The sequence below is a fragment of the Lissotriton vulgaris genome, chromosome 1_1, assembly GCF_964263255.1.
Source record: "Lissotriton vulgaris chromosome 1_1, aLisVul1.2, whole genome shotgun sequence".
Taxonomy (NCBI): Eukaryota; Metazoa; Chordata; class Amphibia; order Caudata; family Salamandridae; genus Lissotriton; species Lissotriton vulgaris.
This window is the reverse complement of record NC_141685.1, coordinates 884578876-885155591: the sequence shown is the minus strand read 5'-3', so window position 1 is coordinate 885155591 and position 576716 is coordinate 884578876. Positions and strand designations below refer to the sequence as shown.

The 576716-nt window shown below is 46.1% G+C and overlaps 1 protein-coding gene and 1 long non-coding RNA gene across 3 annotated transcripts; one reads left to right on the top strand and one right to left on the bottom strand.

The window, feature by feature from the left end:
- The first annotated feature begins 162984 nt into the window (after positions 1-162984).
- RASD2 (RASD family member 2) lies at positions 162985-237209 on the top strand. The gene is made up of 3 exons (XM_086958711.1): positions 162985-165439; positions 207583-207859; positions 230492-237209. The coding sequence occupies exons 1-3, from the start codon at positions 165281-165283 to the stop codon at positions 231025-231027; spliced, it is 972 nt and encodes a 323-aa protein (XP_086814837.1). The 5' UTR covers positions 162985-165280; the 3' UTR covers positions 231028-237209.
- On the bottom strand, positions 207857-575299 carry LOC147748102 (uncharacterized). Of its 2 annotated transcripts, none has more exons than XR_015308627.1 (4): positions 575213-575299; positions 490888-490972; positions 222728-222867; positions 207857-207971 (listed from the first exon to the last, which is right to left on the bottom strand). It is a non-coding gene; the product is annotated as an uncharacterized LOC147748102 (long non-coding RNA). The 2 variants fall into 2 exon arrangements; XR_015308625.1 differs by lacking the exon at positions 575213-575299 and adding an exon at positions 569516-569608.
- Between the last annotated feature and the right edge of the window lie 1417 nt (positions 575300-576716).

The following is a 576716-nucleotide window of genomic DNA, read 5'->3' as shown; positions in this document are numbered from 1 at the left end:
GTCTTAAAGAGGTGGATTGCAAAAAATTCTCTCTTAAGCTTTTGTCCCCTTAGAAAGAGACATGCTGGGTACAAAATCCTGTTAAAATCAAAACCCCCAGAACAAAACTAACCCAAAAGAAAAGAAACAGGATTAATAGCAATCCAAGAAGGAGACTACAAAAACCCAGGATGGATGCAGGGAAAAGAAGCTCAACCATTATCCCAAAAATGAAGAGCAAATAGAGTATTTCCTGAGACAGCTGAAAGAAATTAGAACTCCAGAGAGACATCAATTCTCTGATAAATATTCTCATTTTTCACAGGATTGTGGAGATAAAAGATCATACCCCGATGGTGCCCTTTCTTCCCTCGGATCCGACAAAGGTCAGACTGGCCAGCATGGGAGAGAGGATAGAAGGAGATCAGGTCCAGGATTAATACTCCACTTCCAAAGACAGAAGTAGCTGCTACCAGAATGCAAAATGTCTCACTGAAAGAGGGTCCTGCTGAAGAGCAAAGAATGGGTAGTAGCCATCCTTGACAGGGTGGGGGAAATCATAAGAGTACCTGAGGCCGAAACCAGTCCTGGAGGGAATCATTGACTATGTTTGAGTAAAATCACTCGATGGGCATTTAAATAAACCAGGTTTAATTGACAAAACCCGGATTGAAGACAACTTTGAGATGACAATCTTTATGGTTTTTGAACTCATTTGACCAATTCCAATGATAGCAGACTGGTTGAGGAAGACTCGCTCCTACAAGTTATAACAGACGCTTCCACTGGCAAGCAAGTTCAAATAGGAGCCTTCTCTTCACTAATACTGCTACAGGACTGATACTCCATGCAGTGGGCATTGCAAATGGCTCGAGCACTGTAGAAAGACTAAGCGTGTTGAGATTAAAAAAGCAAGCCTACATGTGATCCTATTGCAAGATGAATCAAAAGTTCAGGAGCAGTATTCAATGAAATCGGAAAGAAAGCAGAACCCATGCCAATCTACCATGAACCACCCTATGTTCCTGGTTGTTTTACTACCACCGAAGTCCTGGAGAATAGTATCAAAAATTAAAATACGAGCTGAATAAGTCTGTAAGGTCAACTTAACAAAATCCTAAATATGCTATTTCACTGTAATATTCGGGGGATATGAGTTGGCTTACTTGTGTTTGTTTATTTTTTGTGGATTTAGGTGGTTTTCTCAGTGTTTTCCAAACTTTTTGAAATCTGTGTTTATCAGTCTTTCTTCACCTGCCTGATCCCAAACTACACAAAATCTGTTTTCTATTGTTTACAAAACATGTTGCTTTTTGAAATGATGCACATGTTTAATATTGGAGATATATTGCCTAGTATGTAGCGTATTTTCACTGACAGTGTGTCTAATGGTACTTTGGTTCACTGTGACATACTCTCTCACTTGCCCTCTTTTATATCTTATTACCTCTCACACTCACGGACTCTGGACTCTGTCTGGTTTGCAGGACTATTAGTGGCTTTTGAAAATAAAGTTAAAAAAATGTGTTAGATTCAAATGTGTTTAAAAAACAAATTCCATGACAAAGTTGAGAGCTCACTTACCCACTCCTTATTAAATCTTAGGACATTGTAGGGTTGGTCAACGCTGAGCACAGCATACTGCATTTTTGAAAATGTTGAATTAAACCACATTCACATTCAGCATTGCATTAAAAACACCTGAAACCTGGTGCATCAGCATGCTTGCCACAATGTGTTTACCTTCTTTACCCGACTACTCAAAAGGGATGCTGCTGCTGTGGAGATATATAGCTGGCATGTATGCCCAGTCAAATGTCACACATTAAGCGAGTCTTGACAATTTAACTGACAAATTGTATTCTGGTACTTGGAACTTTTCAGTTAACATTGTAAGTATGGGCTCAAAAACATCAGCAGTAAAGCTAAAAGCAATAGTAGCTGGTCATGACACATATGACAACGGGACACTTTGCACCTAAAAATTGTTGTTATGTATCTTTAGAATATAGAAATTCGTTGTGAGAAGTTGGCCTGATATATGATGCTCATTAGTTCTAGTGATCACCTTGTATCAGTCCAAACAACCCTTATGGTGATTGGTTGCAAGTCAACCTTATAGACCAGCTATCCTAATGGTAGCAGGGACAAAGCAGTCTTAGGCTAAACTCTTTTGGCATGTGAAGCCAGCTGTTTTACCACATATAACCCCTTGAATACCAAATGAAAGGACACCACACAGGTAGTTATGAAAATAAACAAGATATTTATTAACTAACATACACCTCTGAACTCTTTATGAGGTCAGAGGGCTAAGCACATGACAAGACTCTTAAGAAAAATGCGTTAAGTTGCACGAGTTACAATGTTGCCCTAGGGGCGCAACAAACCATATACTAAACAAGTGGTATAAGGAAGTCGATAAAAGGAATGGAGCTGTCCAGAGGCTGTAGGATCGCTGGGGCTACACTACCCTAACTTTAGGTAAGTAATAGGAGGCCCACGGAACGCGTGTGTAGAGTGTGAACTCACACGCAAGATGCGTAACAACGTCTATGGACAGTACAGTTCAAGAAAAAGGTGAGTACGGACAATCCTGACTAGATAGGACTAAAACGACTGTGAATCTGGACACTAAGAGAGTCAATCTACCCTTGAGCACCGAAATGCTCTCGTTACCTCACCCACGGGCTGCGGGTGCATAGGTGCGAAGTAGTGTTGGGTTTCTGCGTTGAAGTCTATGGAGCCTGAGAGAAAAGATGCTGCAGGCGACCAGGAGGAAGATGTCCGGTGTGATCCAAGGGTGGATCACTGAAGCTGAAGACCTGAAAGCAGAGGGGACAATGTTCAAAGTCACTAGCGAGTAATTTGAGTGGAACCAGGAAGGAACCAGATGCTGTCGTCGCGATCAGGTGAAGAGTGGACGCTTGACTATGCAGCCACGTGGACCAGGAGGTGTCTTCGACGACCAGGATGGAGGCACGAGCTGTCCCACGCAGGCTCTCGCTGTCGGCGGTATCTGTTCCGGATTCGGCATCAACAGGCCTTGGCAAAGGCAACCCACTCGGTGAGTGGAAAAGGCGTCTGGTGCGGACCAGGAGGGTCCGGGGTATTTCTCCTTTGCAGGGAAGCAAGGGCCAGTCTGGAGCAACCAGACCAGCGGTGTGGATTTCAAGGATCGTCGTCTAGGAGGCCACTAGCCAGCCGGCAAGTGACCAGACAACGCATTGAGCAGCAATTAAGCAAAAGGGCCCCACGCAGATCTCGTGGATGCTGGAGGGCTGATCTTCTGTGCAGGAGCTGCTCGGGGTGGGGATTCTCGAATCCCCAAAGCACTTCATCGAGGATACCTCAGAAGTCGTGCTGGAAGCGAAGTGCAGTTTCTTCAAGATGGCCGGTCCCACGTGTCTCGTCGCACCCATGGATCTCAGCTGTGCTGCAGATGTAGGTAGAGGTCGGAGAGGTCTGGGAATCCGGGTATCGTTGGGCTCTGAAGTCTGGATCCTCGAGGGAAGACAACAAAGTGAAGCTGCTGGACGCTTGATGGTGCCTGCTTGTGCAGGGTGGACACTCCTTGCCCACACAGGAGATTTCTTCAGTCTTCTGTGGAGCAGAACGTCGAAGTCCAGAGTTTCTTCTTGTAAACTCAATTCAGGATAATCTAATTTGGAATGGGACCAGCTCCTACCTCTATTCTCCTAAAGGGGGCTGTACTATCACTAGGTCCCTCCTATGGGTGGGACCAGGAAGGGGGTGGTTACACCCCCTATCCTTTGTCCGGTTTTGCACCGGGGCTGGGGTGCCCCAGCAACTGGTTTGAGCCGGTGTATGCACCCCAGGCATGTCTCATTCCTTTCAGGCCTGTCCTACCTAATACACAAAATCCTGTCTGGGGTGGTTCTAGCACCTCCCAAGGCAGGAAACCCTTTGTCCAAGCCTCCCTCGCTGGAAGGACTCCCAGCAGCAGGAGGTCAGACTTGTGTCTGTGGTGGCAGCATTCATTTTGTGATGCTGAGGCTCGAGTTAACTTTAACCGGGGTTCACAGTTACATACATGTCGTGTCCCTCTAAAAGGGTGGAATGCTACCCCCGTCGCCAGAATTGGCGAGGGGGTAGTATTCCAATTCGTATGACACCTTACTCGACATGTTTTGATAATGCTATGCCAAAATTAGCAATAACCGCGAAGATTATAATGCACTTAAGAGTATATGGTATAGCGTTATCATGGAAACAGCTACAGGACTTGGTTCCGAAAGCTGTAGACACGCTCAGCTCATGCCAGAGCACTATCTCACATAATTCCAAGCACTCTGCCTCCAGGTTTGTTAAGGCCTGCCATAGGAGTGACTTATAGGAGTATATGTGTCCATTGTAAGTTTAGATATAGGTATACTATATCTAAAGCAAAGGGTGATTACACCACCTTGCCCCAGCTGATTGATCAGCCAGTTGTGTCAGATTTGGATTGCCAGCCAGGGGTGGCATAATACATGCTGCAGCCCCTGGTAGGCCTTGGGTGCACTTATGCCCTGGGTACCTATGGTACACTGTACAAGGACATACAAGAGTGACCCAATACCAATTGGTAAATGCACCTAAAGTACATGGATGTCAATTTAGAGAGAGAACAGCTAGGCTGTGGGTCTGATTAGCAGGCCCACAGCCAGGGAAAGTCGTAAACCAGTGAAGCAAAAAGCAAAAATCTGGGGTGACCATAGGATTGCAGACCCTACTCTCCTACAGTCGTGTGTCAAGCTTTCACTGCTGTTTCATTCACATGATGATAATACACTTTCCCACAGGTGCCTGCCATTACACCTTGCATTGAATGTTTAAAGACTGGGGTGTTTGACGGCTGACCTGCTATCATTACTGGCGTGTGAGCAAAGGGGACTGCTAGATCAAAGGGTTTAATGTTATACCACGTATTGGCCAAGATTACTATTAGCTAGCCATTTCACCAGTTACTGTCCGAATTAAACACTACCAAAATATCAGATATGATTTTAATACTCCCGGATTCTCTGCAGGTTATAAAATAGTTAGATCAGACCTGAAAATATGCTTTTACCTCTGCACCTTTAATCCAAGCACACACAACTGGAAAAGAACAAAAGGCAAAAGACACATTTCAGTGACATTCCTAAACAACAAAGTGGAATCAGCCAAATCTTAGATCGCTCTTTCTTGCTGCTGCCTTGTATAAGTGTGCTGGACCCTTCAGCTAATTTGAGCTTATTGCGAGAGCACGTTGGTGGATGTTAATGCATACATAAATCAGGAATTACATACTATAGTTCGAGATCTGTCTACAGAGACAGCCTTCTACTATAGTGAGGCTACAGTTACTCCTCTTGTGAAGGCAATCAGTTACTCTAAACCATGTATCTCAATCCCAATGATCTACTTAAGTCAATAAATAAATATAAAAATACATATATATGTAGCCGTAGATTCCTGTAGTTGCTTTACATGGGTGTGCCAATATCGCCAGCTCATGGCCCGCACAGACCTGTACTGAGTGGCAATCAGCATAGCGCGTACCTTTCGCTCAGATCAATGACCAACTTTTATTTCAAACGTGTTAGTGGAAGTGCTCACTGAGACGGTATATCTTCCAAGCTCACATCTCTTTTGGCTTAGCTCAAACTGGATAGTTAAGAGAGCTGATAGTCCAGGTATCCATTGACTCAGTGAAGACATACCATATGGCCATTCCTGACATTCAACCAGTGGAGTTGCCAACAGACAAGAACGTCACTGGGTGTGGCGCAGTTGGAACACTCTCCAAATGAAGAGCAGCCACTGAGTCCATGCACAGATTGTCAAGCGGTAAGCAACGTAATGAAAATGGAGTAATGTCACCATCTGCATTACACTGACACCTATATCAGATTGCTCTGAAAGCATGTTTACTAAAAGCACCGTAAACCCACCAGACATTGATACTGAACTGTCCAAATGTCAAACATTCCTCGCACCGCATCAGTAAAAGGCGCTAACTTTAAGGAACCAATTTCACCTGAGTGGTGGCTCTCACCCTACTTGACCCTCCAGCTAGGTTTAACATGACAGCTCATGGAGCACTCCGAAAGTGACTGATAATTTGGTTTAACATCACTTGAAAAGCATGGGGATGGTTTAACTCTTTCCTGCAAGATCAAAAGAAGCAAATCTCACTCAGTCAACATGTTTGATTCAGCAATCATGGTATGTGGTGTCCCCCAAAGTTCCTACCACTCTTCTTTTCAACTTCTACTTGTGCCCTCTGGCCCACCTGATAAAAATGGAAGGCCTTAAGCATCAAGTATACGCTGTTGATACCGAACTTCTAGTAGACCTGAGCAACCACTACAACAATGAAGTGCTCATTGAATGCCCTCCATCAAACTCTGGGTGAACCTCAATGGCATCTTCTTAAACAGTGATAAGACAGATATCTTATTGCAATAAAGAAATAAAAATAAAAAAAGACATATCTTAATACTAAATATTATCACCTTTTCCATATATCTCATGGCATCCTTCACTTGATCAACCTCCCTCGCCCCCAGTAGACATGTTGCACAACTTTGGAGTGTAAATGTAAATGTAAATGTATTTGAGCTTATATAGCGCACAGCTACCCACAAAGGGTTTCCCGGCGCTTGCTTAGGGAACCCGTCCTGGTATTCCCCTGTGAGATAACCCCGGCAGGGTATCCACAAGGTGAAAGCCAGGCATCCCGCCGCGAGGGGCCGTTGTGGAGATTAAGCAAGCTATTGCCCAGAGTCGCAGAGTGTGAACCCGTGAGTTGAGAAGGCACCGGAGCGAGAATTATCGAGTCCGTGGAATTTTTGAGCCCAAGACCCGCCGAGGCGGGGAATTGAACCCTGGTCCAGGGCCGATCTCAGCTTCCGGGTCTGCCGCCTCTAACCCCTGAGCCACACTTCTCCATGAGTGATGTTCGTTGCACAACTAAATGCTCAAATGTAAGCGATAATTAATTCAATAAACTAGCACTAATATGCCATATCTAAAATCAGCCCTCGACTACCCATCCACCACAGAAAACTACAGGTCCAAACAATTGTAATATCATGAATATACTATTGCATTGCTATATACCTATAGCTCTCAGGCAAAGACATTTCAAAACAACAACATGTCCAAAACCAACCCGTAAGGACAATCTTTGGACTGGAGAGAAAAAATAACGTCTCCTTCTTCAGGTCACAGCTATCTTGGCTTACCAATGAACACTAACCACATCTCCCGGTCATCTGTATTATTTATGAGGAAAGCCATCATTGCAAAAACTTAAAGATACCTATTATACCATATCAAGTTCCAGCAAACAATTACTGTGCTGCGTTCGTCTTCAGAGATCAAACAGATTGTACCAAAATGGAGACTAACACATTTTGAAGACAAAGCCATAAAAGTGGCTTTAGAAAATCTTTGGAACAACCTTCCCATAGAAATCCGGCCACTGAGAGACTTCACATCCTTCAAAAACGTCCTTTCCTAAAATTACTCTCACAACAATATTTACTCTTCAATGCAACTTCAGAAAGACTAATAACTCTAAGTAGACCTTGTTCATTTACCTATGCTCTTATGCCCATGAGATATCTACTGCATGACTATACAGTTTTCCTCAAGCAAAATAAATGTATCTACTGATGTAGAATACCTTGTAATCACAGCTATACTCTGCATGTCCTGGCACCACTCATTCTCCATCTGTTCTTCCCTCTTACCTCCTCTGTCCACTTCTCCTCTGTTTACCATATCACTACTCTGATAGGTTTACCTCCCTATCCACAGTCTTCCCTCCTTTAAACAGACTGCTACTATAATACTTGTATTGTTTACTATTGTCAACTTGCTAGCATGAGAAACTGATTTCTATTTTTTATATTGTCTACTATTTTCAACGTTCAACTTTCCATCATAAGAAATTAATCTGTCTGTCAAATCAATGTACCAGGTAAAAAAGCTGGACCCTGGCACTTGTGGCACATTAAAATTGCAATTAAATAGATAGTAGCTTGCCGACTTTATCGCCGCATTGATGTTTGAGACTTTGGGAAATAAGTCACGCAAGTCTTGCCTCCTCATAGTGTCTGTGTGAGCTTGGTTTTGTGATCTATATTTCTAAGGATTTGAGGGTCTTTACTGGCAAATATATTTAGTATGATGATTTATGTATGTGTTACTTCTCCCTCTGCTGCTCAATAAAGCCCGCTATGTAACTTATGGCTCTAAAGGCTTCCCAGACAGTGGCATTGGAATCCACTGTTACATTTGAAGTAGACTTCCATTTCCTGTAAGATGAGAGATTTGAATATGGGATTGGTTAGCCACCATACTCTTAAGCGCCAACACTTCCCCCGTCATTCCTCTGTCATTCCACTTGCCAGGAAAAGTTCAACAAGTAAGTGGTAGGAACGGCCAAGGGGCCAAAATGTTCAGCTGTCTTATTTCAGCCAAGCCTAAATCGGGCGCAAGGAGACAGTCTAATCTCAATAGCATGTTGTGCTCCAGAAAATAACACATTCCCATTGCCTCGAAGAATTTGGTAAAATTTGTGGGGCCCCTCTTATGATGTGATTTTCCAGTGCTGGTCATGTTCCCATCTAATACCTCTTTAAGGTCACCCTCTAGTAACAGTTTCTCAACTGGAAGGTGAGTGATTAGTTGACCTATACATTCAAGGAAGGAAGTGATCAGTGGGGCAGGGGCATATATGAATACCAAGGATATAGGCCTTCTATGTATTGTTCCTGAAACTGCAATATAACACCCCTGAGGGTCTCTCTGAAATTTGGTTCGAGTAAATGAAAGGAACTTGCTACACCTTGTGATCCTCTCCATGGATTTACTGTGGCAAGCATGCAAGAGGCATTTTGCTCCCATCAGATGGGTTTCCTGCAAGAGTAAGATGTCTTCCTGATACTGCTTAGTGGTTATAAGCACTGTGTCTCTTTTCATTTGGTGTGGTAGGCCATTCACATTGCAGATGATTAATGCGTAGGTTCGCAGGTGGAGATTTGTCTGTCTGACTAGCCATAGTTCTTACTGTACTGTGATGTGTAGTTATTATGTATATCCCCGATCGTGTCTTGTGACCATAAACATGGCATAATAAAATCCATGCAAATAAAGCCACCTGCTCCCCCCTCCACCCTATACTTCAAAACTTTTAGCACCGGTAAGTTGAGGCATTAGACGGACTAGTCAGCATGGCTGGCACACTCTGTTAGACCATGCCTCAATATACCCCATCCCCAACTGTAAAACTTTATAGCTGCTAAATTCAAGGAGTAAATCTGGAAGTCAAGAGGGCTTGCTTCATGCCAATCACTATCTGTTTCCACCCTCTCAACCCCAAGAGCAACAATCTGAGGCTTCCATTAATGACTGGAAGTTATACCTAACACTGAGACTGGCCCCTCCAGTACCATTAACTCAAAGGTTTCACAACCTTGGCTGCGTCCCATCTGTTATCGCTTATAGCTCCTTGCATAGAGAAGTCCTTTAATAATTCAACAGTGGGCGGAGGAGCTAAGATGGCGGCGAAGACGGACGGGTAGTCTCCCGGCTCCGCAAGCCTTTGTTTCCCGCGACGATATCCTGATCTCCATCCTGTCACCGCGCTTCAGCGGGAGGACGGCGAAAGCGCGCTGTATCAATCGGCGTTTCTCCGATGTCCCTGCCTGCCTGCTAGCCGGAGATATTGCCGAGCCGTTCGGACGGCCCTTCTTAGCCCTGGAACCGGGACCCACGCAGCGGTGCATAGACGGCGGCAGCCACAGCTACGAGGGGTGAACTGGTTGGGGCGGTGCTGACGCTCTAACCCACGCTACTCGCTGCTAAGAAACTCACCAGCCCTTCACGCAGAGTTTACAGGTCGGCCGCCTGGGAATTCTCTCTGTTGCCTCTTTTGTGAGACTCTGAAGGTGAGGCGTGCTGTGCTTTTCCCATGTTGGCGTACATCCATAGCTCAACCCCAAGCTCGCCCCTGCCCTGAGTCGACCGGGGTGGAACTTTTCCTGCGGATCGCCCATTATTTGCTGGTCTGGGCTGCGTTAGTGGCTTGGGTCCCTGCCGTTCTGTGCAGACTACACCCGCGTACCCCTGTGACTCTCCTGGCGGGATTACAAAGATGGCTGGCTCCGTTGAGGGGATGGCGAACGATGCCTCGGAGAAGGACTGGACCGCACTGTGTGGCCATGGGCGGTGTGCTGGGCCTGGCGCCGCGCCTCCGACAGCAGAGACGATGGAACTCCCGATTGCTTTAACCTGTGGCTCTGTTCTCGCTGCACTTGCCGACTTGAGAGCCGGATTGTGTGAGGGCTCTAGATTGCTGGGAAGAAAACTTGAGGCTGCCGCACTTACGGTGGGCTGTGCATCGCCGGCTTGTTTGCCTCAGCGCACCGCTTTGTCTCTTCTGACTCTGGATGGGGATACATTGTTGCCGCGCGAGTGTTCGGAGGTTCGCTTTTCCGGCAGTGTTAGTGTGTGCGGATCGTTATCTGCCTGCTTCCATGATGCTACATTGTTTCCCTCCCTGCTGGAACCTACGATCTTGGCGCGGCGCCTGGTCTACCTGGCTGCTTCTGCTCAACATGCTCCGCTACTATTTCATGCTGTTTTGCAACATCGGGCGCACCTGGCAACGCCACTTCTTTGTGCTCATGGACTTGTTCGAGATTGCAGATGTCCATTTTGTTTTGGGGCATCTCCTCTCTGTCGAGAGCGGCCATTTTGTTCCTTTGTTCCTTCTGTGGCGGTCGCCCTGCGGGAGCCATGTCCGGGGGGACGGGTGCGGACTGGCCAGGGCTAATGGAACTTCTTCTACAGCTTGTGCTGGATTGGCCGGTGGGGACTCGGACTGAGGCGCTTCCATAACATAAAATAATTCCTTTTTCTTTTCTCTTCTTTCTTTTCCTTTTCTATATTTCGGGTTTTACTGGGTGACAGACACACTACTGGGGGGGGGTAGGCCGTAGCCTCTGCATGCGTGTAGGGTGGGGGGTTGGAGGTTGGGATTTTAGTTTTCTGGTTTCAGTTTCTATGGGCCTTGTTTTTTCTTTCGTTCTCGTTATCTTTCTTCTCTATTTCTATCTTGGGTCCGTGACTGGGACTGGTAGGGGGTGGGCGGCGGTGGACACTGAGCACGATGCTCGGTTTGATAATCCTGTTGCACATACTTTTGAGCCGCCATGCTGCCTGGGGGGATTTGACTTTCGTAGTTGTTGGATTACGTGATAAAGTTGTTTGCTCATGTCGTGTTGCGCCTGCACGGACTCTGCTTTCTTAGTCTACTGTTTTTATAAAAAAAAGACAAACTCTAATAGCTGCAACAAATTTTTTTTAAAATTAACCTTCATTGCTCCTGGGACATGGTATCACGACGATCTCCAGTATAACTTTCAAATACTTGCCACTTGTACTATTGTGTTACTGTGTCGCCGTATTGCATGCGCTTGTGCTTCAAATGGAATCGTGGCCAGCCTGATGGTTGTGGGCCCGTATTTGTTCTTTTACTACTGCACAATAAAGGTTTTAAAAAAAAAAAAAATAATAATAATAATAATTCAACAGTGCCTCCATCTGGCTCCTAGAAAGAAGCAGGATGGCCAATGAGGCCAGAAAATGTAACGTTCATCTGGTATGTTTAGTGGCCATCTGCATCTCGGTGACCGCCACATTCATCAGCTTAAAGCTCGGCCAGTCACTTTTTCATCCAATCGGGGGAGTTCTTGCTATCGTTCAGGTGTTTGTCCATCAAATCTGATTCTGATCCATAACCCGATAACACTGCTTTCCCATCACACTGTTGGTGTTTCCTTCTCCATTCTCTGGACTTGCTTTCAATGTAGTGCCTTTCCCAGATGGGTCCTGTCATGAGTGCCAGTTTCCCTGTAATGTTTTTTGTTCAGCTACTCAATCTCAAGCAGCCTTAGGGATGTTGTAGAAGTAGGTACTGGCCTTATAATTAATAGGAACTTGCTTTAGTGCCTCGTAGAATATGATGTGGTCATCCGTCTGTTTCAGGATTCTGGCAATAATTGGTAGTGTAGTGGCCCATGGATAAGTGTCTTTCCATTAGCACCCTGTTTGACCAATCCATAATGAAACAAGAGGACAGAGCCACTGCAAGGATCCTGATTTAAACAATTCCAACAGTAGGAGTTCCGGCTGTAGCTTTTTCACACCCTCCAGAAAGCCTACCAGATGCACAGTGTTCTTTCAGGATCTGTCTTCTGTGTTCCCAACTCCATCTAGGAGACTCTTTGAAGACAAAGTCAGTCTGTGCACCTTCTGTTCCTGGTCACAGATCATGTCCTCCAGATCGGAAATACGTTTGTCTGCTTAAGTGACCCTGGCCACTGTGTGTCACAAATCTTGACATAGTAAGATTGCAACTGACCCCACTTCAGCAATGTCTTTTTCAAAAACTATTTGTGTGTTCTCAAATTTCTGCAAAATGGATTTGTATTACCCTCTGTTTGCCTCCTGTACCTTAGTGGCAGTGTTTCCAGGGTGTTGGCCACAATTTGTCAATTTTGGTCTGCTGAGAGGCAGGGAGAGATTTATCATTTCCTGTCATTTATTAGGCTTATACTGGAGCAGGGTTCATGTTGTGGTATCGTAAGCAGCCTCTGCAAGGTAATTAGTGAACAGCAACACATGTCTGCCTCTGTTTATCTAGCCCCAAATATGGGGCAACCCTGTATTCTGGGAACCTCCATCGTTTCGGCCTCTATAAAGTGAGGAGTCTTTATCAGGACTGGATGGAAGCACCTTAAAAAATGAATAGGAAAAATATTGCGAGGGACAGCTGTGCAACCGGTGCACACTGAGAATTATTCGCAAGTGTGCATGCTAAACTTGCCAGAAGGCGACCTGGATTGTTAATGTGAAACTCATTGACAAAAGGTCACCTGGACCTTAGGTCACAAAATAGTATCTATGCAAAGAATAATTCATCAATTAACAAACCACTTCTTAGCAATGTTTTCCAGTTTGCATAGTCAAAAGCATTCTCTTATAGATAAATGGGTCATCCAGACCATGAAAATTATATCAGCCCATCTCTTCAAAATAGTTTTGTCCACTATTGTGTAATCAACACATGTTCCTCGTATAAGGTGGCCAGGTGATAATTAGTACCTGTGGTGTAGGAAACTGTCTCTGTATATACTATAACAAATTAAGGTATAGTGTGCACAGGGCCCAGTGGATCCCTAAAGGCTTACTGAAGTAAAAGTAGATATCACCTGATCCTCTATTTGTGGTAGTGTGGGCGAGCAGTAAGGATTATCAGAGGGTAGTGTTAAGCATTTATTGTAACCACTCGGGCAAGATATTTATTTATTTATTTCAAAGGTTTTATATAGCGCTACTGGACCCAAGAGTATCAGAGCGCTTTACAAGGATGGTGAACATAATGAGATAACATTAACAATTACGCGAAAACGAGTTACAGTATGATAATGCATTCAACAGGGCTAAGGGGGCAAAGAAACGGAGAGATAAAAATTAAGTGGAAAATGAATAATTAAAAGTTAGGAGAGAGAGGGGGGTGAAGAGAGGGGGAGTGAGAGAATAAAGGGATTGAGGGGGGGTGGGAAGAGGATTGGACAAGGGAAGAGAAAGGAGTGAACATGGTCAGAGTAAGTAACATTAGATATCCCAATACTTGTAGAGAAGAAGTACTTTGAGTTCCTTTTTGAAGAGAGGGTAAGAGGGGTTGCAGCGACGATCCTTAGGAAGTGAGTTCCAAATTGTAGGAGCATTACCAGAGAACGCACGGGATTGGATCTTTTGACATTTGAGTCTGGGTGGGATCAAGACAAGGGAGTTTGTGCTCCTCAGGGACCTCGGAGCAACCTGCTTTGTGTAGTTTTGTTGTAAGGTAAGAAGGGGTGTTTTGGTGAAGAGCTTTGTGAGTGATGCAGGCATTCTTGTAGGTGGATCTTCCTTCTTTTGGGAGCCAATTGAGATTTTTGAGGACGGGGGAGATGTGATCACATTTTTTACAATCAGAGATGAGTCTCGCAGCTAGATTGAGGACAGATTTCATCGGAGCAAGATGGATTTTAGGGGTACCAGTCAAAGTGGCGTTGCCATAGTCAATCCTGGAAAGGACAAGCGATTGGACAACAAGGTTGAAATCGTCTGCTGGAATAAATGGTTTAAGTTTCTTGAGGTGGAGAAGGGTGAAAAGCACACTTTTGGATGCATTTTTAATGTGGGGGATGAGATTTAGATTCTGGTCGATACTGATGCCTAGGGATTTGACAGAATTAGAGGTGGAGAGTGTGCAGTTAAGAGCTTTGATGTCATTTATCCAGAGTTGAATGGGAAGGGTGTTGTTTTTGGGGGAGAAAAGGATGATTTCACTTTTATTCGGGTTCAGTTTGAGATGGTTCCGATGGAACCAGATTTGAATTCTGGTCAAAGTTTCATTGAGGTGGAGAATGTCTTTGTGGGATTTGATCTTGTAATATAATTGGGTATCATCGGCATAGTGGTGGTAATTGATATTAGCTTGTTTGAGGATGAGGGTGAGTGGTTCCATGAACAGATTGAATAGGGTTGGGGAGAGGATGGATCCTTGAGGGACGCCGAGTGAGACAGGTTGAGGTTTTGAGAGAAAGTGGCTGAGCTTGATTTGCTGTGATCTGTTTTAAAGGAATGAGAAGAACCATTTGAATACGTTGCCATCTAAGCCGAACCGGTCTTTGAGAGTGTTGAGAAGGGTGGGGTGGTGGACGGTATCAAATGCAGCTGAGAGGTCGAGGAGGTTTAGTAATGTGGATTCCCCTTTGTCTAGGGAGCGATGAATGTCATCAGTGAAATTTAGCATAGCAGTTTCTGTACTGCATCCCTTTCTAAAGCCGGATTGGAAAACATCAAGGAGGTTGAAGGCAGCGATATGTTTCTCTAGTTGCAATAGGACACATTTTTCGAGGGCTTTAGAGAGGAATGGAAGGTTAGAGATAGGGCGAAGGTTGTTAAGGTCATTGGGGTCGGCAGTGGTGTTTTTGAGAATGGGTGATATTTGACCAAGCTGAAGGGAGGAGGGGACACAGCCAGTGGAAAGAGAGGAGTTGATGATTTTGGTCCATATAGGGGCAATGATAAATTTAAGTTCTTGAACCAAAAGGGCGGGAAGAGGATCTTTGGAGTCGGAGGAAGGTTTTAGTTTGGCAATGATATTAGTGATCGTAGATTCAGATACTGGACTAAAATCCCTCCACAAGGCATTGTTTTTAGCAGGGGGGCTTATTTTCGGAAAGGTATCTTGCTGGGGGAGAGCAGGGAGGGGATGAGAAGGATCGAGAGGGGTGGAAAAAGTGGACGGAGGAGAGTTAGGATTGTTGGGGAGTGTGTACAGGATGGGAGTAGGTTGAAGTGAGAGTGGGAGGGAAGAGAAGGATAGTTCAATATTTTTGATTTTGTTTGTAAAGAAACTGGCAATTTCTTCGCATCTGTCCATGGCTAATATTTTAGGAGGGCCAGTGGAGGTTTGTTTGTTAACAATGTTATAGAGTTCTCTAGGGCGGTTTCTGGCTTAATCAAGTTGTGATCGTAGAAAGGAGGCTTTCTCATTAAAGATGTTTTTCACATACTCAAAGACTGAAATCAGACCAATTGTTTGTATAAAAAACATTTCTTTAGCTGTATTTTAGTTTTAGAACCAAGCAGGACTTGGTATAGGTAAGTAAAATTGTACTTTTTAAAACAGTTTGATAAGAATATACATGCTGGATGAAATTGACTTTGTTACAGGTTTATAAAACATTTAAAGACAGTTGAACTTTGTAATTACTTTTTTGATTACTTTTTAGATAACTTTTTTTACTCAGTATGATATGCCTAGATAACTGGGACATTTCCTTGACAAAGGTAAGTAAAGCACTTTGACATTAAAGCACAGTTGCGTGGGTTTCCATACAAACACAACTCAACACTTAAAAAATTTTCAGAGGAAAAACAGTCAATGCAATCCTATGGAAGAAAATATAGTTATCGGTTTGCATGTAAGCAATAATTTTTTAGGGTTGAGTTTCTGGGGGTAGAACAAGGGTTCCCCAGGGTCAAGGATGCACTCAAAGAGCACCCTCAGAGGCACTAGGGCGGCCGGGTGCATAATGCTGAGGCCCAATGTTAGCATATGAAGCTAGGGGGCCATCGGTTGGTGACTCATCTCGGTCAAGCCACTGGGTCAAAGCTCCTGGGGTAAGCTCAGAGCAAAGGGGGATCCAAATTAGCAAACAAGGTGCATCAACAGCAGCACAGGGGCGGCCGGGTGCAGGGTGCTGAGTTGGCGTCGGGTGCCCTGTTGTTTTCAATGGGAGATCTCCAGTCAGAACAAAGACTGCTGGTTCAGGCAGGAAGGCTTCCTGGAGGTGACCACTGGTTGAAGAGGTAAGTTGGGATGCAGGGGGCTGCCTGGACACGGTCGGTTGGGCCACCCAAGGCCATGTGCCATCTGGTGCAGGGGTGTCTTTAGGCATTGGGTTTCCTTACCAGCTCCGGTCGCGGTCGGGGTATTCTCCGGATAGAGGCTTGAGATAGGTCATGGATCACCAGATCCCAAGTCAGGTTTGTTTGGGGGACCTCCTCATCATGTTGGGACACTTGAACTCTAGCTGTGGGTGTTGAGTGCAGAGTGGTGCAGACTGGCAGGTCCGGCCGGAGCTAGAGTGTGGTTCTTGAGCAAGTCCGGTGCTCTCGGGAGACACAGTCTTTGTAGGCAGGGCAGGTCCTCTGGGTTCTTGGCTGGACAGGCTGAGGTTCCGCTGGAGCAGGGTCGAGGTTGGGACAGGACGGTAGGGCTGGGGCCAAGGCAGTTGGTGTCCTCCTCTTTCTTCTTCAGCATGGCTCTGCGGTCCTTCTTTTTTCTTCTTCTTGCTTTTCTGAGGAGGCACGGTTCAAGGTCACCCCATTATACAAAATTTAGGGCCGTTTTAGGTAGGTATATGCCAGTATCAAAGGGTCCCTTCCAGTGGGACCAGGGCATAAGCCTCTCTCTGGTGGGCTGGGTGCCCACATCTTCAAGATGGTGGGGACTGAGAGTTGTGCTTTGCCTCGTCTCCTTCACCTGAGGGGTGGAGTTGGCAACAGTGGGCACACCTCTCCTCCGATCTTGGTTTTCCTGACGATTCTTCCTCCCAAAGTAGGGGTTAGAACCGGTGGGGGCCAGCTGCTGAGAGCAGCAAAAGGCAGGGTCAGCAAACAAAGCCAGCAGCCTTTGAAGCTTTCCCTTCGTGGAACCTGCCCATCCTGGGGGGAGGAGGCTTTGCACCTCTGCCCAGTATGTGCTTTTTTTCAGGACCCCGAGAGCCGGAGGTTCTCGACCCCGGGGTCCAAAAACATGTCTGGGGGTGGCAGCTGGCGAGCAGCCACTAAGACAGGACACTAGAGTTAGGTAATTTTTCAGGGGGCATCTCTAAGATGCCCTCTGGGTGCATTTGACATTAAATCCAACACTGGCATCAGTGTGGGTTTAATGGGCTTAGGAGTTTGATACCAAACTTCTCAGTCTTCAGTAAAGCCATTATGGAGCTGTGGAGTTTGTGTGCCAAACTCCCAGCCCATTGTTTAAAACTGGCTTTATTGTACTTACAATGCGTGTGAATGGCACAGGTACTGTAGGGGCCCAGGGCTCATGCCACTGTGCCCTCAACTGTGGTATACTGCACCCTGCCTTAAGGCTGTAAAGCCTGCCAAAGGGGTGATTGACCTATGCCGCAGGCAGTGTTTTGTTGGGCATGGCACACAGGAAGGTATGCCATATCGACTTGTAGTTTTAGGGACTCTCCTGGCACACCAACTGCACTGTTGTTGTGTATGGGTCAGGGGAGGAGTCTCTGAGGGTGGTGAAATATATGCTTCAGCCTTCAGAGACTTTCTCTGGCTACAAGGCCCTTGGTGTCCTTGGCACCTTTTACATGGGACTTATATGTAGGCTGTGGGAGTACCAATGTGGGAGCAAAGGTGCAGTTTTGGGGAAAGAACACAGTCCCTGGGTACTTGATCAGCAGGAACCCAGGGCCCACTTAGTCAAGAAACATCAAACATTAGGCAAAAAGTGTGTATGGGGGGGTAACCATGCAAAAGTGGGGCACTTTCCTACACATATCAACAAGGAATACAGGAGTAACAGTTGCCCTCTGCCATCTTAATTCGTTATATTGCGAGACAGTTTAAAATAGCCATTCGAGGTCAGCCTGAAAAAAAGAAGATAGTTTTGCACAGGGAAAAAGTACTGGAAAATGTGAAATTGTTACAATGTAACAATTGTGGCCCCCGATGTTAAAGTGGGTGGGCTCTGTAGTACTTGCGTTATTAGTATTGAAACGAGCCAGCTAACTTGATAGCAGCCTAATAACCATGGACATATCCCTCTTTTCTAAAAAAGTGTGCCCCCGCTTTGCCGCAAAAAATCTAAACATTGTGGACCACCAGAAAATTGGGCGTCCTATCACTTGTGTCCCCAGAGAGAAATATGGATTCACCACTGATCTTCACAGTAGGATTGTGGTAGCGAACACCAAATTAATCGATGTGTTCGGAAAACCACCATGAGCCGATCCGTTTGATATCCTGTAGTACAGAAAAGGAAAGCCCCATAAAGGTCTGGGGAAGACAGAAGTTAAAACTATCCTACCAATGAGTAGATGCTGGAAGAATATACCTTTTGGGACTTTGCTGATGACTGAATCAGAGTTTGCTCACAGTGCCTGCATGTGAGCTGTCTAAATACCCTTGGGACCAACACGTAGCGTGCATGCTCATGCCGAGGTGTTTCAGCCAAAACAAGTGTTTGAAAATCATAAACAACATCGTGGCACCTGGCCTTGGACTTTGATGTTGTGCCTTTTCAGAAATTTAAGAACGACAGTGGTTGTTCTGAAGATATAATAAACAACTAAGGAGTGATCCAGTGACAGAGTAAAGAAGAACAAGAAGAAAAAAAGGGGAGATTACTTTTGTGTGTTTTGTTTTTATCCCTAAAGGCGAAACATAGTTAGGAAATACCTAGAAAAGGCAACCTTAGCCCTAGTGCAATTATAAGAAAGGGAAAGACAAGTCTTTCTCTTTTTAAAAGGACCCTCACTCACCACTAGTTGGTGACATGCTTCATCATAGGGTCCCTGCTGGGGCGGCCGAATGCCTCCCCAGCGTGCTACAACGCCTGAATTACAGCGGAGCGAGATGGTGGTGTGTGTAACAGTGCCCTAAACAATATGTGAGTGCAACTGTGAGTGTAAGGTTAAAAAATACACGGTTGAAACCTATATAAAATTTTAATAAAGGCCAACCCGTATTAAGTTAAAATCGATGCAAAGCGGACAAACTCGGTTCTGTATTAGGAAACCTGTGTCCTTTAATTAAATGGTCAACATGTTTCTGCTGCTAATAACGCAAAGTCGCTCAGCATTAGTCAGGACCTAAAGTAATTTAAAATTAGTCCTCCAGTGGAATGCGCGCGCTAAGGCGCACCCTCCCGTGAGGCTCTTGGTATGAAAAGGTTACTTTGCTTTAAAGTGGTACTCACAGTTGATACCCGTGGCAGCTCACTGCAATTCACAGGAGCAAAAAACCTGTGAAAGTAAAGGGAAAAGACAAAACACAAAGACATTTAATGACAAACACTGACACATAGTTAGCTTCTCACTCATGTCAAATAGCCCATAGCGACCTGACTTGGTAAATACCAAATATATAGATAAATATATGGAGCATGCTAAAGCCAGTGCTCTGTGTCAGTATCCTGGTATTCTAATTGCCCAGTGGTAGTGTCCTGGTAGCAATATTTTAATTGTCCAGTGCAAGGATGTAACCCACCTAGATTTGAAAATAATCAGAAGGAGGGGTGAATTAACGCTATATTCAAGCGACTGTGCTTTATCAAGGCAAAATATCATAGAGACTTTCTATAATAGTCCCATCATTGTGGTGCCCCAAATAAAACCAGCATAGCAGTAGCAATCAATTGTCAATATTAGTGGTCAGTATTTTTATGCTTAGTGACCAAGCCTCCATCACCTAGACTCAGTTTACACCCAAAGGAGGAGAGACACTCACGTATTGAGAGACGAGTACTCTCTTCATGGGTAGAACGGCGTGGGATATCTTCACGCGGTATCAATTCTATGTAAAAAGTCAGTACCAGTTTAGCCATCTGGCATAATCCATGCCGAGGATTTGTAAAATTACGATCATTCGATCGTCTTGGTGTGGAATAGCTACTTACTTCAGCACACGCGACTCCCCGCAACAAACCTGCATTCGGGTCTGCTGTCCGCCCGGAAATGAGAAGGGCCCGCGGGAATCGTCAGTTTTGAAGGTAGCATTGTTCCGATCACGTGGTTTCAAAAATCGGACGTCACAGGGTTGAAAGCGTCCCATTAAAAGGGGACGTGACATATTTTCTCTGCAGACACAGGTTCGATTCCCCCATTATTCCTTATCATGATGAGGAAACCAGTAAGCCACAGGCCCTTCGTGATGTATCTATGTACATGAAAAAATATATCAGTCGATAGTTTCCTTGTCCATTAGTTTACTTTTCAATGGTAGATGGCCCAGAAATCGAGGCCCATACAAGTTCCGATCACATGATCGGACGTCTACCGGTTACTAAATATCTCATTTAAAGGGGACGCCTGGCGTTTCTTAAAAGCAGGGATTCGATCCCCCTTTGCTGCTTCTTCTGAAGGTTGACAAAAATCATACACGAACCCCTTTCGGTGTATCTACAGATTATCAAGAGACATTGACAGTACTTTATTTCTAATGGCCAATATATGGAATTCAAAATGGGCACAACTTTATTTAACACTCAGACCTCACAATAGATTAGTCTGTTCTCAACAAATTCTCAAGTTCGGCAGAAAGCATCTCCAAACATTTAATTCAAAGGCCTCATCATTTCAGTTGCAGTCCTGTATACTAAAATAATTATATACTATAGTAGGAATAGTTACATTTCATAACATCACATCGCTTTTCTGTCCAGCTTGATGTTTTCAAAAACCCCTTTTCTGGAGGAAAGAATATATCTTCTGATATCACGGGCAAAACTACATAAGTGCAAACCTATATTACACTGACATGGAGTCACCTAGTAACCCCCTGAGCTGTCAACAAGAGTCACAGGGTATAAGGATTTTAAATCATTGTCATCACCGCTTCATGACTGTGCCCCAGGGGATGATATCGTTCAGACCGTTCTTATTAGTGGCCAAACGATAAATCCAGCGTTGTTCTTTTTCAAACAACTTCGTTTCAGAACCCGTTTCTAGATGTTCCAGGATCGTCCACTGCATATCATTTGGAGTGTGATTTCTCTCCAAAAAGTGTTCAGTCAGTTTTGTTGTTGCTTTGTGACAGCGGATGTTGCTGCGATGTTCGCATATTCTGAGCTTGATCCGTCTCTGTTCTGAAGATAACCACAATGGCAAGACATATAGGGGGCTATATGGTAACCATACTACTCATTTAGTGGAAACCCAGCAGATCATCACCATATTTTTGTCAAAAAACTATTTGCAAATGCAATTTCATGTCTTTGGAGCAATATAAATATAGTTATGAATCATAAAAAGTTTAGTTTACAGTAAAGAGAAGTTATTCATCATAGGGATGCAGTCTGACGTTAGTCCTCCATATAAATCAATAAATCAGTGGCAACCAAGCCGATCATCCCCGTGTTTGTGTAAACAAAAATCTGAAAAAGTAGTCTCATGTCTTTACAGCATTATGAAAACAATCATTGATCACAAAAGGTTGTTTAGTTGACACTAAAAAGAAATTATTCATCACAGGAATGCAGCCTGGCACAAGTCCTCTCTAATGTTCAGTCCTTTTGATATTTATTGACTTGTTCTATCCATGTAAGTTCTTTTCTTGTATTAAGACTGGAGGGGTTCACCTAATCTGTGCTCTTGACATATATGCTCAATGACTTGCCAATGGATTTCTTCTATGGTGTGACCCAATAATTAGAAGTGCTGCACTAGAGGTGCTCCAGTGACCTTGCTTCCAGTATGACTTCTACAACAAAGTAGTCATATCCGGTGCAAGGTCACTGCAGTACCTCTAGTGTATCCTACAACATAATTAGGCTGTCCGGTTTTAGGTTTAAACCTATAATAACTGATAAAACCCCACCGGAAGGGAAATAGCCCTCACTAGTGTAAACATATAAACACTGAAAAAACCCCTGCACAACCACAAACTAAACGCCATTCAAAGAAAGGAAAAGAAGCGTGAAAGTAATTTTTATTTCTTCCTGAATGGGCCAATACAATGTAATTGTGTTGTATAAGGTAGCAGTAAGAAAGACTGGGTTAACGTTATTCTGCTTGAGTTTTGTTGTTTAGGAATGTCACTAAAATATTGTTTCTTCATCCTTTTTTCAATGTTGTGGTCTCTGGTCTAAAGATACATGGTTTAGAAGCATTTTTATGTGTTGTTTAATTATTTGATAAACTGTAGAGAATCAGGAAATATGTAAATAATATTTGATTTTTTGGCTAAGGTTGAGTCTTTCACTGATAGGAAAAATGTAGGTTTTCATAATAATCTTTCCCAATATGTACCATCACATTTACTCACAGAGAATGGGTAAAAACCCTTGACACATCAGCCCACTTTTGCTAGTGAGTCAGTATTGATAGTAAGTGAATTGCCAAACACCCCAGGCTTTAAACATTCAATGCAAGGTATAGTGACATGTATGTGAAAAGAGTGCAGTCACAAAGCATCTGGGATACTGGTGAAAACATGACAACAGACCTTTGGAAAACATGGAATGCAGTGTCACTTGGAATGCTGCTGCAAAAAGTTCTTACCAAGTTCAACAAAGATTGGAGTGGTATTGTTTGTATTTGCAGTGATTCAGCTACGTATATGAAAAAGTTGTGTGATAACCTGTCAAAATCGATACCTGAGCTGAAGTGCCTCCCTGTAAAAGATCCTTGCCACTTGTTAGATGGCAATCTGAAAGCATCTTTACAATCTTCAGAGTTAACGAAGAATGCAATTGACTTTTTAGTCCATTCTGGTGCACTGTTTAGTAATGCTTGTGAACTAAAGCCCAAATATTTCTCATTTTGGGCTGTGTGTGGCATTTAATAAAAAGTCATCCAGAATATGTCACTTAGTTGGTGGTTCTCAATCCTAGAGGCCATGAATGCTATATTATCCATGTGGCAACCGTTTACTGAACTTCTGCTGAGTTTTAATGCAAACGGCAAGAAATGTGAGGATCTTTGGTCACATATTGATGGTGATTTGAAAAAAAGTACACTTTACTGCATTCTTAGATTACAGGAAAGCATGATTGCTGTAGTGGACATAATAAATAAACTAGAGTCTAAAATCACCTTTGTCTGCCCAGTTCAACGCATACGTTGCAGAACCTGTCACAGAGATCACAATCTTCAGGTGAACCAGTATTGACATGGAAAGCTGTACCGGTGGCCAACGTTAGCAAATTCTGTACTGGCTATTTCGGTGTTGCCTGTCTCAAGTGGCAATGTTGAGAAGGCCTTTTCACAGATAAAAGTATACATGAGCAGGAAAGAGCGAGCCTGCATAACCAAAGACTCACTGAAAAAGTATTGTATTGTGTACTACGATAAGTTTGATTTGTAAAAATGCATTTGGATCTCATATACGCTGTACATACACTGTCTATATACCATGCACTATCAGTGCAGAAAGCAAGCAATAATAAAAGGTAAAAGTTCTATAAACACCGAAAAAACAATGTTTCTGTTGTTTTTAATGGTGCGAAAATGTGTAACCACTGTTTTTTTCAAGTTATTGAAAACACTGAAAACCCCCCACCAGAATTTACCAAAAATAGAAACTCAAAACAGGAAAGCCTAAGCATAACATAGAAGTCGTATCAGGTGCGCTGTCACTGGAGCACGTCTAGTGCTACATTTCCAATTATGGGGTCACACCAAAGAAGACATCCAATTCATCCATTCTTGACTATTTTTGACAAACTGGATAAGATTACTAAGGAGTGGCTAATTAATGAATTTTTCTTTCCATAGATACTTTTATGTGGCTTATGTTTATCAACGAGTTTCACATTAACAGTCCGGGTCCCCTTCAGGTTTTTGGTAAGTGTAGCATTATTTATTTATAGAGTTTTATATAGCGCGAAGGTGACCCACAAGGTTATCAAAGCGCTTTACAGTATAAGAACATAAATGGTTGGGGTGGTATACATACATTCGAAAGTGTCAATTCGTACAAAAGGAAAATAAAATATATGAATAACAAACCTAGGGAGACCATGAAACTGCAGGACGTAGAACAATATACAGTTAAAGAACATTAGGTGAATGTACTAGCAAACATAAATATTATAACCACAATCGAATCCCAATGGATAAGAAGTGTATAGATAAAACCAAGAGGGACCCACCACCAGCTAAACTTTAGACTACATACAGTTATTGAACAATAGGGTAGTGATAATCGTCATACAAAAAATGGACTCGACCATTCCACCTGAGATGGTCAATATTATACCGATCATAAAGGTGATTCGGTAACATCCTAGAAATCAAGCTTATGGCAAGTATTTGTTCATTAGTAGTATTTTTACTTATTTTTTGAAAGCGGTAAGGGAGGTGATTCCACAAACTACTAGAGGTAAGGTTCCATATCCTTAGTGCAATCCCTGAGAAAGCTCTACAACCAATTCTCTTCTTATGGAAAGATTGAGGTTTCAGAAGGAAAGTGCTCGCACTTCGAAGTCTTCTGCAGCCTCCAGACCTTCCCAACTTTAGAGCCAGGTAACTGTGTGTATTGTCGTGAATTGCTTTGTGTGTCATGCAGGCCACTTTAAGGTGTATTCTTGCCTTGTATGGCAACCAATTCAGGGCTTTGAAGGTTGAAGAGATGTGACCATTTCTTTTGGTTTCTGATACCAGTCTAGCAGCAGCGTTCAGTGCTACTCTTAGCGGAGCCAGCTTGAATTTAGGAAGACCACAGAGGGAGGTGCTTCCGTAGTCTAAACTGGGTAGCACTAGGGCTTGTACTGCCATTTGTAGATCAGCCTGAGGGAGGAAGGTTTTGAGTTTCCTTAATATATTCCGTTTGTAATTAGCTCCCTTGGAGCCAATAGAGATGTGCGACTGCATATTCAGATTTTTGTATATGGTGATTCCTAACGATTTTGCTGAGTCAATGATGAGGGGGACACAGGCAAAGGAAGATAGGTGTTTTAACCATAAGTCTAGCTTTGGTGTGTGGCTCGTGGCGAGATGAGAATGAATTCAGATTTTTTGGTATTCAGCATGAGGTCGTTGTTAGTGAGCAGGCTTTGTGTGTTCAGTAGAATAGAGTTGAGGGCAATGAAATCTTCTGGCGAGGTGATTTTCAGATACAGTTGGGTGTCATCCGCGTACAGGTGACACAGAATGTTTGCAGATTTCAGTGCGTTCGCCAAAGGCTCCATTAGGAGTTTGAAAAGAATGGGTGATAGGGCAGATCCCAGAGGAACACCCAGGGTAACCATAGAGGGTTGCGAGAGTGAATTCTTCATCTTGAATCTTTGAATTCTGTTTCTCAGGAAGGAGGAGAACCTAGACTAGATTGAAAGTAGTATTGCAAATATGTCTGCATAGTTTCTATCTCGTTCTGTTCATATTTCTAGCACGCAATTATTCACATATATCACTTTCACTGTGCTGTCCTCTGGAGCACTTATTCTACAGCTGTTGTGTTGCATATGTGTTTATATTTTGTTCATCCTTCCAAGTGTCAGTAAATTCAGTTTAAACTGTAATTGTGTGCATGTTGGTTGTTTACGCCAAGGAAGCTCAAGTGAATGGCTTCCTCTGAGGGAACCATTGTACTCTAAAATTGTGTTAATCTATTTCGACCCAAGCTTCCACTCTTGCTGGGGCTACAGAGCTATCCAACTCAAAGTCTCAAAATGTTATCTTTCTGGGGTCAGCGGGGGATGACTGCAGTAAGCAGACTCACGCAGGCAGCATTGTGCACATGTATCTTTCCCACTCTCACCAGCAGTGTCGGACCTGAGTCCATCTGCTGCCCAGTTTTCTGTATTAGAGTATACAAAAAGGTAATGGATGGAATGCTTGAATTAATCTCAGCCACTGGTAATTACTCAGGCAGCATCCTAAACCATTGTTATGTTGCACACCATGGCACCTCAGTTTGGACCCAGCCATATGCAAATCAGTCTTGACCAGGCGCGCAACACCCATTGGGCTCACCGGGCTTCAGCCCCCCCGTTGCCTCCTCTGCCCGGGCTAAAATGACACGCACTGAAATGGTGCAGGAAGGCTGCGCATCCGATCCGAGAATGTGATTTTTTAAATGCTTCCTGAGAGGCCCAGCAGCCCGAGCCAGACAGCGAGCCTCTGAAAAGTTTCAGCGAGTGAACCGACCCCCCTGCCCTGACCTCTTGTGTTTCCTTTAGAGTGGCGCAGAGGTGAAATCCTTGCCTGAAGGCAGGGATTTCACCTAAGCACTTGATGGGTTGTGAGCATGGGGTGTGAAGATGTGCACAGCAGGGGGAAGGCATGGCCAGTTAAGGTGATGCTTTTCCTTTGTAAAGGAATTTCTGCTGGCATCTTAGCACAGGGTGTGTGCTGTCTGTGCAATTGTATAGATGTGTATTCCATACAAGTGCACAGACAGCAAACCCTATGACGCCAGCAGGAATTAATTTACAAAGGAAAAGCTTCACCTGCACTGGCCATCCCTTTCCCCCTGCTGTCTGTGCATTTGACCCACATTGATCTACACAGTGAGACCTTCGGGAGGGGCTGGATGCCAGGACACAGTGCTGCTGATCAGCCAGACTCCACAGTATAGTATCAGAAGAGCAGGCAGCAGTTTTTTGTGTAAGTTCCAGTAACTTTAATGCATTTTTCAGCACAGCATTACCTACTGCCTGCATATCTAGGTTACTGTGAATGTTGTTCTTGACTTACATACATAGAAACGTCAAAGAGGACAGTCCCCTCCAAATATGCAAATGTAGTGTAAGTTTGTAGTGTTTATTTTTTTTGGGGTGCTAGTGGGTAATTTTAGAGTTCAGGGTGGGTGTGGGTTTTAGGGTGCCAGTGAGTAATTTTATGGTTCAGGGTGGGTTACGGATTGGGGTGCCAGGGGGTAATTTTAGGGTTCTGAGCGGGTATGGGTTTTTGGATTCCAGGGGGCAATTTTAGGGTTCAGGGTAGGTATGGGTTTTGGGGTGCCAGGGGACATTTTAGGGTTCAGCGTGGGTATGTGTTTTGGTGTGCCAGGGGTAATTTAAGGTTCAGTGCAGGTGTGGGTTTTGGGGTGTCAGGGGGCAATTTTAGGGTTCAGGGTGGATATGGGTTATGGGGTGCCAGGGGAATTTATGGTTCAGGGTGGGTATGGGTTATGGGGTGCCGGGGGAATTTATGGTTCAGCATGGGTATGGGTTTTGGGGTGCCAGGGGTAATTTTAGGGTTTAGGGCAGGTGTGGGTTTTCGGATGCCAGGGGGCTATTTTAGGGTTCAGGGCGGGTATGGGGTGCCAGGGGACATTTTAGGGTTCAGCATGGGTATGTGTTTTGGTGTGCCAGGGGAAATTTTAGGTTTCAAGGCAGGTGTGGGTTTTGGGGTTTCAGGGGGCAATTTTAGGGTTCAGGGTGGGTATGGGATATGGGGTGCCAGCGGGGAATTTATGGTTCAGGGTGGGTATGGGTTATGGGGTGCCGGGGGGGAATTTATGGTTCAGCATGGGTATGGGGTTTGGGGTGCCAGGGGTAATTTTAAGGTACAGGGTAGGTGTGGGTTTTGGGGTGCCATGGGATTAATTTTAGGGTTCAGCGTGGGTATGTGTTTTATAGTGCCAGGGGAAATTTTAGGGTTTAGGGCAGGTGTGGGTTTGGGATGTCAGGGGGCTATTTCAGGGTTCATGGTGGGTATGGGTTATGGGGTGCCAGATGGGAATTTATGGTTCAGCATGGGTATGGGTTTTGGGGTGCCTGGGGTAATTTTAAGGTTCAGGGTGGGTTTGGGTTTTGGGGGGCAAGGGGGAATTTATGGTTCAGCATGGGTATGGTTTCTGGTGTGCCAGGGGTAATTTAAGGGTGTGGGGTGGGTATGGGTTTTGGGGTGCCGGGGAGGGATAATTTAAGGGATAGGATGGGATGGGTTTTGGGGTGCCAGGGGTAATTATAGATTTCAGGGCGGGTATGGGTTTTAGGGTGTGAGGGGGTTAATTTTAGGGTTCAGCGTGGGTATGTGTTTTGGTGTGCCCGGGGTAATTTTAAGATTCAGGGTGAGTATGGGTTTTGGGGGGCAATGCATCAAGCTAACAAAAATGTGTACTTTAATTGTTGTCCAGTTTCAAATGCAGAATTCACCACATTTTTTTCTCAGCTTGACCTGAGCATTAACCGATCCTGATTATCTGCCATTTTAGCTCCGCCCCATTGATTTACATTAGCCACGCCCCGTCATCTGCCATGTTAGCTCCCCCCCGAAATTAAGACCTAGTTGCGCCCCTGGTCTTGACCCTGCTCCAAAGGCAACAATTCAGCCTGAACTACCAGGCCAGGTTCTCCCTGAACTAGAACACAAGAAACCCAAGAACTGGTTCGCCCTAGTTAGGGTTCATCAGCCAGGTAAAGCTTGGTGCCAGTGACAGTATGCACAGGATGCACGTCTGGGCATACTCGCTCTCTTAGGTTGAGATTCATTGTGTTCTGGTTCAGAGAGGACCTGACCTGGCAGATGGGCTGGACTGTTTCCACGTGGATCCAGACGGATTTGCGTATGATGCGTCGAAACTTAAGTGGCATTGTGTGCAAAATAACGATGAACTGGGATGCTGACCCATGCAGTTACCAGTGGCTGAAATAAATTCAAGCATTCCATCCATCACTTTTTGTTGTATAGTTCCGTTGTCTTTATCAGCATCAATCTGACTGCTCACAGAGGAGTCAAGTGCTGGGCACGCCTCACACTTCATTACTCTTCACCCTCATTAGTGCCGACCTAATCCCTGTCCTTCCCTCAGCCCACTTGGGCATTTCCAAGTGGCTCTGCAAGTGAAGGGGAGCCCTTGATGATTACATTCAATCCGGTCTATGCTTTTCCCAGGGGGATTCACTTGCCGTCCGTTGAAATCCCACCCCACCCCACATGGCCCCACCACTCTACTGCTCTTACCTGCACAGGAGGTGGCTGAATATAACTGACTTGTTTAGCCCAACCACGTCCCCTCCCAGTCCCCTCCACACCACTGGCACCCCCACCCTATTCAAGCTACTATGTTCCCTCTTACGCCAGTTGTTTCTGTGCACTATTTTCGGGGTTCAGCTATCACCCCTCCGGAGGCTTCAGTGACTCTTCTCTTCTCCTCCTTGTCGGTCTGTGGACAGCGCAAGACACTCCCACATTATGCAGCCCTGATGTCTTCTTGTTCCTCAGAACCGACACCACCTCCCCCCACCCTGCCCACCCACCCAGGGGAAGCAGTGCCATACAGTGTTAAATTTGTAAATAAATAAGTGTCAGGGACTCATCAGGAGACCACTGCATCTTATCCTACCTATTGCCCCTGCCATCACTGCCAATGACAGTACCAACACTACTAACCTTTACACCTACAAGTGTGACAAGCCAGACTATTTCAGGCTCCCCAAAGCTAAAAGAGTGGCTTGGGTGGCTGGCATTAGTTGTTTTTAATGTATATTATATTAATAATACACTGCTGTTGTGATCATATCTAATTTAGACAGACAGCGCCACCATGTGGCCGAATGTCATAAGTGCTGGTGCCGAAAATTAAGTGCCGGTGCCGAGCACCAGAAACCACTGGTTCAAATTAAACACTAGTTGCAGCGGCTAGCGAGTCACCTCCTCTAAAGTGTCTCCTGTAGCCCAACTTCCCTCCACTGCAGGGTCATCCTTTTCGTCCTCTAGGTCCCAGAGAGAGAGGGACGCTGCCCGCTGCTCCCGCCAGTCAGCACAATGGTGCAACTCACCTACCCTGGCTGGGCCGACAATGCCTCTCACTCACTGGTGCAGGCCTCAGTCTGCGACCTGCCCACTCCACCCCTTGTGTCATGCGATGTGTGTAGCGCAGTCTCAGCATCAGAAACGCAGTGGACTTCAGCTGGTTTTAGTCTCCCAGGGTGCTTATGCAAGTAGGATTGTACAGGATTGAGCAGGGGAAATGGATACTAAACTGAAAAGATTAAAAGTACACTCCGAATAGAAGATGAGACTTTTGACTGCTGAGTATATTCAGTTTCAGAACTGACATTGCCGTCATATTACATTAAATGCCCGGGGGCGCAACATGGGTTTGTGCCTGCTTTGCGCGCCGCCGGGGCACTTTGCTATTTACAGAAGGGGCCGTAGTTGCTCGTGTTCGTCTTTCATAATACCAATAGTACTGGCGCACTTAAAGCACCAAGGCTATCTTCAGTGGGTGTTCCCTATTTGCAAGGGGGAGTGCCCCATGCAAATGAGGGAATCCCTTTGCCTCTGCGTGAGTGCCATACTACAGACGCCGGCACAGAGGCAAAAAAGCTCTCAGGGTGCTAGAAGGTGGCCAACTGTGAGTGCACCCCCAGGGAGCAGCCCTCTTGCGGAGGGAAAGGGGATCCCATGGACCCCCCAGACATCCCTTTCCAGGCAGGTGCAGTCACTGGTTGCACCCGCCTGCATGGAACGCTCTAATCCCCCTCAAAAGTGCAGGATGGTTGCCACCTGCACTGTGAAGACATGAAGCGTTTTTTCTCCGAATGCGCTGCCCCACGGCAGCACTAGTTCACGGCTGCCCTGGGGGCACTGCATTCATCATAATAGGGCGTACTTTCATTATTTGCCACAGGCTCACTTTTTTAAAGTATAGCTTTTTCCTGCAGTGCATGTGGGGCACAGGTAAATGTCCAGAAAGTAGGCTACTTTGTTGATCATTTTTCTGCTAATAAATGTGCGTTTGGATTGCCATGTTTTTTTCTTAACTCGTGGTAACAAGACTGAGAAGGAAACTTTTTCCATTATCTGGTGCACACATTGTAAATGCGGCAGCAGAATGATTGCGGTGAGGGAGTTGAGCTTGCATGTTCTATCCTATAGGGAGAAGGGAGGGATGTAAGAGTAAGCATTACATGCAGATTCTCGGACAAGAGGCGTTCATCAAATATCATGCATAATGGTACAGGAAACCAGCAAGAGGCCCACTCTTCACCCCATTGAACAGCATCCATGTAGAAAGTATGTACGTTAATGGTACTAGGATGGGTTTAGACACCCAGACCTGTTGCTGGAGGGAATGCCTAGCCAATTAATTATGATTTTATCCCTGAAAGTACGATGAGAGACATGGCATGACATGGCATATTAACATAATATTCAGGACTTACTCAACCATACTGTGAGATGGCAGACTACAACTTGGGTGAAACTAGTAGGCTAGAGATGTTTGATTGACTATGATTGGAGCATAGTTAACCTTTGCCTTAATTTGCATAATTATTGCTGAGCTGGTAATACTGCAATTCTCATGCACTGTTGATGTGTAGACCAATATTTTATAATAAATCATATAGTAAAATACCAATCTTTAGAAGCGCACACTGATTTTGGGGATTTGGGTGGGGTTCTATGCAAACTACCTTAGGATAAGAGAATCTAAGACAGGTTGTGTGACTCCTAAAATTCCCTTCACTCGAGTCTACCTGCGTGGGGGTGGGGTGAGAGACAGCGTCCCATTCTCCGAGTAAGTTCTGTTTGTCTTTTGGGGCTTAAGGGCTCTACCGGGTCTCTCCCTAATGAATTGGGGCTATCTCAACAGATTGACGGGCTAGTGTCCAGTGACCGAAGTCTTTGAACTTGATTGATGCAGGTGGACAGGCTGCACTAGTTTGCATGTCAGCATCATTATCGGATATCAGTTCACCACAGAAGTAGTCCTTGCTTTTCCATTGGTACAAGGGCCATGAACTTTGTTTATTTCTACAACTTCCTTACCCAGTGACCCGCTGCAGTGACCCTCTTGACCAAGAAGCAGACAGCTGTACGACCTTTGTGGGTGGTAGAAACCCACTGCAGATGTCCTTTAAGATTATGCTCCAGAATTCCTAGACAATTGTGGTATAAGAGTTGCTTAATATTGAAACAACCAGCTGACAGCAGGCATATATTGCTAGCATGCCACCGCAACATGTGACTGATACCAGCATGCTAGGTTGCACTGGCAGTGACTCAGAATGAAGCAGACCATTAACTTGAATGCAGGACAACAATGCCATGCTTAAAACAATAGATTTAAAACCTGGTGCTAATATTCAGAATGCCCACCAGGGGGCGCTATTGCTCCAGTTTTTCATTCAAACACAAAGCCGAATGCTTTGAAGTAACTTTTTCATTTTCTCTCTCTCCCTTCCTCTCTCTCGCGTGTATTTGAAGTATTGTAATTGTATTGTAATTGCATTTATATAGCGCTTACTACCCCTGACGAGGCGCCGATGCGCTTTTTCGGCGAGTAGCACGCTACTCCGGGACCCACAGAGGATTAGTGTTGAATTAGTACAGGTACATTTTAAGTGGTGGCCAGGTTAGTCAGTTATTTGGATTTGGAATGATAGCAGAAGGATAGAGGAGGACAAAGGTTTGTATTTATAGAGCGCTTGTTGACGCACGCTATTCAGGAAGCCTACAAAGGATTAGTGGTGAATTAATATGGTGAAATATGAAGTAAATTCACTGGTGGATATTAGTCAGTTACTTGGAGTGCGAAGGATAGCGGAGGGATAAAAGGGGAAGAAAGATTAGCATTTATATAGCACTTGTTACCCCTGTTGAGTGTTGAATCACTTTTGGCGAGTAGCAACCCACTCTGGAACCCATAAAGGATTACTGTTGAAAATTAGTACAGTAAAAAAAAATATGAAGTAATTTGAGTAGTGGATATTTGGGTAGTATATTAGTATAGTTAAATATCGAATTTGAGAAGTGAAACATGTTAGTCTGTTATTTTCGATTGAAAAGGATAGTCGAGGGATAAAAGAGTAAAATATATATATATATATATATATATATATATATATATATATATATATATATATATATATATATATATATATATATATATATTTTAATTCTTTTTTAGGTCTTAGCAATAGGAGGAGGCTTTTGGATGAGTAAAAAGGAGTTTTGGGTATTGCTAAATGCGAAAAAGGGCAGCATTTCTGGCCCTAGTCCCGACCAGTCTCGAACAGGCTCAAACAGGTAACTACCCTTGTCCTCTCTGACCTTAACAGGCAACTACCCTTGTCCTCTCTGCGCTTAGCCTCTTGCCCGGGCTGAGATGCCCTAAGCCTGGCCTTTTTAATAGCCCTAGTAATCAGGTGACCCCTTCAGCCAATGGGAACCCTAACCCTAACACTATCCAATCACAACATTAACCCTAAAATCTAGAACCAATAGGAGACCAGGACCTTACTGTTAATCTTAGCCCTAGTCCAAGCACCCAATCAGTAAAAAAAACCCTGATCTCTACGTCCAATAAAGGCCTTAGCCCTACCAGTAGTCCCAACCCAAGTCCAAGCAGCCAATGGTAAAGGTAGCCCTAGTCCCTACTTACAATAGAGAAAGCCTAACCCTACTTTTAGTCCCACAACTAGTCCAACAGCCAATCACACCAGAAGCCCTAAATAGCTACTTCCAATTAAAGGTCTATCCCTAGCCCTAGTCCCACCCTACTCCCAACAACCAATAACATAGGAAGCCCTAGTCCCTACTTCCAATAGAAATCTTAACCCTAACCCTAGTTCCAACCCTACATTGATTGAATCAGACCCAGAAACCAATCAGAACCCTCAAATACCCAACCAATGAGGACATTAACCCTAACCCAATAGAAACACCAGCTACAACCACCAATCAGTGTACACATGTGCCAACCAATAGCAGACCATATAAGGTCTCAGCAACCTCAGACAAGGTTTGCTTGCCAGGGAGTTGGAAGCTGCTTCTCCTGTTCAGAATCTCCTAGGAGACAGACAGGCTCAATCCACACTTTGGACTTCTGCAGGTAAAGGCTTCACTAACTCGTAATCTAACAATACTGTTTGAATAAAACATTTGTTATGTAACAAATAACAGTTCAGTACAAAAGACAAAGCAACAAAGTTCTAGGAATCTCCAGAAGGAGAGTCATCCATTGGAGTCCTTTATTGTGTCAAACAGCCATCCGACACGTGTTTCATCGCTTTTGTGAATCCTCAGGGCTGAAAATACAAATAAGTAACAATGTGGTATTCCATGTGCAAGGGTACAATCACAATGATGCAGCTTTACATGGAATCATGCAATGATCCTATGCCGCTTCCACTAGTAAAAAAACAACAGCAATACACCTTGTTACATCTTGGTGCAACCAAAAGTATTCGTGTCGAAGTGCATCTACGAGGCCGTCTATTAGGATGTGTCGGTGACCAGGTTAATACGTGAATCAAGGTGGCAAAATTATCCTATACCTCTAAGTCAAACAAGACGGCGCAGTCTATAATCTCATCATAGCACCATGCAATGCATGTCCTCCTGTATTCGAGTGCCACTGTACGTGTACGGTTCATTCATACTGCGTGAAATGTGATAAAAAATAAAGTATTGTGCAATTGTGACTCCAATACCAAGGACCTACATACCTATAAAGGCTGTATTAGAACAAGAAGGTCTGTATAAGAATCAAACAATGACAAAAAGGGAGGAAAACCCCATCCCTATTGAGTCCTATACATGAGTAACGGGGCAATAAGGAACAAAGTTACTGTATGTATCAAAAGGTAAAAGGCTCACCGCACAGCTGGTGATAATTCCGACCCAGCCGGGCCAGTGACCGTCCATGAAGAAAATGCAAGGAACTGGTCTCCACACTTTAAGGAGCCATGCTATCCTTGGCTCTATGAGCACGCTACTCCGGGACCCACAGAGGATTAGTGTTGAATTAGTATAGTGAAACAGGCAAGTACATTTTAAGTGGTGGCTAGGTTAGTCACTTGTTTGGATTTGGAATGATAGCAGAAGGATAGAGGAGGACAAAGGTTTGTATTTATATAGCGCTGGTTGACGCACGCTATTCAGGAAGCCTATAAAGGATTAATGGTGAAATATGAAGTTATTTCAGTGGAGGATATTAGTCTGTTACTTGGAGTGAGAAGGATAGCGGAGGGATAAAAGGGGAAGAAAGATTTGCATTCATATAGCACTTGTTACTCCTGATGGGTGTTTAAGCTCTTTTCTGGCGAGTAGCACGCCACTCCGGAACCCATGAAAGACAACTAGGAGCATTCAAACACATCAAGGCCAAAAACAAGCTGCGTATTAGCTCCCACCCTCTTCAACCTTTTTCTCTCTGATCTCACAAGCGAGATCGTCTCAGTAGACAGTCACCCCCTTCTCTGGCAAACAAATCAATACACTTCTTACAATACGCAGACGATATAGTTTTGTTGAGGCAAACACCAATTGGCCTACAAAGAGCCATCAACAGACTAACATCGTACTTAGAACGAGAAAGCCTCGAACTAAACAAAGAAAAAACCATAGTGGTTCGGCTTGTGGATCTGAAAAAACTAAAGTACATATGGACGGCCCAAGGGGTAATAGTGAAAGAACAAGAGTATTACAGATACTTGGGAATAACATTAACAAAAGGTGAAAGCCAAAAGGATCACAGAACCGCACTAAAAGCAAAAGCAGAATCCTTAATCTTCGCCCACCGTTCTTTAAAAAACAAAATGGATTGTCCAAATTATAACCACCTATTAAAAGTAATGGCAGCACAATTTATGCCCACCTTAACCTACTGCCTAGTTACGTGGTGTGGCAAGGAGGTTGATCTTTTAAACGCTCTACAGATAAAAATCTATAAAGCGGTTTTCAATCTGACTAAATCCGCCTCAGCCTCTCAAGTTAGGCTTGAATTCGGCCTGCTGAACCAGAAGTTCCTGAGCATGAGCGGCTTAGTGAAACTCTGTTGTAAACTTCTAGCAGCGGACCCCGATTCACTTGACTGGCTGAGTTGGGAGGAAATAAAAAAAACAGGGGGAAACCAATACACCGAACACCTGGGGAAAGTACCTGAAACTCTGTGTGGAAAAGCTGGAGCTGGAACTAGCCTGGAAATCGGGGACAGACAAAGCTAACCTAAGCGAACAAGCCAATGCGGCAGCAAAAAGGAAATCCTTTTTGGAGGATAAAGATCTATTGGCAAAACGTCGGCACAGCTGGACCATCATGAACTCTTTTAAAACGTTAAAACCACTTGCATACTTAGTAACACACTTCAGCGGCCACCTAAAAAAAGAATTTCTAGCCTATCGGATGGGGATGCACGTGGCAAAGGACCTGCTACCATCCTGGAAACAGTCTGACCAGAAGGAAAAATGTCGCCTCTGTGGGTATAAAACGGAATCACTTGTACACCTTTTTTGCACATGTCCGGCACTGATAAGTCAGAGACGACTTTTATTGAAACCTATCCTCAACGAGTTAAAAATTCGTTCCTGCAGACACGCAGTTAATAGCTGGCTTGGAGGATCCTCTACAATCATGGCTTGCCGGCGGGTCTAATTTTTTGCTAAAGCAAAAAAAGCATTAGAATCAATTGAACAGGAGGATCAGCCAACTGGCGGGCCATCAGGGACCCTTTTAATCCAAAGACCTGATATGCACCGGCCCTAACAAAAAAGAGACAGAGAGACATAACTGCAGTTTTAATCTTTGTATTGTAATTTTTATTATGTACATTTTGTAATAATTGTAATTAATTATGCAAATAAAACTTCTGATTCTGATTCCATAAAAGATTAGTGTTGAAAATTAGTATAGTATAAATATGAAGTAATTTGAGTAGTAGATCTGTTATTCAGTTATTTGGGTAGGATATTAGTATAGTTGAATATGGAATTTGAGAAGTGAACATCTTAGTCTGTTAATTTTGATTGAAAAGGATAGTGGAGGGATAAGAGTGAAGGATTATTTATTTATTTATTTATTTTTTAGGTCTTAGCAGTAGGAGGAGGCTTTTGGATGAGTAAAAAGGAGTTTTGGAGGGGAGGAGTCAGAGGGAAGAGTTTAGAAAGGTTTGTTTTAGGGGTCGTATAGTAAAAAGAGGTGTCGGATGATGCAAGGAGGGGTAGAGTAGGAGAGAGTCTAGAAAGGGTTATTTTGGCGATCATAGTAGTGTTTTGAGATAAACAAGAGAGTGGATGTAGAGGATATATTGATAGATGTATAGGATGAGAGATAGAGCAGTGCATTAGAAGGAGTAGTAGAAAGAAGTTTGAGATGAGTCAGAAGGTTGGGCTAGAAGATATATTGAGCGAAGTATACGCTGAGAAATAGGGTAGTGCATTGGAAATGCTAAATAAGAAGAAAGTGATAAATATATAGATCCATAAGTACATTGAAAGTATATAGATACATAAAGGAAGTAAGTATATATGATTAAAGATATTGATAGAGGCACAGGATGAGAAATAGGTTAGTGCATTGGATATGCTTTTTCAGGAAAAAAGTAAAAGCACACAGATCCAAGTCCATGGAAGGTACATAGATGCACAATGGAAGTATATACATGTAGACCAAAGATGATTTTTTTTTTTTATTTTTTTTTTTTCTCTTAACATAATTATTTTACATGTTTATGCAAATTAATACACAAAGATAGATACATATCTACAGTGAAAACAAATGCTTACATACAGAGGGATATGATGTAAATTTCTGTTTGCGTATGGTACTTATGTGGGGAAGAGCAAAATCTTGAGTCGTTTTCTGAAGATAAGGTGGTTATCGGTGGACCTTATGTTGGGGGGTAAAGCGTTCGATAGTTTGGCTGCTTGAACAGAGAAGGATGTGCCACCCATGTTTTTTTTCTTGTATGGTGGGATCTTGAGTGAGATGCTCCTTTAGAGTGGAGGTCCCTTTGTTGAATTTGTTTGGTGATTTTATTCCTGATGAAGAGTGGTCCTATTCCATGTATTGCTTTGTGGGTGATACAAAGCAGCTTGAAGGTGGATCTTCTGGCAACCACTAACCAATGCTGGGCTTTCAAGGCAGGGAAGATGTGGTCTCACGGATTGATATGCAAGAGTAGTCCGGCATCCGAGTTCTGAATCCGTTGTAGTCTTTTCATGGTAGTTAAAGGTGATCTGTGGTAGAGGCTATTGACGTAATCGAGCTTGGACAGAACAAGGGAGATGGTAGCTTGGACCTTGTGTGGAAATCCCAAATGAGGGAAAATTAGTTGCAGCGTTTTTATAGTATCTAGTTTATCCACTTGGACATTCATCGACAGCTTGGAGTCCATGGTCATTCCGAGGTTTCTTACGTCCTTCGATACTTTAGGCAGTGATCCCAGTTCATCAGGCCATGCGGCAAGCGGGTTGTAATTTTTCCAATCGCCACACGTGAGTATTTCTGTTTTTGAAGCATTCAATTTGAGATGGCTCCAAGTCATCCACTGATCCAAGACTCTGAGACAGCTGAAAATTGGTCATTTTCCAATGTCTTTGGGGCATTCCAGTTGAAGGAGTATTTGCGTGTCATCTGCATAGTTGTAGCACGTGAGGTGAAATTTATTGATCAGTAGTGGTAATGACTTCATGTGCTGTGTGTTGCTTTCGTTCTGGTAATGCTGCTGCGGCTCTGACAATACTGTATCCAGCTGGGATCTGTGCTGCCGGGCTTGTGGTAGTGTTATATTGTGCTGAAGGGCTGGTGGTACTTTATGTTGCTGGTAGTGTTGTGTGCAGCCGGAGACTATATGCTGTTTTATGCTCCTGTGGCTGTGCTAGTCCTAGGCACTTCTCGGGCTTCTGCCGAGTGACTGGTGGAGCTGTGCGCTGTTCAAGCTCCAGTAGTGCTGTGTGCTGCTGGGCCTCTGATTTTGATGGGAGCTTGGACTTTCGTCGAGCTCAGTGCTGCTGGGGCTCTGGTCATGCGGTGTGCTGGTTGTTGGGATTCTGTTACTGCAGTGCATTGCAAGAGGGGCTGTGGTACTACTGTGTTCTGCTAGGCCTCAATAGAAGAGCTGTGCTGTGTTGGGTCGCAAAGGCAGTGTTTGCTTCTGAGGCTCAGTTTGTTTTTGTGGCTCTAGTTGTGCTAGGTGCAGCTTGCTGCTGCTCTAGGAGCTCTGTGTGCAGTAAAGACCAGTGTTGTGTGCTGATGGGGCTTTAGCGTTATGTGCAGGGCTTTAATTGGGCCGGGACCAGTCAGTGCTCAGCACCAGCAGTTATAATAATAAGGTGCTGAGACGGGTCACTATCGGGCTCTCCATTTTTGTCCTCACCCCCTGGGAGGAAAACAAATCTTAACTCTGCAGTGCCACCCTTCACTGCCTTTGATGTAACTTCAAAGAAACTCGTCATAGTTCTTTCACAGCCTCATCGTTTCAGATTTGAAGCATTTTCAATAGTATATACAACAAAGCCATAGTTGTTGTTTATTTATCTTGTGCAAATAGCCATTGACAAAGCCAATAGTTCTGGCTTGTTGTAGGTGTAATGTTACTTCTATTATATATTTGCATGTAATGACAGAAGCAGCAAAATACCAGTCGGGCGACACACTATGCTAAGCACAGATTTTTAGCTTATGTGTTTTTAAGCCATGCCTTTAATTACATTGGCCACACCCCTTGGAGAGACCCCCCCCTTAGTTTTCTCATTCCACCTAAAACCACGGTAATGTGCTATGTTAAAGGATATCTCGTAGAGATTTCTAGCTGCAGATTCCTTCCCGAAAAATATTCCCCAAGCGTCGGACTGGATTCAGAAAATCTTGAGCAGTATCTCTGTGCATCAATAGGTGGTGTTGATCGGCTCCACGTCTGTGAGCATACCAGATGTACATTGTCTATTACCGGCGCCACCCTGGTGCGCTGACTTAAGTTCTTTTCCTTCTGCGCCATCAGTACAGACCCGGAGAGAACTACGTCTGTCCTTTATTTGGACTATTATTTCGACATTTTCTTAATTCTTTTGAGTTTAAGCTCCCAGTGTGCACTTTGGATGTCCCCTAACAAACATGTGCGGTTTCTACACTATGGATCCTGACACAGGCAGATGTTTGCAACAGTTCCCCCACCTAGTTTGCCTCTGGAGCCAGACCATGTCTCAAAGGCCTGCACCAACTGTTGAGCAATTAACCCTAAGGCAGTTCAGGAGCGCTCCCAGAAGCTCTTGGTTGCCTGAAGCCAGCCAACTCCACGATTCTCCAGGTCCGGGTCATGAGGAAGTTCCTGGGCCCACTTGCAGAGCTGTTCCCGATGGTCATTGTTGCGCTCGAAGTCGGATAAGTTACAGAAAATCCCAAAAGTCCAGCAGGTAAAAGCACTCCTAGACTTCACCACGCCGGTCCAAGTCTTCGGATGAGGAGCAGGAGCAGGAATGATGCAAATCTAGCCCAGCTCCCATGCGTCAGCAGTGGAGCCCGAGTATGGGTCCATTATGTGCCTACTTGAATTTCCTGGAGCCGGATAGACCCCTGCTTGTATGATGTTTTATGAGGCCATGCACCTCATATTTGGTTGGGCCAAACCCTCTGGGGCATCTTATTTATTTATTTATTTAAAACATTTATTAAGCGCAACTGTCACCTTGCAGGTATCCTGGCGCTGGTGGCTACTCCTGGGTTTATAGACAGGGAGGTTGAACTTTAACTAGCAGGCTAAAGGGGTGAAGGAAAGAGCCAAGTTTTGATTCGTTTCCTAAAGGGTAGGAGATGAGTGAGTTGGCGGACATCGGCCGGCAAACTGTTCCACAGCTTAGCTGCAGCCACTCTGAAAGATCTGCCTCCGATCCTGGACTTCTTATATTTGGGGACTTTCACCAGGCAGGCAGTTGTAGACCTAAGTGTTCTGGTGGGTGTGTACCACGAGAACAGGCGTTGGAGAGGTCTAGGTCCTGCACCATGTAGTGCCTTGAAGACCAGAGAGAGGGCCTTGAAGGCAATACGCTGCTTCAGCGGTAGCCAGTGCAGCTCGGCCAGCGCAGCGGTGGCAGAGGATCTTCTGGTCCAACCAAGAGCCAGTTTGGCTGCTGCCGACTGAACTCGTTGGAGTCTGTCCAGTAGTGTCACAGGGGATTCAAACAGGAGAGCATTGCAGTAGTCAAGGCGACTGAGAATAGTACACCTGACTATCAATGCTCGGGCCGGGGGTGGTAAGAGAGGCAGAACCTTGCGCAGTGAGCGCATGAGGGCTGAGCAGGTAGCAACTGTTCTTGAGACCTGCGTTTCCATGCTCAGCTGGTGGTTTAGCATGACGCCCAGATTGCGAACACTGGTGACGGGTGGTGGGTTGTTAGAGTTTTCCGGGGGCCAGAACTCAGCAGGCAGAGGGCGGGGAATGCGGCTCGCCGGACAGAACAACACCTCGGTTTTCGCGGAGTTGAACTGGAGGGAATTCCGGTGCAACCAGCTAGCGGTGTCTCTTAGACAGTTGTGAAAAGCTTCTAAGGGGATGGATTCTTCGCCCTCCCAAGAAAGCAACAGCTGAGTATCGTCTGCATAATTTACTGTGGTCACCTTGTGCGATTTAATTAGCAGAACCAGTGGTTTCAGGTAAACATTAAAAAGAATCGGGCTAATAGAGGAGCCCTGAGGAACACCGTGAGGGACAGGGGAAAAGGCCGATTGGTATGGGGGAAGGGATACAGCCTGTTGTCTGTCACTAAGATATGAATGAAACCAAAGCAGGGCCGTACCAGCGATCCCTGCCTCTCTTAACCTCTCAAGCAAAATCCCATGATTGACCGTATCGAATGCGGCAGACAGATCCAATAAAATCAAGGCCACGGCTTGGCCCCTGTCTGCACGCATTCGAAGCTCCTCCATGGCAGTGAGCACAGCAGTTTCAGTGCCGTGGGCCGGGCGAAACCCGAATTGGAATTCGTCTAAGACGTGGTGCTGCTCGAGATGGTTTGAGAGGCAGTTGCTGACCCAACGTTCGAGTACCTTCACCGGGAATGGCAAAAGTGATATAGGACGAAAGTTGGACAGACATTCTGGATTCAGCGTGGGTTTCTTTAATAGCGGGGTGATGAGCGCTTGCTTCCAGGAAATGGGGACGATACCACACCTGAGGGATTGATTGCAAATCATCCGTAAAGTATGAAATAATTCGTGCCCACAAGCTTTCCAGATTTTCGGAGGCAGAGGGTCAAGGGGGGATCCAGAGGTGATGGCCAATGCAACTTTCTCAAACTCTACTTGAGAGATAGGAGGGAAGTCCAGGAGCTCATTCAGGGGAGGACAGGCTAACCTTGGACAGTCAGGATTGGTGAAGCCAACTTCAGGAGGAGTCAAGTGAAGATGTGCCGGAGACATTGCCAGATTATTGATGATAGTCTCAATTTTATCAGTAAAAAACTGAGCGAGACTGTCACAAAGGGTCTGAGATGGGGTAATAGAGTTTTTAACACAGTCAGGATGCATGATATTGTCCAGGATCTGAAATATACTTTTAGAACTATTGGCCGCATTGGCTATAGTAGAGCAGTAGTAGTTCGCCTTACTTTCTGCAATGGCAGTTTTGTAGTCCTGGAGTGACTTTTTCCAGCGGGCTTTGTTGATATTGCAGTAACCTCGTCTCCACTTTCTCTCAGCCTGTTTACAGGCTGATTTGAGGGATTTGAGGGACTTGTTGTACCAGGGAGCAGGTGCTCTACCTTTGGGTTTGCAATGTTTTAGAGGGGCAACCGAGTCCGCAATGGAGGTGATTCTCGAACTAAAGGATCTATAATTGTTTTCCACTGAATTAGTGGGAGAGAATCTATTCTGAACTTCGAAGACTTTGGTGGAGGTGCTAAGTTTATCTAAAGCTTTCCAGTTTCGGTAAGAGAATTGTGGTGGCGGATGATTCTTGGGCTTTCTTATTGTGGCATTATTGATATAAAGTTTAATGAGCGAGTGATCAGTCCAGCTCATAGGCAGAATGTCGCCTACTTGAGTTAGGCCCGGACTCGAAAAGATGAGGTCGAGACGATTGCCTGCAGAGTGAGTGGGGGCCTTAATCAGTTGGCAAAGGCCCACGTTCTCGCAGGACAATAGAAGGTTTCCCAACCCGGTGTCCAGGCTGCCATTTGGCCAGAGGTTGAAATCTCCTAGAATGATAAGTTTGCTATGTGAGGTTGCCATATTGGTGATGGTCGTGAGGAGCATTTGCTGTTGCGAAAGGAGAAAGGCCCCAGGCAGTCGGTAGCAGATGATCACCGTAAATATGCCTCCAGAGTGACAGTTTATGGCCAGACCAAAGAGCTCGATCCCAGGTACCGGATCGATATCAATGGTATTAATCTGCCACGCGGCTCGGAAGATGACCCCAACTCCGCCACCGCGGCCTTTGGGTCTGGGAAGATGAAGGATGTTAAAATTTAAGGGGCAGGCAGAAGCTAAGTCGGTCTCACAGTTGGCGTGTGTCCAGGTCTCAGTCAGAAAAAGTACATCTAAGTGGTGGGAATCTATAAGAAGATTAATTTCGGTGGCGTGCTTCGGTAAGGATCTGACATTCAGGAGGCCTCCTGCAATTAGGCCCTTATGAGTGAAATCAGTTAAGGGAGACGCAGTCTCTTCAAAGGTGAGCTTACCTTCGTGTGCGTACCCTCGTAGGTAGAGCAACGTGTCGCGGGTGTAGCCAGACGATTGCAGGCTAAGACAAACAGGGTTTGTGGCGCTAGGCGCGTCCTCATCGCGGACGAGCGCAGACGAGCTTGCCTTTAGCGCGCCTTCGGCGCGCAAACGGCGTGCCCGCTGCGCTCGTCCGCTGCGCTTCCGAGGGTGGCACATGGCTTATAGTAGCAGCTGATGACGTTGGACGGGGCGTGGCCAACAGGTGTGGGCGTGGCTACGCTCTCCCTCGGCGTGCCAATGGCGCCCAGAAGCAGCGTTTGTGGGGGACAGGCAGTGTCAGCTAGTTATCAGCTGCACTGCGAAGTCAGGGTGAGTCAGGAAGAGCGAGTGCAAGATTTCAATTTTAAAAGTACAGTGAACACACAAAATGTTAAAAACAGCTCAGATCTAGACTCCCGGCTTTCCGCCTCAGGAGTAACACAGTTAGTGAAGCGTCGCTCGTTTCCGGCGCGCTTTAAGCGATGCGATAGCGGGGGGCGTGGCCAACAGGTGTGGGCGTGGCTACGCTCTCCCTCGGCGTGCCAATGGCGCCCAGAAGCAGCGTTTGTGGGGGACAGGCAGTGTCAGCTAGTTATCAGCTGCACTGCGAAGTCAGGGTGAGTCAGGAAGAGCGAGTGCAAGATTTCAATTTTAAAAGTACAGTGAACACACAAAATGTTAAAAACAGCTCAGATCTAGACTCCCGGCTTTCCGCCTCAGGAGTAACACAGTTACAGTTCAGCAGGTGCCCCACTGGATTCCAGTTGGTTCACCCTTGGCACCAGTCAGGCCCTTTGGATGCGTTCCTGGATTTTGATCGACTCCGACCGGGAAACCACAACCTTACTTGGAACCTGTTCCAGTGGCACTGTTCCTGGCACCGTCGACCCCATCATTATACCCAACTCTTATATGGAGCTGGATCAGAGTTTCTGACGTTGACTCCAGTGCCAGCAAGAAACGACCCTCCCAGTTGGAGACCATGCCTCTTTTTACTGATGGGCCCAGTGGGGAATACAATTGGAGGCAGATCTGAGGATCCTTATGGTTAGCCAGATCCCAAGGAAGAGCCAGATAACTCGTTATGAGGAACTGTGGTTTAGACACCTCTCCTGACACTGGCCTAGTCTCTCCTCCTAGTGTGGCTATGGAGGAAGGGGGCTTTTTCCCATGGTAGTGAGTGAAGCATCTGATTTCCTGGACCTTACACTACCCTTGGAGGTAGTCAAGACAAACGTCTTGACAGGTGCTTCAACCGGTAATTACCCCCACAGAACCTTTTCTCCCCATCAATGAAACCATCACTGATGACCTGCTCAGGGCTTGAGTCAAGCCATGCACAGAGACGCCTGTGCACAGGACAATTGTCTGCCAGCATCTCCCGCTCCTGGAGACCCAGCTTTCCTCACCCAGCACCCAACTTCAGAGAGTCTGGTTGTCCAGTTATCCACCTCCCAAGTCAATACTGGTGCATTCCCTACCACACCACTAGATAGGAAATCTAAGAGGCTGGATTTATTCGGTAAGCGGATTTGCTCTTCCACTAGCCTTCAACTGTGGTCAGTGAACATTGCATGCATCATGGACTGACATTCCCACACAATTTGAGATTCGGTTGTGCAAGTTCTGCCCGTGGCCTTGGAGGAGGCCTGAGCCATCCTGTCCCAGGCTGTTGCAGATGACAGGGATGCAGCAAAGTGCACTATATGCTGCGGAATGGATAGTACTGACTCACTGGGCAGGACGATTGCTTCGTCAGTGGCACTCTGGCACCACACCTTGTTGAGGTCTACTGGCTTTTCGGGAGATTTCCAAGCATCCCTTATGGACATGCCTTTCGATAGCGCCTGCCTGTTTGGCAATAAGGCCGATTTGACACTCAAGCGCATTAAGAACAGCAGGCCACCACCTTGTCGCTGGGACTCTCCACAGCCCGTGTCAGCCCCATTCTGCCTTCCGCCCTTTCTGTGGCTACAGTAGGGGCTGCCAACCATGTCCATTCCTGCCCATCCACGGCCAACCAATTCTCCAGTCCATTCATGGCCACAGACGGGGTTCCAAAAATTCCTGTGGGACCCAAGGCCAGAGATTTGCACAGTATGCCAAACTTTGCAGCCGCAGCCGCAGCCTCCAAACTCCTTTATTATACCCTCTCACAATCATGGGCAACTGGTCGGCAGTAGCATCAAGTACCACCTATCTCAATGGCAGTCCATCAGCTTGTACAAATGGGTGCTTACATTGTTCAGTGGGAAAGTCGAGAGTTCAAGTCTCGCCTATCTCGATAACTGAATGATGAAGGCGGGGTAGCCCCAGGCAGTAATCACCCACCTCCAGGCTACGGTGTACCCCTGGGCCTCGCTCTCAACATGCCGAAGTCACACATGACTCCCTAGCAGCACTCCCTTTCACAGTAGCCATTCTGGACACATTTCAGTTCTGTGCCTATCCTCTGGAACAGTGAGGCCAGGATATTCAGGCTATTGTAACAATGTTTTATCCTCTGTCCTGGAGATCGGTGAGATTGACTCTGAGGCTGCTGGGCCTCATGGTCTCCTGCTTCCTGCTGGTAACACATGCCTGCTAGCATAAACGGGCTCTGCAGTGGGACCTGAAGTTCCAGTGGGTGCAGCCTCAGGGTGTGCTGGTCCATATGTTGGAGGGAACTGCAAAAGATCTGAGTGGCTGCTCACTAACCGCAATTGGGTGAGCTACAGACCCCTCTCCCTTTCCCATTCAGAGCTCACAGTGGTGACAGATGTGTCACATCTGGATGGGGGCGGCCATCTGGAAGAGGTGAAGACGAGAGGACTCTAGTCTCCAGTGGAGTCCCAGCTCTACATCTACTTGTTGGAATTGAGAGCGATCCACTTGGCATTGACGGCCTTCCTCCCTTCCATCAAGGGAAGACTAGTCTAGGTTTTCATGGCCAGCACCACGCTTTGTGGTACTGCAACAAACAGGGTGGGTTGGGTTTGTGGATCCCGTGCCAGGAGGCTCTGCACCTCTGGAGATTGCTGGAATGCAAGGACATTTTCCTGATCATACAAAATCTGGCCAGCTCTCTGAATGCCAGGGTGGTCGAACTCAGCCATCAATGCTTTGCTGATCATGAATGGCGTCTCTATCTGGAGATGATGCAAGGTCTCTTCCATGACAGGGGAGAACTTTGGTTAGATCTATTCAGCACTACTGCGAAAGCGCAATGCCTGCACTTCTGCGTGCTGGAGTTTCCAAGGTGGCTCTTGCTTGGATACGCACTTCATTTTGAGTGACAATAACACTCCTGTCCAGAGTTCTCAAGAAGATCAGGAATGTCTAGGCCCAAATCATTCTTGTGGCTCTGGTTGGGGCACGCAGACTATGGTATTGTGAGTTCCCGAGCATGACCATCGGTCTACCTATCAGACTGCCCCCATCAGGAGGAACTTCTGTCACAGCAACAGGGCAGGGACCCACACCCGAAACTGCATACTCCGGCTTCATGCATGGAGATTGAGCAGAACCAGCTGACAGTTTTTAACCTCCATTGAAAAAAGTAATTGTCAGCCAGACATCCCTCAACTTTGGGTTAGCTTTAGCCTCTTCAAGTATTTAATAAATTGATTTTCACATTATTCAAGGGTATGAAAGGGGTTATAGCCTTCCTGGAAAATATCCTTATTTTTGCAAATTCTGTAGAGTTGCACAATGCTCATTTGACAGAGGTATTATACATCTTGCAAAATAGGGGTATAACACTTCAGATGGATAAAAGCAAATTCTTGACCACAGAAGTGGATAATCTGGGTCATGTAATCTCTGGAAGAGGGATATCTCCAAAAACTAGTCTAGTACAAGCAATTTCTAATTTATCCATTCCTATGGACAAGGATCAGTTACGGTCATACTTGGAGTTATGTGAGTTTTATTCCAATTTATGGATTCATTCTCCCATATTGCCTTGCCTCTTAGGAATCTTCTCAAGAAGGGTGACAAGTTGTTTTAGAACATTGAGCAAGATGATGCTTTTTGTAAATTTAAAGATTCTATCATAAATGCTCTTCTGTTGTTAGCTTTTGATCCAAGACCCAAGTGTCGTTTGTATTTGGTTGCCAGTGCAAGAGGTTTGGGTGCCATGTCGTTTCAAAAGTATCAGGGATCTGAGAGAACAGTAGCCTTTGTGTCTAGGTCTTTATCAAGTGCTGAAACCAGGTATTCCATCTTAGAACGTGAGGCTTTAGCTTGTTCTTGGGTGGTGGAACACTCTAAAACATATCTGTGGGGACAAGAGTTCATGTTAATAAACTGACCACAAGCCTCTTTTGTCATTACTTGAAAGCAATAGCTCTGGAAGGGCATCACCACGCTTGGTTAGGGTTTTATCTGGGATGTATGAATTTAATTTTTGTGCCGATAAAAGAGGTTACAAATGTGCTGGCAGATTGCTTATCCAGATCGCAGGATGTTAGCAGTGTATGTGTGAAAGACACTACTGAGGAGTGTGTTGTGGCTTCCATTGGAGAAGTTATTGCTTTGTTTGGAGGACAATTATCCTCAGAGGATTGGTTTAAGAATAGTGAGGAGGATGAAGAGTTGCTAAAAATCAGGGATTTTATCAATAAGGGTTGGCCACGTACAAAAGTTCTTAGTCCCTCTTTGCAAGTTCTGTGGAAGGTCAAGGATACCATTTCTTCAGAACGTGATTTGGTGCTTAAGGGTGAATGTGTTATTCCTCCCAAAAGGATGCGTGGTTAGATTATGCAGTTGGCTCATGTTAGTCATTTGCTTAATTAGAGACATTTTTTGGTGGCCTTATATGGATTCAGAAATTTAATTATTAGTTAAAAACTGTGTACTTGTGTCAATTTGGACAACATGTTGGTTACTAATGAATTGTCTGGCCACAGTTCAGCTTTTTTTCTCATAGGCCCTGAAGTTAACTCGCTTTGGATTTTGTGGGTCCCTATGAGTTATCTTCTGGAAAGATCTATGCTTTTGTACTTATAGATTATTTTTCTAATTGGGCTGACCTCAAATTGGTGTCTCATCCTACCACAGAGAGTACCATTCTGTTTTTACAGGAACATTTTAAAAGGAGGGTTTACCAAATTGTATTGTAACGGATAATTGTAAACAGTTTGTTTCTGATAAATGTCAACTTTTTTTATTAACAGGGGTATTACTCATCTCAAGACAGCTTTGTATTCCCCTAACATGAATGATCTCGTAGAGAGATTTAATTGGGTGGTGGTTGAGACTGTTCAGGTCACTCTAGCTAATAAACTGGATGTGAAGAAATAAATTTGTGAGAAAATACGTGCCTATCTCTCTACTCTAAACCTGGCCCCTGGCTTTTCGCCTTTTGCTATGCTCAAGGGTGGTTTTCCCAGATCATCTTTAAAACCGTGCTGGGTAAAAAAGGAGTTGGCTGACTTAGATTTAGCACAAATGTATCAGTCAGCTGTGGAAAATGTGCAAAGTAAGAGAAAGGTGCATGTTAGTTGTTCTCAAGGTAAATTCGGTTCTGAGAAGAAAGGTTGCATTCAGACGGGTGATGGTGTTAAAATCAAACTACCTTTCCATGTTAAGAAGGGTTGTTAGAAGTTTTCAAAGTGATCAGAGTGGAAAGACGTCAGTCAAACTTAACAATAAAGCATAAATAGATTGGCAAAGGTTTCTCATAAGTTGTGTTGTGATGAGGATAACTGTTTGAAGGAATCTGTTGATACTAGTGATGATAGTATTATGGCCGGAGCTGTACCTTTGGACATGAGTTCACAATGCTTTTCTTTTATAGGTCCTAACACAATGTGCTTCCTTGTGGAAATGTGTTTGATAACTTGTGTGAGTTACCTCTTTCGTCATATGATCAAGGGGGATTGGAGGGAGATAGTTCTAGTGCCTTATCTCCTAGTTCTAGTGATTTGGAAGGGGTTGTCACCCCCACTGTGAGTGATGAATCTTGTCCTATAGTGGAAGAGGTAATTGACTCAAAGTGCTGTGATAATGTTGGTGAGTTGCAAGTGGGTATTACATGTTCGGGTTCTGTGTTAAAACATGACCATGTAAATTAGTCGACTGGGATTTCTCTTCAGGGTTCAGAATTGTCAAATAGACCAAGAAAATCTTCTGTGCGTCCTAAGAATCTTGAAGATTCTGTTTTATTTTTATTTGTTATTATTGTTAATGAATATATTTTCTATTTTTTCTTCTTTCCTAAGCTCTTCTTCCATGTTTCTCGCACTTCTTATAATTATTGTAACATTATCTTAATGATTTTTCATTTATGTACCTTACTTTCTTTCTGTTTTTGTAAAGGAATATGTGTAGTATTTTGTTGATGATGTTTTTGGGCACGCACTGACACGAACTGTCCTGTACCAGCCTGGGCCATCACAATGTTTAGGAATGTTCTATTAGGCAGTTGGTTTTCTGTTGTTTTGTTAATTATCTTTTCTCCACTGCAGGGGACTGCTGCAACAATAAATCTTACCTCTTTACTTCCTGGGGAGTGTTGTTACTTCATTGTGGTAAACTCATAAAAAATTGACAAAATGTACATGTGTTACAGGATATCAGTTGGCATGGAAACTTAAAGTACTTTTTTCTAAGCTGTGGGGAATGGTCTCTGTATCTCACAATTACAGTCAGCCCAGCTCCAACATTTTGGGCCAATTGCAGCTGTTGATTGTGAAAGAGGCACGCAAAAGTTTGTTCTTGCTGTTTGAAATTGTAGTCCTCCCTCAAAGCCCACCTGTTTTCCCTCCTTAGGAATCTCAGAATGTTCCTACGTAACACAAAACACACTATATAAATGAGGGTCTAAGGGCTAGTTTTAAGACTCTGAACTGGACACATGCCCCTAACATCAGACTTACTACAACAAAAGGTATCCAGGAGTCACAACCAAGTGTTTTTGCTCTAGACTGACCACCATGTGACTTACAAGTTAGATTGTGAATTAAATATTGTTCATATGTGAAAACCAATCAACTACTCATACACTCAACATGCAACCCAGGTAGGAATTTTTCCATCAGTTGCCGTTCTGTACCACCACTATCACATCATTTGGGTCCTCCTTACCCAGGAGTTAGTACAAGAGAGCCGTCACACTATGTGGAGTGTGAAGACTGTGTGAGTGAGGAGGCTGATGTTATTTGTGTCGCTGGGTGGTATCGGTATGGTGTTGAAATGATAGTTACAACTGAAAGAAAGCAGTGCAGTGAAAAAGAGTGGTAGTGAGTAAAATTAGGTGGAACTGAGTAGAATAGGTGCTTTATTAGTTTCTCTCAGACCCCCAAGTCTAAAAACGGGTGAACAGTGAAAAGTAGATTTAACAAAATATCTACTTGCAAGTGGTCGACATGTTTCTGCATATAAGCGGAAGATATCCTATGCATTCGTCAGGACCTAGATGTTGCTACTGCTTGCATGATTTAGTGATAAAAAGTTAAAGAAATAAAAGGGAAAAATTTCACCTGGATGTCAGGTGTTGATTCTCCACCACAATCTAGTAAAGTCACATGGATAAGGAAAAAGAAAAGAGAAAAACAACATTTGTCAAGGAATGCACTCCCAAGTTGCGCTATTCTTGTGGTCATGTACATACAGTTTAGTCAACATGATAACACTCACCCAGTATTTGTGGGGATGGCGCCTCACCTCACCTGGCTGCAGCTCAGGTAAATAAGGAGCACCGCTCTGTTAGCAAAATACAATTATAGAAACACTCAACCGATTCAGTAAAAACAAGGCAAGAAATGCTTATATTTAAACAGTTTAGTAGGTAAATCTATATGTCAAGAGTCTTTACTCATAGTGTAGAAAAAAGGCTAAACGGGTGTAAATTGCTACAAACAATCATTCTACCCGTTACGAGTATTTATGTAACCGGTATATCCCCTGCCACGCATATACAAGAGACCCGGTAGGGGCGTTTTCTAGTGGCACGCCCGGGCGTTTAGGGTTAGAAAACCACGAGATCGTATCGAGGCATTATCATTCATATTGCCGGCATCGCTGCCAGTAAAGGCCTCTCACACACTCACCTCTCCGTCGGTGTCTCCCAACGTCCCTCTGGGCTATTCTGGGGAGGCACCGAACGAGAGAAAAGGGCGGGTATATCAGTGAAGCTTGACAAGCAGGTGCAGTGTGTTCTGGGAATTGTAGTTTCCCTTCATAAAAGCAGAAGAAAATCAGTAATTCTAGATTTCAATTGTTTGTTTTGTTGTAAAAGAAAGGATTTCTCTTTCAGTAAGGTATCACGGGTGGTATAGGGATATATTTCTACTAATTTGTTTAATAGATTTGCTTACAGACAGACTCGGCCCCGTCAAAGTGACATCCAAGGTATCGGTTCATTGAGACCATCCTTGTCACTGTTTAGTTTGTAGACCCATTTCTGTTCGATTCTAAACAGAAACTTGCCTATATCAGGACAGTGCTCCGGTATGGTAGGTTGTTCCAGTATGGTCCATGTGAAATCACTAGGACCGTGTCCCTTTTCCAAAAAATGAGCTGTTAAGCGTGTCGCTTGTTTGCGGCATCGGACAGTACTCTTGTGTTCACCAATTCTTATTTTCGTTTTGCGAGTTGTCATGCCCACATATCTCTTAGGGCACGGGCAGGTGATCATATAGATGGTATTCTCACTGTTGCAATTGGTGAATTTGCACTGTTGCCATGGGTGCATGGTTCCGATGTCGACACTGGTGGATTTAGTGGTTTGGGGACATACCGAACAGTTACCGCAAGGATGGTGTCCTTGTACGGGAGGCAGATCCCACAAGGTACCGACTTGTCTGGACGATTTGCTTTTTGGTCTAGTATGGACCAATTGATCTTTTATGTTGGGTCCTCTCTTAAAAGCAAATAGGGGAGGAGGTAAGGTGTCTCCGCTGGTGTTCAAGATGGACCAGTGTTTGGTTATAATTTTCCGAACCTCGTTCGATTTTGTGTGAAAAGTATTCACAAATGTCATCCTTTTGGTTTTTTCTCTTGGGGTGGCAATGTCCAAAAGGGCGTCCCTGTTGTTGTTTGACGCCCTTTTCTTGGATTGGCGGATGATCTTCGTGGGGTAGTTTTTTTCACGCAGATGTTCCGAAAGTGTCTGTGAGTGTTTCTCAAAGGCTTCCTTGGTAGAGCAGTTCCTCTTGAGTCTCAGGAACTGCCCGAAGGGTAGGTTTTCCCTGAGAGCTCTAGGATGGCAGCTTTCGAAGTTGAGGAGCGCATTCCGTGCCATGGGCTTCCTATACAGCTCTGTTGTTAATCCATCATCTGTTGCCACTATAAGGAGGTCCAAGAAGGCCAGTTCTTTTCTGCTGAATTCTACTGTGAACTTCAGGAATTCATTGCAATTATTTAGCCAGCTATGGAATTCCAATAGGCTGGCCTCAGAGCCTCTCCATACGACAAAGATATCATCTATGTACCGCTTCCAAACAAGAAGCGATACATAGTAGGGATTGTCCTGATTCAATATTTTGGTCTGTTCTAGCACATGGACGTATAGATTCGCCAGACTGGGCGCGAAAACGCTGCCCATGCTGGTTCCAGAGGTCTGGAGATAGATGGTGTCTTCGAATTTAAAGTAATTTTCTTTCATCGCCAGCTCAGCTAGGTCCATGATGAAGGCAACTGGAGTTATCGAATGCAAATCCCTTTCTTGGAGTATGTTACCCACCACTTCCAGGGTCTCTGTTTGAGGAATTGATGTATATAAGGATTCTACATCGAATGAAACAAGTAGATCCATGGAGGTGTCAAAGTTTATGTCCGGAAGCAGTCGTAACATGTCTTTCGTGTCTTTGAGGTATGTGGGCATCTCTTTGACAATGGGATTTAGAAAGAAGTCAACAAATGTGGATAATGGCTCCAAAATGGATCCAATGCCAGAGATGATTGGTCTCCCGGGTGGTGGTCTCTGTGGTTTATGCACCTTTGGCAGGCAGTAGAAATAGGGGATCGATGGATGGGAGGTACATAGATATTGTCCCTCTCTTGGGGGGTAATCCATCCTTCTGATGTTGCCTCTTCCACTAGTTGGCTGATCCTGGTCTTCAGTCTCTCTGTGGGATCGTCCTTTAAAGGTACATATGACTTACGATCTTGTAGTTGCCTTAAGCATTCTTGTCTGTAAGTTTCTTTGTCTAAGATGACAATTGCACCGCCTTTGTCTGCAGGCTTTATTATGATTGCTTCATTGGTTGTTAAAGCCTGCAGGGATGATCTTTCTTTGTTAGGTAAATTAACAAAAGGTCTTGATTTCTTTGTTTTGAAGAGCAGATCAATGTCTGTTTCCACCGCCTCTTCAAAAGTTTGGACTCTGGTAGGTAATCCAATAGTCGTGGGATTGAAGGTCGATGGTCTTTTTAGACCGGTGTTGACGACAGATTCTGTATTTTCTCCAGGGTTCTGTTTCGCAAAGAGATAATGGAGTCTAACCTTCCTGAATAGTTTGGAGATTTCAACTTGAGTGTTGAACTGATCACCCTCGTGGGTTGCCACAAAACCCAACCCACGGTTAAGAAGGTTCTCTTCTTCATTAGACAGTGAGTAGGAGCTCAGATTGATCACAAGACTGGTTGGTCGGTTGCTCCGCTCGTTCCCGCTCCGTCCTGTGGGATCTTTTTGCCACTCCTCAAGTCCATTGTCGGTTGTTGTACCGGCGTTGTCCATCGGACTTGGGATCCTTGTCCCTGTCTTCTTCTTCCTCTGTTGGTCCTCTGGCCAAACCCTAAAAAAGACTGCTGTCCTTGGGCTTGTTGCATTTGATGAGGGAAGAAAGGTGGTCCCATTTGGGGAAAGTTTGGACCGTACATCCATGGGCCTGGTTGCCAGAAGGGTTGAAACTGATTCTGGCCAAAGTTGTTAAAATTGCCTCTACGTCCTCTTCTGTTGCCACGTCCCTTAAAGGGGCGTCCATTGCCGCATTGGGATGTTTCAGAATCACTGGAGTTATCGTCAGAGCTTGAGGTGGCGTAACTAGAACCTCTTCGACCTCCACTGTGATTAAATGTTGGGGCTACATAAGAATCACTAGTGTATGGGTATACTTTTTCACTAGAGAATTTGGCTAGGTCTTTTTTAAATTTCTCCATTTTCGTGAAAAGAATAGATTCTTTAAATTCAGTGTTTTTCTTGTTAGTATCGTCTTGCCCGGACTTAAAGGCTGGAGTTTTTAAAGTAGCCTTGATTTTCCCTTCAAGTAGTTGTATTTCAACTAAGATCTTATCAGCTACACGTTTAGCCGTTTTTATAATGAGGACTAGCCAGTCCCTAGTGCACCTTCAGGCAATCAATGACCAATCTTTCAGAAAGTCCTTCTCATCCAAGAAAAGTCTTGGTGTATTGGTCACGATTAGTCCTGACGGTGCACAGTTGCCATGTAGATATTGTGCCATGGTTACGCCGTGTACTGTAGTTCTTGAATGGGATTTTTTCAAGATCAAGATTTTGTTCCAACCCTCATCAGTGGTGCTTACTGCAAGGGGGATATTCTCCAATAGACTGGGGTTCTCATCTAGAATGTTCTGAATCTCTGCTTCTTCAAAAGCTAGACCACTGTTTGAGGCCATTGTGAATGTTTGTTTTATGCACAGATACTTGCCGAGATTACAAGGGAAAAGGGAATGTTCTACGATTGAGGCAAAGTCAAAACAGAGCTACAAAACAGACAAAGAGAGGTGTATGTCTGTTATTTTCAGAAAAAGACCCACTGCCGAGGCTGTACTCAATCACAAAACACACTATATAAATGAGGGTCTAAGGGCTAGTTTTAAGACTCTGAACTGGACACATGCCCCTAACATCAGACTTACTACAACAAAAGGTATCCAGGAGTCACAACCAAGTGTTTTTGCTCTAGACTGACCACCATGTGACTTACAAGTTAGATTGTGAATTAAATATTGTTCATATGTGAAAACCATTCAACTACTCATACCCTTAACATGCAACCCAGGTAGGAATTTTTCCATCAGTTGCCGTTCTGTACCACCACTATCACATCATTTGGGTCCTCCTTACCCAGGAGTTAGTACAAGAGAGCAGTCACACTATGTAGAGTGTGAAGACTGTGTGAGTGAGGAGGCTGATGTTATTTGTTTCGCTGGGTGGTATCGGTATGGTGTTGAAATGATAGTTACAACTGAAAGAAAGCAGTGCAGTGAAAAAGAGTGGTAGTGAGTAAAATTAGGTGGAACGGAGTAGAATAGGTGCTTTATTAGTTTCTCTCAGACCCCAAGTCTAAAAACGGGTGAACAGTGATAAGTGGATTTAACAAAATATCTACTTGCAAGTGGTCGACATGTTTCTGCATATAAGCGGAAGATATCCTATGCATTCGTCAGGACCTAGATGTTGCTACTGCTTGCATGATTTAGTGATAAAAAGTTAAAGAAATAAAAGGGAAAAATTTCACCTGGATGTCAGGTGTTGATTCTCCACCACAATCCAGTAAAGTCACATGGATAAGGAAAAAGAAAAGAGAAAAAAAACATTTGTCAAGGAATGCACTCCCAAGTTGTGCTATTCTTGTGGTCATGTATATACAGTTTAGTCAACATGATAACACTCACCCAGTATTTGTGGGGATGGCGCCTCACCTCACCTGGCTGCAGCTCAGGTAAATAAGGAGCACCGCTCTGTTAGCAAAATACAATTATAGAAACACTCAACTGATTCAGTAAAAACAAGGCAAGAAATGCTAATATTTAAACAGTTTAGTAGGTAAATCTATATGTCAAGAGTCTTTACTCATAGTGTAGAAAAAAGGCTAAACGGGTGTAAATTGCTACAAACAATCATTCTACCCGTTACGAGTATTTATGTAACCGGTATATCCCCTGCCACGCATATACAAGAGACCCGGTAGGGGCGTTTTCTAGTGGCACGCCCGGGCGTTTAGGGTTAGAAAACCACGAGATCGTATCGAGGCATTATCATTCATATTGCCGGCATCGCTGCCAGAAAAGGCCTCTCACACACTCACCTCTCCGTCGGTGTCTCCCAACGTCCCTCTGGGCTATTCTGGGGAGGCACCGAACGAGAGAAAAGGGCGGGTATATCAGTGAAGCTTGACAAGCAGGTGCGGTGTGTTCTGGGAATTGTAGTTTCCCTTCATAAAAGCAGAAGAAAATCAGTAATTCTAGATTTCAATTGTTTATGTTTTGTTGTAAAAGAAAGGATTTCTCTTTCAGTAAGGTATCACGGGTGGTATAGGGATATATTTCTACTAATTTGTTTAATAGATTTGCTTACAGACAGACTCGGCCCCGTTAAAGTGACATCCAAGGTATCGGTTCATTGAGACCATCCTTGTCACTGTTTAGTTTGTAGACCCATTTCTGTTCGATTCTAAACAGAAACTTGCCTATATCAGGACAGTGCTCCGGTATGGTAGGTTGTTCCAGTATGGTCCATGCGAAATCACTAGGACCGTGTCCCTTTTCCAAAAAATGAGCTGTTAAGCGTGTCGCTTGTTTGCGGCATCGGACAGTACTCTTGTGTTCACCAATTCTTATTTTCGTTTTGCGAGTTGTCATGCCCACGTATCTCTTAGTATGAAAATAAAATAACTGCCAGTACTGCTCATATTATTTTATCGAAGACACAAGGAGTTGAGTGTACCTTTCACAACTCCGTAGACCAAACATTCAGTCCACAACTAATGTTTGTATGAAGAAATTTATTTTCTACTTCCAAAATTTTTCAAAAAGCTTTTTTTCAATTTTTTGTGTATATCAACAGGGAATTGGTTTTCAAGAATCAAACACAAATTGGGGAAGAAATTTTCAATATTTACAATCTCAAGTGTACCATGGTTGAGGAATGTGGGTGATGCGGGGGTTAACAATACACTACAAAAATTGTCCAATACGATTCACTCAAATTCGCAAGCTTAACATTCACACTACAGTCATTCTACATGAAAACACTTAGACAGGTGAGGGATTGTGATGGGGTTATGTACAGGGGGCAACGATTCTCATCTACTATGTACAATTCAAGTAAGCGAAAGTCAAGGCTCAGTTCTATACAAAAAACACAAAATACAATCAATAGAAAAATATATAAGCTTGAACAGCTCAATTCAAAATGCACTATATGCACAAACTAGTTAAATCTCAATCGACCAGATGACACGAAGTCACCATGGGGAGAAGTTTGAAAATTATTCTATCTAGAGGGGTCGACGCGTTTCGAATCCCATTGTTCCTTGGGATTCTCCTCAGGACCAGAAACAGACTTAGATCTGTAAAACATAAAATAGATAGAAAACCACTCAGTCAACTGTCTGCACACCAACGGGAAACTCAACAATTCATTCAGCCTCACACACACACAAGTAGTACCTGTCAAGTTTTCTTGTTGAATTCTTTAAGGAAAGCTGTAAAAAGGAAGGGAAGGTCTGTAAATGCTTAAGTCAGTCAGAGACTCAAGGTTAAAGGGGCGGGGGAGGTCGTAGATCAACTTACTGGAATGTGTTTTGTAATCCCTTTTGTGAAGTTCGCGTTTTTTCAAAGTCCGATGTCAATCACGAATTGGGAGCGGAAGCTGTCGTTAAGCGTCCATCTGTCAAGAGATCACCAAAAGCGTGCGGTTAACTACTGCCGTCCCAATTTACCATGCTCCGTTTGAATCGTGGATTGTTCCCAGTGGGCTCTTACCACCCGTCGTCTAAGTACGTGTCCTTCGTTTGGCAATGAAATTGGGCGCCGTGTTGAATGGTCATGACCGCGGCGATTTAAACAAGCGTCATCCAGGTCTCTAAGGATTCTGGGATCTGTAGTTCATTGCCTCCTTTTTCTACAAATGATACAATTCCGACATTTCATTTAATCCTTTTGTAGTGGTGTTGAATTTAAGTATAAGCATTGCCTCCCGTTGTCTGAGTTTTGCTTCCAGATCACCTCCTCTTTTATCTGGGTCAATCTTGGAAATGACTGTCCACTTCAGGTCAGTTTCAGTATGTCCATTTTCCAGCCAGTGTTGGACTAGCGGAGCTGTGAGGGTTTTCATCTTAATTCTCGATTTATGTTGTGAGATGCGATGTCTTATCTCCTGGTTTGTCTTGCCAATGTATAGCTTACCACAAGGGCAAAAAATCCCATAAACAACATTGCGGGTTTTACAATTAGTAAAGCTCTCATGCTTCCAGAAAATTCCGTCATGTTCAAACAATGATCCTTCCAATGTTAATGGGCAGTTGACACATGTCCCACATTTGTGATGGCCTGTTATTGGTGGCAAACCTACATATTCTCTCAATGTGGGAGATGGTGTTTTTGGTACCATTGCACGTACAAGTTGATTCGCGATGCTTTTGTCTTTTTTGAACGCGAAGAGTGGTTTGTTTTTGAATTGAGGGTCTAGTTCATCTAATAGGTGCCAATTTTGGTAGATGGTTTTCTTTAGCCAGTTCGACGATGGACAGTAGGTAGAAACACACACTACTCTAGACAGTTTTTCACGTTTACTCCTTTTTAATAGTTCTTCTCGTGGTGTCCACCACGCTCTTTTCTGTGCTTGTTTCAGCAATTTCGACGGATAACCTCTTTGTAAAAGTCTCTCTCTTTGAGCATTCGCGTGTTCGGTATATTCTTCCTTGAAAGTGCAATTCCTCCTGATGCGGAGGAATTGGCCCACTGGTAAATTTTGTTTCAAGCTTCGAGGATGATTACTTGAAAAGTCAAGGGCCTTATTCCTGTCCGATTTTTTCCGGTATAAAGTTGTAACCAATTTATCTTCTGTACAGTAGACCTCCACGTCTAAAAAGGTAATTCTGGTCTTTGAAAATTGGATACTGAATTGGATGTCCCTGGTACGGTTATTCAGCCAGCTATGGAAATTAGTTAGTTCATCTTCACTGCCTGTCCATATTAGGAAGATGTCATCAATGAATCGTACCCATCCTCTTATTTGGTCTTTGTACGGATTGTTGTTATATATGAAGCACTCCTCATACTGGCTCATAAAGAGTACGGCAAGCTCTGGGGCAAAGGGGCAGCCCATCGCTACTCCCTTAGTTTGGAAATAAAAATCATCTTTGAACTTGAAATAATTTCTGGTCAAAGCTATTTTTGCAAGTTCCAAAATAAAGCTTGTCGGAATTTTCATTGGTCTCTCTCTCCGGTCCAGGTATATTTCTAGAACCTCTAGGGCTTGGTCTTGTGGGATCTGTGTGTACAATGACACTATGTCCATACTTACGAGTAGATCTTGGTTCTCATTAAATGGTAAGGTGTCCAACTTGGAAATAAAATCCGTAGTGTCTTGTAAATAGGACTTCACTTGTGACATGAATGGTTTTAAAAAGAAATCGATGAATTTCGAAATGGGCTCAAAGAGCGACTCACAGCCGGAAATGATAGGTCTTCCTGGTGGTGTCTTTTCGTCCGTGTGTACTTTAGGAAGCACGTAGAATAGTGGTATTCGTGGGTGTCTATTTTGCAAATACTCATACTCATTTTTTCCTAAGAACCCTTCTGAAAAACCTTTGTTCAAGATAGAAAATAATTCCTTTTGTAGCTCTTTTGTCGGATCATGCTCTATTTTGCGGTAACATTCTTAATCTGATAGTTGGCGAGTAGCCTCTGTGATGTATTCATTAGGGCCCCAGACGACAATCGATCCGCCCTTGTCGGCTTGTTTTATTATGATGTTGTTGTCGTTTTTTAGGGTCAATAATGCCTCTTTTTGGGCTTTTGAAATATTAGGTTTGATGAAATTCCGCTTCTTTTTTTCTTCAAAGGAGATGGCTGAGAGTACTGTTTTTTCAAATGTTACTACCTCCTTTGGGACCTTGTAGGCCGGTGGGCAGAAAGTCGATTTTTTCTTTAGTCCTGTTGTTTCTGAACTTAGCGTTGTTTCTTGTCCCGAAAAGAAGGCCGTCAATCTGTTGTTACCGCAAAATAGAGCATGATCCGACAAAAGAGCTACAAAAGGAATTATTTTCTATCTTGAACAAAGGTTTTTCAGAAGGGTTCTTAGGAAAAAATGAGTATGAGTATTTGCAAAATAGACACCCACGAATACCACTATTTTACGTGCTTCCTAAAGTACACAAGGACGAAAAGACACCACCAGGAAGACCTATCATTTCCGGCTGTGAGTCGCTCTTTGAGCCCATTTCGAAATTCATCAAGTCAAGTCAAGTCAAGTCAGAGAATTTATATAGCGCACTACATACCCAGAGGGTCTCAAGGCGCTAAGGGAGGGGAGGAGGATTACTTGTCAAATATCCACGTTTTAAGTTGCTTTCTAAATGCTAGGTGGTTCTGGGTAAGGCGAAGGTAGGTGGGGAGTGAGTTCCATGTTTTAGCTGCCAGGTATGAGAAGGATCTGCCTCCCATGGTGGTCCTGTTGATGCGGGGTACAGTGGCGAGGGCTTGGCTGGAAGAACGTAATTGGCGGGAGGGGGTGTAGAAGGACAGTCGCGAGTTGAGGCATTCTGGTCCGATGTCGTGGAGTGATTTGTGTGCGTGGGTTAGCAGTCGGAAAGTGATCCTCTTATTGACGGGTAGCCAGTGGAGGTCTTTCAGGTGGCCAGAGATGTGTTCGTTACGCGGGATGTCTAATATGATCCTGGCTGAGGCGTTTTGGATTCGTTGGAGTTTCTTCTGGAGTTTAGCGGTAGTACCTGCGTAGAGGGTGTTTCCGTAGTCCAGTCGGCTCGTGACCAGAGCATGGGTGACTGTTTTTCTGGTTTCGGTGGGGATCCAGCAAAATGTTTTTTTGAGCATGCGAAGAATGTTGAAGCAGGATGAGGATACGGCGTTGACTTGTCTGTTCATTGAGAGTGAAGAATCCAGGATAACGCCTAGGTTCCGTGCGTGGTCTGTCGGGATGGGTGCTTTTCCAAGGGCTTCCGGCCACCAAGAGTCGTCCCATGCAGAGGGGGAAGTACCTAAGATGAGGACTTCTGTTTTATCTGAGTTCAGTTTCAGACGGCTTTGTTTCATCCATTCGGCAACTTCTTTCATTCCTTCGTGTAGGTTGGTTTTGGCGGTGCTGGGGTCATTGGTGAGAGAAAGGATCAGTTGAGTGTCATCCGCGTAGGAGATGATGTTGAGGTTGTGTTGGCGAGCGATGGCCGCAAGGGGGCTCATGTATACGTTGAAGAGGGTGGGACTGAGTGAGGATCCTTGTGGTACACCACAGATGACTTCAGTGGCCTCGGACTTGAATGGTGGAAGGCGGACTCTCTGGGTTCTTCCGGATAGGAACGAGGTGATCCATTCAAGTGCTTTTCCTTGTATTCCGATGTTTCTGAGGCGTTGTAAAAGGGTGCTGTGGCAGACTGTGTCGAAGGCTGCAGAGAGGTCAAGGAGGATGAGGGCGACTGTGTCTCCATTGTCCAGTAGAGTTCGAATGTCGTCTGTTGCTGCGATGAGGGCGGTCTCAGTGCTGTGTTTTGCTCGGAAGCCAGATTGTGAGGAGTCGAGGGATTTGTTGGCTTCGAGGAAAGCGGAGAGTTGGTTGTTGACAGCTTTCTCGATGACTTTGGCTGGGAAAGGAAGGAGCGATATGGGGCGGTAATTTTTGAGTTCGGTGGGGTCCGCTGTGGGTTTTTTCAGAAGGGCGGTGAGTTCAGCGTGTTTCCAGCTTTCCGGGAAGGTGGCGGAGTTGAAGGAGGAGTTGATGACGTCTCGGAGGTGCGGTGCTATGACGGAGTCTGCTTTGTTGAAGATGTGGTGGGGACATGGGTCTGTGGGGGATCCTGAGTGGATAGAGTTCATCAGGCGGATGGTGTCCTCAGTGGAGATTGGGTTCCAGTCGTTAAGAGTGTTCAAGGGGGGAGGATGTTCAGCATATGGTTGGGTGGGTTGGTCTCCGGGTTGGTTGTCGAAGCTGTTGTGGATGTCTGCAATTTTGTTGTGGAAGAATAAAGCCAGGGAGTCGCAGAGGGCTTGAGAAGGGGTGATGTCGTTGGAGTTGGCCGAGGGGTTGGTAAATTCCTTGACGATGTTGAAAAGTTCCTTGCTGTTGTGGGCGTTGTTGTCTAGTCGATCCTTGAATGCAGTTTTCTTCGCCTTTCGGATTAGTTGGTGGTGTGTGCGGGTGGCGTTTTTGAAGGCGTCCTTGGTGCTAGTGGATGGGTCTTTTTTCCAGGCCTTTTCAAGGGAGCGGCAGAGTTTCTTGGACTTCTTAAGATCATCGTTGAACCATGAGGCCTTCTTGCTGCCAAGTTTGCGTTGACGTTTTTTCAGTGGTGCTAGGATGTCGGCGGTGTTGGATAACCATAGGGTGAAGTTGGCGGCGGCTTGGTCTGGGTTAGAAGAGTGGGCTGGGGTGTTTAGAAGGAGCGATGAGGAGATCTGGTCAATGGTGATTTTGTTCCAGTTTCTTTGCAGAGTTGGTTGGAGGTGGTTCGTGGGTTTCGGCTTGTTGTAGGTGAAGTGAACGCAGCTGTGGTCAGTCCAGAGGAGATCCGTAGTGTGGCTGAAGGAGACATGATTGCTGGAGGTGAAGATGGGGTCGAGTGTGTGACCTGCGATGTGGGTGGGGGAAGTGACCAGTTGTTTAAGTCCGAGGTTGTCCAAGAGGGTGGTGGTGTTGCGGTCGTTGTTCTTTTCAAGGTGAAAGTTGAGGTCTCCCAGAAGGATGTAATCTTTGGAGGGGAGCGCGTGTGGAGTGATGAAGTCCGTGATGTCTTCACTGAATTTTGAGCGGGGTCCTGGTGGTCTGTAAAGGAGGGTGCCTCTGAGTGTGGTCTTGGGGTCGATGTGGATCTGGAAGTGAAGGTGTTCAGAGTTGGCGAGGTCGACGTCAGAGCTGGTTGAGATGTGGATTGATTTTTTATGGACGATAGCGATTCCTCCTCCTGTGTGGCCGGTACGGTCCTTGCGTGTGATTTTATATTCTTCAGGGATGGCAATGGTGATGTCTGGTGCGGAGGAAGCGTTCATCCATGTTTCTGTTAGGAAGGCGACGTCTGGAGAGATGGTGTCTAGTAGATTCCATAGGTCAATGGCGTGCCTGTGGACCGATCGGGTGTTGAGGAGGATGCATTGTAGGTGGTTGGTGTCGGGAGTCTGAGGTGTGCTCGTAGCGGAGTTGGTGACGGTACCGATGAATTTGCAGGAGTAGCATGAGAAAGGTCCATGGGTGTGTCCTGGAGCGGCTTGGACGCAGTCGGGGGAACGGCCGGGGTTGAGGGCTAGGAGGGTGGCAGCATCGTAGGAGATGCGGGAGGGCTGGGCATCGCGAGGGCCAGGGGGTATGGCGCTGGGCGCGGTCCAGGCGCGGACGGGCGTAGACGGGCTTACCTTTGGCGCACCTTCGGCGCGGATTGGGCGCGGGCGCTGCGCGTGAACGCTGCGCGCGGGAAGAACTGTCATATATGGATGGTGGAGGGGGAGGGGCGAGGGCGGCTCAGCTGGGAGGCGGGCGGGTTCACTATGAGCACAACAACAAACAAAATGGCAGTGGAGCGCTGGGGGATAACGCGCAAACACAAAGTTACACTGGCAGATAATAAATACAATGCAAAACAGAGCTATAGCGGCTGATTTAAATTAAACAGAGCACAAAGCGGCAAACGAGGGCAGAAGGCAGATTGCAGGCAATGATAACAACGATACCACACACTGGGGAGCGACCACTCGGCTCGAGAGCTGAGAGCGAGTCACAGCGCTTAGTGGAGATCGAGCGCTGGAAGTAGTTTGTGGGAGGGCGGCTCAGCTGGGAGGCGGGGCGGGTTCACTATGAGCACAACAACAAACAAAATGGCAGCGGAGCGCTGGGGGATAACGCGCAAACACAAAGTTACACTGGCAGATAATAAATACAATGCAAAACAGAGCTAAAGCGGCTGATTTAAATTAAACGGAGCACAAAGCGGCAAGCGAGGGCAGAAGGCAGATTGCAGGCATTATAACAACGATACCACACACTGGGGAGCGACCACTCGGCTCGATTTCTTTTTAAAACCATTCATGTCACAAGTGAAGTCCTATTTACAAGACACTACGGATTTTATTTCCAAGTTGGACACCTTACCATTTAAAGAGAACCAAGATCTACTCGTAAGTATGGACATAGTGTCATTGTACACACAGATCCCACAAGACCAAGCCCTAGAGGTTCTAGAAATATACCTGGACCGGAGAGAGAGACCAATGAAAATTCCGACAAGCTTTATTTTGGAACTTGCAAAAATAGCTTTGACCAGAAATTATTTCAAGTTCAAAGATGATTTTTATTTCCAAACTAAGGGAGTAGCGATGGGCTGCCCCTTTGCCCCAGAGCTTGCCGTACTCTTTATGAGCCAGTATGAGGAGTGCTTCATATATAACAACAATCTGTACAAAGACCAAATAAGAGGATGGGTACGATTCATTGATGACATCTTCCTAATATGGACAGGCAGTGAAGATGAACTAACTAATTTCCATAGCTGGCTGAATAACCGTACCAGGGACATCCAATTCAGTATCCAATTTTCAAAGACCAGAATTACCTTTTTAGACGTGGAGGTCTACTGTACAGAAGATAAATTGGTTACAACTTTATACCGGAAAAAATCGGACAGGAATAAGGCCCTTGACTTTTCAAGTAATCATCCTCGAAGCTTGAAACAAAATTTACCAGTGGGCCAATTCCTCCGCATCAGGAGGAATTGCACTTTCAAGGAAGAAAATACCGAACACGCGAATGCTCTAAGAGAGAGACTTTTACAAAGAGGTTATCCGTCGAAATTGCTGAAACAAGCACAGAAAAGAGCGTGGTGGACACCACGAGAAGAACTATTAAAAAGGAGTAAACGTGAAAAACTGTCTAGAGTAGTGTGTGTTTCTACCTACTGTCCATCGTCGAACTGGCTAAAGAAAACCATCTACCAAAATTGGCACCTATTAGATGAACTAGACCCTCAATTCAAAAACAAACCACTCTTCGCGTTCAAAAAAGACAAAAGCATCGCGAATCAACTTGTACGTGCAATGGTACCAAAAACACCATCTCCCACATTGAGAGAATATGTAGGTTTGCCACCGATAACAGGCCATCACAAATGTGGGACATGTGTCAACTGCCCATTAACATTGGAAGGATCATTGTTTGAACATGACGGAATTTTCTGGAAGCATGAGAGCTTTACTAATTGTAAAACCCGCAATGTTGTTTATGGGATTTTTTGCCCTTGTGGTAAGCTATACATTGGCAAGACAAACCAGGAGATAAGACATCGCATCTCACAACATAAATCGAGAATTAAGATGAAAACCCTCACAGCTCCGCTAGTCCAACACTGGCTGGAAAATGGACATACTGAAACTGACCTGAAGTGGACAGTCATTTCCAAGATTGACCCAGATAAAAGAGGAGGTGATCTGGAAGCAAAACTCAGACAACGGGAGGCAATGCTTATACTTAAATTCAACACCACTACAAAAGGATTAAATGAAATGTCGGAATTGTATCATTTGTAGAAAAAGGAGGCAATGAACTACAGATCCCAGAATCCTTAGAGACCTGGATGACGCTTGTTTAAATCGCCCCGGTCATGACCATTCAACACGGCGCCCAATTTCATTGCCAAACGAAGGACACGTACTTAGACGACGGATGGTAAGAGCCCACTGGGAACAATCCACGATTCAAACGGAGCATGGTAAATTGGGACGGCAGTAGTTAACCGCACGCTTTTGGTGATCTCTTGACAGATGGACGCTTAACGACAGCTTCCGCTCCCAATTCGTGATTGACATCGGATTTTGAAAAAACGCAAACTTCACAAAAGGGATTACAAAACACATTCCAGTAAGTTGATCTACGACCTCCCCCGCCCCTTTAACCTTGAGTCTCTGACTGACTTAAGCATTTACAGACCTTCCCTTCCTTTTTACAGCTTTCCTCAAAGAATTCAACAAGAAAACTTGACAGGTACTACTTGTGTGTGTGTGAGGCTGAATGAATTGTTGAGTTTCCCGTTGGTGTGCAGACAGTTGACTGAGTGGTTTTCTATCTATTTTATGTTTTACAGATCTAAGTCTGTTTCTGGTCCTGAGGAGAATCCCAAGGAACAATGGGATTCGAAACGCGTTGACCCCTCTAGATAGAATAATTTTCAAACTTCTCCCCATGGTGACTTCGTGTCATATGGTCGATTGAGATTTAACTAGTTTGTGCATATAGTGCATTTTGAATTGAGCTGTTCAAGCTTATATATTTTTCTATTGATTGTATTTTGTGTTTTTTGTATAGAACTGAGCCTTGACTTTCGCTTACTTGAATTGTACATAGTAGATGAGAATCGTTGCCCCCTGTACATAACCCCATCACATTCCCTCACCTGTCTAAGTGTTTTCATGTAGAATGACTGTAGTGTGAATGTTAAGCTTGCGAATTTGAGTGAATCGTATTGGACAATTTTTGTAGTGTATTGTTAACCCCCGCATCACCCACATTCCTCAACCATGGTACACTTGAGATTGTAAATATTGAAAAGTTCTTCCCCAATTTGTGTTTGATTCTTGAAAACCAATTCCCTGTTGATATACACAAAAAAATTGAAAAAAGCTTTTTGAAAAATTTTGGAAGTAGAAAATAAATTTCTTCATACAAACATTAGTTGTGGACTGAATGTTTGGTCTACGGAGTTGTGAAAGGTACACTCAACTCCTTGTGTCTTCGATAAAATAATATGAGCAGTACTGGCAGTTATTTTGTTTTCATACTCTTGTAGGCGTAGCCTTACTGCGCTCAAGCCGAACCCTCTTTTGTTTCAAAGCACGTATCTCTTAGGGCACGGGCAGGTGATCATATAGATGGTATTCTCACTGTTGCAATTGGTGAATTTGCGCTGTTGCCATGGGCGCATGGTTCCGATGTCGACACTGGTGGATTTAGTGGTTTGGGGACGTACCGAACAGTTACCGCAAGGATGGTGTCCTTGTACGGGAGGCAGATCCCACAAGGTACCGACTTGTCTGGACGATTTGCTTTTTGGTCTAGTATGGACCAATTGATCTTTTATGTTGGGTCCTCTCTTAAAAGCAAATAGGGGAGGAGGTAAGGTGTCTCCGCTGGTGTTCAAGATGGACCAGTGTTTGGTTATAATTTTCTGAACCTCGTTCGATTTTGTGTGAAAAGTATTCACAAATGTCATCCTTTTGGTTTTTTCTCTTGGGGTGGCAATGTCCAAAAGGGCGTCCCTGTTGTTGTTTGAAGCCCTTTTCTTGGATTGGCGGATGATCTTCGTGGGGTCGTTTTTTTCACGCAGATGTTCCGAAAGTGTCTGTGAGTGTTTCTCAAAGGCTTCCTTGGTAGAGCAGTTCCTCTTGAGTCTCAGGAACTGCCCGAAGGGTAGGTTTTCCCTGAGAGCTCTAGGATGGCAGCTTTCGAAGTTGAGGAGCGCATTCCGTGCCATGGGCTTCCTATACTGCTCTGTTGTTAATCCATCATCTGTTGCCACTATAAGGAGGTCCAAGAAGGCTAGTTCTTTTCTGCTGAATTCTACTGTGAACTTCAGGAATTCATTGCAATTATTTAGCCAGCTATGGAATTCCAATAGGCTGGCCTCAGAGCCTCTCCATACGACAAAGATATCATCTATGTACCGCTTCCAAACAAGAAGCGATACATAGTAGGGATTGTCCTGATTCAATATTTTGGTCTGTTCTAGCACATGGACGTATAGATTCGCCAGACTGGGCGCGAAAACGCTGCCCATGCTGGTTCCAGAGGTCTGGAGATAGATGGTGTCTTCGAATTTAAAGTAATTTTCTTTCATCGCCAGCTCAGCTAGATCCATGATGAAGGCAACTGGAGTTATCGAATGCAAATCCCTTTCTTGGAGTATGTTACCCACCACTTCCAGGGTCTCTGTTTGAGGAATTGATGTATATAAGGATTCTACATCGAATGAAACCTAGTAGATCCATGGAGGTGTCAAAGTTTATGTCCGGAAGCAGTCGTAACATGTCTTTCGTGTCTTTGAGGTATGTGGGCATCTCTTTGACAATGGGATTGAGAAAGAAGTCAACAAATGTGGATAATGGCTCCAAAATGGATCCAATGCCAGAGATGATTGGTCTCCCGGGTGGTGGTCTCTGTGGTTTATGCACCTTTGGCAGGCAGTAGAAATAGGGGATCGATGGATGGGAGGTACATAGATATTGTCCCTCTTGGGGGGTAATCCATCCTTCTGATGTTGCCTCTTCCACTAGTTGGCTGATCCTGGTCTTCAGTCTCTCTGTGGGATCGTCCTTTAAAGGTACATATGACTTACGATCTTGTAGTTGCCTTAAGCATTCTTGTCTGTAAGTTTCTTTGTCTAAGACGACAATTGCACCGCCTTTGTCTGCAGGCTTTATTATGATTGCTTCATTGGTTGTTAAAGCCTGCAGGGCTGATCTTTCTTTGTTAGGTAAATTAACAAAAGGTCTCGATTTCTTTGTTTTGAAGAGCAGATCAATGTCTGTTTCCACCGCCTCTTCAAAAGTTTGGACTCTGGTAGGTAATCCAATAGTCGTGGGATTGAAGGTCGATGGTCTTTTTAGACCGGTGTTGACGACAGATTCTGTATTTTCTCCAGGGTTCTGTTTCGCAGGTGAAATTTTTCCCTTTTATTTCTTTAACTTTTTATCACTAAATCATGCAAGCAGTAGCAACATCTAGGTCCTGACGAATGCATAGGATATCTTCCGCTTATATGCAGAAACATGTCGACCACTTGCAAGTAGATATTTTGTTAAATCTACTTTTCACTGTTCACCCGTTTTTAGACTTGGGGGTCTGAGAGAAACTAATAAAGCACCTATTCTACTCAGTTCCACCTAATTTTACTCACTACCACTCTTTTTCACTGCACTGCTTTCTTTCAGTTGTAACTATCATTTCAACACCATACCGATACCACCCAGCGAAACAAATAACATCAGCCTCCTCACTCACACAGTCTTCACACTCCACATAGTGTGACTGCTCTCTTGTACTAACTCCTGGGTAAGGAGGACCCAAATGATGTGATAGTGGTGGTACAGAACGGCAACTGATGGAAAAATTCCTACCTGGGTTGCATGTTGAGTGTATGAGTAGTTGAATGGTTTTTCACATATGAACAATATTTAATTCACAATCTAACTTGTAAGTCACATGGTGGTCAGTCTAGAGCAAAAACACTTGGTTGTGACTCCTGGATACCTTTTGTTGTAGTAAGTCTGATGTTGGGGGCATGTGTCCAGTTCAGAGTCTTAAAACTAGCCCTTAGACCCTCATTTATATAGTGTGTTTTGTGATTGAGTACAGCCTCGGCTGTGGGTCTTTTTCTGAAAATAACAGACATACACCTCTCTTTGTCTGTTTTGTAGCTCTGTTTTGACTTTGCCTCAATCGTAGAACATTCCCTTTTCCCTTGTAATCTCTGCAAGTATCTGTGCATAAAACAAACATTCACAATGGCCTCAAACAGTGGTCTAGCTTTTGAAGAAGCAGAGATTCAGAACATTCTAGATGATAACCCCAGTCTATTGGAGAATATCCCCCTTGCAGTAAGCACCACTGATGAGGGTTGGAACAAAATCTTGATCTTGAAAAAATCCCATTCAAGAACTACTGTACACGGCGTAACCATGGCACAATATCTACATGGCAACTGTGCACCGTCAGGACTAATCGTGACCAATACACCAAGACTTTTCTTGGATGAGAAGGACTTTCTGAAAGATTGGTCATTGATTGCCTGGAGGTGCACTAGGGACTGGCTAGTCCTCATTATAAAAATGGCTAAACGTGTAGCTGATAAGATCTTAGTTGAGATACAACTACTTGAAGGGAAAATCAAGGCTACTTTAAAAACTCCAGCCTTTAAGTCCGGGCAAGACGATACTAACAAGAAAAACACTGAATTTAAAGAATCTATTCTTTTCACGAAAATGGAGAAATTTAAAAAAGACCTAGCCAAATTCTCTAGTGAAAAAGTGTACCCATACACTAGTGATTCTTATGTAGCCCCAACATTTAATCAAAGTGGAGGTCGAAGAGGTTCTAGTTACGCCACCTCAAGCTCTGACGATAACTCCAGTGATTCTGAAACATCCCAACGCGGCAATGGACGCCCCTTTAAGGGACGTGGCAACAGAAGAGGACGTAGAGGCAATTTTAACAACTTTGGCCAGAATCAGTTTCAACCCTTCTGGCAACCAGGCCCATGGATGTACGGTCCAAACTTTCCCCAAATGGGACCACCTTTCTTCCCTCATCAAATGCAACAAGCCCAAGGACAGCAGTCTTTTTTAGGGTTTGGCCAGAGGACCAACAGAGGAAGAAGAAGACAGGGACAAGGATCCCAAGTCCGATGGACAACGCCGGTACAACAACCGACAATGGACTTGAGGAGTGGCAAACAGATCCCACAGGACGGAGCGGGAACGAGCGGAACAACCGACCAACCAGTCCCGGGATCAATCTGAGCTCCTACTCACTGTCTAATGAAGAAGAGAACCTTCTTAACCGTGGGTTGGGTTTTGTGGCAACCCACGAGGGTGATCAGTTCAACACTCAAGTTGAAATCTCCAAACTATTCAGGAAGGTTAGACTCCATTATCTCTTTGCGAAACAGAACCCTGGAGAAAATACAGAATCTGTCGTCAACACCGGTCTAAAAAGACCATCGACCTTCAATCCCACGACTATTGGATTACCTACCAGAGTCCAAACTTTTGAAGAGGCGGTGGAAACAGACATTGATCTGCTCTTCAAAACAAAGAAATCAAGACCTTTTGTTAGTTTACCTAACAAAGAAAGATCAGCCCTGCAGGCTTTAACAACCAATGAAGCAATCATAATAAAGCCTGCAGACAAAGGCGGTGCAATTGTCATCTTAGACAAAGAAACTTACAGACAAGAATGCTTAAGGCAACTACAAGATCGTAAGTCATATGTACCTTTAAAGGGCGATCCCACAGATAGACTGAAGACCAGGATCAGCCAACTAGTGGAAGAGGCAACATCAGAAGGATGGATTACTCCCCAAGAGGGACAATATCTATGTACCTCCCATCCATCGATCCCCTATTTCTACTGCCTGCCAAAGGTGCATAAACCACAGAGACCACCACCCGGGAGACCAATCATCTCTGGCATTGGATCCATTTTGGAGCCATTATCCACATTTGTTGACTTCTTTCTCAATCCCATTGTCAAAGAGATGCCCACATACCTCAAAGACATGTTACGACTGCTTCCGGACATAAGCTTTGACACCTCCATGGATCTACTCGTTTCATTCGATGTAGAATCCTTATATACATCAATTCCTCAAACAGAGACCCTGGAAGTGGTGGGTAACATACTCCAAGAAAGGGATTTGCATTCGATAACTCCAGTTGCCTTCATCATGGACCTAGCTGAGCTGGCGATGAAAGAAAATTACTTTAAATTCGAAGACACCATCTATCTCCAGACCTCTGGAACCAGCATGGGCAGCGTTTTCGCGCCCAGTCTGGCGAATCTATACGTCCATGTGCTAGAACAGACCAAAATATTGAATCAGGACAATCCCTACTATGTATCGCTTCTTGTTTGGAAGCGGTACATAGATGATATCTTTGTCGTATGGAGAGGCTCTGAGGCCAGCCTATTGGAATTCCATAGCTGGCTAAATAATTGCAATGAATTCCTGAAGTTCACAGTAGAATTCAGCAGAAAAGAACTGGCCTTCTTGGACCTCCTTATAGTGGCAACAGATGATGGATTAACAACAGAGCTGTATAGGAAGCCCATGGCACGGAATGCGCTCTTCAACTTCGAAAGCTGCCATCCTAGAGCTCTCAGGGAAAACTTACCCTTCGGGCAGTTCCTGAGACTCAAGAGGAACTGCTCTACCAAGGAAGCCTTTGAGAAACACTCACAGACACTTTCGGAACATCTGCGTGAAAAAAAGTACCCCACGAAGATCATCCGCCAATCCAAGAAAAGGGCGTCAAACAACAACAGGGACGCCCTTTTGGACATTGCCACCCCAAGAGAAAAAACCAAAAGGATGGCATTTGTGAATACTTTTCACACAAAATCGAACGAGGTTCGGAAAATTATAACCAAACACTGGTCCATCTTGAACACCAGCGGAGACACCTTACCTCCTCCCCTATTTGCTTTTAAGAGAGGACCCAACATAAAAGATCAATTGGTCCATACTAGACCAAAAAGCAAATCGTCCAGACAAGTCGGTACCTTGTGGGATCTGCCTCCCGTACAAGGACACCATCCTTGCGGTAACTGTTCGGTATGTCCCCAAACCACTAAATCCACCAGTGTCGACATCGGAACAATGCGCCCATGGCAACAGCGCAAATTCACCAATTGCAACAGTGAGAATACCATCTATATGATCAACTGCCCGTGCCCTAAGAGATACGTGGGCATGACAACTCGCAAAACGAAAATAAGAATTGGTGAACACAAGAGTACTGTCCGATGCCGCAAACAAGCGACATGCTTAACAGCTCATTTTTTGGAAAAGGGACACGGTCATAGTGATTTCACATGGACCATACTGGAACAACCTACCATACCGGAGCACTGTCCTGATATAGGCAAGTTTCTGTTTAGAATCGAACAGAAATGGGTCTACAAACTAAACAGTGACAAGGATGGTCTCAATGAACCGATACCTTGGATGTCACTTTAACGGGGCCGAGTCTGTCTGTAAGCAAATCTATTAAACAAATTAGTAGAAATATATCCCTATACCACCCGTGATACCTTACTGAAAGAGAAATCCTTTCTTTTACAACAAAACATAAACAATTGAAATCTAGAATTACTGATTTTCTTCTGCTTTTATGAAGGGAAACTACAATTCCCAGAACACACCGCACCTGCTTGTCAAGCTTCACTGATATACCCGCCCTTTTCTCTCGTTCGGTGCCTCCCCAGAATAGCCCAGAGGGACGTTGGGAGACACCGACGGAGAGGTGAGTGTGTGAGAGGCCTTTACTGGCAGCGATGCCGGCAATATGAATGATAATGCCTCAATACGATCTTGTGGTTTTCTAACCCTAAACGCCCGAGCGTGCCACTAGAAAACGCCCCTACCGGGTCTCTTGTATATGCGTGGCAGGGGATATACCGGTTACATAAATACTCGTAACGGGTAGAATGATTGTTTGTAGCAATTTACACCCGTTTAGCCTTTTTTCTACACTATGAGTAAAGACTCTTGACATATAGATTTACCTACTAAACTGTTTAAATATATTCATTTGTGTGCACCCTCCACCAGGAGGTTATACCTTAAGTTTAAGGCAGTAGTGATCGTGGAAAAAAGTGGTCGGGAAAGTGATTAAAAAAAAAATTTTTAAATTGGAGGGTGCACACAAATGAATTGACCCAGTGATTACACACGCACGTGTGATACAAGCGGGGACACATCATATACCGCTAACGAAAGCAAGAAAGTACTAAAACACACATGTATGAGGGTCATTTTATTGGGAGACACCCAGTTACCAACCTGCAGACCTGAGTTTTTCGCAGGACAAGTGATCCTTTCCCCATTTGATGAGATGTAATTAAACAGGAGACTGAAAGGATCGAATCTCTTTCTCCCCCCCTAAATTGATTATCGGTCTCTGGAGCAGGCCATGATAGTCAGTTGAATTTTACCTGGCTTGTAGGGTCCGGGTGCTGAGTTGCTCTGGCTGTTCCTGATGTTGAAGCAGAGCCGTGGGGGAGTTTGTTCTACTGCTTGGATGGTGCTGGCAAGGAAACGGATGCAAAAAGTGGATAACCGACCCACTGAGGATGTCGGTTGAAGGAGATGTTACAGCGTTGAGTATAAGTGGTGGTACCCGGACTTGCCACTGACAAGTCATGGCAGCAGTAAGGTCAGCGAGAAGTTGTTTCGATGTCTGGAGGTATGGGGGAAAACAATAGCCACCTGATTCTTGCTGGAAGTCAGGACCTCATTTCCCACAATGCACTCAACCATTTGCATTTGGGCGAACCCTCGGAGGGCCCCATGGCCAGTGATTCTTTGATTCAGGGACATTGATTCTACCTACGGACCGCAGGGGGTTAGTGCCTCTTGTCCAAGGGAGTCTGTAGCTGCCTTTGGCTCTAACTGAGGGAACCGGTCTTTAGTTCAGTACGAGTCTCAGTATCAGGATGTTTGCCACAGATGTAGAGGATCACGCCTTTGTTTTGTGCAGGTCATGTAATCACAAACTCGGGTCTTTTCTTTGTGCGCTGTTGAAATTCAAATCGGAACTGAGATTCTGGTGCCAAGAGTGCCCCTTGAATCCCAGATTTAGGGGTGTTGGTGCAAGTAGCCAATGGGCTACTAAGCCCAATGGCTAATCTGCCCCTGAGGTGACTACATCCGGGAGGTTGTGTCTTACTTTTTCTAGCCAGAAACCTCTTTTCTGCCACTTTTCAAATTGAAAAACCTTCTTTGGCTGTACAGACCCGGGAGCCTACCCTAGGCATGTTGCTAGCCTTCTGGGGGTGTACACCTACTGACTACATAATTTTCCTGCCTCCCTGGGTGCAAAGGTACCCAGGGCAGGTGTATGGCTGTTTCCTCCTCTGGGATGCAGCCTGGATGTCTATCAGAGGTGGTAAAAGCTTTGAAACTCACCATGTTGACGTGCTACTGAAGGAGGCCCCACCTCCTGGCTAGGCCATTGTTTTTGACTCCCAGGAGAGTTTGCACCTCCTGGTAGGGGGTCAGATTCCCATTTTGGCTGCAGCGGCTGCGGGCTGTCAGCCAGGGCAAACGAAAGGCTGGGACAGCCTGTAAGGTATCCACCTGGGTGCATGCCACATTGACTCTGACATGAGAATCATTTCAGGAATGATGATGCAAGTTGTTTGATACCAAACATGACAAATTTCGGCAGTATCAAAATGAAGCTGGCAACCTAGGGGTGCCAGCCCATGTTATCCTACGATTCAGAAAAGGGGGTGGTGATGAACAGAGTGTCTGAATTAAGCAGACCACTCTTACCCAGTTCAAAGATCAGGGCTTGATCCATCACCGTTATTTATCTCACTGCACCGTCCCAGCTCAGAACCTGGCTATATGCAAATCAGTCTGTCCCTGGCCCAGTGCATCATGGGAACAGGGCAGACTAAACTACCAAGCCAATTCTTCACCAGAAAGGAGACAAGCTACCGGGGACCGGTTTCTGGCATTTCAGTCTTCTTCGGCCCGGCTTGCTTGAATCCTGATGGTGCAGTGAGAAAGGGACTCATGTCTGAGTATACCCTGCCACACCTATAGTGGCCAAAAACGATTCAGAAAAGGGGGTGGTGATGAACAGAGTGTCTGAATTAAGCAGACCACTCTTACCCAGTCCAAAGATCAGGGCTTGATCCATCACTGTTATTTATCAAACCGGGCCGAAGACGGCTGTAATGCCAGAAACCGGTCCCCGGGAGCTTGTTTCCTTCCCAGTGTAAGAATTGGCTTTTGTAGTTTGGTTTGCCCTGTTCCCATCATGCACTGGGACAGGAACAGACTAATTTGCATACAGCCAGGTTCTGAAACTGGGATGGTGCAGTGAGCTAAAAAACGGTGTTGGATCTAGCCCTGATCTCTTGACTGGGTGAGAGTTTTCTGCTTAATTCAGAGACTCTGTCCCTCACCACCCCTTGTTGTAAATATTTTTGTCCACCCTAAGCGTGGAAGGGTATACTCAGATGTGAGTCCCTTGCTCATTGCACCATCAGGATTCAAGCAAACCGGGCCGAAGACGGCTGTAATGCCAGAAACCGGTCCCCGGGAGCTTGTTTCCTTCCCAGTGTAAGAATTGGCTTTTGTAGTTTGGTTTGCCCTGTTCCCATCATGCACTGGGACAGGAACAGACTAATTTGCATACAGCCAGGTTCTGAAACTGGGATGGTGCAGTGAGCTAAAAAACGGTGTTGGATCTAGCCCTGATCTCTTGACTGGGTGAGAGTTTTCTGCTTAATTCAGAGACTCTGTCCCTCACCACCCCTTGTTGTAAATATTTTTGTCCACCCTAAGCGTTGAAGGGTATACTCAGATGTGAGTCCCTTGCTCATTGCACCATCAGGATTCAAGCAAACCGGGCCGAAGACGGCTGTAATGCCAGAAACCGGTCCCCGGGAGCTTGTTTCCTTCCCAGTGTAAGAATTGGCTTTTGTAGTTTGGTTTGCCCTGTTCCCATCATGCACTGGGACAGGAACAGACTAATTTGCATACAGCCAGGTTCTGAAACTGGGATGGTGCAGTGAGCTAAAAAACGGTGTTGGATCTAGCCCTGATCTCTTGACTGGGTGAGAGTTTTCTGCTTAATTCAGAGACTCTGTCCCTCACCACCCCTTGTTGTAAATATTTTTGTCCACCCTAAGCGTGGAAGGGTATACTCAGATGTGAGTCCCTTGCTCATTGCACCATCAGGATTCAAGCAAACCGGGCCGAAGACGGCTGTAATGCCAGAAACCGGTCCCCGGGAGCTTGTTTCCTTCCCAGTGTAAGAATTGGCTTTTGTAGTTTGGTTTGCCCTGTTCCCATCATGCACTGGGACAGGAACAGACTAATTTGCATACAGCCAGGTTCTGAAACTGGGATGGTGCAGTGAGCTAAAAAACGGTGTTGGATCTAGCCCTGATCTCTTGACTGGGTGAGAGTTTTCTGCTTAATTCAGAGACTCTGTCCCTCACCACCCCTTGTTGTAAATACATGTTATCCTACGGCCCACTGATCACTTATAGTAGCCTTTAATGGTAAGAGGTTACTGTAGGGACATATAAGCTTGCACTTATAAGCCACACCTTTAATATAATGTGCCTTGCCTCCTTGGCTTAGGTGGCCTTCTTTAGGGGTGACTTACTATATTAAAAATAGTGCTTTTACCTTGCTGCACATAGTGAAGGCAAAGTCGAGTTGGAGCAGTTTGCACAGCTCCTGCAGTCTACAATGGCAGGCCTGCTCTCATCTGTTTAATTGGGTCACTCAGGGTGGCACAATCAGTGCTTCGGGCCCTGGAGACCCCTTTAACTCTCATGCCCTGGGTTCCACGGGTACCATTTACCAGGGACTTATAAGGGATTAAGTTGCAAACCAATTGGGGTTACCAATTCACATATATTTTATTTAGTGGGAGAGCACTGGTACTGGGGCCTGGTTAATAGGCGCCAGTGCACTGCCAGAGTCAAAAACCAGCATGTAGCAGTCCAAATAGGGGCAAAAGGTGGGGGGCCCCTGCAAAAATCCTGTTTACCTACAGCACTGTTATCTGAAGTAATGTTCCAGTTGACCCTAAGACTGTTTTTACTGAAATATGTGATTTTTTGCTGTGATGCAAATTGTGTCCACCATACAAAGTTTTGTATAGTTTACAAACGTTGTACTTCTTAAGGGTTTCATAATCTAATTAAGTTAGCAAAATGTTGCTTGTTGAAGAATTTTGATCAAAACCTTTTCTGTGAAGGAATTCTCAAATGTATAAAGTTTCCAAAACATGCGAAGGTGTGAGAAAAAGTTATGAATTTCAAAAATGCCATTGTTGGAACATAGAGCCAAGCGAATAAATGCGTCGAATTGTACTCCTCTGCTTACCTATTTAAAACTACTGAAGCATTTACCCTCAAATGGGCCCTCCTCACCAGCTGACATACTGTCTTTCACCCAAATTATGGGTTGGAAACGGCACCTCAGTGACCAAGTACAGTGAGAGGACGAAACCTTTCCTAGAAGTGTCTAGGGAAACAAGCCGAAGATTTACTTTTTAAAACAATGGTGCACTTTAAAATTAATTTCTCCTAATATACCAGCTAAAAGGTGTTTTAAAACTGTTTGGAATAGTTGGCCACAAAATAATCTGTCTTTAGTACAATCAAGAACCACGTCAACACAATGGATGCACCTGTGACAAACTGTGGCTGTCTGAAAAGGGTCATAAACCCTGTGCCAGAAGAAATAGCGACAGTTCTAAAACTGCACCAGAAGATAGAATGCTTGACATTGTTCCTGTGCGAGGGTGCAAACTAACAAAATATGTGCACGAAAATAAAATTCCAACTCTAATCTGTTTTGAGGAACTGATCATTCAAATCTAATCTGTTTCCCCAAATTAGGAAGAAAATGGGATTTCTTCTCAGCAGTACTGTGTAAAGTGAGCAGTTCGATCACTAATGTGTCTACTTGTGCTTCTAGACCTTTCGGCTGCTTTTGTAAACCACCACCTTCTGATCAGCATCCTGAAAGAATGGATGGGCATGGATAGGACAGCCATAAAGTGGTTTGACTCCTATTTGTCTAACCATTCACAAATAGTAACAAGCATTTGCAATACAATAGGTATCGCATTAGAAAAGTTGAGTTATTGGTATTGTAAATGACACATTTTTTATTTAAGTGTTGGTTTTGAAAATAGCGAAATTAATAGCTTTGTCATTTACAGTGCCAATAGTTATAACTTTCGCAAATGTGACACCTATAGCATTTATAATGCAATATGTGTTGTATTTACGTGACTTAGATGTATTGATATTACAAATAACAATGGATTATTTTTTTTAAATAATTAATACTTAAATAAAAGTTATTGTAATTTATAATGGGAATAGCTTAAACTTTAGTAAATAACTTTTGTGAATATTATGTTCAGTGTACTTTATTGTGACGAAAATCCAAGAACAGAAGTGAAATATTAACATCTTTTTGTGACATTTGTAATAAAGCTTGAAACATTGATAGAACATATTTGAACCAGTTGTTGTTGAATCGTTGCACAGATTGATGCTGTGGTGCCCCTGAGTGATGATGTGGTGCCCCTGAGTGATGCTGTGGTGCCCCTGAGTACTGCTGTGGTGCCCCTGAGTGCTGCTGTGGTGCCCCTGAGTGCTGCTGTGGTGCCCTCGGAGTGCTGCTGTGGTGCCCTCTGAGTGCTGCTGTGGTGCCCTTGAGTGCTGCTGTGGTGCCCCTGAGTGATGCTGTGGTGGTGCGCTAGATAGAGTGAGGGCGATAGAGTGAGGGCGATAGGTAGATAGAGTGAGGGCGATAGGTAGATAGAGTGAGGGCGATAGGTAGATAGAGTGAGGGCGCTAGATAGATAGAGTGAGGGCGATAGATAGATAGAGTGAGGGCGATAGATAGAGTGAGGGCGATAGATAGATATAGTGAGGGCAATAGATAGAATGAGGGCGATAGAGTGAGGGCGATAGATAGATGGATAGAATAATTATGTGGCATGTAATTATGCGGCACTGAGTGGTATTTGGAGTGTATGCTGCATTGAGTGCAGTGTAATTATGTGGCATGTAATTATGTGGCATGTAATTACGTGGCACGGAGTGGTATTTGGAGTGTATGTTGCGTTGAGTGCAGTGTAATTATGTAGCATACATTTATGTGGCACTGAGGGGTATTGTGTGGAGTGTGTGTAGCATTCAGTAGAGTGTAATTATGTGGTGTGTAATTTTGTGGCACAGAGTAGTATTTGGAGTGTATGCTGCATTGAGTAGAGTGCAATTATGTTGCGTGTAATTATGTGGCACTGAGTGGTATTTGGAGTGTATGTTGCATTGAGTGCAGTGTAATTATGTGGCACTGAGTGGTATTTGGAGTGTATGTTGCATTGAGTGCAGTGTAATTATGTGGTGTGTTATTATGTGGCACTGAGTGTTATTTAGAGTGTATGTTGCATTGAGGGTGCACAGTGTGTGAGGATGCAGAGTGTGTGGCCTAAAGTAGTGTTTGGGCGCAGTGTGCGTGGCCTAAAGTAGTGTGTGTGCGCAGTGTGAGTGGCCTAAAGTAGTGTGTGGGCGCAGTGTGTGTGGCCTAAAGTAGTGTGTGGGCGCAGTGTACTAAAGTAGTGTGTCACCTCATTTGTCAGTAGCGAGCGCAGATGCTCTTCGAGGGTGGTGGCGGAGACCTAAAATAAAATAGGGAAAGCGTCTCCATGGACATCGATGTTTTACTTACAGATTGTATTCCCAGCCTAACATTTTTTTTAAACGTCGTTATGTCACTCCCATACATGAGTGCAAAAAGCGAGCCCCAGCGCCTTGACAGCTGTAGGTGAAATGGACGCTACACAAACATCTGATAACATAGCAGCCAGGTCGTAGCCTGAGGTTGAGCTTCAAACAGCAGAAAAGAGAGGATGATGGAGAGATGAAAGAGAGCTAGAGACTGCCCGAACAGATAGTCTGCGGGGGAGGGGCTTGGAGGAGAGAGGGAGAGCAAGAAAGGGGGAAAGAAGAGTAAAGAATCATTGAGAAAGCAAGGGGGGGTGAGGCACGGAGAAGGACTTCGAGGAGGACAAAGATTTAGGAATGACGGGACAATAGACTAGAGAGGCGGGGGAGGGCATCCCCGCTCCCCAGAGAGTTGGCAGGACAAAGTCGGGCGATAACGGGTTGGGCGCGAAATGGGATGAAGAGAAACTGGGACCGATAGAGTGCGAGATATGGGGCTTTTGCAGAGGAATAGCCCAGCGAAAGGCACAGGTTCATGCACCCGCTTCCGTGATGTGAATCTTTGTCATCACAGGGCTGACTTCCGGCAGGGCCGAAGGAACCTGTCGTACTTCCAGGGTCGATAAAAGAGCACCCTCGAGTAGAGGTGGGTGAGCCATAACGAGTCGGGGTTCATGTGAGTTCTGCCAGCCCCCCTCACTCACAAACCATTGAATTATCAGCAAGCTCAACAAACAGGCCAGTCATCTGCAGACTTGACTCAACTTCTAGGCGCACCACAGAGGAGCGGGGGGAGGGAGCACGGCAGCGAGGCTAACGCGGAGTGACGGCCGCCGCCGCGCTATGATTGGCCAGCGCCCGCCCGGAAGAAGAAGGGCCTCCTCCCGCGGCCCGGGGCTCCCGTGGAGTGTGGAGAGCCCGGGGCCACCAGCCGAAAGGAAACACATCTTTGCGGGGCTCCCATGTACTGGAGGGAGCCCCGCCAGAGCAACCAGCAAGCATTGTTCGACAGCGGAGGGGGCGCGAGGCACATTGTCGGTGCCTGCCCCCACCGCGAGAGTCACAGACGTCCTGTCGCCATCAGAGGAGCCCCCCCTTTGCAGCTGGTGAGTGTTTAACGGTGGGGGGGAGAAACAGGCGTTCGCATCATCTGCCGGGGGACCACTAACTAATCGGACAGGTGCGAGGGAGGCAGTGAGGCTCTTTAGGCGGGAGGGCACGATAACGCCCGTGCTGAGAGAGGCAGGAGATGTTGAACGCGCGCGCGACCTGGTCGGATTACGGCAGGCGGCGCGTGCACATCTCTTGTCGCTCCCTGTACCTCCTTGAAAGCAAAAACGATTGCAATAGAGTCTCGCAGCGACGATCGCTTCTCGATCGGTTCGCAGGTGCGAGACCTAAAAATAGGGAGCTCTGTCTCGGGTAAACCTAACCTAAATCCAGAGGTCCTGATGGGATCCATGGCCTACCTGACACTGTTCAATCTATATCCTTAACCTCTTGGTGTGTGTTGAGAAAGTCAGAAATTTTTTATCACCAACATGCATTGATAGACATATCTTCCTGACTAGATCTTCCACTAAAGACATCTGTCTGCCCACCTCAACTCTAGACAAGAATACAAATTGGATGACTAACGAACACTTAGAACTCAAGCCAACTAAAACTGAATTTTCTTCTAGTCTCTGGAAAAATACAACCTCCCTGTCTAAGAATGGATGGAATTCTTCTCTCCTCTGAACTGCAATCCGGCCATTGTGGAGAATGACATATCGCTGGGTTCTGTCCTTGACCACGTTCTAAAAGTTCAGAGGCAAATTTCAGCCACGGTCAAAAGCTCACGCCACTAGCTAAGACTGCTCTGGGGGATTGGGCAGTTCATTGCAGAGTGAGACTTGAAACCTGTGGTCTAGGCACTGGTTCTTTCCAGACTAGATTATGGTGTTGTAATTGAATCTAGGCCCTAGTGTAATTTTCCCGATTAATGCCCTTATATAGGTATACTTTATCATATCCTTATATAGGCATAGAAATCACTACCCTATTCGGTCTAAACCAAACAGCCCAAATACGCCATGGCTACTTCCACTAAGTTCCGAGAATTAACAACGATTTCTTGGAAATACCCGCCTTCAGCAGCTAGGAACTTCCCCCTGCTTGAATATTAAGTTCTCCAAGAACTCCTGGCATTTTTCAAGAATTTAGCCTTTGAGTGACGATATTAAGTCCAAACAGTCGTCAAACTCGGCACCTTCAAAGTATAAATATGCCCAGGTTTGCCCAGTCAAACACACAATGGTTTGAAGCAGATCGACTATCTACATGCCCGACGCCCTGCAGCAGCAAGTGCCGAAGGAAGCAGACCCTCCAGCTGACGCACTGAGAGAGACGCTGTCTTTTCTCTTGCCGAGAAATCCAGCTCCAGTGTTTCCGGCTTACCCTTGCGGGTATCTGGGAAATCGAGTCCTGAGAGAGAGATACAAGACCTCCTTCATTCTAAAACCATGGTACGGAGCTGATTAGACCTCTTAGAGAATTCTTGGAATAGATTCCTGGCAGAGAACTACTAAACTTAGGCTACTCCTCACTTACTTCCTCCCTAGTACTAGACTCAGGGTAGGTACACCGGGTTAGGCGTATTTTAGAAGTACCAGTTGAGTACTTTTAGTAATTATTTATTACTGTGTGTATTTTATACGTTTTATGCACTTTTATGGCTTAGAAACCATATAATGCTTTTACAGTACTACTTTATAATACTGTTTGTATTATATGCCTTGTACTTTTTAGCCAGTATTACGATTGTAGCAGTTCATTTCCAATGCTTGAGAAAGAAGACTGTTCAATAAATACTTTTATTGAAAATGCCCGTCTCTCTATTTCTATGCATTTCTGGTGAAACAAAGCATGCACGATTGACTCAGTAAAATAGCTATCTATTGTTTCCGCGACTCTAGAGATTTGATTACTTATTCTTGGGAAACAAAGTTGTCATGTTTATGCGGTTGTCAGAAACTAATCCCTTCTTGTGAATTCGAGAAAGTTTCTAGTGACCTCTGAGCTAGCTGGCACTCACTATTAAGTTTAATATAATCGGTAGAGACCTAGTAGACCTCAGTCCTACGTCTAAACTACAGTATATATTATTACAATGCGCAGAGCCTATTGGGAATATAGGAACTACACTACAATGGTAACTCATTCCCTAAAGAGCATCTTGCTCCTCTGAGAGCAGTGCTCCACACAGCAGCTTACTTGTGATAAGACACAGGACATTCAGCTTCATCTCTCCTACTCTTCGAAATCTTCAATAGCTTCCCTTAATGGAATACCATGTAAGTGATCATGTTACCCTTGCAAATCACTGTTGGTAGTTTCACACTCGGTAATTACCAGTACTTTGTTGTGTTAGAATTAATAGGTGCACAATTTACATTATTTTCCAAGATACACCCCACATACCCGGATGGGCGAATTATATGCAGTTTGCATGTAGTTCTGCCATGTATGAGGATGTGTAATCTGCAACTTCATGAAATTTGTACCAGCGATTCCTTTCAGGTTGCACCACGGGTTCAAACTCCAGGTTTATGCACGCCTTACTTGTAATCCTGTTTCCGCCAGAAATGGGAGTTTACACCCAACATTCAGTCAGCTTGTAATCCGGTCCTAATGGTTTTCACAAAGTATATGCTATGAGGAACTTTTTTATTAGTGTTAAATTAGAGTTTATGTGACGTATAGCATTGCAAAAGTCAGCATTTTCAAGTGGGTGTGGTGACAGGAAGAACTTATTATTTTCTCTACTGTAAACCGACGTCAGCAAATCTTAACTGCACTCCGAAAAGGAAACGGCTTTCAAGAAGATTTTGTGGGCTAGTGGCAAGAGCTGCAGATCCAGGTTAGAATCCCGGTCTCGGCGCTTGACTCAACGTCGTGTGATTCTCGGCAAATCACTTGATCTCCTTTTGCCTAAAAAAACAAATGTCAAATGTAATGCGTGTAAAATATGTTCCGTGTTTATAACCGATGTTTTATTTGACATCTTCCTGATGCTCACATTTATCTTTAAATTGAGCTAACAACGTGTGATGTTCACAAAGTCAGTGAAGATTAGATAAAAAAAACATTTGCGAAACAGAGCTACCCAACCATGCAAACTCCTAATTCTAATATTTTCAGGACTTCTTATATTTATTAAATAGTCATAGCTCTGCCTCTCGGTCTTTGTGGACTGTCCGCTTAAATGTAAAGCATTACACCTTAGGAAAACAGTTTATCCATAGATTGGTGTCTTCGGTAGGTAATCCCTGACATGTATCCAACAACAACTTTCTGGGTTTGGTTTTAGTAGGCCTCAGCGCCCTATCTTTAGGCAATTAGGGGTTTGCTATATTTGGTGAAATGGAGGCTCAGATAAAGACTTGCTGTAAGAAAAGGGCTCTTTCTGTAGGGTCAACCCCCAAATATTTTGACTGATGCTGCTGGTTTATTGACTCAGAAGTGCACTAGGCCCTGCTGGCCAGACCTGTGTTCATGTGCCCTGACCCCTCAGAGTGTATGTGCATTTGACTAATACCTGATTGACATATTTTAACTTACCTATAAGTACCTAGTATGTGATGTAAAGTGTACATAGAGCTAGTAAATTAAATGTCTCTAGTGGACTGAGGCACTTATGGCATAGTGAACCCATGACTTTAGGTCTGCCAATGCAGCCTAGTCGGGCAGCTTTTAAACTGCCAACCCAACATGCCACAATAGACACTTTTACCACGTAAAAACCTTTCTTTTTAATATTTTTAATTGACCCCTAGGGAAGACCTTAGTGTTTATGCTTTACATGTGGGGCAACCCTAACCACTCCTACATCACTTCCTGTGCAGTTGGAACTAAACAATCCCACAGTGCATCACTCTGCCGAAATCCAAGATGTTGAGAGATGCTTTTTCCTTGGGTCTGATCTCTGGGTACACCCCTGAAGTGTGTCTAGCATAATGAGCCACCCTCCTGAAAGAAACATTCTGTAATGGGTTTTTTCTCTCTGGAAGAAATGCCAACCTATCTACCTACACAAAGGCTGGTCAACCTAAGGTGCGACTCATATTAGCCTATCAGAGGTGCCAGCCTCTTTGAAGCTGTGGCATCTGTGGCCACATCCCTCTGGTCATCCAGTCATTTGGAGTTCACACCTCCTTCCACCAGCAGGACTTTTGTCCCCTTTCCTGAGAGCCATTCACACCTCCTGGCAGGAGAGCAGTCAACTATCTCACGTAACAATTGTTGTAGTGAATTAGAAACGGCTACTAGAACTTTAGGGGCAAAAAAGTGTTGACTCTAAAGTACCTTTATATTAAAAGTTACTTTAAACCCTACTTCAGCATTTAGTCGGGTTTGATGTAACAATTAATTGGATTCCTTGAAGTACTATAGTTATGTTATGTTATGTTACGCCATTCTTTTAGAGCGCACGGCTACCCCAGGGGGTGTCCCGGCACTTTGACAAAGAGGCCTGAAAACCAAGAAACCCAAAGGCTGCAAAACGCTACGATCTCAGGATTTAAACAGAAAAGAGCATGGTCTTAAGCTCCTTCCTGAAGGCTAGGAGGCTGTTGGCTTTACGAAGAGTGAGAGGGAGCTCATTCCAACGGCAAGCCGCCACATATTGGAAAGACCGTCCTCCCATCCGGGCACGTCTAATAGACGGTACATCAATTTTAGCCAACTCAGCTGACCGCAACATCCTCCGCGGCGCATAAAAAGCCATGCGCTTCCTGATGTAATTAGGACCAACAGAGTAGAGGGCTTTGAAAGCTAACGTGAGGATTTTAAACATAATTCTTCTAGAAATAGGTAGCCAATTCAACCTATTTAGAAGCTCTGAGGCACTAGCTCTCCTTGGCAGGCCAAATATGGCTGTAGCCGCAGAGTTTTGTACAATTTGCAGTCTAGCCAGTAAATACTTGGGCAGTCCTGCATAAAGCGCATTAGCATAGTCTAAACGAGACCCTACTAGCGCCTGAATGACAGTCTTTCGATATTGCAAGAAGAGCAATGGAAGAAATTTTCTGAGCATCTTTAAGATGCCGAAACATTTCCCTGATAGCCCCATAATATGGGGTCGAAAAGAAAAGTCGTCGTCGCACACTACCCCAAGATTTTTAACTTGGGAGGACGCCTTCTCCGGAGGGAACATGTCCTGAGGCCACCACGACTTCCAGCCGGGGTCAGGGGCACAGCCAAAGAAAAGCAGCTCAGACTTATCCGAGTTGCATTTCAGGCTGTGCCGCTGAAACCACGCAAAGACCGCACTCAGACAGTCTTTGATCCTGTCGCCGTCAAAAACCTCTCCTTTCCTGCAAGTAAACAGGAGCTGGGTGTCATCAGCGTATGATATGATCTGGGCCCCGAAAGCCTCCGCTACCACCGCCAGAGGGGCCATATAGATATTAAAAAGGGTGGGGCTCAGAATGGACCCTTGAGGAACCCCCACTTCTAGCGATGGCATTTCGGCGGAGAACGGTGGAGCCCAGATCACCTGTCGACGGCCCGATAAAAAGAATTGAAACCAATCCAACACCGACCCACGCAGTCCGATCTCCCAGAGTCTTAAAAGGAGACCTTCATGTGGGACGGTGTCGAAAGCCGCCGACAGGTCCAGCATGACTAACATAGCCTTTCCCCCACGATCGAGCGTCTCCCTGATGGCTTCGGTCACCTCCAAGAGGGCTGTCTCCGTGCTGTAATTAGCACGGAAACCAGATTGAGAATCATGGAGAATGTTGTTACTCTCAATAAAGTTGGTAAGTGTGTGCTGTACGATGTTTCTCAACCACCTTAGCCAGAGCAGGAAGCAGGGAGATAGGTCTATAGTTAGCCTGCACCAAGGGATCTAAAAGAGGTTTTTTGAGCAGCGGCAGAATCAATGCGTGTTTCCATTCCTGAGACACCACTCCGGAACTCAGGGACAGATTGAGCAGGGGGTTCAGCAAGCTGTTTACTGCCGACGCCACTCTACCCAAACATTTTGCTGGACATACATCCAGAGGTGAGCCAGATTGAAGCCGGAACAGCAACTCAAGAGATGTTGCACAGGACATCCGTGGAAAGACCGATAGAGTAGGCCCAGGCTCTGCCCCTGAAGATGGTACAGGCCTCCATTTACATGCCTACGCGTCAGTGTCCGTGGAGGGGTCCACGGAGGGGAAGGATTCCTGAATAGTTTTGATTTTTGATACAAAAAAGTCAGCGAGCTGCCTAATCCACCCTTCAGTATGGGAATGAGAAAGGGCACATGCGGCAGGATCAACAAACTCCTTGACAATTCTAAAAAGTTCCCTACTCATATTATCCGCTTGATCTATTCTGCGCTCAAGATATTCTTTTTTGGCTTCAGAGATATATTTATGGTACTGTTTTATGGCATCACGGTATTTTATTTTCTCCTCTGGGTCGTATTTTCCAAAATGTATTCGTATTTACGACGCCACAGTCTTTCCGCCTTTTTACAGTCTTGGCGCATTTTTCGTAATACAGAAGTAAACCAAGGAGCGGACTCGTGGCTGGGGACTGTTCTAGCTGACTTCACTGGGGCTAACTCCCCAAATCTTGTTTGCAGCCATTTCTGAACCAAAACCAGCTCAGCGTCTAAATCACCTGTAAGTTTACACGGATGTCGACAGAGGGCATCCAACAGCATATCTGCTGTAACTAGATGAAATGCTCTAGACTGTCGAGTCACACCCTTCTGTACTCTCTGGCTGGTCCTTGTCTCATGTGGGATATCAAAATTTATTAAAAAATGATCCGACCATAAGACAGGATACGGCGGGGACACCTCAATCTGCGTCGTAGAGAAAATTAGGTCAAGAGTATGGCCTTTAACATGGGTGGGTCTATCAATGAAATGGACTAGCCCCAGCAGTGCAGTAATATCCCGCAGCTTAGATGCATCAGAATCCGCAATCAAATCCATATGCAAATTCAAATCACCTAACAGTACACAATGCGCTGATTGCATGCAGGGTACGGAGAGAGCCGCCTGCAGATCATCGAAGAACGAGCCAATAGTCCCGGGCGGTCTGTAAATGAGGATCCCCGTGCAAGTCTGAGAAGCAGAGAGACCAAGTGTAAAGCCTAAGGCTTCACAACCTGCGATATTCTCCACGGGAAAAGAAGAACACACAAGGGCCTTGTCCACTATCAGGGCCACTCCGCTAGTGGTCCTAAATGGTAGTTAACACATAGTTGAACTAGTGTATGCCTATGGGACTACCATCCTTACTACAGCAAAGATGACAATTGTGAGTTTTCACTGTCAAGATGCGAATGTTGTCCCCATTAGTTAGGGAGTCCTCCCCACCCACAAACTCGAAATTTGAATAAAAGTGACAGCCCTGGCTTCTAGCCTCAGACACTGCTGACTCGGAAAGAACAGAAGTAGGGCTGCATCTGCTGAACCTGTGGACCTCAGACAGGAAGGCTAAACCAAGAAAGACGACCCTTGCTGAACTAAGACAAAACTTCAGAAAGAGAAGGGGTAGTCCTGCTGTTGAACCCGTGGTGAGAGACCCCAAGGCCTAGACCATCTCCCACTTATGCCAAGGACCAGTGAGGGAACCCAAAGAGCTACCTGACTAGCCTCTTGTTAAGCTCCAGGGACACAAAATCTATAGAAACCTTACACCTGCAAAGTGCCCAGCTGACCAGTTGCCTCTGGACTTGCAGTGGACTCCACTGGTGTAGTCTATGAGATCTAGTCCCAGCCCGCAAGCGTTGCCCCGCAGGTCCCTGACCCTTGGCTCATGCTGCAGTGTACTCATTCTCCCCACAGAACTGCAACTTGCGAACCTAAAGCAAAAGATACAATTTTTTGACACAGAGTCCAAGACTCATAAACTACCTGTACTTGCTGGTTCTTAGGTAACCTCGAATGTCCACGAGAACCAAGGTGCACCCCTGACCGCTGGACTATGCTTGTCTGCCGATGTTGAACCAACACTGGACTCCAACGGCAGAGGACCATACCGACGAGCCAGTCATCGAGAAAAAGAACCAGGAACGTTTCTAATAGCAAATTTAAAATCCTGACCAGGAGCAACCTGATCAATGCACTCAACCGTACCCCATTGTGGTTGGCCTGAGTCTTTAATTTTTCACTGGACCCTTACGTTAGACACCCATAGACTACCACTAATAGTGAAAAGCATGTATTTGTTTAGTCAATTGCAGTGGTTTATGAAAGAATTCCAAAAATCCTACCTCCGATTTCCTTCCTCAGATTTCTGTTGTCTTGGTGTCTATTTAAAGAGAAAAATATATAATATTTTTATAAATTGGAGTAGGATTTTTATTGTGTCGAGTTTCTTACTGTTTTTGGTACTGATAAATGCTATGCACTGAGTTAAGCATGACTGCTCTGTACCACAGCTACCGAGGACTGAGCTGAGGTTTTAGTTAAAGTAACCTAACTGAACCGGGTACAGAATAGGGACACTATTGCTTGGTGAAGTCTCACAACCACCCCAATTAATAATCCCCTTTCTCACACTTTCATGCAAGCCAACACTCTCGATTTCAGCAGGAGCCTGATTTGTAGGTTGAGCCTGTCGGAGCATGCGCTCTCACGTACAAGACTTATTGTTTCCAATGTTTCCAATAAAGAGCTTGCTGCCTGCCTAATGCTTACCATTCGCTGGCTTCACTATCACTCTTCTTTGCAGACTCCTAAATGACTGGCCTATGCCAAGCATCATTCCCTTTCCGCTCTGTAGCACTTGGACCAAGCACAGATTTAGTCACCTTGAATAGTGCCTGTCTGCCACTTAGAGGTACTATTTCTTTCCCCACACACACTCATCTCACTATTGCTGCTCCCTCCCCCTCCATGTTTTTTTTTACCCCTCCCTGTTGTTGCTGCTCCAACCTTCCTGCCCCAGCGTCTCCCTCGTGTTGCTTCCACCCCGCTGTCCATTGTTGCTGCTCCCTCCTCCCCTGCACCTCCCGCATGTGCCCCCCACCACCCCCTGCCTTTTGTAAACATTTTAAAGCAGCGTGGACTAAAGTATAACGTGTTTTTTAAAAAGCACTATGACTCAGTCAACGCTGGCCACATCGTAGCGCTTTTTCTTAACTTTAAGACATGTTGCAAAGCAGCTCGTTGCAACTGGTCTTAAAAAAACATTGACGAAAGCAATAGTTCTCGCATATACAAGACCTATCGGCTTTGCCAATGCTTATTAATCTAAAAATGCTGGTCTTTTGACTTTATTCCTCTTAGAACTACCTGTTCTGCAAGGAAGTGGGGAAATGGAATGTCCTTGCTTTTATTTCTGTAAAGCTCCCTCTTCGGTGTTCTCAAACGTTGGCCCAAATGGGCCAGTGCCTCGCTTATCTTTAAGGTGAGAGAATGTTCTAGAAAGTTATCAGTGTATCAAGATGGGAAGAAATATTTGTATAACACCCAGAAGTATGCTCCCAATTCTTGAGAGATCGTGAACCTCCAGAATCCGCGAGTGTTCACAAGGGGTCCTTGATAGGTACTTTCTGTTCCTTAAATATTAAGTCTACCTCATAATGTGCGTTGTCTTAAATAAGAGTCAACAAGACTACGATACAAAAAAAATGTTTTATATCTACTGAAGACCAGAGGAAAGAGTATCCTTTTTGTTTTCTGAATTTTTACAAGGGAGGGTGAGCTCCTTCGTCTGTATTTTTTCGGTATCTCCCTCCTCCGAACTCTAGGGGTTGTTCTAGAACCTTCCCCCGCCTTCTATGCGCCCGAGTGACGCAAGGAAGCGACCCGAAGCGAAGATACCAAAGATACGGGCGCAACAACAGCGGAGGGAAGTGGTACAGCCCTGATGAGGGGTTTGCCTATTGTGCTGAAGAGCAATTAGTGATGAGGCAGGAAGACAATCTCAGAAGTTTAAAAACATTCTCAACTCGAGGTTCGCTTAAAAGAAAACATTAGTTTTCTGAGAGGGAGTTGTGCCAATGTTTTAATTTAGGCAGGAAGGAAGGGCGTGAAGGGGCTTTCCGGGTTTGAAGGACTTGTGTAGAGTGCCATGGACACCAAGCTGTGGAAGCTTGGGCGGCACAGACCAGGTACACAAAGGCAATAGCAATGCAAGCATCCTCCCGCAGAATGCATACAGCACAAACAGATTGTCACACTTTCCACACACAGAACAGGCACAGCATGTGCAGCAAAGGTCCCTCAAACAGAACAAGCAGTAGAGGAACAAGCTTCACACACATGAAAACATATCAGATGCAGCACAGGTAGGGTTGCCATTGGGCCGGCTTTATACCAGCATCACTGGTATTTTAATGCCCTGTCGGTAAAACTTCGAAAAATCACCTAAATCTATTATTTGTCCCTTTGTCAGTTAATAGTTTAAACAGTAAAATATTGGAAGAAAACACTTTAAAATGTGTTCTACAACTGCCTTAATGACCCCTGACTGATAATTAAAGTAAAGAAAGTGAGAGAGAAAGGCTATGTTAAAAATGAATACAGACAACTTTATATAAAGTTCTACTTAAGAATCCTATTCTGGCATTTGCAGAATCTCAAAACACGAACAGATGGCCAGTATTTTTCTCTGAAAGGTGGCAACCCTAAGCTGAGACAGTGCAAGTTTATTTCACTTGCAGAATAATCACAGTGTTCACAGCAGCACCACGACCTTCTGTCAGGCTCAGAACAAGCAAAGGCAGAACTAGTGTAAGCGTCTCATACACAGGGCAGAAAACCCAACTAGACCCAGGGATATTGATTAACAGTGCATGGGGGCGATCCCTTGAGTAAGGTTCGTCCCTCCGATTTTTTTTATACTTGTGACCATTTCCTGCTCCCCGCCACGGGTGCGGATCAGCCACTTTTGAAGGCCCATGTGCCCCGGGGGAGGGGTAAAAACTCACTAGAACTAGGGATCTTTTTTAGGTCTCGGCGTCAACGCGCGGAAGCGCGTCTCCGCCGAGATCTTTTGTCAGCGACTATCATTCGCAGGAGACAGTCCTGGCCACGCGCATCCTTCCAGGCGATTTGTAACTGGAACGCGCGCTGTGGCCAGGCGCTGTCTCCTGGGAAGCGCAAGCACCACACACGCATGCGCATACACACACACACGCGCCCATGCACGCACGCACATACATACATACAGAGACACCACCCCTGACTCATACACACACGCGCGCACACACACAAGTGCACCGAGGCCCCCCCTCCCCCTCCGTCACCGTCGCACACATACATACACACACACACACGAGCATACACACACACAAGTGCACCAATCGCGCTCCAGAACTTACCTTACCTCAGCACGCGGCGCCCAACCTCCTGCTGGCGCGGCCCCGGGGCTCTACACCGCTCACAGGAGCCCCGGGCCGCGAGACGCTACGACTCCGCCTGCCTCCTCTTCCGGTGTGAACGTGGCCCCGCCCCCGTCACAGGCGACCGTGCCTGACTTCCGGGGCGGCCGCGAGTTCAAAGCTGCGCTGCTGATGTCCGGTCCCAGGGGCCTGTAGCAGGTCCTTATTTCGTGCCACCACTCGCCATGCCCAACCCACTCGCGGTAGCTTGCCTCGCTTTATGGCTCTCTCCACACGCCTAGCGGCCGCCACTTCTCACCTCCTTTGCAGAGTACGCCTCAGCTAGCTTCGTGCTCCATCTACCAGTTCGGGCCGAATTTGCAATCGGCACCCTGGGCAGTTCTTTCAGGGCTTGCGGGTAGGTCTCTGTGCCCCACGGGGGAGTGGGGGGGAGAAACACCAACCTCAGCGAGCAGCTCCGACTTCACCCGATGGGCACACCAGGCCGCAGGTTGCCTCGTGGCACGGCCTACACCTCCTCGGGCTCGCGTGATGTTCCCAGGCGGGCGCTCCAGTCAATCCTCCCCTCACCTCGCCACCAGACTCCGCTGCTCGTCGCTTCCCTCCGCTATCTTTGATCGGCGTCAATGTCGGGGGACAGATGCAGCCCAGTATCCTGCTTCGATCGGTGATGTCAGGGGTCCAAGTTTTGCTGCCGGGATGGGGTTTATGATGCGTGTTTCTCGGAGTACAGCGGGAGCCTCACTACAGTGCGGCCATCACCTAGCGCCCCTCACTTCACGGAAGGTTGAAAGATGACACTTAGTATCACCGGTTCGTGCAACAGAAAGAGAAAAGACCATAGAAATCACTTAATTCGGTAGGTGAAAGTGATACACACCATGCCGATTTATCAGCCAACAGTGTCTATAAGTTTACGCTGTGTGCTGTCTGAGAGGGAGTACAAACTTCCACAGAGACCAAGCAGAGTGGTGAGTGGTGCAGAGTGGTGAGTGGTGCAGAGTGGTGAGTGGTGCAGAGTGGTGAGTGGTGCAGAGTGGTGAGTGGTGCAGAGTGGTGAGTGGTGCAGAGTGGTGAGTGGTGCAGAGTGGTGAGTGCAGAGTGGTGAGTCCAGAGTGGTGGTGAGGGCAGAGTGGTGGTGAGGGCAGAGTGGTGGTGAGTGCAGAGTGGTGGTGAGTGCAGAGTGGTGGTGAGTGCAGAGTGCAGAGTGGTGGTGAGTGCAGAGTGGTGGTGAGTGCAGAGTGGTGGTGAGTGCAGAGTGGTGGTGAGTGCAGAGTGGTGGTGAGTGCAGAGTGGTGGTGAGTGCAGAGTGGTGGTGAGGGCAGAGTGGTGAATGCAGAGTGGTGAGTGCAGAGTGGTGGTGAGTGCAGAGTGGTGGTGAGTGCAGAGTGGTGGTGAGTGCAGAGTGGTGGTGAGTGCAGAGTGGTGAGTGCAGAGTGGTGAGTGCAGAGTGGTGGTGAGTGCAGAGTGGTGGTGAGTGCAGAGTGGTGAGTGCAGAGTGGTGAGGGCAGAGTTTTATTTTTGATTTAAAGAAAAAAAATGTCATGAGCAATGCCAATAGCTCTACCTTTAATGATGCCTAGACCATTGCATTGCAAATGCTTGTTTGTAAATGGAAGTGACCCATTAGGCAAGGGTCACTTCCAAAGGGAGTAATTTTCTGTTAGCCATTTTATCCCCCCCTGCGCCCCCCCCCCCGGGACAGACTAGCCCGTTAGTTTGGCCTTTCTTCACCCAAGGGGGCAAAAAAGCCCAAGATACCCATGTTAGATCTGTCAGCTCTTTGGATGGTCTCCCCTTATTTTTGTCCTTTTCTGCCTCCCATTATTTTTTTTTGTCCACCAATCCTTTTTGTGTGGCCTTAGGTCTCCGGGTGCCCCACCACTGCTAACCAGTGCTGAGGTACAGGTGCGCCTTCCTAAAATGGTGGATGGGGGGGTCCTAAGATGGACGCCTGCTAGAGTTACCTCAGAGCTTTGGCCCATAGGACAACATTAGAGGGTTCCAGAACCTTCCAGTCCACTCTAGTGACCCAGGCCTAGGCTATATAAGGTAGGACACTGGGCGGCCATTTTATCATGCCTGGGCTGGCTGGAGTGCAGACTACAGAGGAGGGGGATTATGACTTAAGCTGCTTTGATTGTTCTTAGGGGCTGCTAGTTGGTGGTGGTTGCTGCCCTCCTTCCTGCTGGTGAGAGTTGCCAGAGCCAAGCTTTAGTGTGACCATTCTTAAAACAGAACAAAATTTCTTCAGCATCTGATGGAAGGGTGGTGCTGTGGGAAATAGAGTCAACGTGAAAGGAAAAGACTTCTAATCGGAAATCTGGAAAAGGTGAAGCCTGGAGTGGTGCCTAGGGTTATTGGTTGACCTGTATGGAGAGCATCAACCTTCCCTGTGTTGGTTATGGCCCAAGTCACTCAGAGCTGCAGTTAATTGGGCCTGTGAAACTCCCCAACCCTCTTTCTCAACCTTCGCAACCTTGCTGAGGAGCTGGGCACCGAGGCTGCCGGTGTCACTGCGCCACAAAATCAGCTGTGGAGATCGCTGGATTGAATTCCGCGCCAAGCGTGAGGTAGAGAATAGGCGTTGCCGGCGTGAGGAGAGAGATGCGGCGCGGGGTCGGTTGGCCACCAGACTCCTCAGTCAAGCCGGAATTCCCTGGAGTGCGAGAGCCTGCAGCGGCCCTGCGGAAGGACGAGGGCCGAAGAACACAGAGGCCCCTTGTGTTGTGGAGCCTCCGGGAGAATGCACCCGGCAGATCGGCAGTGGCCTCTTCCTGCCTCAGGCGTAGTGCCAGTCCTGAGCGGGAGGGGGGGAGAGATCGGCCGCGTACAGCCCCAGAATCACTCAGCGCGAGTGCCGGTCGACCTGAGGTATTCGGGAACCAGGGAGGGGAGGTCTGCGAAGGGATAATTTTGGAGCAGAGTATTTAAGAACTAAACCTCCAAGGCAGTCCCCACCTCAAGCCATTCTGACCCTCACAAATTAAGGACGTGGGTGACAACCTTATTTCCCCCCTCTCTGGGAGTACGATCTCCCAAATAATTATTCAGGCCCAGGAATAAAGAGGAGTTAGCACCCTTTGACTCCGTAACCTTCGTGATGCTTAACATGAATGCCTTTCTAAGCCTAATTTAAGTTGAGGAAGAAGTTGACAAAACTAGAATTTCAGTTTATCTCTGAATGAACTAAGGGGACAAATGTATGTTCTACGGAACCTTTGATGTAGTGACTGGTTAAAGTGAAATGGAATTCGATCACCACTAAACTAGGGGTGTTCTTCCTTCCCATCGTTTGCCAAGTTAAATGTAATTGAGAACCAGGTGTCTAAACTATTTTGGAGAAGGGTAATAAGCAATGTGGTTAATGCATGTAAAAATCTAAAAGGGAATGTTCAAAGAATTAATTTCTTGAATAAGATGTTTTCTCTCAAAATTCCTTTCTTCTTTCACCATATATAGAGATAAAGCTAATCTATTTCTATTTAACAAATGTGTGGTGTCATTTTTGGTGGGTTTGCACTGGGGTGTTGTAGAGTGTGATGCAAGCACGTCATGTATGCCTTCTAGATTTAGCCTTCCAGCTAGTGCCATGCTACCTTAAGTGAGTCGGCAGCCCCGGGTCCAACAACCCAGGGATATTGATTACAACTGCATGGGGGCAATCCCTTGGGCAAGGATCGACCCCCAATTTTTTTTTTAATACTTGTGGCCGTTTTCTGCTCCCAGCCCAGGGGGTGGATCTGCCCCTTTTGAAGGCCCATGTACCTGGAGGGAGGGGTAGAAAACCCACTAGAACCAGGGATGTTTTGTAAATGGATGTTACCCTTGGGCAAGGTTCATTTACAAATGGGGTATTTTGTATCGGATGTTTTCTGCCCCCCCCTCTCCCCTCGGGGACAGATTGGGACGATTTTGATCCCATGGGCAAGGATCGCCCCTCAAATTTTTTTAATACTTGTCGGCCCTATTTGACGGCCCATCTGCCCCCCGGGAGGGTAGAAAACCCAGTGACACCAGGGATATATATATATTTATGTTTGGTGGTGGCCCCTTGGGTAAGGGTTGCCCCATTAGGATGGGCCATCGGTTATTATTTACTTTTTCCTGTTTTTCTGTCCCCCTTGGGGGCAGATTGGCCATTTGGGTAGTGACCTAGCATGTTATAATGTTAATTGTTTTATTTCTTATGAATTGCGATTGTAATGTTTTATTTCTCCTTTTTATTCTAGTTCAAGGTTTTAGCTCTTTTGACTGATGTTTCAGGTTGCGGTTTCGTCAATGGTGGTTCTGCAGTTTGTGTAGTTGCGTGTGTTTGGTAAGAAAACGTTTTTTGTACTATTTACTCTAAATGAGTTTTAATTTCACTGCATAATTGTGTTTTTGTAAATGCTGTAATAATAGCAGTATGTTTAGCTTCTGTTTTATTGAGTGTGAAAATCTTTTTGCATTTGTGCTTGATTTTTTTTTTAACATCATTTTTATTGCATCACCAATAGAAATGTACAGACATAAACAATCAGCAATATATATTCACAGTGTACAAAGGTGGTGTTATCCAGTCCTACAGTATCCGATGGGCCCGCCTTTCCTTCTGGGGCGTGTGGCCTAGTTCATAAATGTCCCTCGTAACACCTTACAATGTCTGACAGTAGCGATATTCAAGTATTGCTGGGCTGCTTTTGTGATTTTCACCCCTCCCCCTCCCCCTGATTTCGGTGCCCCAACAGCCCGCCAATTCCGACTTCCTCCCCACCCCCCCCGTGGTCGCTCTGCGTTGAATCAGCAGTGTAAAAGTATCTGGCGTGTTGTAGGAGGAACAATCATTCTCTAAGGTGTGCTCTCCTGCAAAGTGACAGGGCCTGCCCCATCTAGCTCTCCCTCTTGCATTTGTGCTTGATGTGTATTTTGTTGTCTTGTGAGTAATTTGTTTTGTTTTTTCTTTCTTGCGGGATATCATTGGTTTTTGTTGTCTCTGCAGAGTAGATGCTGGAGAGTGTAGCAGGATTACTGCTCTGCAGGTTGTTGGTATGTTTTTTGAGACTTCCCATTGACCATGGTTCAGAGACAGAGTGGGGAGTGGAAGATTTTGGCAGTGAATTTTCTGTCCGAGAGGAATCATCGGATGAAGATGCTGCTCTTAGTGCAGATGAAGTGCCTGTTTTAAAGGAGGACATTGATGTGCCGATAGTGCAGCCAGAGGCCTCATTTGATGGACTTCATAAGGAAGCCGTCAATGTCTTCATATTGGTCTACAAGTCCCTTGATGGCAACAACTATATTCCCGGAAATCATCAGTCAATGATTGGTATTTGTTTCTGCTTCAATGCTGCATTTTGTCAATAATGGTTTAGCGCTGCCACAAGACCCCCCTAATTTTTTTTAAAATTTTTTATTGCAGAGTTCAATGCAAGTAATACAACAGATTTGCAAGTAGTGGTATGCGGGACCTTAGATTCCTTCGCTCCTTCCGGTTATCATGCACACCGCCTTACAACCCGCATCCCGGAGGCCGGGTGGCGTCTCTCGTATTGATAACATCCTTCTAACCGCTTAGTGCAGTCGTTCCCAGTGGTCTACCGCTTTCTGCTTTTAACTTTTATCATCATTCTCCCCCCCCAGCATCCAGCAGATATTTGCCGTGTCCTCTGTTACAACTGGGACGCTTCTCCCTCCCTCTCCCCCCCTGCACCCCTCCCTGGTGTCTTGTGCCTGCGTCTGGTGCCAGTATACTTAATCATGTTGTTAGTCTCAGGAGTCTGAAGTCGATTATTGGGTGTGTGTGTCCGGGGCTAGTGCTGGGATTGGAACCGCCTCCCCTGGGGCCCCCAGATCTATAGCTTCCCCCTCCTCATCACTCTCCACTGCACTATCCCTAAGAGCCTGAACCAGGATTTCCCACACTAGCGCTGTTTCCTGAGCTTTCTCATCCGATCTACGTCGGGCCAGTTGGTACCTAACTGTGCTCTCTGCTGCAGCCCATTTCAGAAATTCGTTCAGCCATTTCCGGTGTGTCGGTGCTGCCTTTGATTTCCACCCCCTGGTGAGCTCCCTCTTTGCAATAAGTAGGCCCATGTCTATAAATTTGCCTGATAATTTGTTTTTACGTGTGTGCGGAAACCAGTGTAAGAGTGCAACCGCACCGTCATATTGCAGTTCCCTGTCCGTTACCTCGTTTAGGGTGTCGCCCACTTCCCTCCAGTAGTATTGCAACTGTGGACAGCCCCTCAGCATGTGTAATAAGTCTGCACCTAGTAACGCACATCTGGGGCATGCTGCGTCCTCTGCGCCAAAGTATTGCGCTATTTTATTCGGGGTAAGGTAGGCCCTATGGAGAATGTAAAGATGTATCAATTGGAAGCGGGCGTTTCTGGTGCTTTTCCTGGTTCTCTGAACTAATTGGGACCACGTTGTATCCGGGATTTCTTTCTGTAGGTCAGCCTTGTAGGAAGGTACATCCTGACTATGGTTGCCCCCAACTTTTTGCCCTGTGTTTTAGCTGGTTTTGGACATAGTCGACCTGGGACCCTGCCAATCAGGACCCCAGGCCTTCTGCTCTCTCTTTAAAATGGATTCCATGTACCCTAGGTACATTTCCAATTGGTACTGGGCCACCTTATCAGACCCTTATAGGTGTACCCAGGGCTGCCAGGGGCTGCAGCATGTATTATGCCACCCCTGGCTGACCTCCTACATTTGACACAACTGGCTGCATGACAGCTGGGGCAAAGTCGTGTAATCACCCTTTGCTGTAGATATAGTATACCTATATCTAACCCTAAAATGGACACACAGATTCCTATCAGTCACTCCTATGGCAGGCCTTGACAATCCTGAAGGCAGAGTGCTTGGAATCGTGTGAGATGGTGCTCTGGCATGAGCTGAGCCTGTCTGCAGCTTGTGGAACCAAGTCCTAATAGCTGTTCCATGATATCGCATACCATATACTCTTAAGTGCATTATAATCCTCGCGGTTAAATGCTAACTTTGGTATTGCTTTATCAAAACATGTCGAGTAAGGTGTCATACGAATTGGAATACTAACCCCTCGCCAATTCTGGCGACGGGGTTAGCATTCCACCCTTCTAGAGGGACACGACATGTATGTAACTGTGAACCCCGGTTACAGTTAACTAAAGCCTCAGCTCCACAAAATGGATGCTGCCACCACAGACACGAGTCTGACCTCCTGCTGCTGGGAGTCCTTCCAGCGAGGGAGGCTTGGACAAAGGGTTTCCTGTCCGGGCGGTGCTAGCACCATCCCAGACATGGTTTTGTGTATCCTGGGTAGGCAGGGCTTTTCAGGAAGGTGACTGCTGAGTGGCACCCCAGTGCTCACTACGCATAGGCCAGTCAGAACCAGTTCCAGGGGCACACCAGCCCCTGGCCTGGGGAAGTCCGGCAGGGGAGAGGGGTGTAACCACCCCCTCCTGGTCCCACCCATAGGCAGGACCTAGTCACCGGGTCAGCCCCCTTTTTTTAGTATAAAGATAGGAGCGGGCCCCCTGTTCAAATTAGATCATCTTTGGAATCAAGACACGACTTTCTGCGAAAGGCATCAAGATTTCCTTCTTCAAGATTCTCCCTTGTGGCTAAGGAGTAGTCACCCTGCATCAAGCGGGCACCATCCTAAGAACACTGCGGTCTGCTGCAAGTCCTTCTTCACGAATCCGACGACCCAGCTCGACGAGACCCGGCTTCCCTGGCACCTCTCACCTCTACAGCAAAGCTGAGAACTGTGAGTGCGACGAGACCTCAAGGGACCGACGATCGCCAAGACTGCACGACTTCTTTGCAACAAGCCCACCGTGTGCTCCACTGGTGAGTGCTTTTGGGTCCGAGAAGCCCCAACCCTGAGCAGCTCCAGCACCGAAGATCAGCCCTCCAGCATCTCCACGATCTGCGTGGGGCCCTTCTGCTTTTGCCTGCTCACCGCGCTGTGTGGCTACTAGCCGGCTGGCTTGTGGCCTTCTACACGACGCCCGACGACATCACTGCTGCTGGTCTGGTTGCTCCAGACTGGCCCTTGCTTCCTTCTTCGAGAGAGGCACCCCGGACCCTCCTGGTCCACTCCAGACGCCATTTTAGGTCCACCGCGTGGGCTTGAATTTGCCAAGGCTTTGTTGCCCAATCCTGGGTCCAGCGACGCCGACAGCTTCAATCTTCGTGGGACAGCTCGAGAACACTAACTTAGCAAGTTCTAGCTACCATAGACTTTGTCCCGTATCCCGCGTGAGAGTGCACACTCTGCACACGAGTCCCCTGGGTCTCCTAGAAGTAATCTGAAGATTCTATAGTCAAGATCTAGCGATTCCAAAGCCTATTAGTACTGTACTTACCTGCTAGTAATTTCGCATTCCACTTTCAGAGTATATGGTTTTCCGTGCCCCTCGGGCATTTGTATATACTGTGCTAACTTAAGTATTTTCGTAAGAGTTTTGTTTTGTGCTTAGTACCCTGTCCTCATAAAGAGTACAGGGCTGTTGTGATTCTTAATAAATATCTGTTTATTTTCATAACACTTGTGTGGTGTCCTTTCACTTGGTATTCAAGGGGTATATGTGTGGTAAATAGCTGGCTTAACACGCCCTCTCGAGTCTTTAGCCTTAGACTGCTCGTATCCACGCTACTAGGATAGCTGGTCTATAAGGTTGACTTACAACCAATCATCAATAAGGGTTGCTGGACTGATACATAGTGTTCACTAGAATAGTGAGCACTGCATATCAGGCCACCTTCTCACATTGGTGAGCAGCGGTTGGGATTTGAGCTTGCTGTTGTTTTACCACACGTATCCTAAGAATATCTTGTTGAAAGATCACATAAGTACTGTTAGGTACATATAACTAAGCTTAGAATACTCTGAGTTCTACTGAACCAGCTGTTGTAGCTCCTCAAGGCTTAGCACACCTTGGCTGCAACTCTTAGCAAGGGATCAGTAGGCAAACACATAGTGTAGGTAGGTGCATCACTTACACCACACTAGAAACAGCATGTCAGACAAAGGTGGAAACTCTGAGTCTCCCCTTGTGTCAGTGGACCTTCCACAGGTCACTTCTAAATATGCTGCTCTTAGCTTCCATGAGATGAGACAAGTGTGTACCCTCAGGAAGCTAAAACAGGGGTCTAACCCCACAACTTCCTTTCTGATTGGTCTCTTAGAGACTTATGATGCCAGGAGAGCTGAGAAAATTCTTAACTCTCCTAATCCAGTTGGGAATATGCCCTCCTTACAGGGACCCTTTGATAGCCAGGAACATCCCCTCCAGGAAGCAGATGATGCTGAGGATGAGGATGAGGATGAGGACCAGTTGTCAGGGGATGAGGCAGATAAGGGACAGGTGGAAGTCAGTAGACTAACCAGGTCCAACTTAAGCAGGCATGAGATTGGTACTGGGGGACCCCTGGGGCCACTCTCAGGTCAGCTTAACATTGGGAATGGACGAGTTAGGTCTCTATCAAGAGGCTCTAACAGATCCCTTCGAACCAATGGCTCTCTCAACTCTTCTCACAGAGGGATGTCTTCCCCTAAGAGGAGAGTGTATGAAGCTGAAGAAAGGGCGGTCAAACTGGGGATTGAAAGGGAAGAACTTGCCCTGGCCAAAGAGAGACTTGCCCTTGCTAGAGAGCAAGAATTATGTGGGCTACAGCCCACTGGTGGCAGCAATAAACCTAGCAATAGGGAAAGGAGTTTTGATACAAAGCACCTGAATAAGATAGTGCCCCCCTTTAAAGAAGGGGATGACATCCACAAATGGATTACTGCTTTGGAGAGAGCCTGCACTGTGCAGGGTGTTCCCCAAAGTCAGTGGGCAGCTATCTTGTGGCTCTCCTTTGATGGTAAAGGTAGAGATAAGCTCCTCACCACAAGGGTGGAGGATGCTAACAATTACCAAATCTTGAAGAATACACTGGTTGATGGGTTTGGTTAAACCACTGAACAGTACAGGATGCTGTTTAGAGACACCCAGAAAACTCAGTCTCAAGATTGGACTGACTTTGTTGATTGTGCCACTAAGGCTTTTGAAGGCTGGCTACTGGGTAGTAAGGTTACTGATTTTAAAGGATTGTATAATCTAATTATGAGGGAGCAAATCTTAAATAATTGTCAGAACCAGTTATTACACCAGCACCTGGTAGACTCTGATCTGACCTCTCCACAGGAATTGCGTAAGAGGGCAGACAAATGGGTCAGAACCAGGGTCAGGCCTAAAAACCAGGGTGGTGACCAGAAAAAGGAATCAACCAAGCCTCAAGAGAAGGGTGGGGATAAATCCACAGAGAAGACTTCCCAAGGGCCCCAAAACTCCAACAAGGGTGGTGGGTCCCAGAACACTCCTTCAGAACAGAAGAAACCTTATTGCCATACCTGTAAACAGGTGGGTCATTACAAAAGTGATGCCAGTTGCCCTAAAAATGGTAATAAGGGAAATATACCCCCAGGTAATACTCCTAAACCTCCTGTTACCACTAGTGGTAATTCCCCAGGTGGTGGGAGTGCCCCCAAGAATGTGGTGGGCATTACTTTGGGCAATCAGGAGGACTATGGCCTAGCCAGGTTCCCTGACCACTCTCTTGTCTGTGAGACTGGCATGGGGTTTGCCAACTTCACTACTGGACCCCACCTTTTGGGAAAGTATAGACAAGAGGTTTTAGTGAATGGTCAGAAAGTTGAGGCATTCAGAGACACAGGGGCCAGCATCACCATGGTGATTGACCATCTGGTCCCCTCTGCTCAACTGACCCCTGGTTTTACTTATCAGGTGACAGACATTCATGGAGTGAAGAGAAGGCATCCCATGGCAGTAGTCAAGCTCAGCTGGGGTAATGTCACAGGGCCCATGAGAGTGGCAGTGACAGATAACCTACCTGTAGATTGCTTACTGGGGAATGACCTGGAACTCTCAGCATGGGCTGAGGTGGAACAAGAAACTCACTCCAGAATGATAGGCCTATCCAGACAGGTTAGTGGGGCAGTAATAGCTACAGCCCCAGTCCAAGCACCATTCCTCCCTGAAAAGGTTGGAAGGGCAGTGGTAGCCACTGCCCAGGCTCAGACAGACTTTCCAGAACAGGATAGGAGGGCTGTGACAGTCACAGCCCAAACACAAACTGAGTGCCCTCCTGAAAAGGTTGGCAAGGTTGAAATGGTCTCAGCCTCTACTCAAACAGATAGTGAGGTTGTGAAGCCTGAAACAATGGATCACTCCACTCAAACAGAGAGCATTGAGGAGGAAGAAGAGTCTTCCCCCTCCCAGACACTAGGTGAGAGCCAGCCTCCTCAGGGAACTGACTCTACCCCTGTTGAAGGAACTGCCCCAGAGGTAGTCAGGCCTAGCCTGGCAGAGCCCCTGATGGCAGTGGACCCTTCCCAGGTGGGACCCAGTCTGGAGCAGGTAACCTGCACCTCTCTACCCTGCCTCAGTCAGCCCAGGGCTGAAGAGATCAGGGAGGCCAGTGGTGGACCCCAAAGGGCCCCCTGTCCACAAGAACCCCTTAATCAACAGATTAGGATCACTGAAGCTGGTAAACCTAGCCAAGTGAAAATAGAACAGACTCCTGAGGGATCCCCCTTAAAAATAGTTAGGGAACTCCCACAGCTGGACACTGTTTGGCACAGCCAAACATGGGGCCTAAAAACCCCAGACCTGACCTGTCCCTCCAGTAAGCCAAACAGAGGGACTCAGCCTCCAGCTTTAGGTAGCCAGAGGCTGACCCTGAGAGCTCAGTGCATCTCAGCTAAAGAAAGAAAGGCACACATGATGGATGGTGATTGGAGGAAGTTGAGCCCAAAGGTAGAGGAGCCTCACTTCAGTACTCCACCCCAGCATCATCCTTCTACTTTCCAAAGACACACCAGAGACAGAGATTCCCTATGGTGGAGACCCTCAGATACCCTTAGGGTGAGGGGTTGCCTAGTGGACCATGACACAGGGGGAAACCAAGCCAGAGCTGGTCCTTCCTTATATGGCCACTTAGGTAATAGAGGCTTACCTGGACAAGGATAGCCTTATCTCCTTTCGTTTGGGGGGTGGGGGGGGTTGTGTAGGAAGGTACATCCTGACTATGGTTGCCCCCAACTTTTTGCCCTGTGTTTTAGCTGGTTTTGGACATAGTCGACCTGGGACCCTGCCAATCAGGACCCCAGGCCTACTGCTCTCTCTTTAAAATGGATTCCATGTACCCTGGGTACATTTCCAATTGGTACTGGGCCACCTTATCAGACCCTGTAACTCAGGGCATAGGTGTACCCAGGGCTGCCAGGGGCTGCAGCATGTATTATGCCACCCCTGGCTGACCTCCTAAATTTGACACAACTGGCTGCATGACAGCTGGGGCAAAGTCGTGTAATCACCCTTTGCTGTAGATATAGTATACCTATATCTAACCCTAAAATGGACACACAGATTCCTATCAGTCACTCCTATGGCAGGCCTTGACAATCCTGAAGGCAGAGTGCTTGGAATCGTGTGAGATGGTGCTCTGGCATGAGCTGAGCCTGTCTGCAGCTTGCGGAACCAAGTCCTAATAGCTGTTCCATGATATCGCATACCATATACTCTTAAGTGCATTATAATCCTCGCGGTTAAATGCTAACTTTGGTATTGCTTTATCAAAACATGTCGAGTAAGGTGTCATACGAATTGGAATACTAACCCCTCGCCAATTCTGGCGACGGGGTTAGCATTCCACCCTTCTAGAGGGACACGACATGTATGTAACTGTGAACCCCAGTTACAGTTAACTAAAGCCTCAGCTCCACAAAATGGATGCTGCCACCACAGACACGAGTCTGACCTCCTGCTGCTGGGAGTCCTTCCAGCGAGGGAGGCTTGGACAAAGGGTTTCCTGTCCGGGCGGTGCTAGCACCATCCCAGACATGGTTTTGTGTATCCTGGGTAGGCAGGGCTTTTCAGGAAGGTGACTGCTGAGTGGCACCCCGGTGCTCACTACGCATAGGCCAGTCAGAACCAGTTCCAGGGGCACACCAGCCCCTGGCCTGGGGAAGTCCGGCAGGGGAGAGGGGTGTAACCACCCCCCTCCTGGTCCCACCCATAGGCAGGACCTAGTCACCGGGTCAGCCCCCTTTTTTTAGTATAAAGATAGGAGCGGGCCCCCTGTTCAAATTAGATCATCTTTGGAATCAAGACACGACTTTCTGCGAAAGGCATCAAGATTTCCTTCTTCAAGATTCTCCCTTGTGGCTAAGGAGTAATCACCCTGCATCAAGCGGGCACCATCCTAAGAACACTGCGGTCTGCTGCAAGTCCTTCTTCACGAATCCGACGACCCAGCTCGACGAGACCCGGCTTCCCTGGCACCTCTCACCTCTACAGCAAAGCTGAGAACTGTGAGTGCGACGAGACCTCGAGGGACCGACGATCGCCAAGACTGCACGACTTCTTTGCAACAAGCCCACCGTGTGCTCCACTGGTGAGTGCTTTGGGGTCCGAGAAGCCCCAACCCTGAGCAGCTCCAGCACCAAAGATCAGTCCTCCAGCATCTCCACGATCTGCGTGGGGCCCTTCTGCTTTTGCCTGCTCACCGCGCTGTGTGGCTACTAGCCGGCTGGCTTGTGGCCTTCTACACGACGCCCGACGACATCACTGCTGCTGGTCTGGTTGCTCCAGACTGGCCCTTGCTTCCTTCTTCAAGAGAGGCACCCCGGACCCTCCTGGTCCACTCCAGACGCCATTTTAGGTCCACCGCGTGGGCTTGAATTTGCCAAGGCTTTGTTGCCCAATCCTGGGTCCAGCGACGCCGACAGCTTCAATCTTCGTAGGACAGCTCGCTCCTCCATCCTGGTCGCCGACAATGCCTCCTGGTCCGTGAGATCTGCGAGCACAGCGTCACCCACTCACCTAGTCGAGGTGGCTACCATCCGGTGCCCTCCTGGTGCCCACTGACTACTGGCTAGTAGTCTCGAACTTGGTCCCCTCTGCTTTCAGGTGTCATCTTCCATCGATCCAGGCTTGGATCCACCGAACTTTCTTCACTGGTCGCCTGCCAGCAACTTCTTTCTTCCAGGCTCCTGGTCCGTCTACGAGGATTCCCGACGTCCTTTGAGTCCTATGCAGCTGCAGCCCCTGGGCTAGGTAACTTCGGCATTTCGGTGCCCCAGCATAGCCCCTTCCAAGGGTCAGAATCCACTTTCGTTTTCCTCCTACCAGGTCGGGTTCACCCGAGAACACTAACTTTGCAAGTTCTAGCTACCATAGACTTTGTCCCGTATCCCGCGTGAGAGTGCACACTCTGCACACGAGTCCCCTGGGTCTCCTAGAAGTAATCTGAAGATTCTATAGTCAAGATCTAGCGATTCCAAAGCCTATTAGTACTGTACTTACCTGCTAGTAATTTCGCATTCCACTTTCAGAGTATATGGTTTTCCGTGCCCCTCGGGCATTTGTATATACTGTGCTAACTTAAGTATTTTCGTAAGAGTTTTGTTTTGTGCTTAGTACCCTGTCCTCATAAAGAGTACAGGGCTGTTGTGATTCTTAATAAATATCTGTTTATTTTCATAACACTTGTGTGGTGTCCTTTCACTTGGTATTCAAGGGGTATATGTGTGGTAAACAGCTGGCTTAACACGCCCTCTCGAGTCTTTAGCCTTAGACTGCTCGTATCCACGCTACTAGGATAGCTGGTCTATAAGGTTGACTTACAACCAATCATCAATAAGGGTTGCTGGACTGATACATAGTGTTCACTAGAATAGTGAGCACTGCATATCAGGCCACCTTCTCACAAGCCTCCCACTGGGTTTTGAGGCGCGTAAGAGGTTGCAGATTCTCTGTGTGCAATCTGGAGTAAAGACACGTAACTGCCTTGAACGTCCCTGCAGCCATCATCGTGTATTGGCACGCCGGCGACGTTTTGGGTTCAATTAGTCCCTCCCCGGGATTTCGGGCGCATACGGATGCTCAGGACCGGCTCGTTTTTGCATGCGGTTCCAACATAGACTCAGCGTCCGTTCTTCGTGGGACAGCCCTCTGAGTGTTAGCCTCTGTTGCAAGGTTATATACGCTAGTACATAGCAGGGGGTGCCAATGTCCCTCTCTTGTTTCGGACCCCGATATACCCTTGCCACCTTCTGCGTGAAGAACTGTAGTTGTGCTGCCAGGTAATAGAGCTCGAAGTCAGGGACCGCCAGTCCCCCCTCGTTCTTTGGGCGGGTCAGGGTCGCCAGTGCTATTCTCCGCCTGCCTGTTCCCCACAGGAAGGACACTATCCGATATTTTAGGTGTTTAAAGATTTCTCCCGGTATCCATATAGGAAGGGTCCTAAAAAAGTACAACAATCGTGGCAGGGCAATCATTTTGAGTAGGGATACCCGGCCTGTCATGGATAAAGGGAGGGTGGCCCAGAAGGTCATGTTGCCTTGCAACGCTCGGATACAGCGGCCTATATTGCCATCTAATAGGTCAGCGGGCTCGTGGTAGATATACACCCCGAGGTAATGTAGACAGTCAGACTCCCAGCGTAGCTCGGGCGGGCCAAGGGGCACCTCTCCGACTTCCGGAGTGGAAAGAGGCAAGTTTTCGCCCAGTTCACATTTAAACCGGAGACACCCCCGAAACGCGCCAGTAGGTCCTCCGCACCCTCCACTGCCTCTTCGGCGTTATCCAAAAAGAGCAGGAGGTCGTCTGCGTACAACGATATATAGTGGTGGGCTCCTCCAACCCGCGGTAATAATCGCCTCTTCTAGCCAGTGTCGCTAGCGGGTCCACCGCAAGAGCAAATAATAGGGGAGAAAGTGCACACCCTTGTCTGGTTCCCCTATCCACCTCATATCAATTCGATATCAAAGCCCCCACTCTCACCCTAGCGCCCGCCGATGCATAGAGCACCTTTGTCCATTGTACGTATCCTTCGCCTAGGCCAAAACTATGCATCACCATGTACAAGTAACTCCACTCCAGGCTATCGAAAGCCTTCTCTATGTCGATCGCCAACACCATAGGGGCTCTCGCGGTCGGCGGAGGATCCGCTATTAGCCTAAGCAGCCTGTGAATGTTATGTGACGTGTTTTTGGTAGGAATGAAGCCCGACTGGTCCCTATGTATCAGACCCTGCATATGGGCTACCAGTCTAGTGGCTAGGATTGTGCTTAAAATTTTATAGTCTGTCGTCAGCATTGAAAACGGTCGGTACGAAGCCTGATCTGTGCTGTCTCTATGTGGTTTTATCAGGGGAATCATGATCGCATCGAGTGGGGTAGCTCGCCCTTCTGTTTGGCTTCATTATACATTATTTGAAGTCTTGGGGCTAGTAGATCTATATATTTCCCATAAAACTCGACGGGCAGTCCGTCCATTCCTGGTGTTTTATTGCGCGCCATTCTCTTTATGGCCCCTCTAATTTCTGCTAAGTCGATCGGGCCCCCGATGGCTTCAGCTTGTTCCTGCTCTAGGTGAGGCAGCTGGACCTCGGTCAACAAGGCCTCTATCGCGTCGCTTCGATTCTCCAGGCCCCTCCGATACAGCCTTTCATAATATGCTCTAAAGCAATTCAATATGTCCGGCTTGGTGTTGTAGACGTCGCCACCCGATCCTTTCAGGGATAGTATCGGGGTATTGCCCCTGCTGGGGTTGGCCAGCCAGGCCAGGAGTGCCCTGTCTTATCCCCCTCAGCGAGAGCTTTAGTCAAATATGTTTTGTAATCGAAGCTACGTAGGCGCTCTACCTCCACTGCCACAGCCTCTCGCGCTGCACATACCCTTTTCCGTAGTTTGGGGCGGTTGGGTCGTTGTTTCTCTGCATCTCTCAATTTCCGTTCAGCCTTGTCTAAATCGTCCACTAGTGTCCGCCGTGCACCCGCAAATTTCCCTATACAGTGCCCCCTCACCACTACCTTGAGCGCATTCCATTCTGTAGCCCTAGAGGAGGCAGTCCCCTCATTCTCCGCAAAGTATTGGGAGATTCTGTCTTCTAATGCTGCGCTGAAAGGTGGGTCATCCAACGTATCCGGTCGAAGCCGCCACGTCGGGATCAGCGGAACTTCGTTCATCCAAGCCAGCGTGAGGAGTAAGGGGTTGTGATCTGACATCGTGCGTGCCAAATATTCAGTCCGGGCTACCATCGGTAATACCGTCTGGGAGCACAGGAAAGCATCTATGCGGACATGGAGGTTGTGTATGCTGGAGTAGAAGGAATAGTCCCTCTCTGTAGGATGTTGCACTCGCCATACGTCCGTCAGGTCCCACTTCTGTGTTTCGCTAATCTGTGTACTGGGGATGCATGCAGTGGTGGGTGTGATCTATCTAAGGTGGTGTCCTCGATAGAGTTGAAGTCTCCCCCCATCAGTACTGGTCCAGTAAAGTAAGTAGCTAACAACCTGGATAGTCTAGTGAAATATGATGCTTGCTCCACGTTTGGCGCATAAGTGCTGCAGAGTGCTATATGGCGACCTCTGAGCAAGCCTTTGACTGCTACAAACCTCCCATCTGGGGCTACAGTGTGCCTAGTGACCTGGAAGGGAACCCCCGCACGAATCCAAATTAGTACCCCCCGGGCAAACGCTGAATACGTGGTGTAGAACAGGTGACCCCTCCATCTCCTTTGCAGTGCTACGCTTTCTTTTTTAGTTAAATGGGTCTCTTGCAGAAAGGCAATGTGAACCCCTCTACGGACAAGGTAGGAATGTATCTTGTGCCTCTTCGTCATTGAGTTCAGACCCCGCACATTCCAGGACACACATTTTAATGACCCCACACTATCCATTATCTCGGTGTAGTCGGACCAGGTCCATTGCCAGTAGTGACCAGATGCTAGGTATGACACCAGCCCCGCCTACCCCCAACAACCCTACCCCCACCCCTCTCTGAGCTCCGTTCCCTCCCAGCCCAGTCCCCCCCCCCTCTACCCATACCATGCCCTGAGTCACCCCAACTTCTCCGGGCTCCCCCCCCCAGAACAGGACCTAACTGCAAAAGAGTTACCCCCATCCAAACAAGTGAGCAACGTGCTCTCAAAACGTCGTACTCCGCAGTCTGTACTGCGGCGGCCTTAGGGGCCTCTGGGTGCACGTACTAGCTTCTGCTACGTTTAGTTGCCTTCCCTGTTCCCTTGCCCCTCAATATGCATCCAGACTCACGTTAGTCCAGACTCACGGCTGCCTGCTCAAGTGTTCGTGCGCGCCATACTAGTTAGACTGTCGCAGCCAGTCTCCCATGTCCCAGTTTCAGCTGCCGAAGATTTCTTCTGCGGTTTGTGGCGTGACCTTCGGACCCCTCGTGCTGTCCACTTCTGACAGTTCAGTTTCCGAGCCCGTTCTTAATTCCTCCGAGACCGACTCTCTCTCCAACGGCGTCGATGCTACTCCAGAAACTTCCTTCACCGCTTGCAGCGCCGCCTTCCGTTCCTCCCCAGTCTGAGATTCCGTCGGTTTTTTCGAGTACTGTCTACGTTTCCGGAGCCTCTTGGATTGTCGTACTGAGCGCTGTTGGAGCTCCTCCTCAGCTCCGAAGTGGGCCCCATCCGTCCCAGCCTTGTAGGTGTCCCATCAGGTCCATGCCTCCGCCGTTGTCGTGAAGAATAAAGCTTTCCCATCTACTAGTACTCGGAGCCTGGCCGGGAATAGAAGCGAGTATTGTAGCCCCTCCGTGCGCAGTTCTTTTTTAATGGACAGGAATGAGGCACGTAGTTTTTGAGTTTCAAAGGTGTAATCCGGGAACAGCGTGACTTTACTGTTATCTACCTGGAAGGGTCCCGCCTCCCTCGCTCGCTGCAATAGCCAGTCTCTGTCCCTGTAGTGGAGCAGTTTGATCACCACCGGTCGTGAAGGTAGACCCGGCTTCGGGGGCCTGGCTGGTACACGGTGTGCTCGCTCTAGTGTGAAGAAGGGGGATAGGCCCTCCGGGGCCACCACTGCCCTCAGCCAGTCGTCTAAGTAACCCATCATGTCCACCCCTTCTTTTTTCTCCGGAAGGCCCACCAAGCGCACATTGTTCCGCCGACTGCGATTTTCGGCGTCCTCCACCTGTCTCTCTAGTGCTTGTATGCGGTCTAAGGCTTCCGTGAGCCTCCCTTCCATTCCTTTATGTCCCAGCACGATGTCCTTCAGAGTGACTTCCGCTTCTTTGACCCTGTCGGCTAGTTTCCCATGGTCAGCCCTCAGGAGCCCCAGGCCCGTCGATACCTGAGCAATCTCCCGGTGCAGGGCGTCCTTCGTGGCTGCAATAGCATCGAGGATCCTGTCTTGCATCAGCTGCAACTCCGAAGGGGGCTGCTGGGCGTCCTCTGAAGCCTCTGTAGTCGGGCCTCCATCTCCTTTCGGTCCCCGTGGTTTCCCCATCTCGCCTCTGTGGCACCAGCTGGCCCTGCCAGGGCAGTCGGTGGTAGTCAGTTCACACAGTAGGTGGCCGATTCGTACCCCTTAGTAGAAGCGGGCACCGTCCAGGCGGTGGTGTCTCTCGTTCTGCGGGGTCGGCGCCCCCTTGTTGGTGGCGCTTGCCGGACTCCAGGTGCCTTGCCGCTATGGTGGTGCATTCGCCCCGCAGGGGAGCTGTAGGGGTATCCGCGGCCGCTCTCCCCAGTGATGAAGCCCAGCTGTGGACGGGTCTTTTCCCTCGCTCGGCCCTGGCGCCCCGATCAGCGCCGGGGTCACTTCTCCTCAGGATGGCTTCGCGCCGCGGTTGTTTGCCGCACTGGCTGCTGCGCTGTGCCTCCGCGCGCGCAGGGGGGGAGCAGGCCCCAAAGCCGGGGAGTCGAGTTGTCGCTCCGGGACCGGAGCAGCTTCACCTCGTTGCCGCCTACCACCAAGGCTCCACAATGGCCAACTGTAGGAGCTCAAAGCTTGCAGCGTCCCAATTGGCTTGGATCGCCCCGCCCGGATCTCTGCAGTTTCACCCTCGTTACTCCGTCGGGTGCCTAGGCGGAGTTCTTATCCCCAGTGGTTGGAGTCCCCAAGGCCGGGTCCGGGTGCAATGTTCCTGGGTGAGGCGGGGCTCCCGCTTGTCGGCGCTCCCCACTCCCGATGATCCGCACCAGCCGCCTGGCGATGGGTCGGGCGCCCCCCAGCCGAGCAGGGCGCACCTCCGGACCGTCGCGGGGCCCCGGCTCCTGCTCCGGTAGTCCCCGGTATCGGAGTGCACCTGTAGGGCAGCTGGATCTAGATCCGGGGCATATAGTTCCGCTCCCAGTTGGGTAGTGCCCCGTTGAGGATGTCCAGGTCCCCCACCAGCCGCTCCAGAGTCGGGTCGGTCGGACCCCCGGGCATCCCCCTCTGGCTTCTCCCGCTTTTCTCTCACCTCCGAATTACAGGGCCTCAGGGTCGGAGCCCGCAGCAGCCGCCGGTTGTTCTTGTCTCAGCGTCCTAGTAGTCCCGCGGCGAAACCCTGCCGATGTCACAGCTTCTCCGGCCTGCTGCCCGCTCACTCGCGGTGTTGCTCTCGCCGCACCTCCAGGCGCCGGGGCGCCACCTCCAGGGGGCTGAAGGCCCTCAAGCCGGGGCGTAAATTTCTGATCACCCCGGGCCGGAACTCCACCAAGCCGCCCGGGTCCCGCAACGGTGTCCTCAAGGTCCGAATCCGCTGGGGTGCCAATCGGGTTCAATCCCTCGCACGCTGGCCCGTAGACTTCACACAGTTGGGCTCTGGATCAGAGCCGACGACAGTCCGCAGTCGCCGATCGCCACCATGTCGCCATTTTGTGCCCCGTCACCTCGGGTACTCCGTGGCCAGTTGCGCTCGTTGTGGTCGTCCGGCCGGCTGGCACTCGACCAGAGCAGGCATGGATGGTATACGTGGGATCGACCCAAGATTCACGGGGATCCCACGTCTGGTTCCGGATGTAAGACGGATAAGCGGGCTGAGGGTCGGGAGCCTCACTAGGCTGCGTCCGCTCCCAACGGCTGCTAGCCACGCCCCCTCAAGACCACCCTAATTGTAACTGTATTTTTAAGATTCGGCCTGTCACTGATCACTTTGTAGATCGATTTTCTGAGATCTATGCTCCAGGGACAGAAATACCTGTGGATGAATCTTTGATCTTGTTCAAGAGCTGTTTGGTTTTTAGGCAATACATTCCTAGCAAAAGGGCACGCAATGGAATTAAGGTGTATATGGTGTGTGACAGTAGGTCTGGCTATGTCTCTAATTTCAGGGTGTACACCAGTAGGGATTTCAGGATTGACCCCCCTGATTGTCCGTCCACTTTAGGAGTGAGAAAATTATGTGGGAACTTGGTGGAGGACATTTTAACAAAGGTCACCATTTATATGTAGATAACTCCTACACTGGTGTGCAGTTGTTCAGGGAATTGGCCAAAGTGGACACTTGCTTGCGGCACAACCTGCTCTAACCATAAAGGTTTCCCAAAATAACTAGTTTGTCAAAAGGTTGAGCGGGGACAGTACGGTGCGTTGGGTAATGAGGAACTTCTAGCTGTGAAGTTTGCAGACAGGAGAGATGTCTACTTAGTGACTACCATCCATGATGAAAGTACTTAACCTGTGACTGTTTAAGGTCAGGTTGCTGAAGTGTGCAAACCTGTGTGCATTTTAGACTATAATAGGCACATGGGTGGGGTTGATAACGTAGATCAGAGGTTGGAACCTTACACTGCTCCTCTTAAGGCTTACATTTGGTATAAGAAGTTGGCTATCCATCTTTTCTACTCGGCAACCTTGAATACTTTTGTTGTATTTAAAGATTGTTCTCCTGAGTCAACAATGACTTTTGTTAAGTTTCAGGAATCTGTGATAGGCAGCCTTGTTGTAGTGGAACAGGCAAGTGTACCTGGTGTTGGAGTGGTGGAGGATGTGGCTAGATTGAAAAAATGCCACTTTCTTGATCACATTCCTCCCACGCCCACAAAAGACTTTCCCAGTTGGAGATGTAGAGTCTGTTGGCGAAGAATTACGTGGAAGGAGACTTGTATGTACTGCCCCGAGTGTCCTTCTAACCCTGCGCTGTGTGTTCCTGCTTGTTTTAGAATGTACCACACGCAAAATAATTTTTCGGGACATCCATGAGCGGTAAAGTGAACTGCCTGGTCTGTATTGTTTTTATTTTGTGTTCATATTCAAGGTTGGCATTAGTGCGATGTAATTAGTTTCATCTTTTGTGTTTGCAGTTTTGTATCTACTTACAATTTGTTTGTGCTTTCTTTTTTCTATAAAAAAAACAGAAATTTGACGCCGGTGTGGTGGACTGGCACTTGGCTGGTGGTGTGCATAGACTGGTGCTTGGCTGGTTATGTGCGTGGACTGGCACTTGGCTGGCTGTGTGTGTAGACTGGGGCTTGGCTGGTGGTGTGAGTGGACTGGTGCTTGGCTGGCTGTGTGCGTGGACTGGCGCTTGGCTGACGGTATGCATGGACTGGTGCTTGGCTGGCAGTGACTGTGGACTGGCACTTGTCTGGCGGTGTGCGTGGTGTGACGCTTGGCTGGCAGTGTGCGTGGACTGGCGCTTGGCTGGCAGTGAGTGTGGACTGGAACTTGGTTGGCAGTGTGCATGGACTGGTGCGTGGCTGGCGGTGTGCATGGACTAAAGCTTGGCTGGTGGTGTGCATGGACTGGCGCTTGGCTGGCAGTCAGTGAGTAGTGACTTGCTGCTGATCACAACACACACTGGCAGCCAAACATCAGTCCACAGAATCCTTCAGCCGGTGTGGTTGCTGTGTCAGGCATGTGGACGTGTGGAAGTGATGGGCCCTTGAATGGCCCTGTCTGTTGATGTGAGTGTTATCTGCTGGGCCCGCGGCTTGAGGTGTGAATGGTTTTGTGTGCGTCAAACGTATGAAAGGTGTATTAATGGCCTGTAAAGAGTTTGGTGCCTTGTCGCAGCTTTACAGCTCACGAGCTGTGAGTCACTGGTTCAGTTTCTTTTCCTTTCAATTATTAATAGTGCATTTCATTTTTGTGAAATCTGCTGGGCCCGCGGCTTGAGGTGTGAATGGTTTTGTGTGCGTCAAACGTATGAAAGGTGTATTAATGGCCTGTAAAGAGTTTGGTGCCTTGTCGCAGCTTTACAGCTCACGAGCTGTGAGTCACTGGTTCAGTTTCTTTTCCTTTCAATTATTAATAGTGCATTTCATTTTTGTGAAATCTCTTGTTAATAAAATGTTATATATTGAACCATCACTCACCCTTGTGCCAAATCCAACCAGTGTGTGTGTGTGTACTTGACGAATAAATGATTGTGCAGTAATATTTGTCTTTTCTGTCTTTCTTTGGCAGGGTGTACATTATAATTTTTTGTGAATGTTGTAATGTTGGTATCTTGGCTCGCAGTGTGAATGGTCTTATGTGTATCTCGTACAAAAGGTGTGTTAAGGGCCTGTAAATCGGTTAGGACCTTGATGCGGCTTTACATCTCAAGAGCTGAGAGTCATTGGTTTAGTTTTTTGTCCTTTCAATTATTAACAGTGCCTTTCATTTTTGTGAAATCTCGTGATAAAAAAATATTATATACTGAACCATCCCTCACCCTCATGCCTAATCCAACCAGTATGTGTGTGTTTGAGGAATAGATGGTTGTGCAGTAACAATTGTCTTTTGTGTCTTTCTCTGCCAAGGTGTACATTCCTTCTAGAAAAAATCTACCAACTCTCAATATTTTCATAAACTAAACACCCAGGAAGGTACACGGTGATGTCTCTCTCGTGGATCCCAACAAGTTATCTTACCCACAATGTCCTACAATGTCAAAATGTGACTAAAGTCGCACTTTCCTTGCATTACTGTGCCATAATTTTCCAGCTTTAGAAAGAAACCACAAATTGCCTACCACCCAGCATTTTCCCTATTGTGGAGACACCAAAATTATCCATCGCAAAACGACCTGGGTTTGCAAGGGGGTCCAACAAACAATAATAGTATCCCTTCGGTTCCTGAGGGGATACTATTAATGTTTGTTGAATCTACGACAAGGAGGATGTATCCCTTACATCATCTTTATTTGAGGACCTCTCTACCCTTCTAGGGTTCACATCCGGGACCCCTAGCCTTGTGTATTAAGATTTGCAATGGGGGTCACCTGCGTTTTTGGTTCCGTGCTCAGCAGCCATCTAGGGAAACCTACCTAGCCCAGAGATTTCCGAAAACTAGACAGCCGTGGGAGTCCAGGGAGGTATGCCTTGCATGGTTCCCCTAACATTTTCATTAAAAAAATCACATTTACCTCACATTTCTGTGTGGGATCACCGCTTTGGCACAAATGTCCGACCACCCAGCATTCCTCTTGGTCTCCTGAGTAAAATGACCCCTTGATGAATTCAAAATTTGGTCTACTTTTCAGAAATGTATAGCTTTCCGGGATCCATTACTGCTTTCACATCCATTGCTACCACTAACTGGAAGGATGTTTTTTTAAAAACATATTTTATTACGTTTTTTGGGTGTATTCCTTACATCATTACAGCGTGTCATCCATATAGTATTTATGTTTTGTACAATATTATTCCAACAACATATCGTTATGCGTCATTACTTCCATGTTAAGTCTATTGATTTCCAATAGTGACAACATTATTTCTGACTGTACATTTCATTTGTGTTTGAACAGTACATGGATCAGTAAGACTACTTAGGTTTCTAACTATCCCCAACAATACCCCACACCCCGGAACTCCCCAGTCACAGTTCTTTGGCTACAGTGTATTTTGAACCACCTTTATCGTCACACAAACTAGTCTTGTGCGTATTGAAATGTACAACTTTACATTAATACACAATGTGTCGAAGCATGAGCACCACATATTATTTGTTACATAAACTATTTACCCATCGTGATCTATATCAGTCAATTTCAACTCCTCCAACATAGTCTCCCATTCTAGGGATATTGGTATCTTTCGCAGTCCCCTTATTTCTTCCCTGCACAGTGCTGCACCCTCCGCACAACTCCAGCCTATCATTTCCGCACACCAGCTCGACACAGCAGGGGGTTTACTCGACTTCCAGCGCATAGTAAGGGTTCTAATAGCTAGTATTAACTCAAGGTCTATGAATTGGTATTGTATCTTGTGTTTGGACAAATGTTTGTGTAGACCCAAAATGCTTTCTTCCACTGTGTCTTGAATCTCGTGATGTGCTGCCTTCCCAGTTATTCTTCTAATCATGTCCCAGTATCCTCTTATTGACTGGCACGCCCACAGCATGTGTATCAAGTCCGCTCCTTCTGTCCTACACCTCGGGCATGAATGCTGCGTTTGTGGGACCATTTTATCTAACCTGCACGGGGTAAAATACGCACGATGCAACACCATTGTTTGGATAAATTAGAATTTTGAATTTCTCGACGCTTTTCTGGGATGCTCAATTACTGCCGTCCATTCTTTATCCGTCAGGTCTCTACCTATATCCCCCGCCCATACAATCTTTAGTGCATCTAAAGAGACCCATTTGTGGGCGCTGATACCAGTGTATGGCCAGCGAATCAAATGCCTACCTCGGCCCATATAGTATAACTTGAAGGATGTTGACAGCACAAAAAATAGCACAAATAGGCTATGTCCCAATAAAATGCCAAAACTGTGTAGAAAATGTAGTTTATCTGACAAAAGTCTGTCTGTCCCTGAAAGCTGATAAGATGGTGATTTCAGCACCATAGCGCCTTTGTTGATACCATTTGCAGGGCAAAAAAACCAATGCTTCCTTCTGCAGCACTTTTTCCGATTTTATTTTTGTAAAAAAAACAAATACATCAGTGTTGGGGGTAATTTCTGGGTCCCCTCCAGGGGAATCCACAAACCATGAGTGCCTTTGAGAATCCTCAGGGTAATGGAAAAAAATACGCAAATTTGATGCACGAACAACCCAAATTGCCCCAAAAATTATTAGCAAGGGAGTGGGTTGGGGGAGGCCTAGCAGCAAAGGGGTTAACGGATACAGTACCCGAAGCAACAGTACAGGCTTCCCTCCACATGTAGGAGAGGTACAGAGTGGGCATCAGCAGTACAGCCTTCAAACAGACAAATACATACACATGCACATACACAACAGCTACAGAATGTTAAGTAGCAATGCTAGCTCCCCCACACACACAAAGCAGCTACAGCATGTGCACAGAAGACCATGCCTCTCTGGCATGCACAGAACAGTTAAAGCACACACAGGAGCAGTGCACGCTTTCATCAATCACCCAACAGGTACAGGACAGACTGCAACAGAGCAAGCTTCCCTCCAACACACACAGAACAAGTATAGCATGTGCAGCAGCTGGACAGACATCTCTATGAAACACAGAACAGTTATGGCACAGGCTTTCGTGCCTGCTTTCCTTTTCCACACAGCAAATGCAGCCCAGCCTTCCAGCAAATGCAGCACAGCCTTCCTATACATAAACAGAGCAGGTAAAGCGCTGGCCTCCCTCATTCTCACAACAAGTACAGCACATGCAGAAACAGAGCAAGCTTTCCTCACAGGCTAAATAGAGTACAAACTCCTTATACCTGCACTGCTGAAGCAGCTCAGATAAAATCAGTGCAAGCATCCCTTAAACAAAGAACAGGGACAGGACTATCAGCAGCAGCAGTGCAAGCCTCCCTCACAAACCAGTCAAAAGCAGCACATGGAGCAGTAGTACATGTTTCTTGTACATAGGCAAGACAGTTACTGTGCAGGCAGCAACCAGGGGAGGGCCTGTGGAGCTAAGGATGCCCCCGGCCCTTCAGGGGCCTCTTTCAGCCCAAGGCCAATGAATGTCTGTGAGATATGGCAGACGTGGGGCACCTCATCCCATTCCCAGGGGGGCCCCAGCATTTTGTGTTATGTCACTGGCAGCAGTAGTGCAAGCCTCCCTCGCACACCAGTCATGTACCGAACAGGCATCAGCATTACAAGCTTCTTTCACAAACACAAAGCAGGCACAGGGTAGAAGCAGTCAACGCTTCCCTCATACACATGCGTTATAACACAGGCAGCAGCAGTGCGGGCTTCCCTCGCACACCAGTCTGGTACAGAACAGGCAGCAGAAGCAGTGGCAGCTAGCAGCACTAAAATATGGTTAGGCGCAATGACGCCAAACTCAACTTATATGCGTCTCCCCTGGTGCGTAACTTTCCCCCCGGCGTCCACGGGCAGGAATGGAAGGACTTCCTCCCTGCTCAGTGGAATGCACATCCAACCAAATTCTGGAGTTGTTCTCGTGCTGTTTTTAGCATGAAAGCAGCTCCAGGATTGGTGAAAGCAGCTAACCCAGCATTCATTTTGAGGCTGGCGACTTGTGCCAGCAATCCCTGGCTACTCCACAGCCCTGGAATTACTGGGTCTATAGTGTCCATGACGGGCTGGCTGTAGCAGGACAACTGGCCAACCCAACATGCGCACTGAAAGGGGCAGCAGTCATCTTGCAATTGCAGGATTCAGCCCCACCCCCTGCCCTCATGCTTGTGCCATACATAGCGTGAGCTGGTGGCAAAGTAAAATGCCATTATTATGCCATTTTATTTATTTGTGTTTGCCTGCTGCGCTCACGGCAGGCAAGGCAAGACTCTCTAGAAGGAGCCGCCCCTGAGCAGCAGTACAAGCTTCTTTAACAAACCAAGCAAGCACTGGGCAGAAGCAGCGCAGGCTTCCATCATACACATGCATTACAACACAGGCAGCAGCATTGCAAGCTTCCCTCCAACACCAATCAGGTACAGAACAGACAGCAGCAGTACCACTTATTTCACAAAGAAGGCACAGGGTAGAAGCAGCGCAAGCTTCCCTCACACACATGGGTTACAACACAGGCAACAGCAGGACCGACATCCATTGCACCTTCTTATACCGAAACATAAGCTTTCAATTCAAAAGACTTTGCAGTTAAATCTTGATTGCACCAGAATGTCTTTCAGATTAAAAGTTACCCAGTCACTCCCTACTCATTAATCTGGATTGAATCTGATCTTTCTGTGATTGAAAGGGATTCAAAGTGCATGAGGGGACGCAAGAGAATGTGTGTTTGTATCTATTTGTTTATATCTTTTTGAACACAATTATATTAATAAAGTCTGCTCACACATTTATTTCTATATTACCAAGGCCACGTTTCATGTTCTGCCAATAAGCAAAGGCTCCCTAGGCTATCTTGGGGTGACTCTTTGGAAGAGAAGCAGGGGTGCCCATATTTACAAGGTCCATTTATTGAGATTTGTTCTTGCTGTTCAGATCTGATCCTGATGTTCTGGTTCGGGTAACGGTCTCTGTTTATAACTGCCAATCATAAAAAAACAGCATGGCGTAAACTATGCATGCAGATCCGTCGAGGGTAACACACTATTTACTGCCTCATGGATTGCTAGTTACAATGACTCCAAATAGGGAAACAACTCTCCTAATAGTGATAAGACCTTAATTCACATATGTAACTCTTTTCTTCCTCTTTTAAATTATCTTCCTTTTTTGGATTAAATCTTTCTGATTATTATCAACAGACCATTATATCTGTCTTGGGTACAAGATCTGGCAAGTCTTCAAAATACTCATAGTAATACATGAGAAAAACAAAAGTGTCAAAACCCCATAGGAAATATATACCAACATGTAGACAGTAACCTCAAAAACGTGACCAGCTTTCCCAAAATGTGCCACCCCACCCATATTCATTGCTGTGTGGGTATCCACTCTCACCAATTCCACCACATGGATTATTAGCCTCGATGGAAGACTGCACACCTGCTAAAGGGTCATCACTATGGAAAATCTGAGAGCCTTTTATTGGGATTATCCTGGGTACCTTCAAATAAGTGGTACAAATGAATTCCCTAGACTGTTTATTAAGGTACCTTAAGAATGGGGCCCGTCAGTCTCAAAATTGTCACCAGAGAAGGGTATTGCCAGGGCTATCTTTACCATGCCCAATAGACCCCACAGGCGGGTTGCCATATTACAATTTTAAATTTTGTCTAACATGCTTTTTAAACTTATGTTTTTATAAAAAAAGTCACATACTTTTGTACTCACTTTCTCGTGCTCATCAAGGGTCACATAGAGGGTTGCCTCCCCGGTCCACCACGGATTGTTCCGGTTGAGTGGAGGGAGTGTTGCACCACCCAGAAGTGACACGCAGTTATCAGGTCAGCTGTTGAGATGCCTGGAACTACAAATTCACATGCCCTGGCCGACGTGTAGCAGACGCGCGCAGCGGGCGAGCCGCTGGTGTGCCAAAGGCACTCCCGAGGCAAGCCCGTCTGCGCCCGTCCGCGCCTTGCCGTCTCCAGGAGCCAGAAACCCTGTTGGTTTCACTTAAAGTCAGGCAATCATGCCAGTCCCGCACATCAAATACACTAGCCAAGAGTTAAAGCTCATTAGGGACCACATGCGACCTCCCACTATGAACAAGGAAGTGCACTCCTGCACCCACAAATTCGCAATAACAATGGAAGGCCCCCTTGCGTGCATTAACTGTAGATTTCAGAGGATCCCCCATACCACCCATCAACTCCCAAATCCAAACCCACCCCGCAAATTTGGTGAGGACAGGACAAGCTGGGATCGTTTCCTGGCCAATGTTCGTTCACTCCCCAAACACGCAATCAATATCTGGGACCTACTTTCTTCCTCCCGCCCAGATATTGGATTCCTAACTGAAACATGGATGAAATCATCCTCCATCCCAGCCATTGCCATTGCACTGCCTGATGGATATCGTATTCTGAAACTAGACAGACCATGCAAGGTGGTAGGAGGGGTAGCCATCATTTATAAAGACCAAATTAAAATCACAATATTAGACCAACTCAGCAACGAAGAAATTGAAATCTTAGTATTCAGATTAGATCTCCTCTCACAGCTAAGTTGGAAGGGAGCCCTCGTATACCGCCCACCGGACCTCTCTCCGACTCCATCACCCACCTTTTAAATACGATTGCCCCACATGTGATTTCTTCCAATAAATTCCTTCTACTGGGAGATTTTAACGTCAACAGCTAGATCACTGAGGACCCTGAGGCCTCTACCCTCCTGACCGAGTTAGCGACGCTAGGACTCACCAAAACCAATGATGCACATACACACACTGCGGGCCACACCCTGGACCTAGTTCTCGCCACTTACCCACATACCTTATACAAATCTACCAGCCCTCTGACCTGGTCTGACCACTCTATAATTGACTTTTGTTTAGAGGGCCCCTCTGGGAACAAATCCAAGGTAAAACTGATCACGAGAGCCCACAGACAGTAGCACAAATTAACACCCACACTCTTCAGGGATACTTTTATCCCCCCCACTTTTTAACATTGGGCAGAGTAGAGAAACGAGTAGAGAAACACCTGTCTGACTTCTAGGACTCAGTAAAAACCACCATAGATCACCCTGGAAAGAACATCTGCAGCGCCCAGGTGTCCCCAGACCCCTAGGGATTTTTTTAGGATCTTTGTAAGTTGACCCAGCCATTTGTACTCAGCAGACCTTCAGACAGAAAAAAGTCAATGTAAAATGATAGAGCGCCAATGGAGCCAAACGTATGTATTCCTTGACAAAGAAAGATATAAAACCGCCTTAGACGCTTACCATAAAAACATAAAAATCGCCCAGAAAATATATATAGCCAAACAACTAGTACAAACGGATAACACCCCTGAAGTCGTCTTTCAAGTACTCATTAATCCCAAAGCATGCAACCCAGAAGAGGCGCCAACCCAGTCACACAGCGATAATATCGCTGATTACCTTTCATAAAAGATTGACAACATCTACAACAAAATAACATCCAGGATCACAGGCTCATGCCTAAATCCAACTGCTGCACCCACACAGCTCTTTTACTCTAAAAGAATTCCCTCTGCTCTTCCTCCAAGGCACAGAATCCCTATTAAAATCTGCTAAATCTGGATCTCCCAAAGACGTAATCCCAGCTAAAATCGCCAGAGGTCTGTCATCGGAGCTGGTCGCATCTCTGAGCTCCATCTTAAATAGATCAATCACAGAAGGCAAGCTCCCCAGTGAGTGGAAAACCACCCAGATAATGCCCATTAGGAAAAACACCAAACGGCCCCCTGACGTGATTTCCAACTACCGACCCATCTCACTACTTCCCCTCCATAGCAAAATATTGGAAAAACATATGAATACACACCTATCCACCTTCATTGAATCCACTGATTGCCTTGACCATGTAGAAGGTTGTTATTAAGGCTTAAGGGTCTGGATCAGGAGAATGGGTCAGGCGTACCCTTGTACAGATCGGGGATATGAGCCAACAGGTTGACATGACCTATATTCACCTCAAGAATTTGACCCATCTGTGGAGAGCTCACCAGAAAATGTTCAAGCCCGGCGTAAGACTTCTGTACCACTGAATAAAAAGTTAAATTGATTTCCTCAGGATGCTGGATACGCCATGGGTACACAACACCCAATGAAGAAAACCATTGTTTATCATTACCAATACATGCTCCTGCCTCACCCAGCCTCAATACTGAGGTAGATTTGAATTCGTCCATTACAATGTTAGGACAGGACACTGCGGATCACCTTCAGCGAAACCATTATTTCTGCAATTTTGCTATGGAGAAAGCATTCCTGATTTGAACTGGGAGGACATATGCTGGCTACTGTGCAAATGTCTGATCACAGTTTTATTACTAAGACAAGATTTCTTTCAGTGACCACCTTGTCAGCATCTGATGGGAAAAGAAGCATTGCTAGCTGCCAGTCTTGGTGCTATTGGTTGAGAAGTATTACGTTGAAAACCACTTAGGACGAGTCTACATCAGGCTTTTTTTCACTTAGTGTTAACTTGAAGGGTCTGAATAACGCAGCAAAATGCAGAGATATTAAGAATGTTCTACGCGACTCTGAAAGTGACATCTATTTACTCCAAAAACCACATTAAGTACCTTCAAAGAGTCCCTGTATGAGCTCATCCCAACATTACATATAAATCTGATCCGTGTTTTGGATGCGGGGTTTGTGTCCATTAGTGAAGTTGTAGGAACCAGTGTGATGCATGCTAATAAAATTTCTCTCTACCGCAAATACCCTAGTGAACTTCAATAAAACAAAACTTAGAATCCTGAAGCACTGTAAAGTCACATTCAGCTATCTTGAACACCTGTAGCAAACCAAACCATACCCATGGAATCATGAAACCCGTAATCAATAAGGTATCTCACCTTGACCGTTTGTGCCTATGTGCCTCCACCACCATCGGTTACCATGAGTCGGTCAGCAGCAGTCCACAGGACATCATCTCTGCGGATCGGCTTTAGCTTTAGACCTCTTTATGTGCGGGTTTCCATGGGTCCTGGGAGTCTCGTCTGTCTTAACTACTGGTGTATAATGCTCTCAAGTTCTGAAGTACTTTCGCTGTCTCTGCGGATGGTCTTTTTTCCGATGGCTGGCCCTCACCCTGCACTATGCTGAACTTGATGAGCAATGTTCTCACATCTAGATAAACTGCTCCTACCTATGCTTTTGAACCCAGAGTGATGTCCAAAAAATGTTTATCCGCAGACAAAGATCTCAGCACTTTTCTTTGTCCTTGCTACTGAAAAATTATGCAAAAGAGATGACATTTTGGTAGGACATTTTCTGGGCCCAAAGTAGATCTGTCACTGGCCTAAAGATCTGTGCCTTCTGAAGTTAGGAGGTGCGAGGTCTTGACAGAGCTGTATCTTGTGGCCCTTGAACTTGAGGTCGCCCTTGCTTCTGGCTGTACCATTATCTCCTCCTTTCCCTCAAGAAAAGAGCACCCAATGAGGATGTTCTGCAGGCTGTCCAACCCCAACACTTCCAGGCCAACTCCCTGTGTTCTGTCCAGTCGGAGCTGATGGTCCTCTAGCTCACCTACAATGGAGTGGGCAAGTTCCAAGGATGCATCACTGCAGTCTGATTTGAAGCTCGGTGTTCTGGCCATGTTGCTTTTAAATAACTCCCCACATCTGGTGCTGCTTCTCTGAGCATCTTCCATTATCTACTCTAGATCATAGACTTTGGCTTCGAGAGAGGACAGTTCACTCTTCAGCGCCCTAAAAGAAAAATTCAATACCTCATTTATAGCCACAAATTTGGGTTTGATGTCGAACATGATCTGTTGCTTCTATTTCTGTGAGACATTATGAACCTTCACCAGTTGCATCTGTGGCTCAGCGGTAGTCACCCGAGGCAGCTGACAGGATGGTGACATTTTGTATTTCTTGCCCCTACACCATTGCCCGCCCCCACACGTAACTCTTTTACTGACGGACCACACTTTGATCCGCTGCCTGCCATGTCACGCAGTAGTAGTTGTTCTGAATAGAGGTCATGATGGATTAGGGATTTCTTACTGTACATAGTAAATCAACTAGAAAATATGGTGCTCTAGCACCTACCATCTATCATCTCAATGAAGACTGCTTCCAATGCCTACTGCACTGGGTTCAGAAGTAGCCACCATACTAGCACACTAACTGGCTCAACAGGGGAGAGGTATCTTACCAGTTAAGGCCAAAGAACAGGATCGTTTCTTTCTTCACTTTCCTCGTGCTATACCTGGGTCAGTTACTCTAGTGAGTCCTTGTCAAACTGCCTCGATTTGTGTAGGTCCCAGGGGATCGTTTTGCAGATCTAGTGACCCCTGAGCCTCCAGAACTGGCCCGTATTGTTGTGGTGCAAAGCCTCCTCACACACCCAAAATATCTACAAGGAAACAGCTCTCCTCTCACAGCCAACTTCTGCTCTTCGGGTCCTCCGCAGGCATTCCAAAGCCACCCAGTATTCTTGTTATTCTTCCAGGATTCAAGCTCAACTTTTCTCTTTAAAGATGGGGACACCTCAAGGCCTACCCTCAGTACTTCTGACACCCATTGTCTCTTTATGCACAGGATGCCAAAAAAGCCAGGACACTTCTTTGTGGCCCTCTGATCCAGCTCCCCTAGTGTCAGCCCGGACATGCCCACAGGATTCCAGTGTCAGGAGCCTCTCAGTGCCCCTTGGAGCACTGCCACAGCACCTTGTTCAAAGTGTGGTCCAATGCGCTACATGTGGTGGTTTTGGAGGTAACGCACATGCTACGCATCTACTTTCTTACCCCTGACACACAGCCTCCTAACTGCCCTTTTTAAAATTATTTATATAAAAAAGAAATACACTTTGCCTCATGTAGACCACAGTTAACATTGATAATAGCATAGTACACCCTGCACATCTGCATACATACACACACACACACATTGTTCTGGTATAGTTCAGATACACTTTCCATTGGAGAGGCAACCCATTTTTTTATTAATTGTCTTTTTCATCGTCCTAGAACAATAAAGGAAATCATTTCAGTACAATTATCTTGCTGGAGACTGACATCTGTATGTGACATAGCATTATTACATGTTTCTCATATACATGAGTGCTCTGCCATCCGACCACTTCCCAGTTGTGACATACTATAGCATCATCAACCTTTAATAAATGTATACCATTGTCGGGGTCCTGAAACAATGCACATCCTGGGCAGAGGGGCCAAGCCTCCTCCCACAGGATGGGCAAGGTCCTCGAAGGGGAATCTTCAAAAGCGTACCACCTTTGTGAGTTGACCCAGCCATTTGCTGCTCCCAGTAACTGGCCCCCACTGGTTCTGACCCCAACTTTGGGCAGAAAAATCAGCTGCAAAACCAAGATAGGAGGAGAGGTGTGCCCACCTTTGCCAACCACACCCCTCAGGTGGGGGAGGCGAGGCAAAGCACAACTCTCAATCCCTGCCATCTAGAAGATGGGAGGACCCAGCCAACCAGCGTGAGACTTATGCTCCCCTCCCACTGGAGGGTGGCATAATAAGGGGTGTACTCGTCCCAAGGAAGGGACCCATTTGTCCCAACCTGTACCTACATAAAACATCCCTAAATTTAGTATTTAGGGGCAAACCTGAACCTTGCCTCCTTAGACAAGCAAGAATAAGGACCAAAGAGCCGTGCTGAAGGAAGAAGAGAAGGGCACTAACTGTCTTGGCCCCCGCCCTACCACCCTTTCCCGATCTCGACCTGCTCCAGCGAAATCCCAGCGGGTCCTGAGCCATCAGCCCCCGATAACCCGGAGGACCTGCCCTGCGTTCCCTACAAAGACTTTGTCTCCTGTGAGCATTGGACTTACTCAAGAAACAGACCCTGGCCAAATCCCTGAGTCTACACCACTCTGCACCCAACGTCCACGGGCCGAGTTTGAGTGGCCCAACACCACAAGGAGGTCTCCCCAGCAATCCTGGCCTGGGATCTGGTGATCCCTGACCTACCTCAAGCCTCCAGACGAAACCTGCTGTAGTGTAGGTCCTATATTCCAAATAGGCTCTGCGCATTGGAAAAGTATATCCTATAGATTTGACGTAGGACTGAGGTCAACTAGGTCTCTATCGAATATACTAAACTTAATTGTGTGTGTGCCAGCTAACTCAGAGGTCAATAGAAACTTTCTCGAATACACAAGAAGGGATTCGTTTCTGACAGCCGCATAAACATGAAAACTTTGTTTTCCAAGAATAAGAATATATCTCTCAGAGTCGCGGAAACAATAGATAAGTATTTCACTCAGTCAATCGTGCATTCTTCATTTCTACAGAGTTGCAGAGAAATAGTGAGACGGGTGTTTTAAAAAACAAAAGGGTTTATTGAACAGTCTTCTTTCTCATGCAAGAGAGGTGAACTGCTACAATCGTTATGCAGACTGCAAAGTATAATGCGTACAGCGTAAACAGTAATATGAAATAATACTGTAAGAGCATTGTATGGTTTCTAAGCCATATAAAAATACATACATAAATAACATTGATTAAAATACTCAACTGGTGCTTTTAAAATACGCCCACCCCAATGTACCTAACCTAAGTCTAGTACGAAGAAAGTAGTAAGTATTGAGTAGCATAGGTTTAGTTTTTGCCAAGAATCTACCAAAGGTTTCTGTAGGTTCTAATCAGCTCCATACGTTGTTAGAATGAAGGAGTTCTGGTATCTCTGTCTCGGGACTCAATTTCCCAACACGCTGCAAGGGGAGCCAGAAACACTGGAGCTGGATTCTTGTCAGGAGAAGGGCAGCTTCCTGATCAGTGCGTCAGCTGGAGAGTCAGCTTCCTTCTGCACTAGTGAAGTAGTGTGGCTCACTGGTTAGAGGCGGCAGACCCGAGAGCAGAGGACGGCCCGGGACCAGGGTTCGATTCCCGGCGCGGCAGGTTTCTGGACCAGGGTCAGCGGACTCGATAATTCTCTCGCCTCGGTGCCCACTCTGATCAGCGATCACACTCGGCAACTCTGGGCATTAGCTTGCCTCATCTTCACTAACGGCCCCACCAGACCGCCGGGGATGCCTGGTCTCACCCTCGAGATACCCATTAAGGGACCATCTCTCAGGGAAGCCAGGAAGGGTTTCGCAGCGGTCGAAGCGCCTTGGGACCCTACGGGTAAGTAGTGCGCTATATAAATGCCAATACATACATTTACATTTACTTGCTGTAGCGAGCTGCATCAGGCAAGTAGGTCTTCGAACTGCTCCGAACCACCGTATCTTGCTAGAGCAAGTGAAGGTATATTTATACCTTGAAGGTGTTTAGGAATGCCATAGTTTGACGTAAAGTCTTGCATATGAACGTCAGGAAAGAACCCCTACGGAATAGTTGTTCTTTGTAAAGTAACTGAATTCTTGGACAAATCAATAGTCAAGCAAGGGGAAGTCCTTAAGTGCTTAAGCTGGGTTTCTAAGAAGTCGTTGTGACGTTTGGTACGGGTGGAAATAGCCATGCCTGTATTTGGGTAGCATAGGCTATGCCTAAATAAGGGTTTGATTTCTATGCCTATATAAGGGCAATGTGAATTGTACCAATATAAGGGCATGAATTGGGAAAATTCACTCGGAGCTTAAAACTCCACACAACACCCACTCCTCTTTCTTATGTACGACATTACTAAGTTCTAAACACATAAAAACATATCTAAACATGATGTGTTAAAACCCACCCAAAATACATAAAAATGCATTGGTACTGGTTGTACACGAAAAGCATTTGTGCTGTACGCATTTAAAGCAATGTTTCATTCAAAGCATATAGATAACATTTGAAAATGCTATCCGAATGAATCACGAAAATACATTTACGAAATGGCTCTTAATTACAGCAGAAAAAGTCGAGACTATTCCATGGCAGATTATATAAACTGTTTGAGTGTGGACAAGGCCAAATATTGTCTCTTGTAAGTTTTCAAAGAATTCTAGTTCTCTATGAATAGTTTTACTTTAAGCAGATTACTTTGTGCCAAAAATGAAAAAATACAAATTTGGAAAAACAAAAGTTTGATCATAGAATAGAAAACAAAAATAGAGTTCCTAAGTTAGGACTTTGTTTTGAAAAATGAAGGTCGAAATCAGAGTCTCTCAGAACACTGCGTGCCAAATCAAAAGTAAATGTTATAGTTTGGTGAGAGCATCAAATCTCCTAAGTCTGTAAAGAATTCGTCCACCATTGTAGGTGAAAGTTGGATTACCTCGTTAAGAAGACTAATCGCACATAGATGTGAAGCATCGCCGTCAGCGTTGGTTGCATTAACAATGTTTGTATTGGATGGTAGCTGTGTGCCGCTTTTCTCTCGTCCCTCACCGTCAGCATTTTGCTTCTGTGAGATCTCAATGAATGCCGTCATCAGGATTGGTAGCCGCTGGTGACAACACAGTTCATGAGCCGTCACTGGTCCAAGCAAAGTATCAACATCCGTTGGCAGGACTGACGGGAGTGTGAGACAGATGTCTAACACACATTCTTCTCCGCATAGCAGGTATCGTAGAACAGGTAAGATGCAATCTTGCCAGATTGGTCTGAATGACATAAACCATGTGGTATTCAATTTTCTTAAACAAATTAATCCTAAAATTTGGACTATGCGCTCACAACACTTCATCGCCAGTAGAGTCTTTTTCACGGTGATCTTGGTGTCTGCTGTGGATTGGCTTGTCATATCGAAGCAGTAGGAGCAAAAATAGTATCCCTGCAGCGAGTCCCAAAATGAGAGGCAATCCGCCAAACACAGAGTGCACAAAGTTTGGAAATATGCCTAGGACTGCTTTAAAAGGTGCTAACAGTCCCGAAAAAACTGTCTTAAATACATGTACAATACAACTCATATCAGACATGTTTAAGATATGACCTAACATTTCTGAGAAATGTACAGGGCAAATTGTAGTTAATTGGTTGTGTATCTCTGCAGAAGTCCTTGCGAATTGCAGATCATAGGTCTCTTTGGCCGAGGTCAGTGGCACAGTTTTCTGTAAAAGAGCTACAGTAAATGGCAATCTTTCCAGTTTTTCAATGCTCACCACTGTATAGTCTGCTCCCCTCTGTGCCAGTTTGATCTGTTTATCAGTGACATTGAATTCTGAAAACAGTGACGTGGTATTTTTTTTTTGTGTAAGACGTTTATTGCACATTTCACATGTTAATCACAACTTCGCGCCTACAACCATATCAGGCCGGCTACATTCGTTTACAGCACTTGCATGATGTCGTATGGTGTACACAGCCCATCAGCCGACATCCATAGGACCGGCGGCGTTGCAGTGAATAGCGCTAGTATAGTATAGCAGTGCATCTCATTCATCTTAGCGTGTCTATTTTCTTACATTTTGTATTTTTTCATTTTTCTGAAACCATGAAACAAAGAAAAGTAAAAACTATTTCAACTTTGATCACTGTGTCACAGCATTCTCCCCCTTCCTTTTAACGCTAAGTGTTACTCGTCTGTATCAGCTATATGGCAACCATGCATATTTGTATTATTCGTCTCGGTCTAGTGATTGCACCTGCAGAAAATCCCTCAGATACAACCAGTAGTCTTTAGGGCGTGATCCGGCCGGCAGTCCCTCCTCATACGTTGCTAGCGTATCTTGGCAATATGTTAAGTCTTCTAGCCAGTTTCTCATCTTCGGCCCCATTTTACCATTCCAATGTAGTGAAACCCTCCTCTTTGCCTTTAAAAGTGCAATTACACAAAACTTTTGTTTCTTTGCTCTGAGCTGCGGAATTAGGCCTAACAAACAGACTTTCATCGTACAGTCGAGCGGCACCTCAATCATTTCACTGATCGCTTGTACCACCTGCCCCCAGAACCTAGCCACCGAGTGACATTGCCATGCTAAATGTAAGAAGTCTGCATCATCTTGCTTGCATCGTGCACATCTCGAGTCGTCCCGCAACCCATATCTGTAGAGCCTCTTAGGTGTATAGTACATTTGGTGTATGTATTTATAATGAATAATCCTCAGGTTTCCATTTGGTGTTAGTATGCTAGTGAGCATGCATGTAGTTTCCCATTCCACTTCCGACAGTGTTTCGGCCAATATTGCGCACCATTTACCTCTCACCCCCTCAGTGTTCTCTCCAATGTCCCCTTGTAGGCTTGTGTATAACTTTGATACTAGGTGTGAGGCGGTGGGTGTTGTTAATACAAGTTGCAGTGGGGCCAGAGGTTGGGGCTCTTCCGGAAAAGTGGTAAAGTGTTCTTTTACTGCTCTTTGCAGCCTATAGTAGTTAAAGCTGAATAACAGTGTCGGATGACTAATGTATGTTAACTTGTCCAGAGTTTGAAAGACCCCTTCTTTATACAAATCGCCCATTGTATCAATACCAGCATGATGCAGCAAGTCCATTCCTACCTGTTCTTGGGTAACTGAAAGTGCCGGGTGATTTGCTAACGGGAGTGCTGGTGCGTAAAGCGGTAAACTTCCGGTTTTCTTACCCATCAGTCGCCACGCTTCGGTGGTGGTGTTTACCGGGTTTATATCCCGCTCGTGTAGTCTAATTCGCTTATGTGGCAATATGTTAGCCAACGGAATTGGGTCGGCATCGCCCTTTTCCACCGCTACATGCGTCAGGAAGGGGTTCTCGTGGTACCAGTAATGCGCGAATTGCGCCTGGGCGCAGAGATAATAAAGATAAAGGTCTGGGACTTTGAAACCACCCTTCGCATATGGTAGCGTCATCGTTTGTAATTCCAATCTGGCATGTTTGCCTGCCCAAAGTAGACTTAGTACCAATTTGTTAATATTTCGGAACACTTCTGCAGGAGGTTTGATGGGTATGTTGGTAAACAAATAAAGGAACTTGGGCAGAAGCACCATCTTCACGATTGCAGCTCTGTCCGCCAGCGATAGTGGCAATTTATTCCATCGTTTAATTTGATCTTCTAGGGACGATATCACTCTACCATAGTTGGTTCTAATGACTAGTTCTGGGTCTCTATGGAACCATACTCCCAGGTATCTGGTCGGCTCTACCTGCCACTCCAGTGGGTAATCTAGTGGGGATGGGACTGTGCTGTCTGTCAGCGCCAGGATGAGTGATTTTGTCCAATTGATCTGCAGCCCTGAATATTGACCAAATCTTATGTATTCGCGCAATAAAGGGTTAAGGTGCTGCTCCGGATTTTTTACATAAAGAACCATGTCATCTGCGTACAGTGAGATGTGTATAGGGCGTGTTGGGTGTTGTATGGCTGAGTAGTGGTGGTGCTGTCTTATTTTGCAGGCCAAGGGTTCTAGTACTAATGCAAAAAGCATAGGGGAGAGAGGGCATCCCTGTCTCGTGCCGCAACATATTGCAATCGGCTCCGAGACATGCTTGTTAACCCTGATACGTGCTGACAGATTTGTGTATAGACTAGAAAAAATGGTTAGGGGTACTGCCCACCTCACCCTCCCGTACCTGAGCAGGAGACATCCAAGGATGAAAAAGTAGAGAAAAATGGTACTGAAGGGATCAATCCACTTTTAATTATCGAACAAGAAACAATTAATTATCTTGTGATTGACGAATTAAACCAAGGATGAGTATATATTAATTCATATACACATATATGAGGGGACAGCCAGAGAGGCACAACAAATAACAGTTTATATACAACACATCACATGTACATTATATACAAATATACAAAACATTTACAATATCACAAACACTTCCATGTACCCTCAGGACAAAAAATATATACAAATATATATATACACACCAACTTACATATGTACCTCCTCTTAAATTAGAGTGGAGTATACAACAAAAAGGTAGTCCCAAACGAAAAGCACCAGGGGGTTAACACATCAACCCAGCCTACATTTGTGTTGGTGCATCTATGAGAAAATCAAATCTTTCTTGAATTTAACTAGGGGACTCCGTTCGAAGCAAGAGGTGTCGACGCGGTCGCGTTTCAGCCAGAAGATATAGGCTTCATCAGGGCATGGGTACTCTAATAACAACAAATACATATATTATCCTCTTTCTTACCTAAACAAGGAAACACATTACATTACAGCTACAAAAATTAAGATTGAAACCTCTCCCCCACATGTGTGGAAATGCAGTGTCACTAGGTGATTCAATCAAGGAAGGTAAGACAAGATAGATAGAAAAGACTCAATCAGAGCTAGCTCCAAGAAACAAAAGTAATATTAAAATAAATATTCATAATAAAGGAGACTATAAGAAAGGAACCACACCCACACCTTTAAGGGTGAAAAGCACAACCATGTGACAGGATCAAACACACTAAGAACAGCAGGTTTTTTTCCTTTTATATCACAGAGTGTATATGTGTATGTACATGCCAAGAGGTACAGCACATATCTCATGTCAGAAATAAATACCTAGTCTTCACGGCCCTGGCCCAATCAAGAGCAAATCTCATCGGCCACCCCACACTACCACCCGAGAGGGTGGGGTAGGTGACAAATTTGTGTATAGCATTGAGATCCACTGTGTGAATATCGGAGGAAATCCCATGCGTAACAGTACCGCGTGGAGAAAATTCCAGTCTATCGTGTCAAACGCTTTGGCAGCGTCTAATAGTACCGCCACAGCTTTGATCTCTGGTGCCAAATAATGAGCTAGTGCAAAGAGTGTGCGCGTGTTATGTGTCGTCGATCTATCCGGAATGAAGCCGCACTGATCAGGCCTCACCAGTAGGGGCATAAGTGGTTTGAGCCTTGCCGCTAACAGACTGGCTATTATTTTTGTGTCCACATTGATAAGGGATAGGGGGCGGTAAGAGTCACATTGTTCCTCATCCTTCCCTGGTTTTAACAATGAAATCAGCATGGCTTCCCTCATCGATGTCGGGAGGGTTTGTGCCTCGTGTGCCGCTCCATAGAGCCCTACCAGATGTGGAGCCAAGAGGTCCTCGAATGTCTTATAAAACTCAATCGAGAACCCGTCAGGTCCCGGTGCCTTGCCATTTGGTAGATGTTTGATAGTGTCTACAACTTCCTCTACTGTTACAGGGCGAGCTAGGTACTCTATGATTATTTGATAACCACACCATTTCTACATCTGCCATGTAGGCCAGCATTTCTTCCTGTAGCATAAAGGGACGTGTCTCATATAGTTGGCCGTAAGTAGCCATGAATTCACCCATTATGACCTTGATGTCTCGTGTTACTGTGCCCGCTCGAGTTTTGCTTTTATTGATATTTTGAGGCGCTCGTCCTGAGCATATTTTCTCAGCTAGTGCTCTTCCAGGCCTGCTTCCCTCCCCATACACTCTGGCAGTTTTGCGCTTCGATATGTATTTGAGCTCGTCAGTTGCAAACTGCTGATGTTCTTTCAGGAGCAATTGTGTTTCCCCCACTAGTGTGGTGTCCCTTGTTTGCGTGTACCTTTGTTCCAATGCGTGCAAGGCGTGTTCCCGTGATTTTAATTGCTGCCTTATATCTTTTAGGATGCCCGTGGTTGTGCTAATACATACCCCCCGTAATGTTGCTTTGAAAGCTTCCCACAGGAGGCATGGGTCATCCGTCGTAGGGCAGTTGAGGTCAAAGTAGCCCACTATAGCCTTATGTTTGGTGTCAGTGTATAAAGGGTCCAGTAAAGCTCCCGCATTAAATCTCCACGTGAAAGGTGGGGGCTCATAATGTGGTATGTCTACTGCTAACAGCACAGGGCTGTGGTCCGAAAGTGTTCCTGGTAAATGTTTTATAGAGACAGTCCATGATACCACCTCCCGTGTGCCCAGCCAGTAGTCCAGCCTGGACCAACTATTGTGTGCCGCAGTTATGTGTGTCGCTACTAGCTCGCCTGGATGGTTGACCCTCCATATGTCAGTCATTTGTAAGTCTGTCATTGCGTCGTGAAGTGTCACGCTCGCCTGTTTATGCGGTTCTAGTGTTTTTAGCGAACGATCCAGCCCGTCCCTCAAAGCTATGCTAAAATCACCTCCCCATATTATGTTCTCGACCTGGAAATCTGATATGATATGCCATAATTTCGCGAAGAACCCTGGGTCATCCATGTTCGGGCCATATGTGTTCACTAACGCTACTTGACGATGTCTCACCATGCCTATTACAATGACGCTTCTTCCTTCAACATCTCTGTGTACTGTCGAGATCTCGAAGTGTACTCCCTTCCGTATTAGAATACTGACCCCACGGGAATAGGAGGAGTAATGCGAGCTGGTCACCGACTCTGCCCATCTAGCGCCTAACGCCGATGTGGTGTTGGCAGCTATGTGCGTTTTCTGAAGAAAGGCTACGTCTACATGCAATCTGTCAAAGTAGGCAAATATCTGCCGAATCGTCTTCGGATTCCCCAGACCCCTAATCTTCCATGTAATACATTTCTGTGCAGTAGATTGTGCTATGTCAGTGTGTTTTAATGTTGTTGTACCATGTTATAACAGATCGCTCCAGGCGCAACAATCCCATTGTTCCCAAGCCAGTGTTTTGGCATATAATTTCTTGCAGTGCTTGTGGTGAAAAAGAGGTTGCAATGCTTCTCAGACACAGTGAACCAATTCGAACATCTCCCAGTTCCCTTCCCCACCCCCCGCCCACTTCAGCGCCCAAACTGTGCCAAAGCCATACCCTTAAATTATCCAAACTGTAATCAGAACTGTAGTAGGGGTACACCCGCTTGGGGGTGTTGCCAGGTACACACATCTCCATCCACATGGTGGATGTGGACGGGCGCTCATGCTCTTGTATGAACCATAATGTCCCATTACCTCACATGTCCCGCTAATCTCTGATGGCAGGTGCCCGTAGAAAACTCACAGTCACTGTCTATACCTCTGTAGTATCGCATATTTTGGCTTTACATATTTTGGGTTTAACATGTTCACTTTGACCCATCGTATTGTTTCAATAGGCATCTCTCACATTCCTGTGCAGTCAACGGCTGGTGCATGCACGTTCAGCTACTACTGCGAACCGTCCACACAGTGCAAATAGTCCACATCAAACCGTTTCACATTCCCACTGTCCCTCCAGCGCCCCATGTCTGTTTTGGACTACCGTATTACTCACTGCGTGTGCCGCGTTCGTGTTCATAGAGTGTAGTTCGGGTCAGTTTGTAAGGCACTCAAGGACACTTATCTATATCTGTGCATATCGCGGCTCAAGAGTTGTACTTCATACTTTTCATTAACATCGACTTTGTATTTTCTGAGCTGATGTTAGCGTTTAGATGTCTCTAACATAGAGAACGCCTATATGCAGATGTTCCACTCTGCCTCCTTTCCCCTCAGTCGTTGTCACTGCCCTGTTCTTCGCGCCCCTGGGCTTTGCGACGACGTCCCAGTTTTCTAATGTATTCTTGCGCCGCTTGTACTGTGGGGAGTATCATGGGTCTGCCCGCATTTGTGATTTTAAGCTTCGCTGGATACAGCATTGCATACTCAACGCCTAGTTCCCGCAGTTTCTTTTTCACTGAGGCGAATTCCTTGCGAGCCAGCTGGACCGCCATGGTGTGGTCTGGATAGAATTCTAGGGTGTTGCCCTGGTGTGGGATTTCACCTTTTTCTCTAGCCAGCCTGAGTACTGTATCCCTGTCCCTGTAGTTGAGCATGCGGGCAATTATTATACGTGGTGGAGCTCCCGGCTTCCGTTTAGGCGCTAAAGAACGGTGTGCGCGCTCAACTAGAAAGACCGTTGACAGCTTGTCGGCGCCGAATAAGTCCTTCAGTAACGCCTCCACGTAGTCCTCCATTCTGCCCGTGTTGGTGGTCTCCGGCAGGCCTGCTATGCGGACGTTGTTGCATCTAGATCTGGTTTCCTGATCCTCCACCTTAGCCCGCAACAATTCCAGCGTTTTCTCCATGTCTCTGCATAGTCTCGTCGTGGACTTAGACTCGTCCTCCACCTTAGATATTCTTTGTTCTGCCTCTACCAGTCGCTCGCCGTGTATATCGAGCTTCGCGGCCATATTGTCCACGCGTTGCACCACATTATCCAGCTTGTTATTCATTTCTTGCAAGCTTTGCTGTATTGCTCTGAGGACTGTCTCCATGCCAGTCCCGTCCCCAGCTTCATTATCTCCTTCAGTGTCCGATGTTACCGCTGTGTTCTTTGGCTGCTTCCTCGTTTCAAACAGCAGCTTGGTTTGCTGTTTTTCAGGTTTCCACATGTTGTAGTTTTGTGATGAGGGATTGCGCAGTGCCGTCTCAGGGATACTGGTGTACAGACACTTTGCGGCGCTCAGTTCGCGCTGTTGGGGCGCCCACGTTGCCCTCATTGTCCCTGCGTTATGAAAAAGTTTTCACTAGTCGTCCTCTCGGTCACCTTGCGGTCTTGCTGTGATTGCCGCCGTCCGCCGCAGCAGTCTTGCGTTTCCTTGCCGTGACCCTGCAGCGCTCTTATTTATTGCTGTATTTTGGGGCGAAGCATTTAGTCAGAGTTTGCGTGTCCATGTGTGGGTGCAGGCGCTGAGGTTCCACATGTGCCTCTTATGCATTCGGCCAGCCGCGCAGTTCCCCTGCGCCCGTTCCGTTCGGCATGTTTGTTGGCGCCGTCTGTCTAAGTCGTTCATTTTCGCCCACAGTCTCAATAGTCTAGTGTTATTTCACATCCATTGCCTGCATTTGTAATTGTGTGCCTCTCGCTGCTTGGCGCGTTGACGCTGCCACGTCAGCAGAGCGCTCCGGTACCGAGGTTAATGGAACAGCCCGTCGTTCAGGTACGAGTACGCCTGTCTCTTCCCTGAAGCACTAGCCCCACGCACCTGTTTACTGCGGTCGCTGCTATGTTGGACTGCAGAGGATCCCGATGTTTCTCCTCCGTTGCGCCTTAGTGCGTGGTTCCACTGCAGCCACCATTTTGAGGCTCCTGGAACGCAAACCTGCCGCGGCCTTTGTGGAGTCTTTAGCACACCGGAGCTGTTCTGCTGGGTCCCAAGTCGTTTTTGGCGCCGATATGATGCGGACAGATTGGCGCATCCTACATGCCTGCCCTCAGACTCGTCACAGTATCTGTCGGGTCCGATCGCCGTGTGTCGCCATTTTGAAAGCTCCGCTTGCCTGCACGGTTTTCCATCTATATTTCTGTCACCTCTGCTGCTTCCTGATTTTCAGTGCTCGCAGTCGTTGGGCGGCATGTTCCGATTGTTGTTTCTTTCTTTTCCGCACTTTCAGAGGTACATTTGGAGGGTTTAGGCCGCTGTTCCTGCACCCGTCCGGCGGAGCTGACTCACGAGCCAACCATTCCGCAGTGCGCCCTCTAGCGCCCCCAACAGTGACGTGGTATTGATTAAACGCCAAGGCACATAGCCTGAACAAAGGTTTTGTAACGTCCAGCCTAATAGCATTATAGAACGTAATTGCGACTGACCATGTTGCAACATGACCAAGTCCTGTTCCATTATGTCTATGGCAGAGGATACTATGCTGTCCAAAGAATATATCGTGGACGACAGAGTCATTAACCCATTGTCAACTACAGAGAGAGATTTCTTTAAATTATTACGATCAATTTCTCGTATTCGTTCTGCAGTCTCTGCTTGCGTAATCTTCCATGCTTCATTATAAGCAGCGTAGATACCGGCGTATATAAAACGTTTATGATGCGGTTTAGTAGGTCCTTGTAAGAAGTCCCTCAGATCAGTAAGTGTTGTTTTACTTCCTTTAATGTAGACTTGTGTAGCCATTCAAGGCACAGTTTCCCTACACTGTATGTTGTTACTATTCCTGGATGCTGTCTCTGAACATATCTTGGATCTGGCCTAGTGAATGTGAACCCTTGTGTCTTATTCAGGAATCTATCTTGACAGTTGTTTGTGTCTGTGGCCCAGATTAACCATTTTTTCCAATCTGGATCTGTTCTGTTGTGAAGCAAAATAGTATGTACGTCGACCATCCCCTCTGAAATGTTACTGCTATCAGGTGTAGGTATTGACGGTTTGTTTAAATCTTTTATCTTGGCTAACCCAAGACAAGATGTCTGTTGGACAGTGTCATTCAAAAACATTATTTGCTCTGGGATGATGCAGGCTCTAAATAAAGCTTCTAAACCCCGCACCTGCCAGACTTTTGTGCCCCAGACAGTTTTTGTCTTTCCAAAAGTCAAAACCTAACGAAGACAGCTGAGCATAAAAGGCCGCAGAATAAATTTGCTTGGTATTTGTCAACATACTTTTCATTCCTGTCCTATTAAAATGTTTAAAGTAAAATGATTCTGGATTTGAAACATTAAAACCTGAAAAGTATGGAAATTTGCCATAAAATGTTTTTGAGCTACCCTTTGGTGGCGTTGGACAATGTTCCCATTGGTTATATTTCAATACATTTCTAGGATTTGCAGATTTGTGCAAGAAATGATTGTTGAACTATCTAAGTGCTCATGATTTGTAAATATAGCAGACATTTCTAAGTCTGACATCATATTATTAACAGTTTCGAAGTCCCAATCATCAGAAAAGGTACTAGATGAAACAAAGTAATTCAAGGAAATCTTGAACTGGTGTGGAATCTTCAACAGCTCCGCCAGACCGAAAATGTCATAATCAGTTCTGTCCCAAGCTATACCATCAGGTATAGGAACTGCTGTGATGTTCACTGATGACAAGTCTCTTTGTTCACGATGAGATGATTTGTGTGGCGTGAGCAGTAAGTTGGTGTTCTTACTTGCTGTGCCCTTTTTAACATATCTACCATTTATCAGCATTCCCAAAGTAATTACAAGAGCCAACCAAAGTAGAAGAAAAAGTACACCCAACACAATCCAAAGTTCAAACCATGGTGAAACCAGATAAGTCTTTTCCAGGTGATGAAAAAGTTCTATTGCTTGTTCTTTAAATGTTCTTTATACTGGCGTCGTTTCAGGTTCAATGGAATCCTCGGAAAACGTATCAAAGTTAATGAAATAGCCAGAGGCAGTTCTGTCATTTGTAGGGATTGCATCAGGATTCGTTGAAATCGCTGGAACTACATGATCACTTGTTACATTTGTATAGTCGGATGCTATTTCATTGTAGACAGGCGTTTCTTGACGAACTGTTATTTGTGTCTTAAGAGGTCCAAGTTCCATGGCTTTGTTGCATAGTCCTTCTTTTCGCACTGCAGATTCTTCAAAGGTGATGAGTCTCTCAGTTTGAACCTCTTGGATAGTAGCCAGGTAGGACGTCTGCTACATCTTTGGAGTCCACTTGGCCTACTGCTTATAATTGGCCCCATGATGTGGTTTTACCAGGTCGATGGACAAGAACCTGTTCTCCTTTTTACCAGCAAGGGGCGGAAGTAATACTGTTCTTGATCCGTGGATTGCTAGGACAGGTACTGGTTGTCTGTAAGAAGGCACAAATTCCTTCTTGTCCGGGATCTTTTCTCTGACTAGATCCCCAATCTTTGGTATCCAGACAGGTCTTGCTGGGATGGTCGGTTTCTCTTCAGTGGTTGTTGGCTTCAGGAACATGTTACTTTAGCTTTTTATTATTTCATTTAAGTCCTGCAAAACAGCCAAACTATCTTTGATATCAAAGGGTTTTTGTTCTACCACTGAAGTCAGACAATCGACATCCGAAATAATCATTCTTGTTCCAAAAAGGATTTCATATGGAGTGATTCCCCCTAGAGAACTTCTTGGCAGATTATTAAGACTACGTTGGACACTTTTTAGATGTTTGACCCACCCATCACCTAAGCCTAATTCTCTAGCTGTTATAGATTGCTTTATGTCCCGTTTTTTTCTCTCCACTACCGAATTTCCCTCCGGATGGAATGGACTAGAGTACCGCAATGCAACGCCCAATTTGGCCATGGCCTCCTTGTAAGCTTGAAAGCTAAACGCAGGACCCTGGTCAGAATGTAGCACCGACTGCGTATGTGCCGATAAAGACTTGCAAATCTTTTATAACAGTTCGAGCGTCAGCCGAGCGCTGAGGCCACATCCAAATACATTTTGAGCCCAAATCCACTGCGACCATGAAATATTTGTAGTTACCATCCCTCTGTAAGGGACCGCAGTGATCCAGGTAAACGCAAGCTAATGGTTTGTCTGAAATTAACAGGGGCATCTGCGCTTGACGTTTCACTGTAGAGACTTTCATCTTTTGGCAGATTTCACATTCCAAAACATAGTTTATGGTTTGTTTCCTCATGCGCGGCCACCAGTATCTCTCTTTTAATAATGATACTGTAGCGGAAACACCTGTGTGTGCAGAAGCGAGCCCTTCATGTGCTGCTAAGATTAGTCCTAATCTATGTTCCATGTGTGGAATTACTCTATCCCCCACTCCAGGAATTCGAGCAAAAGGATGAGAGTTTGCATCAGTTATGTATGAGTATTTGAGTGGAAAGCCTTTTGGTAATGTTTTACCACTGTCTTTGCTTGACGCATTGACAGCTTGCATTATTTTGCTGTCTATTTGTTTTTGAACGAGTGATTGCAGCTACGGAAGCCGTTTGCACAGCTGCCTTTGCGGCTGCATCAGCCAATGAATTCCCTGCAACGTGAACGCCATCACGTTGGTGACTCAGTGTATGTATCACATGAGCCTTTAGTAGTTCTTTTCGTAACTCAACTACTTGTTACCAAAGCAATTTATGCTTAATTGTGCCACCTTTTGCATCTTTGTAACCGTTTTGAATCCAGTTTTGCAAGTATTCATTGTAAGATTGAACACAATAATACATATCCCACACTATGAGTGTGGGGAATTCGCGATCTATATTTTCAAGCACCATCTTAAATGCTTGTAGTTCAGCTCGCTGAGCTGTACAATCTCCTAGAGATAGCATTTTAGTGACCATTGGTGGGAATTTACCATCACGCCAGCGACCTCTAAAATCGCGCACGCAGCACTATAAACTTGTTTACTCCCTGTAGCGGGTTGGGATGATCCGTCAGTATAAATTATACATTCATACTGTTCTAGAGGCAGAATCTCAGTAGGCAGAGGACATTCTTGTTCGTATTGTAGAAATGCTTGTGTTTTCAAATAAGGGTCAAAAACGTATTCAACGTCTGTTGCAGCAAGAGAATTAACCCATTGTAACCATCTTGGATGTAAAGCTTTAGCATTCGGAACGCTCGCTTTTGTCACTGCCTCTAATGCAGTTACAGGTGTAAGGACCATAATGCGCTTACCCTGTGCGAGGGCTCTCTCTTTTGCTACTGCAGTTTGAACCGCTGTCAGAATTTTTTCTGTTGAAGTGAATTTCATTTCTGCTTGTGTGTACAAATGTGATTTGTAAGCTTTTGGTACTTTTTCGCCTTCATTAAAGGTTAAGTATGTGAATCCGCATTGTCCTGGAAGGATTCGGATCACTAAGTTGCGTACGTTTACACGTGTTTGTAAATGTTTTGTTGCTAACCTGTCTGTTTGCAATGAAAATTTCTGTGTGTTTTTGAGTCCAATTAACTGTTTTGAAATCAGGTTTGATTAATTTGTATAGATGCTTAACCCTTTCTGCATAGTTTAGAATGTAAGTTCTTCCGAAATTCAGGAAACCTAGAATCAACTAAGTTTTTCAGCGTTTTTGGGGGTTGGAGCAGCGCACATTTCTCTAGAAAGTTTGCTGCCAGGCTTTTGCCTTCACTTGAAAGTTCATATCCTAGGAAAAGGATGTTTAAATGGGCAATTCGTGATTTCTTAAAATTGAATTTGTACCCTTCAGAGGTGAAGCCCAATATTATGGTGTTCACCCTGTTCAAGTGCCTATCCAAGTCATCGTCTGTTAGATAGATGTCATTCACATATGATAATGCATCATCATCATAGGTTTGTAGTAACTCTGTTACTCTGGCTGAGAATAACCCTGGACTATTCTTGAATCCCTGGGGGAGACGACAGAATTGACGCTGTGTCCCCATAATTGAGAAAGCGGTCAAGTACCTACTTTCTGGTGCAATGTTTTGACAGAAGAAACCGTTAGAAATACCTAATGTGGTTTTGTATTTTTCACTCACAGTGTTATTCATTAGTGCTGCACTGTGTGCATTTAGTACTGCAAAAGTTTTACAACAAGAGTTTAGATGTCTGTAATCCAAAAGTAGATGATATGTATTGTCTGGTTTGGAGACAGGAACCAAAGGATTATTCATTGACGAGGTGCATGTTTCAATCACCCCTTGGTATTCCAATTGATCTAGGATCTCCCTGACTTGTTTTTTAGCTTCTTGATTAACTGGATACTGCCTTTGTGCAGTCGGTTGATCTTTTAACAGGATTTTATGGTGAGGAGAATCCTCATCCCATCCTACATGATTTTTATATAATGGAGGAGCCTCGGCTACTGCTCATTTCCAGGCATAGGTATATTTTAAATGAATTGGAATGTGGTTGGAGAAAGCTGGCATAATGATTTCTTCGCCATGTGGGCACTCCCTGACAAATCAGGTGGCCAGTCTTGTTCAGCTAGAAGAATGTCATAACCCTGAGAGAGACGCTCCCAAAAGAGTGCTCTTATTTTTCTAGTTATGTCCTCGCCATCCGGAGTGTTACTTTGTATAACTTATGTGGGACACTAACCCTGGTATCTGCAGTTTCAACTTGGATGTACTCATTCAAGTCCACTGTCTCCAGATGATCCTTCAAGTTCTTGTGAGCTATGGTGACTTCTGCTGCACTGACCAACATTGTTTGAGCCCATTCCTTGTTCTTGAGTTGTGTCCTCAAGATCCTTTGCATATCTGATTTTTAGACCTGCTACCTTCTTTTTGGTGAATTGAGTTTTCTTATTTTTGGGAACTTGTTGATCGTCTTTGGACTTCACGCGTTCTTCTTTGTTTTCTGACCGTCCTCTTCTTTTGGATTTTTTGTGATGAAGTCTGAAAGGTACAAGAGGAACGTGTATCAGTATCTTGGTATCTATCAGGTTTTATCAAATTATCCCTATTCCTGAGGTTATACCTCCATTCAGAGGGCTCCTTTTGAGGAGGAGACCTACCTCGGTATTAAGAACGCTTCTCTCTAGAAGTTTGTTTAGTGTTCTCCCACTTCTTTTTAGGAGGAGTAGGAGTGTTTTTAATAAAGACCTTTTCAGGACTTTCTGACAGTTAGTTGAGGTTTAACTGGTTTCCCACCCAAGCTGTCTCTGCCTAATTCTTCATAGGATTTTTCAGTTATTCTGGCCAGTTCATGTGGTTGATCAGCTACATAAAATTCTCTTAGCTTTTGGCGGATCGCCACGGATGCTGCTTCACCTTTAATATTAGCTAATATTATTGTTGAGACCTGTTTGAAATCTTTCAGCAATTTCATACCTAGATTTAGAGAAGGCTCTACCCCATATTCTTTTTGTATCTGTTTCAGGACGTCTGGTATTACCGCCATAGACGGAACACCATGTGTTTTAGTACAGATTGCAGCAAAGACTGTGCCCTAAGTGTCACAGTCCTCCAGGTGTGGTGTGATCCCCATTGGTAAACAGATTGTTAGAATTCTGTGTTTCTCATGAGGGGTAGTAACAGGAACTACTGCCTCTATTTGAGTAATTGTTTGAGCTATCCGGAATGGAATTTGTTCCCGTTTTGCGGGTAAGCTACTAACGATTGAATGTAGAGTCTGTGGTGTCATTTTATTTATGTTCCCCTGGTAAGGGGTGTGTTGTGGAATCCCGATTCCCGTTTGGACCGTGAAAGTTCGCATGACATATTGAACCAATTGTCTATAGATTTTGATTAGCTCTTTGAGTTGAACTAATAGTTCCTCATCTGACATTTCTTCAATGGCAGGATGTGGTGTATAGCTGGTTATTGCCAGCCATGTTGCTCCTGGTCTACCTAGTGGACCGAGCCTGGTAATGTGATTTATATGTTTTAGGGTGCCTTTAAACCAGAGCGCATGCTCTTGGTATGTTAGTGGAAATTCAATGTTCTCGAAAGGAATGTATTCCTCTGGTGGTTCATCTTCTTTGTAGAATTGAAACACTTTTGTTCTTGGATCTTCTTCAGGGAAGATTATCCAAGAAGAGAATACCTCTGTCTGGTGATATTCGTGTGCCTCTATCACAAAAACTACCCTACCACCTCTTGATGATAGGCCATTTTGTGTAAGTTTTATAGTGATGTCTTTCCTTAAAGTTTCTGGAATGCTTATAGCACCCTCGTCGGTCTCTTGGCGACCTGTAAAGTTTAAAGCTTGTACGGCGTTGTCGCCTGTAGCTCCACTGGCCACGGGATTATCTTTGTCAGCCATTTTGTTGACTAAAAGTTTGCAAAGCAAGTTTCAAGGAAATAAAGATAAGGTGCACAATATTTTGGAACACTGTATCCTTCATAGTTGAAAAACAAAATCGAATACATAGGATTTTCGTCCTACTCGGTTATGGCGGATATTATCCCTTTACCCACTCCAGACGTCTTTTGGAGTATTACGGAAAAAGGGGTCTCTGAGAAAAGCATGACTGAGTTACTTTAGTATCTAGCATTAAATTAGTGCCTTACTAAACATTGGGCGCCATGTAGTGTAGTTCCTATATTCCCAATAGGCTCTGCGCATTGGAATAATATATCCTATAGATTTGACGCAGGACTGAGGTCAACTAGGTCTCTATCGAATATGCTAAACTTAATTGTGTGTGTGCCAGCTAACTCAGAGGTCAATAGAAACTTTCTCGAATATACAAGAAGGGATTCGTTTCTGACAACCGCATAAACATGACAACTGGAAAGGGGCGACCATTCGGTCCCCCCGAACGTATGGTGGAGTACCACGATCCCCCCGGGAAGCCATCTTGGGCGGGAGGCGAGTCTCGGCTGGTATGCCCGAAGCGGCGTAGCCGGGACGCGCCTTTTCCCGCCCTGGAGTGGGTTGTCCTAGACACGGACGCGACCAGGCCACGCCCACGGAGGCAGGCGGGGGCGGGTTTACGCCCGCCCTGAAGACGGATAAAAGGAGCAACAAGCCAAGAAAGCTTCCTCTTGTTCCTGTGCTCTGAAGCTGCACCTCCCCGCTGCACGTGAGCTCGAGACGGAACGAAGAGCCAATTTTGAGCGTGGTAATCTTTCTTTTTGTCTTACAGATACTCTGTCTGAGAATGCCCAAGAAAGTCGGAAAGCGGGTCAGTACCGATCAGATGCTCCGCATGCTCATGAAAGAGGTATCCGATTTGAAGAAACAGATGGCGGCTAAGGACGGGGAAGGAGGACCGAAACGACCTTTGCCGGGAGTAGTCCCCGGAGGGAGAGGCAAGAGGTCCAGAAGGGGGGCACCTGGGGGGGAAACCCCGGTTCCCGATATCCCACTTGAAGAGCCAACTCCGGTGCCGAAGGAGGGGAATCCGATTCCCGTGGTGGTCACTCCCGTGTCCGGGGAGGATATGCCTCCCGAGTTAGCAGCACAATTGGCAGCGTGGTTGGGAAAAGATAGCGAGGGCGCCACGGCTGACGACGCCCGGGTGTTAATGAAGCAACTGCGGGAAACTAGGGAGGCTGCGAAGGCACCATCGTCAGTTACCCTGCTGGCTCCGGCGGTGGAAAATGCAACAGGCCCAGGTTCAGCGGCAAACGCAGCTTCTGGTTCAGGTAAGCGGTCATTGCCGATCGCGGGGGAGGGGTCTGCACCTTCACGAAGGGAGAAGGTGGCTCAGCATGTTCCACTGGAAATTAAGGAGAAGATATGGGCGAATAAGTATGTAAACATTTTTTCTTTACTTACCGACCATTATGAGATGGAGCATGTTAAGAGCCAAAAGGAGCTCATGCACCCGAGTGTTTGGCGCGCAAAAATGGCCGCCTTTAAGGTTGACGAAAACATTGGTACTTGGGGTAGAGCATGGGGAATTTTTACCTCCATCATGGGCGAGCGTAGGCCCGAGTTGCTGACCGAGCTGCCTATTTATCAGTCACGTATCATGGAGTATTCCGTAGCATATGGGGGCAATCAGTGGTTCTGCTATGATAATATTTTTAGAAAAGCGAAAGAACACGACCCAATCCTGACTTGGGATTGTTACGACTCCGTTTCATGGTCAAAAATGGAGAGTACAGGAATGTTGAAAGTACCATTGGTAGGCAGTAGCGGGGGTGAATCCTCCCGCCAATACTCTGGGACACCCTTTCGGACGGGTGCAGGTAACGAATATCACTCAAAACCGAGTGGCAACGCAGGTAAAAGGGGGATTTGTTGGAATTTTAACAGAGGAAAATGTACGAGGCCCCAGGGGTCATGCAAGTTCAAACATGAATGTGGGGGGTGTGGGCAGCCATCCCATCCTGAGTCCATGTGCAGAGCCAAAACGGGTGATAACGGTGGTAGGGGAAGCGCCAAACAGGTCTGAAATAGTCCGAGGGGCGCCTTTACCTACCCCGATTGATACCATGGCAATGATTCCTTGGCTCAACGAATACCCGGATCACGCTTCTGCTGGGGTGTTGCGAAACGGGTTTTCATATGGTTTCCGCATCCCAGTGGGGGATTTTCAGGGTGTAGCAAAATGTAAGAACCAACTGTCGGTCTTGCAGCATACGACCGTGGTACAGGTAAAGATTGGGAAGGAGGTTACTCGAGGTCGAGTCGCCGGTCCATTTGATGTGCCACCGGTTGCTAACTTTGTTTGTTCCCCTTTAGGGGTGGTCCCCAAGAAGGACCCGGGTGAGTTTCGGCTGATACATAACTTGTCAGCCCCACGTGGTCTTTCCGTGAATGATGCGATAGACCCGGAAGTGTGTTCGGTGCGGTACGCATCTTTCGATGAGGCCGTCGCCATGTTGAATCGCCTGGGGCCCGGTGCGCTGATGGCAAAATCAGATATTGAGTCAGCGTTCCGGTTGCTCCCGGTACACCCAGACGATCAGCGTCTCCTTGGTTTCATGTTTCAGGGTCGCTATTACATGGATAGATGTATGCCAATGGGATGCTCTATATCTTGTGCCTATTTTGAAAAGTTCAGTTGTTTTTTGCAATGGGTCTTCACGGAGAAAACGGGATTTCAACATGTTATGCATTATCTTGATGACTTTCTGTTTCTGGGGGCAGCCGGGGATCCAGAATGTGGACAGGCTTTGAATGAATTTTGTGTCTTAATGAATCATTTTGGTGTGCCATTGGCGCCAGGTAAGACTGTGGGTCCCTCGACTTGCCTCGAGTTTCTGGGGATCGAGCTCGACTCGGAGGAAGGTTGTTTTCGATTACCAAGGGAAAAGGTGTTAAAATTCAGGGCATCCCTTGAAACGTGTATTAGGGAGTCTAAGGTAAAACTGCATCAATTGCAACAATTGGTGGGCCAGTTGAATTTTGCCCTGAGAGTAATGCCGATGGCCCGCCCCTTTTCCCGCTCGATCGCTCAAGCGATGGTCGGCCTGAAGGAGGGTCATCATCGCACGAGGCTTTCGGCAGAGGTTCGCCAGGACATGCGCATTTGGTTGGCATTTCTGGCGGATTTCAATGGTCGAATTGTCTGGAACAAACCGGCGGTGTCCTCCGAGGAGCTGGGGCTGTGGACAGATTCGGCAGGGAGTATTGGTTTTGGTGCCATATTCGGCACACAATGGTCGGCTCAAAAATGGCCGTCATGGTGGCACGATAGCGGGCTGACAAGTAACATTGCTTTTCTTGAACTTTTTCCTATTCTGGTGGCCCTGAAAACTTGGCCTGAGGGGTTCAGAGATCACTCTGTGGTGTTCTGGTCTGATAACATGACCGTGGTTGAGTGTATCAATAGTCAGGCAGCACGATGCAAATGGATTCTGAGACTGCTCAAAGAAATTGTGTTATTGTGTATGCAATTGAATGTGCTATTTAAGGCAAGACATGTGCCGGGGGTAATGAACCAAGCGGCTGATGCGCTTTCTCGTTTCCGTATGCAGGCCTTCTGGGGTTTTCTGCCCACAGCGGACCCGGTGGCGGCACCCTTTCCCGAAGCTCTCTGGTCTCTCGGTGCCCCGAACTACAAAACCTCGTGGGAGAGAGTTTAGCACCCAGGACGAGGAAGGCATATGAAGGGGCGTTCCGTACTTATTGGGCCTTTTTGGGGACTGCTAGGGGGGAGCTTTGGGGCCAGGAAGAGTTTGTAGTGAAATTTCTGCTGTCTTTACATCAGGCAGGCAAATCAGTAGCTACGGCCCAGAGGCATCGGGCCGCCATTTCCTTTATGGCAAGGGCTCATGGGATGCAGGACCCGACAGCGTCTTTCGTTGTGCAAAAAGCGCTACGTGGGTGGCAACGCCTTGAGGGTCGCAGAGTAGATGAGAGACACCCGATAGGTCTGGATAGGTTGGCCCTGTTATTTTCCGTACTCCCTGCAACGTGTTCATCCCAGTATGAAACAGTGTTATTCCGAGCCGCTTTTGCGCTAGCATTCCATGGGGCTATGCGGGTAAGCGAACTAGTGGCGAAGAACAAGCAGGATGCGATGGGGGGACTGTGCCGAGAGCACATTCAGGTCAAGGGGGAGACGATGACTGTCTCGTTTGTCAGGTCCAAAACCGATCAGGGTGCGATTGGGGACTGCATAATCATACAAAGGATTCCCGGGTCTTCCATGTGCCCTGTGGTTTGCGTAGAGGAATTTTTAGCGCAAAGGGTGGCATCATGGGGGGGGGGCCTTGTTGAGACACGCTGACGCCACCCCACTGACGAGGTTTCAGTTCCAGCGGGTGCTAGCGATGTCGATTTCGGCCGCGGGCTTGAACCCCGGCGAGTTTGGGACCCATTCCTTTCGGATAGGGGCTGCTACAGAGGCTACAGCCAGGGGTCTGAGTGTAGAACAAGTAAAACGTGTGGGGCATTGGTCCTCGAACTGTTATAAGAGGTATGTGCGGTTGCACATGTTGTGAAGCTATAATGATGTACTCACGCTTCTTGTTTTTGTTTGGTTTTCAGTTGCGCAAGCCTACGAGGCGGGGCGGACTGTGCAGTCGACCCAACACCTGGGGACCAGCGGTCAGACATCACCGGCTGTGAAAAAGGAGGTGTGGGTCGTGGGCCACTCATACGTGAGGCGTGCCGCGGACGTATTCAAAGCAGGTGACATGATTCACGTGGCTGGGGAATACGGGTACAGTGTGTCCTTCTACGGAAAGGGCGGGCTCTGTATTGACCAGTTTCAATCATTTTTTGAGGGTTTGTTAGGGCGGACAAGGTCACCGCCGTCTATAATCATAGTCCATCTTGGGGGCAACGATTTGGTGGCCACTGGTAGACGACTACTTCTTGAGGCGATGCTTTCCACAGTAAGTTGGTTGGCAAGAAGAGTTCCAGGGTGCACAATTGCATGGTCCCATATGATCCCACGAAAAGTGTGGCGGGGGGCTATTTCTGTTTCTGCTCTGAATCATTCAGTAAGGAAAATTAATAACAAAGTGAGTAGATTGTTTCGTTCAAGTACACTGCATTCTGTTTCGCATGGTTGTATTAAAGGGGACAGTATGTATTTGGGGGACGGTGTTCATTTGTCCCGGGTGGGGAATGAGTTACTCATAGGAGACCTCATAGCTTGGTTAAAAAGTTTATAACATGACCTTTAGGCAGGAGTGTTGTGGGGGGTCCGGATAGCCGGTCAACTATCCGGCCTGTGGCGGTAAGGTCATGATTGGTGAGCAGTAATTGGAAGATCCCTATGGGGGGGCGTCACCCATTACGGATGGGAGCGCTCGGGGGAGGTGGCCATTGGCCCCTCAACGGGGAGGCGGTCCCGTCTAAGGATAGGCCGCCGGAAGGAAAGGAAAGGTGGTCAAGGCCCCTTCCTGGATAGGAGGGGCTACGGGCCCTCCTGGGGAATTTCCCGGGGCCAGGACATCTGCGACGGCAGATGTGGTAAGTTGTGTGGGGTTCGGGAGGGGGTTTACGCTACCTTCTAGACACCTCGCACGAGTCCTCGGACGACCGTTAAATGGCGTCGAGTTAATTGGGGCCCCCGTCAAGTCAAGGGAAATTGGTATGTGCACATGAGGTTCGCCTCTGTGCGGTTGGTCCCCTCACAAGTGAGGGTGATATTTCTGGTTTAGGGATCTGACACCGGTTGCGACCTTGCCGTTGGCCCTTAACGTTAGGATGTACAATTTCAAGTCAAATGTTTTGTAGGATGTTAGTTCGGCTAGGAGAACCTTTGTATTAGAGATCTGTTAAGGTTAGCCAAACATCGTAATGTGGAAATGAAATTGTACATAATATGAAACTGTTATTTTAATGTTTTGATTTTGTTTCATATTTTAATAAATACGGCCGGGAGGGTCACTCCCTCCCGCCTTCCAAAAGTTCAGAACCGTTTCCGGTTTCCCATCCTTGGGGATTGTGTTGAGAGGGGGTGGCGGGTATCTCAGCCATATGGAAAGGGGCGACCATTCGGTCCCCCCGAACGTATGGTGGAGTACCACGATCCCCCCGGGAAGCCATCTTGGGCGGGAGGCGAGTCTCGGCTGGTATGCCCGAAGCGGCGTAGCCGGGGCGCGCCTTTTCCCGCCCTGGAGTGGGGTGTCCTAGACACGGACGCGACCAGGCCACGCCCACGGAGGCAGGCGGGGCGGGTTTACGCCCGCCCTGAAGACGGATAAAAGGAGCAACAAGCCAAGAAAGCTTCCTCTTGTTCCTGTGCTCTGAAGCTGCACCTCCCCGCTGCACGTGAGCTCGAGACGGAACGAAGAGCCAATTTTGACCCACCCACCAGCCCCTGAGGACAGCTAGTTGTTTTGAATAAAGTTTTGATGTGGTAACTCTATTTCTTTCAGGTTGTGATGATTGTCGTGATATTTTTGAATATGCAATAAAGATGGTCACTTTCGGTATGTTTTTCAAATAAAGTATTTGCACTAGTGTCGATTAGTAATCACGCTTGTAATAAGTCATAATTGTTTTGTAATTTAGTAATTTAGGTAGATTTGTCGTATTTATTGTCGGGCGGTAAGGTCATGATCGGTGAGCAGTAATTGGAAGATCCCTATGGGGGGGCGTCACCCATTACGGATGGGAGCGCTCGGGGAGGTGGCCATTGGCCCCTCAACGGGGAGGCGTCCCGTCTAAGGATAGGCCGCCGGAAGGAAAGGAAAGGTGGTCAAGGCCCCTTCCTGGATAGGAGGGGCTACGGGCCCTCCTGGGGAATTTCCCGGGGCCAGGACATCTGCGACGGCAGATGTGGTAAGTTGTGTGGGGTTCGGGAGGGGGTTTACGCTACCTTCTAGACACCTCACACGAGTCCTCGGACGACCGTTAAATGGCGTCGAGTTAATTGGGGCCCCCGTCAAGTCAAGGGAAATTGGTATGTGCACATGAGGTTCGCCTCTGTGCGGTTGGTCCCCTCACAAGTGAGGGTGATATTTCTGGTTTAGGGATCTGACACCGGTTGCGACCTTGCCGTTGGCCCTTAACGTTAGGATGTACAATTTCAAGTCAAATGTTTTGTAGGATGTTAGTTCGGCTAGGAGAACCTTTGTATTAGAGATCTGTTAAGGTTAGCCAAACATCGTAATGTGGAAATGAAATTGTACATAATATGAAACTGTTATTTTAATGTTTTGATTTTGTTTCATATTTTAATAAATACGGCCGGGAGGGTCACTCCCTCCCGCCTTCCAAAAGTTCAGAACCGTTTCCGGTTTCCCATCCTTGGGGATTGTGTTGAGAGGGGGTGGCGGGTATCTCAGCCATATTTGTTTCCCAAGAATAAGAATATATCTCTCAGAGTCGCGGAAATAATAGATAAGTATTTCACTCAGTCAATCGTACATGCTTCGTTTCTACAGAGTTGCTGAGAAATAGTGAGATGGGTGTTTTCAATAAAAAGGGTTTATTGAACAGTCTTCTTTCTCATGCAAGAGAGGTGAACTGCTACAATAGTTATGCAGACTGCAAAGTATAATGCGTACAGCGTAAACAGTAATATGAAAGAATATTGTAAGAGCATTGTATGGTTTCTAAGCCATATAAAAATACATACATAAATAACATTGACTAAAATACTCAACTGGTGCTTCTAAAACACACCTACCCCTATGTACCTAACCTAAGTGTAGTACGAGGGAAGAAGTAAGTATTGTCTAGCATAGGTTTAGTTTGTGCCAAGAATCTACCAAAGTTTTTACTAGGTTCTAATAAGCTCCATGCCGTTTTAGAATGAAGGAGGTCTGGTATCTCTGTCTCCAGACTCGATTTCCCAACAGCCTGCAAGAGGAGCCGGAAACACTGGAGCTGGATTCTCGGCAGGAGACGGGCAGCTTCCTGATCCGTGTCAGTCAGTCAGTCAATGATACTTTTATTTGATTTCGTTAAAAAAATCGTCAGCTGGAGAGTCGGCTTCCTTCTGCACTTGCTGTAGCGAGCTGCGTCGGGCAAGTAGGCCTTCGAACTGGTCCGGACCACCGTATCTTGCTAGAGAAAGTGCAGGTATATTTATACCTTGAAGGTGTTTAGGAATGCCATAGTGTGACGTAAAGTTGGGCATATGAACGTCAGGAAAGAACCCCTAGGGAATAGTTGTTCTTTGTAAAGTAACTGAGTTCTTGGACAACTCAATATTCAATCAAGGGGAAGTCCCTGACTGCTTAAGCTGGTTTTGCAAGAAGTCGTTGTGACGTTTGGTATGGGTGGAAGAAGCCATTCCTGTATTTGGGTAGCATGGGCTATGCCTAAATAAGGGTTTGATTTCTATGCCTATATAAATAACTATATAAGGGCAATGTGAATTGTTCCTATATAAGGGCATGAATTGGGAAAATTCAATCGGAGCTAAAACGCCACACAACACTGCAGCCTCTATCTGGATGTGTCCCCCCCCCCCCCCCCCACCCCCCCCCCCCCCACCGGCCGGTAAGGAAAATCCAACTCCAGAAGACACCCTTGCACCCGATGCCCCATGGGCCTTGGGTGGCCCTACTGGCAGTGTCCCTGCATCCCCCTACATCCCGAACGTACCTCTCCAACTGGTGGTCACCTCCAGAAGATCTTCGTGCCCGAGCTTGCAGTGTTTGTTCTGATCGGATCTTCCCCATTGAAACCAATAGGGCTCCTGAAGTCGATCCAGCACCCTGCACCCGGCTACCCCTGTGTCGCTGTTGGTGCACCTTGTGTGCTAACTTGGATCCCCCTTAGCCCTGAGCTTACCTCTAGGAGCTTTGCTCCCTCAACCTTGTGGTCTACTCGTAAGCAGACGCCCCCCCCTAGTTCATAGGCTAACATTGGGCCTCAGCACTCTGCACCCAGCTGCCCTAGTGCCACTGAGGGTGCTTTTCGAGTGCCTCCTTGACATAGGAGGAACCCTTGTTCTAACCCCAGAAACTCAGCCTCAAGAGCATTTATTTACCTGCTAAATAATAATCCATTTTTTCTTAAAAGGATTGTATTACCTGTTTTCCTCTGAAAAATACTTCCAAGTGTTGAGGGTGCTTTGTATGGAAACCTAAGAAACTGTGCTTTGAGAAAATGTGTTTTACTCACCTTTCATCTAGAAAATGTCCCAGTGTGATATATAGGCATATCACACTAAGTAGAAAAGTAATCCTGAAAGTAATCCAAAAAGTAATCAAAAGTAATTATAACTGTATTTGCACATTTTTACAATCTTGTAAGAAAATACATTATTTATCCAGCTTGCTTATGAACAATCTGTCTTGAAAAGTGCAATTATATTTACCTGTCCAAGTCCTACTTGGGTCTATAAATAAAATACAACTAAAGAAATACTTTTTATACAAACAATTAGCCTGAGTTTAGTCTTTGAGTGGGTGACATCATTTCTTGCCTGAGTGTGTACAATAAAAGCTTAGCGTATCAAGAGAGAGAGAGAGAGAGAGGACCAGATAGCTAGTCCGAATCCCCAGGGGTATTTATATGTATCAAAAAGAACTAGCTATGCTTGACTTGTATGGGACTCTGAAAAGTCATGTCCAGTGGCACCGGTTGGGTGTCTTCGTGAAGCCCTCACCCACCAACCTAGTTGGTGGCATGCTTCATCATCGGGCCCACCCAGTGACACCTAATGTGTCCCGGGTGTGCTTCGACACCTGATTACAGCGGAGCAGGTATCTTACTGAGAGTGCAGTGTAGTGAGAATGGTGAAGTGAGATTTAAAACTGCTTGGCAGGAGTCCCAGTTCCCGAGGGCTAAATTAAACTTTAATAAATGGGCTCCTGTCCGCCGTTAAAAACAAGGCGGGGTGGATGTGATGGTGGCGAATTACGACCTCCTGCATCCGGTGTTGGTCAACATGTTTCAGCCAGTGCCTTCTTTTAAATCTGGCTTTCCTCAGGACCGTTTATAAGTGTAGGTGCAAACTAAAAATTACAAAATTAAGTGAGTACGAGGACGGCACACAGATATCCCGCAGGTCCTGACCAAGACTGCTGGTCATTTCCTTCACCAACCCACTCCTGGAAGCACCACAGGCCAATCGTCAGCGTATGCTTGAGGAGGGAATCCCCCCCCCTCTAGCACCTATAGCACCTTAGTGAGTGCGACACATAGTCTGCTACACTCACTTAATTTTGTAATTTTTAATTTGCACCTACACTTATAAACGGTCCTGAGGAAAGCCAGATTTAAAAGAAGGCACTGGCTGAAACATGTCGACCAACACCGGATGCAGGAGGGCGTAATTCGCCACCATCACATCCAACCTGCCTTGTTTTTAACCGCTGACAGGAGCCCATTTATTAAAGTTTAATTGAGCCCTCAGGAACTGGGACTCCCGCCAAGCTGTTTTAAATCTCACTTCACCATTCTCACTACACTGCACTCTCAGTAAGATACCTGCTCAGCTGTAATCAGGCGTCGAAGCACACCCGGGACACATTAGGTGTCACTGGGTGGGCCCGATGATGAAGCATGCCACCAACTAGGTTGGTGGGTAAGGGCTTCATGAAGACACCCAACCGGTGCCACTGGACATGACTTTTCAGAGTCCCATACAAGTCAAACGTACCTAGTTCTTTTTGATACATACAATAAAAGCTCAACACTACCCTTTGATAAAGCCTTACTGCTCACCCACGCTACCAAAAATAGAGAGTAAGGTATTATCTACTTATACCTCTGTAAGCCTTCGAGGATCCACTGGAGTCTGTGCACACCTTACTCTGGTATAGTATATAGAGAGCCAGCTTCCTACAGGCCCCATTTCTCCTTCCACCGAGCATCATAAATTGATTTCTCGCTGCCCATGCACTTATCTTTTTGGGGTTGCCAATTATTAGCCTTAGGTGTTCATGTGCTGGGCCAGTTTTTCATGATATTGTGCCTTCCAACATCTATACCCATAAACTTATGGTCCTTTTATGTCTAGGTAGCACCTCTTCTCTCCCACATCCCTAGGAAGGATAGTTAAAGACTGGGGTTTTGTTGTATCCGAAGGACGACCATCAGGTCAATGTGCTTCTTAGTCCTGAAACTCGGGATAGCCTCATATACCCATGCAGTAAAAAAAAACAAGTCCACCTCCTGTTTATGCCTAATATTTGCTAGTTCCACTATCAAGCTCATTTTCAACACATTGTACCTATGGATATATCATTGTATGCTGGATCTTGAGCTGTATTATTATTAACTTGGACTGTAAGTCCACTTCTCCAGAGTGTGCAAGTGTCTCTTCTTATGGGAACAACACTGTTAGGTTTCTCTCATCTTTAACTGGAACACATTTACTTATCATTGATGTTCTCCCCCCACTTTCCCGCCACGTAAGGCAATGTTTATCCCTCGTGGACATATTGTCTCCTTGGAATGGTGTTCCGTGGGTAGGTGGGCTAACATTACCCAAGCAAAATATTTTTTTGTATTCTCGAACTTGGGGATGAACTGTATCTGGATAGTTATTTAGCAATCTCACGCTGTTCATAATTTGAAAAAACTATGAAAACGTTAACAAAATTCTCTTCTCATTTCCTGTTCTCCACATTTCCCAAATTCCCCACTCATTGGTCACTGTATCACCATCATATCTTTCATGTTGCCTATGATTGTGCTATAGATTCTCAATGTGGCTCTTTCCACTTCTTCTTGAATTCTCACTGCTAATGGCATGTGGTTCTGGAAATTCTCACAGTCAAATGGGTGACTACTTAGTGTTTTGAATCCAGCTGTACCTATAATATTCAGCGTCAGCTCACTGGATTTCCTTCTTTAACTTTACAGATGTCTTGAGATCCCTTTCGGTCCCAGGAATATTGTCTTTTAAACTTGTGACCTCCTGAGCATATTTTCACACCTAAGTGGGGTGTCCTTGGCCACTCTATCTTTCTACCACACAAATCTCTTTTAATGATTTTCAAGTCTCAGGCAGAGCTTCTGTTGACAATGATAGACCATCATGGCTTCCAATTTCATCTAGACCAGTGATACTAGAAGTACGGCCGGGGGAGGGTGGGGGGGGTGCGCTTGCGACCCTCTTTACCTTCACATGCGGCCCCCCTGGTGTACAACAGCATGAGCTGCTGTTTAGTTGCTGAGCACTAATATTCAGACAAAAGTGTTAAATAAACGGGCAAGCATTTATTCACCTGCAAAGAAATGCTTGTCTATTTATTTAACAATTTTAAGACCTCCTTCCACAATCTCTAACCCACCCAGACCCCCTACCACCATCCTGCTGGCATCAGTGCGGCCCTCAGTCACACCACACACCGTACTTTGTGCCCCCTGGGCAAATTTTTGTGAGTACCCATGATCTAGACAATGTTGGTATGTCAGATTCCCTACAGTACGCTAATCCACCCGAGTCAAGTGTACCTCCATGAGGGACTATGCCTATGTGTTAACAAACCCCGGTTGAGAGGAGCTAGGGCATCCTCCCATGTAAGGCAAGTAAACACCCCCTCATGTACCAGGCTGCACAGCTTAAGCAGGGAGATCCTATGAGTTTATTTACCCCATCGCAGGATAACTAAAGCAACATCCACCTTTTGACAATATGCATCCGGAATCCTGCATGAGGTGCTCTGAAAAATGTAAAGAAATCTTATGAAAAACATCTTAAATATGACCACCCTTCCTTATAGAGAGAAAGTTGACCGCATTGGCGAGCCCACTCCCTTAACACCTTGTCTGCTGTGACTTTTCCCCTCCTGTGCACATCTTAAATATGACCACCCTTCCTTATAGAGAGAAAGTTGACCGCATTGGCGAGCCCACTCCCTTAACACCTTGTCTGCTGTGACTTTTCCCCTCCTGTGCACATCTTAAATATGACCACCCTTCCTTATAGAGAGAAAGTTGACCGCATTGGCGAGCCTACTCCCTTAACACCTTGTCTGCTGTGACTTTTCCCCTCCTGTGCTGACGATCTGTAAATCCCATTGTTCAATTGTTCATGACGAGCTCAGCTCGTCATGAGCACACAAGCAGCTCGTCATGAGCATGGAAGGGGTTAATGTATTTAGACGTACAACAAGATTATTAACCATAAATTACTCTTCATTATTGGTGATCATTGAAGAAAGATATTGGGAACCTGTCTCTTCGACTCTAAGGGTATGTCTTACATTGCATCAAGAAAAGGGTAGCAAATTAAAAAAGCACATTTTACTAGTTTCAATCAATGCTAAACCCTGAGTAAAATCCAAATACTTGAACATATCCAGCACCCTGGTAAAGGTACGCTCCAGACCTACCATAAAAAGAAGAGCTGCCTCATCAGCATTGAGGAAAATGTGAACATCGCCATCATCCCTCTGTGTAAACCCCTTGAATGTAGGGTGCTTTCTAATCCAGCGGGTAAGAGTTTAACTGCAAAAACAATGGGGTAGAGTAGGCAACGGTATCTTGTATGGCAGTTTAAACAGATGGTGTTGGATATCTTCACTATCTGCTGCAGTCGCTTCAATTTGAAGCAAGGATGGAAATGCTGGCCCAACCCTTATTGGACATAGCACTTGAAGAGAAAGCGGCATTCCATAAGATTACATTTTGTTTTACGTCCAACGGCCAGATATCATGAGGGCTTTTTAATATATGGGGTTGGCATAGACAATTATCTAAGCCCTTCAGATACATCCTGGTGTCTCAAACCCTGATTGAGCCTGGTAAATTATTTTAGCAGCTATTGTCAGCAGCCTAGTCCTGAGCATTATATCTTAGTCCCTATATTTATGGAAGTTATTGGCCATTAGGAACAGTGCTTCGTTTCTAGTTTGTGTGTTTTTTTTAATAAATAGATATTGGCTTGATTCGTAAAATTACACAGAAGGCCCTCAACCCGTCACCCTCTGTAGCCTTAATACCCTGATGTTCAGCACATTCACTAACTTTTTTAACCGTTCAGCTGGTAAGTAAAAGGCATTTTTTGTCTTGCTATTAACTTTTGCGATGTTAAGCGGATCCTCACCAAATTTGCCATGCTCTTGGTTCATCCAGTTACATTTTAGAAAATCAAGTTTTGTGCAGATCGGTCTTAGAGAAAAATGTATTGTGGGTGGTGCATTTTCCATCTTAGACCCTTACGTTTGGCATATAAATTAGACTTTACCTGTTGTGGTATGATGCCAATCTCTTCTGTAGTGAGTGACTGTTAAAACAGGGTTTGGGTTGATTTCAAAGGGTTATCAACCCCATTAGAAGTCGGTGTCCACTTGTAATTCGGGGCCTAGTGTGCTGAAAAGGCGACATAGGGTGGCTGAGTACCGTGTGTGGCATGAGATTATGCTAGTCTGTGTTCAGAGTCTTTGAAACAGTGCAAGGGAAAAGGCTATTGTGTGAATAAATCATTTTGTTGGACACGTGGGTGTTGGTCGAATTCGAATCAATGTAAGTTATCAAAATAGACCATATTGTGTTCATGCCAACAGCATATTTTCTGTGTGAGGTAGTATTAGAGTATGGTGCAAGAAAATAAAAGCTCTCCAACACTACTTACAAAATATTGTTTGACCGATATGTATTGATTTAATTGTGAATCCATTTTGTGATATCAAAATAGTGTTTAACCTGTATGTATTCCTGTAATTGTGGAGCCGTTGTGTGATCTCATAAGTGTGCAAAGCTGTGCAGGTTTGTCATGGATGTCATCAGTGATGTCATTTCACATGTCATCGGTGAAGTCGTCTTTGATGTCATTTGGTGTGCCATCTGTGATGTTATTTGTGGGGTCGTGAGCAGTGCATGGTGGGGAGAGAGCTATGGTTTGTGAAGCATATCTTAACTTGGGATTTTAAAGAGTTTTAAGTGTTGCTTTAGAGCAATAACTTCACTTTACCTATGTTTTTACCGTGAAAATGCCTGTGTGTGCGTGTGCATGTATATGTGAGCACTTCACACCTACATGTCCTGGGGCCCCAGTTCTCCCCTCGCTCCGCCCGCCCGCCCTCCACCTCACGCGGTTCGTGATTGCCTCGGGGATGTGCGCTGTGCGTCACTTCTGAGGCTGACAATGTAATAACTGCCTGGCCGCCCCCACCTTGACAGGTGAATTGGATGGGAAAGAAAGGATGGCTGGTGATGGAAAGGGGGGGGGGGGTCTCTGCAGCTGCTCGGTAGGTGGGTGGCAGGGCTTAAGGTGCAGTGGGAAGCGGTATACCAAAGGTGCTGAAATATTGATATTTGTATTGTCTCACAGCTGTCAAAGTAGAGAGTCACACCTGCATATGTTTATTTTACCGTTGTTAAGGAGGGGTGCTGTGATACCTGGGCTCTAATGAGCTTCTAATGCTCCCTTCTATAATTGATGATTACTCGCTTCCTTCTATTATCTACGGCGTTTCTTAATTTAATGTAATTTGGTTCCATGGCATGCCCTGAAGGTCCATTTTCCAGTGATTGAGTGGGACCCAGCGGTGACATGGAAAGGCCACTGTCTTTGGGCCTGGGTGGGGAGGGGGGTGAGAGGGGGGGGGGGGGCTTGCTTCCCGGCAGCACTTGAGCCATACTGAGGTCAGGTGTGTGTCCCCTGGAGAAAGTGGCGAGGAACCCCCTGTCACTGCGACAGCTTCTTTCCAGAGGTGACCGGGGGTGGTGCTTAAGTGACACACAGAGGGGAGCTCGCACCCGCAAATCATGAGCCGTTGATTCATAGCGCTGCAGCGACAGCGCTGCAACTGTGCACTGGCGCAGGGACTTCAAAACCTGAAAGAGGGAAAAGTGTTGTTAGTTTGAAATTGCTTCAGGTTCGTTTTACCGTTAAGACAATTGGTTCTGTGGGCTGTAACGTCTATTAAACTTAATGTAATAATAATCATTCCAGGTACTGGTTTTATTAAGTAAATACCAGCAGGCATTGAGTAGACACACTGTAAGCCACTTGCGGTGCTTGGCAGCAGTCGGCGCCCCTCCCCCTTTTCCTGCAACTCTGTATCCAGGGTAATTCAGCACACACTTTACTTTGTCTGTATCTGCGTAGCCTGGGGTGTATATAAAATGTGGGGCGCAGTTTCCGTTGGTGCAGCAGCCAGCAGGTGCAGTGGCGCCGGGGCTTGAGGCCCCATTGAACCTTGATTATTATTGCTGTTTTGCAGTTCAAACATCCGCCAAGGGGGGAGGGGTCCTTCTGTACACTAGAGCCCAGGATACATTGGCGTCGCCACTGCGACTGACCTTAGAGTCGGTTTACTAGCTTTGTGATGCCCTCAGGCGTGGAGCGCAGTCGGAACTGGTTACTGGACCGTCTCCAGCCGAAGTAAGGTGCTCGAGAGGCCCAGGGCGCAGGGATATTGCTAGTACAGCACTTTTGTTCTCACACGCGGAGCTCGCGCATCCCGTGGCGTTGCGGGAAATGATGCCCCTCCGCCTCAGAATGGGACGAGGAGCCCCGAGACTTGCATATCTCACAGAAATCTTGAGGTTTTCGACTGAACTGGGCCCCCTACACTATGTGGGCTGCAAAGACGTGTGCGCACTGCGCACCCCACCAGAACAGGCGGAGCGCGCGCGTACCACACGTGAAGTTTGTGGGAGCGCGCGCATCTTACCCCACACAGGACGCCTGGCGGGCTGCGCTCTCAGAGGGAGCTGTCGCTTTTTATCCTTGAATAGACCGACTCCGTGTGACATCCTCACAGGGAGCGTGTGTGTGGCTCTCTCCCGGGAAGGCTGAGGGGGCGAGAGAGGAAGGGAGAGAAAGACTGACTCTGATGGTGGAGGGAAGTGGCGGGGGTAGGGGCGGAGGCGCCGCTGGGATGATTGCTTGCGCTCTGATCTCTACTTACAGTTCCTGGATTATCCTCTGCCTCCGACTCCAGCGCGGACCAGACTCGACGCCCCTCTTTACCTCCAAAGGAGCGGTAGCCCCTGCAACGCTGTGCTGTGCCCGGGAGAGGTGAAGACCTTCTGGTGCCCTCAAGACCCTCTTTACCCCCAAAGGAGAGAGGACCTTCTTCGAAACCCTGAACACCCTCAACCCAGAAATAGGTTAAAAAGAATGAACACCCACGGGACCCCCTGAAGAGCCCCTGTATTTCCGACTGAGGAGTAGGCGGACCCTTTGGGCACTCTGAGGACCCCTTGTACTCTTCACTGAGGGACACCCCCTGGACACCCCCAGGACTCCCATATCCTCGAAACAGGGGGGGGGGGGCACTCGTGCCTCTGAATGGGGTTAACACCTCCTGGAGAGTTTTAGGGACCCCTGTATCATTGAAAGAGGAGGACCCCTGCTGACACCGTCAGCCCCCCATGTCACTGAAGTTGGGGTGAGGTGACCCTTTGACACCCGCAGGAATCTTACTCCTCTGGGTAAGAGCGGGCACCCTCAGGACCGCCTCTACCTCTGAAGGAGGATGACTTTGTTGACCACTCAGGACGACCGGTAGCTGTGAAGGATTATGTAATCCATGCATCTCGCGAGAATAGGAGACCCCCCTGGACAACCGTGGTTCCCTGAATCTTGAGGAAGAGAGGACACCGTGGCTGCAGCGAGGAGCCCGGTAGCCCTGAAGGGAGTGCCCGTAAATTCTCTGCACCAATGTGTCCCCATTAGAGGAAGAACCCATCCTATTAACACCAAGAACCCTCTACCCTTGAAGAAGTAGGAATCCCTGGAAACCTCCAGGATCCATATACCATTGAAGCAGGAGCCTCATCTGGCAATCCTGTGAGCACCCGAAGGAGAGGGACCCCACTCCTAGACGCCCATAAGAGCATCATTATCCTTGAACAAGAGTTTGCAGCCCTGGCTACTCGAGGAACACCCACCGGAATACCCTGTATCCATGAAGGAGATGCCACCCTGGGCATCCACAGGGGGTCATTATTTGTAAAGGTGAGAGGAACCCTGTACCTCTAGAGAGGAGACTTCCGGACACCCCACTGAGGGCACTTTGTATCCTTGAAGGAACGGCGATCAAGTTTGGATCCCCTGTATCCTTGAAGAGGAGACCATCTTGGATCCCCCCTGAGCTAGTCCTGACTTTAGCATCGCAGAAGGGTAGAGGACCTGTGGTCCCACTTTGAACACCCGTAGAACATTGGTGCCCTTGAAGGAGAGGAGAGGACCCTGAACATTCTCGGTATGTGTTATTCAAAAGCGGGGCACTGACCACCCCCTGACCAACCTCAGACTCTCAGCTTTCCCAAAGGAGGAGAGACCTACACACGGGAACCCTCCAGGACCCGTGTGACCTTAAAGAAGATGGGAGCCCTCCCCAAGACATACACAGTACTCCTTTACTCTGAAAGATTATCCCACTGGAAACCCCATGGTCCCTTGAAGAAGGAGAGGTCCTCCATTGGACAGTCCTAGGTCGCGCATTGTCCTTGAAGTAGAGAGGACCCCTTCCCTACTGTAATCACCATCTGGATCCCCTCGACACCCCAGAAACCCTGTTTTCCTGAAAGAGAGAGGACACCTCCCTTGTAACCCGGGAGTTGAGGCGACACCTTGAGAATCACCTGTATGCTTATGGAACAAGAACTCCCTGAGCAACCTCAAGAACCCCAATATCCCCGAAGGAGGGAGGATTCAATCCCTGACACCTGCAGGCCCTCTGTAGCCTTGAAGGAGGAGATCCCCAAAACAATGATCCCTGAAGGAGAGTCCACCTCCACCCTAGAAATTCCCAGGATCTTGTAGTGCTGAGGTAGAGACAATTCCCTGGGCCTCAATTTCCGGATTCGGTGTACCGTTGAGGAGAAAGATACTGCAATCGCTGGACCCTTTCATTTTTTTCTGGAGGAGCAGGTGTCAGAAATTAGACTAAACCTTGCACTTTATTTTGGACAATTCCTTAAGGTACATGAGGAATTTGACTTGGAATTATTCTAAATAATTTGGTGTTTTGACGCTTAAGTGATGTTAAATTAGCTACTCGTAAAGTGCAACATTTCTATTGCTTGCATCAACAACTTCAACAGGCCTTCAAGGCAAGGGAGCCATTATCACAGTACAGTGACTGGGGCAAAGGGCATTAATGCCTACAGTGACAAGCACCCTATCATTTGGAGCCAGAAGGCACCCTCCGGCATAAGAATGAGACAGACTCTTCAAATCAAGGAGAGAGCGCAGGCCCTGGGACTAAGGAGTGCGCTAACTGGGTTATGGCATTCCGGGTCCACCAGTGAAATCAGCGAGGGGTCTCACACACGAGGCCAGGAAGGGGCAGAGAAAAGCCCCGAACTGCCAGAAAAGGTAAGAATGGGGTTGGGAGGAAGTTCCTTTCGAGTGATGGTAAAGATGGCTGTGAGTGATCAACACACCATGACCGCTAGTGATTATAAAGCATTGGAGGGAGTTAATATAGAACACTGCTGTGAGCAATATGTTGTTGTAATTGTTAAATCTGGCCGTGAATTATTATAATACATAGCAGTGAGTAAGTGTACTCTGCAGCTTGAACAGTAATAGATTGTTGTGAGTGATTATGAAGTGTGATCTTGTCTCGAGTGATTATTATTTGTGACTGTGAATGACTATCAAATGTGATTGTATGACATTATAGTGACCAAATATGCTGCATATATACTATATTGCTATTTCTCCGTGTTATAACTGACCTTTGCCATTTATATGTCATTGTAGTGCTTCAGGTTTGTTCATCTGCATCTTCTCACATGGAATAAGTTTGCGCTAGGCCTGATAAATGCGTTGTTAGATGGTATGTTCTAACGGTGAGCATTTCCCGTAGGTTTCCAAGCAGGGTTGATATGGTTGCCCATTTCTCTATCCATTTCATGGAGTCTGACTTACAGATAGTACTTTGGCCACGTTACCTTCTGTATGGCTTCTGGCACTGTGGTGGCTGTGAGGAAGTGTGGTGTAGGCACCTCTGAGGTGTGCTGTTGTGTTTGTTGCCTTGCATAGTGATTGTTTGCTATTTGTGTCATTGCATTCAATATTGTTTGGTGTTGAGCGTTCGGGACCCTCATTCATAAATATGTTGCAGTGAGTGATCATCAGTAGCATGTTTGTTGTGTATGGCTCTGGTAGAAAGCCATTAGCATGAATACCTGGATTCCTTTCCAGTAACTCACTGCTAAGTCACAACAGTTGTTAACAAAAGCTGTTACCCACTGTTTCGTCGTAAGGAATTCCAGGCTGCTCTGTTGGGCTGCCCGAGAGCCTCCGAGCAGCGGTAGAAAACAAACCACGGCTCCTAGCTAGAGGGTGGGCACAGAGAAATGTGGGGCTGGCAGAAAGCCATGTATTATTATTTTTTTACATTTTGAACACAAAAAGAGGCCGTGTTATGTATGGGTCACCTATTACTCCACTGTCCCTGCGCAGCAGTTGAACGCAGGGGCAGATGATTTTAGCGGCGATACATAACATACAATTATATACGGAGAAAGAGTGAATTACACGGGTGTTTTCCACCTCTGGGTTCTGAGTGATATCAAAGACAATTCGAGCTTCGCTCTCGTTTTCTTTTTGTCACTCAATACCCTTCGTTGAAAAACACCCCTCTTAATTCACTATTACCCATCTATAATTCTGTTTCTTATGAATGGCTCTATTCGAGAGCCTTTATCATTTACACCAGATCCTAATTCTGGTAACTCACTGATATGACGTAGCAAGTTGATAACAAAAAACGTCATACAAGCCTTCCAGACCAGGCTGACAGGACTTTCCGAGAGCTTGTCAGCACAGCACTGCATGTCCGATTTGACAGAAAGCACAGCTGCAGGAGAGCAGTGACATGGTGGGTGCTGGTTAACGATGACAGGTAAGGTATTTATTTGTCACATTTGGGTCAGGGAGGAGAGGCCATGTTATGTATGGCTCCCCATTACTCATCTGCCCCTGCTTAGCATTGAAGGCAAGTGCAGATGATTTTGAGGGCCATATATAACCTAAAATTATAGATAGGTAAAAAGTGAATTACGGGGATGTTGATGTTGAGGTAGTGTGGCTCACTGGTTAGAGGCGGCAGACCCGAGAGCAGAGGACGGCCCGGGACCAGGGTTCGATTCCCGGCGCGGCAGGTTTCTGGACCAGGGTCAGCGGACTCGATAATTCTCTCGCCTCGGTGCCCACTCTGATCAGCGATCACACTCGGCAACTCTGGGCATTAGTTTGCCTCATCCTCACTAACGGCCCCACCAGACTGCCGGGGATGCCTGGTCCCACCCTGGAGATACCCATTAAGGGACCATCTCTCAGGGATGCCAGGAAGGGTTTCGCAGCGGTCGAAGCGCCTTGGGACCCTCCGGGTAAGTAGTGCGCTATATAAATGCCTATACATTTACATTTACATTTACATGTTTTTCAGAGTGACTTCATAGATGACTCAAGCTTCGTTCTCCTTGTCTATTTGATATCGGAACACTTGAGTGAAAACATCCTCGTAATTCACTGTTATCCATTTATAATTCTATATGTTATGCATGGCTCTCATAGAGAGACATTAGTGTGCATGACTGGATTCTAAACCTAGGAATCCACTGCTGTGACGTAGAAATGGTGGATTGTTAACCACTGTTGTTACATCATAAAGGAGTTTCAGGCTTCTCTGGCTGGGCTCTCTGAGAGCCTGTCAGAGCGGTGCTGGAAATAAGGAAAGGAAGTGAAGGCATAGAGGATGGTGAGTGTGGGTGGTAGAAGGCCATGTATGTTTTTTAAATTTGGGACGGGGAGGAGAGGCCATGTTGTGTACAGCTCCTCCTTTTCTAATTGCCCCCAGTGTAGCAGTTAAAAGCAGGGGCAGATGATTTGGGAGCCATATATAACATAAAATGATAAATCGGGGGATGGCTACCCTGAAGTGCACAAGGGGCTTACGTGTGACACTGGCCTGGACATCTATGCGGATGGGAGCTTAGACTCCTGGCAGAGTCACCCAAGATGGACATGTCCGAAGGTAGAGATCAGGTGAAGTGCCATCCACTGGTCCTCCAGGTTGGGGGTTGTGCATAAAGCTAACAATCTTGTCCCATAAAAAAAGCATTTGTTATGGAAACAGAAGCAAGAGCCACTAAATCTTCCAGGCACAAGAGACTTTCAGTGTCTCTAAATGAAACATGCATGATTGACCGTAGTCAAAGCCCCAACAAAACTACTGACAAGATGATGGAAGTTCTGAATGCCTTGTGCAAGACCAGAATCAGATTCTGGAATGTACGGACAATGCAGTGCTTAATTTGTAATAAAATATGTGCCAGGGCCCTCGCCAGTAGGCCACTGCAGCTTTAACCACCCATTTCCTTGTGAGTTTTGTCAACGACAATACGTATGCAACTACCAACCATAACACTCCTATCAGTGTGATTATTCAGACTATTCCAGGCCCAAGGTTATTTGAATGGCTTGGGTGCCGGGAATTCATAATTTTGAATATTTATTGAATTAAGAAACAGCTGCTGTTCTGTCCATTTCCAAATTACACACACAGAGCGCCACCATGTGGCAGACTGTTATAGTGCTGGTGTTCACAATTAAGTGCCGGTGCCGAGCACCGTAAACCACCGGCTCAAATTACGCACTGGGACTATGTATGAAACAGGAAAGCTGGCTCAAGTAACATTTGGGATGATGCCCTATAATCTACACATCCTGGAGTTTAGAAGGTGGAAATTGTTAGGCTATACCATCAGAAGGGAGCAAGACTCTTACACAAAACCAGCTCCCTACTAGACCCCAGAAGGCAAATGGAAGAAAGGCAGGCCAAAGAACACCTGGAGGCAAACAGTGGAAACAGAAATGAAGACCCTGAACCACAGGCGGGTCACCATACAGAAATTTGCTCCAGATAAACAGAAGTGGAGGTCCTTCATTGCTGCCTTGCATCCCAGCTGTCATAAAGGGCAGTAGTAGTACAGAACCTAAAATTATAGATGGGTAAAAAGTGAGTTACGGGGTTGTGAGTGATATCATAGACAACTTGAGCTTCGCTTGAGTTGTCTATTTGATGTCCTTCAGAAACCCTCAGTGGGAAGCATCCTCGTAGTTCACTGTCGCCCTTTGATAATTCTATTTATTTTTAATATGTGGAAGTGAGTGATTATAACGCATATCTGGCAGCTAGAATAATAAGACCCTTCTGAGAGTGAATATAATATGTGGCATGGAATAATTGAGTAATATTGATGAGAGAATGTTTTATGTGGCAATGTATGTGATTAGTAATGTGGGTGGCAATATGGAGTGTAACTATCTAGCGTTGTACTACAAATATATGTTGACATGCATGTATTTAAGGACATCTCAACCTGTTTTTTAACTCTCCATGCTGTCTATCTGCTCAGCTGTTGCCTGGAATTCGTGAGAGAGAGCATGGAGAGTCTTTCACAACAAGCACCATTTTCAGTATTTTTCTGCTTTTAAAAATAAATACAGACAGGAAACACATTGTTTTCGGTATGTATTTATCTGTAAAAATCAGTAAAAATGGAAAACTGGAGGCCTTAATTATAATTAGGTAGCTGTAAGTGACTGTAGTACATGGCTGTCTGATTATAACACATGGTTGTGAGTGATTAGAACAAAAGACTGTGAGTGATTAGCACAATCAATTAAAAAAACGTATTTTGGTTACATAGGCAGCCATAAAAGTACATCACAAAAACTTAAAACAGAAAGATAATCTCAGTTCAATCCATTAAACAAGTACAACGTAAGGGCAAGAATAATAAATGCAAAGCAAGTGGCAGTGCATGGGTACTTTAAGAGAGTAATTGATAAAAACCCTATTACTCCAGCAGACTAGAGTTCGGGATAACATGAGATTTCATTGGGACAGTTGCACCTTTAAAACCATTCCATGGGGTGTGTCCTAGAGGGAAATGGAGTAAGACGCACCTAGGTCACTCTCCGGCCGTCCTGGGCCCATCCCTCTCCACCCACAGCAGTAGGGCATGAATCCTGGCACCAGGGATCGAGGGGGAGATGCCTGACACACGACTGAGCTGCAGGAGCTGGTGTGGTACCGAACGACGTGGATGCAGCGCCTAGCGTAGTCCAGTCGCCCACCCTGTGTGCCCCAAGCACCATCTTATTGAGCACATTGCAAGCTCGGGTAGGTGCTCGGAGTTGCCTATCGCCCCAGACCACCCGTGAGGTGCACCGGAATGTTCAGACATTGCCCCGGCCTGGGTCTGACCCCCAGTGTCGATTCCAGCACCTCAGCGGGACCTAGGCCCTACCACAGAGGACGACGTGCGGCGGTGGTGTAGCTGGGCCTGCCTGTGTGGGTGCCCTTCTCTTGCCCGGGGCCTGTCGGCAGCCACTGCTGGGCAGCCTGAGGGGAGGTGATCCACAGCAAGTCTACGTTGACTGAGGCAGTTGGGAGCCTCCAGCGAGCACCCCCGGATCTGCTGACTGAGAGGGGACGCGGACTGTGTGAGAGGTCCACCGAGCAAGATTCCTCCCCCAGCAAGAGAGAACGCAGGCTGGAGACTGCTGAGGCTGGGGCGGATGCATCAGCTTTGCTGCTGCCCTCGACTTAATCTGTTTTGCTGGGTCCCGGCGCACCTGTGAAGACACTTGGAGGAGAGAGCAAGCACGGGTGATGCCGGTGCCGGGGAGGTGGTGTGCACTCAGAGGGGGCCCTGACACTGATAGCCTGCCCTTCTCGTCTGCCACTTGCGTCTGCTGGCACCCCCTCATAAAGCCCTGCCCGCCCGAATGGTAATCAGTGGAGCTGCGGCCTGTGGGGTGTCCTCTAACCTGAACGAACTTGCCTGCTCTGCCTGGGCTTGTGGATTTCTTGCTACCTATGACCGGGGGAGGGTGATGAGTTTATTGAAGAAAGCCTCCCACCTGGGTAAGCTTCACACAAGCGAGCGGCCCTCTAAGGGCTGCTGACCTGGGCCCCTGGAAGACTCTTCTGCACTCTGGCCCGGTCCTCAAGCTAGTGGCCGGCCAATCGCAAGCCAAGGTCACCACAGGCGGCACACCACATTGGAACGGGCGGTGAGGTGGCGTGCGGTGCGGAACAGGGGGAGGCCTCACCCTCTAAAAGACTAAGCTGCCTTACCCAGGCCCTTCAGGTCTTGGCTGTTCAAAATCGTGGGGTGCGCAGGTTTTAACAATAGCGCTCGCCCAACGGAAGCCTCCTGAACACAGCCCGGTGAGGGGGCCCGCGAGGAACACCACCTCTTCTCCCTTCCCCATAGTTGCTGCCCAGGGACCCGGGCAATTGCGACCTGCTGACCTTTGAGACCTGCACTAGCGGGGCCATTGGGGCCATTGGGGCCATGGGGTAGCGCTTCAGGCCCCTCACATCAAGGATCGATCAGCCGTGGTGGCGCCCACCCTGAGCCTGCTTGCCTCGAGGGATGCCCTCACCAGCGCTGGCCCTTAAACCAGCCAACTGCACCCATACAGTACTGCACACCCGAGGGGGTCTTGAGTTCTCAGCAAAGGTCCATCTGTTCTACGGGCTCCTCTGGATGGGCCGTCCTGTCTTCCACTGTAATTTACCATTGCATGCGCACCCCACTGGCGCCAGGGCGGGCTCCGCTCGGCTATTGCGTCAACCCGATTGCCATCCAAGTAAATTAGTGGGATCATGCCACGTTCAAAAGCAGCAAAATACATTCTGGTGACCTCCCTCTGGGCCAAAATGCCCCAGCCTGAACCGGGGGCTTCGGTCTCTCCCCGAGAGCTAGCGATGGAGCCTCTCTCTGCTGCCCCTATCGCGCAGGCCTATCTGGACCGCTTCCTGCAAGAAATCCAAGCAGATAGTGGTTCTCTCAAGCACGAGTTCAAAACCTGCCTTAAAGACATGCGAAAAGAAGTCATAGACCTAGGAGAGAGAGTGGACAACCTGGAACGCACTGTTGACGCTTGCATCGAGGACCATGAAATACTATGGAGTTTGGGGACACCCTAGAGGAGCAGAACATAGAGATTCAATCCAAGCAGGAGGACCTGGAAAATAGAAGCGGCAGAAACAACATACGCATCCGGGGAGTCTCCAGGGGAGTGAAAGGCAATGACATCTTGTCCTACACAGCCGACCTCCTTCACGAGATCAGGGGGGACAAGGATACTTCCCCGCTGAGCACAGAGCACACCAGGTAGATGTCGGCCCGGGATGCAAGGACGCAATCCAGGACATCCTGACCTGCTTCCATTTCTTTGTGGAAAAAGGAGTGATCCTCCTGGCAGCCAGAGGCAAAGAAATATTGTCATTCCGCGGCCACCCGTTGCAACTATTCCAAGACCTGTCCCCCATCACATTATGAAAGCAGCGAGAGTTCAAGCCGGTTACTGATAAGCTGTGAGAAAAGGTGATTTGCTATTAATGAGGCCACCCATTTGCTCTTTTGTTCCAGTGGGAGGGCTGCAGCTGATTGCTCAGATCCCTATCGGAGGCCAGGCACTTGCTGGGCCTTCCTGACGACGCAAGTAACCAGGCCGACCTTTGGGCCGGGGACCCAGCTAAGAAACACATGCGACCTATCTAGACCAAGGATTGGTCAATCCGCCCCGACAAACGCCAAGAGGAGGAAACCTCAAACGAAACTAAACAGGACATTATACACCACCTCCGGACCCTTGGAGGGGCCCCATCACCAACGCGGTCCATCGTCACCTCCCGGTGAGCTGACTCTTGCTCTCCCAGCGGCTGGCAAACACCCTTTGCAGTACCCCGCCCTAGGACTCTCAGACCACATTGCAGCGGTATTGGGCCCTGAGGCCTGAAGAAGGACCACATTTCTACCCATCATGTTGTGTAGGGACTGCATCCATTCAGCCACCCCCGACAAACACCACACCAGGAGTATGACCCCGTTCACTGGTCTGGCACACTTTTTGTCGACCAGCGCTGGATGTGGACATTTTCACCTGGCCCGGTTGGCCTGTTGTTCCTCTTAAAAGTTTCTTCTTTCTTTTCTTTTTTCTCTGTTCCCACAAGTTGATCCTGCCCCAGGATGGGCAGCACCCCCATTCACTAAAGTCACAGATGGTAATCGGGGTGAGGGGCATGGCGTGCAGTATCTTGGCGCCCTTGAAGCGTCTCGTGCATGCCCTTGCGAATGTCAGGAGACATTAAATTGATATCCCTGAATGTTTAGGGCCAGAACTCTCCCAATAAGAGCAAGCAGGTGTGGCGATACATATTACAACACGACCCTGACATACTCCTTCTACAGGAGACACACATGCTGCAGACAGACTGTTACTGCATGGCCCACCCGCGCTAGCTAAAATAATTCTGGGCATATACGACCCCGAAGAACCTAGGGACAGGTCTTACTGTGCAAGGCGGCCTCTTTTACATCGGTCACTAGAGTAATGCGTGACAGGGATGGATGGTATTTGACCCTCCATCTTCTCAAGGGCCAGCGGAAACTGTATATCTGGTCCCCCAACACCTCCAAAGACCTCTACTTGAGATAGGTCCTGAGAGAGCAACTCGAGGGGTGTTCAGAGAGATACTGGTGGGAGGAGACTTCATCCTGTTGCGGGACTCCACCCTCGACCGCAGCGGAACTACATTCCAAAACACTGGGGCCATGTCTCAACAGCTCAAGCGCGACTTGGGGAACCTAGGTCTGATCGATGTCTGTCGCTATATACACTTTGACATGGGGGATTACTCATTCTTTTCCCATGTTCACTCTTTTTACTCCAGCATAGACCATATCTTTGCCACACACTCCCTCCTCCGCAGTGCTCGCACAGCAGACATCTCTGATCATGCACATTTTGAGCTGATCAGGGAGGGCTCCGGCTGCTCAACCAACACCCTACCTCCCTGGCGGCTGCTGCCACATATCCTTCGAGACCCGGTCGATGTGGCTGATATCTGGAAAAGCATCACAAACTACTTTTGCACACTCTTTGGGATGGTTTAAAGCGACCATCCGGGGAACAATTGCAATCGCGTGGAGGAGACAAGCTAGGCTTGTTGAGTCCAACCTTACAGCTGGAATCAAACAGCTAGAGCAGCAGGGCAAGGCCTATCCGTCTCGCAGCACTAAACGGCAGTTGGTAGTGCTCAGGGGACAGCTCCATGCACATAGATCGGGAAAGGCGGAGCAGGCGCTTCTGGCACTGAAACAGCACTACTACGAGGGAGGGGATAAGGTGGGTAAGCTCCTGGCTCGCAGGTTCTACCAGCTGTGTGCTCGGGTGCACATCACTAAGCTGAGGTCAGAGAATGGCAGCTAGGTAATAGCCAAGGCTGACAAGTGGCGGAGTTTCTATGAATTCTATCAAAAGCTTTACATGCGGGAGGAACCAGACCCTGAGACAAGTAAGTCCTATCTGAGCTCTTGTGAATGGGAGCCCCGGTCTCCTTATCACGCCACCCTTCTCAATGAACCGATCACCGCTGAGGAAGTGAAAGGGGTGGTAAATGCCCTTCCCATGGGTAAGACTCCTGTCCTGATGTCCTTCCCGTCGCCTTCTATCGGCTATTCATACCCGAACTGCAGGACCACCTGGCCCATTTGTTTAACTCCTTCTTGCAAGCGCCAGGACTCACACCCACAATAGCCTCTGTCGAAATCTCCCTCATCCACAAAGCAGGTAAGGACCCTGCTTCTAGTGCTTCCTATCACCCTATTGCTTTGCTCAATACAGATGCTAAACTGTTCACTAAACTTCTGGTGCAGCATCTGGAGTCCTATCTCCCAGGTCTTATCGAGCCGGACCAGGTCCGCTTCATCGACCTCCGGCAGGGGGCAGACAACGTCCGCCAAATAACACACCCAGTGGAAAAAGCACATCGCCATAACCTGCCCGCATGCCTTCTCGCCTTGGATGCTGAGAAGGCATTTGACAGGGTCAATTGGTCCTTCCTTTGCGCGGTCCTTGAGATGATCGGTTTAGGCCCAGGAATGATATTGAATATAATGGCCTCCTACATGGCTAACAGGTAGTTAACAGACCCCATTACAATAAGGCGAGGCACACGGCAGGGGTGTCCTCTGTCACCCCTGCTGTTTGCTCTGGCAGTAGAACCTCTGACAATAAGGATCCGCAACTCCGACGCTGTCAGGGGGGTTCCCATTGGAGGGTAGCAGCACAAGGTTAGCCTTTTTGCAGATTACTTACTCCTCATGCTTACCCAGCCTGACACCTCCCTTCCTGGGGGGTAGACGGTCTCTGAGCTTATGAAGAAGCATCTGGCTTCACAGTAAACATGACCAAATCATCTGTGCTTAATTTAACCATACCATCTCAGGAGCTCCCGATGATGCAGCGCCTGACCCCTTTTAAGTGGTCCTCCGACTCGATTAAATACTTGGGCCTCACTATCACACCCACTCTCTCAACCTGGTCACACGCAAATTGGCCCCCTCTCCGCCATGCAATCCTGGAGGATCTCCAAAGGTGGAAACCTCTGCACGTGTCCTGGCTCGGGCGGGTGAGTGTTGTTAAAATGAACATGTTGCCAAGAGTCCTTTATCTCTTTCAAACGCTGCCTATGCCAATATCCCAAAACTCAAACTTGCGTTTGCAATGCGAGTGCCATGCATTTATCTGGAATGGCAAGCAACCCCATATATACAATGCCTTGTTAATGCTCCCACGGGAAAGAGGGGGACTAGCCTGCCCCAACTTATTGGAATACTACAGAGCTGCTCATTTGCGCTATATCTCTGAATAGGTGGTTCGGGAAAGCAACAAACATTAGTTCCACATGGATAGGGCAGTGGTGTACCACCCGCTGTGAGACCTATATCCAGTGGCTGTCTGGCCATATACCCTCTTCGAGACACATGTCCATGCTTTTGCGGTCTCCAAAGGCCTCATCTCCAGTACCTATCAGGTCCTACAGCGATTGACGTCCCCTCACATACACCACTATCAGTTGGCATGGCAGAAATCTGCGCAAACAGAGATCACGCCCAAGCAGTGGGAGTCCTCATGGCAGGATACACCCAAGACCTTTCGCAGTCTCTCTCTCAGGGAAACAGAGTACAAACTGATATTCCAATGGTACCTCACCCCATCCCGGTTCTCTGTCATTTCCCCGGGCGTATCCTCACGCTGTTGACGCTGCGGCAACGAAACATATTTGGTGGTCCTGTAGGGTTACCACAACCTACTGGAAGGAGATCCTAGGCCACATTAAGGCGGTGGTGGGTTTCCCGATCCCGCCCTCTTATGCCACAGTCATTTTAGGCATTTGGCCCTCAGTCCTCCGCGCAATGGCCCACACTAACTGGAAACTCCTTAGCTACTTGCTCCTTGCTGTGCGTCAACTCATTGCCCCTAGAAGGAAGCAGAACACCCCACGCCCAATATCACAGTGGTTTGCCCGCAATTGGCACATCCTGGCCATGGAGCGTATCTTGCACACCTCGACACACTCCGAAAAAAGTTCCATGGACTCAAGCATCATTGCCCCTAGAAGGAAGCAGAACACCCCACGCCCAATATCACAGTGGTTTGCCCGCAATTGGCACATCCTGGCCATGGAGCGTATCTTGCACACCTCGACACACTCCGAAAAAAGTTCCATGGACTCAAGCAGTGGCAAGGTGCTACACGGGCTTCCCGATCCTCAAGGGTCCCAGCCCATCTGACTCTTCTTCTGCTAGTCAGACACCTATCGGCCTGCCAGCACTCTACATAAACTAACTCGGAAAAGGCCACGTGCATCAGTGACATTTAGAAAGCAGGTTACCGTAGACCTTCGGCACAGGCTAATTAAGGTTGCTGAACGTCTGGAGGGTTTTCTGCCCACACAGTTTGCAACATGCTTCAAGTGTATTGGGGCCTTGTCTTGCTTTGCTTTCTCTACTCTTTTTTGCATTGTAATGACTAATACAACCAATCCTTTATGCTTAGATGCCCTTCGGCGATTTATGGTAGTCACGGGGTAACATAAGAGCATTTGAAGTTGATTGTTTGTTGTCTGTATCTCGACTGTTGAAAACAATAAACAGACTTTGAGTAAAAAAAATAACCATTCCGTTACACAGAATACATCATAAAATGCAATTATATTAAAAAACAGTTAAAATAACAATTTTCCTTTTGGTGATAACACATTCTAAAAAAGACCAAACATTTACACATAAAGAAGGAGAATGTAGCTGTTGCAGAAAGACCAAGGCAGCACCACCTCTTTCAATTCCACTCTCCCTTAAAACTGGTATTAAAAACCTTTTAGTAAAGGCAAAATAAAATTGACATGAGAAAATTAAATGCAGCGGGCTCTGTGGAGAAGATTCATCGCTCGTGCATATTAACACTTAGGATGAATCGAATTGAACAAGGGGAAAACTGAGATGCACCTCACAAAACTTAGCCTAATTCTTGTTAAAAGCAATCTGTCCAAGGTGATATTCCACCCATTCAAGGTACCGCTTTAAGGCTGGTGTGGTTTGAAGCTTCACGGACTCCCTGATAATAAATGTTGATAGATCGGTTTTCTCATTTTGGCAATGCCTCAAAGCTTTAAAAGTTATCTTAAACCAGGCCACAACAGTTTCGGTCATGGAGGGCTGGCCTACCCAAGTTCGCTTGTTCCGACTTATTGTATTTTAACCAGGGGGATTTTCATTACGCTATTGCATGCAAGGCAGTCTAAAATAATCTCCCTTTTAAATGAGGTGTGCGGGTTGCCCAGACTGCGCACCACAAGGCAAGAAGGGACAATTTACTAATGTCCTCCACATACTTGATGGACAATGGAGGTTGCACAGGCAGGTGCAACTTCCAGGAGCCGCCTAAAGACCCCATTTTGTTCACCCTGAAGGGGGTTAATATTGGAATATCCTCAAATGCCCGCCACCTTGGTGCGAGTAGAAAGGCATATACTCCTGAATACCATACTATATACCCAGCTGCGCCTACAAATCTGAAAACAACGCCCAGATATGAGAAATCCTGTGTAGAAACCACAGGATGGCCTTGTAGATATATATTGCGCATCTTATGATGCCTGGGTCCGCAGGACATGGTGAACGTCTTAGTCAGATTGGTTGCAAGGTCAAGTGACCCCTTAAAGGTAACAAACTCCTGGAACAGCATATTAGGACCATTGAAAGTTCTTGCAATGAATACAGCGTCATCGGCACACAATAACACTGGGGCCTTTTTCTTACTAATAAGGGGGACATCCGAAGTTACATTTAGAAGGGCTGTACCTATGCTATTAATGTAAACAAGCATTGGAAATGCAATAGGTCTCGCACCATTAGAGTTAGTGCTTTTAGAATTTTTATGGGTTTTTTTTGTAAATGTTTAGCATTTTTGTTTCCTGTAGCCAATGCTAAAGAATTACAAATAAAAAAAGCCATAAACATTTCTTAAAGCTCTAACTGAAATGGTCTGAGACCTATTGCACTGTGTGAGGGTGAGGGGTTGAGGGTGAGTGAGGGTGAGGGTGAGGGTGGGTGAGGGTGAGTGAGGGTGAGGGGTTGAGGGTGAGTGAGGGTGAGGGGTTGAGGGTGAGTGAGAGTGAGGGTGAGTGAGGGTGAGTGAGGGTGAGTGAGGGTGAGGGGTTGAGGGTGAGTGAGAGTGAGGGTGAGTGAGGGTGAGGGTGAGTGAGGGTGAGGGTGAGTGAGGGTGAGGGGTTGAGGTTGAGGGTGAGGTGTTGAGGGTGAGTGAGGGTGAGGGTGAGTGAGGTGTTGAGGGTGAGGGTGAGTTAGGGTGAGGGGTTGAGGGTGAAAGAGAGTAGTTGAGGCTGAGTGAGGGTGAGTGAGGGTGAGTGAGGGGTTGAGGGTGAAGGTTTGAGGGTGAGGGGTTGAGGGAGGGTGAGTGTGGGTGAGGGTGAGTGAGGGTGAGTGAGGGTGAGGAGTTGAGGGTGAGTGAGGGTGAGTGAGGGTGAGTGAGGGTGAGTGAGTGTGAGGGGTTGAGGGTGAGTGAGGGTGAGGGTGAGTGAGGGTGAGGCTGAGGTGTTGAGGGTGAGTGAGGGTGAGTGAGGGTGAGTGAGAGTTTGAGGGCGAAGGGTTGAGGGTGTGAGGGTGAGGGGTTGAGGGTGAGTGAGGGTGGAGGGTGAGGGGGTGAGGGTGAGGGGGTGAGGGTGAGGGGTGAGAGTGAGGGGGTGAGGGTTAGGGGGTGATTGTTAGGGGGTGTGAGCGTTAGGGGGTGTGAGCGTTAGGCGGTGTGCGGGTTAGGGGGTGTGAGGGTGAGTGTGAGTGAGGGGGTGTGAGGCTTCGGGTGTGTGACGTTGCGTGAGTGTGAGTGTGTGTGAGGGTGAGTGAGGGTGTGAGAGGTGTTGTTATGCAGAGGGTGTGTGACGGTGGGTGAGGGTGTGTGAGGGTGAGTGTGAGTCATTGTGAGGTGTTGAGGGTGAGTGAGGGTGAGTGAGGGGTTGAGGGTGAGTGAGGGTGAGGGTGGGTGAGTTTTATAGCAGAGTAGCTCCTTTGTGACTCCTTGTCACCCGAACACTTTTTCCACTCTTGGGATTTGATACTAGTAAGCCGGTTGCACTAATACATCTGAACGTTAGTACTGGTAAAAAAAAGCCCATAACTGGGAAAACAGAGTCTTGATGACATGTTCAGCCTAAGATTTAAGTATGTGACCTAGGTCCTGCCAACACTGATTTTTGGCTGCACACAGCTAATGTTTTTCCTAATTGGAACGTGACTTTATTTTACCTTTCTGTCACATTTGTTTACAGGTAGTGGTGTATAATGTAAAATATCCTACCTATTGAGAGTAAAATGCCCGCCAGTATTAGGTCAATCATGCATTTTTTTTTACCATTCACTCACTATAACTAGAGTTTCTACCCCCATTAGGCAATAAATATGCAAATAGTGCGATTTGGGCAGGATTTGAAGTAGATTTTATATAATTTACAACTGAGTTGGATTAATTAAAGGCGCATTAGTGTTAGGCGGGCTGAGTCTAGAAATGCTCTTCGGGGGTGGGGCGGGGGGAGGGGTGGTTGGGGGGTAGGGCTAGGACTTCCTTCCCTCTCCATTATTTAAATATTTACATCAATACAACAGAGATTACTGTGAACAGAACACACAAGGGAGGCGTTTACTTTACGCTGGCATTCGTTAGCTTACGGCTGATAATGTCTTTAGAAATAACATGCGTTGCATACACAGTGTCAGCACAGAGGTTTTGCTCTCAAAGGGGAAAAAATGCATGCCGTGCTCCTCACGCACCCCCTCTCCCCAACCATCTTAGTTATTAGCACCACCAAGGTTGAAAAGAGCAGAAAAGCAATGCCAATGAGAGGAAAGTCGTTTTGTGCAGGAGACAGTAAATGAAGACAGAAAGAAGCGGCTGGACTGACACAGAAAGCTCCGCGGTGTAGAAAGGCGAGACTCCTGAACGCGAGTGTATGAGTACGAGGAAGAAGATCAAATAGAGAGTGAGTTAAGACAGGTGAGGGTGGGGGTAAAGGTGTGGGGGTGGGGTGTTGGGAAAGAGCCCTTGCAGTCTGAAGGGGAAAGAGAAGTGCATCTGGCATAGGAGACTTTATCGTGAAGGATATTAGAGTGTGAGACAAAGGAGACGGCAAGGAGAGAGGTGAACAGAGAAGAAGTAGATGAGAGAGAGAACAGAGTAGAGATTTAGAGAGACAAAACGAGAAGGAGGGAGAGAGGCATAAAGTGAGGGACGAGAGAGAGGGGAAAAGAGTGTGCATGTGTGAGAGAGAGAGTAAGAGGCAACGAGTGGGAGGAGAGAGAGAGAAACATGAATGTGTGTGATCTTGTGTAATGTAATTGGGCGCTCATGTAAAGCGCTCCGATATCTTTCCGTCGACTTCACGGTAAAGCAGCAGGGAGTGTGCGCCATCATGTTGCCTTCCTTATCACGCTGCCCAGGAGTCAGAAGGTGGACAACATGGACAGCGAGAGGGGAGCATGGAATTTACAACTTGAACGGCTTGAGGAGGTGAGGGAAGGGCTAAAGGCAACAAGGTCATCGGGTGAAAAAAAAGCGAAAGAGAAAGCAGGGTAACCTGACCCAGGAGGGGGGAGGAGGGAGGAGAAATGCGTCTCGGCCGGAGCAGGGGGCGGAGCAGGGAGAGCGGGCTTTGAAATGTACTTCACACGGCCGGCCGGTCGTGAAACTGAAAGCATGGCCGGCCGGCCGGCCGTGAAAGCCTTTGATGCCGCAGGGGGTGGAGCGGCACCAGCTGGGAGAGTAGGCAAGGCAGGCGGCTGGGGGCATGTGCACGCGCTTTTAAGCTCAATGCGCATGCGCATTGAGCTTAAATTTCTCGTGCACTGCAAGGAATCGCCACGATTCCTTGCAAGTTGGATAAAGAGTGGATAAGCCACCATAGTCTCGCTTGCTCGATGCGCATGCGCATCGACAGGCGAGACCTAAAAAGGAATAAAGCTGGGGCCAAGACACAGCCTTGGTATCCCCCTTCCCTAGCTTAAAACTATCATTATGTTCGCCCGCTGGGCTAAACCTTAATAAATCTGAAAGATCAAAATGTAGCGCTCTCAGGAATTTTTCTAGACCACCATCCACCCGCAGATTATCTAATACCTCCCACAGTTTTGATCTTACCACACTGATGAAGGCACAGAACAGATCCATGAAGGCCAGGCATATGGAGTCCTGCTTAGCAATGGTATATTTACTAATCAGTAAATGCAGGTTCAAAAGTACTCCACCATCCCAAGTCCCTCACAGAATCCATACTGGACCTCCGATAGCATGTCCGATTTCCTGACCCATGTTAAAAGATGCTCAAGGACAACTGTCCCTGCCACCTTCCCAGCTGAATCCAGCAATGCTATTGGCCAGTTACAACCAGGTAATTGCCCTTTTTAAAAAATGGGAAATATAATAGCGGTTTGCAAAGAATCTGGAATGCCCCCTTTAACAAAAGCATTAAAGCACTTGCACAGCAAGGGTGCCCAAATCTCCAGTAGAGATTTGTACTAGTCAATTGGGACCCATTCCGGCCCAGGGCCTTATTTGATGGAGACTTGATGATAGCCTCTCAGACTCCTTCAACAGTAAATTGCAGGGCTAAGGGGAAAGCCACCTGTTCCTCACTTGACTGGACGAGGGTATCAGTACCATAAAGTGCTTCAAAGTGGTTAACCCAGTCCTGGGGGCTAATAGAAGGAATGACAGAGTTACTTTTAGCCTCCTTAAGCTTGATATTTTTAACCACCGCCCAAAGGGCCCTGGTGCCTTTTAGTCTACATGTCGTCAGCAGCTTACCCCAGGACAGTCCCCCGCAAGTTCTTTATGCATGCTCCTTCCCCCATCCTCCTTGCCATAAGAACTTCATTGAATATTTGGCATGGTGTCTCAAGTTCCTGTGGATCCAATGTATAGACTTGCAAATTAGATCCAAAGTACATGCTAGCCTCCGGGGCATTGGGTTAGCACATTGGCTAAAACAATAACAAATGGACAGGCTGCTGGAGGGAGGTCACATCTAGAGTTAGAAACTGGGTCCAGACCCTTCTCCCTGGGGGGTGTTTGGGAATTACCATGTGTCCTCGAGGCACCAGAATGTGTGTCGGATGCCTCACTGGCCCAACTAACATGAGAGATCGCTGGACCAGCCCGACGTAGCCTTTCAGTCCAATCGCCCCCAACACTCCTCCGGTGCGCAAACCTCTTGCATAGGGTTGGAAGAGGTATTTCCAGCTATCAGGGCATCAACATTTGCAGGATTGTGAGTCAGTCTGCCACCCAGATCACACAGTTTCTTCTCCTCTCCATGTACCCAAAGCGATCATACACATCCTGCAGCTTAGAGGCCAAGAGTGCTCAGCATCCATTACAAATTGGACAAACAAACACCAATAGCCTCTTTAATTGGGTCAATGATAGTAGACAGAAATGCAGAAGAACTGGGTTGGCCTCTCGCTTCTGCGTGACCTATTTAACAACCTTCTCATTTTGGACAACTTCCGCAATAGAGGGGGGGCGCTAGAGAGCGGGCAAGCAGAATGGCCGCGCTGCTGTGAGGCTCCTGCCACCTGGAACCTAAATCCTACATTTATCCTGGTCTAAATGAGCACAAAACTCGATAAAGATTGGGAATGATGCAGCGCTAGCCTGTCTCGCCACTCAGTGAAAGTTTCGGAGCAATTCAAGGTTAGCAGCTGGTGCAGCAGGCGATGGGAGTTGGGACCGTGCTGACTGCTGGAGCGAAGGGTAGTCGCGAGGCGGCGGCCGAGTCCAGGAAAGCCCGAGGCCTCACACGTGGACACTGGGCTTCAAGACCTGGGAGCAGCAGGACAAGAAAGAGCGTGCGTGACAGGCGAGTGGCATACGGCTGCTGGGTCCGAAAAGGAATACAGGAGTGAGCTGCGCGAGGACTCGAGGCAATGCGGCGATCCGATCTGTAATTTTACGGACTGCTGGAAGGAGCGGACCGGGAAGCAAGGAGGCCGTACTGCTGGAGGCGGAGGGCGAGATAGCCGGATACCTACTGCGAGGAGCCCCCCACGGAGTGCAGCAACAAGCGGGAGTACCGGCGTTGGCTGCCGGAGACAGGCATCGAGATCGCATCATCACGGAGGCGCACAGAGAGGAGGTGGGGGCGTGATAACGGGGGGGCCACCACAGCTACTACAGACTTATATTCGGGCCCCCACAGTAACGGAGCGTAAGGAATAGCCCGCGACGCAGTCGGGCCCTATTCAGATGGAGGGCAGCGCTGACTCATACGATGAATACCGGGGTCGCAGAGGTAGAAATGGGACATTGCACCCCCCGAAGTTGGCTACTGTAGACAGGCACCGAGATCGCACCACCACGGAGGCGCACAGAGAGGAGGTGAGGGCATGTTAACGGGGGGGAAGGACCACCACAACTGAAAGGGGCTTGCAGTTGGGCTCCCCGCAGTATTGGAGCATAAGAAATAGCCAGCGACGCAGTCGGCCTTTTTCAGGCGGCGGGCAGCGCTGACTAAGATGCTCCACACCAGGGTGCGCAGAGGTAGAAACGGGTCGTTACACCCCAGGGGCTCGAGGAGGAAAGCTACAGGATTGTCATTTGTATAGTGAAGAGAGGTGAATACCCCCCCTCCAAGCCAGTCTCGGAGTTGCAGGATTATGAATGTGAGTACGGACTGTTGAGTTGAACACGCACCTGATTCCTGATGCACGCTTGGAGCAACATGTAGGCGGAACCCCACAACAACACACTTGTCCCCCTAGCTAATATCCTTGAACAAGGAGTAGCCTAAAGGGAGGTGGCTCATGTGTGCGGCGCCAGTGGGGACCTAGATAGCGCACTGCCCCAGACGGCGGATGCAACAGGAAGACAAGGCTAGGCCGCACGACACCTGAGGGACAGACTGCCATTGCGCTGAGGTGCCCTTACAAGCTTGCGTCCGGCCCTGCACTGCTTGTAGCGGTAGGCGCTGAGTCAAGTGGCACAACTTCGTCATAGAGCTGGTCTGGAGCATTGTGGACAACATGGGGAAACCCAACACCAGGCAACCTAAATTGAAGTTCGAAACAGCGAAGAAAGGATTTAGGAACACGCAAGATGATAGGGACTCTGTAACTGCGAACCACACCAGCGAAGGGGCTACATCACAGACAGCGGATATGAACAGTATCCTACAAGAAGTATGGCAGGGATTCGCAACGGTGGTAGACAAAGTGGATCATATGTCGTCGAGTATGGATGCAATAGCACACAAGCTAGATGGCCACGACGAGCGCAGTAAAGAAGTGGAAAGACGCATATCTGATAACGATGATACCATCGCCAGCGACACAACACAAATCACGAGAATGAATAACCTATTGCGCTTAATAGTGGCCAAAAATGAGGATTTGGAAGCCTGCAGTAGGCGCAATACCATCCACGAAATAGGGATTCCAGAATCAATCAATACTGGCCGAATGGAAGACTATGCTGAAAAAATACTGCAGACGACTATCAGAAAGGAGGCGTTCTCTGTGCAGTTTATAGTAGAAAGAGCCCATAGATCGCTGGGACCTAGACCGATGCCAGGTAACCCCCGCGGCCCATCAACGTGAGACTGCTGAATTATAGAGACCGGGATGTGGCTCTTCATGCAGCTCGGAATAAACAGACGCTTACGTATGATGGCAACAATTTCTCGATTTATCCGGACTTCACGCCTATTGTGCAGGAGGAGAGGCACAAGTTTATTGATGTTAAAAATAAACTAAGGGCGGCACAAATAGACTATGCGCTACTGTACCCTGCAAGACTCAGGGTGACGCATCAGGGGAAGCAAAGATTTTTTACCAACCCGCAGCAAGTAATGGACTTCCTCGCTTGGTGAAACATGCGACCCGGGGTGGAGGAAACAAAGAGGCTCCGCAGCAAGTCGATCCCATCAATATAATGATGACTCACAATGATCTTCTAACAAAAACTGCAGTACACGCCACGAGGTGTTGGTAAGCAGATTGGAGGGTAAAGGAAAGCATACTGACTGTCCAGAGGTGAGACACTTCTAATTGACTCATTTGACCTACTAATACTGAGTTCCAGGCCCCACTCCCTCCTCCGAGCCCGGTTTTTCCATCCCATGAGGGCTTGGGGCGAGTGGAGTGTCTGTGCTGCTGGCTAGACATGACCCCCAATGGGTACTCCCCCAAGGACGAACACTGCACAATATGTGCGGAGATTGTTAACAAATGTTTGAACAAGTTGGGATTTGAGGAGGAGGGGAGGGATTTGGATTGTGGCAAAATTGGGTTGCTTCAGTGGGTGAGGGGACCTACTGCCCCGGAATGGACAGATCGCACCCTGCACCGCACCATTACACCAAGGCACAGGCAGTACCAAGAGACATTATATCCACCTACCAGTTGACCGATGCCTGGAGACACACACATCTAAACGCGCAGGAAGGCACACATTTCACGGCGCAGGCGCAGACATGGGCCACATTAGACTATTACTTAGTGTCCAGAGGGATGCCCCCTGCGATAAAGGCACCTAGCGAGAACTTACTCGGATCATGCACGGTGGTGCTGGAACTCTCTTCTGCTGATTTCTACGCACCTTGCAGTCCATGCCGCTAATTTACTTGACACAGTATTCCAAGAGGAGGTGCGGGAGGAGATAACTGATTTTTTTAAGCGCAATAAGGAGTCAGTGAAGAGTGTCGAGACCATCTGGGAAGCATTTAAAGTAGCAATTAGGGGGTACTGCATAGCCAAAGGGAAGGGGGTCCTTAGGGACATACTCCATACCCTGCAGAAACTAGAAGCTGAGCTAAAACGCTGGAAGAGGAAATAGCAAGGGAGCTGAGGGGCACTGCGCAAGCAGCATTTAGAGATAAACTTACAGAATATATGGAAGAGGCTCGCAGAGAGGCGTGGTTCTGGGGCAAACACTGGGTTGCACGGCAATATGGAGAAGGAGACAGGCCTGGGAAGGCATTAGCACAGAAAGTGAAGCAGCCTCGCTGCAATAACTATGTAATGGCAGTGGAGGACAAGGAGGGAAGGACGTGCCGGGAAACAGCTGACATACTTAACGCCTTCCGGATGCACTATAAACAACTCTATACCACAACTAGAGCGTTCAACTCGATTGAGTGGGACTACATTTTTGGAGTGATGTTGCGCATGGGGTTCCCCCCGTTGTTCTTGTCATGGATTGAGTTGCTATACTGCAGGCCAGTGGCGAAGGTCCTAGTAAACGGTCATACGTCTCAAACTTTTAGCATCACCAGGGGGACACGGCAGGGGTGTCCCCTTTTCCCATTGCTCTTTACATAGCGGCAGAGCCACTTGCAGCGGCACTGCGGCAGCACCATAATGACAGGGCACTTCGGTGTAATCTGTTTCACTGTACGCAGACGACATCACCCTATACGTGCGGGACCCACAGCAAAACCTAAATCCGATTTTAAGAGAATTCATAGTTTTTGTACGCCTCTCGGGGGTCCAGATAAACTGGGGGAAATCATGTGTTTTCCCGCTTACGGAAGCCACGGCACGCTTCTCACAGGACTTCCCGCTAGAGTGGTTTGGAGAGGAACTGAAATACTTGGGCATCAGAGTCACCAGAAATAAAGAGGAACTCATGCGAATGAACTATGGGACGGCTATGACTAAAATAGAGGACTGTGTCATGCGCTGGGTAGCGCTACCCCTTTCCATGGCGGGGCGCGCGTCCTTGATAAAAAGGGTGATACTCCCCCGGCTTCTATACCTTTTTTTGAATATCCCTTTTTATCCGGGTGCGCACTTCTTCAAAACGCTTAAAACGGAGATGATAAGACTGGTATGGGGAGGCAAGCAGCCCAGAGTGCAATGGGAAGTGATGACAAGGCCCTACTTGCAGGGAGGTTTTGGTATACCGAATTTTGAGCTCTATTTCTTGAGCACGCAAGCCCACTATGCCTGAAGCAGCCAAAATACATGCCCCAAATAGCAGCGGAACATTGGCTTTCACACTCCACGCCACTAGAGGGAGCGCTATATGTTGCGATAACAGACCGGGATAGAGCACCTAATGCACTCACGTGCACGATAACGGCATGGCAGCACATAGGACGTATTCTGGATGTCCCTATGCTATACTCTCCATTGCTACCTCTCGTCTACCACCCTGCTATGCCGTTGCTGCAGGAGGTTTTTAAAAAAAGTTTCCAACAACGGACTTGTGTCCATACTTGGGTGGATCTATACCACGAAGGCCAATTTCGCAATATTGATCACATGTTCCAAACAGAACAAAGGACACCACTGGATGTCTTTGTATATATCAGATTGAGACAAGGGATAAGAGCACTTACTTCTGAGTTCCCAGCGGAACCGCAATCGCTTGCCCCACTGCAGCATATCTTAGAGAGAGATACAGCGAAAAGGCTGGTGTCAATGATATATACACTGGTGCACTCGCAAACAGCTACCTCGCCCCCGCGAGCATGCAAGAAATGGGAAGAAGAACTTGGCCAAGATCTGACAGATGAGCAGTGGGGGGAATGCTGTTCGCAGACAGAGCGTGTGTCGGCTAGCAGCAGGCTACGGTTAATCCATTACACATTTTTACACCGGATGTATTATACCACAGCTAAGATGTATAGATTCAGGTTGAGAAACGATGATAGATGTGATAGGTGTCGAATGACGGGAGCAGACTTTTTGCATCTAGCATGGTGGTGCCCTGCGGTAAAAGAGTACTGGGACCAAGTGTTTCATGCATTGCGCGAAATGATAGATTCACCTGTAGAAACCACACCACAAATGGCACTACTAGGATATGTCAAAACACTAAGGGCTGAGCATCGTAAATTCACTGCGCTGGCGCGCCTCATGGCCAAAAGAAGGGTGGCTTGCCGATGGGGATGGGGACGGGCACTCCAGTTCAAGGAATAGCTCTCTGACTTAATAGTATTCCAGGAGTGGCTTTCGGACTATGCGGAACTATTACCCATGGCTTCCAGGCCCAAGGATGTATGGGCTCTACTGAGGTGCTATTTGCTAGCTCACCCACGGGAAGAGGAGTAAGGGAAGGAAGAAGGGTTTTGTAGAGAAGGGTGGGGGGAAGGTGATTCTAACACATGTAGTGAGAGTACGGAGGAAGAACATACCTAGATGCGGATAGGATGGGAAGGAAGGCGGATTGAAGGAAGCGATAATTCAGAAGGAATAAGATCAAATCCTCAAAATGTTCTAGATAAGAAAAAAAACACTAGGAAGAAATATTGGATAGATGAAGCGACAGAATGCCTGAATGCCTTATGATACGTACAGCCCTTGCAATAATGATGTACTACCATAGTCAACTGCAAATGCCAAAATTAATTATGTGTAATATCGCTATGTACCTATTGTGAGCCAAATGTATGTGTAAGATGCTGCTAAAGTGTTATTGTTTTTGTTTTGAAAAACAATAAAAACAGATGTTAATTTTTTTAAATTTTTTTTAAATCTTCCACAATAGAGGACCCACCCCCGCTAGTTTGGGATGACATGGGGTGGCACAAGGGGTTCCTCACCCAGGATCAGGTTATCAGCCAGCTGGTTGGCAGAAGCAACAGACTCAGACTCTATCCATACCCCCACAGTCGGTGGGTGACAAACCACCTGACAGCCTTCCACCTGACAGCCTTCTTTCAACTGTGAGAACTTCTTTGTTGATGGCACCCACCGCTTTTTTTATAAATCCGTCGATTAACCAATTTTTTAGGCAGAAGTCCCATCCAAATTAAGTTGAAGTTTGCACTGCAGAAGTCCCATCCAAATTAGGTTCAAGTTTGTGCTTGACCATCCTAACAAGCGGTTTGACAGGCATTTACGAGGAAGAGAGTTGGTTTGTTATGGGCGCTTGACAGTCTACAAAAAATAGACTAAGTAGGTACTAAAAATAAAGAATTAACAATAACTTAAGCAGCAAAAACTAAGGGGGTGGCCCATCTCAGCCCAACCTCCAAACGGGTGCAAACGGGCCTGCCCTTGGCCCAGTCTTCGCCCTGGTTGTGCCACGTGAGGGTTGAAGTGCTTTTGAGCACTGTGTGGATGCGGGCAGGGCATGGCAAACGATGGCGCCTCTGCTGGCGCAGGTGCTGATGGGCAATGAAGTCCCCGCAATGGCCCCCGAGTATGGCACGTCCGTTTAGATTTCCCCGAATTATCAAATTTTCATCTGGACTTATTCATATTTATTTTTCTCATATTTTATTTGTATTTATCCATATTTGTTTTCCCAGGTAAGACCGAATTTGCAATTAGTGTACTTTCATATTTATTTAAATGGCAAATATACACTCACCCATGGATGTTTGTGGGGTTTTAGTGTGTTAAGAACCCACATCATATAAAACAACTGAGTAATCAGAAACATTAGCAATGTAGTTCTAGACCATGTCCATATCTCCAGCTGTCTCACCTTCATTAGACTTTAGTTGATGGTATGCGGCTGTGAATGAAGATAAGACTCGACTGGCAGGCAGTACGCCACATGGTTGTGAGTGATTATTTTACTTGACTTGGACTGAAAATGATGCTTGTCTAGGAGTGATTATAGAATGAGCCTGTGAGGGCATTTGAGACTGGGTTATCGATGATTAAACGAAGTGGTTCTGTGCAAATATCAGATTTAACTGTAAGTCATTTTAAAACGTGACTATGAATGTGATTAATATTTGACTCTGGGGGATCCTAATATGTGGCTTGAATCATTCCACCACATGAGGTACGTCGTTATGACGATTGGCTTTGGGTCAAAATACGTGGCTGATTGTATGTGAATGTTTGCGATTACAATATATTGTGTGAAGCAGTTTTAATACATGTTTGTAAGTGGTCCTAATAGGTGGCAACGATTAATTCTAGCACACAAGTTATTTTAATACATGTTTGTGAGTTATTACAACATGTGGCTGTGGGTGGTAACATATTTCTGAATGTGAGGAGTAAGAATAGGCTATTGTGATTAATTAAAATATGTACCAGTTAGCAATAGTATATATGTAAATATGTATGTATATGGTATTTGTATCGTGAAAATGTATCCAAAAAGGCTGCAGAGCGCTGTACAGGGTTAAATCAAGTATAAAGGCACCACGTGTTAGGAGAGGTAGCTAGTTATTGACTTGTTACTGCATTGTGGTGTAGTGTTTTTTTAAAGGGTTGTGTCTTTAACTGTTTCCTAAATTGAAGCAGTGTAGCAGCAGTTCAAAGAGACACCAGCCGAGTTAGGTAAACTCCAATCTTCTTTATTTACTTCTTTATAATGGAACCCAGCAAAGCACATCCTCTAACTGCGGAATCTGATGTCCAACTGTTGTACAGTGGAAGACCCAATTCCAGAACTGGAATCATGATTCCTCATGCGACAAGAGCATCACGCAGGGAGCCATTTACTCTCTACCACACCTCCCCTCTTTAATAAACAAAACAAATCAATTATACACTTTACAAACAAAAATGAAAACAAGCGTACGTGCATTTTTCCTATTGCAAAACATTTTCTAAAAAGTACACTGCAAAAAATAAATACTATAAAAGTCTTTGATATTTCTAGCTTCTTACATAAACCCTCTAAAAGAAAAAGTTCATTAGCAATAAAAGTCTTTTTAAAATACATTGGTTTCTTGTATACTCTACTATGTTTACTATTTTTTTTTTTACAGGGGAGAGATTCATATTACTCCCTACCCCATAATTGTCTGCAGTATCAGTAAAAATATTTGAATTATACCAACACCAGAATTTTCTTCAGCATCATACACAACATGTGTTTCATTTCCCAGACTAGGTAATTGTGCAGCATCTAGCTCAACTGAGTTTGTCACCTTATCCTGTTCCATAACATCGTAAGAAGAAGTTTGACCCCACATTAAATCGGTGTGCACATGTATTTTTTTTCTAGAACTAAGCATTGAAATTCACGTAAGTATCAAATTTCTCTTCGACCACCAACGTCCATCGCTTAATTTAACTGCTGTGCATGAGACTTGACTTACTCTGAACAAACCATGAAAATTTAAACCAGTTTTGTACTTTTTGCTTCTAATTTTTTTTTTACATAAACCAAGACCAATTGCTACAACCAAATTGCTGGCTTTATAAGATTTCTCATGCTGATGCACCATCTTCTTTTGAGAACACTTACATTTGTTTCTCAGTTTCTCCTCATCAACCTCACAAACATCACTTCTGATACTTTTTTCCATTCTTCCAACCATCCCGGCACCAATTTAAAACCCGCCTTCCTGCCTCTCAGCAACACAAAAGGGAATATTCCAGTAACAGAATGCACAGTATTGTGATAAGCCCATATCTCTTCCCTCAAAAAATCACCAACATCCATACCACACGTAAGAGCAGTTTGAATACCTTCCTTGAGTACTCTATTGGCCCTCTCTACAGCACCATTTGCTTACAGAGCCACAGTATAGTGCTTCACTTTTTTGACTCCTAAATTTTTTTGTATTTTATCATAAATCAATTGTACCCCATTGTCCATAATGAACTCTACAGGTAAACCTTGAATATAATTTGTTTGGTGAAAAAAATGTACACCTGTGCGAGTGCTCATTTCCTCCACAAACTCATAATATATCCATTTGGAGAAATAATCTGCCACAACAATCGTATCTCAACTCCTTGCTCACTGCATTAATGGGTCTAACAAAATTCAAGGCTAGCTTTTCCAAAGCTTTTCGCGAGAATGGCACCTTTAACAGATGGGTGTCTTTTAACTTCCAATGCTTATTGGATAAAATGCACTCCTTAAATGTCTCTATAATAACATCTTCATCATTATCTATGGCTGGCAACTAAAATGTTTGTCTAAGTATTTTCTGTGTAGATAATGATCCAAAGTTATCGGTGTGTGCCAACAACACAATCTTGAGTCTTCAACTCATAGGCGGAACAAAGTTATCTGATTTCAACAACACCCCAGCTTCCACAGACAATTCAACAGCAACATAAGAAAAAATCAAAAGCTCTCCTTAAGTTGTTGGATATGAGGCTAACCCCTCTGTATATATTCCAAGACTTTAGTCATTGTCATATACTGATCACACATCAAAAAACAAAAATTGTCATCAATGGTACCCCAACAGTGTTTAACTACATCCACAGCGGTCACAACACACTCATCCTCAAACTCACAATACAGATCTGTATTTATCTTCATGGGTAATTGAGACAGGCAGTCTGTTCTAGATTAAGGGCTTATGGTCTGTATGTAGCACAAATTGCGTTCCCCACACATGTATCTTGAATTTGTCAATTTACCAAGCACAGGCTAATGCCTCTCTTTCTATTGTGATGTACCTCCTTTCCACCCTCTTCAAGGTTCTGGATGCAAATGCAATTGTGTGTTCCATTCCATTAACCTTTTGACATAATACAGCTCTGTCATACTTTGTTCTTTGCCAATAGAAAACACTGTATCCAGAATCAGGTTGTGCTCTAATACCGTTTCAGCAAGATAAACAAGTCATCCTGGAAGGCCGCAACTTCCGTCACCTCCATAAATAAATGGTACCTCCTTAAATAAATGATACATTCGATTTTGAATTACACTAGCTGTTGAAGCCAGTCCGAATGGTAATCTCAAATATTTGAATGCTCCGAACAGAGTTATGAATGTAGTGAGAAGCTGATAATTTTTTTCTATTGGCACATGATGGTATGCAGCTCTTAAGTCAATCTTACTGAAATAATTGGCATATCCAATGGTGGTCAACAGTTTCTGGATTTTGGGCAAAGGGTGACTGACATTCAATCACAATATTTTTATTCAGTTGGCTTAAATCAGCACATAATCTGATGCCCCCTTTCTTCTTTGCAATGACAATGGCACTAGACCTTTTTGAGGCATTTACAGATTAAAAAATCTTAGCATCTGATAATTCTTTAAGGTTTTTCTCAAGCCCATCTCTCACACTTAATGGCATAGCCATGACTTTATGAGCCACAGGAACTGCCCCATCATTCAAAATAATCCCATGCTCAAAACCTTTTACTGTGCCTATTTAGGTGCACAATACTTCTGGACACTTATTGAGAATAGCATCAAATTCATACAACTCTTTTTCAATCGACTACACAGGTGTTTATGTCCCAAGTCTCGCAGTGCTTCCCAACTTACCTTGGTCCACCCAGCCCATAATGTTGCTTCATTAATTGACACATATACTTTTGTACATATCACTCTCCCAAAATAATGTAACAAATCTTTAAAATATCCAAGAGTTTTAATTTTTAAATACCCATAGGCCACAGCTCTAGGGTGTGGTTTTTACAACTTGACATTTGACTATTATTTCTCAGAAATTATCTCTGAAAACATTGTAACTGGGGAATCCAAATCCAGCATAATTTTCAAACTCACATCCCCAATCTTCCCTTCACAAAAGGACCCTTCTTGCTTGCAGACATATCCCTCTCATTCACGACATCCAGAGTTAACACTACATTTGCACGTTTTTCACGAATAACTTTGCATTCAAGTATGCTGCTGACTTTTACCGGTACCGAATTGTTAGATTTGAATTCACACATAAAGTGCCTTATTTTCTTGCACTTCTTTCCTTGTGCAGGAAAGTTAACAAAATTGGTTGTATGTGTAGTAGATACGCACCTGTAACATACCAAAGTGTGAGTTGATTAAAATAAAAATCTTCAACACCAGCATTCTTTTTTGGAGCACACACACTAACACCTTCCTTATCACCAGCCAGTACTTTGACCGACTCAGCAGACCGTTGAATAACTTTTGCAATCTTTATAGTCTTTTCTAATGATGGATTAGTGCAACCTAACAAATGTTCCTGAACTTTTTTCTATGCACAATTCAATACTGTCTGATCTCTTATATACTGTAATGTAATGTAATGTAATATGTTTCTTATATAGCGCAGGCTACACTCCAGGGAGCATCTTTGCGCTTTTAGAAAAAGAACCTGAAGCCTGAAACCGGGGGTCTGGTAGACTGGTACAATTTCGATTAGGGATATACTTTGTATTTCGGTTAGAGTATAGATCCAAGTTTTGAGGGTCTTTCTAAAGATGGATTCAGTGGGGATTAAGCGGAGGTGTAGTGGGAGCGTGTTCCAAGCTTTGGAGCCTAGAACTGCCAGGGCTTTCCCTCCTCTCGTTTTGAGTCTAAACTTGGGAATGGTGAGGAGGTTGGCAGTTTGGGATCTGAGACATCGTGAGTGGGTGTAGTGTTTGAACATAGTCTGTATGTAGCTAGGTCCTTTCACATTAAAGGCTCTGTAGGTGATCAGGAGAATTTTAAAGAGCACCCGTTTGTGAATGGGCAGCCAGTGCAGGATGTTCAGTGCTGCTGTGGCTGATGATCTCCTTTTCCATCCTAACACCAGTCTGGCTGCGGCATGATGCACCATTTGTAGTTTGTGGCACATTTCTCTGTTGGTCCCTGCATAAAGGCTGTTGCAGTAGTCGATGCGGGAGGTTATAAGGGCTACTGCAACCATTTTCCTTGCTGAGAGGGGAATCAGATCGAAGAATTTTCTAAGCCCTTTTATAATGCCAAAGCAGGTCCCTGCTACGGCCACTGCTTGTTGTTTGAAACTGAGGGTGGGGTCGAATTTGATCCCTAGGTTTCGGACTGAGAGGGCGGTATTGGGGGGGGTGGAGCAATGGCATCCTCTGGCCACCAGGATTCGGGATTGAATTGGTTTCCTTTACCAAAAGGTAAGATCTCAGTTTTACCTGAGTTACACTTAAGGTGGTTCATGTCCATCCATTTGAACGTAGCATACTGATCTACATTATTGTCAAATCAACATGAACTTGCCAAAACCATTAAGGAAGCTACAAACGGGTCTATGTAGGAAGATTTAATTGTTCCAAAACAATTCCAGGTTCCTCAGTAAAGTGCAGTACTAAACACTTTTGCACTTCGATATAAGCATTCCAATCATTTGTATCACTACCCGTTGGAGGTCATATAACAGGAAAGTGATCAACAATTTTCTAACACTCAGCCTCTAAGCAATTAAGTAATAAAGCAGTTTTTCTAACAGGTGAAAAGTTGACATCACCAATGGCCACAATGTAATTTTCAAATACTCTGAACCATTGTCTCCATTTGTGTTCAGGTTTGCCTGGATTAGCTAGAAATGAGGTGTTTGTTGAATTGCCCCTCAAGAAGCCATATTAAAAACGATGACTAATTATACTTTAAACTAATTTTAATTCGGAATATGGTAAACGCCAACTTATGAAAAACCATACATAACTTACTAAGGGAAGTAAAGTTGCCAGATTATAAATTCTCCAAATAGTGTTTGAGAGGTGAAGGGAAAAGGGTGAAATGTTAAACTCCTTTAGATCCTTTAATAAAAACAATTTGTTCCCGAAGAACTCACTATACCTGGTAGTACCATGCAGGACTACATCCCAAATTAGTCGATTTCCACACCGTGACCGGAGACCCTTACACTGAAGACCTTTGCACTGGCCTCCTGGAAATGTGGCTGACTGATACTACACAAGTTCGAGAGTTGAAATCAAGATGGCCCTAAAAAAAAGTCAGTTGTGATGACATGGATAAGGTTAAACCCTGAAATTAACTTGAATCAGTGATGTCGCTGATCAATACTGAAACAGTCCTCATGAATACGGGGTTATAGTTCAGTGTATGGGTGGATAGATGGGAAAGGCCTACTACCTTGTTTGTTTTCTTTTTTCTTACACATCTTAGTCTCCATTCTGATATTTGCCTAATTTATAGTGTGCTAAGAGAGACCAGAGATGCTGAGCTTGTCTGCAAGATAAGCAGTGGTGCTGGTCATGTTTGCAGCTGGTTTTAAAGATAGCGCTGACAAGCAAGGGAAGTAAAGAAGTTCCATATGAGTGTGGTGTGAACTATTTTCTTCTGAACCTGTATGAGGCATGCTGTGGTGTGTAGGATGCCTTTAAGGGGTACCAGTGTGCAGTCTGGAAGATCATGGTTCAGGATAATACCCCTATCAAGATGCGGATGGATTAGTACTTGGACAGCACTTCAGAAGTTTCCTTCTGGAAGAAATGGTTTCATTTGTGTTTTGTTAATTGGCAATTTGTTCCTTGAGGGGTGACGGTGTCCAAGGTGAATCCAAGTGACTTGCCATTCAGTGAAGTTTGAAGCTGTCAATATTCATGTAATTGAGCCAGGTTTGTGCTCTTTCTTGCTAGTTGTTTTTGACAAATAACAGAAATTCTTTCTAAGTTGGCTTGAGCTTCAGGTAGGCATTGAATAACCAGGTCTGATGAGGTGCAAGCAGTGTTTTAATGCACTGGATGTCTGAAGCATTGCAGACTTTCAGGTAGAATTGTGTCTTAGGAACATATTGGTGAATCTTGGTGCTGTAGCCCCAATAGGCTCCACATAGAGGTTGAAGATGACAGGAGACAGTATGAAACCTGCAGACTCCACAGGTAACAGGTGTCCCTTTGGACTTTATAGGTGCCATTTGAACAAAAGGTGTGAAATAGAAAGGTAGGAGGAGATCCATGGAGGAACATTACCAGTGAATCCCATTCAGTTGGGGCTGTAATTACTCTAAAACGGGCCTTCCCATTATTATAAACCATAACTATAAGGAGTGATTAATATTACTTGGCTGTTGGTAAGTGGTTATGGCTTGTACTTATGACGTTGCTCTGAGTGAATTAAAAAAAATAAGTGTGTGTGAGTGAGTATGATGTTTGTGAGTGATGCTAATATAGGACAGCGAGCCATTGTAATGGCTTAGAGTTATTGTCTTATTATTATTTTTTTTCATTTAGTTCACCAATGCAACAAACAATACAAGCTCTCCCTAAAAATCAGTAATATAACAGTATAATATAGAAAACTATTACTTGGGTTTAAATTATTCAAATGCAAAATATGACTTACAAGTTGACGACAATATTCAAAACGGCCATGACTTTTAAAAAAAGAAAATGCAGAAGGAAGGGAAAAAATAGGGGAAGAGAGCAGAAAAAGATGGGTGAACAATAACAAAGCCCAGTACTGTAACAAATATAGGCATCTTAATGACAGCAGCAACTTATTATGATGTACTCAGTAAGACATAAGTGAAAATAATTAATACATTTGTTGAGTCTTAGCAACAGTTTCTGCAGGAGTAAGCCTATGAGATACAGTTGGGCCTAATGCACACCAACATTTTGGCAAATGAGGGAAATTTCGTTTTTTTATCCTTGGGACAGGGCTACAGAACTTATCAATCTTAAATTTAAAACAAATGATATTCTTCTAAGCTTTAGAAGAGAGTATAGAAAATGCTGTCTTGAAGTAGCAATGAAAGTATCTACTATCTTACACTTTGCTGGATGATACTACCATTTTTTATGATGCATCCCTATATATTCCCTTTATAATGTATAAAGGGAATATTACTCTTAAAATGTAATTAACTCTGTTTTATATCAATATCCAAACACATTTTACTAATTTACATCAAAAACAGTAAGCGAAAGACGTGCTAATAACATCTTTACATGATCATCATAAATTGAAGACAGCAGTATTCTTTTTTTTATAGAATAAGGCGTGGGAAGGTAATGCTTAAATACTACTAATGCTTGCTGATCTACTATAATTTTTCTTCCAAATAGTGTTCTACAGATCGGCTAACCACATAGCCTCTTAATCCAGTGTTCACTCCAATTTACATTTAGACTTTGTATCTTTAAAAGAGTTATGGAAGGAGTACTTTTTTGGAAGCTTCAAATGGTACTGAATTATGGGACAACCTAGTAATACTGCTCTGTAATGAATTCTCTATAGCCAATTTAAACCTAAATCGTGTGGGTAAATTGTGTTAGCTTTGTAAGTGGGTAAACATGAGGATTTCACCATCCTCAAACAGTTGATAGATCTATTTGATTACATTTTCTTTCAAAATAAACAGCTGTTCCGTTCATGTTAATGTTTATTTTTATATAGCAGACAATAAAGTATAATGCTTGCCTTTCTCCAACAATTTATTAAAAAATATATGCTTTAAAATTGTACCAATGAGTTTGATTAATGGAAAATGCATTCGGTTTCTGAGACATTGCTTCTGCCTCTTTAAAACATACATCTTCCTCAATATGTCACAATAATCGATTTTTTTAACTTCAGTTCAATTAAATATTACCTAGTTTGCATCAAAGAAAATAATTATGCTATGCATAAGAATTGTGGAAATTCATCACTCCATTTTTGATAATGTTAATTTATCTGAAAAAAATGTAGATTTCTTTGAGTTGTGGAATACTTTTGGTAATGAAAGGCCTATGGTCTTTAAGTGAGTGACTATAATATGGGGTTCTGAGTGATTGCAATAAGTGGATCTGTGTGATTCTAATTGCTGAGAGTAAATATAATGACTGAGAGTGGTTCTGCTATGTTGCTGTAAGTGATTATAATACATCGCTGCAAGTGATTATATAGGTTCTATGATATTCCATTCATGCCCCCAGCAGTAAGATGGGTTTATCCTTGTGCTTTTTATGGATGAATTTGGACTGATTGACGAGACGAGGTTCTGGGCCTGAGAGTGCTGCGGAGGTATGGAGGCTGTAGTGCTGCACCACATTTTTCATATGTTGTGGATCGTATAATGTTCCAGTTGTCAGACAGATTATTGAAGTGAAAAATATTGGTGGACAGATTATTGTGTCAAAAATATCGAGACGGTAAGTGCATATAGGTAATTATAGATTTACTATTCTTTACTCGACACCTTTGTATATTGAATATATAGATACATACATGTAGAGTTAAGCATGGTAAAATGTTGCTTACCCATAGAAACTTACTTTCACAATATTTCTGTCCTCTGTATTTTCGATGCGATACTTTGCCCACACAATATTTTTTCTTTAATATTTTGTCCAAACACCAAAGTTGCTGGAGTTGTTGCATGCCTAAGGGTGCTACTGGGAGTTGTCCAGACCTGAAGGTGTGGCTAGGGGTGTAGTGCAGTGCCAGGTTCTGCAGTTGGTCTGGAGCTGTTCCCCTTCAATTTTCTATACATGGTGTGCAGTACTTTGGACTGTTGGTGACACACTTTGGGTCACTATATTAAGCGGATATTGAAAGTAATGATAACACAAGGACTGCCTATAACACATGGCTGGGAGTGACTGAAGTGTGCTTGTGACTAGTTATTTTACACACCTACCAGTGGGAATAACACTTAGCTGCGAGGGAGTATCGTGCATTATACCTAATAAATAAATAGTGTCTAATTCCAAAACCTGTATGTGAGTGATTGTAATTAACGCTCACAGCTTTCAGCAGTACTGATTTTTTTGACAAACGTATACAGATGGAAAACAACCTGTTTTCCTCTCTGCATTTCATTTTTTAACATAAAGAAATACAAATGTGCTCTTCTATTTAGAGTATTTCCATTTTGTTAATCATGACTAGCACTACAATCTCTGTCCTTATAGACAGCCTATGAACTTAGAAAACATTATTAGATTTCCTGAGGATGGCGGAATAACTGCAGATATGGGCATGCGCTCTTATTACATTGCTAATGTTTCTTGTTAGTCAATTGTAATGTTGTACCTTGCTACTTAGTACACTAGAACTCCATAGACATCAAAGTATGCGTGTACATTTGTCATCTAAGTAAATGTGAAAGTAGACTAATTGCAACTTCATTCTTACATCGACATGGAAAAATATGAATAAATACCCAGAACATTAGAGAAAAATAAATATGTACAGATACAGGCAGAAACGTGAAACAAAAAATAAAATGGTGAGCCTAAACATAGTACGTGGCATTGAATGATTGTAATTCGTAGCTGAAAGAGTATATAAGATGTATCTGTGGCGCTTATACTATGTGGCTTCAGACGATTGCAATTTGTAGCTATCAGTAACCATAAGATGTGACTATGATTTCTTATAAGATGAGGCTGGGAGTGAATACAGTATATATATATATATTTATATTTCCAAACAAACGCTCCTGCTGACAACCCCTCGCCTTCAGTTGGGGTGGCTCGAACCGGCGGAGCAGCCGGGTTTAAATATTCATGAAAAACGGCGTACCTCACGAGCACTCAGGCGCCAGACGGACAGACCACAATCCACTTATAAATCCAAAAAGTTGATTTATTTAATTCATAAATCTACGTGACGTGTTTCGCACTCCACAGAGTGCTTGATCACACACTCTGTGGAGTGTGAAACGCGTCACGTAGATTTACTGAGTGCTCGTGAGGAACGCCGTTTTTCATGAATATATATATATATATATATATATATATATATATATATATATTTATATATTTCTCCAGTATTAGGGGTGTCTTTCATAGATTCACATGCTTGAATATTCCCCGTCGTCGAAGTGGGAGTCCCACGGTACATAAAATAGCAGTAATATATGCATATATAAGTAAAATTATTACAATTATAAAAAAATACATATACATATATATAAATACAGTAAACTCAAAAGTACCATAGAACTGCATAGGCCCATAGAAAGCCTAAGGGAGAAAATAACATATCAGTGTCATTATGTTTTGGTCCAAATTCCAGCCAATCAGGCTGCAGTTCCCTCTAGAACCTTCTCCTCAGAAGCCCAAGACCTCAGATTTTCTACCGCACGTCGTGTGAAGGGAGTCTTCCTGAGCTCTAATCAGTCTTTTCTTCAACCTTACCTGTTATTTCTTCAAAATGTCTTCAAATAAGAAATCTTTGTTTAAAGCTTGCCCTTCCTGTGGTAAACTGCGCCTTTTCCATGAGGATCCTCACAGTAAATGCATTTACTGCCTCTGCCCCGACCACAAGGTTAAGAACTGTAAGTACTGTCGCACTTTTCCTCCCAAGACTCTGAGGGATAGAGAGGCCCGTCTCCTTCTGTGGCTACAGAAGTTGAAGACTTCAGAGTCTGTGGTTTCTGATGTGGAAAGTTTTTCTTCAGGCATTTCTAGATCCTCTCAGAAGCGTGGGTCTGAAACTGAGGTTCCATCTCCTTTTCTTAAGAAGAGTAGACTGTTGGAATCCTCCAGGACTGTTTCCCCACAGGATTTGCTTCAGGGCACGTCTACGGGACCTGGTTCTCTGACGTCTGTGCCCAAAGCCTTGCCTTCCTCTCAGAAATCCGGCATTGACTCGTCGACGGGCTCGTCGGCGCGCCCGTCGACGTCTTCAGCGACGACGAAGTCTGTAACCTCTACGTCGACGACGACATGTTCTATGTCTTCCTCTGCTGCGTCGGCGACGATCACCTCGTCGACGACAACCCAGGAGTCGAGACCCATTACGTCGATTCTTAAGATCTCGTCGACGAGTGTCAAGTCGATGCCGTCGACGAAGAAATCATCGTCGACGCGAACTCTGTCGACGGTTTCATCGTCGAAGCAAATACCGACGACGAAGACCAAATCATCTAAAAGAAGCTCGTCGACGGGCCCGTCGACAACCTCGCCGACAGCCATCGCATCAGCGACGACGACGCCGTCTACGGCTAGCTCGTCGACGGTTACTTCATCGTCCACGACCAAACCTTCAATACCGTCGACGGCTCCGTCGACGGACAAGAAAACTTAGTCGACGACGAAAAAATCTTCAATTTCTGCGCTTCAGGCTGGCCATACGACTACCGCTGTTACATCAACAGGTTCGTTGGCATCTCATCCTCCTCCGACCTCAGCTACCACGTTTACAGTGATTACTGCTTCTACCTTGAGAACTGTGCCTCTCATTCAAATAAGTCCAATAAGGAGTGGAGCACGTCTTCCTGAAAAATAGTTTCAATCAGGTGGAGAAGAATCCGGCCATGAATCGGAGGTGGAACAACTGTTTGGACAGGCATCTAGTCCATCTGACTTGCACATTAAGTGCCAGGAGTACAGTGATGAGGGTGACGAAGAGGAATACGTCGAAAGTGGGAATGATTTATTTCCTGTTGACGAAGCAGAGACAGTCACTTCAGAACCTGTTACACAAATACCTTTATTTTTAGTCAAAAATTTACAGCACATGCTTGATGACTATAACCGCAGGTTCACTCCATCTACACCTGCCTCCCCAGCATCACAACCTCCTCCCCAGCCTCAACCTCAACCCCTACAAGCACCTGTTCCGGTTCCACCCGCGTCACCGGAAAGGACTCGACCTGACACTGACAATGAGGATCCTGCTCCTCACGACACTGATGACGACGATGATGTCGATATGAATGAGTGGGACAATTACAGGGCCACTCCGCCCACCTCACCTCTTGCATCGCCTCCAGTGGACATTGCAAACTTCCATAATTTAATGGTGCGTGCAGCAAAACGCTTTCATCTCACTGTCGAGAAACAGCAACATGAAAGTGAATGCTTCCTGTATGATTTTAAGGACGTTTCACAAAGACAATCCCACACAATTCCAATTATTGACTTTATTTGGTCAGAGGGTCTTAAACTCATGGAACATCCTAACTCAGTACCTGCAGTCTTGCCCAGATTGGACACAAAATATAAGGCTCCAGCGTCCGCTCCAGCCTGTTTAGCGTCACAGCCAAAAGCAGAGTCGGTTATTACTCAGGCAGCACAGAAAAGATCTCGTAATCCAGCTACACCACTCACATCTCCTCCTGATCAGGAAGGCCGCAAGTTGGACTCTATAGGGAAAAAGTTTACTACCATGGCGGCCACTACTGTCAGAGCGGCAAACACCTTGGCAATTCTGGGCCGTTACGACCGCCAAATGTGGTCCGAGATTGCCGCACTGATTCCTCAAATGCCTGAGGCCATCCGTGCAGAAGCGCAGGCAATAATCCAAGAGGGAGAGGTAATTTCGTCTGAAATTATCGAATGTGCTCTTGACATTTCATCCACGGGCTTTCGCCAGTTAGCTGGGGCTGCAGTCTTGAGGCGTCAAGGCTGGCTGAAATCTACAACATTTCGCCCAGAAGTACAAGCAAAAGTCCTCGACTTGCCTTACGATGGAGAGTCTTTATTTGGCAAGCATGTAGACGATGCTCTTGAGGCGATCAAAAAGGACACTGACACCGCAAAGTCCTTGGCTACTCTCCAATACAAAAAGCGGCCCTTTCGGGGGGCACGAGGTAGAGGCGGTGGCTCCTCTACTTTTCGTGGATCAGGCCAGTATCGCTCATACAATACCTACGGCGATAACCGGCAGAGAGGTTCTTACCAAAACCAGAATAGTCAGTCTTCCTACAGACCATACCAACGTAAAACAACGTATAGAGGTGGTGCAAACAACAAAAAACAGTGACAGTCTCAGTTCCTTTTGTCTGCCGACTGTGCATCTTGGAGGTCGCATCTCAAAATACTTTTGCAAATGGTCCGAAATCACCTCCGACCAATGGGTACTGGACGTTATCTCCAAAGGCCATTCCCTGGAGTTCACAAAATTCCCTCCCACTCATCCACCTTCGGGGCCACCCTCCCCCCACCTCAAAGAACTTTTGGCCAAGGTAAAATTAATGATCCAAAAAGAGGCCATTGAGGTAGTGCCGCTAGGTCAACGCGTCAAGGGATTATATTCCCGGTTTTTCTTAGTGAAGAAAAAGTTGGGAGAATGGCGTCCAATCTTGGATTTACGGGCCCTGAACAAATTCATCATTTGCAAAACCTTTCAGATGTTAACTCTGCTTCAAATCCTGAATTACCTCAATCCAGGGGAATTCTTCTCCACGATCGACCTCCAGGATGCATATTTCCATGTGCCAATTCACCCCAGACACAGGAAGTATCTACGCTTCACAGTCGGACACCTGCACTTCCAATTCAAGGTCCTACCATTCGGCCTCCGTTCAGCACCGAGGGTCTTTACCAAGATCATGGCCCCGGTAGCTGCCTTTCTTCGTCTACGAGGCATACAATTTTATCCATACCTGGACGATTGTCTCAAAAAGGCTCCGAATCTTCAACTGGCAATCCAGCATACACAGTCTTTCCTCTCCCTGTTTCAAGACTTGGGCCTTTCCATCAATTGCCAGAAGTCTCACTTTCGCCCGTCTCAACGGCGAGATTTTCTAGGAGCCTCTCTAGATTCTCATCTGGCAATGGTTTTTGTCTCCCAAGAACGACAAGACCGTATGCTCCAGATGATACGATCCCTCCAGTCAAAACTGTACGTTTCAGTCCGGATGTTGAAATCATTCCTCGGCATGGCTTCTTCTGCCATACAGCTGATTCCCCACTGCAGACTTCATATGAGGGTCATCCAAGAGGAGTTAGACAAGCAGTGGAAGCAGATTTCAGGATCGTTCAATGACAAGATCGTTCTTACACCCCGCATCCAAAATGCTCTGGAGTGGTGGGCTCACCCTCCAAACATTTCAAAAGGTCGGTCTTTTCAAGACACTACCCCAACTCTGACGCTTACAACCGATGCATTCCTGGAGGGCTAGGGAGCACATCTCGAAGGCCTGTCAGTACAAGGAAAATGGACTGTGGTCCAACGGACTTGGCAAATAAATCGCCTGGAGCTTCTGGCGATCTTCCTGGCTCTGAAGTCTTTTCAACGGATCGTTCAAGGTCAATCTCTGCTGGTGAGAACAGACAACACCACCAGCATGCATTACCTGAACAAGCAGGGCGGCACCAGGTCCCTTTTGCTTTCCCTACAAGCACAGGAGATATGGAATTGGGCAATTCATCACCAGATTCATCTCACTTCCATACATGTGCCGGGTGTTTCCAATGTTCTGGCGGACACACTCAGCAGGTCTTTCTCCGACAACCACGAGTGGGAACTCAATCAACCAACTCTGGAGTTCATTTTCCGCCAGTGGGGCCATCCGCAGATAGATCTTTTTGCGACTTTCACCAACAAGAAATGCCAACGCTTTGCAAGTCTTCATCCCCACAGAGAGTCGAGCGGGAATGCATTTTCGATCAGCTGGTTGAACGCATTCAGCTACGCTTTTCCTCAGCTTCCTCTGATTCCACGCTTGTTGCACAGGATGAGGCTTCAACCCTGTCAAGTCATCTTGATAGCACCCAAATGGCCGAGACGCCCATGGTTCCCGGACCTTCCTCTTGTTCTCACAGAGCAAACAGATTCCGCTTCATCCGTTGCCTCACCTCCTCACGATGCAGCAGGGGCGGATTTGCCATCCGGATCCAGCAAACCTCCAACTTCATGCCTGGAACCTGAGCACCATGAATTTGCGCGTTTGAACATCGACGCAGACTGTCAAAAGGTGTTAGCGCACGCCCGTGCTCCTTCCACCATTAAAACCTATCAGTTGAAGTGGAAGCGTTTCTGTGTCTGGTGCTGTACCAAGGCCTTGGATCCGATGACCGCTAAACTAGAACAGATTCTGCCTTTCTTCTTATCCCTTGTGAAATCAGGACTTTCCCATTCCACTCTAAAGGTCTTTCTAGCGTCTCTATCCCGCTTCCGTCATGATGGCTCTTCCTCACTATATTCGTCTAGAATTATTAAACAGTTTTTCAAAGGTCTCTTCCGGATGTTTCCACCCATTCGACGTCCTCCGCCTACTTGGCGCTTAAACCTAGTCTTGTCTCGGCTCCTCCTACCTCCTTTTGAACCCATCCATTCAGCAAGCTTAAAATTCCTTACGTGGAAAGTTGCCCTATTGCTCGCCTTGACGTCATCTAGGAGTGTCAGTGACATTCAGGCATTCACAATTCAACCTCCTTTTCTCCAGTTCTCAAAGGAGGCTGTTACACTATGTACTAATCCTACTTTTATTCCGAAAGTTCCCAGTGATTTTCATCTCAATGAACCGGTCATTTTAAAGACCTTCTTTCCGGATCCAGAAACTCCTGCGGAACGTTCATTACATTCCCTGGATATAAAACGTTGCCTCAAGTTTTATATTCAGCGCACTGCATCCTTCAGGAAATCTGATCAACTGTTCGTGGCCTATGGCCCGACTTCTAAAGGACAACCTGTTACCAAATAAACTATTACTAGGTGGATTTCTTCCACTATTGCCTTCTGTCATCAGCGTGCTGGCAAGCCTCTTCCAGCTCCAGTACGTGCTCATTCAACTAGAGCTGTGTCAGCTTCTACTGCCCTTTTTGCGGGGTACCTCTGCGACACATCTTCAGAGCTACTACGTGGTCGAGCAGCCATACTTTTACGAAGCACTACGGTCTGCAGTCAACAGATGCCGCAGATGCAGCAGTAGGACAAGCAGTGCTGCGAAATCTTTTCCATTAAAGGTGAGCCTCTGTTGCTACCCGCCGCCTGTCATAAAGGTTATCTCTCTTTAATATGATATGGCTATTATATGCTTGAAATTATTGTTACCTTTATGACTTATATGATGTTTACTGCTTTCTACTCTTATTCAAGCATGTGAATCTATGAAAAACACCCCTAATACTGGAGAAGAACATAAGTTACTTACCTGTAAACTGTGGTTCTCCAGTATTGGTGTCTTTCATAGATTCACATGCGACCCTCCCATCCTCCCATCCTCCCCTCAGAGGCTCTCTTCTCCTCAGGCACTTTGGTTACTCTGTGCTACGAAAATCTGAGGTCTTGGGCTTCTGAGGAGAAGGTTCTAGAGGGAACTGCAGCCTGATTGGCTGGAATTTGGACCAAAACATAATGACACTGATATGTTACCAAGTTTAGTTTTCTTCCTTAGGCTTTCTATGGGCCTATGCAGTTCTATGGTACTTTTGAGTTTACTGTATTTATACATATGTATATGTATTTTTTTATAATTATAATAATTTTACTTATATATGCATATATTACTACTATTTTATGTACCGTGGGACTCCCACTTCGACGACGGGGAATATTCAAGCATGTGAATCTATGAAAGACACCAATACTGGAGAACCACAGTTTACAGGTAAGTAACTTATGTTCATATATAAATATGACTCCAAGTGAATGTAATACATGGTTGTGAGTGATTATAAAATGTAGGTGTGAGAAATTGTAAAACTGCTATGAGGCAACATAGTTTTTGACAATGAGTAATTGTAACAAGAGACTCAATCATTTTGAGGAACAACTGGGTATTAGCTACTTTTCATCTTTCTCACATGGCTGACACGTTTTGTTGCCCTTTAACAAAGGTACCGGCGATCAAGAGTTCTCCCAGCACACCATGCGCGCTTGCCGTTCCTGCCAAAAATTCCTACCGCATGGTGGTGCTAGGCGCGTCACGTGTTGGCAAGACGGCCATTGTGGGGCGTTTCCTAAATGGCCGCTTCGAGGACCAGTACACGCCCACCATCGAAGACTTCCACCGGAAGGTCTACCATATCCGTGGTGACGTCTACCAGCTAGATATCCTAGATACGTCTGGCAATCACCCCTTCCCAGCCACGCGGCGACTGTCCATCCTCACTGGTGAGTCTGGGATTGGATGAAGGGCCAGTACCCAATTCTACCTATTCTTTTAATTTCTTCACAGCAAGTGTTCCAATGTATGTCACTGCATTGCAGTAAATGTATATATCCCCTAAAAAAAACAAAGGTTAAAGGGAGGTTAAGATTGCACTTGTACAAAACCAGTGAAATTCAGTAGTTATAGTTACCTGAGCTAACTATGATTTACACCCCCGCAATGCACTACTTATTACCTCACAAATTACATCACTCATGTCATGGTCAATGACATGTCATTGATGACATCTCAAATGACATCACTGATGGCATCAAGTGAGTGTAAGTGTTTTTAAGAGTTTATGGGTCATAAACATATATACTAACCTACTACAAAAGTTAGATTAGTATGTTAGTTGCAATACTACTGAGTGATACTACTTATAACATATATTATGTGAGTGGTGTGACTATATCCTTGTGTGTATGGGTGTATAAGTGACTGTATGGGTGTATGAGTGGGTGTGTGAGTAGCTGTGTGGGTGGGTGAGAGGCTTTGTGACATACTGTATTGGCGAGTGACTGGGTGTGTCAGTGGCTGTATGGGTGAATGAGTGAAGGTGTGAGTGGCTCTATGGGTGAGTATCCGGGTGTGTAGTTACTATGCATGACTGAGTGGATGTCTGAATGGCTGTATTAGTGAGTGACACGGTGTGTTAGTGGCTGTATGGGTGAGTGAGTGGGTGTTTGGTTAAGTGAGTTGGTGTGTTTGTGGCTGTATTGGAGAGTAAGTGTCTGTGTGAATGGCTGTATGGGTGAGTTAGTGGATGTGTGAATTCTTGTGTGGATGTGTGAATGAGTATGTAAGTGGTTGTGTGGGTGTGTAAGTGAGAGGCTGTATGGGTGAGTTAGTGGGTGTGTGTGTGACTAGGTAAATAAGTGGGTGTGTGAGTAGCTGTATGGCTGAGTGTGTGTGGCTATGTGAGTGGCTGTACGGGTGACTGACTAGTTGCATGAGTGGCAGTATGGGTGAGTGATTGGTTCTGTTATTGACTGTATGAGTGAGTGAGTGGGTGTGTGCGTGCCTCTATGGAGGAGTGAGTGGGTATGTAAGTACTGGTATGGGTATGTAAGTGGTTGTGTGGGTGTGTGAGTGGGCATACAAGAGGTTGTACACCCGCATGGCACTCCTGCTTCCTTGAATTTTGCCATGGGAAGTGGTGTCCCTGGGGCTACAAGAACAATCTTTAAAAATATGTTTTTGGCCCTGTGTCTAAAAAAAGCAGTAAAAACAGTATAAATGACAGGAGAAGAGTGACAATACATATTGATAAAAACTTTCAATTACAGAACACAATATTACAGACTCGAGGTTGTAAGTAAGTGACAATTTTTAGACTTAGCCATTAATTTATTAAAAGCTCAAGGATTGAGCATTGTCTTATGTGCCCTGGTAGCAATTCTCAAAAATGTTCTTAAGTGAAAAACCAGCTCTTCATCAGTCAGGGCAAGCATACATGAGTACGCAGAATCCGAGCTAATAGGCGCACTCCTGTTTAAGAAAGGGTAGAGAAGCCCTTTAATGTATTTAATATAATATTTACAAAAAAGCAGGAAATGAAGAGTAGATTGGCCACTCACCCGTCACATGGACAGGGTCCTAAATCAAGTTTCAGATGGAAGCCAAGAGGGAAACACAAAGCAAATGTAACTGTCCCTGCTCTCAAATGGAATAAAAGACTCCTTTTCCAGTGACTCACAGGTAGAACAAGATAATTTGGTAATGAGTGGTAGGGCCGCTCCAGAAACATATAGCTAGAAACTAAGAATTTCTTCGATTCCAGCGCATTTGTTTTAGTGCTATACAACAAGTAAAGGGCACTTCTGAATTCTTTTTGTGCAGAGTTTCAGCTTTACCAGGATTTAAAAAGATACAGCCTTTATTAATGCTGCATAAACTCTGATATACCCCATATAGCCTCTGGATATCCATACCCTTATCACACTTCAAGCAATCAGTAATAATGTCTCTGGTAAGAATATCTGCCTCATTCTTCCAAATCGATAACCAGAAAAGGGCTGGTCGGGCACATATAAAACCAGTTATATAATTTAAATGTAGTTCTTTGTGGCAGACATATTTGTGGGCTAGAGATTGGGATTCCCAACAGCTTCCTACAAAATCTGTGTTCTTCCTGCTGAATGCAGGCACTGTTCTCAATACCCTATATCTCAGCTCCGTAGGTGGTCACTGGTACACATTGTAATTTAAAAAAAAATTAAATTGCTAAAATGGCGCCCGTGTTCTTTGGGCGGGGAGACTTAAAATTGAGTTGATGGCCTTTGAGAACTTGCTCCTGGAATGGGTAAGATGCTCAGTCCAGGAGCCGTTTGCAGCAAAGACCACCCCAAGGTAGAGAAATTTCCAGGTGCTTATCAATTTCTAACTACCAACAACAATGGAACTGAGCTGACGTCTCCGAGGGCCACAGGACATTAATATGATTTGCTAAAATTGACTCTTAGGTCCAGGCTATCCATATATTTAACAAAAGACTGTACTAAAATACGTAGTCGTGTCTAAAGTTTCCTGTAGAAATTAACATGGGGAAAACATATATTGGGACCCCCCTCTTTTTCTCGGCCCCTGCTTGACAGATCAGCACAAAACTTTCAAAACAAGGTCAGTGGCAAACTAGTTTGGAAAATGTCATGAGTATTCATCAGAGGACACCAAAGTTATTGACAAATGAAAAATTGCACTTCCTATGGAAACTACAACCTAACTATGACTACCTGCTGGCGACCCAAAGTAGGTAATCTATAGATGCCATGAAGGTTCCAGTGACCCCAAAGACAAAAGGGATTTTGTAACCCTTACATCCAGAAAATATTGTTTCTGAACTTTTCAACAGACCAGGCTCAATTTCCCAGCCTCTAGGCTCTCAGAACACAACAATGCAGAAACACATGTTCCGGGGTGTTTGTTACTTGACCACCCAGACAGCACTTTAGGCAACGCAAGGAGAAACCAATAACATACAATATGGGTAGAGGTATTTAGCAACAGATAAATTGTCATCCCATTTTGTCGTCTTCTTCTCTGCAGGTTCGAGTCTCAAGCGTTACCCTGGCAGCACTTCAGAACTCTAGTCATTGGGACTGCTTTACATACAGTTCACAGATCGCTCTTTCACCTGCTTGAAAGTTGGACCATGAAATCAAATTGGGAAGAAACGGAAAATATGCCCAAAAGAAGGGAGAATGGCTGTGCTTCTTCTGGCACTGGGGGAACCACTAGACATCCTGACATGCCCTGCCTTGCTGTGTCCTGACCTTAACCCCTTCGATGCTTATGACGAGCTCAGCTCGTCATGAGGCACGGTTGAGCTGTGCTCATGACGAGCTGAGCTTGTCATGAACAATGGTAAATCAGGGAATGTAGCACAGGAGGAAATATCTCTAGTAGCCAAGGTGTTAAGGAAAGTGACCATGTTGAGGATAGGAGCAGGTGACTGGGAAGCTTGCTGCAAGTACAGCCTGGCCTGAAATGAGGCACACTAGGGCTGTCTTGAGCATCCTGGAGCTGTGTGGGTGGAGTACGGTATTTCCTATGGGGACAGGTGCAAGTGTGGAGAATCGGCCATCCCTAGCCGAGTGTGTCAAACAAATCCCAGGCCACTGAGAATGGCTGAGAAGCAACAGCAGCCCTCCATGGGGGTCACATGGTCAATCCAGTGTGATGGCTGCCACATGTAGATGCCATATATCGTCAGAGTCTGGACTCAGTGGAAAGAGGCACCCAGAGGTGTAGCTTCGGGGGAAGGGGTTACACCCCCCTAATACATATTTTTACTGGTAGATAGTTGGGTAAAGGTGCTTTAAGTTGGGTATGGCGAGGATATTTCTCAGATTTCTCCAGGAGTGTTTACATCTACACAGACAAAAACACATACACAGTCTCTCGCAATATCTTTGTTTTGAAAGTCTTCAAAATATGTTTTTTTAACAATATCTTGTGATTTCTTTCACATGGTACCAATACAGATACACATTCCTCTCCCTTTTCACTGCTATTTAAGGCCCTCTCATGTGCCCTGCTTGTGGCATATTATACTATTGGAGAAGCTCTCCCCCCCCAAATCTTACTGACAAGCTACACCCCTAGAGGCACCCCGACTATCATGTAGAATTGTCAGACCCCAGCTCGTGGGCACAACATAGCCAGAATTGCTGAGGGGTTATCGCGGCTTCGGACCTGGGAGTCAGTAACCCCCTGAGGAGTGAGGAGAGGAGCAGGGTGCCCTGCCACTCTTACTCTACAGCTGCGCCATGACTTGCTGTAAGAGGCCATCGGGCCCTGATGGACGCCCCCACCTAACAAACAGAAGAATGCTATGCCAAGAGCCCTTGTTGGCAGGGGGGCCAGCAGATTGAAGCAATGAGTGAGCCATTTTGGGGGTTATTGGCAGACACAAGGACACATTGCTCTTTCCCTGTAGCCCTAAATAAATGTCAGAGAGACCTGTGAGACTTGGCTTCAGGGAGGGTAGCAAGGGGCTCAGTGAGGGGCACACATTGGACTTCATCTGCCACCACAATGGGAGGAGGAACACTGAGACGTCTAAATACAGAAAGTGTGCCCCCCATTCAGATCTCCTGTGGTGTGCTGAAGATCCACCCTTAATTATTGTGAGCCCGAGTGGCATCCTTGGGTGCCCCTCATTGGGAAACGGGGAATATCACTAGGAGATCGGCATCTAATGTGAACTACGTTGGGGACCTTAACGAAGGATAGCTCTTGGGTGGCGTGAGAAGAATGTTCATGTTGACTCTTTAGGTATCCTACTTTTTTACGCGGTGACTAGTGGCAGAAATAGGAAGAACTCCAACATCAAGGAGATGTTTTAGCAGAGAATACCCCACAGGCCCAGCAACAAGAAGGGAGTATGCAAACCGCTAACAGGACTAAGGCATGAGACCACTCAGGTATAATAACACACGTGGAGCAAGGAGGAATCACTACATTTTTCTGCTACAGGCCTTGCAAGAAGTAAAAAAGGAGATCAAAGCAGGAAAAACAGAGTTGGCACGTGATCTGACGGAGGTCAGACAGTATATCACTGATCTAAGAGACAGGGTCAACATAATGGAAATGACAATGGAACCTCAACTGATTGTCAGGTGAACACTTACAGGACCAAATGACGCCGCTCGAGTAACAGCATATCATGTTCCAAGGGTAGTGTGAAGACCTTGAAAACCGTTTCCAAATCAACAATATTTATATCGAGGTATGGCACAGGAGATCGAGAAAGAAGCAGTTGAACATTTTGTGCTGGATCTCTTTGATGCTATACTGGAAACGTCACAGGAAGAGCCGATCAAGTTTCGCTGAACACACAGAGTCGCCCCATTCACATCAAATAGAAATGTCCTCCCAGATGTGTTGTTGAGATAACGCGTCTTTGCAGAAAAGTAGAAACTGACCGAGGCTACCCTGGGAGATCCAATCAACTTCAACGGTAACCAACATCAGCTTTTTCAGGAACTATCGGAAATCCCATTGGCAAAACTACATTTAAATCAATCACAGATGCTTTAAAACCTGTGACAATGTGATGAACGTCTGTAGCAAAACATTTCGACTTTTGTTCCAGTAGGAGGGTCAGGATTGAAGCTGGGGCTGATGCCGGAGAGGGAGGGAAACTTCTTGCCTCCCTGCTCAAGTCTTCCAGGCAGTAGAGAGAGATGGTGCAGAGTTACAGGAAGACTTGGCTGGAAGCAGCCAGCTAGAGTGGACATCATGCCCATTAGGGATGAGGTGCTCAAGCATAGCATCTACAAAGAACTAAAAGAACTTCTGACACAGAAGCACAGGACCTTGGAAAAGTATAATGATAGTCGGTGGAGAGCCCAACACCTGACGACCGTGGACTGGCTGCTGGACATGATAGAATGGGCTTGGGTGGAGGCAGCTTACATGAAGGAAGTGAGATGCGACGATAAACTTGTGGATGACCTGCTGGCATGGGATGCCATGATTAGTGGCCTTGACGAGGAGGGCTCTGCTCCCTCAGCAGCAACGGAGGATGAGGCCAAAATTGTTATAGACTGAGTGAAGTTCACCTGACCTATGACCGGACCTGGCTAATGTGTGAGAGTGCTTGTTGCCAGGTGAACATAGTGAATATATTAGTGCGATATACAACGGGGACCCATGACACTGTCTGGTATACTTTGTTAAGGGAATAGGAAGCAGCACATTGAGCACTGAGTGGTGGGGTTGGAGAGAGGTTTTAGGGTATTATGGTTTGTTGGATTTGTTATGTTGTTTCTTTTTGAGAATTTGCTATGTCATTCCTATGGGGCATTGAGGGAGGCGTTTATTCTAGATATTCGTGTTGAGACACTAGGCATCCTGTTCAGGACTTCATGAATAGTTTTGAATGCAGTGGGTAGTGTTACGATACACACTGTGTATGTCTCTAATATTAAAATGCTAAGGAAGATTTATTTTTTAAATGATAGTCGGTGGAAGGGGAATTTGGAGGTGAGATGAGGGCTAGCAAGTAGAAGCTATGGCCACAGGCCTGGGTAAGGATGGGGTGATTTGTGTTGACGTGGCTATACACCCCATGGATTTACTTTCCAGCTGTAGTTGGATAAGAAGAGAGCTATGTACAGTTTTAAAAGCCTGCAGATTAATAGAGGTAGATGTCCTTCTCTGTAATGTTCTGGAAAGTGTTGTTGACACAAAGTTTGGGTGGAGAGGAGGATCACTCATAGATCTCTGAAGAGAGGGGATGAGGAGGGCTAGTTTGGTTAATAAAGAAAAGTTCAAGAGATAGGCCTACAAGTTACTAATGTCAGTTAGGGAATATGACCCTCAGGATAGGGCTCAGTGAAAATATATGGCCATGTCTGAACTGGGGTGGCAGAGTGGGCTAAAGAACGGTGATGGATTAAACCCAGATCTGTTGACTGGGTGTGAGTGTTTGATTGGTTCAGATTCTCCGTCCATCACCACCCCCTTTTGTACCGCTCAGTGAAAATGGTGGCATATGTTTTAGAATGAAATGCCGAGTATAAACATGTTATGGCACTTACAGTTACTGCCTATAACTATAACATTAGGTGATTGGACAGCCCAGTCAAAAGAATAAGCCTTGTGCTTACACTACAGGGAAATGGGGAGGCAGATATGTGTAAACCAGCCTCATATAGGAAGACAAAAAAAGTCTGAGATCATGGGTAATCAAACACCAATTCTTCTCCTCCACACATGCGAAGGTGTTGGAAGTGGGGATACTTATATAGGCTAACCGCCTGTAAGCTGAGATAGGGTCTAAAAAGATAGAGAAGGCCATTGCACAGTGGTCATTGGTCTGTCAGCCAATCTCTTTGGCCAATCTCTTTGGCCATTATATATGCTTTCAGTCAAGGGCAGGAGTTGTTCCTTTACAAGAGATTAATTACAGAGATATTGTAGCTTTTACCTCTGGGACCTTGAGCCTATGGGGATGTAAGAATTTGGCCATGCACACAGAGCCGGATCAATCCAAACAAAACTATGGTGGCACTCCAATTCACTTGTCAAGTAGTGGATACACAAAATAGAACTAATTGATACTTGGATGCATGGCCATTCCCTGGCTGTAGACTTCTCTCTTTTTTGTGTGACACACCAAGCATATGTTAGGATAGATTGTCTTTTGGTAGATGCCTCTCTTGTCCCTTTATTGGAGGTTATAGATCTGGGTCCTCTGGCCCTACTGGTCTGCTCAAATAGAAACTGATGTTCAGCCCTGGGAGATTGACGGGAAGGCGGGAGCTGAAAGTTGATTGAGTGACTATTCAAGGACCTGATAGTGGTAGATACAGTCCATAAACATATTAATGAGTACTTAAAGTTCAGTGAAACAGGTGAGGTTAACAAGGGTGTGTTCTGGAACATCTTAACATCAGTATTTAGGGGTACAGTCATCAAAGAGGTATTGCACCTGGCAATGAGGAATGTATTGTTATCTATACTCCTTGAAATGCAGAAACCTTTAGAGGCTAAAAACAAGGCAAGCCCAGCCAAAGCACCATGTGAAAACTGATAGCAGGTTGTAGGCAGATATGGGCAACTGAAAATGTGAGGAAGTGCCACAATGTGACAGCAAGACAAGTAGATTATTAGCTAGAAAGCTATCAAAGGCCCGACAGTTATGTGCCTTTTACTGAAAGTGAGTGATGAAGTCAGAATCAGAAAGACAACTGAACAGGGAAATCTTAAAGCCTTTCACTCATTCTATCAAACTTATACATGACTGTCCTGATGAATCCCTAAGTGGGGGATTAGTATTTATTCTCTGCGGAATTACCTGCTCTTGATGAGGCAGGTGCTATGCGAATTGGAAACCCCATTGCTACGGTAGAGGTTCTTAGGGTGATAAAACTTTAAATGATGATTCTTGCATTTTACTACTACATGGATTTAGGTATGGTGAATTATGCCACTTCAGTGACAGTAGCCTGGCTCATTCTTTTAAGCTAAAGCAATGGTGCTGTCTGACCTGGGTAACACATAGCTAGTGCCTCATGCTTAGTGTGGCTATCTCATTCGTGTGGTGATGTTCCGAGTAGCAGTTTGTTTCGCATCAGGGCGGCTGGTGCACCTCTTTCTCGAGCTCCTGGTTTATGCCTTCTTACCTGGTAGAAGGCGAAGATAGAAGAGTGCTAATCATTGCAAGAAGGAAGAGACACAGTGGGGAGGAGTTCTGTCATTTGGTGGTGTCTTATTAAAGGGAGATGAGCCAGGACTGGTTGGGGGAAAGTAAGAACTAACTTACGGCGTTTCCCATTGACTCGAGTCCGGTCACTTTCCATTGGATGTTCTCTAGGCAAGTTCTATTAGATGCCCTGATGCTCTGACATGTGTGGAGTTAAACGGTGCAGAAGATTTACAAACACAGCGAGAAGAGATCTTCCTGGGGACACAAATCCTTTGAGGAGAAGAGTCCACTGACCGGCAGACAAAGGAGTCCATAGACAACAGTGACTCACTCCTTTATTTCTTTGTGACGATGGTGACTATTTTTCATTGTTTAAGATTTGTACAGACAGTTGTGGGGACTTTGTATTGTGATGGGGAGGAGGCTGTTGTGTAGTATTATTATTTCTAAATGCAGTCAGTTGTACCTCCACCCACGTTTTTGTCTACCCTAGGTGAACCAGTCATGCCATGGGAAGAATGAAGCGAATCGTTTGAGACCTGAAGGCTATGGGTGGAGATGTGTTTGTTGCTAAAAGAAAACTGGCCATGTTAAAGCATAGTTCAGGGGTGGAAGGCAGGAAAGTTTTAAAAACGTTACCTTGCGGCATGTGACGCGCTGAAGGTGATGACAAGAGTCTGATATCGATGAGGAGATGAATGATGAGTATATATTATATATTTGTGATGAAGGCGCTTGAGGGGAACAATGGTAAAAGTTAAGTGTGGTGGTAGAGCGCCACAATTTCATGCGCAGTTACTGTGTGAAACAGTGGATCAGTATGTGGTAGCATTAGGAACTTTAGCTGCAACATGTAGATTTAGAGATCTACATGAAAAGATCATTAGGGATCAGTGATTATTCGTGCTTCTGATATGAAAATTCCAGAGAAATTACTGAGTTTCAAGGAATCATCATTAAAGAAATCTAATACTGCTGCTAGATGTATTGAAAACACCTCGCGTTATGTTGAAGAATTAAAGTAAAAAGATAATCAGCACAAAAACAAAGCTGACCACGTGCAGGCTACTTTGCAAGTATAGGATAGGTTTAAGAAAATGGACACTGGGGCGTGGCTTGCAGACGAGAGGAATGGCCGCAGACTGCGTCTGCTCCTCTAACCGCCATTCTCTAAACCCCCACAAATCCATAAATAATCCCGGCTTCACCAGCATTCCCCCACCCCCAGATGGTAGGGTGGACCTCCGAGCATTGCAATACTGGTCCCAATGACGTCTCCCTTTTGCTAAACAATAGTGTGGGGTCCACTCCACTTATCTTGGAGGGCTGCTGGGGCCACAGGCTCTAACACCCACACTTTCTGTCCTGGCTGGTAAACAGTCAGCACAGTCTTTTGGTCATGCCAGGCCTTTTGAAATTCCTGACTTGCCTCAAGGTTTTTGGATGCCTTTTTCATGTACTCTGCCATCCGGGAGCAGAGACCAAGTACATCGTCCACAATGTCTTGCTTGGGAAGTTTGAGAGGTAACTCCCATCCTTCCTTCACCAGACAAAGGGGTCCTCTTACAGGATGTCCAAACAAAAGTTCAAAAGGGTGGTGGACAACCCCCTTCTGTGGGACTTCTCTATAAGCAAACAAAAGGCAGGTCAGAAGGCTGTCCCATCTCCGCCTGAGCTTTTCAGGGGGACCCTTAATCATGCCCTTTAAGGTCTTGTTGAATCTCTCAACTAGACCATTGCATTGTGGGTGATAGGGTGTGGTGAACTTGTACTTCACTCCACACTCCTTCCACATTGCAGTCAGGTATCCAGACATGAAGTTTGCACTTCTGTCTGAGACAACCTCCTTATGGAAACCCACTCTTGAGAAAACTCCCAGGAGGGCTCTTGCCACAACAGGTGTTGTTGTGGTCCTCAGGGGAATAGCTTCTGGGTATCTGGTGGCATGATCCATTACCATCAGAATACATCTATGCCAGAGGCTGTTTGGGGATCCATTGGTCCAACAATGTCAATCCCTACACGTTCAAAGTGAACCTCCACCACAGGTAGTGGAATAAAGTGGGCCTTTTGTGGTGCCACCTGATTTGCCACTGGCTTGGCAGGTGACACAAGAGCGACAAAACTCCTTGGTGTCTTCTGATATGTGAGGCCAGTAAAAGACAGGGACAAGCCTGTTCCAAGTCTTGTTCTGGCCAAGATGTCCTGCAAGAGGAATCTCATGGGCTAGTGTTAAAAGGAAGCCCTTGAATGCCAAAGGTATGACCAACCTCCTGGAAGCTCCAGGCTTGGGGTCTCTAGCCTCTGAATACAGGAGCCCTTCATCCCAATACGTTTTATGGCTCCCACTAGCATTCCCTGCAGCCTCAGCAGCAAAATTGCTGTCTGAGGGGTTCAAGGGAAGGGCAGTCCAACTGCGCCTGCCTCAGATCTGCCCTGGAAGATCCCCTGTCCCAAGAAACTCAACCTGATCAGGCTCAAGCTCCTCTAGGACAGTTCCTTCCCGGGTCTCACAATCAGCTTCCTCAGAAGGCTGATCCTCTTCCTGAGGCAGGGGGGAAGGCACTGCTTTAACCCTACTGCCTCTCCTCCTGGTAGGCAACTGGTCAATTATTCCAGAATCCAGTGCTTGTTCAGTGTTACAATTATTGACCTGTGACCTAGTCACAGCAAGGACATGTGCTGAGATTCCTAACATGTCTGCATGGGTCCTATACTCCACTTCAGACCAGGCTGAAGTCTCTAGGTCATTGCCAAGCAAACATTCTACAGGGAGTTCTGAGCTAACCACAACCTTCTTGAAGCCAATTACCCCTCCCCAGGAGAAATTAACAACTGCCATACTGTGAGTGGTAGTGACATTGCTAGCATTGGTCACTAGGTAATTTTCACCTAGTATGATCTATTCAGGGTTCACAAAGCTGGGTGTCACCATTGTGACACTAGCACATGGGTCCCTGTAGGCCTGAGCCACGTTATCATTAATTAAAGGAGTTTGTCTGTACTTGCCCAAGTTATTGCGACTCACAATAGAGGACATGATTATGTCCCCATCACAGATCAAAACAGCTTGAGTTGGTATTCTGACTAGGCCAGAATCCATCTCAGTTCCCAGGGTTATCCCTACTACACCCTTCTGTTGAGAACCACCACTTGGAGCTGAACTAGGGGGAACAGTTGCCTTAGGGGCAATGGTGGTTGGAGCTGCCTCCTTTTTGGTACAATCACTGGTCCAATGAGTATTACTCTTACATACTTTGCACCAGGGTGTCTTTGGGCCTTCTTTCTTTTTAGATTGTTGGGAACCCCCACCATTAGAAGCTTTTTGGGGACCTTGAGTAGACTTCTGGGGCCCGATGTAGGTACCAAATACCGGTCGGAAACGGCCGATTTCGGCCGTTTCCGACCGGTATTTGGCCTACTGAGATGTAGGGGACCTTTTTTTGTCCGATTCGGTATTTTACCGATTCGGTAAAATTACCGAATCGCAAAAATACCGAATCGGTAATTTTACCGATTTTTAAATTTGTGATGTAGGTGGGACTACTTTCTGTCCCACAGGCCCTTCAGATTTGGTATTTTAACACCCAATCCAATTGGGTGTTAAAATACCGAATCCAGGTTTGCATGCACATGTGTGCATGCACACCTATGCCATGTGACAGACAGACATGCCCTTAGGGCATGTCTGTGTGCCACATGGCTCACATGCCTGTTTTGGGGGTGCTAGAGGGTGTCAAAGTGACACCCCCTGCACCCTTGCACAAATCGGTAATTACCGAATCGGTAATTACCGATTCGGTAGTGCCCATTGATTCCTATGGGCTTCAAGGCCCATAGGAAGCAATGGGGGATACCGAATCGGTATTTACAGAATCGGTAAATACCGAATCTTACAGATTCGGTATTTACCGAATCTGAAATACCTACATCTCCCCCCCTCTAATTTACCACTTCATAAATACCGATTCGGTATGATTCGGTATTTATGAAGTGGTAAATGTAGATTTACCTACATCGGCCCCATGTCTTTTGCTTTCTCCCCACCTTTTGGTCTTGCTTCTTCTGATCACCACCTTCGTTCTGTACCTTCTGCTTCACCCTGGTTCTGCCCCATTTGTCTGCCCTCTTACCCAATTCTTGGGGAGAGGTCAAATCAGAGTCAACCACATGTTGATGCAATAGCTGGTTTTGACAGTTATTAAGAATCTGCTCTCTCATAATAAGGTTATACAATCCTGTATAGTCACTTACTTTACTGCCCGGTAACCAACCTTCCAGAACCTTAGCAGCACAATCTACAAAAACAGTCCAGTCCTGAGTCTGTGTCTTCTGGGTATCTCTGAACAGCAACCTGTACTGCTCAGTGGTTAGGCCAACCCATCTATTAGAGCACTCTTCAGGACATTGTAGTTGTCAGCATCCTCTTCTCTAACAGTGAGGAGCTTGTCTCTTCCTTTGTCTGCAAAGGCGAGCCACAAGATTGCTGCCCACGGACTTTGGGGTACCTGCTGTACTTTGCAAGCCCTCTCCAAAGCAGTTATCCATTTGTGAATGTCATCCCCAATCTGATAGGGAGGGACAATCTTGTTCAGGTTTCTATGGTCATGAGACCTTTCCCTACCACTAGGGTTGTTGCTGCCACCAGTGGGCTCTGGCCCACACAATTTCTTCTCTCTTTCAAGAGCCAGGGTCTCTTTGGCAAGGGCCATTTCTCGCCTCTTGATCCTAAGCTTGACTTCTCTCCTCCTAGCTTTATGCTCTCTTCACTGAGGGGAAGTCATTCTCCTTTGAGCAGAGGCATTGGACCCTACTGATGAGTCAGAATGCTCAGATCCACTGGCAAGGGATCTGGGCCTTCTAGGCACATCATTAGGCCTACGTGGAGGAATGGAGGGAGGCCTTCCTAGGCCATCTCCACCCTCGGGTAGTCCTGTGTTCAGGTTAGGTTCATTACCCTCATCCTGATCTACATCCTCATCAATTTCAGAGACCAGTGGGGAATTCCCATGGTGACTCTCTTCTGATGAAGAATGGCGGCCCTCCCTGATACCATGTGCTTTTGGGTCTGATGCTTTTTCTAAGTCATCTACCACTAACAGCTCTATCAGGTGCTGGGTGGTTGGACTCTGTCCTTGTCTTAATTTTCTGACAACACACAAGCTTCTCAGTTCCTGAAAAGAGAATGTGTCATACTTAGTTGTCTGCAAGTTGCTGACGTCTGGCAGAGAGGCACTACCTCCTGCTCTCAAAGACATGACTAGTGTGGTGTGGTGTGTGCACCTAACTACAATACTTGTTTTCCTACTAGAACCTTTCTAGGAGTTGTAGTCAGGGTGTGCTAAGCCCTTACCACCTACAACTGCTAAGTTCAGTAGATCGTATGTATGTAAGACTTGATTCATATGTACCTACAGGTACCTTGATATGATCTTTCAAATGATATTCTCAAGATTATTTGGTAAAACAATGCAAGCTCTTATCCCACCGCTGCCACCAATGTGAGAAGTTAGCCTAGCATATGATGTCCACTAGTTCTAGTGGGCACCTTGCACACGTCTAATCAACCCTTATTGATGGTGGTTGTAAAGTCAACCTTATAGAACGCTATCCTAGTGGTAGCATAGACCAGCAGTCATCAGGCTAAGACTTCAGAGAGCGTATTAAGCAAGTTGTTTTACCAATTATAAGCCCTTCAGTACCAAATGAAAGGACACCACACAAGGTATATATCAAATATATATATATATATATTTATTATAAACACAAACCATCTGCACTTTTTATGAGGTCAGAGGTAAAAGTACAATACAAGTTACTCAATTACTATACGATAAGTTGCACAGTGTACGTTATGCCCTAGGGGCCTCACAAACCATATACTAAAATAGTGGTATAAGAACCACGAGAGAATTAGAAAGCGGGCCTGGGGCCTGTGGAAGCGCTGGGGCTACTCTAAACAACCAAAGGTTAGGAAGTAGGATACCCACGGGAGACGCGTGCAGTGACTAAACACAGCTGCGGGTTACCATTGACTTTATATGGGAAACATAGAAGTTACAAATATACAATTTAAGGACACTTCCGGATGGACTACGATGGAAACCTTTTAAACTAGGACACTTCAAGAGTCAAGACCCACGGGAGCACCAGAGTACTCATGTTACCTCACCCAGGGAAGCTGGGTGCGTAGGTGTCTTTTCGTGTCGAGTTTCTTCATCGTTTTCAATGGAGAGCTGCAAAGAAGTGCTGCAGGCGACCAGAGGAAAAGTGTCCGGGTGAATCCAAGGGTGGATCAAAGATCTGTAGAACCTGAAAGCAGAAGAGACAGAGTCTGGGTCACTTTCCAGTGACCAGAGCGGCGATAGAAAGAGGCCACCAGATGTCGGGTGATTACAGAGACAGTTAAATAGACACTCTTTGGAAGGACAAGCACCAGCATTTCGGCGGCGTGCACTGCGGAAGAAAGGTTAACAGCATGAAAGGGAAAAGGAGTTGTTGACAAGAGGTTGATACAGAGACAGATTTATTCATGCCACGGTAAACTGGTCACACTCAGAGTTAGCACGGTAACATGAATAGTATGTTGGTTGATTTAAAAGTGTGCAATGAATGTTTTGGTCAGCATTTGATGTTGCGATTCAGTAAGAAAGGGCGAGTTGGCTGAGCAAAAGTAACAAAGATAAAAGGGATATTTACCTATGATAAAAACATTGGATAAGCACAGTATTTAAGAAACTAGCACATAAAAAGCAGATTATAGGGTAACATAAGTAACGAGAGCAGTATGTTTTATGCTTTTTAACACGATATGTAAAACACTAGGTGATTTATTCTTTTCGCATTATAGGCACACCCCCGAAGAAGGGAATCATCCCGAAATGCATTGGGTGACCAATAAAACGTAACATGCAGAAATAAACGGCATTCCTGGGCCTTTTTTGAATAAGATTGAACGGCAATGAAAATGAGTAAAATGAATTGACAAATATTTAAGAATAAAAAAGATGAAGTTGCACGGAGAAAATGTGGAAAAAGTTAAAAGGTTCATGAACTTGATTCATTGGATTCGTTTTGGCAGTGCAGTTTAAAGGGGATCAGTAAAGTGGTGCTGTGTTCAAGTTTGTCTCTTCAGCCACGAGGACCAGGAGGAGTCGACGATGACCAGGAGCTGGATTCGGGCTGTCCCACGAAGGATCTAGTTGACTGAGGGGTCGGTATCCAGACTGGACCCAACAAGCCTTGGCAATCGCAACGCACGCAGGATGTCGAGTTTGATTTTGGTGCAGACCAGCAAGGTCTGAGGAACTTCTCCTTTGTAGGGAAGTTGGAGCAAGTTTGGAGCAAACAGGAAAGCAAGTTAGATGTAAAGGAAAGTCTTCGGGGGGCTCACTAGCCAACAGACTAGGAACCGCAAAGACGCGTTGAGCTGAAATGCAAAAGCGGGGCCTACGGGTCACTCGTGAAGTAGGGGCCTCTGAGCTTCGGTGCAAATGATGCTCGGATCTGGGGATTCATGCACCCCAATGCACTACTTCGAGTATCCTCGTGAAGTGAGTGCAGCTTGCAAAATGCAGGATGTCCAGGAGTTCAGGTCCCACGTCTCTCATGTCTGCCATGGATCTCAGCTTTGCTGTGAGCGGAGGTCGGGGTCAGAGATGTCTGGAAGTCCATGTCCTGTGTCACAGATTCTTCGGGATCTGGCGGGAGCCTCGAAAATGCAGACCGGCAAAGTTGCTGTTGGTGCTGTTTGAACAGGGTGGTCACTCCTTGACCACAAGGGAGATGTCTTCCATCTTCCAGTCAAAATGGATTTATGTTTCAAAGTACTAGTGACTGGGCTCCTATACTTATACTAAGTTTATGGGCTAGACTACCCTTAAGGTCCCTCGTATGGGTGGACCTGGGAAGGGGGTGTTACACCCCTTTCCCTTTGTCCAGTTCCGCGCCAGAGCTGGGGCAGTGTGCCCCAGTAACCGGTTTGAACTGGGAAATGCCTGGAGCACCTTGTGTGCCCCAGGCAGTGTCTGGAAAGCATTCACTGAATGCAGTCCTCCCTGCCCCAATACACTAAAGCCTATCTGGGGAGGTGCTGGCACCTCCCTGGACAGGAAACCTATTGTCCAGGCCTCCCTGCTGGAGTTTCGTCCAGCAACAGGAGGTCAGACTTGTGTCTGTGGCAGCAGCATCCATTTTGTGATGTTGAGGCTCTTTTTAACTTTAACCGGGTAAGCCAGTAACTACATGTCTTCTCCCTCTAGAAGGGTGGAAGGCTACCCCCGCCGCCAGGACTGCCAGGGGTAGTATTCCAAAGTGTTTGACACCTTACACGGCATGTTTTGATAAAGCCAAACCAAAGTTAGCGTTAACCGCGAGGATTATAATGCACTTAAGAGTATATGGTACGGCTATATCATAGAACAGCTATAAGGAGATGGTTCCGAAAGCTGCAGAGGGGCTCAGCTCATGCTAGGGCACCCTCTCACATAAAACCAAGCACTCTGCCTCCAGGATTGTTAAGGTCTGCCATAGGAGTGACTTATAGGTGTATATGTGTCGATATGTATATATAGATATAGGTATTCTATATCTAAGTAAGGGGTGATTACACCACCTTACCCAGGCTGTGTGAACAGACCTGTGGTGTTAGTTTGGAAGGCAAACCAGGGGTGGCACAATACATGCTGCAGCCCCTGGTAGGCCTAGTGTGCACCTTTGCCCTGGGTACCTATGGTACACTATACAGGGGCTCACAACGGTGACCCAGTAACCAATCTGGTATGTACCTAAAGTACATGGTATCAATTTAGAGAGAGAACAGCTGGGCTGTGGGCCTGATTAGCAGGTCCACAGACACTCTAAAGTGGAAAACCAGAGAATCACAACAAAAAGTGGGGGTGACCATAGGAAGCAGACCCTACTCTCCTACAGTAGAGTAGTACTTCGGTCTACATGTTGAATGGGGCAGAGTTGAGGGAAAGGGGTGGAGTTGGGGAATTCAGGTATGGTCACAGAAGTTTGAAAGCTCTGTAGGAGAGAAAGAAATCCTGAACGTGGTCCCCATTTCCTCGTTACCAAGGAACCTGCTCAACATAGAACTAATAGTGCCCATCAACCAACCTTTAGAATATCCTCTTCATGCATGCTTTCCTAGGCCGCCATAGATGCTGGCCCAATGAAAAGGAATGTTCCAAAATTCGGAGGCTGCTGCCCCAGCCCACCCATGTCCATCATCAAGACTGCCTGATATTGGAATACGGTCAAAGGGGATAAATCCTCCTGCCCAGACACGAACTCCTCCTAGGCCTTCTGTCCATGTACACACTTAGGAGGCAGACTCTGCAGCATTTAGGATCTTTTAGGCAAGCCAGCCTAATTATTTAGCCTCTGGCAGCTCGAATATTTCTCAGCCTAATTGCCATGGATTCATCCCCCAATGTGACTCCCCTCCACCCCAGCTGAGCCCATCCTCAAGGTGGATTTTTTTTGATGGGGACACCAACCTTTAACCCAGAAAGTCCCAAAGAATACTAGTGTGAAAGCCATCAAGGAGACTAACATCTCGAACTCCAATGCGCACATGCACGGCATTCCATCCAAAATTGAGCCTTATGGTCTGAAGTTAGTCCTGGTATCCTGAAGTGGTTTCTTCAACCTGCCCTAACCTTTCATCACCGCTTTCTGATAATTCTCCTTTGTTGGATCTTCAAGACTCCCCAATTTGGCAAATGATGCCACTGCCGCTAGGTGGGCCCTTAACTTATTGGTTCTGTAGGGCCACTCCACAAAAGCTTGAACTGCTGCTGACAAGTCATAGGCCATATTTAAGTACTCCATACTAGACACCCATATGAATTTATTCAGACACTTATGTTTTCCTATACTTTGTGACCAGCATATACTCATCTAACTCACTGATATCCAACCAACCGGTGCCCACAGTTTATCCAGGAAGTACTTTCCCCAGATCTGCTTCTGGCGCCAGCTCACATATCTTTTGTCAATAAACATAGGACAGTGCCTCTGTACCTTCTTTCTCCATTCCTGCATAATGCCTGCCCTGCTGCTCAATGCTCAACTGCAGCTGCCACCTTACCAAGTGTCCCATCAAGTGCAGAATTAACTGAAAACCAGTCATCCCACCAGTTAGCAGCTGTACTTCAGCATAGTTCCCAGACCAAAGGCTAGCATTTTAGTTGTCCAGCACTCTAGCCCGTTGTAAAAGGCATGACAATCGGGAAGAACTCGAGAGTAATTGGTCTTTAAACCTCTGAACAGCCCATGCTGTGGACCACCTGATTGCCCATCAATAATTGCCTAAGTAAATGCATAAATCCAGTCCTACGATCGCAACACTGACTACATATAGCTTAGAAGGGCAATGTTCAACGCCCTTTGCACTGTTCACAGAGACTCCCATTGAAAGGACCACTATAGTTGCAAGTTAAATTTAAGCAATACAACCACAAAAGAACACTGACCTCCAGTTTTGCACCATTTATCATACCACCTTACCATAAGAAATCCGAAGGAGGCCCTTTCTCAGTACAGGCTGCCAAACTCTGGAACTCTCTACAAGCCAGCATTAGAAGCGCCCAGGAGTATATACACTTTCACAAGACAGATGAAAACATGGCTAATTCCTAAATAACCGCTCCACCCCACAGCCCAGCAACAGAGCCCAAAAACAGTCACACCCCAAGCACAAGCCTCCGCTTACAACCCACAGAGTGAAAACAACACAATCAACATACTGTTTTTGATATGAAGGTAACTCAAAAGGGCTGACCTAGGGTTGGCTGTGGCATTATGTAGTTAACTATTGTATATAGAACAGTTATGGCCCACGATAGATTTAAGACCATAATACGCAGTGGTCAGCAGCAAATTGTAACTCATATCTATTACATTCACATAAGGCATATCTGCTACAGTGGTTATCCATCACCATTACTGTACTGCCAAAAAAACAGACATCACCAAATGAACAGGCATGGAATATCTGAAGAGATCTGTCACAAACTGCTGGACAATTCGAAGGACTTTAATATAGCACACCACTACATGTCCGAAAGATCTGAATGCTTTGTTACATCTTGTGATAACAGATATGGGATGATGATAACAATGTCCAATCCCAATAGATTTCTCCACTTCACTTTGCCTCCAACCGTACCAGCTCATTACCACAACTATACACAAAATATTAGATTGGACACCCCAGTGCAGTAACCAGCTAAGTAGAAAATAATCTTAAGAAATAACCTAAAGTAACCTCCAACGGTGTTCAAAGCAACTAGCATACTGAAAACCATAAAACTGTGTGCCTGTTTCTCACGTTTCATCATCCACGACACTGCTGCGCCCCACACCATGATAATCACACCTCGGTGGTCATGACACACAACATAGAAAGATGTCCCACATATGATCAAAACAAAGCTAACATCCTTCCAACCAAACAGCCTTAAAGGTGTAGTATGAAGGCAAGTGCTTCAACGTCCCAAGTAGGGGGTAGTTAATGCTATATAAATGCTGCAATACAATACAATACAATAAGATGGTTTAAGAGCCCTTGCTTCCATATGTAAGAGCCAATAACATCAGCTGGTTGCTGTCACTCAGGGATCACTTCAATTTCTAGTACCATTGAACTTGCTCAGAAACATATCCCACATTCTAAGGCCAGCTTTTACCTCAGCTATTAGTCTTTATATGGGGGTTGTCAAGGCCAATCTTTGTACATAAACTCCTCAGACGTATCACCTTGGCTGCGAAGGTTAGCTGACCCACCCAGAACAAAATCTCTCTGAAGGTTGCCTTCTCAAGCCCAGACATCATTGCTAATGCATCCTTATGGTTGAGGGCCTTGCCTTGGGGCAGCCAGAAATCCCTAGCCACAGAGTGAAACTCAGTGTGTAGGTGGCTCGGCCTACTGTTTTCCCTCTGTTCGAGGGACAGCTAGGAATTCTGCCAAAACCTTGAAAGCCTCAAGAGGGTTACTGCACTCCTTAGTGTCTGGCTGATCCATGAAGAGGAAGATGTCCAGGATAAACAGATTCAAACAAAAAAGAAGCTGTCCAGGAAGTGCAGCTCCCCCAGCTTCTTGCCCGCGTGTTTAGTGTAATGCCTATTCCAGTAAGGAGCTGATCATCTCGAAGTATGTTCTGGACACAGAGCCGCCCATTGGCATGCATTTTTGAAATATACCTTTCCGAAATATACTTTTCCTTCTCATTGAAAACCCAGGAGCAGGAACCTGGATGGGTGAACTGGCAGGATGACCTGCACCATCTATCTGCCTGACCTTTCCAGCCCTCACCAGTAGAGTTATACTTCCATCTCTTAATGGCCCTGCTTTACAGGCCTGGCACGCACCTTTCTTGCTCTGCGGAGAAGATTGCCTTAAACACTGTGATTTCTCCCTTAGGAAGATCCTTGGGCATCTGCCAGGCAAACAGTACTTGTTCATCTGTCTCCATACCGGAGTCCAGGCCTTCACCTACCCTGGGAGCTGTACTTGTCCTCCCCTGTGTGTACTTTAAGCGGCCACAATACAGTTGGCTCGCATATTAGTATCACATGGGGACCCCACATCTCCATTGACCCAAATTGCCAGGTTGAGAGGGCCATGGTAGAGAAGTGGAAGCTGAGGAACTGGGCTGTCTCATATCTGGGGGCATATTAATGGCTCTAATCCCAGGTGCACACTTTTAATCAGCAACCATCTTATAATCCTGTAAATGGTCCCGAAGAAAAAAAGGATGCCACCCAGTGTGCCCAATAGGACAACTGGACGAGGCAAGGAGCCTGTGTACCATACGTAGAGTTAAATAATAATAATTCCTATTTGTAAAGCGCAAACATATCACCTCCTTAAGGATTTCAAGGTGCTGGGACCGTCAGGGAGATTAAGTGAGCTGTTGCCCAGAGTCACATGATGCTGAGCTGAGCTGCTGCCAGCGATCGAACCGGGAGCCCTGCGCTCCGGAGTAAGCGACTCCGGCCGCTGCGCCACTCCTCTCCTTCATAAGATGGGTATGAAATAGGCATTTCTCTAGAAACAGCCCACATATCATTTCCTCTATTACCTGAGAAAGTGGCTACCTCTCATTCGCCTTACACTATCTGCTTCTTATGACAGGGGAGGTGGGTACCTTGAGAAACCATTCCTCTCTATCCTCGCTTATCAGGAAGCATCATAACTTTTTAGTTTCTGTTTAAGGGCCTGCTTAAGTTTGCATAAATGCTAATTTTATTTGTAAGCATTAATTCCTAACGTTCGAGCCTGGTTTCAGTTTTGGCTATCAATTTTAGTTTTAACTATTTTGAGTTGTATTCCTATATTCCAGTGTTACTGTTGATTCTTACTTACTTGTTAGAACCTTGCTTCAGTTTTACTTGTAAATTGCAATTTTATTTTTCGTTTTCCCTTTCAGTTTTAGTCTTAGTTTAAAATGTCACTATGTTTGAATTCACAATTACTATTTCAGTTCCTAGGTACAGTTCCGAATTGTATGTTTAATGACTATTCAGTTTTAATCCCTAGTTGCATTGGTTGTTTTGATTCCTAATTACAGTGTAGTCTAGTTTTGGTTTTAGGATCTTCATTGAGCTCTAGATTTCATTCCCGGTTAGCCTTAACATCAGTGCGTTGTATTTCCCTATTTAAGTTTTCGTGCCTCATTTAATTTTTAGTTCCTTTTTTTTGCTTTGTGTTCTTTTTAGTGAAATGTTTATTTTGTATTTTCATTTTAGGTTCACTTTTCCCAGTGTACTGATCATTGTTACTTTTATCATTCTTTTATGTAAAATTGTGATTATGTTCCATTTTCGAGTTCACTTTTAAGAGAATCTTATCCAATGTCAATATTTTAGATTTTTATTGTAGGTTTCATTTTTGAGGCACTTTCTTTATCTCTCCTTTTCCACCCAGGTGATGTCTTCATTCTGGTCTTTAGTCTGGAAAACCGTGAATCCTTTGAGGAAGTGAAGAGGCTGCGGAACCAGATCCTAGAGGTGAAGTCATGTGTTAAAGATAAAGCCAAGGAGCCAGGTTCATTCCCGATGGTCATATGCGGCAACAAGAGTGACCGAGCCGAAGGCCACCGCCGCCAGGTGCGGATGGATGAGGCAGAGCTCCTTGTGGCAGGCGATGAAAATGGTGCCTACCTGGAGATCTCAGCTAAGAAGAACACCAATGTGGATGAAATGTTCCGGGTGCTCCTTGGCCTGGCCAAATTGCCCCATGAGATGAGCCCTGCCCTCCATCGCCGGCTCTCCCTGCAGCAGGGTGGTGAGGCCTTTCGTCAGAAGCCCTTCCACGTACGGCGCCGCCTCAAAGAGGCTGGAGAGGCCTATGGCATGGTCTCGCCAGCTGCCCGGCGACCCAGCGTTAACAGCGATCTCAAGTACATCCGTTCTAAGGTGCTAGGGGAAGAGCGGGGTCGTGAAAAGTGCACTGTCCAGTGAAAGATGTTGGCCACAAGCACCCTGAGTTCTGATGGGAGCGAAACTGATTCTTTAATTGAGTTGAACCTAACCATAGAGAAACAAACGGGTGAGTTGGATGCATCCTTTTCTAAATTGGATGGTTCAGATCTGACATTTTGCATATTGATGGTAATTTTTACCAACTTGCAAGATCACAGGATGTCTTAGAAAACAATGTTGCTGAGGTATTGCTTAATCACAAGTTTTCTTCTGACTCAGAACTCCTAAGCAGCTGAAAGCAGTTGTTGGCGTGGACCAGAAAGTGCCCATCAGGGTGACTGTGTGTTGACTTCAAATAGCTTGGGTGCAGAGAGAGACACATGAATGGCATCTCATCATTGTCTGCCACCATCTGCAGGATTTGGAGATTGGGACACACATATTGTTGACCACCTAAGTGAGTCGGATCAATGGCTTCCAAGCAGTGCCCTCACCAATGATACTTTTTCACAATCAAGGTGGCACCACAGAGTGATTAAAGAATGCACCACGCTGCTTCTCGCTGGATGACTGACCAAGACCATCTTCACATGTCTACACTTTGATGCCTGAGACTACTTGGCAGAGTGAACGGAAAACAATTGTAAAAAGTCACTAGAAGCCTCATTTGAGGCCACAAGTGGGATTTTACCATGTTGGGACACCTTCAAAACTTACACCAGGAGTCCAGAAGTTAAAAAATGGCATTACCAGTAAAGCAACGAATAATGTTTGCAAGATGAGAATGTATTTTTGGTCCTTTGACAGGACACGGAATAGGCCTTTAGATGAGGGCGTCATTCTCATTTAGAGCTCACCACCCCATGCTCATCAGAATCGGTTGTTTCCATGTCAAACCCACTGATAGTGTTCAGGCTTCTCTCTATACTCCCTCTGCTTCTCCTCATTTCTCCTAACATCTCCTCTTTCATCTCCTCCTACCTCCCAAGGCATCCCTCACCACCTTTTCCATCGCTCTCCTTCGATATTAAATCCCTTTTCTTCCTTTCATCTCCTCTGCTCCTCATCTTTTATCTCTCCTCGCAGTTCTGCCGTATCTCTCACCTTCTCTATTATTTTTATCGCCCCGCAACCTCCCTCACACTCACCCTCATGTTCTTCTCTTTCTGCTGCACTCTGCTCTTGTGAAGGCGCAACTACTCCCTTAAGCTCTTTGCAGGACACTGTAATACTGTATTACATCGTTTCTGTACTATGAAGCCCTCATCCCAAAGCACAAGTGCATCTCTCCAGTGCTTACTTTGTAAAATAATAATTATTATTTTTATGAGACACCCCCAGGGTTGATGAATACCCGGGATATATAATTGTGATTTGATTTGGTTCCACCTCTTACCTCCTCTTTCTGCCACTCTACTCACTGGGTCTCTTTTCCTCAACTGTGCAGCTTCTATTGCAGCTCTGCTTTCTCCCATTGTCACCGCTTTCATGAACTTCTCTTCCTCCGTCCTGTCTTTTCTGTCCTTACACTATATCAGACTAGGTGAACGTCTGATGAAGAAAAATAAGTTCCAGCCCCCAAAATGAGAACTGGTGCCACCCACTTACAGCTACTGGCACAAATTATGCACTGCCCTTTCCCGTATCCATTTGTTTTTCAGAATGCCCACACACCTTTCCATCTCTAATGCCCACATGCATCAAGCATTTTTGGAGTCGCAAACGGTGCGATTCCTTAAAATCGGCCGTTTGCGATTCCAAAAATGCTTTTTGGGATGCATCATTGCTTTTTCTTGAAAATCGCTAATTTTGCGATTTTCAAAAATGCGATTGCATTTAAGGAATCGCAATTTTGCGATTCCTTAAATGCAATGCATCATTCTTTTAAAAATTGCGATCTTGAAGATTGCAAGTGCAAATTACCACGAGGTTCAACCTCGTGGTAATTTGCGAAAAATGTTTAAAATGCTCAAATTAGCATTTTAAACACTTCCATGTTACAGACACACATGTCCTTAGGACATGTGTGTGTGTGAAACATCCATTTTGAAATACATTTCTGGGGTGCAGGGGGGGGTCCTTTGGACCCCCCCTGCACCCATGGAATGCATCAACATTTTGCGAATTCCAATTTGCGAATTCGCAATTACCATTGATTCCTATGGGCCTTTTGGCCCATAGGAATCAATGGGAATTGCGAAATCCCAAATTGGAATTCGCATAATATTTGCGATTCGGTAAAAAGTGCGATTTTTACCGAATGGCAAATATTATCCACTTTCAATGATGCATCCCGTTTTGCGATTCCATATTTGCGATTCGGTAAAAATCGCAAATTTGGAATCGCAAAACGGGAGTTTGATGCATGTGGGCATTTGCTCCTTGTGTCCCATCTCTCTCTAGCTTCCTTCTCCAGTTGTCTCTCTCTGCCCCCTCTCTCTACCCGTCATCTTCACCCTTTCACCAAGGAAATGGCCCCCTTTGCCATGATGGAAAGGGGGTAATTCATTCCTGATAAAAACCTCTGACCAGCTGCATGCCAATACATTGTCGTCAGTGGTACTTAGCACGTTTCCCAATTTCAGGAAGTTGAAAAAAAGGAAAACGTACCAATTTTGCAAGCGAAAAGGGTATTTACTTCAATTCTCCTACCTCAAACTACTTCATTTTCCAGTTTCACATGAAACTGAGCCGGATAGTTCTAAGGGATTCTAGGTGCGAGTATAAATACACAATTCTGTTGGCGCAATTGGGGCAGTCCCTTTAATATGGGGCTAGGTATTTGGTGTGTTCTCCCTCTCCTAGTGGACTTACCACAAATAGAGTCAAAAGTGTTGGTCATTTTGTTTGTCTGACTCAAAAAAACAGCCTTGTTCAGTTCTTTTCTGTGTGTTTTCCGCTTCACACCCAGCATTATCGTTTTTTTACTTTCCAACAGTGGTAGGGGGGGCTGCAGAGTGGAGTTGTCTTGTGGGACTATGGATACTTCGGATGGGCATTCAGGCATAATCAGGTGCCTCGGAAGCGCACACATTCTGTACTGGGCTTTATTTTAGTATTTCCAATGGAACGGAAAACTGGTACAGCTTCCGGAAATGATGCACCTAGGCTTGTGATGGAGCGTCCAGCTTCACACCCAGGTGCTCAGTGGACTCAGCCATTCAACTGGGCGTGGTTTGAGGAGGATACCCATTATCCTGTCTGCTCCAAGTGAATGTTTGCAGTGGTTCCTCGCCCTGTAATGTGCAGATGTCACCATCAGGGTGAAGACTGCGCACTCAGTTTTGTGGCTGTTGATTCACTCCCCCTGGAAATCAAATCACTGCCCTCCCTTGACCTCTTTAGGAAGTCATTGAAAACGTGGCTCTTTATCAATGCATACAAGTAAGCCCTGTTTCTTTCTGCGTACAGTTGTTATTTGGACTAGGCGCCTTGACGCCCACTGGGCATAGCTGCGCAATATAAATAATGTTTCATTCATTCATTCATTGTGCTGTCAGGAGTGGAGAAGGACCACAATATCCACTTTGAAATATCGACCTGCAACAAGACATTAACTTCCACAATATCAATAACGTATGTAGATGAACAGTTAAGAGCAGAAAATCTGCACTCCCCTAACCGTGCTTAAGTTGATACTCTGCAGGCCATATTCCTGTAGGTCCTTAGTTTTGTGTTCATTAGTTTGTCAAACTACTTAAAGCAATTATAGTTGGTCAAACAACTGCAGCTGTTGACGCTCAACACAACTAAAAGCCCTTCATGCATGGCAAGGTATTAAAAATACAACTTATTGCATGGATATAAACCTGCTTTCATTTTGCTAAGATGCTATTATCACCTGTAAATACACCTAAAATCACTGTCTCAATCTGCCTGGTAGAACTTAATTGGAAGTATAGTGGGCAAGGATGATGACTACTCCACTCCATAAAGACCAGAACTGTCAGAGGTTTTTTTTCAGGGCTTGGGTCAAAAAACTTAATGTGGGGCCTCATGTAATCTTTTTCTGCCTGGTGGCAAATCACCTGAATGTAATTTAAAAAGACACCATGTAAAGAAGCAACATGGCAGCTACAGAATTCTGAGCTCGTGATTAAAAAATAAAATGTCGGACTTGCCTTATAAATATGTGAATATAATTTGCAGCAGGTGTGTGGTGTGGGGCACCTGCAAAAGCTAGGGATCTGAGCAGAATGCCCATTCAGGCACCCAGAAGATAGCCCTGCTAAAGACAGTTCCTCGCTGGAGTGATGAAAACACGCTGAATCATCATTTGGATTTATTTTGCTTTTTTAAGAAGCTTGAGCTGCTGTTTTTCTAACCACTGCTGCAATCAGGGAAAGCAAATTATTTTGGACAGTGTTTGCATTCTCTTGAGCTGACTGACAACAGTTCAAGGAAGAGGGGGAGAGTTTTGGAGTTTTACTAAGCTCATCTTAAGCCAAACAGATGAACTCCAATATAACTAAATGAATTAATAAATACATGTTGCACGAATACTCCAGTGAGGGATCATGGCGCTATAATGGGGAAGTAAGGGAATACAGTAAAAGTGAGAGATGGAAAATTAATCACAAATGCAGAAAAAACAATTGTTTAAAGCCTGTTTAAAAACAAGATGATCCGAGAGGTGGGAGTTATTTCCACGCCGAAGGCATGGAAGGAAAATGCTCTCCCTCTTAATCTAGATCCATCCCCGATGAAGAGGAGCAGCTAGAAGGTTGGAGGAACTAGTGCGAATCAAAAGGAAAGGAAATGGTTCTGGTTTAATGAGTGTAGTGGGTAGGGGCTGTTACCAGACTAGGGCTCCAAACTGAGAAATTGTTTGGAACTAGGAATTAGTCAGTAAACCTCATTTCCTTTGGTGCTTAGTCTGATCACTGCCACACTATTTACCCACATAAATTTCTGCAGATTAAATCTGCAAAAATGTATTGGAGGAAAAATACAGCAGAGAATATGCTTGTAATTCTTAGTTTTTAACCTCTTCGAGGCTATTGACAGACCGTTCCGTCACGGCTCGCGGGTGAGCTGTGCGCATGACGGAACGGTTCCGTTATGGCCCGGCCGCCGCGCTTGCGCGGCACTGATTTCGCGCCTGCGCGGCGCGTTTAATTGAGCGGGCGGGGCCGTGACGGAACCGTTCCGTCATGAGCACAGCTAACACGCGAGCCGTGACGGAAAGGTTCTGTCACCTGCGGCGGAATAGCCGCCGCAGCGAAAGAGTTAAGAAGAAACTTTGAATAGAAGGTGTTTTCTGCACCCGTTAAAACTACATCAGTGATATTGATACGCAGTAAATACTGCACCCCTTGTCATAAGTATTTACCAGGTTCAATAAACCCCTGATCCCATTCCAGTATACTTATAATTTAGGTCTGCATCTCCACTCAAGCAGTTGTGACAAACATAGCTGGCAACAGTAACAGCAACCGGCTGAACCTGCGGATCATAGACAGTCCACGGGTGATGGCGGAGCATCCAAGGAACTGGAGAATTTGGCAAACTTTCACTGGAGGACATGTACTCTTGCAGCCGTCCATTCTGCTGGTTTCCCAGTCCATTCCTCATTTACCATCCAGTTCAGGACACCTCAAAGCATCTACGGAGATGGTAACTGTAACAAAGGCACTGCTACTTTGAGTATTACACACTGTTCTACTCCACGTATATTACCTTTCAGTGGTATCAAACTGAAGAATAGTTTGTGTGTGCCCTGAAATAAAGTTCCTTCTGATCGTATAATTCACTTGCTGTTCTTTTGTCTTTATGTTAAATTTCCTCAATTTTCCTAATGCTTGGTAAAGAGGCTTGTCCTGTTTTTGATGGTTAGGAAAGTGGAAAAAATACAAATAACCTGCCAAAGTTGTTACTTGGCCTCTATTCTACACGCCTGGCCAGTAATTTGTGTATCAAGGCCAGTAAATGTACTGATAAACACAGGAAGAGCCAGTATGTTTCAACTTCGGAAATATACTCCTAAAATAGAACATACAGGAAGAATTCACTACAAAAGTGTGCTGAGCTTTCCGTACCATACCCAAAGAACTTTTAAAGCAAACATTTGGAGACTTGCCATATTAAAAAATAATTGAGGTTTTTCCAAAAAATCGTCAAGTACCGGATCTTGGCTCCTACAGAATCTCAAAAGATAAGCAAATTGCCTTTTTTGCTGAAAAAATTGTAGCTCTTTTCATTGCTATAAGAGCTAGCACTTTCTAAGCACTAAGTGTGGAGACTGCGATCTTGCCTACAGAAAACGTAAATTTTAAAATCAGGTGAACTTGGAGGACACGTAGGCAAGACCGAAGCTCGCCTGTGATGTAGTGACTTATCAGAGGTATGTTTTCCAAAGTCTATTCTTTATTTTCCTAGATGAGCCTTTGCAAATGAAGGCAGGAAACTTCCGCCACGCAGAGGTCTTAAAGTAAGATTATAGTGCTTGTTAAATTATAATAAGTGACTTTAGGTGCCTTTGTGTGTGCTCCTACCAGGGTGATACATTATTGTCCTTTCTCTACCACTACGCCTCCACCTTTCAGTAAACAAAATGTTGTTCTGGGTGAAGTGAGAAGGACACCGCACAGTGCTCTGCTCATGGTGGGAGTTGCAGTTCATTTCCTTTCACGCCTGGCAAATGCTAGATCATGGTAGCATTGGTTAAAACACCTTGACATAGCACAGCCCATACTGAAATCTCCCACCTATAGATGAGACCTTCATGGAAAATATAGGACCCTCTCCTCGTGTAGAGACTGCTTAAGGAAAGACCTTCTGTATTAGAAGCCTCCTGGAATAAAGAACTCACGTAGGCGGAATAAACACTGAATGAGATTCCCCCTTGCAAGGCAGAATACTTCTGTTTCCCCCATTTTCCCAGAGGAGATAGCTCTGAAGTAGGGGTCCCCGAGGGAATGAAAGACTCCCCCGAAGAGAGAGAGATTTAAAAAAAATAGATGCTGCTAGTGGAGAGAGAAAAATAATGCAGAACCCCCATTCTGCCTCACCTTAGAGAAGAGAATCCCGGGTAGAGGAATTCCTCCTTGAGTGGTCTTTGAAGGAGAGAATTGGGGTGATAGCCTCATGGGATGGTTCCCTCTGACAAGAGTCCTTTAGAAGAGACCCCCCCTATAGATGAATCTTCTTTGATGGAGAAACCTATTGAAGAGAAGATCTAAAATAGGAGTGAGAGCCGTGAGTGGGAGGCACCCCGGGGAAGGGACACTTTGGAGTAAAGGTTGCTTGATAAACAGACTCACGGATCTCCCTGCAGAGAATACCCTCTCAGATGAGTCTACTGTTGGGAGAAGTCTCCTGGGGGCCCTTTCATCACATCTCACAAAGCTTTGGGAGTTGAGACACTCCACACTTAAGCCCTCTTTACAACCTCTTGCGGTGAGAGTAGTGCTCCCTCTCCAAGCCCTCCGCGAGCACCCCAGATAGGTGTTCCTGGAACACTCACCTATGTCCAACCCATGTTTAACCATGTTTTACACGAGTAGCAGACTATCAGTCTTAGCCAATGACGAATGTGTGTTAGTGGCAGGCGACAAGCACACACAGTATGCACTGTGATCTTTAGGCTTTCTGTCAGGGGCCTGTGTGATCTCTTTGAGGGCCTCGTATTTAGAGGCAGAACTGTACCTTTAAAACTGCGTATATGCCCAGCTCAATAGTCTCCACTCACTAAAAAAAATATGATCTTAAAAATAAGATTAAGATTCTAATTTTCCTCAGCGAGTAGTTAAACAAAATTAGGTATTTGTGCCTATGAAACCCCTTCTTTTGTGCAGACCTTTAAAGCTCATGATTCTCCCTCGAAATGATCCCACTGCCCCCCTCAACCAAATACAGGACATGCTGGGTCGTTAAATTCCAAAAATTTGCGCAGGTTTGCATATGAGCAGTTCTATAAAGTTCTGTTGGCCAGTTGCAAGAAACCGAATCCTCCACAGTCTCTCCTACAATACAAGCCCCGTAACAGATAGACCAGGATGCTGTTGAGTTAAAGTTGCCCCAGAAGCTTCATGTCTGAATTTTACAGCTGCTTAAGCACTACTGTTTTCAACTTGTAATGAATGCTGTTTGTGACCGTAACTTTTTTAAAGGGTGTGTGTGGTATCCATGCGCCACAGGCATGCAGGTACATATTCCCAGCTTCCAACTTTAAATATTTGAATGTGCTTATTGTTCCGGTGGATCCATTTGTGTAGCCACAAAACCGGTCCAGAAGCTCTCTCTACCATAAGCATGCACGCAGGACAGCTCAGAGAAAGCATACTCGGGGTTCAAGCCAGCAGACAGCCTGTGTGATGAAAAGGTACTCATTCAGAGTAACCCCAAACTGCCTGCCAACTTTTAAGAACTTCTATCCAGCAGTTTTAGCAAATTTGCGATCCAAGTTGACTTCTGGAGTACCCTCAATGGGAAAGCCTACTTCTGGGAAAAGCCTAACGAGCATTGCCTCCTCTTCATCAATCCTCGTCTAGTTTTGCTGATAAATTTATCTCTAGACACAGATATGGACTGAGAGCCTTTTGAGTGGACTGGTAAAAAGCTCTCAAAGCCATAGATACCCAAGAATAGAGTTGACGATAGGATCTGTCATGTTATGTGAATGGGGTAGTCACTGTTTCTAGCTTCTACACATGTGTAGGTATTTTTACAACTTAATTTATTGGTATTTGCAGATATTACGTGCTATGACAGTGCTTTGTCATACTATATATTTGATGCAATACAAAGCATGCAACAATGACTAACTCATATTACCAGCTGTTCTATTGACGTATTGAGAACAGAGCAAAGCTATCAACATTATTAACTTACACCTTCTTGTGTTGACTGATTGATTGTCCTCTGATGTTGAGGCATCATATATATTAGAGAGCTGAACTATTGGTATTTAGTTATCTCCATACAGATTCGCCTCTTAACTTGTCATGTAAGTCTTAATCGACTGACATCCTCCTTCAAAACCTGTGTGACCTACCATGTAATGGTGCCAAGAGCATGGCCATCACATAAATGTTCCAACTATTAACCTTGGTTCGAATCCCGAGTTTTCCCCATTAACTTTTTTCTTAATATAATTTTTTATTATGATTTTTACAATCTTTAGAGAGTTCAGGTTATCACTAGCGTTATAATAAGCTTTCCGTTATACACGGTTCTGGCCAGAACTATATATCAATGTGCACTTCGGTTTGCACGCGACCACCGACGACCGTTCGATCGCATAGTCTTTCTTCCATGAGCTCATAGCGTCATGAGTCACATGACCGGAACTCATTATAAAAACATACTCGTACAGCTGTTTGATGTACCAGCTCGTACCGACGAGAGGACCCGCGTGGATCGGCATTTACACGCCACAACAGGTTAGTTGCAGAGACGGTTGCCTTTGAGATAGCGTGAACGTTAGAAAGGCCATAGATATGACATAGAGATGCTAGATCTTTGTTCTATTTTTGTATCTTTTCTACAGGTTTCCCTACCTTTGGAAACTTCTGACATGTGAGTCTTAACGAACAGCTTGCATGAACCACATCAATTTCTTAAATATACCCTGCATGCACTTCACGTTATCATGCTTTTTTCCACTCATTTATTAAACTTCCGTTTTAAGCACATTTTTATTGACAAACAAGCACTTATACATTATATACTAGAGAATTTATGTTTGATTAATGTCATTATTATGATTTTTTGACAGTGTCATTTTCCCTGATGAAGGGCACGTTTGCATGCCCGAAATGCATTGGACTGATTGAAATGACAATGTTTGGTACGATGATGAAAATGCCAAAAATCATTGCATTATAAAAGGAAACATATTTGAATGATACCGAATGAATTCAACAATAAATATGATTGAACAATGAAATGAACTTTCAGTGTGGAAGTCTTCTTATGTTATGGAGACGAAACTTTGAGTGCCTATGAAGGGATGGATCTAGAGTATCTTTAGACCCACAACTTAGCCAGTTTACCAAATGCCGTTGGACCCTCGGCATTACCTTCTAGTGCACCAACAAAATTAAGTAACCTATAGCAAAAACAAGTGAAAAACGAGCAGTGCATACATCTCATCCAAATCAATTTATGTACTCACAGTGTCCTGCGGATGTATAGCACGCAATCAATTAAACTAACACACTTCAGCTTTCAAGATGAGTAACTACGAGGAGATCTCCAAAAGTACAGAAGCCAGAGCCTCAACCTTTGCATTTGAATCTAAAGATGCAGACCAAATCTACTCTTTAATCAGGGAGGAACTCACCCAGGAAACCACAGGGCGGTCAAAGGAACAAAACATCAGACAATTATTATATTTATCCAAAAGGAGAACTAACCAACAGCTACATGCTAGCACTCTCATCAAATATCACCGGAACTTACGCATACCACGCGGACTCCGAATTGCATTAAAACCGTCCCTATGCAAACATTCAAAAAGTTTCAGGAACGCTGGTACGAAATTTTGAACAAATGTTCCTTGGACTTAATTCTCTTAATCATTCAAGAATTATCCACCATCTTAGAGGAACTCACTGCAGAAATAGAGGAAACTACTACAGAACTATCTAAAATGATGTCAGATGAAGAATTAACAACTACCCTAAACGACATTAAGAGCCAAATAGATCGCCATCATAAAGAAATAAATGAGCGAAAAATTCGCAAATTCAAAAGAGATACTTTAGATTATCGTTTAGGAGAAGTATATACATGGGCAGAAGTATATGCACAAAAACGTCGAAGTCGTCCATATAATTCCAACACTGAGACATCTTCATCGGACAGCGATACGAGCCAAAGAGCACGTAAGTCACAACCTACACCAGTCACCCAAGACAAAACATCTGCAGAAGAACCAACTACCAGTAAAGTCACTGAAACAAGTCCTTTTTTAGACCAAGGCCAAACACAAGAAGGAGACCCAGGCGAGGGTCCGGCAAAGGACAAAGACAGGGATCCACCAAACACCAGAAGTATGACCGTGATTGCCAAAGAGAAGGAGAAGGAGAAGAAAACCAAAAAGAACCTTCCACAAAACACCTAGTTATTAACATCAGTGATCATCAACTTAGCCCATATGAACTGGATTTACTACAAAAAGGCACATCATTTATACCGACAACTACATCTGACAATTTGGAATTAGAAGTGAGTTTTTTTAAATTAATGAGAAAACTCAAACTGAGACATTTTTTTGATAATACAATACCTGAGAAACCACCACAACAAAAAGATCAATTAGTAGGATTAAGACCTCACAGTACCTTCCAAGCTCCAACCACTCACAAAACATTGGACCTATTCGAAAATTTAGTGAAACAGGATTTGAAGAAAATCAAACACGTAAAACCAAAAAATAAAAACATCACACAAAAAGATCTTGACACCTTACACAAATTGGCCAGAAATGAGAAAATCACATATACCAAAGCGGATAAAGGTGGCGCCATCGTCATCATGAATACAGAAATGTATAAACAAAAGGTCATAGAACACATTTCAGACGAGAAAACATATTGCAAATTGGATAGAAATCCTACATTGGAATATGCAAAAATTCTGAAGCAAATCGTTCAAGGAGCAGTACAACAGGGTATCATTGAAGAAAGAACAAAAAACTTTTTAATCACCAGTGATCCAAAAAGTCCTACATTGAGAATGCAACCGAAAATACATAAAAACATCCATGACCCTCCCATGCGACCGATTGTGTCTACGAGAGGAAGTTTGCATGAACCAGTTGGTCAACTTATAGACCGGTATTGTCAACCTATAGTACAGTCCATGCGCACGTATGTTAAAGACACTACTCAATTTTTACAAATCCTTGAACAAGTGCAATGGGACCCAACACAAAAAATAATTCTATGTACAGCAGATGTCTGCAGCCTATATACTAGTATCCCCCATGATATGGGCATTGAAGCAATGGAAGCGGCTCTTTTGAAGTCAGAATTAGATCATGACTTTCAAATCTTTTTGATGGAACTAATGCACTACACTCTATATCATAGTTACTTCAAAGCAGAGGAATCATGGTACCAACAACTATCTGGCATGGCCATGGGCAATTCAGCAGCCCCAGTGTATGCGAACATTTTCATGGAATGGTATGAAAATCGTCATATACTCTCCAATAATGAATGGACTAAAAACTTGAAACTACTGATTAGATATATCGATGACTACTTCATCATATGGACAAACACCCAAGAGCTACTTCTCATGGAACTAATGAAATTTAATGAGCATGACCAAAGAATACAACTTACATGGAACATTTCTGATATATCTGTCAATTTTCTAGATGTAAAGATAACCATAACACCTGAGGGATTTGTGACCGATCTGTACACGAAACCAACAGACCGAAACAACATGTTGCTACACTCCAGCTTCCATCAACCTAATCTGATTAATAATTTACCATTCTCACAGATGGCTAGAGTGAAACGAATCACTTCGAACAAAAATACACTGAATATCAGACTGGATGAAATGATTCAAAAATTCAAAACGAGAGGTTATCCACAACCGCTATTAGATGAATCTAAAAAGAGGATTGAGCAAATAGAAAGAAAACAGCTACTAACCAGCAAAACCAAACCTCAACAAACAAGAATGGTTGTAGTATCAAAATACTCCACGGTGAGCAAGAAATACAAACAAGCCATTATGAAACACTGGTCAATTCTCAACATGGAACCTGATTTTAACCAATCTTTCAGAGAACCTCCGATCTTTGCATACACTAGAGCCAAAAATCTAGGAGAAATTTTACAACAAAAAACTCCAGTCAACATTACATTCACTGGGACAAAACCCTGTTTAAATTGCGGGAACTGTAACAGTATAATACATGGAAACACCATCAATCACCCCTCCAAAGGTTATCCAATTAAACTAAGAGTGAATGCAACTTGCGAATCAAACAATTTGATTTATGGAATCAGATGCCCCTGTGGCAAAATGTACGTGGGAAAAACAGAGAGACGCATTAAAGTGCGCCTAACGGAACACAGATCGAACATAAGACTAAAGAATACAAAATCAGCATTATCACAACATTTTACAGAAGCAAACCACAACGTTTCACAGATCAAATTCATAATATTGGAAACAGTTCAAAAAATTGAAGGGAGAAACAATAATAACTTCTTATTGATGAGAGAGAATTACTGGATACAAAAATTATCTACCCAGAAACCAATGGGGCTAAACGACAGAATCGAATTCGCTTGTTACCTATGAAGACATATATGAATTGCTTGTATTTTGACTGTATCCTGTGTATACTGCGTGTGTTCACACACTCACTTTTTTGACACCACCTTTATCATCCTTTCTGATGGCTCACAACACTAATTCCCACACCCCTCATGTGATCTTCCTTGGTTCGAATCCCGAGTTTTCCCCATTAACTTTTTTCTTAATATAATTTTTTATTATGATTTTTACAATCTTTAGAGAGTTCAGGTTATCACTAGCGTTATAATAAGCTTTCCGTTATACACGGTTCTGGCCAGAACTATATATCAATGTGCACTTCGGTTTGCACGCGACCACCGACGACCGTTCGATCGCATAGTCTTTCTTCCATGAGCTCATAGCGTCATGAGTCACATGACCGGAACTCATTATAAAAACATACTCGTACAGCTGTTTGATGTACCAGCTCGTACCGACGAGAGGACCCGCGTGGATCGGCATTTACACGCCACAACAGGTTAGTTGCAGAGACGGTTGCCTTTGAGATAGCGTGAACGTTAGAAAGGCCATAGATATGACATAGAGATGCTAGATCTTTGTTCTATTTTTGTATCTTTTCTACAGGTTTCCCTACCTTTGGAAACTTCTGACATGTGAGTCTTAACGAACAGCTTGCATGAACCACATCAATTTCTTAAATATACCCTGCATGCACTTCACGTTATCATGCTTTTTTCCACTCATTTATTAAACTTCCGTTTTAAGCACATTTTTATTGACAAACAAGCACTTATACATTATATACTAGAGAATTTATGTTTGATTAATGTCATTATTATGATTTTTTGACAGTGTCATTTTCCCTGATGAAGGGCACGTTTGCATGCCCGAAATGCATTGGACTGATTGAAATGACAATGTTTGGTACGATGATGAAAATGCCAAAAATCATTGCATTATAAAAGGAAACATATTTGAATGATACCGAATGAATTCAACAATAAATATGATTGAACAATGAAATGAACTTTCAGTGTGGAAGTCTTCTTATGTTATGGAGACGAAACTTTGAGTGCCTACGAAGGGATGGATCTAGAGTATCTTTAGACCCACAACTTAGCCAACTATTAACCCAACATTGACCAATTGGAGGTCCTACTTGGTGTTTCCCTAAATTGGCCGCATTCAGCGTAACTGTCAGTAGCAAATGGGTTATCAGTGTTCAAAGTCATGGTCAATGAGTAATTCTCCTCGTTATTTTTTAAATTCTAGATTATTTCTCCCAATAGGCTGGAATGTGCACCCTACAAATGTGGTCACATGTTTATCTATTCTTATATATGTATATTCGTCAATTTTATTGAACTGCCAGGATAGCACACACTATTTATGAGGCAACAGCACCTTCCCACAAAATAAAAGTGTGGCACACGAATCAGAGCCAAGGTTGTTAGCGTTTCTGAGGGCTGTTACAGTAATTAGGGTTTCTTGTTTTTAGTGTTAATTTTTTTGTAAACTCCAGTGGGTATTTTCCAGTGTTTTCTCAACTACTGAAAGTCAGTGGTTGTCCATGTTTATACATTTCGATGCCCAAAAATCTCAGCTGGACAAGTTCTTTCCAGTTTTTAATAAAATATTTTACTTTCATTACAGTGTGCAGATAACATGTTTATTTAAGTTGAAGGAACTTATTTATACCATATACACATTTTAATTTGAAAGTGGAACATTACATTTAGCCTATTCTGTTACGACATATACTAAAATAAATTACTTACAAACTCTAATACTGTTGCCTGAATGTTAGCACCTTCAGTTATTTTCTTAGTTTCAAAAATATCATTTGAATTGTTTGTGCATTTCTCCTACTGTGCTTGAAGAAAGCCTGAAATGCTAACAACCCATTATTTCCTCAGATCTCCATATTGCACCAGCGCCCCTCCCTCATAAGCAAAAATAAAGGTGGTAAAAGCATGTGCCAGACCTAGTTTAGGAGATTCAAGGGCATTGAGAGGATACTGGGCTCCATATGAACAAACGGAGTTGTTTCCCACTGTGTCATGGGGCCACCATACTGTTAGATCACAAACGAATGACCAATTTCTCACTATTAGCACTTCTCTAGGTGACAAGGCAGAGCAGTCGTCTGTTTACTAAGGAGGTGGTGTGGGCTACAAATCAGTAAAACACAGTATTTTCACTCAGTAAGGCTGTTGTTCAGCTTTTTAGAATGAAAAGCAGTCTATTACACACAAGACTATTTATAGTCAAGGACCGAAAACTAGACTTCTCTGTCCCCTTTCAACCAAAGATCTGTTTCCCAATATCCTTATAGCACTGTGATGCTATACTCTAGCCATTGTTAGCAAACTGCCAATGTCTTTTCCATGGAGCTCACAGCTCTAGGACCCACAAACCCAAACTTGGATCCTCGGACCCTTACAATAAAATGTACCCATGTGGACTTTGCACACACACTGGTTGCCTCTTAGCAAAGAGATGTGTGAGTGCATTTAATTGACTGACTGAGTCACTGGATCTTGCACCTCTTCAAAGGCTGCAAAGTGTTATAGGAACACCTCCTTGCTACATATGGAGACTGCGCAGGCAGACCAAAGGGCACCACTAAAAACAGCCAGAAGAGCCCACCCAGGATCTGGCGAATCATTTCCAAACCATAAAGGGAGGAAGATGTAGGACGTGCTTTGATATTGGGTTCTTTGCATGGCACACGTCCAAAAGTTCACAACTGTGGGGGAACTAAAAGCATGCCAGAGGCTCCTACCCTGGGATAAATGTGCTTGTAAAGATTACTAATCAAAAGGCCCTTTCGTGCTAACCGCTGATCATGGTTAAAGTTTACTCACTGCAGGAGTGATACAACTTCAAAGATGTATAATCTTAAGAACCACCCATTGCGGATGGATTTTTCCCACATCATTGAGTGCCCAAAGTGCCGGTGGCACGGGGAGTGAGAAAACACTAGTTTGAGATTCAACTGATTATTTCTCATAACTCCCCACATTCACACTTACTTAACTGTGATCAAATCCGAAAACCTTAATATATTGCTACCTCTACGGAAAACTCCAGTCCAGAAACTGAGACCAAGGCAATATTCAAGGCAACTAGGAGCACAATTGCAGGTCATAGTCAAAGGGGTCTCACCATAAGTGCTAGAAGATGGTCATTACACAGGGCCACAGGTACTGAGGATGATGGTGGATGCAATCTCCTGCACTAGTCCAAACAGTCCCCAGGCAGCTGGGCTGATGAACTACTCTCAGATTGGCTCACCTTTTTTAGGGTGTAGCCCACCAACGTGTTTTCATAGCATGGAGGACACTTCATACTCCACAAAGTTCAATAGCTCTCATTTCTGGAATTTTTACCTAATTCCAAACCAATCTGGAATTAGACCTGAAATCACCAAATCCTGGCCTAGAAACACATCCGTTCAGAAAAGTACTGATATACAGCTTCTCTTTGGTCGGATAGGTATTCTGGAAGACTGAACTAGCCAGGCAGACCACAGAGTAGACAAATCAACTCCTGTGCATTGTTTGAATTGCAGGGGTCTTCGCTAACAAATGGTGCATGGACATTTTATACTCAGCACATATCGGAAATAGACAACAGAAGCCTTTCTCAAGCTAGTTCCAGCCAGTTCAGGTTGAGATGTGTATTTGGGCCCAGACAGTAGGGAAGGCCTGCAAGTATGTTCCCTTGAAGGAGACAGGTAAACAGGACTGTCGCTTCACATTGATTGGTGCTACCACCACGGTCAGTCTCACAAATCTGCGATAGGGAGAGCCGTAGCCGCTGGCGTAAAAATGGTATGCACTTGGGTCTCCATCTGAGAACCAGGTAGATGCCCAGGGAAAAATTAAAAACCTAATGCGACTTAGTGAGGGTGAGGCGCAAGCTCTCCAGGACCACAAAATTGCAAGTTCTATTGCTATATGTCATAGTACAGGTTAACACTAACCTGATAAGCCGGTTACAGCGGGTGCGATGTGATGCTAGTTTTCCTCTTCCCCTATATAGAGTCACCTATGAGTTAAAGAACACTCAGCAGATAAATCACACTTGGGGAAGGGGAAAAAAGGGACAAAAGAAACAATAAAGTTGCAGCAGTCAAACGTGGTAGATGTACACTGATGAGGAGTAGTGTTGACCTCTCTGACTTCTGTTTTCACTCAGTGTCTCCTAAATAAATGATAAAACATATCACACTTAATTATGCACTCGGTGCTAGCAGCTTCTATCAAAGTAATATGTGTTTGTAAGTCACTTACACTTAACAGCTGCTGCATTCACCTTACATAAAACGTTTCAAAAAGGAAAAAAGAAAGAAAGAAAAACAAAGGTAGGCAGGAAGAATTATATCTTCTCAAAGAACTTGAAACCTAATCAGCAACCAGATAATAACAAACTTATCTGATACCAGTTAGTCCACTGGTAATAACCTGAAGCCTTTAGGAAAAGTAAGCGACCTTCTGTGCTCAATCCCAATAAAATGTCAAAGTAAATGCCTAATCCGAGCCACTCAACAGCTCTTAGGGCTTTGGGTTTATAAGATATCTTTTATGCGTGCACTTCTTATTATGCTGCTCGCTGAATTCTCTCAGGTGTAACAGCACTCCAAAAAAATATGATCAAACCAAAACAATGTCGAAAACGCTTTCAAATAATGATTCCTTACTTGAAATGTTTCTGGTATTGTAACCGCACGTCAGCGCCTCGGCACGAAGAAAGAAAACATCCATACCAGAACCTTCGCAATGCCAAATGGTTCCGACAATGCTCACAAGCACGTAAGAGGGAGTTGCGTCTCCCGTTCTGCAATATTTTCCGGAAAGCGTCTTCGTCGGCAGATCTCCTTGCAAGGCTGCAAATACTCAAAGATTTCTAAAGACGATAGAACATTTCGCAAGCTTGCGCTCTCAATGCGAGACAAGTTATCAGTTGTTAAACATATTAGCTCTTCAGAGAACACGAAGGCTCCAATTTCTCCAGAGAGTCTATAACAGGATACAGATTGGCTTGAGGGTCTTGCAAAACAACAGCATCAGCTTCAGGTCACAAGCACTGACTACCGGGCTGAAAGGATTATGTAAGGAAAAGAACAGACCTAGAGACAGGACTAACATCTCCCTAAGTGTTATTGGAGCTGTAGTGCACAACTTTCATTCCGCCATTCACACCTATTTGATCCTTCTACCCTGTTTGATCGTGACACTATGAAACAATAGGAATTAAACTCTAGAGCCTTATTTGGAGTTTAGTGGATAGGAAACATGACTTATAAGCTGTCTTCCATTTTACATGTTCCATAAGCGATAAGGCACCTGTAATGCTGCAGATGATATATCTGCCACGTTTGGGATGAGTATCCTATCCACGAAACTCTAAATAAGCCGTTAATTTCTATAGAAAGTTACATGGAAGATGGGGATCTGAGGCACAGGGGTATATTTTGATCTTCCAAAGGGTCACCCAAGGTTACCCATTCAGCAAGCTGGAAATGAGCCGCTTGTCTAGTCTGAGTAATTTGGGGGAGTCTGGGCCCAATGAAAATGCAATGCCTGCCAGGAATCCCAGGAAGAGTGATAACGCTACCTTGCTGCCCAAACCATCTATCCTCTAGGGTTGGGCAGCAGGCAGAAAGGAGCACTGCTTCCTGGACCCCAACCCTTGAAGTGATACCCCAGTGCTGCAACACAGAATCGATTTGCCTCAGAGCTGACTGGTTAATGCAGACCATTTTGCTCCAGACTCAACTTTTAACAATGCAGCCTTCTGGCCAGTGCCACCCACAGAACAAAAGGCAGACCTGAATGGTAAGGGTGTGGTTTTTCGAGGAGAAATAGTGTGTGTTCCCGCAATCTCCTGACCAGCCTCAACGCATCATTACAAATATAACAGCGACTTGTCTGCTTCTGTGATCCTCTTGAGCGCTACTGCATTGGGAAACATCTGTACATATCAGTTTGGAAAGAAAAGTGCAATTTCTCTTCCTGTGGGGTTTTACTGTGTTTTATCAGTTTAAACTGAAAACTGGAAAAACTACATTTAATAGCATATGGATGGCTGCTAATTTACCCGGGAGCATTGATTCCTTCCTGGTCTTTCTCCAGGGAGAGTATAGACTTAAAACTCTGACTTACTGCATTATACGTACGTGGAAATATGTGAAGGGACACTAGGGGGCTTATTTACAAGCCCCTGGCGCATCACTTTTAATATGTGGAAAAGGGACATACCGGTGGCGCAAGGGGCTTGTAAATAAGCCTCTCAGTGTTTCTCACTATCTCGTACCGCCATGACTTGAAATAGATGTATTGCCGAATCCCACATGGGAAATATATGGCTACAAAGTAGGAGAAAGCATTTTGCTAAGCAGGAGAATTAAAAAGTGTACATGCGTCAAAACAATAAGAAGTAACCTGTAATTTCAATTATAGGGTAATCACTAATAAACAATTGCTTTGTTTTAAATCAGTGTCATGATGGTAACATGGAGTCAGTGCCTTCTTATAACCTGGGCAGTATACTGCTCCACTTTAGGCAAAGTCCATCTGCAAAAAATCCAAGATTCTCACAATAGCAGTGAAATGTGCTAAATGGTACAGCTTTGATGATGAACTTTTTTGTACATCCATTAAGATTCTTTTAAAAGTGTTACTGTCTCCTCTTTGAACTCTCTTCTTTAGTTACTTTAAGGCCTGTGGGGGTTTTCAGTTTTAAATTGCATTTACTTGCCAAATGACATTAAAAAAAACTCCCACTGGCAGACAGAATGCAACATCTCATGAAGACGGCACATCATTATGTGGCATTCAAACATTCCCCAATTTGTGAAGCGGGACAAGAAAAAAGATGAATGATAAAAAGGAGGTAACTGTACAGCATAGGTCCAAATTTATGAAGCCAATAATATATCTTCATTGCACTTTAGCCATATGTGGGGTTGATATTAACACTTCCCAGTCGAGATACTCTCCAGTTCAAGTGAGTCCTCCGTTGTAGTGATGTCCACTCTTGGCTGAGTGAAAGTGACTTTCTTGCCCTCACAGATATGTAGTAAGATATGCAGGAAACCACAGGGAGGCAACATGATTTCAATCCAATAGTTCTGTTGTGATAGTTTTGTGCCCTTGCCTCTCTCTGTTCTTTGGTGACTGAACTCGGTTCAGGGAAGACTGGAATCTTGCTCTTTCTTGGCAGCTTTTTCTGTGATCACCTCACTTTGGATGGGCTTCCCAAAGCAATCAATGTTGTAACCCCTCCTGGGTTTGCGTGCCAGGCCCTTGAGTTGGTAGCTGAAAAACTCTGTACACTGCCTTTGTGAGCAAATATTCCCAAGTACCTGTAATTAAATAAAGTGAAGCATAAATGTCCTAATGTCCTCGAATTCGGGGATCAGTGGGAGTCTGGGACTCCCTGTACTATTTGTCTAGTTGTCCTTGCAGCGTTCTCCAAGAGATTAATCTTTTGGGTGAGGCCTACCATCATAGACACAGCAAAATCTATGAATGTTGTATGACCACCAATGTCATCTCTTGTTGTAGCCCTTTGATTCCAATCACACCCCTTTTTGAAACATCCATGGGACTTCACCCTCTGTCAGATCTACTGTCTTCTTTTGCTCCTCAAAACGGTTCCACAATGATGTTTCATTGCTGTGTATACATTCTGTGTGGTGACTCTCAAGGCATGCAGGTAGTCTAGAAGAAGATTCCCCCTGAATGTTATTTACAAGTTTAAGCCCCTCAGCGTCACCCGCTACTCCACCTTGTCACAGGGAGAATGTCCATCACATAAAGAAAAATTCCCTCTCATTGAATAGATTTTTCTGCTTATTTTCCTTACCAGGCATAATGAACGGGGGACATAATTGCACATCTCGCTTTTCTACCTCACACAGAATGCAGAGAAGGTATCCAAAGGGGAGATGGGTCAACGTAAATCTCATACATGGGAAACCAGACCATGAGGCACATGACAGAAGGGAAACACAGGCATACCATATCCAATTAATCAGGGCATTTGTTAAGCGCCCTACATACCCATGAGGGTCTCAAGGCGCTTGGGGGGGGGGGGGGGGGGGGAGTTCTGCTACTGATCAAAGAGCCAGGTCTTGAGGAGTCTTCTGAAGGCCAGTAGGTCTTGGGTCTGCCGTAAGTTGGTGGGGAGGGTGTTTCAGGTCTTGGCGGCGAGGTGGGAGAAGGATCTGCCACAGGCAGGCGACTGTGGCGAGGGCGAGGCCGGCAGAGCTTGCGGGAAGGGGCATAGAAGCTCAGTCGTCTGTTGAGGTACGCTGGGCTGGTGTTGTGGAGGGCCTTGTGTGCGTGGATGAGGAGCTTGAAGGTTATCCTCTTGTTGATAGGGAGCCAGTGTAGGTCTCTCAGGTGGGGTGTGATGTGGCTGCGGCGGGGGATGTCGAGGATCAGTCGTGCCAAGGTGTTCTGGATGCATTGCAGCCGTCTCAGGAGCTTGGTTGATGTTCCTGCGTAGAGGGCGTTTCCGTAGTCCAGCCTGCTGGAGACGAGGGCCTGGGTGACTGTTCTTCTCGTTTCGGTGGGGATCCACTTGAAGATCCTGCGGAGCATTCGTAGGGTGTTGAAGCAGGATGAGGAGACGGCGTTGACCAGTTTAGTAATGGAGAGGGTGGAGACGAGGATTACCCTCAGGTTGCGTGCGTGTTCAGTGGGTGTCGGGCTGTTCCCAGTGAAGTCGGCTTCCAGGAGTCGTCCCAGGCTGAGGGGGTGGAGCCGAGGATGAGGACCTCCGTCTTGTCCGAGTTCAGCTTCAGTCGGCTGTTCCTTATCCATTCGGCGACGGCCTTCAGTCCTTTGTGGAGGTTGGTTTTGGCGGTGTGCGGGTCTTTGGTGAGGGAGATGATCAGCTGGGTGTCGTCGGCATAGGAGATGATGTTGAGGTCGTGCTGTCGGGCGACGTGGGCGACGGTTGCAATGTACATGTTGAACAGGGTTGGGCTGAGGGAAGAGCCCTGGGGTACGCCGCAGATGATCATGGTGGTGGTGGAGCGGAAGGGTGGGAGTGGGAGACGGACCCTCTGAGTTCTGCCGGAGAGGAAGGATGTGGTCCAGTACAGGGCCTTCTCTTGGATCCCGACGTCGTGTAGGCATGTTCGTAGTGTGCGGTGGCAGAGCGTGTCGAAGGCAGCTGACAGGTCCAGGAGGATGAGGGCCACTGTTTCTCCGTTGTCGAGCAGGGTTCTGATGTTGTCGATGGGGGCGGTTTCGGTGCTTTGGTTGCTGCGGAAACCGGACTGAGATGGGTCCAGGATGTTGTTGTCCTCGAGGTAGCGGGTCAGCTGTTTGTTGACAATTTTCTCAGTGACCTTCGCCTGGAACAGGAACAGGGAGATGGGACGGAAGTTCTTGAGGTCCTTGGGGTCCGCCTTGGGCTTCTTGAGTAGGGCGTTGATCTCGGCTTGCTTCCAGCTCTCCAGTAAGGTTGCTGTCTCAAAGGAGATGTTGATAGTTTTCCGGAGATGAGGGGCGATGACTGTGCTGACTTTGTTGAAGATGTGGTGTGGGCATGGGTCAGATGGAGATCCATTGTGGACGGAGTTCATGATTTTGATGGTGTCATCGTCGTTGACGTTGGACCATGCGATCAGGCGGCTGCTGGACGCGGGTTGGAGGTCTCGGTGGTTGGCGGGTCGGTCGTGGCATTGAAGCTGTTGTGGATGTCTGCGATCTTACGGTGGAAGTAGGTGGCCAGTGAGTCGCACAGGTCCTCCGAAGGGGGGATGTCGTTGGTGTTGGATCTGGGGTTGGAGAGTTCCTTCACGATGATGAAGAGCTCTTTGCTGGTGTGTGCGTTGTTATCCAGGCAGTCCTTGAATGCTGACCTTTCGGTGGTTCTGATGAGTTGATGGTGTCTGCGAGTGGCGTTCTTGAGGGCCGTGTAGTTGTCTGGTGATCGGTCGCGGAGCCAGTTCTTCTCCAGTTTCCGGCATGCATGCTTGGAGGCGTGGAGGTCTTCAGTGAACCAGGTGGCTTTCTTGCTGGTGTGGCTGTTGGAGGGTGTCTTGAGCGGGGCGAGAGTGTTGGCGCAGTCGTCGATCCACTGTCGGAGGTTGAGGGCGGCGGTGTCTGGTTTGGTGGGGTCGGCTGGTGGACTTTGGGCGAGGGTGGCAGCTAGCTGTTCTTCGGTGACTTTGCCCCAGCAGCAACGAAGCATCTGTTGAGTGCGGTAGTGTGTGGTGGGATTCCTGAAGGTGAAATGGACGCAGCGGTGGTCGGTCCAGTGGGGTTCGGTGGTGTGGTTGAAGAAGATGGGGTCTAGCGTGTGACCGGTGGCATGGGTGGGTGTTGCCACAAGCTGTCTGAGTCCGAGGTTGGCAAGGTTGTCGATCAGGGTGGTGGAGTTGACGTTGTTGTTGTTCTCGAGGTGGAAGTTCAGGTCCGAGGAGGATGTAGTCTGTGGAGGCGAGGGCGTGGATGCTGATGAGGTCGGCGATGGAGTCGCTGAACTGTGGTCTGGGTCCAGGGGGTCTGTAGATTAGGGTTCCTCTGAGGGTGGAACAGTAAAAGACAGGATTGGAAAGTGTGGAAATTACCTATATGGAGAAAAATGTTTATAACATCAAATACCAAAGGCTTGAACAGCAGTAAAAATAACAGAGGAACAGAAGATATATATTATTTTCATTCAGGAGATACTTCTGTCTGAGAAGAAAAGGCTAAAACTTAGAATGGAGGGGTATTTTATATTAAAGCAGTGGCGTAACAAAATTTGGGGGGGTGGCTGCAAAGTACATGGAGGGGACCCCTTCCAGAAGTACTCAGGAGCTCTCAGGCTAGGGTACTGCATTGAGGGGACACTCTGGAGCTTGGGGCCCCGCACTGCGGTTGATGTGGGGCCTTTGTTACATCACTGTATTAAAGCCCATATACTTCAAACCTCAGGGGGATGGGATGCGGATAACCCTAAGGACACCAGCTGTGATCCGTCAAGCCATTATAGAACCTGAGAGAGAGTAGTGTATTGAAGAGGGGCACACTGGATGGGACGGAGGTGGTACTTCTAAATATGTACCCAGCAAAGGAAAAGAATGATCACTTTCTTGCTAAACACTGATAATTGTGTGCCTCTCGTCAGTGTTCAAATTTGGTCTTTGCGCCTTGAAGCAGTGTAAGGTGCAAGGCCAACTACCTTTGGACATAGGATAGTGGTGCACGTTCGAGTGACAGCAACAGTCTTGTGGAAGTGTTATTATTCGAGGCCAACCACATTTGGAAAATGGGAGAACCGCACATCAAGCTAATGTGAACACCATATTGGGTGCTGTTTTAACCCATTTGTAGGTCTCGCCTGCGACAGTGCATGTGCTGCGCACACTTTCGGCGCACCAGAGTTTCTGATCTTTTGCAGACTCTGCACTGGCTGCCCATCCGAAAACGTATTGTTTTCAAGGCTCTCCTTGGCCTTTAAAGCTCTTCATGTGACTGGAGCCTAATACATCCAAAGGCGGCTTGCTTTTCACCAGCCTGCCAGATCACTGAGGTCAGAGTCGTTGGCTCTGGCCTCGGTCCCGGTCATAAGAAGAGTGCGGGTTGGCGGCCGGTCTTTCAGGGGCTTAGCGCCTCAGCTGTGGAACACTCTGCTGGTCACTCTTCAAAGGAACCCTAACCTGTTGGCCTTTAGGAAGGATTTGAAATCCTGGTTGTTCGTTCAGTAGGTTTTTTCCCTTCTTGTCTCTGTCCCCTGTTCGTTTTGGGTTAAAAGCGCCGGGACACTCCTCGGAGTAGCCGAGCGCTATATAAAACACACCATAACATAACATAACTTTCACTTGTAAGAGATATTGTATGAAACAAAGGGGTTGCAGCCCACCCATTGTTTACTATTTGTTGGCTTCATCGTCACTTTAATTTGTGCCTTCTAATTGGTTAGCTTGTGCAGGCTTCACTTCCTCTTCTTTCGGCTGGGCTATGGACCAAGCAAGTACTGATAGATAGATATTTATTTTTGCTTGATGAATTAAAATCTTTGCAAATGCATAACAAAAAATTCCCATTTGTCCACAGATAAATACAATTAAAAACGATGTAAAAACCACATAATATAAAACAAGGTTGTCAATTGCATATTCCTAATTTGTACAATTTAGCTGCTTTTAAAGGAGATTCTCATAAACTAATACATCATACTTAATACTGACAATAACTGCCACAACTTCTCAGGGCAGACGGCACAGCTTAACCAAGTCCATTGTCCAAGTTAGAGGTTTAGTGAGGGAGTGCAAGTACGACTAAAGCAAGATGGAGAATTAATATTAGATTTAAAAGCATATTAGCGTATTTCGGGTAACAGGGTTTTAAGTCTCTTCGTTGCCATCTCAAAAAAATGTGTTAGTTGACAATTGAGCTGGACGTCAGTGGGGTTAAAACAAAGCTTCACTGCCTGCCTACATGTCCAGATACCCTAATACCTAAAGAAAGGACGTAACAAGGTGCATCTTATGTCCTTTAAGTTGGGGCAGTTGCAGATGACATGGATGATGTCTTCCTTCCCACTTCCGCATAGACGACAAGTCTGAGTGCCTCCTTTCCTTTCCCATGGTGGAAGATGGGGTTTGATTGCAATTACCCCCAAGCGCAACCTTAGAAAGTTTTTCTTTCTGCTTATCTTAATTCCAGCACTCAAGTAGGCTTGGGGTTTCAGCCTTTCATAGTCAGTGAGCACTATCCAGCCGTGTGCCTTTTTAGTGAGACTTGCTTTGTCTTCTAAAACTGATAGCATAGATGTTGTTTTTCTCACTGCTTTTTTAAAGGTTAGATGATCCGTTGGAACGGCCCAGAGTTCGGACAGGCCCAGTAGCTCAATCGATTCAAACAAATAATCCCTTGCTGGACATTTTTCTTGATTGTGCAGGGCATTCCAAAGATGGGAATTTAAAGATCCTGCCTCAGCATTTCGGATTTTATGCCAACATTTAACGTAGGTGCTCCTTCTTTCCACCGCTTGTTTTTGAATCCCGAATTCTAGCCGATTTTGAGCCGGAGAGACATATTTAGGGAGATGGAAAATAGCTCTATATGAGTTTGCTATTATGACATCTAAAACTGCTGCATCTTTGCCCTTTAGGGCCTCACTCCCGTATGACAATGTTGACAGCAATTTAGCCCTCAAGACCTGTAGAAAGGGATCAAGCGTAAGGTCGGGTAGCCGCCTCTTCGGTGACTTCAATGATAGATACGCTGTGGTCCCTTTTCTTCGCATGGCCTCTAACTGAGGTTTGAATGAGCATTTGTCATCCATTAATATTCCCAGGTATTTATAGCTTTGCACTTGATCCAGACGTTCGCCATTGAGGAATCAGCAATTGGTCTTCTTTTTATGGTAATTAACTGCCATAATTTTGGTCTTCTTGATGTTTATTTTAAGAGAGGAGGAAAAGAGATCCCTTGGTGAAATTAAATGCCACAGACAATTGGAAAGAATGAGTGAATGACTACGCTTTAGCCCATATATTAGAAGTGAATGTCAATAACAAAATTAAAGAATTTTTTTTAATTCTGCTTTTATTTTTAATATTTCAAAGGAAAAGGGTTTTTTTGTACAAAAAGTGCTTTAAAAACAATACATTATCATTACATTCTAGTATACAACAAAATACATCTCAAAATTAAAACATTTTTACATAAGACAAAGACTGTTGATCCTAAAGATGGGAAGGACATAAGAGAGAACAAAAAAACAGACAGTCCTATTTGTCATAACAGTACATATCCGGGAATTCAAATAAAAAGAGACTAATCCAGGACACGTTTACTTATGATGTCTACGGATATAGCTCTGTCCCTTGATTATGTAATTTCTTGCGTTGACGCGTTTCGATGGTTAATTATTTATATATTTATATAAGTATGTTTATCTGCAGGATCTTCATGAATTTGGCAACCACCCAGTGCCATTGTGTTAGGAGAGATATATCATTTCTGTCTTGAAAAAGATGGTCAAAAATTCCAATTAACCATCGAAACGCGTTAACGCAAGAAATTACATAATCAAGGGACAGAGCTATTTCCGTAGACATCATAGGGTAACGTGTCTTGGATTAGTCTCTTTTTATTTGAATTCCCGGATATGTACTGTTATGCCAAATAGGACTGTCTGTTTTTTTGTTCTCTCCTATGTCCTTCCCATCTTTAGGATCAACTGTCTTTGTCTTATGTAAAAATGTTTTAATTTTGAGATGTATTTTGTTGTAAACTAGAATGTAATAATAATGTATTGTTTTTAAAGCACTTTTTGTACAAAAAAAAACCCTTTTCCTTTTAAATATTAAAAATAAAAGCAGAATTTATAGAATATCCCATGTTAATATTCGCCGACGACACCCTGCTCCTTTCTAAAACCCGGAGCGGGTTACAGGCAGCCCTGAATAGATTTGCTGAGTTTTGTATTAACAATGACCTACAGATCAATGTTGACAAAACCAAATTCATGGTTTTTAAAAAAAAAAAACAATTAAAAGTTCGGTTACATTAAACGGTGCCCCAATTGAACAGGTCAAGGTCATGACATATTTGGGCGTGACTCTTGATCACCAACTTACCTGGAACCCCCAGTTGGAGGTTTTAATACTTAAATTTGTTCGCCTTACAGGATGCTTATTGCAGGAACAAAAAACACCTTGACCAAACGCATTATACCAGCGGTAAAAATTTATGAGGCCAAGACCAACGCTGCTACCCTGTATGGAGTGGACATATGGGGTTACAAAGACTTGTCAGCACTAACCACAGCACAGAATAGGTTTTTGCGGAACCTGGTGGGGCTTCCCCAATCATCACCAATAAAACCATTGCTTTTAGATCTAGGCTGTAGACCTCTGAATGAGATGGCGCAGTATCGTCTCGTAGCACTCTGGCGTCGCCTTTGGACGACCCCAGAGCTTAGTCTTTTCGCTCATGAATTGGGCGAGGTCAAATCATTGTGGGGTGCTCACAAAATCCCATGGCTCCGGGAAGTAAAACAAATTTTGTATTCAATGGGCCTCCCCGAAGTATGGTTACATCCTGAATGCTCTAGGTTCCCATCCAAACAAGAATTTAAAGAACAGTTCTGGGCTGCAAAGAAATCTGCACTGGTCTCTCTTTCGTCAGACAACAGCTTAACTGGACTTTTTTTAACACACAAGGTAACACCGTCCATTGAGCCCTATTGGGACTTGATCTGCAAAACCCTAGACCGTAAGCTGTATCGTCAGTTTCGGGTGGGCACTTTGCCAACCAACTCCTTCACTGCAAAGTGGACGAAGAAAGCAAGTAATAAATGTTTTTTTTGTCCTGACCAGGTAGAAAGTATTGGTCATCTGTTTTTCGCATGCCCAGCATATCGATCGCCTCGATTGAAGTGGTTGAAACCTATTTGCAAAACCTTGAATTGTGGGGGGAATCGTGAAGCCCTGTTGAAATTACGTGATATACGTATTGAAATTTCTGTGATCTGTGTAGCCAAATTTTTGGGGTGGGTGTGGCTGATACGTGCTAAGAAATCGAAAACCCTTTTAAATTAATTATTATGAAATGATTGTATGTCGATTGAGACACATTCTTTTTAAATCTTGGGGGCTTATATGTAGAGGTTTTTAATGTTATATTATGTATGCTGTCTTTTATGAATTTTATTCGAAATAAAGACATAATGAACTGAACTGTATTGTTTTTAAAGCACTTTTTGTACAAAAAAACCCTTTTCCTTTTAAATATTAAAAATAAAAGCAGAATTAAAAAAAATTATTTTATTTTGTTATTGACATTCACTTCTAATATATGGGCTAAAGCGTAGTCATTCACTCATTCTTTCCAATTGTCTGTGGCATTTAATTTCACCAAGGGATCTCTTTTCCTCCACTACTTACTAGTACCCTATTCCCCTGGTGTGCAAGGGGTCTCTCATTTTATTACCCATTATTTTAAGAGAGTTCCGGTTAGAAAAGCTACTTGTTGTGTTTAATAGGTGCTGAAGGCCAATTGGTGTCCGGCTAATTAGAACTAAGTCATCAGCGTCTTACAAGTTTGCCATTAGTTTGTTTCCCAGTTTTGGTGCATGGGATGCACAACCGTCCAGCTCTCCAGATAGATCAGCCAAGAAGAGGTTGAAAAGGATCGGCGCAAGGACACACCCCTGATTGAGGCCTTTCGAGGTCTTGATTCGTTTGGAGGTGTGCGTCCCTGCGCCTAATTTGACCCTGATCCATGTGTCTATGTGCAGCTGTTTTAGCCGTTCCAAAAGTGTCTTTGGTAGACCCCACTTTTCCAGTTTTTCCCAGAGTTTGGAACGATCAACGTGGTCGAACGCAGCTGTGTAGTCAATGAAGCACAAAAGAGAGGCAATTTTGATACTTTGGCTGCATCCCTTAATAAAGTGAGTGCCAGTATATTAGTTGTGGTTACTTGGCCACTACAGAACCCAGTTTGATTAGTGGGGATAATGAAGTTATCTGAAGCCCAGGATGATAGCTCCTCCCTGAGTGTTCCGGCGTAGTATTTGGCATCTATATCAAGAAGGGCAATTAGTCGATAGTTATTCGGGTCATTTCTTTTGCCTTGTTTAAAAATTGGGCTAATAATTGATCCTTTCCATGATTCCGGATTGGTGACTGTGGTGTTTAAGCTCTTGAAGACTGGTAATAGAGCCTTGCTCCAAAAGACAGCGTCATGTTTATACAATATCGGTGGAATCCCGTTTGGACCAGGCTCTCCTGTGGCTACCCTTGGCTATTAAGCCTTTTATCTGTTTTTCTGTAGGAGCGTATCCTTCATCATCGACGGAGCCTGTAGAGTCTAAGTCACCAGCCGACGGGGACCCCTGTTGTTTATGGATGCTATTACTGCTGACCAAGTGACCTTTGGTGGTACGTTTTTGTACCATTTCCCTTGATGGGGGTTCAATGTCCGATACCGCTGAGCACTCGCTTTTATTTAGATCACCTTCCTTGTTGTTAAAATGGGCGGAGAGGTACTCTACCCAGACAGGCTCTGTTATGTTGGAGCTGATTACTGGGTGGTACGGTCTTTTTAACTTGTGGATTGTTTGCCAGAACTTGTCACTATTGCGTTGCTTGGCATCATACAATAATTTAGCCCATATTTCATCGTTTTTTTGCCTTATTTTTCTCCACTTCCTCCTTCTCAATAGCACCTTCGTTTGTCTTAGGGTAAGCTGCAGCTCCAGGTTCCCTGGTGTTTTTCGCAGTTGTCGAAGTGTTTGGTTTGCAGTGCGTTTGAGGCTCTTAGTTTCCGGGCTGAATTTCACTTTTGTTAGTACGTCTAATTGTCGTGGCTTAGTCCCGGTCGCAAAGTTGCCACTGAAGGTCTTAATAAAGTTTTCCCATGCTGTTACTATTCTAGTTCCTGTATAATTTTCTCGCTCAAAAAAAGTTTTGGCGGTAGCCGATAGGCCTTCAATATTGTTGACATTGCACCTTAAACGCTTTAAATTGGAAACTTAATCGATCTCAATCGAATTCCAGATGTCTAGTGTGGCAGCTGGCATTGCCTTTAGCAATAATTCTTGTGGGAGGTGATCGCTCTGAACATTATCACCTATTTTAAAGGTTTCTATTTTATCAAAAATGGCTAGTGTTACAAACGCATAGTCTAGATAGGAGGATGTTTTTGAGGAGTGAAAAGTAGTAACAGGTGGAGTATCTTTCAGGAAGCAGCCATTCAGTCCTCTTAAATTTAAATGCTCTAATTCTTGTAGCAGATGTTTGGCCCATCTTGAAGGTTTGCTAGAGCTTGCTTGGCCCTGAGTCGGTATCCCCCAGAGTGATGTAAATTTGTGCACCGGGTCGTCATCCTGGCTTGTCCCAAAAAGGTGTAGATTGAAGTCACCAGCAACAATTATGTGGTAGGCATCTTGCTCGTCCATGATCCTTTTTATTTCATTTGGCAGCTCTTTTACAGCTTTTTGTTTAGGTTTGGGGTGCACGTAAATGTTAATTATTATAACTTTTTGTATCGTGTCGTAGAATTTGAGCTTTGTCTATGTTGCAAGGACTGCGTTAGGTGGCGTAAGTTTTGCATCTATAGGCTTTGTTGACCCCATTGTGGTTATTGAAGCCAGCGTCATCCCCCCGAACAGCGACCAAAGTTAGAGTCTTTTGTTGCTGGGACAGAGTAGGAGGAATATCCTTGGAGATCCTTGGTTTTATCCTCCCAGGTCTCCTGGAAAAGTATAACATCAAATGTTTTCAGATATTTAACTGCTTTGTAGTCGACCAGTTTGGCTGCCAGACCATTGATGTTCCAAAAGCAGATTTTGATTTGACCTTGGGCAGGTGGAGCTGTCTGAGGAGTATCAAACTCTTGTCAGTTTGGACGGTCTATTAATATTGTGCGTGTTATTTTTGACCGAGCTTGTGGTCCCTCTTTCAGGGTTGGAAATCATGACCCTGAGCACCTGCTTAAGTTGGAGCCCTCTGTACAAACAGTTGGTTTGCTGGGAGTTCTGCTTCTTGCACCTCTTAATTAAGTACTGATCGCTTCAGCTTGATTGCTGTTCTTCTGCTGATCGCACTGTGATTGAGGTACTATTTTTATTTTTCCTTTACCCCCTGCCATCCTTACCTGTGTTGCTTTCTGTTCCTTGCTGTCGACCCTGACCTACTGTTGACCCTGAGCTCAGATCTCTGTGCTTTGTTGCTCTTGAGTGCTGTAATTGATGAATATGTATTTTCTTTTCTAGTGTGAATGACTGCATTTAGTAACAAGCATTTACAATGCAATGGTTTCGCCTTTGGAAAAGTTAGAGCTATTGGCATTGCTCATGACATTTTTTTTTTTTTACTTATAAATAAATGGCATTGTTATTTACATTGCCAACAGCTCTCTCAGCCCACACAGCTCGCTCAGCTCTCACAGCCCACACAGCTCTCACAGCCCGCACAGCCCACACAGCGCTCACACAGCCCACACCGCCCACACCGCCCACACAGCCCACACCGCCCACACCGCCCACACAGCCCACACAGCCCACACCGCCCACACAGCCCACACCGCCCACACAGCCCACACCGCCCACACAGCCCACACTGCCCACACTGCCCACACAGCCCACACAGCTCTCACAGCCCACACAGCCCTCACAGCCCACACAGCCCTCACAGCCCACACAGCCCACACAGCCCTCACAGCCCACACAGCCCTCACAGCCCACACAGCCCACACAGCCCTCACAGCTCTCACAGCCCACACAGCTCTCACAGACCACACAGCTCTCACAGCCCACACAGCTCACAGCCCACACTATGCTGCTGTCTCTAAGAGAAGCACTTCCCAAATTCAAAACAGATCTCAGTTTCAGAGACACACACACACACTTGTTAGTTTCTCTTCACCACATACGGGTCCTCAGTCCTTTGGGCATGTCTGGCCTGGTTTGTGTGATGAGGAGGAGGGGTGGTGGCTGTAAAGAGGCCTGCCTCTGTGCAGGGAGTCCCCCTGGACTTAACACCACACCAGAACACATTTATATGGAGGGGGTCCCCACCCCAAACACCCCCTTGCAGCTCTGCCCCAGGGATCTGTGGTGACACTCGAAGGCTGCCTTTCTGCTCAGTCCCAGAGCAGGGCTAAGGATAGATTCAACATGTCAAATGGAGACACTCGTGTGTTTGTGCTGTGTTTGCATGAACCGGCTCCATCCATTTCCAAACAAAATCTATCCCTTGAGGACACGGGCCCCTCTGACCGGACACGGGGCCCCCTCTGACCGGACACGGGGCCCCCTCTGACCGGACACGGGGCCCCCTCTGACCAAACCCGCTCAGCACATACCGCACAAGTGTTAAACAAGCTTTTTCAAAGCAGGCGTTTTAAATTCCCACCGTGACTGTCGCAACCCCAGCAGCAGGCACACACTGTGCAGGCTTTTACTATTTAAAGAGCGAGACAGTCATTTATTAATTATTTATCAATACAAATCCATCGGGTGGATGCTGGTCTCGTGCACGCCACGGGCCAGGAATCTTTTAATGTTTATGTACATGACAGGTGTCCACAAACCACCTCCCCGCAGTCAGTCTGTGGTGAGCGAGGACTCACTTCATTCACCCCGGACAGGCCTCCTTCAATGAAGGGGTGGGTCAGTCCGGGTCCGGCCCTGGCCTGCTCCCTACACCGGAAGTGACGCTTCACCAGTGCAGGGTCTGCAAGAATCAGAGCTAAAATCCATCCTGAATACCCCAATGTCCAACTCACGCCATAAACGAGCTGCGTGAAACGAGCGGATTGAAGTAATTCCAGAGCGCTGTACAACTAATTTTACGAGACACACTAGTGCATTCTGGGGGTTGTAGTTCTGGCTAGCTTAAACTAACCCATTATGAAAAACGTAATAGCATGGTCTGCATTTTACAAACCCCGGGGTGATGCGGGTGTTAGATCTCCCTCGAGCACTCTCTCGCGTTGTTTGCCTCGTTTTAACTTTGGATCATTTGACGCTATAACCTCAAAATGAAACATTCAGAACGTAGCAGCGGGTGGAGATAGAAATGAATGCAGATTGAAAAAACGTTCAAAAAGGCAATTTTCATTGAGAAAAAAACCCAATGCGAAATAAATACACAGAAAACAAAATGAACACGATTTTAGGCGAGGACAAATTTAAGTAACTTATAGAGTGACTGCTTCAACAAGCATTGAACGCGCCAACACAACGCTCTGGGAAATACTCTGAAACAACCCGAGGCGCAGAGGCGGACATGGGTCCGAGGGGGTCATGCGCCCCACTCTTCAAAGCAAACACAAGTGCCGCGTTCAAGCATCGAATGGAGACCTCGGGGCAGCGAGGTATGTAGTAAGGTCCAGTTTGGGGCCACTCCTAGCGCTGCACCGGCACATTTATTCATGACCCACCCTCTTCACACCCACGGACCCCTTTCAGATGCCCCCGCCCGGATTTTACTAGAGCGCAAACTGGCCGGTAATTACTGGAACATGTGGCTTTTGGAGCAGTCAGCAGGTTATTCCTCAAAAACTTGGACTAGGCGCTATTAATCGCACTATAGACCGGGCCACTTGGAACGTTGGCCTGAGAAGTGGCTCTGTGGTCACTTTAATGGTCACTATCTGGAGGATTAAAATGCATTGTGCTGAAAGCTAGTACAGGCACGGTCATCGAGGAAAGGTCGCAGGGGTCACGCCCTGGACGTTACAATTCTTCTATCCACCGTACAGTGAACTGACCTGCGGGATTATACAGACACTGTCCGAGCGGCCATATGCGTAAAACATGAATGCAAAGATGCTGATTACTGGTGAAAAACTTAGTGCTTATATGACCTGCAAGGGCCACGAACCGCTAGTAAATGAAACACATGCAGTATCTACTAACCAATCGATAAAGCGCTTTGGGGGAAAGCGCTAGATACATGACAACAATACAATGAATCCTTAGCATTTCATGGAGGGGTCTGAGTCACGCAGTGGAGATGTGTAACACCTACACTCGCACTGCTCCGTGCCGAGGGGCAGCCCTCTCCCCCCCCAGCCAGTGTCAGCCCTGCAGGTCCGAGTCTAAACCCACCTCATATTCAGGGCTCATGCGGACTCCACACACATCAGCACCACAGCGATGATAGGAGCCCGTTGACTGCCCCAACCCCTCCAGAACACTGGAACCACCGAGTCTACATGAAGGAGCGCCACGAAGAAGGACCGAAGCCACAGCACCCCCAAACACTGTTGGGGACAGGACTCCGATGCCCTTCTGTAATGCAACTGGTGCTTGTGCGGGTGCTGGCTCAATGCCGGACCAGATTCGGGGGCGTTCCCGAGAGAGAGCGAGCCCAGAGTAGAAAAGTCCCAGACCGCTCAGTATAAACGCTGCAGGCTCTGCAAACTCAAGAGCCGCAGTCAGGGGAAACAAAATGTCGGCCGGCATCCAGTCAGGAAGGCGCTTACAGCGCATACTCGGAGCATTCCCGTCTGTTACGGAAGCGAATCAATTCGCATCCATAGATGCCAAAGAAAGGCACGTAAGGCACAGTGTCACGCAAGGTACCGACAGAAACTCTGATAGCTGTATACAGATCAGTTAAAGTAACGCAACATATTTATAAACAATTTTGATTTGAAGATAATTTGGAAAGTCTCTTGGCGGGAGGGGAGAGGGGGGCAGGAAAGGAACGGAGAACGGGAGGGGTGGGGGGGCGGGAAAGGAACGGACAACGGGAGGGGGGACAGGAAAGGAACCACTCACCTGGACTTCCTCGGCCGGCGGTCGGCCGCCAAATGGCCCAAACAAACCTCCACGAGACAAAAAAAAAAGCCCCGCCCACCGCCGCATGACGTGGCCAAAAGAGAAAAATTCTCGGGAACGCCCCCGAATCTGGTCCGGCCTTGACGGACAGATCCGGCACCCAATGGCTAGCCTCCATTTATGGAGCTAGCCAATGGGAGCCGGGGGACGTTCCTGAAGCACTTATAGTTAACAATGGATTTCGCCTGCGCCGAAAAGCTGCGCAGAGCGCAGCCTTCGGCAGGCGAAACCCAAAAATTTCAGAGTAATCAACAAGGAAACGCAAGTCTGAACTGATTTGTTGGTATCTTTATTTTTTCACTAAACACAGTCTGCAGTGTTATTAGTTGTCATCTCAGAGACCCCCAAGAACTATAAACTGCGGCAATGCGAATGTGTTTTCAGTATTTATGGAAACCAGCTCTGAGATTCGAACTAATGCATCATGTTTCCATTAAGCGCCATAAATGACACCTTCCGCGAGGCTGCTGTTCAGAGACTACCAACACACAGGTGCATCTTGGTGAGTAAGAGAGCTTGTCACCTTGCGCAGGCATCATATCTCCTAACAATCTGAATACCTGCTTCTGTTTGCAGACCAAAGCTAATGTCTGTCCTGGCCAGGGCCGGCTTTAGGGCAGTGCAACTGGTGCAGCAGCACTGGGCGCTGACCTGGTGGGGGTGTCACTGACATTGAGGGGTGCTGTATTTAGCAATTACTTAGGCTTTTAAAGTACCAGCTGCAGAGGTGCTTGTGACAGGCGCAATAAAAGTGTCAAGATAACTCTTGTGATTAATGTTTCTGGTAGAGAGAAATTTGAGTTTTGTCTAGTGGCAGCTTTGACTCGCCATAAAGTAGCGCAGAGGGTTAATATGCCTGCTACAAACTGTAGAGAGCCACCCGGCCTCTATAATACTTTGTTGCCACTTGTAACACTCCCTGGAATGGGCACGGCCTGAGGAGATAAACGGGTGTAAGACCGCACAGGGTGTTCTCCGGGAATAAGCCACTGTGTGCATGTGTTTAGTGTGGAGAACTCCTAGAGCGGCGAGGCCTAAGCAGGGGAAGGACTTGGCTTCCCCGTCACACTGGTGACGAGGCCGGTACTGATCCACGCTGCCTCAGAACTCATAACAGAGTGGGGGCGCAACAATCACGCACAGCCTTGTCTTGGACGCTATTGCCAGGAGATCCAGATTTCCCAGTGTGCCCATCAGCCTACCTGCAATCCCGCTAAATCCACCCACTCCGGCATCTTCAGGACTCTTCATCTGCGGCGGTAGGTGCCTGTCAGCAAGCCCCGGTTGCCGGCCCGCCCCCTTCCCTGATTACTACCCATCCGCTGCTGGCGGCTGCTGCCTCAAGATGCCACACGGTAGAGGGGCAGCCTGGGCAGGGACCCACATGCACATCTCCCTCCCACTCCCTGCTGAGGTTCGTAGAGCTCTGGTAGGTCGGATGGGGAAACCCATGTCAAAGAGCACTCCCGAGCAGTTGCTCGTAGCCATACACCACCGGGGCCATTGTGGAACACTATCCTGGGACCCACGAAGCCCCCCTGTTATTAATCGGAACAGATAGGTAGACGAAGGAAACCCCATTTTCCAAGAAATAAAAAACAAAAGAAAATAATAATATACAGGACTTCAGAAGCAGCCTCAGTCATTGTGGGAGTGCCACACAATTTCTCCCCTCCCTATTGAGGCCAGTGAACCCAACAACAGGCATCGCATACCATGAGCGTTCAGCAACAAGCAGGAGCGGTGGCTCCTCCGAAAGATGCAGCACCGGCCCTGCAACACCACAGTCATGCCGCAGTGACGCCACTCCCTCCATTCAGCGAGCTATCAGAACCTGCAACTGCAGCTCCACAATGATGGTCATGGATTGGATGCCTCAATTACTATTGGCGAGGAACCAGGGAAACGGATGGTGCCGTCAAAAGGTCCCTGCTCATGCACTATGAAGGTGCTGAACTGTACAAACTGTTCAAAATTCTAATGACACAGGCAAAGAAGATTATTTTGATGCAACAGTAAGGGACCTCAATAAACACTTTGATTCCCAGATCAACCCGGATTTCCAAAGCTGCAAGCTGCGCTAAGCCAAGCAGTCAGACATTGAGTCTGTGATGTGTTCTATGCGAGGCTTAGGAAGCTGGCGATCACGTGCACCTTCCACAACCAACAGGAGGCGTTCCGGGCCCAGGTCATCCAAGGGTATCGGTCTGCAGTGCTTCGGCGACTGATGCTAAGACAGCCAGGCATATCCCTGGATGACATTCTCATACTAGCTCGGTCCCAAGAACTATCGAACTCAAGGGTGGCAGAGATGGATGCAGCCCTCCACAAACACCCATCCATGCAGTGTCCATCCAGACCCATCGCCCCTAAAGAGGAAATGGTGGATGCCATACAAAAATATCCGGGCTGGACACGCCTGCCACTCTGACTGCCCTGCGGACATTGCAGGCTAGAACATTTGACACTGGGCGTATGCTTTTCAAAAGGCAAGACCTGCTCCAGATGTGGCAAACCAAATCCCTTTGCCAAGGTGTGCCGCAGCGGGAGGTCGAGGACTACCTTTAGAAAATCACGGGCAGCGCCCGCAGCCCTCAAGCTTCTGTAGCCGGATGACAAACCAGATTCAGAGTGCGCCAGTGTGCACAGATCAAACTTTAACGCTGACGATGAGGAGGAAGATGTATTATGTCATTTGCTGGACCTGCAGAACGAAGATGGCGGCCACCCATGTGCACCGTTAAGGTCACAAACACGACTAGGAAAGCCGTCATAGACACAGGGTGTCAGTAAATGTGATGGCCCCAGAGCAGGATGAGCTCCTCATACCATACCCTCCTCTTGCTCACACCAAAGTGAAGCTCTACACATTTGGGGGAACAGAACCCCTGCCATTGCGAGCAGTGATCGAAGTGCATGTAACCAGTGACAAGCAGATAACCTGGGTCAAGTTCCATGTCACTGAGGGCAAGTAAGGCATGCTGTTAACCTGCCACACTACCAAAGATCTGGAGTTGGTGTTCTTTGCAAATCAGTTCTATGAATCCCATACAGACTCTATCCTGGCTGAATACCCGCAACTGTTCAAAGGATTAAGCAAGCTAAAGCACAAGCAGTTTAAATTTCACATCAGCACATCCATCAAGCCAACGGCCCTGTGACATAGGAGAGTCCCTTTCCATCTGAGGCCCCAAGTGGAACAAGAGTTACAGGCTCTAGAAGATCTGGGGGTCATTGAAAAGTTCACCGACTTCACCTTGTGGGTTTTGCCTCTGGTCATCGTGTCAAGGAACCAGGAGCAATCACACTCTATATCGGCATGTGCCTCCCGAACCAGGCCATCAAGAGAGAGCGCTGCATCACGCCCATGATGGATGACATCATGGTGGATCTCAACAGGCCAAGTGGTTCTCCAAGCTTGACCTTAATTCCTAATATCACCAACTGGAGCTGGTCCCCGAGAGCAGGTACATCACAACCTTCTCCATCCATGTGGGCCTGAGGCGATACAAGAGGCTGAGTTTCGGCATTTCCCCAGTGGCAGAGGTCTTCCAAAATGCCATCAAGGAGATGCTGTCAGACCTGATAGGAGTCCTCAATTTAAGCGACATTTTGATAGTTTCGAATAGCTTGGAAGAGCACCATGTGTTCCTTCGAGAAGCGCTACGCCACCAGTCCGACTGTGGCCTCACCCGGAACAAAGCTAAGTGCGCCTTCTACCAGGATTCGATCGCGTTCTTTGGGTGCCTATTCTCCCGCAAGGACCTTCGAGTAGATCCGAAAAAGGCCATATGCAAAAAGAACAATTGATGGACAGATGTTGAACAATGTCAAACATGCACCCCAGTTCAGAGATCTGGGCCTGAATCTATAGTTTTTTGCTCCCCATGCAATTCCAGTTTAATCAGTCTTGGCCCTATTTCCCATAGGAATAGTCCAGCCCGAACAGCCAGGCCAGGTCCTCCCAGGACCGAAAACAAGCATCCTGTTACCGAAAAGGCTATAGTCATACAAACCGCACTCACCCCCAGAAACCCAATAGTCCACAGCTTTGGTTGGCCACCTATTGTGGACATTTTATACCCAACCTGGCCTCTCTATCTGAGCCCATGGTGTTCTCACCTGCGCCGTGTATCCTGGGACTGGAGCCCACAAGCCACCAAGGCTTTCAAGGCAGTCAAAGAGGCCCTCTTGGACAAAATCACCATGGCATACTTCCGCCCAAAGAAAAGGACGAAGCTAATCGTTAACACCAACCCTGTTCGCCTTGGAGCAGTGCTCATGCAGGAAAACACTAACAAGGACTGGTTGCCCATTACCTACACCAGCAGGGTACTCTCAGAAACAGGAATGAGGTATGCCCAGATCGAGAGAGAGAGGCTCTGGCCATCAAGTGGGCCTGTCAACTTTTTCACCTCTGCCTCTATGGCCAAGAGTTCATGGTGGTGATCGACCACAAACCGCTCATTCATCTGTTTGCTGGAACGACATACCAAGCTCCCCCAGGATAGAACGATGGGGTGAACAACTGCAAGCATACAGGTTCGACATTGCCTACTGCCCTGGCGCCAACAACCCTCAGTCTCGCCATCCCCTGCTGACAGAAGCCCCACGGCTGCACCAGGAAGAAGAGCACATTAAGGAATTCGTCAGAATGGTCCTCCAAGAAACCTGCCCAAAGGCGCTGATGCTGAAAGAACTCAGGGGGGGTCACAAACAAGAACCTGACAAGGGTCAAAGAAGTGTTAGCTCAAATGAAATGGCAACACTTCTTCAACGGCTCCCGGTCACTAACCACAGATGACTAGCTCACAAGGCAGCAGCTGTGGAGGGCCACCACAAGCTCAGTAAAGGGCTGCATTGAAACCTGCTCTGTTGCCAGTTGATCGTGGTCCCAAGAGAGCTGTGCAGCTGTACAGGTAGTCAATCTCGCCCATGTGGGGAACCAAAGCGTGGTGTATACCAAGGCCCGGCTCACCAGCAAGGTATAGTTCCCAGAGATGGACACTCAGGTCAAGGAAACCGTGCGCCAATGCCATTCTTGTGCCATCACAGGTTCAGAGCAGCTGCCTGCACCAGTCCTCACTGAAAAACCAAGCTTGGAACCATGGACCAAGATCAGCATCGACTTTGAGAGTCTCCCTAATGACTGGAGCACCGTTGTAGTGATGGACTGTCACTCGAAATTCCCAGTTGTGAAGGTGGTGTCGTCCACAGCCTTCCCTCAAGTCAAGGCAGTGCTGGATAAGGCCTTCGCAATGGTGGGCCTGTGGAGTAGATAAAGTCAGGCAACAGGGTTCCATGTTCCAGGACTACTTTGCTTCACTTGCCATTGGAATAGGAAAATAACACTGCAGTGACCCCAGGTGAATGGAGAAGTAGAGAGCTTCATGCGGACCCTCAACTGGGCCTTCCGGATAGGAGCAGAATGAGGTGAGGAAGCTGAAAGCTGATTGCACCATTTCCTAAATGCATATCGCCAAACCCAGTATAGCACCACCAACTGTGCAACTACTCATCCACTGTTTGGGAAGACCACAAGGGACAATATCCCCTCTAGTCCAGGCTGGCACCTTGCAGAGTTGAACAGTGAGTCACACAGGCTAGGAGGGAAGCCACTAACCTGAAGACCAGCCTGAGTAGGAGAGCACAACTTTCCTCACTACAAGTGGGTGACTATGTCGTTATCAAGGACAGGTACCCAGGATTGAAGTTCTGAACACCCTATGAACAGGAGGTGTGGAGAATCAATAACACCATGATCTCTGCGCAAAGGGGCCCTCGTCTGGTAACCAGTCACGTGTCATGATTTAAGAAGGTGGCCGGGCCTTCCCCGAGCGATGAAAGGGAAGCTGAGCTGTAGTGCGGAGAGGAACATGCTAGTGCAGAGATTGTCTCCCCGGCCAGGAGCGGCAGGTGTAGATCCCCGAGCAGGGTGTATGGAGGTACCATCCATAAATCGCAGAGTGGCCGAGTTCCAGGAGAAGACACCATACAGGAAAGCCCGGCAGAGCTGGGGCCTTGCACCAACTCCCCGAGCCAGACATATGGTCTCCGGACCGAACCCGACTTCCAGTTAGAGACTCAGGGCCAGATGTAGGTAGCCCTTTACCGATCGGAATCGGCCGAAAATACCGATTTTCGGCCGTTTCCGATCGGTAAAGGGCTATCGAGATGTAGGGGCACATTTTCGGTCATTTTAACAAATCGGTATCATTACCGAATCAGTAAATTTACCGATTCGGTAATATGTACCGAATCGGTAAAATAATTACCGATTCGGTAATATTTACCGATTCGGTAAAATTACCGAAAATGCAATGTAGGTAGCCAATTTAACATTGGCACATGGCTTACAGAATCGGTATTTTACCATGGAATACAAATCCATGGTAAAATACCGATTCCTGTGTACATGCACATCTGTGCATGTACACATGTGCCATGTGACAGACAGACGTGCCCTTAGGGCATGTCTGTGTGCCACATTGCACACATGCCCGTTTTGGGGGTGCTAGAGGGTGTCAAAGTGACACCCCCTGCACCCTTGACAAAATCGGTATTTACCGATTCAGTAAATACCGATTCGGTATTTGAATTGAATCCTATGGGCTTCAAAGGCCCATAGGATTCAATTGCAAATACCGATTCGGTATTTACCGAATCGGTAAATACCGAATTTGTAAGGAATCAGTAACGATTCCAGATGTTGGGACCTACATCCCATTTACCGATTTTGAAATACCGAATCGGTAGCATTCGGTATTTCAAAATCAGTAAATGGGATTTACCTACATCGGGCCTTCAGAGACTTTGTATGCCTCCTGCATCCTGGGTAGTAGAGGGGTGGGTTGATCCCAGTAAAGAACAGGTGGGATGTAGAGAGCCACCCTGCCTCTATAATGATTTGTCACGACCTGTAACACTACCTTGGCTGGGCATGGCCAGGGGAGATAATAAACTGGTGCAAGACCTCACTATTTCTTCGCCTGCAGTAAACCACTGTGTGCGTGTGTTTAGTCTGGGGAGCACCCAGGACCCGTTGGGAATAAGTAGGGGAAGTACTAGGTCGCCCCACCACACAATAAAACATCTGTTTTTTTATGTGGATAGCAAAGTGGATTAGTAAAATCAGCCTTTACCAGTAATTTAAAACAAATGAAATACATGTGACAGAGGGGCTATGGAGAGATGAGGTGCACTTTTGCCGTGTGGTATAAAGGTAATCAAAGGTCGAGGGGGGTAGGGGCATCAAAAAAGGTAGACACACCGGGCGCCACCAGTGCTAAAGCCGGCCCTGGTCCTGGAATAGCTGCTGACCAAAGCACATACAAGAGATCCAAGGGATCAGTGTAGCACATCGCTTGCTCAAATGTCCTTGTTCAGCATGATCAGTCCTACAGCAATTGTCCACCCAACACTATGCCAGTGCATCGCAAAGCGAACATTATTTTGTTGACTAAAGAGAAAAGGCTGTTGTGGTGTTCTCTACCTGAGCCTGGAACTCTGTGATGTCACTGGAGAGCTGGTTCCGGCGATGGAATGTGCGTGATTTGAACGGGACTGGCAGTTGCTGCCGTCGCTGGTCTGTGATGTTGGATGGGATTCTTTCCTCCCAATAAATTAACTTACCTTCGACACGAAACGGATCTCCTTCTCATCATTTCGCTGTGTACTTAAAGTGTCACACTGGCATAGTCAGCAGGATAGAGAGAGTCCCAACACAGCCTTCTCGTCGATTCTGACTTCATCCTGATGAGCTTCTGGCCTGTTGGACTCTTGGTACTGTATCCTTTTTAGGTTTTGCCTCGCCAAAAAGATGCGCTCTGCGCATCTTTTTCGGCGCAGGCGAAAACCTGATGAGAACTGTAGTGTGCTTTGGCTCGGCCCTCGTCATTCATTGGCTGGCTCCGTAAATGGAGCCTTGCCATTGGATGAGGGGCCTGTCCGTCAATGCCGGACCAGACACGGGGGCGTTCCCGACATTCTTTGGCTTTTGCCGACGTCACGCGACGCCGGGAACGCCCCCGTGTCTGGTCCGGCATTGCCGGCACTGTAGGGAACGGGACGGACATGGAGCACGGACATGGAGCTCTCGGCTGTTGGGGAGCGAGTGTTTGCAGCGGAGGCACTGCTCAAGCGTCGGGTGCGGAAGGTGAGCGAAATGGACATCAAAGTGTTTCAGTGCACAGGTTCAATCACGGCGGGGCCCTGCCCCCTCCTTGCCCCCCCCCCCCCCTCCCTGCAGACCGCTCGCTGCATGTCCGGCCGGCCGGCCTGGGTGTCCGGCCGGCTCAGCCTCTAGGTGCGCTACTCATGTTGAAAGAAATGTCTAGTATGCACTGCTTGAGTCATGAAATGCAGTAATAAGCAACCATAGCTTTTTACGGAGTACATACATCCCGAATCTCTGCCACATCAAAGGAGTAAAGTAGAACAAGCAAGTCTGGCTAAAATACAACTGGTTCAATACACGCACTTTAAACGGACCTTGCTGCTTCTCTTCTGAAACTGTTAGTGACACGCTCAGGGGCTATTTTGCGCTGTAGTCGCGCTTCGGCAAATAGTAATTCTGTGCTCGTGCCTTTTGTGTTCAGCACTCACCTGTCACTCGTATGTGCCTCAAAGGGATGGTCGCTAGCCACGTCTGATACTTGAAGGAGAAACCAATATAGGCTATAGCTGCCTATCACGTACCGGACGGTGCCAGCTTCTCAACGTGGGGGTGAGGCTCTCAGCTAAGATGCAAACACTGCCCGAAGGAGACTTGCACTTTTAAGACCTTCTTGCAGGTACACATTAGTGTGACATCGCACAAAATAATGTAAATTTGCCTGGTGCTTCAAAGGCTGCACATCTGCTTGTGGCCCCCTTTTGTTGAGTGTAAGGGATGTCTGCATTATCACCCATAACGTTTTGGGCTGTTGATGTTTTTAACCCCCATCAGGTCCCTAGAATATTGTACCGAGGAAAAATATACATAAGGGCGCGCTGACGGACTGATCTGTGTGCGGGTACAAAATGGTTCTCGGGCTGGAACTGTGGTTTTGAAACTACTAGTTTGACTGTCACGTTAGGGAATATGGTTATCTTAAGCTGGGAGCTGTAGTAGGACAAACTCGAGTCACTGAGCGCGCCGTAGCGTGCCATGTTGACATTTAAAGAAAAACTTACATGTACTTTACAGTCGCCAACTCGCATCAAGCTCCCATACTCAGTGAAACCATCCGGCTGATCAGCCCAGACTCGGGGGAGCACACAAGCTATGGCGATAACGCAGATTTGTCCGGCAAGTGTTGCAGCATGCACTGATCACCTGGGTAGCAACAGCCTGCAAAATGTAGAAGGGCAGGGAGCAGCACATTGCTGAGTTTTAACAATGTGCTGCTGAGTTTTAACAGAGTGCTCCACATGTGCATGTCTAAATGTCAGAACCAGGCGGTTCCAACTCTTAATAGAATAATAGAATTACAACCCTTCCTCTGTCGGAGGACTACAATCTCACTCGGTGGCAGCTGTCTTTAAATGGGCAGTCATTGCATATCGATGCCAATTTCGTTCCGGCAACCCCATTTGAATTTCACTTCCATGGGATTGACTTAATTCCCCCCTCAAAACTGGCCATCTACAAATTATGATTTTATCCCCCCCCCCTTTATCAAAAGTATCGTGTGGGGGGGGGGTATAAATAAATATTAGGAGTCCCTTCCAAAACACTTCCAGCTAAGATATAACCGACAAAATGTTAATGGGCCATTACAGAGCTTAATGCTGCTTTTGGCCTTGGTCTAGAGCCCCCATCCTAACAATAGTCCCCTCCCCCAGCTTAAAGATTCTGCTTTAGGGAATCTCAAATTGCAGCGCCACCCTGAAATACTTGTCCATTGTAGAGTCTGGCACGCCGACTCGACAAAAGAAGCCTGACCAACTTGATGTGTCTGATCTCACCGGCTCAACATGTCAACGGCTCTGGGCGACTAACTCCAACCATTGCTTTACCAAAGACATACATAAGGGTCCCATCCACTCTTAAGAACAGAGTGCGCTTCAGGTGGCTGTGAATGACATTGTGACATACTTGCCCTACCAACTGTTGTCTAGGTTGTACCTTTAAATTCCCGATTGCCACCGGTCTCCATGACGGCGGTGGCCATGTTGCACTAGTGATAGCAGAGGATGTGTCCTGCCTCTTTCACCCCTCTCCCATCAGTGCCTTATGCTCATTACCGTTTTGAAACCGGCTCTGTACCTTCTAGATTTTGGAATGTGCTGTGTTCCCAGCTGAGTCCTTGATCTTTCTAATATACATTCATCGAGATGTTTCTAGGTGTAGTTTGTTTACCTATAACTAAAATATATAGATTACATCGACTTGCATATTCGGCGTTTTATGTCGTATGCTTGGACTTTTTAGCACTATTCACACATGCCACTATTCCCCACTGCACTACCCAGGATTCAGCTTTGGGATGATGGACAGCGTTTGAGAAGTCAAACTCTCACCCCCAGTCAACTGATTCGGGTTTAATCCATCATTCTTTAGCTCACTCCACCACCCCAGTTTACACATAGCTATATGCAAATCAGTCTGACCTGTGCCGCATGGGAAAAGTCTAGCCCGAACTGCCAAGCCTCGTCTTCCCTGAACTGGAAACAAGCATCCTGGGACCGGTTTCTGACTAACCAGCCGGTCCTAGGATGCTTGATTCTGGTCCAGGGAAGACACGGCCTGGCCTGGCAGTTCAGTCTGGACTGTTCCCATGAGGCACCAGGGTCAAGACTGATTTGCATATAGCCATGTCTGAACTGGGGTGGCATGGTGAGCTAAATAACGATTAATTAAAACCAGATCTGCGACTGCGGGTGAACGTTTGACAATGTTCAACATTCCGTACATCTTTTTGTGTTTCACTAGTGATAGATGGCAGAGGCCCTGAGTAGAAGGATATCTCCTCTTTCACCCCTTCTCACCAATGCCTTATAATCAATACCGTTTTGATGAAACAGGCTCTGTACCTTTTGTTTTTGGAGAGTGCTATTCAGCGTAAACTCAGCCCAAGTGCATTGGAGTGCTCCCTTTCATGAGCACCAGTTAAATTACACAGTGTCAGATCTTTTCACATGGAGATTAAGTGATAGTGCCAGTGAAAGCTTGAACTAATGGAGCCACTTGAAGCTCCACGAAGGCTTTTTATTATTGAGAGGTAATGTGAGGGTGTCACCAGCTGAGTTCTTGATCTTTTTAATGTACATTCATCAACATGTTTCTAGTTGAGTCTGTTTATCTATATATTTTAGTAATAGGTAAAGTGACTCGCATATTCAGTGTTTTCTGTCACATGCTTGGACTTTTTAGCACTATATATACACATGCCACTATTCCCCACTGCACCAACCAGGATTCAGGTTTTTGATTTCTGGCAGGACCACTGAACTTATGCGATTCTGCTGCATTTTCAACATGATTTTGTATTTTGGCCCACTTGCCCCTTAATCTGTCATCGGGTGCATACTCTGAACTAGAATTTTTTTTTCTTTAAATTTGCAAACAGATTAAAATGTATTAAAAATGTAGCAACGTGTTGTCACACAGAGTGGAGCTTCAGAGTGGAGCTTCAGAGTGCAGAGTGGAGCTTCAGAGTGGAGCTTCAGAGTGCAGAGTGGAGCTTCAGAGTGGAGCTTCAGAGTGCAGAGTGGAGCTTCAGAGTGGAGCTTCAGAGTGCAGAGTGGAGCTTCAGAGTGGAGCTTCAGAGTGCAGAGTGGAGCTTCAGAGTGCAGAGTGGAGCTTCAGAGTGGAGCTTCAGAGTGCAGAGTGGAGCTTCAGAGTGCAGAGTGGAGCTTCAGAGTGGAGCTTCAGAGTGCAGAGTGGAGCTTCAGAGGGGAGCTTCAGAGGGGAGCTTCAGAGTGGAGCTTCAGAGTGGAGCTTCAGAGTGGAGCTTCAGAGTGGAGCTTCAGAGTGGAGCTTCAGAGTGCAGAGTGGAGCTTCAGAGTTGAGCTTCAGAGGGGAGCTTCAGAGGGGAGCTTCAGAGGGGAGCTTCAGAGTGCAGATTCAGAGTGCAGAGTGGAGCTTCAGAGTGGAGCTTCAGAGTGGAGCTTCAGAGTGGAGCTTCAGAGTGGAGCTTCAGAGTGGAGCTTCAGAGTGCAGATTCAGAGTGGAGCTTCAGAGTGGAGCTTCAGAGTGGAGCTTCAGAGTGGAGCTTCAGAGTGGAGCTTCAGAGTGCAGATTCAGAGTGCAGATTCAGAGTGCAGAGTGGAGCTTCAGAGTGGAGCTTCAGAGTGGAGCTTCAGAGTGCAGAGTGGAGCTTCAGAGTGGAGCTTCAGAGTGGAGCTTCAGAGTGCAGATTCAGAGTGCAGATTCAGAGTGCAGAGTGGAGCTTCAGAGTGGAGCTTCAGAGTGCAGATTCAGAGTGCAGAGTGGAGCTTCAGAGTGCAGATTCAGAGTGCAGAGTGGAGCTTCAGAGTGCAGATTCAGAGTGCAGAGTGGAGCTTCAGAGTGCAGAGTGGAGCTTCAGAGTGCAGATTCAGAGTGGAGCTTCAGAGTGCAGAGTGGAGCTTCAGAGTGGAGCTTCAGAGTGGAGCTTCAGAGTGGAGCTTCAGAGTGCAGAGTGGAGCTTCAGAGTGGAGCTTCAGAGTGGAGCTTCAGAGTGGAGCTTCAGAGTGGAGCTTCAGAGTGCAGAGTGGAGCTTCAGAGTGGAGCTTCAGAGTGCAGAGTGGAGCTTCAGAGTGGAGCTTCAGAGTGCAGAGTGGAGCTTCAGAGTGGAGCTTCAGAGTGCAGAGTGGAGCTTCAGAGTGGAGCTTCAGAGGGGAACTTCAGAGTGCAGAGTGGAGCTTCAGAGTGCAGAGTGGAGCTTCAGAGGGTAGCTTCAGAGTGCAGAGTGGAGCTTCAGAGTGGAGCTTCAGAGTGGAGCTTCAGAGTGGAGCTTCAGAGTGCAGAGTGGAGCTTCAGAGTGGAGCTTCAGAGTGCAGAGTGGAGCTTCAGAGTGGAGCTTCAGAGGGGAGCTTCAGAGTGCAGAGTGGAGCTTCAGAGGGGAGCTTCAGAGTGCAGAGTGGAGCTTCAGAGGGTAGCTTCAGAGTGCAGAGTGGAGCTTCAGAGTGGAGCTTCAGAGTGGAGCTTCAGAGTGGAGCTTCAGAGTGGAGCTTCAGAGTGGAGCTTCAGAGTGGAGCTTCAGAGTGGAGCTTCAGAGGGGAGCTTCAGAGGGGAGCTTCAGAGTGGAGCTTCAGAGGGGAGCTTCAGAGTGGAGCTTCAGAGTGCAGATTCAGAGTGCAGAGTGGAGCTTCAGAGTGCAGATTCAGAGTGCAGAGTGGAGCTTCAGAGTGCAGATTCAGAGTGCAGAGTGGAGCTTCAGAGTGCAGATTCAGAGTGGAGCTTCAGAGTGCAGATTCAGAGTGGAGCTTCAGAGTGCAGATTCAGAGTGGAGCTTCAGAGTGGAGCTTCAGAGTGGAGCTTCAGAGTGGAGCTTCAGAGTGCAGAGTGGAGCTTCAGAGTGGAGCTTCAGAGTGCAGAGTGCAGCTTCAGAGTGGAGCTTCAGAGTGCAGAGTGGAGCTTCAGAGTGGAGCTTCAGAGTGGAGCTTCAGAGTGGAGCTTCAGAGTGCAGAGTGGAGCTTCAGAGGGGAGCTTCAGAGTGCAGAGTGGAGCTTCAGAGGGTAGCTTCAGAGTGCAGAGTGGAGCTTCAGAGTGGAGCTTCAGAGTGGAGCTTCAGAGTGGAGCTTCAGAGTGAAGCTTCAGAGTGGAGCTTCAGAGTGGAGCTTCAGAGTGGAGCTTCAGAGGGGAGCTTCAGAGGGGAGCTTCAGAGGGGAGCTTCAGAGGGGAGCTTCAGAGTGGAGCTTCAGAGTGGAGCTTCAGAGTGGAGCTTCAGAGTGGAGCTTCAGAGTGCAGAGTGGAGCTTCAGAGTGCAGATTCAGAGTGGAGCTTCAGAGTGCAGAGTGGAGCTTCAGAGTGGAGCTTCAGAGTGGAGCTTCAGAGTGGAGCTTCAGAGTGGAGCTTCAGCGTGGAGCTTCAGAGTGCAGAGTGGAGCTTCAGAGTGCAGAGTGGAGATTCAGAGTGCAGAGTGGAGATTCAGAGTGCAGAGTGGAGCTTCAGAGTGGAGATTCAGAGTGGAGCTTCAGAGTGGAGCTTCAGAGTGGAGATTCAGAGTGGAGCTTCAGAGTGGAGCTTCAGAGTGGAGATTCAGAGTGGAGCTTCAGAGTGCAGAGTGGAGATTCAGAGTGCAGAGTGGAGCTTCAGAGTGGAGATTCAGAGTGGAGCTTCAGAGTGCAGAGTGGAGATTCAGAGTGCAGAGTGGAGCTTCAGAGTGGAGCTTCAGAGTGGAGATTCAGAGTGGAGCTTCAGAGTGCAGAGTGGAGATTCAGAGTGCAGAGTGGAGCTTCAGAGTGGAGATTCAGAGTGGAGCTTCAGAGTGCAGAGTGGAGATTCAGAGTGCAGAGTGGAGCTTCAGAGTGAAGAGTGGAGCTTCAGAGTGTCAAGAGCAATGCCAATAGCTCTAACTTTAACAAAGGCAAAACCATTGCATTGTAAATGCTTGTTTTAGGTCTCGGACCGTAGGCTGCGCTTGCGCTGTCTCGCTCCGAGATTTAATGTTTTTCTAGAGTGGGGCTTGAACCCGCCCCTCTTCTCCATTGGCTGGCTTTCTAAACGGAGGCCAGCCATTGGAGGAGAGGGGCGTCACTCTTCAAGCCCCGTCTTTTTCCAATTTGGGGGCGTCTTTTTTCGCTTCTTTCTTGTTTTCTTTCTCTCCTCTTCCCATTGGCTGGAAATTTACCTTCCAGCCAATGGGAAGAGGAGAGAAAGAAAACCACGCCCCTGAATCAGAAAATGATGTGGCTTTCTCCGAGGCATTTCTGCCTTGCCTCGGAGAAATGTGGTCATGTGGAGCACTCTGCTCTGTTTACATTTCAATAGGGTAAGTACTGTATTCTGCTACTTTTAACCGGCCCTGATAAAACTACCGGAAAATAATGGCCAGGAACAATCCGTGCTCTTATTATGATCTGTCAGTCACTAGCGCATGCTGGGAACTCAACACTGGTGTGGTTCTTCCATCTCAGCCTAACACCTCGAAAGGCAGACTCCCGGCTTGACGTAGGTGGCCCAAACTACTTCTCTCCTCTCCCTTCTCATCCGCAGACGAAGTTTCCCCTCATGAACCAAATCCCCTGGCGATGGGGCGGAACAAGCGCCCGGAAGAAAGGTAAACAATTACCGGCGAGATCGGACCCAGGCGGACCCGACTGCTGTACATACTCCCCGGTGAGCAGCGCTGTAAGAATTGTTGCTACGTGCAGCGGAGGCACCCGGTGTGACTGCCCGAGAGAGACCAGAATACCCTGCTGTGTTGGGCAATGGGGTTTGTGCTTCCACCGAAGCTACTCTGCCTGCCCGTCCTGAAGCACTTAGAGCTGGGTTTAGTATCAAACACTTGTATTGGTTTGCTTCAAGCACACTTGTATTGGTTTGCTTCAAGCAAAATGTAGGGGCCGGCCAGTCACGTAGCTGTTTTTTGTTGCTGGTTATGTTGCACTTAAACTTCAAATTGTTATCGAGCAGATGTTGAATTGATTGTATCTCCGGGGTTAAACACCTTTTGTATGAAGTGCTTGAACGTGATTTCGAGAATGATGTTTGCTTCCTTTGTTTTCGGTGACTTTGGAAAGTTTGTTTGCTCAGATTGCCACGCGGGGGTTGCATCGGCAGCCGGGTGATGGACCGGTGTAGTGTGGTTTCCTTTTGTGCAGAGTTGTTGTACAGCACACCGTGGCCAGGTCTGAGGAAGTGTCCGCCTCACATCTTCATTACGGCAAGGACCGTGCGTCTCCAGCTCCTGTTTATTTGCTGTTTTGGAGAAGATGCCTGCTGCCTTTCAAGGACAACATGCAAGCCTTAGTCCAGAACTAAAAGACAGCCAGTTTCGATGTTTTATTAAACATAATATAGCCCAGTTGGAAATTAATTGATCGGTCCCCCAATAAAACCATGGAATGTAAATTGGCTGTAGTTCTTTTAAAGCCCAGAATGCCCGGTTACATTTGCCTTTGTTCTGCAGCAGGGGGGAAAGCTTTGATCTTAAGTATTTCCAGGCCCGCAGAAGATGGAGGGAGCGGTGCTCACAGCTAGGTCTGGCCCGCGAGCGCGCCCTTGCTGTAGGTCAGAGGTTACTCTATGAGCCTGCATTTGTAAACAGTTGATGGATTGCACCAGCAGAAACCCTTCCATCACCAGGGCTGGAGGGACGTCCGCTTGCTCGTTGTGCTTGCTTTCCGCCCCCCTCCCTCGTTGTGCTTGCTTTCCGCCCCCCCCGTTGTGCTTGATTTCTGGCCCCACCTGGTTGTGCTTGCTCTCCTGCCCCCTGGTTGCGTTTGCTCTCCTGCCCCCTGGTTGTGCTTGTTCTCCTGCCCCATCGTTGAGCTTGCTCTCCTGCCCCCGCGTTGTGCTTGCTCTCCTGCCCCCTCATTGTGCTTGCTCTCCTGCCACTCCTGCCCCTTCGTTGTGCTTGCTCTTCTGCCCCCTGGTTGTGCTTGCTCTCCTGTCCCTTGGTTGTGCTTGCTTTCTTGCCCTTTGGTTGTGCTTGTTCTCCTACCCCCTGGTTGTGCTTGCTCTCCTGCCCCCTGGTTGTGCTTGCTCTCCTGCCCCCTGGTTGTGCTTGCTCTCCTGCCCCTGGTTGTGCTTGCTCTCCTGTCCCCTGGTTGAGCTTGCTCTCCTGCCCCCTGGTTGTGCTTGCTCTCCTTCCCCCTGGTTGTGCTTGCTCTCCTGCCCCCTGGTTGTGCTTGCTCTCCTGTCCCCTGGTTGAGCTTGCTCTCCTGTCCCCTGGTTGAGCTTGCTCTCCTGCCCCCTCGTTGTGCTTGCTCTCCTGCCCCCTGTTCCCTCATTGTGCTTGCTTTCCTGCCCCCTGTTCTCTCGTTGTGCTTGCTTTCCCCCTGTTCCTTCGTTGTGCTTGCTTTCCTGCCCCCTGTTCTCTCTTTGTGAGCGTTTTTCTCCTGTCCCTTGGTTGTGCTTGCTCTCTTGCCCCTTGGTTGTGCTTGCTCTCCTGCCCCTTGGTTGTGCTTGCTCTCCTGCCCCCTGGTTGTGCTTGCTCTCCTTCCCCCTGGTTGTGCTTGCTCTCCTGCCCCCTGGTTGTGCTTTCTCTCCTGTCCCCTGGTTGAGCTTGCTCTCCTGCCCCATCGTTGTGCTTGCTCTCCTGCCCCCTGTTCCCTCATTGTGCTTGCTTTCCTGCCCCCTGTTCCCTCGTTGTGCTTGCTTTCCTGCCCCCTGTTCCCTCGTTGTGAGCGTTTTTCTCAGTTTTTTTAAATAATTAAATTCTTCAATGGAATCCTTGAAGGCAGAGACACATTAAATATCAGGCATGATTTAGGTATGCATTATCTACATGTAGGCGCTCCTGCTGCACCAATATCACTACACTTCACTCTGCATCAGCCTTCAGTTGCTCTGCATCTGTACTCTCATGGTGAAACTCATGGTGACCCTATGACTTCTATCTCTGCTTCTCTTGCTTATCATTTCTACACCTGTCCTCCATGACCTATTTGAAGCAATATGCAATGGAGGCTCAGGTGTTCTTGGTCTATAAATAGTCCATTTATAGAGCCAGGAAACTATCCAGCGGCTCTCTCCAAAACTAAGGACAAATTGTAACACCTCATGCACTGGCAGCTGACTGTCCCTTTTGCCATAGAGTATGTACCACCTGGTTGGCTGTGTGTGTGTGACTGTGTGTGTTTGTGTGTGTGGCTGTGTGTGTGTGTGTGGCTCTGTGTGTGTGTGTGTGTGTGTGTGTGTGGCTCTGTGTGTGTGTGGCTCTGTTTGTATGTGGCTGTGTGTGTGTGTGGCTCTGTGTGTGTGTGCGGCTCTGTGTGTGTGTATGTGGCTCTGTGTGTGTGTGTGTGGCTCTGTGTGTGTGTGTGTGGCTCTGTGTGTGGGGGGCCTCCCTCTGTGTGGGGGGCTCCGTGTGTGTGTGTGGCTGTGTGTGTGTGGCTCTGTGTGTGTGTGTGGCTGTGTGTGTGTGTGTGTGCTTCTGTGTGTGTGGCTCTGTGTGTGTGTGGCTCTGTGTGTGTGTTTGGCTCTGTGTGTGTGTGTGTTTGTTGGGCTCTGTCGTTGTGTGTGTAGCTTTTTTGGTAGGTGGCTCTGTATGGGTGGCTCTGTCTGTCTGTGTGTGTAGCTTTTTTGGTAGGTGGCTCTGTGTGGGTGACTGTCTATCTGCGTGTGTAGCTTTTTTGGTAGGTGGTTCTGTGTGGGTGGCTCTGTCAGTCTGTGTGTGTAGCTTTTTTGGTAGGTGGCTCTGTGTGGGTGGCTCTGTGTGGGTGGCTGTATGTGTGTTGGTGGCTCTGTGTGGATGGCTCCATGTGAATGACTCTGTGGGTGGCTCTGTATGTGTGTGTGGGTGGCTTTGTATGTGTGGCTGCAAATGCAATAGGTCTCGCATTTGCGAGCGATTAAGCTATTGGCATTGTAAATGACAATGGCATTTATTTATGTTTTAAAAACAAAAACATAAATAAAAATATTGTCATGAGCAATGCCAATAGCTCTAACTTTAACAATCCCGAGACCATTGCATTGTAAATGCTTGTTTTATTATTCCGCTTGTTTTCTGGTACCTGCACCTCTTCCACTGCCTATACTGAACAGCAGATGTGTGCCTGCGTATAGGGGACTGAAGGTGGTTTGCTCTCCTTCTCCTGCTCCATTTCATGCTGCCTTGCTGAATAAACTAAGCCCCTGCGTGTTGCTGGACTTTGACTTTGCTGGACTTTTATGCCTGTCTCAGTCCCACTGGCGACAGTCCGTTCATGTCTTGTGTGTGCTGAGTGCATGTTGGATATGCTGTCGATGCTGACTCTGGTGTCCGCCAGGATGCCAAAATCCTGAGGAGTCTGTTGAAGATTATGTTACAAATGTACACAAATTAGCTTCTTACTCAGCGCTCCCTATGCAACAGCACTGCTCTGGCAAGTGTTACATCGAGCCCCCTGGCCATCACCCAACAGTGCTTTGGCGGCCATTATCCTCTTTCCATAATCCCAGGCATCAATGAGTTCCCAGAACTGTGCTCTATTCTCTGATACATCCATCTCACCGGTCTATGCATGATGTCCAGGGTTGACTGATGCCTGTTTTTTTGTTTGGCTTGGATTCATTTTGCCCCTTCAGCCATACCTATGATGCCCAATGACAGTGAAACGACATCTGACAGATTTTAATTTGCTTTTTTTTTTTTTGTAACATTTTTATTTAGAGTATGCAAGGTGAAAAATAGAAAGGGGAGGGGAATAGTGCAAGGGGAGCGAAAAAGGAAAAAGGAGAGAAAGAAACAGGCGACATTCCACCACATAACCCCACACAGGGGGTGCCAAAAATTATTATCGCAAACGAAAGGGCAATAGGGATCCAGGGCCTGCATCAAAAGGGGGCGGCAACCAGTTTAAGGCAGCAAAAGTCCAAACGGTAAGGCCTGCCCAACACAAAGTCCGAATTGTGCCTGGAAGATCCAACAATCAGTGCAATGTTCTCGGCCCGGGAAGAGCAACCCAAGCCCCTCTACAATCATAGCGTCCTTTCTCGGAAGCACAGCAAGTCGCAACAAGAGAAAAACAACTTCCCCAACTACCCCCCCTCCGCCCCTTCCCAACACCCACCCTCCACCCAGTGGTGGCGACCAGCATTCATACAATCAGCAACAGTCATACCGGTAATCAAATTTGGAAGAGATGAAGCGCCCGCAGCGCCGATGGGCACACAGCTGAAGGCAGGCCTCGGGACAGAAACCTCACCAAGGTGCCCCAATTAAACAGAAAGTTTTTAAATTTCCCCAGGAAAATATCTGAGAGCCGCTCCATACTCAAAAGGCGCCATAGCCGTGCATGCCACAGCGAGACGGCAGGGGCGGACAGGCTTTTCCAAGCAGCTGCCAAAGTCAGCTTGGCCGCCCCTAAGCATAGCCACATAATGCGCTTATCAGCCCTGGTTTGGTGTTCAAGCAGTGGGTCTCTAAGGCCTAGCAAAACAAAGTCCATGGAATTCGGAAGTGGGTAACCCAGCACCTCCTTAACGTGGGAGAGAATTTCGGCCCAGAATGGTCGGATGGTGGGACAGTCCCACCATATATGGCTGAAGTCTCCCAACATCCCGCAACCCCGCCAGCATCTGTCTGAGGTAGTTGGAAATATTCGGTGTAGTTTAGACGGATACAAGTACCAATCGAATATAAGCTTCATATGGGCCTCCCTGAGGTCGGTGGAGTGGTTATGTGCTGACACGTCCCGCCACAAGCCCTTCCACTCGCTGTCGGAGATGTCCCTCCCCAGTGTATGCTCCCAGTGATCTTGATACCGAGGCCGGGGGGATATCGTAGTGTCTAAGAGCAGCTTATACAGAAAGGAGATCGCCCCCTTCATGGTGGATGCGTGAAGGATAACATTTTCGAATTTCGTCAGGGGTCTGGTAGCGCCATCCACCACTCCAGGCGATGTCGCCCAATGCAAGAGCTGGAGGTGTCGAAAGCGTTCCGTCGGCAGAACCCCATAGTCCCTCATACAATTATGGAATGTGAGGGGTTCGGCACTATGGAACAGGTGGGTGAGGGCCCTACAGCCGCCTTCCCTCCAGGTCTCAAAGGGACCCTCCGTCAACGCCGGAGGAAAGGCCGGGTTGAAGTGGATCGGGGTGAACGGGGACGGGAACGTGGTCCACCGGTCATCGCTACTAACCGTGTCCCAGACCTTCAGCACCGTGCTGGTGGGAGTGCTAATGTACGCGTTTCTGGGCCGGTCCACCTTAGGCTTCCAAGCCAGGTCCCAGATGGAACGACCTGCAACGCTCCGATCCATGTGGAGCCAGTGCTTCTCCGAAAGCTGTTGGGACCACTCCACGAGGACTCTCAATTGGGCAGCCTTGTAATACAAATGCATGTCCGGAAAGCCCACTCCCCCTCCGACCGCGGGCGTCGGAGAACCGTAAACGGAAGCCGCGCCCCACCGCCTTGCCAGACATACTTCAGCATCAGAGTTTTAAGCCGACGGAAGTAATCTAGTCCTATCGGGATAGGCAAGGCCTGGAAGAGGTAAAGGAGCTTGGGCAAGAGAACCATTTTGAGTGCATGAATCCTACCCAGCCATGAGATAAATTTGGGCTTCCACCTGTCCAGCTCCGAACGAATCGACGTCAGCATCGGGAGGAAATTAGCCTGGAACAAGGCGCCTATGGTAGGGGTAAGCCGCACGCCCAGGTAGAGCAAGGAGGAAGACGTCCACGAGAGCGGAGTAAGCAACCGGATCTGTTGTACCTTCCCCTGTGGTAGGGTCAAATTCAAGATGTAGGACTTGTCGAAGTTCACCTTGAATCCCGCCACCGTTTCATACTCGGAGAGCACCGAATGGACATGGGGTAGTGACAGCGCCGGGTCTCGGAGGGACAGCAGGACGTCATCGGCGAAAAGTGAGATCTTATGCTGCTCACCCGTAAAGGGGAGTCCCAGGATCCGCTCATTCTCCCGGATCGCCAGCGCCAATGGTTCTATGCTAAGGGCAAAGAGAAGGGGCGAGAGTGGGCAGCCCTGGCGCGTCCCTCGGGAATGACGAAAACTCCCGGACCTATGGCCGTTAACCAGCACTCGAGAGGTAGGGTTATTGTAGTTGGCCTCAAGCATTCTTATAAATTGGTCCGAGAACCCGAAGGCCACCAGCGCCCGGTGCAGGAACCCCCCAATCAACGCGGTCAAATGAAATGAAATGAAATGAATGAAATGAAATGAAATGAAAAGAGATTTATAAAGCGCATGGCTGCCCTCGAGCGTCCCAGCGCTAAAACAAAACACAGGACCGCCACCCAAATACAACTGAAGAGAAAGCCTAAAGGGGGAAGAGATAAGTTTTCAATGCTTTGCGGAATCGCACTAGATTGGATTCTTTCCGCAGGGCCATCGGCAGAGCATTCCATAATTGGCCTGCATTAATAGCGAACCGGCGACCGACGGACCTCACCTTTTTGGCTCTGGGTATCACCACAAAATTACCATCATCCGAGCGAAGGGCTCGCGTAGGTTTGTAAGGGCGCACCAGGTCTCTAAGGATTGGAGAGCCTGATCCTTGCAAAGCTTTAAACACGATGCAGAGGGATTTGAATTTTATGCGAGCTCGGATTGGAAGCCAATGCAAGGCCTTGAGAGCAGGCTTAGCTGATGATCTTTTGGCAGTACCAGTGAGCATTCGTGCAGCCGCATTCTGAGCTCTTTGGAGCTCATTCAGAGTGGATTCTGGTGAGGCAAGGAATAAGGCATTGCTATAATCCAGCCTTGACATGACTAATCCTTGCACCAGTAGTTTCCGGGAGTTTTCAGGGAGTAGCGGGAGGATCTTCCGTACTGACCTGAGCAGTCCATAGCAAGTCCCTGCCACTCGTTTAGCTTGAGTGGTCATTGACAGTTCAGGTTCTAGCCAGACCCCTAGACTTTTTATTGCTTCTTTGGGAACTGGGGGGGCACCTAGACTATCCGGCCACATGGATTTGGGGAGTGTTGTACACAGATTCCCAAGAAGCATCAGCTCCGTTTTCGTCCCGTTTAGTTTGAGCCGGGAATCCGACATCCATGACATGATGTTAATTAAACATGATGTGAACTTTTCCCCCTGGCTTTCCGAGAGGGACAGCGAGACGATCAATTGAGTGTCGTCTGCGTAGGTTGCGATTTTCACCCCGAAGGGTGAAACCACCGCCTCCAGTGGGGCCATGTAGATGTTAAAAAGCGTAGGGCTCAATGAAGAGCCCTGCGGTACTCCACACTGAAGGGGGGTAGGCAGAGATCGAAGATTGCCTTCGCAGACCTGATAAGTCCGGTCACTCAAGTACGACGCGAGCCATTTGAGGGCCGACCCTCTCACTCCAATCTTCCCCAAACGGTTGATCAGGATATTATGATCAACCGTATCAAATGCAGCGCTTAGATCCAGAAGGACCACCGCAGCGGATCCTCCCGAATCCAAGATGCATCTGCCTTCCTCCACCATTGAAATCAAGACCGAGTCGGTTCCCTGGCCAGGCCGAAAGCCCGTCTGTGTACGACCTAGTAGATCATTGGATTCCAGGAAGTGCGAAAGCTGGCGATTGACAAACTTCTCGGCGATCTTATTCAGCCCGGGCAGAAGCGAGATAGGACGGTAATTCGCCAGATCAGCCGGGTCAAGGCCTGGCTTTTTCAGAAGGGCCTTGACAATGGCTTGCTTCCAGCTAGGTGGTACAATGCCATGGGTGAATGAGGCATTCAGCAGATCGATTGCTGGGCCTGCAATGATGTTCGTGAATTGCTTGAGGATCCGAATGGGCATGGGGTCCGAAGGGGAGCCGCTCTTCAGGGCTGAAAGCTCCTCACAAAAAGCCTCCTTTGAGATGGGGGGGAAGCTATCAAACACCTTTTCATCCAAAGCGGCCTCCGAAGCTGCTTTGTCTCCCCTACCGGTACTCAGAGGAAGACTGGCTAGGATGTTCCGTATTTTGACATAAAAAAACTGGGCCAGTTGATTGCATTTATCAGAATTTACTTCATGAGTTACCGGGGGAGTGGGGACAGTGAGAAGCTCTTTAAGGATCTGATAAGTTTCTCTAGGGGAGTTACCTGCCATTCTGATTCTTTCCTCAAAATGGGCGGCTTTGGTCAAATTGCGGGCCGCCTTGTATGCTCTCATGGCTTCACGATAGTTGTCTTTTTTGGTGGCCGCCCAGTCCTTCCGCCATTCTCGCTCCAGCTTTTTACATTTCTTTCTCATACATCCCAATTCAGGGGTGTACCAGGAGGACTTGGGGCTGCTCCTTTTATTTGAGATGGCTTTGAGAGGTAGTTCAATATCTAATGCTTGGCGGAGCCAGTCATGGAATGCAACATCGGCTACCAGAGGATCGCATCCAGATGGGGGGACTGATTGTTCAAGAATAAGGGAGAGATTCTCAGTAGATAGTCGTGACCAAATTCTCTTATAGGTACGGGGTGCCCTAGGACCGGGAGGAGGAGGAGGATCCCTCATAAAGTTCAATTCAAACGGCACCAGGAAGTGATCCGACCAGGGCATAGGGAGAGGAGGGCTCGTCTGAAGATGTGAGATATTAGAGAACACACAGTCCAACAAGTGTCCCTTCACATGTGTAGGTTCCAGATTGTGGAGCCTGAGGTTAGCTGTCATAAGTTCAGATCTCAGGTCAGATGCTATTTTCTCCTCCTGCAGGTCAAAATGAAGATTCAGATCCCCCAGTAAAATGAAATTGGGAGAGGATGAAGCTAAGACGGGAACATGGTCCAGAATGGAGGTGGAAAACTGTTTTATTGTCCCCGGGGGGCGATAGACCAGAATGCCCGAAAGGGAATGATTCGGCGATGACTGGATCCGAAAATAACAGCTTTCTGCATCTTGGATGGGCCCTTTATCTATTCTGCAAGACAGCTTCTCCCTGTGGATTATAGCTAAGCCACCTCCCTTTCCTAGTGGTCTATGGAGGGACTGAATGAAATAGCCAGATGGAAGGATATTGACTAAGTCAAAGTCTGAGTCAGCCGACGTCCATGTTTCGGTAAGAAACAGGATGTCTAAGTTAGTGTCTTCAATCAAATGTAGGATTTGTAATGCGTGTTTAGGCAGGGACCTACAATTCAGAAGCCCTAGCCTAAGGGGGTCTTTAGTAAGAGCTTTGTTTCCCCCAACCTGGTCCCTAAATGGACAATAGGCACATGGCGTGAAAAGAGCATCAGCTCTGAATCCATGACGACAGTAACGCGAGTTTAACGGCTTTAAAAGGACTAATTCCTCTTTCGTGTATGTGGTGGGAATAGCTTCAGACACGGGCAGGGTCTCTGGCCCTAGGTCCGTCCAGGCCCGGACGGGCACAGACGGACTTGCCTCTGGCGCGCCTCCGGCGCGCCATCGGCGCGCCCGCTGCGCCCGCCCGCTGCGCGGGTGACGAATGGTCGCCATTTATGAAGCGCGAGGTGCAGGAGACGCCCTCGCACTAGACCGCTACCAGTCTGAAAGCCTACCCAAGATGGCGGTTGCAGTCGGTGAAGCTAGTGGTCAGCCCGACGTAACAACAAAAGCCCTAAGAACCGTTCTGAAATGCCCCCAAGCCCCCACAAGTAAGAGCAGCAAACAAACTACAATGATTAAAATTCTAATTCAGAACACAGTTTTGTTTCTTAAAATAAAAACGATACTTTTTAAAAACGATTAGTGGCTCACAAGAGCAGAGGGGTGTGTGGCCAAACTCCCTGTGTGTGAGGGGAGCAGCCTGTGTAAGTAACGCGGGCAAACTAGTCAGCCCGATTTATAGCGCGAGGGGCAGGAGACGCCCTCGCCCTAGACCGCTACCAGTCAAAGGCCTTCTCCGCGTCAAGCCCTACCAACACTGCCGGTATGCGGAACCGCTCTGCTTTTTCGATTAAATGGACGACACGCCGCAGATTATCATGGGTTTGTCTACCTTTAATGAATCCAGATTGATCAGGGCAGGCATCAAGTCTTGCAGTCTGCCCGCCAGGATGGAGGAGTATAATTTGGCGTCCAGGTTAAAAAGTGCTATCGGACGATATGATGCACAGTAGGTAGGGTCCTTACCCGCTTTGGGGAGAATAGTAATCATGGCCTCGGCCATGGTGTCCGAGGTCCTACCTTCAGTGGCCATCGCATTGAAGAGGGAGACTAAGTAGTCGCAGATGTCAGACGCAAACGTCTTGTAGAATAAGGCTGTATAGCCGTCAGGCCCGGGGGCCTTATGCAGTTTCAAGGCCTTAATGGCGTCTAATACCTCCTCCCTAGAGATGGGGGAGGACAACAAATCATTCCATTCTCTGGAAACTCTCGGAAGAGGCAGGCCACCCAAGAACTCGGACTGAGCCTCCGGATTGAGAGCCTCGCCCGAATAGAGCTCCTCGTAGAAGCGACCGAATATGGCCGCTTTGTCTGCGTCTTTGTGCTGAACAGAGCCCGTATGGTCTCTCACACCTCCGATGTAATCCCTCTCCCGCTTGTCACGAAGTTGCCGAGCAAGGTGACGCCCAACCTTATTGCCCTGGGAATAGGAGACACGACGAAGGCGCAGAAGGGTGAATTCCGCCGTGTTGTTATAATGGGCCTTCAGTTTCCCTCGCACCGCCGTCAGGGGGCGCAGGGTCACCCTGGAGGGATTCGCCTTGTGCGCCTGCTCCAAAGTGGCAAGCTCCGTCTCCAGAGCCTCCCTCTCTTCCCGCAGAAGTTTATTAAGGTTCGCGTTAAGGGCGAGGCACGTGCCCCGCAAGGAGGCCTTGCATGCATCCCACGTGTTATACACCGACGTGTCAGAGGGCGGATTGAGGACAAAAAAGTCACTAATAGCCTTCCTCAGTGCTTTACAGGACACCTCATCTCGTACCAGCGCGGCCGGGAAGTACCACCTTCGCCAGCCGTCTCCCCCCGCGGCCCAATGCAACCCCAGTACCACCAAACTATGGTCCGACAGCGAGAGCGGGAAGATATCAGTCATACGGATATCCCCCCTGAGGGCTTGGCTAACTAAGATGTAGTGTATGCGGGAGTACGAGCGATGGACGTGAGAGAAGAAAGTATAGTCCCTGGCCTGCGTGTGGATAAAGCGCCAGCTATCCACCAGCCCCAGCTCACCCACTTGCCGCTGTGTTTCCTCCGAGAAGACCCCCGTGTCAGCCCTGCGCGCCCCAGAACTATCCAAGTCCCTGTCCCACACAATATTGAAATCCCCCAGCAGTATCAAGTGCCCACCCACAAAGTCCCCCATCTTATCCATCAAACATTGCAAGAAGCCATTTTGACCCGCATTCGGAGCATGCACCACAATAAAGGTACATAAACGGCCATACAGCGTCCCCTTCACCATTAGCCAACGACCCTCCCTATCAACGCTCACCCCCAGGGGTTGAAAGTGGAGGGAGGCCCGGAAGAGGAGGGCCACCCCTCTATGCTTCGTGGGCGCGGACACCCTGTAGATAAGGGGGAAGTGCCTATGGCGAAGTCTCATTTCGTCCCTCCTAGCCAGGTGGGTGGTGGTGAATTGAGGCCTTTCACGTTCCAGGTGCCTATACTAACAGGCATAATGGGGACTTAAGAATCCACGCCATGTATGTGCCAAGACATCCACATTCCAACCTCAGGATCTCGCCGCATGCCGGAACCCAATCACATCGAGGCCAATCACGCATAGATAACCAAGGGAAGGTCCCCAGCCACATCCGTACCGGAGGTACCACACGCACCGTCCCCCAGCACCCCAGAAGGGACTCCCCCCCATAAAGCACAAGGGCCAAAGGAATACCACCATAGAGCAAAGGAAAAAATGCAAAGAATAACCGCACCAAGGTCAACAGCAGAACACATGCACCACACAAGATCGCCACCACACTTCCCCACCCCCCCAACCCCAACCTCCCTACCACAAAAACCACGTTCAAAGCACCCCCTGTCCCCCCCCCTTCAACAACCCGAGAAACAAGAAAACAGAGCACAAGGCCCGTAACCTGAACCAAGCACTCAGCAGTTCCAATGGGCCACAGGTCACAAGGTCCACATCAGACTGGAATCGGGGTGGGGGCACCAGTTCGGGGGCCCACAGGGCCATGGCCCGGGGTGTCTTCTCCAAAAGTACCATAATACCCCAGGGCCGTAGGGACCGAGACTCCCCGGCGCCCGACCATCGAGGAAGTCAGGGATCATGCCGATCCAGAGCTCTGCTGAGTGTCCGCAAGCGTGGCCGAGGCCACCGACGCCACCGCTGAACCTCTCTCCTGCAGGCTAACAGAGTGGTCCGGATGCAGCCGATCTGGGGAAGAGCCAACCCGGTGCCATGAAGAAGATCGACGCCGTCGTCGTGATGGTGAGGATTGTGCCGCCTGGGAAGATGGATCGTCCTCCAGCCCCAACAGCTCCTTCGCGGCCTGCAGTGAGCGGATCTGAGCCAGCCTGTTTTGCCACCGGAATATGATACGGAAGGGGTGCCCCCAGGAGTACGAGATTTTGCGCTCTTTCAGAAAAGCAGTCACAGGCCGGAATTCTCTCCTCTTTTGAAGCGTGGACGCCGCCAGGTCCTGGAACAACTGCGGCCGATGGCCTCGAAATTGCAAGGCGGTGATAGCCCTAGCTTTCCGTAGGATGCGTTCCTTTGTCTGAAAGTCATGTACACACGCGAGTATGTCCGGGGGGGGCCACCTCCTCGCCTAGGCAGGCCAACTCTGTGCACCCTGTCCATCCTGATCTCCTCAACGTCCTCCTCATCCAGTACTTGCAGGAATAAGGCCTGCACATATTCTCTCAAGTCCCCAGCCTCACCGTCCCAAGGTACCGCTCTGATGCGGATGTTGTTTCTCCTGGAGCGGTTTTCCAGGTCCTCAGCGTAAGCTTGCAGGTTCAGGTTCTGATCGGTAAGGCGAAGAACATCTTGTTGCAACTGGTGAACATCATTCGCCATACTTAAGTCATGATCTTCTAAGGTGGCCACCCGCTCACCAATGCCGTCCACATCTCTCCAGACCTCCCGCAGGTCCGACGCCAGCTGGGCGCGAAGCTCGGAGATATCCTCCTTGATAGAAGCAAACAGCTCCGTCATAAACGCCTTGGTGGCGGGCGCCTCCTCGTCTGATTGTCTAGTCGAACCACTAGCTCCGGGGGAAGATGGCGGCTGCGACGTTTTAGATGTTCCGTCTTTCACCGTCCTCCCCTTGCGTGGCAAAGTCGACATCGCGGTGGAGCCGTAGAGCCAAGGCTATTGGGGACGAAGGCCGCTCCGATGTTCCTGCGGCACGGGCGGCTGCTGCCCGAGTAAGATGGCGGCGTAGGAGCTTCCCGCCAGAGCCAAAGGCCAGACCCGGGTGCCCCGCGCAGTGCCAGCAAGGCCGAGGCGCACTCGGTGCAGGGAAGGGGCCACACCAGGTAGCAAGTCGCACCCAGGGGCGATGAAGACCCTCCGTGTCAGCAGTGGGTGCCGAGGGTCGGCGCCGCGTTTCCAGAAGCAGTCGCGAGTAGGTCACACGGCCCCGCTAAGGATCCGGGGTCCACCCACCACGTGGTCGGCCGTCCGCCGAGCTCCTCGGTCCTGCACAGCAAAGTGCTCGTAATCGAGCCAGTGTCCCAGTGGAGAGGAGGGACCTCAGCAGCGAAGAGAGGCAGAGGGCGACTGCCGCACCTCGATGCCACGCCCAGCCGGCGCCGATTCACTGCACTCCAAGGCGGCTGCTCCCTTACGCAAGGCCGGTGCGTAACAGGCCCAATGGCGAAGTGCACCCAGCAGCGTTGCACGGTCACTCAGGGACTCGCCGGGGACACCAGACCACTCCGCTCGATGCCGCTGGCCCCGGCAATCGTTTCAGAGCCGATTGGCACCCTGAGGGCGATGCTATACAATGCTTAGCAGGTCAGGCGCCGGAGCGACTCGAAAGCACGTCTTACTCCGACGCCAAATGGCCACGCCCCCTTTATTTTGCTTTTTTGCTCTATCTCTAATCCCTCCCTTGGGGCTTCTTGTTTTTAAAGAAACACGTATACCTCTTTTTGCAGGCTCTGGTGCATGTACCACATGGCTAATATGCCTGGACAGATGTAGTGAACTGTACAACCCACTGCGGTGAGTCACACGTCTTTGTATTTGACACATTGATCTGAAATGTATATGTGCTTCAAAAATGCTAAAAACGTAATGTAGGAGGTTAGTAAATGTATATGAGACTTTGGCTATATATACATTGGTTATGCATTCTGTTGACATACATGCCTTTATGTCTTCAATATAGGTTGTATGCAGTTCATACTGAACAGTCAGACTACTGGTTCAGTATCAAACTTTTGATTTATTCACGTGTTTTTTCAAGTTTTTTTCACGTACACACACTTTATAGCTGCAGTAGCTGAACAAATTGACCCTGAAGAAGGCCACAACACTACTTAGGTCCTCCTGGCCGAAACATGTTGATCTAGCTACACATGTCTCTAATGTCACCACTTGTGTCATCAGCTCCTCACTGTTTTTAATCCTGACACCGGTTAGCTGAATAAAGTCACAATATAGCTTACCCTGTTGCCAGTTTTTATCTTTCACATCACAGCACTGCACCCTCTTGCTCCACACACACACACCGGCTCACATAGGGGTTTAGTAGACCCTGCCTGATCAAATAAAAAACATCCCTGAGCTCCTCTATTGTAGAGAGGGGGTTGTAGCCCACACGAAGACAAGATCTTTCGTGTGAGGAGGCACTCCCATGATGAAGCATGACACATCTGGTGTGTGAGGGGAACCATCCTGAAAAGGGAATTTCCCCCCCCCCCCCCTTCCCCCCCTGCATGACACACTAACCTCCTCCCAACCTGGATCCGTGGCTTGTTTTGTGTGTTACATTATTTGGTGGGGAATCAGCTCACTCAGGTCCTTAAATCTCCTCAAGCCCTCAAGTGTATTGATCGCAAACTAGCTTCAACATGCAAATTTGGCGATTTAACTGATGAACGAGTCTGGGATCAGTTTATGGTTGGTTGTGGCATTGATAAGGTGAGAGAAGAGCTTTGGTTAAAAGATGAACCTACCTTGGACGAGGTCCTCTTAGTTTCCAAACGCATTGAACATTCCATTGAGTGTATTGGTGTGATGAAGAAAAAAAGGAAAAGAGTCAGATTGTCAATTTAATTAGAAAAAGGGAAAGAAAATTCCTGTTAAACCTAATGTGGGGGTAGCAAAGCCATCACTCCAACACTGCATTAATGTTACCAGTGCAACTCAACTACTCATCTCACCAATGATAAGAAGTGCCCTGCTCTTAAATTGCTCTAAATGCAATAAGAAAGGTAATTTAGTCTCTGTAAAGCAAAGGTAGCTTCTGTGAAAGAGATCTGTGTGAGTGATGATTCTGGACCTAAGGGCAACGATTTCATGTGTGGTCAAATTGTGCTTCAGCTGTGTGACCAGAGCAATAACAAACACAGCCCTGTTTATGCAATTTCTGTAGATGGGTAGATAACTGATGTTCTCTTTGATTCAGGAGCAAAATTACCATTGTTGCCAATGAATTCTTTACCAACAAGATGGCTCACAAAGTCAAGTTATTCCAACCTGACATCAATCCACGTGCTTACGGTGGGGTGGCTATAAAATTATGGGGCTATTTCACTGGGGTATTGATTATAAACAACGCCTCACTTGCGGCAAAGTGTATGTTTCTCAAAAGGGTGACAGCATAATTAGCTGGACACACCAAGGTGATCTCGGTGTGATACTTGATCCTTGCAACAGCACAACCATTAAACTTAAAGATTGTCCCACCTGGATGTTAATTCTGTTTCTGGGCCTCTTTTCTTGTCCCGGAGCAAATCAGATTTTCCAAAGGTCTTCATGGATGACTTAGGTTGCTTGAAATCCTAAAAGATACGGTTGATTGACCATGCAAGACCTGTGTGTTGCAAGGTTAGAAATGTTGCCATTGCAATTCATGAGAAGGTGGGGGAAGAAATAATGAAGCTCAAAGCTGGGGGCATAATTAAGGATGTTGAGGGTACCCAGTGCCTTGCCCCCATAGTTGCTGCAAGGAAGGCCAATGCAAGTTACGCCTCTGTGCGGACCTCAGGCATCTCAACAAGTGTGTTGTGGTGGATAGGTATCCACTCCCTAATGTATCTCTGAATTGATTATGTTGTTGGGTGGTGATACTGTCTTCAGTACCATTGACTTAACTAGAGCATACCACCAAATGGAGCTGAAGGAATCTTCAAGGGATGTTACTGCGCTTATAACGCCCTTTGGTATCTTTCAATTTGTTTGCTTGCCTTTTGGGCTCGTATCCGCCTCTTCTGTCTTTCAGCGTGTCATGGAAAAAGTTCTTGATGGCACTGCTGGTGTTTGCGATTATCAAGGCGACATCTTGGTTTTTGGGAAAGATTCTGTGGAGCACGAAGCCAGACTAAGGGAGGTGTTGAGCAGGCTATCTGATTGGAATCTCACTCTGAAAGCTGAAAAATGCAAGTTTGGTACCAAGTCCATAACATATCTTGGTCACAAAGTGTCAAGTGAGTGCATTGTTCCCAAAGATGAGTTAGTTAACACAATGGTGCATATGAGCTCCCCCACTTCTTGTGAGGAGTTAATGACATTTTTAGGAATGATTGAGTTTTATTCCAAGTTCAATAAAGTATTTGCTGAACTCAGTGCCAACATGAGATCACGCTTAAGGAAGAGTGGTGTGTTTTCATGGGATGCCCTCTGCGAAGAAGAATTCCAGTCACTTAAACTTCATCTCAGTATGGGCCCCAAGCTTAGGAACTTTGATCCTCAGAGGAAGTCAATTGTAATCGCTGGTGCTAGTCTTAAAGGTTTGGGTGCTGTCCTCCAACAGGAAGGAGAGTTTGGTACGGAAACCATCATGTTTCTGTCTAGAGCATTAAAGGACACAGAGGTCAAGTACCCTGTTATTGAAAAGGAAGTCTTTGGCTGCGTTCTGGGCTGTGAAGAAACGTAAAATGTTCTTGTGGGAGTCTTCATTTGTTCAAGGAAGATTGGCTTTGATTCCAGAAATGCTGTGAAGGTAACCACGGTGCGTGTGGGGGAACTTGCTATATTACAAAATCCCAGGAAGAACAGCATCTCCAAGTTTTCCTAACCCATTTGTGTCATTAACATTTTTATCGATGCTGTGAAAACTCAAGACCACAGAATATGGTATCTTAATCGTGTGGTGGTTTGTAGTGGCAACATGGGTGGGGGTGACACAGAACTGGTGGAGCTCACCGAAGCTCCTGGTGACAATAGTGGTGCCGAAGGCTGCAGCAAGCCTACTGGTTCAGTACGTCGTGTAGTCAAAAGACCTGGTTATTTGATCGATTATGTTTAAGCTATTGTTATGTTCTCTTTGTTTTTTTCTTCTTTTTCTTCTCTTCTTTTTCCCCTGTGTTTATAAGGGAGGGAGGGGTGTGGTATTCTCTGCCTGAGCCTGGAACTCTGTGTTGCCGCTAGAGAGCTGGCTCAGGCGATGGAATGTGTGTGCTTTGGATGCCGAGCCCGGGGCCAAAACCCCAGGTGACCCTTCCCTTGCAAAACCAGGTTGTTTTGTGATAGGTCATTTTGATGTCTCCACAATACTTTTTGGGCCCTTGCGTGTCGGGGGTACTTGGCCCACCCACACGATGGAGGTATAATTTTTATCGGGAGAGCTGGGGGAACGCTGGGTGGTAGGAAATTTGATTTATTTTCAGCTAAATTTGAGGTTTGCCGGGGATTCTGAGTAGGAAAACGTTGGGGGGTCCACGCAAGCCATACCTCCCTGGACTCCCCCTTCTGCAGCCTTCAGGTGAGTTTTTTGTAGATCCCGGCATAAAGTGTGTTCCTGTAGTCCAGCTTGCTTGAGACCAGGGCGTGCATGACAGTTTTCCAGGTACTAATTGGGATCCATTTGAAAATCTTCCTCTGCATCTTCAGGTGCTGACTTTAGTGGTCATGTCGACTTTGCTGTTGATGATAATCCTGATGTTCTTTTCATGGGTGGTGGAGGTGGGCATCAATTCTAAGTCTGTTGGCCACCAGGTGGAATCCCAGGGTGAAGTGCTCAGTAGCGGCCCGTGGTGGGAGTGCTGCTGGGTGCTGACGGGTGGGGGAGGGGCAGGGTGGGGGGTAGTAAACTACAGATTATGGCCGATTAGAGGTAAGTAAACATATAAATAAATTAAACTAATTACGTTGCGCATGCTGCATCGCCAAATGCACTCAACGAAATTCGTTTAATTTATTTATATGTCTAGGGCTCAGGGTGTATTGGGGTAGTGTTTAGGGCTCGGGGTCAGGATAGTGTTTAGGGCTCGGGTCTGGTTGTGTTAGGGGCTCTGGATGTCAGGTAGTGTTTAGGGCTCTGGAGGGGGTCGGGTAGTGTTCAGGGCTCAGGGTGGGTGATTGGGATGTGATCTTTACCACACATCCCTTTACCAGTCATGCCTTTACCACAAAATTGCATGGTAAAGGCATGTATGGTAAAGGAATGCGTTGTTTAGATGCATTCATTGTTGGGGCTGCATGGTAGAGGCACACATGGTTTATCGTTGCGTGCCTCTATCATACAACTTTAACATTGTGGATGCCAGTGGTGGAGGTTTAGGGGCAGAACTAACCCAAATCAAGGTTGGGAAGGAGGTCACCATAGCATTCATACCCAGAGCACTGTCACTGGAGGAACTAAATATTCCTTTATTGAGAGGGAGGCACTAGATTGTGCTTGGGGAAGTGAACATTTTAAGACGAATGTTGAAATTTCTTGAGTGTCTAAGGAAAATTTCTCAAGCCAGTGAATGTACAAACAAATTGTGGGCACAAAACACAACAATGATAACTCAATAAAAGATCAAACAATAACATATACAGTAGGAAACATGTCAGATACTATGTGTTTTATATCAAAAGTTGGAAAACGTTGATTCAATACGAATTGTATCCTCTAAAGAAATATTCTGCATTCATACTTTTTTTTTTAAAACATCATTTTATTGGTTTTCGTAACAGTACAATTCTCATTGTCCACAGTATACGTCTCATACATTGCAAGGTACATTTAATGACAAAATCAAGAACTATAAAATCTTCCAACTACCCCCCATCCCACCCCGGACTCAATATGAAATTGTGTACATTAGTGGTCTACAATACAACGTAGTATCAGGCAGTTATTTACAATAGCAGACGAATGTTTCAACACATGGGCATTACATAGCATTTATAGCCTCCCATACCACACAACCCACATCTCTGGGACCACGCTGCACCATCCACTTGTATGGTCCCTTCATATATCTGCAAATCTATGGTTGTAAATTCTTCCAACATTGCATTCCATTCTAGATAAATGCGTATCTTTCGCAGCCCCCTTTGTTCTTCCTGTTTAAGCTCAGCTCCCTCCGTCCTACCCCATCTGACCATTTCGTTATACCAATCTAAGATGGAGGGTGGTCTTGCTGCCGTCCATCTTATAGTGATATTCCTTTTAGCTAATATCAGTACTAGGTGTGCAAATGTGTTAGCAGGGCTACCCTTTTTGCCTTTCTGCCCTAAACCTAGTAAACTATAGTCCAGTGTCCTGATATTCTGTGTCTGGGCTACATCGTTCACTATTTTGTGCACTACCGACCAGTAATGAGTCAATCTTGGCCAGTCCCATATCATGTGCAGTAATCCTGCATTTGAGGAGCGACATCGGGGGCAACTGTCTGGCACGTCTGAAAACATTAAGCTTAATTTGTGTGGAGTCAGATACGCTCTGTGAACTATCATAAGCTGGATAAACTTACATTTTGGATTTCTGGAGACCTTTCATGGGTGCTCCAGGATGTCCCCCATTCCCTATCCGTGAGTGCCTGGCCAAGATCCATGTCCCATTTGTATTGGGTTACATGGAGTGACACTGAGGTGTGTGCTTGAATTCCCGGGTATAACCACTTAGTCAGATGGCTACCATTGTCCATTAGATATTGCATGGTTGTTAAAGTGTGTGTTATCGGCTCCTCTCTTTCTGGAGCCTATATCTGTCGTATGTAGCGAGTTATATGTGCGTGGATTAAGAATAATCTAGTTGGCACTCCTGTTTCCCTCACAAATGCCTCGTGATCCATTAAGATACCGTTGATAAAAAACGTGCCTAGCTCAGTCACCCTAGCATCCTCCCATGTTGCAATATGTCTCCTAGTCCCCGTTCCTGACGGGAGAGGAATTCCCAGGAGAGGTGTATTGGGAGCGAATGGCGCCACTGTCTTAGTGTACCATGTTCCCTCTTCCAATGTAGCAAGGCCACCCGTAGGAGTGTTACTTGCATTCATACTTTGTAACATCGTGTCCTGGTGCTGTTTGATGTCCTTAAATTTTGTGTCTAAAGGATACAATAGATATTCATGTCTCCAATATTAAACAATTCAACATGATATTCCTAGTGCTCAATATGGCTAACAATTCGATGTGATAATCCCAATATGCAATGTTGCTAATTCATGGGTAAATGATAACCATGAAACATGGTACTGGAGGGCTTAGCTAATGCAACGTGCGTTTCGGCGAAATGCCTTCATCAGGAAGCCGTCAGGAATGTCTGTATCTGGTTGCTTATGTTACTGGATGTAGCTCACTAACAGATAGGAGCCGCAAAACAAGTCTGGACAGGAGATGGAAAAAAAGGATGGAAAAAGGATGCTCAATGGAGGAGTCTTAATGGCCGATATGTGTAGACACATATAAAGTAGGAAGGCTGTGGAACTTATTTTGCAATTGATCGACACTCGGGGAGAAGGCAGCATCAATGGATACCGCTATTACTGCGGGTTAAGCTAAACTCGTCCCGGGATAACAATGGCTTTAACGTAAACTGGGGGAGAGCAGACGTCCCCACCATGAAACAATGGCGGACTGGTATGGATATATACGTGGGTGCCGAAAAAACAGTATATAAAGCAAGGGGGTGCCCAAGAAAGTTTCGTAAAGTCTGGCAGCCATTGCTGAGTCATTACAATTTAGAGATGGAGGAGAAGGAAATAGATGTAATATAGTCCACATAAAGCTATATGGCTGTGGAGAGCTTACTATTTCACATTCACACACATCCGAGGGATTTGCTACAAACCCAACGTGGGGAAGCGAAAGTAACACAGGGGCCATGAAGAAGAAGTGTAATAGCGCAAACTCTGTATCCTTACGAATTGCAATTGTTATTTATAGTACTGTATGGATATTATGTGAGATATACCTGCTGAATATTCTGTTGTTCTTTCAAAATAATAAAAAATATTTTAAAAAACAAAAAACAGTGGTCTTAACGTGATAGACAAAGTTGGGAAGATAGTGCATATGTTGGCGGACACAATGGCCAGTTGCCGCAATGGGTCTGGCAGCTAAGGGTCCAACTGAGGCTCAAGTCGTCCCGGGATAAAGTGCGGCGTGATAGAGAATCTCCGAGAGGGCCATAGGTGGCGTGGAAGGTAAACTTCTTGAGCGGCCTTGACATTCAGGAGAAACACACAGCCATGCATTCTCCCAACATAAACATGTTGTTTGAGAGGTTTAATAAAATGACTGTAAATTATGTGCAATTGGCTCTTCAGTGCCTTCTTAACGTGAGCATATTTATAATTTGAGTTGGGCATGCCACTGTACCCCACACAACATCACTGGATTTACCCCGCATGAACTTCTTGCGGGATAGAAACTTCTGACCACTCTTAATCCTAGTTGGTTTACAGGTCTCACAGAGACAATTGTTAGACAAGATGTACAATATAGCTAGAGGAAGTATCCAGTTGTGTCAAGACAGGGTTAAGTTGCATTCCACTCATAGGCTACACCAGTAAAAAGAAAGCTGGTAAGGAATGGTGAATCCAAATATTCCAATGTGTTTAAGATGGTGAGACTGTGAAGATTTTCAGCCCTCTTGAATAGTGGAACGTGGTGGAGTGTTTTACACCTTGCCAAGCTAGCAATCTTGCTAAAGGCGAGAATTCTACTGAGGCTGAAGATGCCTTTGTGGGAGAGGCGGATTTATATAGCAGCAATTCTGAATGCCTCTGTGGTTGCAAAAATGTGTTACCGTGGAAACCAGTAACCACAATTTTCCAGTGAATACAGGTTTATATCTGTCTTAATTCCAGGGGTTCATGTTAATAACTGATGTTCTTCAGGTCACCCTGTTCGCAGTACTGTTCTCCCTGCCAAGTGTAAAGATTTGATTGCGGTAGCTGTCTCTAAAATGTCATACGAATTTACTGTTGTTTTTGCATTAGTTACTGTTTTTGCCATTGCAATTCTCATTTAATCATATGCTGTTTTTTGTGTTACAAAATAATGTTACCTCTCTTTTGTATTTTCTTTTGTTTTTTGTTTTTTTCTGTAGGGGAGGAGTTATGTGGTAGCTCTCTGCTTGGGTAAATTACGGAATGTTGTTCATATTTTTCTTCTATATTCTGGTTCTACCGCTGTATTTCCTTCTGCACAATTTCATGTTCCTTATCAGTTGCTTTTGGCTTTTTGCTCACTCGCATTTCGGTGTGTGGGTTCTTGTAATAAAGTATATTTGCAGTCACACTTGTTGGATGCTGTTAGGATTATTTCATGTGCCCACTAATTCTAAAGCATACAGACTTGTTAGGTTTTCAGCACATAATCTACTTGGGAAGGTGCTACTGTCCTAAAAGGAAAACTGCCATCGCAGCCCCAATCCCTTTGGGAATTCTAGCATTGCTCAGTTTTGTCATAGTAAAGTAAATAAAGCCTTTCGTTAACTGTAAAAGACAAACACCACATATTTTTAGCGGTTCTTAGCTAAACATGAATTCAAGGCTAGGAGCTACTCTGAAGGCTTCTGTGAGCTACTGGTAGCTCGCGATCAACTCGTTGGTGACACCTGGGTTAGATACTTTGGAAGAGGGCACAGTGGCATCTGAGAGCAACTAGACCACTAACCCCGGCTGGGACGGGAACATCCTCATGTGGGATTCCATTTCTGGATTAACTCGAGTAGAGTACATTAAGAGCAATGCAATCACCTGGCACCATCTCAAAGTTGTGTTGGCTCTCTGCTCATTCTTAACTCGTGCACTCCGCCTTGTTTCCTATCACTTTTCTTGGTGTCACCCTTCCCGGGTTCCTTTTTAGGTCTAACTCTATGTATATGCCTAGATCTTTGTCTCTGTTATAGTTTGTCTTTTGTTTGACCTTCACCTTGCTGCAGTTCTTAGAAGACCTCTCTGCTGTGTGGTATCCCCAGGATCAGTGCTGGTATCCTGACCGACTTTTGCTTTTGTCATTGCTTCCACCAACTTGGAACAAGGTAAGAGACTACATCTAATACCGAAAGGTTTTACACTATTTAAGTAGGTCCTTCTTGCACATATGACAACCTTCTGGTATTACTATTCCTACTTAGAATGAACTTCATCTTGTGCATCAGTCAGGCTGTACAACAGTACGAAACCTGATGCCAGTCCTATCCTGGCCTTACCAACCCCATTCTGCAAAAGCCGGGGTCTTGTATTTTCTCTTCTACTGCCCCGTTTTTCCTTTCTTTCTCTGATGAGATGAGGGCAAACCGAACAACTCCAGAGAGACTTGGGGAAGGCTGGGACTCTCCCCACAAATCTATGTCTCAGCCGAAGCTTGGCAAGACCACTCTTGATGCCAAACATCAACAATAAGATCTTCAGTAAAATATTACCCTGAAATTGGTAATAGCATGAATTATTAGCCACCACCAGTGTTGATTCATGTCAGGTAAAAGATTGTTCTATAAACCCCCTATAGCACGGGTAAAGGTCAACTGGGTGTTTTCAGAGAAGAGTGGCACTAGTAGGCCCAAGAGACAAGGATGCCCGTTGTTGTCATCCTTGTTTAAGCTGACGATTGAACCATGGTATGTCTCTTGATAGATAAAATGGGGTATCCAGATTAGGTACTCTGTGCTTGTAGTCTATGTTGACCATTGTACTTCTGAGATGTCTTTATGTATTTTAGGGCTGCATGACTGTTCTCCCAAAAGAGATAATTATATTTTGAATATTCTAAATGCTCGGTACATTAGCGGAGTGGGGTTAAAAGGAACAGAGTGAGTCTTGTGCTCCGAAGTAAAAGAAAAGAAGGCAGATTATAGCCTGGGCCATTGGCATTATGTTGCAGAGTTGAGTAAATTATGCAGCCAGATTGTGTGACAAATGCAGCAAATTAATAATTATGCGATAAACTCCGCAGCCACATAATTGCATAATTCCAGTGTGGCCCTGATTACAGCTCCTGGAGATGGAGAACTACTACCTTGCCTCCCAGCTGCACTGCACAATGTTATTGCTCCCTGACGATTGGAGTTTAGATGGAGTCCTATTGAGCAGTTAGGTGGACAAACAAGAACTGCCCTGGGAGCTGCTCAGTCCCAATATGGCGAATGTTAATACGCTCTGGTTAACCAGGATGGCTAAAAAAACAACGGAAACAGTTCTGCAATGAAAGTCGAATCACAAATTCGTATGAGCCGGAGGCTGCATGCAGTTTGTGGCTCTAACAGTTTCTGCGGCACAATGCGTTTTGAGCCATGCTGAAAGAGAGTGCTAATGCAAGAGGGAATCTATTCCTCAAAGGGGAACTACTTTCATTAGAGGAAATGCGGGAGACGTTTGCGGGATTCCACAAACTTTTTTTGCAATATGCAAGATCACGGAATGCAGGCATACGTGCATCTACGCACTTTGCAGTAGTGCTCAACATCTCTAACACATACTGAACACTCATAGACACTACAAGGACTGAAAAAACTGACGATACAGCTATACAGGCACTGCTTAATTTGAAAGAGAATAAGTGCCGGGGTCCAATATATTTCTCAGAAGCCCACAGCCAGCCCTGTGTTATGTCGGGGGTGCCACATACCAAAGCTGCGTAGTGTTGATTCCATCTCAATCCTCTTACATCCGCCACCAGACACTCCCTGCCCCTTCATCTCACTCTTCCAGGTACTTTTAAATCTCTACTTTCTTTATTTCTTTCTGGTTTTCCCTCTTTCACTTCCTGATTTTTTTCTCTCCCTTTTGTGTTTTCTCTCTACTCAAAGTATAAAGAGGACAAGCATTGAAAATGCAATAGGTCTCGCCCTCGTTTAAGTTAAAGAAATTCTGTTTGTAATTAAGTGGCTTTTTTGCTTTGCTTTTATTAGTGTCTTTCAAACTTTCATGTACATAAGCATATTTATTTAAAGAGTTTTATATAGCGCTGGCTAGACCCGGAAGTAGCAGAGCGCTTTACATGAGAAACAACAATGTAACAGAAAAAGTTCAGCAATAACACAATAAATCCTAAAAATTAGGCAATACAATTTGGAGGGGATAGAAAGGAGAGAGAAAAGTAGTGAAGGGGGCAGGAAAGGTGAGACAGGGAGGATAAGGGAAGAGACAATACGGAGAGACGGAGAGAAGTCTGTCTAAAGACCGACAGGGTAGGTGAAGACCAAGGAGGGAATCCACGGCCCATCTCACCTATAGCTAAACCAGTTAGCTCCATCGGGCATCAGACAAAAAAGTTCAGTCTCAATACATTGAGAGAGGGGAGAAGGAGAGACATAAATAGAGGGAGGATGCGGTAGGAGACGCCCGGAGGGATGAAAGGAAGTGCAACAATGTGGTTTAACAGTATAACAGAAAAAGATCAACAATTACACATTACGTTAAACCATCAGCAATACATTAGAAGAGGAGAGGGAGGAGAGGGAAAAGAAGTGAGGGATAGGTGAGGTGAGAACGTGAAAATAAGGGAAGAGACAACCGTAGAGACAAGAGGAAGTCTGTCTAAAGATCGACTGGGTAAGTGATGACCAAGGAGGGAATCCACGCTCCATCTCCCCTATAGCTAAACCAGGTAGCTCCATCGGGCGTCAGACAAAGTAGATCGGTCTCAAGTGTCGAGGGAAGAGGTTCGCAGAAAAACAGGATGGGAGGGTGAAATGGCAGAAAGACTAAGGAAAATCTGCCCAAAGACCGGCTGGGTAGGTGAAGGTCGAGGTGGAAGTCCCAAAACCCATCTCCTCTATAGCTATCAGGTAGCTCCACGGGCTATGGCCAATTATCTAGGTCTGAAAGGGAAACATTTAAATAACATGGAGGGCAAAATAAATGGAGCAGAGAGAGTGGGGAACAGGGAAGGTGAGAAAGGGAGGATGGGGGAGGAGACAACAAGGAGAGACGAAATGAAATCTGTCTAAAGGCCAACTGGGTAGTTGACGACCAAGGAGCTAATCCGTGGCATTTATATTTATATAGAAATGCAGATGTATATATATATATATATGTTTATATATGTATGTATATATATATACACATACATATAAATGCATTTGCATATATATATAATATGTGCATATGTGGGCGCTTAAAGAGGCTTAGAGGTAGAGAGTAGTAGAGAGAGAGAGGTATAGAGAGAAAAGAGGTAGAGAGTGAGTAGTAGAGCGTAGAGAGTGAGTAGTAGAGAGTAGAGAGTGAGTAGTAGAGTATAGAAAGTACTAGAGTGAGTAGAGAGAGTAGTAGAGAGTGAGTAGTAGAGAGTAGTAGAGTGAGTAGAGTAGAGAGTAGTAGAGAGTGAGTGGAGTAGTAGAGAGTGAGCAGTAGAGAGTGGAGGGAGTAGTAGAGAATAGTAGAGCGTTAGAGAGTAGTAGAGTGTGTAGTAGAGACAGAGTAGTAGAGAGTGAGTAGAACAGAGAAGTAGAGAATGAGTAGAGAGTAGTAGAGAATGAGTAGTTGAGAGTAGTAGAAATTGAGTAGTAGAGAGTGAGTAGTAGAGAGTGAGTAGTGGAGAGTGAGTAGTAGAGAGTAGTAAAGAATGAGTAGTAGAGAGTGATTAGAGATTAGTAGAGAGTGAGTAGAGATTAGTAGAAAGTGAGTAGTAGAGAGTGAGTAGAGAGTAGAAGGGAGTGAGTAGTAGAGGAGAGTGAGTAGAAGAGAGTAGTAGAGTTAGTATAGAGTGTATAGTAGAGATTGATAAGTAGAGAGTGAGTAGTACAGAGTAGTAGAGAGTGAGCAGAGAGTAGTAGACAGTTAGTAGTTGAGAGCAGTAGAAATTGAGTGGTAGAGAGTGAGTAGTACAGAGTAATGGAGAGTGAGTAGTAGAGATTGAGTTGAGAGTAGTAGAGAGTAGTAAAGAGTGAGTAGTAGAGAGTGAGTAGTAGAGAGTGAGTAGCATAGAGTAGTTGAGAGTGAGTAGTAGAGAATGAGTAGTAGATAGTACAGAGTGTGTAGTAGAGATTGAGTAGTAGAGTGAGTATTACAGAGTAGTAGAGAGTGAGTAGATAGAGAGTGAGTAGCAGAGAGTAGCAGAGAGTGTGTAGTAGAGAGTGAGTAGAGAGTAGTACAGAGTATTAGAGAGTAGTTGAGAGTAGTAGAGATTGAGTAGTAGAGAGTAGTAGAGAGTGATTAGTAGACATTAGAGAGTAGTAGAGAGTGAGTAGTAGAGAGAGAGTAGTAGAGAGTGAGTAGAGTAGTAGAGAGAGAGTAGTAGAGAGTGAGTAGAGTAGTTGAGAGTAGTAGAGATTGAGTAGTAGAGAGTAGTAGAGAGTGATTAGTAGACAGTAGAGAGTAGTAGAGAGTGAGTAGTAGAGAGAGAGTAGTAGAGAGTGAGTAGAGTAGTAGAGAGAGAGTAGTAGAGAGTGAGTAGAGTAGTAGAGAGTGAGTAGTAGAGAGTGAGTATTAGAGTAGTAGAGAGTAGCCGAGATTAGTAGAGTGTGAGTAGTAGAGAGTGAGTAGAGAGTAGTAGAGGGTGAGTAGAGAGTGAGTAGTAGAGTGAGTTGAGTAGTAGAGTGAGTAGTAGAGAGTAGTAGAGAATGAGTAGCGAGTAGAGTAGTAGAGAGTAGTTGAGAGTGAGTAGAGAGGGAGTAGAGAGTGAGTAGTAAAGAGTCAGTAGTACAGAGTAGTAGAATAGTAGAGAGTAGTAGAGAGTGAGTAGAGTAGTAGAGAATGAGTTGAGTAGTAGAGAGTGAGTAGAGAGTGAGTAGTAGAGAATGAGCGCTTAGAATGAAAACCTGACAGAATTTCCATACAGTTTAGAGTTCGGATGTGTAGCCGTGGCACCGCGGGGCGGGGAATGTGCACAGTAAACTAAAGAGGTGCCCGATAGTACCGGCTGCGGCAGGCAGCAAAAGAGAGGACTTTGGGGTTTAAATCCTGACATCGTCACTGTGACCGAATGTGTGATTCTGTGTAAATAACGCAATATCCCCCTTCTGCCTTCTCTAGAAGAGCCTGGCCATAGAACCATGATAATTTTTGTGCGCTATGCAAATGCGATAAGCCAAGAGAATTTAAAATACTCTGATCTTTTCTGGAAAACTTGCTCAGTGTATGTAAATTAATTATTTTGTGTGCTAGTGTCAAACAATTTTCTGTAAAAGTGCTAGATTGTCAAGGTGTATGTAGACTTCTAATTTCACCGTTTGTTAAGTACATTATTAATCATATAAAGCAGCTCTATTCGTCCTAGGGGGAAGGGGGTGGGAGGGGGGGCGCTAGGTTGAATACAAACTCATTTTTGAAGCGAATAGCTTCGGTCTGAAATATGGCTACAGCAGGATATCACTCCCAACTGAAAACCCGGAGAACAAATGCACCCAGAGAAGACAGCCCGGTGGGTTGAGTGAACATCATCCCCAGCAATTCAGCCAAGTTGAGGCCGATTGCCACCATGCACCGAGGGCCAGATCTCAGAGCGGAGTGGACTTTTAATTAGGCCCCTCCCAAGCACACCATTGGTGCACGTTTTCCCTTTTGAAGGCATTCCTAAGTTGGTGAAGGGAGCCTGGAACAAGGATGAGGCAGCAGGGTACCTGCAGGTCTGTGGCAGCCTACAGCCCAGTGCCCCATGTATGCACAGATAGCAGCCTGATACTAAGCACCAGGCGCTCCCGCTCAGATGGCCAGCCCTACAGATGAAGCATGGGCCCAACACCTAAAGAGGACCCGGTGGATACAAGGCGCATCCTTGACATAGCCATCCCTCAGCCAGGTGGCTGTTTTTGCGAAAACTGCTTGTACCTTGAGTAGTCGCTTCGATCTCTCCAGTAAATCCATCAGATGACCTATACAGCATTACGAACCAGTGACATCATGGCCACGGTCCCTGCCATGGAGCCTTTCATCATTGAGGGCACGTTCTCGTCACAAGCGCCCAAGTGGAGGGACTGGGTGGAACGCCTCCAATTCTATTTCAAAAGAACACATAGCGGAAGAATGGCGCTGCACCCTCCTACTGCACCTCGGAGGCAAAGACATTCATAGGGTCTATAAAACTCTGGTGGAGGAGACTCCTAAGACATATGCAATGTTGGTCACAGTCCTGAATGCGCACTTTAAACCTATGGCAAACAGAGACTATGAAAGATTGTTTGTAGGCAAGCCTGCCAAGACCCCGAAAATCTTTCCGAGACATCCTGACCATAAGCAGGTTGAAAGAACTATCCAAGGCTGGAGTGTCGCATATGTAGGATGCCCTACACAAGACTGCAAGACGGAACCTGTCAATGCCATCCAACCGCACCATAATGCTGAGACCCCAAAACGGCCTGTGGAGGTTAAAAGGTCGTTTGGATTCTACATAGGTCAGGCCTACAAGCCAAATGAGCATCCAGCCCAAGGCAGAAAATGCACAGCCTGTGGCAAGTACAATCACTTTGCCAAGGTCTCCAGGTCATTAAAACATAAACCTTCGAAGTAAATCATACAAGCTGTCACGAAGCATTGAGTGGGCCAGATGACATGGACGATGATGTTGCGAAATACACTGTACACATGGTCTTTGCAGTTGGGCCTGCTCACTCCACACACCCTGTGCTCCCACAATGCCAGATACAAGTAGGGCACCACACTGTCATTACGATAATCGACACAGGAGATTTTATAGACCTCATTTCCGCAGACACTACCATGTGCTGATGAACCCCCCAACGCTTGACAAAGCAAGGGTGAGAGTTTTTAACACCTTGGCTGCTAGGGGTTTTCCCGCTGGGTGCTGCAGATGCTACTTCCCCATTGTTCATGACAAAGCCAGCTCGTCATAAGCGCAGGGCAGGTAACACCCATGACGGGCTGGCTTTGTCATCAGCACTGAAGGGGTTAAATACGGACGAAATCAACTCCTGCCCATGTTTTGGAGCTTCAAGTCATTGGTGTCCCACAGAGAAGCGAGTGTAGACACCACCATCTATGTGACATATGGAGGTCATTGCTTTCTGGTCAGCGGTCACACAGCAGAAACTCTGGACTTGATCTCTTTTGCATTTGACGTGCAAGTTGAAGAGCTGTAGATCATCCTCATGGAATTTGAATAAGCATTCCAAGGAATCATCTGTTTGAAGAGCAAAATTGTGCGGCTTCATATTGATCAGTCGATACAGCCAGTAGGTCACCATCACTTGCGCATCGCATTTCACCTCAGGACGAAGGTGGAAGAGGAGCTGGACAAGCTTGAACAAGCTGGCATCATCGAGTATGTGAATGGCCCTACGCTGTACATATCCCCTATCGTCCTGACAAAAAAGCAAAAACAACCAGGAAGAGTCCGCATCTGCATGGACATGCTGCTCCCAAATGTTGCAATCAAGCGGGAACGCCTCTGACCCTCACGGTTGACAACATCATAAGAGAGTTCAACGGGGTGAAATGGTTCTCAAAGGTTGACTTTTGTTCTAGGTACCACCAACTACCTCTTCACCCAACTCGAGGTACATAACAATATTTCCCACCCATGTCAACCTCAGGAGATACAGTTGATTTACATTTGGGATAACAAGTGCCACTGAGGTATTCTAGAACACCATCCAAGAAATGCTCTGTCTGCCAGGCATCATTAATGTCCGTCATGACATCTTGATCTTCACCAGATCCATGAGGGAGCACCACGAATGCCTGCGATTGGTCCTCTAAAGAATTCATGGATCAGGGTTAACCCTCCACGGGGAGAAGTGAGTTCCTAAAACAACAGATTAGCTTCTTTGGTTACGCCTTCTCAGCAGACGGAGTGCTGCCGGATCTGGAGAAGGTGCGTGACGTACAAGTGGCCTCTGCCTCCACTAGCGTGTCTGAAGTGAGAAGTTTCCTTGAGTTGGTGAGCTATTGTGGTTCATACCACACCTCATAGGCCTCATCCAGCAACCCTGTGAACTTACAAAGACCACAACTCCCTGGAACTGGGGTGTGGCCTATGAAGAGACCTTCTAACAAACAAGAAAGGCTCTTTCCACAGACACCACGCCGTTGTACTTAGATCCATTGAAGCTGACGACCACCGTTGTCGACACAAGCTTATAAGGACTATGGGCTGTCCTTACCCAACAGCAACACCAAGGTGCCAGGACCACTGTGGCCTATGCCAGCAGGTCCCTCACTGCGACGGAACAATGATACTTGCACATTGGAAGGGAAGCCATCACCATACACCGGGCCTGCAGGCCACTTGTACACCTATGAACACCCCTTTGTTGTCACCACTGACCACAAGCCCCTATTACCTCTCTTCCAAGGCTCAGCGTCCAACCTGTCACCTTGCATTGAGAAGTGGATGCTTCAATTACAAGAGTACGATTGCCAAGTGGAATATTGACCAGGTGTAAACAATCTGACTGATTACATCTTCCAGCACCACGCGCTGCCACTCAGAAAGAAGCTGAGGAGAAGGAAGAATATGTCTAGTATATAATTGAGAGGTCATGGACACCTCCACTTTCCCTTGATGCCCTACAGCTTGCCACACAGGCCGTAATGCAGCGAAGTACCACCTCCATTTATGTGGTGAAGTCACAAGCTGAAGGTTGGCATGATGCCAGGCAGGAAGTGCTGAACATGCAACAATCTGCCTCTGCTGATGCACTAGATCAATGGTCTAAGGAGGGAACAATGGATGATGAGGGCTGTTGGAGGAATAAAGATATGACCAAATGAAAGTTACCCACAGCATACTTATACCCCTTGATTCACATGGCACATGCTGGTGCATCCTCAATAGCAAAACAACGTATGCAAGTTTGGGATCATCCTGATATTGCCGGCACTGCTAAAAAGATAGTCCAGTCTTGTCTGGTCTGTCTCCAGTATATTCCTGGAATGGGAAGCAAACTCCAAAAGGAGGGTTTCTGACACCAATTGCACCATTTGAGGTCCTTCAAATGGACAACAGACCTTATTTCATTAGGCAAAATGTAGAATATGTCATGAAAGAGTTGGGAATTAAGCATAAATTTCATTCCTTTTTTCACCCACTGTCAGCAGGCCTGGTGGAGCGTTACAACTCCACCCTGAAATTGAAATTGGCTAAAATACAGGCTTCCACGTCTTTGAAATGGCCTGATGCACTGCCCCTAGCTCTGCTTTCCATCAGATTGATACCACATACATGATCTGGCCTTACGCTGCTTGAAATTGTTTTTGGCAGGCCTATGAATATTTGGAGGGTCCCTAATCGTCATGATGTTCCCCACGTATTGATGAGTGACTAATTGTCCTAGTTAACTGACTGCTTGCCTTCTATTTATCAGCAGGTACGGGAAGCCCTTTCAGACAGGTCACAGGGGGAAAGCCACGATCTGCGACGTGGCGATTCCATGCTGCATGCCGTCGTGAGCCCTGCTGCGTTGACAGATCACCACGACATCCTGGTCACCGAGAGAGGACAAGCTGCGTCACCTGAAGGACCTGAGGAAGTCTTCCCGGACCACATGATCCCTGGTACATCTAGATATCTGCTTCGATCCAGGAAGAAAGACATATCATCGCAAAAAGAGACTCTTTGAGCCACTGTCCTGGGTGGTTAAAGACTGACTACAAAGAGGGGGTAGCCTTTTAGTGACTACTCGTCTCAACGTTAGTGAAGAAACCAACGTCTGCCCAGGACCTTAGGGCACCATCTGTTCTGTTGTGTGCCAATGAGATGAACATGCCTGAGGAGAAGAAATTGAATGCTGGAAAAAAAGGTAGCAAATACACAATGTTTGTTACTGAACTAACTTCGACTGCTGTTATCATTGGTACTATCATGTGGGTTGTGGAGGAAGGAGCTCCGTCTCGAAACTTACTGACTACTACTGCTCCTGTCCCCACTGAACATTATTATTTCTCTCTTCCCTATCATGAGAAGAAGCACTGAATGACGTATCTCAATAACACTTTCATTCAAATGTTGCATCATACTCATAATGCTACAAACACTACCAAATGCTGGGTATGTGCAATGATGCCAGCTCATCAGAAAAAGATAGGAATGCCTTTCATTCCCCTGCCATTCTCACATAATGGCTCCTGTAGAGCCTGGTTCACACTGCTGTGGGCCTCTGAAATCAGTAATATTACTCTAGCTGATGTAGGAGGACTTAATGCAAAACTTAATAAAGTTTGTTACTCTGATGAGGAAGGGGACCCACAAGCCAAAAGAACTGTATGGGAAATGGAGGAGTATGACTAAGGAAATGTCTCAAAAAATCTATGTGGGAAGGGATCACTTGTCCTGAGTAACCAGGGTTCTATTCTTTTATTCGGTTCAGGTGCCGATAAAAAAAACCTCATTCGCGTACTAAGGCTCGATAGGCGGTATATCTTGATTCTCTGCCTTGTTGTTAGCGACGTGACAGCATCATCATGGGGTTTGATTGTATGCTTCCTCCACCCGGAGGTAAACCACTGGTTAGTACAGTAGTGATTAGTGATCAAAAAAATTAAGTGGGGCGTGTATATAGTTAAAAAAGGCTTCTATTGACCAGTGCTAATGAATTTTAATTGGTGCTGGGAAAAATGCCTTGTTAAAAAGATTGGGCGTGCGTAGGAAGCTTGATTACGTGTCTTCCGCACTGTGTTATGTCCATAAAAAGGTCAACATGTTTCAGCTATAAAATGCCCCCAAAGGGTCAAGTTGGCATTCTTCAGGACCTAGTGAGAAAAGAGGGGGGTGAGGTAACATTGCGTTTGAGGTTAGATTTGTATAATATATTCTTCTAGGATGGAATAGGCCTTAAAGTACCTGCGGGTATAAAGCAATAGGGGGGAGGGTGACGACGTATTTCTAAATGAAGCGGGTGAAAGCGAGTCCATATACTCCAACCACACCACCCGGCGAGACCTTACACACTGAGGGGTTTTGTCCCGGCAAGAATGTATCAGACCCGCACGTGGCCCTGGGGCAGCCTGTCAGAGGTGGGCGAGCCACTGAAAGCTCAATTCAGGCTCAATCCAGACGCCTGGCTCTGGCACAGCTCGCAGTCCTCTTGAATCCTCAAGACCAAAACAAGCCAGGCTTTAATGTTGCTTCTGTCCTCCGCCATGATCTAACCGAATGAGCCAAGATTCAAAGAAAAAACTTTAACCTTTGATGTAAAACAGGAGAGCGAAATGGATACCCATCTATCAGCTTCACGGAATAATGGGAAATCATATAACCTAGAAATTTTCCAGGCTTCCCCGCTTAACCAAACTGTGTGATCAGAGGCACATATATTATTTCAGGGTGCTTCCATTTTTTAACCTATTGCCAGTGGTTAATTTGTAGAATAAAAAGTGCTGGGGCTCTCATCAGGAGGCAGCGCTAACAAAAGAAATGTGCTGGTGCAAACTGCCTCCTGATGAGAGCCCCAACACTTATTATTCTGGAGAGCACTTGGCCTAATGGCTAGAGTTGCAGATTTCGGAGCTGGGGAACCGGGTTCGAGTCTCGGCAGGTGCCTCAACATCCTTTGATTCTAGGGAAAATCGTGTGCCTTCTAAATTAGTGTGTCCTTAATTGGTGCTATAAGCGCTGGTGCTGAGCACCAGAAAGCACGGCTTAAACTAAGCACTGCTTATTGAACTTTGAAATACATGAATTCATGGGTGTGTGCTATACAATTAACTCTCTTAAGTCTGATTTACATAGACTATAATATTGTTCAATGTAAGAATCTAGCCCACGTGACAACTGACTTAATTCTCTAATGGCATGGCAGAGGTTGGGGTGACTATTTTTAAGCTAAGGTTTAAAAGCTATCACTTTAAATAAATGCCCCTCAGTGCAGTGAATTAATCTGATGTGTTAAGTTTAAATGCTTTTGCATGTTGAAGACTCTTCAAATTAATTAAAAGCAGCTTTTTTCATCATCTATTTATATGATGTTTGTTGCAGAGTGTACGTGCCAAACATTGTTAGTGCTCATGCAAGGGCTCTTAGAGCCCAGCCAGAGCCTTGGCTCCGCTCCGGTTCGGCTCTCCCTGTCAACTTGTTGGCTCACCCACCTCTAGTATTAAGTCGTTTAGTGGGGTAATTACATTTCTGTCTGATTTGTGATTAGAAAAACTGCCATATGCAGTGGACCTAGCCCAGTGTCAGCCCGTGCAGGTAAAACCGATGGGGCCGGACTACACCGCTCTTACCTACACAGGCCGCAGCTGACCTAGCCGCATATTGATGTAATATCATGTATAGGCACTATTGGTTGACTGATGCACAAAAAATGTATTTAAAAAATAAAATAAACATCCAGTTTGATGCTAAGTGTAACAGGCCATCTCTACCATATTCTCAGTCTGACATCAACAACAGCAAGCCATTCATCTTAAATACAGCGACACCATCTGGCCTTTTTTAAGGTTGCACACTTCCTTTTCAAGTTAGCCCAGAGGTTAAAACAAAGCAGTCGCTTATTTTACCTTGGGGAGAAAAGCTGAAAAGGAAGTATACAACCTTAAAATGGACAAATGGACTCAGTGACTTGATATTCTATATTGAAAAAGCCTCAAATGTGGTTAATTTGTGTGTGTAAGTAGACTGTAGTGTGGATGCTATAATATCCAAATATCTTTCGACCTGTTTCGAATTTGACTGTGTGGGTGTTTGTGGATGTATATGTGTATATATGTGTATGTGAACAAGGCAGAAACGCCGAAACGCGTCTAAGCAGCAACTGATCAAAGAATAAAGTTTGGATTCAGATTCACGGAGTCAGCGCCTTCTTTAATCGTGAAGTATGGTATGGTATGGTATGAAAGAATATATATATATATATATATACATATATATGTGTGTATGTGTGTGTGTGTATATATAAATGTATATATATATATATATATATATATATATATCCAATCAATGCAGGCACTCTAAGTGAGGGAGACCACAAGGAGAAACTTCGTTCAAAGATTTATTGGCAGCCTGCAAGCACACGGTGAAACAGCAGCACCTCTCCCAAACTGTGAACGCCGGACGCGTTTCGGGACCTTCTCCCTTCATCTGCGGCGTGTGATGAAAGCAACTGCTAGCTCGTAATGTCTCTGCGCACGTTTAAAGTAATGCCTGCCTATCACGGGCATGGCTGGATCACAATGCATCCTGGATGTTGTGGTGCGCGATTACTTCACCCGAGTGGGTGAGCAAACAGATGCAAATGTCAATGAAAATTCGTTCCCCAGTGAAAGGGGACACATGTAGCACTATAACAGTCCATATAAAGTCTTTATTTCCAAAACTTTTTCACATTAAACATTTTCCCAAAATTCTCCATTTAAACACACATATTCAACATATAAACATGTGTTTCGCGAGTGTCTCGCTTCTACAGGGCTTCCAATATTGAAATTTAAAGGGGCTATGATTAAAGAAAAGGAGGCCCTGAAATCTGTAGAGAGTAGTAGAGCCCAGAGCCCAGCGGGGGAATCTGTGTGTTTAATTAAGGAGCGGCGAGCCCAGCCGCGATGAGAGCCCCGCTGCTGTGACGGATCCCGGTGGTATAAATTTGGTTATCACCCTTGGGATGAGTGCTGTTCTTTGAGACTGATGATGCCAGCTGCGCACTGTTTTCTTAGCGCAAGCCACCCACTTGGATTTTAATGTTGGTGATTCAATGCAGCACACACGCCGAGCTCACTTGAGTAAAACCTTGAGCCAAGACTAAACAGACCATCAGGCTGCGGGGCAGCCACGCCCACTGGGGAAGGTACTGTTTAAATGTAGAGCGCTTTATCGGCGTGTGTTTGCTGTTCAAGTAGTCAGCCTAATGACAAAGGGCAGGAGCCCGAAACGCGTCGGCTAAAGACTTTTTGATGAACTGGTGTTGCTTGCTTCGAACTTGTGCAACTGCAGCCTCAAATAAATTGACAACAGGAATTTACACTCGTGTGGGCTCCATCAGTCGAGGCGACTCTGTGTGTTTAATATATATATATATATATATATATATATATATATATATATATATATATATTCTGAAAGGGACACATGTAGCACTATATCAGTCCATATAAAGTCTTTATTTCCAAAAGTTTTTCACATTAAACATTTTCCCAAAATTCTCCATTTAAACACATATATTCAACATATAAACATGTGTTTCGCGAGTGTCTCGCTTCTACAGGGCTTCCAATATTGAAATTTAAAGGGGCTATGATTAAAGAAAAGGAGGCCCTGAAATCTGTAGAGAGTAGTAGAGCCCAGAGCCCAGCGGGGGAAATCATCACCCGAGCTATCTAAATCATCAAAAAGGTCCTTGGACTAAAAAAATGGCTGTGTTTTCGTAGGGGGGGAGGAGATATCGTTAGATGATTCAGATGCACGTTTAAGTCCACCTCCTAAGAAAGCGTGTATAAAGAGCAAGAAAGCCTTGCTAGTAAATCTCCCCCCTCTAATACACACTGACCCAGGGAATACACCGAGTAGAGTCATAGATCTAACTCGAAAAAAGATTTTCTCAGCTGTGGGGGTAAATAAGACCAAGAATAAGGCAAACCAGGGGAAAACAGCTAACAACAGGAAAAATAATAGTAAGGCCCAAAGAACCGCTACTACTACAAATGAGTTTGAGAGTCTTTTATTTAAGCTAAATAATGGGCTGAAGACTATTCTAGACCCCATAGAGAAGAGGCTAACGCAGATTGAGTTCAATCAAACGATCCTCCTAAATAAAATTGGAGATTTAGCCCCTAGAACCCATATGATAGACTGAGTAAAAAATGACTTAATAATCAGGAATAGTACTGATGAGGCCCCCATGCAAAATGTATCAAAACAAATTAGTGTTCAGAATAATGCCCAAACAAATATTACGCATTTAGCAAGGGAGGATACCAACCAAAGGAATAATATGCCATGTGAGCAGGGAGAAGGGGGGGGGGGGGGGGGGGTCCAGGAACTAAGCAACATCGCACAGAAAGGGAAAAGTACAGCGCCCACAGAGAATGGAATACGTTAAATCTCCATCCCGCTGCAGCCCATTATAGCATTATATTGGCAAATGTTCCAACACTAACAGAACCCGATAAAGAATCATGGGTGAATTTACGAAACAAGAGCATCCACCACTTAGGAAATAAGATCGGTCTAACAGAGGAAATGTACGGGCCTTTAAAATGGTCAGACGAATTTCTTGGGTGGGGAGGGGTAGAAAGATCTTTAAGGGGAACTGTGTAGTCCTAACATTGGGTCTGCCAGTGCTGGTCCGTGAGATTTTGAATTGCTCCAGTCTTTATGAGCCGAATCAGGAGGGTATAAATGTTCTTCCACTTGGATTTTTCTATAGGCCCCCCCACCTATGGGAGAAATTCCACTACAGGGAATCAATACCAGGGAAATGTTAAACACGTAAATAACCAGTTATATACGGTCCCAACTTTTAATAGGTTTGACTCCCTAAGGAACCTGGAGGAGGTGGATTGACTTCATTATCCAAAATGGATAAGTAGACATAATTCAGTGGGGGAGAGTATTGGTAACCAGGACAATAACACTGACATAATAGAGGCTCCTACATATGTTTCATCTACTTGGAAACCACAGTCTCATCAGACAACTGATGAACAAAGGGCAAATAGAAGAAATGACTACCTACAACTTATCGACCCAGATATTAACCGAGGGGAAATTAGTAGTAGAGACGAGCAGCACCTGGAAATCCCCCCACTTGTACAACAAAAGTGGATAGTGTTTTATGGGCTGAAGTGAGGAGTGTATATATAGAGGGTGAAACTGAAAGATCGCTTACGCAAACACTAAACCAGGGAGAAATAAAATTCTTATCATGGAATGTTTGCAGTATTAAGTCAAAAATGGTAAACCATGTCTGGTGCGATTTTGTCAGGAAACATGATATTTTATGTCTACAAGAGACATGGTCACTACTAGAGCAGCATTTGGGTGGCTATAAAACTTTCCACGTCCCAGCAATTCAGACTACAAACGGGAGAAATATGGGAGGCATATGTATTTATGTGTCAAACCTGGTAAAGGTACTGAGGATTAATATGATAAAGTGTACTCACTACTACCAAATGGTTTTGATTATTATGTCATCCTATGTTAACTTTTTGGTTGTTAACTTTTATAATAACATTGATAGTGACAAGTATATGACTGTGATGACTAGTTTAAGTGAGGACTTGGCTACCCATTCGAACAGCATGGCAAATTATGTAATCCTGGTCTGGGTGGGGGATTTTAATGTTAGTACTTGTAATCAACACTCATGCATACCAGGAAAAATCTGTAATGACGAACTGGGTCAGACAAAACATTTTGTGCATACGTCCAGGGGAGACAAACTAAACGAAGATATGGCAACGCTTGATCTTATTTTTGTCAACACCACGTGTCCCGCCACAAACAACTTTGATCCCACTTATATCGGAAGAGACCTTAGGACGGTGATCGATTTCATTATTATGCCAACACGTTATGCTGGCATGGTAAAGAAATTTACGATCCACCCGGTTGGATTAAGCGACCATCTACCCCTTAGTGTGGACATATTGGTTAGACACAGTGTAAGGTCTACAATAGAATGTTTAATATGGACCCAAGACCTTGTATTGAGTCGCCAAAACGGCTTTGCAGTAAGATGGGGTGCAAAAAATCCGGCTCTTACAAACAAAAAAAACATTATTACAAAGGCCCAAATACCCATTTTAAAATGCATAGACGAGGACACTCCTCATAGTGATGTTCTAAAAGCTTTCTTGGAGATTACTCAAACCATCAAGGATATCATGACTACCTGTTGAAGCAAGAGGCACGTGAAAAATTATGGATGGTTTGATAGACAATGTACCAAGACTTATAAACTGCTTAAGGCGGCCCTGACCTCATCAACTGGGGATAGGATCGAAGTTAGTGCATGCAGAAAGGCCTATAATTTGGCGAGGAAAAATCGAAAAAATTAGATTAAGGAGCAGGCATAGGAAAACTTGTACCAGGCTGCCCAGAGCAGAAATACTTGCCTTTTCTGGCAGGCTGTAAATGCACCCTTCTTTGCGAACAGAGAAAATGCAAGGATTGAAATCGCCATTGATGAAAATAAATGGATTGAATTTTTCTCAAAAGTGTATGGACAGGAAAAGAATAGTGCCATAAGTACACCAGGGAGAGATGAGATGGAAGAACCTACCAATAAGCATCAGCCAATCCCCATTGACATTACTCAGGAGAAGGTTTTGATGGCAATAAACAAAAGTAAGGGCAACAAGCCCCCAGGCCCTGACGGGGTTCCAATTGATTTATTTAAAACAATTGTAGACCTTTGGGCCCCACTTTTAACACGTGTTCTACAGGCCTGTTGCTCTGAAGGTTTTTTAAGTTCCTGGTCTGAATCAGTACTTGTCCCTATTTATAAAAAAGGAGACCGGGAAAGCTCATCCAGTTACAGGCCAATCTCGTTATTGGATTCACTAATGAAAGTGGCAGGACGGGTGATATTAAATAAACTTCAAACCTGGGCTGATGAAAATAGCATCCTGAGCCCGGTTCAATACGGGTTCAGAGAGGGGATGGGGACCATAGAGCAGGTTTTAAATTTCGTTTTTCTCCAAGGAAAGTACACCCAAGCAAAAAGGGGGCGGCTGTATGTAATCTTTGCAGATCTTACAGCCGCTTTCGACTGTGTGGAACATAAAAAGCTATGGAGTACCCTGGAGGATATACAGGTTGATCCTGCAATAGTACAATTTTTAAAACAACTGTAAACAGGAGCCTCAACCAAAGTGAGATTCGGTACGAAGGGTGAGTGTACCAAATCATTCCGCGTGGAGAAGGGAGTCAGGCAGGGATGTGTCCTGGCCCCTTTCCTCTTCTCCATATATACCAACTCTTTGGAGGAGGAATTGAGGGTCAATGTCATCGACTGTCCAAAATACAACAACAAGCGGACAACGCAGTACTAATGGCCAGAACTAAAGTAGGTATTCAGCGCGCACTTGCCACATATTTAGAATTTATGGCACACAGGGGTTTAAAATTAAATCCCAAGAAAACTTTTGTTATGGAGTGTGGGGAACATAAGCGCAAAATCAAGAACCTAACAGTGGCCAGTGAGATTATCGATTCTACTAAAACTTTCTCCTATCTAGGGGTCCTCCTAGAGGAAGAAGGCTCCTGGGTCCCGGCAATTAGAAGTAGGACTCTTCTATTTAAAAGATCAATAGCGGCCTTAATGAACTTTGCACGTAAACTGGGTAAAAGACCACCCGAAATATTGCTGAAGATATATATAGCAAAGTGTAGGAGCATTGCCATGTATGGGGCGGGCGTTTGGGGTTTTAATAATGTGGCATCAATTCAAGTTATTGAAAACATGTTTCTTAGATACGTTCTTGCAGTCCCACAGAGTGCGTCTGTTTTTAATTGCCACGCTGAACTGGGTATTGATTATATCACTGACCTAATTAAGTTGCAAACTATTCTTTTATGGCACAGAGTTTGGTCCTCTCAGGCATTGAGCCTAAACTGAGAAATTATTAAAGATGGAATGGGCCTGGATCAGTCAAGAAATATTCCCTGGCTAAATTATGTAAGGAAGTTTTTTAATGATCTAAATAGACCAGAGCTTTACGATGATCCTGAGCTGATCTGCGCCATATCAAGAAAGACATTGAAATTGCTTTGTATGAGTCACCTTGAACAGTTGAGATTAACGGGGGAACTATGTAAAAGTTCGGTCATATCGCATCAAATGACCTTGACCTGTTATAGGATCCAACCATACCTATGTTACTGTCTGAAAGGTTTCGATAGATACATCTTGATAAGGTTTAGATTCGAATCTTTCCACCGGTTGGTGACTTTTCCAATTAAAAACAACTGGTCGAGGGAACTGGCACTCTGCCCTTGCGATCTCTCGCAGCAAACAACAATACATACTATACTATTTTGTAAATATTATACTGAAGAACGCGCAAAATGGTTAAAACAATATCTGAGACAAGGTGGTTGGCGGCAATACCGTCCAGCATATCTGTTTTTGCAACAATTAAATGACGAATACTGTACAGTGCTCATGACTGGCTTTTTAAAAAGTATATTAAAGAAAAGAAATGTATTAAATTTATGTAAATAGTGTTAAATGGTATATCTTTGTCTGTATTTTTAGTATCTGTTGAACTGCTTAGGAAACATGTATGTATGTACTAGCTCATTCTGCTTTTTTTTTTTTTATTGTGGCTTTTATGATTTTATATTTTTACAAAATCGAATAAAGCATATTTTGAATTTGAATAGAATTTTAATTTCTACCATGACATTGGGGTGTTTTTATGGTGTGGCTTGCCAGCACAGTTGCAGACAGACAATTATGTTATGCTATAATAATTTACACTGCTCATGGCTGCCCAGGCAAGTGCTTCCCAGCGCGTCAGAAGCATCAGTCACTAAAACAGGTTCTCCTACCTAGAACAGCCAAGTCTTTAACTGTTTTCTGAAACTGAGATGATTAGAGACGTTGCTTAGGTAAATGGGAACTTTATTCCAGAGTCTGGGAGCCAATACGCGGCATTACCTACCTCCCTGTCTAGCCAGCTTGAAGCGTCGAATAGTAGCAAGGTTGAGATCAGCAGCTCTTAACATTCCAGTTGGGCAGTAAAGGTGGAGCAGCAGAGAACTGACTGGGGGCAGCTGCCTTAATAAATAAGCATTGAAAATGCAATAGGTGTCGCTTTTGATTAAGTTTTAAAGCCATTTGCTTTGTTAATGGTATTGTATTCTAGCTTTGCATTATTTAGTGTATATTTGGGATATGATGTAGTTGTATGTAGTTACAATTGCTGTGTAGTAGTTTAAAGCATAGCGTTAGTAGGAAAAGAGCAGTGTTTCAGATTTGGGAGATGAATATAAATAGAAGAATAGCATGTGTGTTAATTTCGTAGTGAGGATTACAATAGCAAAAGGCACACAAAAAGGGTGAGGGAAGGGCAAATATGTGCACATATATGCACATATCACAAATGTACACTAAATAATGCAAAGCTACAATTCAATACCATTAGCAAAGTAAATGGCTTTAACTTAATCAAAGGCGAGACCTATTGCATTTTCAATGCTTGTTCTTATTGGAAACCACCACTATTTTATTTGAGAATATCAACAAATTTGCAAGTTCACAGAAAACCATGATTTGTTTTAAAAAATAAAAAAGATTAAGTCGTTGGCCAACTCCCTCTGCACACATTCTAAGGCAGCACACTTTGTGCAGCACAAAATGTGTACATAGCAGGTGAACACAGTGCCTCATAAAAATAGAATTTCACTAACAAAAAGCACATTTCAAGATTAGGTATGGTTCAGCCAACACACCCTGAAAAATTATTTTTAATTTGCTAGTTATTTTATGGAACCCACATCTCCCACCATAACGCTCCCCCAACATCTTTTGTTGTTGGTAGATTGTATTTTTCACGTCTTTGGTGAAGTGGTGTACTGAGCATGTAGGAAAGTGTGAGTTACGATATACATTGCATACCATAACTGGTAAATTTCAAGAGATTTTTCAGGTCTGTGTTCCCTGACCAAGAACACAACAGATATATAGGAAAACCTTACCTCCGCCCCAAATGGACTGCTCATGACATCACACATAATGTGACAAATGCCATCATAAATCAATTCAATGCATTCGCTTCTGACATTAGATATCAAAGTTCACTTTGCCAGTAGCATTATTGATGACATCACTTTAAATAGAGCATCATTTATTTTTCTTTTGTATATGTGTTTTTATATAATATATATAAGAATTATGTACTGTTAAGTCCAATTGTTCATTGATATAAATATTGTGAGTTCAAGAAAAACCCATTTAGATACAAGTTATGATTTTCATAGAGAGAGTACGAGTTACAGGTTGGGTAGCATCCATATATTGTGAATTTCTAGGCCTTTTAGGTTTGGATTTAGGTCATTTTGGTTAGTTTATTTAAAGAATGTATTAGGTTATTCCTATGTGAATGCTAAAATGTTTGCACTAATTGAATCATAACTTTACTTCAACCTTTTTTGATATATATAAATCTTGTTTTTTGTTTTTTTGTGTAAAATGCTTTACTCGGTTGATAAAACATAACCATATAAGCGAAGCAAATACATAAACTTTTCAATCAATTAAAAATATTTAAAATCATCAGTTAGCCTAAAATGGGTATTTCATTTATGTATCCTTTTGATACTACAGTTCATGAGCAAAATTTCCCACCAAGTAACAAATACAAGGAAAACATTTATATCACATTAAAGCCCTGAAGTACGTAAAAATTTGTCATACAAGTGTAATGCTTCTTCTCATAATAAGGCCTAGGTGTTACCGGGGACTATTCCCTAAAACTAAGGTATACGTACAGTTTAAATGTACAGACAGGTCAAATTTCGTATAACACAGTCAAATGGTATCAGATGGCTATGGATTTCCTGGCAGCTGTACATTTCAATATATAAGTCGCAACAAAAAAGCAAATATCTGGCCTTTCCAAAGAACATATTAAGTTCATTGCTATTTTTGTGGAACGAACATGATTTTTTAAGAAAATAGGTTTTAGATAAAATTTCCTGAATGAATAATAAAATTTACAAAACCATAAAAAGTGGCAGCAACTCTGTCTTGAAGTATTATCGCATGGGCATACGGAGTCTGAACTGGATTTCATTTTTGGAAAAGCTACTAGATGGTGTACGATACCCAATCTTAAACGCATTAAAAACAAAACGATGGGAATTTCGAGTAACAATATAAAGGTAGGACTGAAAACCAGTATTTAGTTGTAGATCCCAGTGAAAAGCCACAGTCGGTAACTTTCCGGACATTTTTTCGCGGTTCTCCTTTTTGTATGCAAGAAACCTTATTTTTATTTCTTTTTTGGGGATTAAGACTACATTCTCAGGTTGAAGAAAAATATTGCAATAAAACAGGAGATTGTACCAGTAATTAATGTATTTGAGCCAAGAAATACGGGATGCATGATCAAGCCTCAGGCAGTCACAAATAATCTCTTTTGTAAACTGTGTTGCTGTTTTGGCCCAAATGGAACGCCATAGCAGCAGAGGGCGTAGTGTGGCTATATCAGAGATATATTCGATTCCTACCTCCTTATGTACTAGTTCTGTAGATGCCGAGGTAGGTACACAGAGTAACTTTTTAAGAAATTTGTTTTCATCTCCCTGGAGTGTTGGATTATGCTGGTGCCCCCATACCCCAGCACCATACAAAGCCGATGAGGTGCATTGTGCGTTGTAGATGCCCATCATGTCTTTTATGCTTCTGACCCCTAGTTTTGAGGAAAATCTAAAAATACTATTGGTATTCCTGCTCATCTTTAAACTGATATTATCAAACTCATGTTGCCATTTGCCATCCCCTGAGAATGTAATCCCAAGGTAACAAAAAGTTTTAACTTGTTGCATTTTGACCTTGTAAATAAAGAAACTAGAGCTTGCTGACTTGGCCTTTCTCCCACATGTCATCACAAAAGTCTTGGTTTTATTTATCTTGAGTCTCCTGCTTTCAATAAATATCATTAAATTGTCAAAAAGTCACTGTAAACTAATCTGAGTATGTGATATTAAAACAGCGTAGTCCGCATATAATAATATAGGGACCGCCTTCCCTCCTAGTGGAGAAGTGTGGCTCACTGGTTAGAGGTGGCAGACCCAGAAGCAGAGGTCGGCCCGGGACCAGGGTTCAATTCCCGACGCGACAGGTTACGGAACCAATGTCAGCGGGCTCGATAAATCTCAAACAACAAAATTCCCCCATGGTCTAACTTTAGTCTCTTTTATGGCATTGCTCTCAACAATTCAACAAATAGCCTTCAATTTAGTCCAGGGACACCAATGTCTTTTCTTTCATTAGTTATATTTTATTTCTTTTTTTGGAGATAAGTTTATCAAAATGTTTTTTAAACAATTTTTTCCTTTTTTTGGATCTTTTTTTTAAAGGGTGAACATCAATTCATCAACATTGGTATTAATCCAATTAATATAAAAAAGTGCAAAGATTAATACTGCGATGTCTACAGTCTATACAATATATACTCTATGTTTTTAGCAAATTAAATAAAAAGCTAACAATTACCCTGTCTCACACACCAACTTCCATACACACCACTCATTCATCCAGTGTCACAATCTTACAAGCTCTAAAACAATTTCTAAGGTTGAGGTAACACAGATCGTCGATGTTTTTTACACGCCAGGTCTACGCGCGTTTCGGTGGATTCGTACCACCTTCCTCAGGACCAGCTTAGAAATAGTTCTACTCATCCCTCATGTCGTGTGTGCAGGGTATCTTCCACTAGATGAGAGCCAGGCGCTGTCTGGACTGTTCAAATGTTAACCCTAGCTTTCCTTGTTCAGGGTGCTTCAACAACACCACTATACTCTCGTAACTGAGCCTGGATGGAACTGCTTCTGGTCGTTTATTTATTTATCAAAGTCTTCTTCTGATTGTTCTCAGCTTTCTTGTTGCAGTCCGTTATTTGGGGGCCTATTCTTTCCTTAATGCAGGGGAGACACAGGTCGAAATACTTATGTTCTTAGAATTCTTTTGGTATATTGATCCTTTGGGCAGCTTGAGACAGGAATAGATATAAATTTCCTTCTTCCTCCACTTCGTCTATATACCGGTCTGGTCCTCTCTTCTTTGCATCACTTTCTTGCTAGGTGCCGTTTTCTGATAACGACGTGCTCTTCTGCATATACGGTGCTCCCGCTTCTTCTCCCCTCACGAGGCCGACGTGCCTCTCTAACCATGGGTCCCACGCTGCAACTCTGGGCAATAGCTTGCTTAATCTCCACAACGGCCCCCTCGCTGCCGGGGATGCCTGGCTTCACCTTGGGGATGCCCAATAGGGACCATCTCACAGGGAAAGCCAGGACGGGTTCCCCAGCGGTACACAGCGCCAAGAAACCCCAGGGTGAACGTGCGCTCAACAAATTCATACTAACATGTGTGGTGCATCCGCTGGGATCAGACTCAAAGTTGAGTTGACCTGATTAATAAATAAAGAAAATAAAAAAGGTGCTAAAACACAACCCTGACGGATGCCTCTTGAAACTTTAAGAGAGGGGGTACATTCACCAGAGGGTCCATAACGTACTTTACATGACAGTTTCTCATAAAGCCTAGGTAGGAAAAGTATAATTTCTTTGGGTGCACCTAGATCAATTAAAATGTGCCATAAAATGGAATTATCTACATGATCAAAGGCGCTAGTCAACTCCGCAAAGCAGAGAAACAGTGAACCATCCTTAGCAGTGGTATATTTGTTAATAAGGAGATCCAAATTAACACACTGCTCTAGTGTCCCCAGGCCTTTTCTAAAGCCATATTGTACTTTGGTTAAAATTGTATTTTCAGCGGCCCAGGTTTCTAACCTTTTCAACATTATCCTACTCATGGTTATGATTGATGCATCTAGAAGGGAAATCGAAAGGTAGTTACACGCTTCAGGATTTTTTTTTTTTTCACAACAATTTTATTGATAAAGATGAGCATATGAATCAAAGTGGCGTCCCACATCCAGGACGATACCACCAGGCATTGTAGTTACAATCATAACAGAAATCTGAGCGATGAAACAATGAACCAGCGAAATCAAGGATAGACGAACAGGCTAACCCCCCCTTCATCTTTTTAGGTATCTACCCACCCAACTCCCCGAGCCCACCCTCAACCCTCCCTAACCCCATGCATGTGTGTGTGAACCATGTAGACGGAAGTTCTTGGTGTATCGAGTGTGTGTGTGGGAATGGGTCCCGCAGGAGCATACAGGGCTATAGGTCCTCCTCTGGTTCCGCCGGGGGATCCAGTGTCAAACCTCTGTAGTCCGCCCACCTCTTCCATATTTTGAAATGTTTACGAGGGCATCCTCGAGCCTCAAAGATTGGCCTCTCCAGACCCATACAAAAGTCTAACCCAGCCTTCCATGCAGTCAGGGGGGGGGGCCTCACATCCTTCCATGCTCGGGCCATGTCTCTTTTGGCTACCATCAGCCCCAGGAGGAGCAAGTGTCGCTTATAAATATTACCACCAACCCCGTCCAGGATGTGCAAGAGACCCAGGCGGTGGGTACGGGGAAGGGACCAGCCCAGCACCTCCGACAGACAGCCCCATACACCCCTCCAGAAACCAACTAGTTTGGAGCATGACCACACTGTGTGGAGCAACGTACCCACCTCCACCCCACATCTCAGACACTCCGGGGACCCAATCAAGCCCGCCCTCCACAGACGCTCGCGGGTATAGTAGGCCCTGTGTAAAATCTTGAACTGTATAAGGCGAAACCGTATCGCTATAGCCGCCCCCCTCGGGGATTCTAATGCCTCTCTCCAATCATCCTCATCTAGTGGACCTATGTCGGCCTCCCAGGTCGCCTTCAGTGGAAGGAGGGTGGATGAGCAATGTGTGACCATGGTCTGGTAGATGCGCGATACTTTTTTGTCCCCAAGGTCGCCCATGAAGACCTTCGCCTCAATCGGGCTAAATTCCGGGAGTGAGTCGAGATTGGCTATGCTGGGCGTCAAAGCATGTCGGAATTGTAAGTAACGATAGAATTGAGATTGGTGCATATCAAATTCGGCCCTAAGGGCCTGAAAGGACTTGAGAGTCGTCCCGGACATCACATGGCCGAGTTGCGAAATGCCTATTGAGTCCCAGCCATCAAAGCCTGACAACTTAGACAGTTCTGGTAGTAAGCCGTTGTGCCATAACGGTGTTTCCGCGGTCAATCTACCCCACCAACCCATGCGACGCAGGGCCTGCCGCCATATCGCAAATACAAGTTTAGTGACTCTCGGTAGTGGCCGACGTAGCCGGGGTGAGTATAGGATGGTGTGAAGCGAGTTATCCCCCATCAATGCCCGTTCCAAGGTATAGGCCGGATCTCTACCGTCACCATACCACCATTCATTTAGGACAAGGAGATGAGCGGCTTGGTAGTACGACCGTATATCCGAGGTGGCTAAGCCCCCACAGTATGTGGACAAAAAACAAGTGCGCAGCGCTACCCTGGCAGCACCGCCAGCCCAAAGGAAGCGGCCCAGCACCGAGTCAACCTGCCGGAACCATTGGGGTGGTATAGGATATGGATGGTTTTGTAGTTGGTAGAGGAGGCGCGGCAGTGCGACCATCTTAAAGATAGCTGACCGGCCAAAGATTGACAGGGGCATTCGGGACCAGGTTTTGACATCCGTTTGGACCCGCTCCCAGACGGGCAGGATATTACGCTCCCAGGCCGTATCTACCGAGTCTGAGAGAAACACCCCGAGGTATTTCAGACCAACTGTGGCCACCTGCAGTTCCGAAGCCCAGGGGTCCGTCACTGCGTCCCCACGCAATACCCATAGGGTGGATTTACGTAAGTTCAGGTATAAACCTGATACCTCCCCAAACCGTCGCATGACCTCCAGGACACGTGGGCCGGAGCGCTGTAAATCAGTGAGGAAGAAGAGGACATCATCCGCGTATAGTGCAATTTTATCCGACAGGGTGGCATTCCAGTCAAACACGCTTCAGGATTTTGAACCCTTCTTAAACAGGGTTATAACTACCGACTGACTCCATGAGGGTGGTAAACTTCCTTCCGCTGCCGCATTAAAAAACCTTACTAAAAGTGGCGCCCAAAGGTTCATTTCAGTTTTAAGCAAATCTACCAGGACCCCATCTGGGCCCGGCGCTTTCCCTCCTTTACTATTAATTAAACCTTCATATACGTCCTCTAGGCTTATTCCAAGGGGTATAGGCTGCCATACAGGATCCTCCTGCAAAACTGTTTCTAAAATAATCCTCAGGAAAAGAAGAAGGGAGTTAGAGGGTTACTAGCTCGGCTCGCCCTCCAGTCATTTAAGTCAAAAACAAAAAAGGTTTCTGTTTCCAGATACCTGAGAGCCTTGCTAGAAGAAAGACAGCCAGTACTCAATTGGGTTGGCTGTTGGGGTTGTGTATAATGTATAAAAAGGAAAAATTATTCCTTTTTTAGGTGTCCCCTCACTCACCGGGGTTGCCCCACGGTGACATGCTTCATCATTGGGGCCATCCCAGTCCTCTACGGGCTGGGGCGTGCTACGACTTGCGGAGTTACGTAGGAGCACTTAAATGGACTATGTGTGGTGCATGTGTAATTGTGGGGAGTGGACTATGTGATGTGTTAAAAAATACCTGCCCAGTAGGTTACTAATAAACTTTATTCTGACCTCTAGGTGGTAGTATTAAAAACGGGGTGGGGAGATAGGCTGTACTAAACTTAATGTGTCCAGATGTACCTATCAACTCCTAAGTCGACATGTTTCGTGCATACCCCAAGCACTTCTACGGGACTACACAGGGACCAGCCCTGTGTTCGCCACTCCTTAACTCTGTCACTGAGATATTTACAAAAAGTTTTATAAACTGCAGCAAACTCTGCTAAGTGCATGCGTTTATACCTACGTATTTTGTTCCAAAAACACGTGGTTCCTGAAAGATAGAAAACAACTTTAAAATTCAAGGGGTGATTAGCCCCATTACTTATCACACACAGTTCATTACAGAAGTGATGTATTCTGTGAAATTCGAAAGCGGACTCAATGGCCGTGCTTGTTTTCATGCACAAAAACGTGATTCTTCTCGTGCATTTTTTGAACGTGGTTTTTTTAAAAAAAACACCTTTCTTAGTGTCACACCCAAACATTCAACAGTCATACACACTCATACATACTTTTTTTGAGACCTAACTGGGCCCCATGGAGTCGGAGGGGTATCGGTATCCTAGCAACTCTAATGGGAGAGAAATAGAGTTGTTCAGTTGCCCAGCACTGCTCGTTTTGTTGGCGGTGTTCCGTTTCCACATCGGCAGTCCTAATTGCCATATTGTCACTTACTTGTGCTCTGGTTACCTCCTGCATTCAGGCACCTACTCTGTCTCCCTCCGGTCCGGATGTTATTGGACTCGGGGTTCCGTGGTGTTTATATGTTGATGCAGTTCGCGGTTTTTCCAGTGTTGGCGTGGGAACGCCCTTGCGCAAACTAGAGCGTGTAGTTCTCTACCCGTGTCCCGCCTACATGGCGGCCATCTTAGGTGTATCGGTCTTCGCTCTTAGGTGGTTATCAAGTGTCTAGTATGACAATTTTAGTATTAACACACCTCTAAATTAATTTAGGGTGTTGGACGGGGTATTTGGAATATTATCAGGCTATTAAACCGCCGAGTCAGAAAATCGAAAAAAGGTGGTAATTTTTTCGAAAATAAGGCTATGTACGGGGCTCGCTAGTAATACCCTCCAGATATTTAGTGCGGAGTATCACAACTATCCAGTGATAGTTTTAAGCTTATAAGAACACAATCCAGTATTTCATCAGGGATTACAACCATCCAGTATTCGATTTAGGCAATAAGGATAAACTTCAGAATTTTTGTCAAGGATTGCACAGTTATTACCAAAGGGTGGTAATGCTTAAACTCGTGAAACTTTATTAATTTAACACATTATGGGTCTGATGTTTATGTTATCTGCATGAGTTGTTCAAGTAAACTGTCCCCAGGGGATGTCATCATTCAGTCCCACGATATGGGAACGGAGTCTGAACACCCAACGTTGCTCCTTTTCTAGCAATTTCTTTTCCATGTCAGCATGTGGGGGTTGAGTTTCCAGCACTACCCAGCGCATGTCGTTCGGTGTGTGTGCCTTTTCCAAAAAGTGTGTTGTCATTTTGGTGTTCGAGTGTTTGCACCTGAAGTTACTGCGATGTTCAACCATTCTGGTATTAACCTTTCTGGTTGTCATCCCTACGTAATGCAAATTACACACACATGTGATCATGTAAACGACCCCTGATGTATTGCAGTTTGAGAAGTTTTTTAAGTCCCATATGAGGCCTGTGTTACAAATCACCTGTTTTGTGGTTTCAGTCAGGTGGCACACACTGCAGTTGGAACATGGATGGTGTCCAACTGGTAAGGGGTGCAGACGTCGGACAGGGCCTTCCATTAATCTTGGGCGTGTGTGTACCATCAAATCTTTAAGGTTTTTCCCTTTCCGATGACTGAACATTGGTTGGGTGATGTTAAGACCTCCGCTGTTCAATGTTCTCCAATGTTTTTTTACGATCTTTGTCACCTGCTGTGAAGCTACGGTGTATGTAGTGATGCAAATAGGTCTTTTCTCAGATGGATTTTGTGGTAGTTCTTTAGGCTTGGACTCCAACAATGAATCCCTGTTATTGTTGGATGCCCTTTTCTTAGCTTTCTGGACAATCTTTTTGGGGTACTGTCTCTGATATAGTTTGTCACATAGTTCCTTGGCCTGCATTTCATAATCACATTTTTCAGAGCAGTTCCTTCTTAATCTCAGAAACTGTCCAAATGGCAGGTTTTCGCGAAGTTGGCGTGGGTGGAAGCTCTCAAAACTCAGTAGGCAATTCCTAGATGTTGGCTTAAAATGTGTCGTAGTTGTTAGTGTCCCTCTTTCAGCCTTAATGTTTAAGTCTAGGAAAACTAAATGTTCACGACTCATTGTTGAGGTGAACTTCAGAAAAGGGTCCTGCAGATTTAGCCAAATCAGGAACTCATTTGCCTCCTGCTCAAATTCAAATTCAAATTTAGCTTTATTCGATTTGTCTGATAAAATCATAAAAGCATACAAGTACATTTTATACAACAAATTTAAAAAGTTTTCCCCATCGAAACATTTATAAGAATCTATAAAACAGTTTTCCATATGTAAAAAAGTCGATGATGAAGTTACGGCAATCGGCCTCATGTTAAAGCGTCTAATAAAATTTGAACATGTCAGGCTTACATTATAGAATTTCTGTATTTCATCACTGACATTAAAAAGCGGGAAACGACAAAGATGACATACACCTCATCTAACAAGAGTAACTTCAAATAAGCGGTTTTACATGTTCTTATGCCCCAGTGTTTAAGAAGAGGTAAGAGGAACAATTTCCTTGGGGCAGAATACAGATTGCAGAAAAACATAATATGAATGTTACTTTGTGATGAATGATCATCGCATGGGCAAATTAGGTTCGGCGAAATCCAATCATTTTGTGTTGGAAGAGTGACCATACGGAAGAAGGTGCCTAAACGCAGCCTGGTAAGAAGCATACGAGGATAAGGTGCAGTTTCAGTCCTGAGATACAATTGCAAACCTTCGATGGGGGTGATTTTTTGATAACTCAGGGTGGTATTTTTGAGTTTCTCAGTGTCCCATCTAATGCTTTCCAGGTGTGTGATTAAAAGTTTTTTGAGAGCTGACCTGGACAAATGTTCTAAGGACTCTGGGTCATCATAGTATTCAGGATGTCCAATCTTAGAGAACATCAACCGGACGTGTCGCAGCCATTTGATTTTGGATGCAGCATCCAAGTTCATACAATCCTTGATGAGTTCTCTATTAAATTGGCATTCCATAGTGGTCCAGATTTTGTGCCAAAGCAAACACGGTGATAGCTTTATAGTGTCGCTAAGGTATTTGAGGCCGGTCTCAATGTGAGTAATAAAAGTTGAAGTAGATTTACTCACACCTAATAAGTAGCGAATAAAAAGATTCTCACAAATTTGGAGTGAGGACACATTTTCAAAGCCCCATAGGCCTGCTCCATAGGTGACTGTCGCTACACACTTGGCTTGGTAGATCTGTATCATTTCAGCAGTTGGTTTGCCCCCAATTTTAGCTGCAAAAGTTCGCAGGGCCCCAATAGCACGGGTAAAGGCAAGCTTCCTAGCAGATACTGCATGTTTCCAGGCTCCTTTCCTCTCAAAAACAACACCCAGATAACAAAAAGTGTCTGTACTCTCAATTCTTTGCTCGTCAAGATATATCGAACATTGTGGCCTTTTGCTTTTTTGGGTGCATGGCATGGAGAAAGTTTTAGAGATGTTCACTTTCAGATTCCTTTTCCCCATGTAGGATGAGAATTCACTTACCGCTCTCTGCAGCCCTACCTTAGTCCTAGACATAATTGCCGCGTCGTCGGCATATAATAGGATGGGTACAGGCCTACCATTGACGGCTGGGTAGTCACTTGGCAAATTTATTAAATGCTCTACAATAGAGTTAATATAAAAGCTAAATAGAAGGGGCGCAAGTATGCAGCCTTGCCTAACCCCTCTATTTATGGCAAATTTCTGAGTACATTGCCCCTGGGTCCCGAACCTCACTCTGGCACCGGCATCTCTGTACAGTTCTTTTATAAATACAACGATGGTAGGATCCACCCCAATAAGCTCCAATGTTGACCAGAGCTGCAGATGATCCACACAATCAAATGCTGAGCTAAGGTCAACAAATGTAACAAACAGATCCCCTTTTTTGGCCTCAGTATATTTGGACATCAATAAGGACAGGTTTAAACATTGTTCCTGGGTACCTAATCCCTTTCGGAAGCCATATTGGAGTTCCGAGATGACCTTTTTTTCTGTCTCCCAGTGCTGAATTCTCTTAAGGACGATCCTTCCTGCAATTTTCATGAGGCCGTCCAATAACGATATAGGACGGTAGCAAGCAGGATCGTCCCTATTTCCCTTTTTAAAGATGGGCACCACAATAGCGTCTGACCAGGTGTTAATTAAGCCGCATTTGTTTCCCATATTTAAAACGTTAGTTAACAGGGGAGCCCAAAATTCCAGATTTGTTTTATAGACATCCACTGGTGTGTGGTCCGGGCCAGGGGCTTTCCCTGAAGGGCTTTCCCTGATTGCATTTTCAACTTCTAGGGTGGTAAAGACCAGATCAATTGGGTATGGGGAAACTGGGGGATCACTTAACTGATAGTCCTGAGTAAATTTATTCAAGGATAAGAATGCCTTTTGTTGATTCTGGTTGTCCCCCTGGCTGTTGGTGTAAAGTTTGCCATAGTGTTCTACCCAGAGCTCTGCCGTGATTGCTACATCTATGCAATTGTCAGTGTCTTTTGTGTTGTATACTGATCTTATAACTTTCCAGAAGAGGTTAGTGTCCTTATTCCTGGCAGCTTCCCCCAGCGCTTCCCAGGCCTCCCTTTTCATAGTTGCTTTCCGGTGATTAATTTCTCTCTTATACTCTCGTCTGGCCTGGGAAATTTGAAGCCTATTTTTCGGAATGGCGTTTAAAGCTTTCTTCAAATTCTTTAGAGCAGCTGTACACCTAGAGTCAAACCACCCGGATGCGTGTTTCCCATTCTTTTTGTGACTCTTGGTTAAAACATCTTTTATGTACTGCTGAATATTAGCGAAAGCTGCCATAATCGCCTTAGGATCAATATCTTCTTCTAAACAGACAAATATGTCTGCAAAGCAAGATGATATGAAGTTGTGAAAGAAGATTGTGGGGTTCAATTTCTCCCACTTTATCACATAGCCATTTATCTTTGTTAAGGTGACCTCTAGTGGATAAAGTGGGCCGCAAGATTCCTTTGCTTTCTCCTCTGAGAGCCTAACCCCAAAGGTAATAGGGTAATGGTCACTCATTGGGTCATCCCCTATCTCCCAAAAAGTTATAAAATTGGGTTTAGTGGGGGATATCAGTGCAAAGTCAATTGTAGTTTCACAGCCTCTTCCATTATATGTTGGGGCAAAGGGAACTGGGGGGGAGCATGCCTGATTAATGAAGGTGAGATCAAAAGAAAATATAATACTGTTAAGGAGAGACCCCAGATTGGTGTGTGAGAAGTGGAAAGGGCCATCCTCCTCACGATCTGCAAGGCCGCACAAACCTAACTCAGAAAATGGGCAGATGGCACAATTGAAGTCTCCCACCCAGAGAACTGTATGGTCTCCCGTGTTTTGATCTCTCACTTTATGGATGTGGTTTGACATTTTATTCAAAATGAATTCCATTTCATTTACTGGCATATTGTTATAAAAGTTCACCAGTATGACCTTTTGTGTGGTGCCCCATTTAAATGAAAGGATTTGGAAATATTGGTCAGAGTGGAAGTTATATACCTTTATATCCCCTACATTCGAGGTGTATATGCACAAACCCCCTTTATTGCGACCCTGTGGAAAGGGCGCAGCGGGTGAATGGAATGTTCGATACCCCAAAATATGGCTTTCCTCTGCAAGCCAGGTTTCTTGCAGGCAAAGTATGCCATGTTTCTGCACGGTCTCCAGCCAAGGTGTGTGCATGATCTTATTGCCCAGACCTGCTACATTCCAGGATAATAGTGAGTGCTTTAGTTCGCTAACTTCCTGATGTGTTTGGCCCACGTTCTCCGTTACGTCTACCGGGACTTGGGAATGTACCCTATCTAGATGTTGTGTGGCTCGCACTGAGAGGGGGTGCTGGACAGGGGAGGGTTGTTCCACCACCAAATGGGTCGAGTTGTTAACAATGAATGGTGATTTATCGCTACTAATGGCAATCATTGCGTGATTTTGGTCACTCGACCGGGGTGGGGGATCGACGGTTCCCAGTCAATCCACCTGATCTAGGCATCCAAACCTGTTCATAGTGGGTGCTCCTTCCCACCAATTGTTAGTGGGTTGCCATCCCTGCCCATGCCCCTTCCATCTGTGATTGTGGGCTATGGTCCAGGCCCCAGGACGCTCTACTACCTGTTTTGGAGGGTAAAAAAAGGTAAGGGGTTTAGTGACAATGGCTTGTTCAGTCGCGTATGGATCCCATGTGGTGATGAGATGGGCTGTATGAGGGTCTGCAAATGACACCACGATGCAGTCTCCTGGTATCAATTTGTAAGTGCGGCCCACCCATGGGACTCTCCTGACCATTAGGACCCTACTCCTGTTGGTGTGAGGGAGCTGCCTGTTGACATTTAACCAGTAGATCACTTTGTTCTTTAAGGACCACTGGGTTTCCACAATGTCAGGGTCAAGCGGAGGTACCCCAGCCAAGATAACAACATAGGGTCCAGCCTCAGGGGGGAGATCAATATAGCCTCCGCGAAAGTTCTGGTGGTTTTGGTGTGGATTAGGTATACGCTCTAAAAGAGGAGTGATAGGGTTGCTCGCCTTCTGGTCAGCTCTAGAAGAAGATTTGGGCTGCACATGTTTTTTGGGAGGTTTTTTCTCTGTTTTTGGTGGATTGGATGATGGAGGGGCAGCGACATTTGCAATTGTCCTGGGTTTGGGAATTGGAGTAGGTTTGGGTAATGGGGGGGGTAAAGGTGAGGGCAAAATTAAAGGGACGGGGGGGGCCTCCTTAGACACTGAAGCTGCTTTGATGCCAGTGTTAGGGACTGGAACATGTTGGATGCCAACATTACTAACCTGGGGGGGACCCTCAGTAATATGGGGATGTGTTGCTTCCAGCTGTTTTAGGCTAAGCGTGGCCAGGGATACTAAGGTTTTATCCATTTCAAGAAGGTGATTCTCAATACGTGACAGTCTGAGTTCAAAGGGTGTCAATAGTTGTTTTAAAGTGACCCAGACTGTTTGGAGAAAGTCTTCATCATCACCCGCTTTATCCATGTCCCTCCCTAGCTCATTTTGCCCTCCCCTTGTTAAGTTATCGCCAAGGATGGTAGGATTCTCTGCAACAGGGGCAGTAGTGGAGTTAAAATAAGTAAGATTGCTATCACCCCCTGTTGGCTGGATGGCTGGAGGTGATGTTTGTTTAAAATCCCCTGTGTTGGGCAGAGTTCTTCTATGATTGAAAAACTGCTGCCTTGCAATTTTTGCTTTCTTGCGAGCATAAGCAGATTTTACATTGTTTTTCTTTTTCAAACCTTGGCGACCTGGGTTTGTACTTTTTGCTACGGAAAAGGAAGGGGCAGGTATGTCCGGCAAAGTGGTAGGGTTTCCCTGTTCAGTAGGCAATTGTCCCTCACTAGGTTTGGAGGTCATAGGTGAGAAGATAAAGGAAGAGTCTAATGGTAGTGGAGAGGAAGAAGGGGGGGAGTGATGAACATCAGCGAGAATCAACAAGGGGGGGGGGGCGTGCAGCCTGTTGGGGAGATGCAGCAGACGCTATATTTCCCAGGGAAGATTTTTTAGAATTAGCAAATGTTTGGGAGAGTCTACGCGCAGCGTCTAACTCGATTGAAACCCTCTTCTGCATTTTTGTGATTTCGGCATCTATTGCCAAATTTGTTTTTACAAGGAAATCGTCCAAAGTACCATTAGGCTTAGTTAAACCCAGCGCAGTCTTACTGCGACTCCCCCGAGTACACATAATGTGTAACAGTTATGATTTCTGTAGGGTACTCACTAAACTCAAAGTCCAGGCACGATGACGATGGTAAGAACCAAGGGGGGTGGGCCAGGCCAGTCCTCTTAGTCCTCGAACGGCCTCAAACGGTCCCGCCCTTGTCCCGGGCTTCTCCCGGCGCCCTCCCGCGCGCTCCCGCGCAGCGGGGATGCTGTATGACTTTTGTAGCTATCGGATTGGAGGCCGAGGGGGAGGGGCCGGCAGGGAGAGCAGCCCAGATGGAGATGGGCGCGCGTGGGCTCCTGGACCTTGGAGTCCCCACGCTGCTAGCTCGCAGCCCTGCCGGTCAAGTACTTGAACACAGACTCCCCTTGCAATGCTGGTCTGGCTGCTGCTGTCCGCGAAGCGGGACCCGCGAAGCGGGTCCGGCGAGGAGAGGCGGCAGCAGCTGGCTCTGTGGGCTCCCGGTGAAGAACAAGACTCCTTGGTCCGCTGGTGGCAGGAAGGTCAGAGAGGCGATCCGGTGAGGAAATGCGCGGTGAATCCTTAAGAGTATTCAGGTGTTCAGGTGGGGGAGGGGCCGGCAGGGAGAGCAGCCCAGATGGAGATGGGCGCGCGTGGGCTCCTGGACCTTGGAGTCCCCACGCTGCTAGCTCGCAGCCCTGCCGGTCAAGTACTTGAACACAGACTCCCCTTGCAATGCTGGTCTGGCCGCTGCTGTCCGCGAAGCGGGACCCGCGAAGCGGGTCCGGCGAGGAGAGGCGGCAGCAGCTGGCTCTGTGGGCTCCCGGTGAAGAACAAGACTCCTTGGTCCGCTGGTGGCAGGAAGGTCAGAGAGGCGATCCGGTGAGGAAATGCGCGGTGAATCCTTAAGAGTATTCAGGTGTTCAGGTGGGGGAGGGGCCGGCAGGGAGAGCAGCCCAGATGGAGATGGGCGCGCGTGGGCTCCTGGACCTTGGAGTCCCCACGCTGCTAGCTCGCAGCCCTGCCGGTCAAGTACTTGAACACAGACTCCCCTTGCAATGCTGGTCTGGCCGCTGCTGTCCGCGAAGCGGGACCCGCGAAGCGGGTCCGGCGAGGAGAGGCGGCAGCAGCTGGCTCTGTGGGCTCCCGGTGAAGAACAAGACTCCTTGGTCCGCTGGTGGCAGGAAGGTCAGAGACAATCCCCAAGATCCACAAAAGATTGGAAAAACCACCTGGGAGACCAATCGTCTCAGGTATAGGATCAATACTAGAGCCTTTGTCTAAGTTTGCAGACGCTTTTCTGAGACCGCTGGTACAGAAAACAGAAACATACCTACAAGACACAAAATCAGTACTATGCCTTCTAAAAGACCTACCTTTTGACCCCTCCACACAGGTACTAATAGGTCTCGACGTAGAGAGCCTATATACAAGCTTGCCTCACAGAGAGACACTGCAGATTCTGGAGGACATCCTATTTGAAAACCAGTGGGATTACAAAACACCCAGACATGTAGTGCTAGAATGTTGCCGCCTTGCCCTAACCGAGAACTTCTTTCTCTTCCAGGAAACCATATACAAACAGACCCATGGAACTAGCATGGGAAGCACATTCGCGCCGAGCGTGGCGGGACTGTATGTGCACTGGTTAGAGACAAAAAAGATTCTGAGTAGAGACAACCCCTATTCCACAAAAATCCAAATGTGGAGACGTTACATCGATGACGTCATCCTCATCTGGAATGGAAATGAGCAGGAGGCAAATGAGTTCCTGATTTGGCTAAATCTGCAGGACCCTTTTCTGAAGTTCACCTCAACAATGAGTCGTGAACATTTAGTTTTCCTAGACTTAAACATTAAGGCTGAAAGAGGGACACTAACAACTACGACACATTTTAAGCCAACATCTAGGAATTGCCTACTGAGTTTTGAGAGCTTCCACCCACGCCAACTTCGCGAAAAAGATTGGTCACTGATCAGCTGGCATTGCACCAGGGACTGGCTAGTCCTTATTGTGAAGACCGCGGCACGCAGAGCTGAGGCGTTGAAGGTGCAGATCCAGGATCTGGAAGTTAAATTGAAAACATACCAATCCCCGGCAGAACTCAAGAAAAGATTGGACGAGTTGAACAAATCAATGACCGAATTCGAGATATCCTTGAAAGACACCAAGTATACAAAGTTCTACAAAGATAAAAAAACCTTTTCTCATGAAAAGGTGTACCCATACATAAAAGCCGAGTATGTACTTTCTGGAAGGAACCCAGGCTACAACAGTGACAGCGGAGCTTCAGACACAGGATCCGACTCCTCTGATAACAGTTACAATCGCAATCAACCAAGAAATAGACGAGGCAGAGCGGGGAGGAGAATGAACAGGGGAAACAACTGGCAACCCTACCAAGGACCACCACCGCAGTTCTTCTATGGACCCCCTCCTTTCCAACAACCGTACCCACAACAACCTTTCCCATTTTGGGACAACGCCCAGATGTCAGGAATACCACAACAGCCTTTTTTAGGGAGGGGCAAGAGACCAGGCCGAGGAAAAACCAGAGGGCAGCAAGTCCAATGGGCCCAACCTCTGGAAACCAACAGGACACACACAAGGAGCCAAGGACCGGTAACAACACCATCAACCAGCAACATTTAAGCCTAGTGGTAAACCTCTCTGACAAAGTTTTGACACCGGTTCAGAAGAGAGTTTTGGAAAAAGGTTTGGGTTTTGTCCCGACCACAACCTTGGATAAATTCAAGCTGTATTGTGAATTAAAAGAATTTGTACGCAGCATCAAACTACAAGTTTTTTTCAAAGATAAACCACAACCAATGGGAACTGCGAGTGACACAGGACTTAAGAAAAAATCATCTTTCACCCCCCCTGCGAATAGCCTACCAGTTGAGGTACTGGCTTTTGAAAAGGCAATCCTGAAAGATGTAATGGATCTGGACACTAGGGCTTTGAATACGTTCCATAATACCAGTAAAGCTGAAAAGGAAGCCATATACGAACTAGCCAATGATACCACAATCACAATAAAACCAGCCGACAAAGGCGGGGCAATTGTGATACAAAACTCAGGAGACTATGAGACTGAATGCCTAAGATTACTGGCTGACCAAAGGAATTATGAGGTTCTGAGGGCAGACCCGACAGAACGCCTAAGAATCGAGATTGTCCGGATGGTGGAAGAATGTCTGGTTAATGACTGGCTAACTAGAAAGGAAGCTGATTTTCTGGAAAACAAACACCCAAGGGCCCCGTACTTTTATACAATCCCCAAGATCCACAAAAGATTGGAAAAACCACCTGGGAGACCAATCGTCTCAGGTATAGGATCAATACTAGAGCCTTTGTCTAAGTTTGCAGACGCTTTTCTGAGACCGCTGGTACAGAAAACAGAAACATACCTACAAGACACAAAATCAGTACTATGCCTTCTAAAAGACCTACCTTTTGACCCCTCCACACAGGTACTAATAGGTCTCGACGTAGAGAGCCTATATACAAGCTTGCCTCACAGAGAGACACTGCAGATTCTGGAGGACATCCTATTTGAAAACCAGTGGGATTACAAAACACCCAGACATGTAGTGCTAGAATGTTGCCGCCTTGCCCTAACCGAGAACTTCTTTCACTTCCAGGAAACCATATACAAACAGACCCATGGAACTAGCATGGGAAGCACATTCGCGCCGAGCGTGGCGGGACTGTATGTGCACTGGTTAGAGACAAAAAAGATTCTGAGTAGAGACAACCCCTATTCCACAAAAATCCAAATGTGGAGACGTTACATCGATGACGTCATCCTCATCTGGAATGGAAATGAGCAGGAGGCAAATGAGTTCCTGATTTGGCTAAATCTGCAGGACCCTTTTCTGAAGTTCACCTCAACAATGAGTCGTGAACATTTAGTTTTCCTAGACTTAAACATTAAGGCTGAAAGAGGGACACTAACAACTACGACACATTTTAAGCCAACATCTAGGAATTGCCTACTGAGTTTTGAGAGCTTCCACCCACGCCAACTTCGCGAAAACCTGCCATTTGGACAGTTTCTGAGATTAAGAAGGAACTGCTCTGAAAAATGTGATTATGAAATGCAGGCCAAGGAACTATGTGACAAACTATATCAGAGACAGTACCCCAAAAAGATTGTCCAGAAAGCTAAGAAAAGGGCATCCAACAATAACAGGGATTCATTGTTGGAGTCCAAGCCTAAAGAACTACCACAAAATCCATCTGAGAAAAGACCTATTTGCATCACTACATACACCGTAGCTTCACAGCAGGTGACAAAGATCGTAAAAAAACATTGGAGAACATTGAACAGCGGAGGTCTTAACATCACCCAACCAATGTTCAGTCATCGGAAAGGGAAAAACCTTAAAGATTTGATGGTACACACACGCCCAAGATTAATGGAAGGCCCTGTCCGACGTCTGCACCCCTTACCAGTTGGACACCATCCATGTTCCAACTGCAGTGTGTGCCACCTGACTGAAACCACAAAACAGGTGATTTGTAACACAGGCCTCATATGGGACTTAAAAAACTTCTCAAACTGCAATACATCAGGGGTCGTTTACATGATCACATGTGTGTGTAATTTGCATTACGTAGGGATGACAACCAGAAAGGTTAATACCAGAATGGTTGAACATCGCAGTAACTTCAGGTGCAAACACTCGAACACCAAAATGACAACACACTTTTTGGAAAAGGCACACACACCGAACGACATGCGCTGGGTAGTGCTGGAAACTCAACCCCCACATGCTGACATGGAAAAGAAATTGCTAGAAAAGGAGCAACGTTGGGTGTTCAGACTCCGTTCCCATATCGTGGGACTGAATGATGACATCCCCTGGGGACAGTTTACTTGAACAACTCATGCAGATAACATAAACATCAGACCCATAATGTGTTAAATTAATAAAGTTTCACGAGTTTAAGCATTACCACCCTTTGGTAATAACTGTGCAATCCTTGACAAAAATTCTGAAGTTTATCCTTATTGCCTAAATCGAATACTGGATGGTTGTAATCCCTGATGAAATACTGGATTGTGTTCTTATAAGCTTAAAACTATCACTGGATAGTTGTGATACTCCGCACTAAATATCTGGAGGGTATTACTAGCGAGCCCCGTACATAGCCTTATTTTCGAAAAAATTACCACCTTTTTTCGATTTTCTGACTCGGCGGTTTAATAGCCTGATAATATTCCAAATACCCCGTCCAACACCCTAAATTAATTTAGAGGTGTGTTAATACTAAAATTGTCATACTAGACACTTGATAACCACCTAAGAGCGAAGACCGATACACCTAAGATGGCCGCCATGTAGGCGGGACACGGGTAGAGAACTACACGCTCTAGTTTGCGCAAGGGCGTTCCCACGCCAACACTGGAAAAACCGCGAACTGCATCAACATATAAACACCACGGAACCCCGAGTCCAATAACATCCGGACCGGAGGGAGACAGAGTAGGTGCCTGAATGCAGGAGGTAACCAGAGCACAAGTAAGTGACAATATGGCAATTAGGACTGCCGATGTGGAAACGGAACACCGCCAACAAAACGAGCAGTGCTGGGCAACTGAACAACTCTATTTCTCTCCCATTAGAGTTGCTAGGATACCGATACCCCTCCGACTCCATGGGGCCCAGTTAGGTCTCAAAAAAAGTATGTATGAGTGTGTATGACTGTTGAATGTTTGGGTGTGACACTAAGAAAGGTGTTTTTTTTTAAAAACCACGTTCAAAAAATGCACGAGAAGAATCACGTTTTTGTGCATGAAAACAAGCACGGCCATTGAGTCCGCTTTCGAATTTCACAGAATACATCACTTCTGTAATGAACTGTGTGTGATAAGTAATGGGGCTAATCACCCCTTGAATTTTAAAGTTGTTTTCTATCTTTCAGGAACCACGTGTTTTTGGAACAAAATACGTAGGTATAAACGCATGCACTTAGCAGAGTTTGCTGCAGTTTATAAAACTTTTTGTAAATATCTCAGTGACAGAGTTAAGGAGTGGCGAACACAGGGCTGGTCCCTGTGTAGTCCCGAAGAAGTGCTTGGGGTATGCACGAAACATGTCGACTTAGGAGTTGATAGGTACATCTGGACACATTAAGTTTAGTACAGCCTATCTCCCCACCCCGTTTTTAATACTACCACCTAGAGGTCAGAATAAAGTTTATTAGTAACCTACTGGGCAGGTATTTTTTAACACATCACATAGTCCACTCCCCACAATTACACATGCACCACACATAGTCCATTTAAGTGCTCCTACGTAACTCCGCAAGTCGTAGCACGCCCCAGCCCGTAGAGGACTGGGATGGCCCCAATGATGAAGCATGTCACCGTGGGGCAACCCCGGTGAGTGAGGGGACACCTAAAAAAGGAATAATTTTTCCTTTTTATACATTATACACAACCCCAACAGCCAACCCAATTGAGTACTGGCTGTCTTTCTTCTAGCAAGGCTCTCAGGTATCTGGAAACAGAAACCTTTTTTGTTTTTGACTTAAATGACTGGAGGGCGAGCCGAGCTAGTAACCCTCTAACTCCCTTCTTCTTTTCCTGACACGTTGCAGCGCGCAGCTGCGGGAGTCTATTAAGACACCTATACAGTGATACACACCCACGTTCAAATCTGACACAAGTACTAATTGATATAAGATCAAGATGGCAGAGATCACAGGGCTCTCCTTCACAGAAGATGAGGCAGACAGGATAATAGCCTCCATGCTCCCACATTCAAACACTACCTACAAGGATACTAGTGAGTCCCAACAGAGTTGGGATGAAGTAACAGAACTTAAGCACAATCTAGTCAAAACCATAATCCATGGGGTAATGATGAGTGAATACCACAGGGCCAACGCAGCACCGCGCGGCCTCATAGTGAATAATGAACCATTCATCTTTCAAGACGACCTTATTTTCAAAAAAGATTGGTCACTGATCAGCTGGCATTGCACCAGGGACTGGCTAGTCCTTATTGTGAAGACCGCGGCACGCAGAGCTGAGGCGTTGAAGGTGCAGATCCAGGATCTGGAAGTTAAATTGAAAACATACCAATCCCCGGCAGAACTCAAGAAAAGATTGGACGAGTTGAACAAATCAATGACCGATTTCGAGATATCCTTGAAAGACACCAAGTATACAAAGTTCTACAAAGATAAAAAAACCTTTTCTCATGAAAAGGTGTACCCATACATAAAAGCCGAGTATGTACTTTCTGGAAGGAACCCAGGCTACAACAGTGACAGCGGAGCTTCAGACACAGGATCCGACTCCTCTGATAACAGTTACAATCGCAATCAACCAAGAAATAGACGAGGCAGAGCGGGGAGGAGAATGAACAGGGGAAACAACTGGCAACCCTACCAAGGACCACCACCGCAGTTCTTCTATGGACCCCCTCCTTTCCAACAACCGTACCCACAACAACCTTTCCCATTTTGGGACAACGCCCAGATGTCAGGAATACCACAACAGCCTTTTTTAGGGAGGGGCAAGAGACCAGGCCGAGGAAAAACCAGAGGGCAGCAAGTCCAATGGGCCCAACCTCTGGAAACCAACAGGACACACACAAGGAGCCAAGGACCGGTAACAACACCATCAACCAGCAACATTTAAGCCTAGTGGTAAACCTCTCTGACAAAGTTTTGACACCGGTTCAGAAGAGAGTTTTGGAAAAAGGTTTGGGTTTTGTCCCGACCACAACCTTGGATAAATTCAAGCTGTATTGTGAATTAAAAGAATTTGTACGCAGCATCAAACTACAAGTTTTTTTCAAAGATAAACCACAACCAATGGGAACTGCGAGTGACACAGGACTTAAGAAAAAATCATCTTTCACCCCCCCTGCGAATAGCCTACCAGTTGAGGTACTGGCTTTTGAAAAGGCAATCCTGAAAGATGTAATGGATCTGGACACTAGGGCTTTGAATACGTTCCATAATACCAGTAAAGCTGAAAAGGAAGCCATATACGAACTAGCCAATGATACCACAATCACAATAAAACCAGCCGACAAAGGCGGGGCAATTGTGATACAAAACTCAGGAGACTATGAGACTGAATGCCTAAGATTACTGGCTGACCAAAGGAATTATGAGGTTCTGAGGGCAGACCCGACAGAACGCCTAAGAATCGAGATTGTCCGGATGGTGGAAGAATGTCTGGTTAATGACTGGCTAACTAGAAAGGAAGCTGATTTTCTGGAAAACAAACACCCAAGGGCCCCGTACTTTTATACAATCCCCAAGATCCACAAAAGATTGGAAAAACCACCTGGGAGACCAATCGTCTCAGGTATAGGATCAATACTAGAGCCTTTGTCTAAGTTTGCAGACGCTTTTCTGAGACCGCTGGTACAGAAAACAGAAACATACCTACAAGACACAAAATCAGTACTATGCCTTCTAAAAGACCTACCTTTTGACCCCTCCACACAGGTACTAATAGGTCTCGACGTAGAGAGCCTATATACAAGCTTGCCTCACAGAGAGACACTGCAGATTCTGGAGGACATCCTATTTGAAAACCAGTGGGATTACAAAACACCCAGACATGTAGTGCTAGAATGTTGCCGCCTTGCCCTAACCGAGAACTTCTTTCTCTTCCAGGAAACCATATACAAACAGACCCATGGAACTAGCATGGGAAGCACATTCGCGCCGAGCGTGGCGGGACTGTATGTGCACTGGTTAGAGACAAAAAAGATTCTGAGTAGAGACAACCCCTATTCCACAAAAATCCAAATGTGGAGACGTTACATCGATGACGTCATCCTCATCTGGAATGGAAATGAGCAGGAGGCAAATGAGTTCCTGATTTGGCTAAATCTGCAGGACCCTTTTCTGAAGTTCACCTCAACAATGAGTCGTGAACATTTAGTTTTCCTAGACTTAAACATTAAGGCTGAAAGAGGGACACTAACAACTACGACACATTTTAAGCCAACATCTAGGAATTGCCTACTGAGTTTTGAGAGCTTCCACCCACGCCAACTTCGCGAAAACCTGCCATTTGGACAGTTTCTGAGATTAAGAAGGAACTGCTCTGAAAAATGTGATTATGAAATGCAGGCCAAGGAACTATGTGACAAACTATATCAGAGACAGTACCCCAAAAAGATTGTCCAGAAAGCTAAGAAAAGGGCATCCAACAATAACAGGGATTCATTGTTGGAGTCCAAGCCTAAAGAACTACCACAAAATCCATCTGAGAAAAGACCTATTTGCATCACTACATACACCGTAGCTTCACAGCAGGTGACAAAGATCGTAAAAAAACATTGGAGAACATTGAACAGCGGAGGTCTTAACATCACCCAACCAATGTTCAGTCATCGGAAAGGGAAAAACCTTAAAGATTTGATGGTACACACACGCCCAAGATTAATGGAAGGCCCTGTCCGACGTCTGCACCCCTTACCAGTTGGACACCATCCATGTTCCAACTGCAGTGTGTGCCACCTGACTGAAACCACAAAACAGGTGATTTGTAACACAGGCCTCATATGGGACTTAAAAAACTTCTCAAACTGCAATACATCAGGGGTCGTTTACATGATCATATGTGTGTGTAATTTGCATTACGTAGGGATGACAACCAGAAAGGTTAATACCAGAATGGTTGAACATCGCAGTAACTTCAGGTGCAAACACTCGAACACCAAAATGACAACACACTTTTTGGAAAAGGCACACACACTGAACGACATGCGCTGGGTAGTGCTGGAAACTCAACCCCCACATGCTGACATGGAAAAGAAATTGCTAGAAAAGGAGCAACGTTGGGTGTTCAGACTCCGTTCCCATATCGTGGGACTGAATGATGACATCCCCTGGGGACAGTTTACTTGAACAACTCATGCAGATAACATAAACATCAGACCCATAATGTGTTAAATTAATAAAGTTTCACGAGTTTAAGCATTACCACCCTTTGGTAATAACTGTGCAATCCTTGACAACAATTCTGAAGTTTATCCTTATTGCCTAAATCGAATACTGGATGGTTGTAATCCCTGATGAAATACTGGATTGTGTTCTTATAAGCTTAAAACTATCACTGGATAGTTGTGATACTCCGCACTAAATATCTGGAGGGTATTACTAGCGAGCCCCGTACATAGCCTTATTTTCGAAAAAATTACCACCTTTTTTCGATTTTCTGACTCGGCGGTTTAATAGCCTGATAATATTCCAAATACCCCGTCCAACACCCTAAATTAATTTAGAGGTGGGTTAATACTAAAATTGTCATACTAGACACTTGATAACCACCTAAGAGCGAAGACCGATACACCTAAGATGGCCGCCATGTAGGCGGGACACGGGTAGAGAACTACACGCTCTAGTTTGCGCAAGGGCGTTCCCACGCCAACACTGGAAAAACCGCGAACTGCATCAATATATAAACACCACGGAACCCCGAGTCCAATAACATCCGGACCGGAGGGAGACAGAGTAGGTGCCTGAATGCAGGAGGTAACCAGAGCACAAGTAAGTGACAATATGGCAATTAGGACTGCCGATGTGGAAACGGAACACCGCCAACAAAACGAGCAGTGCTGGGCAACTGAACAACTCTATTTCTCTCCCATTAGAGTTGCTAGGATACCGATACCCCTCCGACTCCATGGGGCCCAGTTAGGTCTCAAAAAAAGTATGTATGAGTGTGTATGACTGTTGAATGTTTGGGTGTGACACTAAGAAAGGTGTTTTTTAAAAAAAAACACGTTCAAAAAATGCACGAGAAGAATCACGTTTTTGTGCATGAAAACAAGCACGGCCATTGAGTCCGCTTTCGAATTTCACAGAATACATCACTTCTGTAATGAACTGTGTGTGATAAGTAATGGGGCTAATCACCCCTTGAATTTTAAAGTTGTTTTCTATCTTTCAGGAACCACGTGTTTTTGGAACAAAATACGTAGGTATAAACGCATGCACTTAGCAGAGTTTGCTGCAGTTTATAAAACTTTTTGTAAATATCTCAGTGACAGAGTTAAGGAGTGGCGAACACAGGGCTGGTCCCTGTGTAGTCCCGAAGAAGTGCTTGGGGTATGCACGAAACATGTCGACTTAGGAGTTGATAGGTACATCTGGACACATTAAGTTTAGTACAGCCTATCTCCCCACCCCGTTTTTAATACTACCACCTAGAGGTCAGAATAAAGTTTATTAGTAACCTACTGGGCAGGTATTTTTTAACACATCACATAGTCCACTCCCCACAATTACACATGCACCACACATAGTCCATTTAAGTGCTCCTACGTAACTCCGCAAGTCGTAGCACGCCCCAGCCCGTAGAGGACTGGGATGGCCCCAATGATAAAGCATGTCACCGTGGGGCAACCCCGGTGAGTGAGGGGACACCTAAAAAAGGAATAATTTTTCCTTTTTATACATTATACACAACCCCAACAGCCAACCCAATTGAGTACTGGCTGTCTTTCTTCTAGCAAGGCTCTCAGGTATCTGGAAACAGAAACCTTTTTTGTTTTTGTCTAAAATAATCCTATCTGGGTTAAAAATATTGGTAAAATGTTCGATCCACGCATCTTATTGAACAATACAACAAAAAGCACAGCAATACAGGTCATCCGCTGTATACATACAGGTACAATGTAATTATAGATTGCTCTTGATGCACTGCCCAGAAGCATTTTGTCATCATGGTACCTCCCCCTCAATATTAAATAAGTCTTGCATTCTTGCATCACGATGACGGAGCTCCACTGTGGGGGACACGCATATTTCACCCCATGTGCATTCCAGGCTGCCCACTTATGGCCCTATTTTTTAGGACATTGTCTGTGTTTAAAGACATCCTTCTACACAATCATGGCTCTATCCATATCTGCAACCCATCCTGCAAGTGTTGGTGATTCTCTTACTCCCCATTTTTGTGCAATGTTTTGCTTAACTAGGGCCCATCCTAATAAAACCAAAGATTTCTCAGTTTGAGTTAGATCTGTGGCCTCCCATATGTTTAGTAGGCATATTTTCGGTGTGGCAATTAGTTTTTCACCCCTGCTCTGTCCATTTGCTCTATGGCTGCTTTCCAGGACTCTTGGGCAACTGGACATTCCCACACTTAGTGAAAGAAAGTTCCCTCCTGCTTGCACTGCCTGAGGCAATATGTATCAGCTCTCCTGCCCATCTTGACCAGAACTCTCGCGGCAAGGTAGACACGATGTAGAATTTTGAGTTGGACGAGCCTCAGTCTCATGGGAATGGCAATTTCCCTAGAGGAGGCCAGAGCGTCTCACCAATCATCCTCCCCTAACTCGCACAGATATGTTTCCCATTGCTGCCGCAAGTGCTCTAACAGGGCAGGTTGGTTATTGATCAGTTGTTTGTAGGTTAGAGATTTGGCCTTCTTGGTCATGGGGTCTCGTATTAGTCTATCTTCAAGAGGTGATTCTTCGGGAAGTGGGCCACCCCCCAGTATCGCTGTTTTAAGCGTGTAACTGATCTGCAAATATCTGTATATTTCAAATTGTGAAAGTTTGTGTTCCTTCTGTAGTTCAGCAAATGTGACTAGCCCTCTTGTGTTCCACCTGTCCCGACCGTAGCTGTACCAATAAGATCCCACTTGTCAAACCCAGGGCAAGCACTCAGTCGGCCAAACTGTTCGGGTTCCCAGAGCGGAGTCGCACATGTAATTTTGTTATGCCAACCAAGTCTTTTGTTGATCGAGTGCCAAACTTCAATTGTGGGGGCTGTAGGCCCGGTGATGCCCAGCTTCTTTGGGTGTGTGTCCAGTGCTCTGTGGTTCCCTCCCCGTCCCATAAGCTACCAGTCTGTACGGAAACTCGGGTCGCCCTGAGAGCCGTGGGCCCAGCGGTTAACTACCATGAGTTGGGATGCCCAATAATATGTCCTGAGGTCAGGTAAAGCGATTCCTCCGTCATACCATCACCCCATAAAATTTCAGCATCGCTATGCGCGGTTCTCAACCATCCCACAACAGGGTGCGCACGGAGCTGTCAATATCAGTGAAGTAAGAGTCCGGAACCCTATAGGGAGTATTTTGCAGAGCATAGAGAAAGTGGGACAGAGCCAGCATTTTGAAAAGAGCGGCGCGCCCCAGGAGTGTCAGTGGTAGGGCAAGCCAATGTTTTACATCAGTGCTAAAGCGCGCCAGGGGCCCCAGCAAATTGGTTTTGTAAAAGCGGGTTGGATGTGTAGTATATATGTATATTCCTAGACAGGGATATCATATTCCCTTGGCGTGTGCGGCTGCGGTCCATGTAGCAGGTATTGTTAAAACTTGAACCAGTTTATTGTGTACCTGGAGTGATTACCGAATATGTGGAAAATGTGAAGGATACAGTGAAGTGTGGATGTGGGGGAGGCCACATATAGCAATATGTCATCTGCATAGAGCGAAATTCTGTCCTTATGGCTCTCAGTCCATTTGAGTCCCCGTATCAAAGGATATCCCCATACCCACATTTCCAAAGGTTCTAACACTAAGGCAAATATCAAAGGCGACAAGGGGCACCCTTGCAGTGTTCCCCTGCTCTGCTGAAACCGCAGTGATGTGTGCTGGTTCACAACTATTTGGGCAGTCGGATCAGTGTATAATAATTTAATCCATTTTATAAAGTTGGGCCCAAATCCCAATCTTTCGAGGTCCGCGAACATGTATGCCCATGCAATAGAGTTGAATGCCATTTTGGCATCGAGGAACAACAGGGCCACATCTTCCCTTATCGTTTGTTCTCTACCCAGAACCCCATGGAGGCATCATAGATTCAAGGTCGTGTTCCGGCAAGACATAAAGCCGACTGTTCCGGGTGTATCAGACCTGTCACTAATGGGAAGAGCCTGTTGGCCAATAATTTTGTAAGTATTTTATCTTATGACCTGAGAAGAGAAATAGTTCTATAGGCTTTTTAGTCGTTGGTTGGTTTGCCCTGCGTATGTATTACCGCAATCGTGGCTAACCCGATCTCACCAGGAAACAGACCTTTTTCTTAGCTTTCTAGATACATCAGGCAGAGGTGGTGTGTCAGTTTAGTAGATGCAGATTTGAAAAGCTCGATTGGGAGTACGTTGGGTCTCATGGCCTTACTCGAACATATGCCGCGAATGGCATGTTGTATTTCTTCCACTATGGGTTCGCCTTCAACGGAGTCTCTCTTTTCAGATGAAAGACAATTAACCCTGATAGTGGAGAGGAGATCCCGTGCGGCAATTGGCATGACCGCCCCCGCCAATGTATATGGGCAATGGCATAAAACAAATGTGTACTTCTCTGTACAACCCCCAAGGAAACGGCATAATGTAATGCATGAATACGGTTGTCAAGGGCACTATTCAAATGGCCATGCAAGGGGGTCAAGATGTTCAGAAGAGCGTAGAAGACATGGCTTAGTCTCACAACACAACTGTACATGGGGTCACTAATGAGGTGCCATTTGCCAAAAGGAGGGGAAGAATACCGAAAACCAAGCTTACCCTTCAGTGGATGCATGAGTGCGTTGGTAATTCTGGTGAAATTGAGCATTCTGGCAAGGAAGAAGTTGGCGATTTCATCAAGGTAATGATGGGCAGACAAGAGCAAGGACCGAACAGGTTCTCTGATCAAGTGCAGGGGAAGGAAGCACACAAATGGCTTGTAGTGCTGGAGAATAGACAAAAATGGAACTTGAGGAGAACAGCTCTGTATAAAAAAAACTGATAAATTGGGAAAAGGGGGACCCCTATAGTGAACTACCCTGCCGCATTGCTTCAATCATCTGTCATGCCTATTGCTTACTGTTTGTCTGTCATGTGTTTTTAAATTTCAATTTATATGTTCATGGATTGTAAATCAATTATATTAAAAATGAATAGACAAAACGAAAAATAACAAAAAAGTATTATAAAAAGATAACATATCTACATCAACTTTTTGAATAATAAATTAAATAATTCAATAACCTTTTTTTGGGTGGTGAGTCTACATACTGTTGGATGTCATAACCCGTACTGGGCATCCCCAAGGTGAAAGCCAGGCATCCTGCCGCGTGGGGGCCGTTGTGGAGATTAAGCAGGCTTAATGCCCAGAGCTGCATAGTGTGAACCCGTGCTTTGAGTGGGCACCGAAGCGAGAATTATCGAGTCCGTGAACAATTGGGCTCAAGACCCTGCCGCGTCGGGAATTGAACCCTGGTCCCGGGTCTGACCTCTGCTTCAGGGTATGCCTCCTCTAACCAGTGAGCCACACTTCACCACGGCTCTCTTTGGATTAGTAGTATTTCACTGATCGCAGTTAAAGTCTTAGCCCAAAAGATGGATAGCACAGGACAATAAAACGCAAAATGAGGCTAATCTCCTCGTGCATATCTGCATCAAAAGCATATCAACGATTTGGCTGGCAACATTTGCTTGCAAGAGATGCAGGGTATAGTAAAGAGTCCATTTGGAATAGAAGGCCATTCTTTTGAAGTTCGTTCCTCGGACAACCTAATGAGCCATAAGATTATAGTGGCCCAAGGAGGCAATACCAATTTTGCCCTCCATAAACTGTGTTATCGAGGCCAATGCTAGGGGAAGCGACCGACTCATGTAGGTAAAGATACAGAATCTGGTACTAGTTGCCCAATCCTGTGAGCTTGCTTACGAAATGGGTGTTGCTAAAATTCCCTTTAACTTCACTAGATATCCTAGTATAAGGGCACAAATAATTACTAATTTGGATATAGGAGAGTGCCAGGTTAGGGGATATGTTGGCATTGCCTGCAGTCACCTGGTCCTAAGATTTTAAGTGTACAGTCAGTAGGAAATTACTGAACCTAAGGCGCCTAGCCCTTTCTTACTTTTCAATAGTACTCTGTTTTAGGGGTAAGCTTAAAAGTCTGCACTCTCTCAATGGCATCAAAGGATGCAACAAAAGAAACTGATACTCTTCCTGGAGTCGCACAAACTTGCTGACCAAAATATGTGTAAGCTTAGATCAGGAGCATTTAGGCATTGTCAGGATCTTTAAAAAAGACAGGGAGCCAAACATCAACTTCATTAAGCATTCATTGAAGGTAGAAGCAATTCGACAGACTGTTCTCAGTGGCGGCATGTTTTAACCAGTCCAGGACGGCGGCTTAACAGTACTTCCTCATATGTTGACATTCCAGGACTCCATCTTCTATGTTAAGCTCGATTGTGGTAAGTTAGGTGTGGGCCTTTCTCTCCTGCCATGTAAAATGTTACGTCCAGTGCACCGAAAGGGTTAATGAGCGCTATGCGCCGTATAAAGGTAACAGTAGATTATGCCAGTTGGTTAGTAATAAGCACATCTTATTGAGCATAGGGGTATAGTTTATCCTAAACAGATCTAAAAAATCATGGGAGACAAAATGGAGGCGGAGTAGCTGAAAAATGCTGTTGCATTTTGCTCATACAAAACTAGTGAAATTTAGCAGTTATAGTTACCTAAGCTAACTATAGCTTACACCCCCATAATTCACTGCTTATGATCTCTCATATTACATCACTCTTGACTTGGGTAGTGACATCTCTGATGACATCGCTAATGACATTACTGATGGCATCATCTACATAACTACTCACACCCCCATAGAAACCTCTCACATACCTACACAACCACTCATATACCCATTCACAAACCCATACAATTACTCACACACACACCCACTCACTCACCCGTACAGACACTCTCACAACCACTCGCTCACCCATACAGCCATTCACACAGCCACTCACTCACCCAGATTGCTACTAATAGAGCTACTCACTCACCCATACAGCTCCTCATACATCCATTCACAAAACCACTTGCATACCCATTCACACATCCATACAAGCACTCACATGCCCACTCACTCCCATATTTACCCACAGAGACTGTGCAAAACAGCCACCCACTCACTTACCCAGGTATCCACTTATACACCCAGTCACTCACCCATAGAGCCATTCACACAGCCATCCATATATCCACTCACACAACCACTCATCTACTCAGTGACTCACCCAGCCACTCAGTCAGCGATACAGCCACTCATACACACACTCACACACCCAAATAGCCACTCAGCCACTCACCCCCCATACAGTCACTCACATACCCACTTACTCCCCCATGCAGTTACCTCACACCCCACTTATTCAGCCATACAGGCACTCACACCCCCACTTATTCAGCAATACAGCCACTCACACAATCACCCAGCCTCTCAGATGACATATCTTAGAAATAGTTTCACTCATTTGTGTTATAATAATAATAGTAGTAATTATTCCTATTTGTAAAGTGCAAACATATCACCCATGGGGATTCAAGGCGCTGGAGTCCATTGAGAAGATTGCGAGGTATTGCCCAGAGTCACATGATGCTGAGCTAAGCTGCCATTGGCGCTGTGGATTGAATTGTGACCCTGGTGCTCCGAGAAAACCACTCTGGCCACTGCACCACACCTCTCCCTACAGAAAGTGCAGAACGAATAGTAATTTAACTCATTATATATCTTTACAGCTCAGAAACGTTTTCGAAACACTTACACTCATTGGATGATGTCATAAGTGATGTCATTTGACATGCCATCACTGATGTCATGAGTGATGTCACTGACCGTGTCATGAGTGATGTAGTATGTGTGGTCATGAGCAGTCCATTGCAGGGGTATAAGTTATAGTTAGGTCCAGTAACAATAACTGCTGAATTTCACTAGGTTTGTACAAGTGAAATCTAAGCCTAACTATAACGTCCCTGTAACTTTAGTTTTTTTCAGAGAATATATATACAAATATGTATATATGTATAAATGGAGAGTATGTGAGTGGCTGTATTGGTCAATGAGTAGGTGCATGAATAGCTCTATATGTCAGGTCCAGGTGTCCTCAGGATCGTACAATGCTAAATGGGTTCCACCTCTCGACAGCCCCTGGGTCTGAATGATCACAGACACACAGAAGTGGTCAAGCGAGGGATATCAGGAAGGGTAGGAAGGGAACTGCGGGGAGAGGAAGCTGAAACGAGAACAAGGCACTATGAGTCAAGCACACTCTTTAGAGACATTATACCCAGATATAGTGCACAATGTACTTCCCCACTAGCTAGAGATATTCGTATGCTTATTACCTGTAGGGAGGGAAAAGGTTGGCTTTGCCTGGCAATCAGATTGTAGAACATATATCACAGATCTAGAATACAAGAATCTATATGTTATCTTTCGGATCAACTGTACATGACCTAATAACACTCTATTGTAACATACACGTACCAACTGTAATAACATCAATGGCTTCAACAGAGGGCAAATGGTAAATAGCCTGCCAGGCGAAGCTCATTAAACCCCTGTTGTAGGAAAATCCACAAAATAGAAAATAATCGTTAGTCTCAGATACCACAATGAAATAGACCTCCGGGTTAACCTCACCTGGAGGGTTTTACTGTGAGCGGTTTAAGCTGGATACTCCAACATAGGAATACTTGACCATACATATACTTGAGCCCAAAGAAAAAGAACGCTGAATACTTCTTCAGATTAACTTGTATGGCCCAGTTGTCCAGAATGAGCACTTCCCATGTACTCAAAGAACCTCCGTAAAATATAAACAAAGTATCTTCTACTTCATGTAGCAATACTTAAGTCAATACCCCACTGGTCCAGAAGGCTGTGGAAAATAGTGTCACAGATTCGGAGGTAATGCTTAAGAAACACATAAATACAGTCTGAGGTTCGGATCCGGGCAGTAGTACCACCCAAATAAATATCGCTCTCCAGACGGGAAAGTCCAGCTAGAATACCGCCAGCTAGAAGTCACAGAACAGAACCTCCTCAGAAACTCTAGACCGGAGCCTCAGCCGAGGGCTCCACTTAACGCACTCAATAGCTCCGTACAGCGAGCAGAATGCTCAAACGGAGCGCTCAAGGAACCAGATACCTGAACGTCAAAGTCTCACACAAAGGATACGCTGGAACTCGAGGAACGATATCCTACCGTGTCTTCGATCAGCTTACAGAATCAACGGCAAAGCGCTGTCGTCCCCCGCTCCGTATTGAAGCTTCCGCGTGTGACGTCATCGGACTGAGGCGTCGCGCGCAGTACCAAGGATCATGGGAACTGTAGTTTCCACCTGTAAGAAAACGTCTCAAGGCAGTGTTCGAGACTGCCCACCTCCGTGGGACATGACACTATATGACAGTTAGTGGATGTGTTAGTGGCTGTATGGGTGAGTTGATGTGTTAGTGGCTCTATTGATCAGCGACTAGGTGGGTCACTGTATGGGTCTGCAAATGGAAATGTCAGTGGTTGAGTGAGACTGGGTTAATGAGGTGTGTGGGGTGTAACTGGGTGTGTGACTGATTCTGAGATGATATCATAAAAGATGTCGAGTGATGTTATTTGAGATATCATCAGTGATGTCATTTCAGATGTCATCATTAATGTCATCATCAATGTCAAAGACCATGTCATGAGTGATGTGATATGTGAGGAAATAAGCAGTGCATTGTGGGGGTGTAATATATAATCAGCTCAGGTAACTATAACTGTTGAATTTCTATGGTTTTGAATGGGTGAAATTTGAGCCTAACTATAACGTCTCTGTAACATTTGTTTTTTTCAGTGAATTTCTACGTTTTTTTAAAGTTCGATTTCCTAACCATAACGGCCCTGTAACCTTTGTTTTTTAAGTGAATTTCTTAGGTTCTAATGTTTGGTGTCAAACTACGCCAAAGTTATTGCCAAATGAAAAAACGCTCTTCCTATGAAAACCACATCCTAACTATAACTACCTACTGTCAACTGCCAGTAGGTTTTACATCATATATATATATATATATATATATATATATATATATATATATATATATATATATATATATATATATATATATATATATATAGATAGATAGATAGATAGATAGATAGATAGATAGATATTCATTATAGATAGGTGAACATTTCAGTGACAATGTAACATCTTAAACTCGAAAACCATTGAAATTCACCAGCTATAATTATCTCTAGTAACTATAACGCATGCCCTAAATTATGTTATTTCAAATGTTTCAGTAATGTTAGCAATAATGTTATGGTTGTGTGGCTGGTTCTGTGGATGATGTTATCAAAGATGTCATGAGTGATGTCATTTGAGATATCATCAGTGATGTCATTTCAGATGTCATCAGTGATGTCATCATTATTGTCAAAGACCATGTCATGAGTGATATAACGTGTTGGGTAATTAGCTGTGCACGGCGTGGGCGCAAGTTATAGTTACCTCAGGCCACCGGCCCCAACAACGCTAGGATACCTGGCTTCACCTTGGGGGTGCCCAGAAGTGGGCATTTCACAGCGAAAAGCCAGGAAGGGTTCCACAGCGGTATGCGTACAAGCGCCTGAGATACCCCTTCGGGGATCGATTCGGGCGCTATACAAATACTACTACATTTACATTTACATGCTGGTCTGGGGAATATGGTCCTCTCGCCCATTGGTGGCTCGGGCGGCACAACCCCCTCCCCATATAAGAACTTTGGCCAAAGGGATGGGGTCCCCAAGGGCATTACAAGTTTGAGGAGGGGGCCACACCTCATCTCCCCCCCCAAGGAGTGGCACTGGTAGATGGGTACCCAGGGCCGTAATCAGCCTCGGGAAGGTAGCTGCATGCCTCTCTCCCTTATGTTGAAACTGTTGCCTTAGGGAATGGGAAACCTGGGACCTCAATGAGGCTTAGGAAGGGGGGCTGTGCACCTCCTTCTCCTTTTTTCATGGTGACCGCCGCCTACCATTTTATTTTTAAAAAAATGCTGTGATCCTGCAGGACTCCCATGGGATTGTGGCTTTTTTAGGGCACAAGTTATAGTTACCTTAGGACGCAAATTATAGTTTCTTGCAATAAGTATAAATACTGAATTTTTAAGGTTTTGGTTGTGTGTAAAATCTGAACATAACTATAACATCCCTGTAACCGTTGTTTTTTTTCGTGAATTTCTATGTTTTTTAAAAATTCTATTTCCCAACTATAGCATCCCTGTAACCTTTGGTTTTTGCACTGAATTTCTATGTTTTTTTTTAATGTGGAGGAGTTGGCCAGAGAGCCTGGCCTGTGTCTAGGCTTTACAGCTAACGCCCGCATGCAGCCAACCCCACGTAAATGGGGAGGGGAGAATGCACCCACCCTCCCCAGTCTAATTTCTGTACTGGGGGACCTCATCTCCCAGGGCTCATCCATATTATGAAGGGGAGGGAGGTCTTAGAGTTGACAGTCTGGGAGTGATCTTCCAAAAAGACCATCCATCACTTACAGCAGAGGGACAGTCTGTGAGGGACGAGCTAGTAAAAACTAGCCCAGAGGTCTTAGAGTTGACAGTCTGGTACCAAACACACACAGGCTTTTTTAATTGTAAGGTATGCAAGGCCTGTCAACAAGCAGTCAACAAATCCTGCTACCTCTCGCCATTTGACAGGAGAGAACACAAAATAGACAAAGTGTTAACATGTAAAACCAAATACGCCGTCTATGTCCTGATTTGTCCTTGCGAACTGCTCTATGTCGGGAGTACTAAACATCCCGTACATAAAAGAATTCTCCAACATCTAAGAGCAATTGACAATCAAGACAATACCTACCCTGTCGCGAGACATTTCAAAGCCAAGCATGACTCTAAGAGCAGCAAACTCAGGTACTATGCAATAGACTGCGTACCAGCAAGTAGACGAGGCGGCAACAGAGAGGTCAAACTTCGCCGCCTTGAGACCCATTATATACTTGCGCTGAATACTAAGCATCCGTCAGGTCTTAATATTACCGAAGCTCTTTACACATGTTTATAGTGGGTACACCTGAGGTACAAATGGCACATGATCTATCTTATTTGCACAATCAATTAACATGTTTTATGGATTTTAGATACATATTTATTCTGATGAATTTTTCAATCTGTTATTCTATGCCATCTTTTAGCAATGAAATTTATTGCGATGGTCATTTTTAGATATACTTAATTTATAAATCAATTTTAGCCTTTATGTACCATTTTAAGGTTTTTATAGGTGTAATAATTAATTGATTTGTTAATGTATATTTATTTATTGCTGATGATGGTTGGTAGTTTGCAGATGGAAATTTATTTATTGATATGAATTTCTAAATCCATATATGACATGCGTTGCTTTGCACAGGAATTGTGGCCTGTCTCTACCACCATGGTATTTCAATGATATCATTTTTAATCCCCATATAAGTGGCTCCTTATGTGACTATATTATCTGGCCGTTCGCACTTTGTCTCAGTCCCTATGGGATCTGAATTTATTGGACGTTTCAAACGTATGGGGCTCCATACCGTCCACCCAGTAATACACCCAGGGATGCAAAGAAAATATGGTGTTAAATCTTGATATTATGTATTTAGTACACACATCAGGATTTATGCTGCACTGAGACTTAATAATAATGAATTTATTTATTTAAATCACGTTTATTTTCTTTTTCTCACCTTCACAATAATTAGGCCAACCGTATATTTATGGTACTACTTGTATTTAAAAATAATGTACTGTAAAACAAAATGCTATCGTAGTTCACAAACTAAGATTTCTTCTATGTCTATGCAACATGTAGGCCAAAACCTGTAACGTCATCAACAGATATAAACCAATGCCTTAAACCCATCTGTGTCATGTGATCAAGCGCTCTGTGTAGCGCGAAACACGTCATGATGGCTGGGAGCACAAACACCGAATAAACCGTATCAATAGGTCACGATCTCCTCCTCTTCTCTGGGGTGGCACTGTGTCTATTACAAAATAACGCAGTTCAGAAGCCTTTTTCTCATGTACCAGGCCGAAGTGCCTGGCTACCGGGTACGCAGTGTCGCCGTTGGTAATGGCCCGTAGGTGCTGGAGTATGCGTTTGTACACCTGTGGCCTCGTGCTACCAACATAGCGCATGCCACAGGGACACTCCAGCACAAACTGGCTGGGAGCACAAACACCGAATAAACCACCTTGCACAAAATTTGGGTCCGTGTCTGTGTTTTCAAGAGGAGCGAAGCCTGCCTTGCTGCCGGATTACCCTTGGAATATATATATATATATATATATATATATATATATATATATATATATATATATATATATATATATATGTTGCAAGAGCTCGTCCTGGCCTCCACGAAACCAAACAGCCACACCAGCAAAAAGACGAGGTAGACCCGTATAAGTGCTTCTTTTTTATTTAATCGTTAAAGTGCAACCACATCAGCCACGACGCGTTTCGGCAGATCCCTGCCTTGATCACATGACCTATATATATATATTCTTAGTAAATCGCTGCAGCCCAAGCCTACTTTGTAACAGTGTAACGGGGAGCCCGCCCCTATATTTCCAACATTCCAGGACATCTTATGATTTGGTCCCCAAACCAAATCTCAAGAAAAACACACAATGCTGCCCAATGCGTTTTGGAGCTCGAGGCTCCTAGATCACGGAGACTTGAGCTCCGAAAGGCATTGGGCAGCGTTGTTGAACAAATATTAAACATGGTCCGTAAAGATTGGGGCCGCTGTGTGTTTTTCTTGAGACTTGGCTTAGGGACTAAATGGGAAGATTTCCGCAAAAGTTGGATATATATATATATATATATATATATATATATATATATATATATATATATATATATATATATATATATATATATATATATATATATATATATATATATATATATATATATATATATATATATATATATATATATATATATATATATATATATATATATATATATATATATATATATATATATATATATATATATATATATATATATATTCAAAGCTGTTGCAGGAACCCATTCGGGGAGCAGCCACACACGAAATGGATCCAAATCCTTGCTTCCTCAGCTTGCTGGCAGGTTTAAAACACTCGTGTCCTCACAGGAATGCTGCCAAACGCGTTTCTAGAGCCCAGGCTCTCTTCGTCAGTGGCAAAGTTCATTGAGCACTGAAGCTGCCCCATATATGATGAGTCCCTGCCCCCTGGGCGTGTACAATCAGGGCGGCGTTTCTGGGATCTGTAGTCCTCTGTTCTAGGAAAGGGGCTTTTGCTTGAGGCAATGAAAAAATAAAACCACAGTGGGTGTGAAAGTACATCTGTGTTGTCTGCCTGCCCTGCTTTTCAGCTGAAGACGGAGTGTGATGGGGCACCCCTGCAGAGCCCCAGCACGTTTCGTGTCCATGGTTGTCATCATGTGGTGTCAACCTCGGTTCTGCCTCAGAGCAGCAGGCTGCATCCCCACGACCGGGACGGCCGATACATAATCCAAAGCTGTTGCAGGAACCCATTCGGGGAGCAGCCACACACGAAATGGATCCAAATCCTTGCTTCCTCAGCTTGCTGGCAGGTTTAAAACTCTCGTGTCCTCACAGGAATCCTGCCAAACACGTTTCGAGAGCCCAGGCTCTCTTCGTCAGTGGCAAAGTTCATTGTATGTTACAATGGGGTTACCAGGACCATCACTCAGTTTCTAACATGTAGTTCGACCTTTGTGGTCTATGCTATCATCTGCACCTGCAACAAGTGGTATATTGGGAGTACCACTTGTATGGCCAAAAATCGCATTCTTGAACACTCACGAGCAATCAGTAATTGTGACCCCAAGTACCCTGTGCCGCGCCCCTTCAGGGAACAACATTTTTCTAACATTAAAGAGTTGAGCTACCTTATTCTCGAACAAATTGTTAAAAACCCCAGAGGAGGTAACAGGGTTCTGGCATTTAGAAAGAGGGAGTCGAAGATGATCATTGACTTCCAAACCAAGGCACCGGGGGGACTCAACCAAGACGAAGAGCTAGCAGTTCATCTTAAAGAATAAGGGCTGAATCATTACTGCAGCAAAGCATACATTTTTTGCTTAAAATCGTGTCAATTTGACAGATCTGCAGCATTGCATTTTCTTGTTCAACCCTTTCTACCTATCAGATATGTTTCCTGATAGGGAGGCGACCAGGTTTTGTGCCATGAATACAGCGCTCCTCACTAGTCTGCCTTGCTTTTATCCATTTTTTACTGTATGAGTAACCATTTTTAATATGTTTTCTTTTAGGAGGGAAGATTTGGGCCCAAGTTACCTGCACTCACCTTTCACGGGCAGCTTTTCCAGTCTTTACTGCTATCATCACGAGCACCAGGGCGTTTATTGTATTTTTGCACTTATTTTCACCTATTGTAGGACCGCTGATAAAGTACCTGTGTTTTGGGGCTTTGTCCTTTCTCCTCTGAGCTTACACTCTGGCACTTGCCATGAATTTACAGTGTGTTGATGTTGCTTCTGGTGACCAGGTCGGGGTTCCTCCCAATGTCAACCGTGCATGCATTTATATGGCACTTGCCTAGTATGACACCTTGTGCAGATTTCTACCACGTAGATTTTCCCACAACCAGCACAGTACTTGTGTAACATTCATGTCCTCCCACGTGTCATTTGACACATTCCGCCTACTACCACCGGCCACATCAGCAATTGTTGAATTTAACTTTATTAAATACACAACCGCTGACACTCACACGGTTTGCGGTGGCTTTGTCGGGGGTGGCAACAGGGGCGGACACCAGGATGACGGGCTACCCGGATGTTATCGGGTGGATGTGCATGATCTTATCTGCAATATTTTCCCCTGTAAACCCCGGTATAGGACAGCCTTGAGCAGCATATTGTTCCATTTACATGGGCGGAGACTGGTATTGTACACAGGTACATTTTAGAAGCGCAGTTGTGACACAACAAAGTATGGCACTAAGTGGGTTTTTTCATAAGCTAATATTACGATGATCATGTTTGTATGTTTATCAATATGTATATATGATCATGCGTTTCTTGAGGACAAAGTTAATTGTATTTCGATGCAACTATAGACGCCCTTGTACAGTCCTATGTTTGTTTTCATTATTCTGAGGCAGACTTTAAATGGTCATTCAGTGCACTTATGTTCACATGATCAAGCCACTACGTGTGGTGAAACGCGTTGTAAGCATTAAACATCCTTGACACTTTGATGATTGCTGTGTCTTCATGCCTGAGAGTGTGCCGACCTTTTGACTTGATGTGTTCGTGACTATTGATTTTCCGGTTTACTCCGCTGGGGTGCACACCACTTTCCACGGGTCCAAGGAGGTCCAGAAGGACTGATTTTGGTGCACGTTGGCTGGTGGGAGGAGCGGGTCCTCAAAGTGCGCCACAAGACATGGATGGAGAATCATGTTAGATACTTCTTAAGATACATAGATGATATCTTTATTATCTGGAAGGGTAGCAAACAGGAAGCTTTGCGTTTTATTGATGACATCAACGATAATTCGCTTAACCTTCATTTCACGGCCAACATCAGTGAAAATCGCATCCAATTTTTGGATGTGGAGGTATATGTCTCCAATGGAATAGTCAACACCACCCTCCACAGAAAACAGACGGCTGGCAACGCCACATTGCATGCTTCCAGCATGCATCCCAGACACACAATCTCGGGGATCCCCTATGGTGAAATCCTTAGATTAAAAAGAATATGCAGCTCCCCCTCGGATTTTGATGCCTGCTTGGCAGAACTCATGGCCAGATTGAGGGCCAGGGGTTACTCTGAGCGGATATTAAATACTGCATTAAAAAAATCCTTGACTAGATCTAGGGAGAGTCTCTTCCCTGACTCATCTTTGGAAATCGAACCTCCTCCTACAACTACACCCCAACTGGAGTGCCCACGTCTGATCACAACGTTCAGTAGAGAAGACAGAAAAATTAGGTCAATTTTGAACAAACATTGGCCGATTGTTATGAGCGACCACATTCTCAACACTAGGTTGCCCTCTTCTCCCACAGTGACTTTCAGGCGAGCTAGAACCATGGGCAGCCATTTAGATAAAGCAACACCGGAATTGAAATCCAAAATTCCATGGCTTCGCCCAACCAACGGTTTCTTTAAATGCTCCAGTTGTAGGGCGTGTAAGTTTGGGGTCACTACCACCCAGTACTACACCCCATTCAGTAAAGTTGCCAAAAACATCCATGGCAACTACAACTGCAAGACTGATCATGCTGTTTACGTTCTGACGTGCACCTGTGGGCTTAGATATGTTGGAAGCACTAAGCTCCAGGTGCACGCCCGAATTTTACAGCATCTCAGGGCCATTTTGCATAGTGACCCCGCGTACCCTGTCGCCCGTCACTTTAAACGAATGCACAACAAAGACCTTAGTTGTTTAAGCTATTTCGTGATAGGGGCAGTTCCTTTATCTAGAAGAGGAGGAGATCGTGAGGTCCAACTTAGAAAATTGGAGTCTAAATATATATTGGAGCTCGATAGCCGTTGGCCTAACGGGCTCAACAATATTGAGGAGATGCATCACTTTCTATAAAATCATTGGACCTTGCCAGCCTCTGATTCCACCTTCATCTGTGTTCTGATTCAGGGCTCTTCTAGTTAGGTTCCCTATTAGAAGTCCCATATATATGTCCCTTATTCTGCTATTACAACTGGTGAAACTCACATCGACCTTCACCCATAGGGACATCCATGCACTTTACTTGGCAACTTTTAGGCACTAGGCATCGTTATATATACACAAATTTCATACATTCTTATTCACATATCACGTACTATATTTCGATAAAAATGTATTATCTTTTAAATGTACAGTGATTTTTACCATTTCGTGAGTACCATGTATAGAATTTTGATATTGATATTATTTTGATCTTGGGCTTAGTGTTGCACAGGAAAGAGGATATGTATATATTGAATGACACAGATAAATACTTTGTAAATAATTATGAGAGGGCTTTTTAGTTGGGTGTGTATATAGTTTTTTAGTGGGGTGTGTATATATATATACAGTTATTGCCAAGTATGTTGTTTTATTTTGCTTTATACAAACACATAGGATTCTAGTAATCCATTGAAATATTCACTTGTTATAAAATAGGCTAGGTTTGTGGGGTGGTGGGTATATAGGTGGGGATGTGTATAGATATGTATATACATGAATTAGAAATCTCTTTATACATACTGTAATTTTTAGCTTCCTGTTAGAATGGTCCTTCTTGTTCTATTTTGACCTTTCAAATAGAAATATTAGTAACTAGGATGATGAATTTTTGTATTTAAACATTGATAACTGATGCCTAATTATTAATAATTGTTTCAGTGGTAGTTCCATATGTTTCCCGCTAAAATCTTGCACTTTATTACAATTTTTTCATCACTTATGCACTTTTAGGCACATGCACTTTACTATTTTTGCTGCTAAGGATATTAGTTTGCTTATTTGCACATATGAAAGACATTTCTTTTCTTAAATGAAATTCAACAGGAAAGGATTGTACCTTGGTAGATTTGCATATAATTGATTATGTGTTGATGATTTACTGGATTTAACCAGTGATAATTTCTTGTATGTCTATTCAGCAATAGCAACCATATATCAGCGGTAGTGCATTTTCACTGTTTATTATTCACCACAAGATCATGGTGGGCGTCACCAGGGGGTGGCGCCTAAATCACTGCATACACCTATAAAATGAGCATAATTGATTGTAAACATGTTGCAGCGTGACCAAGGGCTTTCCGCCCGAAACGCGTCGCTGGTTCTGTTTTAAATCTGCAATAAAAATTACCATCTTGCTGAATTGCTGGTCCGTCCCTCTTCCTTGCTGGCGTGGAGGCAGTGTCTGCGAGCGCAGAGCAGGCTGGGGAGGAGCCTTTCTTCATATATATATATATATATATATATATATATATATATATATATATATATATATATATATATATATATATATATATATATATATATATATATATATATATATATATATATATATATATATATATATATATATATATATATATATATATATATATATATATATATATATATATATATATATATATATATATATATTTTACATATATATGTATATATATATATATATTTTACTTTATACAAAGAGTTATAGTCAGCAGTTATACTTCGCTACACAACTTGTCCCCAGGGATGTTTGTGACCTCACACATGATATGATGGATGACATCATAAATTAGATCACTGATGACATCTTATATCAGCTCACCATGAAACTAACTATGGAAAGCTCAGGTACCAGCAAAATAAATCTTTATTGGAAACCACAGCAACTCTCGGCACAGTAATTTTTAATTGACCAGGCTCTATTGTGAAAATGAAATGGTTATGTAATTAAATATCATTATTATTTTCACGGCTGAAGGATAATGCCTGTTAGGTAACATATGTATAAGTTAATAGCCTCTTGGTATAAATGATCGTTATGGCATTGCAATGTATAAATATGGTGTAACTATGTGCATTGTACAGTCTTACCGAGTACTGCAACCTGATGTTGTACCTTTTTGTTACTGTTGGGGCAAAAAATAATTTAGAACGTTTTTAAAAAAAAATCATTATTATTCAATTAAAACGTTTAAGACCACATAGCCTGCGTTTTATCAAGCAGCTGGACTGGGAGGAAAGTAACGCCTGGGGAAGAACCTGTTTTGGTCACTGGGCATGGGACCTGGGATGCACTCAAACCCCACTTTATACTCCCAAAGCCCATGCACTGGGGGTTAGGTCCACATGGAGCCCTGTTTCAAGGACTGGAAAAATGTCGAGCTGTGTGTAAGAGTTCCTCACTGTACATGGCCAAGGCCTTCCAAAGTGAGTTATGTTCGCCAGGGTGGTGCCCCAATGCTTTGACAGAGGTTAGGTAATATTGCATAACAATAAACAGTAGTACACAACACCACAATATTAATAAATAACAAAACAAAAGCAAAGAGAAAATTATTGCATATACACAGTGACATCATCAATGATGTCAATTCGATTTGATATGTGATGGTGATGTCATCAGATTATCATTAATTTCTCAAGAAATATTTAATGGATTTGAATCAAACCACAAAATACTCGGGGGTAGATTTACAAACATTTTGCGCTGGGTTAGTGTCACAAAAGTGATGCTAACCAGCACAAAATATTTTTTCCCAGTCAAAACTAGTACCCCTAAAGTAACGCAAAGCAATGCGTAGGTCTTTTACATGGGTTGAACGCCTATACAACCACCCATGCCTTTTGACGCAAAACCCTATATACAAAAGCCTGGGAAAATGCCAGTGCTAATGAAGAGCAGGTACGGGTAGAATCACATGAGGCCCTAAAAAAAAAAAAGCTGCGACATTTTGGAACCTTCTTAAGAAAAATCAAATCCAAATTTCCTAAAAGAGTCTCCAGCAGCACAGTTCCCAAGTTGAAGGAATATATCCAGAATAAGTACCACCCAGGAAAACTGGAAGGTGATCAAGAGGCTCCACCTAATGAATTAGAAGATTGTGCCAGTTCAAACCAAAGTCTTTCATCTTGGGATGATACTATATTCTCCAGAGATTCAATTAGGCATATTTTGGCATCTTTTAGAGCTGCAGGAGCTCCTGGCCTGAATGGCATCCCTACAAAGATATTTGAAAATGCTGCAGAAGAATGGACTGCCCTTCTTAATCCCCTCTTTTGAAATTGTTCAATGGAAAACTCCGTGCGGGACAGTTGGCAAGGTGCTATACTCACCCCAATACACAAAAGGGAGCATTTGATAACCCTGCCTACATCCGGCTTATTGCCCTATTGGACGTGGAAGACAAATGATTCGCTAACATTTTAAACAAGGAGCTAGAAGAGTGGTCCAGCACTAAGGCCTTTATTCCCATCACCCAATCAGGCTTTAGGCATGGTCATGGAACCGAAGACAACCTGATGATACTTTCCTTGCTAATTAAAACAGTGGTTAGCAAAAAGTCCCCACCGTTATATGTTGCCTCGAAAGACTTCAAAACCATATTTGATAGAGTGCATAGAGGGAGATTGTGGCAAAATCTGTCAAGCTGGGGCATCGCGGAAGACCTCATAAGGGCCATCAGAAGCCTACACAGGGTTACATGGATAAAAGTGAAAGTTACATCCAACAGAGTCATTACCCACAGAATTAAGACCACCACTAAAGTAAAACAAGGCTTAATTCTTGCTCCATTGTTGTTTAATCTTTATTTGGCCGACATCAATCAAGTATTGGGAGTCCCATGTGCAGTACATCCACAGTTTGCAGGCCTTCACATACAATGCCTCCAGTATGTGGCAATACCTTATTATTTGATCATACTGCGGTGGGGCTGCAGCGATCATTGGTGGCCTTAGCTTGTTACTGTGCAAAAAACTAACTTGAAATTAATTACAGCAAAACAAAAATCATGGCCTGCGGATTCAGAAACAAACGTCCAGCCAAATTACATTTTTCCATGAACAATGTGGTCTTGGAACAAGTTACCAGTTTAAATAATCTGGGTATATATTTTAATAACTGTGGTTCTCATGTCGCACATTTAGAGCACCTTAAAGTCTCAGCGTCAATGACAACAAGTTTTAAAAAAACTGGCCTCTAAGATGAGCGGGCCTGACCTTACGGGCATCTGCAAAGTAATTGATGCTAAGCGTATGCCTACACTTATGTATGCCACATTGATTTTTAAAGACCATATCTCTGGCTGGCTGGATAAAGCCCAATTAAGGTGTTGTAGACTGCTTTTTAAAAAAAAAAAATTCTTTTGCAGTGTACAAGCAGAAATAGAAAGGGGAAAGGGAGAGAGCAAGGGGATCAAGAAAGAAAAAAGAAAGAAAAACAGGCGACAGTTCGCCACAAATCCCCACACAGGGGGTGCAAAATGGAGGGGGAATAAATATGTTCTCAAGGGAAGGGGCAGTAGAGCTCCAGACACCACATCGAAGATGGCGGTAGCCAGGCAAAGCAACGGAAGCGCGGACAGGAAGGTCCGTCCATCACAGCGTCCAAATCAAGCCTGGGACTCCAACAGTGGATGCAATGTCCTCGGATAGGAAGAGCAGCCCAAGCGTCATCCAAGACCTAAAGTCCATCCCAAAAGCCCAGCAAGTCGCAACCGGAGAGAAAAAACAAGAAGTAACTTACCCAACTACCCCCCCTCCCACGTCCCTCCCCAACAGTCCCCTCCCCCCAGTGGTGGCGGCCAGCATGCACCCAATCTACCACAGTCACTCCCGCAATCAAATTTGAAAAAGATGAAGGGCTCGCAGCGATGATGGGCACACTGCCGAGGGCAGACCTCGGGACAGAAATCTCACAAGCGGGCCCCAATTGTACATAAAGTTCTTAAAATTCCCTAGGAAAATGTCAGAGAGACGCTCCATGCTCAACAAACGCCACAGGCGGGCATGCCACAGGGAGACAGCAGGGGCAGTCGGGGTTTTCCAAGCGGATGCCAAAGTCATCTTGGCTGCACCCAAACATAACCATAGAATGCGCTTATCCGCCCTAGTCTGGTGTTCAAGCAATGGGTCCCTAAGGCCTAGTAGAACAAAGTCCATAGAATCAGGGAGCGGGTAACCCAGAATATCCTTAATGTGGGAGAGAATCTCGGCCCAAAACGGCCTAATGGTAGGGCAGTCCCACCATATATGGCTAAAGTCCCCCAGCATTGTTATTGTTATTGTTATAGTGGATTTATATAGCGCCGGGTCACCTACAGGTCTCAGGGCGCTTTGACCACCGAACATAACATCCGGGATATGAAAAAGGGAGGAGTGCTTAAGCTAAGCTGAGTGCTGTTCTGAACAAGTTAGTTTTCAAGGCTTTCCTGAAACGGAGTAGATTCCCCTCCTTTCGGAGTGTCTCAGGCAGGGCGTTCCAAAGGTTCGGTAGTAAAACCGAAAAGGATCTCCCTCCCATTGTGGCCAGCTTAAAACGAGGACATACAAGGAGTTTGGCATCAGAGGACCTGAGATTTCTTTCCGGTGTATATATCTCAATCCGTTCCTTTATGTAGGTCGGGCCTTCCCATAGACGGCTTTATGGGCTATGCAGAGGCTTTTAAAAACGGACCTCTGTCCAATTGGCAGCCAGTGTAGACTTTTCAACAGTGGGGAGGCATGCGTTCTCCGCGGAAGGTTGAAAATAAGTCTAGCGGCGTCGTTTAGGACTACCTGAAGTCTGTTTGTTAGCATTTTTGGCAGGCCTAAGTAGAGCGCATTGCCATAGTCGAGTCTTGACACTATGGTGGCCGAGACCACTGTGCGTAGCATCGACTGGGAGAGGAGAGGGACTAGTTTGCGCAACTGTCTTAGAAGACCTGTACAAGTGCCGACCACGGTGGAAACCTGGTTGGTCATTGAGAGGGCGCTGTCCAATTTAATGCCCAGACTTTTAACCGTGGCTGCTGGCTGTGGGGTTGGGCCCAGCTCCTGGGGCCAGTACATGTCACTCCAGGAGGAGCACTTGGATGGTACTATCAACACCTCTGTCTTTTCCGGGTTAATTTTAAGATGGTTTGTGGACATCCAGTGGACCGTATATCTAAGTATGTCCTGCGCGTGTGACTGGGCTTGTGCTGTGTCATCTATGCCCAGCAGCAGCTGTGTGTCATCAGCATAGTTAAACACCCGACAGCCCATCCCCGCTAGTGTGTTAATCAGGGGCTGTAGATATATGTTAAACAGGAGTGGGGACAGTGCTGAGCCCTGGGGGACGCCACAAGTCAGCATCCCACAGCCCCGCCAACACCTATCTGAAGCCGTTGGAAATATGCGGTGTAATTTAGATGGATATAAGTACCAATCGAAGATGAGTTTCATATGGGCCTCCCTGAGGTCAGAAGAGTGATTATGTGCCGTCACATCCCTCTATAAGCCCTGCCACTCGGTGTCCGAAATGTCCCTCCCCAGTGTGGTCTCCCCGTGATCCTGATATCGCGGCCGCGGAGACATAGTAGTATCTAACAGTAACTTGTATAGAAAGGAGATCACCCCTTTCATGGTGGAGGTGTGCAGGAGGAAAGATTCGAATTTCGTCAAGGGCCTGGTAGCGGCATCCACTACTCCAGGCGACGTCGCCCAATGCAGGAGCTGAAGATGTCTATAATGCTCCGTCGGTAGAACTCTATAATCTCTCATACAGTTGTGGAAAGTGAGGGGTTCAGTGCCATGGAACAGGTGGGTGAGGGCTCTGCAGCCACCATCCCTCCAGGTCTCAAAGGGACCCTCCGCCAGAGCCGGGGGGAAGGCCGGGTTGAAATGGATCGGGGTGAACGGGGACGGGAATGTGGTCCATCGATCATCGCTACTCACCGTGTCCCAAACCTTCAACACTGTGCTCGTGGGTGTGCTAATGTACGCGTTTCTGGGCTGGTCTACCTTAGGTTTCCAGGCCAAATCCCAGATGGAGCGACCCGCAACACTCCGATCCATGTGGAGCCAGTGCTTCTCCGAAAGCCGTTGAGACCACTCCACAAGAACTCTCAGTTGGGCGGCTTTGTAATACAAATGCATGTCCGGAAAGCCCACTCCTCCCTCTAAGCGCGGGCGCCGGAGAACCGTGAACGGGAGTCCTAGAATCCGCTCATTCTCTCGTACCGCCAACGCTAATGGTTCTATGCTGAGGGCGAAGAGGAGGGGCGAGAGGGGACACCCCTGGCGCGTCGCTCGGGAATGGCAAAAGCTCCCGGATCTATGACCATTGACCAACATTTGGGAGGTAGGGTTACTGTAGTTGGCCTCAATCATCCGTATAAAATGGGGTAAGAACCCGAAGGCCACCAACGTCCGGTGCAAAAATCCCCAGTCGACGCGGTCGAAGGCCTTCTCCGCGTCGAGCCCTACTAGCACCGCTGGTATACGGAACCGTTCCGCTTTTTCAATGAGGTGGACGACGCGTCGCAGATTATCATGGGTCTGCCTACCTTTAATGAAACCTGATTGATCAGGGTGGATCAAGGCAGGCATCAGATCCTGCAACCTGCCCGCCAATATGGAGGAGTACAGTTTAGCGTCCAGGTTGAGGAGCGCTATCGGGCGGTAAGATGTACAGGAAGTAGGGTCCTTCCCCGGCTTGGGGATGACAGTAATCAACGCTTCGGCCATGGAGTCCGTGGTCCTACCATCAGTCGCCACCGCATTGAAGAGGGAGACTAGGTAGCCGCAAATGTCGGAGGCGAACGTCTTATAGAAGAGGGCCGTGTAGCCGTCAGGCCCAGGGGCCTTATGCAGCTTCAAAGCTTTGATGGCATCTAGGACCTCCTCCCGGGTGATGGGGGAGGACAGTAAGCCATTCCATTCATTGGAGACCTTCGGGAGAGGCAGGCCTTCCAGAAACTTGGATTGAGCCTCCGGGTTGAGAGCGTCGCTCGAGTAGAGCGCTGCATAGAAGCGACCAAATATGGCCGCCTTGTCCGCGTCTCTGTGCTGAATAGAGCTCGCGTGGTCACGCACTCCCCCTATATAATCTCTTTCGCGTTTATCCCGAAGTTGTCGAGCAAGATGCCGCCCAATCTTATTGCCTTGAGAGTAGGAGGTACGCCGAAGACGCAGAAGAGTGAATTCCGCCCTGTTGTTATAGTGGGCCCTCAGTTTCCCTCGCACCGCCGTTAGGGGGCGCTGGGTCACCCTGGAGGGATTCGCCTTGTGGGCCTGCTCCAAAGCGGCAAGTTCCGCTTCAAGAGCCTCCCTCTCTTCGCGCCTCAGTTTGTTCAGGTTCGCGTTGAGAGCGAGGCACGTGCCCCTCAAAGAGGCCTTGCACGCGTCCCATGTAGTGTACAACGACGTGTTGGAAGGAGGATTAAGGAGAAAGAAATCACCAATAGCCTTGCGCAAGGCCTTACAGGACGTCTCATCCCTCACTAGAGCTGCCGGGAAGTACCATTTACGCCATCCGTCCCCTCCAGTAGCCCAATGTAGTCCCAGAACCACTAGGCTATGGTCAGATGGGGGGCGTGGCTTGGACGCCGATCGGGATGGCGGCGTGAGCTCGCAGCTCCGCGCGGAATCCCGCTAATTCTCCTGTTTTCGGAACCCTAGGCGACCCGGAGACGACGCTCCTGCCCTCTGAAGTGTAAGGGGACAGCTGGGCACAATCGGCGAGTCGCTGGGGGACTGCTGGCCCCGAGGAGACCGAGTTGAAGAGGCGGCCGAGGTGTTGCCGAGGGTGCGAAGAAAATGGCGGCGAAGAGGTCGGACGGCCCCGAACTTCAGCCCTGAGCCAAGTTGTCGCCGGCTGGCAAGAGATCCTGTAATCGGCTGATTGAGGCACTAGGATCGGTGGTGCCGTGTCCTGAGACCAGGGGACACTGACTTGATTCGCCCGGAGCTTGGGGACCCCCGTTGGCCACCACCCTAAGACTCATCCTTCCCCCCTCAGGCTTCCAAGGGGAGCGGCTGAACGGAGTTCGTCTGGCTGGTCATTGCTCCTGAGAGCGCCGGTGGGGACATTGCACTGCCCGGTGCCCGGAGACTGGCACTGACCTACGGGCGCCGACGTAAAACGGGCTCCTGGACCTGTGACGCAGCACCCTGGAATGGCGGCGATCGGAGGGCCGATGGCCGAGAGACGCGCTGAGGGGGACTCGGCGACATCACCCCGGCTGGGCGAGAGTCCCTCCCCGGAGCTTGACCAAGAACAGCGGCTGAACCGGCGTTTGGATGCCATACTTGATGCGATCACCTCGACTAAGGAAGCCTTGCACCAAGACATTGCCCAAGTGGCCACGGGCCTGGGGCTGCTACGCGTGGATCACGCGAAGCTGGCGGACAGGGTCAAGGACCATGACCAACTGTTGCTGGACCTGAAGCCCTCGGTGGTGACCGCGGAGCACAGGATCACGGACATATTGGCCCGGCTGGACTCGCTGGAGCGGAGGGCGGAGGATGCGGAAGGCCGCAATAGACGGAACAACGTGCGGGTCGTAGGCCTGCCGGAACGGATTGAGGGGGAGGATGCGGTGGCCTATATGGAGAACTGGTTCCGCACTGTGGTAGCGCCGGAGGGGCTTACTCCTTTTTTCACTCTGGAGCGAGCCCACCGGGTACCTGCTCGCCCGCCGGGGCTTGGCCGCCCCCCCCGACCGATGGTGGTGCGGCTCCTCCACTACAAGGACCGGGATCTCCTCATCCAGCGGGCCAGGATGTCGGGCCCCTATGAGGTGGAGAACAGTAAGGTTACGATTTTCCCGGACTACACTCAAGCGGTCCAGAAGAACAGGGCATCGTTCCTAGCGGTGAAGAAGGAGCTCAGGGAGGAAGGCATTCAGTACTCCTTGCTCTACCCGGCTAAGCTGCGGATCATACTGGATGGCTCTACGCACTTTTTTCAGACTCCGGATGAAGTTTGGCAATGGCTGGAGTCGTATAGAGCGGGGACGGACAGATCGCATAAAAGCAGGCGAGACCAACCCAAGCAGCCCCGGGTGAGGCAATCGCAACGCATCAGATCCCGCATCAGGCGCCAGCGGGAGAAACGGGAGGCTCAAATGGCGGCGGAGAAGAGGGATGCACTCGCAGCGACGGCGGCCATTACAGGGTCGCAACAGAACAGTGAACGGGCAGAAACGGACTCGGGAGGGGAAGGCAGCAGGACGGGAGAGGAACTCTCAGAGGCGGAAAGCTCGAAGGGGCCGATAGTGACCCCACAGACATCGGATAGTATCTTTTGCGGCTGAGTTTGGACTGGGACTAGATCGAGACTTCATGGTAGGGTGGTATCCTGTTGATGGAGAGCGGGATGCCGGGTGGGAGGGCTGTGTGCTTAGGAGGGGATGAAGGCGCGGGGCGCGGGCTCCGCTAGCTGGGGTCGGCGGTGACTCACCCCCCTTGGGCCCTTAAGGCCGACTGTGGTGGCGACCACAGGGTAAGAGTGTGAGAAGTTGGTTCAAGGTTTGGATGGGGGCGGCCATTGGGTTCGTGTGCTCTGTCCTGGGGAGTGGGGTTTGGGGAGTTTTTCTGTTTTGGGTATGTTCGGGGGGGGGCAACTGCATTGGGGGGGCTATGAACCTTCGTTATTTGAATCGGACTGTGCGAAGCTGGAATGGGGACATTACCTAATTTGAAATGCCTGACGTGGAATGTCCGGGGGCTGCGAACTATGGTGAAACGTCACAAAGTCCATGCATATCTAGTACGCAGGGGGGTTCAGATTGCTATGCTCCAGGAGACTCATCTCACCAAAAAAGAGTGCGCTGCCTTGCAGAAAAGATGGCGGGGCCAGGTGTTCGGCACCACTTACTCAGCGTATGCCAGGGGGGTGTTGATCTGGGTGAGGGCGGGGATACCCTTTCAAGTGCTGAATCAAGTCGTGGACCCGGATGGACGGTTTGTGGCGGTGGAGGGGAGGTTGTATGGACGGGATGTGGTTTTCTGCTGTGTGTATGCGCCGAACACTGATCAAGCTCGATACTTTGATAGCCTCTCGGGGTCCTTGGCCTCTTTCTTGGCGGGCCCGATAGTGTTAGGGGGGGACTTCAATTCGATCACGGATGTGGCTCTGGATAGGTCCCATCCCCCCCTGGTGGACTCCCCGGTGCGCAGGTTGGCCGCGCACAGGAAGGACTGGCAGGATAGATGGGGGTTGCTGGATGTCTGGAGGGAGCGGCACAGGGAAGCCAGGGATTATTCCTTTTACTCTGCTCTCCATGATCTGCATGTCAGGATTGATTCGGTGCTCTGCGGTGGATCCCTAGCCCCATTGATTTCCCATGCGGAGTACCTGGCTAGGACTATCTCAGATCATAACCCCCTATTGGTGCACATTCAGTGGCAGCGAGAGCGCTCAGTGATACCAACATGGCGGCTTCGGCCGGAGACGCTTGAGGATTCTGTGTTCAGCGACGCGGTTAGGCAAGGCATTGATAGCTATTTCAGAGTGAATGAGGGCACGGCCACGAGTAGGTCCACTGAATGGGATGCAATGAAAGTGGTGGTGAGAGGGGTGTGTTTAGGTAGGTTCTCGAATGCTCGCACGACTGTGTTGAACGAACTTATGAAAGCGGAAGAAACTTTGAGGGACTTGGAGCGCCGCAGGCCGGCTAGGCCAGATTTACAGACCCAGTTATTGGAAGCGAAGGAGGTGGTTGCCACCGAGACGGAACGTTTAAGGTGCTATGACTACAGGCAGTACATCATCAGGGCACATGCGGAAAGGGACAAGGTGGGCACCCTCTTGGCCAGACTAGCTAACCCGGAACTTAGGGGCTGCCCGATCCTCAGCATCAGTACGGCGCAGGGAGAGATGGTGTACTCCCAGGCAGCGGTATTGGAACGTTTTAAGGGGTATTATGAGGAACTGTACCAGAGTCAGCTGGGTGTGGGGGATCAGGACATTGCAGAATACCTGGGGGAGAGGCAGCTTCCGGTCCTGGACGAGGAGGACGCGAGGGAGCTGGGTAACCCGATCACGCTCACAGAAATACGGGTGGCCATCAAACATATGGCCCGCAATAAAACGCCCGGGGTGGACGGACTGCCGATTGAATTCTATCAACAGTATGTGGACAGCTTGGCTCCCAGGCTGCTGGTGGTGTATACGGAAGCTTTCGATTCTGGGGCATTGCCTGGGTCCATGCGGGAGGCCTTGATTGTACCGCTCCTAAAGCCTGGCCGGAATGCCGCGGATGTGAGGTCCTATCGCCCGCTATCCATGCTGACAGTGGATTATAAGATTCTGAGCCGAATCCTAGCCACCAGGCTGGCCCCGCATATGACGGGCCTGGTACACAGGGACCAGGCCGGGTTTATACCCACGAGGAGCACGGCGCTGAACATTCGCCGCCTAGTGGGAATAATGGACGCCATCTTGGTCGGGGAGGGAGCCCCGGCGGTCCTGTCCGTAGACATCGAGAAGGCTTTTGATAGCTTGGAATGGCCGTTCCTGGATGGAGTCTTAGAGAGGTTTGGCATGGGCGAGGGGTTCCGCAGGTGGACAAGGGTCTTATATGCCCCGGCGACGGCGAGAGTGCGTTTGGGCGGCCTGGTATCTGCGGCGTACCCGGTGGGTAGGGGCACGCGACAGGGATGTTCTCTGTCCCCCCTATTGTTTGCTCTGGCGATGGAACCTTTGGCGGTCCATGCGAGGTCGGGGGACAGGTATGCGGGGATAGCCAGCGGCGGGCAGTGGCACTATATATCGCTATATGCGGATGACTTGCTCCTGTACCTCGCTGACACCTCGCGGGCATTGGTCGGAGCGATGGACCTGTTGTCGGAGTTCGGCCGGCTGTCGGGCCTTAAGGTCAATTGGGCGAAGACTTGTGTGTTTCCGCTGCGAGCGGGATCGCCAGACCCGGGCGGCGAATTGGGAGTGGTGTGGGAGCCATCTTGTTTTACCTATCTGGGAGTTCGCATCTACCACGCAACTGCGGACTTATTGGAGGGCAATATTGGTCGCTGTGTCCGGGCACTGAGGGGCAGCTTGTCTTTCTGGTCAACCCTCCCGCTGACGGTTCTGGGTAGGATTGCGCTTTTGAAAATGGTGGCGCTCCCCCGCTTCCTCTATTATTTCCGAACGCTGCCTGTCTGGATTCCCCAGGGGATCTTTAGAGACCTGAGGTCAATGATTATTGGCTTCCTATGGGGGCATGGCCGCCGTAGAGTGGCCCTGAGCACGCTACTTCGCCCCAAGATAGAAGGGGGCATGGCTGTGCCCGACTTCGAGCTGTATTATCTAGCAGCGCAGTTGCAGGTCCTTACACAGAACGTAACTAGGGTGTTTCGGGGTCCAGAGGGGGACCGGGATAGGGGGATACAACGCCACGTGCTGTCCTATATTATCATGCAACAGAGGCTCGAGCTGCGAGCCCTCACCATGGAGGAGCGGACGCTCCGGCTGTGCTGGCAGCGGAGCCTTCGGAGAGCGAGGGCGTCGCGGCCTTATGCACCGGAGATCCCGATCGGCATGCTGACGGCCTTGCCGCACGGAGGAGATTGGTCCCCGTTGCTGGATTGGGAGGAGGCGGGACTGCAGGTAGTAGGCGACTTATACATAGACGGAGCTTTGGCACCGTTCGAAGTGCTCCGGGACCAGTTCGGGCTGCCCGATGGGGGGTTCCTTCTACACGCGGCGGTGGTGGCGGCCATACAGAAGCACTGGAAGGGAGGGCTCATGGAACCAACAACAACTATGGCGTGCCAATATGTGGTGATGGCGGCAGGTACGTTCAAAGCTGTGACGTGCCTCCATAATAGGATGCTGAATGAGGGACTGGAACCGCTCCAAGGGCTCAAGGCTAAATGGGAGGAGAGCGTGGGCCGGCCCATACCGGATACGGCATGGGGTCACATCCTGCGGCGCACGTGGAAGGGCACGAGAAATGCGCGCTTTCAGCAAGTACATTTCTATGTGCTTCATAGGGCTTATTTAACCCCTGAGAAATTGCAGCGGTACTTCCAGGTGCCGGATGCCCGATGCCCACGGTGTTCGTCTCTGGGAGCGGACATGGATCATTTGTTTTGGGGGTGCTCACACTTGGGGACCTATTGGACGGAGGTAGGGGGACTCCTGAACGAAGTGACTGACAGGGAGGTGGACTTCGATATGGCGGCGTGCCTGCTGCTCTGGTTCCCGCACACCAAGCACACCAAGGTGACGAGCAAGTTCATTGACCTGGGTCTGATATTGGCGCAGAGGGAAATATCGTGGCATTGGAAGTCCAGGGGGGGACCCTCACTGCGTAGATGGAAGAATGAATTGCTGCGGTGGTCTGACTGCGAGAGTGTGCTCCGGATGAAGCAGGCTGTGAAGATGGGGAATGAGAAGGCATTGGATGTGGCGCGTGCATGGGAGTTAGTGGTGCAAGCCTTGCGTGATTCTTTGGTAGAGGATGAGGATGGTGAGAACTAAGCCGGTGGACACCGCGGGGCGAACACAAAAGTATTATATCCCGCACTGTAGTGGATCCATCCAACTCGACAGGATGAGGCATACACCTTAGCAGTTGCCAGGGGGGGGGGCCTTGGGGGGTCTGGTTAATGGGAGTTTGGGGTGGGTCGGAAGCCATTAGATGGTAGCCCGTCTGGGCACATTGAATCTACTAGGATGGTGGATACTGTGTGGAGTGTGGAATGGCTGGGGGGAGCAGCCAGGAGTGACAGAACCATAGCGCCTAGGGCGGGTCCCCGACCTGGGCGGTACCACTGGTTATCACTGGGATGGCTGACGGGAGCGATGTTGTGGGTGGGGGGGTAAAAGCTGATACGTAAAACGACATTTCAGCCATGGTCCCTATGGGACGTACACCGTGATGTTCTCCTATTGAATGAAGTAATATGCCGCCCGGCCTCCGGGATGCGGGCTGAATGGCTGTGTACGAATAGGATTTATTATTGGACGGGGGGATGTCACGAGTGAACTGGCTGACTAATTGTATCCTGTGGTTTATAACTCTGCAATAAAAACATATTTAAAAAAAAAAAAATAGGCTATGGTCAGATAACGAGAGCGGAAATATGTCAGACATCCGTACATCCCCCCGAAGAGCCTGGCTGATCAGGACATAGTCAATGCGGGAGTATGAACGATGAACGTTAGAGAAGAAAGTGTAATCCCTAGTTTGTGCATGGAGAAAGCGCCAACTGTCTACGAGCCCCATATCACCCAGCTGATGCTTTGTTTCCTCTGAGAAGACGCCAGTGTCTGCTCTGCGCGCCCCAGAACTGTCCAAGTCTCTGTCCCACACCATGTTGAAATCACCAAGCAAGAGTAAGTGCCCTTCCACAAAATCCCCCATCTTATCCAGCACACCCTGCAAAAAGCCATTCTGACCCGCATTCGGCGCATACACTACCACAAAAGTACATAAGCGGCCATACAACATCCCCTTCACCATTAGCCAGCGGCCCTCCTTATCACCACTCACTCCAAGGGGCTGAAAATGGAGGGAAGCCCGGAAAAGAAGGGCCACCCCTCTATGCTTCGTGGGCGCGGACGCCCTGTAGATAAGGGGGAACTGCCTATGGCGGAGTCTCATCTCGTCCCTCCTAGCCAGGTGGGTTTCCTGAAGAGCGACCACATCTAAGTGATGGTCCACAATATACTTCCAGAGTTTCTGCCGCTTCTGTGGGGAGTTGAGGCCCTTCACGTTCCAGGTACCTATGCTAATAGGCATAATGGGGAACTAAGACTCCACGCCATGCATACGTCCAGACAGCCACGCACCATACAGCCTTCACACACGGTCGCCACCCAACCCCCCCAGTCCCCATTCCCAACCTTAACAGCCCCGCCAGCATAACTACACTCAAAGCACCAACTGGCCCATCCCACTGCAACAACCCAAAAAACAAAGAAACAGAGCACAAGGCCCGCAACCTGAATTGAACGTTCGGCAGTTCCAATGGGCCACAGGTCACACGGTCCACATCAGACTGGAATCGGGGAGGGGGCTCCAGTTCGGGGGCCCCCAGGGCCAAGGCCCGGGGTGTCCTCTCCAAAAGTACCATAATACCCCAGGGCCGTAGGAGCAGAGGCCCTCCGGCGCCCGACTATCGAAGAAGCCAGGGATCACGCCTCTCCAGAGCTGTGCTGAGTGTCCGCAAGGGTGGCCGAGGCCACCGTCGCCACCGCCGACCCCCTCTCCTGCAGGCTGATAGAGTGGTCCGGGTGCATTCGATCCGGGGAAGCACCAACCCGGTGCCAAGATGAAGAGCGACGTCGCCGACGCAATGGCGAGGACTGCGCTGCTTGAGATGACGGGTCCTCCTCCAGCCCCAGCAGCTCCCTCGCGATCTTCAGAGAGCGGATCTGCTCCAACCTGTTCTGCCATCTAAATATAATCCGGAAGGGGTGTCCCCAGGAGTAGGAGATGCCACGCTCCCTCAGAAAAGCAGTCACTGGCCGGAATTATCTTAGTTTTTGAAGCGTGGATGCCGCCAGGTCCTGGAACAGCTGCGGCCGATGGTCACGAAAGTGCAGGCTGGTGATGGCTCTGGCCTTCCGGAGGATACGTTCCTTCGTTTAGAAGTCATGGACACACGCAAGGATGTCCGGGGGAGGGCCACCCCGCCTGGGCAGGCCGACTCTGTGCACCCTATCCAACTTGATCTCCTTGACCTCCTCCTCGTCCAACACTTGTAGGAAGAGGGCCTGCACATATTCTCTCAAGTCTCCAGCTTCCCCGTCCCAGGGGACCGCTCTGATGCGGATGTTGTTTCTCCTGGAGCGATTTTCCAGGTCCTCGGCGTAGGCCTGCAGGTTCAGGTTCTGATCAGTAAGGCGGAGAACATCTTGCTGCAATTGGTGAACGTCATTCGCCATACTTAGGTCATGATCTTCTAATGTGGCCACCCGCTCACCAATCCCGTCCACATCTCTCCGGACCTCCCGTAGGTCCGACGCTAGTTGAGCGCGAAGCTCGGAGATATCCTCCTTGATCGAGGCAAAGAGTTCCGACATGAACGCCTTGGTGGCGGGTACCTCCTCGTCTGACAGTCTAGTCGAGCCACTAGCTCCGGGGGAGGATGGCGGTTGCGATGCTTTAGAGGCTCCGTCTTTCATTGTCCTCCCTTTGCGCGGCAAGTTCGACATCGCGGCGGAGCCGTGGGAGCAAGGCCGCCCAAGATGTAGGCCGCCCAAAAGCACCTCCGTCACAAGCAGCAGCCGCCCGAGAAAATGGCGGCGTGGAGGCCTCCCGTCAAGGATCCAGAGGCAGCCAATGACCAGTCCCAGGCGCTCCGCACAGGCCCAACAGCCCCGAGCCGCAGGCGATGCAGGCCACCCCAAGCAGTTCAGTACTCACAGGGACGGGTAGGACCCTCCGACCCAGCAGAGGCCGTCGAGGGCGCCGACGCGTTGTTCAGGAGCAGCCGCGGTCAGATCGCACAGCCCCGCCAGAGACCCACGGCTCACTTTCCACGTGGTCAGCCGTTCGTCGAGCCTCTCAGCCCTTCAAAGCAGGGAGCTCACCAGCAAACCAGTGTCCCGTTGTAGAGGAGGGAACACGAGGGCGAGGGAAGGCAGAAGACGTCCGCTGCTCCGCGAGGCCACGCCCAGCCGGCGCCGAGTCGCAGCACCCTACGGCGGCCTCGCTCTCACGCAAGTCCGGTGCTCAATAGGCCCGAAGATGAAGGGCACCTAGCGGCGCTGTACGGCCACTCCGGGTTCCGCCGGGGACACCGGACCACTCCGCTCGATGTCGCCGGCCTCTGCGATCGTGTCAGAGCCGATTGGCGCCCTGAAGGCGATGCTGTACAATGCTTAGCAGGTCGGGCGCCGGAGCGACTCGAAAGCACGTCTTACTCCGACGCCATCTTGGCCACGCCCCCCTGTAGACTGCTTTTTAATCAACCTGATGCTTCTACATCCTCACAGCTACGGCTGGAATTTGTTTTTTCTAACCAAATTTGAATATCAAAGGCTTGATTTTTGGGATATTATGGGATATTATGGGAAGCTTAGCACAGCAGCTCCAGGGTCACTGAAGGAAATTATATCCTTAGGTATCTATGACAAAACACTAGCATGGGAACTTCTCTTGAGGGACACAATGGAAGCCCTGGGGGCGCCCAACGTTGCACTCCTTAAGTTAACACCGAAGCTCTCTGCAATACTACTGTTAAAAATGGCGATGATACAACCGAGGGTCCTGGGCATTGAAGAACTGTCCCTGAAAACCCACACCAGTTTACGTGACTCACTGTATCAAGAGCGGGGGGGGGAGATGTATACTTAGCTTCCCACTTGAAATTGTAAGTCAAGAAAGAGATGCTGAGACTGAGATGTGGCTTAATTTCATTGAAAGCTTACACATTTGGAAGATTAAAAGCATTGCCGCCTAAGTAACTTTAAGAAGGAAAGTCTCGCCCACATAATATGTGTCTGCCCAATTTTGATGCTTCTGGCTGAAACCTCTGTTTTGCAAACTTGGCATAAGACAATGCAAAACGGCTATCTTCGCATGTCTGAGTGGTGTGAGCCTGAACTTATTGGCCTGTTGTGTGAAATTCCTTAAAGAAGCTTGAAAATCATGGACATGTGCAGAATGTGTTCACTGGAGCCTTAGTCAAAATGCAATATTTTTAGCAGGGCATTGGCTTTTCTGTTTTAAATTTTTTGTAGGAGATATGCCGTTGTGATCAGATATAATTGCATAGAAGTTGCTTGCGGGGCTGGTTTGTCGAACCTAGCAACAGTAACTGCCTCAGTAGAAATTATAGTGATTCTTATGACATTTCACATCTTTTATCATCTTAGAGTTTGGGTTTATTCTGGATAAATCTTTTTTATATGTGATTACTATTGCACTGTGCACTTTAGGGACACTGGTCCCTAATAGAGTAGCATGCTGTTTTATTTATTGAATGATCATGCTATGTATTTTATTTTTACTGTGGTTTTTATATTGTGATGGTTTTTAAAAACTTTAAATATTAAAAGTTCTATCTAACTGTCCTATCTACAAACAATAGCAGACAGGATTTAGTGCCAAACGTTAATGCCATTTCAAAGGAGTTGTTAAAAGGAGTAATGCTTTCATTTCCTTTTTTTCCAAGTTTGCACTCATGCTGCACAGTACTGTGCAGCACACATACAAAGCGGGAAAAGTTTAAAAATAAGTCTAAGCATAGTATTTTGTACTGGAAGGGTGCCCTTCCAGTACATAACCTATGCTAGACTCACACACACACCATTGCACTACAGGGCAAAGGTGTGTGTGGCGCTAGTCAGCTGAAATCAGAGCTAGGGAGAGGAGAGAGCCATATCTCTGTAGATATGGCGCTCTCCTGCTCCCTCCATGTCACGCAACACAGCACAGCATTTTTGGCAGCTGCGTCCCGTCACTTTTTTAAAAATCTGGCCCTTGGGTTGTGGGAAAAGTTCTATTTTTGTGCTGGGTGTGGTGTGATTCCATGTTGAGGGAGGGGGTAGAAATAGCCAGTGGATTGATTAACACATAAACTGGCATGCCCAAATGTATCCGGATGAACCAAGGCTGTGCCAAATTTCAGCCAGATTCATTAAATGGCGTCAAAGTTATTAGCAAATTTAAAAATTCCTTTTCAATTGAAAGTGCATCTCGCCCATAATTCTACTCAGATTTATAATGAACGTGTAGCATTTTGTAGTTACAGGTCGGGACATTTGCACTCTGAAAAAATATTTTTCGTACTTTGCTGATAATATTTTCTCCGTTTGAAGAGTTTGCAGACAGTTCGCCTTTTTTCCAACCCTTCACATTTTTGCTTTGGTTAATCAAGAGGATCAAATATTCTATCATGCGGGCGTGGCTTAGCCGTCTAACATGGCAGACATGCTTTAGTGCAGCTCCTGCAGACTGCCATTAATCCGCCGTTTATTCTTCCTGTGAGTGGGCCTCCTCCTGCCTCGGAGCTCGCAGATGCCTGGCGACACTGCACTGCTGCTACGGAAGACTCCCTGAACCCGCCCTGTCGATATTGCGGGGTGAGGACCTAGCAACATGGAGGCCAGGTGACTGCAGGACGCGTTGCCTGCCATGCCGGCGCCCGCCTTTCTGACTGTGCATCCTCCTGCCCCGGAGCTTGCGGCTGCCAGGGGATATCGCAACGCAGCAAATAGGAGACTCCCTGAACCCGCCCTGCTGTGATCCTGAGGTGACATGGCGGCTTGGTGACTGCGGGACGCGCTCCTGCCTTGTTGGCACCCTCTGTAGGCTGTGCTTGGTGCCTGGTGCAGCGGGGCTGCGGCCGCAGCCCTGAGTGGTCAGGACCTTGTGGACCGAGTTGGGCCATGGCAAGGGATCCGCACCGCCCCGCGCCTGCGCCCGGGCCCTGCTGTGGTCGATCTGCCTGCTGAGGGGCCTCCCCGCTGCGGTCACGCGGGTGAGGCCTGTGCTTGTCATGTGGCACCGCGGGAGGTGCTGTGAGCGCCCCCATGCTGCAGGTCTGACCGGGACTGTGGAATCCTATTCGGACACCACCCGCTGACCTGGTGAGTCAAGTCTGTGGGCGGCGGTGGGGACGGTCATCCTGAACTGCGTGGTTGCAGCTGCGTGGTAGGTAGTCAGGGGAGGAGGCCATGATCGCTTGGGTCCATCCACGCCTGGCGGCCCACTGCGGTGTGGGCGGGTGACGAGCGAACTTTGGGCCCTCTACTCAGCGCATTGCCATCTTGGCTGGACTGCGTTTGGGGTTCATGAGTGATGGCGCTGGGGCCCTGGCATGAGCCTGACTTAAGGAGTCAGCAGACATACTTCGCCTCCACGGCACGGGGGGCACTTTCTGGAACATATGCCCACCTTGAATGACTGTGTCACCACTCGATGGTCAGGTTAATATCGCAGCCCACTTTACGTGTACTTTTGTGCCTTGCTTACTTGATAACGCAGAACGACATTGTTGTGTCCTTTGCGCTCCCCGCTGTCCTGTGTGCCGCCCTGCTATTCTACTCCTCTCCTGAGTGGTGTGTCTGGTTCCAGCCGTTGGGGGACACTGACATACAGCCTGTACTGTTACTGCATTGTGGACTGGGAGCTGTGCCTTGACGCCCATTGGGGGAGGCTGCAGTGCTTAATTTACGGAGGCAGCCAAATGAGGTTTGGCGCACCTTGTGGGTGCAGTGGCCCCACCAGGCCTGGCCCTCCCCCCGCTGCGTGCAAAATACCTGGCACTTGTCACCCGTGTCCCTTCTACACACGCAGTGTAAGATTGATTTGTCCTGACTGCTGGGCCGCCCTCTTTGGCCCTGTGAGGCTCTACAATGGCCAAGGTTAAGCCACCTGATGCGTCCTCCAAACAATGCACCATGGACAAATATGCTGGAACAGTGGTCTTGGGACCCTCTCTGGGCGGCCGGAAGCCCATATGCCGGACAACGCTGCGCTGCTGGCGGCGATTACTCAGTCGCGGGAAACATTGGAGACCAAGACAGGGGCGGTGGACGTGTATGTTATGTTGCTTCGGCATGATCTCTGAAATGCCGTGCAGCGTATCACGGAGGCAGAGTCCCGCATCTTGATCGTGGAAGACACGGTGGGCACGTTGATGAAAAAAGTGTCTACCCTTGAATCACTCACCTGGGGCCTGGCAACGCAAGTGGAAGATGCGGAGGGACGTGCCCGCCGCAATAATCTCCGCTTTATTAGGTTTCCAGAGGGATGCGAGGGAAATGATGTGGAAAGGTTCCTCGACACGTGGCTCAAGGGTTGGCTTGCACACGACTCACTTTCTTCATGCTCTGTGCTGGAGCGCATTCACCGTGCGTTACTACAGAAGCCGCAGCCGGGTGCCTGTCCTCGCCCTATCATTGCCTGCCTCCTTAAGGACAGAGATGCAATCCTACAACAGGCAAGAGCGAAGGACTCTCTTACTTATGACTCTCAGCGCATCCTAATATTTCCGGACTATACCAGGCTCGTTCAGCAGTACAGACAGTCCTTCATCGAGGCTAAGGCTCACCTTTGAGGTCTCAAGCTTCCATACTCCTTGTTGTACGTGGTTCATTTGCAGGTGGCGTACCAGTCACGCACCTACTTTTTTGAGTCCCCAGAGGAGGTGTTCCAATGGCTTGAGGAGACGGTGCGGATTAAACCCCACACTCCATCTGGGATTGATTCAGACTCATTGTTTAGTGGACCTGGACGTGGTACCCTGGGAGCGGATGGCAGACAGCGACGTTGTTCACGATCTAAGAAGAGGTCCAAGACTTGCAGCAAATCCAGCACAAGACTTTCCGAAGATCAAGCAGAACCCTCAGCGTCATGAATGATGTAGCTCCGAGAACTGTAACTATTCACACCACATGACACCTACTGTAAGTTATATTGCAGGCTTGCATTGTATAATGAGTCCCTGATTTCCAGTTGTTTGTTTATGTGCAGGAGACTCTTACTGAGGATACATTGGCTGCTCTTCGCCGCTACTCCCTGTTGGGGTCGTGGCCTGGATCATGCCGCAACAGATACATCCATGTTCGTGCGGTATTGGGGTGGGGGGTTTGTTGGGGAATTTATATGGGAATTTTTGTTGTTTTTATCAATGCCACTATGTCATCTGATATGTGCGATTCTGGGATTGCCACTGCCACTCAATCAGTTACGTCCATTTACATATGCCACTGTCAGCCATGATGCAGGATCTGGCTGGGGGTAGAGAGCTCTGAGTTCTTAGTTGGAATACAAATGGTCTGCTCGATAAGATCAAGCAGGAGCTGTGTTGTGCCAAGCAGAGTGTCACAGGGCGGGTATTCTCTTCTTACAGGAGACACACCTAGCGGGTACCAAGGGTTTGGGAAGGGTTGGATTTGCACTCACTTATCATGCCAGATCCACTAGAGGTTCCCGGGGTTGCGATCCTTATACATTGCAGCATCCCCTTTGTTCACAGCCAAACATGGTGGGTGCCCCAGGCTAGGTTCATTGTGATATATGGGACATCGTATGGGGAGCCCATTGTCCTGGGTGGTATTTATGCCCCCCCTCTTTCGTGGTTTCTTGTGGAAAGATTGACAATGCTCTGGACTGAACTTCCATCAGGGTTGACCTTGTTTGGGATCGATTGGAACAATGTTATGTCCCCGTCACAAGATAGGTAGCCTGCCACGGTCCGGGCAGCAGGGACCCAAGACTCTAAATTATTGCTCCTAGTTCAGGGATTGGGGTGGGTTCACTCGTGGAGGACTCTACATCCCACCGCATGGGCATACACTTATTTCTCTGGAGCCCATGAGTCCCTCTCTCGCCTTGACTACATTTTCCTTTAAGGGCGCGCACCCATAGATTGTCTGCGTCCAAAATTATCCCTTGGTGTTTATCAGACCATTCACTGGTATCCCTCCTCTTATCCCTGGATCTCAGGCACTCCCCGTTCAGGTGGCATTTGTCACCATGGCTGCTACATGATGATAAATATAGATTACATATTCATAAATCCCTAGTGGACTATCTTTCACTAAACACAGGTATGGTAGACTCCCCAGTTATTTTATGGGAGGCAATGAAGCCCACTCTTAGGGGAGCTGATATTGCCTTTTGTACTGCCAAACGCCAACAGCGTGGTGGCAAATTGCTACAAATTGAGGCCCAGTAGCTTGATCTGGAACGCCCAGGTAGGGACACAGAGGGACGTATTGCAGCAGGCAGAGACACAGAGGGACGTATTGCACGCAGGCAACTGTTGAGCGTACAACAGACATATGCCAGAGAGATCCTGGACGAGGCCCGGCTTTGTTGGCTCGCCACCCATAGCAGGATATACCAGTGGGGAGACAAATCTAGTGCCTTGTTGTATCGTCTGTGTCAACAGACGATGCGCCCTCGGACGCTCCCGAGCATACGAGGTCCAGACGGGATTACTCCTACGGACCCGTCCCCCATTGCTGATTGCTTTGCCTCATATTTTGCAGACTTGTATGCTCCCCATGAAGTTCTCCCTATGGAACTAGTTCAGAAAATCATCAATGGTTTTCCCTCTCGGGCCCTATCTGATGAGTTGCAAGACACGTTAGATGCACGCACCTTTGTCGGTGGAAGAATTGCTGACTGCACTGCTCGATATGCGAGCGGGAAAAGCCCCATGCCCGAATGGCTTCCCCTGCGAGTTTTTCCAGAAATATCACCCGCAACTGTTAAAACCTTACCTAGCGGCTCTCGAGGCTTCCGCAGAAAGTGGTAGTCTCCAGAGATTGTTGTGTTATTAAAGCCGGGTTGTCCCCAGAACAATACTTGTCATACCGCCCAATCTCTTTGCTCAATGTGGAAGCCAACCTTTTGGCCAAGGTGATCGCTAATCACCAGGTTCCAAATATTGCAGATCTGGTTCACCCACATCAGGCAGACTTTATGCCTGGCCGGGCCACACGGCATAATATCAGGCGTGCACATATCGCTATAGCCACAAAGGGGAAGCGAGAGGGAGGGAAACTGGCACAGTCGCGCAGATCCGCGCCCCTCCTCTCCCGCGCATTCGGGATTGACCGGCGCAGAGTCATGTCCGGAGCTGGGTGGCTGTGTGTGCCAGTGGTTGTCCCGCGGCTCTGGACTAGTTGTAGGTGCATGACCTTACACATTGTGCATTAGCTAATAGAAAAAGTGACAAAACTTCAAATGAGGGCAAATTGAATTCCAGAAGTTGATCACCGAGGGCAGAAACACAGCGAGGCTGAGCCCATCACTAGCGGAAAGCAGCCAGCTCTAGGTACCCTTCCTTCAGCCTCTGGGGCGATACACTGTGTCTCCTTTGCTGTTTTTAAATTCGGCCTGAACTTTCGATAATATTGTCAGCAGATACAGACTTTCATTAAGCCCTGAAGAAGTCGCATGAGGGATGAAACGCGTTGACAAGCAATTTTGTGGTGCTTTTTAAGGAGTGAAGTGTTTTTTCAATAAAATAATTATATTGGCTACAGTCAAGAAACACGACCAGCTGTCATTTTCATTTGGGAAACTATTTATTTATACGTAGTTTTGTTGTTCAAATATGATTTAGTAGTGTATCCATACATAAAGTACTTGTTCTTCTCAGGTGCAGGGTCAATCTTGTGTCTATAGCTACAGTTGATAGACTTGGGAGCCCAGCTGCACTCCTCCTGGTGGATATGAATAAGACTTTTGATAACCTTAGTTGGACGTATCTCTTTGCCTTGCTTGGCCGTCCAAATATTGGCCCCGGGATACTGAACCTTATTCTCTTGCTGTATACAGACATAACTACCCCGGTCCGGGTGGCTGACTCGGCTTCCAGCTGTATTCCCATTGGGCGGGGGACGCCTCAGAACTGCCCACTCTCCCCTTATCTTTTTGCGCTCGCCATGCAGCCGCTTGCGGCTTGGATACGAATAGACGCCCAGATGCGCGGCTTTGAATGGGCACCGGGAGTCTTGTGTTTTCTCACAAATCTCAACCGGACTGGTCCACGCCTCCTTCACATTCTGCAGATCTTTGGCGAGACCTCCGGCCTATATATGAATCGGGGGAAATCCTTTCTGTGGCCGCTGCGGGCGTGGATCAACTGGGTGACTGGTCGCAGGAGGAAGTGGTAGTCCCAGACGGGTTTAAGTATTTGAGTGTATTTCTTTCTACATTTTAGACATTGGCGTGGTACAAGAACCTCGCCCCCCTGTGGATACAAGTGAGTGATAAGACGCTTGTGTGGTCTCACATGCCTCTATCTCTCTTTGGCAGGTTTGACATTTTTTAAATGATTTACTTACCCCGTCTTCTATATCAATTGCAAAATCATCCCTATCCAATAAAGCCAACGTGGTTCCGCCAACTGAACGCTATTCTAGCTCGTTGTCTTTGGGGGCAGGGGGGTGCATCACGAGTAGCCCTGAGGACCTGCTTCCAGTCTACGTACTCCGGCGGAGTGGCCACCCAAGACGTCCAAGCGTACTATATGGCCTCACAACTCCTCGTTCTCAATGACTAGTGGTACGGCGACCGCAGAGACCCGGCGTATGCAGTGGAGCGTTGGCTGCTGGGAGAGAATGCCCTACACATGGTTCTCTATTCAGTGGCGCTGCTTAGGGGGCTACCTCGCAATGTATTCTTTGTATGACCGATATCATGCTATTGTTGAAAATGTTGATATTTGTATATGTCACCTTCTATACCTATTGTGGTTGCCCAGTGAGGCATTCTCTTTGTCTTGGCTGTCAACAATAAAATTATGCTGTGAAGAAAAAAAAATTCTATCATGTGTGCCGGCTAGGGGTGCTTTTGTTTAAGAGTGTACACAAAATCCCCATGTTCATATTTAGGAAAGTCTAGCACAAAGACTCCTGAAACGAGTGCCACAGAATTTCTCATGGACACAGTTTTGTAAAATTGGCATTGATCAGTTAAGTCGGTTTATTGCATGTTAACTATAAAATATATGCTGAGGATTAAAATAATCTGAAATGGACCAGTTACGGTCACCACCGTAACCACCACGCCTCCACAGTCAAACTCTACCCAAACAACATCTGGATTTTGGGCTGCTGGGGGTTGCGACCTCCCCCATAAGGTCCCTCGAATCCCTCTTTATTCTTTCTGCCAAGGCAGGAGTTGTCTAGGGCTGACTTTTCCTCTCTCTCCCTCTCCCACTGCCGAGGCTGAGCTTCATTCTCTTTGTCCTCCCACACACTGCAAAGAGGAGCATTTATGCGCATTAACTTTTCCTTTCTGCGCGGTGTGATTGGCAGTGATTGTTCCAGAATTCACATCAAAAGGAACACTTACATGCACAAAATAGACATCATCTCCAGGGAAACGACCGGAGGTGTAGCTGTCACACAACTCAGTCGATGCACCCCAATACAGATCGTCTTAAAGCTTTGGGGGGGGGGCCCTCGCAAGAAATATTTTGGGGGCCCTGTTCGGCGCAACTTTAAATTCTGTTAGTACTTCCAACAAATTCAAGCCTTAGGTTGCCTAACAATATTGAATTATACCTTGAGGGTAGAGATACAGAAATATACAGAAGTGAGCTAGAGCGAAAGTTCACTTTCCCAGGGGCTCCTCGGAAGGTGGGGGCTCCTGGGCAATTGCCCACTTTGCCCATGTCTTAAAACCTCTCTCATTCCAGTACTGAGACCCTCACACAGCTCTTGCAACGTGCCCCACTCCTATGTGCTTAAGAAGCAATTGGTTCTGTTGGGTGACAAATAAATTACTTTAAGTAAGGCTAAATAGCTCAAGAGACAAAAACAAAGACCTCTCTGAAGCAAAGTTGTTTTATATAAATTTAGAAAAAACAAGGAAAAAACGTACATTGGAATTACTTCATTCCACTAAATTCATAATAGACATTTCAAATTTGTGAATAGTGGCTGTAGTGATCCAAGTGACTAGTGCAAAGCATATAGTGACACTTATATACAAAATCTATGTACAATAAAATCACAAGGGGGAAGAGGGGGGCAGGACAAAACGAATTGTTCTTTGTCGTTATGTGGCCAGTATTATAAACATGAATGATCCAAGGAAAGCAAATGGTTGATGTCCACGTTCCTGGAATTAGCTTGGCCAGAAAAAAGCGTCGACGTTTCGACCCTAATTGCGCCCCAGTTGGTGGTCGCGGCGGGTCTTTATCAAGACAAGGGGGAGGGGAAGGGGATGGTCAAGATGTTGATTTAATCCAAAAGAGTAGCCCGTCGGTCAACCCTCAATGTGTTATTAGTACACACGGAAAAGCAGCGGTCCCAAAACGGCAGCCGACACCAAGCTGTCCGGGGAAAATGCTCGACCCAGCGGCTGCAGAACGAGTTTGTCAGAAAACTCTACCAAAGCACCTCAGTCTTGTTTTGCATCAATCTCTGTTATTGCACTACTGGAACCCCACACAGCTCTGCAAAAGCACTAAATCCTGCAAATCCAAACAATTTGCCAGCCAAGAGAGCCACACACAGCTCTACCAGAGCACCTCAATCTACCTGCTATTCCATAGATGGAACGCATGCACACCTCTGCCAATGCATCTCAATACTGGACTGCTGCACCTTCTGGATATTCCTTTATTGAGACTCACATGCTACTCTGCCAATGCTCCTTAGTCCTGAACTGCAGTACCCCCGCTATTCCAGCATTGGACTCATGCACAGCTCTGCTAAAGCACCTCAATCCTGGCCAGCAGTACCCCCGCTATCCCTGTTTTGATACCTCTACATATGCACCTCAATCTTTCCCTGCATCGCTGGCGGCCAATCCACTACTGGGATTCACCCACAACGTTATGAATGTATCTCAGTCCCAACCCACTGTACCGTCTGGTACTTCAGAAATGGACCCACATACAGTTCAGCCAGCATGCCCACAGTAATCAATAAAAACATTGTATTTGAGTACATTTGCCTAACTCTCAGGTGCAACACACTGAGGAGACAGATTAGGGAGGGCTGATGTGTCTTGTAAAACCCAAGGCCTTCAGAAAAAGAAAATGTAGGGATGTGTCTGGGGTGGCCATACACTCAGTCAATCTTAAGTCCCTTATGGAAGAGTAATTAAATGTTGGTGGGGAGTTCAGCACTCTCTCCAAGTCATAGTGATTTCTATGTGGTGCAAAGTTCTATTTTTACAGTGCGCCATGTACGCTTTGTGCGCCTACAGTGTGTGTAGGTGCTAGATAGAGAAACTGAAAACTACTCAGAACAAGCTGCTTTGGATTTTCAGGGTCTTTCAAATTTCAAAATGAGTTACATTCTGTTATCTTCTGTGAATCTGACCAGCGCACGACTCACCCATGAGGGTATCCTGGAATGATAGCAGGAGCAGGGTGGGCCATGCATGGGCAGAGGCTAGTTGAAGAGCCAAGTCTTCAGTTTTTCTGGATTTCAGGAACTGAGGAGGCAACCCTGATGTGAAGACACAGGTTGTTGTTGGCATAGGACGCTTGGTAGGAGAGGGCACATCTGCCATATCTGGTTCTGCGTATGCAGATGTGCAAAAAAGGGGTCCGGCTGGGCGGAGGTGTTTAGTAGGTTTGCAGAAGTTAAGGTTGTTGGGGGATGTGAGGGTCGATGTTGTTCAAGCTTTATATGTGCGCGTTAGGAGTTTGAAGAGTGCCCATTTGTGCAGGTGAGACTGTGGAGGTTTTTGAGGAGCCGGATGATGTGGGTGCAGGGTTAGTCTGAGTGTGAGTTTGGCAGCAGAGTTCTGTATGGTCTGAAGACCTCTGGTAAGATGTGTGCTGATTTCTGTGTAGAGCATGTTATTGTAGTCCGGATTGCTTGTGACGAGGGCCTGGGTGATGGTTCTGCTACTGTTGAGAGGAAGCCACTTGAAAATCTTCTTGAGCATCTAGAGTGTGTCGAAGCAGGATGTAGAGACTGCATTCACTTGATTGGTCATAGCACGCTGGTTGTCGACTACGATTCCAAGGTTCTTCACATGGTCGATTGCGTTGTGCGTGGGTCTGAGTTCATCTGGCCACCAGGTGAACTCAGATCCACACCGAGGTGTCTTTGCTGAGTATGACTATTTCCATCTTATCTGTATTGAGTTTGAGGCACTTGGTTTTCACCCATTTGGTGACTGCAGACATGCAGGATGTGAAGTTGGTTCAGGTGTTCAGTGTTTTGTTGGAGAGTAAGAGGATTGACTGGGTGTCATCTGTGTAAAATATAACATTGATGCTGCCGAGTTGGTCCAGATAGACGTTGAGCAGTGTGACGTAGAGTGAGGTTCCTTGTGGTACTCCGCAGATGAGGTTAGTACTGGCTGAGGTGAAAGGAGTCAGGCTGACTGCCTGTCCCCGTGCGCGCTATCCGGACCGCCGACTGGAGACTGCCCCCCGCTGATGCATCAGGTTCCATCCATGAGGGACTTTACAAAGCCTGAAAATAATCCTATTGTGGAACTAACTCATCAACCAAGGACACCCTCTTTGGTTAGCCCAATATACACCCCCAGCCGGCGGTTCCAGCACTGATCAGAATCCTTCCGTGGCATTTACACCACCATTTAAAGGTTTATTTATCGCGCACCAGTAGCAGACGATGTCAGCATTTACCTAAATTCATCTATGGTATCTCCCCCACGATCGAAAGGGACCCATTTTATCCTTCCTTGTGTCTCCCTCCTTGGTGCTGATACCCCTACCCACATCTGGGGACAGGATTCCATCTAGTACAGATACTCCCTAAGGCGACGCGATTACATCCTGGTACTAGCGAATTATTATCTACTTCTTTAATCAGACGCCAGCCTCATTCGCCATCAATAGAATTCTTGTACACTTGTGGTTCCTCCTTCCTCACCCCACTTTGCCCTGATGAAGGTGTAGCCCCGGACGGGGCCACACACCGAAACGCGCGTTGGCGTTTGTTCCTATTTAGGAACCCACTGAACCAACCCGGACATCTGATCATCGGTCCTCATGTCATCTAAGATCATCTCTGCCTAGTGTTGTATGATGTGTGAATGTTTTTTGTATGAGTGTTAACGGTATGCAAGTATGGAGTCAGAACCACTGTTTAATTGTTGCTAAGGTGTTTATTTATTTATCATGATGCTAAACTATTTATATCCATTCACAATGAAAATGAATTCAAAAATAAAAAAATAAATTTTGATAATATCCAATTGTTATATGGTTTGCTTGGGTTCAGGGCAATTTTTATAATACAAAGGACCTCTTCGAGGCCATTTACTAAAATCACTGTGGGCAGGTCCCCTCCCCATGCTTGATTGACCGGCTGGGTGTGGCCTGTAAGGAAGGAGCAAATCCAGCTAAGAGCTGGTCCTTGAATGATGGCATTGCATAGGCGTTGAATGAGGATGGGGTGGCAAATGGTGTGAAAGAAAGAGTTAAAATCCAGAAGTGTGAGGTCAGGGGTGCCTCCTCTTCCCATGATCTGTCTGATGTTGTCTGTGACAGCGATGAGAGCGGTCTCAGTTCTGAGGTTTGATCTGATTCCAGATTGAGTGGTGTTGAGGAGGTGGTTGTTGTTCATGTGGGTAGCTAGAGGTTTGCTCAGGACCTTCTCCATGACTTTCACCCGGAAGAGTACCAGGGAGTTGGTGTTGTGGTTCTGAATCGTTTTTGGCCACTATAGGTGTGGCAGGGTATACTCAGACATGAGTCCCTTTCTCACTGCACCATCAGGATTCAAGCAAGCCGGGCCGAAGACGGCTGAAATGCCAGAAACCGGTCCCCGGTAGCTTGTCTCCTTTCTGGTGAAGAATTGGCTTGGTAGTTTAGTCTGCCCTGTTCCCATGATGCACTGGGCCAGGGACAGACTGATTTGCATATAGCCAGGTTCTGAACTGGGATGGTGCAGTGAGATAAATAAAGGTGATGGATCAAGCCCTGATCTTTGGACTGGGTAGGAGTAGTCTGCTTAATTCAGACACTCTGTTCATCACCACCCCCTTTTCTGAATCGTGGCTTGTTTCCAGGCATCCAGGAAAATGGCTGTGTTGGTTAAATCCTTCAGTATTAGGGTGAGGGCAGTGCTGATGGGGTCCAGCCCTTTAGTGAAGATGTTTTAGGACAGGGGTCACAGGGTGCTCCAGAGTGTATGGGTGGCATGTTAACTGTGGTTTCTTGAGTGGTGCTGATGGGCTAAGGGGTCAGGGTGGTCATATCAGTGTTGAAGGTGATGGGTAGGATAGATGTGAGTGAGTAGGGCTCTGGTTGGGTCTCGGAGTTGTCATAGATGCTGGTGATCTTGCTGCTGAAGAATAGGGACAGCTAGGTGCAGAGGTGCTGTGAGGGAGTGATGTTGGCAGAGCTGGCTGCCACCCCAGTGCAGTTGCAGTGATGCCTGAAGTGCCCCGTACATCAGGAATTCTCCACCGTGAAGACCATAGAGCTCATGGAGGTCCTGGAGGGACATCAGTGCAACTTCAGCAAACATGTCACCAAGCTATACTCGCCTCCTCCCACATCTCCATCTGCCAGCCAATCATACCGCCCTCCCCCAAGGGGAGACACCTACGCGAGCTCAATGGAGTGTGGGGTCAGATAGTGCTATCTCCTAGGAAACTCCTCCACAAGCACCCACAGGGTGTGTGAAGGAGGAGTGCGTAGGAGCTTCTTTCCCGGCAACCCTGGAGGAGCAGTGGCAAAAAAACGCCCTCGTGGACACAGGACTGTGAGGCTCCTGTCTTGTCTGTGTGATACTCTACCAGCCAATGGGCTACCCACTGAAGTTGGATGGCCAGGTAATAGTGTGCAAAGTTCGGGGGTCCCATGCTTTTCGTGGAGGAAGACAGTTGTAATGTAGCACCACTCTCTTCCATCTGGGGGCTCATATTAAGTCCAGAAGCATTGAGTCTAGGAGTGAGAGGGTGAGCTTCGGTATTGGCATTTGCAGGTTGACAAAGTAGTAAAGTAGGTGAGGTAGTATCACCATCTTTGAGACAGACACTTGGCCTGTGTGAGAAAGTGCCATCTTTCTTGCATTGGTATGAACCCACTTTTTACTGAACTGCTGATGTGCCTTGACTGAGTGTGCCCTCGGCTCCTGCCAACCAGGTACCCAGGGTCGGTGTTTCTTCCCTAAAACTGTATTGAACCTAAAACCCAATTGGCATCTCTGGCCACCTATCAGCCCCTAGTAAATGGTACCCCAGGTACCCAGGGCCTGGTGACTAGAGAAGACCCCTAAGGGCTGCAGCACTTATAGTGCCACCCTTAGGGGCCGTGAACCCTGACACCCACACACTGCCTTCGCAGGCTGAGTGTCTAAGTACAGAACTAAACAGAGAGTCGACATGGCACACATCCCTGTGTGCCATGCCCACAGAACCCACTGCCCAGGCATACTTCAGTCACCCCTCTAGCTGGGTGCCCTATGCCAGTGGTGTGGGCACAGATGCATGCGCCCTGTGCCCCTACAGTACCCAGAGCCATTCCTGGGCGCTGTATGTTCAGTGATGCCATTAAGAGTATATGGTGCTGGAAGGTTGTCATTACGAACTCCACAGCACCATAATGGCTACACTGAAGACTGACAAGTTTGGTACCAAACTTCTCAGCACATTAAACCCGCACTGATGCCATTGTGGGGTTTAACATAAAATACACCAGAGGGCATCTTAGAGATGCCCCCTGAAAACCTAACCTACAATCCACGTCTGGTCTGAGTGGCTGCAGAAGCTGCCACACAGTAGACATGTTACTGGACCCCTGGGTGGAGAGCCCCCGCTCTTCTGGGCCTGCAACAATGCACATCCTGGGCGAGGTGCTAGGTCTCCTCCCCCAGGATGGGCAGGGGGAAGCCTCAAAGGCATGCCGCCTCTGTGAGCTTCTCCAGACCATTTGTTGTACTCAGCAACTGGCCCCCACCAGTTCCAACCCCCACTCTGGTGGGTAGACTGGCCGTAAACCGTACGTCAGGAAGGGAGGTGCCAACCTGTGCCAACCCCACCCCTCAGGTGGGAGAGGCAAGGTGAAGCACGACCCAGGGCTCTGACCGTCTTGAAGATGGGAAGCCCTGCCCAATCATAGCTAGGCTACTGCCCCCCTCCCACAGGAGAGGAGCAGGCTAGGGGGTGTACCCACCCCAGAACAGGGACCTATTGGTCCCTTCCCTTGCCTTACCTGTAACGCCTCTAAATTTAGTATTTAGGGGCACCCTGAACCTTCCTTCCTCAAATCCCGATAAGAAAAGAAGAAAGAAGATCAAGAAGAACACCCGCCGTGCAGCTGCTAACAACAGGATCCTGGCGACTCCTTCGAACAGCAACCTTGGGACACCCGGAGCACCTACCTGCCTTGACCCTCTTAAAGACTGGGACTCCCATAAGCAGAGGCTCTGCTTCAACAGCCACCCCCCTGGTGCCAGGCAGGAACCTCAAGACCCGCCCACTCTGCAAACGCCGAGCCCGGCCCGTGCCCCAGTGATCCAAGACCACAAGGATGTCCCCCTGGGACCCAATATCCAGTGCCCAAAGACCCTCCTCGACGAACCAGATGACGCCTGCAGCCTCAGAACCAGGGACCCCACCAACCGCGACCAGCCGAGGGTAAGATTCCCAACACCAAACAACACCCCTGCACCCGCCTCCCTGCAGCCCCCTGTGCCTGCCTTTGGGGTACCTACCTCTTCTCCAAGATCCCAGCTTATCTATCGAAGTGGTGATCACACCTGAAGAATCACCGGCTGCAGCCTTTGTTACCTTTTTACTTTTCCCATTGAATAACATTGAGCGCCAGAAGGCTCAAAAGCACCCTGCACCCAGCCGCCCGAGTGCCTCTGGCTGTGCAACCTTTGTCCTATCCTACTTCCCCCTTGGCCCTGAGCAAGCTCCCACAGCCGCATGGCCTGCTAGCCAGCAGCCACCTACCGGAGGCCCCCTGCCCCTCACTGGATAACATTGGGCCTAACTACCTCTGTACCCGACTGCTCCTGTGCCGCTGAGGGTGAACCAACTGTACCTACCTGACCCTAGGGGACCCCTGAGTCTATGCCCAGGACCCTACCTTCCCCAGTCGAGTACTCACCTGGAAACCAATAACTCACTTACCTGCCATTGGATAACATTGACTGGCTTGACTCGAAAAATCTTTTAAGTGTGAAGTTTTGAAAACTTAAAATATATTCCCATTAAATCAACGTAATTCCGATGTACTCACCTCTGATCAGGAGAGAAGCCAGTACTGCATCTTGTAGCCCAGTACTGAACCGCAAAAGTAATCCTTGTCGGGTTTACTAGTAACTTGAATTTTCTCCATAGGAATCCATTGTGTGCTTTTCTGTGAAATTTCTTCTGTCTACTTTTGAAAACTTGAAATATTCTTTAAAAATCATACCAAATACTGAAACGTAATTACTTACCTGTTTTAAGTTGGGACCCCAGTGCTGGACCTAGAAGCCCAGTACTGGATTACAAAAGTAGCGAGATCGTACATTAACTGCAACCTGAATTTTCTCCCATTGATAACATTGCCAGATTTTCATTGAAAAGTTTTTAAGTGTGAACTTTTAAAATAGCTTTATATTCCTTAAAAATCACTGCAAAAACTAAAACGTTTTTACTAAACTATTTTCAACTGAGATCCCAGGACTGAATCTAGGATCCAGTCCTGGAAATACCAGAGTAATCTACAAAGTAATCAGCTGTATTTATATAGAAAACCCCATTGAGCTCAATGCTAAATTGTGTTTAGAATTGTGTTGCCTACTGCAACCCCTGTACCTATTGTGTTTACAAAATGTATTGCCTTTCTGCAAAGTACTCTTCTGAGACCTCTCATATTGAGAACAGTATATTTTGATACCTGTTGGTTCTAGAAATAAAACAACTATATCTTGGATATAAAAACAATTGGCCTGGAGTTCGGGTTTTGAGTGTGTGAAACCTTTTGCTGACTGAGTGTGTACAACAAATGCTTTACAATTTCATCTGGTACTGCCTTACTGCTCGACCACTTTAGAGAGTAAGGTCACACCTGGCTTTAACCTCTGTTATAACTCTGGGGTTTGTGGACTCAATACACACTGTACCTTATCTTGGTCCAGTATATACAGAGCCACTTTCTTACATTGGTGGATCAGCGGTGGGATACAAACTTGCATTTGTTGGACTACTTGGTTACCATCTGATCACACGACAGAACTCATACATTGCCTTTAGAATTCTGAAATAGTTTTTTCCAAAATACTAAAAGTCTTGTAGGGCCTTGCTTAAGTCCCATTAGAATTTGAAAAAAATAAAACTCACTATAGTTAGGGTAGAGGGTTAAAACTGTCAGGTTAGAATGTCTCAACAGAACCCAGCTATTAGTAAAGATAACATGGACCTGGTTGAGGAGCTCGACCTCACACCTTACTTTCATTTGAATTTCAAGGAATTGAGGTCCCTATGCAAACTTACAAATATAGTCATGGGTCTGCATCCAACCAAACAAGGGCTCCAGGAGCTCCTGGCTGAGTATGCAAAAGGCCACCCCTCTGAACAGGGTGACACCCAGTCAGAGGAAGAAGAGGAGGAGGAGTATAATACCAATCCCCCCCCATCTCTAGGGAAGTAAGGATCTCTACACCCTTAAATCCAAGAGTCAGCTTCTGGAAGCATGGGTACCACACAGGTGGAGTAGGCCCCAAAGAACACATTGGGGAGAGCCCCAATGAAGAGGACAACTTCTTAGCAAAGTTGGCCAAGAGATTAGATCTAGAGTCCAGACTCCTGGATCTAGAAGAAGAAAGGAAAGAGATGGGTTTAGCTCCCATCTCTGGTGACAGCAATACTAATAATAAGGATAAAGAGCAATCTTATGATCCTAAGATCCCCAAAGGGATTGTCCATAAATTTGAAGAAGGTGATGATATCACCAAGTGGTTCACAGCCTTTGAGAGGGCTTGTGACATCAGAAGATTGAAGAAACCTCTCTGGGGGCACTCCTGTGGGAACTGTTCTCTGGTAACTGCAGAGAAGGCTTCTGACCCTCTCTGGGCAAAGTGTAGGGTCCTATGACCACATGACGAAAACTCTGATTGAGGGATTTTGGCTCACTACTGAGGAGTATGGAATCAGGTTCAGGGGGGCTCACAAAACCCAGACCCAATCCTGGATAGATTTTGTAGACTGCTCAGTAAAGAACAGGATGGTTGGTTAACTGGACACAGTGTGCATGATTGCACTGGACTTTATAAGTTGTTTGTGAAGGAACACATTTTGAGTAATTGCACAAATGAAAAGTTGCATCAGCATTTGGTAGACCTAATTCTAATTTCTCCCCAAGAATTGGGAAAGAAGGCAGACCATTGGGTCAAGGCTAGGGTAACAAGGACAGCCACTGGGGGTGACCAAAAGAAGGTGGTTACATAACCTCCCCAGGGGAAAGGTGGTGAGAACTGGGAGGTGAATTGTGTGCTGATTTTAATACACTTTGGTCTGCACTTGTTTCCCCTCGGTACCCACCTGATCGGTCCCCGGTCCGTCACGGGGATTCTGTGCCGCTTGAACGGAGGAAAGCGACTCCTCCCCCTTGCTGCGTCACTTCCTGGACTCCCTACATCAGGAGATGGTGACTCGACCGCGCAGCGGGTGCGCCGGCGGCGCGCCAAAGGCAAGCCCATCTGCGCCTGTCCGCGGCCGGCCGGGGACAGGGGCCACAACCCCTGGACAAAATGGGGCTGTAATACGGTGAAGCACGCAACAACTCGGTGCCCTTTGTCCCAAAATCGCTAAAGCCTGTCTTCATAGCCTAAAGGCTGAAGAGGATAACAACTGCAAAGAGTGCCAGTTTAATTGGCACATTAGAGATACACAGAAGGTTGAGGACATTAGGCTCATATGTGGGTTACTGAACACCAGATCTATGCGGAAGCATAAGCTGGACATATATGATCTGCTCACTGATATGACATTCGATCTCCTATTCCTCACCGAAACGTGGCTTGACTCCAACTCTGAGCCAGATGTAGTTGCTTCCCTCCCGGCAGGATATACCTTGGTGAGGTTGGATAGAGCCTCGGGTAGAGGTGGTGTGATAGCGATAATATCTAAGCTGCCACTATGCTGTCAACTCGAACCGCTCACCACTGCTCACAGTGAGACAGGAGCCTTTTCTATTAAGGTTAATGCAGGTAATACGGTGAAGGGCTTCCTGGTCTATCGCTTTCCAGGTCCATTCACTCGCTTTACTACCAGCTTGATAGAAGGTATAACGGAAGCAGCCCTACGTAGGGATACGTTTTTACTATTAGGTGACCTTAACATCCATTTGGATGACTCATCGGACAAGGGAGCCACTGACTTCTGCCAAGAACTACACTCTCTCCAACTCCATATTAGATCTCGGCCCCTACCCATCAAAAGGGCCACCTATTGGACCCTATTTTTGCCAACTGGGATGAAATTGAAGTTAAAACCCCCATACCAATTCCCTGGTCCGATCACTTTTTAGTGCCTTTTGTTATAAGTGTCCCGGCAGGTAACAGCCAAGAACGAACTCATTCGAAATACCTGAGTCGTAAATGGGCTGCTTTTTCCAAAGACAAGTTTGATACTACGTTGATTAAAGGTGGCAGACCGGGAGGTCAGGATGCTGATTCCGCATCCGATAGACTGGAAGGTCGCATTAATGATGCCCTGGACGACATAGCTCCCCTATGTCCCAAGAATCCCTGTAGCAGACCCCAGAAATCCGCCCCCTGGTTCAGCGATGAGCTCCGCCGAGGTAAGGCAGAGTGTAAACAACTCGAAAGGCAGTGGAGGGTGGCCTATCTTGATCAAGCTAAACAAGAGTATAGAGCTGAACGGAGAGACTATCATAGCGAAATCAGGTGTTCCAAAGCAACTTATTTTTCAGGCAGAATAGGGGAAGCTAAAAACTCCATGAAGGAGTTATTTAAGATTTATAAAGAAATCTCTTTCTGTGGTTCACCTGTTGACCCGTCTAGTGTCTCAGAGGAATCATGTAACCGCATTGCAGCTTTTTTCTCAGAAAAAGTGGCCACCATCTACTCTGCTTTCTCAGGAGGAAACAGAAAGGGATCGGGTTTTAAAGAGATTGAACAGGATGTTGTGGGTGATAATAGGCTGGACAACTTTTTCACCCCACCTCCTGATGGCCTACGGCAGATATGCTGCTCCATCAAGTCAGGATCCCCTCGCGACCCGGCTTCCCCGAAACTGCTCGCGGGGAGTATAGAGATCCTAGAGCCCTATATTAGGGATGTTCTGGATCTATCGTTCAAAACTCATACAGTACCTGAAGGATGGAAGCAAGCAGTGGTACTCCCGCTCCAAAAAAAGCCTAATCTAAATTGGGAAAGGTTAGACAATCTTCGCTCTATTTCTCTCCTTCCCTATCTGGCCAAAGTGGCGGAAAAGGTGGCCAATCTTCAGCTGATGGCTTATGTGGAGGAGGCCAATTTGCTCCATCCAACTCAGTTTGGCTTTCGCTCACGGCACTCCACTGAGTCAGCGCTGCTTATGGCCACTGAGACCATCAGGCAAGGGGTAGATGAGGGGCAGACGATGGCCCTCATTCTACTCGACCTAAGCGCAGCATTCGACACTGTAGCACATTTCACCTTGCTACAGTGTCTGAACAAGGGCGGAGTTACAGGGGCAGCGCTGAAGTGGATCCAATCCTTTCTGTCCAATAGGGGCTTTCGGGTTAGAGAGGGAGAACATTACTCTCGTATGTTCAATTTGGATCAAGGGGTACCACAGGGCTCTGCCCTGAGCCCAACCCTGTTTAATCTATATGTGTCCCCCGTAGCCAATATTGTGGAAAGCCATGGCATGCAAATAGTGTCATATGCCGATGACACACAGCTGGTCATCTCGCTGTCACGGGCGCCCGATGTTGCGGCATCTAGCTTCAGTGCTTGCATGCAGGGGCTTGCATCCTGGATGTCTAACAACTGCCTGAAGCTGAATGGTGCCAAAACTGAGGAGCTTGTGGTGGGGGATGGTCCTGATGTGTGGTCCTCGGTGTGGTGGCCAGCATGCCTAGGCACCACTCCCGTGCCATGTCAGCAGGCCAAAAACCTAGGGGTGATGTTTGACTCTGACCTATCATTCACTCCCCAGATTGGTCGAATGGTTGGGGTGTGCTTTGGAATTCTTAAGAGCCTGCGGAAGATTTTGGACCTGCTCCCCGTTGGTGCCAGGCGAACGCTGGTGCACGCCCTTGTGACCTCGCGATTAGATTACTCGAACCTCCTCTATCTGGGGACCACAGTTAGAGGTCTGAATCGCCTCCAGGTGCTAGAGAACGCCGCAGCCCGACTGATGCTGAGGCTCTCGAGAAGAACGGCCTCCAAAACGGCCTTGGAGGTTCTCCACTGGCTCCCAGTTAGGGAAAGGATCACTTTTAAGGCGTTATGCACGTGTCACCGCATCATCGGGGGAAAGGCGCCCGGTCCCTTACTAAGCCTTATTACACCATACAGACCTAAGTGGATGCTTAGATCTACTGGCACTGGCTTGGTAGCTATCCCCAAAATTAACAAAGCGCGCATGGGGGGCAGATCTTTCAGGCACCTTGCAGCCAAGAGTTGGAACATGCTTCCGTTAGAGCTGCGTCTAGAACCCTCTGAGGCGACGTTCCGAAGAGCTCTCAAAACTCACTTGTTCCGGTCAATACTTGTGTAACCTATTCCTGTCTGGCCTCCTCATATTCTCTCACTCTAGTGCGGGGACACGCCGGTGCGCGTAACCAGGCGCTTTACAAACTTCCATAATAATAATAATAATCCCCAAGATAAAAAGTCTGAGTCTTCCAAAGGCCCCCAAAAACATGTACAGGTGGGTGAGTCCCAAACTACTCCTTATGTGCCTCAGCCCTGTAGGGGGAAGAACTTTGATCCTAGCAAGGCCTATTGTAACAACTGTAAAAAGTTGGGACATTTAACTGTAGACAAAAACTGCCCCTACAATAAAGCCCCTAAGGCACCCAGTTAAGCTACTCGATGGACAGTGAATCTACAGATGGGATCAGAGGAGTGCCCAGAGCAAATCTGGGAATACACTCAAGCTAGTCTAATCTCCTTGTGGGAAATGGAGTTTGCCACTGTAGCTGGTTGACCATCCAACTATAAAAAGTATTTACAATACCCCTCCATTAATGGAATTAGAGTAGAAGCCCTGAGGGATATAGGTGTCAGTATCTCTAAGGTGAAGGAAATGCTGGTTTCCCCAGAGCAATACTTGATTGGGAAAACGTACCCAGTCACCAATGCTGACAGCATTACCACCCAACGCCCTATGGCTATGGTGACATTCGGTTGGGGGGAGGTTACTGGCCTGAAACTGGTAGTGGTCTCTCCGCAATTGCCAGCTGACGGTCTGCTTGGAAATTACCTGGAAACCTCAGCCTGGGCTGAGGTTGAGCAAATAACCCATGCAGCCATGCTGGGTATCCCTAGACTGATGTGTGTGCAAACCAGAGCACAGAGCAAAAAGAAGGGTGAACAAGTAGGTTTGGAGCTTGAATGTATGGCCCAACCAACCAAGAGAAAAAGCAAGAAGACTAGGGGACCAGCTTCTACACAGCAAGCCTCTCCGGACACCTCTCCTCAGGGAGAGGACTTAGAAACCCTAGAGGGAACTGAGCCCATGGAGCTTGAACCTTACCAGCTTGGACTCCTGGGCCCAGGGGGACCCACTAGGGAAGAGCTGTGCCAGGGTCAGCGAGACTGCCCCACTCTTGAAAGCCTGAGGCAGCAAGCTATTTCAGAAGCACAGGAAGATGTCAGTGGTACCTACAGAGCTTATTGGGAATAGGAATTACTGTATGCTGAGGCAAGAAACCCCACTACTGGAGCTACCAGGAGGGAGGTAGTGCCACAGAAGTACAGGGAGTTCCTCCTAACTTTAGCTCATGACATCCCCCTAGCTGGACCTCTGGGGCAGAACAAAACTTGGGAAAGGCTAGTTAGCCACTTCTACTGGCCCCAGATGCACCAAAAGGTGAAGGAGTTTGTGAGCTCTTGTGTTACCTGTCAGGCCAGTGGCAAGACAGGTGGCCACCAAAAGCCCCCTGATTCCACTGCCAGTGGTGGGGGTACCCTTTGAAAGGGTAGGTGTGGACATTGTGGGTCCACTTGAACTTCCCACTGCCTCAGGGAACAAATTCATTCTAGTAGTAGTGGATAGTGCTACTAGGTACCCTGAAGCAATTCCCCTTAGGGTTACCACAGCTCCTGCAGTAGCCAAGGCCCTCCTGGGTGTCTTCACCAGGGTAGGGTTTCCTAAGGAGGTGGTTTCAGACAGAGGTTCCAACTTCATGTCTGCTTACCCGAAACATATGTGGAAGGAGTGTGGTGTGCAGTACAAGTTTACTACCCCATACTACCCACAAACTAATGGTCTGTTTGAAAGATTCAACAAAACATTGAAAGGTATGATCATGGGGTTCCCTGAAAAACTCAAAAGGAGATGGGGTGTCCTGTTGCCATGCCTGCATTTCGCTTATAGGGAAGTGCCACAGAAAGGAGTGGGGTTTTCACCCTTTGAACTTCTGTTTGGTCATCCTGTAAGAGGACCACTTTGTCTTATGAAAGAGGGTTGGGAGAGGCCTTTCCAAGAACCCAAGCAAGACATTGTGGACTATGTGCTTGGCCTAAGGCCCAGAATGGCTGAGTATATGGAAAAGGCATCCAAGAATCTTGAGGCCAGCCAGGAGCTTCAGAAGCACTGGTATGACCAAAAAGCTCTGAAGTGTCAAGCAATCTATCACTTGAATAGCTGTATGCACTACTGTGTGTAAATTTCAAAAAAAGTTTGACAATGTCTACACACTTATATGCAACTGTTACTAGTTGAACATTATTTGAACAGAACAAAGTCAACACAAAATTGTTATCAATTGAATTGTTATTTGTTATTGCACAGTTCAAATTCAAAATTCAAAATTAGAACAATCTTTATGTGCATCATGCACTGATATGATTAATATTTTTTTCAATGAGCTAACATTGTAACTAAACAGTTTGTGCAAAACGCAAAGCATTGCATTCCAAGTGCAGCACACAAAAAACACTCTAAGAATAACAAGTATATGTTCAAACAGTTTCCAACATTGGTTTAAATTTCTTAAAACAGGTGCCAAGAGCATACTGCCTTTTCATGGCCAAAAAGCTGCCATGGTTGAATTTCAACATGGACAATAGGTGTGGGTTTTGGAGCCAGTGGCACCAAGGGCTCTCCAAGACAGATGGAGTGGCCCTTACTCTATCCTAGAGAAAAAGAGTGAGGTCACTTACTTAGTGGACCTGGGCACCAACAGAACACCCAAAAGGGTTATCCATGTGAACCGCCTTAAACTCTACAATGACAGGGCTGACCACACCATGCTGATGGTGACTGGTGAGGAACAGGAAGCACAGAGTGAACCTCTCCCTGATCTCCTCTCTTCCAGCCCAAAAGATGGGTCAGTGGATGGAGTGGTCTTTTCAGACATCTTCTCTACCCAACAGAAGACTGACTGCAAGCAAGTCTTGCAACAGTTTGCTAGTCTCTTTTCCTTGACCCCTGGTCTGACCAGCTGGTGTATCCATGATGTGGACACTGGTGACAGTAACCCAGTCAATATCAAAATCTATCGACAATCAGACCAAGTCAAGGAAAGCATCAAAGGTAAAGTCTGCAGGATGCTGGAGCTAGGGGTGATTGAACCCTCTGAGAGCCCCTGGGCTAGCCAGTGGTTCTGGTCCCCAAGCCTCATCAACAGGGTGCAAAAGAGAGAGATGAGGTTCTGGGTGGACTATAGAGGACGCAACTCTGTCACCAAGACAGATGCTCACCCCATTCCAAGAGCAGATGAGTTGATAGACAAGTTAGGGGCAGCCAAATTCCTCAGTACCTTTGACTTCACTGCAGGGTACTGGCAGATTGGCATGGCCCCAGGAGCCAAAGAGAAAACAGCATTCTCCACCCCTGATGGGAACTATCAGTTTACTGTAATGCCTTTTAGGTTAAAGAATGCCCCTGCAACCTTCCAGGGGTTGGTGAACCAAGTCCTGACTGGATTGGAGTCCTTTAGTGCAGCTTATCTTGATGATATTGCTGTCTTTAGCTCCACCTGGCAGGATCACCTGATTCACCTTGGGAAGGTTCTACAAGCCCTCCAATCTGACTATCAAGGCATCCAAATGCCAGATAGGGCGGGGCACTGTGGTGTACTTGGGCCACCTTGTTGGTGGAGGACAGGTCCAACCCTTACAGGCCAAGATTCAGAGTATCATGGACTGGGTAGGTCCAAGAACTCAGACCCAAGTCAGGGCATTCCTTGGCTTGACTGGATACTACAGGAAGTTTGTGAAGGGATATGGGTCCATTGTGACTCCCCTCACAGAACTCACCTCCAAGAAAATGCCCAAGAAAGTAAACTGGACTGTTAGCTGCCAAAAGGCTTTTGACACCCTGAAAGAAGCAATGTGCTCAGCACCCATTGTAAAAGCACCAGACTACTCCAAACAGTTCATAGTGCAGACTGATGCCTCAGAGCTGGGGATAGGAGTGGTCCTATCCCAGGTCAATGAGGAAGGCCAAGACCAACCAGTTGCTTTTATAAGCAGAAGGCTACTCCCCAGAGAGCAGCGTTGAAGTGCCATTGAGAGGGAGGCCTTTGCTGGGGTTTTGTCCCTGACGAAGTAGAGGCCCTACCTGTTTGGAACTCACTTCCTGGTTCAAACTGACCACAGACCTCTCAGATGGCTAATGCAGATGAAGGGGGGAAATCCCAAATTACTGCGATGGTCCATCTCCCTACAGATGGACTTTCGAGGTTCTTCCACTTAGACAATGAAGACTCCCTAGGGCAAGGTTAGTCTCATCACTTTTCGTTTGGGGGGGGAGGGAGGTTGTGTGAGAAAGTGCCATCTTTCTTGCATTGGTATGCCCCCACTTTTTGCTGAACTGCTGATGTGCCTTGACTGAGTGTGCCCTAGGCTCCTGCCAACCAGGTACCCAGGGCCTGTGTTCCTTCCCTAAAACTGTATTGAACCTAAAACCCAATTGGCATCTCTGGCCACCTATCAGCCCCTGGTAAATGGTACTCTAGGTACTCAGGGCCTGGTGATCAGAGAAGACCACTAAGGGCTGCAGCACTTATTGTGCCACCCTTAGGGGCCCTGTACCCTGACACCCACACACACCCTTCGCAGGCTGAGTGTCTAAGTACAGAACTAAACAGAGAGTCGACATGGCACACATTCCTGTGTGCCATGCCCGCATAACACACTGCCCAGGCATACTTCATTCATCCCTCTAGCTGGGTGCCCTATGCCAGTGGTGTGGGCACAGGTGCATGAGCCCTGTGCCCCTACATTACCCAGAGTCATTCCTGGGCACTGTAAGTGCAGTGATGCCATTAAGAGTATATGGTGCTAGGAGGTTGTCATTACGAACTCCACAGCACCATAGTGGCTACACTAAAGACTGACAAGTTTGGTACCAAACTTCTTACCACATTAAACCCGCACTGATGCCAGTGTGGGATTTAACGTAAAATGCACCAGGGGGCATCTTAGAGATGCCCCCTGAAAACGTAACCCACAATTCACGTCTGGTCTGAGTGGCTGCCACACAGCAGACATGTTGCTGGACCCCTGGGTGGAGAGCCCCCCGCTCTCCTGGGCCTGCAACAATGCACATACTGGGCGAGGTGCTAGGTCCCCTCCCCCAGGATGGACAGGGAGAAGCTTCAAAGGCATGCAGCCTCTGGGAACTTCTCCAGACCATTTGCTGTACTCAGCAACTGGCCCCCACCAGTTCCAACCCCCACTCTGGCGGGAGGACTGGCAGGAAACCCTGCATCAGGAAGGGGGGTGTGCCAGCCTGTGCCAACGCCACCCCTCAGGTGGTAGAGGTGAGGTGAAGCACGAGCCATGCCCAATCACAGCTAGGCTCCTGTCCCCCTCCCACAGGAGAGGAGCAGGCTAGGGGTGTACCCACCCCAGGACAGGGACCTATTAATACTTGCCCTTGCCCTACCTGTAACGCCCCTAAGTGTAGTATTTAGGGGCACCCTGAACCTTCCTTCCTCAGATCGCGATAAGAAAAGAAGAAAGCAGATCAAGAAGAAGAAGACCCAACATGCAGCTGCTAACAGGATGACACCCACTGACTTGGCCCCAGCCCTACCGGCCTGTCGATCCTGGAACCTGCTCCTGCTTAATCCCGGTGACTGCTGCGGACAGCAACTTTCGGACACCCGGAGGACCTGCCTGCCTTGACCCTCTTAAAGACTGGGACTCCCATAAGCAGAGGCTCTGCTTCAACAACCACCCACTGGTGCCAGCCAGGAACCTCAAGACCTGCCCACTCCGCACCCGCCGAGCCTGGCCGTGCCTGAGTGATCCAAGACCAAGAGGATGTCCCCCGGCGACTGGAACCCGAAGTCCAGTGCCAAAAGACCCTCCTCGACGAACCAGATGACGCCTGTAGACTCAGAACCAGGGGCCCCTCCAACTGCAGCCAGCCAAGGGTAAGATTCCCGACACCAAAAGACACCCCTGCACCCGGCTCCCTGCAGCCCCCTGTGCCTGCCTTTGGAGTACCTACCTCTGCTCCAAGATCCCAACTTACCGCTCGAAGTGGTGGTTGCACCTGAAGAATCACCGTCCCCGAGTCTGCAGCCTTTGTTCCCTTTTTACTTTTCCCATTGAATAACATTGAGCGCCCGAAGGCTCAAAAGCACCCTGCACCCAGCCTCTGGCTGTGCAACCTTTGTCCTATCCTACTTCCCCCTTGGCCCTGAGCAAGTGACCAGGAGCCCAGCTCCCACAGCCGCGTGGCCTGCTAGCCAGCAGCCACTAACCGGAGGCCCCCTGTCCCTCTTTGGATAACATTGGGCCTAACTACCTCTGCACCCGGCTGCCCCTGTGCCGCTGAGGGTGAACCAACTGTACCTACCTGACCCTAGGGGACCCCTGAGTCTATGCCCAGGACCCTAACTTCCCCAGTCGAGTACTCCCCTGGAAACCGATAACTCACTTACCTACCATTGGATAACATTGACTGGCTTGACTCGAAAAATCTTTTAAGTGTGAAGTTTTGAAAACTTAAAATATTCCCATAAAATCAACCGAATTCCGATATACTCACCTGTGATCAGGAGAGAAGCCAGTACTACATCTTGTAGCCCAGTACTGAACTGCAAAAGTAATCCTAGTCGGGTTTACTAGTAACCTGAAGTTTCTTCATAGGAATCCATTGTGTGCTTTTCTGTGAAATTTCCTCTGTCTACTTTTGAAAACTTGAAATATTCTTTAAAAATCATACCAAATACTGAAATGTAATTACTTTCCTGTATTGAGTTCAGACCCCAGTGCTGGACCTAGGAGCCCAGTACTGGATTACAAAAGTAACAAGATCGTACTTTAACTGCAACCTGAATTTTCTCCTATTGGAGAACATTGCCAGATTTTCATTGAAAAGTTTCTAAGTGTGAACTTTTAGAATAGCTTTATATTCCTTAAAAATCACTGCAATAACTAAAACGTTTTTACTAAACTGTTTTCAACTTAGATCCCAGGACTATATCTAGGATCCAGTCCTGGAACTACCAGGGTAATCTACTAAGTAATCAGCTGTCTTTATATAGAAAAATCAATTGAGCTCAATGCTAAATTGTGTTTAGAATTGTGTTGCCTACTGCAAACCTTGTACCTATTGTGTTTACAAAATGTATTGCCTTTCTGCAAAGTACTCTTCTGAGACCTCTCAAATTGAGAACAGTATATTTTGATCCCTGTTGGTTCTAGAAATAAAACAACTATATCTGTTGATATAAAAACAATTGGCCTTGAGTTCATTTTTTGAGTGTGTGAAACCTTTTGCTGACTGAGTGTGTACAACAAATGCTTTACACTGTCCTCTGGTACTGCCTTACTGCTCGACCAAGCTACCATTTTAGAGAGTAAGGTCAGACCTGACTTTAGCCTCTGTTATACCTCTGGGGTTTGTTGGCTCTCTACACACTGTACCTTATCTTGGACCAGTATATATAGAGCTACTTTCTCACATTGGTGGATCAGCGGTGGGATACAAACTTGCATTTGTTGGACTACTTGGTTACCATCTGATCACACGAAGGAAATTGCCTTCAGAATTCTGAAATTGTTTTTTCCAAAATACTAAAAGTCTTGTAGGGCCTTGCTTAAAGTCCCATTAGAATTTGAGAAAAATAAAAGTCACTATAGTTAGGGTAGAGGGTTAGAACTGTCAGGTTAGAATGTCTCAAAAGAATCCAGCTATTAGTGGAGATAACATGGACCTGGTTGAGGAGCTCGACCTCACACCTTACTTGCATTTGAATTTCATTTCAGTTTTTGAGTGTGTGAAACCTTTTGTTGACTGAGTGTGTACAACAAATGCTTTACACTGTCCTCTGGTACTGCCTTACTGCTCGACCAAGCTACCACTTTAGATAGTAAGGTCACACCTGGCTTTAACCTCTGTTATACCTCGGGGGTTTGTGGTCTCTATACACACTGTACCTTATCTTGGTCCAGTATATATAGAGCCACTTTCTCACAGCCTGCCCCCAAAAGGGGAAGGGTTGTCCAGAAGGAGATCAGGGAGCACAAGGAGCCCATTGTCCTGTCAAAGTTTCCCACACTGCCTTGACTGTACTCGAGGGGCTTGCTCCATAATCGCATAGAGGTAGCAATTATTCAAGGGTGTGTTGTGGTGGGGAATAAAACTGTTCTGTTTCTGCATGGACCATGTCAGCAAGGAGAGAGAGATCTTGTAATCTGCCAAGAGAAGGAAAATTGACTTGTACGAGCAGGGAACTAAGGGGTCTTGGCCCAGTTTCGGGACTGGCACCACCACTGCCTCCTACATAGAGGGCAGAAGAGAGCCTGACTTCATTGCTGATTGAAACAGCGTGAGGAGACAGGGAGTCAGGGAGGGCTCGTATGTTGCAAATAATTTGAGGGGCCGTGTCAGGGCCTGGTGAACGGCCTCTGGGAAGGGCTCTAATCGATTTTCTAATTTCCCGCTCTGTAATGGGGCCCTCAAGTGCTGTCCTGAGGTCCCGGGATATCTGGGGCAGTTGGGGATCTGCTAAGAGACTATGTAAATGTATGTATGTAAATGTATTGGCATTTATATAGCGCACTACTTACCCGTAGGGTCCCAAGGCGCTTCGACCGCTGCGAAACCCTTCCTGGCTTCCCTGAGAGATGATCCCTTAATGGGTATCTCCAGGGTGAGACCAGGCATCCCCGGCGGTCTGGTGGGGCCGTTAGTGAAGATGAGGCAAGCTAATGCCCAGAGTTGCCGAGTGTGATCGCTGATCAGAGTGGGCACCGAGGCGAGAGAATTATCGAGTCCGCTGACCCTGGTCCAGAAACCTGCCTCGCCGGGAATCGAACCCTGGTCCCGGGCCGTCCTCTGCTCTCGGGTCTGCCGCCTCTAACCAGTGAGCCACACTACTTCTATGGAATATCTCCGGTGCCGTAGCGGTATCCGAACAGTAAAGCTTGGAATAATACTCGTGGAAGACCATGTTGATACCGCCCTGAGTGATGTGGAATGTCCCCGTCTGGTTGCAAACCCTGTGGATGGGGATTCCCATGGGTTGGGGCCTAATCAGTGTAGCAATTAGTCTGCCAAGGTGGTCCACGTGGGAGCTTGAAATGTGGGCCATCCAGTCTAAACAAAGGAGCTGCTCTAGTAGAGTGCCATGTGTCCCCCTTGTCTCATTCAGATGGTTCCTGCATGCCTGCAGCTCCAGGGGGCCTATCGACATTTGATTGTTGATCATGATCCCTAGGTTCCTGGCTTGGCTCAATGTGTTACGTGTTGGTCCTAGTTCAGAGGGCCATCAGTCTGGTGCCCAGGAAGAGGTGTCTTTTATGAAGAGTACCACCTCGATCTTGTCAGAATTGAGCTTCAAAGAGTTGGTTTTCATCTTGTTTGTGACTTTGGAAATGGAATTGATTCACTTTTTCTGAGTGTGGTAGTGTCTTTAGTGAGGGAGAGGATGAGCTGGGTGTTATCTGCGTACAAGATGATGCTAAGTCAATGAGCTCGGAGGATGTTGATGAGTGGGGCAGTGTAGATGTTAAAGCCATGGAGCTGGACTGAAGAGGCCTTGCGGATGCCACAGATCAAGTTGGAGGCAGAGGAGGAGCATGTGGCCAGATTGACTGACCAGGTGATTCCTGTGAGAAAAGATCCCTCTGGAGTACAGGTCCACGTTTACCAGTCTTGTGGAGCCGCTGGATAAAAATAGGGCAGGATACAGTGTCGAATACGGTAGGTAGATCAAGAAGGATGAATGCTGCTCTGTCTCCCTTATCCATGAATAGATGGATGTTGTTGGTGTTGGCGATGAGGGCTGTTTCGGTGCTGTGACTAGGCCTCAATCCAGATTAGGAAGGGTCCAGGAACTGGTTGGCACATTGTGGTGGTCAGCCAGTCATTTGTTGACATGTTTTTCCAGACATTTGCTGGGTAGAGGAGGAGGGAGATGGGTCTGTAATTTGCCAGTAAATTCGGGTATGCTGCAGGTTTAAAAAAAAAAGGAAAGGTAAAATGGGGGCTTGTTTCCAGGCATCCATGAAGGTGACAGTGGTGGGAGAGTTGTTGAATATAGGAGTGAGGGTTGTGCAGGCAGGGTCAAGTCCTTTGGTGAAGATGAAGTGGTGATAGGTGTCCAATGGGGCTACCTAGTGGATGAGGTGCGTGGTGGTGGTGGTTTCCTGGTGTGTTCTTCTCATCTGATTGGAGGATGGTGAGGGAGAAGTCTGGCTGGGGTGCAAAGTTGTATGTGGTGCTTATTTTGTTGCTGAAATACCAAGAGAGCTGGGTGCATAGTTCCTGAAAATGGGGTGATTGTCAAGGAGATGACGATGGAGGAAGCAAATTCCTTCACTACAGTGAAGATTCTATTATAGTTGCTAAAGCTGTTCTGAATTCGTTTAGTGAGATCTGGTGGATATGAGTCAATAGTGGTAGATCTGGAGGGCTAATATTTATATGTTTGTCATTATAGTGAGTGTATCACCACTGGCGTTCTGCTGTTTTGAGAGAAATAGGTCATTTATGTGCCAGCTTGCCTGAGGCTATGTCCATGATGTGGCTAGGATTTTGACAAGGGCCATGGTGTTTACGCTGGAGGTGAATCATATGTTGAAATTGGTGCTGGATTTGGGGGTGGGGGGCGGGGGGCATGGCAATACCGCCGAACATGGCCCACCATCATAAGCTTGAATCCTAGCAGGGTGGAGGTCCCGCAGCATTCATCCTCCTTTTCATGTGGCAGCTGGTGGCCCGGGGGTGGGGGGGGTTTTGGGGTTCCTCCTCGCTCGAAGGGCCACTCACCATGACTCTGCTGCTATGGGGTTTGGTCTGCGCCTCTGACTACTGCCCGTAGATTCCTTTTCTAGGGCATCACTTGGGCCCAGCCTAGGTTTTGTGAGGGGGTGAGTGCTGGTGGGGCACCGACATGACAGTCCAGCGCACTGGTGTGGACCCTGAGTCCGGTATGGAACCAGACACATGGGGACCTAAGTGGCTGCAGGAGCTGCATTTCTCCAGCCGGTAAGACCTGGGCCTTCGGAGGTGTGACCCGAAGGGAAAGTCATTAGGTGCTTGAGACCTGGAGGGCCTGGACTGGACAGAAGGGATTGAACACGAGCTGTGCAGGGGCCCCTTTACTGAAAGGCTCCGGAGGAGGTAATGTGGACACTAAACTGTCACTGCAGATTGGACTGCTCATTCCCCCATGGCTATCTGTTCCTCCTTTGCATGGATGAGGCGGATCCCAAAATAATTACATATGGGTGCACCTTCTTGGACCTTTTGACTCATCTGACATATTCCTCGGTGCCCAGCGTTTTGGTCTCCCATGGGAAGACATGGTACAAGGTGCAAACAACATGGGACTTCGCCACCTGCGCACCAATCACAAGCACTGCGCTCCTTTCTGCCACCTAACTCAACACCGAAGGCAGCCATTGCGACCACTGCAAACTCTCTTCGGAGGTTGACTCCCTGCTCTGCAGAGGCTTCCCTCTCTGATAAACTGTACAAGATATTGGTGGCCATTGTGGAATACAGGGTGGCTTTTTAGGCCACATTTGACTAATTTACTTACGTTATGGTGATCCTTAGGGAGAATCAACAGAAACTCTCTAATAGGATACACACAAATACTCAAGCTATTGCTGAACTAAGACTGTCTACCCAACACACTGCAGAGCAAATGCAATTGATTCTGGAATGGTTATGTATTGCAGAAATGAAGCTAGAGGATGCAGAAGGCACTCTCATCACAATAAAGTGTGTATTGTAGGCCTAACAGATGGGACAGAGAGGAGTGAGCTGGTCACATTCCTGAAGTACTGGATTAATTGTGATGTTGCACCTGATGTGCTCTCCCTGCATTTTGTGCTTGAACAAGTGCAGTTGGTCCCGGCTCAGCACTCTACCCTGGCCCATGGCTGCCAGACTATTGAATTATTGCGACAGCGATCCTGTCAGCAGCTCGTGAAAAAGGCAGTATCCATCTTGATAACGTAAAGATGATGTTTTTTCCTGATTAGACATTTTCACTCTAGAGGCAAAGGGCATAATTTACACAGGTGAAGAAGAAACTGTGTGATCTGGGACTTAAGTATGACTTAATATTTTGTGCAAGTTACTCATTTCCGATGGCCAGCATACCCATTTTGTCACACACCCAGAGGCAGCATGGGACTGAGTGAAGGATTTTGACAAACATGCACCGGGTCGTGCCCGGTCTCTGTCTACTCCCAGGCTGGTTTGCCTAATAACCATGATCCGGAAGCTGAGCAGCCGGAGGGCACGATGTGGCACTCCACCGACTACACAAAGGTGGAAGGAGCAGCACAACGTGGTTGGGGCAGTTGCCTCCTTACAAGGACTTTCGGCTTTGCCGCGGTTGCTTTCATCAGTGTCCACCATATCGGGAAAGGATCTCCCGTCGGAGGAACTTGGTTCCAACACTTCTTCCTTGCCACAGTTTACCACACAGTCCATAGCCGATCTGGGATGATCTCCACTACCTATGGCTACCTTCTGAGACTGCCTCCACACAACTCCTTTTGAACTGGGTGTTGTTGACCTTAGGTTCTCTCCCCGGTTTTATGGATCGCCCGTGTGGACCTTGCCGGCACGCTGCCTTATGATTCCTACTATGTGGCTGGATCCTCCAGCTTTCCTCCTTCATTCAACTCCATTAGCGTGGGTGGACATCCCACTCTGCATGGCCACCATAGCCTCTTGGTTCCCTGGGTGCTTATGTCTCTGGAATGGTCTTGTCTTGTTTTCCTCTCCCCCTCCCTTTGTTCGGTTGCTGTGTCTTTGTTGTGTTCTGTGTTTGGACAGCGGGATTCGTTCCATTTTGGAGGTGCTTTTTGCAATACATTAGGTCGGGCGAGCTTTGTGTGAACAATTATACTGCTGGGTACCTCCCTAAACACCGCTTGCTCTAGGTATTATATGGGTGTCCCCTCCCAAATTCATTACTCCAGTCCCAACACATACTGCAGTCCTTCTACTATTCTCATTCACCGACTCGTGTGATCTGATTGCATGGAATGTCAGAGGGATGAACTCCTTAACAAAACATTATAGGGTGCATGCAGTGCTGCTCCAATTACATACACACATTGCTCTGCTACAGGAAACCCACCTGACAATGGCAGAAGTAGCCAGGCTACAAGCTAAGTGGAGAGGGCAGGTAATAGGCACAGGTTTCTCTGCTTATGCGAGGCATAAGGGTCATCATATGGGTTCAGGCTAGACAAAGTGTATGTTGACCCGAATGCCTTTTATGCTCCTTAATGGCTCCCTTAACGGCTCCCATGGTACATTGGTGCTGTACACGTTCCCCACACTGATCAATTGGCCTTCTGGGCACCATGGACGACCATACTTGTAGACTGGCTGACTGGTCCATGGGTAATAGGAGTGGATTTTAATTCAATTCTAGATGTTCACCTTTACTGCTCGATGCCCCTTTTGCATTGGACAACCCCCTGGCTCTCTGGCCATTCCCTTTACAAAGCAGGGCTTTCACTGACTGACTGTAGGGATGGTATTTTGAATGATCTCCTGTTCCCCTTTATTACATAACATGTGTATTTGTAAAGCGCACGTTTAACCGGAGGTATCTTGGCGCTGAATAACAGATGTTTATTGTTTCCCAACGGTACTCATTTTATTGACCTCCGATGGATAAAAGGCGGCGTGGACCTGCCAGGATTTGAACCTGTGCCCATGAGGTCGAACACAGGCCCCTGAAGTGGACACATTAGTCCACTGAACCACCAGACGCGGCTTATAATTTATCTACCTCCACAGGCCATTTGACTTTCGGGCAGGCAAGAGCATGTCTGGCCAGAACCAATAAGTTAACAGGTATGTCAAAACCTTTTGATTGTGATATTCCCCTTTTGGAATCTATCTTACCTATAGGGTGTTTGTGTATAGGACATGTACAACCCTGGCATGGCGCTGGTATCTCTGTCACTGATAATCTCTTCCATAACGATGAGATAATAGATTTCCATGTCCTATTTATGGACTATGACCTTCTGTCCAGATAATTCCTTACTTATTAGCGTATGCTCCACTCCTTTCACACATTATTTAACACCCAACTCCTCAGACCATGAGGTGCACCAGATGCTTTACGCAACAGGAACGTGGGGAAAACAGATTTGGTGGCTTTATAGAGCATTTCATTATCAGTCTGAAAGGTCTCGCCTATCACTTCGAACCACCTGGGAGACAGACCTTGCCAGACCCTTACATGAAACTGTGTGGACCAGGGTGCTTGAACACCCTCATAGAGTATCCAGAGGGGCTCGATTCAAATGCATCCAACTTAATGTTTTGAAAAAGGCTTACCCCACCACGGTCTGCCTTAAATAGGATCTTCCCTCGATCCAATGTACACTGTTCCCAGTGCTCCCGCAGAGATGTGGATGTTCTCCCTATGCTCTGGTCCTGTCCCCTGCACACCTTCTGGTCTTGATTATTGCAAACTATTGGTATTATGACTGGCTTGCCCATGCCTGATTAACCTGAGGGAGTGCTCTTTGGACTGTTTCCTCGACCTAAGCTGGAAAGGCCAGTGCTTAAATTCCTAAACCTAGCCCTGATCTTCGCTAAATGTACCATTACTACACATTAGAAGCAATCCACAGTGCCCCTCTCTGCAGGTATGGGCTGGGATGGTTGCATCTTGGGGTAGAGAAGATAGTACACTGTTTCACAGGAAGCAGCGGGCTGGCTTACAAAAGTACTTTATTGCTCAGGCCTGGGATATGCTCCTAGAGTAATTCAAAGACATCACCAAGATGACACTCTCCCACCCTGACCCATCCTGACATACATAAATATACCTTGCATATTATCCTCTTGATTCTGTAAATGTCATGGGAAGATCGCAACACTCTATGAGGGTGGTCTGCTACTGCTATGGTTGGTATGTAGGGATGGGACACAAAAACTTAGTGGCATGGCACTCAAGAGATGAAGGTGCCTCTCAGTTTAAGACTAATACTCAGACAGCTGGGGGGGGGGGGGGGGGGAGATGCTGGGTGTATTACATTTTTTGATTTTCAGAACTACGTCATACGTGATGGTACAACCCTCCGAAAAAGTCTATGTACATTGTAATTTGAAATCTCACGAATCCTATGATGATCAGGAACTGTAACCAATGAGACATGTTGATATTACTCTGATGTGTGTACACCCCTGTATTGTGAATATTGATGAAATGAAAGGGTTTTGTGTCTTCAAAATTCACTTCAATCTCATGGTTGGTGTAATCCCAAAGTATAAGTTGATATCAAGGCGACTTGGTAATTGTTTGTCGTTGTAGTATACAGGACGTAAACAAAAGGTCATTGTAGTTTAGTCCTTTTGATTTATAGTTTTCTAAAATGAAGGTGAGAACAGAAACAGCCGACACATGTTTCACCCTATGGCCTGCTGGCCAAGGCTTTTTCAAGGCAAAAAGGTAATGGTAAGGTGTAGGGGCTTATCGTCCAAGGTTTAATGCCAAAAGGTTCAGGCTAATCGTTAAACAGGTCCTAGGGTAAATCCTACCTTTTAGACGATTAGCCTGAACCTTTTGGCATTAAACCTTGGACGATAAGCATGAACACCTTACCATGACCTTTTTGCCTTGAAAAAGCCTTGGCCAGCAGGCCATAGGGCGAAACACGTGTCGGCTGTTTCTATTCTCACCTGCATTTTTAGAAAACTGTAAATAAAAAGGACTAAACTACAATGACCTTTTGTTTCCGTCCTGTACACTACAACGACAGACAATTACCAAGTCGCCTTGATACCAACGTAAACTTTGGGATCACACCAACCCTGAGATTGAAGTGAATTTTGAAGACACAAAACCCTTTCATTTCGTGAATATCTTTCTCATTCCTGGTGGCCTTTGAGTGAAACCACCAACTAGGGTTGTGTCACTAGCTACAAATGGGTCCTGTCTAGTTGTGCGTGAACCTTGGTGGCACCCACCTTCTTCTATGAACCTATTGTGAATATTGCCTTGTACCGCAATAAAAAAAAGAAATTGGAGATGGAGTGAGTTAGGTCGTCTAAGTGCGAAGAGCGGTAAGTTTGGTGTTCTGTGGTCCATATTTCCTCAGTTACCTTATTCCAGTTGTGTTGGGCAGTTTTGGTGGGTGTATTTCCATTTTGGTAGGATATGTGCAGGCTGAATCGGCTGAAGGAGTGGTCGGTTTTGGAAGGTTTTGGAGAGGCTTGTCCACCATGATTTCAGCAAAGTCGCTGAAGACCGTTTTGAAGAGGTGTCCTGCAAAATGAATTGGGTCATTCACCCGTTGGTAAGCTTGGGTCTTCCAGGAGGTGGGTGATGCTCAGGATGGTGAGGTCCTTCAGGTGAAAGTTGAGGTCGCCAAGGAGGATGAAGAAGTTTGGGTAGAGAAAAGGTGGGACAATGAAGTCTGTGATTGTGTATCTGGATCGTCTTTAGAGTAGAGCCCCTCCCAAGGTGTTGTTGCTTGAGATGCTGAGCTTGGAAGCCAGGTGTTCGAGGTAGTGGCTGAAGTTTGTGGATCTGATGAAGCAGTTGATATTTTCTTTGTAGATGATGCCTAGCTCTCCTCTGGATGTACAAGTTCTGCCTTGTCTTGCGATCTTGTAGCTGGAGGAGATGGCCACTGCAGTGTCGGGTCATATAGGATTAAGCCAGGTTTCGGTGAAAAAAAAAAGCCCCGGGTAGAGTTTCTGCAGGAGGTCCCAGACTTCGATGGCGTATTTGCTGAGCAAGTGGTTGCTGAGGTGAAGGCCTGTCGGGTTAGGGTGTGTGCTGTGTGAGGAGGTGTTATGCTGCACTTGATTGTGTGTCTGGGGTGAGGGGAAGGGCCGTGGGTTGTGGGATGGGAGGCACACAGGAGAAGCTGTAGGTGGGGTAGGGGATCTCCCTTCCAGTGCTGGTGTGGGAGGCCCAGGTGCAGAGCTTTGATGAGGCCTAGGCAGAAGGGAGGAGATCTAAGGGTGTTGGATATGGCTGGGCGTTTGTGGCATAGTTACTGACGGGTACCCTGGCAGGAAAGACGCTACAAACGGGAACAAGGATGGGATAAGTAACCCATAGATTGTCCGCGCTCTCTCTTGCATGCCACATGTACTGTTATCGAAGTACCAAATTGAGGCTGAATGCATGTGGAGTCAAAGCTCAGTTCCAGCCAGTGTGAGCACTCCCTACCTGAAGAGGCGAGCCACCAATGCAGCTGAGTGGAGCTTGGAACAACTCAACAGTTCCTGAAGAATTAAAGTCAGTGAGGGATTCGGAATGGTGGCAGGTTGTTGTTCCAACAGAGACCAAAAAGAAAATTAAATTTCTAGTAATGATCAAGATTAATCCAGAGGCCAGTACCTTACAGGGTCTCAGAAAGAATGAGATTGAAGCAGTGACCAAAAGACCACCACCTCCAGCCTCAGTAATTTTCACACTAGTCTACAACGCTTCCAATTTCTTGAAACTACCATCATCATTCGATACCACCAAAAAACAAAATATTGGTTACTGATGGACTACGTAAATAGAGACATTTGAAGATTTCACTGATGCACTTGAAGAAACTGATAACAGAAAGATGATCAAATACCTCAAAAGTCTTGCTGGGGATGGCGTAAAGGAAGTCATAAAGAAAATGCCATGAGCTGACGAAGAATCACATACCGTCAGATTAAAGAAACCTTGAATCTCAAATTTAATCCAATGCCAAATGTTGACTATGAAAGACATATTTTCAGTCAAGAACAGAAAGTTGGTGAGACTATCAATGAATTTGTAGAGAGACGTAACACACTCAAACACTGTAAGTTCAATAAATTGAATTATGACAAGGTAGTGGACCTGGCCCATTCTGCACAGTTATCCCCTAAGGTTTTACCTTCCTCTGCCTGTTTTTCTGACCTTTGTTTTGTTGGCTTTAGGACTTTGAGCACCTAACCACTGCTAATCAATGCTAAAATGCATGTGCACTCCCCTCTAAACAAGGTATTATTGGCTTACACCTGTTTGGCATATTTGATTTACATGTAAGTCCCTTGTGAGAAAGGGATGGACATTCCATGGCTTGCTGGGGTAGTCAAGAGTTTGGAGAGCGTCAATCTCGGTAGACTGTTTGCCAATTTGAACACAGCTGTAACAATGGACAAAAAAGTTTTAAAGACCGCACTGTACGCATTTCATAGCGCGGAAAAACTAGAAAGGGAATCGAAGAAACAAACTGTCGCAAAATTCATACCCATTGAATACCCTGAGCATTGTCCACCAAGTTATATCGCATTATGGATGTCCCAATTGGAGAGAGGCCTCCTCTTTCATCTAAGCCCGGGAACAGTAAGATATTTGATTTGTTTTCCTTATGGGTATAACACAAAACTTGACTACCTGCCATGTCCATGTGATGGTCACATCGGCCAAACACTTTTACACTTTTTATTCTTTTGTAAATATTATATGAAATATGCAAAATGGCTGTTAATACTATATTTAAAAAAATTCTCACCAATTAGTTTAGCAGACGCTCTAGACTGTATACTTAAATTGAACAATGGTGAGTTGATCTTGCGAATTGGCACCTTTTTGAGAGTAGCTACGGATGCACGGAAATCTATGTGAGATCTATAAAGTAACTCGTATTTTACATATTCACAATATGCACTTTACCTATGTTAACTGTTGTTTGCCTCATCATGGATTGGACATTGCTATCTATTTATTTGTCTAAGGTGTTTTTATCTTGTACATGTTTTACTTTTATGGATAAGCTGTTATCCGAATAAAGTCTTTTGGATTGGATTGGATTGGATTGTAAGTCCCTTGTAAAGTGGTATTCTATGTACCCAGAGCCTGTAAATTAAATGATATTAGTGGGCCTGCAGCACTGCTTGTACCACCCATAGAAGTAGCCTTTCACACCTGTCTCAGGCCTGCCACCGCATGGCCTGTATGCTCATTTTACTACCACTTTGATTCGCATTTAAAACTACTTGACAAGCCTTAAACTTCACTTTTAGTACACTTTTATTACACATAGGTTACCTTTAGGGTAGTCCCTAGGTAACCCAATGGGCAGGATGGTATGTGTCAGGTTCTCACCTTAGTTTCTGCGGAAACGCCACGGAACTGAAGAAAGGTCCACAACTTCCCCCAATCACCTATTGGTACTAACTATTGCCAATCAACAATGGTAATCCAGGGGAAGAAGGGAAACAAAACAAGGGAAGGTAAGGAAGAGATCCCTCGACGCAAAGCAAACTCCACAGGTCATAAACAAAAAGGCTGAAAGATAGGGACAATAGGTTAGAAGATCATTTATTCACTCTATGGACTATACTCAAATGATTATCTCTATGATTACCTTACTGGTCCCTTCTATTGCGTAGAAATAAAGATAAAAGGTGTAGTGTTGAGCGAGTGTCTGACTGCATGGAAAGAAATAAAGTTGTGAATATACAAATATGCTGTACTAACAATAAGCAGCCCACCTTTACTAGCTCAATACTATGGAATAAATGATATCCTGTGGATTTCTCCCTGTCCATCTGACAGCATCCGGAACATTACGGGATGAGAGACCCTCTTGCCATGTTCAAGAAACTCTTAAGCAATAACCAAATAACGTTATAAAAGAAATAACACAAAATGCAGCACCAACAGCGCTGTTACTGTGTCCACGGTCTGGTGGTCTCAGAGTGTCCTGTAGGAGACAGCTTCCAGGTCTGGCTGGCCGACGGGAACAGAGGCCAAGGAGTCCGGCCAGAAGGTGGAACAAGCAGCCCAGACATCCGGCTGACCAGCAGAACCAGGCACCAAATAGTCTGGCCAGTCAGCGGAACGCCGAACCCCAGTGTCCGGCCCACCAACGGGAGCAAGGACTCAAAAGTCCGGTCATACAGAGGGATGCGGGGAATGAGAGAGTGTCCCAGTCCAACTCGGGACTAATTGTGAAAAGCAAAGTACAAATATCCAATGGAGCAGGTATTACAGGATCAAAGGTGCGGGCTTCGTGGAAAACCGGCAAGGAGGCAAGCTCAAAGTGCAGGAAGACGGGCGTCTGTTGCAAGCAGAGAGGAAGCACAGCTGTGGAAGACTCGACGTAGGGAGTGAGGGGACGCAACGGTTACCGGAAGTGGAGACGACCAAAGCGGATCGCAACTAGAACGCGAAGTGCTAGTATCAGAGGAGAGTCAGGCTGTAAGCTTGCCTGACCTCCTCGCGCGTGTTCCCGAGCACCATCTCGCCGGTCTTGATGTCGGCAATCGTGACAGTATGTAAGTGAAAGGTAGGACATGTGCCTTTAAGTGTGGCATGTCCTGGTAGTGACAAACAGCTGATTTTGTTTTTCTCTGCTGTGAGGCGTATTCCTCTCATAGGCTAGCATTGGGAAGTCCCTTACATATTTTCATGTGGTAATTCCTGATCAGAAAGATGTGGCAATTGCCATGTTTTGTATGTTTAGAATAGTGGTGATAATTTCTGCCTACTGGTGTAGTTGGATTTTACCTTACTATTTTAGAAATGCAACTTTTAGAAAGTGTGCATTTCTCTGTGCTGAAGACTCTTTGTGCCTTGCAGCCTGACTTCAATACATGTCTGGACTTGGTGACAGCTACACTTGCTGCCTACTTTCCAGACATGTTATATCAAACAGGGTTGAACCCAACAGAGTCTAGGGACCTGGGTAGATAATGATATGGACAGAGGGGTCACAGACTGAGGAGAGGATTTTTTTTTTTACCATAGAACCAAATACAAACACAAATTAACAGACAAAGAACAAATCAAGGTACCATGTTTTATTCACAGGGTACTCAAAAACTTCTTATTAGTTTATCAAATATACATCAAAAAGATTTTTCGTTTTAGAAGCAATTGTGCCCACATACGTGAAATAGGTGGTGGGGAGTGTGCAGTGGAGGGATTTGGTGATATTGAGGAACAAATCTTCATTAGGTGACAAACCAAATTTGTACAATGTCAAAGTGGTTCCCCTCATAGGGGCCACACATTACGGGTAAACAAAAACCAACATTTCTTGAAAACCAGACTTCTATGGACAGCTGTATTAATCTTGCTAGAGTTAAAATCTGGTGTCGTGGGGGTAGGTTGTCTACGTTTCGACCCTATTCTTGGTAGGGACAGTTTCCCTTACAGAGCGGGTCTTCTTCAGGACAAGGAAGGTGAAGTGGGCAAACTTCCTGGGGAAAAAAAAAAGAAAATTCTATAAGGGTCTATATACAGGATCCCTATCAAACCATAGCGGGTTGGATTATCACCCGCTTGGGCTAAAACTAAAAAAGGTTAAAAACATACACATATGTAGAGAGAGAACTACAAAAGGAACAGGGTAAGCATGGTGCCCTAATTGCCTACCGGAGAAAGTTACCAAAAAAGGGGGGGTTCCCGACAACTCATAGGTAAGCTGAATCAGCAAAAAGCCAGGAAATGTGAAGGTCATTACAAACCCCATTCTTTACCTGCTATCGTTAGGTAAACAGTAGGTGGGCATAGTTAGGCGTCCTGCATCCACACAAATATTTCAAAAATCTAAGGGGTCCAAAAGCAAAGGCAAATTTATGTGCTTGCTCAGAAAAAGTAATTAATTACCAAGTCACCCGTACTAGAACACCGAAATATGTACCTGGTTATTTCAGGGGGTTGACAAAATATTGCATCTCAAGGCAAGCTGCTGTAGGAAAATCAAAAAACTACTTATTTACCATACCGGAGTAGCGTGACTATTCTAATAATAAAGAAAGAGAGAAGGCGTGCACGTTTACCTGTCAGAGGATTTGGATCCAGGTCCTCTCTGATTCAATCTAGGCAAATTGGTGGCGGGCTCACTGCTAAAAGGGATAGGAAAATATAGATAAGCAGGGAGCTCGAGCGGGAAAAGTTTAACCGCTGCGGTCTGATTCGGCAAAATTACATCATAAAAGAGAAAAGGATCATCTGGCTCAGTAAGCCTCATGATCGTGATACCATGGACCTAGTCGGGGGGCGGCGTTTGAAAAACTACGGCTGATCCGGTTACCTATCTGCCGTGAGAAGACATCGGAAGGAGCGCAGCCTTAGACGTGGTGTGTCAAACTCGCATCTGGGTTACCTCCTAGAATCAAGTAACTAGGAAGTGATTGCGAGGGGGGGCCTCCGTCCCTGTCCATATCAAGAGAATATCGTCAATGTAGCGCATCCACAGTTGTATGTTGGACCAAAAGGGATTCGAATTGTTGAGGATGAATGTGTTCTCAAAGGTTGACAAGAAGATTATTGCTAAATCCAGGGCGAAGGCTGCCCCCATCGCTACACCCTTCGTTTGCAAATAGAAGCAATTTTGAAAAACAAAGAAATTCCTCATAATGGCTATTTTCAGAAGCAGGATGATGTGTGGATGCAGGACGCCTGACTACATATTACCAGACATTCTACCTTAAATGCAACCATAAGACAGAATATCAATGCAAATTGGCACCTGCTTAATATAAATCAAAATAGAAATAAACTGGCAAAACCTATGTTCGCCCATCGACGAAATAGGAATCTGAAAGACTTAATTGTTCGATCCCGTTTTTCTAAGTCTACAAACACTCCGTTCGTACAGAAATCCATAGATGGAAAAAACGGAGTTAAACGGACATCTCGTTGTGGCTCATGCCAGTCTTGTAACTCTATCATTTCCGGCGAAACTGTGACTTTGAATGGTGTTACCATTGAGGCCAAAGAACTTTGTACCTGTAATACCCGCAACGTAGTCTACTTAATAGTATGCCCCTGCAATTTAGGGTACGTAGGTGAGACCGCTCGAGCTATAAAAACACGCCTAACAGAACATAGATCTGCTATTAAAACAAAGAAACACATGGCACCTATGGTCAGTCACTATATGGAATATAAACATGCACCAGCAGAAATGAAATGGTGCATTCTTGAAAAAATACACATGCCGGAGGAAAGAGGTGGTGAGAAAATACGGAAGAAAACGGAAGTCTACTGGATTTTTACCCTTGGAACTTTTAACCAGGGACTAAGCCTTGAACTTCCATGGGAGAACGCTATTATATAAAGAAATTAACATAGTCATTAGCTACATTACTTTCCCGTGTATTCTGCAAGTCTGCTCGTTAGATTAATAACCCTAAATTTTTCGTCATTTTTCTTTATTTATTCATTTAATTTGTGCAACTCCTACTCCTCGGATTCCTACAGGATTCGAGTAAGACGTGGTCTAATGGCATCTGTGCATCCTTTATTTTTATACTGCATATTTATATTGCCGTTGATACGTGTAATTCGCTCTATAACTATTTAAGTGACATAGGCCTTTAAAAGTAGGAGGAGCCACGTCCCACTACCTATGGGACATCACTATATATAGACCAATTGTTCTTCGCCTTTCATCTTCTTTCCTCGTTTCGGACGGAATCGCCGCCGTTGACCACGTTGGACTGTATTCTTAAAACAGGTACGCGCGTTATAAATATGATATTCTATGTTAGGAATGGACGTACTAGACAGTCCAATTGTACTTGTGCCTTATACTTATTCGGGTATTATGATTAACTCCCAGATGGTGGTTAGAATTTTACCGATGTCGGCTTATATTTAAATATCATTTAGATGCCAGCTCTGAGCAAGCGTAAGAAAGTATATCATTTGAGATGACTATATGCGTTTTTCACGCTATATTCTTTTCGCAGGCTCTGCTTTTATATTGGAAGTTCGGTTTTGCTGTTCGACTACCTGCCCTCAGCCAAACCAACACGCGTACCGCCTCTCAGCGTGATTCTGCAACACGAATGAGCAAGGATTGTCAATTTCAAGTACGTATTTTTGCAGACCTAATCGTAACACTCGTGAGCTCCCTCTGCCTACAATTGCCGTTCGAATAACTGCTCTTTTTTTCTCTTAACTACCCACAGAAAAAATATTTGACATATTTAAAGGGCCTGATACGTGTTGTACCATCCGCATTTATATCTGGATTTTAATCTTTGGATGTAATTTCCACGACTATACTTCAGTTCTTTACCTCTTTAAGGTAGGTTTACGGCACTCTGAAGTCCTCCATTTGCGTAAATGTTAAACTCGTAGGCACATGTTATATCTACGGATTATTATCTTGTCTTGACAGAATTGACACTGGGGTTTTGCTTTCAAGACGAAGACGTAATTAACCGAACAACATTATTTATCGAATTACTGCTTAGCCTTCAGACCTACAGGTAATCTTGAAAACAGGAAATAGCTAGATACGTACTGCGAGTAGTTTACCACCATCTATATGAATAAGACCTATGCAAATACCCATCGCGATATTTTCTTTTTTCGACAGCGACGCAACGAGAATACAGTACACTACACTTTGCATTCCTGAAACCAGTCCAATTTGAAAAAATCGAATTAAAAGCCACGATTGGTATGTTTTAAATTTGGAATTCGTTTTCTTTGAGTTTCATAGTCTGTTTTAATTTAAAGATAAATACAACTGATAAAAAGTTCAATTCAATCTGCTACTTAAAATAGAAAATAATACTGCTGTGAGGTAGGTAGGATATAAAAACGAATCAGAGTCATTTAATACCAACATGTAGGTAGGCTAAAATCTTGTATAGGATAATCAGGTTAATGTGAATAAATAAGAATATGCAGCCATACCTTAGAAATTCCCCGTATAGTTAGCTATAAAATAAACACTGACTGTGTTATCTGAAATAGAAGGTAAACTAAAATAATTTCTTGCCTATTTCTGACCTGTTCTTACTTAAATCTATCTGTACCTCTCCTAAGACGTTTCCAAATGAATTAGCTAGTAATAATTGTTTGTGGAAGATCGAAGTGTCACCAATGTTCTGTCGTTTGTTTGGGAGAAAAGGAGAAAAAAAGATATGTACCCTACTAAATAGCTCATGCAAACATGTTCTTTTTCTCTAAAGAAATAACAATAGGGTTACATCATGTGTGTAATAGTTTATGAGCTTTTCTTTATGTGTCCTTATCTTGCGGTATATTATGTTTTTGTTGTAAGAACTGTCTGGCTTCTATGTTGCATTACAAATATCATAGTTTAATGAAAGATATATTCGTTTGAATATAAGCAAAAGGATTCTAAATAATATAATCTTTTGAATTATAGATAAACGCTGATGTTGTCCTGATGAAGACGCATTGTTTGCGTCGAAACGCGTTGGCAGAAAAACATCTTTTCTAATAATCAACTGTGGGAATCATCAAAAGTTTTTTAACTTTTCCCTTCAACATTAGAGATTAGAGAACACTGTACTCTCTTTTTATTGTTTTTACATAATTTTGTACTTGATTGAACATGTCTATCAATTTTTATCAATGTGATTAAATTTCATGTATGACTACATTTATTGTTTTAAAAAATCTTTCTTTTGCTTGTGTCCATATTTGTTATATTAATTTGTTGCCAGCTACCTACATTGTCTTTGCCTGGATGTTTTATTTCTCTATCAATTGTTTAGCCCTGATCCAGGAATCTGATCTTATTCAGGGGGTCCCTGTTTAACGCCATTATGGACGCCTGACTATGCCCACTTACTGTTTACCTAACAATAGCAGGTAAAGAATGGGGTTTGTAATGACCTTCACATTTACTGGCTTTTTGCTGATTCAGCTTACCTATGAGTTGTCGGGAACCCCCCTTTTTTGGTAACTTTCTCGGTTAGGCAATTAGGGCACCATGCTTACCCTGTTCCTTTTGTAGTTCTCTCTCTACATATATGTATGCTTTTAACCTTTTTTAGTTTTAGCCCAAGCGGGTGATAATCCAACCCGCTATGGTTTGATAGGGATCCTGTATATAGACCCTTATAGAATTTTCTTTTATTTTTCCCCAGGAAGTTTGCCCACTTCACCTTCCTTGTCCAGAAGAAGACCCGCTCTGTAAGGGAAACTGTCCCTACCAAGAATAGGGTCGAAACGTAGACAACCTACCCCCACGACACCAGCTTTTAACTATAGCAAGAATACAGCTGTCCATAGAAGTCTGGTTTTCAAGGATTGTTGGTTTTTGTTTACCCGTAATGTGTGGCCCCTATGAGGGGAACCACTTTGACATTGTACAAATTTGATTTGTCACCTAATGTAGATTTGTTTCCTCAATATCACCAAATCCCTCCACTGCACACCCCCCCACCACCTATTTCACGTATGTGGGAACAATTGCTTCTAAAACGAAAAATCTTTTTGATGTATATTTGATAAACTAATAAGACGTTTTCGAGTACCCTGTGAATAAAACATGGTACCTTGATTTGTTCTTTGTCTGTTAATTTGTGTTTGTATTTGGTTCTATGGTAAAAAAAAAATCCTCTCCTCAGTCTGGGACCCCTCTGTCCATATCATTACTTTCCAGACAGCCACAACACAGGAAGGGTTGGGTGTGACAGGGGATACATCTGAATTCATCTGCAAACTGATAGTCTTACTGGGTTAGGAGAGGGAAAAGTGGTTCACACTTTACGTTTGTATAGGTTGTGTCCTGCTCTCAGACAAAGGGCTGATTTATCATCTACTGATCATCTGGAGTCAGGGTTGGGTTGAAAGGGATTGTTGCACACATCTAATGGTACCTTTGAAGTCACCCCTCAATCAAAGACATTTTTGAGTATAAATACTGGGGCTCTGACCCCATATTTTTAAACATTGCGGGGGACTTGTAACCAGATGCTCCTGGCTCTTCATCTGCACATTGCCAGGAGGACTACGGCGATGCAAGGAGAAAACGTCATTTTGCTGACTGCTTTGCTGTGTTGGCCTGCTGCCTACTTAGCAACAGGATGGACTGCCATTTTGCAACTTGCATTATGGGGTGACCTACTACCTGCCTACCAGCCTACCTGCTTTTGTTCCCTACCATTGCTCTCCAAGGGCTTTTTAGCTTGCCCCCTCCTCTATCGAGGTCTCAGGGACATCAAAGGTGGTGTTGCTCAATTCTTATGACATTTCTGCAGGGGCCTGTTCTGTAGAACCAACGCTGTGCTCTGTGAGGGCTGGGAAGGTCAGCACAGTGCTGTCTGCCTTACAAGTTCAAGAGGATCTTTGCCAGAAGCATCACCTACAGCCTGTGCAGACCCAAAAATCACGCTAAGCATAAACCGTGTCAGGCACCCCCAGCGTGGCCTTCCACAAATGCATTGTCCTGGCAACAAGGGGCAGGTCAGCCCTCTGAGGATTGTTTAAGCCAACCCAGCCCCCTGGATAAGAGCATACACCTAAGCAACATCGTGGGCCCTGCTCCCAAGGCCCACTGACCTTTCCACCTGTGGCAGATCCCCTGAGTTTGGCCAGTCAGCCTGAAGGTACTGTGGAGCATTCTGGGGGAGACCAGGAGGGAGGTGTCAGAGAATGCCATTGTGCGCTCCTTCACAAGCGGTCCTGCTTAGATCAAAGGGGGCTACAAGTTCAAACAACCATGGTGGTCCTTGGGCTCGCCAGGGTTCTGGGACCATGTTTCTGCTGCATTCTGGGGCGAAACCTTGGGGGAGGCGTATGACTGCTTCTAGAGATCAAACCGCCCGGAACTTTGTGAACATTGATAACATGAGATAATAGTATTCCAATGTAAAGTGGTTTGGGCTTCTGGATCTGAAGTGAATGGGCCTCATAGGGCTTGGTGTCAAAACTCCCCCGTCACAATGTTCCTATAGATCCTGGATGCTTCATCCAGATGGATACCAAATAGGCACGGAAACAGCAATGGCGTGGGGCAAAAGGTCGAACGGCATGCAGGCGTGTCTTCATTCCGAAAAACTGACGAAGACACGCCTGCATGCCGTTCGAATATTGCTTAGAAAACATCAGGATGTTACTCTCCACCTGGCTGTGTTATCGAGTGAAATTTGGCTAACGTTCGTGGCCCATGCTTCTTAAACTTCAGTTTTAGCTCCGTGGTTGACCTTTTGCCCCACGCCATTGCTGTTTCCGTGCCTATTTGGTATCCATTGGAAATTCAAGGGAGTTTTTCCTGCATAGAAAAACACCGTCCTGATGATGGTCTATCAGACGACTGCTACTTAGACCGAAACGTCGACACTCCATCATCTCCTTTTTCGTTGTTTTGCCACCAATTCACAATCATTTTTTATTAATTAATTTAGGTTGTGTTTTTGAATATTTGGAGTTGATGTCCTTAGTTGTGAACTGAAGTGAAAATTGTATTTACCTCTGTTCATGACTTGTTGCTTTATTTTGTTTGTATTTGTCTCCCTGCTTTTGTTGCAGTAAAAAATTTTGAATTTGAATACAATTCTTGCTCTGTGTTCTCTCTTCCTTCCAGTAATATATTTCATTTATTTGATATAAGACGGTTATCCTGCGGATACACTTGAGTGTGTTACATATGTACAACTCATGACTTAATTTAAATCTTTCCTGAATAAGTCCCTTGTAGCACCCTTTGACTGTAATTATGTTGGAAATGGGGGTTGCCCAAGTCTCAAAGGGGGTAGCATGGCATCAAGCGGGCAGGCCAAACTTGGAGGACATGTGAAGCACTCACGCAGTACCCACAGTCAACACACCAGGCACACTACAAAAGAGGCAGGACACCAATTTGAGTTGGAAAATTAAGCAGTTTAGTATCTCCAACCTGCAAGGCAAAAATGCATCAACAGTGTCATCATAACACGGCGCCAACTGGCACCAGAGCCAAGTAAATAAAGGGGGGATTATTTACATAGGAAGTAGTCCAAAGTCCATGCTGTAATATCAAAAGGTTAGCATTTGGCACGTAACATCAATGACACCTATATCAGGGAAAAATGCACTTGGCGTATTCGCCCATTAAACATGCAACCAAACATTAGGGGTAAGAACCCAAAATAGCTGGCATTGGCGACTCCTGCAAAGAGAATAGGAATCACCTGGCATTAACATTAAGCAGGAACACCTGTAATAAAACGTCAGGTTTCTTCCCCCCTCCACCTAGTGAATTACACATCAGGCAGGGCCTGCTCAGGCCTTCATCCTTGAGAGGTTGGCTGAAATTGTAAGTTGCATATTAGCATAACTACACCTCATGTGTGACAACGCCAACCCCACCCCTGTAAGGAAAGACATCATGGCATACCAACATCCACTAGCAGGAGGGCATAATTATAGGACTATTAAACCACCTTCACAAGCTCTACAGGGCATACAGAACCCCAGTGCTATAGCCTTAGGGAAAATACCTGGGGAACATGACTCCTTAGCTCCCAACCTGCAACACAGACATCAGGTAGTACATTGGCAACAACTCTCCCTGGGTCACCTTAGAGGAAACAATACTCCCTGGGGCATAGACATTTCATCAGGGTAAATGCAAACATCTCCTCGCGCAATTAACACTTCCCTAGAGGAGTAGATAACATTTCACTGGGATCAGGAAACCTTTCCTTATGCCAGGGTACTCATTTCCCTAATCAGGAAGAACATTTCCTTGGACATTAGAGGAGGGCATAACATTCCTTTCCCTGTAAACAACTTTCCTTAAATGCAACCACGTACTCAAATGGAACACCTTTCAGTAGCCACCGCCTTAAGAGGGAATTACTCTTGCCTAGTCCAGGAGCTGACCCCTTTTAGCAGTCAGGCCACATTTCCCTAGGGCCTTTGCAGTCCCATTACAAATGTCCCCCCACGGGATCAGTCCGGGCCACCGCCGGGGTATCTGGGGCCAACAGGGCCCAATCCCAGATTCCAACAGGGGGGGGGGCGCCGAGCACCAACTTTGTGCCGCGTTGCCCTCTTCAACCCCCTACACAGTTTCATAGAGGCCCCACTCACCGGCCTCTTGCAGTCCTGCAGGCGTTCCCCAGATTTCCAAGGGGAGGGGGCAAGCACCGGCAATGTGCCTCGGGGCCCCCTCTCCGTGTTCTGGCCACCTGTCGCAACACTTGCGGCACTCCTGGCATCGGCGGAGGCGGGGTGGCTCCCGCCCTCCGCTCTCCCTTGCAGTGACTTCTCCCGGGCCCCTCCGCTCCCTCTAGGGGTCCCAGAGCTTCGTTGGCAGGCGGAGGCGGGGTAGGCTCCCGCCCTCCGCACTCCCCTCCCGGCTACGCACTTTTCGTGGCGGCGGGGATAGCACCGACAGAGTGCCCCGGCCCCGCCTCCTCCTCCGCTTCTCTCCGCGTCCGCAGACCGGCAGGGTAGGCTCCTGCTCCGGTCTTCCTATGCCATCGGGGTTCCCCTCAGCTCACCGGGGGCCCCGCGACACCTTCGGCCGGCTTCTCCCTGCCACAGCTTCCGGCAGCCAATCCCTGCGCGGCCTTCTAGGGCACGGCCGCGCAGGCCAATCAGTGCACGGCGGGGCTGGGGTTGTGACCGGTGACGTCACCGGCGCCCCCGCCACGTGATGACGGCCTCCCCGGCTTCAGGGCCTAGTGCGGCCCGCTCCTCCTCATCGGCGGCCCCCTCCTGGTACCGGGGGTCGCCACAACGATGCCTCCCACGGCGGGGGAAGATCTCCTCACAGCGCCGGGCCGCGGCGGTGAATTCTGGCGGCCATAAGGGGTAGGCTCCCTTTTTAATTAGTTAATTATATATAGCGGACAGCGCGCCGAACCGAGGGTAGGCTCCTCAGCGCTAGTCCTCCTCACAGTTTCCTCAGCGCCCGCACAGCGCGATTCTCCTCAGCAGATGGCGCTATTTACAGCGCACTGCTCCTCCCTCTGCCCGCAGCCAGAATAGAGACAGTTCAGTCAGGCTACACAGTACTTCGGCGCTTCACCGTGGTCGCAGTTCTCCTCACACAGCTGGCAAAGGGGCCACAGCTTCCTTGGGGGCACCAACCTCCCCAAAACAGCGCTTCCACAACACAGCGTCCGGTAGGCACACCTCACAGGGGCTCAATCCTCCCCAGGCGGCTCCACCCGGCCCAGCACTTCCAAGGGGGGGCCACAGCTCCTCCAGAGGGGGTAGACAGTCCCACTGCAGTTCCTCAGGGGCAAACTCCTCACCTCCTGGGGGGAATCCAATTAACTCCTTCCCTTCCCAGTGCTCTTTCAGCGCGGCGCTGGCATGGTTCAAGATCCCAACTGTGACAGGGACCTGGGTAGGGCCCTCCCTTGTCAGGGGCCCATGGGGACAGCAGCGGGGGGGGTTTTTAGGGGTGCAGGGCCCAGCTCACAGGCCCATGTGGCGGTCGCACCTCACAGCAGGTCCCCCTCCCTTCCTTGTCCCAGCGCTGACTGACCCTCTGGTGACACTTTCCCCTATTTATACCCTCCTCCCAGGCAGTGCCAGGACCTTCTAGAATGTTGGCACATCTAGCCTAAACTGGTTCTAGGGGAGGGGGTGAGCACCCTGGGTGCCAGGCTTTCCCTCCAAAAGCTAGGGGTAGCTGGGTAATGTTATCTAGACCGCTGACCTATGTCAGTCCAGTGGCAAAACCCATGGCCATGGCATCCATTTTAAAAGCAATACATTTCAGTCAGGTACATTTCCAAAATGGGGGTGCAGTTTTAAAATGGGGGATTTTACAAGTGCTCACATTTTGTCAGGTAATTACATTTTTCAAAAGGGTCTCACACCACTCATGGCCTATACAGGTTTAATCCCATGGGGGAGACAATCCAAATAAGGGGGTCAAAAGCGAAAAAATTTTGGGGGGAAAAGGCCAAGTCCAACACGACTCCCCCCCAGCCAAAAGCCAGGGTAGACCGATCAATGCCTTGATGGGCTTCCCTGCTTGGGGCGGAAAAAGGTGGACGCAGGCCTGCAACTACAGGAGCACCTGCAGTCTCTCCTCCACTCTGGAACCCAATGGTTCTCTTTCGCAACCCTCCCTTCAGCAACAAAACCACCCCACTGGTGTTCCCTAGTGGGATGTTTCTGCTTCCTAGAGTGGGAGGCTCTAGCCTCAGGCTTGTGATACTCTGGAACCACTCTCTTCTCTCCAAATTTCCACTGGTCCACCCCTCTGGGGTCTACACCCTCAGAATGACCAGCCCTTAGGGGCGAGGCTCCCCTCCCCCTACTTCTCCTCCTTGGGTTCCTCCATCTCCTACGCCTGGGGACACCCTCACACCACTCTCTCCCCAACCTGGAGTCGAAACTCACAGGCTGAACCGGTGACAGGGGCGAGTCCTCCCTCTCCCTGCACCCCCTCCCAGAATTCTGCACCCTCCTACCCGGAGAAGTACCCCTGGGAGTCACTTCCGGGGGGACTCTGATTACAGATGTCCCTCCCACCAGGGCAGGCAACTCCTGTCCCTGGCCACCCAACCCGGGATCTGCGCCCTGTGGCTGAGCTGGTGACAGAGAAGAGACCTTCCTCCCTCTGCACCCCCTCCCAGAGTTCCGCACCCTCCCACTGGAAGTGGTACCCCTGGGAGTCAATTTGGTAGGGACCTGCTTTACAGGAACCCCACCCTCCAGGCCAGGCAACTCCTGAACCCGGAACCCCAGTCCAAGATCTAGACCCTGTGACTGGTCAGACCCCCGAACCCCTGGAGCTCTGATTAATGATGCTCCGGGTTCTCCCGACATAAGGGGATCCCTCCCTTTGGATGACACATCGGGGCAGCCTAGCCTCCCAAGCTGGGGTTCTCTTAAAGAACACTCCAGGCCTGGTGGCCGCAGCTGGGGTACCTTGGGACACCTCCCCGTCTCACTCCCTTCGGGATCATTCCCCTCAGCCTTCCCAGACACTCTGGCACTTACCCAGAGGTCTGCCTCCCGTGCAAGTTCCCTGGGGTCTGAGAACCCGCACTGCAACAGATGGTGACGCAGTGTTGGGAAACAACTCCTCAGCATGTGCTCCCGGATAACGGCATGGCACAGCCCTTCCCAATCCTCCACTGCTCTCCTCACCACCCAATCCTCCAGTACAGTCCAACACTCCTCCTCGAACTCTCCCCAGGACTGATGGGACAGCTTTCCCCTGCCCCTGAACACTAACCCGTCCTCCTCTTCCGGGGAATCAGGCACAGTCTCCTGGGCTTCGGGAGTGGGACACCTTGCACTGGACCTACACTCGCTGCCACCACTGGATCCCACCCACCTAGGTGAATCCAGACTCCTGAAACCACTCTCAGGGGACAACCTACCCACCTGAGCTGATCTCTCCCTGGCGAAGGCCCTCTCCGCCTCCGCCATCCTTTCCAGCGCTAGGACTTTTTCAGTCTCTAGTCGCTGCTCTTCTACCCTCAGCTGCGCTAAGCCCTCGGCATGCCTGAGCTTTGCCAGCGCCAGCTGATACTCCCTCTCTTCCCTCCTATCTACCCATTCTTCTGGGGACAGGGAAAGGGATGGGGCAGTGCCCCCGGGACTGGACCCAGTGCGAGACTCCCTATCTTCGGTGTCCTCCACAGCTACTGGCGTCTCCGCCCTGTTAAACTCTTCCTCCTCATCGGAATAACTACCTCCCAGGGTTCTGGATGGGGAGCCCTCTCTCCGGTCTCTAACCCACTGACCCTTCAACACCTCGGGGGGGTAGTCAGATAAGTCCCCATCAATCTCTAAGGGCTCTCCCCTCTTGAGGGCCTCATAGAGAAACAGGTTCCTCCTAATGTTCCCTACTGGGGGTATCCCTCTCTCCAGGAGGAAGTCTATCACCTCCTGTTCGGTGTATTCCATCAGTTCCACTTCCTGGTAAACCAACACCATCGTGGCGAGGTACACCCGGGACACACCCTCCCAGTGGAACAAGGGGACACAATTCTGCTACAACACTTTTCAGGAGGAGGAAATCAAAAAAAACACAATAATCCCCACAACAAGGCTCGGATTACATCCAAAGCTCTATTTGCAGTGTAACCTGTGGCCGCTGTGGTACTGCGCAAGCACAAGTCCTATCCCACCGCTCTGCCACCAAATGTTGGAAATAGGGGTTGCCCAAGTCTCAAAGGGGGTAGCATGGCATCAAGCGGGCAGGCCAAACTTGGAGGACATGTGAAGCACTCACGCAGTACCCACAGTCAACACACCAGGCACACTACAAAAGAGGCAGGACACCAATTTGAGTTGGAAAATTAAGCAGTTTAGTATCTCCAACCTGCAAGGCAAAAATGCATCAACAGTGTCATCATAACACGACGCCAACTGGCACCAGAGCCAAGTAAATAAAGGGGGGATTATTTACATAGGAAGTAGTCCAAAGTCCATGCTGTAATATCAAAAGGTTAGCATTTGGCACGTAACATCAATGACACCTATATCAGGGAAAAATGCACTTGGCGTATTCGCCCATTAAACATGCAACCAAACATTAGGGGTAAGAACCCAAAATAGCTGGCATTGGCGACTCCTGCAAAGAGAATAGGAATCACCTGGCATTAACATTAAGCAGGAACACCTGTAATAAAACGTCAGGTTTCTTCCCCCCTCCACCTAGTGAATTACACATCAGGCAGGGCCTGCTCAGGCCTTCATCCTTGAGAGGTTGGCTGAAATTGTAAGTTGCATATTAGCATAACTACACCTCATGTGTGACAACGCCAACCCCACCCCTGTAAGGAAAGACATCATGGCATACCAACATCCACTAGCAGGCGGGCATAATTATAGGACTTTTAAACCACCTTCACAAGCTCTACAGGGCATACAGAACCCCAGTGCTATAGCCTTAGGGAAAATACCTGGGGAACATGACTCCTTAGCTCCCAACCTGCAACACAGACATCAGGTAGTACATTGGCAACAACTCTCCCTGGGTCACCTTAGAGGAAACAATACTCCCTGGGGCATAGACATTTCATCAGGGTAAATGCAAACATCTCCTCGCGCAATTAACACTTCCCTAGAGGAGTAGATAACATTTCACTGGGATCAGGAAACCTTTCCTTATGCCAGGGTACTCATTTCCCTAATCAGGAAGAACATTTCCTTGGACATTAGAGGAGGGCATAACATTGCTTTCCCTGTAAACAACTTTCCTTAAATGCAACCACGTACTCAAATGGAACACCTTTCAGTAGCCACCGCCTTAAGAGGGAATTACTCTTGCCTAGTCCAGGAGCTGACCCCTTTTAGCAGTCAGGCCACATTTCCCTAGGGCCTTTGCAGTCCCATTACAAATGTCCCCCCACGGGATCAGTCCGGGCCACCGCCGGGGTATCTGGGGCCAACAGGGCCCAATCCCAGATTCCAACAGGGGGGGGGGCGCCGAGCACCAACTTTGTGCCGCGTTGCCCTCTTCAACCCCCTACACAGTTTCATAGAGGCCCCACTCACCGGCCTCTTGCAGTCCTGCAGGCGTTCCCCAGATTTCCAAGGGGAGGGGGCAAGCACCGGCAATGTGCCTCGGGGCCCCCTCTCCGTGTTCTGGCCACCTGTCGCAACACTTGCGGCACTCCTGGCATCGGCGGAGGCGGGGTGGCTCCCGCCCTCCGCTCTCCCTTGCAGTGACTTCTCCCGGGCCCCTCCGCTCCCTCTAGGGGTCCCAGAGCTTCGTTGGCAGGCGGAGGCGGGGTAGGCTCCCGCCCTCCTCACTCCCCTCCCGGCTACGCACTTTTCGTGGCGGCGGGGATAGCACCGACAGAGTGCCCCGGCCCCGCCTCCTCCTCCGCTTCTCTCCGCGTCCGCAGACCGGCAGGGTAGGCTCCTGCTCCGGTCTTCCTATGCCATCGGGGTTCCCCTCAGCTCACCGGGGGCCCCGCGACACCTTCGGCCGGCTTCTCCCTGCCACAGCTTCCGGCAGCCAATCCCTGCGCGGCCTTCTAGGGCACGGCCGCGCAGGCCAATCAGTGCACGGCGGGGCTGGGGTTGTGACCGGTGACGTCACCGGCGCCCCCGCCACGTGATGACGGCCTCCCCGGCTTCAGGGCCTAGTGCGGCCCGCTCCTCCTCATCGGCGGCCCCCTCCTGGTACCGGGGGTCGCCACAACGATGCCTCCCACGGCGGGGGAAGATCTCCTCACAGCGCCGGGCCGCGGCGGTGAATTCTGGCGGCCATAAGGGGTAGGCTCCCTTTTTAATTAGTTAATTATATATAGCGGACAGCGCGCCGAACCGAGGGTAGGCTCCTCAGCGCTAGTCCTCCTCACAGTTTCCTCAGCGCCCGCACAGCGCGATTCTCCTCAGCAGATGGCGCTATTTACAGCGCACTGCTCCTCCCTCTGCCCGCAGCCAGAATAGAGACAGTTCAGTCAGGCTACACAGTACTTCGGCGCTTCACCGTGGTCGCAGTTCTCCTCACACAGCTGGCAAAGGGGCCACAGCTTCCTTGGGGGCACCAACCTCCCCAAAACAGCGCTTCCACAACACAGCGTCCGGTAGGCACACCTCACAGGGGCTCAATCCTCCCCAGGCGGCTCCACCCGGCCCAGCACTTCCAAGGGGGGGCCACAGCTCCTCCAGAGGGGGTAGACAGTCCCACTGCAGTTCCTCAGGGGCAAACTCCTCACCTCCTGGGGGGAATCCAATTAACTCCTTCCCTTCCCAGTGCTCTTTCAGCGCGGCGCTGGCATGGTTCAAGATCCCAACTGTGACAGGGACCTGGGTAGGGCCCTCCCTTGTCAGGGGCCCATGGGGACAGCAGCGGGGGGGGGGGTTTAGGGGTGCAGGGCCCAGCTCACAGGCCCATGTGGCGGTCGCACCTCACAGCAGGTCCCCCTCCCTTCCTTGTCCCAGCGCTGACTGACCCTCTGGTGACACTTTCCCCTATTTATACCCTCCTCCCAGGCAGTGCCAGGACCTTCTAGAATGTTGGCACATCTAGCCTAAACTGGTTCTAGGGGAGGGGGTGAGCACCCTGGGTGCCAGGCTTTCCCTCCAAAAGCTAGGGGTAGCTGGGTAATGTTATCTAGACCGCTGACCTATGTCAGTCCAGTGGCAAAACCCATGGCCATGGCATCCATTTTAAAAGCAATACATTTCAGTCAGGTACATTTCCAAAATGGGGGTGCAGTTTTAAAATGGGGGATTTTACAAGTGCTCACATTTTGTCAGGTAATTACATTTTTCAAAAGGGTCTCACACCACTCATGGCCTATACAGGTTTAATCCCATGGGGGAGACAATCCAAATAAGGGGGTCAAAAGCGAAAAGATTTTGGGGGGAAAAGGCCAAGTCCAACACGACTCCCCCCCAGCCAAAAGCCAGGGTAGACCGATCAATGCCTTGATGGGCTTCCCTGCTTGGGGCGGAAAAAGGTGGACGCAGGCCTGCAACTACAGGAGCACCTGCAGTCTCTCCTCCACTCTGGAACCCAATGGTTCTCTTTCGCAACCCTCCCTTCAGCAACAAAACCACCCCACTGGTGTTCCCTAGTGGGATGTTTCTGCTTCCTAGAGTGGGAGGCTCTAGCCTCAGGCTTGTGATACTCTGGAACCACTCTCTTCTCTCCAAATTTCCACTGGTCCACCCCTCTGGGGTCTACACCCTCAGAATGACCAGCCCTTAGGGGCGAGGCTCCCCTCCCCCTACTTCTCCTCCTTGGGTTCCTCCATCTCCTACGCCTGGGGACACCCTCACACCACTCTCTCCCCAACCTGGAGTCGAAACTCACAGGCTGAACCGGTGACAGGGGCGAGTCCTCCCTCTCCCTGCACCCCCTCCCAGAATTCTGCACCCTCCTACCCGGAGAAGTACCCCTGGGAGTCACTTCCGGGGGGACTCTGATTACAGATGTCCCTCCCACCAGGGCAGGCAACTCCTGTCCCTGGCCACCCAACCCGGGATCTGCGCCCTGTGGCTGAGCTGGTGACAGAGAAGAGACCTTCCTCCCTCTGCACCCCCTCCCAGAGTTCCGCACCCTCCCACTGGAAGTGGTACCCCTGGGAGTCAATTTGGTAGGGACCTGCTTTACAGGAACCCCACCCTCCAGGCCAGGCAACTCCTGAACCCGGAACCCCAGTCCAAGATCTAGACCCTGTGACTGGTCAGACCCCCGAACCCCTGGAGCTCTGATTAATGATGCTCCGGGTTCTCCCGACATAAGGGGATCCCTCCCTTTGGATGACACATCGGGGCAGCCTAGCCTCCCAAGCTGGGGTTCTCTTAAAGAACACTCCAGGCCTGGTGGCCGCAGCTGGGGTACCTTGGGACACCTCCCCGTCTCACTCCCTTCGGGATCATTCCCCTCAGCCTTCCCAGACACTCTGGCACTTACCCAGAGGTCTGCCTCCCGTGCAAGTTCCCTGGGGTCTGAGAACCCGCACTGCAACAGATGGTGACGCAGTGTTGGGAAACAACTCCTCAGCATGTGCTCCCGGATAACGGCATGGCACAGCCCTTCCCAATCCTCCACTGCTCTCCTCACCACCCAATCCTCCAGTACAGTCCAACACTCCTCCTCGAACTCTCCCCAGGACTGATGGGACAGCTTTCCCCTGCCCCTGAACACTAACCCGTCCTCCTCTTCCGGGGAATCAGGCACAGTCTCCTGGGCTTCGGGAGTGGGACACCTTGCACTGGACCTACACTCGCTGCCACCACTGGATCCCACCCACCTAGGTGAATCCAGACTCCTGAAACCACTCTCAGGGGACAACCTACCCACCTGAGCTGATCTCTCCCTGGCGAAGGCCCTCTCCGCCTCCGCCATCCTTTCCAGCGCTAGGACTTTTTCAGTCTCTAGTCGCTGCTCTTCTACCATCAGCTGCGCTAAGCCCTCGGCATGCCTGAGCTTTGCCAGCGCCAGCTGATACTCCCTCTCTTCCCTCCTATCTACCCATTCTTCTGGGGACAGGGAAAGGGATGGGGCAGTGCCCCCGGGACTGGACCCAGTGCGAGACTCCCTATCTTCGGTGTCCTCCACAGCTACTGGCGTCTCCGCCCTGTTAAACTCTTCCTCCTCATCGGAATAACTACCTCCCAGGGTTCTGGATGGGGAGCCCTCTCTCCGGTCTCTAACCCACTGACCCTTCAACACCTCGGGGGGGTAGTCAGATAAGTCCCCATCAATCTCTAAGGGCTCTCCCCTCTTGAGGGCCTCATAGAGAAACAGGTTCCTCATAATGTTCCCTACTGGGGGTATCCCTCTCTCCAGGAGGAAGTCTATCACCTCCTGTTCGGTGTATTCCATCAGTTCCACTTCCTGGTAAACCAACCCCATCGTGGCGAGGTACACCCGGGACACACCCTCCCAGTGGAACAAGGGGACACAATTCTGCTACAACACTTTTCAGGAGGAGGAAATCAAAAAAAACACAATAATCCCCACAACAAGGCTCGGATTACATCCAAAGCTCTATTTGCAGTGTAACCTGTGGCCGCTGTGGTACTGCGCAAGCACAAGTCCTATCCCACTGCTCTGCCACCAAATGTTGGAAATGGGGGTTGCCCAAGTCTCAAAGGGGGTAGCATGGCATCAAGCGGGCAGGCCAAACTTGGAGGACATGTGAAGCACTCACGCAGTACCCACAGTCAACACACCAGGCACACTACAAAAGAGGCAGGACACCAATTTGAGTTGGAAAATTAAGCAGTTTAGTATCTCCAACCTGCAAGGCAAAAATGCATCAACAGTGTCATCATAACACGGCGCCAACTGGCACCAGAGCCAAGTAAATAAAGGGGGGATTATTTACATAGGAAGTAGTCCAAAGTCCATGCTGTAATATCAAAAGGTTAGCATTTGGCACGTAACATCAATGACACCTATATCAGGGAAAAATGCACTTGGCGTATTCGCCCATTAAACATGCAACCAAACATTAGGGGTAAGAACCCAAAATAGCTGGCATTGGCGACTCCTGCAAAGAGAATAGGAATCACCTGGCATTAACATTAAGCAGGAACACCTGTAATAAAACGTCAGGTTTCTTCCCCCCTCCACCTAGTGAATTACACATCAGGCAGGGCCTGCTCAGGCCTTCATCCTTGAGAGGTTGGCTGAAATTGTAAGTTGCATATTAGCATAACTACACCTCATGTGTGACAACGCCAACCCCACCCCTGTAAGGAAAGACATCATGGCATACCAACATCCACTAGCAGGCGGGCATAATTATAGGACTTTTAAACCACCTTCACAAGCTCTACAGGGCATACAGAACCCCAGTGCTATAGCCTTAGGGAAAATACCTGGGGAACATGACTCCTTAGCTCCCAACCTGCAACACAGACATCAGGTAGTACATTGGCAACAACTCTCCCTGGGTCACCTTAGAGGAAACAATACTCCCTGGGGCATAGACATTTCATCAGGGTAAATGCAAACATCTCCTCGCGCAATTAACACTTCCCTAGAGGAGTAGATAACATTTCACTGGGATCAGGAAACCTTTCCTTATGCCAGGGTACTCATTTCCCTAATCAGGAAGAACATTTCCTTGGACATTAGAGGAGGGCATAACATTCCTTTCCCTGTAAACAACTTTCCTTAAATGCAACCACGTACTCAAATGGAACACCTTTCAGTAGCCACCGCCTTAAGAGGGAATTACTCTTGCCTAGTCCAGGAGCTGACCCCTTTTAGCAGTCAGGCCACATTTCCCTAGGGCCTTTGCAGTCCCATTACAAATGTCCCCCCACGGGATCAGTCCGGGCCACCGCCGGGGTATCTGGGGCCAACAGGGCCCAATCCCAGATTCCAACAGGGGGGGGGGGCGCCGAGCACCAACTTTGTGCCGCGTTGCCCTCTTCAACCCCCTACACAGTTTCATAGAGGCCCCACTCACCGGCCTCTTGCAGTCCTGCAGGCGTTCCCCAGATTTCCAAGGGGAGGGGGCAAGCACCGGCAATGTGCCTCGGGGCCCCCTCTCCGTGTTCTGGCCACCTGTCGCAACACTTGCGGCACTCCTGGCATCGGCGGAGGCGGGGTGGCTCCCGCCCTCCGCTCTCCCTTGCAGTGACTTCTCCCGGGCCCCTCCGCTCCCTCTAGGGGTCCCAGAGCTTCGTTGGCAGGCGGAGGCGGGGTAGGCTCCCGCCCTCCGCACTCCCCTCCCGGCTACGCACTTTTCGTGGCGGCGGGGATAGCACCGACAGAGTGCCCCGGCCCCGCCTCCTCCTCCGCTTCTCTCCGCGTCCGCAGACCGGCAGGGTAGGCTCCTGCTCCGGTCTTCCTATGCCATCGGGGTTCCCCTCAGCTCACCGGGGGCCCCGCGACACCTTCGGCCCGGCTTCTCCCTGCCACAGCTTCCGGCAGCCAATCCCTGCGCGGCCTTCTAGGGCACGGCCGCGCAGGCCAATCAGTGCACGGCGGGGCTGGGGTTGTGACCGGTGACGTCACCGGCGCCCCCGCCACGTGATGACGGCCTCCCCGGCTTCAGGGCCTAGTGCGGCCCGCTCCTCCTCATCGGCGGCCCCCTCCTGGTACCGGGGGTCGCCACAACGATGCCTCCCACGGCGGGGGAAGATCTCCTCACAGCGCCGGGCCGCGGCGGTGAATTCTGGCGGCCATAAGGGGTAGGCTCCCTTTTTAATTAGTTAATTATATATAGCGGACAGCGCGCCGAACCGAGGGTAGGCTCCTCAGCGCTAGTCCTCCTCACAGTTTCCTCAGCGCCCGCACAGCGCGATTCTCCTCAGCAGATGGCGCTATTTACAGCGCACTGCTCCTCCCTCTGCCCGCAGCCAGAATAGAGACAGTTCAGTCAGGCTACACAGTACTTCGGCGCTTCACCGTGGTCGCAGTTCTCCTCACACAGCTGGCAAAGGGGCCACAGCTTCCTTGGGGGCACCAACCTCCCCAAAACAGCGCTTCCACAACACAGCGTCCGGTAGGCACACCTCACAGGGGCTCAATCCTCCCCAGGCGGCTCCACCCGGCCCAGCACTTCCAAGGGGGGGCCACAGCTCCTCCAGAGGGGGTAGACAGTCCCACTGCAGTTCCTCAGGGGCAAACTCCTCACCTCCTGGGGGGAATCCAATTAACTCCTTCCCTTCCCAGTGCTCTTTCAGCGCGGCGCTGGCATGGTTCAAGATCCCAACTGTGACAGGGACCTGGGTAGGGCCCTCCCTTGTCAGCGGCCCATGGGGACAGCAGCGGGGGGGGGTTTTAGGGGTGCAGGGCCCAGCTCACAGGCCCATGTGGCGGTCGCACCTCACAGCAGGTCCCCCTCCCTTCCTTGTCCCAGCGCTGACTGACCCTCTGGTGACACTTTCCCCTATTTATACCCTCCTCCCAGGCAGTGCCAGGACCTTCTAGAATGTTGGCACATCTAGCCTAAACTGGTTCTAGGGGAGGGGGTGAGCACCCTGGGTGCCAGGCTTTCCCTCCAAAAGCTAGGGGTAGCTGGGTAATGTTATCTAGACCGCTGACCTATGTCAGTCCAGTGGCAAAACCCATGGCCATGGCATCCATTTTAAAAGCAATACATTTCAGTCAGGTACATTTCCAAAATGGGGGTGCAGTTTTAAAATGGGGGATTTTACAAGTGCTCACATTTTGTCAGGTAATTACATTTTTCAAAAGGGTCTCACACCACTCATGGCCTATACAGGTTTAATCCCATGGGGGAGACAATCCAAATAAGGGGGTCAAAAGCGAAAAAATTTTGGGGGGAAAAGGCCAAGTCCAACAAATTAGATGATTGCAAAGCATTTTTCCAACCGCTCTGCATACTTCTCAAAACTCTTCTGAGTTTCAAATCCTCAGATCTCTCTCAAATGTTATGCTATATTAAGCATACCTCAAGTATGCCAGTATAACCACTGGTACCTCTCAGCGCTCGATACGCAAGGCACCTTAACACAGGAGTGCACTGCGGTTCCATTGACAATATGTGATAGTCATGTAGTCCAGACTTTACGCAGCATTAATGTCCATAATCCTTTCCCTTGTGAAGAGTTGTGCCACAACTGCACGGTCCAAGGAAAGACTGAGGGCCTGCTCAATTGATAACTGGTGGATTAGAGCAAGGGTCGTTCTCATGTATCCTGCACATGGCTTTGTAAGTGGCTTGATGTGGTTCGAGGAGCAATAAGCAACCAGTGCATATTAGCAGCAGCAACCTGCACGAGCTTAGACTGAGTAATAAGTATGCTGGTAACCCCATACAGAGGCTGATGGTACAGTCTAGCTAGAGGGGGCTACAGAAGCCCACCTAGACATGTCCTAATGTCGTAATTTGACAATGGCTGGGTTAGCGCTTAGCTTTGCTACACGTTATTTCCCTTAACTTGGCCTTATTCGAAAATGCCATTTTGTATGTTACGGTGGCCATTTTAGGTACTGAGCGGCCTCGTGCTCAGCATGCCCTTTAGTCCTTTGTCCGTGCCACTGACCGCTCGAGTTTGCCCAGTAACAGGCTATTTTTAGTAACGGTCAAGCCTGTACATGCGCAGTTCCAACTGACCAGTCACCCCTTAGGAATGTTCCGCCAAACTGACCAGTGGAGTTGTAACCCCTCCCATGAGTTGGCTGTGCTCCAAAAATGACCATATATGTACCTAAACTCTGTAACCATGTACCGCCTACCTTTTTATTACTGTAAAATCTGTATAAAAGAAGGACTTGCACCGATGTTCGGTGTGATACTTCTTGCATTGCCGAAGGGTGCTGTAGGAATGTACCACCACCCCATGGGGTCTTAATGAACTTGTCTTTTGTACTTTTCAGTTTCCATGCCAACAGTTCTTTTGGTGTAAGTGGGTATTCTGCGGAGCATGTAGGCCTTGGGAACCCAATACCACAAATTGGCGACCACGAAGGGAATCATCGGCGACTCGGATGCCCGAAGGAGAGGTCGTGACGATGGATTGGAAACTCGCCATGGACGCGTACGCTGCCACTGAGTGACCCGAGTCTTGGCACCCACGGTGTTTTCTTCCCTTCCTTCTGATCTGACCTTCCAGGTGGCGCCGGTCTCCGACTGAGATCCTGATCGTCTGCGTTGCTGTACAGTGCCCGTTTGGCTGATTCGATCAAAGACCTTGGCAGTTGGAATCTGGATATTTGAGATTTGGGTAAGATTTGTGATTGGTAAGGTAGTCTGCGGACGCTTACTGAAGTTCTATGACTGTGATTATGATTTGAGTTAGCTAACATTTTGACTTTGTGAATTTTGAATATATATGTGTAGTGCACTTCACATAGGCAGGCATGTAGAGATGTTTCTCTAACTTTGTTCGTACTTTGAGCGGCACATTTGTGTGAAGTACTGTAAGTGCCATTTTTACGGTATCACGCTTTCGTGGTACTTTTTGAACATGCCTGTTTTAAGCACACTCCGAGGGATGTGCTGTCTTGGAAATGGTACCACATATAGGTTAACTGAATCTCAGCCGGCTCCCCCAGAGGGAACACCTAATCGTGAGATGTATGTGAAATTCGGCCATCCCCCTATACTGTACAGTAAATTATGGCATAAATACACTAGAACCGACCCCGAGTTGCAATGGCCACTACATGGGTCGTTTGATTTGCGAAAGGTTCAGTTTGTGGAGCAATGTTTGTTTCAGCGCAGGTCTAGACAGGACATGTTTGATTGTGTGCGAATGTGGGAGAAAGCAGTGAGTGAACGTATGAAGCGTAAGGTTGCCTTGGCGGACAAAGAGCAGCGCAAGGCTGCTCGAGATAAAGCTTTACAGCTTGAGGAGAAGGAGGCGCAGGAGAAGAAAGAAAGGGAGGCACAGGAACGTAATTTGCAAACGACCGGTCAATTTCCTATTCGTCGTCCGCTTTATCCTGTCCTTAATAATGAAATTGATGATTTTTCGTTATTAGATCGATCCCCGCCTCCGTATGTTCAGCCTATGGCCCCGACTGAGGATTCTGGTGATGAAGGTCGAGATAAGTCGAGTACCAGGTTAACTGCTGAGAGAGCCGCGGACTTGCGTAGTTTTGCTGGGAAACTGAATTTGAATCACATAACTGTGTCAGAAGTTATAGCTGAAAAGGATAAGTGGTCGGAAAGAGAATTGATGTGTTTTTAACTAGTTTTGCAGATGAAGTTATTACTCGATTCCGTAAAAATTCAGTGGACTTAGAACCTAAGGATATGTCAGTCCATCATGAGAATATGCGTAAAGGTTTATTTGTTCTTGCAGATGCAGATGGGTTTTTCTCACGATTGCTCCAGCTACGGGATGAGGCGTCCAGATTGCGGGAAGCACGAAAAGCAGAAAAAGAGTCCGTGCCGGGGTCGACGGAACAGTCCAAACAGTGTTCTATCCTGGGTTCAGATAAGAATTCTAAAGTGCATGTTATGCCTATGCGTGAAGCTGCACCTCTGTATGTTCCCCCTAAAGGGGACGGTACAGATGAAGATAAAACGTCAGCAAATGCAAAGGGGTATTTTATATATAATTGGGTGTATACGCCTTGGAACAGAGCAGATGTTATGGCATTGAAAAATGCTTTACCTGATCTCCATAAGAATCCAGCAGCATTCTATGAAGGGGTGGAAGGGGCCATTTCCTCTTGTGTTATGACTCTTGTTGATATAGATCTTTTCTTTGGATTAATACTCCCCCCCGATATGTGGAGATCAATTGTCAGAAACTGCAAAGATGATGGACCCTTACTAGACTAAGCACCTGACTATCCCCCATACAATATATGGACCCTTAAGTTCAAACAAGGGGACTCTGTCCTCAATAAGGGTTTAGGTTTTTGCCCCAACCAAAAGGGTGGAGATGTTGATATTTTTGTGGATCTAATGAAATTTGTCCGTTTGGTCAAACTTAAAGATCATTTTGCACGTAACCCTTCCAATCATGTCATTCAGCACAATGTCAACAATGTTACTGATTACACTGTTAACGAAATAAATACTTTACAAGCAATGATTTCTGTTGAACTTGATACTTCTGTTGAGATTGAAAATGTAAGACAGGAATTGAATGTCATTGAAGATGTACATGTTGACAGTGGTTTAAAACCCAGATCAAAATTTACCCCCACTGGCACCCATCCAAACATAGATACCTTTAGAGATAAAGTTAGCCATTCCTTCCACCAGATGCTTGATAACCCCAAACGAACTTCCCAGCCAAAATATAATCTTACCCGGACAGAATCAGAAGCCTTGAAAAGATTACAATCTGATGAAAAAATTGTCATCCGTGAGGCTGATAAAGGGGGGAATGTAGTTATCATGAATAGGGATGATTATATGAACGAAATCTCCCGACAGCTTTCAGATTCCACCTGCTACACCAAATTAGGCCATAACCCCATTGAAGCACTCACATCTTTTATAAACATGAAACTTACAGAGTGGCGTGAGATAGGCTTACTAAGTGCAGAGGAATGCCAGTACTTGACAGTAACAACCCCGTCCTACCCCTGCATATACATACTCCCTAAAATTCACAAAGGGGGTCCTTTTCCACCTGGCCGCCCCATCATTTCCGGAGTCAGTTCGCCTACAGAAAGGCTCTCTGAGTATGTGGATACTTTCATCCAGCCCATGGTACAAAACCTCCCTGCCTACCTGAGGGATACCAAGGACATATTAGGCAAATTGGAGGGCTTTACCTGGACAGATTCCCTACATTTGGTTACCCTAGACGTAGTCGGACTCTACACTTGCATCAAAAAGGAGTTCGGATTAAGGGCTTTGGAAACTTTCCTAGACAAACGCACTGCAGACCACTTGTCACACAATGGTGTTCTCCTTGAGATGACAGATATCATACTGTCAAAAAATTACTTCCTTCATGATTCAGCATGGTATCACCAAATACAAGGGACCGCGATGGGCTCCAGGTTTGCTCCCGCTTACGCCGGCCTGTTCATGGGCTGGTTCGAGCGGGAGCACGCTTGGGGTCGACATGCGGCGGCCTGGATGAACAACATCATCTTCTGGGGTAGGTACATCGATGATGTGATCATGATCTGGGATGGACCTACCCCAGATCTCCTTCTCTACTTTGGCTACCTCAATGATAACCCGTTTAATGTCCGCTTCACCATGACATATGACCAGAAAACAATTGATTTTCTGGATGTAAACCTTTTTGTGGAAAACAATAAAATCCAGAGCCGCACACATCGTAAAGCGACAGCTTGTAATAGCGTGTTACATTACGAGAGCGCACATCCCCGACATATCATTGAGAACATCCCCTACGGGGAAATGATTCGGATGCGCCGTAATTGCAGCACGGATGAGGCCTTTCTACACAACATACAGGAAACAGAAAAACGGTTCCTTGAAAGGGGCTACCCAAGGAAGACTCTAGAAAAAGCCAACAAGAAGGTTCAAAGTATGCCTAGAACAAGCACTTTGGCCCCCAAACATAGGTCAGCAGATACTAGCAGACCCCTGTCGTTCACCACACAATACTCAGATCAGAGTAGCACAATTTTTAACATCCTAAGAAAAAATTGGCACCTAATTGCGGACATACCGAGCCTCCAGGATTCGGTCACCAGGACGCCAAAAGTCTGCTACAGGAGAGGTAGAAACCTCCGTGATATCCTCTGCCCCAGTTACTTAGAATCGAAAAAGCGGACCAACTGGCTAACGACTCCCACCAAAGGTTTCTTTACTTGAAGCGAATGCAATATGTGTGCACTTGGCAAAAATAGAACTAAGGAATTTCGTTTCAACACAAGCAAAACCTACACAATCGATCATCTGATCAATTGTAACACAAAATATGTGGTTTATGTTTTGGGGTGCGGCTGTGATAAGATTTACGTTGGCAGCACCAAGAGGACCTTAAAGATCCGTATACAAGAACATGTAAGAGCAAGACGCAATGGTGACCTAAGATACCCCCTGACCTTCCACATGCAGGAACACCACAAAGAAACAGATAACATGTGGTTCATGGGCATAGATCACCAACCCCCACACCCAAGGGGAGGTAACAGAGAACTGGCATTGAGACAACGGGAGGCGGGCTGGATTTGTAGACTTCGGTGCACTGAATTTGGTTTTAACACCGAAGATGAATTACATTATTTTCTGGAGTAGCCCGCACTTATTGTCCATATCATGTTCTGCTCTGTCTCTACCATGCTGATCTCTTGAGATTACATCTAAGATTATTATTACATCTAAGATTATTATGACAGTGTTGTATGTGTTAACATCGAAGGAATTACTGAAATGCTGTTCTTTTGTGTTTATATTCAAGGTTATTATGACAGCATGGCACACTATAATAACTGAGATATGTTTGTCTGCCTACACACTGTACATATCAGTATATACCTCTCTCCTCTTATTGGGGAAGGTTCATTTGTTTGCAAACCATGTACCTTTGATATTTCACCTCCTTGGCTCACTCTTTTCAGCATATTTTGGCTTGTCCTTTCTCCCTCCCCCCCGTTTTTCCCTGATAGCATATGCCCTAACATTGAGCAATTTGACTTTTAGCACCTGGAAAAACCCCAGTACACTTTGGTAAACGTGCAGGATGCGGACTTTAGGTCTATATCCCATTGTATTCCTTCTGTGCCCTCCATCGCCTCTCGTAGACAACTACAGGCACTTTAAATACATTCTTATAATTACATCTGACAGGACCACCTATTTGCCCTGCATAAACAGAAGGGCTGTCAAAGATGGCCGCCACATTCACTTGTGTCATTCATGCACTTGCCCTTGCCCTGGTCCATGCACCCAAGGTTGACCCTCACTTTTTTGCACTCTCAATTGTTTTGATACTGTAGATATATGGCTCAAAAGACTGATCAATTGGGCCCTAGGAAATTGCTGAATGTTACCGATATTTTACTCAGACGTTTTTGGACCCCACCTTAGTTTTTAAGACTATATCAACCCGTAACTTAGAAGCGAGTCTAGCGCTAGGCTTCTTATTTTTTTCGGGTTCTTAAGAACAAAACGTTTTGTTTTTGTAACCCGCACACCGCGATCTGTGTTTATTTTGGACATTCCAATATGGCCGCCAATGTGAGGCTCACCCGGACCGAGGGTTTACATGATCGGGCCCCCTCACCAGAAACGCGGCGTTATGAGGCATTTTCCGCCCGTTTAGCACTACACATAAGGGCCCTTCTTATTAATATTTATTTTCGGGCTCTAAAGAACAAAACGGTTTGTATTTGTAACCCGCACACCGCGATCTGTTTTCACTTTTGGACATTACAACATGGCCGCCAATGTTAGGCTCACCCGGACCGAGGGATTACGGGTTTGGGCCCCCTTACCAGAAACGCGGCGCTATGAGGCATTTTTCCTCCCTATCAGTACTATACATAAGGGCCCTATTTTCGGTTCTTTCCCCATGACGAGTTCGGGATTGCTTCACTTTTATTTTTAATGCGCAATCTCACCTTTTTACATATTTTTACGGCCATGAAATATGTGGATACCTTACAAGATTTACACTTACAAAATATAGATAATGATGGTCAACCCAGGGGAAGGGCTTCTGGACAAAGCAAAGGGCTCTAAATAGGTCCAAAGCATATAAACATATAATCTTTTGGACACAACAACATGGCCGCCGTTACTCTGACGGTCGGCAATACGACGGGTCCGTAGCCTTCCAGGACAGGGCTGTCACGCAAAGGTGGAAATCGGGGCCAGGTGTACTCCATCAGTTTAATCTCCCCCACTATAAAGGGAGTAAGATGGACCCACACCCTCAGCACACGACGTCGCTGCGGGTGTTGGTCAGGACGAGAGTCGTGGATGGACGCCGGCCGTTTCTGACTACAACGGTGAGTTAATTTGGTACCAGACACTCTTGGCTGTTCTTTGCTGGCTCACCTTTGTCCTTAGGTTAGTAACTTGGGTATTTCCTTCTGGAATGGGGATACTTTGTTCCTCAGGCTGTGGGGACCAATTTTTTTCAAAGGAGCATCTTAGGCTGGGATCCTCTGGGTCTTTCCACCCTCGCATTCAACCTACCCTCCTTTGGATAGGGGTTGACTATATATAATATGTCTCTGGGCAGGGAGGATTACTTGCTCTCCCTTTTGGATTTTGTGCAGCATCACTTGGCACATGTAAACCTTTGATTTATACTACAAATTGGTTATGTCACGACATATGGTACCTTTTCACAGAAGTAGGGTACATTCTTCATGTCCATAAGAGTTGGAGGCTCATTTCACAGGTCCCTGGTTATTTTTCATCCACAGGCCTGCTGGGATACAGTGCCCACACCCTCCTCCATAGGACTTACAGGACCTCTAGTCCAACACCATTGATACATCCAATTCAGGTAAACTTTGTTGGACAGTTATTTCCCCCCTTCTTAATGATCTTTGGCTACAAACGAATCACATAATTTTTTTGTCTTTAGGAAGTGCCACTATATAGGGTACTAGCTCCTCTTTTGTTCTGTTTACTTCTTTCAGCACATGGACTAAATTAGCCTTTTCAGAAAAGTGGTACTCCTCCATCACACCTCTGAAGATTTTTCAAGAGATCTGCATTACTTTTGCTCGCTAGCATTCACACAGTAAGTAGACTGGTCATAAGATTAACTTGGAGTTAGACAGTCAGAGGTACCCCACATAGCAGTTAATATGTCTCACCATGCTGTGCTATTTCCCTGCAAAAGTTGATATGCTTACAGAGATCCCTTTTTCTCTCAATACCTCAGACAAAATTAATAGCGTCAGGAAGAACCAAAATTATAGGATATACTGTAGCTGGCAAGGAGATCCCAAGACCACGCTTCTGTGCTTCTCCCACGCATGCGACGTCCGACTAACTTAAAGGTAATATAGCTGGTGGACCCTTGGTCCCCACAGTGACATAATCAGATTTTCCCCTTTTTTCTTTGTGCCTAACAGCCAGACTCACTCAAAGCTTTCAAGTAGTTACATACAGGGTACTTTTTCCGAGTGCATTTCGCTTCTGTCATGGTCAAACAAATGGGCCTTATGCCAACTGTCTATGCTTGTCTCCCATCTCTTGAAAAAGTATGATATATTAGCTTTTCCCAATCCTATGCATTTGAACTGTAGTGATATATACTTCACATGTAAATTTTGTATATACACGTGTACACAGCCAAAAAATTCCATCTAATACTACTCTGCTGTCAGATGGACAGTGAGCTAATGCTTTAACATCATACATATGCATAGGCCCCGTGTCTGTTGTAGTAGCTTGTTTTTAATTGGTCTGTTAAATGTTTTTTAAATTTTGTAAATTTTGTAAATTGTATATGTACTCCAGTACTAACAATACTGATCATATGTATAAATGTTTTTTACCGACAGCCCTGAAGAAGTCCCAGGTTGGGACGAAACGCGTCGGCTGTTTATGTTTGACTAAATGTTTTGAAAATAAAGGATTTGAAGAAGAACTCCAACATCTCCAAGATATATTATTATCATTACACTTGTTACTATATTTGTGGTGCACCTTTGCGGTTGTTTGTATTATGTGGAGATCAATTCTTAAGACTAATGATCAAACGATGTTTGGGGCAACATGGAAGGAGATAGGTCAGGCTGACTTAGACAGGGAACCTGCATGCAAACCATGTGACTTAATTTTAGACCTTCCAACGGCTATTTTGAACAAACTAAAAACGCTTGTTCCTCCTAAAAAGATCGATTGGACTATGTTAGCTTCATGCAAACAGAAGCCAGACGAATCGGTATCTGATTTCTTTAGAAGCGTTTCATGATTACAGTGGCCAATCATTAACAGATGATACGGGTAGGCATCTGTTTGTTGATAAGTATGTGGCTAATCTCCTACCGGAGATTGCAAAACGGTTGAAAACAAGTGAAAGCTCCTGGACCACGGCGACCCCTGCATCTTTGTTAACTATGGCTCAGTATTATGAGCGGCAGGAATTAGAGGCTAAAGAAAGTGTTGATAAGAAAACGAAGGAATTGAAAACGAAGGTGATGTTGGCACAGGTTCGCGGAGCGCAATCTAGAGGAAATGATAGAGGCAGGCGAGGAGGGGGTAATGTGTCGTACGGTCGTACCGATATTGCTGAGGACCAATGTGCATATTGTAAAGAGTATGGGCATTGGGCTGAAGATTGTCCGGTGCTTCGTGAGGAACGTAGTCAGCGTGGTCGAGGAGGTGGAAGGTCGAGGAATAGTTATTCGGGAGCGAGAGGTGGCGGAGGTGATCGTGGTAGGTTTGAAGCGAGGGGTCGTGGTCAGGATGAACGAAATACCTTTGATAGACGGAATCGGTATCAGATATCGGAGGGTGAGAATGTGGAGCATCAGGATTATGTGCATGCATAGGATTGCGTAGGATGGGGTGCGGAATCAGTTGAAGTGCCAGTAGATCAAAGAGGTCCATATGTATCAGCGGGCATTTTGGGTTCTACTGATCAGTTTTTAGTTGACACAGGAGCTACTCGTAGTGCTTTGTCTAAAAACTTGGTTCCAAGGGCTCCCCTGTCTGGCGAAACGATAACATGTATAGGGTTTGATGGCACACCCTCTCCTAGCCCATTATCACAACCTCTTGCACTTTGTATTGACAAATTTTTCAGCTTTTGCCCATTTTTGTTGTCACCTCACTCTCCAGATAACATTATGGGCATTGACTTGCTTAAATATTTTCGAGCAACGATACGCTGCGCTCCTGAAGGAGTGCGGGTTATTTTGAACGACAATTACCCAGATTCAGACAGATTTTGTACAATGAAGGAAATTGAAGCATTAGCCTCTCTCCCACACACGTTATGGGCAACATCAGATACGGATGTGGGACAGATGCTCATTCCGCCTATTCGGATTACTGTTAAGGAGGGAGTACTTTTGCCACGTGTCCCGCAGTACAAGATCTCTAGGGAAGGTGAAATTGCCCTGACGCACATCGTCCAGGATTTGATCATTGCAGGAGTAGTGGAGGAAGTTCCTTACAATGTCTGTAACAGCCCTATTCTTCCGATCCTTAAGAAAGACACTGACGACAAAGTCTATCGATTTATTATTGATTTGAGAGAAATTAACAAAATTGTCATTCCCCAATATCCGGTGGTGTCTGATATCACGACATTGCTTACATTGGTACCCCCAACTGCAACGACCTTTACTGTTATCGACCTTAAAAACGCGTTCTTTTCCATCCCCATTCATCCTGACAGCAGATACTTATTTGGCTTTACGTTAAATAATAAATCGTACAGATTTTGTCGTGTTCCCCAAGGTTACACAGAGAGCCCTAGCATCTATAGCCAGGCTTTAAAAAGACAGCTTGACTCTTTTGAATTGCAATCCGGAGTAGCACTTATACAGTATGTTGATGATCTCCTGTTGGCTGCAGACACCTATGCACAATGTGAGGAGAGTACACTTGCTTTGCTTTCCTTTTTGGCTCAGAATAATCATAAAGTCTCTAAGAAAAAGCTACAATACTGTAGACCCAAGGTGACCTACCTCGGTCATCTTTTGTCTAAGGAGGGGCGTGCATTAACATCAGATCGAATTCAAGCGATTTTAGATACGCCAGTTCCCCGCACTCAGAGAGATGTACGCGCCTTCATAGGATTAACGTCCTTTTGTAGACAGTGGATAATGGGGTTTTCGCACATTATCAAACCTTTGTTAGCATTACTGTCCAAAACTACACCAATGCCCCTTGAATGGACAGATGAATGTCAAAATGCTTTTGAACAATTGAGACAGGCCCTTTGCTCTGCACCCGTGTTAGGTACACCAGATTATACAAAGATTTTTACGTTGTACGTGCACGAGAAAGATGGGTGCGCGTTATCTGTGTTAGTGCAGGCACACGGGGATAAGCAGAGGCCATGTGCGTATTTTTCAGCCATTCTTGATCCTGTAGCGCGAGGGTTACCTGGGTGTTTCCGAGCAGTTGCAGCAAAAGCAGTAGCTATACGGCAGAGTGAGGGAATAGTTTTGTCCCACAAATTGTTGGTGCTAGTTCCCCATGCAGTAGATGCCCTGTTAAATCAAACGAAGACGCAGTATCTCACGAGCGCACGTTTAACAGGATATGAGCTCACACTTCTGGCGCCACATATCACACTGAAAATATGCGCTACCCTGAACCCTGCCACTTTATTGCCATATCCGGTTGAAGAGGGCCAGGAGGAAAAACACCATGATTGTGTTTTCCTGACCGAGGAACAAACAAAGAGTCGTGTCGACTTACAGGATATGCCACTTCCAGATGTGGATGGGGAACTGTGGGTTGATGGATCGTGTTTGAGGCTGCCAGATGGCACAACTTCTGCAGCATATGCGATCACGACACTTAAGACGGTGGTAGAAACAGCAGGAATACCCCAGAAATCAGCCCAAGCAGCGGAGCTGATAGCTTTGACAAGAGCCTGCGAATTGAGTGCTGGCTTATGTGTGAACATCTACACAGACAGCCGGTACGCCTTTGGAGTAGCGCATGACTTCGGCCTACTCTGGAGAGAACGTGGGTTTTTGACTTCGCATGGAGTACACATTATACACGGAGAACTAGTGCGTGATCTCCTAAACGCGTTACTTTGTCCAAAGAAAGTGGCGATAATCAAATGCAGTGCACACAAAAAGGTCACTGACAAAGTGGGACAAGGTAATGCCTTTGCAGACAGTATAGCAAGACAAACAGCTATGTCACGAAATGATTTCCCCATGTATGTAGTGAAGTCGCAGGCCGAGCGATGGCATGATGCTAGAGCAGAGATACTGGACATCCAAAAATCAGCGACTGAAGCAGAACTTGTAGCATGGGCAGCAGAGGGGGTGCTGGATGATGAGGGTTGTTGGAGGAGCAAGGATATGGAACGATGGAAATTGCCTGCAGCTTACTTGCAAGCGATGGTCCAGATGACACATGGGTTGGCACATGTTGGAGCTCTTGCAATCACTCGATTGTTAACACGAGTTTGGGAGCATCCTGAGATTGCCAACACTGCCAAGAGAGTAGTGCAGACTTGTTTGATATGTTTACAGCACAATCCTGCAAAAGGGACGCATACTCCGAAAGGAGGGTTCGTTCCACCTTCTGCACCATTCGAGGTACTCCAGATGGATTATATCCAGCTTGAGCGTTGCAATAACCTTAAGTATGTCTTAGTGGTGGTATGTGCTTTTAGCAAATGGGTTGAGGCCTTCCCCACGAAAGATAATACGGCTTTGACAACGGCTAAGGTTTTGCTCAAAGAGTACTTTCCTCGATATGGAGTTTGCAAATTTTTGTGGAGCGATAATGGTCCTCATTTTGTTGGGAAAATTGTGGAATATGTGCTAAAGGGATTGGGGATTCAGCAAAAGTTTCATGCTGTGTTCCATCCTCAATCAGCAGGTCTCGTCGAACGGTACAATGCCACGTTGAAACTAAAACTGGCTAAGATTGTGGCGTCCACGTCTTTGAAGTGGCCAGATGCCTTGCCGTTAGCATTACTCTCTATTAGATCAGTGCCCCACTCTCGAACTGGCCTCACACCTTATGAAGTGGTGTTTGGAAGGCCAATGAATATATGGGGTGTTCCTAAGCCGCGATTGTTACATGATGTGCCTTGTATAATGATGAACGATTATTTGGCACGATTAACAAATGATTTACTTTCTATTCACCAACAGGTTCGAGAAGCGCTCCCTGACAATTCCATTGGAGAGGCTCACAGTCTTCGTCCTGGAGATTTTGTTATGATAAAATCGTTTGAGAGAGCGAACAGCTTGGAACCGAGGTGGCGTGGCCCCGAGCAAGTCCTGCTTGCAACTCGAACGGCTGTGCGAGTGACCAACAGGAAGCGGTGGGTGCATTCAACTCACTGCCGTCGCGTCTCTCCGGACCTGGTGAATCCTACTGTGCTGTCTGACTACAGAGACATCTTGGACGAGGAAAAGAGCCCAGCTGTGACGTCGACCGAATCTGAGGGAGCCTTCCCGGACCACACCGTTTCTGGACAACAGCGTTATAATCTACGGCCACGATAGGAAGAAGATTTTTTTTGGTGTGAGACTGGTTGGTTACCGCTCTGGGGTTTGTGAAACGGAAGCCGGGAATCTCAAGGGGGGGGATCAGTTCTGCCAAGAGTAGCGACACCCGTCTTGACCCCGGAGAAGAAAACAACGGCTACCTCGGAGCTCAGCACTCATATTTTTATTTTTTTAGTTGTATATTTGAGACATTGTGAACTCTTTTGAACTATGGCACCTTCTGCATCACGAGACAAAAGAATTCTTGGTGCTATATTGTTTGTATTGACAATTGTGGTAACAGCAGTGATAGCCTGGGTAGTAGAACTTGTGGTGCCTGTACGAGAACATTTGCTGCCGACTACCCCGGCTCCATCCGAACATTTTCATTTCACCTTACCCTACCATGAAGAACGGCATCGACAGACTTATTTGAACAATAGCTGTATTCAAATCTTGCATCATACTCACAATATGACGAACACTTCTAACTGTTGGGTGTGTGGGATGTTGCCTGGACACCAGAAGAAAGGAGGCACACCACTTATCCCACTCCCGTTTTCCCACAATGGTTCCTGCAATGCTTGGTATACTCTTCTATTCACTTTGCGCTGGCCAACAAAAGGGGGGGTGCTTTTTCGTTTAAACAAGATATGCTATCATGATCGGGACGGCTATCCACAAGCTGAGGGTACTCGATTCGAATGGGAAGAGTACCGTCCCGAAAACGTGTCTGCACCCCGAATCTACAGTAATCAACGGAACATTAATATGTCCAGCTCTCATGTCATTAATGTTATAGATACTAAAGCTGATCTCTGTATACGAAATAAAGGCACAATCCCTGTTGGAAAAAGTGAATGTAACACTACACTTACATTTGACAGTCCGAATGGCATATCATTTGTGGCATCCCGGAATACATATTTTATCTGTGGCAATAAAGGTTATCATCGTCTTCCGTTAGGGTGGTTAGGTACATGCTATATCTCTTTTGTATTGCCCCCTGTATTCATTGCCCCACCAAATGTACCATAATGACTATATATTATACCATGACTTTGTGTTAAATAGAGTCAAACGTGCTGTAGTCCTGGAAGACATTGATCAGACCGATACTGCACTACAACAATATGTGGATTTTAATTTGGGTTTGTTTTCCTTTGTGGGGGCTGCTCTGAACAGTCGAAAAATACCACGACTGACCCGTGTTGTTGAGGCTGTAGCTAATGATACCGCTTTTGCATTGGGAAATATAACTGAAGAGCTTCAAATATCTAGAATTGTTACGCTCCAGAACCGGATGGTTCTAGATGTAGTTCTAGCTGATCGATGGGGGCATGTAGAATTATCGGAAGTAGCTGTTGCGTTTACGTTCCTGACAACTCACCATCTGTATATGATGCCATATCTAAATTGCATAAAATTGCTGCTGAAATACATCCGGACAATGGTACATGGACCCTTTCGGGGTGGTTCTGGTCAATGCTTAGTACATGGGGCTGGAAGCTACTGACAATTTTATGTATCATAGTTGGGATATTATTCTTCTTGTGTTTATGTATACAATGTGGCCCTGCATTATGTTCCATGTGTTTATCAGCTTGTATTCCATCTAGACGAGCTCTTGCCCAAAATGAATTGATGCTTCATAAAGAAGTGGCTCAAATTATGTCAATTGATATTGAAGATGAGTATCCCGACTATGTCCACTATGAGGTAGCTTCAGCTAAACGCTAAAAGGGTCGTCTGTCGTAATTTGACAATGGCTGGGTTAGCGCTTAGCTTTGCTACACGTTATTTCCCTTAACTTGGCCTTATTCGAAAACGCCATTTTGTATGTTACGGCGGCCATTTTAGGTACTGAGCGGCCTCGTGGTCAGCATGCCCTTTAGTCCTTTGTCCGTGCCACTGACCGCTCGAGTTTGCCCAGCAACAGGCTATTTTTAGTAACGGTCAAGCCTGTACATGCGCAGTTCCAACTGACCAGTCACCCCTTAGGAATGTTCCGCCAAACTGACCAGTGGAGTTGTAACCCCTCCCATGAGTTGGCTGTGCTTCAAAAATGACCATATATGTACCTAAACTCTGTAACCATGTACCGCCTACCTTTTTATTACTGTAAAATCTGTATAAAAGAAGGACTTGCACCGATGTTCGGTGTGATACTTCTTGCATTGCCGAAGGGTGCTGTAGGAATGTACCACCACCCCATGGGGTCTTAATAAACTTGTCTTTTATACTTTTCAGTTTTCGTGCCAACAGTTCTTTTGGTGTAAGTGGGTATTCTGCGGAGCATGTAGGCCTTGGGAACCCAATACCACACTAAGGCAGCAAAAACAAAGGGTGAAGACAGTGGTAACCACTGCAGGCCATAGGAGTACGCTGCTGTGGGTAATCCTAAGTGCCTCCATGTATTAGACCTATATTGACGCTGCTAAGGTCACCTGATTGCAGCACATTTTTTTAAAAACCCATTTGTAGTGAGTACTAAGTCGCATTTGACATATTAATGTCACAAGGGAGCGAGGTAGACTGAACTATGATTGAAGCAATGTCATTACGGCTTACAAAAAACACCCCAAGTCGGGTGTAGAGTTCGTGGGTGATATGGCTCAGTAGCAGCACAACTAAGATACCACCATCCATATAGTTAGAAACATTGGGGATAACCACTCACAAAATTGTCTGCACTACCGAACGTGCAGTGCGAACAAGTACACCTACCTATCCGTCGATACCCCAGTCAGGCATCTGCGCTGTACGGGGAGGCGGCGAGGGAAGCTTGCTCGCCGTTTATCTAGATGCCGAAGTGTTGGTTCGTTCCGGCATCGTGCTGATGCGCATGCGCCAAACCTTCTGTCGCGTAACTGACTACGTGTCAGTGCGGCGACGGGAGAATCATGGGAAGTGTAGTCGCAACATCGAGAATGATTAACTCGATGTTGTGGTTTATGATACGGATGGTAAGAGAGATTACATTTATCAAAAAGTTGGAATCAAAGTTCCAAAGCAGTTTAAATTGGGCAATTTGATAGTGCATCTCATCACTCTCAGCCGAGCTCATGTCAAGATTGTTACCAAAGTCCGCGACTTCATGAGGGATAACATTTTTTTAGAACGTATCATTTGTGTATATATATGAGATCAAACATGAACCTCACAATGTAATTAGTATTCCAGGCCACCTATTCTAAGCACGGTTATTAAGCAGAGTCAGTCTATTGCCGAGGCCTGAGATAAGATGTATAGTGCAAATGGCTAACAGCTTTATTTGGACTTTCAGCTTCTGTGACATGAGAATGTACATATCGCTCTATTCACCCCCAGGACTTCGTCTATATGCCTTGCTACACTTTAGTGCATACTGAGATTATTGTTCTGTCTCACATATTCACTATACATCTTATCTCAGGCACTCGGCAATAGACTGTCTTATAACTATCTCAGGGTCGTCCTCTGCTTAATAACCGTGCTTAGAATAGGTTGTCTGGAACACTGATTACATTGTGAGGTTCATGTTTGATCTCATATATATACACAAATGATACGTTCTAAAAAAAAAATATTCCCTCATGAAGTTGCGGACTTTGGTAACAATCTTGACATCAGCTCGGCTGAGAGTGATGAGATGCACTATCAAATTCCCCGTACAGCGCAGATGCCTGACTGGGGTATCGACGGATAGATAGGTGTACTTGTCCGCACTGCGCGTTCGGTAGTGCAGACAATTTTGCGAGTGGTTATTCCCAATGTTTCTAACTATATGGATTGTGGTATCTTAGTTGTGCTGCTACGGAGCCATATCACCCACGAACTCTACACCCGACTTGGGGTGTTTTTTGTAAGCCGTAATGACATTACTTCAATCATAGTTCAGTCTACCTCGCTCCCTTGTGACATTAATATGCCAAATGCGACTTAGTACTCACTACAAATGGTTTTTTTTTTAAATGTGCTGCAATCAGGTGACCTTAGCAGCGTCAATATAGGTCTAATACAGGTTAAATACCTGTTGCCCTAAGTCTCAGGCACATAGACTTATATACTAATAAACTTTCTATATCTTCCCTATTTTATGGCATAATATCCTTTTGATACTCCAAACAAATAAGAACTGAAGGAGCGTGCCAGAAGAGATGTTGTCATCAACTGTTTGAACCAACTGTTTGAATCTAATAGTTTAAGATTTGAGGGTTTGCGGTCACTATGAGGTTTTTTCACTGGTCTCTTTGTGGTTCATTCTTGTTAACACTAGAGCTGTGCCCCCGATTCCTGAGCTGTGGCCAGGCGAGGAGCGGCGCCGGTCTCTCAAACTCTAGGTGAGTGAGAGGCATTTATAAATCAGAAATGGTTGGGTTTTGTACTTGTAAATTGCGAGTACACAAACAATGCTAGTAATGGAAACTCTTGACAGATAACTTCCATTAATGTGTTTCTCTCTGTTTTCTTTTATATGTGTCTTCCACACTTGATTCATTTCTCCTGTGGCAATCAACTTCTACTTAACAGGAGTATTGAGAAGGCCTTATCAGGTGATATCCTAATGTGTATTTGATTTTTGTTTAACACACACTCACGTTTTATAAGCAGTAGCAAAATATAATTTTGGTCCTGAAGAAGCAGGAGATACACATAGTATCTACAACTGCAGAAACATGTCGACCTCCATAAACAGGCAGTAAATATTTGTTAAAACTACTGTTATTTTGCATTCCACGTTTTTTAATCTTGGAAGTGGTTTGCTCTTCAATAAAGTTTCTCTTTGCAACCACTATCCATTTTTAATCACTCACTCTCACTTGTTATTTTTGTGCACTGCTTTTCAGTTACCTATATTGGTGTGTACTGAGTATGCGCTGTGGACATACCACTTGCTGAGACTGGCCCAAATGATGACTAACAGGGCGGTCCAGATAGTGTAACTGATGGGATTCCATATCACAAAGTGATGGGTCCTAGCGCATCAGGTAGTGGATAAGACACATTTTTTTTAATACAGAGTTTTGAGTTTCCTTAGACCCACAGTTATTATTATTCTATATAGTGTTTCGTTGAGGGGCTATAACTGTGAGTGGTCTCTAAACATCTCCCTTGGACCCTATTCTCTCTGATTGTGTTGTGACAAAGCCTGCAACACCATGTTTAAACCACCTCTACCTACCAGGCAGCAGGAAGTTGGCAACCTGACATATGCATGTGCAAATGATCAATAAGTTTGGGTGCCGTAAGGCCTTTTCCATGGTGTGAGTAGTGGTTACTGAGCAGTATGTTGTGTGCATTCTCTGGTTTACTTCTGCTATCCCATGGCCTCCAATCCAACAAGCAAGTTACTCCTTGTGTACACACGACTCTCCAAGGGTAGCAAGGGTGAGCAGTCAAGGTTTATTACGAAAGGTGGTAGATGGTTTGGAACTCATATACTGCTCCACACGCTGGGTGCAGGATGGGACCACTGCATTTTCACTTTCTCTGGGTGAAGAAGCTACCCTGAAGGAGCTTAAGAAAGCTAAGGAAACCCCATTTTCCAGAATCAGACTGGAAAACCGTCCCCTTGTCATTTAAGAAGTATATTTTATATCAAGGGATACAGTGTTGGGGTAATGAACGATGCCTCCGCATCAAGAAGGAAAACACTGGCAACTCTCTACTGTTCCTCCATCAATTATACTTGAGATTTTTGTATTTTCAGTTTTCTAACCACTCCACTACACTCGCTACCATTGTGTACTCATTTATTGATCGGCATACTTGTTTTCTAAATGCTTAAAATTATAAATATTTGCTAGAGGGGCCTTTTGACAATATACTCCTAGCCGGCATCAAGGCAGGCCTAGTTGTTTGATAAACAAAAAGTCTTTCTTTATAAGTGGTAAAGTAGGGCAGTCACAATTAGGCATTGCACAAAAAACTGAAAATCCTTTTACATTCTGGGGATGAGATATGACCCTAAACGCACTTAGAGCTGTTAGGCGGAAAGGCGCTGTACTAAAAGAACAAGGGGGCCGCCTTACGTCTGTTCGTCTGTGGTCAAATGTTTGGATGTCCTTGATAACCCTGGTGACGTCTCGGGCTTCTGATGGCTTGTTTACAAACTCCCAGTCAATGGGGCGGAGGAGTGCTGCAGATTGCACTTGTGTATCAAGTTGGCGGCCGCTGCCGAGTTTCTCGGGAGCCCCTGGCGCGAGACAGGAAAATTCAAAGGGTTAAAGCCCAAGAATCTATTTTTAGTCATAACGGTCCCTCAACGTCACTCATCGAAAACGCCGCCTCTGCGAGGGTGGGGCGTGACTCATGAACAATGTTAGTCAGCGGGCTTAGTAAAAAAGTTTGAATACCTCTGTGTCAGTGGCTGAATAAATACTCTATATAAATATATATCTTCAGGTCTTGAGTTAAGCACAGGATGAACTCATTGGACTATCTGGCCGGGCTAAGATCAAGAGGAGAACCTGATAGTCATTAAGTTTACCCGCTATCAGAGCACTCCATATCGCTGCAAAATTGGGTGCAGCGTGCTGCCCGGCGTAAAGCGCTTCAACGTCTCGTCAGGTGTCGTATGCGCTATAAAAATGCAACTACCATTTTTATTTAACAATTCTTTTTTTTCTAGGTACGCACCCTTTGTACTGACGTTCCGGCCAGCACTTGCACTTAATTTTTATTTAACACCAGCTCTTATTTATGACATTCGACCACAGGGTGGCGCTGTCTGTCTGCTTTTGAGCAGTGCACCTCAGGTTAATAATTTAAATTTATTTTTAAAATATAATATTCCAGGCTATTCTTACAGGCTGGACAGTGGCGGCTGGTAATTTAACGGAAATGGGGCCACACACACACGCTCCCTCACACCCATGCATTTACACACACACCCATCACAACACTCAATAACAAATACACATACATATATACATATACGACCGCACACACCAAACATTAAAAAAAAGTACCTTAGAAGAAAGGGTGGGGAGCGTAACGGCGACCACAAAGGGGGACGTCTTGAAACACATCGGTAAAGCAGCAATATCATATAATTTTTTTTTTTTAAAGTAAGGGAAACCGAGTGAGGACGAACAGCAGTACTGCCGTAACGCGGAGGGTGCACAAGAGGAGCGACGTACCTGTCACAAGACACAAAGAGCGGTGGAGAAAGCGAGGGTGCAGCACAGAGGGGGAGCCGAAAGAGACTACACAGGAAGCTGGGGTAAACCGAGCGGAAAAAAGGGCATCCTAGAAGATCTGAGCACTGAAATTACACGAGTGCGGTGGTAGGAGACATTACTACCTTTTGATTGGGAATCAATATGGGCACTGCTATTTCTGGGGTGGCTTACCGCTCCACTGTAAGACTACATTATAGCTGTGCTTTCAGTGCCTATCTGCCCACACTACAAACCGCTATGGGGCACTTTAACTTCATTCTGAACGTCCTAGAGAACTTATGCCTGCTCCCTCTGACATACGTGTCCTCTACTGATAACGCTGAAGTCCACGAGTTGGCATGGCATGACATGGAACCTGGCAGTGTGGCACAAAGCATGTAAAGGGGCCAACACGAATACAATGGCCAAGCCCAAAAAACAGTGGTATGCAGTAAGTTTTCAGAGCCTACAGGGACATGTGAGACAAGAAAGCTTCGATGTAGTCACCCCACACAGTGATCGTCCTGAAATACTGCCTGTACCTGCCTAAAATGACGGCCGAAACAAACCCTCCTGCGTCTCTCCTGACCTCATCTCTCTCCTCCCCCAACCCCCTACCCCTCCCCACTCTACTCTTCTCCACTTACCTGCTACTGACCTTTGCCCCCACCTGTCCTGACCCTGTTTTTCTGTGAACCTTCCCTCATCAATTGAGATCTAGCTATTTTGTCTGATGCCCGATGGAGCTTCCTGGTTTAGCTATAGGGTAGACAAGTCGGGGAATCCCTCCTTGGACGTCACCTACCCAGTCGGTCTTTAGACAGACTTCCTTTCGTCTCTTCCGCATCCTCTCTCTATTTAAGTCTCTCCGCCTCTCCTCTCTCTATGTATTGAGACTGAATTATTTTGTCCGATGTCTCTCCGCCTCTCCTCTTTCTATGTATTGAGACTGAACTATTTTGTCTGATGTCTCTCCGCCTCTCCTCTCTCTATGTATTGAGACTGAACTATTTTGTCTGATGTCTCCCCGCCTCTCCTCTCTCTATGTATTGAGACTGAACTATTTTGTCTGATGCCCGATGGAGCTACCTGGTTTAGCTATAGGGGAGATGGGCCGTGGATTCCCTCCTTGGTCGTCACCTACCCAGTCGGTCTTTAGACAGACTTCCTTTCGTCTCTCCTTGTTGTCTCTTCCCTTATCCTCCCTTTCTCACCTCCCCTGCCCCCTCCACTACTTTCTCTCTCCTTTCTTCCTCTCCTAATGTTTTCCCTATTTTTTGATGTATTGTGTAATTGTTGATCTCTTTCTGTTACATTGTTGAATCTCATGTAAAGCTCTCTGATACCTTCGGGTCTAGCCAGCGCTATATAAAACTCTTTAAATAAAGTAAAATAAATAAAATATTGGCTGACGCTGATTCCAATGAGGGAAGGCTGTAGTCCCTCACCCCCTCACAGAGTGCGGTGGGATCAGTGGGTGGGGTCAGTGAGACTGCTGACCCCACCCCACTCTGTGACGAGGTGTCACTGATTGTCACTCGGCCATTGGCACTTCAGGATTTAAAACTGAAGCGCTGGGGTCCTCGGTCCTCGTTGATGCTTCACCTTACTTGTCACAAGGGGGAGGGCCTTGAGGCACTTCTGTCAGGCTGAGGAAGTCACGCCCGCAGGGCTGTGAAATCCTCAGGCTGGCAAAGGTCAGCTCAGGCAACTAGGAGCCTGCACATTTAGCATGTCTAGCTCCTAGCTGCCTGACCTGAACAAAAGAGTGACTCAGGCTAACCTTTGCTCAACCTGACAGACATTTTTCCTGCTGAGGAAAAAGGTGGTGTGGGGGGGGTCTGAGTCCCTGTGAATGGGCTACTGCTGGCTTTGGGTGGTCTGGAATAGTTCAAATTGTCAAACTTGCAGGAGTGTTATGGTTAGTATTTTAGTATTCAGTTCCTAATTTAAGCTGGTGATTTCCGGTGCTCAGCACTGGCATTTAATCATCAACACCGGCGCTTGAGCACCAGTTAAGGACACGTTCATTTTTTGGTGGGCACGTAGAGATGAAGTGATTTGCCCAGAATCACAGGATGTTGAGCCGATGCCGAGACTCGAGTCTGGATCCCCAGCGCCAAGGTCAGCATCTCTGGCCATTGTGCCACATTCCCTCCCCACTTGTAGGGTTTGTTCGTTCTGTGTTAGGCAGCGCTAACAGGAGACAGGAGGCTGGTCAAAGCTGCCACCTGACAAGAGTCCCGGTACTTCTTTTTTTTTAACCACTGTATAGCACTGGGGGTGGCAATTGACAGCGCTCGCAGGGGCAGTGAGTGTTGCAAGCTGGAGTGGCCTTGTGAGCAATACCTGGATCCTCAGCACTTATTATTTTACAAACTAAGCACTGGTGTGCACTTTCCCAATTGTTTCCTTTCACCTGAACCAAAGTTACGACTCCCAGATTGCGTTGATTTGTTAAGTAAACAGCTTGGACTGACAAGAAAGTATCCCAGTGAAATGGACTGAACTGCTGCTCTTGGGTGGCCAAGACTGATTTGCAAACAATGGGTCCCTTTCTGTTATGGCACTGATCAAACAAGCATTTGCAAAGCCATTAAATAGGTCTTGTTTGTGAGAGCTACTGGTTTTGTCAATGTTTTTTAACCATATTGTACAGCAGTGTGAAAGTAAAAAAAAAGCACTCTGATGCAACAGCACTCTGCGTTGTAGCTTTTAAAAAAAAACTTAAATTCATGTTGCACAGCAGCAGTGGCAGCTCCTCCGCAATGGCAGAGGAGCGTCGCCTCACTGCTTTTAAGCAGTGTGAGGAAGAAGAAACATGAAATGATAATAACTTGTAGTTATTATCATTCTATACTTTGTGTTACTTTGCAGGAGGGTGGGCGGGGGGAGGAGTGGTTTTCCCACTCCTAAGTGTGCAAGGATTGTTTGGTTGGCCCTCTCGGGCCACCCAACCCAGTCATACGCACTTTCCCCATTCTCCATGCACGCTGCATTGCAGGCTGTATTACAGCCTGCATGGAGAACAAGCCCAGGCTTTCATTCCCCGGTTGAGCGTCAAACCAGGAGCGTTGTGATTGGTATGAGGAGCCTAGGTGCTTACCAATCACAACTCTGCATTGCAATATTGTGATTGGTCAGTGGAGCCTGCTTCCTGTTCCTAGAGTTCCACAAGGAGAGCAGAGATGCAGAACCCAGTGGCAAGGTAAGTTTATTTTAATTTTTAATATTTTTTTTATTGCGCAATCCCAATGCCCTGCCCCCCACCCACGCAACCGTGCCCAGCCACCCGTGAGCCATGCTGGCAGCCACTGCACAGCTGCCACGCTGCTGCACAACATGTCTAAAACATTGACAAGGCCAATAACTCTCTTAGGTGATACCTATTGGCTTTGCCAGTGCTTGTTATTGTGGAGCATTTAGGCAGACAATCGCTTGATGCTTGCTACATTATTATTAGCTATTTTTGACTGACCAGGGTGAGTATAAGTATTAGGCACTGCACTGATAACCACTGGTAACCTTCATTAGTTAGATCATGAGTCTTTTATTTTTTATTTTTAAAGATTCGTTTTATTAGTCTTTTGCCCTCCATTGAGCACAACAGTCCTATACTTTCTATATGCATACATATAGACATTATTTTGCCCGTTATTACCTTTACATTGTGTTTGCACAGCGAAAAAAATCATTTTTTAAGGCGCAGGGATTTTAAGTGATTTGGCCAAGATCATAGGATATTGAGTCGACCCATGACTCAAGCCTGGTTGTCCAGCTCCAAAGTCAGCAGCTCTGGTCTCGTGAGAGGAAAGAACTGCGTGTGTATCACCCAGAGTGGCTAGCCCAGTCTGTTTCATGTGTAACACATTCAGCCAGTGCTAGCTTTTAAACAGCATCACTTTTGCATTGTGGCAGTGCTAGTGCAGCTGTTTTAACGTTGCCATTGTGAGCAGGAGCCCCGAGGTCCTCAGATCAAAGGTGCTGTTGGCTAAAAAATCAGGACTTGCTAGCTGAATGTGTTCCTGTGCTTTGGGCATATGTGGACTGATTTTGTTTTGCTTTGGTAAAGCCTGAGTAACCTGTTCAGTCATGGTTTTCATCCTTGCATTCTGTTACTCGTCATTTTGATATTCCCATTGTAAGTGGAGGAGTACAAATTCAAAAAGGCAAAAAATAAGACTCAGCGAGCAAATCAAGCATGACAAGTGACAACTGAAGACATCCGATTAGAATGGAAATGCGTAATTTTTACATACATACACTAAGTCCCTGGAAAAAAGATATAACAAAAATCTAAAAAGTAGACGTTGAATAGAAATATAAACTTATTCCAGACACAATTATATGAGAAATTCTCCAACCTTATTACCCGGAAAGGTAGCTCAGTGGGTTAGAGCATCTGCTAAAGTGATCCTTATGCAGCCTGCGTGTTGTTGTTGGTTATGAAAATTGTAGGGTTGATGTAATCTTTCCCACGCTAATGACAGGGTTGGGACACTCAAAGGCTTTGACTGCAAGCACTACACAAATTCAGGTTATTAGGAACAATTATTTTTTGGGATGTGTTACACCTACACATTATAAAGTCAGACCCTGGGCGTTTAAGTTCCCAGGTTCAACAGGAGGGTAATTCATCAAGTGCAGGTTTCTGCTTTGCATTCTGGGAATTGCAATCATGTTTACCCCTTTATAGAACAAGGACTTCAAGTTCCAGAATGCAAAGCAAAAACCTGGACTGGCTGAGCTAATCACACGTGAACCTGGGGATCTGGAGAGCTCTGCTCTCACTTTATTACATTCCACTCCTTGGGCAAAACAGCACTATAATCTTAAGGTGTGCAGTCCGCTGCTCATCATGAATAACTACAAAACACTTCCCACTTCGACCACTCTCACACGACCAGTGCTTAATTTGAGCCGGTGAGTTCCAGTACTCGGCACCAGCACTTAATTGTCAACACTGGCACTTATGAAAGCTGCCTCGTGGTGGCGCTGTTTGTATAAGTTAGAGATGAGCAGAACATCTGGTTACTAATTCAATATAGATTAAAACAACTAATAACTGTGCACAAGCCATTCTTATAGTTTGGGGGCCTGGAATAGTATGAATTGTCACACTTGTAACAGTGCGATGGTTTGTGGTTGTCATTGGTAGCGCTGCAGTGGCAACTGGTGGTGCAAGCTCTTCTGGTTTTTTTTTGTTTTTTTTACAAATTAAACACTGAACCAGACAATAAAATAAAATAAAGCAAGTGTGTGTTACCCCTCGCCTCTCTTTCCTTTGCCATGCTGCAACTCCACAATCTACCAGCCAAGCACCTATTTATTTATTTGTGGAGTGCTACATACCACGAGCAGTCATTTCAGAGCGCAGTGGTAGAGGCGGAGAGAAAGAGTCAAAAAAGCCCACGACTGAGCAGAAATCAACACCGCCCAAAGTAGAATCCAACAGAAAGATGTCTGCAAAGCCTTGAGGTAAACATCTAGAAAGTCAATCAATCCTAGGTGTCTGACTGGTGAGGGGGGTGAAGAGCAGTACATTAAATCAAACACGAGGTCGGCTGAAGTCTGCACATTCCAAGCTTAACATAGGTTCGGGAAAGGTACAGGTTTAGTGCTCATCTGAACTTTAAGAAGCCTTTTCCCATCATTGATGACTGCAGAAGAGAGTGCAATACAGAGGACCCCTGGGCGTGAAGAGATGTTCCTTCATATCTTTACAACTTAGGTTGCTGCATACTCAGCAGGTTAGGAGAAGATGACCTCAGGCAAATAGGTGGATTTTAGGGCTGAAAGAGTTTTGTCAGATAAACTGGCTAAAGACCATGAATGGACCTGTGCACAATGCAGAGGGCATTTGACGTCTGACGTGAAGTCCATAGAGTGATGTAATCTTTGCCAACTTGGCATTCCCAAAAGGACCAGTGTTGCATGCTGCCTGTCTGCTAATATGCGTTGATGCCTGGACAGAGGTGTACAACACTAAACAAATGCAACAAATGCTACTACAACAACAAATGCAACTACAACAACAATGAAAGGTGCCTGTGTTCTATCGAGCAGAAAGTTCACTTGTTGGTGTTTCTTAGGCGATTAGCTCAGCGAGATCAAGGTTTTTTTGTTACCCAGTGGGATGTTTAGTCAAGTTTATCCGTATAAAACTAGAACTGTAAGTCCTAAATACTTCAATGGGTCGACTACTCACATATGAACCTGGGAAATGTCAGAGCACTTCTATCAGGAGAGACAAATCTACAAGTCTTAGAATGCAATTCAAAAATACCATGCACCCATTAATTAATTATAATTGCAGGTTTATATAGCGCTAGGATCGACTCCCGGAGGAGTATCTCCGCGCTTCGACCGCTGCGAAACCCTTCCTGGCTTCCCTGAGAGATGGTCCCTTAATGGGTACCTCCAGGGTGAGACCAGGCATCCCCGGCGGTCTGGTGGGGCCGTTAGTGAAGATGAGGCAAGCTAATGCCCAGAGTTGCCGAGTGTGATCGCTGATCAGAGTGGGCACCGAGGCGAGAGAATTATCGAGTCCACTGACCCTGGTCCAGAAACCTGCCGCGTCGGGAATCGAACCCTGGTCCCGGGCCGTCCTCTGCTCTCGGGTCTGCCGCCTCTAACCAGTGAGCCACACTACTTCACCCATGACCTGGTGTTGCTACATTTTTATCACCCTCGTTAGTTAATGTCACTAAATTACTTTTTATAAATATTTATTGTATTTGCTCAATATGGCCAAATACTTGTTATAAACAAAACATTAAATAAAAAAAATACTATAACAGGATTTTCTTCCAATATTATACATCGTGATGTGCATAGGACCGTACATGGCCCAGAGGTCTCAGGTTTCCTAGATCCACGTCTGAGTAGTCCATCCACTCCATGTATACTCTTTTTTTAAGCACATTTTAATGGTTTTAGTTGTTTTACAGGAGAGAGACATGGTGCACCCAGTAATGCATTGTCAATACAAATGGTCAGTCAGGCTATTTATGTTTCCGCAGGAACGTGATACAAAAGATGAAGATTCCGCAACTTCACCTTGTCATCAAATGCACCCAACTGAGTCAAAGTGCAAAAAATAACTTGGGGAAGAAGGGAAGAGAACAAGGGAAAACACACAAAGGCTCCTCGTGACGCCCCAAATCTGAGATGAGATCACTAAAATGTAGACCTTATGAATATATCTATTCTCTAATCTAGTATACAATTCTATTTATGCATATACCTGGTTATTTCCCTTCTTCTGTGTTCTCAAATAACTGAGGTAAGTTTTAGAGCATAGATGAGTTTGGAACAACAGAAAATCTGGATAAAAATAAAAGCAAGAAACATATGTAATGAACAATACTATTTTGTTTAAATGTCTGGAATTAAGTGATTAGAGAAATGGAACACACCAAATGTTTGATGGGAACTGCTCTATATATGTTTTGGTTCACCACATAACTTAAATTCCCTTGACTGCAGGTAATCCATTATTTTCAATAGTTCATCCTTTCCTTGTTTTCAGGAATCAAGAATAAATCAAGGATTAAAGTCTAACCTTCATCGACTTGGAGCCCAATTTAGATAAGTAACTTTAAATATTTATAATGGAGGTCTGAATTATATCATAATGTCATAAGTCAGTTTTCAGCTTTTCTTTCCTGTTTTTTCTTTAGGAGGTGGTGGAGAATAACCTGAAGCCTATCGCAATAAGCTTTAACATAGCTAATAGGTCTAGCTTTTGGGACCTTATAAGTATTTAGTTAGGCAGCACAATATCCTTGGTGCAACAACATCAACTGTTGCATGGGTAAACACTTATAAGGTCCCAAAAGCGAGACCTATTGGCGATGCCAATGCTTGGTATTTTATTGTGTTTTATGTACCTGCAACGGGTTTAATTAACTTGGCATTATAATAAACTCTAGTAGTTTGAATGTTTTTCTACGCTTTGTGGATTAAGAGATCAACAGTGTTTATAAATGGGTTAGCTATTGTAGAACGTTTTTAAATCCACTGTATCTAAAAATAGGGCATTGATGGTAATTGATACATATTATAAACAGTACATTTCTGTTTTTTCTTGAAAAATGTAGATCATAAGAACGTGTTTTATTATTCATGGTGGAATATTTTGAGGGGGGTGACTCATACCATATGGTAACCTCGGTGCTTTTAGCACCCATGCAAACCGGTAGCCGGTACCCTTAATTTCTCACGCGGGTTCTCTGATAATTTATCTTTCAACTGGAGGAGAAACTCGCAACAAAGAACGATTATTATTAAAGTTTTGTGCTCCAGAAAAATATTTAGTTTGCAGATTAAACAGCTTACCTCCGGAGAGTTGAACAATCACATCACATATGACGTCAGACCAGTTGGTCAAGCCGGGTGTCAGTGACATCATACGGAGGACAGGAAAAAGCTGATTTGCTTCAAGCTGGTAGGTTTAATTTTCCTGCAAAAACAACAGTTAATGGACAGAATGCAGAACAATGTCATACATTCACCCCAGTACAAAGATCTGGGCCTAAATCCATCTTTTTATTTGCACTCCACACCACCCCAGTTCAGACATGGCCATATGCAAATCAACCTTGACTGGCCGAACTGCCAAGCCATGTCTTCCCTAGACCGGAATCAAGCATCCTAGGACCGGTTTCTGGCTATCAGCCGTCATCAGCCAGGAATCGGATAGCTTGACTCCAGTGGTGTGGAGAGCACGGGACTCACGTCTGAGCATACCCGTCCCACTCAGGGTGAAACCGGTCCTAAGATGCTTGATTCCGGTCCAGGGAAGACATGGCTTGGCAGTTCGGGCTGGAGTGTTCCCATGAGGCACAGGGTCAAGACTGATTTGCATATGGCCATGTCTGAACTGGGGTGGTGTGGTGAGCAAAATAACGGTGGATTAAACCCAGATCTGTGACTGGGAGTGAATGTTTTGCCATTGTGCAACATTCCGTCCATCAACTGTTGTTTTTGCAGGTTTAATTTTCCTAACAGACACTTGGGTACTTGTTTTCAATTGCCCTTGGGCTTTCTTTGGAGTGACAGGCTATCAGAAAATGGTATCCTTAATTTATCACGCAGGTTCTCTGATAATTTATCTTTCAACTGGGGAAAAAAAGCTGATTTGCTTCAAGTTGGTAGGTTGAATTTTTCCAATGGGCACTTGGGTACTTGTTTTCAATTGCCCTTGGGCTTTCTTTGGAGTGACAGGCTATCAGAAAAATAATGCATGTACCTGATGAGGTGTACCAGCTCCCAGCATGACTGGCTTCTCGGCAAACCACTCGGTTGGACATCTTGGTGCCGAAGCCGCCTATGGTGTATATAGTTGGGGTGTCTGAAGATGTGGCTGCAGCAAGTTAAAGAGACTGCTGATCGACAATTGCACTGGTCAGTTCGTTACTGGAGACTAGAACCCGTTGTCTTTTATTCCTGCTTTAGCGGAAGTATTCTGTCCTGTAATTTTAGCGATCTGGGCCTGAGCCTGTCCCACCCAGATGCTCGCAACCAATCATATTCTTTCTGTGGTGGAAATGTGAGAAGGCCTTGGATTGGTTGGGGAGGTATTGTCACTTTGTTATTGGCTGTAGTTTGTCGGAGTCTGTTCTACGGCTTGAGACTCGTCCAGGAAACGGTCATCACTTTTCGATTGGCTGTGAGTCCTGATGGCACACGTGTGAACCCCAAGAGAGAGGCGAACCTGGTGAGAGAGGCGAGTATTGGAGGCAAAGCTGAAGAAGAAGGGTAAGGGCAAAGGAAAAGAAGTGGCGCAGCAGAGTTAGTGAAACTAAACAAGCATGCAAAGGAAAAAAGTGACGTAGCCGCAAAAGTGAAACCGTAAGCGCTAGGCCAGCAAAAGCGTGGGGTAGCACTTTTAAAATCCCACTACTAAATGTCTCGCAGAGCAGTGCATGCGCTGGCTCAGGCAAGTCCAAAAAAGGACACATCAATGAGGAGCCAGAATGTGTCAGGAAACCATGTTTTTCACAAGGAGGACGTCGCTCGGACACCGCAACGAAGGCACGACGAAGCAATGTCATTCAGGTTATGAGAAACGCCAGGAAAATGCAGCGAGGACGCCGTGATCAAGGCACGACGAAGAAATGTCCTTCTCAATATGAGAAATGCCAGGAAAAATGCTGTGAGGACGTCGCGATAATGGAGAACCCGACGGGAGAGTGCTACACAACCTGGAAGTCAGGTGAGTAATGCAAGAAGCTGAATCTGATCCAGAAACTAGCATGCGAAGCAAAACAAAACCCTTTCAGGCACAGAGTGACACACATTATGCAAAAACGAAGCTTAGAACTATGGGTAATTCTCAAGTTTAGGTGGAAAGCAGCTCCTGTATAGAGCACCCTTAACACCAGCAACTGGCGTTGAGGGTGCTCTATACAGAAGCTGCTTTCCACCTAAACTTGAGAACTACCCAGAGTTCTCTGCTTCATTTTTGCATATCTATATATTGATTTAACTTGCCATTTGTCGTAGTGATGATACATTTCAACTCCAAAAAAAAAACTTAAGAAGAAAAAATATATATGTTTTCCCCTTTAAGATGCACACAAAGTTGTTTTTAATTGGTGATGGGTAAAGGGAGCAGCTCTACTTTTAAAAGTGACACTCTATGCACTAAAACCTGATATCCCAGTAGAAGGCTATGGCCGAAACATATCGGTCTGCTTTGGGGGTTACATGCACCTTGCACTTTGCGTTTGACTGCAGAAAAATATGAAAATAAACTGCTTCTCTAAGGATTCCTGTGTGGCGTCCTTCTGTTTCGCCTTGGAGTATTGTGTTTGTGAGAAGCAAGGGGTTCTCAAGGGTATATATATATATATATATATATATATATATATATATATATATATATATATATATATATATCAATCCTGATACCCTATGCTAAAGGTCTGAGCAGCTGGGTGATCCGCTTCTACCAGTCCATTTACAGAAAACAGCCCTATTGACCCTAAGAACTTTACCAGGGTGGGATCGCGTGCTGAGCAACAAGTTCTCGGGAAGCTGACCAGAGGCACCTAGATAACAGACAGCAAATTTTTGTACATTTGATTTCTAGATGTTTGGTTTACTTTGTGAACAAAAGTGTTATCAGCTGCGTAGGGTATTCTATGCAGATCTTTTCTATGTTGTCTCCCATCAGCTCAAGCTCTAATGCAGTGTTCAGCATTACGTGGTTGAATATATGTATATTAATCACAATTCTATATGCTTTGCCAGGGAGTCGCTATAAAGCTGTACCGGACTGGCCAATATCCATCAGCTTTGAACATTTAATATGGTCACTTCATTGGCTACTTTTGTTGACACTAGCGCAAGTAGCCCTCCTAAAGGCCGACCTGGGCTCAGACGCTTTGCATCTTTTGAAAACATTAGGAACCCATCTAATGGTTCAGGCGCTGCTCACAGCCATGTCTCTTGCAGGCACATAATTTCATACCTTCCCGGCATTTCTTTAAAATCGTTTTGGGTTAAAAGTTTCCTATAACCCCCTAGATTCCAAGACAAGGCTACCAAGCTGCGCAAAGTCCCCAATCCCTAGCCCGGATCACTCAGACCCCCTGTTCCACTATTGCTGAGACTCAGTCCAGAGGCAGATAAGCACTCAAAAGTTTTTAACTCTGGACTCTAGGCTCCACTTGCTATGGTTCACTCACAGACCACGTTTCCTTGCATTTGAAGAGATTCTGCTTCGTTGAACCCCCTGCGAGCATATCCTTACTTCAGGGGCGGCTCTAGGCTCATGGTGGCCCTGGGCAGGGAGCGTAGGTAGAGGCCCCGGCCGGGGCCCTGCACCATTTCTTAAGAGCCTCAGGGCCCCGGCCGGGGCCCCCGCACCATTTCTTAAGAGCCTCAGGGGCCCGGCCGGGGCCTGCGCCATTTCTTAAGAGCCTCAGGGGCCACGGCCAGGGCCACACCATTTCTTAAGAGCCTCAGGGGCCCCAGCCGGGGCCCACACACCATTTATAAGTGCCTAAGGTCTGGCGTGGTGCCCCCTAGGGTTTGGTGGCCCTGTGCAGGTGCACAGCTTGCACATGCCTAAGGCCGCCCCTGCTTACTTGGTTTAAACTTAAACCAGCATGGTTCATCAGGATGTTTTGGCCCCTCTGCACGTCCATCCCTAACGCACACACATGTACCAGTCTTATACTTTATTTCAAGAGTTCTTCCTCTACACTCCCCAGGATCGATTTTTCACAATCTCAATATAAAAAGTACATTTTTGACCTCTGTTCCTTCCCGGTTTGCTACAAACCCTATTTGCTTTATATCCCCTGAAGCTACCATGCACAGGCTTGGGCATTTGGCAAGGGCTTGCAAAATGTGTGAGCAATTCATGGTTTGTTTCCTTGGTTGTTTCCCACCGTTAACACTTTTCTGAGGTTCTAAGAAGACCCATGAGTTAGCCCAATTATTGTTTCCTTCACCTTCTGATCTATCTTCCTTTGGCTACTCCTCACTTTCATCTCTCCCATGTAAAGTAAATACCCGCTCTTCCCTGGTTGTTCAGAGCTGGCATCCCTCCATCAATTTATTGTAGGAGCACTCTTTCCAACTTACATTTCTCTCGATACCGCTTTCAGATGGCCAAGAGACCTGCCAGTGATTATGCGCTTAAAAAATTCCAGTTAACATTAACATTAACAATAGTACTTCCAGCGTGGGGTCATGTCTTTTGTAGGAAAGTTCCTCTTTTGCTCATAAACTTTAGCTTCATATGAGGCCAATAAAAAGCATTATTCAGCATCTCTAGGAGGAGGTCCAGAATTACCTGCAGCCGTCTGGAAGTGTAGTTCCTACAACATACACCCCACAAGGTAGTTTATGCACAGTTGAGGTAAATTCTTTAAATTCTGCAACTTGTAGTCATGATGTTATAATAGTGAAATATGAAGACAAATCCAGAATGCATACAAAAAAAACAACCTAAATTTGTGCGCTCTGCATAAAAGCCTTCAAAACCCATTTATTGTCCGTACTTTTGTAATTTTAAATTGGAGCTCTAAACACAGGCCTGTTTTTTTAACACGGGTGGTGAGGGACATTGCTGCTATAGAAGCCTGTTTCAACCACAAAAGGCACACCGACGTTTGCTCTGACAAATTTTTTATTTTTTTTAGGTGTAGGCCTACCAGACAGCACTGCTGTCTGGTTACAAAAAGACATCTTGTGGGTATTCTGAAAGCTTCCCTTCATTAGGTGTGTTGTCTGTAATGGCAGTGTGCAACAACACCCTGCATACTCCACACTATGCCACTTCACTCTACAGCACTCTACTCCACTCTATGCCTCTCCACTCTGACATTTTACTCTATTCGACTTCACCATACTCTGCAACACTTTACTCCACTCTACGCCCCTCCACAATATACCCCTCCACTCTACTTTACTCCACCCCACTCCAAGGGTGATTTTTACGTACCATATCACCAAAGAGTGAACCTAGTTGCTGGAATAGAGTGTGTTTGGTACACATGCATGGGAACGCAACAGTCACAGTTCATATGACTGATAGAGAGATATCAATATATGTGTATTTGTCTATTAATGCTGTGTTTTTTATTATTTCACAGATTTTGGCCCCTGGAAATCCTAGGAGTGCTGATACGGAAAATTCCAGTAGCTTTTAATATTTTTTACACCTTATATCCACCTGGTATGGACGCGCCTTAGCGAGCGTGGACCACCGGGGGTATTCAACTTTTTTGGTCCTGAAGAAATCTGCATTAATATCTTTGGACAGCTGAAACATGTCGACCTAATTTTGTTAGGATACAAGTGGTTAATAATATTACCTCTAAGGTATCCAATACACTGTTTTTAATGATATTAGCTGACCACTGAATAAAGTTGGTCTGGTACAGCTGGTATTTTTTAACCTCACTGTCAATTTCAAGTCAAGTCAAGTCAGGATTTGTATAGCGCACTACATACCCGGAGGGTCTCAAGGCGCTTGAAGAAGGGTGGGGGATTACTTGTCAAATATCCAAGTTTTAAGTTGTTTTCTGAATGCTAGGTGGTTCTGAGTGAGACGAAGGTGAGTGGGGAGTGAGTTCCAGGTTTTAGCTGCTAGGTAGGAGAAGGATCTACCTCCCATGGTGGTTTTATTGATGCGAGGTACGGTAGCAAGGGCTTGGTTGGAAGATCGTAGATGGCGAGAGGGGGTGTAGAAGGATAGTCGTGTGTTGAGGCATTCAGGTCCAAGTTCGTAAAGTGCTTTGTGTGCGTGGGTTAGGAGGCGGAAAGTAATCCTCTTATTGACGGGGAGCCAGTGGAGGTTTTTCAGGTGACTAGAGATGGGGTCTTTACGCGGGATGTCTAGAATGAGTCTGGCTGATGCGTTCTGGATGCGTTGGAGTTTTTTCTGGAGTTTTGCAGTGATACCGGCGTATAGGGTGTTTCCGTAGTCCAGGCGGCTTGTAACCAGTGCATGGGTGACTGTTTTTCTGGTTTTGGTGGGGATCCAGCGAAATGTTTTTTTGAGCATGCGAAGAATGTTGAAGCATGATGATGAAACTGCGTTGACTTGTCTGTTCATAGAGAGTGAGGAGTCCAGGATGACGCCCAGGTTCCGTGCGTTGTCCGTTGGGATGGGTGCTTTTCCAAGGGACTCTGGCCACCACGAGTCATCCCAAGCGGAGGGGGAGGTACCTAAGATAAGGACTTCTGTTTTGTCTCAGTTCAATTTCAGACGGCTGTGCTTCATCCACCCGGCTACTTCTTTCATTCCTTCATGTAGGTTGGTTTTGGCGGTGTTAGGGTCTTTGGTGAGTGATAGGATCAGTTGAGTGTCATCCGCGTAGGAGATGATGTTGAGGTTGTGTTGATGTGCGATGGCCGCGAGGGGGCTCATGTATACGTTGAAGAGGGTGGGGCTGAGTGAGGACCCTTGGGGTACGCCGCAGATGACTTCAGTGGCTCTGAGTTGAATGGTGGGAGGCGGACTCTCTGGGTTCTTCCGGTGAGGAACGAGGTGATCCATTCCAGTGCTTTTCCTTGGATTCCGATGTTTCTGAGGCGTTGTAGAAGGGTGCTGTGGCAGACTGTGTCGAAGACTGCGGAGAGGTCGAGGAGGATGAGGGCGACTGTGTCTCCATTGTCCAGTAGAGTTCGAATGTCGTCTGTTGCTGCGATGAGTGCGGTCTCAGTGCTGTGTTTGGCTCGGAAGCCGGACTGTGAGGAGTCGAGGGATTTGTTGCTTTCGAGGAAGGCGGCGAGCTGGTTGTTGACGGCTTTCTCGATAACTTTGGCCGGGAATGGAAGGAGCGAGATGGGGCGGTAGTTTTTGAGTTCGGTGGGGTCCGCTGTGGGTTTTTTCAGAAGGGCGCTGAGTTCTGCGTGTTTCCAGCTTTCTGGGAAGGTGGCGGAGTTGAGGGAGCAGTTGATGACGTCTCGGAGGTGAGGTGCTATGATGGAGTCTGCTTTGTTGAAGATGTGGTGAGGGCAGGGGTCCGTGGGGGATCCTGAGTGGATGGAGTTCATCAGGTGGATGGTGTCCTCAGTGGAGATTGGGTTCCAGTCATTCAGGATGTTCAAGGGGGGTGAAGGTCCTGCAGAAGGTTGGGTGGGTTGGTCTCCGGGTTGGTTGTCGAAGCTGTTGTGGATGTCTGCAATTTTGTTGTGGAAGAACGAAGCTAGGGAGTCGCAGAGGGCTTGAGAGGGGGTGATATCATTGGAGTTGGCTGAGGGGTTGGTAAATTCTTTGACGATGTTGAATAATTTCTTGCTGTTGTGGGCGTTGTTGTCTAGTCGGTCTTTGAATGCGGCTCTCTTGGCAGATCGGATTAGTTGGTGGTGTATGCGGGTAGCGTTTTTGAAGGCGTCCCTGGTGCTGGTGTTTGGGTCTTTTTTCCAGGTCTTCTCGAGGGAGCGACAGAGTTTCTTCGATTTCTTAAGATCATCGTTGAACCAGGAGGCGTTTTTGCTGCCTAGTTTGATTTGACGTTTTTTTATCGGTGCTAGGATGTCGGTGCTGTTGGGTGAGGTTAATGGCTGCTTGGTCGGGGTTAGAGGAGTGGGCAGGGGGGTTTTGAAGAAGCGATGAGGAGATCTGGTCGATGGTGATTTTGTTCCAGTTTCTTCGCAGAGTGGGTTGAGGATGGTTGTGAGTTGTGGTTTTATTGTAGATAAAGTGTACGCAGCAGTGGTCCGTCCAATGAAGAGCTGTGGTGTGACTGAATGAGACATGTTTGCTGGAGGTGAAGCATTGAGACGTAGTACTAATTGCAGATTTCCGATTCTGCCCATACAGGCATTCCCATACAGGCATTCCCATACCATGGAGCTCGACATTGCTGATAGTGCTTGATGTCTGATAAAATAATCCCAGATCTGGAGTTATTAAAGAACATCTGACGTGGGAGATTAAATGTGAGTTGTAGACTTTCGAATGACCGAAAGCTGTTATGGTCATATAAGTGACCCAGACGGTCAATCCCATAACTAGCCCAGCGTCTGCCAGCTGGTTCCTGAAATACATCTGGAATCATAGGGTTACCCCACAAAGGGAGATTGCCGTGGAAAAGCAAGAGAGAACATTTGTTTAAAATTCCCAGCCATATATGTACGCTTTCCCTGATGGTCTTAAAACAGACTCGTTTAAAATAGTTAGGGTCACTGATTCTGTTTAAAAACATTCGGCTATCGGGCTCCAAAATCAGGCGATGGCAAAAATCTTGGTTTTCTGGGACCAGGAGACTACAATGGTGCCCTATGAACGCTGCCTAGTAGAACATTTTAAAGTCCGGGAGATCTAGCCCGCCCTCGTTATACAGGTGTTTCATTAGACTTATGGCCCGTCTTGATTTTTTTTACCCCCAGATGAAACTACTTATCACTTCTTCTAACTTCCTGAAGAAGGAGTTAGGAATGCCCAGTGGGATTGACTGGAATAAGTATAACAATTTTGGGAGCCCTTCATTTTTATGATATTACACCTCCCCAGTATACTAATTGGAAGCTCTTATGCCAGCTTCTCAGTTGCTAAGTTGTAGCTTCCAGCAAAGGATCGTAATTTAGTGCAGGTATGCGTTCAATCTGTGGAGAGATACACACCCCTAAATAAGTAGCTGTCGAGCAAGCTCCTGATATAGATAGATCAGGCTGAAAATTAAGGAGCACCTGTGTCTTCTTGATGTTTAGCCTGTAGCCAGAAAGGAGGCCAAATGTATTTGCCTCAGTTTTGATGCAGTCTATTGCTGATGCTGGATCAGTAGTAAAAACGGCTATATTATCAGCATAGGTGGTAACCTTCAGCTGGCTCAGTCCTGCAGTCAATGAAGATATCTGTACGTTGGCATGCAATGCCCTGATGAATGGCTCGATGTGTAGCGTGACTAACAAGGGGGAAAGAGGCATCCTTGTCTATTACCGCAGTGTATTGGGAAGGGAGATGATTGTAAGCTAGCAAAAAAAACGTTATTTTCACAGGTATCAACCTAAAAAAAAAATCAAAGCATTCATAGCAAATATAACCTTGTTATAAAAAAAAGTAGACTGTGAAATAAGGAGTTTAAAAATATTTCTTCCTTGCAGGTTAAATTAAAAAAAGCACATTCATATACCAATTCACTAAAACAGTTTTTTTGATCATTAACTTGCAGATAAGGAATGGCAGCAAGAAATCAAGCAGACTATATGAAATCAAGCAGGGGAAACCGACTACTCAGTTAAGGTGGCTACTGTTATTTTAAGGAGAGATTAACTGAGCCCATGAGTCATTGGAGGTGTGTGAACTATTGTGCATCCCATTGCACATACAGAGCTATTCCTCCTGGTGACATTGTTGAAAAAACAACTGAGCATAACCACTCTGCCTCTGCTATGGAGATTGAAGTCTGACAAAATATTGAAAAAATGAAAACCCTTGCATCCACCTCCAATGAACCTTGTGACTTAGTTTTGATGGAGGTTTACCAAAACATACCTATGATGTAGCTAGTTCTATGCCTACTGTTCCAAATCTATGTTGTATTATACAGAGACAAAAACAGGCAAGTAACCCTCAACATGTAACACCTCAAACCTACTCAGATATCAACATCCCTGAATAATTGATAGTCATTTTTTTACTAGCAAATCTTTCCTTTTGCATGACAACAAAAACCCTCTAAAACAAATACTAATTCTTAGCCATCCTCAGTAACCTTGCTAAACTGGAGAATAGTGATATTTGAATGATGGATGGGCTCTTTAAGTCCACCCCCATCCCTTCAGCCAAATATACACGATTCATGTCAACATTAATAACACCACTGCTCCTTTGGTGTACAGTTTACTGCCTGATAAGCAAGCTTCAACCTACACTGAATTTGTTATCAGTGATAAAAACAATAAACTCTAAATAATAGTCCTAGAAAGGTGATTATTGATTTTGTATTATCTATGATTAATACCATTGCTAAATTATACCCAGAAACCGAAATTCAAGGATGTTTTTTCCACTTTGCACAGGCATATTGGCGGGAAAAAAAATCCTTACTTGAAAACTACATATCAGACAGTGAACTACAATATCAATTGAAGTAAGTAATAGCCTTATGCTTTGTGCCACCTAACAGTGTAGATGAATACTACACATTAATTACGGAATCAGACTACTTTACACCACACAATGAGAAATTGGGCCCCTAATATATTATTTTGAAGACACATGGATTGCTCATCTAAGCAGGTCGGGTCGAAGGAGGAAGCCAAGGCTCCCGATTGAATGGTGGAACTGTTACGCAACCTGCTTAGAGGGTGGAACGAAGTCTAATAATGCCATTGAGGGATGGCACAATTCAACAAATCCATCAGAAAAACTCACCCAAACTTCTAGCATTTTTGGAAAACTTGAAGAAGGAGCAAAGTTACCAAGAAATGAGAATAGTGCAATCTTTAACAGGTATTCTGACACCAGGTATCTCACAAAAAAGTTGAGAAATGTCAGAAAGACTTTTGGCACAAATGCAACAGTTTACATTGTCAGTGGGTTCAGACTACCTGGAATATATTGCAAGCATAAAATATTTCTAATACAAACTAATCACTTCTTCTAACTTACTTGCCTGTTTTTTTTTTACAATTAAATTGGCATTTTTTAAATTATTCGGAATGTCGGAAATCCTACCTGCAAATGTCTTCTTTCTTAAACTTTTGGTGATGTTTCAGATCCTCCTGTCACTAAAAGTCTTCTGTACTTCAATAATCCACAGGATTGAACCATAAATCCATGAATTTCCAAATTTCCAGATCAAAAAATTGAAACACAGAGTGGCGTAAACACCAGTACCAACAACGTATTAGGTGCCGGTTACGTTGTCCTTCGGAAAGGCTCCGATCAGCATTCGATTAGTTCAAATCCGATTCAGAAGCCTTGTTTCCGACTAATTCAAAAACATTTCCGAATGACCGATCATGATGTTTGGAAACCGTTCAGACTGTCTGACTCGGTTCCCAACTCCATGCGGAGTAACCGAGTGTTCAGAGCCAAATTGTACAGGTCTACAGACCGCGTTTCCGAACGTTGGATTAGGATATCAGATTCGGACAGCCTTTCCGAATTTGTTGTTCCGACACAAAGCAGATGTCAGAAGCTGACTTTTGGGGACCGTAGAAGGTCACCCTTCATCAGGGGGCCTCCGAATCGGGCCTGTGAGGGTGCCCATGGATCCACCTATCAAACCATGCACAGTGTGACAGACCCCTTGGGGTGCACACAGTGCAAGATTTTCCCCAACTACCCCTTTCTTCAGTGGGAGCCTGTGTATTCTGTCGGAACACAGGCTCCTATTGAAGTCAATGGGAGTCAGACCGAACTGTGTTCGGAACCATCGTAATCGGTTGGACGGACTTCTCGAATCCGATTCGGTCGGAAACCATTCTGAAACCGATTGTCGGAATGGTTTCCGAATAACATTGTAATAGACCTCGTAGTTGGTTAAACAAATCTGTGTTCTAAGTAAAACTGAAACCCAAACCAAAATAATTTTTTTTAAGCATACCTTTTCCCCAAAAAAATTGTTAAATTAATCCGTAATTCCGATCCACATTCCAGACTGAAAAACTATTGTCCGCATCCTCCTTGTTCTCCCAGTTCCAAAACGGAGTGATCCTTAAAAAAATCTGTCCAAAACAAAAATCTTCTCCCCCCTTTTGAAAGGCCTGCATCCGATCATACTAATCCTTTTCCTTCTTTTAAACACATGTGTATTGCAAAAGAAATCCAAACATTACTAAAAACATGTTGCAAAAAATCTGTAAAAAAAGATTGCTAATATTACAAATAAGTTAAAAAAAAGTATTCAACTGTTTATTAGAAATACTTTTTAAAACGTATCTTGCAATAACCGCAATAGTCCCGACGAAGGCCTACAATAGCTACCTTCATAGGATGAAAAATAGGTTAAAACATACACAACATCGATTTTTACACTAACTACCTTACAACTTCCTCCCTCCTCTTTCCTTACAAAAACATTAGCCACCTACAACTCTAAATTAAAAAAATTGAAAGTTCTAACCTGACTGCAGCTCTCCCTTGCATCGGATCTTGACTGCAACGCTTCACCAACTGTAGAAATAGATGCTCAAACGTGTATGTCATTACTAAAAGTGAAAAGAAAAAAAGGACAATTATTACCATTGAAAATAATGGAAAAGCATTTATATCTTTCTTTTTTTAAATAATTCCTTATTTTTTAAAAGTGTATTTCATATTTATTCTTATTTATTAAATCTCTTGTTTGTTTTGACGTTTTAATCAAATATGTTTAATACTTAAAAAAACTATTAGGTGTTGTGTTATGCTTCATTTATTATTTTTACATTTTCTACAAGTTATTGTAAAATATAAATATGTTTTAAATATTTTTTCAATTTTTATAATATTTCAAATTAACCAATTAGGGGCCTATTACAATGGAGGTCGGAAAGCCTCCGACCTTTGGTCAGAGGCTTTCTGACCCCCATCGTTGTTTCAATTCCGAACAGCTGATTATGTATCCACCAGTCTAAATTGAAACTGACCGGTCATTCCGACTGGCTTCCAACAGGCTCAAGGAGCCCGTCGACCCTTCGGAACGGCTAGTAATCCCAAAACGCGGGCCTTTCCGCCCTTGGGCTTATGATGCACGGTTTACGGCATGGTTTCCATGCAGGCCTGTCCGACATGGAAACCATCTTGGAAAGTGTGTTTGGGGCCCCCAGCATGGCCCCCTTGTGTGTGTTGCCTCCGGTTGGGGTTGAGGTGCCTGCCACGGGGTGCAGGGATGAACAACACCTTCCATTTCCCAATGGAGCGTGTATTACATCCGGTTTACTGCCGTAATGCATGCTGCCATAGAGAAATGTCGGAATGCGCCCGAACAGTGTTCAGTCGCATCCTAATGAGGCAGGCGGGACAGCTGACCATAGGTCGGTCGGTCCCTTTTAAAAGATGGTGTCGGGCGGACGCAAGACTGCCTGACATTGTAATCGTCCCCTTGATCTTCAGGAATTAAAATTAATAGCTGAATATTTATGCACTCCCCCACCCATAACCACTAAACCCCTTACATCTTGTGCCTAAAGGGTTATGTTACAAACCTTTTCTTATTATAAATTATTTATTATGAAAATATTAAATTATATTTATTTATTTTGTAAATAAATTAATATACGGGTATTACAATTAATACCTGAGTATTAAAACACATCCCCGCCCATAACACCTAAATCGCTCACATCCAGTGCCGAAAGGGTTGTGTTACAAACCCTTACTTATTATACATTTTTTAAACCATATTGAATTATATTTATTAATTCTCTAAATAAATTTATACTCAGGTATTAAAATTAATAACTGAGTATTAATACACTTCCCTGCCCATGTCCCTTAAATCTCTCACATCCCATGCCCTTAGGGTTAGGTCACAAATCTTTTCTTAATATAAAATATTTCTAAAAAAAAATACATTATATTTATTAGTTATCTAAGTAAATTATTAATCATGTATTAAAATGAATACCTGAGCATTAATACACTTCCCAAATCTTAACCCCTAAATCCCTCACACCCTGTGGCTTAAAAGTCGTGTTTCATATTTTATTTAAATAGTTTTCAAATAATTAAAAAATAATTACATCTTATTTATTCTAATTTAAAATTAATACTTAAATATTAATACTATTCCTCACTCAATACTCCTAAATCATTCACACACCAAACCTACATTTTAAAAAATCACTAATTATGTACTCATTTTAAAATATTACAATTATTAAAATAATAAAAACAAATAAATACACTTAAACTCACCTGAACACTTATCTTAACCATAAATGTGTTGTAAAGGCATACGTTGTAATGATACCTGTGTTGTAATGGAGTCGTTGTAAGGGCATTATGTTGTAATGCCTGCATTGTAATAGTAGTTTCCCGTCAGTGACAACTTCTCCCACCACTCTAGCTCAGGAAGGCTCATCAGCCTGGTGATGGCTCATCATGATATGCAAGGCACACGTCGGCTCACTTTGTATGACTGTCTACAGTGTATGCACAAGAGCCCAGCTGTTATCCTAACCCAGTTGGGGATTCTACAGACAGGCAGATGCACAGAATGGTTAAGCAAGAAAATGCCAACTTTCTAACGTGGCATTTTCAAATACGCAATTTAAAAAATAACTTCACCAAAAGATGTATGTTCAAATTGTGAGTTCAGAGACCCCAAACTCCATATCTCTATCAGCTTCCAACAGGAAATTGCACTTAAAATATATTTGAAAGGCAACCCCCATGTTACTCTAAGGAAGAGATAGTCCTTGCAATAGTGAAAAATGTAATTAGCAGTATTCCACTATTAGGACATGTACAACACAACGGCACATGTCCTACCTTTTAAAGACACTGCACCCTGACCATGGGGCTGCAGTTTAAAACTGCACACACAGATATTTAAAGGGCAGGCCTGAGACATGTTTGCAAGGCTATTCGTGTGGGTGGCACAATCAGTGCTGCAGGCCCACTAGTAGCATTTGATTGACAGACCCTGGGCACACCTGGTGCACTTTACTAGGGACTTATGCCCAGATGCATCAAGCATTTTTGGAGTCGCAAACGGTGCGATTCCTTAAAATCGGCCGTTTGCGACTCCAAAAATGCTTTTTGATATGCATCATTACTTTTTGTTAAAATTCGCTAATTTTGCGAATTTCTTAAATGCGATTGCGTTTAAGGAATCGCAATTGTGCGATTCCTTAAATGGAATGCATCACTGTAAAAAAATTAGCGAATTTTAAAATTGCAAGTGCAAATTACCACGAGTTTGAACCTCGTGGTAATTTGCACGATCGTTTAAAAAAGCACAAAAATGCATTTTTTAAACTGTTAAGTTACAGACACACATGTCCTTAGGACATGTGTGTATGTAACTTACATGTAAAAGTGCATTTCATGGGTGCAGGGGGGGTCCTTTGGACCCCCCTCTCCACCCTTGAAATGCTTTGTTGAATTCCGATTTTAAAATTGCGAATTCGCAATTCCCATTCATTCCTATGGGCATTTCAGCCCATAGGAATGAATGGGAATTGCGAATTCGCTATTTGAAACTCGCAATTTTATTGCGATTCGGTAAAAATTGCGATTTTTTCCGAATCTCAATAAAATTGCGAAATTATTGATGCATTGACATTTGCGATTCCTTATTTGCGATTCCTTATTTTTCGCAAATAAGGAATCGCAAATGACAACGTTGATGCATCTACCCATTAGTAGTAAATCAAATATGACAATCATGGATAACCCAATCAGCAATACAATTTACACAGTAAGCACTTGCACTTTAGCACTGGTCAGCAGTGGTAAAGTGCCAAAGTGCCCAGAGTCCTAAAACAAGCAAAAGCGAAATGCAGCACAGAGTCAAATTACAGGAGGCCAGAAGCAAAAAGTTGGGAAAACATGCCAAACGAGGCCAAGTTTATCCCAAAGTTGTATGCATTTTTTATAAAGCAATAAGCAATTGTCCTCTTGGATGTTGTCTAAATTTACTAGTACAAGCCTCATAATTTTTCAAGCACTGAACCACACACAACCTGGTATAAATCTGAAAGTCTGGATAAGAAACGAATCTGGAATTGGACTTTGTCTGTCTAGTAATAGAGAAGGAAACCCCCTTCCAGGGAGAAAACTCTACCAGCCAGGTCGAGGGCATCAATTATCCAACACTTTCGTGCCCAAAACTCAACACAATATCATTGTGAGTTTAGCAGAAAACTGCTTGTGAGATAAATATCTGTTTAATAGCTATTGTTTTAAGAACCTGAGAACTATATTCATTCCCCATAAAGTTGAGTAGATGGTTAGTGGTGGTCTTGACACCCTAATTCCTCTCATGAGTTTGCATATCAAAGGGTGTTCGCCAATGTGTTTTCCTTCGACTGGAAAGTGAAATGCCGAAATTGCTGATCTGAAATTATTAATCGATCTATTTGTCAACCCGAAGGTTGCTAAACCAGACAAGAAATTAATCACCTGACAGTAATCCACCCCATGAGATTAACACTCCACTTGTTATACCAACAACACCATCTCTCCCATGCCGAAGCATAGTGCTTATGGGTGCTCTCAGACCAGGCCTGTCTGATGTAGCAAGCAGCTTGCTGAGCCCATTTCATCTCTCCCTGAAACTTTCTATGCCATCAACGTTAGTTACCCTGACAATATCAACGGATAAGGTCGACCCACCAGGTCCAGCAATAGGTTTTGCAGAAAAGGAATCTTTACTGGCAGAGCACACGTCAAGTCTAGAACTACTGGGAACCAGGGTTGTACCTTCCACAATGGAGTCACTAGAATGATCACTGCTTTCTGACATATGACCTGAGATAGTACTCTGGAGATAATTATGAAAGGCGGAAATGCGTATACCCGGAACTGAAGCCAATCCTGGAGAAATGCATCTGTCGCCTGCACGCTCGGATCTGGAAGCCAACAGAAGAAGATTGGTAACTGACAATTGAGATGAGATGCAAAGCGATCCACATTGTACGGACCCCATAGGCTGGTGAGGTAACTGAAGATCTTCCGATGAAGCCTCGGGTTGCTGCTGTCCATGAGATAGCGTGAATAACAATCATCTACTGCATTTTTCTGACATGAATATATTCAGCTGTGACTGAAATCCGATGTTGTAGGCAGAAGTGACAGAAATCCTTGGCAATCTCTGCCAACAAACTGGATTTTTTCCCGCCTAGTCTGTTGATATATCGCACTGCTGAGATGTTGTCAATCCTCAGCAGAACGTAACAGTCTGTCTTTGAGGGGGATAGGCTCCTGATGGCAAAGGAACCCGCCACAAACTCTAGACAATTGATGTGGAGATCTAATCCTGATTTCAACTAATCTTGCTCCCCGCCCCATCTGCTGGCATCCAGCTCTATAAAGATCTCTGGGATGCTGCCGAATATCACCTTGCCTTTTCAGGACTCCATGTTCTCTAACCACGTGTCATCTCCATCTTGGCTTTGTGTGATAGGTTGATTTGTTCTAACTATGTCCGACCCTTCCGCGGGTGTTGAGTCTTTAGTCTCTGCAGGACCCTTTAATGGAGAGGCCCAGTAAAAATAGCCTGAATCAAGGAAGCCAGAAGACCCACAGTCCTGGCTTTAGATCTCAAGGACACTGTCCGGCTGCACAAAGCACACCTCAATTCTTTCTTGATTGCAAGAATCTTCTGTGGGGTGAGTATAAAATGTGTCAGGATCGAGTCTATATAGAAGCCTAAAACCTCCAGACTTTGAGAGGGTATCAGGACTGATTTCTGATGGTTATGATGAAACCGAGGTCTTGCAAGACCTGAATGGTTCATGACAGGTGAAGTAACACTGTATGACGCTCCAGCGCCATTACAATGAGGTAATCTAAGTAAACTATCAGACATACTCCGCTTGCCCTTAGGGTTTCCGCTACGGGACTGTCAAGTATGCGTCTTTTAGATCCAAATTGACCATACAGTTGTGCTCTTAAAGAATATCTCATAAGAGGTGAATTTCTTCTATCTCGAAAATGCCTGTAAATAATTCAGGCATTAAATTCCCTAAAATTCAAGACCAAACACAGGCCACCACCTTTTTTCTCTACTAAGAAGATGGGACTGAGGATCCCGTTGAGATGCGGGTCAGAAAAGCAAATGACTTCTTTTTGTAGAAAATACAGCTCTTTTAAGGGAAGAGTATGCTGAGGGGTTCCGTAAAACTCCAGTCTGTACCTGTGGACTGAGTAAATAATTACCACAGGGCAATCAAGAGGGCCCAAGGGCAGACTTTTTCGCGAATCAAATTGCCGAATCGGGCAGTAAATCAAGAGATAATTTCTAAGATTGTCAAAAGGTTTACTCACTTGGATGCCCTCAAACAACCATTAGAGGCTTCCCCTAAGTTGTTCTTCTTTAACATATGTTTATTGCAGCGTTGCACAGAATCACATTACATGTTTGCCATATATGTTATAATTTATCATTGGCAGGCTATTGTTAACATAGTATATCTTGGCAATCTGTTAACATTTCCATGTGTCCCACTAAATAGTTTCATTTACTGGGCATATTTATGGCTATTACAGGGTTTAAACACTTTCACACACAGAAGTAGTGCATTCAACAATACTTATCAAAACTGTTAAAAAATGAAAAAAGAAAAAAATGAACAAATGAACAAATAATATAAAAGGAAAAAGGGAAACCTTGGCAGCAACTAGTGGCGGAACTATATCGTAGGTAAAATATATAAATCATCTCTTTATGCCCTCCGATGAAGGCTAATATTTACATGTGGGAATGGGGGGTTTCTCCACTCTCTGGATTTGGTGCGTGGGCGATATGATTTGACATCTGTGCTGAGCCCTCCTCCTCTCCATTCTGGTCTGCCGTTGAATGCAATTCCTCCAATATGTGTCCCCATTCTTCCAGGTCTCGCTCTGCATTCTCATCCCTACGCACCGCTCTCAGGCGGCACTCCACAGCCACACCCCACTCTTGCATATCTGCCCTTCATTTGTCTATGCTGGAGGGTGAGTGTGGGGCCAATGTATTGCGATACGATGCTTAGCCAGAACTAGACCTAGGAGTGCAAATTTGTGTTGCATGCGAGCCCCCCTTTTCGGTGTTGGAAGTACTCTAGTAAACACTATTTAATGGATACCTCCACTCGCACTGCCGTAGTCGCACAGAGTACCTAGATCACTTGTCGCCAATATAATTGTAGGCGGGAACAGTTCCAAGTCATATGAATAAATGTGGCAGGGTCCATACCCCATTTGTGACATGCCGCGGATTGCCCAGGAGTAAACCGTGCCAATCTCTGAGGTGTCAGGTATGTGCAGTGTAGACAATAGAACTGAGTACGTGTGAACCTGGCATTGCTGGCTACTTTGCAGAACTGTGCAATTGCCTTCGTCCATCCGTCCTCGGTGAACGGGGATGGTAAGTCAACAACCCATCTGTCTTTTACTATAGACGTCTCAACTTAGAGCTTTATATATGCATGAATTAAGTCCTCTAATGGATCCTGGGTCAAGCAACGCTAATGTGTGGGACACTTTCAGTTCATCTGGAAATGGAGTCCACATTTCACAAATTGTGCATGTTATTTTTGCATATTGTAGGAAATAACAGGCTGGCACTTGGAACCACTCTCTTGCCTCATCGAAGGCTAAGAAGGTCCAGTTTATGTACATGTCCCCATCCGTTGTGTATCCCTCCTCGTACTACTTTGTAATATCCATAACTGACTGGATTTGTGGAAAAACCCTGCAGCCACTGAAGTGGGAGTGCGTTAGCGTATTGCGCTCTGCAGATAACCAGGGTAACCGCTTGTTCCCAAGCCTCTTCTACCTGTTGGATTATGTGTGCGCATTCCCTAGGGGTTCGAGAACCCATCATAAGATATCTTGGCAGTCCCGTCCCGTTGCCCTGATTTGCCAGTAATTCTTTTTCTACATTGTGGCCCTCTGCACACCACTGTGCCACACATTGCCGCAATCCCACAAGATAATAAAGACTGAAATCTGGGAGTCCCAGTCCCCCCAAATCTGTGTCTAACTTAAGTATTTTAAATTTTAACCTGCTGCATCCTCCAGCCCATACCAATGAGAGTCCGGGACTGTTCAGGGTGTCAAATGTAGATTTTGGGACTGTTCAGAAAGAGTTTTGGAGTGCATAGAGGCAATGGGGAGCATTACCATTCTCCAGTATTAGGGGTGTCTTTCATAGATTCACATGCTTGAATATTCCCCGTTGTCGAAGTGGGAATCCCACGGTACATAAAATAGCAATAATGCTAAAAGTATATATATATATGTGAGAACATAACATAAGAAAAAACTAAAAGTAAATACATAACTGAACCTCTAAAACAATTCCTCCATAGGAATGCATGATAGAGAAAGAAAACACTTGAAACATATCATTGTCAGTCAGTCAGTCAGTCAGGATATCTTTATTCGACTTATTACAAGTCATACAAAGAAACATAAACGATAAAACATAACATAGGATACATATGTCCATACATACATAGCCCAGCATTTCCATAAGAACATTAAAACTACAAATACATGTTAAATACTATACAATGTTAAAACTATACAAATTCATTCATAGGAAGCAAGAATAATAATGATAACCCTTAAAAATTAGCTAAGGCGAGTTTTGACCAGCAGCTTTCACCCTAGCTGCGGCTACTAAGAAATTCGCAATGCAAAAGGTAGTGCGGGGATTTGACAAAAGCTGTAAATAAAGCAAAGCTGGGCGAACCTGAGTGAAACCCGCTTCTTTCAGGACAGGGAGCAGATATTTTTTCCTCTGCTCATGAAAGAAGCTGCAAAACATAACAAAGTGCATTGTGTCCTGCACCGAGAAGTCGTCACATCTACAAGGTGGGGCTTCATCTGGCTTCTGCCAGCCCTTAAATGAACCAAGGTGGTAGTGTATCAGGTTGAACCTGAACTTGGTTAACAGGAACCTATGGTAGGGAAAGGTTACAAAAATAAGATAAGGTGCAATGGAAGGGGCACTGACCAAAAGGTTATGAGACCTAACTGATGGCTTCAATAATTCGGCATCCTCGCGATGCGCTTCCTTACTATCCATGAATGCCTTTTTTATGTGACCTATATCTTGGGCCCTGATTTTGTCTGGGCATAGAAAGAGCTCAGGGCGGCCCAGGTCAGTAAAAGATTTAATTAGATAGGCCATCCATGGGATACTACTGTGTTTATCTAAAGATAAAACATCCTTCAAAATTTTATGGTTTAGTCGTCATTATGTTAGTCCAAACTACAGCCAATCAGGCGCCAGCACTCTCTAGAACCTTCTCCTCAGAAGCTCAAGCCCTCAGATTTTCTACCGCACGTCGTGTGAAGGGAGTCTCCCTGAGCTCTGCTCAGTTTTTTCCTCAACTGCTTCTTGTTTCCTGAACTTTCATCATGTCAAGTAAGAAGTCTTTATTCCGACCTTGCTCTTCTTGTGGGAAGTTGCGTCTTTTTAAAGAGGATCCCCACAAGAAATTTATTTATTGTCTCTACCCTGAACATGAAGTTGGCAGCTGCAAGTTTTGTAGAACCTTTTCTAACAAGACTCTAAAGGACAGAGAGGGTTGTCTCCTCCTTTGGCTCCAACGTCTTAAAGACAAGGATTCTGCTCTGTCTGATGCTGAGAGTTTTCATTCTGGACCCTCCTCTACAGCCTCTAAGCGAGGTAGTGTGCAGGATATGCCATCTCCTTTTCTAAAAAAGAAGAAACTGGCCCTGCCTTTGGCCTCTGTGGTGTCACCACCAGCTCCTACTACTGCTGTGCCCACAAGACCTGGCTCTCAGGCGTCTTCTGCTGCCTCACAGCGTGTTTCCACACCTAAACATGCTTCGTCGATGACGGGAGCGTCTCCGAGCGTTCCGACGACGAGATCTGCAGTATATACATCGTCGAAGACGATGACACTGACGAAGACGTCAGCTCGTCGACGGCCTCTACATCGACGAGAGTTTCTTTGGCCTTTCAGACTATATCGTCGACGATTCCTATCACCTCCTCGACGAAGAAACCAACATCATCGACGAAATCCATCAAAAAGTCTTCGTCCTCGACGAAGACTCCGTCGACTAAAGCTTTGTCGACCAGGGCTCCGTCTACAGGGGTGTCTACTACATCGACGACTTCGTTGGCGGCTTTGCCATCTAAGAAACTTCCGTCGACAACGCCTCCGTCGACGACCGCTTCGTCGACGAGCCTACCATTGATGCTGGATTCATCTAAGTCATTTTCATCGACGGCCATTTCAGCAATGTCTACGATAACGTCGCAACACCCTCGACGGTGGCACCATCTTCTTTTGCCTCGTTGCCTCTTGTGCTTTCATCCTCCAGTTTCTGCATCCGTTGGCACCGATCCGTCACACCATCACCATCCACTGCCATGCCACCAGTTGTCTGCTCCTGATCTGCAGCTTCCTTCACCTATGTTTGCCACTACCTCTGAGCCTGACTCGGACTCTGGTAATGATGTGGATGACACTTTCGGGGCGGCCCACATTCCGTCTGATCTCATCATCAAATGTCAGGAATCCGGCAGTGATGACGAAGGCGGTGACCAGGAGTCTCATGTTGAGGAACAGTTCGTCCAAGTTCCAATGGCTACTTTGCCTTTGTCTTTGATTTCTAATCTCCAGCATATGCTGGACGACTACAACCGGCGTTTTTCACCTGTGCCGCAAGGTACTCCTAGACCGTTACCTGCTGCCACCTCGACAGCTCCGCCAACTGTTCCGCCGCCTTTGCCATCAACGCATTCACCCCAGGTTCAAACGTCGGTCAAGATTCACACTACTGTGTATCCGCAGGATGCGGATGATGAGGCGATTCCAGAACGGGAGGACGGAGAGGTCCACGATGACACGGATAATGATGATGCCTCAACCGGCATGGCAGAGTGGGACAACTACCAAATGCAGACGCCCTCCCCTCAACCATGAGAATCTGGAGATTCCCCTCCAGTCGATATTGGCAGTTTTAATCTGTTGATGGATCGAGCGGCTCAGCGCTTTAAATTGCCATAAGTGTGGCAGGGTATGCTCAGACGTGAATCCCTTGCTCACTTTGCCACTGGATTCAAGCAAGCCGGGCTGAAGACGGCTGGAATGCCAGAAACCGGTCCGCGGAAGCTTGTTTCCAGTCCAGGGAAGACATGGCTTGGCAGTTCGGGCTGGACTGTTCCCATGAGGCACAGGGTCAGACTGATTTGCATATAGCCATGTCTGAACTGGGGTGGCAGAGTGGGCTAAAGAACGGTGATGGATTAAACCCAGATCTTCTGACTGGGTGTGAGTGTTTGATTGATTCAGATGCTCCGTCCATCACCACCCCCTTTTGTACCGCTTTTGGCCACCATAAGTGTGGCAGGATATGCTCAGACCTGAGTCCCTTGCTCACTTTGCCACTGGATTCAAGCAAGCCGGGCTGAAGACAGCTGGAATGCCAGAAACCGGTCCTCGGAAGCTTGTTTCCGGTCCAGGGAAGACATGGCTTGGCAGTTCGGGCTGGACTGTTCCCATGAGGCACAGGGTCAGACTGATTTGCATATAGCCATGTCTGAACTGGGGTGGCAGAGTGGGCTAAAGAACGGTGATGGATTAAACCCAGATCTTCTGAGTGGGTGTGAGTGTTTGATTGATTCAGATGCTCCGTCCATCACCACCCCCTTTTGTACCGCTTTTGGCCGCATAAGTGTGGCAGGGTATGCTCAGACGTGAGTCCCTTGCTCACTTTGCCACTGGATTCAAGCAAGCCGGGCTGAAGACGGCTGGAATGCCAGAAACCGGTCCTCAGTCCTCAGAAGCTTGTTTCCGGTCCAGGGAAGACATGGCTTGGCAGTTCGGGCTGGACTGTTCCCATGAGGCACAGGGTCAGACTGATTTGCATATAGCCATGTCTGAAATGGGGTGGCAGAGTGGGCTGAAGAACGGTGATGGATTAAACCCAGATCTTATGACTGGGTGTGAGTGTTTGATTGATTCAGATGCTCCGTCCATCACCACCCCTTTTGTTCCGCTTTTGGCCGCCATAAGTGTGGCAGGGTATGCTCAGACGTGAGTCCCTTGCTCACTTTGCCACGGGATTCAAGCAAGCCGGGTTGAATACGGCTGGAATGCCAGAAACCGGTCCTCGGAAGCTTGTTTCCGGTCCAGGGAAGACATGGCTTGGCAGTTCGGGCTGGACTGTTCCCATGAGGCACAGGGTCAGGCTGATTTGCATATAGCCATGTCTGAACTGGGGTGGCAGAGTGGGCTAAAGAACGGTGATGGATTAAACCCAGATCTTCTGACTGGGTGTGAGTGTTTGATTGATTCAGATGCTCCGTCCATCTCCACCCCCTTTTGTACCACTTGGACCCTGCCACATTAGCACGTGAAAGGCAGACCCAGAGAAAGAAAAAAACATTCATAAAAATAAAACCTCACTTACCTAGCTCTGTTGTCCGAGTCCCTTCTTCTGAACCGCCACACACTCCTAGACCGTTACCTGCTGCGAACGCGACAGCTCCGCCAACTGTTCCGCCACCTTTGCCATCAACGCCTTCACCCCAGGTTCAAACGTCGGTCAAGATTCACACTACTGTGTATCCGCAGGATGCGGATGATGAGGCGATTCCAGAACGGGAGGACGGAGAGGTCCACGATGACACGGATAATGATGATGCCTCAACCGGCATGGCAGAGTGGGACAACTACCAAATGCAGATGCCCTCCCCTCAACCAGTAGAATCTGGAGATTCCCCTCCAGTCGATATTGCCAGTTTTAATCTTTGATGGATCGAGCGGCTCAGCACTTTAAATTGCAGAGGACACAGAGAGAGGAGGACTGTTTCCTCTACGATTTCAAAAATCAGCCTTTCAAACAAGTCCACACGATTCCAATAATCAATTTTATATGGAAGGAGGTAGTTATCTCATGCAGGCTCCGAATTCGTTACCTGCTCAAGTACCGCGCCTTGAGAAGAAATGTAAGGCCCCAACTGGTTCACCAGCATGCCAGGTCTCTCACCCTAAGCCGGACTCGGTTGTAACTCAAGTGGCAAAGCGTTGGGCCCGTAATCCAGCATCTCCAATCACCGCACCTCCAGATAGAGAAGGTCGGCGCCTAGACGCCATTGGACGAAAATTCTCCACCATGGCTTCCACTACAGTACGGGCGGTGAATGCCTTAGCCATCTTGGACAGCTACGACCGGCAGATGTGGTCGGACATATCTGCCCTAGTCAACCTCATCCCGGACGCTTCCAAGGCGGACGCCCTGCAACTCATCCAGGACGGACAAAGAGTATCTGAAGAGATGATTGACTGTGCAGTCGATATTGCGGGCACTGGTTTCCGCCAGCTTGCTAGTGCGGCTGCCTTACGACGCCAGGGTTGGTTGAAGTCCACCTCCTTCCGGCAGGAAGTTCAATCCAAGATCCTTGATATGCCTTATGATGGTGAGTCGCTGTTTGGATCCCACATTGTCAAAGCTTTGGAGTCCATTAAGAAGGACACTGATACGGCTAAATCACTGGGCACTTTGCAATTTTGGAAACAGCCATTTCGGGGTGCCCGTGGACGCGGCACTTCTTCCACTTTTCGAGGAGGACAATCTCAATATCGCTCCTACAATCAGAGCAACCAACATTACTCTTCCAATCAACAGCAATCAAATCAACAGCAGTCCTCAAAGCCTTATAGGGGAAAGTCATCCTATCGGGGATCCACCCCCAAACGCCAATGACTTTTGTCATCCCAAAAGTGTTGGAGGTCGAATCTCTCTGTTTTATTCTCAGCGGTCCTCCATCACCTCGGACCTCTGGGTTTTGGACATTGTGATGAAAGGTCATACCTTAGAGTTCGTCAAGATTCCTCCTCATACCCCACTGTCTGGCCCGCCTCCTCCTAATCTCGAGGAGCTTTACCATCAAGTCTGTCTTCTTGTTCAGAAAGGTGCAGTTGAAGTGGTTCCAGTGTCTCAGAGAGGAGAGGGTTTTACTCTTGTTTCTTACTCATACTCAAGAAGACAGGAGATTGGCGTCCAATTCTGGATTTGAGGGCTCTCAACAGACCCCTAAAGAGTCAATCTTTCGGCATGCTGACACTACTGGAGATCCTGCGTCTTCTGGACAGCAGGGATTTCATGACCACCATAGACCTTCAAGACGCATACTTTCATGTCCCAATTCTCCAACAGCATCGCAAGTACCTGCGCTTCAAGGTGGGGCAGACACATTATCAGTTCAAGGTGTTGCCTTTCGGACTCCGCTCCGCCCCTCGTACGTTCACTAGGGTGTTGGCTCCTGTGGTGGCTCACCTACGCCTCCGAGGCATCCAAATTTTTCCATACTTGGACGATTGCCTCCTCAAGTCTCAATCACGTCATCAACTGAGCCTAGACACTCGTCTTTGTCAAAATGTGTTTCAATCCCTCGGCTTGGCCATCAATGTCGACAAGTCACAGTTTGCGCCAGCGCAAACCAGGACTTTCTTGGGAGCGATCTTGGACACTATGCTTTCAAAGGCGTTTGTTTCACACGAACGACAACAGAAAATCCTCTGCCTAGTGTCTCTCATTCGATCAAGGCAGTCCGTTTCTGTCCGGGCGTTAAAGTCATTTCTGGGGATGGCATCATCTTGTATTGCACTGATCCCACATTGCAGACTGCGGACCCATCCCATTCAAGAGGAACTGGACGTACAGTGGCGTCAGGTCTCCGGATCTTTCAATGACCAAGTGGCCATTACAGCTCGCATGAGAAAGGGCTTGTGCTGGTGGGCACAGTCGACCAACCTGGCCACTGGAACATCCTTCCTCGTCAACGCGCCAGATCTCACGCTCACAACGGACGCTTCTCTGGACGGCTGGGGTGCTCATCTTCAAGGTCTTTCCATCAAGGGCAAATGGTCTCCACCCCAACGCTCTTTGCATATGAACAGGCGGTATACACCTGTTACAACTACCTACCATTACAACGCAACTTTTACAACGCATACCATTACAACGCATTGCGCTGGGGGGCGCTCTAGGATAGGGAATAAGTTTAATTTACTATCCAACACCTTCCCTAGTGTCCAGGGGGACTGGAGTTGGAATAGTAAATTATACTTACCACTATCCAGCACCTCTAAGCGCTATGCGTTGTAATGGTATGCGTTGTAATGGTCGCGTTGTAATGGTAGGTAGTTTTAATGGTATGAGTTGTAACGTCATACATCCGAACAGGCTAGAGCGGATGGCGATCTTTCTGGGACTCAAGTCGTTCCTTCCTGTAATTCAAGGGGAGTCAGTGCTTATTCAAACAGACAATACCACCAGCATGCACTATGTGAACAAGCAGGGAGGGACCAAGTCTCAACGCTTGTCTCGACTGGCTCAGTCGATTTGGGATTGGGCTCTACGTCATCAGATATCCTTGACGGCGTTTCAAACATTCTGGCAGACTCCCTCAGCAGGTCCACATCGTCGACACACGAATGGGAGCTGCATCAGCCGACTCTGGATCTTGTGTTTCATCGATGGGGTTGCCCATCTCTAGACCTCTTTGCGACACCAGAGAATCGGAAATGCTTGTCTTACGCAAGTTGGCATCCCCACCCCGGATCGTGCGGGAATGCCCTTTTGATCGACTGGTGCGATCTATTCGCTTACGCCTTTCCGCCGATCCTGTTAGTACCATGGGTGCTGTGGAAGATGCGGAGGCAGCCCTACCACATTCTATTGATCGCTCCTCGATGGCCCAGACAGGCGTGGTTCTCGGAGTTGCTCCTGCTGTCCCAGTGCGAGCCCATTCCTCTTCGTCCTCGTCCAGACCTCCTGACGATGGACAGGGGCCAGGTTTGCCATCCGGATCCATCCACTCTACAATTGTCGGCATGGAACCTGAGCACCTTGAGTTCGCAAACTTAAATATCTCGCAAGACTGCAGAGAGATCCTCGCTCAGGCTAGGGCTCCGTCTACCATCAAAAACTTACAAACTCAAGTGGAAGAGATTTTGTCATTGGTGCATGGCAGCAAATATCCATCCAATCCACTCTACTCCAGAGCAGCTTCTTCCGTTCTTTTTGAGTCTCGCTCAATCTGGACTCTCGCATGCTACTTTGAGAGTTTTCCTAGCTGCAATCGCTCGCTTCCGGCAGGATGGCTCCTCCTCCCTCTGCTCGTCCAGAATTATCCGCCAGTTTTTTAAAGGGCTTTTCCGGAAGTTCCCGCCTATTTGGCGCCCTCCTCCACCGTGGCATCTCAATGTTGTTCTGTTGCAACTTATGAACTCACCATTTGAGCCCATCCATAGGGCGGACATTAAGTTCCTCACCTGGAAGGTTGCTCTTCTTCTTGCTCTGACCTCATCTCGTGGTGTGAGTGACCTCCACGCCTTTACTATCAAACCGCCTTACCTTCAATTCAAACCTGACGGCGTGGTGCTTCGCACCAACCCATCTTTCCTACCCAAGGTGCCTACGGACATTCATCTAAATGAACCTGTGTTCTTGAAAACTTTCTTCGCTGGGCCAAAGTCTCCGGCTGAGCAGCGATTGCATTCCTTGGACATCAAACGATGCCTTAAATTTTACATTAGCAGAACTGCCTCCTTCCGCAGGTCCGACCAACTGTTCATTGCTTATGGACGACTGCGTCAGGGGCATCCCGTTACCAAACCAATGATTGCCCGTTGGATTTCTTCGGCCATTGCCATCTGCCATCAACAGGCTTGCAAGCCATTGTAGTCTTCGGTGAGGGATCATTCTACGAGGGCTATGTCTTCATCCACCGCCCTGTTTGCTGGTGTGCCACTTCATCAGATCTGCCGTGCAGCGACATGGTCCAGCAGGCACACCTTCACCAAGCATTACTGCTTGGACGCCATCAAGGAGGCGGATACCGCAGTGGGACAGGCAGTATTTCGTCATCTTTTCAAATAAGGTGAGCCTCTGTTCCCTCCTCCTTTATATATATTTTTTCAAAGATTGCTATTTCAGCTTCCATGACTGTATTACTACTGTCTTCGTGCATTTCCATGCTGTGCTTAGCAATCTCATTGGAGGTTACTGCTCTGTATTCTATTCAAGCATGTGAATCTATGAAAGACACCCCTAATACTGGAGAAGAACAATTGTTACTTACCTGTAAACAGATGGTTCTCCAGTATTGGTGTCTTTCATAGATTCACATGCGACCCACCCTCCTCCCCTCAGAGGCTCTCTTCTCCTCATGCACTCTGGGTCACTTTGGTGCTACGAAAATCTGAGGGCTTGAGCTTCTGAGGAGAAGGTTCTAGAGGGTGCTGGCGCCTGATTGGCTGTAGTTTGGACTAACATAATGACAATGATATGTTACAAGTGTTTTCTTTCTCTATCATGCATTCCTATGGAGGAATTGTTTTAGAGATTCAGTTATGTATTTACTTCTAGTCTTTTCTTATGTTATGTTCTCACATATATATATTTTTTTAGCATTATTGCTATTTTATGTACCGTGGGACTCCCACTTCGACGACGGGGAATATTCAAGCATGTGAATCTATGAAAGACACCAATACTGGAGAACCACCTGTTTACAGGTAAGTAACAATTGTTCTTCTCGCCAAAGCCACCCTTCCAATAACAAAAGAGGGGTTAGTCTGTTCCAGAATTAGTTCGACTCTCTCAGGCCTGTAGCGACCATTCCCACATTCAGCGCATATTGAGCTTCTGGCTAGTGAGCCACCTTTATACCCAGATCGCGAAAATGGTTGCTCTCCCAGCTGAACCCAACCTCAGGGAGGTCCAACGCGTCTCCTCGCGCAAGAGCTGCCAATGGGAATATATCTGACTTCTGACAGTTAACACGCAAGCAAAACATTGATCCAAAGGAGGCATATATATCCAGGAGTATTGGAATTGCCTCTTCTGGCTGGTGTATATATATATATATATAGGAGTACATCATCCACATATAACAACATTACTTGGGTACAACCATTGATGGCAATACCCCACTGATGCATGGCTCGCTGAAACTGAATTGCCAGTGGTTCCGTCATCAGGGCGAGAAGAACCTGGGACAATGAGCATCCCTGTCATGTACCCCTGTGGTTGGTTAATGCCTCCTTTACCAGACCACCACTTTGTACCAGAGCTCTTGGTTGATAATAAAGGAGTCGAATCCAGGTCATGTATTCTTTACCCAATCCCATTCTTCTAAGGACTTCCCACAAGTATTCTCATTGTAGAGTGTCAGACGCTTTCTCAATATCCAAGGCAACTACTGCCGCCCGGATCTCGCTACCAGCTACTGGATGCAATACATGATAGAGGCGACGTATGTTCATAGGTGTTCCTCTTCCTGGCATCAACCCACTCTGGTCTTCATGAACCAGATAGGTCACAACTTTACTTAGGAGTGTTGCCAGAACCTTGGCGAGTAGTTTTGTGTCAACACCCAACATTGACAAGGGTCAATATGAGCCCGGATCACATATGTCCTTGCCGGCTTTGGGAGCATGACAATCTGTGCCTCTCCCATAGATTGTGATAGGGCTCCCACTCGTTTGGCCTCTTGCAGAGTTTCCAGTAATTGGGGAAGTAATAGATTTGCATATGTCTGGTAGAATTCCACAGGAATGCCACCTGGGCCCAGGGATTTACATCGAGCCAGGAGGGGCACATCAGCTAGGAACTCCCTGTCATCAGAGGGTGGTCTCTGGGATCTCCCGATATATCTCAGCAAGGTGGTGGTATTCACCTGTTACAACGCAATTTTTACAACGCACTACCACTACAACGCAGGCATTACAACGCATACCATTACAACGCATTGCGCTGGGGGGTGCTCTAGGATAAGAGGTAAGTTTAATTTACTATCCAACACCTTCCCTAGGGTCCACGGGGACTGGAGTTAGAATAGTAAATTATACTTACCACTATCCAGCACCCCAAAGCGCTATGCGTTGTAACGGTATGCGTTGTAAATACCGCGTTGTAATGGTATGCGGAGTAAAAGTATGCGTTGTAACGTCATACATCCCAAGGTGGTTAAACAACACAAAGTTAACTCCAGCCTGGTTCTTGGCAGTGATTCCATCTGGGGGATTAAGCAACAATATAAGTGGGTGTTCCCATTTTAGTAGCCTCACTAATAGCCTTCCAGATTCATCACCTTCCCCATGGAGTAGCTGGTGATATTCAGGCCTGGTGAAACAGTCCAGCATGGTCCAAATCTCACTGACTCGGCGCTGTGCCTGCAGTATGGAGTCACTGTGTGGCTCCGGTGCCTGCCCCCCATGTTGCAATATAGTCAGTCCGTCTTCTGCATCAATCAGTTACGGTTCTAGCCATCTCCTTGTACCACCTATTTTGGATAAACACTCTCCCAACTTTACTACTTTGAGAGTATCCCACTTCACACCTCTACTGTTTGTGGTTGATCAATTTGTATCAAATAACCCTACAATGGCTTCCCGAAGCTCTTCTGGGAACACTGTGTCCCGGAGGGGTTCCGGTCGTAGATGCCACAGTGGAACCTTGTCTTACTGCGCTCAGAAAGTGGCCCAGTAAACAGGTCTGTGTCATTGGCTCGGAAGCTTCTTCCGAGAGCAAGAAACAGTCAAGCCTGCTAGAGACATCATGTGATGATGTACAACAGGTGTACCCTCGTATTCCAGAGTGTGTCTCATACCAGATGTCGACGCAGTGTTTGCAGCACATCATCCCTCGTAGAGCCGTCAACATATTCGGTTTGGTATGCTGTTTCGGGGGGTTCTATCTAGATTTCCATCTATTATGCAGTTAAAATGTCCTGCCCATTTTAACTGAATCCCTATACATGTGAGGAGTAGTGTTTCCAGATCTAAACAGAACTCATTGTCATCTACATTTGGGCATAGACCTTCATCAGACATACCTCTATGTCATCTAGCACACCATGCGTCACTACATATCGCCCTTCTATACCTGCTGTATAGCCATGTACCTGGAATGGGACCTGTGGGGCCACCCAAATTTTCACCCACCTTGCATATGTGGAGTAGGTAGAAGAAAATAATTGTCCCTTCCATTTCCTATATAGGTTCTGGATTTTGTAGTCTTAACATTTGAGTCTCCTGTAGCATCGCCATATGGACACCTTGCCTCCGTAGGTATGTTTGAACTCTAACAATTCGCAAATGAATTAAGCCCTCTCACATTCCACATTATAAATTTAAACGCTCCCATTTCTCATACCTTATAGCTACCCACATCCAATTTGCCTATCGCTCCACCACTGTTGCTGTGAAATAAACATAACTACAACAATTAAAACATCCCACCCCAGAGTAAACACTGCATAAAATATGTGCATTCCCATTTATTTCCCAACATCCTTTGAGACCTCCCCAATCCCCAAAAAATAGCAAAACCTTCTTTATGCAACTAACATTGATGGCAAATGAACAATATGTCAGGATCATTCAAAAATATACAATCATACCAATCATCATCCAATCATACAATGAACAACCACCTGTGCTCATTGCCATATTTGCATAAAACGTAATTACACACACCGAAATTGTATCTAGTGCCATGTCAGGTTGGTGCACGTCACAGACGCAATACTAGTCAGCCAGCTGCACTCTCCCAGCCCCGGTCTCCACTCACACCCAGGCATATATCCTCTCATTCATCGGTCATACTTTTTCATACCATAGAAGTATCATTGAAAGAAGATGAAATACGAATCAATAGATCAGGGGGAAGTAAAAAGTAAAAGTGGGAAAATAACGGTTGAGAGAAGAGAGATGATAATGAAAAAGAGGGAGAAAGAAAGGAGGAGGTTGTCTGCCCATCTTATGGCAGTGCCATCACAGTCACTCCGCGTCTTAGACTGGGTCTACAAGTATCTCTCCAAATTTTCATCTACTCGTAGCTCGTCCTCTCTCCTCCACTATCATGTGCTCTTAACGTTCCTTCAATATTTGGCCCTCTCATGCATTTTGTCTCAGTCTATAGGTGATTCAGGGATCCTTCAGTTCGGGAGTGTCTTCAACTACGTCTTCCATGCTGACATCAGAGCATGAGGCATTTACCTTTTCCACTAGGGGCTTTGCAGCCTCTCGCTCGGCCTGTTGTACCATCGGATCAATTCTGAGGAGCCTTCTGGCCTCGTTGCCAGAGTCTGGCAGTTCAGATCTAATGATCGATCTTAATGTAATACCACTTGTTGGGTGGAGCGTGAGGCTTTTCTGGATCTTCTACCCGGCCACTGTTCTTTCTTGTCGTGCCTGAGCCAGGATTACTCCATGACGTGCCCCCCTGGTGCATGGTCCTCTCTTCTCCATGCACCTCCAACCAATCCCAAGCAGCCTCTTGAGATGTGAAGAAATGAGCACGATCTTCATGGATAACCTTCAACATATACAAAAAACCTACAGATCGGAATAATTAATTACTCTTCCAAAGCTTCCATCCACTCTCTTTGATCAAAAATGTTCCATATTCCCAATTTCTTCGGACTAAACGGATTACCTCAGAAGTCAAAATTTGTAGAGATACGATATCAACACAAGAGGAAAATTACATGGAAAGAGGGTATCCTGCATCTCTACTCAATGAACACAAGGCATGAGCAATGTTTCAGGAACGTGAAGAACTATTGGTAAAAAAAACTAAAAGTGTAACAAGAAGGACAGTCTTTGTGTCTAAATACTCTACTGTATCTAGCGAAATAAAGAGTATCATCCTCAAACGATTGGAACTACTTGAAGAAGAGCGTGACTTCAATGGTCTATTTCAAGATAAACCATTGTTTGCTTTGACACGAGGGAAGAATCTCAAAGAAATGTTATCCAAAGAGAAAGACAGAATGCCAAAGAAAAAATGGGTACAGTGAAATGTCAAAATTGAATTCATTGTAATCATGCTATACTTGGAGATATCTTAACACATCCCACGATGGGAGAAAAAATCTAATTAACACAATTAATGGATGCAATTCATCAAACATAATATACACCATCAAATGTCCCTGTGGCCTACTATACATAGGGAAAATGGAAAGGAAAAGGAAAATCCGGTTAACATAGCATAAAAGCCCCATAAGGAATAAAAAAATTTAATTCCAGTGTGGCAGCACACTGGGAAGCACACCGACACACAATTGCTGAACTTATGTTCCAAATCATTGAACAGATATTAAAACAGGAGGGAATTGATAACTCAAAAAGACTTCTACAAAGAGAAGCATTTTTGATAAAAAAATTAAATACACTTTTGCCGACAGGTCTTAATGATAAATTTGAGATGGCGTGATTTTTATAAAGGTAAACACAAAACAATCCTATCCTTTAGGTAAGGCTCATGAATAAATAAGGTACCTTTAAAAAACACGTAGTCTGATGTATGAAGGATAAATGCAGGAAGTGTAACATGCTTTAGTACTGTATTAATCTTAATTTTTTATTGTACACTGTATTTGTAAACTGCAAACATGGGATGATTCAACGTTGTAACCTCTAATTATGCATGTCATTTGTAAACAGCACATAACATTTGTAGGTAAAGATCTTATGTTGCACAGTCTTGACAGAGACATGTTCATTGAATGATTGACGTGAATAAACCTTCATCATAGAAAAGAGACATAGCGCGGATGGTGACGCGGAAGCAGTGATTGTTACTACTAGATTGTTTCTATAAAATGAAGAGGCATTGAGGATTAATATAAGCCCGTAAGGGTAAGATTAGTTTTATTACATCTAGAATCGTAACATAAAACACTTTGTAAGGTGGCTCCCGTAATAGAGATGGGAAGGAAGTCTCGCGAGATGTCAGAGTTTGATTTACACACGCATACGCGGTGACAGGTTACTGAAACTTTTACTATCTAGTACACATAAGCGGAGAACATTTTTTCGTGTTACGGTAAGATGAATGGCTATACGCTATAGTAGCGCTCAGACTAAGTTTAGTAAAGTATAGAACGTTATGGGTAACAGCGACCTGCATTATTATATTGTTACAGAATTCAGCCTTTGAAACGACACACTCGAGGGTGTAAAAGCTATGAATACGTGAGAGGCAGGTATGGTGGAGTCGGTCGGGCAAAAAGTGTTTCCGGAATTCTAGGCTAATAAATGTGCAAGCATATTTATTCGCATAGGAGAGGAGAGGTGTGGCTCACTGGTTAGAGGCGGCAGACCTGTAGGCAGAGAACGGCCCCGGGACCAGGGTTCAATTCCCGACGCAGCAGGGTCGTGGACCAGGGGTCAACAGACTCGATAATTCTCACCTCAGTGCCTACTCTAACCAGGGAACAAACTTGGTAACTCTGTGCATTAAGCTTGCCTCATCTCTACAACGGCCCCCCACAGACGCCGGGGATGCCTGGTTTCACCCTGGAGATAACCAGAAAGGGACCATCTCACAGGGAAAACCAGGATGGGTTCCCCAGCGGTCTACAGCGCCAGGACACTCGGGTAGAGTAACAGTGCGCTTTACAAGTATCCCACATTTAGGAAACAACGCAATCAGCAGCATTGATACGGTGGACACATAACTAGACATATTGTGAGTAACGATTATTTTGTTGTTGGAAATACTTACTACACGATGGGTGAGGTGGCAGTTCAGTTAAAGAATAGTGGTTGACCTAACTTGACTAACGAGACTGGGACAAAACGGTTAGGTTGTTGGCTTTTTAGAAAGACATATATGACTATGCTTTTGACTGTGGAAACATGTGGTGACATTTAAGGCTTGGAAGGCTAAATTGTGGGATTCACATTGAAATTGATTTGCAAACAGATGGTACTGTGAAATGTTCTTTTTTTGTTCTAATATCTTTATTAGTTTGAAAGAAGAAATATAAACAATTAAAATACCAAAATAAGCAATACAACCAAAAAGAGAGTTACACAATAAATAAATAGATAAATAAGCATTCATCAGTATAGATATTTTCAATGTCATATATATCACCGACATATCAATTAATATGGTGGAAAAGGCAATAAAGAAGCAATACGAGAGAATCAGTTGTATCACTTGTATAACTCAATCAGCAAGATAAAGAGAGAAAGGAAGAAAAAAGAGAGAAGAAAGTATTGAGGAAGAGAAAGAGAAGTAAAAATAAAGCAAACGAGAGAGAGAAGTACTGTGAAATGTTCTGAAGTTGCTGTACATATTGCCTTATTTGAACATGGAAAGCTTATATTTCGTTTTTTAATAGGTTTTTGCCCCTGACTAAAGGACTGCCCGTCCCGAAATGCATTGGGCGAAGGGCGAAGTTTATTTCTCGAAATGTGAAAAAACAGTGATTGTTTTTGCAATAGTCATTGGAATGTAATTGTCATATACAATGATGATGATAAACTAATGATGCACAGAATGCATATGGAAAATACAAATTGTTAAATTGCAATTGTAAATAGATTGAGCTAGTATTCAACGAAGTACACCCAATACAGCAGTGCATACTTGAGTCCAGGTCACATAAAACTGGCCACAATAACCTTCAACTTGGCCAGGTAAAGGAGCATGTACTGGAGGTTCATCGCCCTAAGTTTCTGTTTCACCATTTCCAAGGATGCTCCCTGCTGCTGCACCAGGCGTGTGTAGTCTGGGAAAATGCGGATTACGTGATTTCCAAAGGCTGAATCCCCTTCTCACCGTGCCGCTTTTAGGGTGCAATCATGGTCTCTGTAGTTTAGGACCTTTGCAATGAGGGTTCGGTGATGGGCACGGGCGGGAGGGGGCGACACCAGAGCCCGGTGCTCCCTCTCAATTATGAATATCGCAGAGAGTCCCGCTTTGGGGAATGTTTCTTTGATCCATTTTTCGAGGGAGTGTTCTGGAACGTTTTTTTTCACTCCCTCCAGGAATCCGAAAAATCGAAGATTGCATCTTCTGGTGCGTCCCTCTGCTTGCTCGGCCGGTGTTCCAATACTGCTGACTCAACGCAAGGGCGTAACACAAGCCACCGCATCCCCCGCATTGCGGGGGGGCCACGCGCTCCAGGGGGCCCCCCGGCCGGCCCCTCACTGTAATGATGCACATTGATTTACATCCGCCAAAATAGTGCACTGGGCGGGCCCCGGCCGGGGCCCCTGCAAGTCTTAGAAATGGTGCGCGGGCCCCGGCCGGGGCCCCTGGAGTCTTAGAAATGGTGCGGGCCGGGGCCCCGCCCGGCCGGGGCCCCAGTGGAGTCTTAAAATGGTGCGGACCGGGGCCCATGATGAGTGAGGCAGACAGTTGCAGTCACACTATAGTGCACTCTTTATTATATTATCATTCTGGGCCCCGGGCGGGTCACCCGGGCCCTGAGGCTCTTGACTGGTGGTGCGGGGGCCCCGACGGGGCCCCTAAAATTGTTACAAGGTCAGGTGATTGGTGCGGGGCCCCGGCCGGGGCCCGTGAGGCTGGCAGCACTGACTTCAGGAATGGTGCGGGGCCCCGGCCGGCGCCCGTGAGGCAGAGGCTGGCACTGTAGCTAGCAGCTCAGCTGCAGGAATGGATTCGGGGCCCGGCCGGGGCCCGTGAGGCAGAGGCTGGCAGCAGTTTAGCTGCAGGAATGGTGCGGGCCCCGGCCGGGGTGCTGAGGCTTTTGGGCAGGCTCTAAATCAATGGCGGCGGGACAGGGTGGGTGTGCGCAGGTGCGGCGCGCACTTCTGTTGTTCACTCCTCAAACTGCTCCTGACTTTCACTTTCCACCTTCCTGGATGCGTATGCGCGCCGGCGGGGGCGGGAGCAGGGGGGCTGGCTGGTGGGCCCCTCATTACATTTGTCGGGGGACAGCAGGGACAACACATGCGCATTCCGCAATGAGCTCATGATCACCCAAACGCAATAAAAAATGCGCGTAAGGTATGGCAGCATCAGGGGCACGCAGCAGAGCAGAGCAGAGAAGACAAAGAAAGCCACGCACGCTCAGGTCAGGACTGTCCGAAGTCCATCACCGGCGGGGCCTTTATTTGCAATAATTTTAATTGCCCGCCCCATTCGCCCCTACCTGGCTAGCGCTGCTCCCCCCTCAGCTCAGCTGCCCTGCCTGCCTTCTGCCCATCCGCTCGCCATGCGACGCCAGGCTCAGCAACAGCAGGCCCCCAGCCAGCCAGCCCTCAGGTCAGGTGAGTGCCTCTCGTGACGAGTCATGACATGCAGGGAGACGGTGACCTGGCCTGGTGTTGTAGAACGTTAGTGAAAATTCAGAGTTCCTTCTCCTGGATTCACTATTTATCAAATCTTTAATTAGTCATGGGGTCTTCCCTAGAGAAGCAAGGGGGTTTGTAGTGTTACAGTAGTTACCAAATTTACACTGCAATGAAAATGGTGCCCACAGGTATCAGCAAAAACATGAAACAATAGTGTTGTTGTATAAAAATATTGATCAATTATTTATTTAAAAAACATAATGCAAACAATTTATAATAAGTCACAACATGTACAAAATTACAAATTTATTCTAGGTTTTTACAAACGCAAAAAACATTCATCATTTTAAAAAAGATTATTATTAAAACATCATACTGTCAATTATACAATGGTTTTTGTTAAAAATTACTGGGACATAGGAACGAAAAAGTGTCGACGCAGCGTTTCGGTGCCTCTTTATTTTGCACCTTCTTCAAGGACTCGTTCACGATTCAGTTATTCTACTCTGAAACATACAGTGATACATAATGTTAGGCCCATATTTTCGTACATTTGCACATAGATATTTAATAACATTTCTAGACTTAGCTAATATTTGGTAACTATGAACATCAATACAAGCGCCCTGCGGTTTCTTAGCATTCATTTTGTTAAAAGAATGCCAGGGATGGAATACATCCCTTGTGTTATGGGGGGTCTAATTGTTGTTATTTAGACACCTAGTGTTCTACTCCTTACAGGTTCTCACTTTCAGGGTAGATATATCGCCTTAGTGGGTTCTTTGATTTTTTTAAAATTTCAAACTGAACCCTTTAACTTACCCAGGTGCGAACATCCTGGTGATCTTTCTTGTATTTCAGATTGAACACGTTTCTTCTTGTGCTCGCTGTCTTTCCTTATCACTTATTTCTAAGGAAAATTGTATCGTAGGTCATGATCGATAACTGTGCTTGTTTTTTTACTTTAACTGTTGTTTTTGCACTATAATGAACTTATTCCCAAAATTTTTTTTACCTTATGCAAGTGTCTTTGGTTGAGCGTCACTTGTTTTGGTAAAGATTAGGGACACGCTTCAGTCCTGTTAAGGGGATGTATTCTGGTTATACCACTGGTTATCTAGTGTATTTGCTCTAACATTCAACATATTTTTGCAACTAAAACAGCATGTTACTAGCTGTCTAGAGGCTCTATTTAGTCTAAATTTAACGTGACATTTCTTACCGGTCCGCTTTACTCTTGGTCTTTTAAGAGTGATGGAGGACGCCTCTGGGAGCTACCTTCTGATAATTTCATCCACCATTAACTCTGTGAAATACATTTTGTTATATTTATTACTCTAGTGCCCTAACTTCTGTCACTCAATTCTACTTTGCAGGGGAAATTTATTACCTGTATGGTTAGAATGAATACATCTTAAGTTTATTTCTTTCTCCTTATAGCTTCTTCTTTGTGGGGCTTTTTTATCACATTAGCGGTCCACTCTATCAGGGAGAATCAGAAAATACTCACATTTAGTCAAGCATTGGTTTGCTATATTCTACTCTTAAGTTAACTGTCACTGTTATAAATTATTTTAGCTTAGTTCAACTCTTAGGGAGTACCTAAGTATAGCCATGTTGTTAGTAGTCAGAGGGGTCCTTTCTCACTTGCTCACCTGTCAAGGATAGCTGAACTGCACGGCGTCCTCCACCTTCCTGGGCTCGTTTGGAATGAATGATTGCTGTTCTAGACCCTCCTTTTTATACTACATCTTATTGGGTAATTACTTGCACCTGTGGTTAATCATTCCATCTGTTGTATTCGATGGATGTTTTTGGTTGGGCACACCGGTCGCCATCTTGTAGTGCCTTTTTTAGTTAATATACTTGTTACTTTTGATAGTATCCTATCTCTTATTCCCTTTGCTTTGAAGGAAAAAGTTGTTCTGTCCTTCAAAGCAAAGGGAATAAGAGATAGGATAAGGGTAATAGATTGCACATTACAAGATGGCGGCCACATTATGTGACCGAGATCACCATACAAAGAAACCGAGCCCGGTTGTACATCCTGGCACAGGCGAATAACGTGAGCGCATTAGAGGTGTTTTGAGTAAAAAAATGAGCACTGGTACAACAAAAAACATAGATACGCTGGTACTATCAAAAGCAAAAATACACGAGTATTATATAAAAATTAACACCGAATAGAGACAATTCAAAAAAGCCCGCAAGAACGCTCCGTTTTAAACGGTCTAATGCCGTAAATACACGGAATTGATATAAGACAAGAAGAAACCCATTCATAGATACTTAAAAAAATAGAGAGACCCACAATCACAAGGAACAGTAACAAGTATATTAACTAAAAAAGGCACTACAAGATGGCGACCGGTGTGCCCAACCAAAAACATCCATCGAATACAACAGATGGAATGATTAACCACAGGTGCAAGTAATTACCCAATAAGATGTAGTATAAAAAGGAGGGTCTAGAACATGAATCATTCATTCCAAACGAGCCCAGGAAGGTGGAGGACGCCGTGCAGTTCAGCTATCCTTGACAGGTGAGCAAGTGAGAAAGGACCCCTCTGACTACTAACAACATGGCTATACTTAGGTACTCCCTAAGAGTTGAACTAAGCTAAAATAATTTATAACAGTGACAGTTAACTTAAGAGTAGAATATAGCAAACCAATGCTTGACTAAATGTGAGTATTTTCTGATTCTCCCTGATAGAGTGGACCGCTAATGTGATAAAAAAGCCCCACAAAGAAGAAGCTATAAGGAGAAAGAAATAAACTTAAGATGTATTCATTCTAACCATACAGGTAATACATTTCCCCTGCAAAGTAGAATTGAGTGACAGAAGTTAGGGCACTAGAGTAATAAATATAACAAAATGTATTTCACAGAGTTAATGGTGGATGAAATTATCAGAAGGTAGCTCCCAGAGGCGTCCTCCATCTCTCTTAAAAGACCAAGAGTAAAGCGGACCGGTAAGAAATGTCACGTTAAATTTAGACTAAATAGAGCCTCTAGACAGCTAGTAACATGCTGTTTTAGTTGCAAAAATATGTTGAATGTTAGAGCAAATACACTAGATAACCAGTGGTATTGATGGAGCTGGGATTCGCGTGTAAGCGCCCTGCTCTCATACAAAACCCTTGCCTAAAACCGTATAATCATATTAACACTATTGTTCGTCATTTATTAAGTGTTTTCCCAAACACGCGGGTGTCCCCAGGATGCTTGCTTGTATGTCTTTTTTCATACTAACGAAGCTTGCACTAAAAACGGCTGCTTCGCTGAAATTCAGTCTGCGCATGCGTCGGTCATACCCATGTGATGTGACGCACTCGCATTCTGGAGGGAATTTGTGCTCATGCGCACTGTTGCAAACATGGCCGCTTGTCTCTCACCACGCTCTCCGCTTGCTACTGCTGCTTCAGCCTATCTGTCTTTTCGCACTAAAACAGCAACGCTATAGTCATTATAAAATAAGGGATGTTTAGAATTTCATCATGGTATACAGTATGATCATTTTTATGTGTGATATTAATTTGTTCTCGCTTACTTTTCATGTACCGCGTCTTTGTGGGCTGGGGCATACATGAGCAACGCCATGCTGAGGCTCCTCTGAACCCTGTCATGTGACTGGGGAAAATCCTAACTGCGCAGAAGCTAAAACCAGCCAGCTGGCTCCTGAAGCCCGATGCGCCTGGGAACCCATCCCGAAGATGCAGTATTGCACCTTGAACTGTCATACACTGTTGCTATATGCTGTACACTTGTATTGTATTCTGTATTCCTATGCCTGGGAACGTGAACCCGAGGGGCGGGTGTGCAAAATTGAATAATAATGATGGGAAAGACAAACTCTAGGAGGTGGTAATGACCGCACCACCTCTCCTGACCAATCATAATATGGGAAACTGTCACTTGCAACATTAGAGGGTGGTCTGAGGGACCCCAAAACAGTATAACTGCCCTAGTTTAGCTTAGGAAAATTGTCCGACTTGTCCGAGTAGCAGACCTGTCACTGACCCTACGAACTCTATAAGTGCTCAATCTGAAGTGCTGCGGAGCACTCTGTCCATATTTTCCACAAACTCCTAAGGGGTGGAAATAATCCTAAGTGCTGGCGAAGCACTTTGCTGGGGAATTCGAAAACCCAATCGGGGTTACTGGCGGATTACTTGCAGAGAGGGGTAACGCTGGCGTTGCTTCTGAAGCTGTGGGTGTTGGTCGTACCTTGGTGAGCCCAGTCCTGATCCCAAATCCTGAGGGGTATCCTGTCCTTACTGTCCGTGAGCTGTACCTGCTCGCATTCTGGCATTCCTTCCTGAGGGTCCTTGTCCCCGTCCTTCCAACTGACCCGTGGCCAGGGTTAGTCTTCTCTCAGACCTAGGTAAATATTAACCTGTGGGTTTGCGTCTCTCTCTCTCTCTCTTCTTCTCTCTCTATTTTCTTAATAAAGCACTCTTGCCTGTGATATTGCTCTATCACCTTGAGAACAAGTTATATGCAATTGTTTTAGAATTGTTCCACTTCTCTCCCCTCCCTTAGAAAATTACCAACTGTTATATTGTATTAGTGTGTTCCAATTTTTCCCTTACCTTTAGCATGATTGCGGTGAACTTAGTAAGAATAGTTTAAATTAGGTTAAGTACATGTTCTAGGTCCCATCCACATCCTATGTTCTAGTATAAAGTTGCAGTGACTAGTTTTGTTCTAAAAATTCCTACCTTTTAGTCTTCCCATATATACTCAAATGGTCTTAGCATTAATCTATAGCTATTTTATGGTGTTGATTTTGATGTTAGACGCTTTATTCTGCCTATCACTTATTGCCTTGTCATATTCTCTTTGAATTTTTATAAAGCTTTAAACATCCTCAGGTGTCTGTGGTCATTTAACAGGAATTGTGGATAAGTATTGTACTGATTATAAAGAGTATCTGATCTTAGGCCTGTCTGCTATTTCCCTATTAGCTCCAGATCCGTCATAAGAATTGTACCTGTGGTAAGTCAGATGCATGGTAAGCAGAGGTGAAACCAAACCTTAATTACTCATAACAGCGTGCAGGAGGAGAAACCAAGTAATCCTCTCCCGGTTTACCCAAATTATTAGTGTGGTATTTTGAAAATTCGCACGCCAGGGCCCAGTGCGTGTAAAGAATTGGTAACCTCGGTGACCCGGGAGAACTGCGCGCTCTATCAGTAATTTTCTGGTAACCAGAGGATGGTTTGGACTAGTTAGATTAGGTAGACAGGATAGGTCATAAACAAACCGTGAAAATAAAATGTGCTGCTGATTTTCTACTATATTGGTTCAAATATTTTTAAATGTTTTAAGGATTTATATGTAAATGTATATGATTTTTGCATTGCTGCTATAAATGTTATATTAACCATTGTTTGTGAAGGTTCAGTGTAGTCCGAATCCCCGGGGAAGTATTTAGCTAACGGTGAGCAGAATCCGGTTAGCTGTTGAAGTCACTAGGTTTGAGGTATTAGTGCAGGGTTAAGGATAACTGGAAGCACTAATTAGGACCTTTGTTTTCTGGAGTGAATGATAGCTACGAGTCCTTTATAAAACTTTCATTGCGATATCACCTAGTAAGGGTCGCATACGGAAGGAGTAGTAGGGTCTCCGAGGCTTGTCTGGTAAGTAAGATAGTTCGCTGGTGAAATCCTGGCTCAGTACATATCCCCGACTAAGGTGGATGAGTCAGAAGAATAACGGGTTCTATGTTACTAGTGTGAAGGGACAGGCAAAGAAGTCTATCCAGAGTGAATGAAAAGTAGACAGAAGTGGTTTACTAGTAGTGAAAGAAAATTCTTTTTTCTCTTTAGAACACTCAGACATAGTGGCAAACGTTGTGTGTTGTTAACTAAAACGTGCACTTGCACTTTAGAGAGAGTAAAAAGTTTCCGTTACCTTGTGAAGGAGGGAGTCAGTCGGAGAGCTGCTCTGACGTCACTCCGTGCCGCGCTGGCATTGGTCAAGACAGCGGGTGTGTAGTGGAGCTGAATTTGTAAAGGAGGGGTGAGTGCCGAAGCGTGAGACTCTGTCTTGCGAAAAGGCCGCGCACCCATTGGCTAAGGGTGTTTGTATTCTCTGATCTGATTGGGTAGTGCGAAATATAAGTCGCGCTAGCATTGGAAGCACAAAGGTAAACAAAATTAATCAAGCCGAGTTAGAAGCGAGTCTGGAGAGTTGTATGTGGTATCCAGATTTCATACCGAATCCAAAGTACCTAGGATTTCATAAGGAGCAGATTATACGAGGTAGACCGCACATGATGTATGGAGTAAAGAGGAAACTGTCATTCTCTGATAAAATAAAGAATTTTTTCAAAACTGACAAGCCCATTAGAACGAGGGAAGGCGTGCTCATTCCCCCGCCAAATACCCCTGCCTCCTTCATGCTGTTTGATAAAGGGTACCACACTTGTGTCTGGTTAGAAAATTGGGCAAAGTATACTGTAGATGACGGAGTCCTAGCATTTCCTGTTGAAGGTACATTTAATGGTCGGATTCTGTTTAACCTAAGGACCCGCATGAATGAATTACACCCTAGACCTAGGTTGACACAGTACGAAGCCCTGGAGGAATGGGAGATTGAGGCTGCAGAGCGAGATAAACCCCGGATGGATAAGGGAGTGAGTAAATGGTATCCGAGGGTTCAAGCGCAGACCAAAGAGCAGAAAATGAAACAGTGGAGGCAATCTATGTTGACTGAAGGATTATTTCCTATGATGGGGGTATTAGAAGAGAGAAAAGGAAAATGTAAAGAAAAGACCCATCACTTAATGCCCGTAGGGGACTCAGAAGATGAGCACCTGGAAGATTTGTTAATGAAAAATCCACCTCCCTATGTTGCAGAGTCAGAGCCTGTGCATTCTCCAAATCCCTTTGCAAAATATCCCCGATGTGGGAGGGATAGTGATACAGATGGAACGGGTACAGACAGTAAAACCAGTGACGGGGATGGGTTTTGCAGACCTAAATCCACGGTTCCAAATTATCAGCCGTTCGGAGAAGGTCCACCCCGATTGGTCACTCCGACTGCCCCGAGTATTTATCCTCCCTTGGTACCTCAGGTATTGCATGACAATTCCGCAGAAAAGGTGTTGCGGGAAAAAGAGAAAGAAGCCCTGGCTAGACAGCGAGAGGATCTAGTTCGAACCATTGCCCAGATACATCCCCATCCTGATTCTCTGACTATTCCAGTAACTATTGGTCCAGCTATTCCACTGTATAGAAACGACCTGGCTAGTCCCCATCCTCCTGTTATCACCCCAGTACTGCCTACTCCTAGCGTCCCGTCCCCGAGGAAGGAAGTATTCATAGATGAGGATCAAGAAAGTGAGTGTGAATCTGTGGTTCTGATGGATTTGCCCATAAGAGAGCCTAGAACTAGTACATCGGGGGCAAGAAGCCAGACAAGACCAAAGGAGGTGCTGATTGAAGGTGCATCTAGGGTTAGGAGTGCCACCGTAGTTTCCCCAGAAGAATTGGACAGATGGACAAAGGAGCTGGAGAAGGAGACCACTCCCCAACCTAGAGCATTAGAAATATATAAATTAAGGATAGAAATAGAAGAAATGATGGCTGGGAATGTGGGAGTTGAGCGCCTAAGCTCGTATAGTGAAGAAGAGTTACTGTTTATCAGCAAAAATCTTACCTGGAGTGCTAGGTTGCTCCATGAAAGGATAATGGATACAGCCACAGAAATGGGAATTGATGTTAGTCGCTCCAAAATTCTTCAGAAACCCTACAGAGTAGATTTTTCAGACAAAGATCTAGAAAGCTTAAATGTGATGGGAAAACAGATCCAAGTAAAAGAATTATTGAAGCTTTTGCAGAAATGGGGCGAGGTAGGAAAATGGAGAACCCGGTGGGCAAAGAAAAAGGAAGACAGCAGGGCTAAGTCTCAGGCTTCAGAATTCGTGTTAAAGGAAGTAACACCAACAGAAAAATTGTGCCCCATGAGAGAGGTCCCGGGAGGGAAATATGTCCATGTCCCTTGGTCCCGACAGGATATTGTGTCATTTACAAATGACTTCCCGAAATTACGGGAGAAGCCTGTTGATTGGTACAGGCAGGTAGAACGCTTCATAAAAGTTCAGAAGTGTCTGCTGAAAGACCTGGATGGGTTTTTCGACATTGTGGTCCCTGTAGACCTATGGACCGAATGTAAAATAGAAATTGATTGGCCTAATGATGAATATCCCAGAGATGAGAAAACCGGAGCTCCCTCACCTGATGTAATGAGGAAATATGACCAGGTCATACATGAGGAAATATGACCAGGTCATACAGTACCTTAAGAAAAAGGTGCCAGCAAAGGAAACGGATTGGACCCGAATAGATAGAACCACCCAAGAACGTGATGAAACGGTGCATTCATTTTATGAAAGGTTACTGCAGGTATTTAAAACTTACAGTGGTATCGATAATGTAGACATGAAAGACATGACCCATTTCAGTTACAGATTTGTGCTAGGATTAAGGCCTGAAATCTCACAATGGATTCGAGATAATAAAATCAGTTGGCAGGGAAAGCCCATAGATAATGTCCTAAAATATGCAAAATACTGCGAAGATGAAATTGAAAATAAAAAGAAAGCCCTCAAGGAGAAAGTAATGTGGGCACAGGTGAAATTAGCCGAACAGCAGGAAAAACAGTTAAGTAAATTAACTTCTAGTAATAATGCTCAGAATGCCACTGCTGGGGGAGGAGGAAAGCCCCGAGCTAAAATGAGTCGGGAAGAAGCCATGAAAAAGTTTCCGTGCCATGGGTGCGGCCAGATAGGGCATTGGCGAGACGAGTGTCCACACCTGCAGGCCGGTAATGCCCCTGTAAATGGTTTAAATCCACAGGTGCCGAAAGAGGGGACAAGAAAGAACCAGCAACAGGTAAAATTACCTCCCGTACCTCGCGCTCCTAGACAGAATTTTAAGAGTCAGGGTCAGCAGAATGAGAGGGCGGAAGTATGGGAAGTCGAGAGTGAAAGAAACGCAATCATTCCACAGTATTTGTTAAATGATACCTTCCTCTGTGAAGATCAAGATTGACGGGGCCTGAGAGGGGAGGATGAGGAGTGCGTACTTGGCGCCTCCTTACCGGTAGACCAGACTGGACCATACATTGAAGGAAAGGTTGAGGGAAAAGACGTCACCTTTCTGTTGGACACTGGTGCTACTAGATCTACTGTAAGAACGGTGGATGTTCCCAACCTACCCCTCTCGGGAGAAGCGATCCAAGTAGTGGGCGTCTCAAATCAAATAATAAGTACTCCAGTAACTGAACCAATGGAAGTTTCTATAGGAAATTTCAAAGAAATGCACAGATTTGTAGTCTGTGATTCCAGTCCTGTGAACCTGCTAGGACGTGATTTGTTGTGCAAGATGCATTGTACCATCTATTGCACACCAAAAGGCGTCGAAATTCAGACACCCGATGAAGATGGTTTGTACAAGCTGATGTTAGTCAGACAAGATTCTGATATCAAACCTTTAACAATTGAGGATTTACCTGAAGAGCTCCAGTTGAGAGTAGTTCCAGAGGTGTGGGATTTCACCGGAAAGGATGTAGGTTTAATGGCAAATGTGGACCCAGTTAAGATAGCAATAAAAACAAATGCTGTATACCCCAAAACCAGACAGTACAAAATGAGTGCAGAAGTAAAAGCTGGAGTAGCGACTGAAATTACCCGGCTACTCGAAGCAGAAATAATAGAGGACGTGATGAGCAGTCCCTGTAATTCACCAATCATTGGGATCAAAAAGCCTAGTGGAAAGTACCGGGTGGTGCAAGATTTACGCAAGGTAAACCAAATTGTTGTGCCTTGCTGCCCTGTTGTGCCCAACCCTGCCGTGATACTATATCAGATTCCCTGGAATGCAGAATGGTTCACTGTCATCGACCTGTGCCATGCATTCTTCTCCATCCCATTGCATCCAGAAAGCAAGTTCCTTTTCAGTTTTGAATTTGACAGTCATATCTATGTCTGGAATCGTGTCCCCCAGGGGTACACCGAAAGTCCATCGATTTTCAACCAGATATTAAAAAAGTGCCTTGAATCCCTAGTGCTGCCAAGAGAGTCTGTTTTGGTACAGTACATAGATGACCTGTTAGTGGCATCTAAAACCCAAAATGACTGCGTCACTGACACCATTGCCTTGTTGAATCATCTAGGAAAGGGAGGACATAAAGTGTCGCCTGACAAGTTACAATTTTGTAAAAATTCAGTGAAGTATCTGGGGCACCAGATCGAAAAAGGAATCAGGAAAGTTACTACAGAAAGAATCAAAATAATTAAAGCAATGGAACTGCCCAGAACTCAGAAAGAGGTGAGAATGTTCTTGGGAGTCGTGGGTTACTGCAGGCAATGGATTGTAGGGTTCGCAGCTCTAGCCAGACCACTGATAAAAATGACAAAGAAAGGTGTAGAAGACCCCGTCAGCTGGGACAGTGAGAGCATGAACGCTTGGGTAACTTTGAGAAACTGTCTATGTTCTGCTCCTGCATTGGGTATGCCTGATTACACCAAGCCCTTTGAGCTATTCTGTGACACAAGAGAGAATTGTGCTCTTTCTGTCCTGACCCAGGAACACGGACTAATCAGAAGACCAGTGGCCTATTTTTCGGCCACCCTAGATCCGGTGGCTGCTGGATTACCTGGATGCTTGAAAGCAGTTGCTGCTACTTGCGTCAGTCTGGAACAGAGTGAGAACATTGTCATGGGACATCACGTCACTGTATATGTTCCTCATTCTGTTGTCATCCTACTGACTAGAACTAAGACCCAGTACCTCACACCTAGTCGGCTGACTAAGTATGAGAGAATTTTGATTGGTGCCGAAAATGTCACTATTTCCCGGTGCAATGTCCTAAACCCTGCGACACTGTTACCTATCCCTCTGGATGTAGAAATTGAAGAGGAAGGGGAACATAATTGCATCGATCTAACTGAGTTCAGTACCAAGCCCCGTCCTGACATCCGTGAAATAGCGTTACTTGATGGGGATAAAACAATGTTCGTGGATGGCTCGTGTTTAAGACATGAGAGTGGGAGCCTGAGTGCTGCCTATGCTGTGGTTACATTGACAGAAACCATAGAAGCATCTTACCTGAGCGAGGTGAAATCTGCACAAGTGGCAGAGCTCATCGCGTTAACCAGAGCATGTAAGAGGGGTAAGAACAAGAGAATAACTGTTTACACAGACAGCCAGTACTGTTTTGGGGTTGTTCATGACTTCGGCCAATTGTGGCTGCAAAGAGAATTCATGACGTCCTCAGGCACCCCTATCAGAAATGGAAAGGTGGTGCATAACTTACTGGAAGCTATCCAATTGCCCAAAGAATTGGCTGTGGTCAAGTGTGCGGCCCACACATCTGGAAATGATGATGTGACTGCCGGTAATAGGTACGCTGACCAAATTGCACAGTTTTGTGCCCGATACCATATGTCACTCCAAATTGCGTTATGGGATGGAACCAGCTGCCAACTTATGTTGTTTGAGAATGTGTCGACGTGGGAGGAATTAAAGGATTTGCAACAGGCAACAGACAGACAAGAGAAAGGAAGGTGGGCAGAAGAGGGATGCAAGCTGAGAGATGATGGTGTGGTGGTAAACTCGACTGAGGTGCCTGTATTGCCTGACAGCCTGATAGACCCCATGGTCAGAATGATACATGAGCCAACACATATGGGAAGGGACGCAATGTGTCGGGTGTTTGACAAGGTGTTCTGTAATTCAAAGTTCAGGAACCAGGCGGAAAAGCTTTGCCAGAGGTGCCTAGTGTGTCAGCAGTTCAATGCAGGAAAGAGGACTGTGGTAGAACAGAGTAATATCGGAAAGGCAATAGGTCCCTTTGTCAGAATGCAGGCAGACTTCATAACAATGCCTAAATGTAAAGGGTATAGATATATCCTAGTCATAGTTTGCCTATTCTCCAGGTGGGTGGAAGCATATCCAGCGAAGAAAAATGATGCTCTCACCACAGCCAAGTTATTGCTCAGGGAGTTGATACCTAGGTATGGAATCCCAGAGACAATCGAAACGGACCAAGGTGGGCATTTTGCCAACGATGTCCTAGAAGAACTCTGTAAAGCATTCAAAATGAAGCCAAGACTGCACTGTGCCTACCATCCAGAGGCTTCTGGGGTAGTAGAGCAAATAAATGGCACCCTGAAATCCAGACTGGCCAAAATGTGTAATTCCACAAAGATGAACTGGATAGAGGCTTTACCCCTTGTGCTGATGAGTTTGAGAAGTATCCCGAACAGAAAAACTGGCCTAAGTCCCCATGAAGTGTTGATGGGAAGAGTGATGCGACAGGCATGGGTACCCGGACACAAACTGCTAAGCATTTCTGATGATATGGTATTAGAATACTGCAAGCAGCTGGGTGACCAAGTGCGTTCTCTCTCTCAGCAGATTGGAGAGACTGAAGACGAATGGCCAAAGACTCCGGCACATAAACTACAACCAGGAGATTGGGTGGCGTTAAAGAAACACACCCGGAGCAGTTGCCTGAAACCAAGGTGGGGAAAGCCACGACAAGTGATCCTCGTCACTACAACTGCTGTAAAGTGTGCTGGTGTACCGAAGTGGATCCACGCCAGCCACACAAAGCGGGTATCTGGAGAAAACGCGACTGGAGCTGAAGGCAGCGCAGCTGAAGAAGCTTCCGAGGAAGAAAGTCCGGAGCTAGCTGACATCGAACTGCCGAGCACAAGTCGAGACGTTGAATGGTACCCCGCCGACGACCAGGTTCATGATCCAATACGAACCAGGAAATATTCCTACCTAGACAGTGAGTGGGATAGTCCAGGTGAGTTAGAAATAGAGGAAGAAGGTCAGGTAAATGAAAATCACAACCCACCTGATCAGGACATAGGCCAAGTAGGGTCAGATCAAGACATCGAAAATACTCCTGAAACTCCAGAAAGTGGAGAGGGACAGTTAGAAATTAGAGCTGACGTTCATGCAGAAGAAAACGAAGAGATCGAAGAGCATGAACAGGAACAGATAGAATTAGATCCAAGTGCTCAGACAACGGAAACAACAGTAACCAGAAATAAAAAGCAAGTACGATTTGAATCTGAGCAGGGACAGAATAGGGACCAGGCAGAAGAAATAGACGAAAGACCTGGAACAAGTCAGACAGGCAGGAAAACAGAGGTGCCACATCATAAAGTAAAAAGAGTGCACGAAAAAGGCCAAGTTTCCTCAACAACTGGGAGGCACGGAGGCAGAAGTGCACCCCGATACGTCAAGAGACTGAGGCTCAGACTAAAGACAGTCAAAGAAAAACTGAAAGACAGAAAAAGGGCTGAAAGTGAAAGAAAGGCAGCCCAAGGCAAATCGCTAAGAAAGAGTGACAGACTAAAGAAACAGAACCGACTGTATCGGAGCCCTGAGTGGACTTACTTTGTGTTGGAGGAAATAGACGAACCACACCACAGTGGCAACAGTGACGACGAGTCCATCGCTGATCGGAGTTCTGACGAAGACCCTCCTTGAGAGAGCCCCGAAGTGAGCCTTTGGTGCAAAGAAACGAAGAGGGGTAGCAAAAGCCACCTGTAAGCTAAATATGTCTGATCCGAGTGTCTCTGGGAGATCCCGGTGTGGGTGTCTTAAAACCTGTTGTAAAATATGCTTGTGTAGTATAGCAATGTTAATAGTAATGTGGATAGGACTAACAGTTTTTCTACCTTTTATGATAAGTAAAAATCCCAACTTGTCCCCTACTGAACCCGAAGCAGTAGACGTAGGGGTTGTACAGACTGCAGAAACACCACGAAGCCTAGAAAGACGCGACAAACGAGTAGGACTGACACACACACGACCTAATTTAGAAGCATCAGATGAGGATGGACTACACTTTCACAAAATGAGAAACAAGACGCATCTAAATGTTTTTGCTAACTTGTTAGTGCATTATGTAGAAGCTATGGAAATAGAGGACTGTTATGTCTGCATGAAGCTACCAACTTCAGTGGCTGAAGGCGTGACATATCACCATCTACCTTTAACCTATGGAATTTCCTGTAGCATATTAGCTAGCTTGTTTTATAGGAGCACTTTGCAGTATTATTATTCAAATGCTGACGTAGTATTTTCTGAACTTCCTATTAGAGGACACTTGAACCTTGTACATACTAAAAGTGACGTGACCCGTTATATGGGAGAATATTTTCTGACTATAGGTAACATAGACTTAGATGAAGCAAGACAAGCTAATCTGACCTGTTCTCTGCAAGAGCAGGAAAAGATGTTCATAAAGATGGCAGACAGAAGGAGAGAAAAGTTTCAGAAGAAGGCAAATGACGAGAAGGATAGAGTCCCTAGGTGGGCTGAGCACATGGATAACACCTCGCCAGGCGAAGCTAGTCCTGCCTTGTTGCTGGATTTTGAACGAAAGGGGAAACTTTGTATCCATAGGGAAAAGACAGAGTACTATAACAATGTATTCATCGGTTCCAGCGAATGTGAACATAATTACAAGGTAATTGGAGGTTGGGGTTTCAAAAATGGGTCAGAACCTGTGTTCCCCGGAATATATTATATATGTGGGAACAAGGCTTATTTCAAATTGCCGGATCACTGGTATGGAAGCTGCTACTTTGGCATTGTTTTCCCGAAAATATACCATGTGAATAATGCAGCTGGAAGCGATGAAGAGACTAATGGCTTAGTGCGTAGTAAACGTGAAAGTGTAGGTGAAATTATAGGTGATATTTTTAGTGCACTGATACCTGGAATGGGGGTAGTTCTGAACACCCATAGAATCTGCAAATTGTCTACAGTAGTGGACCGGTTATCAACGGACACTGCTGCTGGATTCCTGATGGTCAATACTGAAATGGTTGCGATCAGATCAATGGTTTTGCAAAACCGTCTTGCCCTTGACACCCTATTAGCAAAAGAGGGCAGAGTCTGTAGAATGCTGAAAGCGCAACATTGTTGCACCTACATTCCTGATAAAAGTATCAAACTAAAACAATATGTGAAAAACATAACTAATTTGGAAAAAGAACTCAAACCATTGGAGGTTGACAGTGCCTGGACGAGACTGACTGGGGGTCTCTCCTCTATAGGTAGTTGGTTTACTAACCTAGGTAGAAATCTTTTGTGGAAAATACTGATGCCAATAGTTATAATAGGTGTAGTTGTATTGATCATTGTTATCTGCTGCAAATGCCAGAAGTGCAAAAAGAAATATACTGTAAATAAGAGGGGGGTGAAAAGAAATATTGATGATTTAGAATTAGAGGAGTTAAAGAGTGAAATTTACAAAAAAGTGAAAAATCACCACTCTCATAGAGAAGCTGCAAGAAAACTCAACGATAAATTTGTTGAAATTCAAATGAGTGATGTGGATGAATGAGAAAAGTTGGCATCTGTTTCCTTCTATGTGGTGATGATAGTAAATATCATCAAAGAGGGGATTGATGGAGCTGGGATTCGTGTGTAAGCGCCCTGCTCTCATACAAAACCCTTGCCTAAAACCGTATAATCATATTAACACTATTGTTCGTCATTTATTAAGTGTTTTCCCAAACACGCGGGTGTCCCCAGGATGCTTGCTTGTATGTCTTTTTTCATACTAACGAAGCTTGCACTAAAAACGGCTGCTTCGCTGAAATTCAGTCTGCGCATGCGTCGGTCATACCCATGTGATGTGACGCACTCGCATGCTGGAGGGAATTTGTGCTCATGCGCACTGTTGCAAACATGGCCGCTTGTCTCTCACCACGCTCTCCGCTTGCTACTGCTGCTTCAGCCTATCTGTCTTTTCGCACTAAAACAGCAACGCTATAGTCATTATAAAATAAGGGATGTTTAGAATTTCATCATGGTATACAGTATGATCATTTTTATGTGTGATATTAATTTGTTCTCGCTTACTTTTCATGTACCGCGTCTTTGTGGGCTGGGGCATACATGAGCAACGCCATGCTGAGGCTCCTCTGAACCCTGTCATGTGACTGGGGAAAATCCTAACTGCGCAGAAGCTAAAACCAGCCAGCTGGCTCCTGAAGCCCGATGCGCCTGGGAACCCATCCCGAAGATGCAGTATTGCACCTTGAACTGTCATACACTGTTGCTATATGCTGTACACTTGTATTGTATTCTGTATTCCTATGCCTGGGAACGTGAACCCGAGGGGCGGGTGTGCAAAATTGAATAATAATGATGGGAAAGACAAACTCTAGGAGGTGGTAATGACCGCACCACCTCTCCTGACCAATCATAATATGGGAAACTGTCACTTGCAACATTAGAGGGTGGTCTGAGGGACCCCAAAACAGTATAACTGCCCTAGTTTAGCTTAGGAAAATTGTCTGACTTGTCCGAGTAGCAGACTTGTCACTGACCCTACGAACTCTATAGGTGCTCAATCTGAAGTGCTGCGGAGCACTCTGTCCATATTTTCCACAAACTCCTAAGGGGTGGAAATAATCCTAAGTGCTGGCGAAGCACTTTGCTGGGGAATTCGAAAACCCAATCGGGGTTACTGGCGGATTACTTGCAGAGAGGGGTAACGCTGGCGTTGCTTCTGAAGCTGTGGGTGTTGGTCGTACCTTGGTGAGCCCAGTCCTGATCCCAAATCCTGAGGGGTATCCTGTCCTTACTGTCCGTGAGCTGTACCTGCTCGCATTCTGGCATTCCTTCCTGAGGGTCCTTGTCCCCGTCCTTCCAACTGACCCGTGGCCAGGGTTAGTCTTCTCTCAGACCTAGGTAAATATTAACCTGTGGGTTTGCGTCTCTCTCTCTCTCTCTTCTTCTCTCTCTATTTTCTTAATAAAGCACTCTTGCCTGTGATATTGCTCTATCACCTTGAGAACAAGTTATATGCAATTGTTTTAGAATTGTTCCACTTCTCTCCCCTCCCTTAGAAAATTACCAACTGTTATATTGTATTAGTGTGTTCCAATTTTTCCCTTATCTTTAGCATGATTGCGGTGAACTTAGTAAGAATAGTTTAAATTAGGTTAAGTACATGTTCTAGGTCCCATCCACATCCTATGTTCTAGTATAAAGTTGCAGTGACTAGTTTTGTTCTAAAAATTCCTACCTTTTAGTCTTCCCATATATACTCAAATGGTCTTAGCATTAATCTATAGCTATTTTATGGTGTTGATTTTGATGTTAGACGCTTTATTCTGCCTATCACTTATTGCCTTGTCATATTCTCTTTGAATTTTTATAAAGCTTTAAACATCCTCAGGTGTCTGTGGTCATTTAACAGGAATTGTGGATAAGTATTGTACTGATTATAAAGAGTATCTGATCTTAGGCCTGTCTGCTATTTCCCTATTAGCTCCAGATCCGTCATAAGAATTGTACCTGTGGTAAGTCAGATGCATGGTAAGCAGAGGTGAAACCAAACCTTAATTACTCATAACAGCGTGCAGGAGGAGAAACCAAGTAATCCTCTCCCGGTTCACCCAAATTATTAGTGTGGTATTTTGAAAATTCGCACGCCAGGGCCCAGTGCGTGTAAAGAATTGGTAACCTCGGTGACCCGGGAGAACTGCGCGCTCTATCAGTAATTTTCTGGTAACCAGAGGATGGTTTGGACTAGTTAGATTAGGTAGACAGGATAGGTCATAAACAAACCGTGAAAATAAAATGTGCTGCTGATTTTCTACTATATTGGTTCAAATATTTTTAAATGTTTTAAGGATTTATATGTAAATGTATATGATTTTTGCATTGCTGCTATAAATGTTATATTAACCATTGTTTGTGAAGGTTCAGTGTAGTCCGAATCCCCGGGGAAGTATTTAGCTAACGGTGAGCAGAATCCGGTTAGCTGTTGAAGTCACTAGGTTTGAGGTATTAGTGCAGGGTTAAGGATAACTGGAAGCACTAATTAGGACCTTTGTTTTCTGGAGTGAATGATAGCTACGAGTCCTTTATAAAACTTTCATTGCGATATCACCTAGTAAGGGTCGCATACGGAAGGAGTAGTAGGGTCTCCGAGGCTTGTCTGGTAAGTAAGATAGTTCGCTGGTGAAATCCTGGCTCAGTACATATCCCCGACTAAGGTGGATGAGTCAGAAGAATAACGGGTTCTATGTTACTAGTGTGAAGGGACAGGCAAAGAAGTCTATCCAGAGTGAATGAAAAGTAGACAGAAGTGGTTTACTAGTAGTGAAAGAAAATTCTTTTTTCTCTTTAGAACACTCAGACATAGTGGCAAACGTTGTGTGTTGTTAACTAAAACGTGCACTTGCACTTTAGAGAGAGTAAAAAGTTTCCGTTACCTTGTGAAGGAGGGAGTCAGTCGGAGAGCTGCTCTGACGTCACTCCGTGCCGCGCTGGCATTGGTCAAGACAGCGGGTGTGTAGTGGAGCTGAATTTGTAAAGGAGGGGTGAGTGCCGAAGCGTGAGACTCTGTCTTGCGAAAAGGCCGCGCACCCATTGGCTAAGGGTGTTTGTATTCTCTGATCTGATTGGGTAGTGCGAAATATAAGTCGCGCTAGCATTGGAAGCACAAAGGTAAACAAAATTAATCAAGCCGAGTTAGAAGCGAGTCTGGAGAGTTGTATGTGGTATCCAGATTTCATACCGAATCCAAAGTACCTAGGATTTCATAAGGAGCAGATTATACGAGGTAGACCGCACATGATGTATGGAGTAAAGAGGAAACTGTCATTCTCTGATAAAATAAAGAATTTTTTCAAAACTGACAAGCCCATTAGAACGAGGGAAGGCGTGCTCATTCCCCCGCCAAATACCCCTGCCTCCTTCATGCTGTTTGATAAAGGGTACCACACTTGTGTCTGGTTAGAAAATTGGGCAAAGTATACTGTAGATGACGGAGTCCTAGCATTTCCTGTTGAAGGTACATTTAATGGTCGGATTCTGTTTAACCTAAGGACCCGCATGAATGAATTACACCCTAGACCTAGGTTGACACAGTACGAAGCCCTGGAGGAATGGGAGATTGAGGCTGCAGAGCGAGATAAACCCCGGATGGATAAGGGAGTGAGTAAATGGTATCCGAGGGTTCAAGCGCAGACCAAAGAGCAGAAAATGAAACAGTGGAGGCAATCTATGTTGACTGAAGGATTATTTCCTATGATGGGGGTATTAGAAGAGAGAAAAGGAAAATGTAAAGAAAAGACCCATCACTTAATGCCCGTAGGGGACTCAGAAGATGAGCACCTGGAAGATTTGTTAATGAAAAATCCACCTCCCTATGTTGCAGAGTCAGAGCCTGTGCATTCTCCAAATCCCTTTGCAAAATATCCCCGATGTGGGAGGGATAGTGATACAGATGGAACGGGTACAGACAGTAAAACCAGTGACGGGGATGGGTTTTGCAGACCTAAATCCACGGTTCCAAATTATCAGCCGTTCGGAGAAGGTCCACCCCGATTGGTCACTCCGACTGCCCCGAGTATTTATCCTCCCTTGGTACCTCAGGTATTGCATGACAATTCCGCAGAAAAGGTGTTGCGGGAAAAAGAGAAAGAAGCCCTGGCTAGACAGCGAGAGGATCTAGTTCGAACCATTGCCCAGATACATCCCCATCCTGATTCTCTGACTATTCCAGTAACTATTGGTCCAGCTATTCCACTGTATAGAAACAACCTGGCTAGTCCCCATCCTCCTGTTATCACCCCAGTACTGCCTACTCCTAGCGTCCCGTCCCCGAGGAAGGAAGTATTCATAGATGAGGATCAAGAAAGTGAGTGTGAATCTGTGGTTCTGATGGATTTGCCCATAAGAGAGCCTAGAACTAGTACATCGGGGGCAAGAAGCCAGACAAGACCAAAGGAGGTGCTGATTGAAGGTGCATCTAGGGTTAGGAGTGCCACCGTAGTTTCCCCAGAAGAATTGGACAGATGGACAAAGGAGCTGGAGAAGGAGACCACTCCCCAACCTAGAGCATTAGAAATATATAAATTAAGGATAGAAATAGAAGAAATGATGGCTGGGAATGTGGGAGTTGAGCGCCTAAGCTCGTATAGTGAAGAAGAGTTACTGTTTATCAGCAAAAATCTTACCTGGAGTGCTAGGTTGCTCCATGAAAGGATAATGGATACAGCCACAGAAATGGGAATTGATGTTAGTCGCTCCAAAATTCTTCAGAAACCCTACAGAGTAGATTTTTCAGACAAAGATCTAGAAAGCTTAAATGTGATGGGAAAACAGATCCAAGTAAAAGAATTATTGAAGCTTTTGCAGAAATGGGGCGAGGTAGGAAAATGGAGAACCCGGTGGGCAAAGAAAAAGGAAGACAGCAGGGCTAAGTCTCAGGCTTCAGAATTCGTGTTAAAGGAAGTAACACCAACAGAAAAATTGTGCCCCATGAGAGAGGTCCCGGGAGGGAAATATGTCCATGTCCCTTGGTCCCGACAGGATATTGTGTCATTTACAAATGACTTCCCGAAATTACGGGAGAAGCCTGTTGATTGGTACAGGCAGGTAGAACGCTTCATAAAAGTTCAGAAGTGTCTGCTGAAAGACCTGGATGGGTTTTTCGACATTGTGGTCCCTGTAGACCTATGGACCGAATGTAAAATAGAAATTGATTGGCCTAATGATGAATATCCCAGAGATGAGAAAACCGGAGCTCCCTCACCTGATGTAATGAGGAAATATGACCAGGTCATACAGTACCTTAAGAAAAAGGTGCCAGCAAAGGAAACGGATTGGACCCGAATAGATAGAACCACCCAAGAACGTGATGAAACGGTGCATTCATTTTATGAAAGGTTACTGCAGGTATTTAAAACTTACAGTGGTATCGATAATGTAGACATGAAAGACATGACCCATTTCAGTTACAGATTTGTGCTAGGATTAAGGCCTGAAATCTCACAATGGATTCGAGATAATAAAATCAGTTGGCAGGGAAAGCCCATAGATGATGTCCTAAAATATGCAAAATACTGCGAAGATGAAATTGAAAATAAAAAGAAAGCCCTCAAGGAGAAAGTAATGTGGGCACAGGTGAAATTAGCCGAACAGCAGGAAAAACAGTTAAGTAAATTAACTTCTAGTAATAATGCTCAGAATGCCACTGCTGGGGGAGGAGGAAAGCCCCGAGCTAAAATGAGTCGGGAAGAAGCCATGAAAAAGTTTCCGTGCCATGGGTGCGGCCAGATAGGGCATTGGCGAGACGAGTGTCCACACCTGCAGGCCGGTAATGCCCCTGTAAATGGTTTAAATCCACAGGTGCCGAAAGAGGGGACAAGAAAGAACCAGCAACAGGTAAAATTACCTCCCGTACCTCGCGCTCCTAGACAGAATTTTAAGAGTCAGGGTCAGCAGAATGAGAGGGCGGAAGTATGGGAAGTCGAGAGTGAAAGAAACGCAATCATTCCACAGTATTTGTTAAATGATACCTTCCTCTGTGAAGATCAAGATTGACGGGGCCTGAGAGGGGAGGATGAGGAGTGCGTACTTGGCGCCTCCTTACCGGTAGACCAGACTGGACCATACATTGAAGGAAAGGTTGAGGGAAAAGACGTCACCTTTCTGTTGGACACTGGTGCTACTAGATCTACTGTAAGAACGGTGGATGTTCCCAACCTACCCCTCTCGGGAGAAGCGATCCAAGTAGTGGGCGTCTCAAATCAAATAATAAGTACTCCAGTAACTGAACCAATGGAAGTTTCTATAGGAAATTTCAAAGAAATGCACAGATTTGTAGTCTGTGATTCCAGTCCTGTGAACCTGCTAGGACGTGATTTGTTGTGCAAGATGCATTGTACCATCTATTGCACACCAAAAGGCGTCGAAATTCAGACACCCGATGAAGATGGTTTGTACAAGCTGATGTTAGTCAGACAAGATTCTGATATCAAATCTTTAACAGTTGAGGATTTACCTGAAGAGCTCCAGTTGAGAGTAGTTCCAGAGGTGTGGGATTTCACCGGAAAGGATGTAGGTTTAATGGCAAATGTGGACCCAGTTAAGATAGCAATAAAAACAAATGCTGTATACCCCAAAACCAGACAGTACAAAATGAGTGCAGAAGTAAAAGCTGGAGTAGCGACTGAAATTACCCGGCTACTCGAAGCAGAAATAATAGAGGACGTGATGAGCAGTCCCTGTAATTCACCAATCATTGGGATCAAAAAGCCTAGTGGAAAGTACCGGGTGGTGCAAGATTTACGCAAGGTAAACCAAATTGTTGTGCCTTGCTGCCCTGTTGTGCCCAACCCTGCCGTGATACTATATCAGATTTCCTGGAATGCAGAATGGTTCACTGTCATCGACCTGTGCCATGCATTCTTCTCCATCCCATTGCATCCAGAAAGCAAGTTCCTTTTCAGTTTTGAATTTGACAGTCATATCTATGTCTGGAATCGTGTCCCCCAGGGGTACACCGAAAGTCCATCGATTTTCAACCAGATATTAAAAAAGTGCCTTGAATCCCTAGTGCTGCCAAGAGAGTCTGTTTTGGTACAGTACATAGATGACCTGTTAGTGGCATCTAAAACCCAAAATGACTGCGTCACTGACACCATTGCCTTGTTGAATCATCTAGGAAAGGGAGGACATAAAGTGTCGCCTGACAAGTTACAATTTTGTAAAAATTCAGTGAAGTATCTGGGGCACCAGATCGAAAAAGGAATCAGGAAAGTTACTACAGAAAGAATCAAAATAATTAAAGCAATGGAACTGCCCAGAACTCAGAAAGAGGTGAGAATGTTCTTGGGAGTCGTGGGTTACTGCAGGCAATGGATTGTAGGGTTCGCAGCTCTAGCCAGACCACTGATAAAAATGACAAAGAAAGGTGTAGAAGACCCCGTCAGCTGGGACAGTGAGAGCATGAACGCTTGGGTAACTTTGAGAAACTGTCTATGTTCTGCTCCTGCATTGGGTATGCCTGATTACACCAAGCCCTTTGAGCTATTCTGTGACACAAGAGAGAATTGTGCTCTTTCTGTCCTGACCCAGGAACACGGACTAATCAGAAGACCAGTGGCCTATTTTTCGGCCACCCTAGATCCGGTGGCTGCTGGATTACCTGGATGCTTGAAAGCAGTTGCTGCTACTTGCGTCAGTCTGGAACAGAGTGAGAACATTGTCATGGGACATCACGTCACTGTATATGTTCCTCATTCTGTTGTCATCCTACTGACTAGAACTAAGACCCAGTACCTCACACCTAGTCGGCTGACTAAGTATGAGAGAATTTTGATTGGTGCCGAAAATGTCACTATTTCCCGGTGCAATGTCCTAAACCCTGCGACACTGTTACCTATCCCTCTGGATGTAGAAATTGAAGAGGAAGGGGAACATAATTGCATCGATCTAACTGAGTTCAGTACCAAGCCCCGTCCTGACATCCGTGAAATAGCGTTACTTGATGGGGATAAAACAATGTTCGTGGATGGCTCGTGTTTAAGACATGAGAGTGGGAGCCTGAGTGCTGCCTATGCTGTGGTTACATTGACAGAAACCATAGAAGCATCTTACCTGAGCGAGGTGAAATCTGCACAAGTGGCAGAGCTCATCGCGTTAACCAGAGCATGTAAGAGGGGTAAGAACAAGAGAATAACTGTTTACACAGACAGCCAGTACTGTTTTGGGGTTGTTCATGACTTCGGCCAATTGTGGCTGCAAAGAGAATTCATGACGTCCTCAGGCACCCCTATCAGAAATGGAAAGGTGGTGCATAACTTACTGGAAGCTATCCAATTGCCCAAAGAATTGGCTGTGGTCAAGTGTGCGGCCCACAAATCTGGAAATGATGATGTGACTGCCGGTAATAGGTACGCTGACCAAATTGCACAGTTTTGTGCCCGATACCATATGTCACTCCAAATTGCGTTATGGGATGGAACCAGCTGCCAACTTATGTTGTTTGAGAATGTGTCGACGTGGGAGGAATTAAAGGATTTGCAACAGGCAACAGACAGACAAGAGAAAGGAAGGTGGGCAGAAGAGGGATGCAAGCTGAGAGATGATGGTGTGGTGGTAAACTCGACTGAGGTGCCTGTATTGCCTGACAGCCTGATAGACCCCATGGTCAGAATGATACATGAGCCAACACATATGGGAAGGGACGCAATGTGTCGGGTGTTTGACAAGGTGTTCTGTAATTCAAAGTTCAGGAACCAGGCGGAAAAGCTTTGCCAGAGGTGCCTAGTGTGTCAGCAGTTCAATGCAGGAAAGAGGACTGTGGTAGAACAGAGTAATATCGGAAAGGCAATAGGTCCCTTTGTCAGAATGCAGGCAGACTTCATAACAATGCCTAAATGTAAAGGGTATAGATATATCCTAGTCATAGTTTGCCTATTCTCCAGGTGGGTGGAAGCATATCCAGCGAAGAAAAATGATGCTCTCACCACAGCCAAGTTATTGCTCAGGGAGTTGATACCTAGGTATGGAATCCCAGAGACAATCGAAACGGACCAAGGTGGGCATTTTGCCAACGATGTCCTAGAAGAACTCTGTAAAGCATTCAAAATGAAGCCAAGACTGCACTGTGCCTACCATCCAGAGGCTTCTGGGGTAGTAGAGCAAATAAATGGCACCCTGAAATCCAGACTGGCCAAAATGTGTAATTCCACAAAGATGAACTGGATAGAGGCTTTACCCCTTGTGCTGATGAGTTTGAGAAGTATCCCGAACAGAAAAACTGGCCTAAGTCCCCATGAAGTGTTGATGGGAAGAGTGATGCGACAGGCATGGGTACCCGGACACAAACTGCTAAGCATTTCTGATGATATGGTATTAGAATACTGCAAGCAGCTGGGTGACCAAGTGCGTTCTCTCTCTCAGCAGATTGGAGAGACTGAAGACGAATGGCCAAAGACTTCGGCACATAAACTACAACCAGGAGATTGGGTGGCGTTAAAGAAACACACCCGGAGCAGTTGCCTGAAACCAAGGTGGGGAAAGCCACGACAAGTGATCCTCGTCACTACAACTGCTGTAAAGTGTGCTGGTGTACCGAAGTGGATCCACGCCAGCCACACAAAGCGGGTATCTGGAGAAAACGCGACTGGAGCTGAAGGCAGCGCAGCTGAAGAAGCTTCCGAGGAAGAAAGTCCGGAGCTAGCTGACATCGAACTGCCGAGCACAAGTCGAGACGTTGAATGGTACCCCGCCGACGACCAGGTTCATGATCCAATACGAACCAGGAAATATTCCTACCTAGACAGTGAGTGGGATAGTCCAGGTGAGTTAGAAATAGAGGAAGAAGGTCAGGTAAATGAAAATCACAACCCACCTGATCAGGACATAGGCCAAGTAGGGTCAGATCAAGACATCGAAAATACTCCTGAAACTCCAGAAAGTGGAGAGGGACAGTTAGAAATTAGAGCTGACGTTCATGCAGAAGAAAACAAAGAGATCGAAGAGCATGAACAGGAACAGATAGAATTAGATCCAAGTGCTCAGACAACGGAAACAACAGTAACCAGAAATAAAAAGCAAGTACGATTTGAATCTGAGCAGGGACAGAATAGGGACCAGGCAGAAGAAATAGACGAAAGACCTGGAACAAGTCAGACAGGCAGGAAAACAGAGGTGCCACATCATAAAGTAAAAAGAGTGCACGAAAAAGGCCAAGTTTCCTCAACAACTGGGAGGCACGGAGGCAGAAGTGCACCCCGATACGTCAAGAGACTGAGGCTCAGACTAAAGACAGTCGAAGAAAAACTGAAAGACAGAAAAAGGGCTGAAAGTGAAAGAAAGGCAGCCCAAGGCAAATCGCTAAGAAAGAGTGACAGACTAAAGAAACAGAACCGACTGTATCGGAGCCCTGAGTGGACTTACTTTGTGTTGGAGGAAATAGACGAACCACACCACAGTGGCAACAGTGACGGCGAGTCCATCGCTGATCGGAGTTCTGACGAAGACCCTCCTTGAGAGAGCCCCGAAGTGAGCCTTTGGTGCAAAGAAACGAAGAGGGGTAGCAAAAGCCACCTGTAAGCTAAATATGTCTGATCCGAGTGTCTCTGGGAGATCCCGGTGTGGGTGTCTTAAAACCTGTTGTAAAATATGCTTGTGTAGTATAGCAATGTTAATAGTAATGTGGATAGGACTAACAGTTTTTCTACCTTTTATGATAAGTAAAAATCCCAACTTGTCCCCTACTGAACCCGAAGCAGTAGACGTAGGGGTTGTACAGACTGCAGAAACACCACGAAGCCTAGAAAGACGCGACAAACGAGTAGGACTGACACACACACGACCTAATTTAGAAGCATCAGATGAGGATGGACTACACTTTCACAAAATGAGAAACAAGACGCATCTAAATGTTTTTGCTAACTTGTTAGTGCATTATGTAGAAGCTATGGAAATAGAGGACTGTTATGTCTGCATGAAGCTACCAACTTCAGTGGCTGAAGGCGTGACATATCACCATCTACCTTTAACCTATGGAATTTCCTGTAGCATATTAGCTAGCTTGTTTTATAGGAGCACTTTGCAGTATTATTATTCAAATGCTGACGTAGTATTTTCTGAACTTCCTATTAGAGGACACTTGAACCTTGTACATACTAAAAGTGACGTGACCCGTTATATGGGAGAATATTTTCTGCCTATAGGTAACATAGACTTAGATGAAGCAAGACAAGCTAATCTGACCTGTTCTCTGCAAGAGCAGGAAAAGATGTTCATAAAGATGGCAGACAGAAGGAGAGAAAAGTTTCAGAAGAAGGCAAATGACGAGAAGGATAGAGTCCCTAGGTGGGCTGAGCACATGGATAACACCTCGCCAGGCGAAGCTAGTCCTGCCTTGTTGCTGGATTTTGAACGAAAGGGGAAACTTTGTATCCATAGGGAAAAGACAGAGTACTATAACAATGTATTCATCGGTTCCAGCGAATGTGAACATAATTACAAGGTAATTGGAGGTTGGGGTTTCAAAAATGGGTCAGAACCTGTGTTCCCCGGAATATATTATATATGTGGGAACAAGGCTTATTTCAAATTGCCGGATCACTGGTATGGAAGCTGCTACTTTGGCATTGTTTTCCCGAAAATATACCATGTGAATAATGCAGCTGGAAGCGATGAAGAGACTAATGGCTTAGTGCGTAGTAAACGTGAAAGTGTAGGTGAAATTATAGGTGATATTTTTAGTGCACTGATACCTGGAATGGGGGTAGTTCTGAACACCCATAGAATCTGCAAATTGTCTACAGTAGTGGACCGGTTATCAACGGACACTGCTGCTGGATTCCTGATGGTCAATACTGAAATGGTTGCGATCAGATCAATGGTTTTGCAAAACCGTCTTGCCCTTGACACCCTATTAGCAAAAGAGGGCAGAGTCTGTAGAATGCTGAAAGCGCAACATTGTTGCACCTACATTCCTGATAAAAGTATCGAACTAAAACAATATGTGAAAAACATAACTAATTTGGAAAAAGAACTCAAACCATTGGAGGTTGACAGTGCCTGGACGAGACTGACTGGGGGTCTCTCCTCTATAGGTAGTTGGTTTACTAACCTAGGTAGAAATCTTTTGTGGAAAATACTGATGCCAATAGTTATAATAGGTGTAGTTGTATTGATCATTGTTATCTGCTGCAAATGCCAGAAGTGCAAAAAGAAATATACTGTAAATAAGAGGGGGGTGAAAAGAAATATTGATGATTTAGAATTAGAGGAGTTAAAGAGTGAAATTTACAAAAAAGTGAAAAATCACCACTCTCATAGAGAAGCTGCAAGAAAACTCAACGATAAATTTGTTGAAATTCAAATGAGTGATGTGGATGAATGAGAAAAGTTGGCATCTGTTTCCTTCTATGTGGTGATGATAGTAAATATCATCAAAGAGGGGATTGATGGAGCTGGGATTCGTGTGTAAGCGCCCTGCTCTCATACAAAACCCTTGCCTAAAACCGTATAATCATATTAACACTATTGTTCGTCATTTATTAAGTGTTTTCCCAAACACGCGGGTGTCCCCAGGATGCTTGCTTGTATGTCTTTTTTCATACTAACGAAGCTTGCACTAAAAACGGCTGCTTCGCTGAAATTCAGTCTGCGCATGCGTCGGTCATACCCATGTGATGTGACGCACTCGCATTCTGGAGGGAATTTGTGCTCATGCGCACTGTTGCAAACATGGCCGCTTGTCTCTCACCACGCTCTCCGCTTGCTACTGCTGCTTCAGCCTATCTGTCTTTTCGCACTAAAACAGCAACGCTATAGTCATTATAAAATAAGGGATGTTTAGAATTTCATCATGGTATACAGTATGATCATTTTTATGTGTGATATTAATTTGTTCTCGCTTACTTTTCATGTACCGCGTCTTTGTGGGCTGGGGCATACATGAGCAACGCCATGCTGAGGCTCCTCTGAACCCTGTCATGTGACTGGGGAAAATCCTAACTGCGCAGAAGCTAAAACCAGCCAGCTGGCTCCTGAAGCCCGATGCGCCTGGGAACCCATCCCGAAGATGCAGTATTGCACCTTGAACTGTCATACACTGTTGCTATATGCTGTACACTTGTATTGTATTCTGTATTCCTATGCCTGGGAACGTGAACCCGAGGGGCGGGTGTGCAAAATTGAATAATAATGATGGGAAAGCCAAACTCTAGGAGGTGGTAATGACCGCACCACCTCTCCTGACCAATCATAATATGGGAAACTGTCACTTGCAACATTAGAGGGTGGTCTGAGGGACCCTAAAACAGTATAACTGCCCTAGTTTAGCTTAGGAAAATTGTCCGACTTGTCCGAGTAGCAGACCTGTCACTGACCCTACGAACTCTATAGGTGCTCAATCTGAAGTGCTGCGGAGCACTCTGTCCATATTTTCCACAAACTCCTAAGGGGTGGAAATAATCCTAAGTGCTGGCGAAGCACTTTGCTGGGGAATTCGAAAACCCAATCGGGGTTACTGGCGGATTACTTGCAGAGAGGGGTAACGCTGGCGTTGCTTCTGAAGCTGTGGGTGTTGGTCGTACCTTGGTGAGCCCAGTCCTGATCCCAAATCCTGAGGGGTATCCTGTCCTTACTGTCCGTGAGCTGTACCTGCTCGCATTCTGGCATTCCTTCCTGAGGGTCCTTGTCCCCGTCCTTCCAACTGACCCGTGGCCAGGGTTAGTCTTCTCTCAGACCTAGGTAAATATTAACCTGTGGGTTTGCGTCTCTCTCTCTCTCTCTTCTTCTCTCTCTATTTTCTTAATAAAGCACTCTTGCCTGTGATATTGCTCTATCACCTTGAGAACAAGTTATATGCAATTGTTTTAGAATTGTTCCACTTCTCTCCCCTCCCTTAGAAAATTACCAACTGTTATATTGTATTAGTGTGTTCCAATTTTTCCCTTACCTTTAGCATGATTGCGGTGAACTTAGTAAGAATAGTTTAAATTAGGTTAAGTACATGTTCTAGGTCCCATCCACATCCTATGTTCTAGTATAAAGTTGCAGTGACTAGTTTTGTTCTAAAAATTCCTACCTTTTAGTCTTCCCATATATACTCAAATGGTCTTAGCATTAATCTATAGCTATTTTATGGTGTTGATTTTGATGTTAGACGCTTTATTCTGCCTATCACTTATTGCCTTGTCATATTCTCTTTGAATTTTTATAAAGCTTTAAACATCCTCAGGTGTCTGTGGTCATTTAACAGGAATTGTGGATAAGTATTGTACTGATTATAAAGAGTATCTGATCTTAGGCCTGTCTGCTATTTCCCTATTAGCTCCAGATCCGTCATAAGAATTGTACCTGTGGTAAGTCAGATGCATGGTAAGCAGAGGTGAAACCAAACCTTAATTACTCATAACAGTGTGCAGGAGGAGAAACCAAGTAATCCTCTCCTGGTTCACCCAAATTATTAGTGTGGTATTTTGAAAATTCGCACGCCAGGGCCCAGTGCGTGTAAAGAATTGGTAACCTCGGTGACCCGGGAGAACTGCGCGCTCTATCAGTAATTTTCTGGTAACCAGAGGATGGTTTGGACTAGTTAGATTAGGTAGACAGGATAGGTCATAAACAAACCGTGAAAATAAAATGTGCTGCTGATTTTCTACTATATTGGTTCAAATATTTTTAAATGTTTTAAGGATTTATATGTAAATGTATATGATTTTTGCATTGCTGCTATAAATGTTATATTAACCATTGTTTGTGAAGGTTCAGTGTAGTCCGAATCCCCGGGGAAGTATTTAGCTAACGGTGAGCAGAATCCGGTTAGCTGTTGAAGTCACTAGGTTTGAGGTATTAGTGCAGGGTTAAGGATAACTGGAAGCACTAATTAGGACCTTTGTTTTCTGGAGTGAATGATAGCTACGAGTCCTTTATAAAACTTTCATTGCGATATCACCTAGTAAGGGTCGCATACGGAAGGAGTAGTAGGGTCTCCGAGGCTTGTCTGGTAAGTAAGATAGTTCGCTGGTGAAATCCTGGCTCAGTACATATCCCCGACTAAGGTGGATGAGTCAGAAGAATAACGGGTTCTATGTTACTAGTGTGAAGGGACAGGCAAAGAAGTCTATCCAGAGTGAATGAAAAGTAGACAGAAGTGGTTTACTAGTAGTGAAAGAAAATTCTTTTTTCTCTTTAGAACACTCAGACATAGTGGCAAACGTTGTGTGTTGTTAACTAAAACGTGCACTTGCACTTTAGAGAGAGTAAAAAGTTTCCGTTACCTTGTGAAGGAGGGAGTCAGTCGGAGAGCTGCTCTGACGTCACTCCGTGCCGCGCTGGCATTGGTCAAGACAGCGGGTGTGTAGTGGAGCTGAATTTGTAAAGGAGGGGTGAGTGCCGAAGCGTGAGACTCTGTCTTGCGAAAAGGCCGCGCACCCATTGGCTAAGGGTGTTTGTATTCTCTGATCTGATTGGGTAGTGCGAAATATAAGTTGCGCTAGCATTGGAAGCACAAAGGTAAACAAAATTAATCAAGCCGAGTTAGAAGCGAGTCTGGAGAGTTGTATGTGGTATCCAGATTTCATACCGAATCCAAAGTACCTAGGATTTCATAAGGAGCAGATTATACGAGGTAGACCGCACATGATGTATGGAGTAAAGAGGAAACTGTCATTCTCTGATAAAATAAAGAATTTTTTCAAAACTGACAAGCCCATTAGAACGAGGGAAGGCGTGCTCATTCCCCCGCCAAATACCCCTGCCTCCTTCATGCTGTTTGATAAAGGGTACCACACTTGTGTCTGGTTAGAAAATTGGGCAAAGTATACTGTAGATGACGGAGTCCTAGCATTTCCTGTTGAAGGTACATTTAATGGTCGGATTCTGTTTAACCTAAGGACCCGCATGAATGAATTACACCCTAGACCTAGGTTGACACAGTACGAAGCCCTGGAGGAATGGGAGATTGAGGCTGCAGAGCGAGATAAACCCCGGATGGATAAGGGAGTGAGTAAATGGTATCCGAGGGTTCAAGCGCAGACCAAAGAGCAGAAAATGAAACAGTGGAGGCAATCTATGTTGACTGAAGGATTATTTCCTATGATGGGGGTATTAGAAGAGAGAAAAGGAAAATGTAAAGAAAAGACCCATCACTTAATGCCCGTAGGGGACTCAGAAGATGAGCACCTGGAAGATTTGTTAATGAAAAATCCACCTCCCTATGTTGCAGAGTCAGAGCCTGTGCATTCTCCAAATCCCTTTGCAAAATATCCCCGATGTGGGAGGGATAGTGATACAGATGGAACGGGTACAGACAGTAAAACCAGTGACGGGGATGGGTTTTGCAGACCTAAATCCACGGTTCCAAATTATCAGCCGTTCGGAGAAGGTCCACCCCGATTGGTCACTCCGACTGCCCCGAGTATTTATCCTCCCTTGGTACCTCAGGTATTGCATGACAATTCCGCAGAAAAGGTGTTGCGGGAAAAAGAGAAAGAAGCCCTGGCTAGACAGCGAGAGGATCTAGTTCGAACCATTGCCCAGATACATCCCCATCCTGATTCTCTGACTATTCCAGTAACTATTGGTCCAGCTATTCCACTGTATAGAAACGACCTGGCTAGTCCCCATCCTCCTGTTATCACCCCAGTACTGCCTACTCCTAGCGTCCCGTCCCCGAGGAAGGAAGTATTCATAGATGAGGATCAAGAAAGTGAGTGTGAATCTGTGGTTCTGATGGATTTGCCCATAAGAGAGCCTAGAACTAGTACATCGGGGGCAAGAAGCCAGACAAGACCAAAGGAGGTGCTGATTGAAGGTGCATCTAGGGTTAGGAGTGCCACCGTAGTTTCCCCAGAAGAATTGGACAGATGGACAAAGGAGCTGGAGAAGGAGACCACTCCCCAACCTAGAGCATTAGAAATATATAAATTAAGGATAGAAATAGAAGAAATGATGGCTGGGAATGTGGGAGTTGAGCGCCTAAGCTCGTATAGTGAAGAAGAGTTACTGTTTATCAGCAAAAATCTTACCTGGAGTGCTAGGTTGCTCCATGAAAGGATAATGGATACAGCCACAGAAATGGGAATTGATGTTAGTCGCTCCAAAATTCTTCAGAAACCCTACAGAGTAGATTTTTCAGACAAAGATCTAGAAAGCTTAAATGTGATGGGAAAACAGATCCAAGTAAAAGAATTATTGAAGCTTTTGCAGAAATGGGGCGAGGTAGGAAAATGGAGAACCCGGTGGGCAAAGAAAAAGGAAGACAGCAGGGCTAAGTCTCAGGCTTCAGAATTCGTGTTAAAGGAAGTAACACCAACAGAAAAATTGTGCCCCATGAGAGAGGTCCCGGGAGGGAAATATGTCCATGTCCCTTGGTCCCGACAGGATATTGTGTCATTTACAAATGACTTCCCGAAATTACGGGAGAAGCCTGTTGATTGGTACAGGCAGGTAGAACGCTTCATAAAAGTTCAGAAGTGTCTGCTGAAAGACCTGGATGGGTTTTTCGACATTGTGGTCCCTGTAGACCTATGGACCGAATGTAAAATAGAAATTGATTGGCCTAATGATGAATATCCCAGAGATGAGAAAACCGGAGCTCCCTCACCTGATGTAATGAGGAAATATGACCAGGTCATACAGTACCTTAAGAAAAAGGTGCCAGCAAAGGAAACGGATTGGACCCGAATAGATAGAACCACCCAAGAACGTGATGAAACGGTGCATTCATTTTATGAAAGGTTACTGCAGGTATTTAAAACTTACAGTGGTATCGATAATGTAGACATGAAAGACATGACCCATTTCAGTTACAGATTTGTGCTAGGATTAAGGCCTGAAATCTCACAATGGATTCGAGATAATAAAATCAGTTGGCAGGGAAAGCCCATAGATGATGTCCTAAAATATGCAAAATACTGCGAAGATGAAATTGAAAATAAAAAGAAAGCCCTCAAGGAGAAAGTAATGTGGGCACAGGTGAAATTAGCCGAACAGCAGGAAAAACAGTTAAGTAAATTAACTTCTAGTAATAATGCTCAGAATGCCACTGCTGGGGGAGGAGGAAAGCCCCGAGCTAAAATGAGTCGGGAAGAAGCCATGAAAAAGTTTCCGTGCCATGGGTGCGGCCAGATAGGGCATTGGCGAGACGAGTGTCCACACCTGCAGGCCGGTAATGCCCCTGTAAATGGTTTAAATCCACAGGTGCCGAAAGAGGGGACAAGAAAGAACCAGCAACAGGTAAAATTACCTCCCGTACCTCGTGCTCCTAGACAGAATTTTAAGAGTCAGGGTCAGCAGAATGAGAGGGCGGAAGTATGGGAAGTCGAGAGTGAAAGAAACGCAATCATTCCACAGTATTTGTTAAATGATACCTTCCTCTGTGAAGATCAAGATTGACGGGGCCTGAGAGGGGAGGATGAGGAGTGCGTACTTGGCGCCTCCTTACCGGTAGACCAGACTGGACCATACATTGAAGGAAAGGTTGAGGGAAAAGACGTCACCTTTCTGTTGGACACTGGTGCTACTAGATCTACTGTAAGAACGGTGGATGTTCCCAACCTACCCCTCTCGGGAGAAGCGATCCAAGTAGTGGGCGTCTCAAATCAAATAATAAGTACTCCAGTAACTGAACCAATGGAAGTTTCTATAGGAAATTTCAAAGAAATGCACAGATTTGTAGTCTGTGATTCCAGTCCTGTGAACCTGCTAGGACGTGATTTGTTGTGCAAGATGCATTGTACCATCTATTGCACACCAAAAGGCGTCGAAATTCAGACACCCGATGAAGATGGTTTGTACAAGCTGATGTTAGTCAGACAAGATTCTGATATCAAACCTTTAACAGTTGAGGATTTACCTGAAGAGCTCCAGTTGAGAGTAGTTCCAGAGGTGTGGGATTTCACCGGAAAGGATGTAGGTTTAATGGCAAATGTGGACCCAGTTAAGATAGCAATAAAAACAAATGCTGTATACCCCAAAACCAGACAGTACAAAATGAGTGCAGAAGTAAAAGCTGGAGTAGCGACTGAAATTACCCGGCTACTCGAAGCAGAAATAATAGAGGACGTGATGAGCAGTCCCTGTAATTCACCAATCATTGGGATCAAAAAGCCTAGTGGAAAGTACCGGGTGGTGCAAGATTTACGCAAGGTAAACCAAATTGTTGTGCCTTGCTGCCCTGTTGTGCCCAACCCTGCCGTGATACTATATCAGATTCCCTGGAATGCAGAATGGTTCACTGTCATCGACCTGTGCCATGCATTCTTCTCCATCCCATTGCATCCAGAAAGCAAGTTCCTTTTCAGTTTTGAATTTGACAGTCATATCTATGTCTGGAATCGTGTCCCCCAGGGGTACACCGAAAGTCCATCGATTTTCAACCAGATATTAAAAAAGTGCCTTGAATCCCTAGTGCTGCCAAGAGAGTCTGTTTTGGTACAGTACATAGATGACCTGTTAGTGGCATCTAAAACCCAAAATGACTGCGTCACTGACACCATTGCCTTGTTGAATCATCTAGGAAAGGGAGGACATAAAGTGTCGCCTGACAAGTTACAATTTTGTAAAAATTCAGTGAAGTATCTGGGGCACCAGATCGAAAAAGGAATCAGGAAAGTTACTACAGAAAGAATCAAAATAATTAAAGCAATGGAACTGCCCAGAACTCAGAAAGAGGTGAGAATGTTCTTGGGAGTCGTGGGTTACTGCAGGCAATGGATTGTAGGGTTCGCAGCTCTAGCCAGACCACTGATAAAAATGACAAAGAAAGGTGTAGAAGACCCCGTCAGCTGGGACAGTGAGAGCATGAACGCTTGGGTAACTTTGAGAAACTGTCTATGTTCTGCTCCTGCATTGGGTATGCCTGATTACACCAAGCCCTTTGAGCTATTCTGTGACACAAGAGAGAATTGTGCTCTTTCTGTCCTGACCCAGGAACACGGACTAATCAGAAGACCAGTGGCCTATTTTTCGGCCACCCTAGATCCGGTGGCTGCTGGATTACCTGGATGCTTGAAAGCAGTTGCTGCTACTTGCGTCAGTCTGGAACAGAGTGAGAACATTGTCATGGGACATCACGTCACTGTATATGTTCCTCATTCTGTTGTCATCCTACTGACTAGAACTAAGACCCAGTACCTCACACCTAGTCGGCTGACTAAGTATGAGAGAATTTTGATTGGTGCCGAAAATGTCACTATTTCCCGGTGCAATGTCCTAAACCCTGCGACACTGTTACCTATCCCTCTGGATGTAGAAATTGAAGAGGAAGGGGAACATAATTGCATCGATCTAACTGAGTTCAGTACCAAGCCCCGTCCTGACATCCGTGAAATAACGTTACTTGATGGGGATAAAACAATGTTCGTGGATGGCTCGTGTTTAAGACATGAGAGTGGGAACCTGAGTGCTGCCTATGCTGTGGTTACATTGACAGAAACCATAGAAGCATCTTACCTGAGCGAGGTGAAATCTGCACAAGTGGCAGAGCTCATCGCGTTAACCAGAGCATGTAAGAGGGGTAAGAACAAGAGAATAACTGTTTACACAGACAGCCAGTACTGTTTTGGGGTTGTTCATGACTTCGGCCAATTGTGGCTGCAAAGAGAATTCATGACGTCCTCAGGCACCCCTATCAGAAATGGAAAGGTGGTGCATAACTTACTGGAAGCTATCCAATTGCCCAAAGAATTGGCTGTGGTCAAGTGTGCGGCCCACAAATCTGGAAATGATGATGTGACTGCCGGTAATAGGTACGCTGACCAAATTGCACAGTTTTGTGCCCGATACCATATGTCACTCCAAATTGCGTTATGGGATGGAACCAGCTGCCAACTTATGTTGTTTGAGAATGTGTCGACGTGGGAGGAATTAAAGGATTTGCAACAGGCAACAGACAGACAAGAGAAAGGAAGGTGTGGAGAAGAGGGATGCAAGCTGAGAGATGATGGTGTGGTGGTAAACTCGACTGAGGTGCCTGTATTGCCTGACAGCCTGATAGACCCCATGGTCAGAATGATACATGAGCCAACACATATGGGAAGGGACGCAATGTGTCGGGTGTTTGACAAGGTGTTCTGTAATTCAAAGTTCAGGAACCAGGCGGAAAAGCTTTGCCAGAGGTGCCTAGTGTGTCAGCAGTTCAATGCAGGAAAGAGGACTGTGGTAGAACAGAGTAATATCGGAAAGGCAATAGGTCCCTTTGTCAGAATGCAGGCAGACTTCATAACAATGCCTAAATGTAAAGGGTATAGATATATCCTAGTCATAGTTTGCCTATTCTCCAGGTGGGTGGAAGCATATCCAGCGAAGAAAAATGATGCTCTCACCACAGCCAAGTTATTGCTCAGGGAGTTGATACCTAGGTATGGAATCCCAGAGACAATCGAAACGGACCAAGGTGGGCATTTTGCCAACGATGTCTTGAAGAACTCTGTAAAGCATTCAAAATGAAGCAAAGACTGCACTGTGCCTACCATCCAGAGGCTTCTGGGGTAGTAGAGCAAATAAATGGCACCCTGAAATCCAGACTGGCCAAAATGTGTAATTCCACAAAGATGAACTGGATAGAGGCTTTACCCCTTGTGCTGATGAGTTTGAGAAGTATCCCGAACAGAAAAACTGGCCTAAGTCCCCATGAAGTGTTGATGGGAAGAGTGATGCGACAGGCATGGGTACCCGGACACAAACTGCTAAGCATTTCTGATGATATGGTATTAGAATACTGCAAGCAGCTGGGTGACCAAGTGCGTTCTCTCTCTCAGCAGATTGGAGAGACTGAAGACGAATGGCCAAAGACTCCGGCACATAAACTACAACCAGGAGATTGGGTGGCGTTAAAGAAACACACCCGGAGCAGTTGCCTGAAACCAAGGTGGGGAAAGCCACGACAAGTGATCCTCGTCACTACAACTGCTGTAAAGTGTGCTGGTGTACCGAAGTGGATCCACGCCAGCCACACAAAGCGGGTATCTGGAGAAAACGCGACTGGAGCTGAAGGCAGCGCAGCTGAAGAAGCTTCCGAGGAAGAAAGTCCGGAGCTAGCTGACATCGAACTGCCGAGCACAAGTCGAGACGTTGAATGGTACCCCGCCGACGACCAGGTTCATGATCCAATACGAACCAGGAAATATTCCTACCTAGACAGTGAGTGGGATAGTCCAGGTGAGTTAGAAATAGAGGAAGAAGGTCAGGTAAATGAAAATCACAACCCACCTGATCAGGACATAGGCCAAGTAGGGTCAGATCAAGACATCGAAAATACTCCTGAAACTCCAGAAAGTGGAGAGGGACAGTTAGAAATTAGAGCTGACGTTCATGCAGAAGAAAACGAAGAGATCGAAGAGCATGAACAGGAACAGATAGAATTAGATCCAAGTGCTCAGACAACGGAAACAACAGTAACCAGAAATAAAAAGCAAGTACGATTTGAATCTGAGCAGGGACAGAATAGGGACCAGGCAGAAGAAATAGACGAAAGACCTGGAACAAGTCAGACAGGCAGGAAAACAGAGGTGCCACATCATAAAGTAAAAAGAGTGCACGAAAAAGGCCAAGTTTCCTCAACAACTGGGAGGCACGGAGGCAGAAGTGCACCCCGATACGTCAAGAGACTGAGGCTCAGACTAAAGACAGTCGAAGAAAAACTGAAAGACAGAAAAAGGGCTGAAAGTGAAAGAAAGGCAGCCCAAGGCAAATCGCTAAGAAAGAGTGACAGACTAAAGAAACAGAACCGACTGTATCGGAGCCCTGAGTGGACTTACTTTGTGTTGGAGGAAATAGACGAACCACACCACAGTGGCAACAGTGACGACGAGTCCATCGCTGATCGGAGTTCTGACGAAGACCCTCCTTGAGAGAGCCCCGAAGTGAGCCTTTGGTGCAAAGAAACGAAGAGGGGTAGCAAAAGCCACCTGTAAGCTAAATATGTCTGATCCGAGTGTCTCTGGGAGATCCCGGTGTGGGTGTCTTAAAACCTGTTGTAAAATATGCTTGTGTAGTATAGCAATGTTAATAGTAATGTGGATAGGACTAACAGTTTTTCTACCTTTTATGATAAGTAAAAATCCCAACTTGTCCCCTACTGAACCCGAAGCAGTAGACGTAGGGGTTGTACAGACTGCAGAAACACCACGAAGCCTAGAAAGACGCGACAAACGAGTAGGACTGACACACACACGACCTAATTTAGAAGCATCAGATGAGGATGGACTACACTTTCACAAAATGAGAAACAAGACGCATCTAAATGTTTTTGCTAACTTGTTAGTGCATTATGTAGAAGCTATGGAAATAGAGGACTGTTATGTCTGCATGAAGCTACCAACTTCAGTGGCTGAAGGCGTGACATATCACCATCTACCTTTAACCTATGGAATTTCCTGTAGCATATTAGCTAGCTTGTTTTATAGGAGCACTTTGCAGTATTATTATTCAAATGCTGACGTAGTATTTTCTGAACTTCCTATTAGAGGACACTTGAACCTTGTACATACTAAAAGTGACGTGACCCGTTATATGGGAGAATATTTTCTGACTATAGGTAACATAGACTTAGATGAAGCAAGACAAGCTAATCTGACCTGTTCTCTGCAAGAGCAGGAAAGGATGTTCATAAAGATGGCAGACAGAAGGAGAGAAAAGTTTCAGAAGAAGGCAAATGACGAGAAGGATAGAGTCCCTAGGTGGGCTGAGCACATGGATAACACCTCGCCAGGCGAAGCTAGTCCTGCCTTGTTGCTGGATTTTGAACGAAAGGGGAAACTTTGTATCCATAGGGAAAAGACAGAGTACTATAACAATGTATTCATCGGTTCCAGCGAATGTGAACATAATTACAAGGTAATTGGAGGTTGGGGTTTCAAAAATGGGTCAGAACCTGTGTTCCCCGGAATATATTATATATGTGGGAACAAGGCTTATTTCAAATTGCCGGATCACTGGTATGGAAGCTGCTACTTTGGCATTGTTTTCCCGAAAATATACCATGTGAATAATGCAGCTGGAAGCGATGAAGAGACTAATGGCTTAGTGCGTAGTAAACGTGAAAGTGTAGGTGAAATTATAGGTGATATTTTTAGTGCACTGATACCTGGAATGGGGGTAGTTCTGAACACCCATAGAATCTGCAAATTGTCTACAGTAGTGGACCGGTTATCAACGGACACTGCTGCTGGATTCCTGATGGTCAATACTGAAATGGTTGCGATCAGATCAATGGTTTTGCAAAACCGTCTTGCCCTTGACACCCTATTAGCAAAAGAGGGCGGAGTCTGTAGAATGCTGAAAGCGCAACATTGTTGCACCTACATTCCTGATAAAAGTATCGAACTAAAACAATATGTGAAAAACATAACTAATTTGGAAAAAGAACTCAAACCATTGGAGGTTGACAGTGCCTGGACGAGACTGACTGGGGGTCTCTCCTCTATAGGTAGTTGGTTTACTAACCTAGGTAGAAATCTTTTGTGGAAAATACTGATGCCAATAGTTATAATAGGTGTAGTTGTATTGATCATTGTTATCTGCTGCAAATGCCAGAAGTGCAAAAAGAAATATACTGTAAATAAGAGGGGGGTGAAAAGAAATATTGATGATTTAGAATTAGAGGAGTTAAAGAGTGAAATTTACAAAAAAGTGAAAAATCACCACTCTCATAGAGAAGCTGCAAGAAAACTCAACGATAAATTTGTTGAAATTCAAATGAGTGATGTGGATGAATGAGAAAAGTTGGCATCTGTTTCCTTCTATGTGGTGATGATAGTAAATATCATCAAAGAGGGGATTGATGGAGCTGGGATTCGTGTGTAAGCGCCCTGCTCTCATACAAAACCCTTGCCTAAAACCGTATAATCATATTAACACTATTGTTTGTCATTTACTAAGTGTTTTCCCAAACACGCGGGTGTCCCCAGGATGCTTGCTTGTATGTCTTTTTTCATACTAACGAAGCTTGCACTAAAAACGGCTGCTTCGCTGAAATTCAGTCTGCACATGCGTCGGTCATACCCATGTGATGTGACGCACTCGCATTCTGGAGGGAATTTGTGCTCATGCGCACTGTTGCAAACATGGCCGCTTGTCTCTCACCACGCTCTCCGCTTGCTACTGCTGCTTCAGCCTATCTGTCTTTTCGCACTAAAACAGCAACGCTATAGTCATTATAAAATAAGGGATGTTTAGAATTTCATCATGGTATACAGTATGATCATTTTTATGTGTGATATTAATTTGTTCTCGCTTACTTTTCATGTACCGCGTCTTTGTGGGCTGGGGCATACATGAGCAACGCCATGCTGAGGCTCCTCTGAACCCTGTCATGTGACTGGGGAAAATCCTAACTGCGCAGAAGCTAAAACCAGCCAGCTGGCTCCTGAAGCCCGATGCGCCTGGGAACCCATCCCGAAGATGCAGTATTGCACCTTGAACTGTCATACACTGTTGCTATATGCTGTACACTTGTATTGTATTCTGTATTCCTATGCCTGGGAACGTGAACCCGAGGGGCGGGTGTGCAAAATTGAATAATAATGATGGGAAAGCCAAACTCTAGGAGGTGGTAATGACCGCACCACCTCTCCTGACCAATCATAATATGGGAAACTGTCACTTGCAACATTAGAGGGTGGTCTGAGGGACCCCAAAACAGTATAACTGCCCTAGTTTAGCTTAGGAAAATTGTCCGACTTGTCCGAGTAGCAGACCTGTCACTGACCCTACGAACTCTATAGGTGCTCAATCTGAAGTGCTGCGGAGCACTCTGTCCATATTTTCCACAAACTCCTAAGGGGTGGAAATAATCCTAAGTGCTGGCGAAGCACTTTGCTGGGGAATTCGAAAACCCAATCGGGGTTACTGGCGGATTACTTGCAGAGAGGGGTAACGCTGGCGTTGCTTCTGAAGCTGTGGGTGTTGGTCGTACCTTGGTGAGCCCAGTCCTGATCCCAAATCCTGAGGGGTATCCTGTCCTTACTGTCCGTGAGCTGTACCTGCTCGCATTCTGGCATTCCTTCCTGAGGGTCCTTGTCCCCGTCCTTCCAACTGACCCGTGGCCAGGGTTAGTCTTCTCTCAGACCTAGGTAAATATTAACCTGTGGGTTTGCGTCTCTCTCTCTCTCTCTTCTTCTCTCTCTATTTTCTTAATAAAGCACTCTTGCCTGTGATATTGCTCTATCACCTTGAGAACAAGTTATATGCAATTGTTTTAGAATTGTTCCACTTCTCTCCCCTCCCTTAGAAAATTACCAACTGTTATATTGTATTAGTGTGTTCCAATTTTTCCCTTATCTTTAGCATGATTGCGGTGAACTTAGTAAGAATAGTTTAAATTAGGTTAAGTACATGTTCTAGGTCCCATCCACATCCTATGTTCTAGTATAAAGTTGCAGTGACTAGTTTTGTTCTAAAAATTCCTACCTTTTAGTCTTCCCATATATACTCAAATGGTCTTAGCATTAATCTATAGCTATTTTATGGTGTTGATTTTGATGTTAGACGCTTTATTCTGCCTATCACTTATTGCCTTGTCATATTCTCTTTGAATTTTTATAAAGCTTTAAACATCCTCAGGTGTCTGTGGTCATTTAACAGGAATTGTGGATAAGTATTGTACTGATTATAAAGAGTATCTGATCTTAGGCCTGTCTGCTATTTCCCTATTAGCTCCAGATCCGTCATAAGAATTGTACCTGTGGTAAGTCAGATGCATGGTAAGCAGAGGTGAAACCAAACCTTAATTACTCATAACAGCGTGCAGGAGGAGAAACCAAGTAATCCTCTCCCGGTTCACCCAAATTATTAGTGTGGTATTTTGAAAATTCGCACGCCAGGGCCCAGTGCGTGTAAAGAATTGGTAACCTCGGTGACCCGGGAGAACTGCGCGCTCTATCAGTAATTTTCTGGTAACCAGAGGATGGTTTGGACTAGTTAGATTAGGTAGACAGGATAGGTCATAAACAAACCGTGAAAATAAAATGTGCTGCTGATTTTCTACTATATTGGTTCAAATATTTTTAAATGTTTTAAGGATTTATATGTAAATGTATATGATTTTTGCATTGCTGCTATAAATGTTATATTAACCATTGTTTGTGAAGGTTCAGTGTAGTCCGAATCCCCGGGGAAGTATTTAGCTAACGGTGAGCAGAATCCGGTTAGCTGTTGAAGTCACTAGGTTTGAGGTATTAGTGCAGGGTTAAGGATAACTGGAAGCACTAATTAGGACCTTTGTTTTCTGGAGTGAATGATAGCTACGAGTCCTTTATAAAACTTTCATTGCGATACGGGACTGAAGCGTGTCCCTAATCTTTACCAAAACAAGTGACGCTCAACCAAAGACACTTGCATAAGGTAAAAAAATTTTGGGGAATAAGTTCATTATAGTGCAAAAACAACAGTTAAAGTAAAAAAACAAGCACAGTTATCGATCATGACCTACGATACAATTTTCCTTAGAAATAAGTGATAAGGAAAGACAGCGAGCACAAGAAGAAACGTGTTCAATCTGAAATACAAGAAAGATCACCAGGATGTTCGCACCTGGGTAAGTTAAAGGGTTCAGTTTGAAATTTTAAAAAAATCAAAGAACCCACTAAGGCGATATATCTACCCTGAAAGTGAGAACCTGTAAGGAGTAGAACACTAGGTGTCTAAATAACAACAATTAGACCCCCCATAACACAAGGGATGTATTCCATCCCTGGCATTCTTTTAACAAAATGAATGCTAAGAAACCGCAGGGCGCTTGTATTGATGTTCATAGTTACCAAATATTAGCTAAGTCTAGAAATGTTATTAAATATCTATGTGCAAATGTACGAAAATATGGGCCTAACATTATGTATCACTGTATGTTTTCAGAGTAGAATAACTGAATCGTGAACGAGTCCTTGAAGAAGGTGCAAAATAAAGAGGCACCGAAACGCCGCGTCAACACTTTTTCGTTCCTATGTCCCAGTAATTTTTAACAAAAACCATTGTATAATTGACAGTATGATGTTTTAATAATAATCTTTTTTAAAATGATGAATGTTTTTTGCGTTTGTAAAAACCTAGAATAAATTTGTAATTTTGTACATGTTGTGACTTATTATAAATTGTTTGCATTATGTTTTTTAAATAAATAATTGATCAATATTTTTATACAACAACACTATTGTTTCATGTTTTTGCTGATACCTGTGGGCACCATTTTCATTGCAGTGTAAATTTGGTAACTACTGTAACACTACAAACCCCCTTGCTTCTCTAGGGAAGACCCCATGACTAATTAAAGATTTGATAAATAGTGAATCCAGGAGAAGGAACTCTGAATTTTTGCTATTGTTGACCCAATCCTTTTCCTGATAAAAAGGGTAGCTCCCAGACAACCTATTTTGTAGAACGTTAGTGTGCAAGGCAAGCCTAGGCGCAGAAACGGCTGCCTATGACGTGAGTGAAACTGTGTGTGGGGTAGAGTGGCAATAGTTTTTGTGAGGAAATCTGCTTTTCTTTGTTACAGTTCATCAGTATAACTCACTCTTTTGACTGCTATCAATTCTGACCTACATCTTTTTCTTAATGACTTTAGAAGTGACAGTAAATCCGATCCTTCTTTCTTCATTTAATTTGCATGAATATCTACGAAGCTATCTCAACAAGCACCTCCACCTATCTGGCTGACAAAAACACAATTTCTGATGGCTCTCGGCATACCCACATTCAAGACACTATCAGCACGATTGGACTGGAGTCTGAAAAGCACCAGAAAGTAGATCTACAAGGCAGGCCTTTTCCAACGATGCACCCAAGAGATGGAAAGATAACCCCGTATCCATCAGGCCTGCCCCAACTCTACTCTAGTTCACAAAAGAGATGAAGACACACCAGTGTAAAGAGCACCACACCATAATGCATGATCAGTATACTTTCCCTCACATAGCACAGCTACCGCCTTCCTTTCACCAACATGCATATGAATGCGATTTGTTTCTCAATGATCAGAAGTCATTGGTGAGAAACAGTCAAATTTTTAATTTTTTTATTTGAAATGGGTGAACCCATTTGTAACGATGGCTAACGTTACAATGATGTTGGAGGTAAACTGGGTATACTTTGCTCATATGCTCCATAGCCCATCTCCGAGTTTGACCTATGTAGTAATCTGAGGGGTAGACTCAGTTGGTGAAGCAGGTGTAGTGGCTCTGGGTCAAGACGCCTTAGAGGTCCACAGACTACTGATTATCAGTGTATTTTATAATTGAACCAGCAGCCAAGGACCCCATTTCCTTCCTTATACTAGGTCCCACGGCACTGTGCTACGCTACCAATTGTATTGTATTGCAACGCTCCCTACCCTATGTTGAGCACTGAAGTGCTTTCCTACATGGGTTGCATGCTACGCAGTGTAGGGCATGTGTTTGGAAAGGTACTGTGCTTAAGTTTCAAGGTTTTGTCTGGATCAAACCAAGGCCGTTAGGGGTTTTTAGTATTCGTGGTAAAAACGGGGATAATGCAGGTAATAAAACGCCTGTATTTATGCACTGTAGTATGTCATATATTTTCTGTTGGTTTACCTTTTGAGGGGTCATAGACTGGGACTCAAGAGAACATGAGGCTATCACCATTCCTGTAATCTGTCTTGTACCAAAAAGGGTGTTTACTGACATTAAGATGTCTGCTCTGCCTGTACTCGACTGTGGCTGTGGGCGACCATCTCTGGGTGTTAAGGACAACGAGAGTTACTGTGAGGACTCTCCTTCAGTGCGAGGCCTTCAGCCCTTACTGGTTTGGGGCGTTTGCGGCAGAGAGAGAGAGAGAGTGAACTCTGAAGGCCTTCCTCTGTAGGATGAAAACCCTAGAGGACGGGTCAGCAGCGGATTACTACGTCTGATTCTGTAGACCTTGATAATAGATTCCAATGCTTACTCCGCCTTTTATCTTTCCACTGTGGGCAAAATTGGTACCCTTTTGAAATGGGTAATAACAGCCATTGCTCAACAGCTAGGAGAGACAGACTGTTCACTTTATAGCGTTTAAGCAAAAATCTAGACCATGTGCAGATTAGGTGAAATTGGGCAGAAGAAACCACAGATCCTGTGTTTACCGGGGCGGAGTCATCACCTGCCTTCAAGCCACTCTGTCCAGCGCAGCCCTTCAGGTGTCACAGTGTAGCGCCTGTGTCCCATCTCTAAGCTCTGTGATAGCGAATGAGATCCATTATTTATATGTTGTTCATCATGGTACCTGTATGGCGCCCAATCTTCCTTTAACATGGCATCTCAGCACCTTTCAGTAACGAGGCCTTTCCATGCGTTTTCACGGTAGTCGGTTGCTAAATCTGTTTGTTGAAGGTGAGCGTTCAGTATGGTGAGTTTTCACCATGATAGCTCGTTGTACCCTGTGACGGATGCCTGTTCTACTTGGAGATAGATAAATGCTCCAGTGTTTAATGAGGTGTTAGGTTTTTTTGTGTGTGTGTTTGTACCGAATTGTTTACGCGGGTCCTTGGTTAGCAAAGGTGCCCACTGCCCACAAATATATCTTGGTATAAGTAGCTGAGGGAAGCCAGTGCTGCAGGATGGCTTCATAGATACTTGAATAGTCGGCCTGTGTAGGGCACATGTTTATATAGCACTAGCACATAACGCAAATTAAACTGCCTCTGAGCATTGGAGTGCACGAGTGAGTGAGGCCTAGGACAGCTGTGGTGTAAGTGTGTGCGAGACTCAAAGAGGTGCAACCCATCAGCCATACCGAGAGGTTATTGCAGCGAGTCAGTGAGGCAGAGGCATGGGGGGAACACTCATTATGATCATGTCTGCCGAGGATCGTGTAAACAAACCTCCGTGCACTTATTTTGACGTGCGCTCAAATACAAGACACTCTTTGTGTTTAAGGAGCGAGATTTATTCGTATTTTTTTAACATCTCTGTAAGAGGGTGACATTTCACATGCCATGCACATTCTATTGGATGGGGGCACAGCTCATTTGTACGGCCATAAACACCCGTAAAAAAGCCCTGCGCACCCTTCTTGTAGTCCTCCGTGACTCCCATGTGAGATGCATATTAGTGATAAAAAATTGGTGGGCGGTGGTAGGTGGTGGGCCGGGCCGCTGGCGGGGGGCCCCCTCATTGTGTTTTGCAGGGGGGCCCCCTCAAGTTTCGTTACGCCACTGACTCAACGGATAGGTCAGTTGCTGCCTTCAGTGTGGAGACCTCACTCTGCAGCTCTATGACGTTTTGTTCAGTGGTTATGGTTATGGATCTTTCCGCTACAGTGCGGAGGTCGGCTCGTAACAGGCCGACATCTAGGGACATTGCATTGACCTCGGCCTGCACAGCCACACTAGAAGCCTCTATCGCCGCAAGAATTTGGGCTCCAGTGAGATGTAGCTGTGTATTTTTACCCTCCAGGGGTGTCTGGCATGCGCCATTTGATTTCGAGGCACCTCCCTGCACCGTGTAGTGGTCTATCATCATTTGTTGTGCCCCTCTCTGTAGTCTATCTTTTCCCATGTTTGTGCTTTCAGGACAGCTGGGCGGATACGCCCAATTATCATGTGCTCCTGAATGTTACTGCAGTCTGCGTGGTTTGCTTTGTCTAGGGCTGGGCCCCGCACCCCAGGCTACGTTCCGAACCGCAGACTGTATATTTTGTAGTTAAACACTGTAGCAACTGTCTACCATGTATTGTTCAAACATTAATATTTGCCTCAGTATATCTGCAGTTTTGCGTGCGCCTGTGCCGCAGTTGTAGCCTATTTCCCCAGCTCGATGCTCATATGTCGAGGGTGTGTGGCATTGCACCCATCCCGAGGTCAATGTGTGGCCGTACTGCAATGTGCCAACAGTGGTTACATGGGCCTCTTCACTACCACCATAGCCCATTAGTTCCACTGGCCCGAGTGTTGGGTTCTCTGGTGGGTTGTGTGTTCTCTCCTATTACGATGCCCGCTGAGGAAACCCAAGAGTCGCAACTACTACTTCCACACAGAATTGTTTAGGGAGATAGCGTTGCGAATGTCTGCTTTACCTTACACAGAGCCTCTCTCTTCTAGCAGTAGGCAGTAACTTAGGTGTCGTGTGAGCAGGCCAAAATGCCTCTGAGTTGGTGTCTTCCTCTCCCCCTTCACTACCAATGTCATGTAATTATGTCGCTTGAAGGAGAGGGAGGGTTAATATCTCTTTATGGCTAGCGAATGTTCTGTGTGCTGGGACACTCAACAGGGCCCTTCCACCAGCGGGGAAACTCTGCGTACGGGCCTCCGTCTCGAAGGGTACAGAGCAGGAATATCGTCGTAAAAATATCGACTAACCTAAATATCGCTGCAAAAATATCTACAGGAAGAAATATCGATGACAAAAATATCGTCTGACCAGAAAATCGACAGACAGGTAAGTAATATCGTTAATATTAATATAGTTGTAATAAATATCGTTTACAAAAACATAGTTTACAATATTATCGTTTTTTAAATAATTATAAGTAATGTAGTGTTTTTAATGAATATTTGTAGTCAAAGTAGTATTTTTAGTAGTATATTATTATTTAATAATGTATTTTCAGTTGAATTTAGTATTAATAGTTCCGTAGAGGGTTGTGGGTTTATAGGGGAGTAGGGTGGGAAGTAATTTAAATATAATGAAATAATACATTAATTAATGTTTTAAATGAATATAAATAGTGTAATAAATAATAGTTAATTAATTTCAATTAGTTCATTGAATAATAATTATGTAATTAATTATGTTAATTTTTTATTTAATTTTAGGTGTGTGTACAGGATTTTTTTAGTGAAAATGTTTTTGGGTAAAGGGGTATTTTTAGGGTTCAGGGTCAGTTTTCAGTTTTTGGGTAAAGGGGTATTTTTAGGGTTCAGGGTCAGTTTTGGGTTTAGGGGTATTTTAATTATATGTATGTATTATTGTTGTTATATAAAGTAATGTGTAAAATCAATTTATATGTCCACATTTATTAAGTTTATAATTAAAAAGTGTAGTAATTTTTTTTGAAATAGTTAAAAAATAAAAGTAATGTAATGTATTTTGTTAATAGTACTTATATTTATTTATTATTTAATGTAATTCTAATTATTTTAAAAAGTCGATATTTTTTACATCTATATTAATTACAACGATATTTTGGATTCGATATTTATGTACTTACCTGTTTAAGTATAGGGTGTCGATATTTTTGTAAACGATATTTTTACAACGATATTTATGTCAGCTATATTTTTGTAATCGATATTTTAACACCCTACCGTCTCGAAGAGTCTCCTACAGGCCAGCAGGGATCTAGACATGGCTCTTGACGGGGCCCATCATATGCGCGCCAGCTCTCACCTCATGGGCTTCCTTGTGTGATCTGGTAGACCCGCCGACCTCACGCCTCCCAGCCATGCCCGCCGGTGGTGTAGGACATGCATCGGCCTCGGTACTCACGTTACTCTCCCCGCAGGCCTGTGGGAGGGGCCACCACAAGGCGAGGTCCCAGTGTTGATTTCCTGTCCCGGGCCTCACGCGCTGCACTCAGTCTTCGCCTAGGGGAGAGGTCTTCAATCTTTTTTTGGAGGAGGGAGGGCCCTGAAATATGGAAAGACTGGAGAAAGCGAGAAGAGCAGGGCTGACCACAGGGGGTAGTGTGTATGAGATCATTTCACAGGCAGTTTTTTAGTATCTCATAAGCCACACTAAATGTGAGACTTATGAGAAAATACATTAAAAAACCTGAAATAGACACAAACAACGACTCCCATTATTTGGGGTTTTGTGAACCCCTCCCATTCCTGGGCCCCAATGCAACTGCACCTTCTGCACTAATTATAGCTGCCGCCCTGAGTAGCAGGGTATCCCCTTTGCCTCTTTCACCCCTTCCCCGCCAAGCCTGGTCATCACCCCAATTTTGAAACATACTCTGTCCCTTTCAGATAAAATGAAACCCCATGTGTTTCTCGCCTCTTTGCAGCAAGGATGCCCTCAACCCTAATGCTATCCGGCATGCCTCTATTCTAAAGTAAGACTGTCAAAATTGTGAGCAGGGGGCTCTTCACACTCCTGTGCAGGGCCTCACTGATAAGAGCTAATGCCTTGTGAAGGGGGACGTCTCCTCTGCCCCTTGTTACCTCCCCATTCTCTTTTCTGCTATCTCTGATGCCTTAGCTAAGGTCTCTCCTCTGCTTTAATGTTCTTCTCTCTGGTGCCGTTGGTTTAATGCCCAAAGCAACACTAGCACAACAAGTGAGCATTGAGCCCTAATATAAGACAGGGATGATGGTAAAACAGCCATAATATGTGTTTCGTTGGTACCTCACACCCTTTTGACCCGGTGACACAGCACCTGCAGCAGCAATTGTACCTATTCCTCTGCCCACACTACTGGGCCATTGCTGCTAGACCCGAGGTATAAAGAAAGGCTGTCTGTTCCTTTTTGTAAAAAAAAAAGAGGAAATGTCACGCATTTTGCCCCTCTGTTGCTTGGGACCTGTTCCCTGTGTGGCATGGGGGACTTGGGCCACATTACCAACTAGGAAAATGGCATCCCTCTCCCACCTTTTTTGCTAGTGACCCATCCTTAATTGGGGTGTAGTGATTCCTCACACCATTGCCCCAGTGCCAATGCACCTGTTGCACTAATAGTGGTAGTGATGCCACTAAAAATAAAACATTAATGATTGTGCATTTCTTGCAACCTTCTTCAGCGCATCTTATTCAGGAAGTGAGGCAACTGTCTTAGTCCATTTGTGAATGAAAACATGAGACCCCCCATAGCGCCCTCTATTCAGGATCATCTTGTTCACCCTGTCCGTGGATTATGCTCTGTTCCGCTTTTTCTTGAGCCATTTGTCTGAGGCCCAAGAGGTCAGGACGTTTAGGGATCTCAATCTGACCTTGTTGGCCTCCTTCCTCCCACACCCTCTACTCACCTGAGAAGAAATCTGCATGTAAACAGGGGTTGGTATTGCCTAAATGTACCGGGACCAAGGTGTTCTTAATTTTACAAAACAGTTCCCATACATTGTGTTTGGAGGGTGCAGAAGGTGAGAGTTCAGAGGAGAGGGCTCTGATGTATTCAGAAAGAGGCCGGTACTTCCATGTAGATTAAGCAAGTTACTTTATTTAAGTTAAGATGTTAATAAGATAAAACGATAACCCCATCAGGAGCAGCTGTCCTGCTGCTCAGCCCTCACCCAACTGACATTCACAAACCTCTAACATTCCATTCATCCAACATTCCACATCACATGCATTCTAGCTGAGCAGCAGGAAGACATAAGATACAACAGGCTCTAACGTGATTTAATTTAAAGAATCACTTGAAGTTTCATGATGACAAACATTTATAACTTTTTTTGAAAGATAGTGTAAGGATGCTGAGTTTTGAAAAGTGTCCTTTAATAGACTTTTTAAAATGCCTACACTAGGTTAGCTATTATGAAAATATATTCTTGGAAAGTACTTGTTTTCATCATATATACCAAAATATTGTGCGGCAGCCTGTCTTGTACTGTTACAATTTTAAAATAATGTTTAAAATATCTTCAGAGCTTTCTGTTACTTGTTGGGACCTCAGACCATTATAAATACATGTGTCAGTATGCTGCACTGTGTCAAGTTGAGTTCAGTTCTGTGACTCTGGCCTCACAAGAACAAAATACTTCTAGAATATTTTGTTGTTTTTTGCCATGTTCTTTACGTCACATCCATAGGATTTGGGAACACAATTGCTGGGATGACCAGTAAGTTAATGTCATACAAATATTTGAAAAATCACATTTTCTGTTAATAACACATAATTTAAATAGAAAATGTTAGAAGGAAACACTTTAAAATATGTTCTACTGCTGCCCTAATGACCTCTGAATGATAACTAAAGTACAGAAAGACAGAAAAGCTGTGTTAAGAATGAATGCAGGTGTCCTGGCATTTGAAGATTCTTAACAGTGAACAGATGGCAGGCATTCACTGTGAAAGGTGGTACTCCTATCCTCAACTGCTTCATGTAAATAAAGACGGCCTGGAAGCAAAAAACTAAAGAAAGTCGTGCTTTCTGGCCATGGTTATTTACAAGTACTTAGTGAAGCATTTGCGCCCCCTGGGAATGCCTCCACGGACCCGCAGCGGGGCACGCCCCAGTTTGAAGACCCCTGGCCTAGGGTGACCTGGCGTCCCGGTTTTTTACCAGCTGTCCCAGCAGATTTCAGGGAATGTAGTTCCTGTCCCGGTTTTTAGAGAGAGTCGACTGAAAACGGCAGAAGGTGCTTTTAAATGTTTTACTAAGCAGGGAAAGATATCAGTTGTTTCAAGAAAACAATGTAATTATCAGGCAAGCTACTGGGTTTGAAAAATTGCTTTTTACGTATGTTCTAACAGCCTTTTCTGTAATTTTCTGCTGAGGAGCGCTGTCATTCTGTCCTCTTGCTTGAAGTAACATTTTAGTCTTTCTTCTATTTCCTTGAAATGTCCCGGTTTTTGGCTTAAAAATTCTGGTCACCCTATCTTTGCCTCCTGTCGGATCTGACCCCAGGGAGCCACGTAGCAATTGTCTCCGTCTGCAACAGGGGGGTCAGGAAACCGACGTTGCCACCGTTGTACGGCTTGTTTGAGTGGGCCGCTGTTCGCATCCGGCTCCGTATGCTTCCCCAGAGCCCGACCAGGCATAAATTGTCAGGGCCCGCTTTGCAGGATCCGGATGATGAATATATGGGTCCACCTCCAGACGTTCCAAACACACTGATTGTAATACACAGGGTATTCGAACCATCAGGCGAGGGAAAATAAAGAAAAGGACCGGGAAGGGTCAGCAGGGAAAAAGGACCTGAAATGACAGAACAAAGAATACACATCAAAAATTAGAAAAAAGAAAATCTACTCTCATGAATTCTCACTAAACCTCAAATACCTTAGCAAAGCTGTAATAAGCCTTCCAGCGTTCCCCTAGGTATGCTTCTGTCAAGCTCTCCTGTAACCAAACACATTGAATTATAACAATGAAATAGGCACCTGGTAAACCCTAAATACTGAGAGGTCTTTCACACACACACCATTCTTATTTGGAGATGACACAGTGAATCCCTTCTGTTGTGCGTTTGCAATATCCCGTCCCAGGAAAGAATAATCAATTGGCAGAGTTAAGAGGACAAGCCAAAAGCACTTTGCCAACAACGTTGTGGAAAGTACACCATCCAAAGGAAATGTTAATGAAGGAAAACAAATGACCCAAAAGAAACAAAGGTAAACGGTAGTCTGTAGTTGTAACCACCACTCGACTCTGTATCAGTCAATATCTGAGCACAAGCAAAGAATGGATGCATGTGGTTGTCTCCACCACCACACTCCAAAACTACAGTTGAAACACACGACCAGAAAATACCGGAAGCGGGTAGTTTCGACCACCACTACCGCTCCGGTAAAACAATGAGCTCTGAAAGGCACACGGAAGCGTGTAGAACACCCCCACTACGCTCCGCTGCCAGGACCACTCTTCATGAGCCTTAACCAATCCGGAATATCACCCGGCAGCGTGTAGCAGCTCTACTACCACACTCCGTTGCTAAGTGGCAGAATCTGTATAGCGGTGGAGAAGGCAGGACCGGCACGCACAAAGGAAATGCGCAACCCCCGGTATGCCTACAAACTCCGCCTGCAAAGTTAGTTGGCGTGAGAGAAGCTCCCAGCGCCGAGTGCCCAAAAGTACCTTAATCCGAAGGGGAAAGCAGCTCCGACCTAGCAGCGCTCCGCACTGCCGAAATCACCCCAGCGTAGCCATCAAACAAGGAACGTCTTCCGAGCAGAACCAGGAAACAGAATTACGGGCACCTTACCACCGGCCCCGGACAGCATTATACTTCCTGATTCAAAGGGTCATGGGAGTTGTAGTTTCTTCATTTAGGCAGGCGCGGGCAAAGTGAATCCTGACAGTATGCCCTCCTCCCTAGCGCCTCCTAGGCCCGGGCTTAGCAGGGTATCGCCAATGGAAGGCCCGCAGCGCAGCAGGTGCATGGACATTCCCGCAAGACTCCCAGGAATCATCCTCGGCGGTGTACCCGCTCCATGCCACCAAGTACCACAGTGAACCTCAAGACCTCTTGGAGTCCTTGATGCAACGAACCTCGTATTCCAAACCCCCATCACACATTACCGGAGGAGGGGCCGCCGCCTGGCTGATTGTGCAGGTTTCAACAAACTACAATGGAACACCGGATGGATGCGAAGTGAAGCTGGGAGTTTCAATTTATAGGTCACCGGGTTAATCCGCTTGAGAACAACGTACGGCCCTATGTACCTAGGGTGAAATACAGAGCGCAGCTTAAATCGAATATTCCGAGTGGACAACCAGACTCTGTCACCCACACGATACGTTGGACCCTCAATTCGATGCCTGTCTGCCCACTTCTTGTAATCTCCCTTGGCCTTGTTCAGATGCTTGGACACTTTCTTTTGAACAGCATGTAAATGACGGATCTGTCCCATGACTGAAGGTTGGTGGACCACCTCCCCAGGAATGCTAACCGGCATAACACGTGCATCAAACCCATAATTGGCATAAAACGGTGTCACCCCCAATGAACTATGCCAAGCATTGTTATAAGCCAGTTCAGCAAGCCACAACAACGATACACAGGAGTCTTGAGCATCCATTGCATAGCACCGCAGGTACTTCTTTAGAGTTTGATTCAAGCATTCGGTTTGGCCATCGGTTTGGGGGTGGAAACTGGTAGACAGAGTGGACTCGATATGCAAAGCCTGACACCACGACTTCCAAAATCTGGCGATGAATTGTGGACCCCTATCGGAAATGATAACCTCCGGGATACCATGGAGGCGGAAGATGTTTGTCAACAAGAGCTGGGCTGTCTGACCCGCGGTGGGGAGATTCCGACACGGAATAAAATGTCCCATTTTTGTGAGACTGTCCACCACCACTTACACTGCTGTGTATCCTTGATCCAATGGCAGCCCCATAATGAAGTCCAAGCTGATGCTTTGCCAAGGCCTCTTAGGTGTGGGCATGGTCATGAGTTTTCCTCTACTCCGACAACTGTCGCTCTTGGCCCGGGCACAGTTCTCACAACTACCCACCCATGAAGCTACATCTTTGTGCATAGCCTCCCACCAGAAATGCCTCAGTAACAACAGTACAGTTTTCTTCACTCCTTGGTGACCAGACACAGGGGAATTGTAACACCACTCAAATGCTTTCTTCCTGCTTTCCAATATGGGTAGGTAGAGTTTGTTGTGCACAAAAGGCAACCCTTGTTTTACAGTCCTGTTGTCGCCCTTCCTGCTCCAAGAGAGCCAAGCAATGTCTGATCCTTGACTCTTGATTTCCTTCAGAAAGGTATCAGCTCTCAGCACACATATGACCTTGCTGGGGTCTACTATGGCCTCGATCCGTGGGTTTTGCCTTACTGTCTCTGAGTTTTCCAAACGGGACAGTGTCCGCTTTTTTGTTGTCAATGCCCGGACGGAAAGTTATTACAAAGTCAAATCCGGCAAAAAACAACATCCACCTCATTTGCCTCTGTGACAGATGTCTAGCTGTTCTCATATACTGCAAGTTGCGGTGATCTGAATACACCGTAACAGGGAATGCTGCCCCCCACAGGTGCTGTCTCCACTCTGGGAAGGCTCTTTTTATAGCCAGGAGCTCTTTTTCGGCTATAGTATAGTTCTTCTCTGCCTGACTTAACTTTTGGGACAAGTAAGCCACAGGGTGCAATTGTCCGATCTGTCGGTCCCTCAGTGACAATATGGCCCCTATAGCCTCATCTGAAGCGTCGGCTTCTACTATGTATGGCGAATCAGGTTTGGGATGAGCCAAAATGGGAGCTGATATAAATGCTTGTTTGAGATAACAAAAGGCCTTTTCAGTTTCCGGTGACCAAAGAAACTCCACCGCTTTTTTGAGAAGACATGTCAAAGGGGCGGCTATTTGTGAGAAATGGACAATGAACCGTCTGTAGTAGTTGGCAAAACCCATGAAACACTGTACCTCTCTTACTGTCTTAGGTACAGGCCAAGACTGTACTGCCTGTACCTTCCGTTCCGCCATCTGCAAACCCTCACGACAAAGCAACACTCTCAGAAATTCCACTGTGTCCACATCAAACTTGCATTTACTCAACGTGCAGAAAAGGCTATTGTCTTTCAAGCGTTGTAGTACCTGTCTAACATGTTCGTTATGCGAGCCCACCTCTTCAGAGTAAATCAATATGTCGTCAATATAGACAACAACACTGATGTCCACTAGATCTCTCAGCACATCATTCAAAAAATATCAGAACGCCGCAGGGGCGTTACACAGCCCAAATTGCATCACAGTGTATTCAAACAACCCATACCTGGTTTTGAAAGCAGTCTTCCACTCGTCCCCCTCTCTCACACGCACTAAGTGGTAAGCCCCACGAAGATCCAATCTAGTGTAGATACAAGCATTTCGGACTTGATCTAGTAAGACTGAGATAAGGGGAAGAGGATATCTGTTGCGTATGGTGTTTTCATTCAACATTCTGTAATCCACACAAGCCCTCAGATCACCATTGGCTATCGCTATAAAAAACAGAGGAGAGGCAGCAGGGGACTTAGAAGGTCTAATGAAACCTATCGATTGATATTGGTCCAAGTATTTCTTCAGCTGTTGAGTTTCAGGTACTGATAATGCATACACACGACACAATGGTATAGATGCTCCATCCACCAAATCTATGCAACAATCATACTCCCTATGAGGGGGCAGGTTCTCAGCCAGTTTCTCACTGAAGACATCCTCATACATTCGATAAACTGATGGCAGAACCACTTCTTTTTCAGCCGCAGTGGCTATTACATAAGGAATTGACAAAGCAGCTGCCTGGGTATAGGGACGGGAAACCATATGGGACTGACATTCCTCTGACTGAAACTGTATTGTCCTATCTTTCCAATTGATATGTGGATTGTGGTATGTCAGCCATGGCATGCCCAAGATCACTTCGTACTGAGGAGCCTCAATGATATTCAACGTTAACAAATCTTTATGTTCCCCCTCATCATCATTAACTGTCAACAGCACTTCCTCTGTTTTTTCGGTAATCAATCCTTACTTCAATGGTTTCCCATCTACAGCCCAAACCTCCTCTGGGTTTTCCCTTGGTATACGAATCAGAGAGAGGGTAGACACCAACCTACTGTCTACGAAGTTGCCCGTGGCACCTGAGTCAATCATTACCATAACCTGATGTATGATTTGGTGGCTCTCCAGACACATAGATAGAACAATATGCGACACAGAGTCCTGAACTGCTCCGCTAGACAATGAAGGGAGTTGCAATTGGGTTTTTTCTCCGGTTTCCTTCCTGTTCTCACCTGTGGACTCCTGACTAGAACCGGTGAAGGACACCCCCAATTTTTTCTTAACCCACCCTCCGGTGTTTTTTTGCTTAGCAGGACATTCCCGCACATAATGCCCCTTTTGTGCACAGTACATACACAATCCTTGTGTTCTGTGGGTTTCTCTCTCCTCTCTGGGCAACGGAGCCCTCACTGCTCCTATTCACATGGGTTCATTTCCCTCTGCTGGTAAGGGCGTTCCTCTCCTGGCTGGGTACTCCTGTCTAGTATATCCTCTATCCCATCTCCTTCTTTCCCCACTCCTCTCTAGCAACCTACCATCCAGACGTATGGATAAATTAATCATGCCCGTACAAGTAGTGGGTTGCGGATCAATCTGAGCTATGATGTCTTTTAAACTTTCACGTAACCCTTGATAGTAAATAGACATCTGTTTCTCCTCCGGCCAAGACGATTCAGCCACCAACCTATTAAAGGTCGTCAAATACGTGACCAGATCGTTCTTTCCCTGTTTCAATTCTAAGAGCTCCTTATCAGCGCTAAAGGTGGTTGCTCTTCTGTCGAACACTCTCTCGAGCTCTGCCCTAAAGACCGCCCAATCCGACAATATGGCGTCATTGTTCCGCACTAGGGGAACAGCCCAGTTTGCCGCATCCCCTACCAAATAAGAAATGGCAAATGCCACTCGGGAATGGTTATTTGGAAACGAGGCAGGCTTACATGAAAAATGCAGCAGGATCTTTGTAAGGAATACCTGCGTTTTGGAGGGATCTCCTGAATACCTTTCAGGAGTAGCCAACGGTATGGGGGGAGGTACCGTAACCTGTATCTGAGGATTTGGTACAGATGCATCAAAAGGTTTTCTACCCAACTTGTTTACCCTATCGCGAAGGGCAGTAGTTTCTGCTCTAGACGCGATCAACTCTTGTTGTACCACGACAAGGGCCTGCATTACATCCTCCATGGTAGCCATGATACCCACCCCCGGATCGGGCAAAGCAAAGATCTTGGGTGCGTAATTCTATCAGGGCCCGCTTTGCAGGATCCGGATGATGAATATATGGGTCCACCTCCAGACGTTCCAAACACACTGATTGTAATACACAGGGTGTTCGAACCATCAGGCGAGGGAAAATAAAGAAAAGGACCGGGAACGGGGAAGGGTCAGCATACACAAAGGACCTGAAATGACAGAACAAAGAATACACATCAAAAATGAGAAACAAGAAAATCTACTCTCATGAATTCTCACTAAACCTCAAATACCTTAGCAAAGCTGTAATAAGTCTTCCAGCGTTCCCCTAGGTATGCCTCTGTCAAGCTCTCCTGTAACCAAACACATCTAATTATAACAATGAAATAGGCACCTGGTAAACCCTAAATACTGAGAGGTCTTTCACACACACACCATTCTTATTTGGAGATGACACAGTGAATCCCTTCTGTTTGTGCGTTTGCAATATCCCGTCCCACGAAAGAATAATCAATTGGCAGATTTAAGAGGACAAGCCAAAAGCACTCTGCCAACAACGTTGTGGAAAGTACACCATCCAAAGGAAATGTTAATGAAGGAAAACAAATGACCCAAAAGAAACGAAATTAAACGGTAGTCTGTAGTTGCGACCACCACTCGACTCTGTATCAGTCAATATCTGAGCACAAGCAAAGAATGGGAGCATGTGGTTGTATCCACCACCACACTCCACTACTACAGTTGAAACACACGACCAGAAAATACCGGAAGCGGTTAGTTTCGACCACCACTGCCGCTCCAGTAAAACAATGAGCTCTGAATGGCACAAGGAAGCGTGTAGAACACCCCCACTACGCTCCGCTGCCAGGACCACTCTTCATGAGCCTTAACCAATCCGGAATATCACCCGGCAGCGTGTAGCAGCTCTACTACAACACCCCGTTGCTAAGTGGTAGAATCTGTATAGCGGTGGAGAAGGCAGGACCGGCACGCACAAAGGAAATGCGCAACCCCCGGTATGCCTACAAACTCCGCCTGCAAAGTTAGTTGGCACGAGAGAAGCTCCCAGCGCCGAGTGCCCAAAAGTACCTTAATCCGAAGGGGAAAGCAGCTCCGACCTAGCAGTGCTCCGCACTGCCGAAATCACCCCAGCGTAGCCATCAAACAAGGAACGTCTTCCGAGCAGAACCAGGAAACAGAATTACGCGAACCTTCCCACCGGCCCCGGACAGCATTATACTTCCTGATGCAAAGGGTCATGGGAGTTGTAGTTTCTTCATTTAGGCAGGCGCGGGCAAAGTGAATCCTGACATAAATGTTGCAAATCCCGAGAGGGATGTTTTACTTTCCACTCCCCGTTTGATTCCCTTTCTTGCCTCAGGTGGAGGCATCAGAACCGTCTCACGGTAGCTGGATGGGCAGGATTAAGTCAGATTTTTTGACGGGGGCTTGCAGAGCTGTTCAATCTGCGTCCACTCTGGTCACCATCTTGGTCACCATCTTGGCCACACCCTGGCTTCTCCAAAGTTATGCGCACAGCTATTCAGCTTCTTCGATCATAACATCAGTAGCATTGTGGATGTTCTTGATATTTCCAGACCAGATAGTCCCCTGCGATAGTGTAGGACTAGGGAGGCACCTCAGGGCATGCGGCTTGGGCGTTAGCCGACTGCTGGGGATAGCGGGGATGGACAAGGAATACTTATGCCACAGCCGCAATAAGGGGACACCAGTATATGGATGCGTCGCAAGCCACGTGCGCCAACGTCGCCGTTTATTTATACTCTGTGGTCCGAGCCCAGCCCAACCCAGGGAGCTGTTGCTGCAACAATGTATATCAGTGGCTGGGTGGCTCACTACATCCCATCTATCCCACGGAACATGTGAGAATATCAACAACATTAACACCACACCTAATATCAATAACAATCCAGGGCCAGTATGTTCATTTCTCAAAGCCTCCCGGTTAGCCTTCTCCCTCAGCATAGAAGTCTTTCAATCGAGTGCTGTGTTTAGGGTTCCCCCTTAATCCGTAATGCTGGCTGCCACGGAAATCTGCAGATGTTTCATTCCCCGGATTCATTAACACAGTGGTGTCCGCTGCCATGTCGCCCTTGTCACTCTCTCGTCCTTCGCCTGAGATACTTTGACATTCTGCATTTTCTACCGGTTAGGGGTATTCCTCTTCCAGCCATTCCTCCGGCTCGGGATCCATCACTCCCTCCGCAAGGTTCAGGCGCTTTTTTGAACCACGACACGTTGCATGCAATCTGCTGGGTACCTCTTTTTACCGTCACCATTGACCCTTTGACTTGCACCACTTTCCACAGTTCCCTTTCGAATGTGTACGGAACTTGGATCCAGGATGCCGGTCCTTGACCACCACGTAGTCCCCATCATGTATGGCTGACGTGCAGGCCCCCCTTCTCTGACTGGCTCTGTCATTGTTGTGTTACTGCCGGGCCTGGGTACCTTCCATGTCTAGTGTGACCGGACCCATAGATCACTGGTGAGAATGTTGTCTCTCACCACTCGCTTCATGAGTAGGTCACTGGGAGCATACTTCGTGGTGCAGTGAGGGATGTTGCGATAC

Excerpts from the sequence above, each read along its gene's own strand:
- RASD2 (XM_086958711.1), top strand. The coding sequence starts at position 165,281 with ATGAGACAGACTCTTCAAATCAAGGAGAGAGCGCAGGCCCTGGGACTA. Across the intron at positions 165,440-207,582 it reads GCCCCGAACTGCCAGAAAAG|GTACCGGCGATCAAGAGTTC; the intron begins GTAAGAATGGGG and ends CCTTTAACAAAG. Across the intron at positions 207,860-230,491 it reads GCGACTGTCCATCCTCACTG|GTGATGTCTTCATTCTGGTC; the intron begins GTGAGTCTGGGA and ends TTTTCCACCCAG.